This window comes from Astatotilapia calliptera, chromosome 18, assembly GCF_964374335.1.
Source record: "Astatotilapia calliptera chromosome 18, fAstCal68.1, whole genome shotgun sequence".
NCBI lineage: Eukaryota > Metazoa > Chordata > Actinopteri > Cichliformes > Cichlidae > Astatotilapia > Astatotilapia calliptera.
In genome coordinates, this window is record NC_137439.1 from 13,550,093 (window position 1) to 14,101,884 (window position 551,792).

The window sequence follows — 551,792 nt, forward strand, 5'->3', positions numbered from 1 at the left end:
GTTTGCATTTTATACACATGGGGGCGCTGTTTAACTTTTTTAAACCACATCACAATGATTTAAAAAAAGGACTAAAGAATAATGGGGCGTGCTGGGCCTTTTTGCATTTTGCTGTGTTATGAGAACTTGGATCTAGTTTGTACAGTTTTTACAGGTGTGAACTTTGCCCAACTGACTTAAAAAAAAAAAAAAAGTAAAAAAAAAAGTGGAGGTAGCTGTGTTTTATTTACCACATGAACAGATTTGAATGCAAGATTTGCATAACCATTCGCCTATGTGACGAGAACTTGTAAATGGCTACAAGTTGACCTTTGAAGTGTTTGAAGGTGGTTTGATTTGTAGTTGGGTGTGTGATTTCTTTGTTTTCTCTTTTCTTTTCTTCAGGCTGTAATTAGCCTTTTAAGTAGAGCTGATCACACTGATGGCCGGTCACTAAAAAGAATACCCTGATTTCGTTGATACACATCCTGTTATAGATGGAAAAAAGACAACTCTCCCCCCCCCTTGATGCTGTTCTGAAACATGAAACAGTGTCTGTGTATGACCATTGCATACTATGTTGCCAATACTACAGTGTGATGAGACTTTTGTTCTTGCATGAATTGAGACACTGTTCTCCTACCTCATGTTGTGATATATATATTAAAAAAAAGATGTTTTTTAAGCAGAAGACACTGCATCTCTGTTTATCATCATAGATATTTACTAGAAAGATTACATACCTGTAAATGCTTTTAGCTAATACCTCAGTTGTATCTAGTGTTTGTTTTTTTGGTTTTTTTCTGTTTTTGCCCTTTCCTGATTTCAGATCTTGTAAATAAAACCCTGTATAGACAATGAACTTGGATCAAATTCAAGTAAAGTTCTGTAGTGTCAAAATCCGTCATGTCTTTTTTCTAGACCGCCTTTAAGTATAGAGCTCACCAACATTTATGGTCCTGTACATCCTTACACATAACAGTCCGGTGCTGATAATCAGATCCACTTGATTAACTGATCAGCAGTAACTCTGAGCTCTTCTGTAAAAGCAGGTCAGTGTGTTAACTCAGTGCCAAGGAAAAAAGAGGGTTATAAGGCCAGACAAGTCCATCATTCATATGTGGACATCTCAGCAAATTCACCCCAAGGTCAGATTGTGCAAATCACCCAAGAGCTATATGTCAGGCTCTACAGGCCTCAGTTCACATGTTAAAGTTCATGACAGTATATTTAGAAAAGGACTGAACTGGGGAAAGCCTCTTCTCTGTAAAAAGAACATGGCAGCATGGCTTCATCTGAACAAATTTCATTTGGGCAGATGAGAGCAAAGTGGAGATGTTTGCCAAAAACTAAACACAGCACATCAGCACAAACACATCATACCAACTGTCAAGCACGGTGGTGGAGGGGTGATGAGTAGGCCTTGTCTTACAGCCACAGTCATTGAGTCGACCATAAACTCCTCTGTATTCTAAAGTCAAATGTGAGGTCATCTGTCTGGCAGCTAAAGCTTGGGTCAAACTGGGACAGGACAACGAAACTGCAACAAATCTACAGCAGAATTGCTGAAAAATGTAAGTGGTCCAGTCAAAGTCTAGACCTCAATCTGATTGAAATGTTGTGGAGAGATCTTAACAGAGCTGTGCATAAATGACTGCCTGTGATTCTTAATGAAGTGAAGCAACGTAAAGAGGAACGGGCCAGAATTCTTCCACTATGATGTGACAGACTGATAGAGTTATACAGAAAACAGTCATTTCCAGTTATCAATGCTAAAATAAACCTGTCGCCACTTTAGAACATCAGGAGTGACATACGTGTCCAGCAGCTATTTTTGGACCTCAACGAAAGAATGTTCTACCTTTTTATAATTGGTGGTGTTGTACCTGCATAATGTCACCAGTGGTTTTGAGTTCAAACTGGTGCTACATAAAAGTCAGGGAGTTACCAAAATCATCTAGGTCCTCTGGAGATCTGGGAAATGATAAACAATTCAGCTGAGCTATTGTGATCAAAGTTTTAAGCCAACAGATAATACCTCTCTGTAGTTTGTTACAGGGAAATCCACATTATTCCAATAAATAAAATTTTTGTTTTTTATTTCTTATAATGTAGGTTCTTTAGTAAAATGCTTTGTGCAGTCATGTTTTGTCCTCTGCAGCCAGGCTAAAATTAAATCTCCAACCACAGAAGCTGTCAGGAGGAACTGCAGCCAAGGCAAGGCTGGGCAGACGCTATCAGAAGGCTGTTGAGGAAACGCAGCCAGACCCCGTTCGGATCCAGGTATGAGGGTATTCCTGCGGGTAGAAGGAAGAGAACAGCCAGAAAAACCAGGGAGGGGGTCCAAGTGTTGAGAAATATACACAGAGCTTGGTTGACAAAATTCCTCCCGGACTGAGTGCAAATTTATTCTGTAGTTTGGGGTTTCAAAGGAGGATAATTCACAGATATCTGTATGTAGCAGCTAATCTCAAGAGGATGGCGAGCACGCAGTGCAGCACAGAGTCAGGACAAGCAGCATGGCAATATGCAGGACCTGAGAGGTGTGAAAAACTCAGCACCTGTGCATGTGGTGGTGGGAAACAGGCAGTGGGAAGATGGAAAGAACAGTCTACCAGCAGGTGGATGCCAGTAGGCTAACTAATAAAAACATGAATCATTTTGGCTTGAAGGTGGAAGCTTGCAACCTCTGAGTCATGATGTAAAAATGAGCCCAACCAGCCATGAGTGCAGTGGGCCATTGCAGTGCTCTGTATGCTACTCTGAGGATTTGAACCAACAAACAAACACCTCGTCATCATTGGGTGATGATGAGGTGTCTAGGCAGAAACTAGAGTGAAAGATAACACAGATGGAGCAGGGAGTGTACACAATGATAGGGCAAGAGAGGGAAAAGTGACTTAAAGGTTTTGTGGGGATGAAAGAACTGAATAAATTATATGGGAGGTTTGAAGGATCACACTTCAACGCATCTGAATTAGGGAACGGCTTAAGCTTGACAAGCAAGTGATTGCAGCACTCAACGTTTTAGAAAGATCAATATTAGAAAAGCAGCCAGACCTGATGGATTAACTGGTAGTGTGGAGGGAAGAAGTGTGTTCCCAGAACCTGTAAAACCATCATCAATAGCTCCTCCTTCAAAAACGTCACAACCACGGGGTTTCAAATGATTATTGTCCAGTAGCATTAACTTTTGAGAGAATGGTGTTCTCAACGACATGCAAAAAAAAAAACTGGACCCACAAGAAGGAAGAGTACATGGTGCATGTAATACACTGTCATCTGAACCAAAACAAAAACATATGTATGTGCTCTGTTTGTGGACTTTCCATCTGGATTTCATAATGAAAGACCACACAATGCAAAGGTGGTCACAGAAAAAGGTCGACAGCGCAGCCATCATAAGGGTTGAGTCCTTTTTCAATGATAGATCATTGAGTGATAAATAAGATAAGTATCACCCACCATTAGCACCGACACTGGAGCCCCACAGGGGAATGTTAAATCATTAGTCTTATCTACTCATACTAATGAATGCTGGCCTGGCTCATCTGATGTCTTTAATGTTGGCTTTGCTGATGATACAGAGATTGTTGGTTTGTTAGTTGGTGTAAACACCAGGAAAACTAAATAAGTTATTTTTGCGTGAGCAGGAAGACACATCAACAGATACCCAGGAAAAATTCCTATGAGAGCCAACAGAAGGTAGCTGTGGATGAAATGTGAGGCAAACTCACACTTATCTCACGTGGGATCACAGACTGGTTTCTTAAACCTGTGATGATCACTTTATTTAAATGTCTTCCATACTCTCCACCGGAGCACGTTAGGGATTTGGTGGAAGAGGAAATTCACATCATGGATGTGAAGCCATCAGATCTGCAGGAGCTGTGTGATGCTGTCATGTCAACATGGACCAAAATCTGTAATGAATATTTTGGGATTGCTCTGAACGAAAAAAGGGAATCCAACCCTGTACTATCAAAGTGTAGCTAATAAAGTGTCCGGTGAGTGTATTTTTAGTGTGCATTATGAGGGTGTAGTACCGTCTTTGACCAGCAGAGGCAGGCGTGGCGCTGTGGCTTTAAGCACGCTCAGAGAGCGGGGGTTGTAGCGCTGTCTGACAAACGGTGACGTCACCTCCCCGGTCACGCGCCGTTCTGTAACGTGCCAACTTGTACTCTTTGATAGCAGCGCTTCCGTTTTTAAAATACACGCTCGGTACCGTCTAAATATTCCCGAGCCGCGGTGAATTAGTAACGACATGTGCGCGTTCGCGTGTTTGTGACACAGTAAGGCTTCACTTTGTTAAGTTTCACTGCCGATCGGACCCGTTAGCCGGTTAGCCATTGCTAGGTAACGGTAGCTGTCAACAGATCAACGGCTCCAAAGCCGTTAGTCACGGCAGGTACTGAGGTGTTTGTGTGTCTATGTGTGTGTCTGTTAGTTTAATTTCTGCGAGCGCAATGTGTTATAAACGGACGGTTATGTCAGCCGAACTGGGCCCAAGGCCACTGCTGGAAAATGAGGGCTGAACAGAAAGTTGCACAGCTGTGTTTTCTTGACGTATATTTCACCGGTTAGGATGGAGAAGTCCATATGATTGAAATGATCAGTCATTATTTTTCTAATTAACCTGCAGTTGAACAGAGACGATTTATCAGTCAAGTAAAAATGTTTTATTTGTGATTTGTTAGGGTCATTTAGAGGTTTCAGGATTATCTGCTCACTAAATACATACATATACTGGTTTACTTTATCAGGCACATTTAAAAACAATTACGTTGTGGGACTCTTGAGCTTTTATAATTTGTCATCATCATTATTATTATTATTTGGCCTTTAAATGTCTGTCTGTCTGGTATAGGCGTTGCTGTATAGGGTAGAGGATGGCACTAACAATAAGACAGGAGGCAGAGCTGAAGGTGTGAGGATTTTCATTGGGACTGACCAGGATGGACAGGATTAAAAAAAGAGTACATCAGAGGGACGGCTTAGGTTAAGTGGTTTAGAGACAAAGAGATGAGGCTGAGATGGTTTGGACATATGCAGAAGAGTGATAGTGGATATACTGGCCAAATTATGTTGAATGTGGAGCTGAACAGCGGAAGACCTCAGAGAAGATTCTGAGGACAGAGAAGGAAGCCATAGAAAGGGCTGATGTGACAGAGGAGGATACTAGGGACAGGGTGAGATGGAGGCTGATTATCTGCTGTGGTGACCTCTAAAGGGAGCAGCTGAAAGAAGTCTGGTATAGGCAAAGCTTCCTGTGGTCTATTCAACATGTCACAATCCTAGGACATGAAATGTATAATTTTATAAAACAATAAAAAGCAGCAAATCCTCCTCTTTGAGAAGCTGGAACCAAGTAATAAATAACGTAACAAAGCATTGGGTGATTTTTATTTCAAATAGTCAGGCATTGTCATAGTTTCCTTTTTTGGGGGGGGCTCTTAAGTATTTCAGTAATGAGTACCTCAAATCAATGAGTGCCTCCCACTTGATTGCCTCAGTCAGATTTCTTTGTTTATAAACCTTAAGAATTACAATTGAAGTGCACAGGAATTTGATGGACATTGGGAATTACTATATTGGAAAAGTATTTAAACTTAGGAGATCATGACTAGAAGATGAGCATGTATTTAAATGTTGGTAAAAATTAGACATTCCTTATGATATAATATGAGGACTCAAAAATGCCTGAAAAATTAATGTAATTTAAAATGTACTCCAAGATCTTGTGACTTGGAAGATTTTCATAGCATGAGGGTAAAACTTTGAATGGCTTATTGTACCAAAACCAGTCACCTGATTCCTGTGTTGTCAGATGTGAACTTTACTCAAGTTTGACTGATTTTTATAAGAAATCATCCAAACCCAGTATTTATGTTCCTTGATTACAGGATGGAAAATTCAGAGACCAATCCTCCGTCGAGGCCCCTAGCAGTGCCGGACAGAGCCATGTTGCGACCCTCCGCCCCGCTCGGTCAGATGTCAGAGTCACCCAGGGCCTCTAAGCACAGGGAGCACTCGTCCAAGTCACCAAGGAAACGACGGGATGGGAAGAGGTCGCAGCGACGGGGGGGCGATCATGAACAGCTGCTGTGGGAGATTGAGCGCCGGAGGTTGCCAGGCCAACACGAGCACTTGGAGCCCTGCAGTTCAGCAAGCGACACAGCGGAAAGTTCTCCTAAGAGGTTTGCACTGCAGGTTGCCAGCTGGTCCTTCGTGCCACTGGCACAGCTCTGCTGCTTGGGACGTGAGGTGATGTTCTCTTGACTCCACTGTCTTTCCTTCTCACAGAAGAGCCCACTTTCTACATGGACCGTATCCAGCCACTCACTTCGGACCCAAAGCCTGCATTCTTCCCAACCCAACTTCAGTCATGTAAGCATGAGGGTGCTGAATGAGTCGGACTTTGTGTTTGTTAGGACATTGACACAGATGAGTTTGTGTAACTGAATGAGATAAGATAAATTTAGAATGCTGTGATTGGATATTACCTGAGATGGGAAGGCTTACAAAGTGGGCTACAGATAGTGATCGTCACCTGATCGTAAAGAGTTTCTTTGGCCTTGATTTATGAACACGCATACAGACAGATTTACCTGCACAATGCCTGTTATCCGCCACACAAAGAAGAAGGGAGATAAAAGGTAAAGGGATGAGGAAAAGAGCATTTTATATATTCTTGTGTTTGGAATTTGACCCCAGCCTGTACAGACATGACCTCAACGTGACCGAGTCATTCATCACGGTTAATGAATGACTAGGCTCCTTGAGAATACTGAATCATATTTATTTAATTGAGAAGACATGGTATCAGTCGGATTTACTTCATTTGATGTCTGTCAGGATCAAAAGCAGACTGACCTAAACTATCAGTACAATGTGGTAGGGTTACGTTAAACTCATTTAAATATATTATATGTGTTCATTTCTTCTTTTTTGTGTGTGTTTTATAACCTGCCGCGGAGAGACGGCGTTTGTAGTTTTAGGTGTTTGTTTATTCACTTGTTTCTCTACGTCTGTGTCCGTGTCCCAGGCACATCCAAGACCCAGCCAGCCAGAGGCTCACCTGGAACAAACCTCCAGTGAATGTGCTCGTCATCAGGAAAATCAGAGATGAGAGCCTGGCTGAACCTTTCAAAGAGCTCTGCAGGTTTCTAGTAGAGGTACAGGACCCAGCGTTTATAGTGTCATACAGTCGATAATGTACTGCACTCCCATTTTCCACAACAATAAAACTACTGACACTGATTATGTTATTACCGCGTCTGCTGTTAAGAGTATGTTAGTCAGGCAGCGATCAGACAGTTTTCAAAGTTCATGTGTCAGCGAGATAAAAGCTTCGATGCTAGGCTGCTGAGTTAGAGCATCCCCAAAATGGCAGGTGTTTTGGGATAGTTTGAGTTGAGGGTCTACAGGTAACCTGGGGCAAAAAGGACAAAGGCACCCGAAGCTTACTGATGTTTGTGGTCAGGGAAAGCTTGCCTGCATGGTCCAGCCCTACATAAGAGCTGCTAAAGAACAAATTAATACTGACGGATCACACAGGGCGGCACAGACTGCTCTGAGTGCCACGAAAGAAGGTGGCCTGGTCTGATTAAATTATCTTTTATATCCAGCGGACACTACCATGTGTCTGTGTTTTACCAGGACAACAGACTGTGTTTGTTTGTTTTTCTTTCAGAGAAGACAGACTTTTCTTTTTAACAACAAGTATCTCCAAAATTGGGCAACATACATAAATTAATAACAAAAAATAGGCCAGAACAAAAGTAGAGTTTGGGCTGAGCCGTCTCTTTAAAAAGTGATTTCACTTCAGTTTTGTCTGTTGGCGAGTTGTAAACTTCACCCATGTACCTACTGAGAAACATGGCAAAGAACCAAGTGTACACTGACACACTTGTAGACCTTAAGAGCAACAAATAATCATAAAGAAGAATGCAGGAAAGCGTCCAGACATGTAAGTTATAGTCTCGTTTCAAGCAGTTACAACACCTTGTGACCAGATGTTTGTTTTAAAAAAACAAAAAAAAAAGCTGTACTTTGTGAAACCAGACGGTCGGTGTTGGACAGTGAATCCACATATTTGCATTCCATACAGGTGCTATCACTAAGCTAGCTACATGTGTTTGGCACATGTTTAACGTTATTTTGAAAGGCTTACACTTAAGAGATGTCTGTGTGTGTTTTGGCTGTTGTTGTGCGTTTTTGTGTCAGGAGAAGCAGATGATGGTGTACGTGGAGCGCAGGGTCGCAGATGACGCCACGCTGTCGAAGGACGAGGCGTTCGGCTCAATCCGTAATCAGCTCTGCACCTTCAGAGAGGGTGAGACCCAAAGCAACACAAAACTTGACCATTAGAAGACCAGATATTTGTGTTTAGTAAAAGGTGCAATCTTTTGATGTTTATTCTTCAGTAAAAGTGTAAAAATGGCAAAGATGAAGTGTTGAATTATTGATTATGTTACCCTAAGCGCTATTCTATTTCTACTCTTAAGATGACCACATCAGCAATGCAAAGAACTTGCTGAACTTACAGTTTTCCTTTCAGAATGATTACATATTTAAAATTATTTACATTCATTTTTCATTATTTCCTGTGTTTCTGTTTAAAAAAATAAAAAGGGTACTGGAGATGTGTTAAAAAAAACATGTATAACAATGTGTTGTTTCTATTGCATTTCATCTTCTTTTTATAGTATAACTAAATGATCTTTATTTATAAAGTCATCCTTCAAACCAAGATAAAGAGCAGCTTTGCTAAATTTTCTTTCCTGATCTGTTTTTTGTTGGGTTTATTAAATTGTTTCCATTAACTACATTAGCTACAGCCGAAGTAGTGTTGTCAGTGTTGGGTTTTTCTGTTTATTTGTGCTTTGCATCTTTTTGTTCCTATAGCTCGTTAGTCTCATTGTCCCTACTTCATGTAGGTTTTTATCTGAAAGACCTGCCCAGGGTGTACCCCACCTCTTGCCCTGTGACAGCTATGATAGGCTCCAGCGCTCGGATCTTATATTGTAGTACTTTAAAGGATGTATCGTTGTTTGTTAAATAAGCGTGTTCAGTTTGAAGAGTTGCTATCAGAGAGAGGATGTTGCATGTTTGAACCACTGCTCTGTTTTCCTAGTTAATGTTGTGTTGGATCAGTACCTCACTACATATGGTGGCTGTTTCCTTGTCATTCATGTTATTGGATGCTCCCATGCAGCATTTTTTCCCAATGTGTTTTTCTATTAAAAACACTTAAACTGCCATTAATGAAATATTCTGACAATCTGTGTTGTGACTGTTATAAAGTAGTGCAAAAGGTGAAACTTTAATAAGGGATCCTGAGTATTGAGTAAATATGATGAAAGATGTTGGCAGTGTCTGATGAGGGGGAAATCTTTTAATGGCTCGTGCTTGAAGTAACATTGTTGTATTTTTTAAGCACTTACTTTGTGTGACGTCAGGTTATGATGATATATCCGACTGCATCGATCTCATCATTTGTCTGGGTGGCGACGGGACTTTGCTTTACGCCTCTTCGCTCTTCCAGGTATTGTGATTTTTTTTTTCTTTTTTTTTTTTCTAAATGTCAGAAAACCTTATTGACGTTAGCCAAGACCTTTGTAGCGGTGACATAAAAGAAAAAAAAAAGCGAGTTTTACATTTTCCACTGTTTCTATTTTAATGTAGCGTTTTTAACCCTGGTGAGTAATTTGTGACTGTTGCTCCTTCATGTTACAGACTCAGAATAGCAAAATGAATCACATCAAAGACACACTGTGTTTTAGAAGTTGCCGTGTGTGTAATATTATAACAGATGTTCATTTTGCATTGTAATTGCATTATAACCATAACAAATCTTTCAGATTCCTTCTCTTCTGAATTAATGTTTGTTTAAAATATAAAAAGAAATGCTTGGACTTGAATATTTAATTACAGTTTTCCTGTCGATGAGCTTTTCAAAGTATAGGTTGGATCATTTCTATTGTTCTGAGTTGGTTTTAATTTTTACATAATGACGTGCCTTCTCTTTTCCGCAGGGAAGTGTCCCTCCAGTCATGGCATTCCACCTTGGCTCTCTGGGCTTTCTGACACCGTTCAAGTTTGAGTCATACAAGACTGAAGTAGCCAAAGTGTTTGAAGGTAAACTGCAGCTCTTTCTGGATAATAATAGTTTCATTGGAAACTTTTTACCTGATCGGCAATTTTTGGGGGACTTTCAGGCAACGCAGCAATCACTCTGCGCAGTCGTCTGAAGGTGAAGGTGGTGAAGGACATGCTTCAGAGAACAGGAGAGCAGCCGTACAGTGGAGGGCCACAACAACAGCCGGAGCACAATGGACTCCTTCCTCATGGACACACCAACACTGATGCTGGCAGGGTCACCCTGCAGCTACAGGTTTGTTAAAATGGTCAGTGAGAATATCAGCTGCTGGACTGTTTACGCCCCAAAAATAAGCTTGTTGGCTTTTGTGTTCTTGTTTAGAAGCTGAGGTGGATTGTACGTCATTCTGATGATCAGATCATCAGATTAATGGTTGGACAATTCTCAAGATAAACATAAATGTAGATTACAGGCTGGAACTTTTTCATGATTTTGAAGAATAATTTTAGGAATTTAGTAGGTGGATAGAATGAGCTTTTCTGTTCTTATGAAGCACTCAGTTCCTACAGCACAGGTCACATTTACCCATTCACAGTCAACCCTTCTGGGGTTTCTGGTGTGAAGAAAGTGTGCAGCTGTCAGGCAACAGATGAAACTCTTGTGGCTAGCTTGAAGACACATGGCTGATGCAAACTTTTATTCACGCGGTTATCAGTGCCACTAAATGATAAATTAAAATATTATAATGAGGGCAAGGGTTACAAACCTTCATTGAACGACCTAACAGTTTGATGTCAAAGAGAGTGAAAAAACAGTGTCAGGGCAGGAGAGAAGCATCTGTTAATTAGCTGATTGCTTCGTTGCGTCCCTCAGCTGTTTGTGTACTTTGGAGACAGATGCGCTGAGTTTTCAGTTTACTTTTTCACAGTCATGGCTCCTTTGAATTTATCAGGGTGTCTGTGAGTCTCAAAATGTCTTAAATATACAATTACCAGTAAAAGCCCTTAAATGTATTTCCAGTATGCTGTTTACACACTTTTATCACTCAGTGTGACTGCATCTTTAATGCTGCGTCTGATAGTTTGACTAACCTTTTCAGGCAGGTTTTACCTGTGTAAAAGGCTGATAAAATACTTTATCTAACTGAACACACACTTAAAAGAAATCTTAAAACACAAACCACCTAAGGTTTTTGTGGGAAACCCTGAAGATGATGATGATGATAGGGTTACCAGCCAATCAGCCTGCAAAAAAACAACAGTATGTTGAAGGATTTCAAAATTAGGACTTCTGAAAATGTGAGACTATGTATGAAAATGAATTCTTAAACAGTACTTTTGTTAAACCTTTTAAGTTAAAACTGAAAGTCTACATTCCAGTCACAACCTGATTATTTGATTTAAAATCCAGTTAACTCTCTAAAAGCCTTAGGTTTAACTTTTGTACCTGAGATCATTGAGATGCCAAGGAAAGCACCACAACCATGTTGCTGTTTCCTTGCGGGTCTCTAAAATGCAGTCCTTTTTAAATCTATCATATGATTAATCTCTCTGAGGTCCTTTAGATTCAGCAGCTGGGACCTCTTAGTTCCCAGTTAAGTTCCTGTGGTTCCTTAGTTCCTGTAAATATTTGGGCTCATGGGACTGCAGTTTGGCCTCCTTGTTAATTCCCGATCACACTCCTGCACGCCATTAAGATGATGGAACCTGACTGTGTGTGTATGTGTGTGTAGTCTAGGGCTCAGTGAGGGATCATCAGCTTGGTTGCCATGGCAACAGTCATAATAAAGCTGCTCGGGAGAGAAATTCGGATGTTATGAATGTTTGTTGAGCCAGTTTCCAAGGATACTGTGGCGTCAACAGTGGAGTCAGTGCCGAATGGATATTTAATGATTCCTGACGTTCTCGGTTTGACACACTGTGTAACTAGCGAACACGACACACACACATAGCCTCTCTCTCTAAGCACAGCCCTCTCCTTAGTCCTCCCACCCCCCTGGAGTTTTTAGGCTCATCGATAAAAGACAGTGACGGATTGTTCTGATCCCTGAGCTTCAGTTTGACCTCACATTACATCATGTCTGCTTGCACCCAGCAGGATGTTTGCGTTGTGCTCAGCTGACGTCAGTATATCTGTCAGACATCACAACACGGCGCTGCAGCAGGCTGTGAGACTCACTGAAGTGTGGAACATGATTTGTTTGCAGTCAGTCTGCTTGTACTTTTTTCTTTCTGTAATGTACTAGTTTATTGTTTTATGGAGTACACTGAGCAGATTTAAGGCTGTCTTCAGGGAACACATGGATATGTTATTCTGTGTTTTACTGCTCAATGGGTGTGGAGTTTATTTACAATTTACATGACAACCAGTTTGTTTATTAGACCTTCATCTCCAACCAGAGGCTTCCTTTTATTAGATTTGCTTGTTTGAGTGTTTGGTGGAAAAATCAACCAGATATTTTGCTGAAATTTTAGTGCCAACTTAAAAGGACAAACTGATTTAATTTTGTTGTAAATAGCACCACCATGTGGATATTAACAGCATGACACTCTGGCAAGTTCATACAATCTTTTCTGCTGTCTCCATACAGTCTATATACAGTTTCCTTGATCTGTAAAATCACAACCATTGCTACAGTTTTATTTTTTAACTGTGTTTTAGTGAGCCCGAGCTAAAGACATTTATTTGCTTTTTCATTTTACTGCACTAAATTCACATTTATAGATAACTGCTCATATTAACTCATTCACTGCCAGCCATTGGCAGTGAATGAGTTAAACCCATTGACTCATTCACTGCCATTGACGGCTATAGACGTCAATGGCAGTGAATGAGTTAAGTATGTGTCATTTGGTCAAAAGATGGCACTGCAGTTGCATATTTTGGGTCTTCAGTATTCGGAGAGAGGATTTATATCCTTTCTAAGAACATGGCAGAGTTTCCTAGGCCTTCTGATCTTATCTAGTGTGTGTGTGTGTGTGTGTGTGTGTGTGTGTGTGTGTGTGTGTGTGTGTGTGTGTGTGTGTGTGTGTGTGTGTGTGTGTGTGTGTGTGTGTGTGTACATGTGCAGGTGTTGAATGAGGTGGTGGTGGATCGAGGACCCTCCTCCTACCTGTCCAACGTGGACTTGTACCTTGATGGACGACTCATCACCTCAGTGCAGGGAGACGGTGGGTCTGTGCTTCTTCCAGAGCACTGATTCGGTTTCTACTAGAGCTGAAACAAAGTGTTTGTGTACAAATAAACTCAAAGGCAAATGTTATAAACTGCCTCCATCTCACTCTGTTCTCCAGGTTTGATCGTGTCCACACCTACAGGCAGCACGGCGTACGCGGCTGCAGCAGGAGCTTCTATGATCCATCCCAATGTCCCCGCCATCATGGTCACTCCCATTTGCCCCCACTCGCTCTCTTTCAGGCCCATCGTGGTTCCTGCTGGGGTGGAGCTCATGGTAAGGAGGAGGTTGGAAACATCTTTATTGTGTTTTGTATATATTAAATGTTCTCTCAGTGCTGACGGAAGGAAAAAACTAAATCATATTTAAATGTTGCCAAACAACAATTATGAATCTAACATAATCTATAGAAGTCCATATTGCTAGAAATCCAGCATCTTTTTCCCCCCACACAACAGTGCGCTTTCACACCACACTAATAGCCCAAACTCACTCACTGTATTCACCTTGAGCCAAAATAACGCGAAAAGACCCATCAACACGATCTGCCAACACAGTATAAAGGATGCAGCTGCCATGAGATCAGCTACTGGTTAGTGAAGTCCCATTTTGAAGCCTATATTTTAGTGTTTTCACCATTGCTACCTTGGCTTAAAATAAACAAAACCAAAAGATGACTAGAGGAATGGTCGCATCTGACTGTGCAGCTGTTCGCACATACGCTAATGACATGTCAGTCACAAGTCACCAGCCAATGAGTGTACTACAGATAATCCTCCTCTCTGAAACATGGTATCACCAAGATTTACAAAATAGACCTTTGGACAAGATGATGAACCCCAAGTTGTTCTCTGATCCGACCAGAGAGTGAGTGTGTGAATCTTAGATAGGAAAAAAAGTGCTTCTATGAATGGGGGAATGAGGCATGGTTTATAAAACAAGTACAGTAGAAAAAAGCTATAAAAGAACCAGTCCATGTACTATTTAGTGGCCGCCCCCCAACCCAGCTCAGACTGTGTCTTATGGGCACAACAAATGTGCGTGTCTAACCTTACTGCACAAGAAGATCTGTTCCAAACGTGTACCACCATTCTACACAACTTAATTAGTTCTGATTGGATTTCGTCTCAACAGACTATCTTCAGCTCATTCATAAAAGTGTCGGTACATTTCATCATAGCTTTTGTCCTCGTGCATTAGTTTTTATTTAGCTATTGTTTTGTTTTTGTCAGAAGAAAAGGCCATTGATGAAATGTATTGGTCAGTGACATTAACACTGGTCTGGAGGCATCTACAAACAAACACCAGGTAACCTAACATGCAAGTCTTTGGACTGTTAGAGAAAACCCACAATCCTCCGGGTACCAGGTCAGGCGGTTCGAACGAGCAAGCTTCTTGCTGTGAGGCTGGTGGTCTGTCCATCACTTTATTACAGGCTTAAATATCTTAATTAAATTTTTACCCCACCGTTGTGGAATAACTCCAGTAACCCTCTTACTTATACCAGCTCTAACAAGGGTTTGAATGAGAAATATTGGATACATTTCATAAAATTGTTCCTGTCAGCCGCTCTGAATTATAGTCACTTTGTTTTATCTGGTAACAACAGCAGTTTTTGCATTGGTGCTTTGGTTCATGGCCAGATGCTCACAAAATGAGTGACGTGCCCTTTGTTCTCATCTGTAAGTTTGTCAGTGCTGGTTAGAAAATGCTTTAAAAGTAAAATGGAGCTGCTCGCCTGGCTGATGTTGTTTTAACTCTAACACTGACAGTCTGTCCTCGCCTTCCTTGAAACAGATCACGTTGTCCCCTGATGCCAGGAACACTGCCTGGGTGTCGTTTGATGGCAGGAAGAGGCAGGAGATCCAGCACGGAGACTGGTAAGCACAAGTGTCGACGTCTGTAACAGATTCACTACAAATACTTTTTTCCTCAGTTTTAAGATGATTCTTCCGTCTGTTCTTCTACCCACAGTATTAAGATCACGACCTCCTGTTATCCGGTGCCATCGATCTGTTGTCACGACCTGGTGTATGACTGGTTTGAAAGTCTGGCTCAGTGTTTGCACTGGAACGTACGCAAGAGGCAGGCCCGACTCGCAGACACCTCTGACTCGTCAGACACAGAAAACTGACTGGTATTGTTGGGGTTCAAAGACATTCACCTGAAGCTCTCTGCAGCAGCCCGGAGAGAACGAAGGGATCAGGTTTGTTCAGAGACGAACTGAGGAATCGTCTGCAACCAAATCAGCGTCAAATCAGCGGTGCACAGTGATCATTTGCACCCCAAGTCATCAACGCATTACAGTCCAGTGAATACACACTGTAGTTTATGTGTATCTTCCAGAAAGAAAGCATGTTTCATCTTACCCGGGAATGGAAAAAAAAAAAATCTTAACAATTGCATGATGATGACCACCCGAAGCTCCTCATGAGTACTAAACAATCATCAATGATAAGTGTAAGAGTGCTAGATGTTAGCGACATAAACGTAGAGATACACTGAAAGCTGAAATGAAGCAAACATACTCTTTGTACTCAACCTTTAAATGTACATTTGTAAATACAAGAATCTAGGATTAATTTATTTAACGTCATATTTATGTAATATCTGAATATTTTCAGGACAGGAGTTTGAAGCAAGTTTAAGAAAACAGTCGACTTAAAATGAAATTTCTATCACGGAGTAAACCAAAGACGACTGTATGTGATTGTTTTCTACTTTATGAACGTCTTGTGGAGTTCACGGCCTACTTTCTGTTCTCACCGTAAAACACTTCATGTTTCAGCTGCCTTACAAACTTCTCAGCCTGAGTTATAATGCAAGTCAGATTTCTGTGTCGCCGTCGTTATCAACAGATTGTGAAATGATTAAAAGATGTAGCAGGAGCCAAACTTAAAAATAAAGAAAAAACAAATTTTTTTTTCCTTTTTTCATCTTTATGTGAACCCAAACTCTCCCTTCATCAAATCAGTTTTTTTTTTAGCTCTTATGAGAAAACTAGTAGTTCTAGTTAGCCAGTAAAAATCATTCAATAAGGACATTTTCTACAATTACGTGTCATTCACTGCTGTTTCTCTGGACTGATGTTAGCACTGCTGCTGTTTTTAGATGTAAGTCTTGCCATGTTTGCTTCACGTTTTGGTGCGCTGCACACAGTGAGCCAGGTATTTAAAATTAATTGTCAGGAAGTGGGTTAAAGCGCAGGTAAGCAAATTAATGGAAGCATGTCTCACCCCAACCGGTTGCAGCAGATGGCCCCGCCCCTCCCTGAGCCTGGTTCTGCCGGAGGTTTCTTCCTTTTAAAAGGGAGTTTTTCCTTTTCCACTGTCACCAAAGTGCTTGCTCATAGGGGGTCATATGATTGTTGGGTTTTTCTCTGTATCTATGAAGCGCCTTGAGGTGACTTTTGTTGTGATTTGGCGCTATATAAATAAAATTGAATGTTTGTGGCACTGAAATAGAAATTTGTTTATCTTAAAATTTTGACTTGTTCAGTAGGTAAGATCAAATTTGGTATACCTCAAAATTTCAACTTTGTTCTGCCTGACTTTTTTTTTTTTTTTTTAATTCAAAGGCAGAAACAAGCTTTCATACAAATCTGATGATTGGGTGAAGATTTGGTGTGGTGTGGCCAAAAACACCTTGTATTTTTTTAATGTGCTAGAGCGTGCTGGCACGTACAATCAGATTAGGTCCTTTCAGGTCTCTCTTAGAAGATTCATGGCAGGACCGAAGAAGTTTGATCCTTGGGAATGCAGTCCCTCTTTGGGTTTGGAAATTCTGGAATCTGTGAAAAAAAAGCCATTCTGTCCCTGATTTGTAGTGCTTACTCGCTCCAATGATACTTGACACAAAGGTCAGGTAGTTTGAGGGATAAGTTGAGTTGGAGTCACACATTCAAACGAGTGGCCAGAGCAGGACATTGAAGAAATAATCCCACAAAAATCCCCCACTGCCCTATAATCTGTCCAGAAGTCAAAAGATCTTGAAGAGGAGAAGAGATGGGCTAAACTAAAACATTTTAAATTAATCAGTGCCTTTGCTACATGTATTGCAAATATTTGTGGGGGAAAAAATTAATTTGTTTTTGGTGGTCACAGATCTAATATTAGAAACAAAATCACAGTGCTCATTGTGCTTTCTATATTTTTATTGCAATGATAAGATACATATATACTTCCAGACATCCAATTTTATTAAATTATACTCCAATATTGCAGGAGACAGTCTTGAGAATGATATCAATCCAAATGTGGACAACTAGGTGATCAAAAGACACTTTTTTTTTTTGTTTTGACCACAGATAAAACATGGAGGTTTTACAGTTTTTTTTCCACTTTCATTATTTCTCCCGGAAATGCGTGATGAGAAGCAGCAGCAGCATAGAGTAATACTACAATATACAACAGACCGATACTGTGCAACAGTCAAGAACAACTGGGAGAATCTTTTTTCCCCTGCTCTCTCTTTTGTGAAATATTTATGCCAATATTCAGAGAACAGCCACTGACACACTGGCAACTCAGGAAGGGGAAAAAAAAAAAAGACACTACCTCTTCTGGGGAAGAAAAAACCCCCCACATAAACAAGACGACATCGTGGTCATTAGAGCGCTAAATGGAAGTACAGCAGACAAAGCAACAAACTACAAAGGCTAGAGGAGAAACTAAAAGAGTTGTAGAGAAAGCTGTGTGGATTATTTTAAAATATTACTTCATCAGAGTGTGTGGGGAACCGGCAGGTCACTGTTAGTGTTACGCAAACCTCAAGTTAATGACTGACCACTGTTTGTGAGACACATGGCACCACACAACTAACCCACCGTGTCACAAGTTCAACAGTTTTGTGGCAAATGTATTTAAAAAAAAAAGACAGATAAAAATGCTGATATCTAATAGACTCCCACTGTTGTTACCTTTAAATAATGAGTACACTTTATGATCATATTAAAAACAAAAATAGATACTCTGGGGATTAAAGTTACACCTCCTACAGAAAAGCAGGGGCAAACTTTGATTCTTAGACTGAGTAAATGCATATATCTGATATATCAATAGAATCCATTTATAAATGATACATTTCTATTTTATATTCTGAAATAAACTTCTCGCTATGACTAAAAACAGCATCTAAGACATTTCTAGCCAGAAGATAATGTGAAGGAACAGCTTGGACCACGGTTAGTGGCACCACAGCCGCCAGCTGGATTCACAAAGCGACGCCCGCCAACTGCTGTGTGGCGGCTTGTGCGAGACGAGACGGGGACCGACATGGTTGGAGTCTAGTGCAAATGCCTTTAAACGGTTTCATTGAGACCAACAAGTCTTTGTTTAGCTGCACACTAACGACAACCGTGCTGTGCTTTTTCTCTGTGAAAGTTGTGTTGAGTTTGACAGGACAGTAACAAAACTAATTGACCCGAACACGCCTTGCGCTCAGCTCTCCCTCTTAAAGCGTGCGTCGTCGTGAGCTGTGTTTGGCACTAGAGTTTGCGTAACATTATTATCTGGTTCTGTTTGCAAATGAATGAGCCGACTCTACCTCTCCTTGCTTTAGTTGTACAGCAAATGTTGCAATTTTTGTTTTTAGTGAAGTAGGCCCTGCATCCCAGTTGCTCACACTAACTGTTAAAGATGAGTCCCACATTATTAAACATGAACTAGAAGTACTTCACACAGTGTGTACAGGATTGCACTATGATCATAAGCCATTAAAAAAAAAAAAAACCAAACTGAAAATAGCAAGTACCTCAAAGAGCTGAACGCTCTGCTGTCCAGAAGCTCCATCCAGCCACATTATAGTTGATTTGCTTATTTTTTTCTTTTGAGTAAACTACAGGTTTTGGTCCATCTGGTGAGGTTCAGGTTTCAAAGCTGACCCGCTGGTCATTTTGCTGCCTGAGAAAGCTATCAGACTTGCCGCTCCTGGCACAGCTGGCTTGCTAAATTACCACAAAATGTGAGAGAACAGTGGCTTCCTGGCTTTCTCCAGAACTACCGTGGATTATACCGACAATACAGAGCTCCTATGACAAAAAGGTGGCCAAAAAACAGAACGTGTTTTATTTACTGGTCAGTTTAACACCATCATTCTTTAAACTCATACCTACTCTAGGTCTGACCTCACATACAAAACATCCAAATGAATCCATTGATGGGATATAAATAAGAGACATTGGTTTGAACTGACACAAAGAAAAAGAAAAAAGTGGAGGAGGTCTGGTCTGATGGATTCCTCAGGCAAATGTGTCCGGTGGCAGTTTCATTTATACATAAATAACATTTGGGTGGGAGGAAACGGATCCACCGTAAGGCTTCTTTTTAAACATTGTTTCCCCATTGTTGTGGGTGTTAACTTTTCAGTGTTGCGTCTATCTCGGTACTTTAGTGGAAGATCTCAACAACAAGAGATGGAACCTCTCTGCAGCCTCAGAGAGGCCGGACCAGCAGGTCCTGGGATCACAGCAGGGAGGGAGGGAAGGACAGAGAGAAGTAGAGAGTGATGGGATTGGAAGAAGTTTATGTTTGAGCAGTCTGAGGTTTAGTCTCACTCACAAACCGTTCTTTCCTTTCTTGTGTCTCTTCGTCTTCCTCTTCTTCCTCCTCCTCCTCCGTGTGCTGCTCCAGCTCCTCCCTGGTGATCATCTCAAAGTCGTTTCCGTTGCTGTGCTGTGAGCCTTCATCCTCTCGGCGGTCGCTGTCTGTGTCTGACTGGCGTTCCTCCGTTCCTTCCCCTTCCGCTTCCTTACCCTCCTCCCGCCCTACCTCTTTACTCTCCTCTTCATCCTCCTCCTCTTCCTCGTAGCCATCCTTCTTTTCACTGTCCGACTTCTCGTCGCTGTCTGACTTCTGAGCCTTGGTGGAAGTGCCGCCGTCCTTCTCGTCTGACTTGTCTGTGCCCTTCTTCTCGCTGCCTCGAGGTCCCTTGTATTCATGGGTGTAGAGCGGCCTGAACGAGTCGATGAAACCAACGTCTGCTGTCAGGTTGGGCAGGAACCAGAAGTGATGGCGCCCGCCAGTCACCAGCCAGATAATGAGGAAGAGAATGCAGCGAGCTGAGGAGACAGGAACCAAGCAGTGAGATAAACTTAACACACACCTGGCATCAAAAAGTGGAGGAGAAAGAGAGACCATATTTCTCCCACATTAGCTTCTCATCACTGGCTCCCTGTTAAAACCACAATTTAAAGTCCTTCTCCTCATACAGTCCTGAATGATCAGGCCTGATCTTATCTTAAAGACCTCACAGTATCATATTAACCTAATGAGACACTGTTCTCAGACTGCAGGCTTAAGCTGTGTCCACACTGAAAGCTGACAGCTGGTTGCTTGCAGACACACCAGGCTACGGTTGCCTAGGCAACCCTATATTCTATTTACTAACAGGCTATATGACCATTTACAGTATTCTGCGCTCTCATTGGTAGTTGCCTCAATCAGTCTCCTGGAAGCTAAGAAAAGTTTATTACATACTTTAATACATACCTCACATACAATCAGGCCCCATCTTATCTTAATGACCTTTTAGTACCATATCACCCTATTAGAGCACTTCGCTCTCGCTCTGCAGGCCTACTTGTTGTTCCTAGAGTATTTAAAAGTAGAATGGGAGGGAGAGCCTTCAGTTTTCAGGCCCCTCTTCTGTGGAACCAGCTTCCAGTTTGGATTCAGGAGACAGACACTATCTCTACTTTCAAGATTAGGCTTAAAACTTTCCTTTTTGCTAAAAAAGGGCTGGACCAGGTGACCCTGAATCCTCCCTTTGTTATGCTGCAATAGACGTAGGCTGCCGGGGGATTCCCATGATGCATTGAGTTTTTCCTTTCCAGTCACCTTTCTCACTCACTATGTGTTAATAGACCTCTCTGCATTGAATCATATCTGTTATTAACCTCTGTCTCTCTTCCACAGCATGTCTTTTATCCTGTCTTCCTTCTCTCACCCCAACCGGTCGCAGCAGATGGCCCCGCCCCTCCCTGAGCCTGATTCTGCCAGAGGTTTCTTCCTGTTAAAAGGGAGTTTTTCCTTCCCACTGTTGCCAAAGTGCTTGCTCATAGGGGGTCATATGATTGTTGGGTTTTTCGCTGTATCTATGAAGCGCCTTGAGGCGACTTATGTTGTGATTTGGCGCTATATAAATAAAATTGAATTGAATTGAATTATCAGGTTCCGTCCGCTTTTGGTCCCCATGGGTTATTTTGTGAATCCCTTTCAATCCTCTGCTGCAGTTTCTAAAATTAGAATGGGAGGCAGAGCCTTTAGCTTTCAGACCCCTCCGTCGGTGGAACCAGCTCCCAGTCTAGATTTGGGAGAACCTTCTACTTTTAAGATTAAACTTCAAACCTTCCTTTTTGATAAAACTTATAGTTGCTGGATCAGCTGACCCTGAACCATCCTCTACTTATCTCAGCAGAAATCCAACTTAAAATTGTTCATGTGCTGCCTTAATTTTTCATAGAATATCTTTTACATTGCAAAAGTGGAGAAAAAGGGTGGGAACTGCGGAGATTTCCCTCTGACATATGGCACAGTTTTCACTAAATAAATACAGAACACAGTCTTCAGCTGTGGAAATGCGTCTCATCTACAACATGTATTGGCACAAATTTCATCACATCCCTGCCCGGACCAATGATTTTATTACTGTTTGCACTTACCGACAGCTAGAAGCAGGATGCTGGCCACAAAGCAGCCAGCTGCAACACTTAGATAATACACGCCAACACGCATTTCAGCTGGCCACAACGGAAACAGTGTGGCCGCTATCACCGCAATAACTGAAAGACAAAAACCAGGAAAATTCGTGTCAGATAACTCTTTCATTCTGTTTTTGATAGTCGAGGAGAAGAACTCAGCTGACTTACCGAGAATCAGACCCATCGCAAACGTCTTGAAGTGGACGGGATCATAAATCCACACGTACACCTGCAGGAGAGAGGCACGCTTTGAGTACTTCACAAGCACTTCCTGTGTAGATTTAACAATCCTGCAAACGCACTCACCTCTGTCAGGGCGCCCCAGGGCAGCTGTGGCTACAATGTAGCTTGCCATTACCGGTGTGTGAATGTGTGTGTGAATGACTGAATGTAGTGTAAAGTGCTTTGGGGTCCTTACGGACTAAGTAAAGCTCTATACAAATACAGGCCATTTACCATTTACGTACTCACCTCATTTCCATCCAGGAACAGCTGATCTTCGTGAGGCTCCAATTTAAACTTCTTCTTCACCTCTTTCTTCTTTTTGGGGGTCCCAGGACTGTCATCCTGTCCGATCAAATCAAAAGTACATTTAAAAAATAGACTTTATTTGAACCGTTATAAGTTAATTTAAACTGTGGAGTTTAAATTGTCAGGGTATGTTGTTAACATTCAGCTTAGTCATGCTTTCTCTTTGCCAACATAGACCAGACACCATGTAAATATGACTTTGAACTGGGCGTCTTTCCAGGACATCTACAGATCTGTCTCTATGCGCACTTTAAACTCTCAGAGTCAACATATCTGCCCATTTACTGTCAGGTTAGGATGATCCCATCAGCTGGGTCAAGGTAACTCGAAACAAACATGCAACTTTGGTTCCACCTGGGAACAAGCAGCTGAAGGTAAACTGTTATTATCCCAGTGAATAAGGCACATTTCATTTTGTATTCAGAGGGTCACATACACTTTTCTCTTTCTTAGTTTCAACTGCCTCGGGTTCTTTCTTCTTCTCTTTCTCCTTCTTCCCCTTTTTCTCCTCTTCTTTGCTGCTGTCACTCTTGGGCTTTTCCTTCTCCTTTTCTTTCTTGGTGTCCTTCTCTGTTTTTTTCTTCATCACCTTGAGAGCTCGGTGGAAGAACTGTTTCTTTAGAAGCCTACAAATAGAGAAAGAGGACATCAGATAATGAAAGGCTGTAAATACCGATGTGTGTGATTCACCGACAAGTAAAACGACTGGTGAGTTTACAAGAGTTGATAGCTGTGCTAGAACATAGTTAAGTTAATAAAAAGGCTTTATATAAGCATATGGATAATCTTTTTTTATCAGTTATTCAGCATTTTTTTTATCATTAAAATAATTCTGTAAAAAGTTTATTCAGGTTCCAGCTTCTCAGATTTAAGTATTTGCAGGTGTTTTTAACTTTCTAACATATTAGACAAAATAAAGAAATCATCATCAATGATGAAACAAATACAGGAAATAAACACTACTTAAACTTGTTAGTCCTTTGCACTGGTATTTGTATTCACTGAGCTCTTCTTTACTGTATGGGGTTATTTCCATCTTGTTTATATGTATAGTAAGGGTTAGCTGCAACCCCACATGTTAGTAACTCTACTGCCAGTGCTAGAAGCAAAAATATACTGTTATGTGATAAAAACCTAGCTTGTGTGGTAGGATGTGTTCCACGGGGCAGCTACCTATTGCAGTAATCCACCGCTGACTCCCTGGTGGTGAACAGAGCCTCCTCTCCCTTCTTGGCTTTGGCCCACTTGGAGTCCAGCAGACAGTCCACAGCCTTGGAGGCTAAATGAGGAGATGCAACAGACACACAGCACTGAAGGTGTACTGAAATGACAAAACACTCTGTGGACTGTTCAACGTATTAATAAACACAATACGAGACAGAGCAGTAGGCACATCAACAACAACAACATGCATCAGTGATGTGGACGGCCTTTAACATGAAATAGTACATAGATTTTTATTTTTCACACTCTTAAGCCTTAAACAGTCTTAACTTCTGCTTCCAAGCTATTGATCAACACAATATGAGGCACAGCAGGAGGCACTCGAGAAGAAGTCCAACGTAATCATCACTAAAAACTTCTAATTGCTGACTTTTTTTGGTCACTTTGGAACAGTAACTTGAAAGAAGCTGCAGATTCAGATGATAAATCCCTTTTCTGTTTTTATGTTAAAAATAAGTGATGTAATTATATTGGCTCCTGTTCATCATTTTATCTATCTATATCTATTAGGGGTGCAACGATACACAAAATTCACGATTCGGTTTGATACTTTGGTGTCACGGTTTGATATTTTTTCGATACAAAAAAAATGTTCATGTCTTTTTAATTTGTCATTTATTAAAATTATAAATATATATTTTAACTCAAAAGTACAGTTTTTGAATTTAATGTTGCTGAAACAACAAAGTAATAAAAAAAATTAATTTATCTGATCGAGAAATCACTCATCTTTGGAAAAGAGAGTTTATTACAGAGAAATGGCTCTTTCCAAAATAAAAGCTATACTATCCGCTTCTTCTGGGCTATATTCTCAGCAGCATATTAAACATATCAGGTCCCCATAAGGAGAATCATGTGCTAACGGCTGTCTAAATGACTCGGGTAAAGTTTGTAGCATGCGTACTGTTGTTTTTGTCTGCTTCCACTTGTCTTTGCACTAGGATGATGTCGGAGTAAATGTGCAGTCATATTCCTTGTGTTCCCACTAGTGCTGTCAGCGTTAATCTCGTTAAAACAACATTAATGCCACAACACGGCAAATCTCCGTTAACACTTAGAGCCCCCGAGAGCAGCTACCGCGGATCGCCCCGTGCGTGGGGCTGGACGGCCAACACGTTAACGAGCTAACTGCGCTAACACACTAGTTCCCACCCATGTAATTGAGCATTGCGTGGCACATCCGACATACTGTTTTACTTTTGTCCATGACGCGCTTACCTTCAGGGTCATACGTCACATGAAAACCAAAATAGTTCCAAACGCCAGATCTGAATGAGGGTGGGGGAGGTTCAATTTGCCATGTTGCAAGGAGAGCTTAACTTCTGTCTCGCTAGCTTGCCCTGCGCTCAGTGAATCTGCGTTCGACTACTCCGCCTAGGCTGCACTGTCGAGCGCAGATCCACTGAGCGCTCAACACAGACAGCATCATCAGAAGGAAAGTTGATCAAATAAATTAAAAAGTTTGTATTGTTCGATACATATGCGTACCGAACCGAAAGCACTGTATCAAATGGTTCAATATCAATACGAATATCGTTGCACCCCTACTATCTATCTATCTATCTATCTATCTATCTATCTATCTATCTATCAATCAATCAATCAATCAAACAGCTTGAAAAAAAAAAACCATGAAGATGTTAAAAAGGGGATACAGAACCTGGCAAATGTTCAGTCTTACTATAGTTTTACCTGTTCACCTGATATCCATGCAGTCATGACTCCTAATGAGAACAGATGTGAGGTCATACATCTATACATTAATTTGCCCAAAACATCTTTGTTTTTGTCCTTCCTCTAACAACAGAAGTGAAAGCTGAGCTAATCTGGTTTGAGTCATGCCCACTTTCCCCCTTGTTTTGCAAAACGATTGTTGGGGTTTTCACTTTACCTTAAAATATGAAGCACTGTGAGGCGACTGTTGTTGTGATTTGGTGCTTTATAAATAAAATTGGACTGAAGTGAACAGAAATGCATAGAGAAATGTAAAAACACACAGAAATAAATAGGTAGAGTAATAAATAGAGGCAAACACAAAAAACAAGTGCAATATTAAACTGCACTGAATGTTGTGCACTGTTGCACCGAGAATTGCAACTCGTATATCATGCGACTCTGCAGATTTTGGCCTAGTAGAAAATTAGATGACATTTAGTAATGACAGTGGCTGCTGTTTATCTTGGAATCAACATGAGCTATAGGCCACACTGTTATTTCAAACATGTTCATTTGGGCCCTGGAGCTACTGTAGCCCACAGCAAAGGTAAGAACTGGTAAGGTCATGAGATAGGAAGAAAAGCTGACCTCAGCAGTCACAACCTGCACAACCTACAACTACTGAGTCAACAGTACTTCCCAAAACTGACAAAAAGGTTCACCTGTGCTACAAAAACAAATCAAACATAAACACTGTGTGGGACAGTCAGGTCTGTGAGTGAAACTGCAGCAGAAACATGTGGAAAATCTCACAGCTCTTTACCAACGTGACACACAAATACTGCAACATCCAACATGGCGCTGGTTTGTATTAATTGTGACGGAGACTCTGCTCCATCTGTGTGTTCTGCAGACAGAGGCCACAGACTTCAGGCCAGAACTAACCAATGAAGTAGTCGACTCGGTGGCCCATCATGTTTGTCGACTTGGTGGGGCAGTTAAACCGAAGGTACTTGGCCACCGCCTTCTCCTCCTTGGTGGGCTCGCTCACCTCCTGCAAGAGCAGAGGAAAAAAAACGTGTCACATGCAGTCTTCCCATCTGGTGAAATGAGGAATTGGCACAGAAATGCAGACAAGCGACCAAGAGGAAAACATCCTTATCCTAATTTATTGTAATTATGAATTTCACATATTTTGTGAAATTCAGCTGAGAATAGATACACTGGCATCAAATGAATCTGTTCAGTCTCCCAACTCACCGACTACGAGCCAGTAAAAGCAATGCACTCGTATATCACAAATCCTGTGATCTAGATTTCTAGCTAACAAGAAAATGTGACAATTTTATTAAAAGCAACATCCATAAATTTAATTTCCCATCTGTATTTCCCATCAAGTATGGTCAGCTCAGTTTTAGAGGTGGTGGAGGTCAGTGTCCCTCACTGTTATAGAAGTCATCATTTGAAGTTGGCTGTAGGATTCTACTTGAATAGAAATGTTCATTTTTCATACAGTAAGGTTAACTGGGCTACTGCCACCAATCTATAGACTCATCAGATGTGACAAAGTCGTATTTATCAGGACTTAAACCAACTCTGTCTGCCAGAATGACAAACCATTGATGAGAAGGTCAAACACAACCTCTGGTGCTAACATCTGTGGCTATGCTCTCTGTCCCAAGCTCATACACCAGCAGTGTGTCTGGGATCAAGCTGCACTAAAAGCTAGATTCCTTGTAATCATACATGACAGGTAACTAAAAGCAAGGCAGAAGCTCTCTCATCTTCTAGAGCTTCTGTCTGTTTTTAGTGCGATTTTCATAAACTGCAGAAATCTGTCAGAGCATCCAGACCCTCCTCCAACTCATCACAACATCTGCACTGTCTGCTCAGCACTGAAAAACACGCCAGTGGTACTCAGCTCTGCTTCACCCAGTCGAGTCTGCTCCGGTTCACAACATGAAGAGGAAAAGAAGCCATCAAACAAGCCTTTGTTTGGAGAAGCAGGTATCCATCACACACAGCTCAGTTACCTGAGACTGCTACACAGGAAGCCCCTGCGTCACCGTCTATATGATCTACCTGGCTTGATCACTGGAGTATCAGCCGTTCTCTGTTAACCATGTGAACTGAACCGCTCTCAGTATGTAAACACTAACTGCTAGTGTGCCACACCAAGAATAAAACACAGGCTCTTTGTGCTGTAAAGCTGTGAAACCATAAAGTCAAGAACAAAGCAGACCATCTGCTACCTGTTTTTTTTTTTTTTTTTTTAAAACACAGGTGAGTCACACACCTCAGCTTTTTGTGGCTGCTGGTTTTGCATTAAGGGCCACATTTGTCCAGACTTCTCTTTGACTAGAGATTTGTCTTCATTGCACTGTCATCTGATTTCGAGGAAAGCCAGCCAAATGTGTCCTTTACAGGCTCCACTATGTTCTTGGTCATCCACCCTGCCTGTTCCTTTGTGCTTCTGCAGAAAATCTGGAAGGGACTGCTGATACACTCTGAGAGACCTTAAAATTGCAGCATGGCTTACAGGAGCACGTATGCACTGGGGAGTTTAAATTATTTTTAGGACAAAAGCTACGACTCTTAAGTTTCCTAAAGTTCTTTATTAGCCCGCTGCTCCGGTTTGCTGTTTTTAAAAAGAATAATAAAAATAGTAAAAAGCTTTTAGCTGTTCAGCTTCTAACCCACACCTTTGTGTCCACTAAGATGAGTCTGTGCTCTCCCCGTCTCCCTCCTCTCTCCTGTGCTGTTCTGTCTGAGCTATCCCATAATTTGTGGTTAACACTGTAATGGGTGAATAGGACTACTTAAATTGAGTGCAAAATTATACTGAACATGTGAACGGAGCTCAGTTGTTTCCCGACAACAATCACCTGTTGCTCTGCTGTTTTAACAGACTCACTTGGATACTAACAAACGTCTAGAAATCTAAAATAAGATATTTACTTTTGATTTTTGCAGAAGAACTAAAATGCTATTTTTTTTACCTAAACATTTTGCACAGTAGTTAAAAGCACTTTACATTTTAAGCCGTATATTTATACATTTAACAACATTAAAACACAATGGGGATGCCATTTGAATAATTAAAAAAAGAAAAGCGATAACTACGGCATCATCTGGTTGTTGACCCACATGTGTGTGAATAATGTTTCACCAGGTAATGTATGTCATAAGTTACTCTGTAACTGGAAACTCATTTTAACCCAACACTGTAACCTTCTACGTAGCCTGATGTGCACCTCCCGAGAATTGCAACTACACGTGTGGCCGATGCATACCGCAACAACTCGAATGATGTGGAAGGTTGCGGTGTAGACATTTAAAGGGGTTTCTGGTTACTACGCAAGTTAGAAGTCTAAATCAAGTATAAGGGAGGAAACAGCACTCCAGTATACGGACATAATAGTCTTGGCTTCAGGACATTCTGACTGTTGAAAGCTGTAAAATAAAAAGCAGGCTGGCAGGCTCGTAAATGAGATAACAGGATGTGCTGTAATAGAGCTGTTGGCTGAAACACATGGAGTGTTATCAGGTAGGATGGACCTGTTCAAGACTAAACTGATTCCCGTGGTCACTGATGAAAATAATCTAAGTATTAGACACATCTCACTATAATCCAATGCAGTCCACTTTCTAATCCAGGCCAGGGGGACTCCAGTTTAAGCACAGGTAGCCACACCGCTTTCTCTGCAGACACCTCTTCCAGGGCAAGGCAGCCAAGAGACTCAAGCTCTACAGTGTCCTGGATCTTCCCCTGGGGTCTCGAATCTGGCTGGACATACCCTAAAAAGCTCACTCAGGAGGTGGCCGGAGGCATCCTGCTCGAACCACCTCAGGGGGCATCCTATTGATATGGAGAAGTAGTGTGACAACCTCTAGAAAAGACAAAGTCTTTGGAGGACACTCTTTTGTTGTTTGTATCTACAATGTCTTCTTTCAGTCATTACCCAGAACTCAAGCCATGGGTGGGGGTGTGAATGGAGAATGAACCAGCAAATCTACATCGTTGATTTCTCACGCAGCTCTTTCAGACCAATGCATCCACATTACTGCAGACGCTGCACCAATCCATCAGTCAGTCGCCTGCTCCTTACTTCTCTCCCTGGCAAATGAGTCCCAGAGGGATCTGACCCTCAAATATTTATATTACTGAGGGAAAACAGCTCACCTTAGTTCACTGCACTACTTTTTGCTGTGTCCAAGTTCTACACCGACAGTCAGTGGAGCAGCAGCTTCTCTAACAGACTGATTCAGCTCCACTGCCATAAGGACTGATAGAGGAAGTCTTTCAGAACTTATGTAAGAGCTCTTTACATTGCAACATATTCCAACAGATTATCATATGCACTCTCATTTTAACATGCTCTCTTCCACTTTTAACATATTTAACCATATATGCTAAGCCGCTTTAAATTCAGCAGCAGTGGAAATACTTGCAGGAGGCGATGTGGTTTACGCTGCAGGACAAAAATGCTACAGCCAGCCAAAGAAACAAACTGTTTTCCTCATTTATAGTTGTGAGCCTGCTCGCCAGTTCCTTTGTGAAGTAAACTGCAGGACAACAGAATTAAACTTTTCTTCTTCTTTTTTTACCTTAAAGAAATGGACCTTTTCTTTGTATGAACTTTATTTCAACTTGGACAAAGCTAGTTAACATTTTTCTTTTTTTAAAATTATTAATATGACCATACAATTGTACCAAATCAAAAACAACCCTAAATAGCGATTATGCACACCTGGATCTCATGTACCTCTATCCAGTTTAGATAAGAGCCCCATTGTGTTCTTTTCAGGTGATTTTGTCCCCACCCCCGTCTGCCCATTCTCCTGTTTCCTACTGAGTAACTGTTACTGATCCCGCTAACCTACCAAGAGCTTATTATCATCTTCTGTTTGTCAATGCAAATCTTCTCCCGACCCGCCGCCTGTCCACACTGCGCAGGACCTTTCTTCCGTTTCAAAGGATTGTTTTACCTCCCCACTGCCTCAAAGTGTGGCTCAAATGGGGTTGCTGTGTTAACTTTATTATATATATATCGCAGTGAAATGACTCGTTTTAATGTTTAGGAGTTTTATAAATAAATCTGAACTGAGAAGTTTTGGTTTAGGACACGCAAAATAGACCAACAATGACCTCAGGCGTATTTCAAGTGATGCAAACGTGACCTGTAACGTCTCTAAACTGTTGCTCCTGGAGCCGATCTAATTTGCAGTCTGCTGCACAGTCAGTTATGTGGAGATGCGCTGCATAGACTCATTAATTAAGTTCCCACACGTTATGTAAACACGCTTGGTTAAAGCTGACGCAGCTTAGCCAGCCAACGTTTGCAGCCAGCCAGTTCAATCCAAGATAAAATGAAAACCGACCCCAGGAACCACTAAGCAGACACTACAACGACCTAATCGTGAAGTCTAGACAAAGACATGATGGCTACTGGGGGCGCACACAAGAACCAGCTTGGAAAGGTCGCGTTAAAATACAAATCCTATCGTTTGTTTTCGCTAGCCTGCTAACGCTAGCTACCGTTTCCATCCTCTGGCTTCATCTGGCGCCTGCTCGCAGCATCCCGCGCTGACGCTGCCGTCAACAAAGATCCAGCAGTGGGTCATAAACCGGCGCCCACTTTCACCCATGCCCCCCGACCCACAGGAACCGGTTTTTTTTTTATGAATTAAATTGATGTTACCTGGATCCGCTTCTTGTGCCTCCTGCGCTCCGCCATGATCCTCCAACTCAGCTCATCCGTGCTCGAGGCTGCGCACGCGCATGGAGAACGTAGTATCGCGAGACTAGCCTAACGTTCGTTTCCCATTGATAAAATTCAAGATCTAATTTAATACATTTAATATTTGAATAATATATATTTGTAATACAGTATTAGATATAATACCGATAAGGATAATTCTATTACATAGAACTATTGTGTTTTTATTAAGAATTTGGATACAAACAATACATGGTATGACCTGCTATGATGTATGGTTTGGAGATGATGGCGCTGACAGAAAGAGACGAGTTTATTAGAATTTAGCATATCAGAGGGAAAGTCAGGTTGAACGGTTTGGACATTTGCAGAGGAGACAGTGGATAAACTGGATGGCGAATGTTGGAATTGCCAGGAAGCAAGAGAAGAGGAAGATGACAGAGTAAATTCATGGATGTAGTGAAGGAGGACATGCAGAGCAATGGTGTGACAGAGGAGTTTGCTAGGGCCAGGGTGAGATGGAGGTAGATGGGCTGGTGTGAGGGTCTCTAAAGAGAGCTGCCAAAAAAGGAGAAGATAACAGAATAATGTGAATGTAGTCCTGGCAAACTGGGAAAGGTATAGTGCCCCAGAGTGGAACACAAACACTGTTGCCAGCTAAAGCTTTTTCTCTAAAGCCTTCCCATTTCCATTCACAAAAAAACAACACATGACTTTTTTCAGCTTGAAAATGATTGAGCAGATAATTGCCTTGACTGTTGCAGCAACTATTTGCATCCACCAGACAATAGATGATGGAGTTATATGATTGTATAGTCATCCAGGTCATGACTCATGAAACACTAAAGAGGTTGAATTAAAGGCAACTGTCCTTCCTGTTTGATCCTAAAAACATTTAACCTCTCATTCCAGAAGCTTCGTCAGTTCTAAAAGCTGCCTCGACACGCGAGGACATGTTTGCGTGTGCTCCCCTGACTCAGTAGCTCTGGGGTGTTACAGGAGCCAGTTCTTGTTTTTAAACAAGTCATTAAAACTGAAAAAAAGAGATCAAAGAAAAAGCCCCAAAGTAACATATTAAATTAATACTCATGACGAATGTATGCAAACTTCACACAATATTCTCATTGAGCCCAACCTATTGATTCCATGTGATGACAAGAAGATGCAGATTCCTGTGTAGAAAAACCCCCACTTTATTTACAGTATAAGAAATGCAAAAAAATGTATCAAGCATCAAAATCCAGAATATTTAAATATGTCATTATTTTGTTTATAAAATATTTCCAAAATATGATTACTATGCTCTGCACGTCAGCCTACAGGAGCGTTTAGCAGCTTGCAAGAATAATTCAAGAAGCTATAATCAGACTAGCGAAGAAAAGTGATGTAGGACCTTATCAGCGTCTGATACTGTATCTTAAAATCCACATCACTTTCACTCCACTGCAGCTGCTGCTGTTAAATGTATAAAACGTTCAACAGGAACCTGAAATGTGGCTCTTCAGTCCAGTTCAGCACAGTGTAAACAAATCCACCACAGCGGCAGCAGCAGCTCACCAAAGCGTGCTGTTGTACCCTGCTTTGGTTTACATTATTCCACTGGTCAGGCAGTCTCACTGCTGGCAGATGGAGGCGAGTTGTTTTCTGCGTCGTGGAGGTGGTCAGCGGATTTTATGACATCGGGATCTCTTGGACTTGCCACCATCTCCTCACTGTTGCAGTTAATGGGAGAGCCGATCTCTGATGAGCGCTCCCCGGGCTTCTCAGGGGTGGCCTGCAGTGGGGCGGTGGAGAGTGGCAGATTCATCATGTACAACATGCTACCAAGACGTCTGGACACCTGTAGAAGAAGAAGAGCAAGAGGGAAGGAGCACGTAGATGTTAATTGAAATAATTTGTGCTATAACTGAGACATTGGCGTATAAGAATGAATGAAATACAATTAGTGAATAAACTTTTTCACAGTAGACATTTTAGCTCTCATAGTAAAGAAAAAACTGGGGTTTTTAATAGGGGCTGTACTCCACTAAGGACATGTTTGGTTAAACAAACTTTACTTTATCCCTTTAATAAAGTGAGGTAACTTCAGTTCAAATCTGTGGAAGCTTGTTTCTGCAACAACAACAACAACTACAACGAAATGTTAGCCAAAACTCAAAATTTCAGGTTATTATCTTAAAAATTTGACTTACTGACTCAAACTTCTGAGACAATTTGAAATTTCTAGTTATTGAGTCAGAATTTTAGGATAATAGCCCAAAGCAAAAATGGTCTTTTGTCACTTGTGGAAATAAGCTTCCACACAAAGCCCATAAAACACTCATCAAGGATATTTATAAAACCTCCTCACATGGAGTTGTATAAATAAGCGGTCATGTAAATAAACCTTTCTTCAAGATTTATCCTCGTACATCAGATAATCCCTTCAAATCCTGTCTTTGGTGGCTCGGGATTGCATTTCCAGTCAGAATCTGTGTTTTTGTACCTGTGAGCGGATCTTAAGAGCTGGCCCCAGCTTCAGTCCCAGTGTATCCAATAAATGCTCCTCTGATAGGAGGGGCAGCGTCTCTCCGTCAATCATATGGTCCTTGAAAGTCTATTAAAAATAACCCAACATTAGAAAGTCACAACAGAATGAATTTAGAGGCGGCAACTACAAAAATGTGAGGCTACTAACCTGGGCATACTCTGAACACGTGGGAATACTGTTAATAAAGTTGTACACATCATTCACTGTCCACTTCCTGATGTCTTCGGGTACCTCCTCACCATTTAGAAAGAGATTTGGTGGGCCTTTAAAGACAAAAAATGCAAGTATATTAAATAACTGGCAGCAGAACATTTCACAGTTTTAAGCACAAGTGTTATTATTTAATATTTCTTAACTCACCAGGAGGAAGGAAACCATTTCCAGGGACCGGGAACATGTAAGGGATCCCTGTTAGAGTTCCTCCAGTGGAAGGATACATGAATTTCTCCTGGAACGTCGAACATTGGCTAGATATGTCTTTATCATTTGTTCCACTGTTGGCTGCATCTGAACTCCCATCTTGGCTGTTCACGCAGGCTTTCCGGAGGCCTGGCTCCCCATCTTTGTAGTTTTTCCTGCTTCCGGTGGCCAGTTCAGGGTCTACTTTGGCCTGATGATGTGTCTTACTGGTGGCACACTCCTCTCCCATGTCCCCCTTTGGCTCAAGCTCCTTCTCCTCCCCCGATGCGGCCCCTGGGCTCTGCTCTACACTTTTATCTTCAGTCTGACCCTTCACGTTGGACACATGGCTCTCCATACTCTTGTGAACAGTTGGCCTCCGACCTGCTCTGCGCCCCCGCTCTCTGTGCAGCGTGCTTATTGCTGGATATGGGTTGGCTGACATAAGAATATTGTTGGAGTGCAGTTCATCCAGGGTGGGCCGGTGGACGAAGACATCGTGGCCGTCTGGCATGCGCTGACGACCTCTAAACATCATGGGGTTGGAAGGGTATGACATGGGATTTTCAATTCCCATCAAGCCTTTCTGGTGCGCGTTCTCCAGCTCCTTCTGATGCAGGATGGCATTCATTTCCATTCTGAAAAGAAGTGCATATAAATATTTTAGACATATTTGTGCAGCAGTGGTGATGGAGCCATGATATAAAACCCTTGCTGCAGCATGGGTGGGGGGATCAAGTCTCAGTCGCATTCAGTAAAAACAGTGACGCAAAGCGTGCGGTGGAATAATTTCTGTGAGATGATGATGGTGATGATGATTTTCGGCACGTAATACCTGGCTATATTTTGCTTGTGAATGAGCTCTTGTCGCCGGGCAACAGTTTCCATGGGCTCTGAGGGTAAGAAGCCATATCCAGCTGAGAAACAGGAAGAAACAGACAGGCTGTCAATGCCTATCACCGCGCATTAAAACGAGACAGGCTGTTTGGGAATTATCTCAGGCGATATTTCTGTGGTGCTCACCTGGTGCAGGGAAACCTCTTCCTGGCAGGACGTTGGCATGAGGAGGCAGAGGTGGACCGAGGTGAGGGCCCATGTGCATCTGCCTGGCTTCAGACGGGACCATCTCGGTAGGTGGAACTAACTCCCTGATAAGAGGAATAAACAAAGAAGAAAAATTATGAACTGGAAAACACTTTAAAAAGCATATATTTGTAGAATCAAAATGTGGAGGACCAAAGTGGCCAAAAACAAAGTGTGTATTACTCTATTTATGTTTCATTTTTAAAATTAATTTATTTGTATTTATGAATTACTGTTTTCATATTTATTTCCCCTTAATTATTTATTATTTTATTTTCTCTGACATTTCTTTATGCATTTCTGTTTCACATACATTTAGTTTTAACTGAGAGATTTTCAAAATGCCTCTTGAAGGAGGGGAAGAAATTAGGCACATAAATTAATGTATACATAATCATTTTGCCAATTTTGGAACTCCATATAAAAACAGCTGGTTTGCGAGGACTATTTTAGCCTTATAAACATTTTAATTGTCCAAAAGAACAGAAAAGAGCAGCAGATTTTTTACACGGACACCTCTTGCAGCATTTTCTTCTACTCGTTTTCTTGTGGTTGCCCTTTTTCAGACAACTATTGTTGTAAGTTTAAGACAGAATTCAGCTACTGACCTCTCCATGAACCGAGGTTCGAACTGTGCGGGGACCCCCTGTAACCTCTGCTGCCCCTGGGCAAGGATCTGCGGTGCCATAGCCATCTGGTTCCTCATTATCAGCTCCTGCCTCTGCCTCAGCTCTGCAAGAAGTGAAAAAGCACCACAGGTCACCGGGAGGCCGTTTTAGCTGCTTCACCTGGTGCATGCACTGACTGTTAAAGCTGGAGCCTGCAGGTGCTACTGAGCAATCCACCAACGTGCAAACACGGCGTGAGGGAAGGTGAGGGAAAACAGGCTTGATCACCAAATACAAATACAGAACCCAAATTGCCAAATACAGAATCAACTCTGTCTATAAATAAAACCTGAAAAGTTAAATAATATTTTCTTGGTTTTTGTTGTTACGCTGTTCATCCTCCTCACCTCCAGCTGACATCCCATTGACGAGTCGGTACCAGTGCTTCTCATCCAAAGACCCCTGCTCCCCTAGCGCTGTCATCTTCCTCAGCTGCTCCCGTGGGGTCATGACACACTCACGACCTTTGACCTCCACCTGAATGCTGTTAAGAAAGAGAGCCAATTGAAGGATTTCTATAAACTAGACAGTTTACTTGACACATTGATCCTATAACGCTTCGCGTGGCAGGTAAAATAAAATCACACAAGATTATTTCTCACAGTAGCTGAAACTGAGCCAACTACAAACCCCTCAGTGCTGGGTGCGTTTTTGTAATTCCCTCACATCACCATTAGAGAGCAGCAGTTCTCTATCTCACGTTGATTACTGAACATTGCAGGTAAATTCTGCCTAGTGTCTGTTATTACATACTTTATGGCTGCAAAGATGCAGCAGTGATTTCAGCAGCATGTAAATATTTGTAAACGGCTTGTAAGCGACCTTTTTAACTACAGCTAAGTATAACTCTTACCTCACCTTTTCCACAGACCTGGCCTTAAGTATTAATCTTAAACCTACCTTAACGCTAATACCTCGCCGTAATGCAAATCAATCCCGAACCGTTAAATCCAAATCCTAACCCCGTACGAAGGCCAGAACAAACAGCTGGACGATTTCTTCTCATCTTTTCTGTCCTTGCAAATGCTGCTGGTCCTCCTGTACAGGGATAGAGGCGCACTCACATGTGCGCTCACCCCAGATACCCGCATTGTTCTCGGCTGAACCAGCAGCTTGTGCAGATAAGTGCAATCGACTTAGAGACCTCCAATTAGCCTTCCACACTGCAGAAATCCCATTACAAAATATGATACTGTAAACGACAGTAATCCAGCGCTGCTAATCCAGGGCCGGTGTGCATCTGGAGACATGAATAATGGATGCTCACCCCACAGAACCACCTCTTCATATGAGGTTTGCTGATTGAACTGATGAGCCTGCCAGTGCAGGGACATGTGTAAGCTGTGCACATGCACTTGGACATATTATTTCTGCCGTACCACCCTCCCCCTAGTCAAATGCTGCCATTAGATTTGCACCCAGGACTTGTGCATTACCCACAGTCTCTCAAGTTCCCTGTGAAGCCCATCTAATCTGACGACTTTAATCCCTCTGTTAGTTCTGCAACAGTCTGCCACCTACATCTGCTGACCTGCCCACTGTCCTCCCTACTGCCCCATCCAACCCCCGTCCCCACCTTCACAGGCCCCTGCTACCCTCAGGATCCTATTAGCTAAGTCCTGGCTATACAGCACTTTAAAGGGATGTGTTGGAGGTAATCCGCACGTTTAGAGTTTTACCCTCAGCAAACCTTGCCTGTAAGCATCCTGGACAATACACCCTAAGTGCTAAGCCTATTAGTCTCCATTAGCTCCCAGGATGTCCCCAAAACACCTTGGGGATAAATCTGGGGATGCAATCGGTTTATGTGGAGCTATGTGGCGGGAACACATGCCCCCTTCACCTCCCTCTCTGCCAATGTCACTGCAGCCATCAGCAAATAAGAAGAAATGTATTTACACGGCATTAATGTCCGTGTAAATCCCGAGTGGGCACTGAGCTCCGAGCCTCGCCTGAAGTGTCATCGCCTTTACACACAGCCAATATTTACACTTTCATCAGAAAGGAAGTAAACTGCAGAATTTATTTAAAGACTAATTGTTTTTCAGAGTGTGGATAAACACCTAACATAGTTTAAATCAGTCAACATGTCAACGAAGGAACAGAAGTCTGATTCCAATGAGCCTGTACCTAAATACAGGTTCACTCTCAGCAGCAACACCTGTGTTTACCTGAGATCCAGTTTTTAAACAGCTGCACAGATAAATACGGTGAGACGAAGATCTAAAATTCCTTAAAACTAATAATAGTTTTTTTTATTGCAAATTTAAATATCTCCTGGTAAATGGGGAAATATTCATTATTATCTTAAACATCAGCATCATTATCACAGTAAGCACTTTTCCTCATTTAAGTCAATTTATTACTTCAACTCACATTTCTGCACACACAGCATGTGACACCCTGTCTCCTTCAGTTTAACAGATTAATTCACATCAAGCATCATAAACAGAAAATGTACTTTAGGTACCTAAATGTACCTGAAGTGTGTGAGGTTTGCTGTTGATATAACATTTTAAATGTGGGTTCAGCCTGTGCACCAACTATGCACAACTTCCTGTTGTGCATTTGCACTTTCTTTCTTTTCTTTCTTTCCTTTTGAGCTGACGTATAAATAAGTCTGCAGGATTCTAAGCAGAACAGCACAAAGTGTTTTTAAACAGTGAGTCTGATATTTACTGAAATTAATGCTTTGCTCTTTAAATGTGATGCATCAGAGGCAGAAACTGGAGTGTCTGTGAACTTGAGCCATTTAGAGGAATCCTTTATAAGGCCTGTTGGAAACAGCTAACACTCTGATCACGTTAAGTCTCTTAAGTGAATTCGTAGCCTGAGACTGAGTTTACTGCAGTAACAAATCTTCAAAACTGGCTTCTTTTGAAGTGAGACATGCAAATTTGAAGTGGTCGCAGTGTTTTTCTAAGTGAAACTTTAGTCAAAGGTGAGCTACGGAAACTCTTGTCATATTTCCTTGACAAGCAGAGGCCACACCGCAGCTGCCAAATCCGGGGATTGGACTCCTTGGATTTACTGTTGCCTGGTTAATCTCATTACAAGCATGAATTAAAGGGAAAAATTGCTGACAACTTAGATGGAGCCCTGAGGAGGTCATATCAGACAAGACAGAAGTATTGTCTAGCCTTTCCTAATCCCCTCACAAAACACACATGAGCTAAAGCCATGCAAATACTGTCAGTTGCATGAAGCAGATTAGATTTCGTGACAATAAGTGCCGAGTTGCAGATATCACTAGTTTAAGAAATGCTTGTGGTCATAAACTCACATGACAAAGTGTTGATTGAAAGGATGAGTATTAATTTATATGTGCAAACGCAAAAAATATGCAAGAAGCCAATCCGGAAATACTCAGTGAGCGCTATATGCAAAATCTGGGCTAGTTATCATGTTAATTATTTGGATTTCAAGGTTGTCCTTTAATCGTATTGGCCTCTAGATTATCCACATACGGGGAAAAAAGATGCATGGCAATATTTAGCATATTTAATATTTAGTTTTGTATTTTTTGTGGGTTTTGTGGGTAACAGTAGCTTTACTCATATATGACACTTTTACAAAATGCATTGGCAGAAAAGCAAAAGCAGAACGGCAAATTCCAATAGAAAGCTGGACATTAAAAACAGGATAAAACTAAACATAAGACAGGACGTCCTATAACATCACTGAGTTTGTGACAATTAAAGACATAAAACTGTTAGATGGGAACGTACAGAGAAAATCAATGAGTGTAAAATACTGAAAGAGGATGTTTTCATCCACCTACCTTTAGGTTCACACTGCTGAGCAGAGATTGAAGATGCCGGTGTCTCAATTCCAGAAAAATGAAAAAGCCAATAAACTAAAATCAAGTTAAAAATGTTTCCCAAAAAGTTTTTGGCGAGCTCACAGATCTTCGTCTTTCCCTCTTTCACGTCCAACTAAATGGCCTCCTTAGACTTCTGGCCAAGTGGTTTGAGTTCAGTCTGCTGCCAGCTAACTGCCTTAACTAAAAAAGACCTGTTAAATACTGATTCATTTCATCTCCATTAGCTGGCCTTATCTCCTGTTTTAAGCCCTCCCTGCCCTGACATCACTATGATCTCCCATCCAACTGCTTGCTGCACCTTGCAACTGATGTGTAATTACTGAAGCAGCACTGGCCCTAAGCATGGAGTGCTAAACCTCTTTCAACGTTCACCTCACTAATCCCTTGTTAGCACTTTAGGCCATAGTTAAGACACCTAAATGCTTAGCTTCCTTTTCCAGTAGTTAAGTGACCAACCCGTCCTTAGCTGCTCTGTGGCCACCTGCAGGGAAACTGCATGGCGCAGGTTGCAGACCTCCTACTGCTCTAGTTTTTGTTGTTTGTTCACATGTCTAGTTTGAATGTCAGAAGTATTGCTCTCCACAGGGTGCCAAAGGGCTGACCCAAACATGCTTGGTGGTAATTTGGCAGAAATCCGACTAAATGTTGGCCAGATCATCCTCTCAGACCTCTTAATCTGACAGTTTGTGCTCACCAGCCGCTTACAGCATAGAGCTGCACTTCTAGGAATGATGTTTTCCTTAATGCCTGGGGTTTGTGGGGGGTGGAGGGACACAGGTGGTGGGTTGGTAGGACATTTTAAATGGAGTGGGACAGTCTGGTGCTTCTGTATCTCTTTGCAAGGAAGCAATGAGCCTCCAGAGAGCTGAGCACTCTGACTGCTCATCATATACATGCCAAATACATCAGTTAAAGGCAAAAAGGGAAAAGTAGAGACTTTTAACTATTTATTTTTATATACAGTGGACCAAAAATGTTAGAATCCACCACCAATGAGATGTTACTAATGTGTTAGGTTTTTATTTTTTAATGTAAACTCACATTTAACAGTGCTAAATCAACCAAATTCCCATGCAATACTGCAGAGGTCACATCATCAGTGTAAGTGCTTCTCAGCAGTGATTGCACTGCACTATAAAGCCTGATTGTAACTGCATTACAAGTTTTTAAAAAATACAATTTAAGTGATTTAACATCAGTTTAACACGTGACAATTCTTCATTTTCCTTGTAAAGGAAGGTTTCTTCCAGAGAATTTCATCCTACCATAGGTGTGACCAACAATCTCAGCCGTGGGCAAAAGATGGCACCCAGTTTTATTTACATGGTGCATCAGTGGTTCTGTGTCACTCCACAACAGCAGTACTAATTAGTATAACACTCAAACTGCACATAACACTTCTTCTGTGGAGTTTGCATGTTCTCCCTGTGCCTGCATGGGCACCAGGAGAACCCTGTGGGTACTCTAGCTATCTCCTAGAGTCCAAAGATATGCATGTTACATCAGCTGATTAGTAGGTGTAAATGTGAGCATGCATAATTATCTGAGTATCATCTGAGCTCTGCGATAGACTCGTGAACCTGTCCTGGGTGTATCACACCTTTCTTTCAGGGTTAGCCAGAGTTCTCAGGGCTGTCTTTAAACTTTTTTATTTGCGTTAAATACTATAACATGGACTAGCCCAGGGTTGGGCAATCTCAGTCCACGAGGGCCGGTGTCCCTGCAGGTTTTAGATGTGTCCTCGAACCAACACAGCTGATTTAAATGGCAAAATTAGCTCCTCAACGGCTGTGTCCCAATTAAGAGACTGCACGCTTGAAGTACGCGCACTACGCGTACTACGTACGGTGCGTACTATAAGTACGAGAAGTGCGGAAGTGAGAGGCTTGTGAAATGGGACGGTATACGCTTCGTCGCGCTGTTCAGGTTGCCTAGCAACCATGATACGAACCGCAAGACACGTTACATACAGCTTTGTTTGACAGAAATGAAGGAGAAAAATGTTTTGTTGGTCATTCATTTTTGTCATGACATCACTTTAGTTGAGTATCTGAGGCTGAGACCACGGGACTGTAAAACATGCTTGTTGGGCTTCATTTCTGTGCTGAACAGTCATTTAAGATTAGTTAGTAAATAACAATTAGTTAATGTTGTTCATGAGACTAAAGTCAACTCACTGTGGCAATGTAAATATAATATGGCCAATATTATAGTATTGTCAGATTATTATGATATGCAACATATTGTGTTATACATCATTTTAGGTGATAAAATACACTAAACTAAGAGTATCAGATGAACCAGCTGAAGTAACATTATTTAGTATTCCTATGTTTTTTTTTAATTGGGTCAGCATATTTCTTGTGTGTTTAAGCAGTGATTTGGGAGACAACTAAGTTCTTTTTAAAAAAAAATAAAAACAACAGCATTAATAAAGTACTTAAGAATTAAGAGAACAAAGCATTAGGACATCTAAACCGCTAATTTAGGAATCTCCTGGGGTAAGCTTTTTATAAGGGATTTCTGTCCAAGTTGCTTGCACCCAGTATTATGAAGTCACAGTGAGGCAAAGGGATCAGAGCAGGTTTAACCTCAAGAAACGGGTCTGGCTATAAATTCACTGGGTCAGTACAGACACCATCCATCTTCTAATTACAGCAACAATCTGGTGTCCGGATCACCTGCCTTTCCTGTCTTCTTCTCCACACCAAATGACGACTGTACTGAAGCCGTAATCCCTCTAAGTTGGAAGCATTACGTCTTTTGTGGCTGGTGGAAATCTTGTTTAGGTCTTGATTACTGTGAGATATAGTAGGATTCTTCAGGATCAAGATTCCCTGAAATAACAGTTTGTGTTGGAGTTCCTGAACAAAAACTGTGAAGATGTGCTGATTTTATACATTTGAACTTAAACAATGAATCCAAAAAAGATATTGTTGTGTGTCCGACTGGAGGAAACATTGAAAAAGGTTTCAATTATTTTAGCATATCTGGAGGTTAGAGTTAGTTTTGTGTGTGACACATCAGGTATGTTGTGTCAAGGCTATCCGCAAAAATAGATCTCTTCACATGTACACTAGAAAACTGTGTTGTTCTGCAATGACAAATTAGATGAAGTTAAAAAAAATCGGCAAATTTAATAAAAAAAATGAAAACCGATTCATGGTATTGTGTTAATAGAACCTGACAAATAACAGATTTCTAAGACTAAAACCAACACCGATATTTAACAATTTAATATATTGGCCATTTTTATTTCTTTCAGAGATCCGAAACATAAAACGATTTCCATAAAATTTGTCATATGCAATTATCCCATGTTTTAGCAGTTAAGATGTATTTATTAATATTTTTGTTTTTATTGAATTGAAAAAAGGTTTTGTAGTATACAATAATGATGAATGATGACTTGTTATCATTAAGTTATGATTAATCAGTAAGAGCACCTGCTGTTTTCAGACAATCCTTTGCAGCCCTCTTATCTCCTCTGCACACCAGTTCCAGCCACTAGATGGGGCACACACAAGCAAAGGAAGCCATCTTATATTATACATAATCACCTTTGGTTCCCACTATATTTTTCTTTAACTGTTATTCAACAGTCAAGTTCTGCATACTTATCTAACTTTCACACGAAACTAATCTCTTTCTGTCTGAGGCCCCAATTCTGGAGTAGTTGAGAATGGGACCAGATGTTGAGCATCTCATACCTGCTTCCTCAAAATAACCTCACATGCTAATGGCAAGGCGGGGCTGATCACGGCAGGTGTATAAACATTGAATGAAAACACAGAGAGTCACTACTACCCAGTAAAACAGGCAAGTGAGTAACACCCGCATGTACCCCCTGTTGTTTATGCTTTATCTTTAAAAGCTGACAAACTTTTTTTCATTGTTCTTTACAGGTTGTGGAGAAAAATGAATGCCATCCAGGTGATTTCCCTCACTTGGCTGTCCATTGTGGCAGCCGGTGCTCAGTCTATAAAACCAGGAAGATGCCCCGTGCCTGCCGTTCAGGAGAAATTTGATGCTGCAAGGGTGAATACCAAACTCCTCACTCTGAGCTGTATTTTAATTTATCTTCATTAAGGTAAACTGGGATGTCCAGTGTGCACATCTGCCTCACAAACAAAACCAATTCAACTCCCTCTACAGTATCTTGGTAAATGGCATGAGATCCAGAGACTGTCGAACAGCTTCCAGAAGGGCCAGTGCAGCACTGCCACCTACAGCCTGCAAAGCCCAGGAGTCGTTGGTGTCCTCAACAAGGAGCTGCTGTGAGTACTTCAGTGCCTGAGAGCACTTTGGATAACATCCGTTATCCAAAAAATGTTTGTACAAGTCAGAGTCTTTGTCCTGCACCATTTCTCTGGAATACATGTAAAAGATAAAGATATGGATATATCCATGGTGCTGTGTGTGGTGCTGGAAGGGCAGGCAGATTTGTGTCCTCTCAGTCCTGCTCTTCAGTCTCTTCTTGGATTTAAAATATCATTCACAATAAATGGTTATTCCTCAAACCTCAGACTGCATCTGAAAAATATTTTAGGTGAGACACAGTTTAGGTTTTACCATAATGTGTAACCAGTAAATGAATAAGTCTATAGAGAAGATGGATTCATCCTAAAATGAATCCAATCCATAAAAGTTTACCATTCAAGCTCAGTTTAAATGACTCTGTGCAGTCAGTGGTGCTTAATCGAGCCTTCTGCTGACACTTTTTTTTTTCAGTTCTGTTTTAACACGATTCTCTCTTGATATTGTGTTTTAATTGTTGTGCAGTGCTTTGCGACTTTCATGTCTGTGAAAACAGCCTTGTCTGATTGTTAATGGCTGTGGTGTTCTCTGACTATCAGCCCACCCTTTAAGGAAATGACAAATCACCTGCTGACTTGAGACCTGAGAACTTGAATTTTACATGTACAAACAAATAATACTAAATAAAATGAAAAGTACTTTTGAAGAGTAAATATGTTGCTTTGACTCTGAACAGTCTGAATATAAAAAGTATTTTTCTAACTTTTAACTGTTTATCTGCTTAAGTCCTGACGGTACCATTGACAGCATCAACGGCACTGCCAAGGCCGCAAGTTCATCTGAGCCTGCCAAGCTGCTGGTCACCTTCTTTGAGAGTATGGACCCTTGTTTTTTGTTTTTACACACATATTAAACATTTTAAACTGGAGAGCTGAATTGTACAAAAATCCCTTTTACACACCTTCAGACACCCCTCCTTCCCCGTACTGGGTTCTGTCCACCGACTACGACAACTTTGCCCTGGTCTACAGCTGTACTGAAATCGAATCGTTACATGGGGAGTTCATCTGGATCCTGAGCAGAAATCCCAGCCTTCCTAAGGAGACCCTGGAGGAGCTGCAGAGCATCCTGTCATCTTTTGGAGCCAGTGTGGAGAAGCTGCTTGACACCAATCAGGACAGAGATCACTGCAGAGTCATGCACGAGTAAACATGTGCTGTGGTTATCACTGAATGTCTCCATGATAGGTCAATGCATAAAAAATAAAATAAAAAAATTGGGCCTACTGTCAGATATAATACAAGATTAATTAATATGCTAATATAATGTCTGCTTGAACTCTTTGGTCAATATTTATATTGTTGCACCAATAAAAGTGGACCATTCTCACTGCATTCCTTTTGTTTACTGTCTCAATATACAGCTGCTGACACTGACACACAACTGAACCAACACACATCTTTAAGGACAGCTGCATTAGAGTGAATTAACTTTATTTGGGGTAACTTTATTTCACCTAATAAATACATTCATTTAAGGCAATTTTCTATTTTTAAAATTGTGCTTTAGTGAAGCTGGGATCAAACTGGGGTACATTTGTGTCTGTGAGCCGGGGTGGAGTCAGTGGCACACATCAAGAATGACAAAAAGGGATAAAAAGGATTTTAAGCGGTGGTCAGGGTACACATTATTAATGAAGTATTTAAAATTGGGCTTTAAGTGACTTTTCTCTCCTTTTTTAGTTTCCTTCACCTTGTTCCCTAGAATAGGTTTTTGCTTTTTTATGTCTAAATCTTTTAACTGGAGCTGCTCATTTGTTAGGTTTCATCCTCATCCTCTTTGCCTTCACTGTTGCTTAATGGAGATGAAATTGGGCTTTTTAAAAAAAAAAAGTCTGTTTTCCTTCATGGAGCACTTTGTTTTTTAAGTGGCAATAAAAATAAAGTGTATCATTAAGTTTTATTAGGAAAAAAGACAAAAAAAACAAAAACGTCATGTGACTGACATCTAACTTTGCAACTCTGAAATTAACCAGTGAAAGGAAGAAGGCTAAAAACATGCTTTTAAGAAGGAGTCGAGCCCCATCAGCAGTAAGTAAAGTTGAAAAGAAAAGTGCTGAAGGTGAAAGAGAAATTGGGACTTTTGTCTTCTGGGCATTGTTGGAATTTAAATCCTAGTTTTAGATTTTAAAAGGTGCAGATTGTGTTTGCAATGTCAAAATGGACAACATGAAATTTCTTCACACAGCTTTATTGTTGCATTGTCTTTGCATGCAATCATTGTGCCTCACAGTCCTGTGGGCTGAAGTAGGAGCGTACGTTAACTGGTTCACTGGTTAACTGGGCTGCAGTAAGTCTCGTCCTGGTTGGTGGGGACCATGTTTTCCACGCTGACTCCGACAGAGTACAGGATGCCTTGGAGCTTCTCGAGGGTCTCCTTAGAGAGGGTGGGCTTCCTGCTCAGGATCCAGGACAGCTCCACACGGAACAAGCCGTAGTCGGTGCAGCCGTAGACCAGAGAGTGACCGTCGTAGTCGGTAGACAGAACCCAGTAGGGGCCGGGAGGAGAGTCTGCAGGAGAGGTGAAAACAGCAGGGATATGTGGCTCACTTGAATCTGTCATGACTGAAATTGAAAGTCATTTATGACAACTTACTGTTGAAGGAGACCTCAAGCTTGGAAGGCTCAGCGGGGTTCTTGACTTTGGCAGAGCCGACGATGGCGTTAACGGTTCCATTATCGCTAATAAAATGAAACATGAAATAGAAATTAATTCTACTCGTGTACTTTCCTTCAATTATATATTTTTTTCTACAAAATGCTCTCTTTGTATAACTCTGGAACAGTACAAAGGTTCAGCCAGTGACCCTGCGCGTTCATGAGGCATGAGTTTTGTTCCGGGACGTTGAAAACATCTGAAGCAAAAACGTCTAGAACGAGGATTTAAAAAACAGAAGCAAGCAGTTGTACGGTAATGCTGTTTTTAGTAGAATGAAGCGTTGGTGTGAAGAATAAAAAGCCCTCTGATTATTACAATTATGTCAAGGACCATGTGTCCTTCTGAGTTTATGCAGAAGTTTTCTTAAAAATTAAAACATTTTCAAAGTGTCAGATCTAAACGGAAATATTTTAGCTGCTCACAGAAGCTCAGTGTTCAGGACCTCGATGACTCCAGGACTCAACAGGGTGTAGTTAGCAGTGGCACACTGGCCTTTCTGGAAGCTTGTGGGTAACTTATGGATCTCATACCATTTTCCAATGTACTGTAGAGGAAGCACGAGATTCGGAGAGCCCGTAATTAATATTTTGTGTTTGTAGGAAAAGCAGGTGTATAGATATCATCTGTATGTCCCACAACATAAACAGTAGAAGAGGAAAAAATTTAGTGTTCACCCTGTTGGCGTCAAAGTTGGCCTGAACAGCAGGCTGGGGACATTTGCCCAACCTCAAGACCTGAGCGCCGATCGCAACAACAGACAGTAGAGTCAATGCAACCACCTGTGCAGGCTTCATCTTCTCACCTCAACCTGCAGAGAATAAAAAACAAACAGCAAGAGTTCACGCTGGAGTTCACTGAGCAAAACATGATGTGAGTGTCAGTTAGTGACAGAAAGAGCCTGAGATGTGAAAAGAATGAATAAATGTAGAGAAGAAACAAAGAATCACGGCCACTGACTGTTTATTTGCAGGTAATCAGCTGTGTGAAAGAACTCAGCCTCTGAGGTTCTTTTAAAGATTCAAATGCTTGCATCACTTCATTATCGATCATGGGTCCCACCTCTGTGTCATGATAGGGGGCCAGTGTGAGCGCTGGCACCTGTTCAAATAAATACTCTGTTCAAACAGTAACAGGTTGGTCATGTAATCACATCGTTGGGTTTGTTGGATCTCTTGGATCACTGCTCCCTCCTTCACATTTATTTTTTCCTGAAAGACAGACAACAAATAAGAAGATGAAAATCAAAATTACTGAATTTACACTCAAAAAATGATAAGTTAGCAGCTGCTTATATTTGCACCTATAAATATTTTAAAAAATTTATTCCCCAAAATGTGATCATAAAACCTAATTTCCTGCACATTTTACAGAAACAGAGACAACACAAACCTGGACTTTAAACTGAGCTGTTATTTTAAACTTGATTTTACTTAACATGGTTTCATTTGTTAGTTCCTCAAATATATATATTTTTCATATTTTTCTGCCTTCCTAATCTGTGAGGCACCTTAAAGACACTAACCTGCATGAAACTTCATGCATATTTAGTAATGGAGGAAAGGACCCCAAATGCTGACTCACAGGTAGGCGTCAAAAGAAAACAAGCTTTTATTCAAGTTGAAGGAATAAATGTGGGGGAGCTAGGAAGTAGGGAACAAAGGATCCCTGACACAGGGTGACACACGGGGCAAACGGGTGGCAGACACAACGGGAACAAATCAGGGATAATGAGACACAGGAAAGTAAAATTAAATAGAAAAAGCACGAGACCAAGGCTACAAAAATAAAACAGGAAGTGACTAAACAGGGGAACATCCTTGACTGAGTCTTGACAACACATGGGGAACACCAAGGAGGCAAGGTAAACTGAAAGAAGGAATATTATAAACAATAAACATAGCAGCAACGGGAACAAAAACTAAACACAGCAACTAAGAAACAAACTCAAGACAAAACAGTGATGAAGCCAAAAGTGTGTCAATGGCCCAGTGACTGTGACACAAAGAAAGTCTGACTTTTAGCTGTTTTAATTTTCACTTTAATTAAATCCAGACAAAAAGAGGCACAACCCTGTGTTTTGGTATGGAAAAGATCATGTCTGTGAAATTATTGTTTCTGACAGAAAACTGATGATAAACTTCTCCAGTTGCAGAGGAAACAGGCTGCCTGGCACTAAAAAAATAAAAATAAAAATGAAAAGAACTGATATCCAGGAAGTCATACTTGCTAACTGCAGCCCTGCACAACTGCAAATGTTTCACAGGAAAAGAGGAACGAGACACAGGAGACTGGGGGGCACAGTCACTGCTCAAAATACAGTATATGTATTATTATGAGGGTGGCAGACAAAGGCACAAAGGCATGGACCAGCAACAGCTTGAAAGGTCATAAATGAGGAGACCGAGTGTGGGAACATGCAACAAGGAGAGGAAACACAATGAAGATTTGTATGAAAAGAACCAGTGATTCAAATTTATTTACACCCTTAAAGCGGAGCTAAAGGTTTAGTGATAGAGTGGCTCTGTCCAGGCAGACATTTGTTTCATCTACTGAACTACATCTGACAGAGATTCTCTGGGATGTTGTAAAACACATATCATCATACTGAATCATGAAATGACCCAGACTCTAAAGAGGCTATTTTCAGGTAACCTGAGATGACGTGTAAGATGAAGCGTGTCTGTGTCCTCATCCGACATCAAACAGATTTTGCAGCCAGCGTCAGTCTTTCCACCTTCAGACAAAAGTGCAGCATGAGGTCGGTGCTTACTGCATCTCCTCTCGCCAAGCACACACAGGTGTGTGAAAAACACGACCCGAGCTCAGGTGTCCCCGCTTTTCTGGACGCTTTGCTCCCACTGCAGCTCTCTCTGCTTCTGGACTCACTTTTCATCTCTTTAACAAAGGGCTTTGAGTGCCTTGAAATGCACTCAGACAGGAAGTGGGTTGAGGCTGACGTAGTTTTTGTGGGTTTGTCATAAAAGGGATTTACATAAAAGAATCAGACAGGGAGCAGCAGGGCTTGAAAAACTAATTAAAAACATTTAAAATTTAGAGATCATTACATGGAGCAGAAGAATGATTGAAAACAGCAGTGTATCGTGATAAATTGCTGCGCTCATTTTGGAATATTAAATGATTAATTATTACTTTTATCTACAGTCTGCTTTGTGATTGGCCTTGTAGAAAATAAAACTGTTGTCTCGAGATATTCCAAGTCTCATTTCAGACAGAAAAATTGCATCACATCTCTGGAGAAAGTGTTTTGCAAACCGCCGTCCGAAGCATTTTACAGCAGAGCTGCCCTTTGATTCAGAGCTGTTCATTTAAATCGTCTGAGACTGAAAGATCAAACTGTGAGACTTTTATTCTTTGCAATCCAACCAGAGTCCAAAAGCTGGTGATGCTCGGCACAGTGGTTCTCTCAGCTAAGTGCTAATGCCAGCAGGCACGTTTAAGATGTTCTTGTCCTGGAGGAAATTTGACCTGATTATGAAGAATAAAGTCACCTGTGTTATTAACATCTACTGTCATGACAGTCGGACCTGAGAGGGAGGTGAATATTAGAGTATTTTACACAAGAGTTGAAAAAATATTCTCCAAAGTCAGAGCAAACTGGGGCTCAACTTTTTAGTTTTCTGGAAACGTTATAAAACAGGTGGATTTTTTACACACTTGCACCACAAAACATGATGATATTCTTCCATAAAGTAATAAAAGAAACACAGTTTAACTGATTTACCTTATCTTTACTCAAAAAAAAAAGGTTTTCATTTAGTTCAGTTAAGCTAGATCCTGTGATGTTTTTTTCTGTATAACCTGTGAACCTGTGTTAGTTTGTGTTTTGGCAGAGAGTGGAACTCATCATCATCATCATCATCATCATCATCATCTCAGCCATGTTTGATATGTTAAAGACACCACATACTGTATAAGCTTAACCAAACACTCCCCAGTCTCAAATAAGTTGTTTTCAAACTTGGCAACACTGCACATAAAGTATATCAGAAAAAAGGAAAAATTAACATTTGATGATTTAGGTTTTCCATATTTGAATAAAAGTGGGAAGCAGTACACAGTTAATTAATCCCACTTCATCTCCACAGGTCATCAGCTGTTATGTCTCCAGCTTCTTTATTGATGGGAATCTGAATAACAACAGGCTACATATTTCTAATTTGTTCCCTATTTGAAACACTAAACATTATCATATATAGGCTTTACAGCTCCACAATTTCACTTCCACATAACAAAGACAAATTCCTCCAATTCTGGAGTGTCGATTGCAGTGAACAACACATTTGTTTAATAACTGCATAAAGGCAAAATAACCATAAGTGCTGGTAAAATCCTGTTTTTCATTTGATTAAATACATAAAAATAAGGGTGCTTTGCTATTTTTCTTATATCACATATTAAGTTTTTTATCACTTGGCCCCGAGGTGTTTGTGTTTAATTTAATTTAGCCGTGAATGCTCCATTCGGTCATTTTTCATGAAAGGAATCTGCTTCATGAGACTTAAAAAAAAAGAGAAAAGTCTTTTTAAGGCCAATTAAATCCCTGAAATGACGAGCCTGTTTTAATTTTCATTAACATGAAGAAACATGCAGATTTCTTAATTAGCCGACGGCAACGGGAAGCAACCACTTTCATTTTTAAATTATTGTTCAGGAAGATTTGAGATCATGTTCTGTGACCGTATTCTAATTATTTCATGAAATTAATGATAGAGAAAAAGTGTCGGACACAATAATGATAACAGACAATTTATTGCAGCAGAACAGACGCCCAACAGCAAAGGAATATTTGGTGTGTCTGACAGATTTTGTTGTGGTTTGTTCTTCTGTTGCTCGAGGTTTTGGACTGAGCTGCCATTAAAACTTTGATTAATCCACAACCCACTCACACACAGTCGTATTCGGTCACACATATACAGAACTGAATTTGTGTTTCTTTGTGGTTGTTTTCTATCATTCAACTGATTTTCAGACTAGAAGAGTGAAGTCAAAGCATACAAAGGCTCTGAATGCAGGGCCCTGAGGCATGACATAGATCCCACACCAAACTCTCCTGGAGGCTGACTGTGTTTTAGTCTTCCCTGAATGTGAATGTCACACCATATAATTGTTCTCTATTAGACAAACTCAGTCAATTAAAGCAAAGAAAATGATTTCAGTTTTGTGTTCCCTCACTATATTGTCCCCTCTCAATAAATACTCTTTCTGTTAGACCAAAAGTCCCCAGTCATGTTGATGTGTTGCCAAACTTAAAAACAAAGTCTCTTTTGAATACAGCACTGGCTTCACAGCAGTGAAAGTTTGCACGTAAATTTGTGAGCTTTGTTGTTCTTCAGCAGAAGGACATTTTCTCAAGCTCTAACTATAGTGCATATGTACATTGCACTATAGTTAGAGCAGTGTGTTCTCTTCCACATGTTTAACCCACAGCATGCTTGTGTGCACAGCTGCGGGAGCCCCAGCGTGACATGAACTGCACATAACAGCGGCTGTCACGCAATGCTGACAGATCATATTAATGTTGCTTCTGGTAAAGCTTCGTCAGAAGCAACATGCGGTACAAATTATAATTTTTTATTAGCTTATAATTTCTGGGCTGAATATATTTATTTGTGAGCAGTTTGAAGATGACGCTTACGCATTTGAAGAAGCGCATTTCTCTGCAATGAACAAAAGTAACGCTGTCACTCATGACATTAGAAGAAAAAGAGGCAAAAAAGCAGTCATGTTGGATTTCTTTTCTTATTGTTTATATTGTCGGAAATTCACTTTTGTAACTGTAAGATCTGCACAAAAGGCATCACAACAAATGCCTTTCAAAATAAAAGACACAATTCTTATAAAACAAGTCTACTGCTCAGCTTTTTAACACATTAAAAGCACTGAACACTCATGAGCTTGAGCACATTTCTGATGCGTCCTCAGATGTAAGCCAGTATTTCATGTGACCATGGCCACACATTACATCACCATCCAGCTCTGCAGTCAGTGCTGTATATAAACCCAGCTGTTTGTTTACTATGGCTCCTCATGCTGCCCTCAAGTGGCCAAAATATCAATCAGAGCAGGTTCAGGAATAGTATTGGCCCTAAATCTACCATAATTATCATCAAAGCAGGTAGTGTACAAAAAATAAAAAAATAAAAAAAATAAAATAAGCAGGAATCTCTGCTCGGCTTCTGACATCAGTGTGAGTTCAACTGCAACTTTAGCAAAACTAGTGCCAATTATATTTCACAGTTAAAAACAGCAGTTTACCTTTTCAAATATTTCAATCTCATCTATTTTGGAAGAAGTCCAACTAAATTTGTCTTTCAGTTTTACAGGGAGCAAACAGTAAAAGCAAAGTGGCAGTCGAACAGAAAGCGAGCCTTTAATGCCGGTACTTCAGAATGAAGTCCAAAGGATAATCCAAAAGCCTGAACCAAGGAATAAAGTGAAAACGGGAACCACGGCAACACGCAGCTGAGACTGACAACATGACAAAGGACAAGAGGAAACTCCCACAACATGGTAAATGGACTGGTTCTGATACAGCGCTTTTCTAATCTACCTGGGCACTCACAGCACTTTATACAACATGGCTCATTCGCCCATTTATACAAGCACTTTCTTTCAATGCTTTTTCTATCTAAGTGCTTTCTAACATTCACTCTGCGATGAATGCATCCAAGAGCAACTTGGGGTTCAGTATAATGCCCAAGGATATAGGATAGGCATGCAGACGGGAGATTGTGTGGCTAAAGCTGTCAGCTACTAATCGGTAAGCTGGTGGTTCAGTATGTGGCTGCTCCAAGGTAATGAGCACAGGGGACAACAGGTCAAAGACACAGTGGGAACGAATTAGAGATGATGAGACAGTGTATGTTCAACTAGATCCACAGAGCAAGAGACAAATAACCGCCAAAGAAAGGCAGGGAGTAACTAAACAGAAGACAGAATCACACATGTGACCTAGACATGGAAAGACAGAAGGAAACATGAAGGGAAAGAAGAAGAAAGAAAAAAACTATCACCATTTAAAGTGCAGGACTAATGGTAAAATTAATAAAGAGATTGCAGCAGGGAATATGAAATCTTAAACAGATGATGATAAATCCTTCTCTCATGTCAAGGTTCTGGGTCAGTTATGACCCAGTATTTTGAGTTTTCATGTTTTGGTTTGATTTTGTATTTTTTGGGTATCTTCTTGATCTATTTGATGATGATGTTCTATGTTCCAGCTTATTCTGGTTTATTTTTAGTTCTGCCCGTGTTAAGTCTGTGTTTCCTAGTCTGCATCCTTGTGTATTGTTTCCTGTTTTATTTTGAAGGATTGTGTCTTATATCAGTGTGTCCAGCTTTGCTCCTCCTGTCTCGTTAGCCACAATTTCTCCCAGCTGTGTCTCCCTCCTGTTACCCATTCCCTGATTACCACCCTGTATTAGCCCTGTGTTTTCCTCAACCCAGTGTCGTGTTGTACCCTCAGATCCTGCCTGTGTGTTCCTGCTTGGTTTCTGTGTTTGTTTCATGCCAGCAATAAAAGCTGTGGTTTTCAGTTACATTTCATCTCGGGAGTCCTGCATTTGGATCCACATTTCCACCTGCCCGCACACAGAGCCCTGACATCTCAACCCCCAAAAGAAATCATAAACCCACAAAACCCAAAACTGAGTCCAAGATGCTTGTTTTAACTACATGTGTAAAATATCATAAAATGTATTTTATTGATTTAAAGTTTATTTTTTGAATTTGAGCTTTAGCAACAACATTTTTACCATGCAGTTTTACAGTGTCAGGAACATGCTTCAATTCCCGCTGAACTATAAAACCCGTGTGTGGGTATGTGGGATAATAGGTGCTGAAGTCGGTCGGTGAGGTCGGTGTTTCCACAGAGGTGGTGAGTTTGTCTCCACCTTTAAGTGGCTGGTTAAGGTGCATGTGTTAGGATGAGTAAACAGTGAAAAGTGAAAAGGGAGAGAAAAACTTCAAGACAATCCAGTTTACTCAAGACAGAAAATAGAAACTGGATTATCCTCCACAGATTATCAGAACAAAAACTTTAAATCACGTGCACCCAATCAAATCCAGAACGTCCTGTCCCTTTGCAGTGTTTACATTCTGCATCTTTAATGCACCCTTTTGAAGCGTTCCCTCTCTGTCTTGCTGCTAGTTTGCCAGTGAGGCTGATTCTTTGCCTTGATCTTCTGACCAGTCGAGCTTATTGCCTTGATCCTGGGAAAACAGGCTTTGATGCATCTGAGTGCAGCTAACAAGTCATTCCTCTCTGAAGTGTATTAGCTGGAAATTGAGCCTTTTGATCTTTTCCTTTTTTTAAATTTAACCTTGTTGGTTGCCAGAACGCCGTGTCTGGGAGCCTTCCGTCATCAGATGTAACTGTCAGCTTTTGGTTTAAGCTATTTTGAATTTTAAACAGAATATTGCAGCATTTTAAATATTTAGATGTCAGGGTATAACCAGAGATACTCATGATAAACTCTTTTTGCTTTCGTCGTGTTTTAAGCATAAAGAAAAAGCCCTACCAAGTCCGCATAGATGCTTGTGTATATTAAAATCAATTGACTGGATTGGCAGAGGCTTGGCGCTCACTGTCAAGATGCCAAATTATTTACTTTATCAGCACATGTGAGAAAATTAATCCTTTTCAGAAAGTCAGAACAATAACAGCAATACTGTGGGCGATCGTGGCTCAAAGAGTAACCGGAAGGTTGCCAGTTCGAGCCCCAGCTCGGACAGTCTCGCTCGTTGTGTCCTTGGGCAAGACACTTCACCTGCCGCCTACTGGTGATGGTTAGAGGGGCCGATGGCGCGATATGGCAGCCTCGCTTCTGTCAGTCTCCCCCAGGGCAGCTGTGGCTACAACTGTGGCTTGCCTCCACCAGTGTGTGAATGTGAGAGTGAATGAATAGTGGAATTGTAAAGCGCTTTGAGGGCCCCGAAAAGCGCTATATAAATGCAATCCATTATTATTATTAATACCAGTTTTTTGGGTGTATGTGTATGTTTGATCTTTTGTTACAAAGACAAACTCAGAAGGATTTAAGTTTTTAAGTTGTTTGTCAATGTTACCAAGAAAATGCAAAAAGTACACGAGTTAATTTAAGCTGTCAAAACGCGTTCTAACAGATTTTAGCTCGACGGTCCACTCCTCCTTAGACGCTGCAGGCTACATGCTACATGCTTGTAGCCTGAACGGAAACCGTAAGAAAGCAAAAAAGATGGGAGTCGATATTCACAGACTTTTTCTATTGTTTTTTTCCCCCTTTTTAATTAGGGGTCTCCCTAATGATGACATCATCATGAGGTCATGCTTGAGGTCTAGTAGTTCCAACTTTTCCGTTTGAGCAAATCAGAACCAAGATACAGCCAAGATATTTTATAGATAAAATATGAAAGGAATTAGAGAAATAACATAAATAACAGAGAAATAACATAAATAACACCAAACTGATAATTCGGTAATCCATTCAGTACACTGAGATATTTCAGTTTAATCCAGGGATGTCAAACATAGGGGGAAAGAACCAATCCACCAAAGCGTGAAATCTGGCCCACCTGGAGGCTGTGAACAGAGGTGGGCACTTAATCTTCCCAAGGAGCCACATTAGAAACGGGGACTATTGTGCACCAGCTGCACCAGTGAGCATATAAAGAGATAAAATTAATATTAAAGTCAATGAAATGAAAATGATTCCAGGTTTTTATAAAGTAGGTGCACAAATGCAACATAAAAGGGGTCATTTTACCCCACTGCTGGTGGTTGCTAGGCAACATGATGATACTATATGTAATTCAGCTTTGGTGGAGAAGTTACTGTCATGAAATATAAAATCATTCAGTGCTTTTTGGAAGGTGTTGCAGGTGCATAGGTGCCCAAAACAGGTCATTTTAGCCCATTGTTAAGTGTTTGCTGGTGGGATGAACCCGTGTGTCAAGTGTGTCTGCTGAGTTCCTGCATGTACAAGGAATGAAAGGCAAAGATTTGGTTGAACAGCCGTCTCAGTAACAACAACATAAAACACCTCAGAGAGTAAAACTTGTTTGAATCAACAGAAAATTTTGGTCTTTTAGCAAGAGAATAAAAGCTGGAAATAAGCAACTTTTCTGTAATATTTCTTTTTTGTGTACTTCCTAAGAGCCGTGCTGATGGCAGTAGCATTTCTTAGTGCAGAAGAAATGAAGATGAATTACACTTGGGGTATTCATCATCAGTTTTATAAATAAATGGTTCATAAAATGCGTACTTGAATTTTTTAACACTAAAAGAAAAGGAATTTGCAGGTGTCTTTTTTTAGGGAATAGGTTCAGTGATCAGGCTCACTTAAGACCAAATCAGGCTAAATGTAACCCACAAAATCATTACAGTGATTTCGACACCCTTGGTGTAAACCATGAATGCTATTATATGCTGTTGGTGCTATAGAGAAACAGAGAGTCATTAAAGAGCAGGAAATGTAAATATGTAAACCATCGACCATTTGCGAGGCCATGCAGCAAATCTGAAGGTTTCAGTTCTGCCAGACAAGATATTATTAAATCAGATCAAATCTAATCATTTTGTACATTTTTTTCATATAAACACACATGAGTATAGCATGCTTGCATTTTGTGGATCAACACTTCTGTCTTAAAGTACTTGTGTGTCTGTGTACAAAATCATGTAACCTTGGAACTTGTCATTTAAAGCAATCCTCTGATAAAAAACAAAACAAAATATATACTTTTGTGTCCATCTGGGGCAGGAGGGCATCCAGATTATTTTATTACATTCATTACGTTTCTCCTGGTATGTCCCCCATGACTCCAATTTGCTAATAGCTTACTTCATGTCTGAAATAAAGCTGGCTCTAAACAAAGACGCCCATTGACGACACAGAACTGCAAAACCTCGCAGAGGACTACGTCTCCAACTCAAACAGCAGAGTCGATAAAGACAGAGCACATATCTGAACCACTGGAACACAGAGGTAAGAGAAATCTGTGGAGATACATGCGAAGGATTAAACTATAAATTAGTTAATATTAGATTATTTCTGCCAAGAAAAATGTTACCTGAGTTGATGTAGCAGTAATCTTGTTTGCGTTGGCCATGTTTCTTTTTGGTTTGTGTTACCTTACCTGCTTTTCTTTCATACTCTCTTTAGGTAATAAAGCCACATCTTTACCATGAAGCTACCTTTGGCTCTGGTGTTTGCACTCACCCTCCCCATCATCAGGGCTCAGGTTCCCCACTGGGGCCCGTGTCCAGAGCCTGCTGTTCAACCCGCCTTCAGCCTTAAACAGGTACCAGTGACGGTGCAGACTGTGCAGAATACGCTGAACACATTAGGCGTGAATGTCATGAGATCCTTCTTCTCTCGCACAGTTTGAAAAGGAAAAAGCTGACACCACAAACATTATCAGAGATTTCTGTTTAAATATTTTCATATGGCAAAGATTTGCTGACTGTTTATGATACATTCTTATTAAGTAGCAAAACGTACATGTTTAGTAATTGCTGGCATTTGTGATATAGATCAGAATAGTGTGTGGTGGAAGCAGATAGGAGTGTTTGTCATCATATTTGTCTCTGTATCGTGTGGGCACCAAAAAGTCGAGGCTGGTAGACACATGCATATGGACATAATTAAATACAACTACTACTAATTATAATTACACCACAGGTAAACAAGAATTTATTAATATATATATTGTTTTCACATGAAAAAAGTATAATTTAATCTATTAAAAGTACTTTTTATTTATATAGTTTATAATATATATATATATATATATATATATATATATATATATATATATATATATATATATATATATATATATATTTTCAGCATTTCAGCATAATCTTTGTTGTAAGTCAACTCAGTACCCAAAGTATTGTGTAAGTAAAGCTTTTCAGTACCTTTAATAGCATAGAAATGTGCATACATTAGTACAATAACTGAATAAATGAAGACAGACTTTTTCCCAGAGGGGAAACTTGGCAAAACATTGTGTTTAATTACTTCCTCAGCTGGTGTAGAGTAGGTTTTTATAAAACACATACCATATATCAGAGTATGTAGATTTATTCATAGTCTGCACTCACATTGCTCTGAGTTGTCTTTGAACCTGTGCGTGTTTCTGCCCTCACAGTTCATGGGGAGATGGTTTGAAATTGCCAAACTGCCAGCCCAGTTTGAGAAAGGCCGCTGCATTGAAACCAATTTCACTTTGACGACGAGCAACTCCATTCGAGTGGTCAGCTCTGAAATACTGTGAGTCCCATTGAATTTATCTGTGCAAACGTGGAGCCAGGAGGTAATGTCTGCATGTCGTGCAGCCGTTTTAGTCTAACATAAAGTTTGTCTGTGTGGAATAAAACAGAAAAGGAGAGATGAAGAAAATCGAAGGGATCGGGGTCGTAGAGGATATAAAGAATCCAGCCAAGCTGGGAATAAGTTATTCCTACGGTGAGCAACATCTGGTGACAACACTGAGAATGACTGGCTGTGTTATGAGTTGTTAAGAATGAAGTGGAAATGTAATGAGTTAATCAGCCTCTATAAGCCACATATTAGATATACGACTTTCTCTCAGTATGTGTAGCTTCAGGATAAAATACTGTGATACTTTTGTCTCTTCACTCTTACAACTTTTGTCTTGATCACAGTCCTTCCCTACTCCCCTTATTGGATCCTGTCTACTGACTACGTGAATTCGGCCTTGGTGTATTCATGCACTGACATCCTCAGGCTCTTCCACGTCGACTTCGCCTGGATCCTGGGGCGAACACGCACCCTGCCAGAATCCACCATCGAGAAAGCCAAAGAGATCTTTGCAAACAACAACATCGACGTGAGCAGGATGATCCCCAGCAGGCAGATGGGCTGTGAAAAAACGCTGTGAGCAGCGACACGGCAACACAAATTCAACACAGCATAATGTTGCTGTCGACAGAAGGGGGTAAATTATCCGAGTGTTTGTTTGCCTCGATGAATCTACGATTAATAATTTACGGTGATTGTTTCCAGCAGGATAAACTCAACTAGTTTCTCTGTTTTCTCCAGTTTTTACTTTGCACAACACCGACTGTGACAGTACAAGTTGAGAGGAATACTTTCCGTGTTAAGAGAAATGTTGTATTCGCTGCGAGCAGATGATTCTGAGTAATCTGAACACAAACTCAAAACATGAAGGATCTAATTAGTGTCAAAAAAAGTTAGTAAATCTCATTTCATGTGATCTTTACTGTGTTTTTAATGAAATCGTCAGCGTGCTGCACTGAAGCCTTCTATACACACAGAAACTGATTTGAAAGTTGAAAGGTGTCTTACTTTATCTGTAAAACGACGACAACTAAAGGTTACATATTTAAAATAGTGTCGATGTTTGAAGTTTACCATCTGTTTATGCTTTCTAAGTGTTTTAACATGTTCTGTATAAGCGTGCTGAAAGGCATTTTCAACTAAAAGCAGCAATAAAACCGCTATTATTTAGTAAAACATGAAATTCATTTCAATTCAATAAACCTTCAAAATGTCCAAGTTTTAAAGATTCCTATTGGCAGACATTGGAGGGTTTTTTCAGGCTAAACATGAGAATAAAGGCCTGGGAATTCAAAGTATTTGCATCAAGATGTTCTTAAAAGTTTTAAACCCTGGTGATTCAGGTGACCTTGAAAGGAGTTAAAGTATCTTCACAAGCACCACACTGCCTTACTTGAATGTTTTGTTTGTGCGTTCCACTGAGGTGGATTTTGCACTCTGAAAGGAAAAAGGTATTAGCTCTAACTAAAAAAGTAACACACTTAAAAAAAAATTAAGAGTAATTTGACCTTGGGAAGGTCGCATGAACATGTTCACAAATGTAAAAATCCCCCACCACATCCAGGTGTCCATTAAAAAGACTGAAGACTGTTGATTTTTGTGTGTTTGTCCTCATTTATCTTGGGTTTTGTGTGTTTCACTGAGGTGAGTTTTGCCCTCTTAAAAGAGATTCTAGCGAACTGAAAGGTAGGTAGAGTTTTTTGAAGTCAATACAAAATATAAAACGATTAATGATGCAATAGAAGGTGACTGATGTCTCGATCTGTAGCTGGTGTTACATATAATTAACAGGAGCAGGACATCTATCAATATACCTTATGTATACACACAAACACACACAAACACACACACACACACACACACACACACACATATATATATATATATATATATATATATATATATATATATATATATATATATATATATATATACATATACATATATACATATGTATATATATATATGTGTATATATATATATATATATATATATATATATATATATATATATATGTGTGCACTAGCCAGCCGCTTGAGGAGGTACACCAGAGAGATAGAAGGCAGGAGAATAAACAAGCTGTTCTCCACAGAACCAGCAAAGGTGTACTCTCAGTGGCAAGGGAACAATAAGAGAACAGCACCACCAAGGCTGGAGACGGAGCAATACTGGAAGAGCATATGGGAGAAGGACGCAACCCATAACGGCAATGCTCAGTGGCTAGAGGATCTGAGGGCAGACCACAGCGACCTCCCTGAACAGGGTCCAGTAACCATCACAGTGGCAGATATCCAAGAAAGGGTCTCCAGTATGAAGAGTTGGACAGCACCAGGGCCCGACATGGTTCACGCCTACTGGCTGAAGAAGCTGACTGCACTCCACGAGCGTCTGGCAGCACAAATGAACCAGCTGCTAGTTAACGAGAGACACCCGGAATGGCCAACTGAAGGCCGGACGGTCCTGATCCCCAAGGACCCCAAGAAGGGACCGGTCCCCTCCAACTACCGACCAATAACCTGCCTCAGTACTACATGGAAGCTCCTGTCAGGCATCATATGGGCTAAGATGAAATTGGCAAGAATACCAGAGGCGCAAAACACCAGCTACTGGTAGACAGAACAATCAGCCGAGACTGCAAGACCAGACTGACCAACCTGTGCACTGCCTGGATTGATTACAAGAAGGCCTATGACTCAATGCCCCACAGCTGGATACTGGAATGCCTAGAATTGTACAAGATCAATGGGACCCTAAGAGCCTTCATCAGGAACTCAATGGGGATGTGGCGTACAACACTAAAGGCCAACTCCAAGCCCATAGCACAAGTCACCATCAAGTGCGGGATCTACCAAGGAGATGCTCTGTCCCCACTGCTGTTCTGCATAGGCCTGAACCCCCTCAGTGAGATCATTAACAAGACTGGCTACGGATACCGACTACGGAACGGAGCAGTTGTCAGCCACCTCCTGTACATGGATGACATCAAGCTGTATGCCAAGAGTGAACGAGACATCGATTCACTGATCCACACTACCAGGCTATACAGCAATGACATTGGAATGTCGTTCGGACTGGAGAAGTGTAGTCGGATGGTAACAAAGAGAGGGAAGGTAGTCAGAACTGAGGGGATTGAACTACCAGAAGGCAACATTGCAGACATAGAGGACAGTTACAAGTACCTGGGGATCCCGCAGGCAAATGGGAACCATGAAGAGGCCGCTAGAAAGGCTGCAACCACCAAGTACCTGCAGAGGGTCAGGCAAGTCCTGAGGAGTCAGCTGAATGGTAAGAACAAGATCCGGGCCATCAACACGTACGCCCTGCCCGTGATCAGGTACCCTGCTGGGGTAATAGGCTGACCAAAGGAGGAGATAGAAGCCACTGACATAAAGACATGAAAGCTCCTTACCATGCATGGAGGGTTTCACCCCAAGTCCAGCACCCTGAGGCTGTACGCTAAGCGGAAGGAAGGGGGCCGGGGACTGGTGAGTGTCAGCACCACAGTCCAGGATGAGACAAGGAACATCCAAGAATACATTGGGAAGATGGCCCCAACTGACCGAGTGCTCAGTGAATACCTCAGGCAGCAGAAACCCAAGAAAGAGGAGGGAGACGAGGAACCATCATGGAAGGACAGGCCCCTGCACGGTATGTACCACCGGCAGATAGAGGAGGTGGCTGATATCCAGAAATCGTACCAGTGGCTGGACAAAGCTGGACTGAAAGACAGCACAGAGGCACTAATCATGGCAGCACAAGAACAAGCTCTGAGCACAAGATCCATAGAGGCTGGGGTCTATCACACCAGGCAAGACCCCAGGTGCAGGCTGTGTAAAGATGCCCCAGAGAGCATCCAGCACATAACAGCAGGGTGCAAGATGCTAGCAGGCAAGGCATACATGGAACGCCATAACCAAGTGGCCGGCATAGTGTACAGGAACATCTGTGCCGAGTATAACCTGGAAGTCCCGAGGTCAAAATGGGAGATGCCCCCAAGGGTGGTGGAGAATGACCGAGCTAAGATCCTGTGGGACTTCCAGATACAGACAGACAAAATGGTGGTGGCTAACCAACCGGACATAGTGGTGGTAGACAAACAGAAGAAGACGGCCGTAGTGATTGATGTAGCGGTTCCGAATGACAGCAATATCAGAAAGAAGGAACACGAGAAGCTGGAGAAATACCAAGGGCTCAGAGAAGAGCTCGAGAGGATGTGGAGGGTGAAGGTAACGGTGGTCCCCGTGGTAATCGGAGCACTAGGTGCGGTGACTCCCAAGCTAGGCGAGTGGCTCCAGCAGATCCCGAGAACAACATCGGAGATCTCTGTCCAGAAGAGCGCAGTCCTGGGAACAGCTAAGATACTGCGCAGGACCCTCAAGCTCCAAGGCCTCTGGTAGAGGACCCGAGCTTGAAGGATGAACCGCCCGCAGGGGCGTGCTGGGTGTTTTATATACATATGTATATATATATATATATATATATATATATATATATATATATACATATATATATATATACATATATACATATGTATATATACATACAGTATATATATACATATATATACATATATACATATATATATACATATACACATATATATATATACATATACACACACATATATATATATATATATATATATATATATGTGTGTGTATATGTATATATATATATATATATATATATATACATATACACACACATATATATATATATATATATATATATATATATATATATATATATATATATATATATAGGGATGGGTACCGGTGATCATGGCACCGGTTCTGACATAAACGGTAGAAACCAGACCGAAAAGCAGCGCACATTTCGGTGCTTTATTTCTGTGCTTTTTTTTTCCTGAGCTGTGATACACTTCTAGCAGAGGTGGGACCAAGTCATTGTTTTGCAAGTCTCAAGTAAGTCTCAAGTCTTTATCCTCAAGTCTCAAGTCAAGTCTCAAGTAATGTCAGGCAAGTCAGAGTCGAGTCTCAAGTCACTGGTGTAAAAGTCCGAGTCAAGTCACAAGTCTGAAACTTTGAATTTCAAGTCCTTTCGAGTCTTTAAAAAAAACAAACGAAAAAATAATGTTGCAGTTATGCTAAATGTAAATATTAGACCATGTAATTTTTAAATCTGTGTTTTTCTCAACACATGACAAAATAGTGAACTTAGAAAATATACACAAATTGTGAAATTGCACCTCTTTAAAATGCAGCTCAATTAAACCTAGCTCCAAGAATAATTTTCACCGACAGTTCTGAGATAAGCTGCATGTTATTCTTGGATGCGGTTGTAGGACCAGCTTTAAAATCGCATGACAAAAATATCATACATATTAAAAAGAACTGTATCACCAACGTAGCCTGGACAACATTTGCTAGTTAGATGAAGTCAGCTATCTCATCGTAGCATATTTATATGCACATTTATAATCATACGGTTCTTGGAGTGAGTGCATACACTCATGAAGTTTAGTAACTTCAGGTCACTGCAACAAGCCCAGGTACAGTTTACTGACGGATGGGTGCAGGACCTTGAAATGCACCGTGTAGAAAGTAAAGACCATCGTACGTATCATAAGTTTACCAGTCTCACAAATTGTCGTCATAAATACACATTCCTTAACCGTTTATTAATAGGACCTTTGAGCTCAACGGTAATTAATTAGCAGTGGAAATAATTTCTGGTAGCATCACAGAAATGTAGCAGTGACAATAATACTGTATGCTGTAATCGTACTGGGCAATTAGTGATACAAAAAACCTGTTTTATCCTGTGAATAAAAGTATATGTTTTTGTCAATGTACCATAATAACAGAAGCGAAACGCAATATTGTGTCAGGACAATTCACTATTTATGCACAATAAACAAAGGAGCATAGCGCGACAATTTCTGTTCAGCGCCAGACTTGCTTGTAACCTATATCACTAATTATGTTATGAAAATGACGTATTAACTACTAAAAAACACTGACCTTCGTGTAAATGCTTGGAGCAGACTAACCTGTTCTGGGACGTTATATTTGATCTTTGAATGGCTGCAATCCAGTCGCGTCTTTGTTACTTCGGAAACATGGCTTGAACAATTTCTCTTCAACGACGTAATCCGATAACAACCGATCTCTTTACCCGTCGGCTTCCCGTGGCTGTCATGCGACCGGCTATTGCAGTTAATAATACAACAGCATCTTGCCATTTTTGTGTTTCTTTTTATCGCTGTGTGACTGATTTTAATTGAAAGCCTGCGCGCGCTAGTACCGCTTGCCACGAGTTCCCAGAATCCTTTGCGGTTCTACCCGTGAATGACGTCACATTTTCAATCTCTATATAATATGCATGTTAAATTTTATATTTTGGGGTAAAATATCAAGTCTTTTCAAGTAAACCGGTTCAAGTCCAATTCAAGTCCCAAGTCATTGGTGTAAAAGTCCAAGTCAAGTCACAAGTCTTAGAACATTTTTTCAAGTCAAGTCTAAAGTCATAAAATCGAGTCTGACTCGAGTCCAAGTCATGTGACTCGAGTCCACACCTCTGACTTCTAGCCAATCATTTTACGTTTCCGAGGATAGTAGGCGGGTCCAGGTACGTACGTTCTTTTAGAGCAGAGCTACAGATTAAAAATGCCCAAGGCGAAGCGGTCAAAAGTCTGGCTGTACTTCACAGCAAAAGAACTCAGCAGCCTGCAACAAGTGCTTTAAGCTGATACTGTGATACTGTCAAAGGAGGTAACACCTCAAATCCGATTAAACACCTGGCGACGCATAGCGTTTTTTTTAAAAGCCCAGAAATGCACCGTATTTGATAGCTTGCTGCGAGACCTCACACGAGCGCATCTACTGCGGTGGGTTGCCTGTTATCGGACCCGGAGTTAGCAACATCCCCCAAAAACACGAAGAGGAGAGTCCTGGCCCCTAGCCCTGCCAGTGTAGCAGAAATGATGAGGATGATGATGGCAGCAGCAGCCGTTCTTCTCTGCGTGAGTAGCTTAATGTTGTTCGTGTGTAATTTACGTTGAGTAGGCTAACCACGTTATTACATTAATGCATGTAAGGTGAACTAGCAAACCTCATCATAGCTACATGCGGCTGTCTTCTTGTTTGATGGCAGATATTCCCTTCACCCTGGCCAAAAAGGCTAAAATGATCAAAGAAAAAGTGGGAAACAGTTAAACATGAGAGGTTTTTGGACAAAGTTTATGTTTTTTCCATTGTTGAAGCACTGCTTCCAGCCAAGAGTGATACCATATATGCCCCATAGCTGCAGAAAAGGCTAACATTTTTATCTTTTTACAAAAAACTGCTGAACATGAGAGGTTTTTGGACCAATTTTGTGTTCTCCATTCTTTAAGCACCGTTTGAGCACCGTTTGAGCACCGGCACCGTTTCAAAAGTACCGATTTGGCACCGGTATCGGATAAAACCTAAACGATACCCATCCCTATATATATATATATATATATATATATATATATATAGAAAATCAAACAAACACTGTGGCATCACTGAGAGTTAAAAACTGTCTAAATTCTTTCATCTTTAATAAAATGATCAGGGTTGCTGCTTTACCAGGTGCAACATTTAAGTTTAACATCCAGGCATCCATGAAAACAGAATTGATTAAATTTAATGTATTTCAGAAGTTAGCAGAAAGTTGGCTCAGAGAGATTTCTTGTGCTTGTGCTGGAATTAAAACGGTCTGCATCAGACCAGCGTGGTTTACCCTGCTGTGTCTGTGAGTTCAAAGGGTCTTACTTTCTTAAGTGTAGTGAAGGACCGAAGGTTTTACATTGTAGTGCAAGTCCTTTAAATGAATACTGCTTTAGTTTTGTACAGAACTTTTTCATTTTGATATACAATATACAATATGTGCAAGATCCAACTAATCCACACACTCTTTCAGTTACCATAGGAACATGCCTATCATATGCTACAATAATTTAACTTCACTGGGCTTGGGGAGACATTCATGTACTCCACCGTGCAAAGGCTGGATTCAAATTTAGCTTTTTTTTTTAGGTCTAATCTACATTTGGGGAATAATTATTGCTCACTTAGAAAGAAATGAACAGTCTCTAAATTTTATGGTTTATTCATTTTTTATGGAGGCAACAAAAATCCAGAATAAAAACATTACATTAAAATCTAAATTGATTTTGGCATCATTGAGTGAAATAAGTACTGGATCCCCAACCATCCACCCATAGATTACAGGTGATTACAATCAAGCAATCAGTCAATCAGTTACAGATACTTGCTTTATGTATAAAGTACACTTAACATAATCAGTTTCTTTGACCTCTCCACCATCATGGGCTACATCAAAGAGCCATCAAAGGATGTCAGGATTAGAAGTCAGCAGGAAGTTAGCTCGCTAGTTTCCACCTAAACATGATATGGCACGTTCTGACTGAGAGATTTCTGAAAAAATAAAAACGTACAGCTCTGCCATCTCTTCCAACATAAATGAAGACAGAAAACTAAACAGCAGTGACATTTGTAGGGTTACTGACGTTGGACTAGCTGGTATATAATGATGTGCTATGTGATCGCTAGCGACACAGCTATGTTAGCATAACATAAACACAGTGAAGCTGGAGGATGAACGCTAACATTTTTCACTTGATAAAAGTTAACGTGATGGTTAGGGACAAATGCAATTGCATGTCGGGATGCTGGAAATGGACCAAAGTTAAGTCAGGAGAATAACTGAGATCATCCACCCACAATATGAGGTTAGTCATTAATATACTGCAACAACATGGGAATAGAGCAGCTGCGAGAGAATTCAACATTAAAGAATCAATGGTACGGAAGTGGAGGAAGCAAGAAGAATGAGTTGAGTAAAATTTGACGTATTTGACTGTTTTGTTTCCCTTAGTGCGCCTTATAATCTGGTGTGCATTATGTATGAAAACAGACCCGTTGATCGACAGTGTGCCTTATGGTCTGAAAAATATGGTAATAATTATTGTCAATAAGGGTGGGGCAGAGGTAAATTTTAAATAAGAAATATGGAATAAAAAACAAAAAACAGAATACAAGATAAAAGATAAAGAAAATACGAACTACAAAGTCCTTAATCATACCCCAAATCTCAAGACCCAGGATCCAAGTGAGGATGACTTTACTCCAAAAACATTCGTGAAAAGAATTATTCTTGCCTAAGACACTCACATGGATATGTAAACACTACGGATTAGTGCAGTTTTTTCAAGCCAGCTTCAAGACTTGAAAAAACTGCCTGAAGCATGTATGTGTACTTACTGCACTCTACTGGAACATTTCAGTTCAATTCAATTTTATTTATACAGCACCAAAGCAGTTGCCCCGAGGTGCTTTATTTTGTTAGGTAAAGACCCTACAGTAACACAAAGAAAACAGAGAAAACCCAAGCGACTCTCTTTGAGCAAGTGCTGTGGCGACAGTAGGAAGGAAAAACTCCCTTTTAACAGGAAGAAACCTTCAGCAGGATCAGGCTCAGGGAGGGGCGGCCATCTGCTTCAACCGGTTGGAGGTGCAGTGAGGAAGACGGGACAAAAGACTTGCTGTGGAAGAAAAATAGAGATTAATAATGAGTAATAAATAAATACATAATGGGTGGTAAGCAGTAATCCTGAAGAATGGGGTGATATGGTACTATAAGGTCATTAAGATAAGACAGGCTTGATTATTCAAGACCTCATATGCTCTTTTCTGTCTCTCTTTTTATTATTGTCATGTTTCTTTTCCATGCAGGCACAATTTACCCACTAAACCACTGAAAACTCCAAGAAACTTTTTTTAAACACGAGAACATTTTATTTTTTTGCTTGAACTATATCCATGATCTTAGCACCAAGACAGTGGAAATCCCATCCTGTAAAAGATTTCTTATTGCTTCTTTGCAATTAAAGACTAAAGCAACACTACCTGCCGAAAAGTGTGCTAGTCAGCTTCAACGTCAACTACAGTAATTCTACACATGCACAGATGCATGTGGACAATTATTGTAGGCTCTTTACCTCACAATGTAAAATTCTTTGCGGCAACTGTTGGATTGAATTGATGCTAAATAATAATAAAACCAAGTTGAATTGAAAAATGGAAACAAACAAATTAGACTGTGATTCATAATCTTAACAGACGTGTTGTCTAATCTTCATTATCAAGGTTTTGTGACGACAAGGCTTCGGGATGTAGTGTTAAGTAGCTTTTAAAGTGTTGGTAAGTTAAGCACATCGTGCAGCACTCAAGCCGAGGAAGGAGGAAAACCTACATGGTCTTCACAGGACAGTAATAAATATTAAACTACCCAACGGAAAATAAAATTATTGTTTCTGTTTTACGGTTGCCTTTCTGTAAAAGTCACTGATGACACATTTAAACATTTCTTACATTTGGAGCTGACCGCACATGTTGCGGCCTGCATTCAGAAATTATTGTTGAATCTTGTGTTATTTTCAGTAAACCATTTCTATTTATAGCAGTTGGATCCTTAACGACACTCTGGAGAACTTTTGTCTGCTCTCGGTTTGTTCCCGCAGTCTCTCTGTGTTCCTCTTTTCTGTTTCCCCCCCGCCCATCACCCCCAACCAATCGAGGCAGATGGCACTCCTCCCTGATCCTGGTTCTGCCAAAGGACTTTTCCTGTTATAGAGGACTGTGTGATGGTTGGGCTCCTCTAATACTGTACAATCATCTCAAGCACATTGAGATGATTGTACTGTGAACTGCCCAGTAGCTCTGAATTCTTGGCACAAGAGACGCCAGCCTGGAGAACTCAACGTGACCAGAGTCACCACATTTATTGTGCAACAGATGAAACCGTTAGTTATGTTCACTGTTTGTGGATCTATGTAGCTGCCAAGAGGCTGTTTGATAAACCTTTGATATAATTTTAAAATGAAACGCATCCACACTGAAATCATAAAAACACTGGACACAAACAAATCTGTGTGCAAACGGTGTGTAAGAGCTTTTTATTAGGACAGCTCTGTCAGCAACATTTTTCTTACCTGAAAAATAGTTCACACCCACAGTCTTGAGACACAAAGTCCTAGCAGTCTTAGAAACACACACAAAGAAAGTTAAAATGCTTAGAATTTGAACTAAACACTTTTGGGATGGTTTGCTGTTCCAGCTCCTTGTCACGCTAGGCTTGGTTGGGTTGAGCAGCCATGCTCCGTCTCTGGGTGTTGTCCTGTGCTCCTGCTCTTCAGCAAGCTCACCTGCTCCACATCTGCCTCATCAACATTGTCTGCATCATCAGAGTGGAAAACAGGCTCTCCTGATCCCTCAATATGCCTCACCTGTGGTCTTTAAGCTCCTGAGTGTAATGTCCTTGTCTCTCCACTTTACAACGTTCTCGCCGTGGCTGAGGAGCGGCTCAATCCTCAGATCCATTTCCCTGTCCTTGATGAGCTGGTCCAATACTTCTGGAATCCCTCTTTGAAAAACTCACAACTTCTGCTTGCCCACCCAGCAACCCATGACCTCAGCTGCAGTCACAAAGCAAACAACTGGCCCTCCCACAGCCTCCCCCCCGCGCATAGTGAGTAAGCTCTCTCTTATTCTCTGCAAGCTCACCTTTGTCTGCAGAATATCTGCGAACCAACTTACCTGGATTAATCTACCTCTCGCCCAGTGACTCATCTCTCTGCCGCCTGCTCTGTCTGTCTGAGCCCTCCTCGCAGACATCTGCTCCTGAGTTAATAAACGAGCTGTACTGTGAAGCGCTCTCTCCTGGGTCTTGCTTAAGAGACTGCCTTTTAATATTGCTACTTTCACATTTCACACGATCATTTATCACAAATAACTTCTACCATTCTGTTTTTTTCTTATAGTCTCTCAGTCTTTTGCTTGAGCCACACTGAGCATCTCAGGGAAAACAATATTCAGCTATTTCAGTTTCTTCAGTTGGATTTTCTCCTGCTTTTTGGGCTTAGGATTGGAGGCTACAAGTCAATGTGTTTTTCCTAGAGTACATATAGAAACAGGTGTGTGGTTTTATGAAGATTGCAGGCACCCGACACAACCTGTGGATTCAGAATCATTTTAAATCATTAGCATGCAAATTTATGATGTACAGCGTAGAATAGCGCTATAAAAGACAGGTAAGAACAAAACAGGCCAGTGTGCATGTTTAAGGAATTAAACTGTGATTTTTAGTGTTCATGCTGTGGAAGTCAGTTGCCTCTGTGTACTATTATTTCTTCCACTTTGATTAAAAATGAGAAAATCTATTTTGGTTTCAATGCTCAGTTTATTTTCCCACACCAGTTCAGTTATTTTTTTGAGCAGGGTAAGAACAGGCTGTGTTAGTATAAGCCCAACAAGGGCTGAAAACAATGACCATAAACTCTCTGTGAAGCATGCTCCATACTGGAACTATGTTAAACGGCAGTGTTCCTTTTTAAATAAATAGGAAATAGTTAATGAGGCCTAATGTGTTTGTGTCACATGGAAAATTTCAGTGTAAGTTATCCAAATGTTGCCTTAGAAAATCGTGAAAATAGCAAAAATAGCATAGGGATGAGCAATACGAGTTATTTATAGCAGGCATTTCTCTATATTGAATTCAATTCAATTTGATTCATTTCTGTAAATATCTACCTTTTTTATTTTAAGTAAAAAAGTGCTTGATGTGCTGACCTGACATGAGCTTAATATAACTGAAATGTTCCCCTGTGGGGAAGAATTAGAAGAATTATGCAGAGGGTCCATGAGAGCCTGAGCGCTGCAGAAAATGAAGATCATAACCAGATTTCTGTGGTAACCTTCTACCATTTGAATACATTTAATGCAACAGATTATAGCACCAAGGAGACAATAGAATTAAAACATAATCTGCAAAGCTTTTTGTAATTGTTACTAAACCATTTACCCCATTGTCAGATTTACAGATTTACAAACCCTGAAGCCCATTTTAGTTAAAAAAAAATCTGAGGAGAAAACTGCAGAAGGTCAAAACTGAGAGAGAAAGATGTGTTTATAAATTTCCCCGTGGTCTCATTCTCAGTGCTTGAAGTGCTTCCTCACAAAATATACATTTCCTCCTCTGTCATGCTTATGTGGTCAGACACTGCAGCGGCTTTCATTTGAATCGCTGCAGTAACATCATGCACACACACACTTAAAAGCTTGAGAAGAACATAGAAATATTTGACTTCAGAGTGAAAGAGAGAACAAAAATGCTGTTAAATGTGAAAAGTGTCGCACAGGCATGTCAGAGAATTTGTAAAGGGCACCCTTTTCAAAGGTGAAGAGCCTCCTTTGACAAGGTGTTGCTGCTTCTTCCTGAACCAGGGCCGAAGGAACCTTATGAGATTAGCAGTGATGTGCAAAAGAAGTACGAAAGTTTTCTACTGAACAGTAGCAGAGATTCTGTTTTTTATTTTAATCATTAAAAATTAGTAGAATTGAAGAAGTTGTTGGCTGTTTTCTTCGTCTTATAACTGAGGAAATAAAGACATTAAAATGAGTATTCCCTGTTGTTAAAGATCAGGGACTTATGTTGAAAGAGGGGGTTTCTTTCTCCTGCCTGTGCGAGGAGGACATCTACATTTTTGATACCATGAATCAAACTACGCAGTCACTGTCATTCTTTTTCCTGTGTTTGTGCTGTGTCTCGATAACTAATAGGTCCTGACAGAGGCCTCTGGCTCCCTCGGTCTTTTGCTCAATATACATTAAAGACTGAGTCGAAGTGGAAACTAAGAAAATAAAGATGACACAAGGTACAGGGAGGGACAGCAGTGTGTTGCATTAGTTTCAAGCTCTTTATTACAGTCATTCGGCTGTGAAGAGTGAAAGAACAACACTTGTGCAGCCCTTAAAGAACGAAGGACATGAGACGACCTCTGCCCACAGCACGAGATGAACCCTCTTCTCACCCTTGATCCATTCTGATTCAGTTCCAGCCTTCAACTTAAAAAGCTAAAAAGCTTTTTTAGCTTTTTAAGTTGCTCTGCCAAACAATATCAGAACCAGAAAGAACTTGGAAATTAATTTGGAAAACGTGGCAGCCAAAAAGTTTGGTTCTGTCACGCGAACTATAGAGCTGAAGCTTAGCAGACTGAAAACCGATATACAGGTGTTAATCAAACACCTGCATCTTTAATGGTATCTAAACAGATGTTAGCCAATAAATACATCAATAATCACTCCCTGTACTGAAGGGGAATTTAACTACAGATAATAAAAACTATTAAAAATGCTGTGAAGTTGGACTGTACCGCAGAAATCCGTTTTGGAGCAAGTCTCAAGTGGCCACTCCAGGAACTGCAGTACCTGCAATATTAGATGGATACAGATCTCGTTCAGACCACGATTGAGACCATTGCCTTCATTTTTAGTAATGCGCAAAAAGATGAACTAAATGGCTAAGGCAGAATTTGCAGGGATGCAATTTACACTCTCACTTCTTATTCAGTTTCACATTGGGGTCACACTTTGCCAAATTTAGTTGTAGGCCTGTTGCTTTACTTTGCTCATGCTAAAAGTTGACAAAAATTAATTTTTAGAAGCATCAAACTGTGTTTAGTCAAATGCTCTAGTGCGACCATTGTGCCAACATTGTCTGGGAGTTGGCTGCCTGTGCACTGTGGCATCAAAATGTAGCTGCTGGTCACTGTGGCTAATTATCAGCTAGCTGTGTGTGAACAGGCAGCTAGCTTGGCTAATGCTAACTACTAATCAAAGCTTTGTGATGACTGCTTAATGCTGATGATCGATGAACAATCCATCCCTGTGAGTCCTAATAAAGTTAGAAAAGCAACTGTTTTCATTGAAACTCTGTGCTGTACTCAGTGTGATAAAACTAAAGAAATCCAGCAACAACATTCAACAAAGCTTTGTTAGTTTGCTGATAATCACATATAAAAGAAACTAAAAGAAAGGACTGTGCTGGCAGATTTTTACCACGGTAGAATTATAAAGACAACATTAGCTAAACACTTTGTTAGCGTTAGCGGCTGCCCAGCTGGTGAGCTGCTGGCTGACTTTGTGCCTCTGAGCTGCATGTTTGCTGTCTGGCAGGCTGGGGGAACCACAGGACTGCTGATGGACCTGGCTGCCAATAAAGAGGCAGTTCATGCTTCTAGTGGGTTTTTGTGTACACACACACACACACACACACACACACACACACACACACACACACACACACACACACACACAAATCTTTGCTTATATTGGAATCAAAAGATAAAATGATGCACTCTGTTCCTGGTGGACTGCAGGGTATGAATCATCTCCTCCTGGCCAGTGAGGTGTGTGGTTGACAAACTGAATTCATACCACCAGATACTGAGGAGGCCTTTTGCCCTTCATGCTGTACTATGATATCAGTCAAAGAACTGGAAAGATGCATAGTTTAAGTTTGATTTATTTGTTATATCGAGCATCCACCCATTTATAGAATTCTAAAATATGGATATTTCACAACACTGTTCCAGTCGCACATGTTGTGGGTGGAAGGAACAGACTACAGTTTATCAATATTAAATGTTTTTTCATCTCCTGTCTCCCAACCAACTTGCTCATTTAAATGGTTCATATGTCAACAGTTAGCTGTGTCTTTGCGCATCACCCATACAACATTTACAAAATCAATATGCTGTTTTTATTCTTCTAGATAAAGTACTGTGCAACTCCCAGAGGATGAGGAAGAGGACAATAGAAAACAAAGAACTTATTTTCTGTATCAGACAGTGCAGCAAACAAATCTGCTTTTAATGTGCACTTCAATATTAAGTGGTAAAATAACACAATATGAAATAAATGAAATGCAGACTGGTTCTTCTCTGTACCAGAAACTACATTTTTGTTAGTGGCTAAGGGAAGATTCACAGAAAGGCACGTCAGGCTTCAGCGTCACACAGACCTTGATGCTTTACTTTTCCCAGCCATTCTGTTGTTGATTTGCTGGTCTGATCGGAATCATTGTCCTGTTGCATGACATAATTTCAGTCAAGCTTTGGCTGCCAGACAGATGGCCTCACATTTGACTCTGGAATCCTTTGGTTTACAGAGGAGTTTATGGTCCACTACATGACTGTAAGGTGCCGAGGCCCCGCGGCTGCAAAACAAGCCTGAATAATCACCCCTCCACCCCAGACAGTTGGTGGTTATCCTGATATACTGTGTTTGGCTTTTGCTAAATGTGGTGCTGTGCATTATGGCCAAACATCTCCATTCTGGCCTCATCTGCATAAAGGAACTTACTCAGATGCAGCTTTGCAAATCAAAGCTGTGCTGCTGTCTTCTTTCTCCTGACCACCTGTCCAAACAAATCATACTTGTTTAGTCTTTTTCTAATGGTACCATCCCGAACTTTAACCTGCTAAATGAGACCTATAGAATCTAAGATGTAGCTCTTGAATTTTGTGCAGTTTTTCTGATTAGTGCATAGTCTGATCTTACGGAGAATTTGTTAGGGTGAACCTCTGATTACAGTATTGATTATCCAAAACGGTTTAATTAGTCTGGAGTTCTGGAAAAATATATTAGATAACCTTCTAGTGTAACGATTCTCAGAAAACTGTTTGCATTTGCCAGTCATGTAATTTAAAGAGAACTGAGGAGGAGCACGTCAGTCAGGGCCGACTGAATCTGGCAGCGCATGATGTTCGTTCACCTCTGGGCATCAAGAGTGCTGCTTGTTCCACGGCAGGAAATCTCTTTACTGGCCTCAAAACATTCCTTGTCCCCCGCCTTCCCCTTTTACAAACTGTGGCTTATAATTTAACGTGAATTCTGTCCCGGGGCGCTGCTACATCAAACAGCCACGACTTCGTTCCATATGCGACACAGATTCCACGCAGGCTTCACAGCAGGAGCTCTGTGGATGTGCTTTGCATGAGGCTCATTTCGTGTGGCGGTCTTTATTCCCCTCTCATAGAGACGTGTTCCACTTAACTGTCTCCAGGCCCATTGAAGCAGCTCCCAATCCGCAGCCTACATTTATAAAGGGATTTTAAATGTTCATTAATTTGAACAATCAGTGTCACACTGGCTCCATTCTTTCACATTCATAGAAATAAAACTGCTTTGACAGTTTGTGCTAATTTGCCAGGAAATATCCAGTCTACAGGAGCTCCGTGGAAAAATAACTCAATTGCGCTGTAGTTGCTGTAAAGCTTTAAAGTTGTTTTTTTTTTTTTCAAGAAGCTTTTATTTATTTGAGTAATTTAAAAAACAGCAGTATCAAAGATTTCTTTGAGGAAAAGAAATCTAGTTTGACAGCAACGTTCTCGCATGTTTAATCCTGCATGATTAAATTGTGTTGGCAACTTTAAAATTGAATTAGACAGGTTGGAGAAATGAATAGAATTTTGTTGTTGCCGCTCGTGTTAATCCGTTAAGAAAAAGGTTGATACAGTCTGACAGTGTACAGCTGCTTTTGCCTGTGGCTGTTTTCATGGTTTTGGTGATTCCCTTTAGTTCCAGTTAAGGTGAAAAGTTTGCAGAGCTATTTTGCACAATATAGCGTATGAAGTTATTTTGAAAAAGGAAAAGACTCAAGGTATAGTAGTAAAATTTGTCTACATATCTTTGGGCAAGTAGTGCAACTGGTGCATTGGCCATGGGAAAACATTGTCATCTGTCTCTTGTTGTAGGCCATGTGTTTTGTCTATATTATGATGGCTGTGATTTAGCTTAAAACTGCTTTCCATCTTATTCTAAGATTTCAGTGTTTGTGTCTGTTTGGTGAGATGCTTGAAAACAGCAAATTGTTCAGGTCTGTGTTGACAAAACACAATGCCTCAAAAACTCAGGTAATCAAACTTTCTTTATCTTTAAGTCAGAAAAAAGGCCAAAAAAGGTAGTAAATCTGTGGTATTCTTATTTTTACATCAGAAAAATTCAATATTATGAATGGTAGGAACCAAATGTAAGACTCTCAAGGCAGAAATTAAAAAAGAAGAAACTCAGTCCAAAACTTTATAAAGTAAGTAAAGTTTATTTATAAATTACCTTTCACAAGCAGGGGCATTGGGTCACTTGGGTCAAAAGGAAAAAACAAAAACAATAAAACAGGTAAATGAGCAAGGTCACGAAGAAGGTCAGACTCAGATTATTCAAATGCCTGTCTGAATAGAAATGCCTTTAACAGTTTTTTTAAAAAGCTACCTCTGAAGCAATAAAATGCCGAAATGAGGGCAACTCAGAGTTTTGAAGCCACCGCTCAAAAGGCCCGATGTCCATGTGTTTTAAAGCGAGTATGAGGCGCCAGCAGAAATCTCTGCTCTGAAGACCTCAGGGACCAGTTAGAAGAGGTAGTAGGTCAATTAAAGTTCAGAAATACACTCGAGCCCATTGCCATTCAAAGCTTTAAACATTAAGACACGACAGGTAAATATGGAGCTGCAATATTCCAAGTGAGAAAAAAAGAATCAACGCTTGCATCAATTGACCTTAAAAATAACACTGAAGTCCTCCTTCTATATGAAAAACTGAGGAATGAGTCAGCTTAAAGAAGAGGAGAGTCAGTCTAAAGACAGAGCTGTCCAGGATGATGATGCAAGCTAGATTTAAGGAGCCTAGAGACCCAAAGCATTGTTTTCACTATCTGGAGCAATGATGATCTCTGTGTTGTCAGAATTTAACTGTAGGGAATTAGCATTTAACAAAGACTTGATGGCAGTCATGAGGTATTTGAATAAGAAAGCCTAGAAAGCTACCCTAAAAGAAGGGTAGTTTCAGTCAAGTGCAGTTCATGAAAACCTGACTGAAATGAGAAAAAATCATACAAGCTACTCAGCTACAGCCCTGGTCCTGGTCTAGTATAATTTCTGGGCAAGAAAAGGTTTGATTTTTCTTTCTTTCTTTCTTTCTTTCTTTCTTTCTTTCTTTCTTTCTTTCTTTCTTTCTTTCTTTCTTTCTTTCTTTTTTTGCAGGGATTGAACAATAGGATTTTTGAAGTAGGGCTAATTTATCAAAACAACCACACAAAGGCCCAGTGTATGAAAAACCTTGTCATGGTTTCATTTTGCCTATGAGTTTAGTGATACTTGCCGATGTTACAGGAAAAAAAAAATCTAGATTCACATAAGATTAATGTAAATTTCTTGTTTTTGAACTAAGAATCCAGAACAAAAACATGTCCAGTTTACTTTGAAGTATAAGCAGGTGACAAATTAAAGTAAAAAAACCCAAAAAACAAAACTGTGTCCTGTTGTCAAGTTTCCATCTCTATTGTACAGAATTAGCTCCTTTATTTAAAGGAGGCAAGTGGAGCCAGTCAGAAAAATGTCCTCACATTATAGCAGATGTACAAAGGGGAGGTAGAAATAAACTTAAAACTCAAGGACCCACATATGGATCAACCAGGAACAACTGCTGAGAGAATATAAAACTCAAAATACCTCAAACACAAGAGTTCTAAATACAAAACTCAAACCCAAGCACAAACCCCCAGGATTCATGACAGATTTAGCATTGCCTGCATTAACTGCTAACCACTAAACAGCACCTGGGTTCTAGTGAGTGTTGACTATAAGGATGGCTGGCCTGCAGAAATCAAGGATGTACAAATATTCCTGTTCTTGCTCATTCGGTTCTCCTGCCGACCTCTGCCCTCACAAACGATCAGATCCACCAGAAGGCAACTTTGTACACGACCTAACAGATCCTTCACTTTTATCACCCTGAAGTCCTTCAAACCAACATCAATCTGCAAGCTCGCTTCATGGAACCGGGCTGATAAAGAGACACGTTCTGTTCTGTAATTTCATGAGAGATTACAGATTCCAAAGAAGCAATAGATAATATTTTCACTGTTTTATCCCCGCAAACCAACCATTTACAGTCAAAAGACATATAATTTCCCTCCATATTTCTCTTAGTTTCAGGTTTCCTTATACCCCCCACCCCCCTACCTCCAGATGTTGTGAAATTCTTAACATTGCAGAGATATGGTATGTTAAAATTATGAGCTTCTATGTTGTTCATGCCTTTCACAGCTTCTGAGCTGGACTGCAGGTTTCATTGCGTTTGAGAACACCTGTTAGAGGTGTAATTACACAGCACCTATACAAGGAAATGGCACCAATCGCTGTTACCCATAAACATGTTGCAGATGGCATGTAATAAATGATGAGCTGTTCAAAATGCCTTAAATGATTTGAATGACAATGTGTCATTTATTTATTTATTTATTTATTAAATTTTTTGTTTCACACATGGTACAGCAGTAATTCATTTCCCATACACAACCTTCCTTTCAATTAAAGTAACACTGTTTCCATGCATGAAAAGGAGCAGGAAGAAGATGAAAATCATCATCATATTCTGTTCTTGTTTTAAATCTGTCTCCTATTGTCTGCAATTGCTTTGGTGTAACACAGTCAAAAACCTCTAAAGTAGAACTTTAGTCATACAAACCAGTATATACATCAGCGTATACGATTAACTTTGTAGCAGTACTGATTGTGCCTTTCTAGATGCTTAAAGTGCTTAAAAAATGAAAACATGCTTTCTTGCAGTATTATGTTTAAAGGTTATGTTTGAAGGTTTTCTCAGTTTAACAGCTTTTACAGCCCATGTGTGAATGGCTTGTAATGTAAGTTTAAAAAGAAAGCCTTAACTGTCTATGAAAATTCAAATGATGTGACGTTTGTGCTCACTCCAGAGCTCATTTTGTGTCTTCTGCTAACGTAATCACAATGCAGTACATCTCCTAAGCACTTATCACAACAAAGACTCACAACATGTACTCCACATTAGGGCAAAAAATAAAACTGGATTTGACTTTAGGTGGTAGTTTTGTATTGATAATGTAAACAGGTGTACCAGCTAGCTGACAGCCTGGGTTATGAACAACATGAACTGGTGAAGTAACGCTAGGTCCAGCATAAGTGAAAAACAAGAGTCAACATCAGCAGGGCATTTGATGCAAAGCTTTGTTTGATCAAAAACAACCCTGAGATTTCTTTCTTTGTACTGATGGCACACTTGGCATTTTTAACAGATGCACATTTAAAGTATTCAGTCACAAGTTGGATTGTTAGCACAATCCATGTAGTAGAATGCCGACTTTCAAGGATAGCTAATACAGGAATGTGCAGTCTTGCGCCCCTCATTTCTTCTATGAAAACAGGAAAAACAGTTGCAGCGGTTTACTGAAAGATGTGCAAACACTCATGGAAATACAGTTTATAAGGCAAAAACAGAGTTTGTACAGTTCTATGTCCAAGAATCATTATCTAGACCTCTTGAAAGATATCCCAAAGCATCTTTCTGGCCATTGGCACCCACTGTTAACCTTCTCCATACATACTGACATCATTTTACCCAGAGATGTTACTGTGTAAGTGCATCCCAGTACATGGCAAACAGTTTTGACAAACTAAAAAGCTTTGAGTGCACATTTTACCAGTAACATTTAAAAAGTACCTTCCTGAGCTGTACTTGGATTGCTCTGAGATCTGAGCAAACAATGTCTAATAGTATCCAGCGCTGTCTTGCTTTGTAGTGACATTTAGAAAAATCTGTTTTGATTGATGGCTTCAATACTTTCAGCCAGACACTACATCAGCTGCAGATAACAGTTATTTTTGGCTTCACAGGAAAAGGTGAGCTGTTGATATGAACGATCAAAATGAATGTTTGAGCATGTAGCAAGCTGTTTCATTCCAGCAGTGGCACTAATCTGCAAGCTAAGCAGTTTATCCATGTAAGACACCTCATTTTTTTCCACATTTGGTGAAGCTCTCACATCAGACATCCCCTCTCCTAATGACTGTCGGTCAAAGAAGCAAATATTAACAGGACTCAACAGGAACAGTCTGTGCCGTCAGATGTTAACATCAACTTACATTATGTGAGCTTGTAATTTTGAAATGAATCCAGCAACCAAAAGCATACTCTGGCAATGAATTACCTTCAACGTCATGCCTTTGAGCATGAAAGCTCTGGGACTCTTGCATCATCAAGTGTCTCTATTATTAATTAATAAAGACACCCAATTTACTAAATGGACTTCATTGAGGTTTTTCACTAATCTGAGGAGACTGGAGCTTGAGGCAAAGTTCACACCAATAAAGACACAGAGATATGATATCTTTTGGAGAAGCACTTACATGTATACTTATGTACACACACAGACTGCTGTGTGTGTACTTACAGTCTTTATAGAGAAGATGAGAGAGACTGGAGAAATGTCTGCAATGCAACAGAGAACAGAGCAGTTATTATTCTCAGTGTGGATGTCATGTGGATTTTATCATTTCCAAAATTAGCTGTATAAAGAGAGACTACCTCAATATAAGCATGGATGAGAATGCTGATCTGAAGGTCACCTACTGTATGCTTTCAGTGGTGGGCAGCAGCATGATGTGGTTTTATTACTATTCAGCACAAGTTGGAGACTGATAAGAAGCTTCTGAAGAACACAAAATGCAAACTGTAGGTTTTTAAAAGCTGGCTGTACAGATTCAGAAAAACAGAGAAGTGTGCTGTCAGCAGAGGGATGTCCAATAGTTATATACAAGACACTGGTAATTGTGCATTAAGCAGCAAAATACATCAAGCTTGAAGAAGTTTCCAATGAAATGAAATGAAACACAGGCTTAAGGGGCACAGTGACTAACAAAAGTCTCAGAATGAAATCATGAGCTTTATTAAAACACCTTTGCACATTTGTGATTATCCTGCCCACTCACTGCAAAATATACACATTTAGGAATTTCAGAGTGTGCAGGATGATGTAGACCAAAAGGTCATATTTTAATGTATATTACATTCAATAGCTGAGAGCTCACAGCTCCCTCTGAAGCCTTCTTTCCACATTTGTGCCTGGAGCCAAAGGTTAACCAAACCAAAAAATTAAGGGGCTCATCTATGTTTTTCCTCATCCAGTAAAGGAATGTTTGTGCAAGATTTCACGTTACTAAGATACTTTAAGCTGAAATTACATGTTCGCAGTAAATCATAGATTTGAAGCAAAAAGAAATGTTCTAACCGGACATAATGCCTGTTAAAGGTTTTAACCAAAAACTGCTTCAAGACTTTCATTTGATTTAAACGGCGACTCCTTTGAGCTATAACTTTAAAACAGCTGAAGCTGTTGGTATCATCTCATCCATTAATGTGCTTCTTTCTTGTGCTGCATTAACGTATGAACTCTGTTTGAAATGTGGTAATAACCATGGCAAAAATTTGCTGTTGTTCTTTAAGTGTGACGAGTAACTCAAAGCACAGCTAAAGTATTGTAAAAACCTCTGACAGGCATCATCATTAACATGGCTCTATGTTTTTTAATGAGCTTTTTCTTCACAAGAAGCACTTTCTTGGCTCCCCACCCCCCTACCCCCCAAATTTCTCTTAAGTTGCTGTATATTTTCCACACAGACACAGAGATTGACTTGTTGTGATGGCAGATCTGTTTTAAAATGAAGAGGACAGCAATTTGCCTCCCACTGTGACAAACCTGGTAATTCAGAAATGTGCAAATTGCATGGATCATAGCCAAGGCTGAGTCACTGTCAGTCATGCGAGATGGTCACATGTCCTTGAGAACAAACTGTGCGAATGCAGAAAATATTTAGAAAATAAATGGCAACCTAGTAATTTGATTTAGTCTCGGTCTGTCTCTCTGTCAACATATATTTATGTATGTATATATAATCACAGGCTACTTTATTAAGTATGCCTAATCAATTGCTTCAACACAAATATCAAGTAGCGAATATCTAATCACATGGTGGCAAATCATAGCACTTCAGCATGTATATATGATGTCAGAATGAGTAAGAAAAACGATTTAGGTGACTTTAATTGGAGTGTCAAATTCTGCTGTCACGTTTGGATGGTAGGGTCAGAACTGAATGTCAAAGGCATGAAAGCATGGATCGATCCCACCGTGCATCCATGGGCTTTTCTTGGTACACCAGTTAAACATCATTTAAACACCACAGCCTACCTGAGTATTGCTGCAGATCATGTCCATCCCTGTATGACCACAGTGCACCCATCCATCTTCTAATGGCCGCTTCTGTAGTATCAGGTAAATGTTAAGTGGTAGGAACGTTTCTGCTGGGTTGTTGTTGTAGGGGGGGATGGAAAATAATAAAGGACACTCATGGAGTAATGGCGCGTCTCGTGTGTCTGTGAGGTATGCCTCCAGTCAAACAACATCCATAACCTCAAATAACGGAACATGGTGTCAGAAGACAATTGGAAACGTTAGTTGGGCATAAGTGAAAGGTTTCGGCGTCGGTGCCAGGTTAAAGGTCGGCCATAGAGGAGCTGCGCGACAAGAGACGTGGCGTCATGAGTCAGTTTCAAGTCACCCCGCCGGAGAAGTTCACTTTTAGGTCCGACGACTGGACCAAATGGATAAAGCGTTTTGACAGATTTCGCATCGCGTCTGGATTGGAGACGCAAGCGGACGAAAATCAAGTGAACGCCCTTATCTACACTATGGGCGAGGAGGCAGAGGACATATTGGTATCCCTGCACCTGACTCCCGAAGAGGCGAGCGATTATGAGACCGTTAAAAGGAGGTTGGATGCTCACTTCGTAGCCCGAAGAAACATCATATTTGAGCGAGCGAAGTTTAACCAGCGCCAACAAGAGACGGGTGAGTCAGTTGACAACTTCCATACTGCACTGCATTGTCTGGCAGAACATTGTGGATACGGGACTTTGCATGACGAAATGGTGCGAGACAGATTTGTCGTGGGTCTGAAAGACAAACGATTGTCAGAACAGCTACAAATGGATCCAGAACTAACGCTAGAGAAAGCGCTTAACAGAGCCCGACAAAGTGAGCTTGTAAAGAAGCAACAAGAGATGCTAAGCACTAACTTTAAAATGGATATTACCAACTCACAACTGAACCGCGTCCATGCTAAACGGCAAGAAGGGGCACGTCCCAAGCAGCTGACACCGCTACATAAACAAACCGCCAAAACACAGAAAGAAAAAAAGACACAATGCAGAAGATGTGGAGACATAAAAGGTCACAATCTTCAACAATGCCCTGCGAGGGAAGCCGCATGTAATTACTGTAAGAAAAAAGGACATTTTGCCAGGATGTGCAGAAACAAAAAACTGTGTGAAGTCAATGCTGCAACAGTTTCAGAGAACAGCGATACAGATGATGAGGTCGCTTTCTTGGGTTCCCTCTCTGCGGACACCAAAGAGAGTCCATGGGTAACAGAGATACATGTGGACAAATGCAACACATTCTTTAAAATCGACACCGGAGCGGATGTCACAGCAGTCCCAGAGACTTTCTACACACAGCATCAGTTGGGGAGATTGGATAAGCCCAAAAGGGTTCTGCAGGGCCCAGGAGGAACACGTCTGAAGGTAAAAGGCATGTTCACAGCCACTCTCAGCAAGAACAACCACAAAACCAAAGAAGACATTTATGTCGTAAAGGGTTTATGCACACCGCTGCTGAGCGGGCATGCTGCAGTGGCACTACAGCTGGTTGCTAGAGTTAATCATATTAGCTTAGAATCTATTGACGCTGTCAAACAAGAATTCCCCAAGCTTTTCTACGGCTTAGGCAAAATGGAGGGGGAGTACAATATTGTTCTGAAACCAGAGGCACAGCCGTTTTCCCTCTCGACCCCTAGGCGAATCTCTCTTCCACTCTTACCAAAGGTTAAAGAAGAGCTGAACAGGATGGAGCAGCAGGGTGTCATTTCCAAGGTGGAGGAGCCCACTGATTGGTGCGCGCCTATGGTGGTGGTTCCTAAGCGCACAGGCAAAGTGAGAATATGCAGCGATCTCACTGAACTAAACAAATATGTCATGAGAGAGAAGCATCCACTCCCTTCAGTAGAACACACACTAGGACAGCTTGCAGGAGCAAAAGTGTTTTCAAAGCTGGATGCCAATGCAGGATTTTGGCAGATTCCCTTATCCCGGGACTCTTCTTTGCTCACGACCTTTATTACACCTTTTGGTCGGTATTGTTACAATCGTCTGTGCTTTGGAATCTCATCAGCCCCAGAACACTTCCAGAAACGGATGGCACGCATTCTTGAGGGTTTAGAAGGAGTCCTCTGCCAGATGGATGATGTGCTCATCTGGGGGACGTCACAAGCAGAGCATGATGAGAGACTTCGAAAAGCACTGGTTCGACTGCAGGAGGCTGGAGTAACATTGAACGACAAGTGTGAGTTCTCCAAGAACAGGATAAAGTTCCTGGGGCAGGTCATTGAGGCATCGGGGGTTAGCGCAGATCCTGACAAGACGCATGCCGTGAGTTCCATGGATGAGCCCAGCAACATAAGTGAGGTGAGACGCTTCCTGGGCATGGTGAATCACCTAGGAAAGTTTCTTCCTCACCTGGCGGAAAAAACGCGCCCCCTAAGAGATCTACTGAAGAAGTCCAACCTGTGGTCATGGGGGCCACAGCAGCAGCAGGCTTTCGACGGCATCAAAAAAGAACTGACAACACCCCCAGGGCTTGCTCTGTATGATCCAAATGCTGAAACGTGCGTATCAGCTGATTCATCTTCGTATGGCTTGGGAGCAGTGCTTCTCCAGCGGCACGCCGATCTAGGGTGGAAACCAGTAGCATACGCTTCAAAAGCTCTCAGCGCGACAGAGCAGCGATATGCTCAAATTGAGAAGGAGGCCCTCGCTTCAACATGGGCCTGTGAGAGGTTTGCAGAGTTCCTAATTGGGAAAACATTCCACATTGAAACAGACCACAAACCTCTGGTCTCGTTGCTTGGCTCCAAGGGCCTGGACGAGCTTCCACCTCGTATACAACGTCTACGCATGCGATTGATGAGGTTCTCTTATACCATATCTCATGTTCCTGGTAGAGACATTGCAACAGCAGATGTACTGTCCAGAGCTCCTGTATGTGACACAACTGAGGGTTTGCCGGAGGAAGAAATCAACTTGTATGTGGAGTCCGTCATAGCAAGCCTGCCAGCCACAGAGCCACGACTCAGAGAAATCCAGACACATCAGGACAATGACAGCATTCTAAGCCAGCTGAAGAAGTTCTGTGTGGAAGGATGGCCAGATAAGTACTCCATCGGAAGGGTTTTCCAGCCTTATCTGCCATTTTCAGGTGACCTCACAGTCCACAATGGTTTGCTTCTTTATGGGAGCAGAATAGTGATTCCCACATCGCTCAGAGCAGACATTCTGTCTAAACTACATGAGGGACACCTAGGAATAACGAAATGCAGAGAGAGAGCTAAACAATCTGTTTGGTGGCCAGGCCTGAGCAGTGAGCTGATAAAAGTGATTGGGACCTGTGACACTTGTTGCCGTGAGCGGACTAACCACAAAGAAACCATGCTACCTACCGAGTTCCCACAAAGACCGTGGGCCATGGTGGGAACTGATCTGTTCCAGATAGAGAATAAACAGTACCTGGTCATTGTGGATTACTTTTCCAGATTCTTCGAAGTTGCCAAACTGACATCTACAACATCAGAGGCAGTGATCGAGCACTGTAAATCAATCTTTGCACGTCATGGCATACCAGAGCGGGTTCGCTCTGATAATGGACCTCAGTTTTCGTCTGATTCCTTCAAAAGATTTGCACAAGAATGGGGTTTTAGCCATGAGACATCCAGTCCCCACTTCCCTCAGAGCAATGGGGAGGCCGAGAGGGCAGTCAGGACCATCAAAAGTCTTCTTAAAAAGTCTGGCGATCCCTATCTCGCCCTTATGGCATACCGGGCCACTCCATTGGCAAATGGCTACAGCCCAACGGAGCTTCTCATGGGTAGACGGATAAGGACAACTATTCCTGTCATCCCATCACAGCTACATCCAAGAGGTACGGACACAGACAAGCTCAAAGCTATAGAACAATCGTACAGACAAAAGCAAAGACAAAACTACAACCGCAGACACAGAGCACATGATATGCTACAGCTCAATCCTGGAGACAAAGTGTGGGTCTCAGACATGGATACTAGAGGGACAGTCGTGTCCATGGCAGGCTCACCGAGGTCCTACATCATCGAGACAGCAAAGGGCACGCTGAGAAGAAACCGTTACCATCTTACATGGACACCTGGGGCACCAGAGATTTCTGGCGATCCACCAGAGGCTTCACCTGAGAACTCTGTTCCAGCTGCACAGATTGTGTCGGTTCCAGACACTATCTCACAGGAGGCCAGCCAGCAGACTCCTGAAGCTGGGAGCCAAATCCAACCCAGGTCTAGGAGGCCTCCAGCATACCTAAAAGACTATGTTTGCTCATAGGGCTTGGAACTGAGTGAGCACTGGGGCAGAATAATCCCCACACTCAGGCTGAGGGCTGGGTAGTCTACCCCATCCCTCATAGAGACAATGAGAAATAAAGCAAATGGTTGCACTGTTTAAACATGTTGTTTGTAGCTGCACTGAATAGTTCAGAAATGTGCACTTATGCTTAGTGTTCAGAGTTGTATACTTTGAGAGTTTATTTTTGGACATTCTGAGTAGTCTGGTTTGAAACCAAGCGAGTTCAGTAAACAAGCTGTTACCAGATAAAGCACAAGGACATAGTAATAGTATACTTTAAAGCGTGCGGGTCTAATCTGTTTTCTTGGTTATATTCTAGCATCACATCCTATTTAGTAGGGGGGATGTAGTATCAGGTAAATGTTAAGTGGTAGGAACGTTTCTGCTGGGTTGTTGTTGTAGGGGGGGATGGAAAATAATAAAGGACACTCATGGAGTAATGGCGCGTCTCGTGTGTCTGTGAGGTATGCCTCCAGTCAAACAACATCCATAACCTCAAATAACGGAACAGCTTCCAGCAGGTTAACACAGCAGCAACCAGATTGCAAATCCAGTAGAGCACCTGAGTGATGTGTTGGAATGGAAGATGGTCACAGTTTTTAAGGGTTAGCTAAAACAGAAAAATGATTGAAGTAAAGGGCCTAAAGTCATGGATACACACAAATTATTTAAAAAGCTTTCTAAAAAGTACAATTAAGTACACTGAGTTCAATGAGTTGTGTTGTTTTTTAGCTTCCTATGTTGTTTGACTCTTTTAAGCTCAGTTTTCCCGTTTCCATAGCTCCCAAATCCAGTATATATATATTCCACTGACACAGGCTGCAGGCTGTGCCGGCTACGTGGCATGATCCAAGCATCAGGATCATGTAGCAGTGCTGCTGGCATGCTGGCCCTGATGGCTCTGTCTCCACAGCAGAAGCAGATTACTTTATTAGTAGCTCTCTGTATGAGACCTGCCTGTCCTAATGGCTTACATCTCCTCTGTGCTGTTTCAGAGCAGAAAATATGCCTGTGCAACAAAAGCAAGCATTTTTAATCATCTAAAAGATGTGTATTTAACATATGAAACCACCCTTTTTACCATCACTCTGGTTGGTAAGATTTAAAATCTCCATTCAGAGTTGGCTGAAGGAATTTGGTTCTGGGTTTTTTTTTCTCTCTCCAGCAGCAGATTTCACATCCAGTATAAAACAGCTGACTGGGTGCAGACTTTTGACACCACAGACTCACGGGAGGTTCACAAACATTATCAAATGAGCTGCAACTGTTGCTGTTTGGATGTTGCATTGCGTCACTGAGGTGAAATGAGTCATGTTCTGTCATCCTGCAAATATTGCTCACACATTAGTCAATACACTGACGCAACAGAGTAGAAATATTTTTTATTTGCAGTCAATTTTCTGCAGGAAAAGCTGTTCCTGGGGAGAGAAAGCTTGAAAAGAAAACACAGGAGACTCATTCCCTTAGTAGTGGAGGATGATTTTATCTACTAGTTCCAGAGTATATTTGGGAAGTACCAGGAAAACCAGGAGTGCCTCAAGCTCTAAAGTCTCTTAAGGTTTACCTCTGTGAGTGCCCCACTTACACTACCTTTCACATTCACACCTTCCCATTTATTTTATTTTAAAATAAAATAAATTCCAAAACTGTGAGGAAAGAAGCTCTAAATGGTACCTTGCAGTTATACTGTCATACTTCTCACCTTTCATAATTACAGGACCCCTATTGGTTGGATGGGTGGCAGCACAGGAGCCAATCCTGGAGCGGGCAAACTGTATCACATGCCTTTTTGTTTTTAATGATCGAGAGAGCGCCTTTAAAATGTTTTCGTGTGTGTCCGGCCCGTACAGAGAGCAAAGAGGTAGAAGGTTTAGACAGCTCAGATAACCAGTGTGCAGAGAGCCCCCTCCCCTTTCCCAAGACAGCTGCTGGACCAAGAGGCCACAACTTCAACACCTTTTGCAGGTAAGGGCCAATAATAACCCCTGGAGTTCATAATTCTGGAGTGGTCGCTTGTAGTCTCATCTGCCTTGTCTTTGTTAGAAAAGTGAGGTTGTCCAACTTTTAGAAGCCATCTGTCTTTTTGAGAACAACAGATGTAATTAAGCAGCTCTCCACGCATCGATCCAAGAGAACATCTCAAGCTTTTGGCTGTTTGAATTGTCGAGTTCATTTGCTTTATTTGATATTCTGATATTCAGAAGTGACATCTTATTTCTCTCGTTAATCTCTGAAAAGCTCTATTACAGCATGTCCTCAATCCTCTCCATTGTCTTGGCATCAGAAAGTTAAATAAAAGCGCTCTCTTTGTTCCAAGTGCATTGTCTTCTCAAGGATTTCCATATCTATCAGTTACATGAAAAATTGCCTTAAAAAAGACAAAAAAACCTCCCAAAAATAATAAAATTCTTATAAGACTCTTGTCGTATTGAAATAATAGACTATGTCTCCAGAAGTTCAGCCTGCAGACACTCTGAATATTGTTAACTGCCTTTTCCCCCAGGAAGCACAAAGAAACAACAGAAAATGGCACGTGTTGGGCGACCGTCGCTTTCCCTGATCCGCACAGGATTCCTGTTAGCAGCTGTTTTATTACCAGGTGAGAGTTTTCATAAATTGCATCTATGATATTAGAAAATATTTCACTGAGAATTTAATGAGTCGAGGAACCATTTACATCAGTTTTTGTTTTTTTGTTTTTTTGTTTTTTTAATTTTGAGATTTCAGATACAACATTTTTCAATTAGACCAGTGAAGGTGAACTAGATGCCCTTTAAACTCCTAAAGCTTGATGTCATCTACTTTATTACATACTGAACGTCTGACAAATATAGTTCCTTTGCTCACAGAGATCACACAACTAAAAGACCTCTTTTAACATCAGCATATCTTTAACTATTTATCACACCGACAGTCTATTGATGTATATAACGATACTTTTACTTTTGATACTGTAAGTATGTTTTGGTTTAAATAAATTACATTTTCCGATTTCCTCTGTGTCTTTACTTCATTTAAAGACCTGAGTACTGATTTTTTTTCTCCTTATTTTTGGTTTAAGCAAAAATACTTTAGAAGCATTTTGACCTGGTAGTATAGTCCAACCCCGGGCACGTTAATCTCTGCCACAGAGTCAGAAGAACACCATTACCCTTCTCTCTTTAGCAGTAAAATGGCTTGTCATGATGATGCCCTTTAGTACTACAAAACCTTTCTGCAGTCATAAAAAACACATCTATCACTGCCTCCCCTTTGGAAGATTTTCCACATTAATGAAAGTTTAAGGGATAATCAGCTGACTTGGCTGTTTTCTTGTAGTTGTAAACCTCAGCAGGAGCAGAAGAGACCCGGAGACGTCCTTCCCCTCCCACCAGACATTTTTACAGTGTATCTGTAATTAGTTTGTGTGAGGCCTGACTTTGTAGTTTTACAGGTAAACTTTAAGAAGGCCCCCAGTACCTGCATTAATTTCACTGGGCTGGTTCAAAGCTATACGATATACAAGTTAGGGGCTGGGTGGGGGCTTGGTGTTGAGGGGGGAATTTAATCTGCAGGATGTTGCCTGGCGCTCCAGCACCTGCCGTGTTTCACCCGGGGGCTTATTAGTGGGTCAGCATTTTCCCTGATGTTGTGGTAAAGCGGAACATCTGTTCCTAATCAGTGAACGTCTCTGCTGCTGCTAATGTGGCTGCTGCTTGTGTTTTACAGATTTTCTGGGGGCCGTTCCAGTGGAGCAGCACAAGCAGGAGGAAGGTGAGGACGTATGATGTGGCAACGTGGGGCAAAACAACCTCAACAACCTAAAAACCAACTGCAGAAACCTTAAACGCTGCTATTTATAGGGAGATAAATGCTCCACGTAGCTACCTTTTCTTTCCATTCTGCCAATTAGCACCAAATAACTTACATGTTGGTTCACAGTAAAACACAAAGTCTGAGGAGATCTAGTTTGGAGCTAAAACAATTAGTCAACAGAAACAGGATTGTGATAATGGATTAAAGTAAGAAGCTAAAGTGCTCTATGAGAACTACGTCAGTCATACACGATAATTAACAGTCCAAGAGATTAAGAGATTAATCTACTTATAATAGAAATAGTTGGGCCAATTAAAATTATGCCATTTTTTTGTTGATAAAAATTTCTCCTTTGAGATAAAGTTTGATGAACCTGATTTAACAACAATATGATGCAATTCACACATTGAAATTAAATATAAAAGAGCTTCTAGGCTATCTTATGGAGGTGCAGCCAGTCACAGCAGCAGCCTTCTATAGGGATGCATTTCTGGTGGCTGTAAAAGCCAGCCCATGCTTTCCCAGATTAAAGCTTCGGTGTGAAGTTCGAGCAGTAGAAAATGTTTGGTTTGCTTTAAACTTAACACAGCTTTTATATATATTACGATAAAAATGCTTCACCTGGTCTGTACCAGTTGAAAGGGACCTGCTCACTGTTAGTTGTGTGATGGCCTATATAGTAGTATATATAATTACGTTCTATAGGGACATAATTAAAGTTAGTGAAGGTCCTTCTACCGGTAATATATTGTGCCCTGTTGGGGCATTGGCATCTCTGTGGGTCTCCTGTGCTGTCTGGCACCGGGACACTGAGTGCATTCTTTGGACAGCACCTTAATCCAAAGACAGACGTTTATAACGATGGTTTCAGAAATAATAACTGTGTTTAGTGTATTTTAAACTTTTGGAGCTTTTAAACACAATCACTGTCACTGTGTTGTTCTTGAAATGACTATTTAAAAGAAAGTGTGAAAAAGCTCTGCCCACTCTCTGCACAATAGATTCACAGCTCAAGCTCTCCTTCACCTACAGCTGAGGGGAGCAGGGTGATCTCTCTTTGTCACCCATCTATGGACTCTGCCTCTTAACTATAACATACTGCATCCTTTGCTGCCAACAGGATTTACCGTTCCAATTATAGATGCAGTTTAATGAAGGTCAACAGTTAGTTCATCAGACTTTTGTGCACTGTGTCCTCTGCAAGTACAGATTTGGCATTTTTATTTTACATTAAACATTCCTGTTAATGAGTTCTACTGTCCTGTAATTGGTTTATAACATCTCCACTGGACCTAAAGTCTCTAATTCAGCCTACTTAACAAACAAAACTGTGGCTAATGTTTTGATCTTTTGCACCAACCTATGCATATGTATATATATATATGTGTGTATATATATATATATATATATATATATATATATATATATATATATATATATATATATATATATATATGTATATATATGTATATATGTATATATATGTATATATATGTATATGTATATATATGTATATATATGTATATGTATATATATGTATATATGTATATATATGTATATATATGTATATATATATATATATATATATATATATATATATATATATATATATATATATATATGTATATATATACACATATATATATATATATATATATATATGTATATATATACTATATATATATATATATATATATATATATATATATATATATATATATATATATATATATATATATATATATATATATATATACATATATATATATATATATATATATATATATATACATACATATATATATATATATAGCTTAGCTGTTCCCAGGACTGCGCTCTTCTGGACAGAGATCTCCGATGTTGTTCCTGGGATCTGCTGGAGCCACTCGCCTAGCTTGGGAGTCACCGCACCTAGTGCTCCGATTACCACGGGGACCACCGATACCTTCACCCTCCACATCCTCTCGAGCTCTTCTCTGAGCCCTTGGTATTTCTCCAGCTTCTCGTGTTCCTTCTTCCTGATATTGCTGTCATTCGGAACCGCTACATCAATCACTACGGCCGTCTTCTTCTGTTTGTCTACCACCACTATGTCCGGTTGGTTAGCCACCACCATTTTGTCCGTCTGTATCTGGAAGTCCCACAGGATCTTAGCTCGGTCATTCTCCACCACCCTTGGGGGCATCTCCCATTTTGACCTCGGGACTTCCAGGTTATACTCGGCACAGATGTTCCTGTACACTATGCCGGCCACTTGGTTATGGCGTTCCATGTATGCCTTGCCTGCTAGCATCTTGCACCCTGCTGTTATGTGCTGGATTGTCTCTGGGGCATCTTTACACAGCCTGCACCTGGGGTCTTGCCTGGTGTGATAGACCCCAGCCTCTATGGATCTTGTGCTCAGAGCTTGTTCTTGTGCTGCCATGATTAGTGCCTCTGTGCTGTCTTTCAGTCCAGCTTTGTCCAGCCACTGGTAGGATTTCTGGATATCAGCCACCTCCTCTATCTGCCGGTGGTACATACCGTGCAGGGGCCTGTCCTTCCATGATGGTTCCTCGTCTCCCTCCTCTTTCTTGGGTTTCTGCTGCCTGAGGTATTCACTGAGCACTCGGTCAGTTGGGGCCATCTTCCTAATGTATTCTTGGATGTTCGTTGTCTCATCCTGGACTGTGGTGCTGACACTCACCAGTCCCCGGCCCCCTTCCTTCCGCTTAGCGTACAGCCTCAGGGTGCTGGATTTGGGGTGAAACCCTCCATGCATGGTAAGGAGCTTTCTTGTCTTTATGTCAGTGGCTTCTATCTCCTCCTTTGGCCAGCCTATTACCCCAGCAGGGTACCTGATCACGGGCAGGGCGTACGTGTTGATGGCCCGGATCTTGTCCTTACCATTCAGCTGACTCCTCAGGACTTGCCTGACCCTCTGCAGGTACTTGGTGGTTGCAGCTTTTCTAGCGGCCTCTTCATGGTTCCCATTCGCCTGTGGGATCCCCAAGTACTTGTAACTGTCCTCTATGTCTGCAATGTTGCCTTCTGGTAGTTCAATCCCCTCAGTTCTGACTACCTTCCCTCTCTTATATATATATATATGTGTATATATATATATATGTGTATATATATATATATATATATATATATATATATATATATATATATATATATATATATATATATATATATGCCTATGTGTGTGTGTGTGTGTGTGTGTTAATAATTTCTAAAAAAATATATAAATCAAAAAAGATCATGGAACCTTTCTTCATAACAAGCAGTAAATGATATATATAGTTTAACTACAGTCCTGTATGTTTTCTCTTCTTCCTTCCCTTCAGTGGCCGCCGTGTCTGATGATGTGAAAGCCGAGGCAATGACCAGCCTAAAAAAGCTGGTTCGTGACAGAAGGAACGTCCCCGTCGTGGCTGTGCCCCAGTTCAAACGCGTGCCTGACTTCTGGGGATGGTACAAATACTTCATGGACAGCCACAACCAGGAGGGAGTGAGTGGAGCTTGTTTCACATTAATTATTCAGATTCTCCCAGTCACGATTATGAAACTGTGCTTGTTTTTCCTTTAAAAATTGAGGCAACAATTTGCATCACTACTCTGCACTTTGAGGAGAACTTTTCTCTCCTTTTTAAAATTAAATATGCCACGTTTAATGCAGGAAACAGAAAGGTTCAACCACCTTTTTAGTTTTAACAGATTCCTTATTTATGCAGTTCAGAGAACTAAATTTGCCCAGATATTTTTATAGAACAATTTTTAATAAGCTATTAACCTCTTAATGTGTTCAGTGTGTAGTATCTGTGAAAGCTCCGTGGTTTACACAAAAGTGAAAAAGTAACTGTTTTTCTCAACAGAGGATTTCTGCAAATTTATCTTTGGGGTTCCTCTTTGTTTTACTTTTACTCTCTATGGCCTCTGTATCATTTGATTTGATTTTTGGATTTGAGGAGGTTAACTTGTTTTTCCCCTTTCCAAACATCTTCAGGTTGAGGACCTTGATCGTCTGTATGTGGCCTACCTGCAGAACAAGCACAGGTCAGAGGAGGGACCGACTTTTAACCACTACCTCAACCACCTCAGCGAAATCTACAAGACCTGTGCCGAGTCTGAAGATCCGGAGTGCATCGCCGAGTTAACTAGCAAACCAAAGGCGGCCGTGGCGATGCCTGCCCCCATCAAGTCTGCTGATGTCAGGCTATGCAACCCCTATACTGACCCCTACTGCATGTTCCCTGTTACCAGCAAATCTGCAGCCCCTGAGCCACCTTCAGCTCCAGCCAAAGTGCCAGCGCCTATCTATACCCCGGTGCCAATGAAGAGCCAAACTGGTTTCTACTACTACGCTCCTGTCCTGGAGCCCTTCCTGGGTGCTGAGCAGAGGGCTGAATTGCTCAGAATCTGCCAACCTGAAGATGTAGAGTGTCTGCAGTACCACCTGAGAGCAGCCTATGGGTACCGTCCAGCCCAAGGTCCAGCTCCATCTTATGCTGCCCTCAAATGCAACCCAAAGGATCCCCACTGCATGGCTTCCCTGGTCCAGAAATATCCTACTGGCTTCTACCACTTGATGCAACCCAGCTGTGACCCAGCTGTTGATCCTCTGTGTGCAACCAACGCTCCCGCTCCTCTGGCTGCTAAAGAGCAACACTGCAACCCCCTGTTTGATGCAAGCTGCAACCCCCTGACTGCTACCAGGCTGGCCAGCCTGACCAAGCCTGTGGTGAAGTACGCCCCCATGAATCAGCCTGCACATCCTGCTGCTCCTCTGTCCTGCGACCCTCGCTACGACCCATACTGCATACTGGCAGCTGCTGCTGCTCTGCGCAAGCTGCCTCCACAGCTACCAGAGCACCAGGTCTGAATCTGAAGTCCTGTAAACAGGCTTGAATTTTTCTGTCATTTCATCTAATCTAGTGTAATCCTTCTGACTGAATAATTCTTTAATTCATCTTTTCTTTAACATTTGGTCTGTTTAATAATGTAGTAAAATGATATTGATGTTGAATAATGCTTTCACGGTCTGCTTTGCATCTGTTTTGATCCAAAAACATATGAATCAATCAATCAATCAATCAATCAATCAATCAATCAATCAATCAATCAATCAATCAATCAATCAATCAATCAACCAGGTACGCTACAAACTTGGTGTCCGTGGCAAGACCAAGGAGGGCTACGACTGCTATGTGCATTATGACAGAGACTGCATCCCAGTCGAGAGTAGTCGTGAGGCTAAGGCTGACGTCATGGCTCCAGCCAAGCTCTTCTGCCATCCATTTGACCCCAACTGTCACAAGTTTGCTCCACCCTCTGGTGCCAAGGCCATGAAATCAAGTGAGGATGGCATAATCCTGCCTGATCCAGACTGCGATCCTGAATACGACTACAACTGCCGCCTGCGTCGTGCTAAGCCCGCCGCCGCAGCCTCCGCTGCAGATGAGCCGGCCAAGGAGGCTGCCGGTCCACAGCTTGCTGTTCCACGCTTCGAAGATTTCCTCAGGGGCGTCATGAACCAGTACAAATAGATTTTAAAATAAATCAGTCTCAGAACCAACACCTGCTGGGCAATGCAGCTCACTCTGCAGTCTCTAATTTTCTTCGACCACAACCTCCGACAGAAGCCTTAAGGCTTTACCAAGCTTCAGATCAATCATAAAACAATGCAGCTTTTAAATAATCCATCTCACTCTCTCAAACAAGGTGAAGGCTTCCTAGTTTTAGTCTGGTCTTATAAAGCAGGAACAAGAAAAGAGTGCCATGCCACGTATAGCACCGTGTGTTATGTTTGTATGTTTGTCGAAAAGAGGCGTTTGTATAGATGTGTGGTAGAGTTAGGTTACTTTGAATTTCAATTAGTGGGCAGGATTTTCTCTCTGTTGTACATTCTCTTTTACTTGAGTGTATTTAAAGTTAGTTTCAGTGGTTTTCTGTAACTTTGATCCTCACAGAGCTTCATTTGTTTAGATTTTGTAAAGTTCTAAATAAAGAAAAAAAATCACTTGAATTTAATTTCTAGATAATTGTTGTTTACACTGCGGTCACAGACACATCTGCTTGGCAGCTAAACATAGAAAAAGAGAAGAATCAAAACACAGAGTCAATCTATTCCAAATACTGTGATGCTTACTCTGTGATTATACACATCATTTCCATGCATCAGTCCCCAGCTGTTGCAGTGAACATGCAGGGGTGTATTGTGCCAGCTGGCAAACAGTGTTAGGCTTTCACCGGTTTGTGCCCATTATAGAAACGGCTTATTGCTGCAACATGTGCAACAATAAGCTGTTTATTTCCAAATACAATTACCATAAATAGATATTATAAATATAAATATATATTTTGAAAGGTAGTAAGCAACCCTGCAAGACCCCTGATGAATGTTTTTGAGGTTAAAGGCAGTGATTTTCTGTTCATTTTGCTTCTATTGTCAGAGAAACACGAATGCAGACAGGAAATGATGAGGCTAATCATGGCAAACACTATGGGTGTCACAGGAAGTGACACCCATAGTATAGAAACTAGCTGCACCTGAGCTAGCCGTCATGGATGGAGTTAATGGATCTAACTGCCAACATTGTTTCTTAGTTTGGGCAAATAGAATATCTATAATATGTATGAGTTAATCACAAATGCCCTGTTTTTCTTACAGGAAAGGTAAGTCCTTTAAAATGCTAGCATTCTGCTAATGCATGAAGATGATGGGCCAGGTAACAATTTAGGCCTGGACATGCTCACTTGATTGAACCCAATTCCAAACAACAGCTAAAACAGACATTGTTAAGTATCATTAAATCAGAGGTGGGTGAAGGTGTTTGCTGCTAGAAATTCTTCAGTTCATTCAAGTCCAAATTGCACAAGCTCTGAATGAGCTCATGCGGCGGTGACATCCCATAAATTTACAGAAATATAATTAGCAATGATTAAAACCTAGTGACTACTTTAAGGTTAGGCTTACCCCACAAAATATATTTTTTTAGGTTACAGCTCCATGGTGACCAATTCATTCATCTGAAGCGCAACCTGCTGTGTAGCTGGAAGTCCAGAGTATGGAGCTAAAAGCTTAAAGGACCAGTTATGCCAATGCATTAGAGCATGGATGTCACATTCATTTTAGATTGCAGGTCACATACAGCCCACTTTTGTGTTCTGGACCAGTGAAACCCTCCTTTCTGCCACTTTCTGCCAGTGTAAAGAAGTTTAACTCTGCATTTCACTCGCTGGGCCCACGTCCTTAGTTGAGGTTTGACAGCGTTTTAGTAGATAGAGGTGAATGGCTTGGACACGAATTGAGCTGCGGTTTGGGGAAGGCCTCAAAGGGGACTGGTGGTGGCTCCCGGGCCTGGCAGATCCCCATGTACTAAATAGAAGTGAAGAAGTTAATGAATTGAAAAGGGGAGGAAGGGTGGGGCACGTAAACAAGAACGGACAGCTTGTAGAGCTGGGGGAACTTATATAGATGAGAAGCGAAAGGAGCTCATGGTCCGAACTCATGGTCCCGCTCCCGAAATTCAGATACTTTATCTCCAATTAATCTGTCAGAGATCTAAATATATGAAAAAAGTACAGTTTTAACAGCATATTTAAAGAAAAACTGATGTAGTAAATAACAAATCTGTCAGCACAACTCTTTGGGTTTAAATTATAAGAAATAAATGTGTCAAATATTGTGTGTCCTCTAATTATAAAAGTTTTTGTCAATTAACAGAAAATGTCCTATTTTTAATTGTTTATTTTAGTGGGGACAAACTGTACGAAGAATCAAAACACATTTCTATGTCTCTAACTGTTGCGTCATTTAATTATTTATCTTTTACTATATTGCTTTGGTGTAGTATGAATGACCTGATCAGCAGGAAAAACTTTAAAATCTATGAAAATACAATACTGGAGTCTTTGCCGTGCTGATTCTGGACCCCTAATCAGAGAAATCTTGATGGTACACATGATTTGAGATATTTTAAAGATTTCTAAACTGAATGTCATGTCATTTGTTCAGTTTATCACTAGACATGTAAAGAATCTCAGTGTGATCAAGTAATGAGAAACAGGAAATGAAACTGCTAGCGTAGTTGTTTTAGGATTGGTTATTCTGGCAATGTTAATCAATGCAGGCTTTCTAGCCTGTACGCAGCTGCAAACTGGCATTTTTGCTGTTACTGTACAAACCCCCACATTTATTGTAAATCAAGCATATCCTAACTCAGGAGATCTGGGAGACTCCTGCAACTTTTTGAGTTTCTGTTTTCAGGTTTTATAAAGTTTTCAATTTTTTGAGCACAATTTAATCCCCAGAAGAAGACAAATGTTAGCAGTTGCTTATCTTGTTCTATTTTAAATAGAGTTCGTGTGCCTGTGCTTGTCTGGTTGTAACAGGGCTGTTGAGTTTTAAAATCTGCTTTTTTTCCCCCTGCATTTTTATTAAATAATAGCTGTACATGTTAATATATTCAGCTTCCTGTAGACCATAAAAAGTAATATGTGTACTTCAGTACATAGATGGGGTCATTTTATATATTTCTTTATGGGTTCATACAGCTCTCTCCACACATAACAGAATCAGAGAGTCTACCAGCTGATCACAACAAAAATGAGACCCAACATTCACTTTGGATGATGAATGAAGGCATTTTTCTCAGTCTTTATTTAAGAAGTAGTTGGTGTTGCCCTTTGGTGCTGTTTTTCCCTCAAAACCAGAAACTCCACATTTCAGAAATGGGCTGCAGCTGTCGGATACAAGGATTGCTTTTCAATAACAAACGTTTCAGCAGCTGAAGCACACAACAGTCACCTGGAGCAGGCAAACGCTGTTGGCGATGACAGTTTTAAAGGCAGACAATACACAGCTGGGTCCTGTAATGACTACCTGCATGCAACATGTGTGCAAGTAAGCGCTGCGTGTTGCTAATTGTAGCTGTTGTCCTGTAAAGTTTGACTTGTGCTGAGCTCTTGTGCTTGTGATGGAATTAAAACGGTCTGCATCAGACCAGCGTGGTTTACCCTGCTGTGTCTGTGAGTTCAAAGGGTCTTACTTTCTTAAGTGTAGTGAAGGACCGAAGGTTTTACATTGTAGTGCAAGTCCTTTAAATGAATACTGCTTTATTTCTGTACAGAACTTTTTCATTTTGATATACAATATACAATATGTGCAAGATCCAACTAATCCACAGACTATTTCAGTTACCATAGGAACATGCCTATCACATGCTGTTACAACAATTTAACTTCACTGGGCTTGGGGAGGCACATGTACTCCACTGTGCAAAGGCTGGATTAAAATCTACATTTGGGGAATAATTATTGCTCACTTACAAAGAAATGAACAGTCTCTAAATTTTATGGTTTATTCATTTTATATGGTGGCAACAAAAATCCAGAATAAAAACATTACCTTAAAGTTAGAAATTGATTTTGGCATCATTGAGTGAAATAAGTACTGGATCCCCAACCATCCACCCATAGATGACAAGTGATTACAATCAAGCAATCAGTCAATCAGTTACAGACATGTGCTTTATGTATAAAGTACACTTAACATAATCAGTTTCTTTGACCTCTCCACCATCATGGGCTACATCAAAGAGCCACCAAAGGATGTCAGGGTTAGAAGTTAGCAGGAAGTTAGCTCGCTACTTTCCACCTAAATATGATATGGCATGTTCTGACTGAGAGATTTCTGAAAAAATAAAAACGTACAGCTCTGCCATCTCTTCCAACATAAATGAAGACAGAAAACTAAACAGCAGTGACATTTGTAGGATTACTGAAGTTGGACTAGCTGGTATATAATGATGTGCTATGTGATCGCTAGCGACACAGTTTTGTTAGCATAACATAAACACAGTGAAGCTGGAGGATGAACGCTAACTTTTTCCACTCGATAAAAGTTAACGTGAGGGTTCCTGATGGTTAGGGACAAATGCAGTTGCATGGCAGGATGCTGTAAACGGACCTAACTTCAGTCAGGAGAACCTCTGAGATAATCCATCCACAATACGAGGTTAGTCATTAATATACTGCAACAACATAGGAACAGAGCAGCTGCAAGAGGATTCAACATTAATGAATCAATGGTACAGAAATGTCGGAAGCAAGAAGAATGAGTTGAGTAAAATTTGACTTACCTGACTGTTTTATTTTGCTTACTGTGCCTTATAATCCGGTGCGTCTGCGTCTTATGGTCCGAAAAATACGGTATTTGGAAGCAGATAAAATATAAAATGACCATTAATCTTCCTCGATCTGGGGATTCACACAGAATCCTGCCTCATGGCGTGAGGATGATCCTGAGAAAGGTGGTGGATCAGCCCAAAACCACAAGGGAGGAGCTTGGAACCACAGTCACTAAAACACCATTGGGAATAGGTTGAAATCTTGCAGCCCCTGCAATGTCCCCCTGCTCAAAAAAACACGTGAACAGCTCTATCTAAAGTATGCCAGAAAATGTCTGACAGAGAAGGGTTGAGAAAAATCTTTATTTACTGTTACAACAAGTTGTAGATTACTCATTTATGATCTGCACGACTCAGGTCAGCTGGTTGTTGTTTGTGGCTTTCCAAACATGTGCTGCCAACAGGGAAGCTGCATAGTGCACTCTGGTTGAAGACTGTTTGTCCCATTACTACTGTACTTTTAAAATTTAGATTTACTACTCAATATAGTGAGGGCCGATATATTGGTTGGGCTCTACATAGAAGGCATAAGTACCTAAAGACAGACCGGGAAATGCTGGGGAACTAGAACTACCGCTACGACCAAAACACAGAAACTCATCAGAGAAACCACAAAGTAAAACAAGGATCCACGGATGCAATTGTATCACAATCAGATTATCAAGTTGGAATATCCTTTCCAATCATGGCCTGTTCACCCCATAGCTGGACTGGCCATCTGATGGTGATTTTTCGTTTTTATGTGCCGATGGCTTTTGGGTTTTTTTTCCATAACGGTATAAACACTGCACATGTGTCAAAGTCAAGACATCCGGTCCGGCGTACATTTATATCCGGCCCGCGAGATCATTTTATATAGATGTACTATTATTGATATATATATATATATATATATATATATATATATATATATATATATATATATATATATATATATATATATATATATATATATAATTATAATTCCGATACTGACGTGATAAAACTGTGGGGTTGTATACTGTCAATGTAGAGTGAAATGATCTTGTGGAAACAGCAACTTTGCTTTTAATGGGATTCTGAAGTCAGTGAAAGAGTGGGTCATACATGGACAATTTCAATGGACCATTACTTTGAAAGGCAAATTGACTTGATATCACCGTGATAGTGTGCACTGTTGATCTTGAGTGAAATTATGCCGTGGAAACAGCAATTTTCATTTTTAAAACATTCTGAAATAATTGAAAGAGTATATCACATATGGACAAATTCGACGGGCCATTAATTTGAAAGGCAAAATCAGACCAACATGAAATTTACATGGTTTTACTGTCGGGTTGGATACTGTTGATCTAACGTGGAATTACCCTGTGGAAACCGAAATCTTCCTTTTTAGAGCGTTTTGAAATCGTTAAAAGAGTAGGTCGTATATGGGCAATTTGAAAAAGCCTTTATTTTGGAAGGCAAAATCAGAATGACTTGAAATTGACATGGTAACATCGTGAGGTTGTATACTGTTGATCTAAATTGGAATTAGCCTGTGGAAACAGCAAAATTCTATTTAAGAGCATTTTGAAATCGTTCCAAGAGTAAGTCAGATATGGGCAATTTTAAAATACTTTTATTTTGGAAGGCAAAATCAGAATGACTTGATATTGATATGGTATCACTGTGGGGCTGTATACTGTTGATCTAAAGTGAAATTATCCTGTGGAAACAGGATTTTTTCTATTTAGAGCATTTCAAAATCGTTACAAAAGTAAGTCATATATGGGCAATTTCAATGGGCCATTACTTTGGAAAGTAAAATCAGACTGACTTGATATTGACATGGTATCACTGTGGGGCTTTATACTGTAAATACAGAGTGAAATTATCCTGTGGAAACAGGAATTTTCCATTTTAGAGCATTTTGAAATCACTGAAAGCTAGGTCAATTGTGGACAATTTGAAAAGGCTTTTACTTTGGAAGGCAAAATCAGAATGACTTGATATTGATATGGTATCACTGTGGGGCTGTATACTGTTGATCTAAAGTGGAATTACCCTCTGGAAACAGCAATTTTCCATTTTAGAGCATTTTGAAATCACTGAAAGTTAGGTCAATTGTGGACAATTTGAAAAGTCTTTTATTTTGGAAGGCATAATCAGAATGACTTGACATTGATATGGTATCACTGTGGGGCTGTATACTGTTGATCTAAAGTGGAATTACCCTGTGGAAACAGCAATTTTCCATTTTAGAGCATTTTGAATCGTTAGAAGATTAAGTCAAATATCAGCAATTTCAAAGGGCCATTACTATGAAAGGTAAAATCAGACTGACTTGATATTGATATGGTATTACTGTGAAGAAGACTGTGGTTGGAAAGTGTTGATATAAAGTTCAAATAGTATTTGGAAATACGACTTTTGCTTTTAAGAGCATTATGAAGTCATTGAAAGAGTAGTTCAAAAATGAAGATTCACAGGGCTTTTACTTTGAAATCCAAAATAAGATGGCCTTGATAGTGACAGGGCACAATTAGGGTACAAGGCTGTGTCATATAGATCTAACATTAGAGTTTGTAAAATAAAAAAAAAGAAGCCTAAATTATATGTTATTATGTTCTTAACATATCTGTTGATTCACTCGAAGTTGGCTTTTATTTTGAAATCCGGTTTCCACATCCATTCCCGTAATAATTTGAATACACAGGGAACGTAAAACAAACTGGAGGCTGGCTTGACTTCAAGTCTCGAATTGGAGGCTGGCTTGACACAAGTCTCACTTTCCCTGTTGACAAGTAATGTTGAACCAAGTCAGCGGACTTTGCTGAACTGCACCTGTGCAGATTCAGATGGAGCTGCAGTGTAATGATGCACTCAAGGGAAAGTACGACACTGAATGGCCCGCACAGTTTATTAGTTCCATTCCTGAAGCAACGCCCAGCTCCGTCTACATGCGGCTCCAACCCTGTGAATGCTTTCATTTATTTTTTCTGGGGGTTTTTGGCAGCATGTTCATATTTCTAACTTGCATAATTTTGACAGGATATATTTTTATGAAGAGCAAAATATTTAAAGTTAAAGGTTTTTTTTAAAGTTTATTTAATCTGGAATAATATTCCTGTGTTTTTATTCATATTTTGTGGAGTTTATATACTGCTGGGCGGGTGCTATGATGTTATTGATGTTGAACTTGTTTTATCTTATTTTATTTATAAGGTTAATTATTAGAGTTTCCAACCGTCCCGTAAAAAACGGAATCGTCTCCTATTCAGAGAAAATATTGCGCGTTTCGTATTGAGGTGAAAAGGAGCACAGTTTGTCCCGGACTTCAGCTACAATGAAAAAGACACAAAGCTGGAGTTATTCTGTCTTTGCTGCACAACTGCCTCTTCTTCTCTCCCCTCCCTCTCCTGTTTCCAGGGCTGGACTGGGACAAAAAAATCGGCCCGGGCATTTTGACTAGAGACCGGCCCACCAAAAATGTGACGTCATTCAGGGGTAAAACCGCAAAGGATTCTGGGAACTTGTGGCAAGAGGTACTAGCGCATGCAGGCTTTCAATTGAACTCAGTTACACAGCGATAAAAAGAAACATAAAAAATGGCAAGAAGCTGTTGTATTATTAATTGCAATAGCCGGTGTTGTGCCAAAAAGTGATTGTCTGCCAAAAACTGATTTCCGGTATTTGCCACAAACTGATTGCTCGTATTTAAATTGCTATAACTAACTTGTTGGCCTATAATATGTGAAACATATGTCAAATGCATCCCTCATGGATGACATAAAGTCATCTCTCCATAAAGTCATCTCTCCATCTCCATCTGCTGCTCTTCTGTCTCCTCTGTCACAGACTTCTCCACTTTTGATGATAAATCAGCCTGGTGCAACATGTAAGGATTGGCACAATTTGTTAAGATTTTGAGGAGTTTGAGAAACTAACCTTAAGCATAAAATAAAATTTACTATCAGTAACTTCATAGCACCCGCCCAGCAGTATATAAACTCCCTCATGCTAGCTAGTACGCAGTACCAGTTATTCTAAGCGACTGTAAAAAGTTAGCACAACGAAAACAAACTATACAACTAAACTTGGTTTATATCTGACACAGATAGACAGCAGGTCATAACTTCTTACCTGAAGTTCAGTTCCTCTGCCACTATGCCTCCTCTTGCCTCCCCTTTCCCTTATCCACCTGCTGGCCTCCACCACTTGCTGATGTTGCTAAATCTGTGGAAGCTATGCCATAGCTACCGCCAAACAATTCAGTTATTTTTACACATTTGGCAGCGTCTGCCTGAAGGGCTTGTTTCTTTTTGGCCCTAATTTTTTCTGCACCTCCTTTCCTTTTTTTGTTCTTCATTTTCTTTAGTTCGTCTATAACACAGGTGTCAAACTCTGGCCCGCGGGCCAAATTTGGCCCGCAGCCTAATTACATTTGGCCCGCGAAGCCATACCAAATTACTATTAGAGCTGGCCTACTGGTATTATACAGCTAATATATATATTGTTTAGTATTAAGCTTTGCTTGTTCCATATTCAGTTTTTCAGCAAAACTTGTTTGAGTCCATAAGAAAAGATTCATTCTTATATCTGGAGGAATAAATATATTTCAATAAATATTAACGTTAGCCCACGACTTTGTTCCAGTTTTGAATTTTGGCCCACTGTGTATTTGAGTTTGACACCCCTGGTATAAGATTGCTAAACAAGGGGGAGGGTGCATCCGACCTCCTCGGCTGTAATTGGTCCAGCCCAGAGTCGATCATGACCAATTGGCCAATCCAACACCTTTCATTATTTATACCCTTCCAAAAAAAAAAAAAAAATCGATCGGCCCATAAAAACAAAAAGTCGCCAGCGGCCCACCAGGCAAATGCCCGGTATGCCTGATGGCCAGTCCAGCTATGCCTGTTTCTACTTCAATCATGAAACTGATCAATGATCAGCTGATTTTGCCAGTATTTTCCCACATTTTCTAGATTCTGTACCAGTATTCTGTGTAAAATGCCATCAAAAAGTCAATTAAGTTTTATTCTTTCTCACCTGTCTTTCTGTCTCCTTTCACTTTTTGAAGGTTGCCATGTTAGAAAAAATATTTTGCCCTGCCATGCTGTTTATTGATGTGGCAAATGAATGGTTTATGAAAATATATCTAAATCTGTCATCAGTAATCAGTAATGATCATGTCTCACCTCTAGTCTCCTCTGTCTTAATTTCAGGTTTTCACCATGTGTTGTAGATAGTTTAGGAGGTTAACTCGACCAAGCAGTCTACTTTTGGGTACTGTTTAGAATACCAGAATAGGGAGCATGGTGTAGGCTTAAGTTTATTAGACTGATACATATATACCAACAAGACAGTGTACATCACTGTGACAACAGCGTTTGTTTTCATTCAAAGGCTTTATGGTTTTTCCTATAATACCTGGTGGGCTGGTCTCTAGTCAAAATGCCCGGGCCGATTTTTTGTCCCAGTCCAGCCCTGGTTCACCCTGATAACACATCATACATGATGCAAATTAAATGAATCTTAAAATGTGAATCTTGATATTTCTCTTTATTATTAGGTACAAAAATTACATTAAAATAAATTCTAGGGGTGTTCTGTCACACGGAAAGTGTTACTCTTTTACATGACATGGGTAACATCGGTCCTGGACTGTAGTTGTAACTTGTTTGTCATAAACACAAAACCATCTTGCTAAAATCTACTGTGTGAATTCTTTTACTGCTTTTGCTTTTATCAGATCTCATCGTGCCCTTCAGTCCTGACTGTGAAGCCGTTTCACTCAGATCATTTTAGCACAAATTCAATCATTAAAGGTGACCTACTAATTAAATTTTCAAAATTTAATTTGCTTCATTTAAGCCTCAATCCAATAAACCATTTCCTGTGTAAATGTGTTTAACTGAGATAAAGAAGACAAAGTACAACATTTCAGAGGCGCTTTCACCTCATTTTGGGGTGTTAGGCTTCATGTTTGCATGTCACCTCCAGCAGGGGGGGCTGACCTCTCAGAGCTCATTGCTTCAGCTGCTTCAGGTTATCCAGCTGTCTGACAGAATCACTCTCCGTCTCAGTGTGCGTGTCAGGCCTGCCTTAATAAAGCCTTCATTGTCAATAAAAGTCCTTTCTCTTAATTAATCAATTTATCCAGCATCGGTTATGTCAGCAGTCCAACTCCTCGCTGATACAAGTGAAAACATTTTAAAATCCGAGCAGTACGAAACAATTCATCACAGATGAAACTTTGATATCTTTCGGTGTGAGACGTGTGAGAGCGGCATAAAGTGTCAAAGCTCAAAATTGAATTTCATTAAAGGTCGTCTCGGGGGAGCAAAGATCAAACCGTGTGAGGAGGAGAAAAAGAAAATGTTTGGAATCAATTTCACGCCTCCGTAAAGAATAATTACTGTGGATTTTAAACATTATGATATTAAGATAAGCGCCTTTCAGCCTGTCACAGCGGAACGCATTTAGTCTACTGGTTTATCACGCCTGCCTGTTTTGTGTTAATTACTAAATTACTGATGAGTTTATCTGCCATGAAAACCCTTTTTTCCCCTCCTACTCCTGCCTGTGAGATAGATAGATAGATAGACAGACAGACAGACAGACAGACAGACAGACAGACAGACAGACAGACAGACAGACAGACAGACAGACAGACAGACAGACATGGCACTAAATGCACATAAATTCCCTTGAGATTTGTCTCTGAATTATTCACATCTAAAAATCTATATCCATGTGCAACACACGTACATTTATTATCCCTACAGGGTCCACAGCCAGCTTCAGTATTGGTGGTTAGATTTTTTATTTTTATTTTTTTAAAGGAGCTTTAACTTGCAGGTTTTCTTATGCTCACCATTTCCAAAGCAGCCATTTTTATCCAGAGTCCAACCTTTATTTAGAGGCAGGATGACAAAACTAATGGACACGATATTTATTAATAACTCAAAGGCACAAACATGCTGCATTTGGTCAAAACTAAAGTGAAAGGTGGATATCTGAGCTTCAGTGGCTCTTCGATTAGTCTGCGCTGTTTCTGGTTGAGGTTAGTGGGATTTTGAGTTGACTAAAACCTCCCCACCAATAAACTAACTGAGTCTAAAGTAGCAATTTGAAGACAGGATTTCATTTTCTTTGCTTTGTCCACGGGATTGCTTTTTTTATATGAGTGAAGCAATAAAGTGAAAAGGTAGACTATAGCTATAAATTGACAAGGCCTCGACTGTAGCGGCCCGTAGGGAGCCCTGTGCTTGTGCTACAGATGATAATTATGTTTTTTTTGGACGACTCTGTGCACTCTGCATTATCTTACTGTTTCAGAGGTGATGGGAAATGCTAATGGTTAGCAGTGTGGGAGAGTAAAAGTTGTGCGAGAAAGCAAGTGTGACAAGCAGAGTGGGTGAGTCATTTGAAAGGTCAGCACTGTATTAGCTCTCTGTGTGCTTTTGAATTAAGTAATCTGATGAACTTTCTGCATATCGATGTGTTTTTTTTTCTTTTTTGCTGTGACTAAAGTAAAGCAGATGCTACATGATTGGTTTTAGTGCGAGTGTGAAAATTCAGCTTTTTGTTTTTGTTTTATGTTATTTTATTTCCCATTTTATTTTGGTAGGGAAATGAAAAGAATAAGCCGATTGTGTTTTTAATTTCTAATTTTGTGTTTCCTGTTAAATGAAAACGTATCACCTTATTCTCCCTTAAACATTTTTGTGTTTCAAGCCAGCGGTAGATGACAGAAAAAAGCACAAACATAAAGAGAAACCCCGCAGAGATTCTCAGCTGTACTGCTTCTTTTCTTAAAATGTATTTTCCTACATAAACATTCTTCCTAATATATCTAGCCTCTTTTATTGTCACACAGAAAAGAGCCCGCAGCTGCAGGGGAGTAATTGCACCAAGATATTTCAGTGCTATTTCTTCCCTGCCAAGACTGTTTGAGCCTGTTTCATTTCTGAATTATAATACAGAGGTAATTTTTGTTTTCTCTGATGAATTAAAGTTGTATTACTCTTTATGCAGTTGTGCCTTTGGTCTACCATGTTTGCTAAGGGACCAGAGGGAGAGAACGGTAAGCTGTCGGCAGCTGCTGTACAACACGCTCAAAGACTTTTTCATAATTTCTGTCTGCATGTGAAGCTAAAACCTGTCAGTTACTCCTAAAGTTAGAATACTCAAGTTTTTCTACTATAAGCAATGAATGTTAACCTGCTCATTTTAGTGTACTTTTTCCCACTAGAGTTCATCTTAGGAAGTTCTTGTTGCTGGTGAATTTTTATTGCGTAAACACAGATTTGGGCTTTAGTTAAGTCTTGTAATTACTTCCAGGACTAGCTGGCTATCTGGAACAGGCTCTGACCAGTAACGTAACATGAAAACATTTTTAGCCAGGTGACCACCTGCAGATTTCAGACTCCCGACAGTTAACTGTAGTTTACAGACTGTAAAGCACTACATGCAAAACGTTGCCAGAAATTGACAGCTAGCTGGGCAACTGTTGCTGTATTTAGGAGGCCGATTTAGTGGAAAATGTAAATATTGCAGTCTACTTTAAAACAAGATTCATAATGCCTCTGACCGTACATTTATTTGGTTGTAAAAAGCAAACTTTGTGATGCTAATCTAATCTTGTTCAGCAATAATTAGATTAAAATGATTTGTTTTGAAACCAGATCTGAGGAGAGAGGACCAACAATCTGTGTGTAAAACAATATTAGTACATGAATCTTCAATGAAACTTCAATCTGTCATGTATGGCTCCTGCTGTAAAAGGGATTTTTTTTTTACTATTTCCAGTTGCCTACATGAGAGAGTGACTTTGCCTCCACACCTCCCAAACTCCCAGTAGCTCTTTGTGGATTTACACAACTGAATTCAACAAGATGCACAAAGTTTGACCAGCTATCACGGCTGATGTCCATCTCCTACACTGACACTACACTGTTTAAACTGTCTTTACATTAAACAGTATACAGTTGGTATAAAGGTGGAATTCAGTGAATGAATGCAAATTGCAAATTCGTCTCTGCTTCGCTTGATGTAACCGAAATCTGACCATGAGCACCACAGGTACTGTGTACCAGTCCAACACAGAGCTTTACACCACGTTAATGCAAGCTAAACTCTTCATCCTTAGTTTGTTTTGCAGGCTGTTTCACAATAATTTATCAAAGCACATCATATACAGATCAATACAGATCCAATATGTGATTAAAATGATGACATTATATGCAAGCTTAAAATTTGCAGTTTATCGAGCGTCACCGAGCAGTAAATCTATCTTCTTCCTTTCCTGTCCTGTTTGTCTTCCTACATTTTTCTCAGAGTGAAGTTAGCTCGCACTCTTTTCTCTCCCTGTGAAATACAGCAGCAACACGCTGTGCGACAAACTGCACACAAGCACAAGCAGTTTGTGTGTTTGTGTCTGACCTGACTTGTATTATCATACAATGCGGACTGTTCCATAAATAAACACAGTCTGAAGCAATGATGGATTATGTAAAAACTTCCCTGACAATTCAATCCAGTTATACTATCTGTCTTCTCGATAATGAACACAAAACAGCTTTCTTTAGTAGTGTTTATTAATGAGTTATTAACGTGATAGAGCGGCTTTTTGTGAATGCAAGATGAAGTACTTGAGCACTTTTCCCACCCATTAACAGGCCATTATAAAAAAACAACATTAATGTGTTGTGGCCAGAGGTGGGAAATAACGAAATAATATAAAGTACAAAGAGTTACTGTACGTGAGTATTTAGTTTTCTTACAACCTGTTACTTTTACTCCCTACATTTTTAAACAAATATCTGTACTTTCTACTTCTTACATTTTCAAAAGAGGCTCGTTACCTTAGGTTTAACAGTAATCATTTAGCATTCAGTTTCTGATGGCACAAAGTTCTGCCCATATACCTAAGCTGTGGTTGCGGTGGTTACCGTGGTTGCGTCTAGCTAGCACTACAGAAGAGGAGGAAGCATGAAGGGAGTCTGTTTTGTTTAAGTAGTTACAAATGCAATGTTTCTATCAGCTCAACAAACATCAGCCTTTGTTTTCATGCATTTAGCTTCAGAAGCTCGGTATAGAGCCACTGAAATCAGTTTATTTCAGTACAAGAGGACAATCCACTTGATGTGACTGAAGAGTCAGTATACTGAACCTTGTGTTGTCATTTTTTACTGTGCTTGTTTTTCTAAGGCCATGAATGAATCTGCAAGCTCAAAAAGTAACTGAATTTTCTCTCTTTCTTCAATCTGAAAGCGAAGCCATGAAACAAAATAAAAACTGAGCCTGTTCAGCATTGCCATAAAACAGACATCCTTTACGTCTCTCAACAACTGCTCTTTCCTTCCATAAACCCCATAAAAAGGGAGATATTGATGGTTGTCAGCTGATCTGATCAATGTTGGCTGGCCACTTCTTTAATTCATTAACCACATGGTGCATGGGCTTTCAGATGCAATCTATCCTTGAATAACAGTGAGCTGCCCTGACAGGCTTTGTCATCGATCTGCCGCAGCTCGGCGGCTCCGCCAGCAGAGATCAAACCCGCTGGTAAACCTGGGGACGCCGGCTGTTTGTTACCGTCGACTCACACCAACAGGAACAAGGACGGGAGCGGGAAGATGAGGGAGGCAGGAGGAGACGGAGTGGGAATAAGGGACAGCTGTGGTTTTTGCTGGATATTTGCACGAAGATACAGTAAACACAGAGAGTGGAAACTAGAGATGGAGACAGACAAACACACATGGACAGATGGAGACTTAGAGAAAAGCTGACAGGAGGAGCGAAAGAAAAAAAATGAGGGATGGAAGTTGACAGATGCACAGATAAACAAACTGTGGGAGTTGGGGGTAAAGGAGCTGGAGGCACCCTGGGGTGTTCAGTGATCAAAAACCAGTAAAGTACATTGTTGTTTTGCAGGTGGCGATTTTTAGCTAACTTGCTACAAAGCTTCTTGGCCTTGGAGGCTGCGAGGGAGACCCGGGCAGAGTGGGAGTTTCACTGGTGCTTGAATCAGCACGGCGGAGGTTTGTGCTGACAGTGCTTCAGCGAGGCCTCGGCACTCTCTCTTCCAAAGAGCAGGGGGGATATCATTACGTCCAATCAAACCTGCAGTCCATGAATGGCAATGAAGAGAATAAGAATAAGAAGGAGACAGTGCAGGTGAATAAGCTAACTGAAATTATCTCCCCTGTACATTTATTACACCCTCAGCACAGCAGTACCAAACAGTTGCACTGCCTGAGTCTGTGAGCCACACTTTAGATTCAGGACACGAAGAGCATCTGCAGTCTGTTCATCAAAAGTTTAAAATGAAAAGCTTAAGTGTGAGCGCTGCTGTTTCAAAGCAGTTTTCAAATATCCACCCTGTGTGTATGTAGCATGTAGCTTAGAGAATTGACGGCATTTTTTTTTTTACTGTTTAGATGAGGATCACTGCAGATAAAATCTGCAAATATTGCATAAAGACATTCACCAAACATTACAAACAGACTATTTGCAATGTATGCAGCGCTGCATTTGATGCACTGCTTGTCGAGAGAGCCAGTCAACAGCTCAGAGCTTGTTTGTTGGCAGAGCTTGAACAATAGATGTCACACGGCTTGTAAATTCACAAAGTTGCTCTCATTTCGTGCCACTAAATTCATGTTAGAGTATGACAAAGAGCTTAGAACTGTTTCTTGTCTCTGGAGGACTGTCAGTGTTTTTTTGGGGGAAATATTCCCTCAGCACACCAGCTGCTTAAGATTTAAACCAAAGTAAAGAGGACTATCATGGTTTGATGAGAATTTGGCATACGTCTTTCAAGTATGTTGAGCGCTTCTCTGCTTCAGGGTTTAAGTATAATTTAAGATTTTAATAAGATAAGATGTTTTTCATTATTATTATTTTTTCACCACAGCTAATTTACTTTAATGTTACTATTCTTTAAATACTTACAGAGGCTACTGATTTTTTTTAATTAAAAATGATATTTAAAGTGAATTTGCTAAAACAGATGTACAATCTCTTACTTTAAATTCAGAAGAGAAATTCAGACTCAAAGCGTCATAGAGTTCAATGATATTGACCATGTTATGAATGGAAAACCACACTCACTCACACACAGATACACACTCACACCCCACAAACATCCGCACAATTTAACACACACTGTTAAGCATTTGCTTTGAAGCATCTGCAATCCAGAATATTCCTCTCAGCATGAATTTCCCATGGTTGCTACATCTTAAACTCTTGTGCTCTGGCTGCGGGTTGGAACGACACTTCACAGGTCAGGCTCGAAATCTCTTTGACCCAAATACTCTCAGGTTCCTGTCACACATTGAAACAATCATCTGGGCTTTAAGGGTTTAAACCAAAGCAACATCCTTGTTTAATCTCAGGCATAGATGATGCTCTATATGAAGGAACATAAGCTTTTGGTTTTTTTGCCTTGGGTGTTTTTTTTATATAACAAAATTAAAATAAAATAAAAAAAGATAAATGAAAAGAAATCTGTTTTTATAGAAGAAAAGGAGTCCCAGCTTTGTCAGGTTCACATAATATTTACTGAAGGTCAGTTTGCTGCAGCTGAGCGGAAGAGAAAGGAGAGGAGAGACAAGATGACACATCTTTTGTCTGTGAAAGCAACACACCACCGTCTTTGTGAAACAAGGATAACTGGCAGAACCATCTTGTTTTGCCTTCTGCAGCAATCTTGGAAGAACAGACTCCCAGCAAGTGTTTTTATTCTGTTTTATTCTGCTGGATGGCTTACTCTATCCCCTCTCGGTACACACATATCACGTATCTTGCCTTTTGTTCTTTGCTGATGAAACACTCCTCTGTAACGCCAACATATTCACAAGAGTAAATGTGATCAAATGGAAGACTAGCCTTTTTTTTTTTGTCCACGTGCCTGATCAAATAAAACTTTTAGTTGATGATAAGTGTGGTTGTGTGTTTCAGGAATAGTTTTAGAAGCTGAGAAGACTGTCAGTGAAATATTAAATATGTATTATAGCCAAGAGCCAGTTAGCATAGCTCAGTATAGCACAAAAACCAAAGAGTAAAAATCTCAGTGTTTGGACAAGTAGCTGACAGACACGCTGCAACTCCTTGTTAAATAAATTTATTTTGGGGGTTGTTCTGTTGTTTTCTTATAGCCACTGTTGTATAAGGTACACCATACAAATGTTTCACATTAAACCCACTGGTACAAAATGAAGAACGCCTTCGTATTATATTGTCCTGGAAGGGTGCATCAGGGAAGTTAAAGCTGGTGCACTTCAGCTACAAAGTCTTTCACATTGTGTGATCATGAGTTGTTCTGTGTTTGTTCTGTACCATATTTTGTGTTACGTGTTAGATGAAGATGTGTCACCATGAGACTATCTGGTTGCTGTGCTGTGGTGATCCAGTGGTCCTGAGTCATCACAGGGAGGTTTGAATAGGCTGTTGCTTCTCATTAATGTAAAGAGCCGTGCAGAGGAAAACCAGCTGACTGGTGTTCTCTCTTGATTTCAGTAACTTCAGCAGAACATACAAGAAAAAGGTCAACATGAGGTAAAAAAAATATAGATCACAGGTGGGGAGTAACAAAGTACAAATACTTAAATTGAATTTTCAGGTATCTGCACTTGAGTAATCTGTTCAGTTCAGTTCAATTTATATAATAATAATGGATTGCATTTATATAGTGCTTTTCGAGACCCTCAAAGTGCTTTACAATTCCACTATTCATTCACTCTCACATTCACACACAGGTGGAGGCAAGCTACAGTTGTAGCCACAGCTGCCCTGGGGCAGACTGACAGAAGCGAGGCTGCCATATTGCACCATCGGCCCCTCTGGCCAACACCAGTAGGCAGTAGGTGAAGTGCCTTGCCAAAGGACACAACGACCGAGACTATCTGAACTCGAACCAGCAACCGTCCGATTATAAGACGAACTGCCAACTCTTGAGCCACAACCGCCCCAATTCACATCAGCAGTCACCTCACGGAGCATTATAATGCAAGGTAAAGAGCCAAAAAGACCCCAACAATCTGAGGACCTTCCATGAACAAGCACTTGGCAACAGTGGGAAGAAAAAACTCTGCAGAAGCAGGCTCAGGGAGCGGCCTGACCATTTGGGTGTGAGAAGGAGGAAAAGAGGGCAAAGAGAGACAAGGGTGAACTACAGGAGAGCGAGTCTGAGTTTAATAATGACAAATAACAATGATAAATATAATAATAAAATGTAATAAAGAATTTTATTTTTTAATTTTTTTAAAATTGTATTTGATAAAAATAAGTTATCACTAAATGTGAATAAAAAAACATGTTTAAAGCAAATTAACAACATTTCAGTGATGACTGTTTTCTTATTATACCTTATTTAAGTTAACATAAGGCACAGTGAGAAATTACATGTAAAATGTCATTATAATCACAGTATATTCTGCAAAAAAAAAGAGCCATAAGAATTGTACATAATATCAGAAACACTGAACACAGAAACTCTCTTTTCTTACAGTCAAAACTGTTAAAATTCTTTGACCTTGTAGAATTCAAAACAGCAAAAACAACGCATCAAGCGAGGAACAATCTGTTGCCAGTAGATATTCAAACATGTGATTGTGTGGGGGCTGCAATTTAAGGGGCACATCACATTTAAAGACGCACAGCATTCAGATAACTAGGAGATTTTGTGTATAATGTGGAGGAAAAATGTGGAGCAGACTAAGTGTGGATCTAAAGCAGTGTCCAAACATGAAAAAGTTTAAAAATCAAAATAATTATATGATTGTCATCAGGTACAGGGATATAGAAGCAAGGTTAGGTGTAATAATATAGATTGTTGTGTAATATATATATATATACACAAATATATATGTGTGTGCAGACTTGTGTTTTTTTCTTTACGTGTAAATGTGTGTATGCGATTACACATAAATCAATATTGAGCTGATAGTTATCAAACAGATTAATTAAGTTCACTCTTCATATCCTACTCCTTTTCAAACATGTAAAGTGATGTGGGAGACAACATTGTGTCCTTTTTCCTTAGTTTACCAGTCTACACATTTTTGTGGCTTATTTTGATTGTTATTGCTATTTTTCATATTATTTATTGTGTGAAATCAATCAATCAATTAACATCCACTCGCCATTCAGTGAAGGGATATACATTTTCCCATAGCAACCTTTGGCTTCCAGGGGCGTCACTAACTGATCTCTACACCTGCATGACTGTGGCTGTAGCATTAAATTCATAGACAGCCAGGAACCTCCAGCAACTGCTTGCCAACCAGTTGGGAAATACTAATTTAAACTTATTGACCAGCAGTTGCTGAGTGGTCTCTTGTTCTGTGTGACCGGGGCCTAAAGGACTCGATGCTCATGGAAAGCTTTAGAGACCCTGATGGCTAATTTTGTCACCAATGGACAGAGCAATGCTGTCTGCTTCCTCCAAGCTGTCATATTATATGTAACACACTGGTAGTAACAGATGCAGTATCGAGGTGTGACGGTTAGTATAGTTGCCTTATAGCAAGGTCATGGGTTTGAATCAATGTGCTGTTTGCAGCTGCTCTGCTTGTCTGTGTGGATTCCCTCCCACTGTGAGTGTAAATGGTTGTCTACCTCTCTTTGTTAGCCATGTCTCAGACTAAGAACCTGTCCAGGGTGTGTTTGGCAGCTTGGATAAGCTCCAACCCCCTGTGACCCTGAATTAGAAAAGTGGGAGAAAATGGATGGAAAGGATGGATTGTAGGATCAAACTTCTCATCTTATAGTGAGAGATAAATGTGAGGTTCTTTTGAGGAAAGTTTACCATCTCCCGGTTAGTTGTTGATGCTATATACATAAGACATGGTGGATGAAATTAAATATTTGGCTGATGGTAAAGAATGTTTGATTTATGATGCTAATTCACATATTAATTGCTTTTCCCTTTACTTGTAACATGGCAGTGATAGTTGATTGCTCTCTATTTATAGTAAGTCAGATTAGTTAGACATTTAACAGTAACTCTAATAAAAAGACAGAAAATAGACACCGACTTATGTAATAACAATAAAGTGTTATCTTCAATTAGTTTGAATAATAAAATACAACAGATCATTGCAGCGTCCATGTTGGCTCCACATTCGGTACCATGAGAGGATCAGATGGATGTGATATTACTTCCTGTAGTTTCTCCTGCCATTCCTTTTAAGACCGTTTTAAATCACGCGAACAGAGAATTACATGAAACCACTCTTACTCTCAATTGCTCGCCCTTACACAATGTTTCCTAATGTACTCCCTGAGCTGCTGCTGGTACACTTTCTTTCCTCTTGCACTCATTTTTATCTCTATTTGCTTATTATTTACTGAAATCAATGCACTGTGGAGGCTTGGGGTAGAGAGTGATGTGAAATACACTGGAAAATTGCAGAGCTGATCATTATCTGTAGCGGGGCTTTGTATCTGGCAGTTTATGTGCTTTTAATTTGGTCTGTCTCTGAAGCATGGAGCTGACCAGTCTGCAGCTCGTAGGCGGACGTAATGAAACAGATGCTTGGCAGATGTCAAGGTTAAAACAAGTGCGAAGGAATTCGTTTTTGGTCTAACAGGCTGTTGAAAGCGTGCCCTAGCAGTAGCCCCTGGAAGTGTTTGTTATTTGGTGTCTGTTTCTTTCCGTGCACACACACGAGAAACCTTTTGACTTTCTATGTATGCATTTGGAATCAAAGCTTTCAATTTTTCCTTGGGTATTAAGGTTGGATAAGAACTGAAAATCCTCGGTCTCCAAGGCACGGTGACAAAGTATGCAGAATCATGAACTGAGATGATTCTTGCTGCACTCTTGAGCTTAGATTGAAGGCAGCTGCCAGCCACAAAGAAGATCATTTTTAAGATGGTGCCTTTTTGAAACTTATAAAAGACCAGCACTCATCTTTCCGTGGGACACACGTGGGAGAGAAGCACCTACAGGGAATGAAGAAAAAGGTAGATTTCTCGACTGAAACTGACAGTGCTGTGCGTAAAGCATGTGGATTTATTCCAGAAAAGTTGTACTTTCCCCGCTGCATTATTTAAACTTTCCACACTTAACACATACTTCGAAGCAAAACTGATATTTGTCAATTTTTAAAAAAAGACTGGGACTCATTAAAAAGGGACTCAGTAATGTTGTTTAATCACACGGAAGCCATCTGATGTTTCTGGCATAAACTCTCTTCGGGAGGATTCTGTGAGCGACGTTTTGAGATTTATGGCAGTCGTGCAGACAGAGAGGAGGCCTCAGCTAGTTTTTCATCTTTGACAGTAACAACTTCTCAGCAGAACAGACCTCCCATTAGTGCAGGGACTACTATTACCTCTCAGCTATTCTCATATGCACAAACTGGTCTTCTGAGCTCATTTGGAGAGGGGAGTCAGCTCTGCAGCCTTATGTTTCTGTTTCCCCCTTAGGTCTTAATCTAGGTTGCGACTGTTGATTTGCTTCTTGACACTGATGAGAAAGCCCTCTAGAAATTAACATGGCGGTGTCTTTGTGAGTGTTAGTGCAAAATCCACCTTATATTTACTGAACATATGAAATTGTTTTACTTTTTAGTATTTGATATTCAGCTGCAGAATCAATAAGAGGGAGACGAGAAGCCATTAAAATCCATGCATGCAATAAATATGCCCACATTTGACTCTCATTTCTTATCCTCAGCTAACCCTGCTCTGCTACCAGTTGTAGCTGATGATTAATTAATAATATGTTCTCACTAATGCCCTCCAATCATGCCCTGTATCATCTGCCCTGCAGGGAGGAAGATTCAGTCTCACTCTGTCCAACCTCTCTTACTGTGCTGCAGCACCAGGTCACTGTCAGGTCATTCCAGCAGAACCTGTTCAATAATTCAAGCCTTGGACTGGAGAACTGGGACCCACATGTCACACACAATGAGGGAGCATATGACACTAACCTCCAGCCGAGCGCACAAATTATCATCGGTTGCTGACGGGTAATGAACCTAAATGACCTGACATGAGTAGGGAGAGAAAAATTACGTCTGGGACTGGAGAGCCTGCTCAGAAGGTTTACACTGGTACCTCTATGTAAGTTTGATGCTTTGCTTATTTGCTTTTATACTGTTAGAAAAGAAGGTTCACATACAAACATGGGCACTGCTTTTATGTTTTATGCATGTGAATCTGCCACAACAGCGATGTTCCTAACCATAATTCAGAAAGCAGTTTAGTTGTAAGGTTGGAGAGGCCGTTAGCTGGTGTTGTGTTTTTCCTATTGCAGATTCCAGCAAGGCAAGGCAAGGCAAGGCAAGTTTATTTGTATAGCACAATTCAACAACAAGGTGATTCAAAGTACTTTACAGAGACATTAGAAACAAAAACAAATAAAAAGCATGATTTAAAATTGATTAAAACAAGCAAACAAACAAACTAATTAACAAACGAAAAAAAACAGTATATAAAATCAAAACAGATAAAATCAGAACAATAGATAACATCAGTAGTTAAATGTAAGTTTTGAAATTTAAGCTTAAAAGTGTGGATTTGGTGTTTTATTCAAATGCAGCTGAGAATAGGTGAGTCTTCAACCTGGATTTAAATAAACGGAGTGTTTCAGCTGATCTGAGGCTTTCTGGGAGTTTGTTCCAGATATAAGGAGCATAAAAGCTGAATGCAGCTTCTCCGTGTCTGGTTCTGACTCTGGGAACTGATAAAAGACCGGATCCAGATGACCTGAGGGATCTGGAAGGTTCATACTGGGTCAGGAGGTCACTAATGTATTTTGGTCCTAAACCATTCAGAGCTTTATAGACCAGCATCAGAACTTTAAAGTCTATCCTCTGACGGACAGGCAGCCAGTGTAAAGACCTCAGAGCTGGACTGATGTGGTCCACTTTTTTGGTCTTAGTGAGGACTCGAGCAGCAGAGTTCTGAATGAGCTGTAGCTGTCTGACTGATTTTTTAGGTAGACCTGTAAAGATGCTGTTACAGTAATCAAGCCTACTAAAGATGAATGCATGGACTAGTTTTTCCAGGTCCTGTTGAGACATCAGATCTTTTATCCTTGAAATATTCTTGAGGTGATAGTAAGCTGACTTTGTTATTGTCTTAATGTGTTTTTCTAAGTTTAGGTCTGCATCCATCACTACACCCAAATTTCTCGCCTGGTTTGTGGTTTTTAGATGTATAGACTGAAGTTCTCTGGTGACCTGTAATCGTTTTTCTTTGGCGCCAAAGACTATTACCTCAGTTTTGTTTTTGTTTAGCTGGAGAAAATTGTGGCACAACCAGTCATTAATTTCCTCAATTCATTTACCAAGAGCCTGTACAGGGCCTCGGTCTCCTGGTGACATTGTGATATATATTTGTGTCATCTGCATAGCTGTGGTAGTTTATTTTGTTGTTCTTTATAATCTGTGCCAGTGGGAGCATGTAAATGTTAAACAGAGGGGGTCCCAAGATGGAACCTTGGGGAACTCCACATGTGATACTTGTCTGCTCAGATGTGAAGTTACCTATTGATACAAAGTATTTCCTGTTTTCTAAGTATGTTTTGAACCAGTTTAGTACAGTTCCTGAAAGACCTGTCCAGTTCTCCAGTCGTTTGAGTAATATGTTGTGGTCAACTGTATCAAATGCTGCACTGAGATCCAGTAAAACTAAGACTGACATTTTTCCACTGTCTGTATTCAGACATATGTCATTGAACACTTTGGTCAGAGCGGTTTCAGTGCTGTAATTCTGTCTAAAACCTGACTGGAAGGCATCATAGCAGTTATTCTGAGTTAAGAAGTAATTAAGCTGTTGAGAAACTGCTTTTTCAATGATCTTACTTAAAAATGGGAGATTTGAGATCGAGATTTGAGCAGGAAAAGAAGAATATAATGGATAAAAACAATATATTCATATATGTATTAGTCAGCTGCAGGGGTAAATATTCAGGCCAGGAAAATATGAAATGACAGAGCTTAAAATATGTAGTTTAAGAAAAAGAAAGTAGCGGCCTCTGAGCCTCAAGAACAAAGAACTGCAGTTCCTGGACTGGCCACTTGAGGCTGCGTACAAGTAAGATAAACCCCACTATATTCTCAATTTAAAGCAGAAATAAATGCAATTACATACGGCAACAAAAACGAGTCTCTAGCTTTATAATCCATTTAGCACAACTGCAAATAGGAGGTAAAGTTGTGCATAAAATTGTATATAATTTACCATTTTAAAATACATTCAGGCTTAAAGTTATGAATAAGGGGCATGAGCACATCCAGTGATAGGTGGGTGTTTTTGTCTTGTTAGGATTCAGCTGTACGGTGGTCCCTCGTTTATCGCGGGAGTTATGTTCTAAAAATAAGCATAGCATAGCAATAAGCATAAGCAATAACAGTAAGCTTTATTTTTTTTACAATTATTATAGATGTTTTAAGACTGTAGAACCCCTCACTGCACACTTTATACACTTTTCTCACACAGGCATGAACATTTTCACACTTTTCTCTCCTGTTTAAACACTCTCAAAGTTCAAACCTTCCTAGAAAAATAAGTTCAGTACCCACAGGTGCCTTTGATGGTGCAAAATGTTTCATCGACAGTTTTATGTTTGCTGGAGAGAAAACTTACAAACATACAGTGCAGCACTTCAGAGTCTCACCACTAGCGATCGAAGATTTATGTAAATTTGACAACCTGAACGCATTCTGTACTGTACAGGAGACATGGCATGAGATTGATTGACAGTGGTATACAGCCAATCAGGATGCAGAACAGAATGCGCTGTTAACAAAAAAAAACAACAACAAAAAAAAAAACATGCGAAATTGCACAAACAAATAATCTAGGTAGGTTCTAGGTTCTAGGTTCTTTATTATTTGTCACATGCATAGTTATACAAGTATAACACACAGTGAAATGTAGCCTGACACGCTCCTCGACATGTGCAAAAATTGGGGGGGGGGGGGGGGGGGGGGGTGTAGAGGAAGAACATTACATATATATATATATATATATATATATATATATATATATATATATAGAATAGATAGTATATACACTGGGTGAATGTGCAGTAGTAGCAGCAAGCAGGTGAATTCTGTACATTAATATGAATAGACATCTGACTATTTTACAGGATAGACAATATAAACATATTTAAAATTAAAGGAATTGAAATGTACATTGTGCCTTGGTTTAGTGTCTGGAAGAGTCCTGTCTCAGTCAATTATAGATGATGTGAGAGGGCGGGTGTGTGTGTTTAGGGCACGGATGGCTTGGGGATAGAAGCTCCTCTTGAGTCTCTCTGTCCTTGCCCGGAAGATGCGGATTTGCATACCAGATTGCAGAAGTTGGAACAGTTTGTTGCCAGGATGGGACGGGTCCTTCAGTATCTGCGCTGCTCTAGTCCGGCATCTCCTGGTGTAGGTGTCCTGAAGCGGGGGGAGAGCAATCCTGCAGCAGCGTTCTGCTGTACGGATCACTCTCTGGAGAGCTTTTTGGTCCTTCACACAGCTGTTCCCGAACCACGATGTCATGTTCTGTGTGAGGATGCTCTCCACAGCGCCTGTATAGAAAATCCTGAGGATCTTTGGAGAGACCCTGAACTTCCTCAGTTGTCGTAGGTGATACAGGCGCTGCCTAGCCTTTTTGGTCTGGACCTGAATGTGGGCAGCCCATGTCAGGTCTGAGGAGATGTGGACACCAAGATACTTGAAGGACTGCACCCTCTCCACTGGAGCTCCATTGATGATAATGGGCTTGTAGTCTCTGTGCTGACCCCTTCTGAAGTCCACCACCAGCTCCTTGGTCTTGCTGACGTTCAGCTGGAGGTGGTTGTCCTGGCACCACGATGCCAGATTCTTCACTTCATCCATCTAGGCCGCCTCATCGTTGTTGGAGATGGCACCCAACACCACTGTGTCGTCAGCAAACTTCACAATGGTGTTGGAGCCATGGGTGGCCACACAGTCTGAAGTGTAGAGGGAGTAGAGCAGTGGCGAGAGGACACATCCCTGAGGTGCTCCTGTGTTGATGGTGATGCTGTTGGAGAAGCACCTGCCCACCCTCACCACCTGAGTTCTGCCAGTGAGGAAGTCCAACACCCATGCACACAGACGGCTGTTAAGTCCCAGATCCCTCAGCTTTGTGAACAGTCTGCAGGGCACTATTGTGTTAAACGCTGAACTGTAATCAACAAACAGCATTCGCACATAGTTACCCTGTTTCTTGTCCACGTGGCTGAGAGTGGTGTGTAGGACGTGGGCGATGGCATCCTCTGTGGATCTGTTGGATCTGTAGGCGAACTGCAGCGGATCTGTGGTGTCTGGGATGGAGGAGGAGATGATGTTCTTCAGCAGCCTCTCAAACACCTTCATTACTACCGAGGTCAGTGCAACTGGCCGGTAATCGTTCAGGGATGAGGGTTTGCTGTTCTTGGGCACAGGGATGATGGTGGATCTTTTGAAGCATGTGGGGACCACAGACTTTGCCAGGGACTCGTTGAAGATGTAAGTGAACACACCTGCTAGCTGGTCAGCACAGCAGCGCAGCAGACGGCCGGTGATGCCGTCTGGCCCCGCCGCTTTCCTTGTGTTCACTCTCCTCGGTGCCGCTCGGACGTCATGCTCCGCGATGCTGGTCACCGGTCTCTCGCTGATGACGTCACCGTCCTCGGTAGTCAGGCGGTAGATAGCATTAGCCGCCTGGCTAACCTCGAAACGGGCGTAGAACCGATTCAGCTCATTGGTGAATGCAGAGTCGGCGTTGATCGGCGCAGTGTCCCTGGCTTTGTAGTCCGTAATGGTGCGTAGTCCGTGCCACATACTCCGTGTGTCGCCCTGGTGGAAGCGGGACTCCACACGTTCCCGGTACCTGCGTTTGGCATCTCTCACCACGCGCCGCACGCCGTATGAGGCCGCTTTGTAGGCGCTCATATCGCCAGTGGCGAGACCCGCGTTGTAGGAGGCGGTCCTGGCGTTTACTGCAGTGCGGATCGATCTGTCCATCCACGGTTTCTGGTTTGGGAATGTGGTGACTCTCGCAGTGGGGATAATCTCCTCCGCTAGCATATTGACGAAGCATACTGCTACTTCCGTAAACTCGTTGATGTCGACTGCGCATGCTCTGAACATGTCCCAGTCTACGTCGTTGAGTGCGTCCTGTAGCGTAGCTTCTGATTGGGCAGTCCACCGTTTTACTTCCTTCGTGGTCACGTCTTCCCTCCGTATGCTTTGTTTATACTGGGGAATGAGGAAGATGCCGTTGTGGTCAGACTTCCCAAAAGCCGGGTGTGAGACAGCTTTGTAGCCCTGCTTGTATGGCGTGTAGCAGTGATCCAAAATCCGATCCCCTCTCGTTGGACACGAGACATGCTGGTAAAAGTTTGGCATGACTTGTCTGAGGTTCGCTTTGTTAAAGTCTCCTGCTACAATGAGGGCTGCGCCCGGGTCCTTGTTTTGAAGCGAGCTCAGCACATCATGTAATTCGGACAAAGCCATACCAGTGTCCGCTTGGGGTGGGATGTAGACCGCCGTGGCGATGACTGAGGTGAACTCACGGGGCAGATAGAAAGGGCGGCACTTAATGCTCAGGAACTCCAGATGTGGCGAGCAGCCGCTGGAGAGAGTAGAAATGCTCCTGGCATCACACCACTTTCTGTTTACCATGAAACACACTCCTCCACCTTTGGTTTTGTTCGACTCTGCCACCTGTCCGCGCGGAGCACAAAGAATGAATCCGACGGAGTTACGGCCTGGTCCGGCACGGTGGGGGACAGCCATGTCTCCGTGAAGCACAGAATGTTGCAGTCCCTCATGTCACGTTGGAAGGTGACCCTTGCTCTTAGGTCATCGAGCTTGTTCTCCATGGATTGTACATTGGCCAGTAGGATACTGGGCAGTGGTGCGCGATGCGCCTGCTGTCTCAGTCTGTTCCTAATACCAGCGCGTTTTCCCCGGCGCTTCTTTGTTCTGCGCCTCGGATGAGCGGCCCGATCTGCGAGGCCGCGAAAGGTGAACCGCGTTAAAGCGAGGCACCACTGTACTAAAAGACATTGCAGTCTGCTAAAATTGACCTCCTGACTTGTAGATGACTGCTACTGCTATGGCTACTTCTAGTTTCAGATAGAAACAGTGATCGCCAAACTTAAAACAGTAGTCCACTGAGGCACGGAGAACTCCACAGAGCAACAACTATTTTCTATTTACAATAGATTTTTGCATGGTTGATTAAAAAAAGAAGTAGAACAAATCTTATTTTTTGTATTCTTTTATGGCATTACTTTTTGTGATTCTTCTTCAGTAGCCTTCATCATTTTGAAACCACATCACAACAAATGCTAAGAAAGATCGTTGTGACTCCTTCCCTTATAAATGTGCTGTAAAGGGAATTACTAATCATGTTCTGAAACTAATGAATCAATGCAGTTTGGGCTTCTCTCACTGAAAAGCAACGATCTCCAACAATATCCAGAAAAAAAAAAAGCTGTACATTTTTGTTTTATCCCAACAGAAGAACATTTACACAAGTTATATTACTCCCTATTGGAAAGTCTAGTAAGATATGTGCATGTTATTAAATCCCCCTCCCTGGCCACCTCCTCCCGCTTATCTGTGAGAACACCGAAGTGTTCCTAAGCCAGCCGACAGATGTAATATCTCCAGCATGTCCTGGTTCTGCCCTGGGGCCTCAACCAGGTAGGACATGCACAAAACACCTCATCTAGGAGGCGTCTAGGACACATCCTTCTTAGATTTCTTAATCACCTCAGCTGGTTCCTTTCAATTGGGAGGAGCAACTCTACACTGAGCACCTCACCCTGTCTTTAAGGCTGAGACCAGCCACCCTTCGGTGAAAGCTAATTTGTGCCGCTTGGGATCTCATTCTTTTGCACTCTACCCAGTTTAAAACTTTAGTAGAAAATTAAAGAAAAAAACTAACCTCACTTGCCTGGGGGAGAAATTTGATAAGTAAATTTATTTTTGCTGTTTTATTAATGAATATTAATATTGTTAGCACATTTGCATGCAAATCTTGTAAAAATGAAACTTGAAACTTCGTAGTTAAGAGTAAAGGCCTGGTAAACAGCAAATTGCTTTACTAAATAAGACTATAGCAGATGCTGTTCAGAGTGTTCTTGATGTCCAGGCAGACAGATTGTGTGAGGTGCTAAGCTAACTTCAATTTGTCCCCAGCTAACCTCTGTATGTTTTAGGCTAACCTCTGTAGCTGTGTCCCAATTCATAGGCCGCTTCCTTCGAAGGACCCAGCCTTAGCAGCCTACGTAGGCCAAATTGGGACAGCCTTCATGGCCTGGCTGTGATGTAATACGCCTTCAAATGCGGCCTCCGAAGGATGCAGCCTATGAATTGGGACACATTTTGCATGTCCTAGGCTAACTTCCATTTGTGCTAATTTCTATTTGGGCTAGACTTATCTCTGTTTGTCCTCGCCTAACCTCTCTTTGTACTAGGCTAACCTCTGTTTGTACTAGGCTAACTTCTGGCCGCAGTTTCATATCAAATATTAAAACAACTCATCTAGCTCTTTGTTTGAAAATTAAGCACATTCACCAAAATATAATACGTTCTTTTATTTACCTATTTTTTTTTATGTACATAGCAAGTACTTCAAGGGTACAAGCATTATTTCAAGCACATTACTGCTGAGGAAATTCAGCAGAGTCAGACCCTCTGCTGGCAATGGTTACTGTAATTGGTCATGAGTATGCACTGAAAGGTTTTGACAACTTGTGAACATTTCAAATCCCCACAGGAAGCTTAATAATCACCCCTTGAGGTTTAACTAACAAAGGAGGGAAATGAGAAAGAGCATCAAATTTCTCCATCAGCTGAATTAATCAGGAGCCTGAGAGCACTCTTCAGAGCACAGGCTAGCATCACATCTAATGACTGCAAGTCAGAGCACAGTGTGTCCCTAATTGGACTTTAAACAGACAAGGAGAGAGGGGACAAAAATATCATTGCGCTTCCATTAAACTCCATGTAGCAGAGTGGAAGTTTAGACTGAAGTCAAGGTGGAATACAAAGTGATGACCTTACACTGGGGTTTCAGTGGGACATACAGATTTCCATTGGAATGATAAATCTTAAGCACATAAAGCTGCACTCAGGAGTTTACATAAACTCATCATTTTGGGTTTTTTATGATTTAAGTGAACTGTTCTTTGTCCATGGTGGAATGATTGTACAGACTTCAAAAAACAAGAATTCAGTGAACAGGCTTCAAAATTATATGGTCAAATATGCTCCCCCGTTAATCTTTGGTTAAATATTAGCGCATTGCACCTCGACCAGACACTTCCCATCAACAAGCTTTTGCCAAAATTTTTGTTGGATATTGTTGGACTGCTTTTCTTGGCAGATCATTTAAAGTAGTCGGTTTCTTTGCACAGACCAAACTTTTAGGCATACTTCACGAATTTCCCTTGGGTTGAGGTTGGGGTTTTGGGAAGGCTGCAGTGAAATTACAATAAAATTCATGTTCATAATAGAGCTGGGCGATATATCGAGTTTTTAAAACATATCGATATATTTTTATACGAGATATAAGATGTGACAATATCCTTTATATCGATATAGTCTATGTTACGTTATAATTATAGTTGTGGAGCCGCAAGTTTGCCTCTCTTTCGTCCACTTTTGTCTCTACGCAACGTTACTCCGCCTCGCCTTCACTGAAGACAACTCCCCCTCCTCCCCCATCGCTTCACGTGCAGGCAGCGACAAGACGGACACGGCAAATCTCCGTTAACGAGTTACTGCGCATCGCCCCATGCGTGGGGCTGGACGGCGTCAACGTGCTAACGAGCTAACCGCGCTAACGAGCTAACCGCGCTAACGAGCTAACAGCGCTAACCCTAAAATCCTTTCATTCTCTCAAAAGTTGATAGCGCGCCTTATGTATGAATTCTGGTTGTGCTTGATGGCCGCGAACCGATTTTATGTGGTACACGGCGCTCAGCAATCTGTCAAAATGTTTGAGTACGACTTTGGTCAGCTACGGAGCTGTACCGCTTGATAGGTTGTCGGCGCATTACGGCTACCGAGGAGCTTCGCGGAGTGATACGTACTGTGCATCAACGTAATATTACCGTATTGTGTGTGTATAAGGACCATAAATGGCACCTGTAAGAGACGTGGTTATGAAGCGGATTTCAAACTCCAGGCTGTCAGTCACACAGCAAAACTTGGGAACAGAGCAGCTGTGAAATCTGTCTTTGTTATTACGCTCAGCGTCTTTTAGTTTATATTTTGACTGCACAATTGTGAGCTCTTTGTTTAGCACAAAAACAACCTTGTTTTCTTTTATTTATGGAGCATGATTATTTAATGAATGCTCATAATTTAATTTTGAGTAATTTTTCATGTACATCTGTGCTGTATGTTAATAAAAGTGCCTGTGTGACATCTGGGACACAGCTTTGACTAAGAACTCTCTTTTTGTTCTTACTTTATGGCTTAAAAAAAAAAAATATCGAGATATATATCTTATATCGCCATCCAGCTAAAAAATATCGAGATATGAATTTTGGGTCATATCGCCCAGCCCTAGTTCATAATGAGTATATGTTCTGACCACCGCTGTATGGAAGCTTGTTTCTACAGGTTTAAGTCAAAATAAAGTCAAAAGTTACTTTATCAGAAGCTGGAGTCAGTAAGTCAAAATCTTAACATGCCTCACGTGAAATTTTGAGATAATAACCTGATAATCTGAAATTTTAAGTTATAGATGGGATTTTCCTTTAAGTGGCAGAAACAAAACGTTTTTTTTCCAATGGTGGAAACAAACTTCCATAAGGATCATGTTTCAAATCCAGTATGTCTCTTCTTTTTTTTTTAAACAAAGCATATATTTTCAGGGATTAGCCAACTGTGCAGTAAGACCTTGATTTGTTCAATAGTAACATTCCCAAGTGTGCTTTAATACAACACACAGTTTGCATAGCAGGCAAGTCTGTAGTTTCTGATTTGCAATTCATAGCAGCTTCCCTCACACGTTTGCTCTGGTGTAATAGACTCGTGTCATTGATGAGTCCCTGGGGTGTGTAGAGTGAATCCTTTCTCAGGTCTGTATCGATTGGTCTGAGAGTCCTACCTGATTTACATTGACAAGAGCAGCGGGGCCCAAATGAAAGTAAGCATGTTTCTCAAATTGGAAACACAAGGGGCACGGTGCTCCGCAAACAGACAGCTGGGAAGGTAGACGCTGACATTTAGATTGAACACCGGTGAGGAAGGCTGACTCGGCTGCTTTTGGGGTTTCTTTAGACACTTCTAATTAATCATATACTCAAGGATTAACAGATTATTTCAGGTTTATTTTATCTTTTAAATGTGACACAGGGCTACTGTTGTTAATTAGTTACTGATTTTTCAGTTAAAATAAATTATTTAATTACATATTTTGAACTTCATTAACTATGATCATATATTTTTAAAATAAAATTATTATTGTGAGTTTAATAAAAGTTACTTCTTCATTCCCCAAGGGGACACCACAACACATGGATCTGAATATTTGATTTGACACTACCTTGGGACCAGCACTTAGAAATGCTAGCATATGACCTTCCTAGGGTGGGTTTGTGTGCCCTCCCAGTTCCAAACTAGGGATGTGGGAGGTGAACAAGTCTGGTTAACCGCTGGTTAAGGACTACACCATGGAGCCACTTAAAATATATTTATAGAACATTTATATTCATATAAAATAATTAAATAGTTAATAAATTAAACTTAAAGTAACAAAGTTAAGTACAAAATGAAAATAAACTTTACGACAGATATGCTGTGTATATATACACACACAAAGCCTCTGTAACCTTAGAAATCTTTAAGAGGTCACGTGTGTAAAAGATGTCCATGATACAGTCCTGGACTGCGCTCAGATCGTGGGTGGAACATGTTTTTAAAGCAAAAACATTCATTTGTATTTGACAGAGGGCAGATGATGGAGTGAAGCTGATGTAATTATGATGTTGAAGCCTGGTATGAGAGTCGACGGAGCCAGCAGCTCAAGGAAATGTGAGCCTAAAGAATGTCAAGGGTTTTAGTTTCTCTGAGGAACACGACAGATCTTGGGAAATGTCAATGTGTAAACACATTAAAAGGTTACGCTTCATCAGTCACATGCACCCGACAGGTGCACAGACGAATCTGCACATGAACAGACGCTCACTCTTAGACGTTCGAGGAAAAAAGACAACAAAAACCCCCACATAAATAAATGCAGGCAGATTCACAAAAAGCACACATACAGACTGACTGCATCAGTAAATGACCTTTTTGTCTAATCCTTATTTTTGAGTAAGCAGCACAAATGGCTTTTTCATGAATCTCAGAGACAACCAAATTACTTTTCTTTGCGTAGTAATTTCTGTGAGAAATGGCAGGGTGTGCAAAGCAATGCCTGAAAAATGGGGTATGAGCAAAAACAGAGCAACAGTGAAGGGAAAAAAATTACAGGACAAGCACTCAAAATTTCCTCAGAGCTGTAATTTAGACACCACTAAAATGCAGTATTTTTTCCTCCCAAAGAACCTTGAATAATAACAGCAGCATTGCACCAGGACAAAAAATGATTTGGTTTTCATAGATACACCACTCAGCCACCAGCTTTCTGTTCCCTTTCTGCATATCCTAAATTGTATTTAATAGCTTCAATCAGTGTGGGGTAGTGAAGCCTGCTGCTAATGCACTAGTCGTGTTTGAAGAGGGGGCATTGTGGGCGAAGCATCAGCCCGTCTGCCATTAATGTTGCATTACATGTCCCGTTCCCTGCTATAATTACAGCTCTTTCTCTGCCTCAGTTCAGACTCGTGTCTTGACCTGAGGCTGGGAATAAATCCAGTTTATCAGGGGCTGAGGATGAGACCGGCCCTGCAGCACACACAGCTCGGCTGCAAACACCTCTTCCCAATGCAAGCGTGTGGCTCGGACCTGGGAGTGTCAGCCAAAGTATCAGCTGCATAAGGCGAGCTGCATGCCAGATATTGTTGGTCTATCCACACAGAGCTCGGGATCCCAGCCAGAGAATTACCATGCGCACCGGGGTGGAGGAACGTGGCTTGAGATGAATAGATACAGAAATCCTTAGTCACACTGTGCTGGAATGGCATCTGCTCTGAGATTTGTGTGACACTGAGCAGAAAGGAGTGGTGTGCATTTTCCCTTTGTTGCTTTTTAGGTTTTTGCAGAAGTGAAGACTCAGACCTTTCAGATGCGTTGCTCTAGGAACAGTAGGCCACAGATTTCTATAAAAAGCTGAAATTACCCTCAGCATACTTTTTTCTGGCTTCTGTTTGAGACTTTGGCATTGGATCTAACATTGTGTGAAACATGGTCAGTAAAAATAAATTTATGCTTCTTATAACAATGGCTCTCACCTACAGTGTGGTGCAAAATCCTTGAGTCTCTCGTCATTTTTAAAGCGGTCTTGAGCAACCATTCTTCAGGCTTTTACTTTGGCTGCTTTCCACTCACTTTCAGTCCAGTTCTTGCACCTGACTTTCAGAGGAATGCTTTTAATTTGTTTGGTAAGCCGCTTAACACTGACCTATGAGTCATTCAAGCACAAAACTAACCCAATTCAAAGGATATGTCTACACATAACAAACAACGTAGAAATAAATCCATTTTAAATGGTATCTTTAGGCAGTTTTTGGCAAAAATGCATCATTTGGTACCATTTCTTCAGTTGAATGAGCATGCCAATGACAGGACAATTTGACAGGAATAAAACACAATTAACGCACCAACGAAGTGATTCTCAAAAAGCTATTAGCTGTAAACTTGGCCAATCTTAGCACGATGTGCTATGTGTCCTTAAAAAAAAGGAAGAAACTGGACAAATGAGGATAAAAGAAGAAGTGTCACTGTTAAAAAACAGTCTGCAGCAGATGAACTGTATCTACAAGTCATGCCCTTAAGAAATAGATATAGCTCTTACAAAACATAGCTTTGAATATCCTGGAGAACTATTCCTGAAGACTACTTGAAGAAATTACAACAAGCTTGGCTAAGAGAGTTCAGGCTGTGCTGAAGAATAAAGGCGGTTATTCTGCCCTCCCTGTACGTTGATGCCCAGTTTGGCAGATAGATAAACAGTTCTTCAAAAGGAGAGGCAAAGGCTTCCAGTTCTCATTGCAGGGTTTATTTGTCTCCCTAATGAAGGCACTGTAAAACTACAAACATAAGAAAAGCATATTAAAACATACATCTGGACCATAATATATTTCTCACATTACAAAGTACAGACTGAAGACTTAGCAACTTGAACTATAGCTGGTATAACCAAGAAAAATAAATGAAAACATGTTAACTCCAAATCCCGCTAGCTTGATGCTAACACACAATGGAATTTCCTATTGACATGCTAACACAATTAGCATCGGCAATGCAGCTAACATGCCGGCTTCAAATATGAGAGTCAACAACCTTTTTAAAACATCCTATGCTTAACATGAACACAGAATATAATCGTACTTACAAGCATATATTTCTCATGCTCCAGTACAGCCAACTTCAGAGCTAATATTTTGTGTGCTGGTATCAACTTGGCCAGACTCCATGAACTTTTCCTATATTTACTAGAGAAACTTGAGTACACAAACCCGCTTCCTCCCCCTAGTGGGGTGGTGGAGCTACTGCACCCAGCAGTGGCAGCACACTCCCCGCCTGGTATAATGAATTATACCACTACCCATTCCCTGGATGTAGTAGTAAAACAACCTCCGACACTGGCCGCAAATACACTTTAGGAGTGCCATTCTTGACTACCTTCACTTCCACCTTACGTACTCTATGATCTTGGCTAGGAAAGGCTTTAATCACAAGTCCAACAGGCCACTCAGTCCTTTTTACTTGCGAATCCTTCATCAGTACATCTCCCACTTGAAGGTTTGGCTTCTCTGTTGTCCACTTTCTCTGTGTTTGAAGCGTGGTCAGATACTCCGTTTTCCACCTCTTCCAAAATGCATCAGCAAGTGCTTGGACCCTTTTCCAGTGTTTGTTGGACAGATCATTAACATCAAAATCCCCAGAGGGAGCAGTCAACGTATCTCGTTTCTGTGTCAACAACATTGATGGGGTGAGAACTGCCGGTGCTTCTGGGTCAGAAGACACTGAGACCAATGGTCTTGAATTTATAATGGCGGTAACCTCTGCCATCAGGGTGACAAGTGTCTCATGTGTGAGGTACGATGGATTCAGCCTCAGAAGAAGAGCATCTAAGATTCGCCGAGCGATACCAATCATCCTCTCCCACACCCCACCCATGTGGAAAGAGTGGGGAGGATTGAATATCCAAGTACACTTGTTGCTTTTAAGGTAATTCCTCACCTCAGAATCTGATGTGTCAAGTCTGAGTTCTTTACAGGCTCCAGTGAAATTTGTTCCCCGGTCTGATCTGATTGTTTTGATCGGCCCTCTTATGGCAATGAAACGTCTGAGCCCATTGATGAAGCTTGAGGTTATAGAGACTATGACCACTACAATGTGCACAGCTCTGGTAGTCAAACAAGTGAACATTACTGCCCATCGTTTACTTTCCGCATGCCCTCCTCTTGTTCTTCGGGCAGTCACCATCCAAGGTCCAAAAACATCCAACCCTACATGAGTAAATGATGGATCTGGTGAAAGTCTTTCAGATGGTAAGTCTGACATCTTCTGGTCCTCCATTTTACCTCTCAGCCTTTTGCAAGTTACACATTTGTGTATCACACTAGATACAAGCCTTTTCCCCCCAATCAGCCAAAGTCCTGCCAACCTAATAGCTCCCTCCGTGAAATGGCGTCCTTGGTGCGCAGCCTGTTCGTGATATCTTCTGACCAATAATGTAGCAATGTGCGTCTTGGGAATGACCAGAGGATGTTTATCATCAAAAGACATAACGGCTGAGGACATACGGCCGCCAACTCTTAATAGCCCATCTTTGTCCAGAAATGGTGTCAGCTTTCGCAGTGGACTTTGTTTTGGGATTCGGTCCCCTTTGGCTAGACACTGCAACACCCTTGCAAAGGCATCTTGTTGTGCAGTTTTAATGATCACTTTTACTGCTTGTTCTTCTTCATCCCCAGTGTTGCCACCATGTGTATCTGCAACACTCCTTGCCTTTTTGATTAGTGTGGCGACTGCACGAGTCAAAGCTCTCCAAGTGGAAAATGTAAGAAACCTTTGAGCTCCAAGCGAGCTTTCTTTAACCACTGAGCTGAAGGTCGTTACTTCAGAGCGAACTTCTGGATCCACCTCCGGATGTATCAGCTCAAAGTCATCACTCTGGGGAAGGAGTCGTTTTGAAGGGCCCAATAGAAATGATGGTCCAGTGAACCAATTGGTGCCTTTGAGAGCTGCAGCAGTTGTTGGCCGAGTTCCATGGTCTGCTGGGTTTTCTTCAGTGGTGATGTAATGCCACTGATCTGGACGAGACGACTTTCTGATCTGTGCTATCCTGTTTGACACATAGACATAAAACCTGCGTGAGGTGTTATATATGTAGCCCAGTACTATCTTGCTGTCAGTATAGTACTTCACAGAATGAATGTCAATATCCATTTCATCTTGGATGAAGACTGCCATTTCAGTTGCCAAAACCACAGCACAAAGCTCAAGACGGGGCACGGTGTGCGCTGGGTGTGGGGCCAGCTTTGCCTTTGCCATAACAAATCCCACGTGGATATCTCCTGTTGCAGAAATTGTTTTCAAGTAAGCCACAGCAGCTATAGCCATGACTGATGCATCTGAAAACACGCACAACTCTCTGTGCTGAGTCTGTGTAGACAAAGACACTGGAACATATAGTCTTGGGATCTGGAGCTGATCTAAGTCTTTCATAGAGTCTTTCCAGAGTTTCCAGTGTTCTTGTTTTGAAGCTGGCAATGGTGTGTCCCAGTCATACTGTTCAATGGAGAGGTTTCTCACTAAATGTCTTCCTCCCACTGTGACTGGCACTACAAATCCCAAAGGGTCAAATAAACTGTTCACTGCAGACAAAATCCCTCTTTTTGTCAAGGGTTTCTCCTCCTTCGACACACAGAAGGTGAAGTTGTCTGTTTCCAGATTCCAAATTAGACCTAGACTCCTCTGAAGAGGTAGTGACTCCACTCCTAAGTCTAGATCTTTCAAATCCTTGGCCAAGTCTTCTGGTGGGAATGCTTGCATAACACTGCTGCTGTTCGATGCAATCTTGTGTAGCTTAATGTTTGATTTAGCTAGCATCGCTTGGGCAGTGCGCAGGACACCAGTGGCTTCTGCTTCATTAGGAAAAGATGCAAGTCCATCATCCACATAAAAATTGCGTGTGATGAACTCCCTTGCACTGGTAGTGGAGTCATCTGCTTGCTTAGCAGCTCGTCTGAGGCAGTAAATGGCAACTGCTGGTGATGGACTGTTGCCAAATACATGTACTGTCATTCGAAACTCTTTCACTGCTTTCTGGAGATCATTGTTTTCATACCATAAGAACCTCAGAAAGTTGCGATGTTCCTCGCACACCTTGAAGCAGTAGAACATCTGCTGCACATCCGCTGTAACTGCTATAGGTTCTCTGCGGAAGCGGATCAGAACCCCAAGGAGAGTGTTGTTCAAGTCGGGTCCACTCAGGAGCACATCATTGAGGGAAACCCCTTCATGTTTGGCACTTGAATCGAACACTACCCTTATCTGGTCAGGTTTTTGTGGGTGGTAAACCCCAAATATTGGTAGATACCACCTTTCCTCACCTTCTTTTAATGGAGGGGCCGGCTCTGCTTGCTTTTCAACAAACATTCTTTGCATGAAATCGATGAAGTGTTTCCTCATTTGTGGTTTTTTCTCCAGAGTTCTCCGAAGAGATGCAAGACGCTTTAAAGCTTGAGGTCTGTTATTGGGAAGGTGGTTTCGTGGTGACCGAAAGGGTAATGGGGAAACCCAAGTATTGTAACTGTCTTTATAGACTTGTTCATCTAATGTCTTCAAGAAACTCTCGTCATCGATTGACATTGCCGGGACGTCATCATGTTGTGTCCTTTGAAACACCTGACTGGCAAACTCACTTTCCTTACTTTTCAAGTGTTGTGCAGAGCTTTGAAGACTTAGGTTCGAGGTGTGACAACCAAGCTTTTCTTTGACTAGCATATTGTTTGGACATGCACTCAAGAGTGAAGCTCGTCCATTTGGTAGAATGTTGGTCTTGTATACACAGATGTTGGATGTCTTATGCACTTCTCCCAGACACACTTCCCCTACGATCACCCAACCAAGGTCGAGTCGTTGAGCATATGGTTCATTATGGAGACCATTATGTTGTTCTCTGACTTTGTGCACACGCAGAATGTCTCTGCCAAGGAGAAGGAGGATGTCAGCTTCTGGATCAATTTCTGGGATTTTTCCCTTGATTGCCTTCAGATGTGGGTAGAAATGAGTGACTTCTGGGGATGGGATTTCCGTCCTATCATCAGGTATCATATCACACTCAATAAGAGTAGGCAGGGGAAGCTGTGTGGTGCCATCAAGGGACTCCAAAATGAAGTCACGGGCTCGTCTCCCTGCTATCTCCACAACACCTGAGCATGTTTTCAGTGTATACGGCTCAAGCTGTCCTTCAATGTTGAAGATGTCAAAAAAGTATGTTTTAGCCAAGGAGCGATTGCTTTGTTCGTCTAGAACAGCATACATCTTGACAGCTTTCTCTGGTTGTCCAGCAGGATACACTCTGACCAAACATATCTTAGAGCATGACCTTGAACCAACTGAGTCTCCGCATACTTCTGTGCTTTTTGATGTCACGTCAGCCACACTTGCTTCTCCTTCTCTTTCTTCCCCGCCATACCCTTCACTAGCCACCAGGCTCTCTGCATTTTGAGGACGAGGATTGGGGTGTAGTGCGGTGATATGTCTTTCACTACCACAATCTGTGCACTGCACTGATTTAGGACAATCTTTGGCCATGTGCTGCACAGAAGAACAACACTTGAAACAAATGTTCTTGTCCTTTAAGTATGCCTTTCTTTCTTCCAGGGTCTTACTTTTGAAAAGACGGCATTTTCTGAGAGGGTGAGGCTTGCAGTGTAATGGACACTGTTTATCGGGGTCCAAGTTGTTCTTGCCTGTAGGAACGTTTGGGCTGGCTGCCAGATTACTTGCTATCTCCGTCCTCTTAGCAGAGACATGTGAACGATACTTCTGTTGTGTCATTGTCTCGATTCTAGGATTGTTGGCGTTGGCACCGGTTACACACGAAAAACTCGGGTCATTACGAATTTTAGCTTCTTCGTTCACAAGTTTCACAAAAAAGGAAAATGGAGGATAAGACACTGCATTCTCTCTCTTGAACCTCGAGGCAGCTGCAACCCACTTCTCCTGAAGGTTGTATGGGAGTTTTTCCAGAATCGGATTCACCCCGTGGGCTGTATCGAGGTGTGAAAGGCCTGGGAGATGACCGCTTGTCTTTGCAGCATGAAGTTCTAGCAGAAGATCCCCCAACTCTCTCAAACGCTGGTTGTCTCTGTTCGTCAGCTTCGGTAAATCCTGGATTTTCTTTAAAAGTGCATGTTCAATGACTTCTGGTGCGCCAAAACACTCTTCGAGTCTCTGCCACACCATCTGAAGACCTGCAGTGGGATTGTTTATGTACGCAGCCCTGACTCGCTTGGCTTGTGCTGCTGATTGTGGCCCGAGCCATTTGGATAGCAGGTCTAGCTCTTCTTGAGGTGTTACACCCAGATCTTGAATTGAACTTAGAAAGGAAGCCTTCCAAGCCCAGTAATTTTCTGGTCGATCATCAAACCTCAGCAGGCCTGAGCTGATCATCTCTTTCCGTATCAGGTATCTCGTTAGATCAGACGTGTCAGCATGACTACTCCTTACAGGTGTGGGTGTCCATACCTTAGACTGAGGATGGTGATATCGATCATAGTTTGCTGGCTCGCCTCCATAGCTCCAGTTGCAAGATTCTCTCTTTGGGCTCAAAGCACGGAAGACTGGCAAAGGTGTGAATTCTTGGTTGTTGCTCCTACTGGGCTGATGGATACTTGGTTCCTTGTGAGCTTTTGGTGTTGCATCGATGACCGTGGCTGGCTGTGGCACCAGAGAAGATAGGAGTTCTGGATGATTAACTTGTGGAGTCTGCAGATCGTCGCCGAGTTCTGACTGTTGCTGCACATACTCTTGGACTCGTTCTAATGGGCTGATTTGCTGCATGCCGTCCAGCTGGGGCTGTTGTGGGTGCTCACTCTCTTGCGCAGATGCTTCCCAAGCTTGAGCCTCAGCTAGGGCTGCTGCAACTGCCTTCTGCGATTTGAGTACGTGTAGCTCTGCATCCAGATCTGCTTTCTTTTTAAGCTGCTCGGCCTGTTGTTTTAGGATGCTGGCTTCCTGCTTAGCAAAGGAGAGCTGAGCACGGGCAGCTTCTGCTTTTGCTTGTGCTCTGGCGGCAGCAGTAGATGATGATGTAAGCTGGCTGGAACGTAAAGAACTGGACACTTTTGACCTTGTTTCCAGCGTCTCATCCATCCTTTCTTTTAGAGAACTATCTGGCTGATGAGAATGATGCTTTTTTACTATTCTGCCCTCCCTGTACGTTGATGCCCAGTTTGGCAGATAGATAAACAGTTCTTCAAAAGGAGAGGCAAAGGCTTCCAGTTCTCATTGCAGGGTTTATTTGTCTCCCTAATGAAGGCACTGTAAAACTACAAACATAAGAAAAGCATATTAAAACATACATCTGGAACATAATATATTTCTCACATTACAAAGTACAGACTGAAGACTTAGCAACTTGAACTATAGCTGGTATAACCAAGAAAAATAAATGAAAACATGTTAACTCCAAATCCCGCTAGCTTGATGCTAACACACAATGGAATTTCCTATTGACATGCTAACACAATTAGCATCGGCAATGCAGCTAACATGCCGGCTTCAAATATGAGAGTCAACAACCCATTTTACATCACATGCTTAACATGAACACAGAATATAATCGTACTTACAAGCATATATTTCTCATGCTCCAGTACAGCCAACTTCAGAGCTAATATTTTGTGTGCTGGTATCAACTTGGCCAGACTCCATGAACTTTTCCTATATTTACTAGAGAAACTTGAGTACACAAACCCGCTTCCTCCCCCTAGTGGGGTGGTGGAGCTACTGCACCCAGCAGTGGCAGCACAGCGGTCATACCAAATATTGACTTTCAGGCTTGTTAGAATTGTACAGACTCTGGCTTTGCCTGATACGCTGTAATTACTGCAACCATTTCCCAATTTCCTGGCAAAATATAAAGAAAGACGCGCCTAGTGACTTTTGCACAGTGTTCTAAATTGGTATTATAACATTATCACACTGCCTAACAACCGGTTAACAGACAACAACATTAAGACTGTACAGCTAGACCAAAGCGTTACAGGAAGCAAGCAAAAATTAGATAAGATTAGATTTTTCCAACTTATAATGTATAATTTTATTTAGTATGCTTTGGTTAGATTATTTTTTGAGGGTCAACTGCACAAACACACCAAACACACATGAGTGTGTCACAGTGTTGCTGTAATACAGAAATCTCTGTCTGTCTGTATGTGTGCAAACTCCTACACGATCAGAAGCTGAGAAACCAAAATTGCCACACAGGTACATGTTAGGCCTATATCCCACATTATGTCATTGTGTTTCCTAGCAACCACCTACTAACAGTCAAAGGAGCTTGCAAAGAAAAGCGTCTGGACTTCTTTAAGTTGCTTGAAGACGTTTCACCTCTCATCCGAGAAGCTTCTTCAGGACACCAAATGTCTGCCATCTATAATCCAGTTTTGAGTTCCCTCCCCAGACGTCTTAACTTTGACTAGTAAAAGCGCTATATAAATACAGGCCATTTACCATTTACCATTTAACGCCCACTTACATCCTGGGCCATCTGACCTCAGGAATTCGCATGATAAGGTGGGGCCAGGTTTCACAACGAGCTCACCCGAAACCCTGGCTGATTGGGACCCACACCCAGTTTCACACCTTTGCTCATGCGATTAGAGGATCATCAGGGGGTCCTTTTGTCCCTCTGTGGGGGGATACTCCCACTAGGTTTAAATCTGGGACTCCCCACCATTTGACCTTAGAACTGAAGAAGCTTCTCGGATGAGAGGTGAAACGTCTTCAAGCAACTAAAAGAAGTCCAGACTCTTTTCTTTGCAAGCTCCTTTGACTACGATGACCTGGATGACTGAGAACCTTCACAGACACCTACTAACAGGCTAAAATGACACATTATGAACCTGTAAAGCCTCATGAAAGCATCTGATCAGTTCAACTTCATGACGGTAACATATAATTTATATCCACAAAACCTGACTTATGTATGGTATATTATACACCGACTGTAACAAAGAAGTACAATTGCTGGCCACACAATACTCTAGTATATGCTGTTGCTAGTTTCAATTCTACTCTTCTATTCTATTGTAAAAACTCACTGAATAGATGCATTCCAATTAAAAGTTTAAAATACATTTCTTTGGCTTTGGGATTTATGGGGAACTTCAGATATTTATTAGAAAGAAGTAAAGGACAGATGTTCTCTAAGACACCTTAGGAACTCATATTTCTAATTTTCTACATTTCAACTATACTAAAGTCAGAGCCTTGAGAAAAGAGTTGTAGCAGACAGGTGATCAGGTTGAAGTTTGTCTTAATTAATTAATAAGCATAAAACTGAATTAGATATAGAGTGGAAAGTATTCAGAATGAGTCATATTGTACGGCAGCTTTTAATATCAACCACGTGCAACATAAATACCTCTCTCCATCCAGTGCTTGTTACACGGTGATAGTCTCTTGACAGTGATATACCTATTATCCCACACAAAGGTGTGTTATTATGGATCACATTATGATTATGCAGGAGTTTCCAATATATCATGATCTGCTGGCAAAAAATGGATAATTTAATTGGGAGATTTATTATAATGAATTTGCATCTATTAAAAAATATACTTTACCAACCAAGTTTTTGAAAATTAATCTTTAAGCCATTTATAATTTTCAGTTTAAACCATCAAAGTCAATGACTTGTAGACCCCCATCCATGTCATCTTTAATTAAATCTGCTCTTTTAATGTAATTGGGTTCTTTATACAGAGATAAGCAAAAGTAATGTCGTTTTTTTTTTTGTAATAACTATTTTAAATAGCAAGTAGTACTGAGCAATGTTCCCTCTAATTTTTCATGTGTCTGAGGAAAACACACAATCTCCCTGAGCGATCCCTTGGACCACTGTGAGCAACAGCAGACGTGTGCACTGTGGTCACGGCAGCATCGAATCCATCCAAGTTACATGGTTTATTAAAATAATCAAATTACAGCACTTACATTTATTTTAGACTACTTTTAATTAAGTGCTTCAGCCCACTTACAATCAAAATTTAAAAATAAATCTTGTTCATGACCTGTGTAGTATGTTAACACTATTGGAAGTAAAAATAACTTTAACTCCAATTTTGAAAACACAGCTTTCTTTTTTTTTTTTTTTTTTTAAATAAAGCTCTGACTTGTATTATGAATCCGTGGTCTGGGAGAGAGTCCTGTAACTCTCTGTCTGCAAACTACAGTATATAACGACCAATGTTGGGCAATTAATTATATAGTTACTTCTTCAAAAAAAGTTACTGATTTTTGCAAACAAAGGTTTTTTGCAGCTGTTTACCTAAAAATGCAGCCAAGGCGGGTTTTTTTAAACAAACATTTCAAACTATTTACAGAACAATCAGGTGTTCTGCATCAAATTTGATGCCACACAAATTATTTGTGCCACTCCAAAAGATAATTTCTGTCCACTATGAGATAAAGGAGAACAACAGCCTGATACCTGCAGGCCTGACAACAGGAGATGTATCACTCCTGTAACACCTGTAACATTCAGTAGTCGCCTCATTGTTCTGACACACACAACAAAACTATTGACTACACTACACACTAACTACACAAGATTTGCGCTAAACGTCGAAAATCTCTCACATCTCAAAACACCGCCGTCACTCCTAAAACTTCCCCCCTTCCTAAACAACTAAATGCCATGTTGCCATATCATTTTTTGATTGGTCGACATGGTACTTTTTTCGACCAATAGGAAAGGGTGGGGGTTTTTTTGGTTTTGTTTTTGCTCACAGGCTTTCGAGCGTTTTCCTTATAAAACGCAGTTTTTACCGTTTCTTCCCGCAGTAAAGATAGTATTCAGGAAGAAAACCAAACATTGCATATATTTTTGTCATAACTCTGGTTTTACGTGGCCTATCAACACAATAGAAAAACTGGTATAAAGTCCACACTGTTTCCGTCAATTCTTCCGTCTGTTCTGCTCACATCTCCAATGGTTGTGCACGTTGTCATTAACATGGCTTCACTCCACATCAGCATGTGTTGGCACATAAGGACGCTGCCATAGCCTGCCTGACGTTGATTAGCTGCGTATATACGAATGTGAATCACATTATTGGCTGGACTATGGGATAAGGTGGCATCGTTCTAATCCCATACGGGAGCAGCCAGTCACTTACTGACTAACTGTCACGGTCCTGGGTCGTTTTGACCCAGAGTTTTGTGTTTTCTTGAAGTTCATTTTTGTGCCTTGTGTTTGTTCTGATTTGTATTGGTTTAGGGTTGAACCTGAAGTTAGTGTATATTCAGCCCTACCTGTGTCTGTCCTTGGTGCTCTGTTCTTGTCCCCATGTTGTGTTGTAAATCAGTCCGTGTGTTCCCTGCTTTACTTTGTAGGCTCGTGTCCTAGAGTTCCTGTCTTATTCTGAAAGTCTGTGTCTCCTCCGGTCCTCATGTGTATTAGGTTCAGCTGTTCTTCCCTCCTGTGAGTGATTACCTGATTACCTTGTGTGTGTATATTTAGTGGGTGTCGGTCTGTGTTCTTTGTCGGCTCGTCTGCGTTATCTGCATTCATCTGCCTGCATTACTCTGCCCCTCTCTGCCCCTCTCTGCCCCGCACCCCTTTGTATGGTCTCAGGTTTGCTCTTTAGTTTCTCCCAGTTTAGGTTTCCGTTTGTAATTGCTCATGCTGCGTTGCCTGTTTTTGCCACCTCCACCTTGTAAATAAACATCACTCGTATCATCAGTTTGCTGCATTTTGGGCCCTCCTTTTCCTCCACAACACACGGCTCACTCCGCCAGCCGTGACACTAACACTGCAAAACAGAATTGTTAAAGTATTAATTTTAATTTCAATTCAGGTTAGATTTTTTTTTTGTGCGCAACACAGATTTTCCGTGCGCAGAGACCGTGCCAGCAGTGCGCAATTCCACACGCGCGCAGCTTAGAGGAAACATTGGTACTGAGTATGCTGGATGAATCCAAAGCGAAATGCTCTCCAAACAAGCTTGAATGAAAGACAGGAACTAAAAGCACAGAAGACTCATAAAGAAATATATCAAAATAAAACAGGAGGAGAAAACCATGAGGGCAAAGGCCTTCATACAGAGACAAGACAGAGGGAGGAACAAAAAGACACTGCTGGAAACAAAAATACATTCCCAAAACCTGAAACTGGGACAATCACAGTTATTTTGAGTAGCTGGTCTTTGACTCTTATCATTCATTATTGTAAATGATGAGTTGTAGCCAATATGCAATCTGTCACATCTGATGTGCATGATCAGCCACAACATTAAAACCTGCTTCCTAACATTGTGTAGGTCCTTGTCTAAGCATGAATCTCTGCGTGTCTCCCGCTCTAGGACACTTGCAGCGGACCCTTTAGTCCTTTGTACTGTACAGTAGGACCTCCTTGTGGGTTTGTTTTGGCAGCTCAGATTGGGATCTGGGGAGGTTTTAATCTCAGCCGTGCTGTTAAGGGCAGTTTTTGGGACAAAGCTGTGGCCATTACTCTGCTGAGAGAGGCTGCTGCCTTATCACAGGGATAGGTGTTTAGGGGCATGTCACAAGTTAAAGTAACATCCACATCAATAGCAGGACCTGAGGTCTTCCTTCAGAACGCTGCATTTTAATGAGAAGATCGGTTTTACTTACTTCACCAGTCGGCGGTTTTCATCTTGTGGCTGATCTGTGTGTACCTGTGTAAAAGATTCCTGCCCCGAAGGTTTCACAGTGACCTTCACAAGTTGTGTAGCGTTAATACGTGAGCATTTCTGGCCCTCGTCTACAACGGGGATCGTGTCTCATGCAATATAATTATTTTCACACAACATCCCATGCTGCACTAAAAACACCACTGACTTACTGGTTGCTATGGGAATAAAAAGGAGGAAAAAAACCTCATGTTGCGGCCATTTCAGGGTTGTGTTCAGAGGAGCCAAGAGCATGGCACACAGGAGGCAGCTGGTAAAAGCAAAAGAAGAAAAAGAAAAAATAGCAAGCGTTGCTTACAAAAAGAAGGTTAACTGTTCCAAAACAACGAAGCATGAAAACACAACACGGGAGCAGGCCGAGGCTGAATCCAAAGCACAGGCAGAGTTCAGAGAAACAAGCAAGAACTAAGAGCTGAAATCTGAATCCGTAAATACACGGTGATGCTCTGGTTTCTGCTGAGGCAACAAGAGGTAGGAGGGTGGGAATGTGCTGCATAAACTGAAGAGGGCTGATGAGCGGTGTGAAAACAGGTGAGAAGAGGGTCAGGAAACATCAGGTAATGCAGCAGGGCAGGTGGGACTGAAGAGGCAAGTGAGTGACTGAGTCAATGACTGCACAAATTAGGCCTCCAGCTACACAATATATTTGTTCCCGACATCTAAAGCAACCCACCTAAGCACCACTGAAAAGCTGCACAGTGCAGGAGTGGCTCCACTTCAAGAGAGTGAAAAAAAATCAGAGGGCAGGTAGGGTGCAGGAACCACAAATGTTACAGCTGACTTTTGACCACAAAATTTAAACTGCTTGGCAATTTAACATTGCACGCTGTGCAATGTTAAATACATTTTGTCGGTTGTCAAAGTGTTTAAGATTAAAAACAACTATAAAACTACAAATAACCTATAGCAACTGTCTGGGGGAGGACAGTCTCAAATATCAGTGATAAAACCTGCTATGAACGAAACCTTACTCAGAACCCCATTTAAAAGCAAAATCTATGGAGGAAGCGATACCAGCATATGCAAATAAACTACGACATATATTTTAACACATGAACTGACGGTTGTTTAAAAAGAATCCGTCTCTTGGATAAACTGTGAAAAAATGTGTCAGCATCATAATAGAAACTGAATGAAATCACAAAAGTAGCATCAGTTATGTTTTTGTATACAAATATTAAGTCTCTGTAAAAACATTATCTCCTGATGCATAGTTACATTCACTGGCCACTTTGTTAGGTACATCTGATCAAACTTCAGTGGAAATAGCTAATTAGCCAATCACAGCAGCAGCCTGCTGAATATCGAGCTGAGCATCAGATTGGTGTGGTTGTCAGTGTCAGGGGCTCAGGAAGTTGCAGAAACTGCTGATCAGCTGGGATTTTCCTGCACAACTATCTCCAGGCTTTACAGAGAACTGTTTGAAAAAAGAGAAAATATCTCTGTGTGAAAATGCCTTAGAGGTTAGAGGTCAGAGGAGAATGGCCAGTGCCAAAAGAGCATCTCTGAATGCGCATCCGGTACAGCAGCAAGAAGACCACACCAGGTGTCACTCCTGTCAGCTACAAACAGGAAACTGAGACTACAGTTAACACAGGGTCACTAAAACTAGACAACAAAAAAACAAAAAAACAAAAAACAGTCTCACTGGCTTAGTGAGTTCTTATTTCTGCTTCAGCTTTCACATTGCCAGAATTTGATGTAGACAGCACGAGAGCATGGATCCATCTTGCACTGTGGTTCAGGCTGCTGTTGGTGATGCAGTGTTGTAGGCCCCTTGAGAATTGTTTAAACAGCACACCTGACTATTGTTGCTGACCATGCTGAACATGAAAATGAGTTCACTATGAGTGTATGGCCTTCACAATCACCAGAACTCAGTCCAACAGAGCACCTCTGGTGATGTGGTGAAACAGGGAGATTCACATCATGGATGTGCAGCTGTCAAATCATCTGCACCCGCGTGATGTTGTCATGTCAATATGTGCCAAAATTTCTGCGTAATGTTTCCAGAAACTTGTTGAATCTATTCTACGAATCATTAAGGCTGTTCTGAAGACAAAAAACTGGTTCCAATCCAGGGCTATTAAGGTGTACCTAACAAAGTGGCTTCTGGCGTTATAGGCATTTGTTTATTTTGTGTTGCAAAAATGAATTTCTTCTTATTGGCACTAACGTTTTTTTAAGCTTTACAAATATCAAGTGAAGCTCAAAGAGATTAAAGTTTGTTATCTGTATCAGTCACAAAACACACTTTACACAAGTTTTCCTAAATCACACTGTATCAAATCAAAGAAGCACAAAGAACATGTCTGATAAATGCCGGTCCCGAGGTATTTGTCAAAGTCTATTAGGTTATTTGTCTTTGTAAAAAGAAAACAAAGGTGCATGGAAGCAGGCTGCCCCTGCGTCTATCTGCCTGTGTCTATCAGGGCCTTGAGAAGTCATTGATCCATGCAGACCCTTTGCTCATATGCCCGGCAGATGCTGCAGTAACAACAAAGACTTCTGTTCCTCCCTGACAGCACGACCACTCGTGTTTCCGTCAAGAATGGGTAGAAACCCTGGAGCCGTCAACCTTGCACAGCAGGATCAAATAAAACACGATGATAAGCTGGGGTGAAGTTTTCCAGACCTAAGAAATGCTGCACCTTTCATGTCCTCGAGTCGTATTAACATCCTGCAGAAAGCTCAGTAAATACTGCTTCTTACCTGTGGCCAACTGGCAAAGTGGACATTAACTGAGCTTTAAACTCTGTTATTGAGCCGCTGCCATTGACATCTTCATTGATCACCAGTATTCTCATAAGGCCCAGTAGAAACTCAGCTGATTAATCATTTAAGCGGATTTTAATGAGAGCACAAAGAGGCTTGAATTGGAAATTGATGATATATGAAAATCTTAGAGGGTGATACTGCCCTCAGCAATGATGGTTAATTGGCAAAAGGACTGAATTTATGTAAATAACATAATGAGCTACAAGGAGCGGTGTAATGAAAAATGTTGATGGATGTCAGTGACACAAGTAATTCTCTCTTATGTTGAACATTTGACAGCGGCATAAAGGAGCTTCAATTTATCATACATGCGACAAGATTGCTATTTTTCCCCAGTTTTGAACATCATGTATGTCACTTGTGAAACTGCTGAGATCACCACTGTGAGACCGTGATGGCTAAAACGAGGAAGACAGTTCATCAGGTGATCGAACAGGATTTAAGCTCAACAGATATTGTTTAAGGACTGTTTTTGCATTACTTCAAGATAAACGTAGCCTCAGAAAATAATGTCCTGTCAAAGTCTTTGGTGGGTTACATTATACAGTGTACTTTGGTGGGGCTGCAGAGCTCATGCAATGGCAATATAAACAGGGGTCACTTCCAGCTCATCACTTTTCTACATGCATTTTTAATGTTTTGTAGATCATTTTAACCTGAACCATGCTTTTCCTTAAGGTACAAAAGCAGTTTTTAGTGAGTAAACCTAATCAACAAGTGACAATGAAAGCAAAAAGTGAGTGCAAACTATGGTCTCCTGGCCATTCCCACCCCCACCAGCCTTCTTGTCTGGATACTGTAGGTCTGTTAAACCTGATCATTATTTCTCGGATATTGTTACCTTGTGCAGGGTGGCATTATACAGTGCAACAACCTGGGATGAGAATATGTTATGGAACATTTACATAACCTCACAATACTTTTGAGTTATTTCTCCTGCTACATATTCACTAGAGACTGAACCGCAGCAGCAGGAGAAGTCCGAACAATAACCACTTATCCAGGCGCAGTTCAACAATCACAGCAGGAAGAACAGCTGCAACTGTGCTCACAACCTGCAGCTGGATGCTGTTGGACATCTACAGTTTAATATGAGTAATGAGCATTAAATGCATCATGTAAAATGTCACATCATTTCTCCTCTTCAAGTTATCTGCAGCCTTTCTTTTACTGGACTGGATCACAACGACTATTCATGTGGATTAAAATTCATGTAAACCATATTACGACTAAATTATTGTGACATAAAGGCAAAAGCATTGCAAAAAAATCTACATTTTATGGTGAGTTAAGAAAAAAATGTCCTCTGTGGTCTTTAGGGAGCGCCATAGAAAAGGGTTCAGCTTATTTTGGAGATTTGGGGTGTGGTCGTTTTAACTCAGAGTGAAGGTTCTTGCCCCATCTCTCCTAATTTTAGTGATGCAGTCCTAATTTTTGTCTGGGTACTGTTATATAATGGATATAAATGATGACCTACAAGCTGGAGTTATACTAGCAGTATGCTTAGGAGAAACTTTTTTAGACAAACATCTCAGTAATTCCCAGAAGTTAAAAGTTTAAAGACCCCAAAGACGCTCAGATGTCTTATAGGTAAGTTCATGCGGCAGATGTGCTTTCCTATAGCAGCTCCTGCAGGGCTTTAACATTTCTGTAGAGAAGCCTGTTTTTGTTTTTTTTACTGTCCATCCACCCAAAACTGTGTAACTAGAAATTTTGAGATAACTCAAAACTTTGACTTAGCACTGCTTGACATTTTTATTTATTTATTTCACTGGCAGCAACAAGCTTCCATACATCTCTGCTTTTCTGGGTCAACTCGGATTTAATAAAAAGTTCTCAGACCAATCAGAGGATGAGCTATCGGGCCTTTTAAGTCAGTGTTCCTCCAGCAAATCAAATCAATCTCCACATTATACAGCAGAGAGGTTACAAGATGTTTGCAGACTGTGAATTCAAACTGAGCTTGAAAACTGTCTCTAAACTGTATTATTAAAATAATCACATTGCATGTGTTTGTTTTTTTTTCATGTAATGAACATAATAAATAATTGGGAAATAGATGTTATGTTACCACATGGACCCTCCTGGGACTCCCGCAGTGACCCTCAAAGAGGTGCCGGTCTCTATTTTGAGAAACTGGAAAAGCTCTACGTGGAAAAATCAGTGACATTATCAGAGAGAAAGAGAAAGAGAAAAGCAGAAAAAGACAGCAGCGAATACAAGAAGAAAGCTCGGACTGATTCAAAAACTCTGACCAATCCGAAGTCACATGACTCAACCACCAGCAGCGAACGGAGAGCGCAAAAGAGACGCAGAGCCTCGGTGTACACAAGCCTGCACACCGCCAATCCGACACGGCTATACGCCCAATTTCTTTTTAATTGAAACCTTTTACTCCCGCTCGGTGAGTACATTTCCCACTGCCATTTTCTTAAGCATATTTTTGTCCTCTTTTTCTTCCTTCCTGTTCTTGGTGTTTCGACACGGGGAAAATGTTTTCTCGTTTTCTGCATGCAATGATTTAAATCTTGGATGCAGAGTGTTTGTGCTCCGGTGACATCCACTGAGAAATAGCCCTACGTGCTTGCGGACGCTCTTGATATTTTTCCCCCCTCTTCTCTGTCTTCCTCTCCTCTTCCCGAAGCAGCTTTTTCACGAGCTCACTTGTTCCGATCTCGACCTTTTGCTTATTTTCTGGCTTTTTCCTCCTTTATCATGGCTTATTTTGGTGTGGTTTTGGTGCTTTTCTCGGGTCTTACAGTGTTTCTCTGGTGTTCGAGGCTGTACGTCTCCTCGGGCGCAAAAATAACAGTTTTGATTTTCATCTTTGAGGATTTTGCTTTTCCAATAGGTGAGAAATTTAACTTCGCTGGAGTTTGTTTTGGTGCTGTCTTTGTACTTCTTTCTGCAGCCTAGATGAGAGAATTCTGAACTTCCCTTTCCTCTTTTTTTGTCTTTTTAAGTAAATGTCTCGAACAAACCTGGATTTGTTTTAAATAATGAACTAATTTGAGCTCTTTTAATGAAGAAAAAAGAGAAGAAACATAAATCAGTCACCATGCTACAGTTAGAAAGATCTCCACTGTAAATGTGTAATTTGTTTCTATAGAGAGCGACTGGAAAAGGTGAAGGCATTCAGCTCTTTTGCTCTTCACATTTGCCTTCCAGTGACAGCATTGTGCAAAATTCAAACAACTTTATGAATGCAAATCGCTGATATGCAAAAGGAAACAGATTCCTGCCAGCTGAACCAGACACAGCTGTGCTTCTCTGCCCTGTTTGTCTTGCTACACACATAAGCCTTGATGCATGTGGGATTGATAACTGGTTGACACAGTCAGGCTTTACGCAGAGAAGCTGGGAAACTTAAACTCACTAAATGAGTCAATGAAGAGGGGAAAGGAGTTGGCTGGAAATTCTGTGACAGCTCATTATGCAAATCAGGCTTGATAGATTTGATTAATAGTTTGACCTTGCTGTATCAGCCAGATCTCACCCACAAACCTGCAGGCAACAAATCCAAAAAGAACACTAAATCCCAGACAATCCATATTACGTTCCCCTTTTAAATGGCTGCTGGAATCCTTGACCAAAGTTTTGTTTTTGTGCTCCACTGAGGGAAACTTTCAGAGCTCTAGACAAAAACCTTTCAATCAGCCTCAAAAGATGTGTGTGGAGACGTTTGACAGCGTTTCCAGCCTTCAGACTTCGCAGGTCAGGGAACAGGTGGGGGAAGCCGAGCATGAAATGTGCTGCTACGCAAACAATACTTATCTCTCACAAGGAATGAGGGTGGGAGGCTGACTCTGGAATAGCCAGCCGATACACGCATGCACTGAATCGCTATGAGCTCAGAGAGGGGATGGAAGGAATAAAGTTTAGCCAGGCATTTCTGGACCGGTCAGCAACCTGCCCGTATCCAGCGGAGGCCCGGCTTTACGTTTGTGCCCCCGTGGGCTGAGATGATCATTGACCCTTAGCAGGTGTACGATGCGGGCTGCCTTGAAGCCACGCACCACAGAGCCCATCTTCAGCGAGCTACGGATGAAAAACATTTTAGAGCGGCTGCAGCTTTCAAACTATAGGTCAAAGAACAGATTAGGAGAGCTGTCTCTCTCTGTCTCTTTTTATATCCCCTGCATGTGAGAGATAACCAAAGAGAAAAGCATACGGGCAAAGGCAGAAACAGAAAGAAAGATGATGGGATGCTCATGTGGAGGAGTGGGCTTTATGAGTACATACGTGTGATATCTACTTCAGTTCTGTGTTACATTATGCATGTGGTAATACCCACTGCTCCTTATTAAGGCTGCTGCTCTCGGATGCTATTTCTACGCCTGCATTTGTCATATTCAACACATTTCTCTGGGCAGAGTGTGTGTTTGGATAGCAGCAGCTTGACTGAACGACAGCCAGTGTGTACGTATGCATGCACCTGATGCTCACTTTTGTTGTGAGACGTGCCATTCGCCTTGCAGCGTCAGTATCTCGGCATCACGGCCAGTTCCTTCTATTCCCTGTGCACAGAGATAGTAGTTGATTTCAGCACCATGGACAGCTCCCAACACTTTATTCCTTTGGCAGCTGGAGCGAGATGATTCTTGCCTGGAAGTCTGGAGCGTCTCTACTCACTAACCCCTGCCCTCTCCACCGCAGACGTCTTATTCTCAGCTATTTCAAGCTCTGCACCTCACATTCAAAAGCCGAAGAAAGGATAATTATCATTTTGTGTTTTATCAACAGAACAGGGAAAGTAGTTTAAATTAAACATTTGAGCATTTCTTGAACCGTTTCAATATAGGAATCTAAAGTATAAGTTTAATTTAATACTTTATATGAAACAGAATTAATTAGTTTCTGGATTCACATGTTGGGGAATTAAATCTTGTTTTATGACCCACGCCATCTTTGTTTTCTGTTCCCAGAAGTGACTATATTTAGAGGAAAGAATTGAGTGCAAAGTTAACACCTGGAATCCTCACCCATAAACTGCACAGGTGCATCACGCAGACACAGAAACATGCTAATTAGTAACAGATTGATAAAATAATTTCTCCCAAACCAGAGAGCAAAACTGTTAGACAGCACATATTTCACAGTCAGCCTTATTATTTATCACATAACTCCAGTGATGTGCTCCTGAAGGAACTGACACCACAAATTGAGGCCTTAGCAGATCGCCTGCAGCTGCCTGTGTCGGTGCTCCTCTCAATCAAATCAACTGCGCCCCTAAATTTAATTGTTAACAAATTCAAGGGTGATCATTGTTCTGTTGTTATAAAAGAGAATATCAGCTTTCGACACTAAAACCATTTCCAGCACCAGGGTGTAAACATGCTTTTTAGTGCTTAGAGTTGGACATTTTGACTGACTGTACACAGGATAAACAGACAGATGTCAACAGCTGGTTTTCAAATATGCATTTTGGAGCTTTGACGTTAGCCCTTGCTGGCATGTTTGCCAGATTGGATGAAAGGGTGGAGTGCTAAGCTATCAGCTAATGTCAGATTGTTTTGTTAGGTGTTAGCAAGCTGTATTCATAAATTACATCCCTGCATTGCGCAGACACTCACATCTAATCATTAGTGCAAAGTAACATTAAAATACTAAGATTACATTTACCAAAACTGAAGCACAAACTTTTTGAATCGATTGAAGCTGTAATGTTTGTCATCTGTCCATGAAAATGCTCCTAAAGGCACCAACAGCACAGCCAGAGTGCAGTGGTCCAGTTAAGTGACTAAAAGAGCCTTTTATTCTAGTGTTCAGATGGATAAGTCATAAAAAATTAAATCCCTTTCAGGCATTTTTGTGAAGGGTAAGACTATCCATAGAGATACTGGGCTGTAAATGTGCGTTTTAATGATGGAAATTTGGACATTTTAACATGAGTCTATATGGGTCGACTCACTTTTACAGCCAGGAATTGTCCACTAGAGAAAATGCACATTTTGGCTCATCCTTGTGGGCTTGATTCTTTTAATTCCCCCTCATACTGCATGTGATCTGTGGAAGTTTGTTTATGCCACTGATACAAAAATGTTTTGGTCAAAATTTCATGTTTGTATCGCAAAATTTTGACTTGCTCAGAAGTAACACAAAATTTAGAGATATTAAGCCAGAACCTTGACATTTAAGATTACATTATTTTCTTTTTTGTGTGTGTGTGTTTTCAAGGGACCACAGTGAGCTGTTTGTGTTGACAAAATATAAACAGCACTATAAAAGCACACACTGTGCCCTTTAAGTTACTCTAGAGCTTAACTGAGACTTCTTCAGCAAACATTAAACATCAGCTTCATTAAAGAAGCTCAAGTGTAGCCGGCCCAATTTTAAAAACCTAACGAGATAACTTATTTTAATGATTTCTGCTGTGTTTTATTCTTTAGTGTTTAGAATTTAATCTCTAATCTTATGCACTAAGAATAAACAGAAGTATAGCAGAGTAGATATTTCTGTTTTACCAGTATCAGGAACATTTATACTTTTTCCCAGAGCGTTTTCTGACCCAACCCCAACAGAAGTAACCCTATGACATTCACCACCATTTTTTACCAAAGAAGAAGAAGCAGAAAGCATTTTGTGAGTTGGACTTTGTTGGCGGAAATAAACTTCAGTACACTGAGATTTAACAGGTTTGCAGCCACACAGACAATAAAACAGAAAAAGAAGCTGCTATTTTGCTACGTGTGCAAGTATAAAACTATTTGCTGCCGTGGTATTGGTATCCTAAAATGACCACACGCTTTGAGCCATGCGGCTTTGTGCTTTCAAACAATGTATAATCGAGTCCAGTGCCATTCAAAATACAATGGTTTTCAGTTTTTACTCTGCATTTTGAAGATTGGTTCTTGGTAAGGAGTAAATATTATTGTTGCTCCAAAATGTTATTTGATGAAGATTAAAGAAGCTCTTTCACCTTAAAAACATTGAAATGTTTTCGTAGAATACACATTATACTATAGTAAATCTTTAAAACTGGAATATCCTTTAGTTTTTAAGGATAGAAATGCAGATACATTTTTTTTTGCTACTTTACACACAAAAATTACTCAAGAATTAACAGTCAAACTCTGGTAAAAAAAAAAAATGCATCAGATCGTGTTCTGAACACACCTCTGAGGAATCCACTTAGATAGGAACCTTAATCACAAATCCCATTAAAACCAACCACCGACTGATCCCACAACATGTATTGTCTGCATGCAAAGCCTAAAGATTATACCGCCGTGCCGAGTATTCCCAATCAGGGATACATCATCCAAGGGGCTATGCAGACTGTCGGTGTGAAAGCTGCACAGGACTCCATTTGTTGCTATTAATTTACAGCTGAAATGGGTATTTGACCAAAAGCAGATCAGCAGCATACCAGGCTCAAAGTTTGGGAAATTCCAAGCTTAGTAAATCTAAAAATACTAAAAGAAATTCAGCTGTTTTAAAATTGATTGTGTTTGATAGCAGCCACTTTAAAACCTTTAAAAAGACACACACTTTGAACATGACTCATAAATGACTCAAGCTGTTGCACAGTCTCCATCATTACTGTAAACCTAAAAAAATGTGGTTTATTTCAGGCACACTCACTGTCAGAAACTGATCTAAAGCACCCAGGTAATTTAGTAAATTAGTTATGAGTTCTACACTTTTGCCTAAAAAGCAAAGGATTCCAGGAGGAGACACAGAACCCTTGGAAGTTGCATCAGGAAGGCCACGCAACATAAAAATCTGCCAAATCAAATATGCAGAGCTTCCCGCTGGCGACCCCTTGTGAATGAGGAGCTGAAAGAAGCTGTTATGTAGTTGTATAAGTGAGACTGGTCTTTTCTGTAGTTAGATTTCAAAGCCACGGGTAAAAAACAAAACAAAACAAAGCTGGAATATGCTCTACCTGACACTCACTGGCCACTTTATCAAATACACCTGTTCAGGTGTTTGTTAATGATGGCTCTAATCAGGTCAGATGGGACCAGGCATTAAAAAAAAAGTATCAATATTTTGTGTAAAAACATGAAACATCGTGTAGCAACAGTTCAGGCTGCTTGTGGTGTCGTAACAGTGCAGAGGATAATTTCTTGGTACACTTTGGGCTCGTTAGTAGCAACTGAGCATAATTTAAACAGCACAGTCTACCTGAGTATTGTCAGTGACCATGTCCATCCCTATATGACCAAAGTGTACCCATCTTCTAATGGTTGCTTCCTGTAAAAGAATACATAATGTGACAGGGCTCGCATCCTGTCAAACTGGTTTCTCAAACATGATGTTGAGTTCACCGTACTCACACGACCTCCAGAGTCACCAGATCTCAATCCAATAGAGCGTCTTTGTGCAGGGATGGGAGATTTGCATCATGGATGTGCAGCTGACACATCTGCAGCAGCTGTGTGACGCTATCATGTCCATATGTACCAAAATCTCAGAACAGTCTTTCCAGGTCTACGTAAAAAAATTGGCTGGTGGATGTTAATTAACATTCTTCCCCTTATTTTCATCTCCAACACAAAATAAGAACTGTAATATTTACAAATGTAGCATTTCCCACACGACTCTTGTTTGGGATTGGGATTTTTTTTTTTTTTGTCAACAAATATAGAAACCAGAAAGCGAAGGATCACGAAGAGAGAAAAACTGGCTCCTGCCCGAATGTTTTTGTTCTTTTTTAATTGAATCTTTCCTGCTTGCATCACAGTGGATGTGTATTTGCATTAAAATGAGCACTATTTAGTGTTTGTGACACAGCATGCATTCACCATGCCGTCACTCTGCTTACAAAATCTGTTGTGCACAATAAACTGAAAACATTGTCGGCACGTAACGTTTAGCAGCAGAAGAGAGCCTTTTTTTCATTTAAATTGCAAATTCTTCCTAAAATGAAATGATAATCAGCTCTTTGTCGTGCTGTTTTTCACATTCATGGAAAAGAACCTCCACATCATCCGCATCCCCCTCAGCCTCATGCATATTTCGACTCATTTGCTCCATTTCTGACTTTCACGTTTGACCTTTCACCCTGGGTGTCAACTCCTGCCCCAAATTATTACCTCAATATGCCTTTTAACCCCCAGTCTTCACCCTTCTGGTGTCATAAAGCGGAAACATATTTTGTTATCTGCTAATTACCCACAGCTCTAGTGACCCAGTTACTTTAGCCTGCTGGAGAGGAAGCTAAATTTGGCACTCACACAAGAGGAGAATTAAGGAAATGGAGAAATATGTCCGTGCCAAGAGATATGGGAAAGCATGGCATATGTTCGTATGCCCTCGAGCAGAGCTGTGTGTGGACTCCCCCTGCTGCAACAGCAGGTGGAGTCTTTCCCCCCCGTCATTCATTCACATACACATATTAGTAATGCAGGAGAAATCCTCTGTTTTCATGAGAACAGGGTAGACTCCCAACAAGACGGAAAGTAAAATTTTAAGAATACTTTGAATGTAATGAATTGGTGCACAGCGATGCAGTAAAGCAAAAATGCCTGAAAACAATGTCCCTGTGGAATCAGTGAGACTATATGTAAGCAGCTTTTACCATCAAAATCACCCCAAAACAGAGTAGTGTGAAAGACACACACTGACCTCACAGATCACGTTTCTGGTATGTTATTAAATTGCACCGATTTCAGAGATAATCAGAACTTCTATTATTGTAAGATGCGAGATAAAATGTCTTCCAGAGATATGACTTCATCCCATCTCACTGTACAGGTCACATTGTGCTTTATCTCCCGGCTGTCGTCGCTATAGGTTGCTCAAATCAGATTATGGCACTGCTCATTTTAGGCACGTGACCGTGTGCCCTCAGTCTTCATGCTTCACAGAGACTCCATAAAGAGGCTGGTAAAGCTGATGGAAAATAGAGTGTATTCTCCTTTGAGAAACTCTGCATATTCGCATACTTGTGGACTCTCGCACAGTAAAGCATAGCCTTGCAGTTCAAAAGTCAATTCATCAAATATATGAAAAATATGTAAACGATAAAAGGCTGATGGGATAGTAATATAAAAGGATAGAGTCGCAGTAATAATTTATAAGCTAGCACTACCTACCAACCGCATGATGTATGCCTGCATTTTCCATCTTTGATATTCCAGTCCAAGGCCCAGTTCTAAGCTCCTTGAAAATGATTGGCATTGCAAATGTCTTTTTCCCTTCTTCCTTTTTTGAAGTTCGCTCATTCTCTCCTTCCATCTCACCTCCTTTTAAACCCCCCCTCTCTCTTTCTCTCTCCTTTTGTTGCCATTTCCCCTCTCCTTCTTCAATTCAAACTCAAGACAGGTATTATGCAGAAGGTAATGGGGTGTGAACTGAAGGGAAAAAATATAAGAATAGTGCCTGACAGTCATCCTTCCTTGTTAAGATCCACAGCAGAACTGAAATTCCTGCTACATAGTAAACAGGGCTCGAAACTGGAGGGCAGGTTTCTGGTTATATGTGTGCAGTAATGGGCTATTCTCTATTTCCTTTGCACTGTTAGCCAGTATTTACTGTACAAGTCCTGCAGGAGAAATTAGATTCCACCAGGCTCCTCTGGGCAGGGAGGAAAACGGCCCAGCAAGGACCTCTATTCATTAAGTCCTTAATTGCTAATTGGGGTCTTTGAATGATTCAGCAATAGCTGCTGCTGTTGGGGCATTAGCCGAGTAATTTATGGCTGAGAGGGAGCATGGAATAATGAACGAGGGTGAGACAGGGTTATTAAAAAAGGGCACTGGTGCCCACATAGTGTTGTTATTACACAGTCACCTTATGTTAATGCTCAGAAGTCTGTGGTATGCTCTTTTTTTCTGTCTGATTTTCACCATTTGTCTGAGTTAAATTCATTATGTTCTGCAATTAAATTTAATTTAGCACTAATGCAATTTTTTTTTTGATTAAGCATATTATTGTGCCTTTGTGGAATTTGTGCATTTAAAGTGATGACATCTCTTTCTTTGACTGTGACAGACAATGAAAAATTGCGGCGGTCCTATCAGCTGCAGTCATTATTCCTGCTCCAAAGTCTCCCAGTAACAATAAAAGCTGGTGGGTCACTGAGAGATTCTTAACAGCATTTTCCCCAGCATTTTGATAAATCTTCACACCTCATGCTGTGTATATTCTCACATAAGAGAGGACGGGGAAAAAACTCATACATGGAAGCAGCATAGTTTATAAATGTTTTTCTGTCCACATTTAGTTTCTCATTTGGCTGTGATTCAAAAGAATGGAGAAAACGGGCGTATCATAAAAACTGATTCCTTTGTAATGCGCATGTCTTTGAACAAAGGAGACATAAATTAGATTAATAAGCTTCAGGTATATTATTCTCACTCCCTACAGCCTCAGAGATATAGGTCTAGTAATCAGCTGTTGACCCCCTGGCAACCTCTGCTTGCTATGGAAAATGTATTCCCCAGCCTTACCACATTTCAAATGGTGCAACTTTGAAGGTGACATTCTCCATTTCTGGTTTTTCAGTTTCATTGCTGCTTGACGAGTAGAGTGTTTGCACACAAGTCGGTGGTTACCAATAGTTTTCAAGCCTCCATGAATGTGGGACTACCAATAAAGTTTATAGCAACCGATTGGGGAATACAAATTTTTCCGTTGGAACAACACATCGCTTACTGTGCTGTCAAGTTGTTTTCAGATAGTTTCATTTGCTGAGATTGAAAGTGGTTACTTCCTTTCATGTGCGGCGATTACATTGAAATTACAAACCAGATGTGATTAGTTTATTGCATTCAAACTAATCATTAATGCCCGTTTCCAGCATAACATTTAATAAATCATAATACTAGGTTTAGTCCTAATAAATAACATTCACTAATCTACATCACTCTACATGATGAGTAGTTAAAATAGTTTTTAATCATCATCCAATTGTTACTTTGATCTGTTGTGTTTTTCTATTATAAGTTACAGAGCGGCTCATTGCACCTTTATACTGAACTCACAAATACAACAGTGTTATCAGTTTATATTCAACAAAATATTTTTCTGTTTTTCTGAGTTGAATTCATTACAAGATTGTATTCAATGCACTCCTCATGCAATTTTAACAAGGTTTTTCAATTTTGAAAATTAAACCTGTTTTTGTCTGGAGATGTTTTGCTGCTGTAATTAAGCTTTTTTACTGGCCCATGACTGAGAGTGACAGCCACAGACCAAGTAACTGAGTGATTTCAGCAAAATTATTGAAACATTTTGTTAAATCCTCACATCTTCACAACAGAAACATGGAAAGTGCTACGCGTCTGCATGAAAAAAAAACAAAGAAAGAATTAAAATACACGAATGCTTCATTCTTCATGTCTGTTAAATTCGGAACAACAGTCAAGAGAAAAACTCAGTTAACCTGGTATCACCATAGTGTTTATTGTTCTTATTACACATTAAACATTCAGGGTATATAGTGTTAATATAAGGCAGGGATGTCAAACATAAGGCCTGGGGGCCAGAACCTGCCTGGAAAAGATTTCTGTTTTTTCACGATTGACAATCATTTTTTTATTTATTTTACAGCAGTAAATTCAAAGTTTTTCACACTGAGAGGAGAGTTCAGTGGCCCATGATGTTAAATACCCCTGTTTGACACCTCCGGTCCCCTGATAAAAGGTTTAGAGGTGGTTGAAGAACTTCTATTCTCCAGACATGCTACTCTTGCTGTTTAGCCTCTTGGCTAAGCTAACCTCCAGCTTCATCTTTATCAAACATACGCTCAGGTGGAATCTATCTTAAACACCTTAAACCTACCTGTTGTTTATGGCTGATTAACATTTGTTTGATCTATTTTAATCTACATGATGATCCTCATGGTTTGCGTTACACATGTTAAACAGTAGAAAGAGAAGAAATAATCCATAGCTGCATTGGTGCCCAGTTTGTAAATTTAGATTGTATGAAAGCGTAATTAGGTTTCAGTACACAGTATTTCCCTTGTAATGTGTTTGGCTGTCCATCAAAGAAATGAGGCAAAAAGGTGAAAAGGTGTCTTATTATAAACCAATATTTTGTTCACTTGAGCAGCCACGTTTTTCCAGAAAGGCACTACAAGCAAGAGACATGAGACACAGCTGAAAAACACCTGCCTCCTGATAAAGCAGAACCGACGTGTGTCGATGGCTCTGTTCAGACAGACTATGAAGACGTCTGCAAATTAAACTTTCCTCTGTTGACGAGAGTCGAGGTTAGTCGCTTTTGGTTGTGCGCTGTCAACTTGCTAAAGATAAAATGTTGCAGTGCAGCATTCAAACAGTGGGGAGTGAGTGTGGCCTGAATGCATCTTTCACATCCCATATGTATTTGTCATATCGGATGAGAAGTTTTCATCTTTCTTCCTCAGACAGGAGCGTGAGTCAGTGAGGAGAGATCAGGGAGAGAGGAAGTGCTAAAATGATTACTTTCACCAGTTCCTCGCTTCTTTATCTCAGGAGAATTCAGGCTCTGAAGCCCCTGACAGTCAGTGTGAAAGGACCAAAGAGGATCCATGAAATACTTACACTTGGAACCTCTGCAACACGGGAGGATGCTGTAGAAGCCCTGAACAAAAAAAGGAAAGGAAAACATCACTGTCAGACACTCACTTCTGTGTTATAAGAAAGACTTTTAAGAGACAAAACAAAGTCTGTGTGTGGAAAAACACGCCAGTGATGAGTTTGGATGTATTCACAGCTCCGGTGATGCACGAAGATGTAATTTTGCATTAATTTCAGGAGCGTTAAGCATGCCAAGATGAATCCAGCACCATCTCTCTCCTCCTGTCTTGCCTATCAGACTGCTTTGAATTCAATGTGAGCGTGTTTCCTGGCCTGGGACGTTTCCACCAAGCATTTGCCAGCAGTTATGCCACATGCTTCTTCTTAAAAGGCTTTGAGGATCTTAGAGCCTCATGAATATTGTAAATGGCCTTTGAAGTCTCTTTCTTTCCATTTTGAAAACCAGAGGAATAATGTTACTCCTTTTTCCTGTGATCACTTTCATTAAAAACATGTAATTGAGGATAACTGAGTGATGCTCTACGTGAAAAATGTGGCGACTGAAAGCTTCTGCTTAGACTGACTGTGGTTGTATTTTTGTACCAGATGCAGCCTGCGGTTATTTAAAGCGTCGCTTGAGCGGTTGCTCAGTGACCATCTGATGCTGTCAGCTGCTAATAGAAGTTTGACAAGTTTGCAGACATTGTAAGAAACTTCAAGCCATTAGTCGAGGTAATGTCTTGTGTCTACAAGCAACTTTGCACCAGGCTTTAAATTCAGAAACAGACATACAAACACTTAAGAAGCAATTTGCTGTTTTCAACCGTTTCTGGTCCATATAGCTGTTTTTGCTCGATGCCGTTCCCTCAGGCTTTGAAGAACCTACTGATGCTGGGCAGGCATTTGTCTTCGTGCTCATTACCTTACTTAGATGCTAACGTTTGAGCAGCTGTGGCTCAAGCTATAGAGGGAATGTCCCCTAGTCACAGAGATGGCAGTTTGAGAACAACATATATTCAACCCAAAGTTACTCTCGATGTCCGGTGAGCTTCTAATATTCAGGTAGGAAAGCTTAGCCACTTGCTATGCAATTATCTAATGAAAGTTTGGACATCTATGGTTTGGATGGTGCGGTGGTTAGGTGGTTACAGTTGCCAAAAGGTTCCTGGTTTGAACCTGCCTACAGGCTTTTATGTGTGAAGTTGGTGTTTTGTTCTTTCTGGGTACTCCAGCTCCCTCTTACAGTCCAAAGACATCCATGTTAGCTTAACTGGTCATTCTAAATTGGCCATAGCTCTACCCTGGGTACCCCACCTTCTACCCAGTGGAGGTTTCAGGTTCCCTACGATTCTGAATTGGATAAGTGGCTAAGAAAATGGATGGATGGCATAAAGTGTGGATCATTTGGGTTCTAATGTATATTTTAACAGTTCAGTGTATATTGGAACAGTTGGATTTTAGCAATAATGAACACATATACTGACTCCTCAAACTGCATGAAAATAAAATAATAAAATAATAAGGTACCCTCTAAAATATGTCATTAACTCTGAAACAATACAACCATGCATGCTGTAAAGTCTGTTAATTATAATTTCAAGGCTGTACTTCCAGTAGTTTACTGGAATATTTTCTGGACCAAAGCCACATTCCCACCTCCAAAGCTAAAATTCTTTTTAAAGAATAAATCCTCACTGCAGTTTTTTTTTTTTTTAAGAATGAGCGATGGTGCAGATGTAAGACTCTTTTGTCTCATATTAATACATGTGATTAATCTTGTGATCACTGAAAACTCATTCTCTGTTTTAAGACAGAATATGTATAATTGTTCAGTTTTTGCCTTAACTGACCGATGTCATTACGAGTAGGCTATTCATGCCTTTGCGTACCGTCTGCCTCCTGGAATCCTTATATTGAAGCTATGATTATTTTTCTCCCACTGATAAGTGAAAAAACTGTGGGAAAGAAGTATCTGGAAACCCAGGAGGGATTGACAGTACTGAACAGGCCAAACACAATAGTTGTAGGCTGCATCGACATGATATGTAGCTCGATTTTCCAGGGAGCTGCTTGTCAATTATGGCATCTGTTATGGCGTAGGTTACATCGTAGGGTTAATGCTGAGTGTCCATTAATTAAATGTAAGAAACAGCAGATTCCATTTAGCATGTCCCACTCCACTGTATGTAATGAATAAATATATAATACCTAAAAAAATTATTTACAAACTACTGTAGTCTTTCCAGCACTGTGCATTTAAACCGCTTAACTAGTATTTAATAAGCAAATGCCACCTCTTTCATTCAGTGCTCAGCATTTGTCTGAATCACATTTTCTCTTATTAAATCTATTTAAAATATTCTCCTGCTTAATCAACTATCTTCCATCTAATGGCCTCACCTCTGTACATTTGCCTCAAAGAGACCATTCAGTGCACTCCACATCCATCAGTCACTCCGCAGGTTGGGTAAGGTGTTGGGGGTGCGATACCATTCAAAAGGTAGAGACGGGGTGAATGGGATTTGAGGTTTGATTGGATAGAGTGTCAGCTTCCTGCTCTCTCACTACCGATAATTAAGTCAATTAACTCCAAACTCACAGCACTACCGTAATATGGGACATGCACCAGTTTTAATTCATCTACTCTTCTCTGTTGTGCAAAAGGAGATTTTTTGAAGAGCAGCAGAGGAGATTTAGAGTGGATTATATGTGGGTGGGGGCAAAGGATGGAAGTAAAGAAGCGGTTGGGGAGGATGGGGGAGGATGGGGGAAGCTGTGACGCAAGGGGAACCTGAGAGAGGATTGACTGCACTCAGTGCGTCTGTGTTGGTGTAGATGTGTGCAGATGTTTAGAGTAACTGTCACTCGACATGCTTGCACTCCACCTCCAGCAGGGAAAATATTTCTGAGAAAATACCTATGGATATAACTGCACCTCTTTTTGTATATGTTTTATATTCAGGTCATTTGATTTCAGCTGTGCAGCAAAATCAAGCAATTAAATATATTCGTAAGAGGCACATCAGCTAGCAAGTACTATATAGAAAACAGTAAATATTTTAGATTCTATAAAATGAGTTTTTTAGATTTCTTAGCTTTAATGTTTAATTAGAAGAAGACGCTCATCCAGCAGGTGATTAGCTTAGCCTAGCACAAAGACAGCTAACTTGATTCAGTACAGGAAATAAAATCTACTAATGAGACTTTTTAAAGCTCCATAACACAAGAACAACCCAGAGCACCCTCTCAATTAAGAAGCTTAAACCACAGAGATTGTAAATTAATTGATTATGACTATATATAAACAAATATATCTAAATCTAGTTAAATAATTCTTAGTATTAATAATTAATCTCTCTACTCTCTGTGAGTAGCTGTAACAGCGCTAACCACTGGGACTCACTTCTGTCCTTATAGCCTCATGAGAGCTTATCCTGCATGGCAATGTGTCTATACTTTGTGAAATCTGGGTTAAGAAAGCCTCATTACACACTCTCACTCACAAACAAAGACCACCACCAACTGGGAATTCCAAGAAGAAACAACTTGAAAGTTTCTTCCTTCCTCTTGAAGTGGATGTGTCCGATTATTGTGGTGCACATCTTTATGCTCGTCTCCCAGGACTGTGGCATGATAGGAGCAAACAGTGCAGGCTCCACAGAGGTAAAAAGATCATGATGTGCTGCTGATGTTTACAGAAGGATTGCCCTAAGATTAATTCTAGATGACCTATTGGCTTTATGCTTAAATGCAAATTAATGTTAGGAGTCCAGTTAAATTATCTTTATTTCTGTTGACCTGGTTTCTGTTTGAAAGTAATTCTTCTTCTGGTGGTTAAAATATTCACATGCTTTCACATACCATGCTGCACTCAAATAAATCTTTCATTCAAAGAGTACTTAACCTAAGCATAAGTAGTGGTTATGCAGTTAAATGTCATTTGTGATATTATGATGCAAATATAATGACATACTACAAGATTAATGCTGATAACCTGGGAGGTTGGTACCTTTACACAAAGCAAGTTTGTACATATACAGTCATGTAAAAAAGAAAGTACACCTCTCAAGTCTAAGGTTTTATCAGGTGTTTATCAGGATATAATAAAAAAATCTGTGTTTTTGCTTGTTAAAAAAAATCTAAATACAACAACGTGTTACACCATGTCATTTATTTGTTTGAGTTTGTAGAATGACCTTTAGCTGCTTTAGCATGTAGTAATTGTTTTCTGTATGAATTTATCAGTCTGTCACATGGCTGTGGAGGAATTTTGGCACACTCATATTTACACCATTGCTTCAAACTTGTTTTGGCCGGTTGTGCACCAATTACCTACACCTTGAATGTTGGTTGCTAGAGATACAGCCAGTTTGTCGTGTCGATTTTTTAAACCACCAGTTTAATGATATATTAGTACAAGCCCAGAATTCACAGTGTATACAGAGAGAGTTATTGCAAAAGTTTGAAAAGATTAGATTTCTCCTCTTATACCAGTGCTGATGTCTGGGGCCTCACACCTATCATTCAAGTGAATGCAACATCAATAGCAATGTGCAAAGCAACCAAAGCGGCATGTATAATGTGATCCTAAGCTGTGTTGCCATGCTGTTTTTAGAAAAAAAGACACTTTCTCATGGCATCCTTTACAAACAAGGTAAATGTACTGTCATGAACATTAACATACTTCTGCATTTGCACTTAGTTTTTGGTAAATAAATAAATAATGGATGTAAATAAATAATGTTGGTATATTTACCTAATTTTAAGACTTGCTAAGGACTTTTTTAATGTGCTGATAAGTAGGGTGTGCTTTATTTATCACATGAACATGTATATAGAAACAATGTGTCAACCATAGCGGTAACAATATATAATACTACATTTTCTCCTTTTTGAAACGCTGTGAAAAAGATGAACATAGTGATTATAATGTGAAATACTCAGTTGGAGTATAAAGGCCACCTCTGGCACTGCATATAGAAGAGACTCAAAAGGAAAAAAAAAAAAGAAAAGGGTAAAACAGTGAGTGGGGATTCTTGTGACTTCAGTGTGATGCGCTATTTTCAAATGTGGGAACACAGTTCACATATATAGTGAGATCTATCAGATTCACACGCCTGAATCACAGCCGCCTCCGTGTCAGAGTTCCTCTCCCCTCCTGCAGACAGCAATCTGTCTCAGTCTCCATGCTCACTGAGGTAGGCACAAGTACAAGTGAACACTTAGACAAGGATAATAACAGCATAAGCAGCATAACGACTCATGAGCTGTAACCATGTGATTCATTGAATACTCGAGATAAATAATGTAGAATTTTAAAATAGCAGTTTAGGCAAAAATAACCAAAATCAGTCTGTTCAGACATTTTAAATGTATTTCATTTTCATTGGGTTTTTGATTTTTGCTTCCACAATCAAGCAATTAGTTTAAAAATATATAAGCAGTGGAGTAAATCCAAAGTTACTGTCAGTCATTTTTTAAATTATAGATTTTCTTGTTTTTTTCTTTGTTTTATGTCAGCAAACTGAATATTGTTGGGTTTTATCAACTAAAAAAATAGACACCAGGAAAGAGTTCCCTCTTACCTTATTTTATTTTTTGATGTTTTAAATGATTAATTAAGAAAACAGTTGAAAGATGATTGAAAAAAAAATGTCAGCAATCAAGGTTTGGCTTTGTAAAATTATGTTCAATGGTGCCTGGAGTTTGATTTAAACTTTGCTTGATATTTATTGTAATTATTATCTATCAATGTCTTCCTCTTTGTCAGTCCTTTTGCTCATTTGTTTAATCATAAAAATTTCTCAGGAGGGAAAGATGACACCAAATACATGCTGTATTATAATTTTTACAAGTGGCAGTTTTAAAAATAAATAAATAAATAAATACGTGAATATGACTAATCTAAAATCATTAAAGATTTGTCTACAAAAAGCCTTTAGGATAACATGCAAGCCTTTTTACCCCAGTTTTACTAGGGAGGGATTTGTTTCTCAGCCTGTACAAAGAAAATCTGAGGAATTATTTACAACATATGCTCTCAGATCTGACCAGTGTTTACATCCCACTGCTGCTCGCTGTTTGACTCTCTATGTATAACCTCTGCAATCTAACCTTCCTGGCTTCTTGAGCAGTGTTCAACTGTGTCTCCCTGCAGGCATTGCTGCAGGAATAGGATGACTGGGAAGACCCAGACCAGCAACGTGACCAACAAGAATGATCCTCGCTCCCTCAACTCTCGCGTTTTCATCGGCAACCTCAACACAGCCGTAGTAACAAAGGCTGACATTGAGGCCATCTTTGCCAAATACGGCAAGATTGTGGGCTGTTCTGTCCACAAAGGCTACGCCTTTGTTCAGTACGCCAGCGAGAGGAATGCCCGGGCAGCCGTGGCTGGAGAGAACGCCAGGATCGTTGCTGGACAATCACTTGGTAAGCAACAATTTTGATCCATGAACAGGTGAAACTTTCCATTATACTCCACATATACTACAGTGAACATATGATCAACTGAAGCAGTATATTCAGTACTTGCAGTATAAATAGAGAGAACTTTGTTTACAGCTTAAATACTTTCAATACTTCGGAGTTGGTTCTAGTTTCACTGTGTGTCAGGACATACAATTGTGGTCAGAAATTTTTATACACTGATCAACAATAGTTTGGGGCTTTTAATTGTTATTTTTTTTAAACCTTTTCCACAGTGGAATGATTGTACAACATACATCTTTAATGTCCTCTTAGCAGAAGTGAGGAATGCCGAAGGTTTTAGAGCAGGGGCTTCCTTCTTGATTGACACCCGCTACATGTAAATCTCGCTGCACTGTGGACAGGGATGCTGGTGTACCAGCAGTTTCTAGTTTTCAGTTTACATGGCCACTTTTATTCGTCAGATTGATCTGAAAATTCAGAGCAGGAAATTAACGTGATTATTTACTCCAACACTGTACTGTACAATTTTCAGGTACTTGTATAAGTGTTTGGATTTGCAGTCAATCTACTACATTCTCTCAATACACTTTAATACATTTACTTCTGAGCTTAAGCTGCTATTGTTGACAGATCTGATTATGACAGAATAAACTTCTGGGCACTTTCATCCAGAAAGCCCGCATCCGTGCTATACAACAGCAAAACCAGACTGAAAGCCTGCTGGTGGTTTATCTTTGTCTCTGTGCTTCTTTTTTTACCGCGTTGCTTTGACTGCAAACATTTTGTGTTTCTTTAAAGCTGTTGGCATTTTCATCTGTATTGTGACTTTTTTGTTCTGTGCCTCTTAGTAGTGTGGCTGTTTAAGAGGTTTTTGTGTCTCTTTGTTGTTTGATTGACTGCCCAACAAGAGATGTTAACAGTCATGTCTTACCAGGGCTCTGGCCAAATGAAATCTCTAAGGCCATGTGATCTGGCTCTGTGCCTGGCAGTCCTATTCAGTAATCCATCCTGATACTACTCTTATAATGTTATATGCACACAATATAGTTATTGAAAAATGCTCCAACTTGACCTGCTGCAGGGCTCATTTACTGCTCAATAATGTATCAATAACAATAAAATGCTAAAGAGGTCACTTGCACACGACATATACGGTACAGCAATTTGAGTCTTTCCATTATATCTTTGAAAGACTTTTTCTTGTTATGAACGATTTCATAGTAGTATATTTATACTTTTACTAAAGGAAATGATCTTAATGATGTCAATTTGGATAACCTTGGTGGAAAAGCATGGGAAACAATAATAGAAGTTCATGCAAACGAGGTAAGCAACAGCAGGTCATTGCTGAAAAGGATGGCTGTTCACAGAGTGCTGTATTAAAATTAACTGGAAGGAAAAAGTATGATGGGAAAAGGTGGACAAGCAACAGTGGATTGTCAAGAGAACTTCACAAGGACTGAGGCTGGTATCAGTGCAAGAGCCACCACACACAGGGGTATTCAGAAAAGGGGCTATTATGATATTAAGCTATTCCTGAACCAGAGACAGTGTCAGAAGTATCTTGTCTGGGCTAAGGAGAAAAAGAACTGAAATATTGCTCAATAGTCCAAAGTCCTCTTTTCTGGTGAAGGTACATTCTTTCATTTCATTTGGAAATCAAGGTCCCAGAGTCTGGAGGAGTAGTGGAGAGCACAGAATCCAGACCAGTGTAAAGTTTCCTAAATCTGGGTTGATTTGGGGTGCCATGTAATCTGCTGGAATGGCTTGTCCACTGTGTTTTATCAAGTCCAGAGTCAACATAGTCGTCTACCGGAAGATGTGTATTGCCTTTTCCACCAGGACTTAGTACCTGCCCACAATGCCACAGCTATTACCAAATTGTTTGCTAGACATGTCATTACTGTATTCAGCTCCCTAGGCCTGTTACTATCAAAACCACCTGGGCTTCAGTGTCAACTCAGCAGTGTCACAAGCTGATTGTCTCCATGCCATCCTGCATCGACTCCCAACCAAGTACTCAATATAAAAATGAACATATTTTACAGAATACTAGGAAATGTTCTTATGATATTTTCACAATTTGAGAAGCCTGAGTTCTGATTTTCATGATCTATAAGCCAAATACAGGAAAGACCTGATATTTCACTTTACATTGAATAAATTCAAAATATATGAAAGTTTCCATCCATAAATTCATCTGTTCCTGCTTACCCATCCAGATATTTACATTTTCTGAGATGAACTAGTAGACTTGATCATTTTTTCCCTTTTTAAATAAAATAACTAGCAATAATAAATGTTTATTTAGAAACCTAAACAAAATCAGTTTTAATTTAAGATTTAAAATATGATTGATTTGGTCCGTGTAAGGGCTTCTAGAATTATGTTTCAACCTCATGGAGCCTGAACAGCTTACAAATGATCAACTCTTATTTTTAATCAATAATGCCGGAAGACCTTGAGCTGTCATTTGGTTTTTACCATTCATGGTCAAAAGTTCTGCACTGTATCTGGTTGCCAGTCTTATATTTGATCTGTAAAAAGTATGAAATAATTTAATAAACTGAAGTATGGCCTCGGCAAAGTTTCTGAGATACAGAATACGTTTTTACTTAATCAGCTGAGTTAAAAAGGGAGATGCTGCGGGAAGGACACAAGGCGAGCTCGTACTGTACATACATTCAGGCCTCAGTCCTCATAGGCATTCTGTGGATCCCTCTAAGTCTTCCTTATATTACTTATTGATTGGCTCACAGCCTCCTCCATAGAGAATAAAAGTCCTCCCCAAGCCCTGTTCTCTCATTAAATATGAATAAGAGTGCTGCAGGGTCACATCTGTAATTCCACCTTATATTTTCCCAGTTTCATGCATTTCCGGATATGAAATTACATGCGGCAGTGGTAAAATTGCAAGGTTAACAGTTATTACACATAATTACGTGACTTGAGAACTGTTCTGGTATTATTGTAACTATATGACTGATCTCTTTAGTGAAACTGTCACTCAAGTTATCAGCCTGAGCCAGTAATGAAAATGTATTCTTTAAAAAAAAAAATTAAAAAAAAACACCACACACGAGTGTTTTTGATGATTATTCATATAATATGATTATTGTACTCACCAAGATATCAGTACAAGTCTAATGGTGAGGAACCCTCCGGATCTCAGACCTCTCTGGAAATGATTAACTGGAACTACCCAATCTATCAGTTCATTATAATTTAAAGACTAAGTTTCTGGTTTTGTCCTTTAGTTTGTACCAAACTTTGCATTTATACATCAACAAGACTCTAGTTTACAGTCCTGTGAAAAAGAGTTTTCACAGACCTCTATTCAGTCCCCATGATTGAATAGCTGGTAGAAGCACCTTTAGCAGCAATAACTTGAAATAACCATTTTCTGTATGGCTTTATCAGTCTCTTACATCATTGTGGAGGAATTTTGGCCCACTCTTCTTTACAGCATTGCTTCAGTTCATTGGCGTTTGTGGCCATTCGTTTATTCACAGCTTAAGGTCCCACCGCTGCATTTCAATCAGGTTGAGGTCTAGACTTTTCTTTTTCAGCTATTCTGTTCTACATTTGCTGCTGTGCTTGGGATCATTTTCCTGTTACATGACCTCGTTCTGGCAAAGGTTTAGCTGGTAGATGGGTTCGCCTCACATTTGACTCTATAATACTTTGGTATACAGGTCGACTCAATGTCTGTAAGGCACCCAGGTCCTGTAACTACAAAACAAGCCAAGATCATCACCCCTCCACCACCGTGCGTGACAGTTGGTACGAGGTGCTTATTCTGATGTGTTTGTTTTTTGCCAAATCTGGCTCTGAGCATTATGGCCAAACATCTCCACTTTTGGTCTCATTTGTACAAGTCTTGTGTCTTTATCAGATGCGACTCTGGAAGCCTAAGCCTTGCTGCCTTGTTCCTTTTAGAGAGAAGAGACTTTCTCCTAGTAACACTTCCAAATGAGCCACACTTGTCCAGTTATTTTCTAATTGTGCTGTCAGGAACTTTAACATGCTAACTGAGGACTGTAGAGTCAAAGCAGTCCACCAACTAACTAAAAGAATACCTGAGCTCACCACAGTTAGGTAAAAATATAAAAACTTAAATTTGGTAACCGACAGCTCCTCAGATAACGTAACCCTTTCTAACATTTGCTATAAGGCTTTACTTTTCAAAGTGAATAGCTGTCTCAGGCAGAGACAATATTAGAGACATTTCAGGGATACTTAATTTAGTAAAACTGGAAAAAACAGTAAGCACTGTGATTTTTTTTAACATCATAGTTAAAATAGAAATGCCACAAAAGCCAAAGTTGTTTGCATATGATTAATTCAAGTTGCTGTTCAGACTCAAAAATTGTCAAGAGTATAGTGAAATGTGATAGGTGGGCACCAGAGATTAGCATCAATTCACTATCAGACAACATATGAAAAAGTATCACAATGTCTCCTATGTGTTTGCAGGACATTTGTCAGCTGAACCCTTAAGCTCAGTAATGAAAACCCAATGTCAAATCCCTGCTTATATGTCTTGCTAGCTGTCAGCTTATCAGGCAAACCAGCTGTGTCTTTAGGAAACAAATATAAAATAAAGACAGACCAGCCAGGGTTTGCTCCTTTTGATTTTCTCTCTATTTTTGTTTGAAAAAACTAAAAACAAAACTACATAAAGACCATAGGTCTATTTTAGAAATAGCAGTATTCTAGCTTTGAACAGTCTCTTTATGGCTAAGTTAGACTATCTGTCAGCTAGCTTCAGCTCAGCGCCCAATCAACTGTTTTAAACAGTTTTCCAGCAAAGATTGTGTTTAAAAAATAGATGTGGTCTTTATGTTAGCTTCCTTTTAGCTAGAAGTTGTCATGTAGTTGTACAAGGCAGTAAAGTTATTAGTTAATGCTAATGAGCTTAGCTAGCAAGATATCTATAGATATCTATAGACATGCATAACCGCTATTTAGTACTAACCGACTAATGAAACACTAGAATCTCACTCACCTAAACTGAAGCACAAGGATGCACCAAAGAGCAAGCCAATATTAAGTGTCAGATTATTTCCTAAATTCGCTCCAAAAGACACCAACAGTGCAGACAAAGTAGAAAGTTTTAGTTTAGTGACTCTAATTAGCAGAGACGAGGCTGCTAATTAGATGATCCACCACAGCTGCCAGGTGTTGAGGCATCTGCCTGTCAAACCAGCCAAGCTCCTACCTTCAGTGTCCAGGTGGATAAGTTATAAAAAAAATAAATTACCCTCCTGAGAGTTGTTATGATGTGTTAAACAATCCATAAAGGACCAAACTGTTTGTACCACGCTGTAAATGTGCTTTTAATGCTGCAAAGTTGGGCATTTTAACATGGGAGTTTTTGGCACTGACTTCATTTTAATTCTCTTTCCAAATTAAGTGGCTGCTGGCTTTAGCTTAACTAGCTATCCCTCCTGTGTCCCTATCTTCCTGTCTCTGCTGGCTCTAGCTTTGTGTTAAATGTACCATGAAAAAAATGGTATCAATCACTTCGTCTAAGTAGCAATCAAAGTTTTTACTCCGGTGTAAATCAACATTTTAGCTCTAAATGTAGGCCAGAAATTGGGGGTATAATAAGATCTCTAATAAATGCTGCTCATCACTGCATTCATAAGACCCAGTTAGTGCCAAGAAAAACAGTCATAGTCATAAACACCACTCTGTTTCACTTTGCCACAACACAGACATATTCACAGTGATGTCAGCACAAAACCACATGTCCCCTTTGCTCTGCTAAAAGAAGCTCGCCTCATTGTTATGCATGCTGACACAGTTGTATTCTCTGAGAAACACACAGAAAGAGTGTCTAGAGAAGATCTCGGGTCAACACGTCATCTGAGCTTCATACAGCAGCCAAAGTGAAATACTACTTTGCTTAGTGTGCCATACTGAGGCTCCACTGGCTGCTCTTGATTGTCTGACCATCTGTGCGCGCATGCACACACACACACACACACACACACACACACACACACACACACACACACACACACACACACACACACACACATTAAATCCAGCATATTAACAATGCACAGTAGTAAGTTGCCTAAAGTAATGTCTCTTCCTACTTTGGAAGTAATCTCTTCTGCCTTTATTCTTCCAAGAAATTTAACCCTAAACACCTTATCTTTTAAATATGAACAGGCATCTGCAGCCTGCCTAAGATATTAATGCTTGATATTTTCCTTAACATTTTTTTTTTAATTAAATTATATTCACTGAAGCATGACAGAAAATGCAGCTGTGTGAAGGTATGATATGTGACAGGAATGTTACAAGGTCAGAATCAAACCTGTATATCCTGCAGTGAGCAGCTCAGCCTGCTGAGGTACCACAGCACCCCTTGCATGAGTAGATTTGATAGCAATGAGATACTGACGTGCTTGCTTTACCTGCTTTAATTTCTTCAGACATAACTGGATTGCAGATACAATGACTTAAAGTGTTAAATGTGACTAAAAGTGACATTCAATCACCCTGATGCGGTCTTCGTCTCGCAACCGCTTCTTGGGCCCCTGATGAAGATGTCTGCTGGTCATTGGGGAGGGTTTCATTTCTTTTTTTACTCACTCAGCTTCCCTTCTTGTAATGTCTCTGTGGATAAAATCTGGACACAGATGTACTGATATTTCCCACATTCATTTTTCATAATCAGTGTTTGTGTGATCACATCTTGCTTAGGTTTATAGTGTTTGAGAGCGTTCATGGGTGACAGCAGTCTTGTAGTGTTTGAGTGCCTCCCTGTGGTTGAAATAGATACTACAGTAAAACCTGTGAAATCCTGGCGTTTAGTTGAGAAGAGCGGATGGTCCTATAATAAATTCTGCACTTGTGAGTTTGAGTCAGGAAAGGTGTTACATTGTAGTAGTTAACTAGTAATAGTTTAATTGTAGGCTTGTTTACTGAAACTCCATCTTAAATAAAAATAACCCCACAAGGAGAAACATTTCTTTGAGATTGCTTTAGTTTAAAATCAATTTATATAGTACGTTTTGAAGGGCTTCACAGGAACGAAAAAGATAACAAAGGAGAACAAACGTCGTTATACGCACAAGAATAATGGCATAAAATCAATACAGAGGATTGATTAGATGCCTGTTTGTTTTTCTTTTGCTAATTTGATATTTATATTGATTCATGTTCTTCTGCTTATCCAGTTCAGGGTTGCACGAGTGGGGTATCCTATTGCAGCTGTCATAGGGGTGCACAGTGGACAGGTTGGCAGGCTTTTGCAGGGCTAACACAGAGAGACAGACAATCATTCACGCTCGCATTCACTTAGAGTCACCAATTGGTACAAGATGGACTGTAGGAAGATCCTGGAATACCCAGACATAACCCACGCAGACACAGGAAGAACCTGCTGGGGTCTTTCACACTGAAAGACCCCAGCTGGACTCAGGACCTTCTTGCTGTGAGGCCACATTGACATTCATATATTAATGCTTAAACTTTTGTCTAAAGGTTCCTCTGTTTTCTTTCCAATAGCAGCAGTTTGTTGGCCTCTGCTGATGCATTTATTAATTTCTCATCTGCATGAACACTAGATGGTGCTGAGAGAATAGCATTGAGACCAAAACTGGGACATCTCATGCTGTCCCTCAGCATGTATCATTCATTTGTAGTCAGCGAGGGAAAGACTGCATGCATCCTGCACAGAATATCCAATCGCATTTTTCCATTTATGAATCATTAAATTCCACAAAAAGATTTTTCTCTGTTTGTTAGAAAGTTCTTCGCCTGCCACTCAATGTGGTTTATTTCTAAATTAGCCTCAGGCCACTTTTTTGAAAATATGCCAGAACACAATTATATATATATATTATATGTTGTTGTCACGCAGTATTTTCACCACTTAAGTCACACAGCGGTATTTTTACTCTTTCTTAAGAGATGTCAAATTGAGACAATAGCTGATGACACTGGAGTTTGATTTCGGCGACTTGAAGCCACAAATCGTCTCACTCAGCCTGTTTTCTTCACGAGCTTTTAGTTTCTTGTCTTTTTTTTGTGAGAACAAAGAAACAATTAAGACTTCAGGCTTTGCACGAGGCAGCTGCAAACCCCATGTCAGTGTAATTAGATATCACATTTACAAGGCTTCATCTTCATCCAAGCCTAAGAGCTGCAACAGCTGGGGAGTCGGCTCCTTTAGACACACTGCTGATTTTTTTTTTTTTTAAATCTGTCTCTTAAGTCCACAGGCTATCCACTTTAAAATGAATTAAAAACCCTGATTGATGAATGAGAGACAGTGACAATGGGAGGCTGATTTACTTTTATGACAGGATGCCATTTGAATAGTGAGGTCACACAGAAAATTTCTGTGGCTTTAGAGGACAGAAAAATCAGGACATTTTTTAAAGATGTAGCTCAAATATCAAATGAATCGTTCATTTGTGACCCCCGTGATTAGATTTTGTTTTGTTTATTCTGCTAAAAAGATTGGTTAAAATTCTGTGATTAATAGAAAGAATGACCTTTTTTTATGCTTGCATGTAGTCATTATACCTATAAAGCATCATGGAACTAAGGATAAGATCTTAACAGTTCTTACAGTTGAAATTATATAATAATAAAATGAATACAACAGTCTGTGTGTATGTAATTAAACATGTTAAACATATTATCTATGACTGGGCAAGTGTTCACACAATGCAGAAGTCTATATTTAGAGTGTGCAGTGCACACACGTGTGCATCTTTGTTGTTGTACCAATCACTATTTTTATATCATTGTTGGGTTAAGTGAGTTAGAGAGGGCCGCTCACAAGTGCAGACTCACACATGTGAGCGCACAATTCAGCATCTTTCAGCTTTTAGTCTTGCTTTTACTGCCTACAGCTTTATGTTTGATACAACCCCATTTCTCTTTTGGGGACCCAGTCTGGGCTAATGTGGGCAAAGGTCAGTTTTTCTGTGCTGTTTCTCTCTGCTGGGCACTGTTTAGAAAAGAAAAATAAGTGGAAACATAATTTGACGAAAGTTCAAGGCTATCTGGACAAATGCCATGAGCTGTTCACCTGCATGCAAGCTAAGCCTGCTCAAATCTCCTAGGTCACAGGCCAGGTCGGCTAAAATCAAGAACCCAGAAAGTTATCAAAACGTTTCCCCTTGCCAGCAATTTTTACATAACAATATCACACATGTATGTTTATTTACATCTGGTCATGATTATGCAAACTGGAACAGTGCTGCTCAGTGCTCCTGTTTTCGCTTTATATTAGGCCTACACTGTAGATTGGATGCAAGTATTTTATGTTCATTTTTATTTTTTTAAATGAAGATTTTTAAGGCTAAGCCTATTTGATACACCCGGCATCAATCATATTGGTCACCTGTGAGTCTCATGGACACCCATTAGTCTATGTAACCCCACCCTTTTTGCCTAGTGGGTCTATTCACCGCCGACCTGGCGCAGCAGATGGCGGCCCCTCCCTCAGCCTGACTCTTCCCACTGTTGCCAAGTGCTTGTTCATAGGGGGGCGTCGGATTGTCTGGGTTTTCTCTATGTTAGTGTGGGGTCTTTACCTCACATTATAAAGCACCTTGAGGTAACTGTTGTTGCAAATTAAATGGAATTTCATCTCCTCACCATCAAACTGAGAACAACGAGAACCCTGTAAGTCAGGAAGAATCTGTGTAACCTTTAAATTATTTGATTACCATTCACTGTAGAGAAATATTTCACCTTTAAAGACGATGGAAATAATGAGATGGTGAATGCAATGGGGATGTAAACTGATGTTATCCTAATTTATTAATTTATTTTGATGTGTAGAAAAACAAATCATCCATCCATCCATCCATTCAATCATTAACTGTCAGATTACCAAAGAAGATATTTTAAGGACATATCTGTGGAGTCTTTGAAAAGAGTCTTTTAAACATGCCATGTTTGTGACATGACAGTTACATTTTTCTGCATCTATCATGGCTATTTTAGATTCAGTAGTCTTAGATTAAAGTGGATTCTACTGAAGCAGCTTTGCATGATCAGCATAGTTCAAAATAAATGATTTTCAACATACAGTGGGGGTTGGGGCAGACACTCGGTCAACCCTCTCTCTCTTTCCGGCACCCTCACTTTAAGCCAACCCTTTTCTTATTGGCTGCCCCATGAAAAGAGAAGGTTTGAACTGCAAGTGAGTGTAGCTATGTAGAAAGTAGAAAAAAGTAGAGCCTCAGCTCTTTTTTTTTGTCTCATGGGGATAACACATCTACACTGACCTAATTTTTGAAAACTTTGACCATGTTTAATAAGAACATCCAACACTGGAACTGTTTATATGTAACAGAAAATTAGAATATAAGACAAAAATTTTCTAATAATAACAAAAGCATATTTTGGCCAGTAAGTAAGTGAAATATGATGTGTGGCATCTTTTGAAAATATTCAAACATTACAGGAGAAATGAAAAATGACAAAAACCCGGTTAATTTGGTAAACACTTTGTGAAGGAATGGAGAAACTTTGAATGTAGCCATGGGCAAAATGTATAAAACATTGGAAGACTTATCTACTGGAGTCATACAGCTTCTTCAAGATTTTTTATTTATTTATTTTTTTTGGCTTCAGGGGCTCCACAAAAAATACCAGATATTACAACAACTTCTATTAGGCAAAACTTTAAGGGGAGAGTAGCCAGTATTTTTTTCTGCCATCCTTAGATAATCATTATAATTAACGCATTTTAATTCTCAGCAAATAAACCGCGCAAAGACGTGAAAGCAGGATTTTTACTTCCCCTTCTGTGCTTTTGCTATTGGAGCATAGCGGAGCGTTTGCGTCTATGGCTCCCCCTGGAATAGGTGGATTAATGGTACGGTCCAGAGCGGCTCCGCTCAGCTCTGCTCGGAGTCTGGAGGTGCTCCGGCAGTCTGTCTGGTTTTTAGGAGAAAGAGGAGGCAAAGTCGGCTCAGCCACAGCATCACCCGTTTTGTTTCTACGCTCGTCATGACCATGTACAAAGGCAGGCGTCGCAATCAGAGATGTGAGTATGAGGAGGTCATTACTGGCACTTTAAACATCTGGTGCAGAACGTATAGGAAGATTGTGGTTTTTGTTTTAGTCGTGTAAATGATTAAAAAGTTGTTCAACTGGAAGTGAGAAACTAAGTAACTGGAAATGTGTTTATTTGAGGCACTTTTCGGATTAAAGTTTGTAACCACTGCTTTTCCATCCTCAGTATTTTAATGAGTGGATGCACCTTTTCGAACAACTCGCTTGATCTCACAGCGTGGGCTGTCGCACTGTAACTAAATCGCGCAGAATCAACACCTCCGAGTCATTTAAGCACTTCATACAGCAAAAGATCCTCTTCCTGTTTCTTTGCTTTTCAGAGGGCTTGGAGATTTCTGAGGATGCGGGATCTGATTTAATTTTACTGTCGCTGGAGACAAATTAAGAGTGCGGTTGTACGAGTAAGACGTCTTCTCTGGAGCTGCTCAGTGGCTCGCAGCTCCAGGTGTGCGCGCACCTGTGCGCGTACGAGGCTGAGTGCTGCGGGTCCATCTTTGCAAATTTGTGGGTGCATGAATAATTTTTAATAAACCTCATGTACCAAGCTCTATATGTACTAACTGATAATCGTCATCAATTATTTATAAAAGGCTGCAGTTTGCGTTTCTAACTCTCCTATTAATATTTTATTGAAATTAATTAAACGTGGCCCGCAACTGAGCGTTATTTTTGTCAGCAGCAGGGATTTCTCAGCAGACATGCTCATTCACACACGCACAGCCCCGAGTTTGTAACGTCACGTAAGGCTCTGGTGCATCAGGACTCTGAAATTGAAGCGGCTAAATGGCACCGCATCATTAACTTTAGTATTATTATTGTGATATTTCCTATTTTAAAGAAATCTAAGTCACTACTATTACATAAAATCAACCCATGCAGTAAATTTGAATGTGAATTTTTGTATTTCTATTTTGGCTTAAATGTGATTAAGCCAGTGGTTTTCAACCTTTTATTAGCTTGCGAAGGAGGAAAATGTCACAAAAATTGTTCTCCTTTCAAATACAAATAACCTCCACATCGCTTGTCTGATTAAACTTTGTCCTTTTATTGGAGGATGAGTACCAACATGTTGGGACCTACTGGTTTGAACAATGAATTATCAAAGTAGCTCATCACAGAGTTGGTGACAATTCATGTATGCTAAAGATGTCTCACGGGAGGTTTGTGTGCTTGTATTAGTTTAGGCAGGTGGTTTTGTCTACAGTCCACCTTTGAATGAAGTACACAAGTTTTGGAGCAGATGTTCAAGTAGTTTCAAGCACGTTGCAGCTGTCACTTTGTTTTCCAGCTGCTTGCACAGATTAACAAGCGTGTGCTTATGTGGAAGTGTTGGACCGGCTCCAGGGGTTAAAGTGCTTCAAAGTGTTGCACTTGAGAGCCACGTAGTTACATCATAGGAAAAAAAAATGCCAAACTGGAAAAGGAGGAAAGTGCATTAGTGCAGGAGTGCAGCTCAGGAGAGATGAAAGACTCTTAAATTATCTTTACCTCAGGCTACAGCTGTATGCTCATTATGTTTTAATGCAAAAAAAATTAACACATACCAATGTTGGGAGATACAACAGTGGCATCAGAATGTTGCCTTTTGTGCTTACGAACATCCGCCTACTAATAGGTATATCGCCAATGTGATATTTAGAGTCCAGTGACTCCAGTCAACTTGGAAGTTCAGTGGCCTAACATCACATTCTTCTAAATGACTCATAGATCAGCAGGTCAAATAATTTCATTAGATGCTCAGGAGCTTGAAGACAGGCTGCCAAATTTATGCACTGCCAGGAAACCATTTTCCTGAAAAGGGCAAAAGAGTAAAGTACACGGATTTCATTAAGGAAGGACAAGCTGTTGAGCGATTAATCCCCGTATCCCCACAACAAAAACTGTCTAAGCCCCGAGGTCTTCATCCATATTGGAATAACTACATGGTTAGACGGAGCCATGCAGTTCAAAGAGAGCTGACAGATTAATTACAGTACACTTCTTGGGTGGGAGTCCTGCAAGCAGGTTAAGACTAAAGTATTTGATATTGACAGGATGATTCATATATGTCAGTAGCTCATTAAAGCAGTCCAATCTTAAATTCACTCTAACTGCGTTTGACTTCACATTGAAACATATATAACAAGCTATTTCAAATTCCTATTAGTAAGAATGAGCTAAATCAAAGCGACTTACAGGGAATTTTGAGATAAAAGATATCTTCCAGTAATTACCTGGTCACAGATCTAACAAAAAAGCGGAGCTACAGCTTCATTCATAGTACTGCATTGAATCCCTGTCACAGTGCGTGACGTTGTGAGCTGGTCCGTCTGCATTGCTCCGTCCTTACAAGTGAAACTCGGCTGATCATTTTCAACTCGGAGCTGGTAAATATTGAACAACTGTTACTTTTAATCAAGTGCAGGGAGAAGAGAACACTTTATACACATTTGATTCTATACACATAATGTCACACAGAGCTGTGACAACAAGAAAAACAGCCTGTGTCCACACTGGCAGAATACTAGCTGTTGCAGTAGAATAATGGGCACACTAAATACAATTACAGCCTATTACATTTTGTTTCACAGAGTCACGAGCCTTGTGCTAATCAATGTGTGCATATTACCACCAGTCAGACCTGTCACAGCTGCTGCATCGCTGCGACGTGTAGTAACATATTTTGGGGAGGCGCAGGTCAAGCTACAGCATAGGGTGTAGGCCTACGCTGTAGATTGGATGTGGGTACTATAAATCAAGCGTAACTATGTTAGTTAAGCTGCTATTGAGCTTGGAGTGAGGGGGGAGCTATTTTGGGCACTGCTGGTCCAGGAAGGATAATTTATGGATGTTTTTCTCATAGAATATAGAATAAGGACTCGGTGCTACACCTGGACGGCATGAAGCTCTAAATTATTAACAGCTAAATACAAACTATCAGGTTCTTTTAAATGATTTTTCAATGAAAAGTACAATAATAATAATAATGGATTGGTTTTATATAGCGCTTTTCAAGGCACCCAAAGCGCTTTACAATGCCACTATTCTTTCACTCTCACATTCACACACTGGTGGAGGCAAGTTAAAGTTGTAGCCACAGCTGCCCTGGGGCAGACTGACAGACGCGAGGCTGCCATATTGCGCCATCGGCCCCTCTGGCCAACACCAGTAGGCGGTAGGGTAAAGTGTCTTGCCCAAGGACACAATGACCAGGACAGAGAGCCCGGGGATCGATAAGGCGACCTTCGGTTACAGATGAGCTTCCTCACCTGATGCTTTGGCATGCTATTGAGAGTGCATGGCATTGTTTTTTTTGTGTGTGTTTATAGGAATGGCGATATTTTTCAGAACAAAAGTAGAAAGGTATACATGTCATCATCATCAACAACTTGTACCTCAAGATATTAACCGAGACGTCCTAGGTGTATTGATGAAAGGATTCACTGCTTTAGTGTTATGTCTGCATACATACTAAGAATATGTTAATGCAGTAGATGATTCAGTTTATATCTCTGATCAGTTTACCTTCAGATTCTTTGCCGGCTTTGATGGTTTTATCAACGCTGCTGGACTTTTACATATAAATGAACATCAGTCACACCTGAGCCCTTCAAAAATGAGTTCACACAGCACCGATTTCTGTGTTTTGCAGTACACACGTTTTCAGTATCTTGCCTGTCACAACACATCCACGCTGTCAAATCATGGAGATGTGCTTTTTTTTAAACTAGCATTAATTGAATTGCCAGAACTCAGGAAATGGTAGACACAAAAGGCAAATACTCCTGAAACCTGGTGTTCAGGTAAACGTTTACAGGCTGAAACAAAGTATTAACAGCAGAGCACACATTTGGGTGTCATAAATATACAAAAGATAGGATGTAGCCTCCTGGTCTGAAAAGAGAGGCCAGTATTGACCAGCAGGGGGCGACTTCTGTGGTTGCAAAAAAGAGTCCAACTGTACAAAAGAAAGTTCCTACTTCTTGTTTGTGGGTGATTTCTCGTTACACACTGCCTGATGAGATTAGGCTTTCCAGGCAAAGGTTTAAGGTCATCTACTGTAATTTATGGTGTGGTAAATAAATGATAAAGCAGGGTACACTTTAAAGTATTGATACTTTGTTATTGACAAGTTACTACTGTAATATATGAGTGTGCAGGATTGTTGGTATCTTAGTATAATCCATGGGAGAATTTATGTGATGCCTGGGTAGAGTTTGTCTTTAAATGGCACTCTCACCACATCCATTTATTCTTTTTATCTCCAACTTTTCAAACTTAGCATCGTTAGTCCACCAAACAGAGATTCAGACAAACGCACACTCGCAGTCCTTGGACTGCAGAGTGGAAGGGGAATCACACAGACACAGTGAGAGGACAGCATCTGAAATCCACCCGGAAAGATCAGGTTGATATCCTTAACATGGCTGACCATTCAGCAGAAGCTTTGAGCCTTTCCAAATTAAAATGCCGCAACTTGTTAAGTCTGCTTCGCTTCGTACGGCTTAACATCATGAAATTTTTCTCGGTTAAAACACTCAAGAAGCTCCCACCAGAGATGATTCATTTATGAACATCTGACTATCCCTGTGATCCACAACTCAGGTCAGAGACTTTTCTTGTGAAATCAGCTCTAAATTGAATAAATGTGTGTTAAATCGAGAGAAGTAGTGTTTTATTGCATCGTGTGATGTAGTCTACAATATAGGTAGCCTAACATGAACATAGATGGTTTGTAATAACATTCAGTTCAGATCTAATCCCATTGTCATTCCTTGCGACTGTAAATCACGCTCCATTTTCATTGTGAGCAGTAGCAGTCTCGTTCTATTACAGTAATCAGGTCATCAACTTCCAGACTGAATATCCTTAAGAATTAATAGGTCTTTGTTTTTATATTAATATTATTGGATAACTGGCTTAAAACGGTCTGAAACTTACATTAACATCATTTCTTGGTATTATTTCTAGGACAATATATAATCCTCTAAATATAATTATGTGAACCAGAGATGATGATGTCCGCATGTGTGAGCAGTCAAACGCCCAGCAGCACATTTGCCGTGTCTTCTCTTTCAACCTTTCAGTCACCCTGCTCCATTTGAGAAAATGCATTTTCAGGTGTCGCAAAAAGAAAAAGAGCTGCCTGTGCCGATGAGCTGTGATCGGAGATTATTCAAGTCTGCTCTGTCAGATTTACAGGGCGCGAGAACACAGCCTAGATTGAATCTGCGGCCGCTGTCTTGCAGGATGTCTCTTAGTGGTACATTTGTATTCATGCAGGTGCCTGGATGATCTCTTAATCAAATATCACTCACCTGCTCTCAGGATGCGTGTAGACTCCGCAGAGATGGGAGTTTGTTCTGTGCCAGAATTGATCGTTTGCCTGCCAAAAGATTATGTTTTGGCATTAGCTGAGGAAGGAAATGTTTTCTCCCATTTCTTTTCTCAGGTGATATTGTAGTACTACTCACCTCCTCTGTCATAATTGTTTTGTTTTTGCAGCGAGAACACTGAAGGACGGCAGTGTTAAATGTTCAGTTGCTTTGTACAGTCTCTTCAAATGTATTATCACATATCAAAGTAACCTCACTCAAGAGGAAAATTGCAAGTGCTCTGTGATTCAGCTTACGCTTGGCTAAATAGAGGCAGCGGAGGGGTTATGCATCCATTTCCTTTTTTTTTAAAACTTTTAAAAGCAGGCTCGTCTGATTCAGATTTAGCCTGTGCTATGACTCCCTTTGTCTGTGCCCAGTCCAGTTATCATGTCTCCGGAGGGGAAAGTTACGAAGGGCACTGTGAGCTGAGGGATCAGTATCTAACTAAAACAGACACGCATGCAAGCAGTAACACGGCGAAGCACTCATAGGTAATTCAGCACAGCCTCATTAATATGAATAAATCCAAAGTGAGTCAGAGGGCCCCTGAGGTGCAGATGATTGTATTCTTGAAGGAGCCACTGTGGATAGATAGAACTGTTACTGAGCTCAGTCGCAGCTTTTCTGTAGGAGACGCTGAGCTGAAATGAGGTCTTGTAAAGTCGGCTATTGGCCCTTTCATCTTCTACACAGACGAGGAAGAGGAAGACAGTGTGAAAACACCACTTCAGCTTTTGAGACTGTGACTTACAAACTGACTGTGTAAGACAGAAAAACATGGCTGGAATATTTCACATTGCACAGTAAATAATAGGACGTACCATTGTAGGTAGAAATGTTAATATGGAGTTGTAGAAGAGGGAGGTTAGTTGAGAAGTTTATGAGAGAAAATGCACCAAATTACACAAAAAAAGTAAATATGTTAGTACTGAAATTCCCAGATTTTTAAAGTCTTAAAAAGTGTAAACAGGGAATATCAGTTACACATTAGTGAGAAGCTGCTGTTGTGCAGTGCTCAGGTTTAGGAAATACTTGTGTAGCATCCACAGAGGTAGTTTTATTTGTAGTCGTATTACTTCCTGAAAGGATGCAGATGCTCTGTGGAGGTAATACTTTCAGTACCATTTGACTATCTGTTTGTGCGATTCTGCTAAAATACACAAAGACTATAAAGCTGATATTTTGTGAGACTTGTTGTACAGGCAGTGGAAAGGAAGAGGAAGAAGTCTGATGAATTTTTTGTGTGGATCTGAATGACTTTTTAACACATAGTGAGATAGTGTCATTGGCCCTGGCAGATGTCCTTGTCCTTCTGTTATTAACACTTGAACCAGTGTCTAAATGTGAGGTGAACATAAGAATTATCAGCCTGCTGATAATTATCACCCTCCCTATGAAGTGTATAAAAGTCTTTGGTTGTTTCAGCAGACAGCTGAAGTTACTAGCTGGTGAGCATACTGGAGCACTTAACGACAAAATATCCGTTGAGTGCTTTAGTTAGCTAAAAACAGCCAATGAAAACATTTATTTAACCAGATTAAAATTTTAAAAAACACTCTGTAACCAAACACAATGTAACTAAACTAGCTAACATAAAGAAAAGCTATAAAAAATGTTATTTAAAAAATATAAAATAAATATAGATTTTTATACATTTTTGTCTGTGTGACTGTTTCAAGTGTTTGTAAATGTGACTTTGTTATTTCCTGGTTCTTGTTTTATTACATTAGTTCCTTCTTGTGTATCTCCTGCTGTCTATATATTGTATGCATCTCCTCCTGTTCTTTGTTGCGTTCTCCCCTCTAGCTGTGTTTGCAGATTGTTCCAAGTCTCTTCCCAAGTGCCTAGTTATTTCCTAGTTTCTGCCTGATTTGAGATTTTTTTGTTTGTTTTTTGTTTGTTTCTGCTGAAGTAGAGCAATAAAGCTGCAAGTTTAAGTCAGTCTCGTCTCCTGCACTGGGGTCCTTTTCCTGTCTGCCACACAGTGAACCATGACATGAACACTGAAACTAAATATTTCTGAACAATAAAACTGTAACCTTTTGCCTTCAAAGCTTTAATTCTTCATGACAGATGCAACAGGGTGCTGGAAACATTCCTCGGAATTTAAAAGGTGCTCTATTGGATTGAGATGTTGTGACTATAGCAGCCATTTGAGTACAATGGACGCATTGTTATGTTCAAGAAACCAGGTTGAGATAATCTGAGCTTTGTGAAAAGGCACATTGTCCTGTTTGAAGCAGCCGTCAGAAGACTGGTACACTCTTCATAAAGAAATAAGCATGGTTAGCAACAATGTTCAGGCAGGTTGTGGTTTTAAAACAATACTCAACGGATACTGAGAGGCCCAAAGTGTGCCAACAAAACATCCCTAACACCATTACTGGACTGTTGATACAAGGCAGAATGCTTTCACGTTGTTTACACCCAATTCTGAGCCTTTGTGAATTGTTGACACTGATGGCACTGTGTGGTCTTTTGCTGCTGTAGACCATCTGTTTGAAGGTTTTCTGGATACCTTTTGGTATTTTAGTTATTGTCGCCTTCCTGTGAGCTCAAAGCATCAACCATTTCAGCTCTGACACTTACCAACTTACTGAAATCACTGTCCATACTCATTCTAATGCTTGTGTTGGGCTTGAGTAGGTTGTTTTGACCATGTCTGCGTGCCTGAATGCCTTAAGTGTTTGCTACGTGACTAGCTGATTAGATATTTGCTTTAAAAAGCATTGAACAGGCATACTTGATAAAGTGAGTAGATGTGCGTTGTTCATCATATTCTGACAGCAGTGCATTCTGCATTGTAGCAGCGCCAATAGGAGTATGCTCTCAGGAGTTAAGAGGGCGGCCAGTGTTTTTACAGTGTCTGTGACAGACTTTCTTCTACTTTGAGTTCACCTCTGTGATCGGTTTTTGTGGCCAACCTGGACATAATGGCTTCAGCAAAGTACATTTTTATATTCCCCTTCAATGCGATGCCGCATGCAGTTTATAGTATCAATCAAGTCCTAAGTGGCTATTGCTTAGCAACACAGGCTCTATCTCCTCTATCTCCTGCTTCAACTTTTTATGAATACACGCACAAACAAGTCTCGGCTGCAAGCACACATATACTTATTCATGCGACTTTTGTATATGATTAGTATAATGACTGTAATTAATCAGAGACTCTATGTGTGTCTGTTGCGATGTGGAGGGAAGGGGTGTTGTGAGGTGACAGTGTTCATTTTAGAGTGCTTTTTAGTGCTCCACTCTCTCTTTAATGACCCTAGCAGGGGCCCAAAGAAGAGCAGGCTTTACAGTGCGAACCATTCCTCACGTCTTCCTGTGTCCTAATGATAATGATACAGCTGTCCCTGTGCACCTGAGAGCTAGCGATACATCCCCCCACTCCATTAGTCCATTAGGGAGAACAAGGAAGGAAAGGAGGAAATCAAGAGAATGAGAAAGAGCGAGACAGTCTGGGCTCCAACCATTGCACCCATGGTGATTCTGTAGACAATGTGATGGAAGATCCAGACATATCTGCAGCTGCAGGACTCTGTGTGAAAATGTGAATCTGAGAGAAGTGCTTGGATTTATCTGAGATATTTTCCATTCTTTAATTCATAAGATTGGTGCATTAATATTGCAGCAGAGAGTTCATGCTTACCCCACCCCTGGAAGAAAAAGCCCAAAAAACTGCGACTGCAACCCTTTAGGCACAACAACTTGACTCCAGCTCCAGTCATGACACTTGCTGCTGCATGATCCCCAAAGCTGATGTTTTATCTCTGCAACTCAAGGGTGACTCATCCATCAGAAAGGGATCTCTGTTGCTGCTTTGTCGGTTCACCCCTGTGTTTGTTTGTGTGTATGCGTGGGAAGGTGGCGTTTTGATTTTTGTTAGCGTTTTTTGTGTATGACCTTGAGCAGCACTCGAGGCTGATTGAGCAGAAGCAACGTCGGAAAGCCGACAGACTAAACGCGGTATGATACCAGCCGGGTTTAATGCGCCGGTGTTCTTGGCAGGTAGAAGGGGCTGTCAATCATGGCAGTAGTCATGAGGTGCGTGCAGATGAGTCACAGCTGTCTGCTAATGCATTTGAAGGGGATTTCTTTCTTGAAGTCCCTTTTTTGCACAGTCAGTCTCGGTTGTTTCGAGGCTCTTACAAAATCTTGCAAACTATGCACCGTCTGTTTGAGCGTTACAATGAAGTGAAGTGAAATCATTAAATGAATCAATGTTTTGTACCCCAGTTCACCTGGTTAGTTTCATCACACAGAGCCCTATAGGCACCCAGACAGCTCAAACTAAGAAAAGCTCTTCACTACTTCCTCATCTCTGATGAGATTGCTGCTATTTCACACCTATTAAAACAGAAAATAGAGGAAGGCTTTTTCAAATGGGTTTTCACATGTTATACACTAGACAATCTATAGATAAGTCTTAAAAGATGAATTTTCATTGTTCAACTATTAACTAATTAAACTATAAGAACATTTGGGATAAGATTTGTGGCTCTTTTCCAAATATAGACTGTATATAAAGGGTGGACGTAGCTATTATGACATCATCAGCTGTTTTTGGAAAGCTTAAATTGAGGAATTTGAATCTGACCTAGAAATTAAGAATGCCAAATGCTCATATGGCAGCAGCTCTCTAGTTATAATGCAGGCCTGGCATTGTTTATCGTCTATTTTACTTAAATGGGGCCATAATTTACATAATTTACAAAAATATACGTTCTGCTTTATTACAGAAGTCTTAAAGTTAAAGGTAGACACTAAACATTAATCAGGAAAACATTTAAGGAGATCATAAATAACATGACTTAGATGGTTGTTTTCTGATAGACTCTGATACAACTCGATTTGTTTTTCATTTCCCCTGGATCGCCACCTCCTGGCCACTAGAAAGAATGCAGGTTTACACTTTTATATCCTTCTTCATATAAAATCGAATAACTGCGTTAATAAGGAAACAGGAACAGTAAAGTAGCAATGAATACTCCATAACATCCTGACTGTTATAAATGTTTTTAATGACAAACACAAACTGACCATCGCTCTCTCGCTCTCGCTCTCTCTCTTTTCTTTATTTGATCCCATTGATATGGTCATGCACTCAGAAATGCTACGAGACGTAATTAGCTTTAGCTAGCAACCACCCTCTTACTTTTACTGCTGCTCTTTAATTTAAAACGATGTTGGCCCACTTTTCACAGCATCTTTCATCTTCAAAACCCACTTTGACCATTCAGCTAAGAAATTTTAAATAAACTTCCTTTTAATGCATGAGATCTGAGGGTGAGGATCATACAATTTTTTAAAATTCACAGTTTCTGCTGAACGTCTAGTTCAGTGAGGATGAATGTACACTGCTACAGTACATGAGCCCTGGCCCATAATATGGCAATTCTGAATGAAAACACTGTCACACTGATAATCTCATAAAAATGCAGTTTGTAATTTGTTCAAACCTTTAAACAAAAATTCTTAGGAGCTTGAAAATGCCCAGGGAGCCTCTTTATAAAGACTGTGCTACATCGTATGATGTGGTATTCTGCAGGACAGGCTAAAAAATAGCTCCTGGAGTCAGGCAGGTATAGTGCTTTTATAAGAATATAACTATAAAATTATTACAGTATACATATGAAGATATGTTTACCCTTTATTTTCCATTATCCTATTGTCTCCTTGGCAACATAATTTTATTTGTGCCACTCTTTAAAAAGCTTTGGGTGTAGGTGCTTTGAAGTCTTTTGGTTTCATAAAAATAAAAGTTTATGGTCATCCAGGGGGGAAAAAAAGCTGGACTCATGAATGACCATCATAAATAAGCACTTAAAACATTGAAGATTTACTTCCATCTGTCATAAGATGTATATGAATATAGAAGATTAAAATGTGTTTATACAAATATTCAAATAAAAAATAATATTGTGATCTAAGCATCGGTGTCCTTCATTACAATATAAATATTTATTTTTTTCACACTGTAGAATATTTCCAGTCTAAGCAGAAAACTATTTTTTGTGTAACATTTAGGTAAAATTACAGTGCTTGGAGAATCAAGTTATGTTTTATCAGAGAAAATAGCTACAATATTTGCATTGATATTAACCAAACGATAACTTAAATGACAGAAAAAAATCATGTTGGTTGTTTTTAATTAAAACCCACTTGAACATTTTTTTTAAATTGCAGCTGTCTTCATACAGTCTCTCACTTCAGAGGCTTAAAAAACTGTTGGACAAGATAAAATAATTTTAGATATAAGTATTATATTTTTATACTTTCATAAAAAACACCAGCTGCTGTGTTTTCTCCCTTCAGATGCTCTGTTTGGCTTTTACTGCAGCCACCTTCAGTAGCTGCTCATTTGTGGGTCTCTGCCTTCAGTTTTGTCTTCAGTAGCTGAAAAGCATGCTCTGTTGGACTGGGATCAGCTGACTGACTTGGTCATTGAAGAATATCCCATTTCTGTCTCTTGAGAAACTCTCGGGTTTCTTGGGTGCAGCTTCTTTGGGTCATTATCCAGTTGCACTATGAAGCACTGTCTGAGCAGTTTGGCTGCATTTGGCTGAATGTGAGCAGAGAGTACAGCCCCGTGCACATTTTGCTTCTTCTACCAGCAGTCACATCAACCAGCACTTTCGTTTGGTTTCCCTGGCAGCCATACATGCCCACACCATAACATTGCCTCCATGTCTGACAGATAATATGCTTTCGATCATGAGCTGCTTCTCTCTGTCATACTTGTGTCGCCCCATCACTCAAGTTTAGAAATTATATTTTTCCAGAACTAAAGGCTTTTTCAGATGTTTTCTGGCAAATTCTAATCCGGCCTTTTTGCTGAGTTTAACCAGTAGTCTGCACCTTGTTCTGCATTAATCTCCTATTCATGAAGGCTTCTATTGATTGTAGACCTTGACAGTGATACTCCTACCTCCTCGGGAGTGTTCTTGATTTAAGTGTTCACCTGGACCTTTAAGTGTTACCTTTGAGCCTTTGAACATTTGCCTCTTGAACTATTAATGCAGTTCTTTTGTTAAAGCCCTTGAACTGAAGTTGAAAATGTATTGTCTCCGATGGTGTACAAAGGCAAAACGACACAAATTGGTGCAATTGTCCAAATATACGTGGATCCAACTGTATGTTGTGGATGATCTTTATATTATAAACTGCTTCTCTATCACACCACGACTTCAACTCTCATTTTTTCCCCCAGATATCAACATGGCTGGAGAGCCCAAACCGTACAGGCCTAAGATGGGCTCCAAGAGGCCTCTCTCATCCCTCTACAGGTGAAACATGTTTTTCTTATTTTAGAGTGTCAGGTGGATGTTCCTTTCCTGACCTACTTTTTCTGTTGTACCCTCTCCCTCTGCTGTCTGTAAAATATGTGTTTATGATCCTCTCTGGCAGGCTGTGCTCTTAAGGACAAACAGCCAATTCCCTACTTGTGCTATTAGTGCCATTTTTTTTGTCTGTTGCTGTTACACACTTTGCTCTTTTGTCATCTCGTTGAAAGAAACAACAACAAAACAAACAAAAAAAAAGTCCACACAAAGTTGCTTAGCAGTATAATAAAAATACAAAATAACACCTTATTCAGGCTTTTAAAGGAATAGTTTTGGGAAATGTCTCTTCCTGCGGGGGCTTTGAATATGATTTACATAGTTTAAGACACAGACTGGAAACATGACCAAATTCTGTCTATATTATATTCTGTCCCAAAGTAACAGGATCAACCCAGCAGACCCTCTGTTTTACAGCTTACACAGTCGTGTGAAACAGACAGGTTTGGCAGGACTCTTTGGAAAAATGTAGTGCACACTTAGTGCTTCAATCAGAATTAAAAGGGTAAGTAGCAGCCAGGTGCTGTTAATCAAATGCACTTGATTAACTGATAATCAGCACGTGTGAGCGCCCCCATAAGAGCAGAGGTTTTGACAGTTTGCTGGTCTGGAGCTTTCAAGATTGTCAAAAAAATCCACAAGATACATCTCCGACTCAGTTAGCTTATTGAAATGTTAAAGTTCACCACAATACAAAATGGAACAAGTCAGAATCAGAATCAGAATCAGAAACTTTATTGTCATTGTCATGAGAACAACGAAATTAAGAATGGTCCCCGATCATTGCATCATCCCTAGCAATATCAAAATATAAATAAAACAATAAAATTCAATAAATAAAATAGATAGAATACTTAAAATACTAATAAGATATAACAGTAAAACATTCACATACATTCCCACACACATGCTTTGTGTGGTTTGTTTGGGAGGTTTGCACAACAAAGTGTCTTCTCTCTAAAAAGAAAACAGCAGCACAGCTTTGGTTTGCATGGTTCTGGAAATCTTGTGAACAAACCACTTCTAGGACAATGTCATTTAGACAGATGACACCAAACTGACAATGTTTGACTATAATGCAGTGTCATGTTTGGTAAAAACCAAACCCATCAGCACAAACACCTCATACCAACTGTCAAGCACCGTAGTGAAGGGGTGGTTAATTGGACTTGGTTTGAAAATGCAGTCCCTGAGTTTACCATAAACTCCTCTGTATACCAAAGTGTTTTAGTCAAATGTAAGGCCATCTGTCCTACGGCTAAAGCTTGGTTGAATCTGGGTAATGCACATATCAAGCCTAGCAGCAAATCTACAACAGTCTCTTATTATACAAGCTATAATAACTTGAAGCAAATGAATCATTGGGTGTTCCTTGGTTTTCTCACACTGCTTCAACATGTCGGCTTAGTTGTTGTTAAATAAGTGAGATGGTGTGTTTAAATAATTTTAGAACCTGGTATTGAGTCATGAGGCTATGAAAGGTTTATTAGTATTATTTTTTGCATGATTATGTGTTATTTAAAAGATAATAAGATAAGAACAAGAGTTTGGGAACTCCTTTACTAGAGGATTTGAAAATGAGAAGGAACACAACATACACATAACAAATTCTACCTATTTAAACTATCTCACTAAAATTTTATAAAATCTGACAAAACATGTGTTTTATGTTTGTATGTTAAGTAAAATGGTCATGTTGTGGTTTTGTAGCAGTTTTATGTGTCAGACTGCTTTTGAAGAGATTACATCAAACATGTTGCCTGGGTAAAACGTGCTGAAACATGTCAAAGATCCAATCTTCATAGTAGATCGTATCTGTAAAGGGAGCTACTTATTCATCATAGTTGACGATTCTAGTGCGCTGTCTTGCTTTTACTGCTAATTGGTTGCTAGCCCAATAGCTGTAAAAGTGTACTTCGAGCTTAACAACTATCCTGCAACACAAATCTGTTACATTAGGAAGGAAGCTGTCATGAACCACAGTATTTTCATCTGTATTCTTGCCATTGGCCAGTGGGGATGCTTATTAAAAGGCAGGAGGGGAGGTTTAGGAAGACGACAGCTAGCAGCTGGACAAATTTCCTTTGTTTCAGCCTTTTGTGAATTGATTAGAACCGTGCGCCTTTAGGTAGTCAGGCGCTCTAATCACACAACTTTAATGTGAAGGCTGTACCGAGGTGCTGGGGTAACAATAGATGAAATACTCTTCACATCACAGTGAGCAATGCAATGGGAACAGAGTGGCCTGCATCATTATAGAGCTCAGATTTTCTTCTTCTTTTTAAATTTGCAAAAGAATTCAAACATTTGTGCCTGATTTTTGCCTCCAAATCCAGAAAAGAGATCGCTCTCTTGGACCTGTGTGTCAGGGGCGGGAAGATGGCAGCACTATGCAACACACACACACACACACACACACACACACACACACACACACACACACACACACACACACACACACACACACACACACACTGTGTGTATTTATATCCTTGTGGGGACATCTCATTGACATAATGCTTTCCCTAGCCGCTTACCCTAACCATCAAAAATGAATGCCTAACCCTGACTCTTACCCTAAAACTAATCAGAACCTAATTGTAACCCTGACACAAAAACCACATTTAGAGTCTCAAAAATGCCTTCAAACAGCCCACGAGGGCTGTTTGTCCCCACAAGTATAGTAAACTACCAATTTTTGGTCCACATGAAGATGTTAATACCCGTACACACACACACACACACACACACGCACACACAGTTATTGAAAATACTCATGAAAATGAATTCGTTAGGCACAATATTGTAAATGACAGTGCTTTAATTTCTCTACATTTATCAAGTTTGTTCGAGTTTTACTGTCGCTGCTTCCTTTCTTTTTCCAAAATGGAAGAGTAAGCTGTGTAGCTGTGAGCAGTGTTGAGCTGCCCACCGTCTCTCAAGCTCTTTTGATTCCTGCTTTCTTTTATCCTGAATTTTTGAAAAGTAATCAAAATGCAACCATCAGGAACTCGTGCATATCGTGGCAGAAGTCTTAAGGCCACTCCTGTTGTGCCAGATTTATCACAGTGTAATTTGTAGCCGGGAACGGAAGCTTCCTGTTGTCAGCAGTTGTTTGTAGAAATAGCCTGCATTACCTTGCTTTCTAGTTTGATGGGAATCTGGTAAGTTTACCGCTATAGCAACCAAGAAAGAAATGCAACATAATGAGGCAAACTTGTTGTTGGTGCATTTCATTTTTTAAATGGATTAAAGGAAATTCGATTCCAGTGCTCAGCTCAGTTAAGAAACCACACATCAAATCTTAACAAGAAGGAATTTTCCAGTAATAGTCTTTTAGGACACTGAATAAAGAATTCAGTCTAAATGTATTTGCACCGTCATTTTCTTCCTTTATTGTTTTATGTTTTTGTGCACAAAAATCAAAGTAAAATAGAAATGTTCTCTTTTATTTCCACAGTGGCTATGAATTTGACTACGACTACTACAGAGATGACTTCTACAGTAGGTATGTTTAAAAAAAACGTTGGCTCACTGGTAAATAACACGTCTTTGTCATTTGCAACTTTTCTTTTTTCAACCAGTCCCTTTCCTCCCGATATTTTGCCCTTAGTATACACATCCTTTCTCCCCATTTCCCATCTTGAATAAAGATGATTTTTGAGCAGAATGGCCCCATTTCCTTCTGAGGCAAAGTAACTACATTATCACAGGCATAATGAATGTCATATTGAGGAGGTTTTTATTCCTCTCCGTTGGGCTTACTAATGATGCTTTTATCCGCATAGCCGGGTACTGAATGTCAGATAGTCCCCCGGCTGGTCATTTGCGCTGGCAAGGCACAGAATGTATCTTCATTCTGACATTTTCATTGGTTTGTTTACTTCCTCTTCTTTGCAATATCCCCAAGAGCAGAATCCTTCAGCTTTGAGTCATTATTGCTATTTTGGCAATTTGATATGTCAAAGGCAACTGGGAACAGGCTTTGATTGAATTGCTGTGGCATTGTTCAATGTGTACCTCTATCATTCAGACATCTTTTGCAGCATGTCTATTAGGTGCTTTGTAAGTGTTCCTTGCTGCTTGAATAAAAACATCTGACCAAAAACAAGGGAAAAAAACTCCACAAAAACTCCCATAGTGATTACAGAGTTATATCCCCACTTTTTTTGTTTTGTTATTTCTCTGCATTGTAATACTCTTGGAATATTTCTGTTGCTACAACTTTATTCTTCATGTGTCTTCAGACTGTTTGAGTACCACGGCCGCGTTGTGCCTCCGACCCGAGCTGTGATCCCCATCAAACGCTCACGACTAGTTGTCCCAACCACACGCAGAGCCAAATCCTCTTTTCCAGTCAGGGCTTGCTCTTCCTCTTCCTCCTCCTCTTCCTCCTCCCGAGCACTCAATGTCGGCTCTTCCATCACTGGCCCTAAACGTATGTTTGGTGGTTTTTCTTTGTCCCTTTTTGTTCCTATAGTATCCTGCCATCTCTAAAGTGATTTCCAAATGTTTTCTAAATGTGATTTTTATGTGATTGTTTGTTTTGAACTTACCTCCATGTCCATTTTTGGGGTTTGAGTCAAGTTAATGGCAAAGAAAATAAATTCAGCCGCTACAAAGAACATTTCCTATTATCATAACTTTGAACACATGTTGGCGGGTATCATTTCTGCCCATTATGATGGAAATGTACTCAGCAAGTGTAAATGCTAAGCTCTCGAAACAAAAAAAAAAGGTTAATAATCGAAAAAGGTCAGGCCTGCAATTCCTGATTATTTTCATTAGTAGTCTTGATAGTCCCTCTTGAACTGATTAGAGTATACGCTCATTGGACACTTCATTAGGTACACCCGTTCAACTGCTCTTTAACTCAAATATTTAGCCAGCCAATCACATGGCAGCGACTCAAAGATTTTAGACATGACATGGTCAAAATTAATCTGTTATATTATGTCATAATAATAATAATAATAATATTAATGGATTGCATTTATATAGCGCTTTTCTAGGCACCCAAAGCGCTTTACAATTCCACTATTCATTCACTCTCACATTCACACACTGGTGGAGGCAGCTACAGTTGTAGCCACAGCTGCCCTGGGGCAGACTGACAGAAGCGAGGCTGCCATATTGCACCATCGACCCCTCTGGCCAACACCAGTAGGCGGTAGGGTAAAGTGGCTTGCCCAAGGACACAACGACCAGGACAGAGAGAGCAGGGGGATCGAAAAGGCAACCTTCCGGTTACAGATGAGCTTCCCAATCCCCTGAACCATGGTCGCCCCCAAGGCGTGGAGGAAACTTTCTTTGCTCAATTTGGGCCTCTTAATATCAACTGGGCATTGTTTAAATGCCACAGACTACTTGAGTATCGTTATTGACCATGCCCAGTGCCTTTTTGACCACAGTGTACCCATCGTCTAATGGCTGGTTGTAGCAGGATATAAAACCATGTCACAAACCTCAAATCTTCTCAAATGGGTGTCCTAAACAAGACAGTGAGTTCACTGTACTCAAATGTCCTGCACAGTCTCCAGATCGCAGTCAAATAGAGCACCTTTGGGATGTGATGCAGGGGGAGATTTGCATCATGAATGTGCACCCAACAAATCTGCAGTGTGCACTGTGTGATGCTATCATGTCAGCGTTGAACCAAAGGTTTTGAGGAATGTTTCCAGCATCTTAATGAGTCTTTGTTGAATAACATGAAAAATGAAGGCAGTTCTGAAGACACAAGGAGGTCCAACCTGGTCCTAGTAAGGTGTACCTAATTAAGTGTCTAGTGAGTGCATTTAAAAAAAAAATATTGTAATTTTTAAGATGCCAAAACTGACATTTACAGTACTTTGTTTGTTTTTTCACCAAACTGTCCAAAACCCCAAAATAATAAGAGATTTTCATACAAAACAAAGGAAAGTGGCTTATCCTCACGTTGGAGATAAAAAACTGTAGTGATTTCCAAATGCTGAATCATTTTCATGTCAAAACTGTCGTTGAATGCGATTTACTCTTGAATAAATGAGTAATTTTAAAAACACCACCTTTGATTTTAATAAGAGGTTAATGTACAAGCTATTTTGATTGTTGAGGCAAAAACTGTCAAATAATGCAATAAAATGGGGAGGAAAAAAATGACCATAATGACTTCCTAAGCTAACCGAACAGATTCACAAGAAATTGTCACATTTGAAAGCTGGTTTTAAATATTTTCTTCTTGAAAAATTACTTTATTATGGCATTTATTATCATTTGATTTTAACAATCATTGCTGATTAATCTTCAGTCAGGTGACAAAGCCAGCCATTGTCAAACTTAAGGATGTCTTGGCCAAATTTTAAACCTGCGCCGACTGAACCTTTAATCAAAACTCTGATTGAAACACAAGACTTGATGTGTTTTCTCTGATTCCTTTTGATCTTCTGGTGATTTTCTTGTTGAGGCTGAATCTTCATTAAACACTTTCCTTTCCCTTGCCATCTGAAAAGAAAAACAAATCATTTGAATCTCACATCTTTTCTTTAGTTCTGATGACCTTTTTGATGTAAATATTTAAGCTGTTCCATTGTAGCTTCAAGCTAATTACATGTTTGTACATGAGAAACTTTGACCTCCTGCAGACCACCGCCACACTCTTTAGGAATGACTGGGATAAACAGTAAATTTTTTTTCTTTTCTTGAGATGCATTGAAACACATTTAAACCAGAGTTTTTATTCGTGTTAAAACAAAAGTAAGCACACCAGAAATGTTGGGAATAAACCAAAATTATACAGAATAAATCTTAGATCAGAGTCTCAGCTAGTTGTTTGGTTATTTTTTTATTTTCTGCTCTGTGTAGCATTTCTGCATCATATTGCTCATCACTTTCTATTGTTTTACAGCAAGCAGGCAGCTGTTTTCTCATCATCTAAGCTAGTAACAAGGTGGTAAATCTAATAGTAAGAGCCAGATCTTTCCTCTACAAAAATTGAGGTAAAACATGGCTAAGAAAGAAACATTTTCGCTGGTAGCAACAACAGTGAGATTATGGCTTTAGCAGCTGCTGTACTGTTCAAACTCTCGCATGCTTATTATTATTCTCCCCTCAATGCAACACAGTGAGATTTCCTGCTTTTCATCAGTTGTGCCACATTTTCAGTGAAGAACTTGACTGTTGAGAAGAGTCTGCTGCTGTCACAGTGTCTCTTGTAGAACATCCCATTAATTATGCTTTTTAACTTTATTAATGTATGCTTGCAGTGAAGACAGATCAGCTTCTAACAATCAAAAAGGAACTGTCGCAAATCAAAACCAAGATCGACTCACTGCTGGGAAGGCTTGAGAAGATAGAGAGGCAACATCGCTCTGACGCCGGTAAGATTTGACAGCCAGGAGGGGAGGACCTGTCTGATGAGCATGCATAGAAAAACGGGGAAGATGCTGAGAGAGGCCGCCATGTACTGAAATAAAAGCCACACAAACGTCCTTTGAGGAGAGTTGACGGAATGATACTGAACATATTAAATGCTTGTTCGGAGGCTTGTCTGAAATACAGGTTCTTCTATTATCAAAACAAGATAGAAAGTCAATAAATCTACTATGCTCTGATGTTAACTGCCAGTCTTTGTCTCTTGATGTCTTTTGCCAGAGATGCAGAGGAAGCAGGAGGAGGTGTGCGAGTGTCTCCATGGTGATGCAGCAGACCACTCTGGGGGGGAGGAAGTGGAGGGGACGGCTGAGGTTGAGGCAGGGGAGATGACAGACGGTGGTGAAGACGACTTTGAAGATGAAGGCACAAGCGACATGGTGAGCAGGCCAAGTACCCATGTCCAGTATTAATAAGAAGTTATTTGGTTCCAATTTAGCTGCAGTGTGTGTGTGTGTGTGTGTGTGTGTGTGTGTCTGCAAAAGTCACAAGAAGTCCTAATTACCTACAGATTTTCTTGTAATTTTTTAAAGTGGACTTGATTCATATTTGTGCAGGCTTTCTGAAGGTCCTTCAAAGTTTCTCCCCCGCCCCCGCGTAGAGGCATAGTATTGGCAGTACTTCCCTAGCTTCCAAATTACACAAGAACAGGACAGAAAATCGTTGGCAACAAGGCCTGTAGACTGATGAATCCAAATCGTTGTCATCATTAGTGTAAGTCATTGCCAGTATGCACAGAGGTCAGGAGAGAGGTATAGTGGTGAGCATCTACATGGAACTATGAATGCAGAACAGAACCATCAAATTTCAATCCACCAATACCATCTGCAACACAGCTGATGTCATTTTCTTTTAACACGACAGTGATCCAAATACACTGTCAATGCCGTAAAAGCCGATAGTAGCTGACGAGAAACACAGTCATGAATCACACCCCTCCCAGAACCTGGACCTCAACATTTTGGAAGCAGTGTGGGATCATTTTGAGAGAGAACAGAATAAAAGGCACCCAACATTCAAAGAATACTTTGATTGTCCTTAAAGAAGCCTGGAGAACTATTCCTGAAGAATACTTCAGGAATAGCTTACATGAAAGCTGTCTGTGAGACTTCAGGCTGTGTTGAAGAATAAAGGTGCTCACACCAAATATCAACTTTCAAGCACAGCAGAATTATAAAAACTCTTTTTCTGTATATCCATGTATATTTCGACGTTTCCCATCCCATCTCCCAAGCAAGATATAAAGAAATGAGGGGTGTTTCAAGACTCTTGCATAGTAGTTTATCTATTTTATGATGCGGAAAATGTTTTCCACTGACATAATATGCCAATAATAACAGTAAGTATAATGTACATTCAACTCTGTTGTATAAATAACTTTGCCTTAGATGGAACCATTTGAGTCATACAGGATTCTTATAAAACTAAAAGGTGAAATGGTCATGAAAAAGTAGTCAGGTTGTTCGTGGTGATGGATACAAAGTTTTGCTGTCTTTTGTGACAATCAGCATGATTTGAAAAGTCTAAACTATATGAGTAAAAACACTCAGAAAATGATTCTTCACCCACAATAAACACAATACAATACTCTGAAATATATATAAAATTACATTTGAATTTATTTAATTAATTAATAATTAAAGATAATGTGCCTGGTACAAACTAAATGTGTATCAATCAATTAAGTTTAGTTTGACCAGATCCCATTAAATGTAACATTTTACATTGTACTTATGCAACAAAATTACATGGATAAATTACATATAATTAAATTAGTTGAAGTCAGAAGGGCAATTTTTTTTATTTTATGTTATTTTTGAGTGAGGTGTATTTTGTCTCTGTCTGAACAACATACATGCTGCAAAGTGGGGACACGTTGTTGTGGCAACCAAGAAAAGTAGTAGCTGTTGTTTTAAAGCTTAATCTTAATGTGTTTTGAATTAATATTGTATTACAAAGTAATAACTATCATCAATGACAAAATAATTCGAGGTCGTCTCTATCACAAACCGCCATGAAACTGAACAAATCACATGAAAACACCAAAGTCAGCAGCACGTAACGGTGTCTGTGAATACTTTGGCTTTCCTTCCCTGTCTCAGACAAACCTGAATGGGAGGAGTTTGTCTTCGGAAATGTATTTTACATTTTTAAACTCTTAGTTTGGTCAGGTTCAGGCAACAGAACTTAGGTTTGGGAGAGACCCTTATAATTTTCCCTCAGATTGAATAAAATGTGTGGTACTGAGCCCATCTGCCAGAAGAACTCTAAGGCAAACTTCTTCTCTGTGTTATACGCAAAGCCTCAGGCATAGAAGTTTTATAAATCTTTGAAAGCATTGTTTATTTTAATAAAAGAGTAAATAATTTAATTATACAGTTAAGTGCCAGACTTTTTTAAGTCACTATCTATCGCTGAGTGAGGTAACGCACGATCACTGATGAAGAGAGTGTTTATACTTAGTTTCCACGGCAACATACTTGGAAAAACTGCTGTATTGAAACCTGCCATGGCAAACCAAACATTTTCTTCTGATGCCACCAAGCATTAAAAATAATTTAACTGACAAAACAAGACTTGACTTTCACAAGATATTTACAAGAAATGGGACACATCTGTCAGCTACCTCAGTAATTACTGCTGTCATTCATCTATGAAACAAGACAGCTGGAGTAACGGAACAAGACGGAGCAACAACACTAAGCTGTTAGATGAAGAGCTGCAGGTGACAAGCTATGCACCTCCAGCTCCTCGGTGAAGTTAGGCTGCTGTTTGCAGACGCTTCGCCGTGTGCAGAATGAAATCGGAGCAAAGTTTCTCACAGAGTGTTTGAAACTGATCTGCTACTAACTACATCACTCTCTGGATACACTTGTGAAACTTTTTGGGTGGTGTTAATTTACTGTAATGCAGTAAAAGAGTGTAATGCATGCAGCATATCACCAATTTTTACTTTAAAAATCATAAATCATCTAACTGAACATTTGCTTTCCAGTTTTATTACTGTGACAGTTTTATTTCTCAAAACTATTGCCTTACTTTGACACTAAAGAAAGGTTATATAATCATACCTGCTTCCTGTTTTATGAGATCTGGACTCACTGTTGGGTGGTTTATTGGCTTCATTCTGCAAGCAGACTAAACTATTGATTACTGGTAATCATTAAAGCTTATATGTGTTAATCCAATAGATACTGTGGCCAAAAGGCTTAGAATAAACAAAAACCCCAAATCCCTATATTGATTTAGTGAAAACACACTGTATAAAATGTGTCTCAGAGGACATGGATGAGATGTGAATTGATGCACATTTTCAAGGTTTGGGCAAACAAAAAGAAAAAAAAAGATTTGCGAAACAAAAAAAAAAGTACAGCCATTTCTAAGGTTTTAAAAATCAGGACATGAAAGATCCTCAGGTATTGACCAGGTTCTGATGACTGTGGAGTCCATTTGAGTACAGTGAACTCACTGCCATGTTCAAGAAATCAGCTTAAGACATTTTGAGCTATGTGACATGGTGCGTCATCCTCCTGGGAACACTGTGGTCATGAAGCGATGCACATGGTCCGCAGCAATACTCTGAGTGTTATTTGTCATTGAAACAATGCTCAGGTGTTACTAAATGTGTCAAGAAGATATTCCCCACACCATTACACCACCAGCAGCTTGAACTGTTAATAAAATGCAGCATGGATCCATTTTTTCACGTTTATGGGTTTTGTTAAATGAATAACAGAACTTGTGCGAACCAGTTAATTTTTTAAATATGTACTGATGTGTATTTCAGACTTAGAACTGGAAGTGTTTCATTTTTTTAATGACTGTGGATTGAGCTAGAAAAGGGAAGGCTATGTTGCTGCCTAGTTATAAAAATTAATTCTTGACTGATTTAAAGCAATCTTATTTCTTTTACTGCAGATAGAGAACCACATATCGGACATTGACAACTGAGTAAGGTCAGTATTTAATCTTGGTTTAACAACACACATTTTGCACAAAGCTGAATTTATTTTTGGGAATAACGTATGAAAAGCAGAATCATAGAAACATTTTAGCATCCAGCAGTTGAAAGCAATTCGAAGGATCTTTCGCTTCCTGCTTTAAAAAGAGTAACAGAGTAAGAAACATTGCTCATCCTTGGAGTTTAATCCTCCAAAATGTTCTTCTAAAGGTGGGGTCATTCTCTGCATCTGGGGGCAAAAGGAAAAGCAGCTTCTCTGCAGTGATCGCTGATGACTGAACAGCCGCAGAGATGAGACTCTTTCTCATGTGCATTTCCTGTCAAACGACATTTAAATCTCCCCTGATTTTCTTTGTAAGAACAAATAGCTATGAGATTTAATTTGCCTCTTGGCTGACATTTCCTCCCTGCTGTCCTTAAGTGCCTGCGAGTGGAAGTTTTTCCTTTTTTTTTTTTTTTTTTTTTTCTTTTCCTTCCTCAGGCGGTCTGAACATGATAGATTGTTAAGATGATGGTTTAATGAACTGCTTGTCCTCTGGTGGATATCTGAGTGGTTGCAGGTAATAACAGCAGCGTTAGAAAATTTTAATGTTGGTCCTCTTGAGTTTCCAAGCTTCACAGGAAAATTTAAACCTGCAGCTACCTTTTTTCACATGAGGTCGCTGTGAGAGATGAAAAAATAATAACTTTCTTTTTTCTTTCAAGTTGGGGAATAATGAAGCTTGCATTACAGAAGATGGGAGGACAGATACCAGCAAAATCTTCTTGATCAAGGAGGTGCATTTGACATTAAAGGAAAGGAAGTGACAGACAGCAGTGGAAGAGTGTGTCAGACTTGTATTTTGCTTGTTTGCCTCATTAGAACATGCCACTGCTGATGCATACGTCATCAAAATCCTGGGTATAAATATTCTCCAGACGACTGCAAGATCTTCGCAACCAGCAGTCAGTCATTTCCCCTCGGACTGATTGCTGTTCTGAAAAATACAGACAATACAGTATATTGTGTGCTTATTATATTGTGGTCTGTATTGTGTATAAAAATACAGTTATGTGATCTACCAGAAGAAAATTTGTCTTTTGTTGTACCTCAGATGTTTGTTTCTGTTTCTGTGCATTGAAAACTGTGAAAAGCTGCATTGCTGGCAGAGAGCTAAATATGAATGTAACAGTAACATATTTTCTTTGACACTCATTAATTCTGCATTTTGTTTTCATTCATTTTGAGCAAATGTACAGTATGTAATTTATTCACAATCTCTCCACATGATATTGAATGCATTTCATGTTTTTAATTTGTTCTACATGACAACGTGTATTTGAAATTCTTTACTTTCTGTTTACAATTTTAAAAAATGAAAGACAACAATTTTTGCTGTCAGCATGTTAAAAATGTGGCTATCAAGGATCATTTCTTTGCCTCTGTTGTACAGCCATGGATAATAAACATTTTTGACATAAACTTGTGTCCTTCCTCCCCAAAACTGAGTGGTGTAGCTCGCATTTTTTGTAAATGTATTGTTTCTTTTTCTATTTAAATGGACCTAAAGCTAAGGAAAGATGAGATATACTTCTTGCATCTAGTTTGACTGCCGATTGCATTTAATTTTTTTCGCATTTGCTAACTGATGAAAAGTAGTGCTCATCCCCACCCAGAGACCGTGTTGCATGGACAGTCTCTGGGTGGGGATGAGCATTCAATGTGTCTGACAAGGCGATTGCACAGGTCACCTAGTGGGAGATGAAGTGTTTCCAAATGCTGTCAGACAGACTTCTGAATTACAAATATTTCCCATTAAATGTAGAAATGCAGGCAGATTGTTGACATGTTGCAATCAGTCTGAGTCGGTGTACGCCGATTATTGCAACTCATCTGTATCATGTTTCTTTGCAAAAAGAGGTTCATCTAAGTTAGTTTCCAAGTGTCTTTTTTCTGGTTATATTCCTATCAAAACAAGGTTGCTGTGCACTTATGTCATTATAAAGTTAAACTACTGTTCTGCAGCAACTACGCAACTATTTGTTTCAAAACTGAGTTCTGATTAGACTCTGAATGTAAGCAATTCATTTGAATTTCTGTGTGTTTTAAAGACAACAGATTTGCAATTTTCACAGGTTTATCTCAGTGAATCATCTTATCATCCCAAATTGAGGTCAAACTGACAATTAAATACAATATCATCCTTAAAGACGGAATCATCTTCTTGGCATATTATTAAATTCTTGATACACCAACGTTTTTCAAGACAGAAACATGACTCCATTCTTCTCAGCAACCATTTCCAATAAGATCGCAAGTTCATTGCGCACGGTTGTGCCGTGGTCACCAGTCACTGTTTTCCCTTGTGTGACTGCAGCATAATGCAAACATTTGAAACTTTACCAGTGCGCTAACACGATCAAGATACTGTTAAATAAAACAGTTACTAAGTTTTCTTTAGGACGGATTTAAATATTGATAATTGAACCCTCAAAAATGCTGATTTTTTTTAAATAAATCTAAATTTTTAATCGGCACCTTACAAACAAATTAAATAACGAATTCAAAGTCTGGATAATAACAGCTGGAAGACAAAAAAATCAGAGGGAACAACAGGCAAAAAGCAAGAAACAGGAAAGCTAACAAGCTAACAGCAAGGGACATAACAGTATGAGACAACAACAGCATAGGCCTGATGCTCATACCTGCATTAGTTTACTCATAATGTTGAAATGAAATTGTGGGTTTAGTTTATTTTTCCCTTAAAACAACTATGCACATGATGATTTCTTTATTCATCATTTAACAGTTTTTAGCGCTTACAGTTATGCAGAGTCAGGCATGAAAAGGCTGCTGTTTGTGACAGGTGGGTACTGACAGACGTGTGCAGCTGCCAGCTGTCCTCTAGGCTTCACTTCTGCTAAACCTGTGTCTCTGAACTGGACCTCGTCGATGTTTGTGGCCTCATAAGCTCTCCTGTGATATTTAGTTTGTATACTTGGATTATTCCAATGAATGGTTAATATATGCAAAATCTGCACAGATTTTTCCATCTTGGATTTGAATGCAATTAAAGTCTCCCTCTACAGCCTGTTGATTCTTAGTTTCAGCAATGAAACTGAATTTAAAACAAACTATAGCTGACATTCTGTCCCCTAGGCAACCACCAATGTCCTACTGCCTACACATATTCAGTAACACTCAGAAAAATATGCTGGTAATTAGATAGTGTTAATAAATATCTTTCAGTAAGTATGAAAGTTTTCTACATGTCCTAGTTTACATTATGAAATAAGTTTTTGTGAGCGAGAATATCTTGAATGTTTAACACTTTTCGACTAAACAGTTGTCTTCTACTTTGGTTAGTTTTTTTTAAACAATCATTTATTAAAACCTTTCCTTTAAAACTTGTATTTTATTTAATGTTTTTGTGAAATTCAGGTAGAGTAGCTTTTATACTGTTAATTCAGCATATACTAAAAAAAAAAAAAAAGCCTGTTCTTACAATATATTTGTGAGCTTTTTTATTTTGCAAAGAAATTCACAATCAGACAGACAGACTCACCAGGCTGCATGTCCTCACCTCATGTGCTTGATAACCACTTTCTCTCTCTCTCTTTGTTTCTCTTCTGTTGTTGTGAGTGTGTGTCTATGTAAGTGTTTGTGTATTTAAAACAGCTGCCTGTCTTCACCTCTGCAGTGCTGCCGTCTCTTGAAACCTTGCATGTTTAGAAAGTATTTTTTCTCCATTTTTATGTTGTTCTTGTAGTTTTTGTCCTCAGATGAGGTTTGAAGTGTCTGTATCCAGACTGCAACCACCTGTAAAAGGTAGAGGCTCACCAGGACATACACACCTCAGAAGTTCCTGTTCTTGGCACAGCCCCCCGTCCCCTGGCGCCCCCTGCGATGCCCCCCTTCTTAGGGAAACCCTCTGCAGAGGAGCCGTGAGAGCCAGGAACTTATGACTTGTGTGTGCACTCAGGCATCACTCATACCTGCTCTGTAGACAGTTCCTGTCAGAAGGAGGGGGCACAGCAGTGATGCCGGGGGGCAGAAGGTGGTGCCTCAATGCCTCTCTCATTCTGAGAGTGTAAAACAAAAAAAACAATTGTCAGTGAACATTTGATCCCCACTTGGTCACAACATATGGCAACCCCTTCCTAAGCCTGGTTCTGTCGGAGGTTTCGCCCCATTGAAAAGGAGTTTTTCCTCCCCACTGTCGCCAAGTGCTTACTCATAGGGGATTTGGGGGCTTTTTAAAAACTAACCACTGAAAAGTTCAGCGGCATCAAATTTAGGACTCACCAAATATGTAACTGGATGATTCGTGATTAAATGAGAAATCATCCATTTAAAACATATTTGCAAGTCATATTTAGTTGTATATAAATTTGATTCCAGGGACATTAAGGCCGATCACAGACTAATTTGGACAACTGGTAAAAATAAATAAATAAATAAAAGAAATTGGAAAAAATCAATGTGTCATTTTTTAATATAGATTTCAAATAACATACCATTTGATGTCAACATATTTTTGTTACATTTGCGGTGCTCGTCATGTTATATTCTTATGATTCTGTTCATTTTATGAGTTCATGCTTCTGCCTTGCTTAACTGGTACTTAGCTAGCTTTAGTCATGCTAGCATCAGCACAGGTAGAAACACATACACATCAGAGAATCGCACTATCTACAAATGGAAAACTACAAAAATAAAATTTAGAAAGCTTTCAGATTAGTAAACCTATCAAAAATCAAAGTTCCTATAGTGCAAACACATCATTTCATATTGTGTTCAAGTCAGTTGTTATCCAATTTTAAAACTATAAAATGTGATAAAGTGTATTTTTAGTTTACTTTGTTAATAAAGAAATTTTTTTTAGAAACACTAACGTTATATATAGCAAAATATGAAGCAATCTTCTACCTCCCGTTGACATGCAGACCTGTGGCCAACTCTACAAACCATTTAGAATTTTTTCCAGCTGAGGTGTTCAAAATAGATAACCAAACTGGTGATAGTTACAGTGTAATGTGGGCAACTGACTGCCTAATATAATGTAACATCATCACAATATTTTACGAAAAAGGAACAAATGTACCTTTGTTTCCTCAGCTAAGACAGCTGGGCTGCAGTAGCTTGTGTTTATGTCAAGAGTGCCATTTGATTTAAAAGCAAGGAGCAAAAGACTCTGAGCAGCATATCAGTCAGAAACAATGCCATATATTTAAGGAACAAAGGTCAAATTCTTCATGTGTGTACATGTACTGTTGTGCACATAAACTCACAGATGTATATGACAACTCAAGTTTGTGACCAAAAATTTGTATTCTAATTTTAAAAATGGAATACCATCCATCCATCCATCCATCCATCCAATGTTCCCTCTAATTTTTCATGTGTCATGTTTTTTTTTTTGTGCGCAACGCAGATTTTCTGTGCACAGAGACTGTGCCAGGAGTGCGCAATTGCGCACGCACGCGGCTTAGAGGGAAAATTGCATCCATCTTCTTCTGCTTTATCCGGTGCCGGGTCGCGGGGGCAACAGCCTAAGCAGAGAAGCCCAGCCTCGCTCTCCCTCCCTATTCATTGTAATACATACAACAAATATGCATTACCAACTCTTAAGAAAAACAAACAAACACTGAAGTCTTAAATTGAATACCTTTTTCATGCTTTTCAACATCGTGAGAAGATGGAGATGATTTTCTTTCTACTTTCAGTTTATACAGACAGCTGCATGTTTAGCTGAGAAACATTGCAGCTGAGAAACATGCAGCTGTCTGCATGTTTCTCAACATGGAATAAAATGTTATTCCATGTTGGAATAACATTTTATTCCATGTTATTCCAACATGGAATAAAATGCTGCAAATATTTTTATAATAGCAAACTTTGGAGGCAGAGACATAAAGACTCGCACGTCACATGTTTTGAAGGTATCGTTGTTCAAAATGAAGAATAAAAAAGAAAAATACTAGAACTGATGAGTGTTGACAAAAAGGGTGCATTGTGTCTATCTTATTTTCTTATGTGGCACAAGCAACTATCCAATGTAGTTATTATGATCTATTCATTTTTTTGATGCCGCATAAATTTTAAGACCACTTATTTGTCTTGCTGTTAGATAAACCACTGACTAAACTGACCCCTAAGCCTCGAGCTCATTTTGCCCCACAGCCAATATTAAATAAATAAATAAAATATTTAGTCTAGAAACTAATGATAAACTTTTTAATAATGCAGATACATGTTATGAAAATATAGAACTTTATAACCTGAGATTTAAAAAAAGCATTTGACAAACCTGATATAACTCGTAACTCTACAAAAACCTTGGACACAATAACCTGTGAAAAACAAATGCTTCATTCATAAGGTTCTTCCTTTCAAAGAAAGATGAAAAGGAAGGTGCTAATTAAAGTTTAGGGTCAGTTAACAAAAGGTGTGTAGGGTTGCATAGGTACAGGTGTTAGATCAGCTAACCTTGCCCTACTCTCCCATCCAGAAACTTTCACTTAACTTCTTATGACACCAGTAGCGGATTTAGAAAGTTTCTATAAGACTCATCTAAAACTTCGTCCTCCACTCTCAAGCCATTTTCAAATCTGTCGGTCCAGATTTAATACCTCGACAGATATGTATGGTCCAATCCTAATAACGTTGGTAAGCCTGCTGACTTTTAATCTAGGATCCCCATGAGGTTGATATTCTGTAGTTTTACCTTTGGTAGAGACAGTCACCGAATTAGAGAACTTTAAAGCACATATTTTTGTATCTATATGCTTCATGAATTTATTACACACTTATCTCAGTACATTTCAGGAATCGCTCATGGACAGATTGATCCGTCTCAAGACCTTGTGCACTCTTATTCCAATGTTTAGCTGAGTGGTGCATGTCCAAGTAACAACCATATGATGCCATGACTCAAGGTTTCCCTAAAGAAGGTGTCATTGTGCTATACGTGTTTATGAATCCCTTCACCTGTCAGTGGTTTTAGTTATGTGGCTAATTAGTGTATTTACAACTGAAAAGATTTTTCCAGTAATTAACATTGTATAACTGGTATAATCTTTTCATTCTTCCAGTTTCTTAAACATGAGAATTGAGAGGTCTTTCCATATAATTATTTAATTGCTTCAATTATCAATGTGTAGTCAGGATTTTGTTAACTGAGAAGGATATTTTCCAATAATTTCTGAAGATTGAAGCAAAACAAAAAAAACCAGCACCTGTTGTGAGAACAATATTTAGCTCTAGCCATGTGATTAAAAATATATCCTAATGTCCTGCTAAACTCACTTTGTGCATGGAAATAAAATGACAGTGTTCAGCTCAAAGCATCAGGGAGGCACTCTTATTAACCTTTTCCAAGCTTGTACCAAAGCCTGAAGCTTTACTTCTCTGTAACCTTTCACGCCAGCCTCAAACAATTTTCAAAACAAATGGGATTAATAAGATGAAAACAAAGGTGCAGAATGATGCTAAAATTCTCCAGTTGGCTTTAATTACAGCACCCTTGTGCATTAGTACTGATTCCTAATTGGCTTTGAGATTATTCCTCCCCTCTGTCTTTTGAAATTTTTTATTACAGTGACCTTGAAAACTGCAGCCAATGAGAGATAAGGTGCCGAAGCATCAACAGATGGGATTTCTAATTCACTCACTTCATTTGCACCAGATCATCATTTTCACAGGTTAAGGAGGGCCATTGGCTGGGTTGCAGGTATAATTGGTTCTATCGTTGCTGGCGAGCAGCCAGTGAGTACAGTGATCAGTCATGCAGCGTCTCTAATATGGACAATGCTCACTGTGAGATGAACTGAATCAATCACCGGCCTGCAGAGCTGCTGGATAAATTATGACTATAATAGGGGTCAGGATCTTTATAATACATCTGTGATTAGCCATAGTTGAGCGAAGATACTCAACTTAGAGAAAGCATTGTTTCACAGGGCTATAAGTCAAGGACGGTGCTAATGTAGGAAGTTTTATTAATTATAACTTTGGGGATGCAAGCATGAAAGGAGAAATCTGTATTTAAATTATTGCTCCATGAATAATTCCAGAACTGCAAAAACTGTCAACTGTCATCAGCTTTATGTTCTTCTATTTGTTTTACATGGTCAGAGTTGGTGTATTTCACTCTGGCTGTCATTTATCACTTTCACATAATTAAGCGTATGAAATTTCTCACACGTGTATTAATTTTATTCATTTACACTTTTAACTGAGTGTATTACAAATATCACAGTGATATTATGAACCATTCCTGATTAATTCCCTGACATGCCAAACACCAGTGCTTCAGATTTAGTTTAGTTTAGCTTTGCTTTCCTTCTTTGATAAAACTTCAGAAATATTTAAAGATGTGACTCTAATGCATACTGGGTGATGAAATCAGGAAGTGCAGTAAAGCATTCAAAGGCAAAGGTAGAATAAGTCAGCAAAGGAAAAGTGGGATTGTCAAGTAGGTAAAGAACGAGGAGGTGAAGGCAAAGGAAAAGGCATATAGCGAGTTGTATTTGAGACAGGACACTAAGGAATGACAAAAGGACTTGTATTGATTGGGTAGGAAGAGGGATCAAGCTGAAAGGATGTGCAGCAGGTTAAGATGATTAAAAATTGAAATTGAAATGTACTTATGAGTGAAGAGAACATGTTACGTTTCTAGAGGTGGGCGGAGCAAAGAATCTGTCCCGGATGTGCCCGTTAGCGACGTCTAGTAAACAGGAAGTATGATACGAGAAGCGGTTAGTTCAACTGAACTCCAACGAACAATAAATTTACAACACTTTGTTAGAAAATGAAGTACGAAAGGCTTTTGGGCTCTCCCAGAAGTTGCAGTTGTTCTCTGTTGATGGCCTATAATAAGTTTGGCTCCTTTGAGGCCGCTCGGTAGTCGCTAAACTTTGGCTAGCCTGCTGGGTAACTTAGCAGGATTGTTCAGAGGATGTGTTCGCCGACTTTTTTTTAGCGAGTTTTCTACGTGTTTAGCCTGATGTCGGTAGCGGTTCCTTGGTTTATTTTGTTAGTTAGCAGACTTTACGCGTAGCGGTGGGACAGCTACATGTCGTCGTTATGGCAGGCAAGGAGCTGAGTCTTATTGACAAGAACATAACAAGGTAAAGTTACCTATTCACAACTAACGTATCAAAATTTACATTACATCAGCTAATAAGGGACTACTATGTACCACTGACGAACCGATTAAGTCTGGCATGAATATTTACTTACTTCATGACGAGCTTTACGTTACAATTTTAATCTGATGATAAACGTGATATTTATAAGGAACAATAAGACCCCATACAATGTGAACTATAACTCATTGCTGTATGAGAATGACACGTGTGAATAACATATGAATAACATTTTGTTGACATCAGTACCATTCTTCAATTGTATAGATCTGATTCTAGATAAGATAAAATAAGATGATACATTCCTGCGAGTGCAGACAAAGAATGCTGTAAATAATGTTGAATTGCGAAATGAAGTAACACAAATATTTTATTTCTTTAAAGTAAAGCCTAGATAAGTTAAGCACTGTGGGGAAAAGGCCTATATAGGTTATTAGCGTCATCTACTTCATTATCTAGTGAATACAGATTTTAAAAAGACTGTATGTTAGGTGGACAAAAGCTTTACTACCAAGAATTCAATATTACTGTCTTGCAATATGCAGACAAACAAGTGCAAATAAAAAAGGGCTATGTGGTTGTCAGTTTTAAATTAGTTCTAAATTCCCATGTTCTGTATATAATTTGAACTTTCTAGTCACTGTAATAGGCACACCTTTTCATTGCAGGGTAAGATGCATTTTCTCCTAATTCATTGTGGCAATTCATTGTTAATATTTTGGTCCATATTGAAATGTTGCAGATGTACAGATCCACATCATTTCTCCAATATTCTGTTGTTCAGGTCTGGTGACCCTGTATGAACTCTATCCTCAATTTCCTCGAGCCCTGCTGGAATGTGATTGGCTGAGTAAATATTTGTGTTTAATAGCAGTAGGACAGGTGTAACTAATACAGTGACTGATGGGTGTATGACAGACTGAAAATCCAAACCCAAAAATATTTTAATAACAGAAACCTATTCTCTTAGCTGAAAAGCTGTAACCAGAGGGCTTGACTTTTCTTAATTTATTCGCCGTCAGGACTTGCCAGTTATTCTGTTTGATTTCATGTTTGATTGCTTTTTCAGTTCTCACAGTTTGTGTAAAGACTATAACTCGCGAATATGGAGAGAATAGAAGTACAAGTAGAATCATCAGTCAACTGAGAGACACTTAGGCAACAGAAACTGTATTTGCATAAATGCCATGTTTTTAGTAGTCCACAAGAGGTTGCTTATCTGGAATATTTTCTTTGTAGTAAAATATGAGAATTGTCTTTAATGTCATTGAAAACTGAATACCCTCTAAGTTTTAAACACTTGGATTGAGTTTTTAGAATTTTCAGAGGAGATTTTACATCATTTAAAGTAAACTGTTAAGCAATTGATTAAATAAATTAACAAATTTATTGTTATTGTTATAATAGTCATTAGTTGGTACACATTTACCTTCAGAACATGTACTTATTTGCACAAAGTTTTACCTTCCGCTGTGAATCTGACCTTGTTGCCCTCTTTCTAGCTTGCTAGATATTCCCCTGATACCCACTGTAGCGTCACTTAATCTGCACTGCAATCACATCCCGAGGATCGAGGGCCTGACCTCAGCTTGGCACCTGCGACACTTAGACCTTTCCTCCAATTGCATTTCTAAGATTGAGGGTCTGAGTTCCCTCACTTCCCTGAGGACTTTAAATTTATCCTGCAACTTAATCACCAAGGTTGAAGGTGAGTCTTTAGTCACCATTTAACAGAGATAATAAATGCCTCTGCTCTCTGTGAGTTCTCCAAGTAATAATTCTTTATTAGTGGATCTTGTGTTTACCCTGACATTGCTGTCACTGCTCTATGAGCTGTAAAATCACTCAGTTGTTAATGTCCTCTCCCTTCACTCCAGCACTGAATGGGCTTGTGAATTTAACGAGATTAAACTTGTCCTACAATCAGATAAATGATCTCAGCGGTGAGTTGAATTTTGCCTGAACAGTGTTTTCTTTTTCTGCACCCAAATGAGAATGCTAACAAGTGAATGATGCTTCAATGCTGTCAATTCTTCATGCCTTCATTAGGCTTGTTGTATCTCCATGGCACGGAGTACAAGCTGAAACACCTCAGTCTCCATAGCAACTACCTGGACAGCATTGATCACCTCCTGCAGTGCCTTCTGGGAATACAAGGGTTAAGAGAGGTGATTTTAAGTCAGGATGGCAGAGACAACCCTGTCTGTAGGTCACCAGGTAGGAAACCTTAACACTCATAGACAGGAGCCCTGTTCACATCTATAACAAAAAACTGGTACTTAACGATATTCAGAGGGTGAACAGTGATTGTAGAAATACAGATTTAAAATGCAGAGAGAACGGAAGCAACAAACAAGCCAGAAGCTTTGTGATATGTATTCAATATCTTATCTGAACCACAAGGCCAGCAGACACTTCAGCTGATAGAGCCTGTGACCACTTCTGTATTGGAGTGCAGTTGTATCAAGCAGCTGATTGATGTGATAGCTGTACATGTTGACCTATCAGATGTGTAAATGCACTGGCCTGATGTAGGAGAACCAAACAAGAAGGCTTATGTTTGTTGGGATGGAATTTTCATTAAAACACAATGCATTGAAAACATGGTTTATCTAAAAGGGCATTAGCTCAGCATTGAAAGTCATTGTACTTGTATATTTGAGCTGTTTCCCTCTGAATTCATTTGTTTCTGTTCCTTTCATTTTTAGTACGAACCTGTAGCTATACTGAATGTGTAATAACATACGCCCAGCAAGTGCAGCAATACGTTTTCACTGACATCAATGTAAATGGCTATATTAGAGCAGCGCCCTAATGGTGCGTGTGAGACTTGCTCCTCAAGCGGAAAAATATACCAGTCTTCCATATATTTATTTTTTACGCAATTTGTTCAGTCTTTTTTGCATTTAAAAAAAAATGTTTGCGTGTGTGTATGTGTTTTTTAATGGAACCAGCAGTATACAGGAAATGACTTATTTTGCCAATAGGAGCTCACTGTTGCAAAGTAAATTTGTCCCTTAAGTAGTGATAAAACTGTAGTCTGTAATTCAGACTAAATTAGCTTACTCATATTGCATACATTCAGTGTCAAATTTAAAGTTTTAAATATCTACAAATGCTGTGTTGTCATTGTTGTCCAAGTGTATGTTAGTTAGCTAGATGAAACATATCTTGTGGAAGCTTTTTTAGGTGCTTTTTCAGGTGTTACAACAGTGGGGTGAGCTAGTTGAGGTTGGTCTGATCCCAGCTTGTGTCCCAGAAGGAATTGTCCATAAATCCACCCTCGTAATTGAAAGCCACATAGTTGCTCTCTCTGTGGTTTTGGCAGCTGATTTAATGGTCCTCCTTTTGTCAGCGGGATCACCTGCCTTTTCTTCAGCACGCATTCACTTGACATGCTTTCAATTTCCTCATCCATATGATGTTCCCAGAGTACTATTATTTCCAGCATAATCACTTCCTTGGTGAATGTGGACACAGTGGTCACGTCTGGCTGCAGTTTTGATATTATAATCTGAACTGAGAACTTCGGCTGCTTAACCAAGGCGGTAGTTTCAGCTTAGGGGCGAGATTTCTCTCCAATTCTTATAAAGGTGATAGTCATTGCCAGATGGTTGCATCTGGTGTTTCTAACAGCATTTACCTTGAAGACCTGGTCATGGCACCAGCAATAGTGCTTGCCTCTAAAGGCTTTTGGACAGCTATTGAAAAGATGCTCGTTGGAACACCTTCCAGAGCAAAGAGGGCAGGGAGGTGTCTCTCTGTGACGAGGTTTTCTAGAGTGGATAGGACATCAAATACACCTTGGACAAAGAAGTCCAGTCTCTCCTAACGCCTTAGGTCATTGTTTTGAGTAAGAAAAGCATCTGGCAAGCTGCTTGGTAGCTGTTCATTCTTTGTTTAAGAACATCCCAAATTCACCTTTTGTCAGGCATTTTGCATGTATCACATAATGATGTAGATGAAAGACTGGACTGTCAACAAGGTGTTTGCTAAGTAGCAAAGAATGGATATAAATTCAGAAGAATAGGGGAAGAAAAACTCCCTTTGACACTTTGCAGACATTTAACATGTACCAACAAAGTCCTATAACACACTGAAGGAATGGAAAAATCCCAGGAAACATAATGGAGGGCACTTAAATGGAATGTCAACCATCTAATCTCAGAAGTCAGTGAGAAATCATCACATCAGCTACTATGAAAGATTATTATTGTTATTATTATTATTGTAAGATGTTCATTTTGTAATAATACTCTGTTAGTTGTGCTTTATGGTTGTGTCTCTGTTGTGTGCTCCTGGGCAGAGTTAGGCTAACTTCAGAATTGTGCGTAGTTTTGTAAGAAGGAAGACTAGAGTGCAGATGGGACTCCAGGGGGTATGATATTTTGGCTTTATTGATGGAGATAAGCACTAATGAGGTTTCCTGTTGTGGTGAACCAAAGACTATGATGTGATGTTTACTGCAGACTGGCTGTGGTAACAAGGCCAGGGTCTCTGATGGCAGGGGTGAGAGGAGATGAAAAGATGAAAAGTTGGAATTGTAACTTTGTTCCAGGTCTTCCAGGATCGCTTCTTTGGATTACACTTTATTTTGAGCATTTCCGCATCAAATGCGAGTATGTCAGTTCGCTGAATTTGCAAAAAGCAAAAGTTTGTTGTACGTTATCCAATTACAGAAAAAAATAGGTCGATACATAAATTATATATATATGAAAAAGATAAACAATTTAATTCATATTTTCCAACTGCAGTTGGATCAAACTTTAATAATAGCACCCAGCATATCAGCTATGAACAGCAGTTTTAGAGGATATTTTTTCCAATTTTGCAGAATAACTGATTTAAAACTCCCCCTGTAATGAAAGTCCAGTGAATATCAGTCAAACTGACAGCCGCTATTAGTAATGACTGTGATCTTTTAATCTCTTTGTTTATCTTATATTTGGCTTCTTCATTAATTGGATTGGCTGCAGTTAAATTAATGTAAAAAGCTTTTCAGTGATCCTTTGCACCCATTATCCATATCTTCCAGTTAATGATTAATTCACAGCACTAGTTGTTGAAGGCGTCTCTTTTCATGTTGTTAAATACGAGAAGGCACTCTTGCAACTCTTGCTGTCTGTATGTGTAGATATACTTGCATAAGTTGTGCTCACTACCTATTAAATAGGGTACATCAGTAGTGCATATGAAGGTGACACACAAAGGTTATTCATTCAGAATGAATTATTTGATCTTTCATGAAGGTCATATGCACCACTGATGTGACATTACTGAATAAGAGACTCATGGCAATCAGGCCTCGACAGGTTTCTCTGATATACCTGCGTTCCTATCTTACTGCAGGTTACAGGGAGATTGTTTTGCGGTCACTGCCGCAGGTCTCTGTTCTGGATGGCCTAAACCGACTGGGAAACCGATCACCTCAAAGTCTCAGTAGTCTCTGTGATATCCCCGGTCTAGAAGATTACGTGGACCTTCTACTCTCATCTGACACAAGTCACAATGAACCGGTAATTTTTTATGCTAAGCTACTATCAATTCCAGTGTAGTTCTTTTATTTGTTTAGATATACTCACCATGCTTTAGGGACTTTTGTTATTAAATCCTGTTTTATTTGACCGGAAAGTCTCTCGCCATGTGTTTGCTTTTTTGCAACTGACACAAACATAAAGTTATTTCCCAACAATTAATTTACAGCTTTCATAACGCAACAGAATGTGAGACGCATGAGAACAAGAAAGTTGTAGAACAGTTTCCACTTATTGTATGAGTGATGCTCAACTGCCTGATAGGCAGCATATCAAAATCCTGCGCTCCTGATACAAAAGAAAGAAGAACCGAGAATTTTATTGTCATACACACCACAAATAACTGTGGGTATGTTGAGCAATGAGGTTCTTACTTTTCGGGTTCACTACACACAAATAAATAAATAAAATATAATAATAGATTAATAAGCACAGAAAAAATTTAATAAATAAAGCACGTACTATTTACAGAAGAGTAGAGGGTGGTTAGTTATGCAAAAACACAAATTCCATCTATCCCATCAGCTGTCGTAGGGCAGGATGCAGTGTACAGGTCACCAGTCCATCAGAGAACAGACAGACAACCATTCACATCTTTACCTTTGTCCAATTTAAAGTCAACAATTAATGCACCTCTTTGTACCGTCGGAGGAAATCGGTTCACCCGGAGAAACCTCACACAAACACTTTGTATTAACCTAAGACAAAATATCATAATTACACAGCTTTGCTTATAGAAGACCTAATTATGTAGGTCTGCTTCGCTGCAACGAGGAATATCATCGAGCCAAATAGATTTCCCGGTTGTCACTGAATTATTGGAACATAATGAATTTATGTATACTGGGATGATGAAAGTTTGGTTGCTTTACAATATACTACTTTGCATATTCATTGCACCAGATGGCAGTTTCTGTCTGTTTTTCTACAGGAAAACAAACTGCAGTAGAAGCCATTTTTCTTGCCGTTATTAACTCTTTTCTGTCTCTGCAATGAAGTCCTGTAAATACATTATAATTCGAAACCACACTTTTGCATTTGGAAACTCTGAAATAAAAGTGAAAGTTTCCGTTGCAGGTCAGAGGCGATGCTCCTCTCACCACACCCCGCATTGACCAGCTGCTGACCCAGTTTCGTCAGAGAGGTGCTACCTCAGAAGTAATCACAGACCCAGTCACACAACCAGAACCTCCGCGCACACAGCCGGTTCACTCCACTGTGACTGATAAAGGAGACCCCGTTAATGAAGAGCGCATCAGGAAACTGGAGCACCAGATGTCCCAGCTCATCCAGCAGGTGTACACCTTTTTGAAGATCAATTTTTTGCGCATATGTGCCTTGTTGTTTTTTTTTCTTTTGTTTTTTGGCTTTTTTTAAAATAATGATAGTAGGAAAAGGTGGGAAATGTTAATGTAATTGATGTTCTCTTAATCTACTGCACTTTGAAGTTATTTGTTCAATATAAATTATTCATGGCGATATTTTGAAGTCATCTTTACATAAATTAATTTTTGCACATTTGGCTCTTAAATGGTGATTTATCCCCAAATAAAGTAGTGTGCAAAACTCCTAAATCACCCCTCTGCTCTTTATATTTTGCTTATAATGAGCCAGGCTTTCTTGTCATTTTTACCCCTCCCAGCTGTAAGTAGCCTATCTGTTGAACACAGTGGAGGCTCTATCATGGTTTCGGGCAGGATTTCAGCCACTGATGTTCATATTTGACCCACCATCTGAAAAGAGTCTGATCACAGCTTCAAACTGTAAAAACTCTGTTTTTGCCTTATGTGCCATTTGTGTTAACTGATGTTGGTGTACCTATTTCCCACTTTTTTATATTTCCTAGAAAAATATAAGGAACCGGGGGGTGACAAAAAAACCCTTTAAGTATTTCTTTGTTATTTACCCAGAACCCTGTAGATAATAAATCCAGAAGATCTGCCCATTCTGTGGTGATGGTACGGAAAGCCAAGCGGGACACAGACCGCACTTCAGAAAGTGAATGTGACAGCGGGAAGGAAAACAGGAGGCAAACGAGAATTCCCAAATACCATGACAGCGTAACATCGTCGACAACCACCAAAGAGACCAAGAGATCAGAGAGGTGATTCTGCACCAAAAGAGATTTCTGGTGTCATGTTAGCTGCTTTGAAATGCCATCATGTTTATATTTGGACTCCCTGATTTTGTTATAGCAGCTGAGATCCAACTTAGCAAAGCCTAAAACTTGATGAACCTAAACTATGTGAAGACATTTTCAGCACTGGTGGGCACTACATCAAAATCAGAGAGTGTACCTCTAAGCAATGATAATCACATTCATACATTCACCAAACAATATGCAGCAATGGGTTTTTCCATATTGTTCATCATGCATCAACTTAATATTATCAGGTATCTTGATTAGGGAAATTCCTTTTACCTCCCACTTGAGAGGGGGTGATAAATTTTCCTCAGAGAGATGATATGTTATAGACGTTTCTCCTCTCTGTTAGAAATTACCGCCGGCAGCTCACTCGCATGATTAATGGCCACGCTTCTCTGGTCAACCCCCTCATCTTACTTCATCATCCACTAATGACATGTGCTTAAGATTCAGAAATTTAACTTAAGTAATCTCACAATAGCCCTCATCAAAAAAAGGTTACTTTGAAATATTACTTCAAAATTCAAAGTTGTTCAGACTTTGCTTCCCTATAAAACTCAGTAAATCTTCTGCTTTGACCTTTGTTTAGCCAGACATTAGCTGGAGGGTTGTTTAGAATCTATTTTACAGCCAGTTTAATACTTGTGATTTGTTTTATGTGCAGCGATCAGGAGAATCATAAACGGAGGGCTTCAAAGTCTGCCGTTGGATCCAGGACGAAGGCTGGTAGCACAGGGAGTGCAGAGGCAGTGAGGCCAACAAGGAAAGGACCTTTAAGAGCAGCTAAGGCCTCAGGCGATATGAAAACCAGATCCACTGAAGAGGAGGAAACCTACAGGGTACACGATGGACGGGTCACCTAGCTGCTTCTGTTTTTATTGAGTGACTGTAAAATAGAAACGGTTCTGTCCCCATTCAAAAAGAGAGTAAATTGGTGTGTTTGCAGAAACATTTGTGTAAACAAAAAAAAAAATGCAGGAATAGAATAAATGGATAATGCTTTTAGAAGGTGACAGCAGAAATAGGACCACAGTAAACAGAAGGTTTTTCATGTTTTGCTCTTTGTTTCTGAGAGCTTTGTTTCAGTAACATTGACTTTATCTTTGTGATGTCAATAACTTCTTTGTGGTAACTTTGTTAAATTATGCGCAAAATAGAGTTCAAGCCAGTAGTCCATCATCTGTTTGGTTATTTAATTTCAGTACATTTAATGAAACTCTTGGCTTTTTGTTGTGATAAGAAAACATTCGATTCCTTTCCACAAACAAAGTTTCTATTTTTTCAATCATTTATTCAACAAAAATATCAACAGATCCAACATTCTTCTGTCAAAGTAACAGAACAAACTTCTTGTAGGCATTTCATGTAGTTCTCTACAAGTCTCTTTCATTAGTTTGCTGATATTATTTGACAACCTCCATGTAAAATTCATTCTATTGCAAGAGATTAATGATTTTTCATACTTATACTGTGTGCTTCAAATGCCCCCAACATCTGAAATGATTTAAATCTGTGCTTCTTGTTCTTTGTCTGCCATTCTTTATCCTGCTGACGGGTCCACTTTTACTTCAACGTTTGGACAAACGCTCGTCTGTTATCTTCAAGCAGAATTCACAGTTCAATCAATTCCTGCAAACTCCCCAATCCTGAGGCAACAAAGCAACACCAGTCATAATATTTCTACAGTCATAATTCACAGACTCTTTCAGGGTCTCTTCCTGAAAAACTGTGATTCATATGCATCGATAATATCTGCTGCCACTGTGGCCAAACAACTCTTTTATTTGATCTGCCGTTCAGAGCATATTATTTAAAAAAAAAAGCAAAAAAAAAAAAAAAGCAGTGTCATGTCCTCCATGTTTATTGGCAGATGGTAGTTGTTCTTTAATGTTTTTTTGGACAGCACAGGCTTTTGTTTCTGGCACGTATCCCATGCAGTAATTTCTAATATTGGATTTATCCTCAAAGCAGATGTAACACGAGAGAAAAATGGTGGAAATATCTTTTATTCCTAACAATATTTTTTGAGGGGTACTCACTTGTTTATACAGGGGGGTAAAAATCCTCAATGTTGCTTTCATTGTTCCTACAAAAACAACGAGATGCTTTAAATAAAACTGTAAAAAACACTTGAGCTGTAAGAATAAATTGGTATTTCAACTTAAAGAAAAAATGACTTTTTTTTTTTTTTAAGCGTTCAGCGTGTGTTTACTCTGGGAATTCATACTTTGTGTATGTGTTCTGCTCAGACGATTGTGGAGGAGCGTGACCAGGAACGGGAAAGACGCTGGAAAGCAGAACAAGCTGTGAGAAAGCTAACAGAGGAGCTCAAGTGCCTGCAGACCAAGGTCAGCGAGGAAAAGGACCTTCAGAGCATGGCCCTGCACACTACAGACAGGTAAGAGGGAGGCACATTTACCGTGGACGCCTCTCATCACAAACCTCCACTTGAATCTGTTAGGCAGCTCTAAAGCAGATATCATGCTGGAAAAAAAAGCGATAATTGAACTCTTCTCTGTGGATTTTAGTTGTCAGCTTCATAATGGATCCTCATCTGTTTCTACTCTCTTCATCTTTTGTATTGGCTCTCTTGAGACCAAGGCCTGCTGCGTGTCTCATTGTTCAACAATGAGTATCTATCCCACCATTAAAATGTCTCACTATCACAGTGCCATAGTCTCTTTAGAAATCATGCTCACATTTTGGCTCCATTACACCAAAAACCTTTCAAGTATGCCTGCAGTTGTCTGCGATAATAAAGCTATTTAGTATAAAGATCATTAAGCGACGCAGCCATCCTGATTATATACCTAACGTTTAAATTTCCAGAGGCTTTGATTAAATATTCCTATCTCTGCTGCCACAAGGCCATTTTACTTCTTCTCTGTACGGTCTTCGCTGGCACCACATCCTGCTTAGATAAATCTGCATTATGGTTGTAATTAGAGGCCCGATGACGCGCATATGTCAGCAGTATTACACAAATCAATCTTAACTGTCACTTTCTAATGACACTGAACACGGCTGTTACTGTTGCCGTCCATGCTCAGCGAGAGACAGATTACAGTGACTCATCAAAGCACATTTTAATAGTGGACTACTGTGCGTGAGCTGCTTCTACTGTTTTATAGTTTCTTAGTTGTCCCCTGTGTGCCTCATTTCCATTTCTACTTCCATTGTCTCTCCCATGAGATAAGATTTTGACTATACTATAGCGTTAGAGTTCTTCAGTTTCAAAAGCTATCACATATTTGACACTATGGAAGGACAGCCAAGGGCATCACAGAATTGGGGAGTGCTTTCTGGTACCAATTTCTATATAAAGTGAAAAGAGAAATTCAGAGTAGTACCGCGGCTTCCCTTGGACACCCTTATCGTATTTTTCTCCCCATCCAGACTGAAAGAATTGCTGCTGAAAGAGCGATCGGGGCACTCTGAGCTGCAGGCTCGTGTTGAGGAGCTGGAGGGGAGGTGTCGATCCCTAACCCAGCAGCTGGAGCAGGCCCGCAGCTGTGAGGAGCAGCACAAAACTGCACTGCATAGACTGGAGGAAAGCGTTTCCCACGGAGAGGCGCTTAGGGCTCACCAGCAGGCTGAAGAGGTACAGATGTTCGCTTATTTCCCCTAGAACAAATCATGTTGATAAAGATAAGGTATATTCAGTCAGGCGGTGCTAATCGATGCTCGACATACAGTTTTTCTCCCATCAAAGCAAGTTTATCACACTGCATCTGCTACATTCGATTACCTGCCGCTGAGCTCCCCTTATCACTCTAATTTTTGATTGTAACGACGCATTAGTTCACTGATCCAGCCTGGAGTGAATACATTCAGATAGATAAAAGGATTCAGTACAGAGAGGTCATTCAGCTCTGACAGGCTGGTATAAAACATGTGCTGACCTTCCTCAGATAAAAAGGCAACAGGAACTGCAGAACAAGGCAGCAGCTCTGAAGAGAGAGTTGGACATCCAGAGAGCGTCAGTACGACAGCACAAAGACAAACTGCAGCAGCTGCATGAACTGCTGGCAGCCAGGGAACAAGAGCACAGGTACATCTAAGAAGAAGAACCCCTGCTAAATATAAAGTTCATCTTTAGATGCCATGGAAACCATTTCTGTGAAAGAGTTGCTTCTCATGAGCAGTGTGATCCTAGATAAATGCAACATTTTCTCATAAATTTTGAAATATTATAAAATGCTTAGAAATCTGGAAAAGTTTTATTATTGCTTATTTGTCATGAATCCCCCAAGGTACCCGATTGAATGCCAAGTTTCAAGGGGTTCTAATATCTAATGTTGTTTAATTTAGAAATTTGCATCTAAATTAAATATTGGATGCAAATGCAAAAAAAGATACAAATGCAAAAACAGATTACAATAAGCAGTTACATGCCTTTAGAGTTTCTGTTGACGACACAGTCTCCATTTAAAGAGGCGTTTATCCTCGTTTGCGTCATTCTTCCTACAGAAAACAACTAGAGTTGCGGTTACAACCCGGTGGGGCAGATTTTCATGATGCTGTGGCGAAGGAAGTGGCATCAGTGGAAGAAAGGCACAGCCACAGGGAGGCGGAGCTGCAGGAGAAGCTGGCAGAGGGCAGGAAACAGTACACTGCTCTGGAGGACGAGTTCCGCATGGCGCTAACCATTGAGGCTGCTCGCTTCTCTGAGGTCTGCTAAAAGATGGACCCCTGCCATCCAGATGGCCTATAATCACTGTAATGTTGCCCTGAATTTTACACTACAATCTCTGAGCAGTCCAGCTGATAAATGATTACTTTGAACACTAAAAAGTGAAATGATTGAACTTGATTTCACCCAGTTGGGAGAGACTTGGCTGATGGGTTTTTTTTTCAGCACGATGGGGAAAACTGGTATTGAATTAGGATCTTTTGCCTCTGGACAAGTAGTCTTTGATTGTCACATGGACAGAAGCTTACAAAAGGATTGGGCTCGAATCAATTCAGAATGTTCAAAAATGTAATCTCATTTTTGATTGCTACTGCTTGCACAAATTTCTGCTCTTAGTCACCCAAACTTGTGACCTTTGAGAAAAGTGTGAAAAAGCTATTGTGGGGCACGTGTTTCTGTAAAGCCATGGCTCTGAAACTGTTCTGACCGATTAAAGTGTCAGGTAATGCTCGGACCTACGCTTTGGTTAACTCCCAAGATTTCTTATTAACATTCAGTTCCACACTCTCACTTTTTTCTGTAGGTAAAGGAGGCGTGTGATCAGATGACTGCAGAGCTGATGGAACTCAAGGCAACCCTGGCCCAGTCCCAAGAGAGGGAGAGGAAATCAGGCTCTCTAGTGCAGGAGCTCACTGCTATGGTCAAAGAACAGAAGAGCCGCATCTCTGAGCTCATCAAAGCCAAGAGAGATGCTGTCACTGATCTAAAGGTGTGCAGCATTGCAGTAAGAGAGGGAGATGTGGGTGATTTTTATTCCAGCATTTCAACTGGATTTGAGCCCAGATTGCAGGATTTAAAATATTGAAATATGACTTCATGTGAGATAGCATGGGCACAGATTCATCAGTCACTGCCTTTTCAAAAACATGTTAACCCTGGTCCTGTAGGAGACTGACTACTTTGAGACATCATGAATACTGAATGGTCCAGCTGCCTTCCCATCTGCCATCCATGACAGATGGCCATTGATCATTAATACTGTCTGTCTCTCTCTGCCAGAGCCGTCTGCATTCCTTGGAAGCAGAGGTAGGACAGGACCGGCATCTTGGCCTGCAGCTAGAGTTGCTTAAGAAAGATAAGGCTAGAGTGTTGTCTCAGCTCATGGCTCAGGAGTCGGTGATAGACGGCCTCAAGGTAGAGAGGAAGATTTGGGGCCAGGAGCTCGCTCAGCAAGGTGGGAAAAATTCAGGAGAGTACTTGTTTTGCACCTTGAGTCTGCCCTGCAGTGCACAGAAAAAGCTGATAATGCAGTTTTAGCTGTTTATTGGCAATCAGTGGTGCGGGTCCTCCCTGGAGCCAATCTAATGCACTGACTTGTGCTTAACTCGTAAAATTTTGGAGATTTCCACCTTAGAGGTAATTTAAAAAGAGGCTCAATACAGTACGTGCTGATTTACATTTTTATCAGGTAAAAGTCTGCCATCTAGTGGTTATAGCCCAGATGCACAATTAGAAAACACCGGGCCAGCTTTCTTTTTTATATCCCTCTTAACGTTTGTCTTCCACATGTGTTTACATAGAGAGTTAAAGCGACATTTTGATGGGTTATTCTTTTCCAGGAGCGTCTTTGGCTCAGGACCGTGGTCGTTTAGAGGCCAGGATAGAGGTGCTGAGTGCTGAGTTGGAGGCTCAAAGGAAACAGAATGAGAAGGACAATGATACTCTTAGAATCAAAGCCAAAATCATGGACGACCAGACAGAAACCATTCGCAGACTCAAAGAGGTAGGTTGAGAACTTGTTTTACTCAAGCCAGAGGGCTCAAACTCCAAGCTAAACAACAACAAAACAAAACTTTTGTGTTTTAACCGTCATTGTTGTGCTTTGTAATCATTTATGCATTTATTCATATTATCATGCAGTTTCTCATTATCAGTCACTGCTTTGTAGTCCTTGCAGGAGCGTGATGATCAGATCCGAAGGCTGAAGGAGGAGGCAGCAAAGGCTCAGAAGAGGCTTCAAGAGCAGCTGGAGGAGGAAACAACCCAGCAGGCTGAACTGAAAGAGCGAGTGGAACATCTGAGCCTGCGCAAGGAGGAACTGAAGCAGCAGCTGGAAGACAAGGAGGCAGAGCTCGAGCAGGTCAAAAGAGTTTACAGGCAAGTACCCCAGCATAACCACAAAAAGGAAAAGGGCCTGCTTTAGGCAGAGTACTTTCTGACATTTTAGGGTAACAATTGTGTTTAAATCAAACAAGTTCCAATGTTAGTGGTGCTACTGACCCGAAGATGATCAGACATTAAAGCTTTAAGCTGTTTCTAAACCAGTATGTTTTATGCTTTGTGTCTTTCATCTTTTTAGTGAATCCACTAAGAAGTGGCAGGAGAAGGCAGACTTGCTCACTCGGCTGGAGAGCCAGGTGAAGCGTATGAAGGAGAACTTTGATTCCAGGGAGTGCTTGCTGCTGGAAGAAAGAGAAAAGGCAACAGAAGCACACAGGTATGTTAAATATCAAGTTATTCTCTCCCGGTTGTTCAGAGACTGCCCTTATCAGGGACTTTCAGTGATACTTTTGCACTGCTGCTGGTTCACTCTCTTGGGTCAGGCATGTTGAAATGCATTTTATTTGCCTTTCTTTGTGTCTAGAGTGCTGTTGTTTGGTTTCTATCATTGATTGTTGTGTGTTTGATGTTTGCCTGCCTGCTGGGAAGAACTCAGAAGAAAGATGATATATAGCTTTGTAGATTTTGCACCAGTAAGAAGTAGTTTTTAACAAAGCCCTTATGAAACTGTAATGTTATGGTACTTAAAAAGTCTCAGATGTCATATCAGGATTAGGAAAGTGTTTGAGTCTTTTCCCCATAAAGCAAGGCAAGGTGAATGCTTTTGTTGTAAATAAATGATCACATAAGGCTGCACTTCCTGTGTTAGTACTTTATACCTGTGGCCTTTCACCATCAAAAACGCAGACATGTATTTTTCCCAAGGCAGCATTTGGAGAGCATCCAAAGTACCACTCCTTACGCAACCTGTCACGTTTGTGTTGGTCTGTTCCGCAGAGCTGCACTAGAGAAATTACACTGCGTGGACGATGCTTTCCGTCGACAGCTGGAGTCCGTCCAGGCTGCCCATCAAGCTGAGCTTCTGGGACTTGCTAATGAAAAACACCAAAAGATAGAAGAGGCCAATCAGAAGGTAAAATGTGGGCAGCTTTCCCACAAATGTTTTTTTCTCCAAAGTGGAAGAAAGAAACTGGTATGTCTTGGTATGAGAAAGGGGAACGCAAGCGTTGGTTTGCCTCCTCTGTGACAGTTCAAAAATAAGGTGTAAGAGAGGCTGCAACGGAAGCATTTCGTAACAGACTTTAGTCGCTTGCTTCACTGTTGGATTCATAATTCATTATAAATTATGGGGAAGATTCAGTCACTGAAAAACTGAAATTCTTCTCATACTGTAACGGTTTGTTGTTATGCAACAGTTGATGACATTCATCACTTTTTCTGGTCAAAATAAAAGTCACTGTGACAACGTTAGATTAAAAAATAATGATGAGGAAAATGTTTTAAAGTAAAGCATGTTTTCTTTTGTCATACCTCCAGTCAAGGGGTGGGTTTTCTTCAGAGGGCTATGTTGTGTAACATAAAGTAAGTAAAGTGCTGCACTTTGATGTAAACGTGGTACACACAGCATTGAATGATAGTCCACAGATTTTTGTACACATTACAAATAAGAATGGGACCTCAGTCCAAAAACCAAGAAGTGAGCTTGTGCAACATAGTTTTGTTCTGCATTACATCTTTGAAGTAGTGCTGAATGACAATAAAGTAAATCTTGACACCCCCCCAGAAAAATATGAGTAAAAAGTGCTGTAGTGCACAGAAAAGCTTTGTTTGTGTGGCACACATTCATTTGGAGTCTTACTGAATGGTATTATTGGGGGCAATTGTGGCTCAAGAGTTGGCAGTTCATCTTGTAATCGGAAGGTTGCCGTTTCGAGCCCCGGACAGTCTCGGTCGTTGTGTCCTTGGGATGTGGCTGCAATGTAGCTTGCCATCACCAGTGTGTGAATGTGTGTGTGAATGGGTCGATCACTGAATATAGTGTAAAGCACTTTGGGGTCCATAGGGACTAAGTAAAGCACTATACAAATACAGGCCATTTACCATTTACAGATGTATTAGACTTAATCATCTCAACATAAAATATACATAATAGATAAAATTGATACATAAAATATGCCATTTCCTTTTTTTGTTGGATTGTTTATTTGTCCTTTTAAGACACCCAGGGCTGGGTTGAGATGGTTCAGCGACCGGTTCTGGCCCTCTGGTCATATGTTGCCAATGTGTGCTCTGGTCATTGCCTGGTTTTAATTGCATTTTACCCATCAAGACATGGTTAATAAAATGCTAGTTAACATACAAATGTTTTGAAAAGCAGTTTGTGTTTCTGCTGCTGATGTTGTCTGTCTGTGCTTCTTCCTCAGGTATTTGAAGTGGAGGAGGAGATGCGGCAGCTCCTGGAGGAGACAGAAACTAACAAGAGAATCATGGAAGAGAAAATGAAACGTCTCAGCAGTGTACTAAAAGACTTTTAACAAATAACGGGGTTGTTTTTGTATTTTTGTTTTAGAATAAGTTCTATTTTAGTACTGTATTATTTATTCAATAAATTCTTCTTTGATCTTATTTTTGTTTTCTGTTTCTAACCAGAGACCACAAAAGGCTAATGAGACAAAATGATTTAACAGTTTGTGGTTAGTTCAGATAGAAAGAAGCTAAATTGTGTTCTTAAATACAGAGTTACATTAAGAACAATCATAACTACTCCAGTTCCGAGTAAACACAGGAAAGCACAAAACTGACTGCTTTAATGTTATGTCACTACGTTATGCAAACCTGCAGTTTTATTTAAGGCTGAAATGGTTATTAAATTACAGCTTTGTGGTCTAACTGCTCCAAGATAGGCAGGTAAACAGAAATTAATTCAGAAGGTTTTCCTTTCATTTAAAATGAAGAAATACAACCTTAATTCCAAAAAGTTTGGGTGCTGTGATGAATGTAAACAAAAACAGAATGCAATTTTTTGCACATCTCATAAAGCCATATTGTAGTCATAATAGAAAAAATAAAATACATTAATTGTTTTAAGTGAATAGATATAATATTTTAAGAAATAAAAAAATAGGATAATTTTCAATTTGATGATTGTCACACATCTCAAAAAAGATGGGCTAGGGCCATGTTTACCACTGTGTGGCATCCGTTCTACTTTAAGCAACAGTCTGTAAATATCTGGGAACTGAGGAGATCAGTTCTTGGACTTTTGGGAGAATGGTGTTCCATTCTTGTCTGATTCTAACTGCAATGAAAGGTCTGGACTGTTGGAGGCCGGTTTGGCACATGGACACCTCTACTGTGAAGTCCTGCTGTTGTAATAGCTACAGTATTTGGTTTAGCATTGTCTTGCTGAAACATGCAAGGCCTTCCCAGAAAAAGATGTTGATGGGAGCATATACCGTAGTTTTCGGGTCATAAGCCGCTACTTTTTTCCCACACTGTGAACACTGCGACTTATACTGACGTGCGGCTAATGCATTTCTTTTTTCATGCGGCCAAAAACATTTTGCCTGGTAACAGTAGACCAATCAAAATGACAAGTATTGTATATATACACGGTATATATTTTTATCAGTTGTTAAGAGACGTTGTAATGTTGTTTGTGCACTGTTCCGTAAAAAAACCATAAGCAACGTAATTTGTGTGTTACGATACGTACGTAGACTTAAAGGTAGCCGTGTTACAGGCGCTGTTCGAGGAAAAAAAGCATTTGCAGTATGTATTTTTGTATGTTACCATAACGTTTATGTTACCATGTTTATGTTACCTTATATTAAACGTTAAAAATCCTCACGTGTAATATTTCTGTGTAAATATCTCATATTACAGGTGAAATGCATACGGCTTAAAATCCGGTGCGGCCTGTACAAGTACAAAATTGATTTTCTTTCTACAATTAGAGCATGCGGCTTTTAATCAGGTGCGCTCTGTAGTTCGGGAATTACGGTATATTGCCCTACAACCTGTAGACCCTGCAACATAGTGCATTTCCAGAGGTGCAGGCTGCCAATTTGCCATTGATGCTAATGGACCCCTATATCATCAGAGATGACAGGCATATAATATTTAATTTTGGCCTTGTCCCAGAATCTTTTGATGCTATCACATACTGTAGATGATGAGATATTCAAAGTATTCACAATTTCACGCTGATGAACAGTTTTCTGAAATTGTCATTTATAATGCAATTTGTAGTGCAGGTCTTTTTTTTCATATTTGTGAACCTGTTCTTCCTCTGCTTATCTTTACTTCTGAGAAAATCTGCCTCTATGATACACCTCTCTTTTTATAACCAGTCACATTACTGACCTGTTGCTAGTTAATTAGTAAAATAGTCCTTTGGCCTCTCTCTCTCTCTCTCTCTCTCTCTCTCTCTCTCTCTCTCTCTCTCTTTCTCTCTCTTTTAAATCATTTTTTTTCAGGCTTTCATTGTCCCAGTGCTGTCCTTTTTGGGATATGTTGCTGCCATCCATCAAACTCAAAATAAGCTAGAACTTGTCATTATAAAACAAAATGTCTCAGTTGTGAATAACAAAACACCCCATGGGATCATGAGATTTAAAAGTCACTTCACTGTGATTTTACAGATGTCCAAACATTTTTGTAATTTGTGTTAAATAGGTGCTATATATAATCCTGTATATAGGATTAGTTGTTAGGATTAGTTGATTTTTCCCCATTTTAAAAAATAAAAATGACAAGAATGTTAAGTTACTATGACTTATCAAGTAAAGATAAAAAAAAAAGTTAATTTGAATATAGTGTTTGGGAATTTTACCAAAATATGATAAGATATACTTAGATGGTATGAAATCCTTGTTAGGAAAGCTAAATTTAAACACGACCTATAACAAAATAATTTAAATAAGTAGAATAGCTCAATAAAATGTTATATGTTTTTTTTAATTAGTTAAAAAAATGCTAACCTATATTTTTGGCTGCTATGGGCTTCCATACTAATACTAATCGTACCGATTGGTCAGTGATGTTTGATGTGCGGGGAGGCGGGACTTAGTTGGCACGAGCTCGGCGGTGGGGGTCGACCGTGGCACGAGCCGCAAATGGGTTGCCATAGCAACAGGACCCTAACGTAACGTCCGTTCATTTAAAAACCCTTCAGGTGCTGCTATCGTCCCGTTAAGGGATCCGGCGTTATTTGCTATTTAAAGAAATTATCGTTATTCTCATTAAAACGTAGGTGGCTGAGTAAAAACAAGTAAGGGTTTCTTTTATAAAAAGAAGATGGAGTTTGAGACGACTGAGACGGCACCCTCGACATCGAGTCGCCATGAGAAAAGTTTGGGGCTCCTCACTATTAAGTTTGTCAGCCTGCTCCAAGAAGCCAAGGACGGCGTCCTTGATTTGAAAGTGGTCAGTAAAACGGAGACGACGGGTTTTGTGGGTTGTTTTGGGGGGAGCATTAAGTGGTGTTTTCCACTGACAACATTAATACAACAGATGCGAACAAAGGGCTGTCGGTCATTACGGGTCCAGTCAGGTATACTGATTTTTTTAACAGGTGGACTAGCAAGCCGCCATTACCCGGACTCCTCCTTTATACTTCCACTGATACTCAAAAGGTTTTTTTTTCTTCATTAAAGAAAATTTTTTTAGAGTGTTTGTTGACAGAAAATTAGCTAATCATTGTATTTCATATGCTTTATCAATTTATCGTGTGTTTAATGCTAAATCAGGCCTAATTGAATTGCACTAAAATACACTTAGCAGTCTCCCTTGAAACCTACTTTTAATGAGCGACCGGGGAGATGCCAGAGTGGCACCCTGATCCCCAGTCTTTTTGCATTATGATTAAACATGGCATTATCCTGTGACCCAGTGTCACCAGGTTCATATGTCCATGGGCTATAAGATGAAATAGGAATCATCTCCTTTTAAAAGAGAAGGCTAAGACTTAACTCCTGAAATTAAGGTTTCTGCCTACCTGTCTTTATGCTCCTGAGACCTAGCAGATATCAATTGACTCCCTGTGGGATCCTGCAGTAACATATAACAATGCGGTACCCAAATCAAATTTTTTCCAGTCAGTTTTATATATGTAATTGATTTCATCTATTCAATTTCCCCACTAGCAATGTCCTTAAGTATTGGGCATCTAGTAAAATTTGTAAATGACTTTTACACTCCAGTGCTCTCCTTGGAGACTTCTGTTTCATGTTAACTGCCTGTGTCAATCTCTGATCTACTTGAAGCTTTAATTACTGCAACTGTTTATTTATTTATTTATTTTTTATCATTGGTAGCATTTTCCCTCTCTTCTTGCCCGCCAAACTTGGGCAATGTTTACACAGCAGGTTACTCAGCCCTTTCCCTCCTCCCTTTGCCTCTGGTATTGTATAACTGGCTTCTTCTGCCAAGGAGTTTGATTTGTTATTTTGTGCGGCTTAATTTGCCAAATTCCCTATTTCTTGGATTCACCGATGAAGCATTTCCTGCAGAAACTTCCTGGTATCTATGATGGACCTGCAAGTGTATATCTCAAGATGCTATAAACGAACAGCTGATATGGAAATATGGATGTGATGTTGATATGTCTGTCTGAATTAACAGGCTGCAGACAGCTTGGCAGTGAAGCAGAAGAGGAGGATATATGATATCACCAATGTACTGGAAGGGGTGGGGCTAATTGAGAAGAAAAACAAGAATGTAATCCAGTGGAGGTGTGAGACAAAATGTTTACTATTTCAAAAAGTTGTTATTATTTTAATGTTCCTGTAGATTTAAAAATGCATGCAGAGTTGGTGCTTACATTAATTTAAAGATAAACACACTTTAATTGAAGATGAAGCAGATGGAGCAAATGCTGAGAAAACATCCTTATCCTGTACGTTATGTTAAGGGGTGAGAACATAGCCAGCCAAACTGAGGAGGCTTTGGAGCAGGTAAATGTCTTAAAGGCCCAAATTGCTGAGCTGGAAGCCCAAGAGAAAGAGCTGGACAACCAGAAGGCCTGGCTGGAGGAGAACATCAAACACTTGAACCACGATCCCATTGTCAACACATATCCTTTTTATGACTACATTTTTTAAATAAATGTTTTTATTTAGTTCACTTGGAGACACTGCTTTTGTGCATCTCATGTCATCGCTCTGCCTTTTCTATCATATGTTGGCAGAAGAGAAGTTCTGATTTTCTTTTTCATCTTAAGACTTTGTAAAATAACCAAATCTTAACTCATTTTTTTCATATTAAATGAGTAAAATATCTGTTAGTAGGGCTTGCTTTGTTTTGCAGTGAAATATCACCAGGTGTTTTTTTGTACTGTTGTCTGCATGGTTTGTAATTCTAGTTCCCTCGAGGCCCCATTTACTCAGTTCAGAGACAACAAATCCTTCTCTGATCCTTTTAACATTGTTTGCCTATTGATCAAAGAAAACACTATAAAGCAGGGATTATAAATATAATTGCCATTGTCAAGTAGTGAAATGACATCCAGGCTAATCCCGATTTGCACAATGCTCACAGTTCTTGTTTTTCAAGTTTATTGTCTCCATTTCCTTCAAACAGTAATCCGGCTTCTTTAACACTTCTACACATATAAATTTGTGACGCATGAAGACATCTGCAGCGCTTTTAGTGAAGAAACACTTCTAGCTGTTGTGGCTCCTGCTGGGACTCAGCTGGAGGTGCCACTGCCAGAAATGGTAGTATTGCTTTGGTTGTATAGAAATGTACTGTTTTATTTGACTCTGCTTTAATGAGAACAGACGCCAGACACAGCACAGGCTTTATCTAGCAGATTTTATTACAGGTGGATAAAAGCTTGTGAGTGAGCTGCAAGATTCTCGTTACATTTGGCTTTTTATTTTGTACATAAGTGTACATATGTGTGCTCTAACATCAATCAGCTAGCCTGTAACTTTATGAGCGTCTAGATATTGCTGTGATGGTAAACAGTAAAACTGTAAAGTTGCACAGAAACTAAACAGTGCAAACCTAAAAACACTGCACATTTATCTGACAGTTTTCTGTGTTTATCACTGCAAGCATCTTATTTCATGCCCTTGTGATCATGTGATCAGTTTTAAATATTCTTAAAAAAAAGATCAACTATATAACTGCTTTATTAAATGACATACTTAATGACATGCTGCTGTTTTTAAGGGTCAGAGTGGTCAAAAGAAGTACCAGGTGAACCTGCGCAGCCACTCTGCTCCCATTCAGGTCATGCTTATCAACAGAGATTCAGATTCCAGAGTGCCTGTGGTCTTCTCTGTACCCCCCACTGATGACATCTGTCAGATGCCAACTCCACCCAGCACCCCCGCGAGCCTGCAGAGATTCCCTCTTTCAGTTTCCACTTCCAACACCAACACCACCTCTTGCTGCAGCCAGGAGTCTTTCTGCTCAGACCACCAGATGGTGCTGCCAGAACATGATGATGTGCTGACTCCGTCGGCCACCCCTCCTGACGTGCAGATGGGTAAGGATGGGCTTTAGGGCATGTGAATTTTAATGCTGTTGAAGTTCTTCAACAAAACCACCACAGAGTTTTACTGCCTGCTAAAGAGGCTGCGGTGAACACATGTGTAATAAAAATTTTGCATTTGTAGTCAAGAAAAACTTCTACAACCTGAGTCATTTGTGAAATTTAAAGTGGCCTCAGAAGAAACTTCTGACATAGTGACCAATTCAGAAGAACTAGGTTTACTTTCTGATGTTCAGTTTTCGTTGGAATAGTTTTTACTAATTATATAGTCAACCAATTTGTGGTGCTACATAAGGTTTCAGGTTTTCGGTGTCAGAGTCACACACAGGAGCAAATGTGAAAACCACTGCACTAGGGTAATAAATATTACTTTATATTGTTGTAACTTTATTGCAGTTTATTGTTTGATAACAGCATTTTGGTTATTTTGTAAATGATTTAATTGCTAGCCATATGTTTAGTGAGAGCTGTTAATTATAGATTAAATTTTCTGCTAAAAAAGAGCATTTAATACATATTTTCATTAGAAGACTTCCTATCCTTTGTTGTAGACTTGGGAGTTACTCATGTTTAGCTAGGAAAAGAAAGTTTTCAGGAAGCCATTATATGTTGTTCTGATGTCGGTCAGTTTATGTTTTGTACACCCCTTTTTTGAGGTCCTATATAAAGACTGTCGTTTCTATAAAAAAATAAAAATAAATAAATGTATCAAACATCATATATTCTTAAAAGAATGAATGTGTCCTAACACACATGATAGTGTGTTTTCTTTTAAGAAAGACACACTGTCGATGTTAAACAATGAGTGATCTACTATGAGTGATGGGTGCTTTTGCTGTTACATTTGATTTGTAAGCACTGCCCTTCATTTAACTGCTTTTAACAATGGAGTTTGCATTCCTCTTCTTTCTGTAGTGCCAGATTGTTATGGATGTTAACTATAAATCTATAGTTATAAATCCCATGCATGTTGGCTTAAAGAAAGAAACTGATAAAATATTTTAGATATAATGTGAAGGTGGTATAAACTGGCCTCAAGTAACAGTTGCGCATGTTGTTTCTGAACTTCAGTGCCTATTTTAACAGAATAAACTGCATGTGTGGTCCTGATTTTTAACACTTTAATGTATTTAAGCCTCAGGGGGCCCCAGGCCTGTGTACTGGGAGTGCCAGTCACAAGTCTGGATAAATGGGAGGAGGATTGTGTTAGTAAGGGCATCCGGCGTGAAATCTGTGTCAGAATAAAACGTGCAGATGTGTCCTCTGTGGTGACCCCTCAGGAGCAGTCAAAAGTGCTTCCTTCTTCATTTAAGGATTTCACTTCTGGTATTTTTGATGTTCACATAGTCATGTCTGGTCATGGCCGGATGCATTGCAACACTTCTTGGCATATTACTGCAACCGGTACTGTGCAGCCTTTGCTGGCATTTATTCAAAAATAGTTCCTTAACAATACCAGAAATTACCAAATCCACACCATAACTTTCAAGGTGAAGAAAAACTTGCATTATCATTATTTTTAATGGTAAATAGAGGTAAATGTAATTCTTGTAATTCACCGTGTAAAATTCTCAATTTGCTATTTACTTTTTAGTATCTGGTTATAAAGGTGTTTGTCAGCAGCACTGGAATGCAAAATGATTGGCCTGTCAGTCTTATAAAAATATCAGAGGATCTCCTGGTTGTTTAACTGTATTGCAGGATGGCTTCAGGGAAATGTTTTGCCTACAGACACAGTCCAGACAGACTCAGCTTCCAGTAAACCACGTACGCAACATCAACATGGAAGTCATAGATGTTTTATTGTGAGGTAACGTGGAAACAAGCCTCACTTGACAGGAAGCTGCTTGTCAGTCAGTTGTCTAGTGAGTTCTGAGTCACTGAATGTAGAGCTTGTGTATTAAAATAGCTGCAATTCCAAAACGGTTGCTGCAGTACTTTTCTTAAAACCCTTTAAAGAAACCGGAAAGTCTGCACTTTAATCAGACACTGTCCACGGACAACACTGAAATTGATTATGTAAATGTGATTGATTTATTGTTTTAAAAGTATTGCTGTTTATCAGCTGACTTGGAAGTATTAGCTGTTGTAGAGTCTTGACATGCAAGAACAGCAGAACTTATTAGTTGCTACTTTCTTCTGTAATACTATACAGTGCTAATATCTTGAAACAAAAAATAAAACTGCTGTCTGTCACTATGTTCCCTCTCTTAGCAAGCTGACTTTCAGAGTTACATGAACCAGATCTAGGCCGTAAGAAAAGAATCTAAAGTCTTAGGAAAACTGTAGCGTCAGTATGCACAGTTTGACCCATTTCTTTGCAGATTTACTTCAATCTCTTGTAGCTTGTGAAAAAATGATAAACAAGGAGAGTATGAACAAAATTTTGCACAGAAAACTTGATCTTCAATAACCTCAAAGTGCTGTTACTATGGGACAGTTTCATTTTTATTTATCAGATTCTCTGGAATAACATTCTCCACCTAAATGAGTCACAAGATATCAAATTTCTCCCAATCGCAGCTACTTGACAACTTGTTTACACTGCTTAAAGGTTGCCTCACCACCTGCCTAATACTGTGGAAAAATACACTTGTGCAAAACAGCTCTGGCCCCTCTGAGTATGGTCACAGGACCGCTGAAGTTATCCTGTGGTGTCCGTCACCAGGATGCCTGCAGTGGGTCTTGTTGGCGCTCCCTTAATTTGACTTGTTTTTGTACATTTCTGTAATGCTGAGACTGGATTCCATGCAACCTGTGGGCAGCCTGTTAAGGGTTATAACAGTATTTAGGTGGGTGGTGCTTGTAACATCCACGTTGATGCCAGTTTCCCTCCATCAGAATATTGCATTGCGGTGCCATATACTTCACTGGTTTTAATGTGGCTAATCATTGCATATGTTCATGTGGCTTTATTAAAAAAAGACTTCCAGTATATCTGACAGCTCGACAGCTGACAGCTCTAAGTTTTATAGAGGATGAGTCAGAGTTGCACTAAAAGTAGAAGAGTGTCAAAGCGAAACCCAGTCTGACCATCCTTCCAGAAAATAAAAAAATGAGGAATTGCCCCAACAAAATCACAAGACCTTTCACTGAATGATTTTTACTTACTCAACATTTGGAAACACTTGGATTCTGTAAAATGAAAGCTTATGGTATGTTTTGCACAGTGGTGTGTAGATGAGAAGCCAGTGCATAGGGTTGGGTGTGTTTATTTTTTTTGTACATTAAGAATGAGTTAGGTAAAAATAATTCAGATTTAAAGTGGGCCATGTATAGGATTCTTTTCAGGCATGACCTCGTGGACATTAATAAATTAACAGCCTTTTGGCATTAACTTCTTATTTACTGGACAAATGAGATTGGTGGTAATCATGTTTTTCGAACTCTTACATTAACCCTGGAGAACCCATGGGGTCAGAGCCGACCCCATTGGTTTTTGAAGGAAACCATGGGGTCAAATTTGACCCCATGGGTTCTCCAGGGTTATAGTAAACAAGTGCACATTCCAACATTTGTTGTTTTCTGCCTCCAGATAACTTAATCCTTCATTATGAGGTTAAGTGACCTTGTTTCGACTCCTCATTCTGTCTGCAGTCTATCACGGTCGACCAGTGATGGGGTTGGAGCAGCAGGAGATGGACTTGGTGGACCAGGAGTTCCAGTCTGTTCTGGATGTGAGCAGCCTACTGAAGCTCAGTGCCACTGGAGACCACATGAAGGATAACCGAGAGGGTGAGGCCCAGGGATATGAATAGAATCATAAGTCTTTTTCCTTTTTTTAATGTTTACTTCACATTTGTTTCAGTTCTGATTCAGTTGACGTTCTTAGGTCTAAGCATGCTTTTATTTAATGTTTTTTCTTTCAGTGGGAGGAAAGGAATGAATTGTTTACAGATATGCTACAAATGGTCCAGAACAGTGAACGTTTAACACCACAGTGGAATAGAAACATGTTTTTAATTTTCTTTGTAGGAGCTGTTGACCTGATTGAGGAACTCATGTCCACTGATGGTAAGCATCACAGCACCTGTTTTAACTACATTCAGTATCTACGCTTAAATATATATTGCTGCTCACCCCTCCACAGCAGTGCATTGCTTGGCTTCCATTCATCGCCCCAATTTTCTGTAATGCTGTCTAATTGGGGGCACACTTACCCCTAACTACTGGAGGTAGTCTACCTACATATAGACCTCCATAAAGTCCTATTTCAGATAAACTGAGACCCCTAACTCTGTTATAAAGCTCTCTGGTTTTACCTTTCAGACCTTAGGCATCACTATAATGTGTCCATTTTAACGACTGGAGGTCAAAGAGAAGACATTCAAATGATTAACAGATGCTCCTGAGTTAATGCTAACATCCTGATGCTTAGCAGGTTTATTATTTGACATATTTAACATCTTAATTTGGCATATTAACATTTCCCAAAAAGTTGCTTCTGTTCACCTGGGAGTAGTGTTTTCAGTAGAGATGGACCGATCCGATATTACGTATCGGTATCGGTCCGATACTGACCTAAATTACTGGATCGGATATCGGAGAAAAATAAAAATTGTAATCCGATCCATTAAATATCACGAAAGCACCTCACAAAACTTGCAACACGCCGTAACTCGCCTCAGAACGTCGGAGCAGTATGCATCACGTGATAGAGCAGCTGTGGCATGCGGGACCTGTCGGTGGTCTGGATAGCATTTGGAGCTTCGCTAGCAACCTGGCATTTCATCTCCGACAAAGTTATCCCCGAGAGAAGTAAAGCAAGTGTGTAAGTCCATCTCTGAATGTTTGTAAAGCATTCCCACGTTAAGCTTAACAAGCGACTGCCTCTCTCTCTCTCTTGCTGCTACTTCAATCGTGAAACTGCTAATGATCAGCTGATCGGCTTTTCTGTTGTGAGTCTCTCTTGTTTGTTTTTGGTCCACTTTGCGCCAGAAAGAGCAAACCAGCGGCTGAACAACAGCAGCACGTTTAAGCTTGATAAGCTGTTGTTAGAATTTATTTAATATTACTTTCTACACCAGGATCTTTTTCTACGTAGCTGACGGCTGGTAACTGTGCAGAGGCGGATCTAGCAGAGTTTAGCCAGGGGGGCCGATAGGGCATTAACAGGGAAAAGGGGCACAAAGACATACTTTTCTTTCTTATTCTCATTTAAAATGTCGAGCTTTTAATAAATAATTATCTGACACACAAAGTTTTAATTTGATGTAAAATGAATAGAAGTCAGTTACTGTATATAGTGACTATTAAGTCTAATATATATATATATATACCCTAGTAAGCTATAGTACATTTTCCTCTGGGAAGGTACCATCTGTGCAGTCTGCAATTTTGTTGAAGAAAGATGTTGAATCTATTTAATATTTCTTGAAAAATAATTGATTTCTGTGCATTTTTTTTCCACACTGCATCAAATTAAGGTTGATTACGTCGATTAAGCATCATGAGGTGGAGCGTGAGGGGTGGTTCCCTATTTTTTATTTATTTATTTTTGTTGTTGCTGGGAGTTGGAACCCTATTAGTTAGGTTGCTTAATATTTACACTAAGTACTCTTTAAAATACCAGAATAGGGAGGATGGTGTAGGTCTAAGTTTATTAGATTGATCAGTATTGCTGAACTATGAAATATTTTTTTTGTATACAGGTATAACAGAATAGCTTTAGTGTAGTTGTTGTTTTAAACTTGAGTATGAACTTGCAGACTTGCAAAATGCAGCAAGATATTTTAAAAAACAGTTTTGTTGATTAAAAAACACTATATCGGATTCATATCGGTATCGGCAGATATCCAAATTTATGATATCGGTATCGGTATCGGACATAAAAAAGTGGTATCGTGCCATCTCTAGTTTTCAGTGGGAGAAACATTTCATCAGTCACCCAAGTCATCCACTTCTACAGTCTAAAGAAGAAATGCTGCTCTGACAGCACAACTCTTTGGGCTTAAACTCAAAAATAAAAGTGTAAAATTACCGAAAAAGTTCTGGTAGCTCATTGTTCAAAACATTTTTGTTACCGTATTTTCACAACCATAAGGCGCACTTAAAAGTCTTAGATTTTCTTCAAAAAGTACGGCGCGCCCTATAGCGCAGTGCGCCCTGTGTGTTGTAAGGAGGACGTAGTAGAGAACACCATGAGAACGCTAAAGGGTGAAGTGTGTGCGTTGACTTTATCGCACATACCTGTATAAAAGAACAGGTATGTGCGTTATGCAGGACATCGTTGTTTTAACAACCCTGAAAGTGGCAAAGAGACACGCTTACGAAGCACAGTTTAAACTGAAGGCCATCAGCTACGCGGAGGAACATGGAAATCGAGCAGCGGCGAGAGAATTTAAGATTAACGAATCGATGGTTCGCAAATGGAGGAAACTAGAAAACAAGCTCCGGCAGGTCAAGAAAACGCAGTTGAGTTTCCGCGGACATAAGGCGAGGTGGCCCGAGTTGGAGGAAAGACTCGAGCGGTGGATCATCGAGCAAAGAACGAGCGGGAGAAGCGTTTCGACGGTCACCATTCGGCTAAAAGCAGTTTCACTTTCACTTTTTATGAAACGGTGCCATTTTTCCATCCGGACCAGGACTACGGTAGCGCAGCAACTTCCAGCGGATTATAAGGAAAAGCTGGCCATCTTCCGCTCCTACTGCAGCAAACACATCGGCGACAAACACATCCAGCGATGGATGACGGATGGAGACCACAGTTTCACCAAGAGTGGAAGGCAGCGCCCGGCGAGTTACACCACAATTTGCCAATGGATTGTAGATGCTTGGGCTAACATGTCTGCTGGCACTGTTGTTCGAGCTTTCGCAAAAGCCGGCATCATTTCCGAGGAGCCGCACGGCACGGAAAGTGACTCTGACAGTGAAGAAAGTGAACCTGGCATGTTTGATGGAGATTTAGCGCAGCTGTTCAATTCAGACCCAGAGGATGAGGACTTCGATGGGTTTGATTGATGATAAAAATGTGAGTACCAAACTTTGTTTTGCTCCTGCTTTATTTTTAAATACGCACACTTGTATGCTTGTGTGTTGTTGATGATGACGATTACTGGTAATAAAAATGTGAGTAAGGTACCGAACTCAGGTTTGCTCCCGCTTTATTTTTAAATACGCATACGGTACTTGTATGCGCCCTATGATCCAGTGCGCCTTATGTGTGTGTTAAATACAGTAATGGCACACATAACTGAGACTGCGCCTTTTAGCACAGTGCGTCTTATGGTCGTGAAAATACGGTAATTAAGAAAAGGGAAATTTCTATAGTAGACTACGAAAAAAACAGGAATGTTAAACATGAATATAAAATGTTATTTAATTGTTTATCTATTAAAGGAGCTGTAAAACTTATGAAAATACAGATGAAAGTGTAAATGTTTGCCCTCCTTCACATTTTCCAAAGCAGTGCAGCGGGCTGGATTAATGTCTTTGTCGGGCCAATTCTGAACTCTGGGCCTTGCCTTTCACATTCTGATCTAGGTCCTAAATCATCAACAGCTGGAATGTGTGTTCAGTGTGGGTGCCATCTTTTCATTTTTGCACTGATTCCTTTCTCCAAATTCAGGTATAGACTACAGCTTCAACCTGGATGACAACGAGGGAGTGTGTGACCTGTTTGATGTGCAGATCCTGAATTACTGATGTCTGACAGTGACTCTGATGCACACTCTTACAATCTTGAGAAGCACTTTCTGCCTCTTAAAAACTGTAAAGATTTGTTCTATTTGTTAAAATTTCAGAGATGATACTTTGATATACCACTGTCATCTTACAAAAACAAAAAACAAAGACTTCACTGATGTGCACCTCACAGCTAAACATATCCAGACTCTGTCCAGCAAAAAGTGCCTGATTTAATGAACCATAAGGTATTTATAAAGCCATGAGCCACGAGGTCTCAAGTAAACAGAGAAATCCTTCACATTCCTGCTGCACTTTTGTGTCTCTGTATTTTTCCACATCCAGCGGAAAGCTTGAGTTGTTGATAACTGTTTTCCTTTGCACAGCTTATCCACTTTTGGGACTGTAACAGTGTTGTAGATAAGTTGAACTTTGCAATAACATTTCAGTATTTGCTTCTTTGATGATCCAGTTCAGGAGATGTAAGCTTTGTCTTCATGCAGTACGTCTTCATCTGTTCAGTTTCCCAGTTAAATTTCAACCACCGTTTTGTATTTATTGAATTAATGGTTTGGCTACATTTTGTTTACCTTGTTTTTGTGAAAATGTCAGAAAGTTTTCTTTTCTAAATTATTGTGATACTGCCATTTTAGGCCTCAGTTTATCCTATCATTAGTTAAATAATTGAATATTTTTACTTATTTAATTAAAAAAAAAAAGTAGTTCAGGTTTGAAACTGAAGTTAGTTGACTGCCTTAATCATAATTTAATTTAATTTGTTGCACTTTTGTTCTAAATATAGTACAAATGCAGAGTTGGGTTTTTTTTTTTGTATACTTCATTTTTTATTGTAAGATATATTGTTTATGTTCTCAATAAATCAGTTTAATGAGCACAGTTGTATTTGCAAAGGAAATTCATGTAAGGAAAATGAACAAAAATCACTCGAATGCAAATTTTGAGTCTGAAACAAGTAATTGTTTTCAAAATTGTCTTGAATCACACAGAAGGTATGCAACAATTCAAATTGGATCAACCCCCTCCCCCCCCCCCCCTTTTTTTTTTCTTTTTTGGCTCAATAAAGTGTTTTGCTCTTTTAACAGATGGATAACATTTCTCAGATGCTTTCCACATTGTGTGACCTGCAGTATACACCAATACTTGAGTTCCACCAGCTGGGATGCAGGGGAAAAAAAAATACCAAAGAATAATAAATAAACCTCACATCTAATGAATAGAAAATGAATGACACAAGTAAACATTCGATTGTATACATTTTGTCAAATTGGAGCATTTAAAAAAAAAAAAAGGAAAAAAGAAAAACAAGTTGCAACAGACATCAAAAACATTTGAACTATGCAGTATCCTGTTTACATCTGTCAGGGTTAATGATGCCGATGCTGGACGGTAAGGGTAACAATATCTGAATGTGTCCAGCCCTCCCTCTGTCTGCAGCTACACATTTTCTAAGGAATTTCAGCTCAGTGGTAAACCCATATGTAGTGATAAAGTACGATTACAAACTTGTCGTCATTGACTCATAAAAAAGTGTTTTTTACCCCGCTGTGCAGCCTCGGCTCTCAGTGCAGAGGAGCGAATCTGTGTGTGGAAAAATGTGTGTTTCAGATGTTCCTAGGAATTCAGGAAACAACAAATGCGGCGTTCCCACATCAAACCAAAGTCCCAGTGGATGTAGATATATCACACGATTCTGAAACACCAGCAGCGCACTACAGCAATTCTGTTGATGGTTAATGTTTGTTGGTTTTTTTTGTTTTTGTTTTTTTAAGAGTTTTCAGGATACATCCTGAGCTGAGAAAAACAGATATTTGGCAAACATACAGAGGTTTAAAGTCTTTGCTCACCCTTTCATAGGTGCACGATATAATATCTGGTTTACAGGCTGTGCAGATTATTACATGAAATGGGTCTGGAGTTTTTATTCATGGTTGATTGTAATTAAACAAAGCACTTTTTCAACAAAGCTGAAGTTCCAGCAGGTCTGGTTTTTCTTTCCTTTGTGGGTGTTTTTAGTGTGTAATGCAGAGAGAGTTTAGTAATAAATCTTAACTGTGTGGGCAGAGTGCAAGTTTCTGGTGAAATTTCAGAGAAGCACAAGTCTACTGAACTCCTTATATTACGTCCTGCAAGATATTAAAAAAGGGTGAGGTAGGACATTAGGTTGAAAAAACAAACAAACAAACAAACCTGTCAAAGAGAGCATAAATCTCTAACTCTGCAATCTAGTATGTTCTTTAAAAGAAGGCCAGCTCAAAAACAAGACCTGAAAGACCACAGAAAGCAACTAAAGTGGAATATTGCAGAATTCTTTCCTTGGTTTAAAAAAACAACCAAGAACACTGGGGAGGAGGTAGACATATTATTGGAAAAATCTACTCTCCAGATACACCCTCATGATAAATGATCAGCACAGTGTGTTTCACAAGGTGCAAACCGCTGGTTACATTCAGCAACATGAAAGACAGATTAGACTTTCCCTTTTTTTTTTTTTACAAATGAAACCAAGATGAACTTTTATCAGACTGATACGACAAGAAACATATGGAGGAAGAGAGAAATGACTCGTGATATGAATCAAACCACATCATCTGTCAAACATAGTGGAGGCAGTGTTATGGCATTGGCATGGCTGCCAGTGCAACCGGGTCACTAGTGTTTGATGTGCCTGCTTATAGAAGTAGCTGGATGAATTATGAAGTGTACAGGCCTGTAGTCTCTGCTCAGATAGCATTTTACAGTGCACACGGAAAAAACCCAAAACATCCTGGAAAATCAACCCAAGAGTTTCTCGGGGCAGAGAGCTGGGATATTCTTAACTTGCCACTTGGTCACCTGACTTCAACTTAGAAAAGCATGCTTTTTGAATCCAAAAAAACAAGCAGCAACTGAAGTAGCTGTAGTATGAGCCAAGTGGAGTATCTCAAGAAATGAAATGCAGCAGTTGGTGATGTCCGTGGACTTGGATTTTCATCCAGCTATTAAAAAGAATCCTTATATCTAAAATTTATTTTAAATATAAAATCAAAAAATTTCCAGATTTTGAAAACGGAGCACTGTGTATAAGAATGTCCGTAATTCTTGAAAAGTTAATGCAATACTTGAATTAGTTCTCAGTGAACCCACTGTGGTGGATGTCATTGTCACTAATGGATACTACTGTAAATAAATACATCTACTCCTGCAAAGAGTAACTACAAACTGTCTCAGCAGGTCTTTTCATAAAATATATGTGGCTGAAATGATTTTTTTTTCTCTTCAACAGAGGGCAAAAGTAATATATATTGGAGCTCTTTGAAACCAGCACATAAACTGTTCGCTTTGGCAGAAAAAGACTGTTTTTAGGAACAGACTGTTAAAACTAGTGGAATTTTTGAACAGTTTAATGATTTGCAAGCATTTTTCTACTGCTGCTACACCCTACATCAACAAAAGCTTTATATGCTCTCCTGCTGGACCTTGTGTGCATATATAGACACATAGACCTCGCTGACATTTTAGTCATGTCTCATATTGAGAATGAGTTTGTCTCTTGGGATGCAGTGTGGGAGTTGAATGACATTTCCATCCCCTCCTCCACATTAGTTTCTGTTGTTTTGCTTCCCCTCTTCCTTCGCTTCGCTTCAAACTTCTTGGCCACTCTCATCATGTGCATCTTAAAGGAAGACCCCACAAAGGCATAGAGGATCGGGTTCAGACAGCAGTGAGTGAGAGCCAGGCTTTCTGTCACCTGAGCCGCCTGATCAAGCACCTTACTCGCCCCGCAGTGGGTCACTAAACTGTAGACTGTATCCATTGCCCGATACACCTTAACCACGTTGTAAGGCAGCTGAGTCATCACAAACACCCCTACGACAATGAGAAGGACACGCAGAGCTTTCCACTTCTTCCCTCTGCTCTCATCAGGGAGGCCCCGGAGTGCACAGCCCACCCGCCAGTAGCAGGTCACCATGACCAGCAGAGGAAGTAGGAATCCCAACAACACCTCGACCACCTCTAGGACAGCTTTACCTCCTCGAGCCATAGATGAAGGATAGATGGTTAGACAGATATTTCTATCAGATGCCTGCCTCACTTCTGAGCGTATTAAATCAGGAAGGCCAAGGAGGAAAGCTGTCACCCAAACAGCTAAACACACCTTCCAACAGCATTTCCTGGTGAACGCCCTCTGTAGCCATCGTCTTTGGTCTCTATCCTGTGCTCTGACCAGCGATAAATAACGATCCAAGCTGATGCACGCCAGCAGCAACATGCAGCAGGTGAAATTCACTGTGTAGCAGGCGGACACGATTTTACAAACAACCTCCCCTAGCTCCCAGCCCCTTGCAGCATCAGCAGCCCAGAAAGGGAGCGTGAGGAGCAGGAGCAAGTCGGCCACAGCCAAGTGGGTCAAGAAGGCATCTGTCATGGTCTTCAGGCGTTTGTGGTAGGCGTAGACAGCCACGACTAAAACGTTTCCAGCCAGTCCCACCACCAGACACACGGTGTACATGATGGGCAGGAAGAGGGCTGCGAAAGATCGGATGTCCCCTTTCTCGCATACGGCAGGATAGTCATCATAGGTGAAGTTGTAGGTGGTGTTTTCATAGTCGTAGTCTTCCTCTGAGAATTCCATGTTGATGATATAAAACTGTCAAGGGAAATACAGATGTAAACATTCACAAAAATATACATCCCCAGAGTGATACAAACAACAAACACTTGCAGGATTTATATACGAGGCAGATTTAAATCCAGTTCTTGAGATATGACTTAACTGCAGTAATTCAGGGCAGTCATTTAGAATTTCCTTGATTATCCTCTTAGAAAAAACCCAAAAACCCTGAAACCTTAGAGATTAACCAAATGAAACTTTATTTATGTTGTAAGAGCACTGTACGTTTCATTCTCTTTCAAGCTTTTCTTTTTTCCTGTCCTCCAGTCTCTCTTGATCATTCGTAGTAAAAGCTATGACTGCATGCGTAATGGTGCATTCTCAACAAAACCAAAGAGGGCATAGTACATTTGTGCAAGTTTAAATATTGCAACATTGCTGAAAAACAGCCTAAGCATGAACCAGCTGGGGTTCTCCTGACACCACTGACAAATCAGAAATGGAGGATGCAGAGATAACGATTGGAGTGGTCTGGTTAAACTTTGCTTTTAGATAAAACACAGAGAAAATGAACTCAGTTTGGAGAAAGGTAGGCTACACTGTAACGGCTGAAAGTATGTTGCTGTAACGTGATTGGTTGCCGTGCTCCTCCTCTTTTTAAATGTTGGGGACCAATATCTGAGGGGAAAAGTTGGTTTGCTTTTTGTATGAACACACCATATTATTGTAATAATATGGTTAAGTATAGGCTGACCCACTCTCATCGAAACAATAGATATGAGTACAGTGAAATTAATCTGCAAAATGAATAATGCTTGATTATGATCAAAAAAGAAGAAAATGTCACAGGAACCCCAAATTCCAAAACCCAAGTTACAGCATGGCTAGTATGTCATATGATGTGTTTCAAATTTTTAAGGTAAGGATGTCAGTAACGCTAGCACAAATTCCCAAAAGCCATACAGCTTTGGGGTTCATGATCACCTCGAATATGCATACAAGAAAACAATGAAAAAGTTTTCCTCATGAAAATTTAATCAACAACTTTAAAGGCAAGTGGCTGTTAGTGTTATAGAGAAGGGTGCAACCAGAGGACGCATTCTGCCATGGCTGTAGTTTTAAAACCGAGTGCTGTAGTTCTCATTTCTATTTTCTCTGTTTTCTTCTCAGCTTCAGTTTTTTTGTATTTTCAAGAGTTTCACTATTGCGAGAAATGCTGAATGAGAGATTGTTCTGAGGGAGTGAAGTCAGTGCAACAGAGGTCAGGATGTATACCACAGGTGATTCATATAACCACTCCTCAAACATAAGAATACTGAACAAATTATATACCTTATTGGTTAAAAGAAGAGAGGGATTTTGTTGTAAAAATACTGAAAAGCATTTCACCGTGTCTTTAAACATTCTGCTTGAGCAACAGTGTGCACATTACTTGGCAGGGGGACTATCTTAAATCAAGAAGGAACACAAATTAGAAACTGACAAAAATAAATCAAAATTTAGCGCCACGATTCCTGTAAAGCTGCAGGCAACTATAGATCTGATGTCTGGATTTTATGTTCCCATTACAATAAAACAGTAAAATACAACACTGCTAAGCTGTAAGCAGAACTGGAGCCACATTAGGAAACATTTAGAAACTTCACGTTCCCTGGGTTTAAGAAAATACATGTAAAGAAGAAATACTGCAATCTGGAAACAGTTGTGTGATTGTGTGTTAATTATTCTGTCGTGATGCTATCAGTGGTAACATCTGGACACCATACCCTGACTTGAACTCTTCCTCCCTTTTTGTACCTTCACTTTGATAAATAAAACAAGTTCATTTAGCCTCTGTGCAGACTGATAAGTCCAAAGTGCACTAGTTTCTACCAGTGCATGTTATCAAATTTCCCTGGAGATCCTCTTGCAAAGATTACAGCACATTAATCTCCTCTCCATTGACTTTCACAGGGGAATATTATTGTTGCCACTACATTCATTTGACAATTACATTTATAATTATCTTCAAAGTGTTCCCCTTTTTTAGACTTTGATTTCGAGGTTTTTAGAGTCAAGTTCAGAGCACGAGATGCCCACATTTTTTCACTTCTACACACAAATAAATGATCAACAAATAAAGTGCAATGGCACGGGAAATATTTAGAGAACCATGTCAAACATTTGCACAGACTGACCCAATCAAGGTTGTTTGTAATATGATTTTTCCCCTTGTAAAATAAACTGTAGACACAACACTACTGGCAGTATCTTCATTACTTTTGCCTGGTTATATGGGTTTATCATGTGGAATGTTTTTCAGTTAACTGTTGGGCATTATTAAAAGGCCATTGGTTGTTTTCTGCAGAGCAACCATATTCAGAAAAGCATCCTTTCTGTATGTAGTGTCATAGTCATGGACTCTTACATTAAACGTGGCCAAAGTTCTTCATCCTAGACTATTGTCCCAACACCCAACACAGCATTCAGACCATGACTCTCACGGGTGAGAATGATCATTAGAAAGGTGGTGGATCAGCCCAAAACTACACAGGAAGAGTTGTTAATGATCTGAAGCAAGGCTGGACTGGGACAAAAAATCGGCCCGGGCATTTTGACTGGAGACCGGCCCACCAGGATAAAGATTGAAAATGTGACGTCATTCAGGGGTAAAACCGCAAAGGGTTCTGGGAACTTGTGGCAAGAGGTACTAGCGCACGCAGGCTTTCAATTGAACTCAGTTACACAGCGATAAAAAGAAACCCAAAAAATGGCAAGAAGCTGTTGTATTATTAACTGCAATAGCCGGTCGCATGACAGCCACGGGAAGCCGACGGGTAAAGAGATCGTTTTGTTTTATCGGATTATGTCGTTGAAGAGAAATTTTTTAAGCCATGTTTCCGAAGTAAGAGCCACGGATGGTCTGGATATACCAAATATAACGTCCCAGAACACTCCAGCTCACATGTTAGTCTGCTCCAAGCATTCCCACAAAGGTCAGAGTTTTGTAGTAGTTAATACGTCATTTTTCTTAACATAATTAGTGATATAGGTTACAAGCAAGTCTGGCGCTGAACAGAAATTGTCGCGCTATGCTCCTTTGTTTATTGTGCATAAATAGTGAATTGTCCTGACACAATATTGCGCTTCGCTTCTGTTATTACCATGGTACATTGACAAAAACATATACTTTTATTCACAGGATAAAACAGTTGTTTTGTATCACTAATTGTCCAGTGCGATTACAGCATACAATATTATTGTCACTGCTACATTTCTGTAATGAACCAGAAATTATTTCCACTACTAATTAATTACCGTTGAGCTCAAAGGTCCTATTAATAAACGGTTAACGAATGTGTATTTATGACGACGATTTGTGAGACTGGTAAACTTACCTTTGTTCGTATGATGGTCTTTCGTTCTACACGGTGCATTTCAAGATCCTGTACCCATCCGTCGGTAAACTGTACCTGGGCTTGTTGCAGTGACCTGAAGTTACTAAACTTCATGAGTGTATGCACTCACTCCAAGAACCGTATAATTATAAATCTGAGCGTGGTGAAAGTTGGGCAACACGCTAACCTCTTTTGTCCACTCTGTGTGCTCGTAAGGGTCTGACCCTTTCACTCCTTTGATTTTTTCCTCGTATCTTTTCTTTGTCTTTTCGTCGAGTCTGTCTTTGTACGGACCGGCATTGTTCTCCTTTTGTTTTGTACATTCCTTTTTTGTGCGTCAAAGAAAAAACAAGAAGGCATTGGAACCGGAGAATGAACGTTTTGCGGTGCTGCAAATGCTTGCATTTGATGCGGTACTTGGATTGTTTTGCCACGAGTTCCCGGCATGCAATGCGCAAAAATCACGTGATTGCTAAACAAGGGGGAGGGTCCATCCGGCCTCCTCGGCTGTAATTGGTCCAGCCCAGAGTCGATCATGACCAATTGGCCAATCCAACACCTTTCATTATATATACCCTTCCTAAAAAAAAAAAAAAAATCCATCGGCCCATAACAACAAAAAATCGCCAGCGGCCCACCGGGCAAATGCCCGGTATGCCCGATGGCCAGTCCAGCTATGATCTGAAGGCATTTGTGACCACAGTCACTAAAATGCCATCCGTAACAATCTATACATTAATAGATAGAAATCTTGCAGTTCCTGCAACGTCCCCCTGCTCAAGAACAGACATGTACAGGCCAGTGAACATTTAAATGATACAAGGCTTGGGAGAAAGTGCTGTGATCAGATGAAACCAAAATCAAGCATGGAGCATGGAGGTGGAAAAATATCCTGGGACTGTTTTTATGCCAAGGGTACAGGACAAATTCTTGGACAAGTACCTACTTCCCTCAGGAAAACACTGAAGATGGGTCGTGGATGGTTCTTCCAGCATGACAATGACCCAAAACATACCGCCAAGGAAACAAAGGAGCACAATATGGTCATGGACCATAAATCCCACTTAATGGTCACTATAGCTTACCCTATATATCTTACCCTATCTCTACCATCCTGTCACACCAATCTCCTGCATGTCCACCTTCACTACATCCATGAATCTTCTCTGTGGTCTTTCGCCTCGTCTTATGCTCCAAAGGTATTTGCTCATCTGCCTTCACACCCACATGAACTTGGGTGAGATCCCATTTTTAATCTATAGGGTTTAATGTGATATCAGCCCACCCAATCTATAACAGCTTTAACTCTCCAGGGAAGGCTTTAGACAAGGTTTAGGAGTGCGTGTATGGGAATTTTCAACCATTCTTCCAGAAATACATTTCTCTAATTCATCCCAAAGGTGTTCTGTCAGGTTGAGGTCAGGACTCTGTGCAGGCCATTTAAGTTCTTCCACACCAAATCTGCCCAACCATGTCTTTATAGACCTTGCTTTATGCACAGGGACCATCCCCCAACTTTTCCCACAAAGTCAGAAGAATGAAACTGTCCTTTCACTGGAATCACAGGCCTCAGATAAAGTCCTGAAAAAACAACCCCCACCCCCTCCACTAAACTTTACACTTGCACAATGCAGTCAGGCAAGTAACGTTCAAACCATTTCAGTGTTGCCTCTATAACTTCATCTCAAAACTATTCAACATAAGCTGTCCCTCTGATATTTTCATTTGTAAAAAATAAATAAACAAAATGAAATAAAGCATTATCGAGAAAGACAGATACGATTTGGAGAACTACTCTGTCCAAGAGACACATCAGACATGACATCAGAGCAGTGGAAATTTTTACTCTGGCCCGATTAGTCTTAGTTTAGATCTAACTGTTTCAAGACACAAAGTTGGTTGGATGTTTGTGGATCCTGCTGTGTAGCACTGAGAAGGAACTGTGATGGTTTGAGAGGATCTTTGTGTGACAAGGTTGATTTATTGTAATTTATTCAGAATTCAAAGGAACACCTAAGTCAACAGCTTGGAACGACAAACAATCATCATCTGTTTGGAGTTTATAGTGAACATTATCTCTCCACCACAGCTGGTTATTGCTGTGGTCCACCCTCCTTGAATGTGGTTCTGCCCCAGGTTTCCTCCTCTAGAAATTGTTCTTTTTCAATGCCACCGTTGCTAACTTGAAATGAAGTTGAATCACTTGTCCTTTAACAGGACAGTGAGCAAACCACCATAACAGATGACCCGGCCTCCTTACTCCCCCAGCGTAGACCCAACAGAGATGGCTTGAGATGAGCTGGATTGTAAAGTGAAGGAAAAGCAACACGTGTTCAGCATATGTGAGAATGGCTTCAGAATAAACATCTTGAGGCAAAATTAACAAAACTAATTAAAGTAAAACTCTTATCAAAGCGTAATGTTAAGGAATGATTTATTATTTGGTGATTATATATTATATTCTGCTATTCCCTATATCTTAACATTCTACTGTTAAATAGTCTGGTCTGTTTTTGTTGATGTTACGGTACTGGAGCAACTGTAACCCACATAATTTCCCCAGGAATTAATGAAGTATGCTGATTCTGATTCTGATTAAAGACATATGTTGGTTTACAATGAATCCATATGTGTTATTTACACAACCCCAGTTGGTCCAAGCTCACGACCATCCATAATGAGAGCCTGATTCTTGATTGAAGGTTTCTTCAAGATGTCTTGCTATGGAAAGGGACTTTTTTACACCCAGCCAACAAAGTGCTGCTCAAGGAGGAAATTGATGATCTTCTTTTTGTGCAATAATGTTCCTGTTTAATGTTTACTGAGTGCTCATTAGTTTTACTCTGCACTGTAGAAAACAGTAATAAAGGAATAATAATAACTGAGTCGATAAGTTCAAAAATTTCAGTCGTACTATGTTAAAATATAGTCATTTACATGTGAAAGTCCTACACTTAAATAAATGAGAAAAAGGCCATACTCTCACTAATACATGTTTATCTTCGTACAAGCTTGTAAAAGACCTTATCATTTCTTTTTAGTGGATCTGGTGTATTTAAAGTATAAATGATAAAGTGAAAGTACCTCATATTACATGCTGTGCTTGAATAAATATCTGCATGTCACTCCACATTGATTCAGCAAAACAATCTAAGAACCAGTTACGATAAATCACATTTCTAATATTACTTTAAATTGTACTTGCTGCTGATTATTTTACATTCATTTGCATGTAAAGCTATTTAAATCTTTATTTTACTAAAAACTTTACTGGAATGCATGACTCAAGTAAATATCTAACTTCTTATTCAATAACTGCTTCGTTATAATGTTTCTGACTTCTTAATACCTACATTACGAAAAACTGACAAACAAACAGACTTAAATCACTCAGTAATATAAAATATTACAAAAATAAATGAATGGTGACTGCATAGCACAGGTGGAGAAAACGAACTCACAACAAACCTGTCTCTCGTGTTCACCGTAAATCTAAGCAGCCAATCAGCTTTTAAAACGAAGCTTGCATGAATACAATAGAAACATGAATATGTCTCATAGATACATAAAGGTGTTTGATATTTACTCACTGTGTCTTATTAACGATCGGTCCCGTGTGCACAGCGAGCTCGCTCCAAGCTGCTGACCGGCTTCAGACTGCTCTGAGGAGGTACGTTTGATTTGACACCAGCGCAGCGCGTGTGGGCGGGAAGTAAAAACAACAACAAAAAAACAAATCAGTATGTGAGTTTGATCGATTCAGATTTTTTATTTTAAAGTTTTTGTTTATCTGAAAGGGTAAGCATGTAACACCACTGCATTTATTTTATTTACCTAAACTATTTTTTTGCAATGCATGTGCAGGAGTGGATTATTGTAAGGGACAGAAACTGCCATTGTGAAGTTTCCATTTGTTTCTCCACTGCAAATTGAATAAAACTCTGTATTCATAAATACTAAAATAAAGACTCAAGCTTTGGATTTAACAGAAAGCACATGTGGAGATTTTCGGGCTGCTCAGCGGGCATACCTCGCTCCAGTATTTAAAACAGATGTATGTAGGCCAGTAAAAACAAGAAAGAAGCAAAGGATTTACTCAGGGAATCTGGTTGTGCCATCTGGTGCTTTGTTTTCGGGTTTCTCTTCACGTAAATGAAAAACTCCAGCAGAAGCCGGTGGAGAAAATGCACAAAATTCTGCACAAATCAAGGAACTGAACCCTTCATGCTCAAATGCTCCCACTGATGTCCCACCAGTGCTTGGAAGAAACCTATGCACATGCCTGGAGATGACACATGCGGACACACTTGTTACTCTGCATTTGAATACTAAGCCACATCCATAACTCCAAACCCTACACTAAACTTACCCGAACACAGTTTTAACACCTTAAAAACCAACTTGCTTTGCAGCAGTTCTCATAAAGCACAAATTGTTCTAAGCATTTGGTTTAAAGCTGAAACTCATTTTCCAGCCGGATGAGTTTAACAGTAGGTTTCCTCCATATTTTGTCAGATTTAATTCAAATTTAATGTTTGTTAGCTTGCATCAAATATACTCTGCCACCCGGATACTTTGATTATATTTGGGCTGTCTCTGTGTGAAGGGAGCACCCGCTGGTTTCAAATGCATTCACATTTGCAGAAAAAATAAAGGGGACAGGATTTCAAAACAAGTTTTATGTTGCTGCAAAGTTTAACAATGTGATGAAAAACCCTTTTATGTAATGCATGTGATATAAAACAAAGAAAAAGTATTTCTGTTTCCATTTCTATCGTTTTCTGACGTTCCAACAATAATATATCACTGACGGAGTTGTTAAAGGATTTGTCTGTCATCGAGTCAGGAACTGTTCTTACCACTGGGAGGAAATCTGTCCAGTTTCAAGTCCAGCTGAATCTTGTATCCGTGCAGTTCAATTGCACTTCTGAGAAGGATGACTCAGACCGAGAGAAGTCAAGTGACAGGAGACAGAAACCAAGTCACACTAAACCATTTGTTTGTGGTGTTTATTGAGGAATTGTTTCTGTGTCTGAACATGACAGAACATGTTTAGACTGAGTCAGAGTAGACACTCTAAGAACATTTGGACAGGGAGAGTTCAAAGAAGGAGGAAGTAGACCAGTGCCACTGAGAGATGTACTGTATTTCACTGTACGCCCACGCCCACGGCGATAACAGCCTGCAGAGTGAAGATTTGTTTTTCATCTATCCACATTTGGCAGAAGAACAGAGTTTTTTCTCTTCTGTTCAGCGTTCCCACTGAGGCCAGTTGGAGCTGTTCGATCAACAGGAAACCAACAGACACTCAGTTCGCTCTGATTTTATGAATGAAATTGTTTTGCATTTGTTATTTCTCTGAGTGAGCTGCTCTGTCAGTGATTATCGCAGAAAAATGACATTGTCTTTTTAATTATTACAAAGCGGCCTGCATGGGGCAAAAATTACATCATTACATCCCGCCACACCACAAAGTTGCCCTGCTAAGTTGCAAAACAGAAGATGTCCAAATTCTCAATAAACATGTCCATTAAGGCCACATCAGGCAAGTTGTTGTAACACATTTGATTGGTGTAACAAATACTAAAACTAAGGAGATTTCCTCATGTGTTTTTATTTGGTTTTAGGTTGTTTTAAGCTAGTTTTTATTTGTTCAATATTTTATTAATTTTTCTTTTTTTGCATCTTTAGTTAAATGAACTTTTTTCACATATAGTTTTAGTATTTCATTATTTAACCTTGGTTATTCAATAATCTTGGTGCTGGAGTTTCTAATAACAGTGAATTGGCAGCATATCCTTCAGGCCCTGCGACCTGGCTCTATCACATGCTCTAGAAACTCGGTGGTGATGTAGGATCTCTCTCTCTCTATGTGTGTGTGTGTGTGTAGTACATTCGACAAATAACTAGTTTTTTGTGCTTTAACTCTGGATGACTTTATTTGAAACTGAAATTCATGAAACAATAACAGTTACAGACAGAAGTCTGAAAACTTACTCTTTATTTCATCAAAACCAGTAAAATGAACAAGGCCACATTCAAAACTTGTGAACATAAACATCAAATTATAATTGTATCAGATACATTCATTTATGTAGTGCCTTAATAACCTTTTTATATTACACACATATTTCTTATATACCACTGGTCTGAGAAATATTGTGATTTTTATAGTTATAGTGTCGGTCTTCATTTCTGTTTTTCTTTTTATTTCATCATCTTCAGAAGAAACAAAGCAGGAGACTCACTGAGAAGAAGTGGAGGAATAAATACATCAGTTTGAACAATGTTAATCCATCAACCAGATAAAATAGCAACTGGAGTCATTTAATGTGTTAGTAATCGTTCCCATTGTCTTCACTTTTCATGTACTTACGCGCTAGACGTGATCACTCCTTCACTTCATTCCTTTACTGTATCAGAATTGGAGCCAGACTCCCTCTACGAGTTTTGGGTCTGTTAGGAACAAAACAAAAAATTAAAAATTAAAAATGAACCAGTCCTGCTGTGTTGATCTTCATACCAAAAATGCCACACATTTCTTCATTGTTGCTGCTGCTCAGCAGAAACTTGGACCTGATTCTTGATTTTTTTTTATTGCACTGTGTGGTTACCTGTAGGGTTGTGGCTTTATGTCTGATCCCTGCTGTGGTTTCTGTAATAAAAAGAGAAAAGGGTTTTAGGGGGAGCTGCTAGTTTCACACACCATGCAGAAGTAAAATGAATGAGATGCAGTCAAACTGCTGAGTTTTCTTTTAAACAACAGAAAGAGTAAACTGCTGATATGCTGCAAATTGTTTTGAGATGTAAATACTGAAATTATTATGATTATTCCTTAATTTATTTTACTTGTTAAACAGAAATTTGCCTTACTGTGTGGTGTCGTCGACATCCTGCTTGTGTCACGCGGCATTTTTTCAGATGTTTAACATTTGGGCTTTTCACCTTCGTGTTGTGTACAGAAGTTATCTCCTCTGTCTGGGAAAAAAGTATTCAATATTTAGACACCACATCTTCTTATTTCATTTCATTTTGATAGTTTCTGTAATAATTAATGAAAATCTAGACACAGGTTTTGTAAAGTTGTCCTCCTTACCGGTGTCGGCTGTTCAGCTGTCATCTCAGATGAGGCCATGATGAGCAGGATCGCCTGCAGACACAAAAGGACCAGCAATGTGTTTTTGTTCATGACGAGTGGCTGAAGAGTTTGATAAAGATGTGAAACACACACACACATAGGCCTTTATATACTCTTCGCCAACAAATAACTTCCATCTGAAGAGGGAAAAAAATAGGGTGTGTGTGTAGATAAAATGTAGCTTGTCCAAAAACGTGCAGCATATATGAAAGCTGTTTGAAGGGGGTTGTTTAACTTATCTTGATTTAATTTGATCACGTCATTTACTCTGTGTTTATTTACCTGATCTCTTGGTTTCCTTCCTGCAGTCCCTCCTTGGGTATTTCACAACAGTTAAAAAAAAATGTGTCACTGAACTCAGCAAAGACCAGAAATGAAACACTTAATCTTCATTATAAAAAAAGAATGAATAAACACAGGACTGTCAGAGTTTCACTTTCTATTGAAGACCTTTTTCCACAAGCAACATTCGAGAAGGAAGATTTTAAATTTCAGTCTCGTGAGGTGTTTTCTTAAGGATAACCTGGATATTTGCTTCTATATGTTCTAAACTATATGTTTTAAACAGTAGAGTTAATAATTTGGTAGCTGTTAACCACTGTGGCCTTAGTCGCATAACAAAGTGTTGCTAACATGCATAAAACCACAACATGCCCTTCACTGTAAGGGAAGTGGTGTGAGTTTAAAGCGGATTTTATCTCTGTTTTACGGTAACAAGTGATATGTTGAGATGGGGAATCTTCAGGGAAATAGTATAACGTAAAACCCAGTAGAAAATGAACATTCTTAGATGTTGTTTCGTTTATGAGTGGGTGGATGTGGGTTCATTATTGTGAAATGTGCACTTACTAAATGTTTTCGTTCCAACAGCCGACACACACTGTTGTGTCTGTTTGCCACATTACAGCTACAAGAGAAGTGCGTGTTTGTCCTGTAATTCCCCGTAAAGAAAAGGAAAACCTGCTGTTATGTAATACATGTGGACTTTTCTTTTACAACAGGGGTGTCAAACTTATTGCGGGGAGGCCAGAATCGGCCAAGCAAAGACTCCGATTACAAATCAGTTACTCCAATTTCCATTGCAACTGAGCATTACCTCAATGTGCTTGCGGTAGTCATGGTAATGCGTCCAAAAGTCTGTGACATCATTTGTATGCCACACACACTCAACACAAAAAAACAGAGGATGTCGAGGTGAAGGTATACCTGCTGCTCGGCCTGTTGCCCTCGTCACTGAGTGGCCGATTGGTGGCGTGCAGTCTGTGGATGTCACATTTTAAGATTGACTCAACTCTTAGAACCCAGGCCAGAAAAAAAAATCTTGTACCGTGTATTTCCATCTAATGGAAAACCCTAAAAAGTCGAGTCCAGTCGCCTTCTTTCCAAGCTCGTTAGACTTGGAATAAAATCATTATTTCAAGTGATATATTTACTGAATAGAATAATGAATGCTCTTCACGCTTTCCAGCTGTCAGTGTGATTATAACTCAGACTTGTAGCGGTTGATGTGAGTTTGACCTTTTTATGTTAAAACATATGTGTTAAACTTCATAACTAGCAGGTACTTGCAAATTATTGATCCTTGATGAAGATAGTGGGCGCTACAGTATACAAATCAATATAAATTATTTACATTGATATAAAGTTGCAGTGATGAATATTTCTTGCGATAGTCTTTAGTTCTCTGGTCTTGTTTCATCTGGTTTTCTTCTGAAAACACACACACACACACACACACACACACACACACACACACACACACACACACACACACACACACACACACACACACACACACACGCAAACAGAAAAGAGGAAAACTCATTGCAGAGGAATTAACATTGGACTGATGTTAATAAAACAGCAGCACTTTTCTTGCATGCACAGATGTTTTCTTTTTCCTCACCTGCACAACAGATGTGATCAAAATTTGATCAAAATGTGTTTCACTGTTTTTTCAGAGCTTCCTGTTGAGGGTTATGTTGTTGCCATAAACTGTAAAAAGAGATCTTTCCACAGCCTGCACTGTTTCCTGTGTGCAGGTGTTCAACATGAAGGCAGCATCATCCAGCTCGGATCTTCTTTTAGCAGACACCAGAACTTCTTTATGCAGTACACACGACCTGATATTGCACACCTGATTTGACTTGTTTCTGTTTCTTACTTACTGCATAAAGTGGTTATAAATTTAAGTCAAGTTCTTTATGACTCGGAGGGTGTAATAACTGCACATGTGACACATGACAATTCATTTCAGTGCAAGATAATATTTTGATTTCTGAGTTTACATTCATACATAATTACCTTCACAAAAAGACAGTCCTGCACAGTATCTTAGCTCTTCTGGACAGAGATCTCAGGTGTTGTTCCTGAGATCTGCTGGAGTCACTCGCCTAGCTTCAGAGTCACTGAACCAAGTGCTCTGATTCCTGCTGGAACCACTGTTACCTTCACCCTCCACATCTTCTTCAGCTCTTCTCTGAGTCCTTGGTACTTCTCCAGCTTCTCATGTTCCTTTTTCCAGATGCAGCTATCATTCTGTATCGCTATGTCAGTCGCTACGGTTGTCTTCCTCTGGTTGTCCACCACTACTATGTCCAGTTGGTTAGCTATCACCAGTTTGTCCGTCTGTATCTAGAAAACCCAGAGGGTCTTAGCTGGGTCATTTTCAACCATCCTTAGGGGCGCCTCCGATTTTGACCTCGGCCCTTCCTGGAAACATCTGTCCTCGGGACAGATGTTTCTGTATACTGTGCCGCCACTCGGTTATGGCATTCTATGTATGCCCTGCCTGCTTGCATCTTGCATCCTGCTGTTATGTGCTGGATTGACTCAGGGGCATCTTTTCACAGCCTGCACCTGGGGTCTTGCCTGGTGTGGTAGGCTCCAGCCTCTATGGATCTTGTACTTAGGGCTTGTTGCTGTGCTGCCATGATTAGTGCCTCTGTGTTGTCTTTGAGTCCACCTTTTTCCAGCTACTGGTAGGATTTCTGGATGCCAGCAACTTTTTTTTATTTAGCTACCGGTGGTACATAGCATGCAGGGGCCTGCACGGGGCCTCAACACGAGCAGCAGCACAGTTCTGTCCATGATGAACTGAGGAGTGTGATACAGCTGTGAAACTCTTGAATATTTGTATTCTCCCTGCTAGCTATAATTTCAATGTGGACAGGGAGGAGGAAGTTGAGAGGCAGCATCAAAATGAAATAATAACACTGTAGTTAAACATTATACAGACCTCAAGTGCCTCCACTGCTTTGCTTTTAAAACTACGCAGAACTGTACAGGATTTACTGACCCAGCCGAGCGCTTACACGATGACAGCTTTTTTAAAGTTTAATGCTTCATGGCTTTCTATTACCGTTAAAGATGATGCACAAAGATGACAATTTCTACTTCAGTCAGCTTTATTTTGCAGCACAGAATACACAAAGTGAACTGTTATGAAATCAACAGCACTTGGAGAAAGCTTATTATTTCAATGAAGAACATGAGTAAGGCCATAAAACCTTTCTGCAAGTTTGAATGCTTCATGCTTTCCTTCAGTCAGGTGTGATAAGTGCAAATGTATACTGGGGATTATTGATTCTTTTAAATGCAGATACATATCAGTGAAGAATATAGGGATTTCTTACATCATGCAAAGCATCACTGGTTATTGCCTTCATAATAGTACATGGAAACAACGAAAAACATTTCTTGTAACGAAGGAAGATGTAGTCGGTAAAGGTCTCAGTTTTCAGCTCTCCGGTGGGTCATCTGGTTTTCTTCTGATCACTGAGACACACAGAAAAAAACGTATTTAACATTTGACTGGTTGTAATAGATCAGTTACTATAGCAGTTTTCCTGAGTGCATAGATGAGTTCTTTTTTGCTCACTTTTTTTTGTTTTGTGTATCGAAAAAAACATTTCAGGTTTTCTTCAGAACGGCCCGGGGAGGCATTGATGTTGTTTTACCATTCTGTAAAACCAGAGAGAGAAACAGAGTGTGATTACAACACAGCCTGCTTCCACAGGCTGCACGTGTTAGACATGAAAGCAGCGCTGCCTGAGTGAGATGTTCTTTTGGCAACATCTAAACTTCTAAATCAGTTTTTTTTTTTTTTTAAATCTGTAGCATGCACACAAATATACAATGCACAGTGCCTCCCATTAGACACCTCATTTCACTTGTTTATGCTACTTGCAGACATCTGTGGTAAGTTTACCTTATTACCAGGAATATTAGGGTTGGCCTGTGGCAAAACAACAACAAATAATTAATTTGTGTCATTTATATGCAAGACAATCTCTTTAATGATGAGTTTATTATTAGATCCATTAATTTTACCGTGAATGAAAAAATAAAGAAATCTGGTCTTACTTGGCCAAGGAGGGAACATCCACCAGGCCTCGAGGAACAGGACTGTCGTTTGACTCTTTCTCTTCCCTTTCGTCTGTCATCCCTGGTTATTCCCTTCACCAACAAGAGAATGCTTTATTCACTATTGGTCTTAGAAAATTTAGGAAAAAATAATAAATAAATAAAGCATCTAATGCAACAACATGAAACATGCATTAATATGTATCCAGCAGTTCCCAAAGTTTATGACTTCTTACCACATCCAGAGATTGTTTCTGATCGTCTGGCAGTGTGGCTGCATCTGTGGAAGTGAAGGCTGTGATGAGCAGGAAAACCTGCAGACTCAAGAGGAGCAGCAGCACTTTTCTGTCCATGGTGAACTGAGGAGTGTAATGCAGTTGTGAAACACTCCAGTATTTATATAATCCCTGCTAAATAATCATTTCTACGTGGACAGAGAGGAGGGAGTTTACAATAAAGATTCTGAAATCCGATATCTGATAGAGGCAGAATCGAGGCATTTAATTCGTCCATACACATGCACATATTTTCATAATGCTGACTCTCTTCTGACTTTTCAGCACATGCAGTTATCCACAGAAGAACGTTTTCCTAGAACTCAACTGACTAACTTGTAGAGTCCCCTTTAGAAACAATAATTTGAAGTAGATGTTTGTGGGAGAATTTGCCGCACTTATCTGCGTCACAAAGTACCTCTGGACATGATACTGAACCCTGAGTTGTTCACAATGCATCCATCTGATGCATTAGGTGAGTGTCTGTGGTGCAAACACTAGTCTACTATTACTTAGAAGTTAGAGTTAAAAAGTGCGTAGGCATAGAAATGCAAGTGTCAGTGCTTGGATGAGGCTTCCAGTAGAAAGCTGGTTGAGGGCTTAACTGAGCAGAACAGTGCTATTTGTGAACATTTGCTTTTGCACAGCTCTCTAAAGTCCTGACAAATTATTTCAATTCGGTTGAGGTCTGGACTTTGTCTGGGCCTTTTGCAATTTTGGCCAAGCTTTAGCTGTCCCGCAGTTAGCCTCACATTTGACTCTACACTTTCTCATATATTTGAGTTCTAATCAACTCAGTAACTGATAGGTGCCCAGCTCCTGCGGCTACAAAACAAGCCCAAACCATCACCCCACCATCAACATGCTTAAACGTTGGTATGAGATCCTTGTGTTGATATTCTGTGTGTGATTTTGCCAAACACAGGGCTGTGCATGATGTCCGAATGTCTCCACTTTGGTCTTGTCTCACTAGAGGACATTGTCCCTGTGCTGCCATGTTCCTTTTAGAAAGACGCGGCTCTCTCCTGGCAGCTGTCACGATCCTGTGTTTTGCATTTAGTCTTACTCCCCTTTGTTGTTCTCTAGATCCTGTTCGCCTGTGCCCTGTTTCCCCCAGTTGTGTTTACTTCCTCTGATTACCTTGTGTGTATGTATAGTGGCGTCATTCATTATATCTTCGTCAGATAAGCTGGGTTTGTTCCTCTGTGGGTCTCATGAGGATGTTCACAGTCCCTTTTTCACTCTGGATTTTGTTTTATTTTGTTTCTATACCTGACCTAATTAAAGCTTAGTTTTGTTTCCTTGTTGTCCGTGGCTTCTGCATCTGGGCCCTTTTTGACGTAACTGTGACAGAAACCACTCCAAACAAACCAAACTGTACTTATTAGCATACATTTAAAATGTTAACTTTTGTCTCTAGAGTCTGAGGCTCTTTTTTTCTTTATCTGTAGTTTGTCTGCATGATTGGCCTTGCAGTGAACTTATTCAGACAGCCACGTCTGGAAAAATGATGGACTTATTATTTAGAAATGGTGTTTAATCCTTCCCAGATTGATAGGAAGCAACCGCAGCATCTCTAGGATTATTGCTGATGTTTTTCCTCCTTGGCATTGTGTAAGACACACCTGGAAGCAGTAAGAGTGTATTTAGGTTTTTACAAGAAAAATTGTAAATGGTAAACATGTAATTTTCCAGTAGCTTTTGCATAAGAAATATTGGATAATATGTTTCATATCACATCCTGGATATGACTATAAACAAGATGGAAAGTTACAGTAAGTTTAGTAAGACTAAAGTTAGAGTATTTACCACATTTTTCCTTTGATTATATTCATTACCTGATAATAAATTAATTAATAAACAAGGCTTCTTCTTTGTTTTGATGTTTATTAAAGACAGTTTTTAGGTAAATTGTTATCTGTGTCAACGTCTCCAAATAAATACTTAATTTTGCATGCAACAAACTATACTGAATGAAAATAAAGGTGGACTGACTCCATCTTTTGGTCATAGTACATAGATACACTAAGACAGACCACTACAACATCTTAGGCCAGGGGTAGGCAACTCCAGGCCTTGAATGCCGCTGTCCTGCAGGTTTTATATGTCCTTGATCCAGCACTGCTCATTCAAATTTCTAAATGACCTCCTCAACATGTCATGAAGTTCACCAGAGGCCTGGTAATGAACTAAGCATTTGATTCAGGTGTGTTGACCCAGGGTGAGATTTAAAACCTGAATGGCACCAGCACCAGAGGCCTGGAGTTGCCTACCCCTGACTTAGGCTAATGCAAGACACGTAAATATCAACAAATTTAACAACTCCGAGGAATGTATATGTGTATATGTGAAAGGATGTTACCTCAAAATGCTTCACTTTGTATACAATAGTTAAAAATAAAGACAGACCAACTAAAAATAAGTCAGACTGACTCTGCTTTTGTGCTCACTTGCAGACTGTTTTCTGAATCTTGATGAAAATTACACGACGCCCACGTCACGATGTCCATTTTTTAAAAATCATGTTAATCGAAAAATGTTTGTTTTCCAATTCTTCTGCCATATTTTCTTCCTTAATTTTGAAATCAAAAGTGTAGTTTTGGAGCTGGTTGTCTATTAATTTATGCATTATTACAGTGTGAAACTCAAATTTTATGTACATTGCATTACATTTTGAGTGCAGTTTTTAATCTTTACATATGACATGTAGGGGTGGCACATATGACATGAGCACAGCCTCATCAATTATGTAAGCCAGTTTGGTCTGTGCTGAATATTTCTGTCATACCCTTGTTGGTCATTTATGACTGTTTCCTTGCAACACCGATTTCACCCACCAGAGGTCCTCAGTTGTTCACTCCACACTCCACCATCATTCACATGCTGATTAGTTCCCCTGCAGTCCCCCTCACTTTATCAGTCTTGTAGTGTACATGTACCAGTTTTGTCCATCCTGTTCTTATTGATGACTTTGATCTTTGCTTGACAAAGACCCCCCCAGTCTTACTGAACACTAGTAACATATTGTGGATATGCTCTGACTGTTGGTGTTACAAAGCAAACAGATTTTCTTGTAGATAGGTTTAACATGTTACATATCAAAGCTTGCAAGAATAGATTCAGGTCTTTACTGAAATATGATAAAACTGTCAAAACCAAACATGTTTACCAGCCACATGCTCTCAATCTAGACTATAGAACTGTCTCTTCTTTTCTAATCAGTCTTACACTAGCTTTTCTAAACTTCCCTCTTCGTCACAAATATATAATTGCACATAGCAGATATAATTTTTTTAATATTATTAGCGCATTATCAGCTATATATTTTAAATACGACTGACTGTCATTTCATGTTTGAATGCTGTTGTGAAACTACCCACTGTGACCAGAGCAGCTGCAGAAGCAGAAGAAGTAAAGGCAATGATGAGCAGGAAAGCCTGCAGGCCTGACAGGATCAGCATCAAAGTTCTGTCCATGACCGACCCACTAAAAATAACACAAAGCCAACCTTTATGTGCTCCTAGAGCTAGTATGGAATACATTGAATGATAACAAAAATGAGGATGAGAGATAATTCACTTTAGTACTAGCAAATTAAATTTTGCCTGTGCGAGAGTTAATTTGCATGTGTGAAGGTTACTACCTGTAATATAAAAACACTTTTTTATGTTGTAGCCTGTGCAGCAGTCTGCCGATCAGTGACAGGTAAGTCCTGTCCTGTCCAGGCAGCTGAGTCAGAGAGGTAAGATGTTGTGCCATCATCGCACAGGTCTCATCATTTCACCACGGCTGTCCTTCAATCACTTAACAGTCCTTCAGTGCTGTTACAACAAGGTAGCCAGTGTTAGCATTGGCTAAGGCAACTGACACTGCTCAACTTAAAAAAAAAAACCCCAAAAAATAAACAAAACAAAGCAGGAATGCAATGGGAAAAATACATTTTGGACTATTTTTTGGTTACTATATACTTACTATTAAGATTGTAGTGTATTATGTATACGTGTGTATGGATCCTACCTCCCCCTTAACCAGTGAGCCAGTCTCAATGAAATGCAACACATAAGGTGACTAATGACGTCTGTACGTTTAAAAAAAAGATTTTTTATTAATCCCAACTGTTTTGATTTTCACATTTATCAACCACTGGTGATCTTATGCTCTGCTTTTGCATTTGTTTCACGTTGGACATTCATCGTGACATAGTATGCGTGTCATGAGATACATCATCACACATGAACTCCCCCGTCAAACTTGGCTGGACTTCCCCCAATTTATACTTTATACTTGGCTAATAACAGCTCAGGATAAAGAAATCGTTAAAAAACATTTTCAAGAATGTTAAAAATTTTATTAAAATGAAATTAATAGCACTGTTAAGGCATTTCAATTGAATTTAAATAATGGAAGTTTAATTATATCTTCATCTCTTTCATGTTTAAAAAATAGTGCAACTTACTTTACCTCAATGGACCAGCCATTACTACAGCACAGCTAGCCTTGACTAGAAATATAACCCATCCACCAGAACCATTAAGAGTTTCTAATTACGCCAATGTGTGTGTGACTTTACCAACAATTTCATTATCCGATTGTTCAGTCTGACGTCACTGACGTGGACCTAAACTCCGCTGCAGGTCCATATATCAAACGATCACTATGGCATTACTGAGAGTTGAAAAACTGTATAAAGTCTTTCATCTTTAATAAAATGATCAGCGTTCTGCTCTACCAGGTGTAACAATTGAGTTTAACATCCAGGCATCCATGAAAACGGAATTTATGACATTTAACGGAGTTAGCAGTTAGCAGGGAGTTAGCTCGCTAGCTTCTATCTAAATACAATATAGCATGTCCTGACTGCGGGGTTTTGGAAACAAATTAAAACGTACAGCTCTGTTATCACTTTCACTTTCATAAATGAAGACAGAAAACTAAACAGCAGTGACGTTTGTAGGGTTACTGAAGTTGGGCTAGCTGGTATATAATGATGTGCTACGTGACCGCTAGCGACACAGCTATGTTATCATAATATAAACAAGCTAACTTTTTTTTCCCACTCGATAAAAGTTAACGTGAGTGTTCTCGGTGGTCAGGAACAAATGTAATCGCATGGCAGGATGCTGTAAAAGGACCAAACTTCAGCCAGGAGAACAACTGAGATAATCCATCCACAATACGAGGTTAGTCATTCATATACTGCTGCATGGGACGGGCTGTAGCTACATCCTAAGGTTTTAAAAACTGAGCTTAAATAAATGATTAGCGGTAATAAAAGCCGAGGGAGGTCAACAGTGATCACTGACTGTTTTTGGAGCTTTTTGAGATCAAATAGAAGAAAATACATAACATTAAACATGTTAACAACACAAAAGCCATATTAAACGCAGACTACTTTAGGCCCGGAAGTAGGATTCGTTGCGTCATCACTGAACAACCAGATATAACCTTTCGCATTTAAGCTTGAGATTTCGTCCTGTTTCCAGTCATAATGCTATATTATGGTAAGTGCTGGTACTGATGTTTGTTAATGACTTATATCAGACAGAATCTCATTATAATTTTAAAAAAGTTAACATATTTATTTTGTATGTAACATTTCCTTCCTTCTTAATCGCTTAATTCTTGGAAAGTGTCAGTTGTTTTAACAGGAAACATGTTGTGGATAAATGAAAGTTTATGCGCAATTGGCCACTTCTATAAAACAATAATGAGAAAGTCATCATTACAATACTAGTGGTAACTAAGTACAAACTACAGTTGAGTTCATAAGCTTACAAACAGTCATCATTTTTTAAGGATTTTTTGAACAGTTCTTTTTCAGGGTGAATGATTCGACATTTAATGTCTTTAAAAAATATTAAGTTATTTTGGGTTTTGATCCACACAGGGTCAACAGTACAAGTTCAAACATTTACATGCTCTCACTCAAATCTCCTAATAAGTGGTGCTGAAGGACGTACAAAGTCTTTTAGCTTGATAAGACACAAAGCATTTATTTGATTGCACAGAAGTTTTTTTTTTAACTATTAGACATGACCACAACATGCAAGCTGTTATCAGCATGCAAGTGATAATAATAGTTATTTGGGCAACTGAGGTGACAGCATCTTCCACATACTTTCAGGTATAGACATTATTCAAACTTACCTACAAAGTCATTGAACTATTAAACTTGTTTTGATTTTTTGATGTCATTTACAATTTTTGTTCAGTTACAGTTTAAGTTTTGTTCGTGTTTGAATCTTTGGAGGCAAAGTGGAGGCATCAGGTGATCCCTTTAAAATGGTGCTGAGCTGTAAATTTTCCCTCCGCACAGGCTAATTTTATAGTAGGATAAAGTTGTACTTAAATTTGTCTTATTTCAAACACTGTGCACCTCAAACAGGCTTACACTCTTTGAGCTGGAGCCAACCTACTAATGAGTCAGAACACTTAGTGCCTCTGATCACTCCTCACTCCTCATGCATTGGTCTCCTGAATACATTTGTGCTGGCAGTTCTAATATATTTGTGTTACTGATGGTATTAAAGTGTAGAGGTTTAAGTTTTTTGTATAAAGGATGATTTAAACAAAGGAATTTCACATTCAGTGGTTTTTACCTCCAGTAAATGAACTACATTGAAGTACACTGGCAGTGTGACAATTGCTGTTTTTGATACTGAAACTACTAAACTAAGACTCAAGTGCTTTTAAGTGTTTATGTTCTGGGCAACAGAAGTCTTATTTTGTAGTGTTTGCTTGTGGCCACCAGTTATATACTGTGTAATGTGACTGACTCTGCTCAAAAGTTTGACAGTTTCAGTAAGTGTTACAAAGAAAATAGGGATTTTTTTGCATATAGAAAAGCTTCTTCTGTGTGATGTTGCATCCTCAGCGCAAGAACAGATTGTCTGATCAAACTTTTTTTTTTTTTAGTAAACTCTTCTTTCACTGTCTTAAAACCAAACACAGGTAAGTCAGTAAGTTACTGAATAAAATGTGCAGAAAACATGTGGAAGTTTTACAGTTGTTCAAAGTCAGTGAGTCAGGGGCTTGAAGGAGAAGCAAATATACATCTGATACATCTGATTTTCTGGCGCTGTGTTTAACACCATGTTATCATGTCTTTATTTGTCATCATTGGACAATCTTACAATTAACTACACAACTTCTTTTCAGAATATCAGTCTAATTCACGCAAATGTGCAGTGCTTTAAATATTTTATTAGTCCAGTTTATACTCAGCACATGCAGTACTTAACAAAATTATTATTACTATCCAGTACAAGGTTCCACACAAGGTACTCACAGCTGCCCTAAATACACAATACTGGTAATTACCAAAAACACTTTTTATGTTCCTGTGGTTAATCCTCCAACATGCAATTATTTATTTAATATCAAAATAATTATTGTTGTTATCTATGATTTTTCAAATTCATAGTTTTACAAAAAAATATATCTTAAAACAGTTAAGTGCTTTAGGATTTATTTATTTTTAAATTAAGATGCAAAGGTTATTTATACGACGTAGTATTAGGGTCGCATTAAAAAAACAATATCATTCATCATTTTGAGAATAATATTATAATTCTATTTTGTTTCAAGACAATCAGCCATGGTTGCTGTACCCTCTGAGTGAAATCGTACTTCAGAATCGACTTAAGTAACAAGGAAGGAAATGATTTCTTTTTTAGCACACAAACATATTATGGTGATATGTAAAAGGATGTTGAAAAGATGGTGCAGATGGTTGCATTCGTGTAATGTGAAATGGCTAACTCATCTACACAAAGGTATAAGAAACGTGGCAGTTTGTCTTGAAACAACAAAAGTAATCTCCACATTTTGATGCTTTTCTCAAAATAGATTTTCGATTTTAATCGTGAAATTTTGACTTTATTCTCAAATTGATCAGAATATTTTATTTTCTTAATGTGGCCCTAATACTCCGCCTTATATTTACTTCCAAAATTAGTTTTAGTGGTTGAATGTTGTTTGTGTTTAATTTCTGACTTCTCAGAGAAGTCCAGTGAGCTGGTTCAAATTTTGCATCTGTCTGATGTATGCGAGGTGACTTCTGCACCAACTGCAATGTTGCAACATGTTTGCAGAGAATCTGTTGTTGTGATAGTTTATATGCGTAGATTATTGAAGCACCCAGGTCAATGGAAAAATGCAGGAAGGAGTTTCTGGCCGCAGCGATGTGTGATGGGTAAACTACTGGCCCTGCAGAGAGAGAAATAAATAAAACAGTCTTTGCTCTGCTTTAGCTTTAAATATCTATGTGCTTGAAATTAAAAAAAAAAAATAAATTCAATAGTGATCATAATAACAGGACCAGCTTTTTCTTTATAAAGAAAAACATGGGCTTCGCAATCCATTATTGTTTTCTGTAATAAGAAAGCTTTGGAAACAGAAGGATAATTCACAAGATGATTCAGTGTTTATCAAGTTGCTGTTCTGTAACAGCAGGAAATAAAGAAAATGTAAATAACAAAACAATTTACCATTGGGCCGCACCCTCCACGTCTAATGGAACACCTTCTCTTCTGTTGTTCTTGGTTTGGTGGGTTGACCGTCCTGTTTGCCACCTATAATGAAATGACATGAACATTGCGTTTTTATGTAATGATGATAAATTAAAATCAACATAAAGTATAGACATGTTGTTACTGTATAAAGAAATCATGGTCATGACATTTATAGATTAATATACAAAGTCCACAAGGAGTTTGAAAAATTGTGATCCTGTGTAAACAGTAAATAAATACAGAAGGCAATAAATTGCAAATCTCACAATCCCACATTTGATCTAATGAAACAACAGATCAAATGTTTAAACTGAGAAAATGTACAAGTACAAGTAACGAGTTCTTAGTTACTTGTTCATTTAGAAGTTTTGATGAATCTTTCCAAACACAAGGAATGAACTTAAGGGAGCACAAAACTGCACAAACACCTATTATGATGCTACGTTCCAATTTTGTAATGGAAAAGTAGAAATACACTCAAAATCAAACACATTTGCCAGCCACGTGATCCAGGTCTGTTGATACAACCTAAAACAGCGAGCTTTCACTTCTGCGGCATTAAGTTCCTCTCTCCACAAAATATAATATGGAATTTGTAGTAAATTCAGACAGATAATTAAAGGTATGTATCCCTACCTTTTTGATTGCTGTTGCGGATCTTCTTACCTGATCTGGACCTTTCACTACGACTTGACCAGCTGCGTCTAAAGGAAAGGCAGTGATGAGCAGAACAACCTGCAGGCACAACAGGAGCAGCACAGTTTTGTCCATGGCTGACAAAAGAAACGAACAGAAAGCTGATGCTCACTAGAACTGCTGTGGACAAAGATGTGGCAATAACAGACTGCCAGCTGTGTTTTCTTACTAACAGGAAACTGCAAGTCATTATCAACACGAAACTTACTTACATTAATAAGAGTGCATAAGAGGTGCGACCCAAATACATTGACAGCTGTGGTTTTACTACAGTGAAAACCACTCCTTTAATCTTGGTTTACAAAAAAATTGAGTTGAGTTTAATTTCATTATGCTTCGTTATATTCTTCCTAGATGATAGATGGAATACTATATTTTTAAAAAAAAAACAGCTTACAAACTTAATTATGTAGCATAAAGCCTGAAGACAGGATGTAACAGCTATCCATGCTATCTCAACAATCACAAGATCTGTTTACAAGCCTTTAAATTAGTATCATAACACGTAAAAAGCCTATGAATATGCAGCCACAATCCGTTCACATCTACTTTCACAAACTTACAAGTAAACAAACTGAAGAGATCAAAGTATGCAACTGTTTCTGTACTATGAAGATGAAGGTATTGCCGCCTACTAACCAATCAGTAATCTTAAAAGCAACATCACTATTCCTGGAAGATCCATCAGACCTTTCCTTGATGACTTGCAGTAATAAATGTATATTTGCAGAGCTTTGATCTGATCTGACTGATGCTGGTGATTTGCCTGCAGTAATGACTTTCAGTACTTACTGACTGTTTAACCTGTTCATGTATTTGCCAAAGTACAGTTTGCTGTTACAACATCAACAGTTCTCTGTGGCTGTGCACAGAATTAAAGATGTACTCTGTGCAATCATTCTAACCGGTAGAAAGAACACTTCAAACAAATCATTAAAATCCCTTAAATTATTCCTGTGATGTGAATGTAAGCTTTCAACCATAGTTGATGAATAAAACTGGTGTCACAATAAGCCACGTCTACAGAACAATAATGAGGAAATAGCAGTTCACGCAACAGCAATAGACAAAGCAAACAGCCATCTCTTGGCTCATATACGCTCACACAAACCCACAGTCAAAGCCACAGTTTCCATCACTTGTCACGTACTAACTATTGTAAACCTTTGGCCATCTTTACTGCCGCTCTTTGGTAATATGCATGAATTTATGTAACTTGTTTATAATACTGCACAATCCACAGACTTTACGTTTCTTTTAGCTGGATTACATCAGTTTAGAGGAGGAAATCTGATTATTTATCATCATTATTTTGTCAGTGCCGCTTTTAAATTCTGATTTATTCTGTGAATTCTGTTTATTCTGAAATTTTGTCAGATGTGTTGAGTGTTACATGACTTCTTCTGACAACCCAAGCTCTTTGTAACTGTGTCACTTGGTTCAGTAAGTACATCTACACAATCTTAGTGTTTAATGTCTGTGACAGTTCATTGACTGAGACAATGTAGAAGATAAATAGGCATGTAAAACTGGGTCTGTTATACTTATTTCAGACTACTAGATTTGCTTTGCATTCAAAGTAATTCAAAATGATATTTATTTATTTATGCATTTATTTATTTATTTATTATTCTACTGGGCCTTAGTGCATTCAATATGACCCAAAATGTGAGCACACAAACTCACTAGGAAAATGTTTAGAAATCAGTCAGAAAGCCATTTTACTAGTCACTTATATAGGACTAGAACTACAAATATCACCCCCTGGTAGCCATAGAAATGCAACTTTAAGACGCTTCAGCTTTGGCTTAACTTTTCAGAAGTTTATGTTTTATGTTGTCTGTTGTTCTTCCACATTACTCTCTGATTATTTTGTTGAACTGATGAGCTGTACTGATACCTTTCTCCAAGGTTAAGTCTGACTGCCTGCAGCTTCTGGGACACTTCAGTCTCTGCTATACTGATGACAGTGTGATCATGTATTTGTTTGTCTTTGTTGGTACCAAAGTCACAAATCCGAAGGTGGTTTTTGCCAGTGGTTGTAAAACACCAGTTTCTTCTTAGCAACAGGGGGTTGTCAAGAGTCTCCTACTAGTCTGTAGACATGCATCACTGGGGCCTTAGCCATTATTTACCTAGCAACTGCCATCAGCCTACCTACAGGAACCCCTGATGATCAGTCAGGAAATATTCATTTTTCTCTCATGATTGGTCAATGCCAGATGGTTGGCAGAGCAGTCTATAGGATGATTTTGCAAAACTACAATATCCTTAAAGAATATGTGAAAAGTACAAGACTAAATTATGTTTAGATAAAAATATAAATAATCACATTTTCATGAAGTGTATTTGCAAATTCAAATGTAATGATTTCATATATTACATAGTCAGAGATCACAGTAAATTTAAGCTCGATGTATGAAGACAAATAAATATTATATGTATATATATATATATATATATATACACACATATATATATATATACACACACATATATATATATATATATATATATATATATATATATATATATATATACACACATGTATATATATGTTTTGTAATTGCACAGATCACTTTTAACCTCAGAAATATCAATTTTAGCGTTCTCTGATAATGTAGTAGACTTGCAGTTAGTTTAAAGTCTTGATTTCAACATAAATTTGAAACACTTTAATGATAATGCCTGATGCTGATAAAGAACATTACATCATCTCTTGTTATTACATCATTACTTAATTTCCATTTATTGGTTGACACATATATAAACAATTCCATATAAGTCAATTGATTAATACTTTTGTTTGATTATATGTTATTGAACAATCAAATTAATTAAGTAGTCTTGCACACAGAAGAGATACATCAGATTACAAACCATTTTTTTTAAAAAGCTAGAAAATTAAATACAAAAAGAAAGCAATGGTCTTAATAAAATGTAAAAATATATCAAATGTTTAAACTGAGACATAGTTCAGAATTTTATTAAAAATATTAGCTCATTTTGAATTTAATAGTAGCAACGTGTCTCAAAAAGGTTGGGAAAGAACAACAAGAGGGTGGTACTAAACTTAAAACAACTGGAGCAACATTTTGGAACTAATTATATGAATTGACAACAGGTCACTAACATGACCGGGTATTAAAAAAAAAGAAAATCTCAGAAGTTAAGATGGGTAGAGGTTCACCAATCTGCAAGAAACTGCCTTTAAATTATGGAACTATTTCAGAACAATATAACTATGTCCAAAATTAGAAAGATATGCCAACATCATTAAAAAATTCAGAGTCTGGAAAAAAAATTGTACAGTGATCAAAGCAAAAAATCACAATTGGATATCTTTCCCCCATTAGGCAGCAATAATGGAATTGGCAGCATTCACAAGGCTGAAATGTAGATATATGAACTTATAATATCTGCAAATCATTGTATTTGGTTTCTATTTCCATTTTACACAGAATCCCAAATACTTGGAATTGGTTTTGTAAATAAGCAAAACAATATAATCAATGTAATAATCAAATTGCATCGAAAATAAATGACTTTTTTGTTGAAAAAAGATTACATATTAGATAGAGTTACACTATAGGGCAGTAACTGGGAATATACTTGGAAACTGACAACAGAAGGACATGTAGACAGGCTAACCTTTCTTTTTTCCTGACTGATTAATAATGCAGTCGACTAAAATATGCTATCCTTTGCTATTGTGTCTGGAAATACCTTAGAATTGAATATTTGACCTTTATACTTTACTGATTTCTGATCATGTCAAAATTTGTTTGAAGTCTGAAAATAATCTTTTAGAAAGAAATCAAACGGCCCTACCTTACCTAATCCTAAACAGCATTTAGGACTAAGGATTTCTAACAGTATGTATGATTCTTATGCCGTCTTACCTGTATTAAATATGTATGTTTTACTACAGAATCAAAAGATCTAAATTAAAACTAAATTGAAAAATTGCCTCAATGTCCAAATTGAGGTAAATGTGTGTGGTTTTTTGTATTTTTGTCTTCAATAAAGTAAAAAAAAAAAACTGAATTAAAAGTATCATATCATAATAGAGAGGTCTCTTGATGATGATCAGACAGGCGGAAGAATTGTTTGATTGTTCACCAGTCTTGTTCTCAGTTGTTGTTACTGGAAAGAAAAGAAAGAAAAAAAAACACATCCATCTTGTCAAATCTTGCCACAAATCAAAGTATTGTGTGTAACAGCGTCATGCACCAATCACATTCATTAAATGTTATAATCCTGCTTTACAAATGTACAATAAATCCATAACTCTAGACCAGGGAGCAAAACATAACAATTAAAAATAAAGCACAGATTTTTTATTTTAGCTGTAATTTAGTATCATATCAAATGTGATTGTACCTGTTCAGTAGAGGACGCTGAGGATTGTGTTCCTTGTTTTTCTTTGTATATTTTTGCCATTCTTGGTATAACTCTACTTTTCCAAACTCTTCCTGGTGTAACCTTTTGCTTTCTTCTATGGCCTTTTTGGGTGCAGCTACTTCTGCCACGTACCAGTCCCCTCCCCTGATTGATTCAGTCAACTCTTTGTGCTTGAGGAAAGGCTCCCATTGGCCTGGGTTACTGAGGAGAGCATCAGCCTCCACAGATCGAAGGCAGTCTGCTTTCAAAGCGATCTCGGCAGAGCTGCCTTCTGGTTTCATACCCCGTGCCAAAGCATGAAACAAACAGCTCTTGCCCTCACTCTCTATAATCACTGTCTGGTTATTGATGTGCACATCATAATGGCCATCAGGGTATTGGTCACTCTTTTGTCTGTAGATCAATGTCACAGTTGTATTGGCAGGTCGAGTGTCTGGGCTCAGCTCCTGCATTTTGGTAAGTCTTCCATTGCTGTCCTCTGTTAGGATGACAACTTTAGTGCCAGTGGCTTCTGACAGAACTTTGATATCGAGGATGGTGCCTGCAGTCGTGGAGTTCTTGATCTTTTCAGCATGTGATTGTGAGCACTGACCTGCCTCTCCTTTAAGTTTGTGTTTAGAATTCAGCTTTCTTGGGGTGTATATGTTGTTCTGCCCAGCTCTGAGTTTTTCCTCTGTCCTGTCACTCTTTAAGCTGTTTATGATTATATGATGGTCAATATTGCTTTTTATTTGACCGTGAACATGAGAAACAATGTAAGTAGAGAACTTGTGGTCGAAGACTTCTACCAAAGCATTAGCCAATAAAGTATTGATGGTGGATGCTAAGTCTTGCTTGAAGTCTTTCAAAAGTTTAATGTCCTCTCCAGATAGATCACTTACTTTCACATTCTCGTTGCTTTTCTTTTCTTTAAATATTTTCAGCTGTTCATGAAGATTTGAGAAAAACTTATATGAGAGGCTGAGCACTGTACTGATGGTATTGTCTGCCAGTCGGCCCATGTAACGAGTTTGGATTGTGGTAAGAATTGCAGATGCATTGTCTTTGGTGTGTGATTTGGCTTTTTCAGTTATTTTAGAGAGAGATGAATTCAGTTTATTTTGCCAACTGAGGTCTGCATAGAATGGCTGCACTGCAGTTTTGCTTAACTCTTTGAAAATGGCCAAGAGATTATTCTTTGTGCTCTTATCGTTCAGAAGATCTTGAAGTTGCTTTTTATCCTCAGCTTGTGAGAGAATGATGAAGTCTACTAATGTAGCTAAGGGGTCTTTTTCCATGTTTGATTCCACACTGGGGACAATCCTTTCTTTTAAATCAGATTTGATGCTGTTTACTATATCTGCCAGTATTTTCTCTTCTTTATTCCCAAAACCATTAGTAATGATTGTCATTTCTGCATTCTTCATATTTGTCACAGGACTAACATTTTCTTCAGCCTGTCTGGAGAGAAACTTTGGCATCGGCTTCATCTTTTTGCCCATTCCTTTGAGTAATATTTCAGAAGATTTGAAGCTCTTTGCGACCAACTTTCCAACTCCAAACCCAACGAGAGATACACCAAGAGAAATGGCTTTTTCTGTTGCCCATGACTTCCAGCTGATTTCTCCTGTCATCGTAGACTCACTCGTGCTGTCTGTTTTTTCTTCAGTAATGAGTCCCATGCCAACTTGAGCCAATCTATGAAACATACATGCAGTGAGCAATGATCCTCCAATATTCTGTAAAACTGCAAAAAAGGTCACTAGAAGACCTTCCCATGAGAAACGAGGCTCATCTTCCACAGAAAATATATATCTCAGACCTCTATTATAGAGGGTATAGACTTCAACTTGGAGATCTTTATCAGCCCCTGATACCAAGCAGAAAATAGGGGATATTTTTACCACTGGATTCTGCTGTTTTATTTTATCCAACTTTTTGATGGCCTCAGTAATGTTTTTGTCAAAGTAACTTAGAACGTTGCACTTGGTTGATAACTGTTTTTCCAGACTGGTTGGGTTGCTGTTGGCTGAGTATGCAGAGGACATTGTTACAAACTGAAGGCAGACTAGTGATTCTTCACTGAGAAACTTCAGAGATTCCTGTGCCTTCATTAGATCATCTATTGCCTTGGTGAGGTAATCTCCTTCCGCCTGTTGTATAGTGCAGTATGCACGAGTGTAAAAAGCTACAGCTGCCCAGCTTTTATCCTCTGTCGTGGCTTTTTCAAACATTATGGCTGCGGTGTCCCACTTTTTTTCATCCAGTGCAACATTTCCAAACTTGATGTAGTGATAAATGCTGGAACTTGGTGAAGTCTGACTTTCAGACTGACTTTTTGCCTTTGACAAATCAGCTTTCAGACTCTCTTGCAGTTCATTTCTCTTCAACTGATCAATTTCTTCTGATTTAGTTTGCAGCCAAATCCCCCAGAACTCATTCATGATGGCAACAACAGCTCTTTCCTCGTCTCCATCAGTGGTGTCATAAATATCTTGAAGTGTTTCACAGTATTCTGAAAACAGGTCCTCCCGCAGTTTCATCTCAGCAACATCGTTCATCATGTAACTTATCTTTTCTGCTGCAAGTCTGTCTCTTGTGCTCTTGGCTTCCTCCAGAGAGGACATTGTGTGAAAAGATGGCTGCAGGTGTTCAGTGGAAATGATTATCTGAGCAGATCCAGGTTTACCTTTGCGTGCAGTTCGTCCAAAAGCCTGGAGTTCCACTCTTGTGTTCTCAGAAAGGAAGGAGAGGATCACAAATAACCCTCCATTATTGTTCACCTTTGGGGACACTTTTATGTCTGTGCCACGGCCGGCAAGGTTTGTGGCAACAATGACATCACCAGGATGAAGCTCCTTGTCTATTTTACTCAAACTGTCTCTGTCACTGCGGCAGTAGAGAATCAATTTTTTATTTGGGATGCTGCTCTTCAGCTCTTCGTAGATCTCTTTGGCTTTGTTGATAGTTTCACAGATCACCAACGCTGCTCTTCCTTCTCTGTATGAATTTGGGGAAATCTGAGCCATGACCACATCTTTTATTTCAGATTTCCATTCTTCAGCTGTTTTTTTCAGAGTACCTTTGACCTCAAATAACTTCTTCCTGCTGAATGTTGGTATTTTGCACACAGAGAGATTTGGATACAGGTCCTGCAAAAACTGAATGTCTGCTTTGCTCCCCAGTGTTCCTGTTGTTCCGTATATTTTCCCCTGGTATTTCTCAAAAAAGGAGATGTTGGAAATGTAGTTTGTCACTGTTGAAATTGTGCTCAGTTTGACTTGGTGTTTAACCTCCACAAACTGCTGCAGACCATCCCCCCATTTCTTATTCAGTTCAACAATACCAGTGGATCTGAAGTCCACTGGACAGACGTTGTCATTTTCTACGACATATTCTCGTCCTTCTTTCAGTAACATTGCCAGAAAGGCATTCTGAACCCACACTGAGACTTTCTTCTCCACCAGAGTCTTCAAGAATCCAGGAATGCTGATTTTGTCTTTATTGTTTTCACATGGGGTGTACTGAATCCTCTCAGAGATCAATTCTGCAATGGGCTTGATGAGAACTTCTTCTGACTCATAGAGAGGACAACACAATCCTTCCTCCAGCACAAGAAATGAAAGCTCTGGGATGTCCCGGTCATTATATGGACTGCACTTTTGAAGACAGAGCAGTCCCTTGCCATCTAGCGTGTAAACAGTAAAGCCATAGGGGACATAGTCCTCAATTTCTTTGAAAAAGTCAACCATAGCATCCTGACTCACTGTTTTCAGTTTACTGAGAATTTCATGGTTTTCACTCTTGTAGATATCTTCTGAAAATCCTTTTGGCACAATGTTGGATTCTTCAGCAATAGTTAAAATGTCCATTGGATCACTAATTTCAGTGTCTTCTGTGTTCATTGAGTCATAGATGGCCTTGAAGAATGAAGCAGGAGGACCTCGTACAAATGTCTGATGTCCTGTAGATAGGAAGCCATACTGACTGACGTGGCTCCAGATCATGGTGAGAATAATGTTCAGGTGCTGCATGGAGACCATGGGGCTGGACAGGTATGTCAGCTGCACTCCCTGATCCAGCAGCAGTGAGTCCACTTCATCGATAATGATGCACTGAAAGTTACGATCAGCCCTCACATCCTTCATCTCAAATATTTGGCGAAGGTGATCAGCAGCAAAGGCTTCAATGGTTCCATACACCACGTCCTTCTGATAGCATTCTTTCCGATCTTTATCCTCATTTTTATTTGTGTTTGTGTCGACTGTAATGCCAAAGTATTTGTAAAATTTGGCCCATTCTTTAGCATCTCTTTGGCATAACACAGAGGAGTTGGACACCACATCCACCTTTTCACCTCTAAGCACACGCAGCACTGCAAACATCGCTATGACACAAGACTTCCCTTCTCCAGTTCCCATCTCCAGGAGCTTCCCAGTGTCAGACAAGGCCAACAGGCACCAGCTTATCATCTGAGTTGCCCTGGGAAACCACTTCCTTTCAGCTTTGTGGAGGTGTACAGCATTGCATAAGACTGCAAGGACTTCCTGAAGGTCCTCAGTTTCTTTGCTTTGACACAGAGACCTAACATGTTCCACATCACATGTGTGCTTTTTAATTTCACCAGTTTTGATTAGGTTTGTTACATGAGTTACTATGTTGTCTGATGTACTCAGTGTTTGTTTATCAATGACTTTCATCTGCTGTATTTCACAGAAAAGGTTTTCAATGTTTCTTTTTTTCTCACCTCTAAGGCTCTTTTCTAGATGCTGGATCAGATTCTTAGTTGTGCATGAATCTATGAGCTCAGTGAGAGATTTGTTGTTTTCATCTTTCCACTTAGAGGAAACCTGATATGTTTCCATCAAATGTAAAATCTTCATGATGGAAATACAGCCGTCATCATGGTGGTTATCAGTTAATGCTCCAAGAAGGTTTAAGACCTCTACTGGTGACCAAAGTCTTTGTTCCCCAAGATTTGAAACCATCTTGAAGACTTCTTTGGTTTCTTTGTCTAAGTCTTGGAATTGTTCCACACAGGCAAATAAATTCTCCAAACACCATTTGCCTGCAGGATCTGTCATGTTTTTAACAGCTTCTGTTTCTCTAGCAAACACTTGCAAGAGATTTTCCAGAAAGGTCAAAATAAAGATCTCATTAGAAAGCAATTCCTTCCCTGTGATTTTCTTTGAGACGGTGATGATTTTTGTGTCAGTGATTGTGTCTTCATTTAGGTTACAATGGAGGACCTGAAAAAGGGCCTTAATAAAGATATGTCTCAGTTCCACATCTTCACTGTGAAATTTACTCATGAGGTTCTGCAGGACCTCCGCAGCAAACACCAGGGAGTCATCGTCTTTGAGTCTTGAAAGTTCCAGAGCATGCAGAACACTGAGACTTTGTTTTTCAATAATAAATCCACGACTAAACGGTGTATGCCCCGTTTCCATTGCCTCTATGCCACGTTGAACATAATCTGACACAAAATCATCCATTGTACCATAAACAATGTCTGCTTCATAGACATCCTGGAATGATGGGTCAGTCTTCTTCACGTTTGTGTTAAGTGAAATGTTAAGGTGCTTGTAGAAGTCAGACCACTCCTTTGTTTGCTCCTCTGAGTGAACATCGGAGCTCAGCACAATGTCCAATTTGTTTCCCATGCAGACTTGCATGGCTGCAAACATGGCTGTAACACATGGGTCTTCTTCCACACCAACCAGTTGTACCACTCCACTTTTCAGAGTCAGCACCAGTCCACACCACCGCACCATCTGCCTCACTGTGGGCCACCAGCCTTTTATATTAAACACTGCTTTGCAGAGCTGACACAGACATTTCTGTATGTTGTCTGCATTCAAAGATTCACATTTAAATGAATCTTTCATAAAAGTTTCTTCTTTTGGTACATTTTCTGTATATTTCAGGACACCAGTGTTAATGTTTTTTATCATATCAATGACAGAGTCATCCAAATTCCACAACATCTTTACTTCTGCTAGAACTGCAGTTACACTGTTCTCATCATTTCCTCTTAGAGTCTTTTGGAAATCCTGACAAAATCGCTCAGGAGCAGCAGATTCAAGGAGCTGGATTAGAGAGTGCCCACAGTCATCTATCCAGTCTGGTGGTATGTCATACACTCGTACCAAGGTAAGGATTTGAGTTATGGAATCATCATCCGCATATTTCTGTGACAGTGCTTTAAGCAGAGTGACTGCTTCCATTGGAGTCCATTGGTTTCTTTGCACAAGTTTGAGGAGCATTTCAGTGGATTTTGAGTGGGCTTCTTTTCCATTTAGATCTGTGAGTGTGAATAAGAGAAGCTTTAAACACTGGATTTCCATCTTTAAAGTGAACACAGAGGCTCTTCCAACTGCACTCTGCAGTGATGATGTAAGGGTGCTCAGGAATTCAATTACAAAGAGGTTTTCAGTGGAAATCTCATATTCTGCCCATTGTTTGGCTATGAGGACAGCATCATTATCAGATCTGTCACGGTCATTGAAAACATGCATCAGGTTCAGATACAGGGCTTGAGTCAAGAGGAAACTCTCAAAAACACCACTTGCTGATTGGCTGATGGATCCCAAATGGGACTGCATATGATTGGAGATGGTTTGTAGGGAAACTTCTTCAGATATTTCCAGAGACAGAGCACAGAGCTCTGTGATGAACACCTGAGTGTGCTGCAGAGTGCTGATGGATGGAGGAGCACTGATCCACTCATCAAACAGAAGTTTGTCCAGGACTGAAAGGATCTCACTGAGCTGATCACCTGTGAGCTGAGTCAGACTGAGATTTATAACTGGGAGACTGCATTTCACCGAGAGGAGTTCAAGAAGCTCGTCACTGTCACTGATTGATTCATAGTTGGCTTCAGACTTATGCAGATGCTTTATTAGAACATCTCGCTTGGACTCACATTCCTGTGAAATGTGCCCTCTCACCTGTTTCTCAAACTGCTCTTTAGCTCGTTGGTAGGAACTTTCCAGAGTTTCATTGAATTTTTTTCTTCTTTTGTCCTCTTCTCTCCTTTGCCTCTCCTGTTCTCTTCTCTGTTCTTCCTCTCTCCTTTGCCTCTCCTGTTCTCTTCTCTGTTCTTCCTCTCTCCTCTGTCTCTCCTGCCTCTCCGCTTCGCTTCTCCCCCATTGGTCAAAGCAACTTCTACACTCGTACGCATTATCCTGACCAACTGGTCTGTAATATTGACCTCCGTTGAACACATATACATATCGTCCATAAATAGTATTTTGAGAAAGGTTGTTGAAGCTCATGCACGGAGGCAGGCCATTATAACATTTACAGCATCTCAGGTTGCTGCCCATGTTACTTTCTGATGGTGCATTCCCCATTTTTGATGATTTAGTCAGCAATTAGTCAGTGGCTGTCAAACGTGCCCAGCATTCTTCTGAAAAGCCAATAAATAAATAAAAATTCAATGACTTAATTATATAACAACTTATCCATAATCCATAAAGTTGTGCTGACTATTATTATAGCTCACAAAATAAATAAATAAAGTAGATAATTATAAATATTAAAGTACATAATAATTAATTTTAAAAATTCAGATTTCTTTACCACTAATGTACAACAAGCCATGATGGCACTGAAGAAACAGTTAAACATATAATAAATTAAAAATACAAAAATGTATTCATTTATAATACATAGAACGTAAGTAAACATACATATACATTCCACTTACATGCCTGTTAAGCAAAAAATGCCCAGCAGTTTATATACATATATGTATATGAGGTGCGATGAAGAAGGTGCCTAATAAGTACAGCAAGCTGTCCATACCGGAGGACTTGAAAACTGCCTTGGAAACTCACAGCCTTGTCCAGGTGCTTGAAGAGGTACACCAAAGAGATAAAGGGCAGGAGAATAAACCATCTGTTCTTCACAGAAACATCCAAGATGTACTCTCAGTGGCAGGGGAACAATATGAGAACAACACCACCAAGGCTGGAGGAGGAGCATATAGGAGAAGGACGCAACCCATAACAGCAGTTGGTGGAGCTAAGAGAAGACCACAGCAACCTCCCTGAACAGGACCCAGTAACAATCACAGTGGGAGATATCAAAGAAAGGTTCATATGGTTCACGCCTACTGGCTGAAGAAGCTGACTGCACTCCACAAGTGTCTGGCAGCACTGATGAACCAGCTGCTGGTCAATGAGAGACACCTGGAATGGCTAACCGAAGGCCGGACAGTCCTGATCCTTGAGGACTGCCAGAAGGGACCGGTCCCTTCCAACTACAAGCCAATAACCTGCCTCAGTACCACATGGAAGCTCCTATCAGGCATCGTAGCCATTACAAGAAGGCCTATGACCCGATGTCCCACACCTGGATCCTGGAATGCCTATAACTATACAAGAGGATACAGGAACTCAATGGGGATGTGGCGTACAACACTGGAGGCTAACTTCAAGCCAATAGCACAAGTCACCATCAAGTGAGGGACCAAGGAGAGGCTCTGTTCCCACTGCCGTTCTGCATAGACCTGAACCAGTGAGATCATAGACATAGATCATAGTCTCGATAAATGCACGGCGTTTCGGCGGGTACACTGGCTTCCGCGAGTGTGATGCTTATTTGGAGCAATGAAAAAATAATAAAATATAATTTTATTTTTATATTTCAATATCACAATAAACTTCCAATTTAGAAGTACAAGTTTTTTTTTCTTTTTTTCTTTTTTTTTAAAGAACTAACATAAATAAAATACACTTCAGCTAAATACTTCTAATTTATTTTCCCAAACCACGAGGAGCCGCACTATAACGACTAAAGAGCCGCATGCGGCTCCGGAGCCGCAGGTTGCCGACCCCTGGTCTATACCTTACCCTAACACTATACTGTTTATACCGTCTTTATACGCAGGGGTGTCAAACTCCAGGCCTCGAGGGCCGGTGTCCTGCAGGTTTTAGATCTCACCCAGGGTCAACACACCTGAATCAAATGATTAGTTCATTACCAGGCTTCTGGAGAACTTCAAGACATGTTGAGGAGGTCATTTAGCCATTTAAATCAGCTGTCTTGGATCAAGGACACATCTAAAACCTGCAGGACACCAGCCCTCGAGGCCTGGAGTTCGACACCTGTGCCATACAGTATAAGGTGTCTATAAAGTTGGAATGTCAGAAGATTAATCTCTGCTATACTAACACAAAAATTAATTCTCAAACTCCTAACTACATTCACAAAACACACAGTAGTTTCAGATCATGCACACAACCAGTCACAATAACATATCATACTATAAGGACTGTAGTGTATTTTTGTTTCTATCACTGAGGGAACATTGACTGCACACTAAAAAGCACAGTAGCTCAACTATTTTCAGCATCATGTGTCTCTTAAATTCCTCAAAAATATGATAGGAAAAAAGAAATGGACCTCATTCTGTTTGTACTTAAACATTCGTATAATACACATTGTCCTTCTTCTGTTATTGACATAATAAAATAAAATAAAATGTTAATGTTTATGATTGAAAAATGATTATTTACACTGTTAGTGTAATATATTAGTGTCTTAGCAATTCAGAAAAATGTATACAAAATGTAAAACTTTTACATTACCTTGATCTTCAGAGAGGAAGAAACAATCAGCCCCACAACATCTAGAGAAGTGAAACTGACCTTAAGGCTCACAGCTGAAGCTGCCAGTGATATAAGAGTGAAGGACAGGGGCGTGTCTAAAGGGTTGTCTCTGAGTTTACTTGTAATAGAGTATTTTTACACGGTAATATTGCAACGACTGCTTAAGTAAACGGTCCAAATGTTTTACAAGAGTTGATCAATACGAATACAAAACACATGAAAACCATGGCCTCTTTTTTTACTTAGCTAGTTTTTAATGCTCCATTTATTTCTGAATGAATTTTCAGAAATTTTGAAATTTCTGAATTTTCTTGGTATCTCAGTCCTTCTCTCCTGACTGGTTGCTAGTCTTTCAATGCCATCATATTTGAAAAATTCTATAGTTGCCGCTGCATATTCGCATGTCACGAGCATAAATAATGACATTCAAAGGTATTAGAAGTAGGAAGTTTTGCTTCTGAGGCTATATTGCACAAATAATTCATTATAAGAATCAGCACTGCAATGAGCACATTGTCTTCTTGTGGTGTAAAGGTTTCATCCAATATTTCACGATTAGTACCCTGATGTACATGTGGCATAAAAAAACTGAGATAATAACATTTTCCCTAAAGACGGTCTTTCTGCAGTCCAGGGGTCGGCAACCTTTCTGATGATGAGTGCCAAGTCAAGGTGCCATTTGATTGCATTAGCAATAAATTTAATAGCACTCTATATTAGCAGTTACACGCTATATAGAACAACTTTATAGAATTATATTTGTTCACAGATGCTGGCAGCTATCAGCGAATAGTTATCAGCTATTTTTTTTTTTTAAAAAGAGGCACTTTTTTATCCATAACAAGAACTCTATAACAGCAAACAACAGAAAATCCAAATGGTCTCCAAATGGTCTCCTCACAACAATGATAAGAAAAAATAAACTGAACCAATACAGCATGTTTGTTAATACAGAGATACACATGTTAATGTGATCTCTGGTCTCCCACTCAGAGACACACGTCTCCCAGCATTCAGACGGCTACCTGAGGACACTCTCCGTATGAGAAAAAAATCTGTAGAGCCAAATACTGTAAATAATATCCCTGCAATATTCTGAAGACAGTTAACCTTGTCAGGTAATGATGTCCAGCAGGTGAAAATGCAAGCTGCATGAACACGTACAGCTGTGGATTCCAGCTGCGTTCGTAGTTCTGCAAACTTCGACTGCCAGCTAACAATGTCCGTCTCACCGGTAGGTTAAGTGATTTTTAGCCAATTACAAGATGAATCTGGTAGTTGGGGTTGTTAGCTAAGATACTGTCATTAAGAAGCCAATATGGGACAAATAATGTGTCAACTAATGTGTCTATGGGAGGAAATTTGCGATTTGCACCGCTGGCCCGGCCATCTATTTTTTTAAGATAAGATAAGATAACCTTTATTAGTCCCACAAGTGGGAAATTTGTTTTGTATTGCACCTTCTCAGATTAATTCACTGTGTGTTGTGCCCGGAGCTGGACTGGGACAAAAAATCGGCCCAGGCATTTTGACTAGAGACCGGCCTACCAGGTATTATAGGAAAAGCCATAAAGCCTTTGAATGAAAACAAACGCTGTTGTGACAGTGATGTACACTGTCTTGTTGGTATATGTATGATTTCTATACATTTCACATCAAATAAAAACTTTGGTTATAAGATTCAGATAATTATTTATTAAAAATGAGACATTTTAAATGAGAATAAGAAAGAAAAGTATTTCTTTGTGCCCCCCTTTCCCTGTTAATGCCCTACCTGGCCCCCCTGGCAAAACTTTGCTAGACCTGCAGCATCTGTAGAGAAAAGAGTAGGAAACAAGTATAAAATCTAACAATAAATTGGCTCATATTACTCTTTCAGAGTTTTAGACATTATTTAGACAGAGATATAGACATTACCTATTACCTATGTTATAGCCTTAACACAGAACGAAAAAAACTTCCATCAATTTTTAAGTTACAAACCTTTCTTTGCCTAATTAGCTATGAGTGTGTGATGTCTCCAGTTCCAGTTACACTCCATCTTGTCTTTTTTTTTTGGTGCATGTTTGTGCAATCTAAATTCATACGATATAGCCAGGTATTTCACGACATAGAAAGTTGTATGCATCCTTCAATTCATTTATTGAATTGACCAGATATACCAGATAAAGTTAGAAATCTACTATGGAGGTTTATTTGGCTTCTTCAAACTTGTAGCCCGAGACTTCCAGTAAGAAACAAAATGATCAAATGGCTTATTCACAACTAGACAGTTTCTAGTGGGTTGATAAAAGAAATTATAAGTGAAGGCAAACATCTAAAGAGAAATAACTCAAATTGCTGAAAAATTAAATCAAGTCACCCATACATACATACATATTCTAATTTTAATTCTGACATGCAGGCATATAGAAACAGAGAAAACAGGGGAAACAACTGTGACGATAGGCCTGAGTATAAGGTTGTCCACAAGGACTAAAACCTGAAGAATTCTTGTAAAAGCCGAGTAGAAGGTGGACAAGGCACCTCAGAAATTATCTCAGTTGATCTTTACAGTGAAGCTGAAGGGAAAACATAGATAGGCTAAGGCCTGAGAGCAAGACCAGCTGGAAACCAGTTAGATCCAAGTGAAGCTGGCAGACATAAGGTCCTTGGTCTGCGAGTCTATGGCAATGACTGTCTAGATTGATGGAGGTTGACTGTAGATGTCAAACAACTCTAGGGGATAGACTTCATTGGCTGACTCAGGATCAGGATGCACATGGCAGAACAGACTCAGTACAGAATGCCTTCAACTCAGACTTGGTATCAGGAAAGACATCTGATAAAATAATGACAGTCTGTTGCTGCTTCAAAGAAACGCCAGATTACCCAGATTCACTAACAGTTTCAGGATACATGGGGGAACAGAAAGATTGTATGATCATTCAGAAAGAGGAAATTGGTTAGCTGATCCATAGATATTTTCAGGAACTGAAAGGTCATCCACATATTTTGACTCAGAAACAGGAAATCAGTTACCTGACCAAGGGATGGTCTCAGGAACAGAAAGATATTCAGACATAGAAACAGGAAACCAGCTAGCTGACTCAGGAACAAACTCAGGAACAGGAGGTATGACAAACTCAAGGTCAGGGGAACTTGCAACCTATTCAGGTGCATTCCTTCAAGAAGGGAGAAGAGTCAACTGACCAAAGACAGTATTTATGCTGACCATCCATAAAAGGAGCTCTATGGGTTTAATGTGCAGAGTCAGGCAATCGTTTTGGTGATCATTATTAGTAAAGCTGTTATGAAATGTACACTGTTTGTGTTTTTTTATTTATTGATTTATTTTACAAATGTTATATTTTAAACCTTATGCACTGAAATCATGTTTAAATAATGTCAATGCCACTGAGGTTATCTTGCCATCAGTAAAATAAAGCAGACACATCAGTAGTAAATGTCAGGCGTAACAACTATTTGAAATTTGCAGCTTTTTCTTAACTTTTTCTTTGACTGAAAATGTCAGTTTAGTCAAATTTATTTGACTTTACCATCATCTTTCCACAATACGTAAAAAATACTACATATTGATCTACTGCTGTATTTAGTATAACATGTGCCGATGCTCTGAGACTGACTTCAAATTCAGTGTGAACTAAATATTGATGTTTGGATACAGCTTTTGTAACACAGAAATACCAGAAATTTACAGTCATGTGAAAAATAATGTTTTTTTACATGACTTTGTGCAGTACTGCGAAAAACTAAGTACACCATTGGTGTCTTCATAGGAATTAAGAGGGTAAATAGCTAGGTGCTGCTGATTAATTAACCATCACCAAGTGTGAGCACTTCCATAATCGCAGAAGGTTTTGAGGTTTGTTAAATCACGCCTGAATGCATCACACAAACAAATACTTTCAACACCAAACTGCTGCTTCAGGTTCAGCTGTGTGATCAGTGGTTTTTAAATAAAGTTGCCTTAGCTTGGCTTAATATTATCTTACAGTCTTCCCAAGATTAGATGTCCCAGCAAATTCACAGCCCCATGTTTGACGAAAACAGAACACAGGGTTTCAGAACATGTCAAGCAAAGTGGTAGAGGATTGATGATTTTGGTTTCTGTTTGAAGCCACAGAACTTAGGCATCTTGCAGTCACCGAGTCAACCATCAACTCCTCTGTATATCAAAGTATCTTAAAGTCAAATGTCAGGCCATCTATCCAACAGCTAAAGGCTGGCCAAAATAAAATCATGCAAGAGGATGAAGAGCCCAAGCACAACAGTAAAAGAACAAAATGGCTGAATGTGGCAGGGTGTGGTTTGTGGCTCAGCTGTAGGGGAGGGGTGGAGCAGTGGGTTCAGGGTGTGGTTTCAGGCGAGGCAGTTGTTCTCCATCACCTGATCACATCTGCCCTATTTCAGGAGGATACGGGACCTGACGACAGAGCTGAGTGCTGCACAGGAACAAGGCAGCTGGAAAGCTGCACAAGCAAAAGAAAACAACTTTATAAAGTAAATAAAAACATTGACATGATGTAACACTTTGTGCTTCATTTGTACTATGCTGGGAAAAAAAAGAATCAGTGGGTTTTAATGACCCAGTCAAAGTCCAGACTTTAACCTGACTGAAATGCCATGGTGGGACCTGTAGAGAGCTGTGCATAAGTGATAGACTATAAACCTCGATGAACTGAAGCAACATTTGTAAAGGAGAAACGGAAAAGTTTCCTCCACAACAACGTGGGAGACTGTAACATTTGAAACATATGAAAACAAAAACCTTTTAAGGAAAAAAGGAAAAAAAAACCAACAACTTTATTTTTCACAATTCAGCAGATTCACAAAGAGAGAAAGGGCACAATTACAAAGCACAGCCGAACAGAAGCCCCAAGTTACAAAAACTTCAATTAGTAGGTGTGTATTTTATGTATCACTTGATTTTTCTTCCCTGTCATCTTCTTCTTCTTTTTAAGAAATACTGAAGAATAAGTTTGCTTCCCTTTCAGTTTGTACACACAGCAGTGAACGTGTTTTTCTGTTTTTGTGTACCTGCAGTTTGTGTGCTGATTTGACCACATGTTTGACTCCTGTTGCTGCATCAGCAACTTTTATAGAAAAATAAGGAAGAAGCAACTTCAAAATGAACCATCACTTTGAGATAACAACGGATTACTGCACACTACTCTCTTATGTTTAATTGCCTCACAGTGGCTTTAAACAATTTCTGAGAAATTAAACCTTTGTAAAAAAAAAAAAAACAACAAAGTGTGCAAGTGATTTTCTCCAATGAGTACAGTAAATAGTACATCTTAGTTTAAAATGCAATAATTAAGCATGCCATTTTGAGCCGGTGCCCCATACACCATAAGGTTAGTAAAGATGGCTCTGGCTGTTTATTATCTTCCCTTGGTTATTCTTCATGGTCCATAACATTAAAGGCTAAAAAGCCCCCAAAATGATAGTACAAAGAAATGAGTGGTTCACTTGGACCGCTCTAATAGATTCTCCTACTGAATTAATAATCAGAAATGACCCTGAGGTAACATGGAAAAATGATCATATTTATGCCTCTATTATACAAACTTTAGTTAGGAATGTCAGGCATTTCTAAACAGGAATCTGTGTTCATTTGACTGGTGCGTTGGGTCTCTTAATGATATTAAAAATTGTATAGGCCTGAATTAAGTTTATTTATCTAATATCATTTTCTTTAACAAATTCTGAGTTATTTAAGTATCTCTGCTGTATTGGCACATCCACAAATATAATATGTATGTATGTTTGACTTCTTTTATCATGTAGCCTGATGATTTTGGTAATAAAAATATCGCCTGTGAGCTCTTCCATTCATTCAGAAATGCAGTGTTATGAAGTGTTTGGAGAAAATGTGAGAGAAAAAGTTCTTGTCCTATCTTGCAAAACTGTACAGAGGACTGGAGCAAAGTAAAACAAAGAGCCGTGGGTCATTGTACAATTCAAACCATCATTGTTTTGTCAGACCACTGCTGATTCCACGGACAGCTGTTCCTACTTACATCTAGAACCTAAAAGGAGAGCCGCTGTTAAAAATACTCAAACATGTGCGACAAATGTGTGTCTCATAATTCAGAAGGTCTGCCGTGGTTCATGGATGGATGTTTGACATCCTCACAACGGCGACTATAATCTGCAGTTCTCCCGCTGTCCACTAGATGCCCTCAGTTCCCTGCTCTTTATCCATCCATTCCCTTTCCCTCCCAACCCACCAGTTTTAGTTTCTACCTTTAGCTGTTTGTGACTTTATCTTTACAACATGTATCCTAAACTTCTGACTGTTTCTGACCCTCATCACCTGCTTTTTACATTTTTTGTTTGCTGATTCTGCCGCAAGTCCCGTGGAATTTAGACTCATTAAACACTGTTAACAGCACGTGTTACTGAAGCGATTTAAGAATAATATCGTGACAGAGTGTTTGCAAAGCATCAAGATATGACTCCAAGACTATTGTTCATTTACGATTGAACACAGTCAGAACCTAAGGGTTTTATTATAATCCATGTCCTCTTAATAAGTGATATAAACAAGCTTTCATCACTTCCACGTCACCTTGGCAAGTGGAGAAACGCTCGGATAGACCCTAATCAGGATTTATCCTGCTTTTCTCTCAGAAACCAGGCCTTGCTGCGCAGATCAGGCTGGAAACACTTTCCCCCCCTCAATCTTTCATACGAAAAAAACAAAACAAAAAAACGATGAAACAAAAAGACTCACTGGATTATAATAAGCGTTTGGCTTCGTCTTACTGATAATTCTTTCTAGAAGTAAACGGAGTTCAGCTTTAAAGGTGTTTCTCTATTTCAGCCACAGATTCTGGTAAGTTGTTGTTATCAAACTATGACTTTATCACCTTCAGCCTGAATGAAAACTATTAACTTGCATGTTCGCATTTTTGTTTGTGTTCGTATTTTCCGTTAAAATCGGTACTATTTGCTTCACATTCCAGTAAAATACTTGTGATTGTGAGAGTTACGGTTATTTATTAGTTTCACGTCAGCATTCAAGAACAAAAACAAAAGTAAGCTGCAGCTTCAGGTCTGATGGAAAGAAAAGAGATTTCTTCTACAGGAAGTGTCAGTAGCTCTGATTTTTCTTGTTAATGCTGCAAGTTACGTCAGAGTACTAGATTACAAGTTTACACAAAACCCAGTGAAGTATAATTAATTATAAAAATGTATCAAAGGTGAGTAAAAGTACTTTTATTGTAATAAATTAGTCCCTAGGAGTGATATGTGGCATGCTGAGAATTAAAAAGAAGCCTGAATGGAAAACATGTTAGCTGGATCTGATTCACTCTCTCCAAAGAGTCTCAGCATGTATTTTAGGAATCATGTCTTAATTAAAGACCCAAGAGAAAAAAATAATGACTCCTTGAACATCAGGCTCAAACATGTTTGATTAACAGTAGTTTAATGTTTGTGTTTTATAATCATACCATGTTTTTAAGAGTAAAATCACATACTTAGAACTCGTAACTATAGCTGTAAAGTACTATAAAGTAGTGAAGTACTCCTTCTTTAGTGAATATATTTATTTTTCCTCCCCCAGTTTGCACTAAACCATCCAGCTGTAAACTCAGGTATTCTGGGAACTTTGTCACTGTCAGGTGTTTTTGTTTGTATTTTGTGTATTTTATTTGGCCTGACTATTTTTCTCTTTTCCAGATGAAAACAACAAGCTGATTATTCAGTCGGTGAGTTTGAGACAGCTGGTGGGGTGTCAGCCATGGGTCGAAAGCTTGATCTGACAGGACTGACGGACAATGAGGCGGAGCACGTGCTGCAGGTGGTGCAGAGGGACATGAAGCTGCGCAAGACAGAGGAGGAGAGACTCAGGTGAGTTCTGACCTGTAAATGCAGTGGAGCTCCAGGTGTTTTATGTTTAGGAAGTGAACTGTACTGACTTTCCCCCCCATCCTGCTGTTTTTCTATTGCAGCTTGGTTACTCTCACTGCTCATATGAGTGTTTGAAAGTTTTGAACTTCCTTACCTCTGATGAAATCTTATTTCTTTGAGTCTGCTAGTAAATGTGAAACTGCTGAATAATCAGCTTATCACAGCGGTTTATAAAAGTACACTTTTTCTCTTCTTAGTGTTGCAAGAAACATAAACCTAGGATTTATTATTGGAGATATTCTTTTATTTTTGGTTTCAATTTGAGTAGATCTTGGGGTAGACAGAAAGAGGGATTGTGGAAATTAAAATTGTGCAGAGACCATGGAGACGCACTTGTGTGCAGTCCTCCAAAAATTACAAGAATTACAGTCATTTTAATACTTTGCCATTTTCAAAGTCCCAACATTAACTAGACAAACCAACCAAATTTAAACATGAAGTTTATTTTAAATCCTTTGAAATGAATGACTGCTTGATGCCTAGAACTCATGAACATCACAAAATGTTGTTTCCTTCCTTGAGATGCTCTGCTGGGCCTTTACTGCGGCTACCTTTAGATGCTGTTTGTTTGTGGGTTTCTCTGCATCCAGTTTTGTATTTTATTTATTAGTTGAAAAGCCTCCTCTGTTCGATTGAGATCAGGTGACTCACTTGGCCACTGGGAATGGAAACTATATCTCATTTCTTTGCTTTTGCAGTTGCAGCATTTGGCTGAATCTGTGTAGAGAGATCAGCCCTGTACACTTCAGAATTCATATTGCTTCTTCTATCCACAGTCACATCCTCAATAAACACTAATGACCCAGTTCCAACAGTTCCAATGTCATACCATTGCCTCCACTGTGTTTGACAGATATGTTATGTTTCAGATTATAAACTATTTCTACCATGGTGATGAAAATATAAAGTATGGCTATGGAAACAAAATGAAGAACATATAAGTAAGTAAGGCACTGCATAACCAGTATACCTTTAAGGTCTTTCACACCAATTTTCTCAGGCTGCTTTTCTTCAGCACAATTTAATTCGAGGAATTTTTAGACCTTGGTGGAGATTTCCTTTCCCGCCTCTTTGCTCTGAAGTGTGTCCTAAACACAGTAGCCAGGAAGTGAAGCCTTTTTCCGCTGCACTCAGACCAGCTTCCTCCTTCACCCCAACCTCAACACATATAGATACAAAGGCACAATAACGTGGTAAATAGGTGGATTTCATTGCCTGTAGCCTCAGCCTGAGAGTTACACAATAGTGGAAAATGATTTGCCTGTTTAACAAAAAGAGTCCTTGCTGGTCCTGGTGCTTTATTTAGAAAAACACTTACCTCTTACAGCATTACTCCACTGTTTACCAAAATGCTTTCAGTGGACTGAAAACCCATGAGAAGGACCTCACATACAAGATTAACCTAATTGTCAGGATTTCCCTTAGATTTTTATCAGCAAAAGCCCTTTTATTTGGACATCTGGCTTGATTAATTAAGTGTTTATGTGTAGTGTTTGATAATGTAACTTCACAGCTACATTTTTTTAAAGTATATATTCTTAGGACTATGTCTAGTGTGTGCTTATCAGCCCAGTGTGGTCTATTATAACTTCCCATAAGAACTGTTTATTGTTGTTGCTGTTACCCTCCAGTCTCACTCTGTCCACACACTGAGGACACGAGGTTTCTGCCTGTAGGTCAGACTACGCATATGTTTTGAAAGTATTTCATATTTAATATGAAATGTTTTACTTTATAAGCCACCTACCAGATCAGTTAGCTACATTAGCTACATTCACATAAAAAAAAAAAGCAGATGGATTTATTTTTCAGTACCACATACTGAAGATGAAACAGGGTCCACAGAATTATCTATGAAACACCATAAAATATCTCTGCATCTCTTCAGACGCAGTCTTTGAGGACCAGCAAACAGATTTTCAACCCGTGGTCTTTTCTTTAAACTTTTAATCTATGTTGTTTCAGATTATTTTCTGGTTACATTTTGGAGGTTGAGGAAACAGAGACACCAAAATATTACTGTAAGAAAAATATGCTTTAAAGAAGTGTACTTTAGTATATTAGACGGGCAGGTGGTTGTTACGTACCATACTTTAACTGAGTTATAGAAATAGTGAAAAACTAAACTATACGACTAAAATTTATGACCCTCAGCTTAGGGCTGCTCAATTAATCGAATTTTAATCACGATTACGATCTGGGCTTTCAACGATCATTAAAAATGACTGAGCCGATTATTAGCCCCTCCCTCATGCTTTACTCTCGCGCTGCTCCATGTGGCAAATCAAGCGCACTGCTCTGCATTTCGAACACGCGTCACAACAATTAAGAGGACCCGAGGGAAGCTCGGAAAGCTAAGCAGAAGTTATTTGGAGAGGAGTGGACTGCCGTTGGTTGAAAAGAGAGGTAAAAAAAAAAAACTTAAGTGGTGTGGAAACATTATGGCTTCGCGGAGTCAGACGTGGATCAAGTAGACACAGTGTGTAAACTTTGCTATGGTGTCGTAGCTGCACCACAGAGCAACACTGCAAAGTTCACATTTTTCATTTATTTCTTATATTGCAAACATTTGCACTGTTATCAGTATTTGCACACTATTTTATATTATTTTTTAAAGTCATTATTCAATACATTGTTATTGTTAAACCTTTAAAGCCGGTCAGAGCAGCATGCTCGTTTTGTGTAACTATTTTTAAATCCCTGTAGAACCTGAACGCTAAGCTAGCACAATAAATTTTTTTCCATATGAAACCAGAGGAGTTGTACTTACATCTTATGCCATCATTTGTCCTCGGTCACGGTTTCCTTCCACATATAGCTTTGCAAAAATTGCATAAAAAGAGCTTGCAGGAACAAAAACATAATATTCCAGAAACACGCTTTGCCGATCCGATCAGCTGTTCTTAACACTTCCCACATTGAAAAAGACGTCAACGTGAACTATCGCAAGTGACGTCATTTTTGCGGAAAATGTAGTTTTTTACTTGTAGGCCTTAGAACTCGAATTGCACTGCTGGAAATAGTTTATTTTGATGCACATGCACATTCTTTGCAAATTTGCATCATAGGATTGTTTTTTTGTTTTTCCTGCAGTATATAAAAATTGCTGTATCTCCAAAAATAAAACTATGAAGACACTCAAAAAAAATTTCCTGTTGTTGTAAACTATTTTTTGCAACTTTTTTGTATTTAAAGTTTTGAGGGATAAACCTCTTAAATTTCTCCAAGTAGAAATATATGTAAAAACAAAAACGATTTTCAATTTTTTTGTAGTTTATTGCACTTTTTTGCAATTAATGTAGTTACTATGGACTTAATGCATACACATTTTTAAAATATGGGCTATAACAGTTGTATTGATGTATAGCAACTTGAAATGCTCCCACAAATGGCACTACAGCATGTAAAAAAAAAATATATAAGCTCTGGCGGACGAAATAAATATCGTCAAATAATCGTGATCTCAATTTCAGTGAAAATAATCGTGATTATCATTTTTGCCATAATCGAGCAGCCCTACCTCAGCTGCATATATATTTTCAGTACATTCACCTTAACTTACTTTCCCACCTCCCAAACTCTAACTCTATCTAAGTCTCTGTGACAGTCTAGTCAGAACATAGAACATACGTCTGTGGCCTGAAAACACTGTAGAACTACAGTATCAATCCAATTTTGTGTCCATATTCAAAAATCTGTGTATTTGCTTCACTGTACCGCCATTAATGTTTAAAAAGGCCCATCATCACTATCTGAGGCCACTGAAATGACAACAGTTTCTCTGCTTGAATCATATGTGTAACTGAAAGGGGTTTTTCTGTTAAATCCCCACATGACATGACGAAAAAAGTGATTAGTTGGTGAGCTTTTTACATTCCTTAACTTCAACAAGTGTTGCTAAGCAAAGCGCTTACCACCAGCTAATCTTGTAATTGTTTAGCCGGCATGATTACACATTGTTGACATTGTCTGAGTTCTTTAAAGACAGACATGCTTTTGCCCAAAAGTTAAGTTATTTCTTAGGTCAAAACAATAATAAAGTCAATCTATACTGCAGTTTTTAACAGCTGATAAATGTGGCCAAAGATCTTCACGGCTAATCCCCTCTTTAGCAGAAGTACTTGATACAAAAGGTCACGTACTGCTTTCAGTCATCACACGTATGAGTTTAATCTGTCATGTCATTTCGATTGTTCACTTTTCTGCTTCCTCACTCCCAAACTTGTTACGTGAGCTCTCACTTCATGCATCTTGCTTTTCAATTTCTGCACCGACATCCCTGAGATGAAACCCAGGAGTGTTCATGCATCTGAAACAGCAATCAGAGGGCAGAGATGAAGTTAGGAAAGGAATAGAGATGAGCGAAGAACAGGAGAACACATCTGGATGCTGTTGACTTTCTTTGTGACCTCTGCTGCATGTTTTTCTTATGAAAGGAGAAACTTCTGTGTTAAGATGTTCAGGACTGATTTGGATAACTGAAGTGTCACACATGTATTTTATAACTGATCTGAGATGATGCTATGTGTGATAATAATACTCTTCTGTTTTTCTCAAGAATAACTACTTCATTAGATAATAATAGAAAAGCAAGAAAGACACAAAAAACACAAATAAATACTCCAGATGAGATTTGTTTTTAAAACAGTGTGCTGGGGATTTCTGAAGCTAAATACAGCATCTACTGATTTCACACTTACTTGGGGCTAATACTTAGTTAGACTCCTTTGTGCCCTCAGAACTGCCTCAATTCTTCATGGCATAGAGAGGCAGAAACATTCCTCAGACATTTTGGTCCATATTGACATGACAGCGTCACAGTTGCTGCAGATTTGTAGGTTGCACATCCATAATGCAAATCTCCCATTCTCAATCCAGCAGAGCATCCCAAAGGTGCTCTACTGGATTGACATCTGGTGACTGTGGAGGCACACTCACTGTTCAAGAAACTAGTTTGACATGATTTGAGTTTTGTGACATCGTGTGCGGTCATAAAGGGATCGAAAAGGGACGAAAATACGAGCACAGAAAAAAATATTAGAAGCATTCCTGGTTGTAATTAGTGGTTATTTGAGTTACTATTACTATTACTATCAGCTGAAAGCATACTGGACATTCTCCTCTGACCTCTGGCATCAATGAGGGATTTTCACCCACAGAATTGCTGCTCACTGTTTTTCAAACCTTTCTCTGTAAACCCTCGAGAATTTCTGAAATACTCCGACCAGCCAACAACCAGGCCACATTCAAGGACACTTAAATCACCTGTCTTCCTCATTCTGATAATCAGTTTGAACTTCAGTAAGTCATTTGTACATGTCAACATCCTAAATGAACTGAATTGTATCCCAGCTATGATCAGAGACAAGTTAAATGCACATTGCAAAAAAGGTGATTTTGCAAAGCTTTTCTGAGACATGGTTCTCATAACTGAAATGACTGATCAGTAGATGAGAAAATCAGCTATAAATGAGTTTTAATGTTGCCGCATAGATGCTAACATGTAAATAAGCTGCTATTTGTCAGATGTTTTCATGCATCAGCCTAGAAGTTGATGATATATGAGAGATTAGCTGTCCTGGAATTGTGAATAGTGAAAACCTCCGTTCACCAGATACAAAAATCCTAAAACTTAAAACACAGCTGTCCCCTGCTGTTCAGAAGCAGCACAGCAGGCACATTCATTTGGTAAGATACACTGTTTACAGAGAACAACTCATCTTTTTATCTTCTTATGACAAAAGATAACTGATCCCCATTCAAATCTTCAAACACAAGAAAAATAAACTAAGCTCCATTCAGACAAATGCCAGCAGACATTAGTTAGCTTATCACCAAGAAGCAGACTTTATGTGAGGATAACTGCAGCTGACACAGTCTGAGCCTCTTCTTGTTTGTTCTCTTTGAATGACCGAAGCTCAAAAGCTTCTTTCGCTGAGGGTGTGTGAGGATAAAGCTGCAGAGTGCTGCGAAACATTACTGTACATGTCTTATTAGGTCAAAAAAAAGGTCCACAGCTTTTTTTTATGTTGAGTATCATGGGATGCTTTATGTTTCAGGTATGTTTGTGCATGTTTCTTCACTTTCTTGATGTTATTACCTCACAGTCTCTGTCTGAGTCGGGCTGATGCTGTTCTGTCTGGGAGGTATTTATATCATCCACTGAGCTTTAGTAATGGATGTGGTGCTGTAGTGAGGGGCATCCGAGGGAGACTGTAAAGTGTTTATGGTTTTAAAGTTACAAGTTTCATTTAAATATTTGTGGTTAAAATTTTAAAGGACTTCTAACTCTACAGAGCTGAAGTGATTAGCCAACAGAACCAAAGCTTGCTATCATAATTGTTCTTTTAAAAAAAATAAAATTCATCTTTTTCGTCATCGCTGATGTGACCTTTTACTTGTTACTATTGATTAACAGAGAAATTGACACATTTTTCTACACTAAAAATATTCATTTGTTGTCTGAGTTTTTGCTTTGAGCTTTTGTCACATATAACATCATCATCTTTTCTTTTAAAGAAACCCCTAAGTTTCCATAAATCACATTCTGTAAACGTACTTTAATAAACATTGTCACGTGCAGAATGAGGAATTTATTTTGATGCTTTGCATTTTGAATTTCATGTCATCAGAAACTGAAATGAAACCAACCTGCATACCTGCAGAAGCAGTTCCTGCCTCTCTCCTCATCTTGTCAGACTCCATCAGTTTCGAGCTGTAATAATTTATAAATGATTCAGTTATGGCTGATGCTCCTGCTGTCATGATGTGAAAATAATGGATTTCTTTCTAGTGCCACCTACACAGTCACACTTTCTATTTGCCTCTCCTGCTTTGCCTTCATTTGTTTGACTAATTTTATATTCCATCATGTTGGAACTCCTGTCAAATCATCTGCTTCTGTCTGTATTTCTTTGCTGGAAAGCTAATGATAAAAGAAATGAATGCTAAATTGTTACACAATTACCCGTGTTTGTTTGCTGTCACATTTACTGAATGTAACAGAAAACAAATAGCTGGCAGTTATTCAGGTCCCTGGCAGAAAGCAACCAGTCTAAAACAAATTTATAACAATGTAAATTCAGATAAATGTGATCTAGTAACACCACAAATGAAGAGAGATGTGCATACCAAGTCCAATTAATTTAGATGAGTAAATAAATAAATAAGTAATTAGATTAATGTGTTTCATTTTAATAAAACAAATAATGAATTTGCGTACAGTTTTAATTCTATTACTTTGACCAGTTTGACCAGAACAGATTTGTTCCTCACAAACGCACAGAAACAGAAACACTGTGCCAATGATGTCAAACAGCAACATTAATTTAACTCAACAACAAAAGAAGCAGACTGCTGTCTTTGTATGGCACTGAAACAGATGGTAAAATGGTAAATGGACTGGTCCTTATATATTGATGCACTCAAAGCACTTAATGTAAGTGCTGTTTGCAGGTTGTAAATGCAGGCTGCTGTAAGTCTGTTAGTGCTTTGTGTTTGCGAAAGGATTATAAATGCAATCAAACGTGTAAAGTCGAGACGGCATGTTAAAAAAAGTCATATTGAGGCACACAATTACAAAATTACATTACATTAATTAGCATAAATTATTATTGCATTAATCTCCATGGTTTGAGCTCTTCTCACTTCTTTTGCACTTTCATCCAGATTAACCTAAAAAAAGACATCAGGGGTCTCAAATGAACCCCTTTCAGTCCAATGTTACCTGATTTTACATCTCTCTCTTCAAGCCTCAACAAGTTCTCATATATTCATGCCATCATTAACACCATAACTAGTGAAGATACTTGTTCAGTTATTAACATTAGTTAATTATCAGGACAAGCGACTGAATTCATTTGTCTTAGTGAAGATGCACTGAAGACACTGGGCTCTTTGTGTGTGTTTTAACCATGTATTTGTGGTTTAGTCACCACGGCTGTTATTTATTTAATACAGGCTTTCTGGTTAACAATCAGCTCGATAAACATATGAAGCAGCTCCATAATTCTCACCGTATCTATTTATTTTCTGTTTACAAAATGATGAAACAACCTGACCGAATTTTTGAAACCACTTTAATTTCTGCTCCATTTTCATTAAAGGGACGCAGAGGATCAGTGTGCGTTCATCTGTGCACTCTGTGTCCTCATTCACATAATCATCCTATTTGACACAGTAAACCCTGGTCTGGTGCTTTATCCATGTGCAGGAACTTCATATGATCCCTGTGGAATACTATACTTCTTATCTTACTCACTGACACATAAGCATCTTTTTCAAACAGATTTTATACATCTCTCTCTCTCTCTCTCTCCCTCTCTCTCTCTCGCTCTCTCTCTCTCTCACACACACACACACACACACACACACACACACACACACACACACACACACACACACACACACACACACACACACATTCCTAGTTTCACTATCTCTCTCCCCCCTCCTCCCCACAGCGAGCTGAAGCAGGAGCTGGACGAGGAGGGCAGTCGCTGCCTCCTGCTGTCACGGCAGAGTTGCTTCAACCAGCGCTGCTGCATCCGCTGCTGCTCGCCTTTCACCTTCCTGCTCAACCCCAAACGCCAGTGTCACGACTGCCACTACAATGTCTGCAAGGCCTGCCGGGTGTACAACAAACGGGACAAGACCTGGCTCTGCTCCGCCTGCCAGAAGAGCAGGTAAGGTCAGCGGTGGTGCCTGGAAGTGCTGTGGTGTTTATCTGTGTGTGTGTGTGTGTGTGTGTGTGTGTGTGTGTGTGTGTGTGTGTGTGTGTGTGTGTGTGTGTGCGATATACAAGGAGACTAAGTGAGGATGAGAGGCCGAGAGTGACGTCAAAGGTTATTAAGGTCTTACTCCACTGTTGGAGAGATGGATTTAGCACTTATTACACATAACATAGACACTAAGATACAGTGCAGGATAAAGTCTCCTTTGGCCCCAACATTTGCACTAATGCAAGATGACAGAGGTAGGGAGATGTGCAGCAACATAAAATGGATTTTCAAAGACATTTTCCCAAATTTTCCCTTTAGAGGTCTTTTCTCGAACTCAACTTGTTTGTTTAATGTTACAGAAATCCTGAAACGCTCCATTAAGCATGTGAACTTTAAATCCACACGCTCTACTTCACTTTATTTTTGTGTAATTTTATATTTTTTACAGTTTGCTCAGATTGTAAAGCCTAATGGCTAAAATCGAAAGTGTGTCATAATTAAAATTCCCTTTGTTCATGAAACGCTGACATTTCAGGAGTTGACATTTTCTTTTAAAAGGACGAGGCTGAGCTTGTTATATGTTTTTCTCATTGCTGAGGGGTACAAAGCAAAAAACTAGTTTCTATGACAAATTGAATGCTGTCTTGTAAGGCCTGCTGAAAATGCAGCAATCATGAAAAAGGTCGAGACGTGATAATCGTTCAAATGTGTGGAGAACACATTTCTAGACAGGCTCCTAATCAGAAGTGATTGCATGTAGAAGAAAAAAAATGGAGCCACTATTCTCACCTCTAAACATGCAGGTCTGACCCTCAGACTGTTGGTGTTTGAAAGTTACAGACTGTCAGATTTATGGGGTTTTAGTGGGAATGTATTTCTGCAGCCTCTAGTCAAACTCTGAAGTGACCATGTCCGGTCACGTCTGCTGCACGGAGTCCAAATTAAAAGCCTGTGATTTCTGCTAAATGATTACATTATATACTTCACAATGGCACCTTTTTAAAAGCCTTAATATATTCCAGAAACTTCAAAGACACTGTAGATGTAAATTTTAAATGTGTAAAGCAGTTGCTGGTTTAAATGCCACTCTGTATGCAGTGGATCAGGGTTGTGCTGCTGTCTGACCCAGACATTCAAAATCAATTAAGTAGATAATATGAGAATAGAGAGCCATGACATGCGCTGGTGTCAGGAATCACTGTGATAAGCTTACCTACCTGCCACCTGCCTCCAGATCATTCAATATAGCATCAGCCGTGGGGTCAACGGGGACTGCAGATATCCAGTCATGCATTAAACGATGTATTTAGGTGCTACGTTAACTTTAGTATTTGTCAGAGAACCTAAAGGTAGAACATCCAAATAGATTTAAAATAAAGAAAAAACTGCAGTGTAATAAAAATGTAATAGTGCTTTGTAGATGTACTTCTTTCTTTCCAGTGAGGCATCGTGGCCAGTAGCTGGTAGTTAAAACCTGGCTGCTTAGTCTGCACCAGGAGGCACCTTACAAAGCCTGTAGAAGTGCAGTAATGATGTGTGACATTTTATGTTTTGCATCTGCTTCCTGTCAAAGCACTCGCTGTGTACACACACTTACAACCACTCAGAAATCGGAGGGTACCTCATTAAACATAAACGTGTCATTATACAGTTAATTTAAAAGCAGCAGTGATAGGAATTTCAATCTTAAATGTACTTGAAGATAATGCAGCACGTAACTGAGCTAGACTAACAATATCATGCACACATTGGATCATATACTGGGTCTGTTTACAGCCATGTTTCATATGTTACATACAACAATTTTAGTTATAGTATGCAAGGCTATAAACAGACACTTTTCATAGAGTCAGTCACTATTTGTAAATGTTGTAGTTGAGATACATTTTCTGCACACTTACTCAGATTCTGCAGAGTAACATGTTACTTTCACATTAGTCTAATTCATGTGACCTCACTAACTGATAGGTCTACAGAAATCTTCAAATTCTTCACATTGACTTATTTAAGTAAAACACTGCTGAAATACTGTTCACAGCAGCAGTGTTCTGGGTTTGGGTACATAAACGCCCTTCTGTCTGGGGTTTGCATGACCTTACATGATTGTGTGGGTTTTCTCCAGTTAATATGATACAGTAGGTAAAACAAAGAAAACAGCACAGTGTATCTACGAGATGTGTAACATTAACAGGTTTTGTTTTGGACTGTGGGAGGAAGTCGGAGTAAACCCACGCAGACATGGGCAGAACATTCAAACTCCACACAGAAAGATCCCGGCTAGATTTGAACCCAGGACCTTTTTGCTGTGACGGTGCTAATTACTGCACCACCGGACTGCTCCCAACCGTCTTCACATTTAGATATATTGGTGGTTCAGACTTTTCACAGTTAACCAAACAGTGATTTCATATCTACAGATTGTTTCTTAACTTTACGTCAGCAAGACTCTGCTAAGTTTGTGTGAAGTGTTTCTGTAATGCTGCCTTCTTGCTGCAGATCAGATAGTGTCACTGTGATTTGTTGGCTGTGACTTCTTACCCGTCACAAATGATAACAGCTGCTGTGTTTTTCCAACTCACTTCCAGCTTTAAAAACACTTATTTTTTAGGTAGAGTGTAAGATGAAATGAGTGCGACAATCCTGCTATTTAATCAGCGTTGTCACTGTATTACCCCCCATGACGACCCAACTTCAGTGTAAACCGGCCCGTGTGATTTCATGCTGTCTTGCAAACATCAAAGTGAGACGCTTATGTGTCTCCTGTCTACCTTTTACTAATGATTAAACATCTCCTGCTGAGTCTCTCTCAGCCTCCTGATTTATGAAGTAACTCCAGAGAAGTTTTGGCTATTGATGTGAGAGACATAGTGGAAATGAATCCGCACAGCTGCCAGCAGCTGGTTGTGTTCATCTGTGAGTCAGATGTAGATTGGCACCAGGACTGACTGATGGTTTTGCTTTTTTGTGTTTGACCTGGTTACTGAAATTCTGGTTGAATGTTGCTTGACCAAAACGTGGATAATAACAAATGTGAAGAAAACTACATTTCCTTCACATTTGGTAGGGTGATTAGCATAATCTATATTAATCTGTTGTATGTTTGTGTGTTTCTTTCTCAGGTTGTTGAAGACACAGTCACTGGAGTGGTTTTACACTAATGTGAAGAAACGCTTCAAGAGGTTTGGCAGCGCCAAAGTGCTGAAGACTCTTTACAGGAAGCACCTGGCAGAACACAGTGCGCTTTCAGAGCTAACAGGTAAACTACTTCTGCTGCGTTAGATGCTTAAGATTCTCAGTTAGGAAACCGTTCCCAGCTCTTACTTCACTAAAACCTCACATATGATTGGCTCGTTTCATAACAGCTTGCTGTAGGGAGAATCTACTCTGATGAGAAATTAGTGTGCTCGCTCAAAGTTGTCTTGATTTTTGCTGTTTCATATCTCAAAGCAGTGGAGAACATGAACTTGGGAAGAGGGTGAAAGAGGATTAAGCTCTTGGCTTTCATCCCACATTACTCTGGCAAATCACTCAGGCTGTTGCTACACTTCAAGTCTATTAATGTTTGTTTGCTTCTTTCATATCTTCACTCAGCAGGGACTCAGTGCTGCTGTATGTGTGCAGGTTTTATGATCCACTGTTCAAAAGTGTTTACAGACGTAGATGTGAACATGACGGTGCAGTTACAAGCACAGTTTAAGTTAACTCGAATCAGTGGATCACTTTTTAATTTGTTTTCCTCTGTTTTTGGCCTCAGAATTTGTGTAATTTAAAGCTGCAGTGATCAACGTTTTTATATTTATAATCTCTGGTCTTTAATTATTGTTATTAATAAGTGTAATGTGTATTGTTCTTTAATTGATGTTAGCGCAGGGCCAGTTATGGTTCTTGTCAGTTTTTTCTTTGTAATGTGTGATCCTGAAGCTTGTGTGAGATTTGTGCAGCAATGAAACATTTCCTCTAAAAACCTTTCAGCACATCTCACTGATTCGACAGCTTTGTGGTGGGCTTGAATTTCTGAGGGATGAAAGTCATGCTAGACAGAATCTTTGCACTGCATCAGCAAATCATCTGTGAACAGTGCACCTCGCGCTCCCTGATGACTAATATCAGTGTTGGGTCCAGCTGTTTTGAGACGGCAGCTCTTTAGCCCTTTACTTTTTTAGGGATGGACCTGGTTCTAGATTAGAGGAGTTTGTTCTCAGAGGAATTTGATTCGAAAGATTTTCTTTGAAAAGTTCATTATGAACTTCAAACATTGCAATATCTTTTCCTAAAAGTTTTGTTTTTACACGAGATCTTTCAGTTTTAACCTGTTTCTACTTCAGTGACAGTAAGAAAAAAAGGCTTTGAGCTTTTCTTTAATGAAAGCAAAGTCAGTGTAGAAGAAGCTTTTTGTGTCTTCACAGCTAAATGAGAAGCTGTCACACTGAAAATGTTTTGGTTCAGACACAGAGAGCTTTGAATAAATGTGTTCCTAGTGACATATGCTCAGGCATCTAGGTCTAGTCAGTGACAAAGCACCAGAGCATCTGTGAACCACTGGTTCAGAGTATGATCTGATTGAACCGACAAGGGATTTCAGAGAATTATGTGTGTTGTGTGGAGGAGAGGTCACCTGCTGCAGATAATGCAGAGCTCTGACCCTGGTGGGAGGAGGACTGATGTGGGCTGGCGTTAGGCCGTCGCTCCTCTGATGTATAGCTTTTTTTTATTCTCTGCACACGCACTCTTTAGCACTCTGTTTCTTCCGTTTTTGTACTTTAATGACAGACCGGCACTGAAAACTAAACTCTCCATCCAGTTGCAAAATGCGATCGACTCAGCGTGACTCATGATGTTACTTTGCATATGAATAATGCGTATGACATGAATAGCATCAGAACTAGCGGAGCTGACATTTGAGAACTAAATGCTGTGTGATCCTGAACCTTGTGTGAGATTTGTGCAGCAATGAAACATTTCCCCTCAAGACCTTTCAACACAGTCCACTGATTCAACAAAGCCTGGAGACATTCTCCTCTGAACAGAGACGCAAAGGAACAAAGTGGCCCTGAGGAGCAGAGGAAGTGAGGCGAACTCATATATATGATTTACTCAAGGCTTTGTATAGTACAGACATACAGGCGTTTTATTATCATCTAAACTAGTGATTACTGTTGTGATTCATCATTTGAGAATTCTGAAACTAGTTTTTTCCACGAACAGTCAAATCCTGATGATAACTATGATTATAAAATAAATTCATCTACAAATCTTTACAACTGTTGTTGTAATTTTGGTGTGACATCACTTTTTTTTTTTAATTGTTCAGTTTTTTAGTTTGCTGCTGTAAACATGGAGAACAAATGGCATCCTCAGTGTTAAAGATTACTTATATAAGCATACTAACAAGTCAAAAAACATTGTGGGCATAATGATGATTATTAGGATTCTGCTAGCTTTAGCATTTAGCTCTAAGTCCTGTTAGCACGTTAAAGATATCTAAGACTGTAAAATAATAGGTTAGCTTTAGTACTGATTTAATTTTCATTTTAATTCAATTTCAATTAACTTTTATTTACATAGCTCCAAATCAGCCCCAGCAAACAGATGACTACCTATGGCCAAGCACTTAGCAACAGTGGGAAGGAAAAACTCCCTTTAAACAGGAAGAAACCTGGCAGAACTGGGCTAAATCTTCCGCTAGCGGTTGAAAGTGATTAGACGAACACAGGACAAAACACACCATGGAAGAGAAATTAACAATAACTCTTTGATCAGTTAGCTGTTTAACAAATACTCTTTCAAGAAAATGATAAAAGGATGGTTTGAGATTGGCCTATAATTAGGCCAGTTGACAGCCGGGTCGAGTGATGGCTTTTTAAATGATGGTTTAATATATAATGTGTAGATTAATCATACGATTGAAAAATTAATAATGGTAGGACTTCTCTGAGCAGTTTTGCAGGAATAGGGTCTAAAAGACACGTTGATGGTTTGGAGGAAGTGTATATTGAAGTTAAGTAAATATTAGTAGTACTGAAAGTAGCTGTATATAATAATGAGTCTGTAAGGTGGTTAGAAATGTTTTCTCTCTAATGGTTTCAGTTTTACTTTTGAAGGAATTCATAAATTCATTGGAAGTTGTGGTTAAAGGAATTTATTGGATTTCTGTAAGATCTAAAGGTAGAATAGATGTAGGTTAATGTTATTCAAATCAATGGAATATACTCTGCCATTCATGATACACGGGAGAAGTACTTTCTGCTGCAGAGTTCATATTCTCATGCATGCCTCTGTCAGCTCGCCTTCCCGAGAGATTCATGGCGCCTTCAGGGTTACAGTGACCTCCAGCTGCTGTTCTGGTCATACTTCTAATTGCATGCATCTGTTATGACACAGATGTCTGCAGACATACACGAGGCGTCACTAGAACAAAATCCCTTTTCCTGCAAATAAAACACAAAAAAAATCCTCAGGTTGTCTCTATTTCAGGATATTTCACATCAAGCTTGTCTCTGGAGTTTTAACCAGTGGAGTAAAGTGCTTGCTTCATTTAAAAAATCTGAACAGTTCATATTACTTAAGTGCTCTTTGGCCTTTTAAATGAATTGAAGTGACCCCGTGTACTCAGCTGTACCCTTGAACCGGGCCCTGCTGTGCACAGATCGGCTGGTAATGCCATGCATGAGGAAACTAATGCACTTATATAACCACAAATGGATGCATTGTTGCATGAATATTTAAATGATGTGAAAAGAGCTCAGAGCTTAAGAGCTGCAAGGGGAAACTATGTAGAGAGTGACTGAGTGCTCTCTACTGAGCAGTTACTGACATTAAAATCAGATTATGTATTTCAAATATCGGTCAGAGATACTGTTGATAAGTTTGTGTAGTTATATCTGTTTACACCATAGATGTATTACCAGCAAATGTAGTGAGGAAACAAGTAATCAAACCAAGCGAAAAACATGGTAGAGTGTCATTTTTATCAAAACTTACACTTAATAAATCAAAAATTAAGCTCTCATACAGGAAAGAACATCTCACTGGAGACAGCACAGCTGAGGTTTAGGTATTTGCAATGAAAACTGTTCTTGTCATAATAAAATATCAAAATTAATTCTCATAATTGCACAAATGTAGTTTCCATAACGCAATTTAAAAAATGACAGTGACCAAAAAGATGCTCCTTCATCTCTTTAATGCTTCATCTTATTTAAAGGTTATTCCCGTGATCAGGTTCCAGGATAAAAAGGTTAATCCCACGTGGAAGTCTTTTCACGTTCATGTAAACATGTGTGTGTCTGCAGAGGGCAGCGCCTATGAGGAGAGCATCTGCAATGAGGACAGCGTCTGCGGGAGCGACTCAACGTTTTACAGACAAACTGAAGGTGCAGACACATTTAATTATGACTTCACTGATGCTTGATTGTACTGTACACCTGCTGTTGTAATTACACATGCATACACTTGGACTTTCACATATCAAAAGTATGACACTTTGTGGTGGCATAAATGCTTTATTTAATGTACAAAAGTTACAGATTTTCCCCAGTTCAGCTTTCTCCCAGTAACTAGCTAAGATAAACGTTAAACTAATTAGTTTCAGTTTTTGTTTGTTAGCAATGAAGTAAAAAAAAAAAAGACCTGCCATTCAAGTTTTGCTTACAGTTCTAAATGTAATTGGTTTTAGTTGTATTTCTGGTATTTGTAAAATACTGAAGTGCCAAAGTAACTTTAAGTACAGGGGTCAGTTAACTCATCAGTGAGCCCTTTGGAGCTGTGCGCCTTTAAGTCCCAGCGTAGCTCTGTTTTCCTCAATTTTTGAGGTTGGGCAAGTGCAAATTTAACAATCTGCACCACAATATTATAACATCAACTTTTATATTGAAGATAATAAAGCTGAATTTGGGTTTGCAGGGAAATATTTGCTTTCTTGCGAAGAGTATTAAGATGCACAAAGGTGGATTTTGTTAACTTAACACAGTTCAGATGATTATCTTGTGTTACTCTGCAAGAAACCAATATGTATTGTATTGCAATGTTGGCTTATTTTTTTAGCCCTTCCTGGAGCATCAGTTTTAGGCCTATTAATTTTATGTTTCTTGATTTAATCTCTTATGGAGTGAATTTAATAGCTTAAACAGAGGTGTTATGGTGCTACATGTTTTATTCATTTAGCTCCATGATAATAATGAAGTTCCAGCCAGGCCAGAAATCCAGAAATTTAATGGAAAAACGGCGCTTGCCAACTTTGTGTTTATATACTATAAGAATACAACTCGTTGGCAAACAGATTGAGTCCTGTATTGCAAAGACACCCATTGCAACTGGGTTGGTCTCATTGGTGCAGACAGACCCAGACAGCAAATATTTGCAAACCTTCACCAATATGAGAGTATTTGCAGTCGAATGTGAGAGCTTTTCCATCTTTTACCCAAATCAGTCAGTGAAATGCTCACCATTTATTTGCCATACATCAGATTTGGCTACTCGAACATTTGGCCTTTTTCTCCTGATTGGTCATCCATTTCCTGTTAAAGTGAATTTCAACAAGAAAAAGATATTTCCCAATATCCAGGTCAAACATAATCCTCTCATGATTCCACATGAATCCATATTTGTTCCCATGCTGACTTTCATGTAATGCTTTATAGCAGAAGAATTGAGTAGTTTTATGATCTTAGCTGTAATCTTTTGGCGCAGGTTCCTATTGCATCTCAAACAACCATGTCAGTCTGTTCTCTTCTGTGTCCTGCCTTGCTCTCATTTGTCATCACGCGCATAGTTCACTGCGCTAACAGGATGAGTGACGGCAAACATGAATGAAAAGCTGCTTTGGGCTGGTGGTCATGTCTCAGTCTGCAGAAACTGGGACTGAATGCAGACAGATGCATGTCTTTAAAAGTGAACTGAACTGAAAACTGCTCCTTCTTTATAAAATTTTGCAGAGTAAACAATGTAAACAATTGTTTGATCCAAAAGTCCTTCAAATAACAACAAAACACGTGATTGTTATTTTCGCATTTAGAGCACAGCATGGCGGAGACGCTCACTGTGGCCAGGCGGGTGGCAGAGGAGGCCATAGACGAGGCCATTTCCAAGGCTGAATTTGACACTTCCAATCAGGTTATTCATGTTTTTCCTCTCATACAAATAGTTGCTTATTGTTCGAACCTTTATCGACCCATACAGTCTTCTACTGGAAATGCTACATTATGTTGGAGATTATCCTCAATCTGCACCTCTAGAGACCTTACATGAAGTTTCTTTTTAATCTGACTATTCTGTTTTTTTATTTTCTTTCAGTCAGATTAAGTTAAACCATCAGGATTATGCTTCAGTCCAAAACTCAGATGGTTTAATACTACAGTATAAGACAATGGCAGGGCGATTGCTATCTTTGTGTAACACTTCCAGCTCTTCAAAAATCACAGACGCTCAGAAAGATTGGCTTTTCACGATTTATTCCTGCAGAAGACATAAAACACACTCAACAGGTGTCTTCTGATGGTACCAGCAATTGTAGCTCCCTCACAGTGCAAACGCGCGCTGTCTTAACAGACTTACAATTAACCTTTTAATAAAGAAAAGGTGGAAAATAATAACTTCTCTCATTTTACACTCTGTAATACTGAGCTTGTATACAAATGACTAATAAAATACATTTCACAATCGTATAAAACAGAATAACAGGATAACATAAGTATCACCAACTAAACATTTCCCTCTAGTGGTCAAATTAACAATAGCGCATTACATCTTCACTTGCTTGTGCTTTACAGACAAAATGGCTGTTAACAAGCTCACGTACCTGCAGAAGACATAAAACACACTCAACAGGTGTCTTCTGATGGTACCAGCAATTGTAGCTCCTGCAATGTAAAACAACATCACAAAAAGCACAGAAAAACGGTAAATCCAAACACATTTCCTGCTATGCGCAGCAACCACTAGGGGGCTGACAAAGACTAACTGCCAAAGAGCATAAATACGGCAGAAACACTATTTAACAGCAACCCGCCTTTGTTTCAGTTACACAGAAACTTTCTAACATCAATATGAACCTATATACATCGACATGTACAACTTATGTAACAACATTCACACCAGAAACCATAAAAATGCCAGAGCCTTTCATTACAGGACTTACCCTCACAGTGCAAACGCGCGCTGTGAGGAGCGGAAGCCTTAGCAGCTTCTAAACGTTAGAGTGAGATCCGGTTTCTGGGTTTTCAAAATAAAATACAATAAAAAAAATGATAAAATTCACACTTAAAATGATAATTAAGAACAGGTAAGTGCATGTTTTTCATATGTATTTAGAGGAGGCCATAGACGAGGCCATAGACGAGAAAAGCGCTATATAAATACAGGCCATTTACCATTTCCAAGGCTGAATTTGACACTTCCAATCAGGTTATTCATGTTTTTCCTCTCATACAAATAGTTGCTTATTGTTCGAACCTCTATCGACCCATACAGTCTTCTACTGGAAATGCTACATTATGTTGGAGATTATCCTCAATCTGCACTTTGATAAATAGCCTCTAGAGACCTTACATGAAGTTTATTTTTAATCTGACTATTCTGTTTTTTTATTTTCTTTCAGTCAGATTAAGTTAAACCATCAGGATTATGCTTCAGTCCAAAACTCAGATGGTTTAATACTACAGTATAAGACAATGGCAGGGCGATTGCTATCTTTGCTCATAGCTGTATGTAAAATGTGGCCACTCCATGAAATAACCCGAGGAGGTCATGATGTGAATCCTCGATCTGAATGCTTTTGCTGATGTGTTTTGGCTGAGTGACCCTTGTATGGTTATAACTTGTCAATCACAAGGAGGGACTGCCATGAAACCGCATTCTTTTCTTTTCTAACTTGAATCATAATTTAAAAAATTGTATTCAGTAAGCCTTGAACCCAGTATGTACGACCATAAAGCCATGAGGTTGGGTCGTTAAAGAGGTCATAGCTGAAAGGACATTTTTCCTAAATTTCTTTGTTTCAACCATAGTCAGCACCCCCTGTTGGTCTTTTGAAAGAATGCAGGTTGAAAGTATTTTCTTAAACAAAGTTCATCTAATATCTGCATACCTTTTTAACTCAACTGAAAACGATTTGCTCATTCACATGAAACCCCAGTAACATGCTAGCCTTTAAAATGTTATACTTTTTCATATAGGGGGAATTATTTTGGTTTAATTCATCACTTGACCTTTCTAACTTAGATTTCTGATGCTGCATCTTTAAAAACACAGTTATGTTAGAAAAGATTTACTTCTTACTAATCTCTCAAAGTATGCTAAAGCTTTTGGATGTAGCACAGCAAACATGTATATGTAGTGTATATTCAGAGGAGTAATCAGCTTAGAGTGTTTGTTTGCGGCGATGAATAGCTTTTTTATTTGTGTTTACAACAGGAGAAGCAGAATGAAGCACGCTATCTGCGGGAGCACAGAGGAGAGCTCATTGAGGAACTGGCCAAAACCATTGTGCAAAAAGTAAAAAACATAAGAACAATAATTTAGCATGTGAAGGCCTCTTCAAACCTTCCAGTATTAGAAAGGAGTTAATTATTTAATTTTATTTATTTTTTCATCTGCAGAGTACTGAGCTGTTTGCAGCACTAATCCTAGTCTCTGTTTATGTAAGATCATTAGTAGGAGAAAGACTTTGGCTGAGATGAGAGCAGAATATGATCAAGACTTGGCCCTTGAACGCAACACTGACCTTCATCATCAACATCAGTCCCCCTCTGATCAAGCGTCCAGCTCACAGAAACATCAACCAAGCCTCTGGGTAAAAATAAATAAATCAGAAACACGTTTTGTGATCCAATAACTTTACCTTTGTGAATAATTGGTGGGAAATAACTCAAGTAATGTATTTGTATTTATTCTTAATGAGTAAACCAGTTTGCTTAGAAGACGTTAAAGCTCCAGGAGCACATGTAGTATGAAGAACAAGTTACATTTAAAAATCTCTTTTGTTGGTACCACCCAGGCTGTGTTTTTAAAAAAAAGAATATTTGGTACTTAGAGTCTGTTCTGTGATGATCCTGATGAAGGCCATGGGCCAAAATGAGTTAGTCAAGTAAAAAGGTTGTTCTTCATATGATAAATGTTGCTGGACCTTTAGGTTCTTCTTCACACGCACATCAGAAGCAGCTGAACAGTAAGTCATCAGTTCTTCTTTCACTGAAACAAAGGATGACATGATCATTTCTGTTTCCACATGCTGACCTCTGCTGGTTGAACTATTCAACAAGGAACCTTTATATTATCATCAGTTTATAGAAATAAAAGATCAATTCAAATATCACCAAATTATTTTTTTCTAATTTTGCAATGACTTTTATCTTTTTCCCCAGAGGTCACAATCTGCTTTCTCACTGTTGGACAATGACCTTCCGGGCCTTATAGAAGACTCCCCGCAGACATTACAGAAGGAAGGAGCTGGGTCGGCTTGGAAGAGTGTAGACCGGCTGGATAACGCTGGTAAGATCCTCAAAAACTCAACAAGTATGTTAAACTCACAGTTGTAAATTGGATTATTTTATGTATATTTTTCTCCTCACACTGTTTATGATTGAATGTATTACCATAAAAAGTTGGAACAGGTTCATTACATATGATATACACAACATGCATGCTCCTGTAACTGGAACAACATGATTTAAGTGACAGGTAAACAATGCTACAGTCTCCCAATTTTAAGGAAAACGGTCCACATTTGCATCAGCATTTAATGCTTTTTTTCATACTTTATCTCTTTTCAAAGTTTTCATACAAACTGGCTTCATATCCAAATTTTCTCTGCCTTGTTGGGGAACTACTAGCTGTAATGTCACGCTCTCAGTTCTAGTTAAAGGTGTGGTAGGTAATACTTGTGTGGGTGTTTTTGTTGCATCATTATATGCCTCGTTTGGCACACTGCTCCCTGCTTCTCTGCGTGATATCTGCGTCCTTGTGTGTGTATGTGCATGTCTGTGTAAATGCGTCTATGCGTCGGTGTGTCCGCAGTGCTGAAGAGCCCTGATGGGAACTGGATTGCCCTGCAGAGCGCCCAGCTGTCTCGTCCCAGCCTACTCACTAAAAGGAAGAGCCTGGTCTACAGCGCTTTGGAGAGGGAGTCCGGAGTGGTGTCAGCCTACGAAGGTCTGGGCTCAGACAACGAAAGCAGACCAGAGCCTGACAGCTCCTGGGGTGCCGTCCTCAAGGAGATCCACAGGAAGATGACGGACTCTAACTTTCACCTGCCTGACGCCGGCGACAGCATCCCATCGCCACTAACGGGCGAGCGAGGCAGCCAAGATGGTCTGTTTTCAGACTCTGAGGGGAACTGGAAGCCTAAAAAACCTCTCATGGCTCTCTTAAAGCGGAAGGTGCCGGCAGAGATCATCAGACCTTCGTCATCCCACAGGACAAACATCATCGATGTGAACTTTAACCTGGAGGGAGCAGGAGGGAATCAGGGAGAGACGAAGGTGACAAAAATGAGGAAGTCACGGAAGAGGAGAAAGAGTAAAAAAGAAAAGGTGGCTTCTTCTCCTGTGTCGGTAAGAAAGAAATACAGATGAAAGGACACTGGACTATCCAGCTGAGTCATTCAAGGACCTTTAAACATGCAAAGCTGCCAGCTTTTGCTCTGAAACTTGTCTAATTTCTGCAGTTGTTTGCATGGAGCTATGACGATAAAGAAATGAGATGATTACTCAGTTAACTGATAAATCAATCAGTCAAGTCTCTGTTTTTCAAGACAACAAACCCACTTCACAAATAATAGCAATGGTAAATATAATAAATTTATATTTTCTAAGTCAAACACTCTTTCTGTTTGCAGGATTTAAATCAAAATGACAACGTCCCACCACATCCTTCTGATGATGTGACCTCTGACACTCTGACGTCTGAAGCCACCACCCCTGAACCGTTTGACTCTGAGGGTAACATCACTGTAAATAAATCCAATCCAGTGGACGAGGAGCTTCAGTTAAGTCTGCAGCAGCAAGCGGCACGAGTTTCTGACTCGACCACAAGAAATGAAAAGCTTGATGAAGACGGAGATGATGGACAGACGAAGAAAAGGACTCAAGAAAGTACGGATGTAGAGGAGGAAGATGAGAGGCTGTGGAAAATGGAGATCGATTTGGATGAAAGGAGAATGGAGGATGAGGAAGAGAAAGAAATGGATGAAGAGATGAAATACAGATTTTACAGGCTTGTTGCACAGTCCAGACTCTCATACTTTTCGTCTACTGAAGATAACCTCGACAGAAGTGAAGGAGAGTGGGAAAGAGAGAACGATGAAGATATGGAGGAGGAAGATAAAGAGCAAGATGAGAAAAAGCCAAAAGGACTGACTTACAAAATATGTCAGTTGGAAAAACAAGTCAGAGCTTCACAGTTCTCATCCACAGAGGACGAGCTGGACAAAGTTGGCATAGAAGAAAAGGAAAAGGGAGAGGAAGAGGACGAGGACGAGGAGGAGCTGGTGGTGAAAGTGTGTAGATTAGTTAATCAAGTCAGTGCCTCCGAGTTTTCATCTACAGAGGACGAGTTGGACAGAGTGAGCAGAGAAGGAGACGAGACGATGGACGAAGAGTCTCTGTGGAAACTGCCAGCAGAGGAAGCAGCACAGCTACGTGATTTGGTCAGTTTAGTGAGGGCTTCTCAGTTTTCTTCCACTGAGGATGAGCTGGATAGAATTGGAGAGAATGAGGGAGAAATGGAGGAGGAGATGAAACAAGGAGAAACTGAGAACAGCATTGAGATGGAAGAGCTTTGGGAGAGAGCAGATAGGGAGAGGACAGAGTCCATTGGAGACCTGGACGTGAACATGTTTGAGTTAATGGCTGATACTGAGAAAACAATGAGAGAGGGCAGGGATGGAAAAGTAATACATGAGGATGCTTTTTACAATCAGATACAAGTCGAGGCTGTCCAGCATGAGGAAAATGAGAGAGCGGAAAATAAAGATTGCACGGTGGAGAGGGTAACAGTGGATGAAACAATAGCCAAGGGGCACTTAGGCGCTGAAAAAGTAGAAGTTTTCAAAGGAAATGAGAGTGAAAACGACTCAGAGAAAAGACAAGAGATTAACTTAAAAACAGGGGTGGAAGCACAGGGAAGCGACTTACAGCAAAAGAATTGGCTTGAGGCAAAGTGGCCCGACCAAGACAGAGAAGACAAGTTTCAGAAAGAAAGCAAAGAAAGCGAGAAAAAGAGGCAATCTTTAGAGGACAGCGATGAAGAATTCGACAGAATAATCAGCAGCATGTTGTTAATGACTTTGGGCGACATGGACGTAGAACCAATAATGGATAATGTCGGAGGAAGAAACAAAGAGCTCAAGGATGAAGATGAAAGCAGTGATCAAGGAGGAGAGAAAGGAGAAAAGGTTGGACAAAGCACAGACGCTTCAGAGGAGACGGGACATCTTTCAAAGGAGTCTCAAAGTCAAAGAGGCCACCAGAGGTCTGAGTCAGAGGTGAGAAAACATCCCGAGGAAAGTAGAAGTGAGGAAACTGAAGGAGATATTTCTGCAAAACGGGAGAACACAGACAAGGCAGGCAGAGATGTAAATGAGCAGAAAGAAAGTGAAAAAAGTTTGGTTAAAGAAAAACCTGCAGCTTTGACATTTACCAAGACATTTGAGACAAGTGAAGCTACCATGATGTGTGAAAGAACAGAAGAGGACACGGAGGAAAAAGAGGATGGAAGAGAAAGTCTGGCAGCAGAGCGGCAAGCACTGGAGACATGGGGAGATACTGCAGACATGGAGAAGACAGACATGAAGGAAGTCAAAGACAAAAGTGCAGACATCATGGAAGAAAGCAGCACTTTGTCTCTGCCCGAGGGTTTACTGTCAGCAGAGGAGATTCAGAATGTAAGCACTCAAGCTGTGAGACCATTTCAGAAGCTTTTTTCTGACACTTATTTCCTACTAACGCTCTGCTGGGTAAAGTGAGCCTATGCACCTTAGAACAAAACAAACACACACGTGCACATTTCACCAGTTACAAATGAAAAGGTCAGTTCATAAGAAATAAAACACAGGATTCATTATTTCTATCAGTGCTACAAGATTACACATAATCCTGCATCAGACATAGTCTGTCCCAATAACCAGATTTATTAAAGACCCTCCAAAGAATGTATAATCGTGCTAATGAGTCTGCATGGTGTGTTTTATTTGCCAGAGGGTCCCTGATTAATTCCTGGCTGGCCAAACCTTTATTCTATTTTCTGTCTGCCGTAAAGAAAACAAATGTTTGTGTAAACCTGCTTTACATAACTTCCTGCTTCATCGCTGTTTTCCTCTCACTTCCTAAAAGTTTTCCGTTCATTTGAGCTCAAGTGTTTATATTCAGTCCAACAGGCCTGTGCTAAAATTTCATTTACAAACTTTGCCCCCTTTAAGAGTTTGATTACAGAAGAAGTCTTGATTTGTGTTATTACAGCTTATAGTGCTTCCTGCTGTATTGGACTAGATTATAATAACATAATAAAACAATACTGACGATGCGAAATGCAGAGTTTATGATAGAGCTGTAAGAGCCGACACCCCAGTAGAGCTCTCTACGAGTTTAGGTTCTCCTGTGTCTCCTTTACTTGCAATATATCACTTTAAAGTCCAGTGCAAACTCCCTAAAAATCATTTGTTTTGAATGCAACTAACTTCTGTCTGATGCTTCTTTCTCCTCTGTGTGCTTCGTTTCCTCCTGCGCTGTGTGAGCTGTAGGGTAGAGACATGGAGCTTTACAAAACAATAGAGTTTATGTCGACTCTGTTGGAGCAGGTGAGAATGAACTTTGTTTTGGTTGAAGACGGGTACTCAGATTAGTTTTTGTTTTTTAATATTTTTCCATGTTTGTCATGCATAACTTATTTTTCAACATGTCATCAATGTTACCCCCCCCCAAAAAAGAAAATCCATAATATTAATGATTTACTAGCTTTTATAGCTGATTACCATCCACTGTGACTGAAGTCCCTCCTCCTGAAATGCATTTGAATTCATTCATGCATCTGGATGTTTTTATTTTGAACTTTATTTAGAGCAGTAAGTGGAGTGGCACTGCATTTCATTAATCTGAGTCCAGGCTAACGTAAGAGCGTTAATATCCCAGTATGACCTAAAAAAAACATCAGGATGTGGAGGAAATTCAAACTGCAAGCTTTAAAATCCTTCACACTGAATTCCTATATTTTGGTCACCTGGGTATGAACAGTTGTTCTATTGCACTCTTACTTGTTTTTCTAATTTAAATGAAAATAAAGGTATCCTTAATCACACTGCCAGGAGATGTCAGTATTTAGAGTAACACCCGTCTCTGTTTGTGTGCTGTAGAGATACTCAGCCGTGTCCCTGCGCAGCATCACTACTGAGATGCTGAAGGTGCTGAACGCCACTGAAGACCTGCTGCAGGGTGTGGAGGGAGGAGAAAACACCCCACCCCCATCCACCTCCCTGCCCCCCAACACTGACCCCAAAAAACTGGACCAGCAGTTCTCCAGACTGGAGGAAAACGTGAGTTCAGTTTAAAGATATTCTACATCACATGTAGCACGGTTAGCTCTTGTTTTGAAGATGCAGCATTTTAATTTAGGCTTTAAAAGGATCCGCTAAGTATAATTAAATATTACCATAAATCTTTCAACAAACATTAAAAAGAAACAAAGCCAACTGAGTAATAAGTTACTTTGGCTGCTTCCTTTTTCCCTTACATTTACCCTGCTTCAATTTCTCTCTCAATAACTCAGTGACGTGACAGCTTGTTTTAATAGTTTCACTTTATTCACTAGATTTTCAATTGCTGTTGAGATAATTTATTAAAATCATTATTTTTAATAATTTTCAGTTGAGTCCATCAAGTAATTAACACATAAAAATTGTGGTTAATGTAGCTGTTATTCCATCATGCATTGTTTTTGTTTTTTGTTTTATTTTGTTTCACACATGGTACAGCAGTAATTCATTTCCTATACACAACCTTTCTTTCAATTAAAGTAACATGAAAAGGAGCAGGAAGAAGAATAAATTCTGATTGACACTTGCCCCTATCTGTGATAATACAAGTAGGCACTTACAGCCAAAAATACACTCTGACACTATTCTGCACACAACACAACACAACAAAACAAACAGAACAATATGCTCAACAATGAGCAATACCACTAAATATCAAACTAAAAGGATCATTCTTTCTACAATTTCTGTTATTTTCAGCTTCTTCATATCGGTTTATCATTTTATTCTTATAGCAGATTTTAAATTGAGAAACATTTGTACAACCCTTAAAATGATCATGGAGAGAATTCCAGTTTCTTATGCCTATGACTGTTGGACACATTTGGCTTTGTGTGGTTCAAGCAAAGCGGTGCTTAAAATAAAACTTCCTTCTGCTGTCCCCATTTTCTGAACACAATACAAATAAACTTTGTAACTTAAGAGGTAGTGTTTTATTTTTTGCCCTAAACATAATAATTAATGTCTGTAATTTCACTATATCGTCTAGTTTTAATAATTTAGATTTTATAAACAAATTATTAGTGTGTTCTCTATATTTAACATTATGCATAATTCAAAGTGCTCTCTTCTGTAATAAGTATAATGGTTTCATATTAGTCACATATGTATTCCCCCATACTTCAACACAATAACTCAGATAGGGTAGAAATAATGAAAAATATAATATTCGCATTGCCTTGTAATCTAATAAATACTTTTAGCCAACTTTTTATTTTTAACATGTTGTTTAATTTTTTTTAACATCCTGTTAAAGTTTATAACCAAAAACCTTTATGATTATCTAACTGTTCAATAATATAATAATGTGGAACTAGTGAAACTTGTTTTTCATTATTACAGTTATAATTATAGTTATAAATGAGCACATAAATGAGCAAATATGGCCTAATGACATTATTGTGAAGATGAGTATTAAACAAAATCGTCTGCAAAAATGTGTTAAAATGCAGCAAAATCTCCAAAATAAGTGCTTATTTCACTTATCCTTGTTCCATCACTGCAAGCTGCTATTTCCTGTTTTGTGCAATTTTAGTAGTTTTAGAGAAATAAAGTTCAAACGAACGCAGGTTTCAAAAACACTTAAACTTGATTTTTTTTAAATGTGCTGCAGGTGTACGTGGCAGCAGGATCAGTGTACAGTCTGGAGGCTGAGCTGAGTGACCTGGAGGAGTGTGCCCGGGGAATCTGCAGCTCCACGTCTGACATGGAGTTGTCCTTCCTGGAGGAGCAGGTGGCAGCAGCAGCTGCCAAGGTACAACAATCTGAACTGCAGGTAGGTCGTGGTTGGATTTCTAGTAAAATATGTAAATAGAAGGAGAGATTTTGATTGACAGATATTTGGACGGTATTTCCTTTAAAAAAAGACATAAAAACATAAAAATTACACCAACAGATTAAAATGAAAAACAATTCAAATATTGAACAGTGCTGTTTTGTTTGTTAAAAACACAAAATCATTTTAATCCTTTCTCTGCGTCTGCTGTAGATCTGTGACATCTCAGCAAGGATCGCTGCTCTGAAGAATGCCGGTCTCAATGTGGACACACAGTCGCGCTTGATCAAGAGCAGGACTATTCCAGTTATGGTACAGTATCTGTTTACACTAACACACTGCAGTGAGTCCATCAGAACAGGAAGTCAAACTTTGCACGTGCACACAAAACTATTTCTCACATGCATCTCCCTGCAGCCCGTCACCCTCGACTCCTCGAGACAGATGAGAAGGCGATTACCTGCACCCCCCGTGAAAGGTGGAGAAACACTGTCCTTCTTCAAACAGTAGAGTTTGAAATACTTTATTTCACTTCATATGGTTTATGTAAAAACAAACAAAGACATGAAGTGTTTTAGTTATTCATAATGAACTTATATTTATGATGTAATATGTGACTTGTTAGTTTTTATTGACCCAATATCAGCTAAATGCAAAATTACAGCATTTACGTAGAGTATTTTCTAGGAGTACTGCAGTGATATCCCTTTATTTTGTAACTTTTCATCTTCCCTGTTTTCCAAATCATATTCTTTTTATTTCACTGCATCATGCAGCTGCTTTTAGACAATATTCAAATTTATGTCCAGTACAGGACATATTTTTTCTTCATGAATTTGATATTTCACCCTCCCCCAGGAGCATAGCTGTGCAGATGGTTTCTTGCTTGGATACTGCAAAATGTTAGTGGTTGTAGCAGGATTTCCACTTGTTTTGGGGCATCATGGACTTTACATTCATTGCATACTAAATAATATGTATTAATTATACATTATATAAGTTTTGCAATTCATTACGTGTCGTGCCAGGAAAAGCATAGGTGAAGCAATAATTGCTACTCAGTTTGTGTCAGTGACACTGAATCAAATGGGGAGGGGGGTTAGGGATTAGGGGTCCGGGTTAGGTACACCTGAAGGTCTTTTTATGTGTATTTTTCTATTCAAAATATTTTTGTAAAACAGGCCAATTTATGTATGCAGTTGCTCTTTTATAGCAGTACCTGGGTTACAAATTAATGTGTCTTTCTCCTCATTTTCTTTGATTCTGCTTTAGAGTACAAAGACAAATAAGTCACCGGACAAGAACGTCTGTAGTACCTCCAACACATCAGTGCCTTGACCTTGCTACACTGCAGCCTACAGGCCAGTCTTAAACAATCCATCTAGACACCATTTGCCTTAATTTAATTTTAAACTACTCACGCCTCAAATCATATACCATAAGACTTTAGTACTGTATGTGTAATATGAGATGTACAAATAATGCAGGAAATAGTTGATTTGCATCATTCTATCAGATGCATCCAGCAGATTTCTATCAGCACTGATCACTGTTAAAAAAATCAATCATTCACTTTTTAATTCCCCAAACAATGAAACAGCAATCTGAAATGATTAAACATCAGGTGTAAAAAAGTCTTAATGTTTTATTTAGAAAATGTTTCAGTCTTCATTTCACTGCTGTTACTGGATAAAACCTGCGATTTACACTGTACATTATATAGAAAATACAGTGATTACATTTACACAGGAGCAGTTATAGCATGTTAGAGAAATGTTGTGATACTGCTTTATGTCTACAGTTAATATAAATTTAAACAACTTACAATGTATACCTGTATTTTATTTAAGTGTGTATGTTGAAGTGTACATATCTGCAAAGCAATCAGTAAATGTTGTTTTCTGCCTTTTAAATATAGAAAATAAAGAGAAATAAGCCAAAGTTGCTGCAGTGTGCAAATGTTACACAGGGCTGAAAACACTGTGCATCCTGTTTTCCACCTCAGGTGGATGTGGGTGTAACGGTGAGGAATTTAGTCTGTAATTTTGAGATGAGGAAATGACACTCAAATATGACATTCCTCTTTGTGAAGGTGTGGGAAGGACAGCTGTGGAAAATAAAGGCCGTCTTTGAGAGGTGGTTTAAACCATTCAGCAGCATCATCTCGCGCTCTCTGTGGAGCTGTGGTAAAAATGAGCGGATGACCTGAGCAGCGTAAACTCATTATTTTGTCCTTTATGCTTCATAAAAGTGCTGTGGCTGGCCAAATGGATACAAACAGGAGGTAAAACTGGTGCATAAACATAATCGTAACACTTTCCTCATAGAGGTTTGGTGTTTTTGTGTTTCTGTGTACTCAGCTGTTGTCCTTAAAGTGCAACAGCTAAATACAAATAAACTGTAGCATCTGAAAAAGGAAGAAGACGTCCATCGAGAACCAGATCTTTCCCAAAGGATGGTGGGATTTGTAGTTTTGGTCAGGAGCTCTCTGAACTTAGGAAGCGCTCCCTCTGATCAGGAATGACGAATCCTTCTTTCTGTTCGCTCTCTCGTCTGTCGGAAATCACAAAACACTTTTTGGGATCGATGACCACGATGCTGTCTCGGTCCTGACCAGGAGCTTCCACCTCGGCGTAGGAAGGACGACCCGAGCCTCGCCTGAACTTTAGGATTGGCCAGTGGGTTGGGCGTCGCTGTGGGGTTGGTGGAGGGGGGGCACAATTAGCAGACAGTTCAAGGAAAAAAAACTATTAAAAATAGTGCCCATTCTATTATCCCCCCATTTCCTGCAGTCATTACAGTCCAACAACAAGCACTCATGAAGATCACATAAACATTCATCACATTTCACCTAAAGCAAACATAATGCTCCACTTTAGAAGTGTTCATTTCTGCCCATTTTTATCAGACTGACTTCTATTTAGATGTATTTAATGTATGTAAAGTCCATGTGTAGTCCATATTTCACTGAATATTATAACAACTGATGGAAGAATTTTTGGCTGAGCTCTCACAACAAATGTCGAGTAAAATAAGAGCCAAACAATAAAAAGTTAAAGTTCACTTCAAGTATTTTTCTCAATGGGAAATATTTCCACGTTGCTAAAACAGTTCATTTCAATTCAGTTCAATTTTGTTTATATAGCACCAAATAAAAGATATGTATTATTTAATTTTATATAATTACACTGTTTGGAATATGATTGCATGTTTTTGTACATGAGTGTAAAACATACTCAGTAATGTACTTGTAGGTTCAATAGGAAGTAAAAACAAGGTGACTCATTGGTGCTGATTCACTTCTCCAAACACACTGAAATAACTGATGAGTAACGTCTGCAAATGTCGAGCAATGTCTGGACATTAATTTAAAATCATGTTTTAAAGGGAAGTTTGAGTAACTAGTTTCATAGTAAATGTGAGTAGTTTCCTCCAAATTAAATCTAACCAAATGTTTACTGTGTTAGGTTTGCTTCTGATAATTTATTAAAATTCACTGTATTTCCAGTTTAATTTTAAAGAGGGGGGAATTAAAAGGATCTAGGAACTCGTGATTTTGCATAAATATAATGTTGGCAAGTGTAGGTTCAAATAAATTAAGCCGTACTACTAGTGCCCTTGGCTGATTTTAGGTTGACGCACCTCCATGAAGAAGAGGCTGGCGCTGGACGTGGGGTGGTTATACACGTAGATGTATGTAAAGATGGCTGCTGCCAGCAGGACCATCACTACGAGGACTCCCACCAGCAGACGCATCGGCGATGCCTCATAGGTGTCTGTGTTCTCCCCCTCTCCTGCTGTACACAGAGAGTGGTCAGATTCAGCTCATAGACTTAAATGTAAATGCTTCTGCAGTCACGTTAACTTTTCATTTTTCTCGACATAAAAAATTTACCAACTTTGAACAATATCAGGTTCATTAAGGTGCGACATTGTGTGAATTGGTGCTTTTTCACACGAAACCCAACAGGAGGCCTGCCTCAGACACAGTCTCACTATGGGGAAACACTGTGTTTGACTAAGGCGGAGGTACTGCTTGGGTAGAGCGCAGAGGAAGCAAGACTCAACACACACTCGCTGGATGTGAATTTGTTAAGGAAATTACATGCACTATTCTCACACGGGTGCAGTTTAACATCACACACTTTGGACTAAGGAGCTGGAAAGCAGATACCGTTTCAGGTCCAATAGAACTGCACGAGGCACTTTCATTCGACTGTGAGTGACTTACGTGCATCACTGATGTGAAAAGCAGTCTCTGCACCATCTAGAAAAGAAAAAACAAAGACTTTTAAATGCACACAGTACATGACATGCTGTGACATGACTTTAAAAAATATTTTGGTTAAATTTCACAAGTGGCGGTTTCTGAGCAATCTGTAAACTTCATTTTCTCTTCCTAAGCTTTCACTTCAGTGGACTTGACTTAAAACGTAGTCTGCAGAAGAAAGAAAAAAGTGATAATCAACAAATTTTTTTGGGTTGAGTCGGATATTGAGTCTTTCTCACTCTGCTAGAGTGATGAACGTATATCACGCCATCCTTCAGCACACTGAGGACATCATGCAGTATTTAACATGGCGCTGTATATGCTCAGCTATGAGCTAACAGGGGGCTGGGAAATAGCTGGCCACTTGACCCCCACCCTGTCAGATGTTCCACAACACACCAAGCATGGATACTGTGCAACAACAACAAACATTCATTCATGGGGTCGTAATGATGGCTGCGCTGCAGAAGTGCACAAAGAGCGACAGAGTGATCTCAGATGATTCAGCATTCAAGATGATTTATTTTAATGTTAACAATCAAAAGGATTCCATTAAAGGCATCCACGCTCCTCTATGTTAGTAGAAACTGACATTTGTTTATAAGGCAAACAAAATAAAAGTGTAATCAAGGCAAAGAAATTATTTCAATTAGATTTCAAAACCGTTTTTTTTATTCTTATTGATTCTCTGATTAGAGTCAAGTGAAAACATGTGCATGAGGAGTGTGATCAGACAAGCAGTCACAACAAACTATGAGTACTATTAAAGCAGATAAAAAAGCTTTGTGAGTTTACCACCTGCAGATTTGTTGGTGGGACGCTGCGGATGTGATTTTGTTTCTCTGCTGATGCTGCTGTGTGTTGAGGGAATGGTGAAAGTGGGAGTCTCGGGGGTGGAGGTCATGCCAGATGTCCTCTGCTGCCCTGCAGACACAGTAACTGGAGGGGTTCGGTGTCTCCCGTGATGTGATGTGGCATTTGTGACTTCATTCATCCGGGGACATCGCAGATTCTGCCTCTGGGAAACAAAAGTGTGTTCAGACTGACGCTAATGGTGCTAAGCTCTAATGTGGTCAATCTTTATGGAGAAAAGCAGAAGAACCTCCTCTGGACAGCCGAGGTCAACCCAGTCCTGCCGTTTACGATCAAAACCACTGGAACATCTGAGAAAGAATGAAATGACTGCTGTTACATTTTCACTCTGTGAGAGCACAACCCGCTTTATTCATGGAGATGAATGTTTCCAAAACCAGATTTAAGTTATCCACCTTAATGCTGGCAGCTGATGATTTATTTTTAAATTAAAATTAAAATGATTTATTGGAGATGTGGATAATAATCACAAAATATTTAAACCACCATGAGTGATGCTTAAAAACCTTTTTCATTGTCACAAATCACTAAATGTATTACAATTATTTATTTAAAAGATAAGTTTATTAGACTCTTCAGTGCTTGACAGGAGATTCGGCTGCATATTCCTGCTAACTGCAGTGAACTTTGTATATTCATCTCTTAAGGTCGCTAGGCCAGATTCGGGTAGTTGGGGTTGCTGACTATCCCGCAGGCTTCCTGTTGACTGTACTGTATGTGAATGACATGCGAATGACTCTGCGAGCCTGCTCTGTTTACTCACAGTGACAGGATATGAGACAGTCTCAGGAAGCACCGCCTATGAATCAAATTTACTGAGTGTGAGTGAGTGAGCGTATCCCTGCACGCGCAACCGCAACTGACTGAGAGCTGAACTGAACAAACTTTGGGCAACAACAAAAAACTCTCATGGATAAACTGTGAGGTTGAATAGGCTGCATGTACAAAATACTTCAAATTCATTATTATTAAAATGAGAGATAATGCAGTTATTATATTTTCATATTTATCCAAAGTGAGAAATGCCTCAGTTTCACACTGGAAAAAAAAACTTACTGTAACTGCCTTCAACTAAAAATATTCTCTAATTTTAATGGATCCACATTAGACCATGAAACATTTTCTATTCCTAAAATAGTGGCAAAGTCACTGGTCTCTTTGATCTCTTTGACTGCTTTTCCACGTTACCTTCGTAGCTTACTGCACCAGCTGCAGTTAAAGCCAATCTGAGAAGTGACACATGGGCCACAGCTGGAGAACTGCAGACACGCTGAGAAGACAAAGAGAGTGAGGAGGAAGAAACTGCTTTGCCTTCTGCAGATAAAACAGCATAATAGTAGAATATCCTGTAGCACAAAGATTATACATTCTTTGAATACTGACTGGTTCAAATGGTATTAAAAATAGGAATAACCTACTAGGGAGAGGAAGCATCTCCACCGCTATTAAACGGGAGATTTTGGACACTGGAATGTCGACTTTGTGATACTCATAGATGGTTCTCCGACGAACATCTGACGCATGTCGGATAGAAAATAAAGATGTCACATATAAGCTGCTAATAATTAAAGAAAGTATTTTGATGAAATTTTAACAGGACAAATTTTCAACTTACTGGGAATCTGCTCTAGCTCACGAAGCACCATAAACGCATCGGACAAGCCCACTTTGACAGGATGATTCTCAGAGCTGATGTCGCTGATGCTAATAGGAATCTATGAGGTAAAAACTGCATGAATAAATTTACTTTGTTTTAAAAGATGGACACAAAAGAGAGAAGAAAAGCCACCTCTTTGTAGGCAAAGACAATCCGCCCGTCACTGTGCAGAACGGCCTGGAAGGTGAAAGCTCCCACGCTGATGTTGTCCTGGAGGTGAAGGTGGTTCCACTGAACCACCAATGCTGTGCCTAATGGATGGACATGGGCACACACAATACTGTAATGTTTTGTACGCATGTTTGCACGTTCCCTGCCAACCTTATGCAGCACATGTTAGGGCGTCTATTCAGTAAAAATATTTAGTCTAGTAAATAAATAAGATCAACAGTTCCCACCGTTATCGAAGTAAAACACAGATGAGTTTTTCGACAGGCTCGGGTCGAAATTCGCCATCAGAGGAGCGACGTACTGAGTGGCTGTGAGCATCCGATGGATTATGTCTCCAGTGTAAATAAAACCTGGTAGGAAAATATGTGCAGCTGTTAGCATCAGTAACTTATTATACATTATAATCAGTTGACGCTGACAGCTGTCATGTAAATTGCTTGTAGACACAGTCATTAATTTAACTTACGGTATGTACTTTGTTCCTGTCAATGCAACGGTCAGATCTTTGACTCACTAAAGCTCAGGCATTGATACTGCCCCAATAAAACTTCAAAATATGCAAGTAACAATTATTTATTACCATTTAATAAACTAATATATTTATTAAGTAGGTGGAATTCCAACTAACAAAAGTGTGTTTATTCTTAGATTTGAAGAAGGTGATGGGATTTCCTGACACGTGCAGCTTTGGGCTCACAACCTCCACAGAAACAACACTGAGTGTAGTTAAAGACTCACCTCCAGTTGCAACTGTGATTTCTTTGAGTAAATGGCCGTAAAAAGGAAAGTCAAAGGAAAGATTCACTCTCTGGAAGCACAGAAACATAAAGCAGGAAATTAGGTAAAAGAAAGTTGTTGTTTTTTTGTCTTTATTTAGGAAGAAGATGAAACTATAAAACTAATATGAAAGGTGTACAAGACAGTCTGGACATCATACCTGGAAAATAAACCACTTCACCCCCCACAAATTTGAAATGTTCCTATTTTAGTTATTTCTTCACAGACTGATCTCTTACCTCAGCTTGTCGGTGAGTTCTGGGCAGGAAGCCACGGACCTTTTGCTGATCCGCCTCCATTTTACTGATGTTGACCCACAGCTCTTTACCAGCTGCATCTCCAGGAGCATAGATTTTAGATGTGTAGTAGACATTATTCATATCCTACAACAGCAGATATTTATTATATATGTTATTATATGTTCTTATCACATCTTTGCATGTACCCTTTTTTAAACACTAAATCAGTAGTACAGTAATATTTATATTACATTAACTCTATCTGCTGTTGAATGTCTTTGCAGCAGAATAACCTTACTACGATCTGTGTAGAATTACTGGGCTCATCCTCCATCATTACATTTGGATCTGACTCCTCTGACTGGTGTTGGTTTCTGTAGTGGCCTCGTTTATCTGCAGTCCTGTCAGGGGCCTCGGACCTGGGCCTAGATGCCCACCTCCGTTCTCTGGGCTGGTGGTTCACAGAGATTATATGTAACCTCTGCTCTGGAGGAGACGGCTCCTGCATGTTGGCAGGGTAGACTCCTAAGAAGTAACAGAGGAGAGCAAAGAAAATAGGTTGGTTAGATTAGAATTTTTAATGAGACAACAACAATGTAGCCAAATAAAAAAATTATGCATTTGTTGTATGAAGCATTTTATAGGGCTTTATATGTATCTTATCATAAATCAATTTATTATAAACCAGTGCTTTTAGTTCTGTCTTTTTGTTGTTTTTGTTTTGCTTTGTTTGGGTTTTTTTTGCAATTTTCTCTTTTATTCTGATATAAAAAAAACTTTTAAAAATCTATACTTATAAAAGACAAAGGGGTTATAATCAAACATCATAACAAATCTAATTAAACATCTATTGACTGAAGAGTCCAGTGAACAGATTTAGTGGATTTAGCAGATGTAGTAGATAAAGCAAAATCTGACAATATAATATTCAGCAGATCACTAACTTACTGTAACTTGAGCGCTTACAAAAATACCAAACTGACAAAGTTTTAAATAAAATCGAAAATATTAAATGTACCTCTCAAATATGATCTCTTGAGGCTTTTCATTTACTTCTCTCCATTTTAAGGTACTGATTTGTTTTCCAAATCAGTAAACAAACAAACACATAATTTAAAATGAAAAATTTTGTTTTCTAATTACAATTTCGCTTTTCTAATTAACTCTGTAAAGTCTGATCTGATTGAACCTTCAAACAAATTTAAAAAAAGAAATGAAATGAGTATTAATTTGTATAACTTCTCTACATCCGTCATTTTTTCCAAATGTATTCCTAAAAAATGTGTTTGTGCAACGTATTAATTGTTTTCAATAACAACAAAAATTGACTGACAATGCTGAAAAACTCACAAAAACCTGTGTATCACAGTAGCCATTAAATAATTAAGAACATCAATTGTATTTTAACACGACGTGCTGTCATAAACTTTACATCCACAAAGTTTATAATATCAGTTTCTTATATGAACCCTTTCAGAAAGTTCTGGCTTTTCTTACGTCACTTCAGAGGGTGTGGTTTGTGTGCTAAATTGCATTATGTCGTATTGAGCACATTTCCAAGAACAAAATATGACTATTTTATTTAAGCATTTTTAACAGTAGCACAAACCAAATCCTGTAAAACAACACCTTGCCAAAAACAGTCTGTATGCTGTGAGGCTGCTGTATTAGAGTGCATCAGCTTTACTGAAACACCGCAAACTAAAAAGCTTAAACAGATTAAAAGATTATTTTAACAGCATTAAAATAATCTTTGATTATTAGATATTAAAGAGATTAGATATGGACAATACGATGTCTAAAACGTAAAGCAAACTCGCTCTTTTACATGTCCGGCTGGATGTAAACAGTTCCTCAGTGGGTGCCATGTGGCAAACATGTGGTCACTCTTCCCTTCCAGTGACAACAGTGTCCTAACTTTTCCTTTCACAGCGGACAGTGAAGGCATGCTTCACATTCTTCACACCAGGAGCTCCAGGACCTGGCGTGTGAGGCCAGACATCAGTGGGTGATGTGTCCATGAATCTGTCACACGGTAACTGTCGGGGCTCAAAACACGCCACAGCAAATGCCAATAGGTGCTTCCACGCAAGATGTGTTAGATTTTCTTACAGACGTGAACTCTATTACACAAAGCAGCAGCAACAAAACAGCGTGGTTAAACATTTCATTAGTTTGCCGTCTTAAAATAATAAATAAATAAATCACTGCTTTCAAAGCAGGAGGTTAAATTTGTGATTTGGCACTAAAATAACTGAAAGGCCATCGGGCTGTCAGTACTATGGTAAGAAATATGGACACTGTAAGCATATTCAGAAAAGGTTACACTTCATGACAGCCAACCCATTATTAGCCTAATGACAACAAATAAATGTTAAAAAGGAAAAAGTGATTTAAAAATTGTCTAAATAAAATTAATAATATAATTAACACTTAATTCACGATGTGGGTCTGTGCTTTTTGTAGCTGGTGTCAATTACATTTTTATGACTCACCGTAGGCAGATTTTAGCCTCATGAAGCTGATTTCAAGCTGGAGAACAAAGACCAGACATCTGACGAGATAAACCGTCTTTGTCGTCGCCATCCTTCCTGTAGCTCCAGTTTCTGAGCGCAGAGAAACTCATTAATTATCCCGAACAGATTCTTCACTCTTTCACTGATGGCAGTTATCTATTTAAAAAGACAAATGCAGTCCAGTGTTTTGAAGAGAAAAGAAAGGAGAAAAAAAAAGCAGACGAAGCAAAGTTAGATATTTATGTATCCTCATGTGATGTTGATGTCCAACTCCATCGGTGTTCATCATCAGCAAGCCTTCTCTGCATCAGTTCAGTCTGCAACAAAGTCAAACGCTGCAGGAAACGTTGCATTCAGGCACTGTCGTATTGATCAGCATCTTCAACGTCATTTCATTGATTTAATTTAATTTCTTTTTTATTTGTCTGAATTTTATTTGAATAAATCAAAATGTTTTTGAAAAAGAATCTGTGCATCTCAACCAGTATACTGCATTGGCCTAAGGTACTGACAGAAAACTTGGGCTTAGGCTACTAACTATATCATTCCTGTGACTGTTTTAACCTGTGATGTGCACAGTGCACAATTCTGCAATTACAATGTTTGACAAATACATAAAAATCCATGCATGCATGAGTATTATAAGGTAACCAAAAGCACCAAAATTAAGACTAAAGTGTCCCACATCATAATCGTCTTGCAGATATAAAGAGCAAAAGAAATCACACACACTGCCAGGATGTATCTTAACTCAATCATACACTCAAATTTCTAACTGTTAGAAGACGTTATGAGAGTTTGCTCTTTTTTCACCTGCACCTACATTCACATTAATAACAACCTGAGTATCCTCTGTCTATCTCACTCTTCTATCCAAAGAATGTTGAATGCAAAAACCTGCACCTACAAATGGAGAGATGCCAAACTGTGTTTCTGGTAACAGTGACATTACAGATCTATCTTATCTTAATCTGCATTGAAGTTTCACGATTACGGGGAACAAGTGAATGCACCAGGTCATCCACGCAGCTCCAACCTTTCCCGTTGGATGGCGCACGATTGTGCAACTGAGAAAAGGACAAAGCAACCCACTCGTGGGACTAGTATGAGTTATGCATTTATTTGAGTATGCTGATTCATTACCGCTTATTTCACTAATAATATGCCACATATTAGAACAAACAAAATGCCTAAATTTCTGTGATATTACAGGTTGAATATTTAGATAAAATCAGAATGTAATGACATACAAATCTCATAAGTCCATATCTTTTCAGAAACCTAAAGAAGATATAAAATATATTGAATGTTTGATTTTCCACATCCGTGGAAGTGATTTGAACTTGTGGAAATGTGGAATTGATTTGAATACCTGAAAACAATGATTTTGATGTGTGAGACAATACTTTTTTCAATATTTTGCAACGGTCTATGAACACAGTTCATCGCACCATCCATAAATGCAGGTTATCATGTTTTAGTTTTAGAGTAACATGCTCACAATGACTATGTTAAAATGTGTATTGCATCTATTACAGCACACAATGAGTCCTACTGAACTGGCCTGCATGCTTGCAGTCCAAACTTGGGACTGTCCAAAGTGGAAACATTGAATGAAATGAAAAATACAACACAGAAGACCCAGGACTGTTGAACAAGTAGCAGGAGGAGGAGTCAGCGGCCTGGTCAGGGTCTGGGATGCTGGGCCTCCCTGCTGCTGTAGGACCAGGGGCGGTCTGCTTGTCTTCACCACAGGGCCAAGGGCAACATCTCCTGGGTCTGGGGGTGGATTGCCCCTCTGGGGGTGATGGTACCTGGACCTGGGGGTATAGAGTATGTTTGGGGAGTGTGAGTGTGTCTACAGTGTTCATTTCTGTTTGTCTCCACATTGGGCGAATGCTGACTATTTGTATATGTGTGCATGAGGGTGGGAATGCATGTTTGTGTCTGCGTGCACATAGGTGTATACACGGTGCTCACAGACTTACGTGCTGCTCAGTAACATTCAATATTGATTATTTACTGTTACTTATACTTATCTAGGTTGTTGCTGTGGTCTCCCTACTCTGTTGTTCTGTTTTTGCTTGTTTTCCTTCCCCCTGTTCCAGTAGATGATCCAGCAGATTTTTAGTGTCTTTTCTCACCGTCCCTCTCACCTCTGTTTTTCTTTCCTTCTTGTTTTCTTGAACTTCTCTTGTCTATGTCTTTCCCTTTCCTATCCCCCAGTCATGTCTGTTCCATTTGTAGTAACTCTAAAGTTTAAATAAATAAATAAATAACAATAATAAAGATAAATCAAGTGGACCAGTATGACAAAGCCATAACAATCCACTTGGAAAAATAAATCCATTGGGCTTTTTTGTTGGTCTTCAGAAAATAATTCTGATTGCTACAGTGCCGAACAGGACAGGCAACAAGAAAGCCTACAGTTGATTTTTGGCCTGTCTTGACTATCTTCCTATAATCAGCTAAGTCTTATCTTGTTCCCTCCCTGGATCTATAGTGGTTGTGAGGGTAGTCAACTAAAAAAATTGCACTCTTTACATTCTCCAGTTTTCAACCTTCATTTCTCAACACATGGTAGTTAGGAGTTATTTTAGTTCAACATTAAATTAATTTTGAAAGGAACATTAAGCTTAACAGTTCATTATTTTCTTCATTTCTTTTATATATTCATAAATGTCATGGGAAAAACACTTAAATATGCAACAAAAAAAAAAGAGAGAGAAAATTCTTACTAAACTGCATAGCAACTGAAAAGAAAACTTCTTTATTTAGAACAGACAAAAAGAACTGACTTTCATAGAACACAGCGTAACATTTCAAAAGCACACAGATTAAATTTAGAGTGTAATAGTCTCACCCGATGACATTGTAAAACATGGAAATGCATGTCTGACGGTGTTCCAGTAGAGGCAGCATTACTGTGGTATTTAAATTCATCACCGAGAAATGTGCTGGCTTCCTCAAAATGCATTGCTTACCTCACGCCACATAGCCACTAATTCAACATACAGTAAAGCTACAATGTTTGTTGTTTGTGTTCGTAATGGTTTCATTTTAGGAAAAACAGGCCATTGCTATTATTTTTTGTCATCAAGGTTGGTTCTGTTTAAATAAAGAAAATGACCCTGCATGATAAGTTCAGAGACAGGGTATCAGATGAAACAGTCCTGGTAGGCATAATGTCTAGGGAGAATTTAGCTTCACTTCATATCGACATTGTGGCACTGAATGTTTTCTCTGTCTAAACTTCTAGAGGTTGGTAATGTAGGAATATTGTAATATTTTACTTATTTACATGGTTTTCTTTGCTAAACTGTGCTAGACCAGAAATGGAAAAAAATCTGCTACTCTTTTTTTAAATGAGGAAAAACAACACCGCAACAACTCAGCTCAGCACTGAACTTTGAGTAAAGGGTATGAACACCCCCCTAAAATGTGGTAACCTGTGCTGGATACATAACCTAGTTGGGAATAGTTTATTTTATAAGTTTCTAAGTATTGATTTAAAAATGGCTGTAGGTGCCACGTGATTACAGATTTTTTTGTTGTTGTTGTATATAGCTTCTCTAACTTAGGAATAAAGCATACCTATACTCTCTGAATGAAGCCCAGCTGTAACATTAAATATTATATACTGATACTGATTTAATGAAGCAGAAAATGTGTAAATGTTCTTATGTTTCTAATCTGCTGCTATATAATATTAATGTATTGCCCACAAACGAAAGTGATTTTGATGTTTCCTTTATAGATTTAAACTTTAATGCTTAAATGTATTCAGAGTTTCAGAGCACAGATTGTCTGACAAATAGAAAGCAGCACAGATAGCACAAATAGTGTTGAAAGTATTAGCTTGAATTGTTTATTTTAGTCTTATTTGCAGCCAAGTTGCATTATGCTGTCATATTTTTTTTTAATGATGATGATGATGTCTCCAGTTTGGAATAGGTAGCGCTCATGAGGATAATTTTGTGCAGAAGAAGAGTCACATGATCCACAAAGTGCCCCTTTTTGTGAGTGAGTGTAACCGGTGTGTTTCTGGGTTGTGTGTGATCCTGACGATAAAAGGTAAAAGAAAGAAAGACCTCCAAATAAATAGCTTGCCCACTCCAGCTCCTCTCCCACAGGGGAATTGTAGAAAAGGGCTGGCATTTATTTTTTACATTAAACATAAAGTATGAATTTACACGAAACATATTTGACATAAGATTAAAAAAACAACAACACGAAATCCGACATACCTGACAATAAAAGGTAAAAGAAAGAAAGACCTCCAAATAAATAGCTTGCCCACTCCAGCTCCTATAACCAAATACAAACAGCGGGGAAGAGGGTTAGCTCAACCCACCACAACTTCCAAGCTAGCAAGAATTATCTATTCATGCTAGCATTCACGTTTCCTAGAACACATATGTGGCACACACATACTACACATTTATAGCATCTAACAAAAAACAGGCATAATGATGACAATAATTGAACTAAAATTGCAATCAGAAACATCTGGGTGGCTAAATTATAGCCACCCAGATGGCTAAATTATATGTGTGTTTTACAGTTTTGGAAAGAAATGACACCCACCTCTCCCACAGGGGAATTATAGAAAAGGGGAGAGGCAAAAGGGGTACATTTAGGGTTGCCAACCGTCCCTTAAAATACGGAATCGTCCCGTATTTAGAAACAAAAGTACACGTCCCGTATTGAGCTAATAAGGGACGCACTTTGTCCCATAATACAGTGAGAATCAAAAGTAGTCTATAAATGTTAATGGAATTAACACTTTGTTTGAAAACATAATTCCCAGCCCCTCTCCTGCTTTGTGACCAATGAGCTGACAGCACACTTATGACAATTCGAGTATGACAATTCAGATTACTGCTCATCTCATTGGTCGAGGAAAGGTCGCTTACAGAGAAAATACCGGAAGACAACAGATGACCACAACAAGAAGCATGGCCAACAGGGAAACAAACGCCGACACTGCGGTGCAAGTCTCGGATGACAGTACACCTAAAGCTGGGCAAACACTGTGCGATTTTTTCAGTCGCGATATTCAGCTCCTGCTCAAACTGCACGATTGACTCGCAGGGGTTAGAAGTTGGTAGGTCACGTGCAGGGTCTCACACTATTCCGCCCGATGCTCTGATGCCTGACCTGAGTGCTCACACTGTGTCTCCATAAAATGAAGGTTATAACAGAAAATCTGTCGCTCGCTCTCTCTGTCTTTCACTCACACAGACACACCACCACATCAACTTTGCTAAATTGCTAATGAAAAACACTGATCAGGCAGCTGTGATTGAGCAGCAGTGTAAATCCAACTATTTTCACGGTTGTTGTGGTCATGATAATTTTTGTGATGCCACATCGAAAAGGCTCGGATGAGCTTTCCAAAGTTCTACAAGTTGTGCCTCCATCACTTGTGTCCAGATCACACGCTGCACAGCCGTGCTGCTCCGTCTTTTTCACCGACGTTTACGTGTTTGCGCGCGAGCAGTGTGAGCGCCTGTGGCGACACCCTCACGAGCGATTGATAATCGGGAGCTGGTCGTGAGGTGTTAATCGCTTCTCGTCACCCCACGTATACTACACGACGCACGATGAAGGCCAAAATCGGTCCGATCACTCAAAAATCGGCTCAAAATGGGCCTAAAACCGCACAGTGTGAGCCCAGCGTTAGAGCAGCAATGTGTGTTCCCCTCAGAGAAAGGGAAGAATGGGAAAAGGAAAACACCTGGCTGGAAAAAGTTAATATGGGCATGTGCAGTGAATATCAGCGCTATGTGGCCAGAAGTGTGATAATATAACTTATTTTGTGTAATAAACAACTGCAAGGATAGATAGTCATCTATTTGTTGTAATCAATACATAAAAGTAATACATAGATGAATAATGATGATGAGTTATGATGCGTAATCATGGGAACAAGCAGGTTTACAAACAGAAGCAGCTGATTAGCATTAGAAAAGCTGAAATAATACCTCAACTGAAGCCAATTGTACTAAATGCACTAAATGTGCACTGTTACAAGAATATTTTTCTTTCTATTGTTTTCTATTATTTTAAGTTAAGCAGGACAGAGTTCTTTTAAAGAAAGATTTACTTATATTCTCAAAAGTTAAGCATGACAGGCTTCTGTTTAAGAAAGAGACCTGTTTTATTGTGTTAATGTTGTCATTTTGAGCTAAAAATAAATGGCTAAATGATCATTTGTTTCACATGTGTTCATATCACAAAGAATAGAATATGCATCTACTTAAATCAACTTCAAGTCAAATGGTTAAAAAAATAATTTCACACACAAAAAAAGAGCTAGAAAATTCACCACACTGGGAAGGGTGAAGACAACTGGGTCGCTCGGCCCTGGCCACGAGGTGTCCCTTATTTATTTTTCAGGGAGTTGGCAACCCTAGGTACACTGTATTTATAGGGTTGCACCAAAGAAGAAGAACAATGAGGAGGGGCCCTAACTGATAATGAACATAACTACAGGCTTGGAGGTCCTAACAGTCAGGTATTAATAACACGTTTTGTGTAATTATAACAAGATGTGATTTATGACCCTGTTACATTTGCACAGAATCACAAGTAGAAAGTCTAACAGAAAAGGCTGATATGCATCCATACCTGTTATCTCTGACGGGTATCTGTTCATCTCTCTTTTAGGTTTTGTTAAGGCAGCTAACTAAAAGAAAGGCTGGCTTTGTTGAACTTTCTTCGTGTTGCCCCTCAAGTGTTTTTTTGACTTTGTTATTCTTAAGCGCCATTAAGCTACAATAAAGGTCAACATTTGCTTATCTCAAGTTTGACTGTGCAGACTTCCTTTGGATTCAAATGCATTTGTTTTTGCTGACTCAATAACCCCCAATGACTTGCTTTATGTGTTATTCGTAGGTCTAATAGATTAACATCAGAACAAGGTGTCATACAATTGTGCTTAAACACATTTCATTTGAAATGGTCCATTTTGAGAGTCAGGTCAACACTGTCTGACTTTCATTCCTTTTACTTAAATTTACATTATATTTTTCTTGACTAATGTTGAAGGCATAACACATAAATAAGATATCCTGATATCCTGGAGAAATATTTAAAGATCTTAAAATATGAAATGTTTGTGCACTGAAGTTTAATACTGGCTACGCATGGTTTGCCTTACAAATAGTACAACACAACAACATTTAAAAAAATGAAACAAAAAGCAAAATACAAACTGGAGCTTTCAAAATGATAACCTTTAAAGTTTCAACACAGCTCTTGTCAGATTTTATAGGTTATATTATTTTCTGATGTCTGGTACGACTGATGCAGGATGCTTGTAGACAGTTATTTGTCAGTAAAAAGTATGACAAACAATGTTAAAAAAAAAAAGTGTGCTTTCCTTTAAGGCAGTGCTCTGACTAACTTAAAAAGAGGAACTATAAGTTTACTTAAGAACATCAAAACCTTTCCAGCACAGGAAATTGATGGCTGATGCTTGGGGTAAGTTGATCAGTATTTGCTGTGCCTCTTCTCCTAATTTGGTGCTTTATTACTCTCTGTGTTTTACAGATCATACAAAAACTAAAATATAAAAAAAGAAATTCCCATAAAGAAAATTGCTTAGTTAATGTGTTTAATTACATTTTAAAAATCTAGTTTTGTGTTTGTGTTTTATAGAAACTTGACAATGGAAAGCAACTACACAACTGAAGAAGAACATTATCTATGTGAGGTTAACTTTCCAACCTTTACTGGCACTTTGTTCATATTGATCTTCATCATCAGTGTCATAGGCAACGGTCTCCTCTTATGTGTCCTTTTCATCTACGAGAACCTGAAAAGTATCACAAATATTTTCATCCTGAACCTGGTCTGCTCTGATTTGATCTTCACCATCACACTTCCATTCTGGGCTGTTGATTATCTACACCACTGGGTCTTTGGAGACCTTTCCTGCAAATTCATAACTGCTGCATTCTTTGTTGGTCTGTACAGCAGTGTCATTCTGCTGACTGCGATGACAGTGGATCGTTTCATTACTGTGGTGCTGCACAACCAGCTGAACAAACTAGATAGAAAGAAGTACGCAATTGGTGCTTGTGTAGCTGCCTGGGTCATCAGCATCTCTGCATCCCTGAGGGAAGCTGTGATCACAAAGGTGGGAAACTGGGAGAATTATACCTATTGTGAGACATCTGAAGACAACCTCGGGCAACACCTCCAAGTGTCGCTGCTATTCTTCCTCCCATTTGCCATTGTTATTTTCTGCTATTCTGCCATCCTCAAGAAGGTTTTACAAGCTTTAAACAGAAAGAAGCACAGGACTGTAGCTGTGCTGTTGTGTATTGTTGCAGCATTTTTCATTTGCTGGGGGCCATACCATATTATGTTTTTAATCAATTCTCTCTATACACCCAAAGGTTGTAAAACACAGGAACGGTTGGCTATCACGTCTCGTATTTGTGAAATGCTTGCCTATTCTCATTGCTGCATGAACCCTCTGCTGTATATGATCTCACAGAAGTTGCGAAAGCATCTGTTGAATCTTTTGCACTGTGAAAATGTGTGCAGGAAGAACAGGGAGAGAGACACTGGCCGGAACACAACTATTAGCCAGAAAGTTGTTTTCACAGAACAAAGTACTGCTGTCAACGAGGACCTGCATGACTATCCATTAAACAATCTGTCTTAAATTTACATATTGATTTAATTTGTAAATGCTTTTACATAATATCTATTTTTCAGTTTTTCATTGAGCCAGTTAAGAAAACAACAACAACATATGTGCATTTCACTGCATTCCTTTGCATTCACACTGTTTTGTGTAAAAAAAATAAACTGTTGCTGAAGTTCAGTGAAGCCGTTTTCACTTCTCTCTTCTAACAAAATTCTGTATAATGCCATGGCAGGCCGAACTGACAAAAAATGCACTGACAGCACTACTTTATGGTGTCACTACTGTGAAGTGTAAGGGCCAGATTTGGCCAGTGGTAAATTTTGAAATGATGCACTCCCAGCAATGTGCCAATGTGAGAAGAGTGTTATACTAACAATGGACATTTTTTAAACACATATTTCTGTCACGGTCCGGGGCAGCGGCCGTGTGAAGAGTGGAAAGGAGGACTCAAATGCAGCACTTACTCAGATGTGAAGGCGATTTATTGACAATATCAAACATAAAGTGGAGATGGCAAAACAGAACTAAGGATGAACTAAACTGGGTGAAACTACACAAAGGAGTGGCAAACCTGAACATGAAGGGAGAACAGCAGGGAGAGCACGCAGGGGATTTCACAGGGTATGAACACAGACGACGCGACGAGGAGCAGAGGAAATCACACACTATAAATACACAAAGAGACACTGGGAAATCACACACAGGTGGGGGAAACAGCTGGACCTGATTAACCTGACGAGACAGGGGAACACTAACACCAGGGACCAACAGAGGGAGCACAAACCCAGAACCCAGTGTCTAAAATCCCAAACACAAACCATCCCAAAACAGCCATGAATAATAATGAAAGTAATAACAATAAAGAACATAAACATAAAGTCACTGAGTCATGGTCGCAGGACCATGACAATTTCTTTCAATAATGATCAATGATAGTCTGAGTGACTAATAAAACAGTGTGTGCAGGTTTTACACGTGTTTCTCTTCAAAAATGCCATTACAATTTAGGAAAATCAACATGTTTTTGATATCAGGAAAACTGATCCTATTAATAACTGCTGTGGGTTGTGTGTGCATAAATCCACGTGGTCTGGATAAATCTGACGGTGAAAGAAGAGCACATGACTCATCCAGAGAAGGTCTGCATTATTACAACCTATTCCATCATCCTGAAACCTCTGCCGTCCTCCGATCAAACCACCACCAGTTTCACGTCTTAACAGCTGTTTTATACGTAAGCTGTGGGGCGTGACCAGGCTAGCCAAAGAAGTATCCATGACCAAGGCAGAGGGGGCCATTTCCCTGTACATGTAACGGAGTGGAAAGATCATAGAGACACCGAGTTTCTCTTATATAAAACAGGTGCCTCTCCAGTGCCCCTGTTGCTACTTTCATTTACACCAAAGCAGATGAAAGGGATTCACAATGGTTTATGCTAGCTGACCGGACAGACTGATATCAGTGCACTTTAATGACTTTGTGCTATACTGTTTTGTTTACTGACTTATTTTTCAATTCATTTTTAAGCTGTGAAGTAAAGATTTCCAGTAATAAAATATAAATACATTTATTTTGAGAAAACAGCATTTTAGTTATTTCTAAGCATCCTTTCAGGCTACAAAGTAACAACTAAAATAAAAACTGTTTTTGATGAAAATCTGAAATGTAATTTTTAAACATTTTTAGTTAAACAACAGCCATAAAAACATTTCCTCCTCTCCTACCATTTCCTTAAATGAGATAATAGAAATTCAAATTATACTGTTGTAAAACTTACAGGTTACCAAAACTGTTTTATCAGGCTATTAATTTAGTGAATACTTCTTATGCCAGAAATGAGTAAATGCGAAGTTTATTATTATAAATTCGATTCCAAGTCTCATACTTACAGGAAACACAGTGAATACAGCAGTGGTTTTGACCTGAATGCAATCCCGACCTTCTCCATTAGATGGCGGAGAAATTTTAGAAATGAAAAAGTAAATCACTTACAGAACTACGCTGAGCGCTGGGCTCAACAAAAATACGGCAGGTAATTGCTGCCTCTGGTTTAGCTGCACCAAATGCTTACCTTAAACATAATCCATATTTACTGGCCAAAAGACATAATTTCTCATCTGAAAGGGCTCCTCATCAATACATAAATTATTTTGATTAGGTTAAGAAAACATTTCAGTGATAGAGAAATAAATATGATTTTGACCACATCTCAAATCCATGAAATTACTTTAATTTGCTGTATTATTAGCAGGTGTTTCCCCAAGAATATGTCAATTATTAGGGGGGGAAAAGACGCTAAACTGCACCCTTGGAAGCGATGGTCAGGGGTGGTTTAAACTTCTTCTGTGCCTAGAGCCTCATTCTCAGCTTGTGCCAGGGTGACCAGTCCTCTAATGTGGTCGGCTGCTCGTTGTGTCTTCTTCTCTGGGACTCTAGCTCTTTGGCCATGGGCGCCCCTCCGTCCTTCTCCTGCTGCGATGGATGCACAGATATCGCTGAGATGTGTACTCTTGTACTCTTGGGGGCTGTGGATGGCCTGGATCTCCTGGATCTAGTTCTGTCTGCCTCTGGGGGCGTTGTTGTGGCTTTCCACCCTTATTATGAAGTACTTTCAGCTTTAGACATTGTCATACTATAATATATAATATTATATTTAATGTAACAACTGAAATAACATAAATAGAAATGCATAAATAAAAGAGATAAAAGAAACACATCAACAAGAGGAGGAAAAGCAGAATATGTTGGGCACAACAGTGCATTCAGATCATAATTCTGATTGCAAAAGTCATCAGACATGGCAGGAATAAAAAGAAAAAAAGGCTAAATGTCTCTTATGTTACATGATATAATGTAATAATCCTAAATCTTAATAAGAGGTTTTTAGTCTCATTCTGCCACTAAAATTAAATTATCTGGAGATGTATGAATTTGAAATAAAAATCCCACCTTTTGAGCAAGAACAGAATAACTGGTTATATTTAGAGCTGAGGAGTCCTCACAGAGCTGGCAGTGTTTGGAAACAGTTCATGCTTCCAACTTTCTCTACTTCAGACTCCTTAAACAAGACCAGTCTTTTAAGGTTAGATCTGAAAGAAGAATATGCATATGCAAAATGAAACATGTAGACAAAACAAAAAGCCACAGCTTTGTGTTTGACACTCAGTTCAAACATTCCTGGCAGGTAACAGATTTAATCTCTGAGTTACAATGTAGTTTCACTTCATATGGATGCTGTAGTGCAGACTGCTTTCTCCATCTAAAACTCCACATGAAGGTAATGCAACAAGTTTGACATTTTTTATTTAATAAAAAAAATATTTAATTACCTTAATTAGACTAGACTAGAAACTGGGAAAAAAAAAGTTTGACTCTATTTTCATTACAAATTTAATTAATCAACTCTTAATTCTCACTAAACTTAAAGATAAAGGGGCCCCCAGTACAATATTTGCCTTGTTGTGTGTGTTTATTTTGCTGAGCAAACAGCTGTTTGGGGAACAGCTGTTGGTATTATATTTACACAATATCGCGAAAACACAAAGGAGCATTCAGAGGACTTTGAGGAGCTGAGGTGTTTCACTTTTTTCACAAAAATATAAAAAGAACTAGTGTCTTTTTATGTCAGTGTATAAACTGTAAATGTTCGTATACTTTTTTTAGTCTGTGAAGAATCATTAAATTCATGTTTAACTTCTGATTAATTAAAAGTAATTTAGAAAGCTACCTTTACCTAATCATGAGTATCACACAGTCACGGCAGCTTAAAAACGTTTCGGTTTTCATTGAACTTAGAACTTAAAAATGTTGAAAGAAGATTATTCTTCATAATAATAAGATTATTATTAGAAACAAGGATGCATCTTCCGTCCACTTTCTTCAGGACTACAGTTAACTTAATTGCCACTTGGGGATAAATGATGTCTTTCTGATTCTGATATTACTCAAAGGTGATTTTATGGATTTTTCTGTTTAACAAATATGTGCAGATCAGTAGCTGTGTAACAATGGACATAGATCATATGTAATTTTTTTTGCAATCTGATGCAAATTATTGTATGATTTGAATTATAAATGAAAGTATATTTTAATATTGATTGGTAAATTGTAATCAGTAAAGAAGAATGGACTCTACTTGAAAAGTGAATTTTATGTATATTACCAGCTCTTTGATTTCTGTGAGATGAAGAAAATGAAGGAAAATGTATGCAAATCTGTGAATTTTGACCTAACAATGCATGAAGCCACTCGTTGAATTTCAGTTTGAGTTTTAATCCACACAACTTAATAATCTTAGACTATCTGCCCTTTATTTGAGTGCTTCTACATTAACTTTACATTCTGAGTAATGAAAAAACATCAAGATAAATCAAGATACAAGTAAAGAGTAAGAATTGCAAGTGTACACTATTATGAAGTAAACATACTTTAAAATTCAAAAGATAACCAACCAAAATAAAAAAGACTGACTGGGCAGGTAAACTTTGTTGTCCATATTAAATCATTTTCATTTATTTAATGGTACCAGATTTTTAACACTGAGTGATTTTGTCACTACTATTGTATCATAAAAAGCAACAGGAAAAGGTCATGTTTCATCTCAGTGAAAACAGGCCATTCCTATTATTTTGTGCAGTCAAGGTTAGGTCTTCAAGAATTTGACCAATGAAAATAACCCGGATAACACTGTGTTCTACTGTATTGTCTAATACAACATGTGACAATCAGTGCAATCAGTCTGTGCAAACAGTAGCATCCTAACAAAACAATCTACATCCTGAGATCTAGTAAAACAGGTAAAACATTCCTGGTATGGAGATATAATCTCTTGGCTAAGTTTAGTTTCACTTCATATGGACATTGTTGCACAGACAGTTTTTGCCAATTAAACTTCCAGAGGAAGGTAATCCAATCCAATCCATCTTTATTTATAAAGCATTTTAAAATACAAGGCACAGGCCAAACGTGCTGTAGCTTAAATAAGTTAAGAACAATAGAATAAAACAAAACAGTAAAAAATAAAACACATAATACATCAGAATTAAAACAGCCCTATATTTTTAAAAAAAAAGATAAAATAGCATAAATTAAACTAAAACATCTGAAATAAAACTAGAACAAAAAACCAACATCTCACAAGGAGTCAAAGGCCAGGGTGAAGATATGGGTTTTCAGGAGTGATTTAAGAACAGAAACCTGTCTCATCTCTAAAGGCAGATCGCTCCACATAATGTAATGTAATAAGAATGAATTGCTCTTCCTGTTTCACCTAAGCAGAGAAGCTCAGACCTCCCTCTCCACAGCTATCTCCTGGCTTGTAACAGGCCAGACACCCTATACTCCTAAAGAACTTCCCAGAGAGAACTTCGAGGGACACGGTCAAATGCTATCTCCCAGTCAAGAAAAAAAATGGGTAAACTCCTATGCTCCCTCAAATGTCCTCGAGAAGATAAAGAGCTGGTCCGGGACAAAAACCGCATTGTTCCTCCTACATCCAAGGTTCGAATAACGGATGGACTCTCCACAGACTTTCCAGGGGAGCATTTTTGAATAAAGAAAATAACACAGACACCCTGTCTTACTTTATTCAACATACAAGGAGTACAGTCATTCTGTGTTAAATTGCATCCATCTAAATCTCCAGATGAAGGAAACATGTAAACATGTAACTGTTTTACTTACTAACACAAAGTTTTGTGCTATACTAGACAATTTATATTGATTACTTAAGTTTAGGTCTTCAGGAAACATAATTGAGATAATGCCATATTTTTGGGAATGTTTAGACCACTTGGTATGTAGTGAGAATTGTTTAAACTCGCAGGCTATCTGGGTTAAGGTTAGGGTTCGCTAGTTCGATACTGCTTCTTGTAACTGTTTAACTTCTAAGTATGTCAAGGATCACTACTGCTGTGGTGTACATCAACTGGTTACTGCATTCACACCTTCACATACTCTTGGTATACAAAAAATTCCCCTGGTCACCAGTTAAGCTTAGTGGGTGAGCAGGCGACCATATGCCGTATGGCTCGAGAGCAGTAGGCCCAGGTCGAGTCTGATCTGTGGAATTGTTGCATGTCTTCCCACTTCACTCTTTCCCCGTTTTCCTGTCAATCTACACTGTATCTATCCAATAAAGGCTTTTTAGCTTTTATTGGATAGATACAGTGATGTCAGATGTTGTTCCTGGGATCTGCTGGACACACTCGTCTAGCTTGGAGGTCACTGCACCGAATGCTTCGATTACCACTGGGACCACTGCTGCCTTTACCCTCCATATCTTCTCGAGCTCTTCTCTGAGCCCTTGGTACTTCTCCAGCTTCTTGTGTTCCTTCTTCCATGTTGCTGTTTTTCTATGCGAACATAGAAAAAATATGTTTGATTTCGCACACATTTTGCCAAATTCAAAATTGCACCACCTTTGTCATTTCAACAGATCCTCACGAAAGTCCAGTAGTATGCTCTAGTTTGAAGAAATGGAATATAACAAGGCCAAGGCAATTTTCACATTCCAGTACACTGAAGTTGGTGCTTCTTGGCATTAAAAGTTTTGGAACCAGGTGAGTCACTTTGGCAAACGTTTAATCAGTTTATACCATGTCAATAAAAATGCCTTGAAATTGAGAAAACAAAATTATTGATGGTTACAGCGCTCAGAAACCAGTAGGAAGTGTAGAGGCCTTTTTCTTGGAATGGCTTTAGCATATCAGCACCAATGGGATATTACTAATGGCTCCCATTAATGGTTGGACTACTTCTTCTCTGTTCACATAATATGTTCCTTTGAATCTATCTGTTCATTAGTACATGTGAAACTACCCTTTAGGGTTTTCTGTTGATGTTAGGCTTGGTCACTGCTTAGAGGACTTATAACTCCAAACCATTTGAACTGAGAAATCAATGCCTGTCAAGAAAGTTCAGCAGTGAACTGGCAAGCAGTTTGAGATTTTCATCCCAAAAGACTTTTACATGGTTATCATTTTGTGTAGAGATTTAAAATGATTAGCCTAACTGCATATTATAAGACTTTAATTTCTGATCTATGTGCGAACTTCAGGCCTGAATGCACTGACCTTTGAAGATTCCTGTTTGGTCTCTGAATTCTAGCTGGGGATCTAGATTTCATCATCAGGATTATCCTTGACAGTCAGGCAGTGCACACAGATGATGTTCATCCTCTGTGCAAGATTGAGGTTCATGATGAAATTGTAGAGCAAGAAGGCATGTTGGCTAAACAGACCTTCTAGGAAGAGATCAAAAGTACTGGCTGTGATGCTGTTGCACCAAAGTAAGTGAGACAGTGATATAAAGAGGAGAACCTTCAAAATTAAATTACGTTTGTTTTCTGATTTTTTTTTCTTTTTTCTAATGAATGAAGTCTCATAAAGTGCTTATGAGTTGGCTGTTATATCAAAAAGTATTTCTAATTTGGTTATTTATTTATTTTATCTTTCAGAAAGTACCACGTCACTGTTCAGATCAAAACAGGGAACAAAGTTTCAAATGAAAGTCACATGGGTGACAAACTGAGATGCTGTGAATAAAGTCCTGTCTCCATGAATATCATTTTCATAAATTATACCAAAGTACTATTCATGAACGATACATACATGTGTTCAGTGGAAGGGAATACAACAAACCAGTTGTTAACGATGAGTTGAGCAGAAGAAAGAGGAAAGACAGAAAGAAAAACTGAATCAAAGACTACAAGAATTTCACCAACAAGCTAAAGAGCAGCTTGAAAAAACTGAGTGCCCAGATCTCAGATTAATTTGAGTCACAGTGAGATGGCTTAATAGGGCATCTGGATAAATGTGAAGCCAACTACGAATCAGGCAGTGACAGTGCTGAGTTTCTTGAAATCCTCTCGGTGAAATGCAGTCTCCCAGTTTCAAATCTCAGTCTGAGTCAGCTCACAGCTAATCAGCTTAGTGAGATCCTTTCAGTCCTGGAAAAGCGTCTGTTTAATGACATCCATCAGCACTCTGCAGCACACTCAGGTGTTCATCACAGAGCTCTGTGCTCTGTCTCTGGATATATATGAAGGAGTTTCCCTACAATGCATCTCCAATCATATGCAGTCCATTTTGGGATCCATCAGCCAATCATAATGTGGAGTTTTGAGAGTTTCCTCCTGACTCAAGCCCTGTATCTAAACCTGGTGGTTGGTGGTCCACAGTGAGGCAGATGGTGCAGTGGTATAAAGATGAAGAAACAAAAGGCACGGACATTCTTTTTTATGAAATACGCCAGATGAAAAATATTGAACAAAAACTGAGTGAATCAACCTAATAACTTATGTAACAAAGCTGATCAAAACCGATTACATAAAAAACCACACAGATATACAGCTCGCTAGGACTCCAGGCAGCATCCCAGTTGAAATTATTCTCTACTGCCGCAGTGACAGAGACAGTTTGAGCAAAATACACAAGGAGCTGTTTCCCGGTGATGTCATTGTTGCAACAAACCTTGCTGGACGTGGCACAGACATAAAGGTTTCCACAGAGGTGAACAATAATGGAGGATTATTTGTTATCCTCTCCTTACTCTCTGAGAACACAAGAGTGGAACTCCAGGTTTTGGTCAAACTGCATGCAAAGGTAAACCTGGATCTGGTCAGGTAATCATCTCCACTGAACAACTACAGCCATCTTTCAGCACAGCGTCCTCTCTGGAGAAACTTGCAGCAGAAAAGATAAATCACATGATGAATGATGTTGCTGAGATGAACCTGTTTTCAGAATACTGTGAAAATCTTCAAGATATTTATAATACCACTCTCATTGAGGAACTAACAGGCTGTCTTCAATTTGTAAAAATGTCCTCTGCAGACTCAACAAACAGTAACCCAAACGGCCTGGAAAAACAGTTAACAACCAAGTGCATAATGTATAGTTACTTTGACAAAAACATTACTGAGGCTATCCAAAATTTGGATGAAATAAAAGAGAAAGCGAGAGATGCAATGTCCAAAACAATCCAGATTTTTAAACTGGTGTCAGACGAGGATAAAGATCTCCAAGTTGAAGCCATGAACGCCTACCATCGAGGTCTGAAATATGTACTTTCTGTGGTAGAGAAGAATCGTTTCTCATGGGAAGGTCTGCTGGTGTTCTTTCTTGGAGTTTTACAGATTGTTGGAGAAGCACTGCTCACTGTATTTACATTTGGAACATTTGCTCAAGTTGGATTGGGACTCATTACAGAGGGAATATCAGACTGCATCACTGGCATTGAGGCCATGGTGACAGGAGAATTCAGCTGGAATTCATGGGCTATAGAAAAAGCCATTTTCATTGGTGTCTCTCTTATTGCGTCAGGAATTGGAAAGCTGATATCAAATGGATTCAAATGTTTTAAAACCTCATTTAAATTTGGTAAACAGCATAAATCAATGTCAATGTTCCTTTCAAGACAGGCTAAAGATGGCTTCAGTGTAGTCTTAAAGACTAATTTGAAGAATGTAGTAAAACACACAAGTAAAGAAATGTTAAAAGAAAAAATCAGCTATGCACCAGGAAAGACTGAAGGGAAAATACTGACTCAAACACTAAATGACACTGAAGATAAAGTGAAATTAAAAATAGAAAAAGAGCCTTTATCTACATTAGGAGATCTCATTATTCTCTCACAACTTGATGATAAAAAGCAACGTCACGATCTCCTGAAGGACGAGAGCAGGAAGAATAAACTGTTGGCCATTTTCAAAGAGGTCAGTACAGCAATACAGCCATTCTATGAAGACCTCAGCTGGAAGAACATGCTGAATCCATTCCTCTCCACAGTGACTGGTAAAGCTAAATTACATAGCCACAGAAAGACAACAGCACTTCTGGGAGGTATCCAAAGTGTCTACATGGTCTCCAGTCACATAGTTTCTATTGTTAAAGGCCAGGCAAATGGTGCAATTGGTCGTTACATAAGAAAGGGCTTAAAGAGTCGCAAAACAGAGGAAAACCTCAAAGCTGGACAGAACACCAGACACATTGCATGCATGCCAAGAAAGCTAAATTCTAATCACAAACTTGTAGGACATGCAGGTCAACACTCACAATCATATGCTGAAAAGATCAAGAACTCCACGACTGCAGGCACCATCCTTGATATCAGAGTTCTGTCAGAAGCCACTGGCACTAAAGTTGTCATCCTAACAGAGGACAGCAATGGAAGACTTACGAAAATGCAAGAGCTGAGCCCACACACTAGACCTGCTAAGAAAACTGTGACATTAGTCTACAGACCAAAGAGTGTCCAGTATCCTGATGGTCATTATGATGTGCACATGAATAACCAGACAATGAGCATAGAAAGTAAGGGAAAGAGCTGCTTGTTTCATGCTTTGGCACGGGGAATGAAACCAAAAGCCAGTGAAGAAGAGATCACTGTGGAAGCAAATCACCTCCAATCTGTGGAGGCTGATGCTCTCCTCGGTTACCCAGGCCAATGGGAGCCTTTCATCAACCGGAAACAATTAACTAAAGCAATGAGAGGAGAGGAAGAGGAAAGTGAACCAAGAAAGATAATAAATGAATGCAAAAAGATACTTCAGAGGCTACGTTCACACTGCAGGTCTTAATGCTCAATTCCGATTTTTTGATCAAATCCGATTTTTTTGTCTCCTCGTTCACACTACAAATAAAATGCGACAGCAAACGCGCTCTAGTGTGAACGCTCAAAGCGGCCCGCATGCGCAAAAGAAGATGTCACACACAACGCGCTCTGTTTAGACCAAGAACAAACAGTATTGTTTGACTGATGGCCGTTAATATAAAGACTTCGGACTTTACGTTTCTCAATTTTTGCTTTAAGTTATTTTGTTATTTACATAACAATGTAAATAACCTACTAATTATCCTTATTGCTGTTTAAGAGAGGAGCGGTGCTTCAAAGGATAGTTGTAGATTTCTGTCAGAATCTGCAGATTATACAGTACAAATAAAATGTTTACGTTGTCTTCCCAACAGTTTCACTGACATCTACACTGGATGGCCAGGAAGCGTTCGCGATGTCTTCTCGGGCGCTTCTCTGGCGCTGATAATTGGCTTCAGTCTTGTGTCGGTGACGTAAAAGGCGGATTTAATGCGACTTGACCGTTCAAACAGCAGTCGCTTTCTAAAACATCGGATATGTATCGGATTCAGTACCACATACGAAAGTGACCCAGATCGGATTTGAAAATATCGGATTTGCGCCGTTCACACTGTCATAGCATGATCGGATATGGGTCGCATAGGGTCAAAAAAATCGGATTTGATGCGCTTTCGCCTGCAGTGTGAACGTAGCCAGAGAGAGGTTGGAAAAGTAGAGTTATACAAAAACTGGCATAAATATGCAATTCAAAATCCAGGACTTGGAAAGTTCATCAATGCAGATCACCAGCCACCAGTCAGTAGTATATTGAAGGCCCATAAACAGAACCAGAATAGCAGATTAGCAGAGGCCATGCTTGAAGTGGCAACAAACTCATCTCCTCTGGATCGAAGTCTCATTTCTAAAGTGGACAGTTCTCATGGTCGGGAACTTCCAACTGTTTATGTACCTACTTCTGTAGGTACATCGTGAATTTCCCAGTACAAAATCACCAGCCTTCAGAGACCTCTTGGCTGCAGCCATAAGTAATAATGATATAAAGAGCACCTTCAAGCTGACAATCCTTGGTTCAATGCCAAGATTCTGGTTGGATCATAATAAGGGCTTCAAAGACTTTCAGAACACCTCAATGAGTAACACCAGGCTTGAAATTTTTGAAAACAGCTTTCAGAACCACAGCACAGAGATGGTAAAGACATGGTTTTCTCTGCTTCAAATCAAAGGTGTTATAACAGATGATGATGTAAAGATCATTACAGATTGGATTGGCAAATCAGGCTACAATGATCAAAATGAGCCATACAGGAACAAAGTCACCAACCTTCTCAGATCAAAAGGTATAATCACATTTAAAATGACATTTAAATAAATCACGTACACAAAACTTATATGTGATTCCTAATAAAAGGGAATGGAGGTGCTTAGAGTGGCATTCATTTGAGTGGATTTGTGTTTTCAGTTTGTGAGGTTTGAGAATGTGACTTACAAGCAGATCACACAGGACACTATGGAGATCTTCCACCTGGCGATCATCATCAATAGGGCTCTCTGTGTCGTGACTAATAACGACTATATAATAACGAGCATAAAAAGCAATGTGTTTCTTAGAGAATGTTAACAATCAGTCTCATAGGCATCTAAATTCATGAACTTTACAGAGTACCCGAGTGACCTCTAGTGTTCAGAAAGGCAAAACACACATCTCTTGCATTTAGATCTAAGCAATGCTTATTTATCATTCTTTTCTGGTGGCAGCTGGTGTTATTCTGCAAGAGCTAGACAGAGGGAGCTAATAAAATGCTAACTTTGAATCATAAAAGCCAGAAAGATGTACAGTGAAAGAATTAGTAACTTAATTATAGCATGTAGCTTTAAATGAAGCTGGGACATTATGTAAATATAGATATTGATATAATGCAGGTAAATAATGTAATGATTAATTCTGTAATGCAGGGGAAAATATGTGTATTACAGGTTAAATGTTGAGACGTCCCTGTGCAGTGGATGATTTGTTGGAGGGCTGCTGATTAGCTGGAGAGATTGATGTGGGGTTTATGAGACAGGCCTCATGAAACACCACACAGTTTGGATGAGCATTTCAGCAAAGATAACTTTACTTGGTGAATTTTTCAACCATAAAGTATTCTTGCTCTCTTCAGATTCACCAGGTTGCACCCACTTGATGTGTATGTATTACTGGCTGGTTTACATGAATGAACTGTAACTCTCTGTGGGTGATGCAAACCATTGCTATGGGTTACTTGTTGCAGGTCAAGCTGCCTCATTTCCTGTTGGGGGTTTTCATCAGAGAGAAGACAAATATGCTCAAAGTGTAAAAAAAAAAACAAAGTGTATTTTCTTAAATTTATTAATCAGTTCAAGATTCAAGTTAAAAACGGTAGCCGTGTCTCTTAGCTCACTCAGGAGACCCAAACAAACAATGAGCACCACACCCAGGCAGCAAACACTTTTATTAGGCCACAGAAACAGAATATCGGCTCACGTTTCTTTTTCTGGACCTCTCTGGACATCTCTGTATATAGAGATGGCCCTTTTACAGGTAACACTTGCATTACCGTGGCAACCACCTCTTGCCTTTTGCTTAGGGCTGTAGAGTTAAAGAAGAGGGAAGGACTGGAAGACCATTTCCTAACACCAGAATTTATGGCCGTCTTTTGGTGTAGGAGAGTCAGCCTTAAAGATTTGTACCTTCTGGTGCCATCACCAATCCAGGCAGACCATTCCCCCTCACACAATCCTCAAAAAAGAAGGCTTCTCTGTGTCTATGCCTGTTAGTATCTGAGTGTAGCAGTCTAAATCCAAAATTATACTAAAATGCAAATTGGTATGCAATAAAGGACAAAACACAAATCTGTGCCACAAATCACGAAGCAACATAAAATAATGGGATACATGAACCTTAAAGATAAAAAATAAATTCCGACATTCCACAGAATTGGAAACACCGCTCTTTGCAAGGAGAAAGCAGTGAGGGAGGAAATAAGTTCCATAATAATAGCCACTTCTATACTAATTCTGCAGCAGTTTTCATTGCCATCACACAACCATTGCAAATTCTTCTGACATCTTTATTATTTAGGTTTTTACTGATATTTTAGAGTTCATTAATAAGGAAAACTATTTGTAACTTATTACACATTCTTAGAAAATTTAAAAAAATAACACATATTCTGTTGTTTTAAATTAGCCTAAATGTTGTTCATTCAAAATGCAAGATGGACCCAGTTTTACCAGCTGCAAGATTTATGTGAGCTAGGGTCATTAAAAGTACATCAGTACAACTAATTTATTATTGTAAATAGATACTGTCCAAAAATCTTGAATCCAACTCTCTTTCTTTATATTTTGCTTCAAATTTTCTTGTAATTTCATAAACTGGCCTTGGACAATAGGTCCTTTAAAGTTTTTGTTTGGACACCATTTCATTCTAATCCTTGTACCTGTGCATACCTACAGGGAGTGCAGAATTATTAGGCAAGTTGTATTTTTGAGGAATAATTTTATTATTGAACAACAACCATGTTCTCAATGAACCCAAAAAACTCATTAATATCAAAGCTGAATGTTTTTGGAAGTAGTTTTTAGTTTGTTTTTAGTTTTTTAGTTTTAGCTATTTTAGGGGGATATCTGTGTGTGCAGGTGACTATTACTGTGCATAATTATTAGGCAACTTAACAAAAAACAAATATATACCCATTTCAATTATTTATTTTTACCAGTGACAGCAACATAACATCTCCACATTCACAAATATACGTTTCTGACATTCAAAAACAAAACAAAAACAAATCAGCAACCAATATAGCCACCTTTCTTTGCAAGGACACTCAAAAGCCTGCCATCCATGGATTCTGTCAGTGTTTTGATCTGTTCACCATCAACATTGCGTGCAGCAGCAACCACAGCCTCCCAGACACTGTTCAGAGAGGTGTACTGTTTTCCCTCCTTGTAAATCTCACATTTGATGATGGACCACAGGTTCTCAATGGGGTTCAGATCAGGTGAACAAGGAGGCCATGTCATTAGTTTTTCTTCTTTTATACCCTTTCTTGCCAGCCACGCTGTGGAGTACTTGGACGCGTGTGATGGAGCATTGTCCTGCATGAAAATCATGTTTTTCTTGAAGGATGCAGACTTCTTCCTGTACCACTGCTTGAAGAAGGTGTCTTCCAGAAACTGGCAGTAGGACTGGGAGTTGAGCTTGACTCCATCCTCAACCCGAAAAGGCCCCACAAGCTCATCTTTGATGATACCAGCCCAAACCAGTACTCCACCTCCACCTTGCTGGCGTCTGAGTCGGACTGGAGCTCTCTGCCCTTTACCAATCCAGCCACGGGCCCATCCATCTGGCCCATCAAGTCTCACAATGATCTTGTCACACTGAAGTGGACGCGCAACGAGATATCATAGCGTGGCTCAAGCACATTCATCACAGTTTAAACCCCTTGTTTTGCACAACGGAATACGGCCTGCAGCTAAACACCCCAATAGCTTTTGTAATCGCTTTAGCCCGGTCGGATTGGGCAGCAAAAGGCTGCTTAAATGCCGCAAACTCCTCTGCTCCACCACTTGGACCGCTAGCGCTGACCATAACTATCGCTTGACAGACTGACCACGTGCACCATACACATACTTTTTTTTTCTTTTTCGAATCTTTGGATCGAACCGTGGAGTGGGATCGGTTCGGATTTCGGACCAACCGTGATCCGTTGCACCACTAATACCTACCGCATGCATCAAAATAAAAACTTTGTATCTCAATAATGACTTTTGAATTCATTTAAGAATTTATGTTTTAATTATGTTATTTATTTAAACATTACTAAATAAATGTGTTGTACAATAATTTAATTAAAACTATAAACAACAAACAAATAAGTATTTCAAAATGAAATATCTGTACCTATTATTGCTAAATAGTAAATTAACTACCCTGAATAAAAACCTAATTTCATACAACAACATTTTCAAATTACCAATTAAATAACAGATTTTCTAAAATCTTTTTTTTTTGAATTGGCAAATGAACTGGCTTTTAGATTAACTACCGGATTAGCTCCTACACTTGCTAACAGATTAGCTATCCCATCTCTCTGATTGGCAGTGGTGTGCGGATTAATACTGAAATATCACTTCCTCCTATACCAGATATTTATGTTCTAGAATTGTCATATTAAAATGTTGATGTTTTAAAAAGTTGGGAGTGTCTAAAAAGTTGGTAGGAACTACTACTTCTTCTGTCTGTCAATGGTATGTGAAATACTGCTGTATAAATGCATAACGGCTCACGTGTGCTCACTCGGCGACAGCGACGTGTGGCACTGTTGCTGAATTTTGGAAAAAGACTCAGGTCAAGGCTTAGGTTTTTGTGCTGATGTTTAAACAATGGGAATTCATATCAATAGGAACTCATATTCAATTGGCAGTCCTGAGTTGAGGTAATAGTTATATTAGTTATGTAGTAATAGGTATTAAAGGTGAAGGAAAATCTTAACCTTGTTCAGGAAATCTAAAATAAATTGAAATGCGCACAAACAAGTTGTCTTTGTGAGGTTTTATTTTCCTTTGCAAAGGGGTCAATCAATACAGAGTAATACAGAGTCAGAAAGGCTTTTGACCAAGAAGAAGTACAAACAGAAATACCCACTATCGTCACAGAGTACAATCAGAACATTTCGTACAAAAGATAACTTGTACAGTTGAGGATATTCTGTATTAAAAGAGTATATAGAGATTGTTGTAAATAAACATTGTGCTAGAGTCTTAAATCACACTTATTTCTTCATATTTTGCTCTGTGAAGCTCTTTCATTGCCTTGGAAATGAATGCATGGCCTTATATTGGCATTTTCCTGCACTTTCAATCCAGTTATTGTACCTGACCGCTTTCAGAATTATGTTTTTCGTTTGTTTGTTTGTTAAGCCACTTAACACTAACCTATGAATCAACTTAGCAAATCTGTATCTTTAGGCACTTTACTACAATGGCAGCATGTTGCAAAAGTACACAATTTGTTCCCATTTCTGAATCTATATTACAAAAACTAACAATACAACTGGACTGACATAAAATATTTTTTGCACCTAAAATGTTATTCTCAAGGAGCTATTAGCTGAAAACCAATAAGAGCACAATACACACCATGCACGTTGCATGAAAAATCAAGGTCCTGGTCCCGGTTCCGACGCCATTACCGCAAGCACTTTTGCAGTGTTGTGTTACATATTTTTACTTAAAGGTCAACAAGAGCCCATGTGAATTTAATGAAGAACTAGATGCATCTGATGCAGGGACAGGAGTGCGGTTTTCACAGTTTTTTTGTAAAATTCCATATTCTTGTGCCTTTTTTCAATCACTGTCTAAACTAATCAGAGTGTAACTAGTAAATGGGATTCCCAAGTGCAGCATCATCTTCAACACTACCATAGACCAGTAGTGTTGATACTTGAATAGCTCTACTCAGGACTGCAGACCAAAGCAAACATCACCTTACGATCATGGCCTGTACCTATGACTCTGGTAATACAGTTTGGTTGTCCTCAAAAGATATTCCCTTAAAAATGGAATACACTGTGCACAACATGGGATCTGTCAATGTCTGGGATACACGTTACTGTTTCAGTTTAAGTATCATGCCACAGCTGATGTTAACGTAAAAAGATAGCTAGTAAGTGAGGATGAGCAGATTTAGGATTAAAGAAAGGTGAGATAGAGTCAACATTACATTGTTATTGTTTTTTTCTGTAACAGTTCCTCTCATTGAATTCACAGAGTTGGTTTCAATAATTTCCTGTTTATACCACTGTTATGGCACAAATAATCAGAATCAACAGGGACAACTTCAGCTCTACAAAAAATACTTGTAATAGGCACTTTTAGTTACTTTGTTGTGACTGCTGACAAATGAAAGAAGGAACTCTACCAGTTCTCTTTTCAAGGAATGACAATAAAATCCACACCAAGACCTAATGCGTGCGAGCATCGGCAGAGAGCACTGCATTGTTCCTGACAACAGATAAAGGTACAACCCTGGTTTCAAATTCAGTGTTTTGCAGGCTCAGACAGGCACATACTTTTCTGCCACTCCTTACTTCCTCATTCATTAGTTCCTCAGTTAGCACATGTTTTCTCTAGATCCACAACAGCACAGTGCAACAGCGCAACAGTCCTGAGTTTCAGGAGTTGCACAAATTGGACATACAAATTGGACTCTCTATAGAAAGCAGAGTCCAATTTGCATGTTTCCCTGAGAGTCTCCCCATTGACAAACAGTCTGAACACACACAAGCATATTTTATGTATGATCTACAACAGCTCTGAAACTCCAGAACAGCTTCAAACATCTGTTATACGCAGAGTACCCTAACTAACCCTAAAATACATCTTTTTTTCTAAGAAAACAAAACCAAAGTCAAAAAATAACAAAAACAACCAAGAGATGCTATAACAATAAATAAATGACAAAAAATGAACTGAACTGGAGATTTTAGTCTTAGAGCTGAAAGCTGAAGCTATAGCATGTTCCAACTACACTTTTCACATGCAGTATATTCTAAATAAACGAAACTAAGACCAAAGGAAACATAGTAAAAAAAAAAAGTAAAATAATTTTGAAAGAATAAATAACAATAAACATACAGAAATAAACACACAAAAATATTCTTTTTTTTATAAACAATGAAAGTTTTGATTCACTTTCATATTTTTTAGCACCATGTTTTTAAAACTTACATAGTGGTACACACTCTTAATAATTTATAACAGCTACTTTTGACTAGTTACTAATTATTATACATTTTATTTTGCTGTCATTTAGTGATGATGTATCTGTCGCAACATTTTTTTTTCCACTGCATTCAGGCACTGTTCTAAACTTTTCCCAGAGAAAAGTAAATGACTATAACTGATGATACATTACAGCAAATAAAGTTGTAGTAATTTAGATACGATTCATGCATGTCCAGTATAAACTGTTTGGGGTCCAGCACTGAACCCTGTTGAACCCCACAGGTAACCTTCAGTAAATTGAAATCAAAGTTAAAATAGTTAAATACTACAGTATCAATTAGTACAGACATCTGTCATCAAAGTAACTGTTTACCTTTGTAAATGTTAGATAGCTAACATTTTTAGAATTTTTCTATTTTATTCCCAAATAAATGAAATAAATCTTAAATTTTATTTAAAAATGTACTAAAAAACACTTTACTGCTCTCACCTCTCTATGCAGAACTTTAGTTTAAAGTGTGCACAGACGATCTGAATATTAGTTCAGGTTGTGCTCAGTGCATGTGTCAAGTGTTCAAACTGACTGAAACAGACATTTGAGAGCTCACAAACACACAGTAGTTTTACATATTTGTCAATGTGACTTTTCATTTGGTAATGACCTTATTACTGTGAGTTTCATTTGGAAAAGCTTCATCAAGAGATGAATCACATTGACTGAACAGTGAACAGATTCACCTTTGCCTTTTCATTCAGATGACATAATTCTGTCTGTTCTGTCTGGCACACGGGAAGAAGCTTCTGATGGTTTTCAGCCAGCCCTCTGTAAAGAAGAAACACAGCATCAGGTCAGATCAGAGTCCTGACCAAGACCAAGATCACGTGACTGTGTGTAGTTAGTATGAAGGACAGAGGATAATAAACACTCACATTCAGAGCTGTTTTTCCTGTTTCCTGAAAACGTCTTTGCTGAAAACAATTACTTTGTACTAAATATAGTTATTACTTAGGACTGTAGTTTTATTCTCTATGATTTCATCTACAAAAAAAAAAAACTCTTCCCACTTCATGACTGTTACTGGAGATTAATGCTTCAGTGGGAAATCTGCACAATTGCAACTGCAAACCATTCTGAAATGCTATGAGGTAACCCATTCTGTAACCTGATGTGCTCTTCCCTACAAATGTAACTGCCTGTTGCATCAACACAGCTCACAACTGCTGTCACTTTGCACTTTTGTAGTTTACTACACAGGTTCTAAGATTCGTGATAGCCTGCATTCTTCTGTCTCTCACACTGCTTTTCATTTACTGTATAACTCATCAGTTCTTCAGTTTTTTTTATGTGAAGACAGACCTTCACAGACCTTCACAGACAACTTAGTAATATGCTTAAATGTGACTGTAGATGTTTCTTTGAAACAAAGCAAGTTAACACACTAAGACATCATCAGGATCTTTCAAGCTCACATCCTCTAATACTGACCTTTGACCCAGAGTGCCACTACTTTCTGTTTCAGGGCCTTTCCATGCGTGTCATACATGGTGCATATGTAAACACCTCCATCTTCAGAGCGAGGACCTAACAAAGTTAGGCTGGCGTTTCCTGTGTTCCATGGATCTTTCCTCATCTCTGTGCGGTCTGTGTAAGGTACGTCTTGACTTTTCCGATCCTTCTCATACACGACCTTCATTTCGTCTTCTTGGATATGTTTCCACTCCACTTTGGCGGTCTCCGTATTCCTCAGTTTTTTGGATATGAAGGGTAGCAGGACAGAGTCTGCTCCCTCTGTCACATCAACAACTTTGAGCTGGCAGACTGAGGGAACAGAGCAGAACATGAGCTGCGCCAAACAGAAACTGTAAATCACATTAAAAACAAACATTTGAAGTATAGTTGAGACGAAAATCAGTGTTCAAAATGTTTTTAAAAATCGGATTGAGAAATGTCTTGATGCATTTTCAATCATCCAGGAAAGTAAATCTCCAAAAGTTGATTCTGTTCATCTGGACGTAGCGTTTTGTGGGAGAAACGTTTCGTCACTCATCCAAGTGACTTCTTCAGTCTCAGCTGACTGCAGGTTTCCCCAATCTTATAAACAGTACATTTGCATAATGACCATTGATCAACAACCACTGACCAAAAGCCACTGATCAATGGCCATGAGTACCATTCACAGAGAGTTGGGGAATGGCTGCAAGTCATGAGAATTTGCATGGTTATGATTAAAGAACTGACCTCCCAGCCCATTGTTCCTTCAGTGGGCTGGTTTCAGTCATTATGCAAATGTACTGTTTATAAGATTGGGGAAACATGCAGTCAGCTGAGACTGAAGAAGTCACTTGGATGAGTGACAAAACGTTTCCCCCACAATATGCTACGTCCAGATGAACAGAATCAACCTTTGGAGACTGATTGAGGAATAATTGTCATTAAGTCAAGTTATTTTGTGTTCCACTATTCAGACAAAAGATAATTGAGAGGTTTCACAGAGGTATATAAAGAGGAAACTGCACAAGACATCAACACTAATTTAAAAACATTAGAAATGAGACGAAGCTACTTCTGGATATTCTCTCACTCACAAGGGGTTGCCTTTAATTTTTCATTTGGCAGGTTTGAGATGCCAGGAATATCCACACAGAGAACTCAGATAGCACAACAAGAATATACAAACTCCACTCAGGAGTTTCCACTCTACCCTATTTAGTCCTCATTGTATCTGTATGTATACATAGCTCCAGCATACCTTTGTCTTTTGTCAGAGTTTCTGTATTGTCCTCCTCGGGTTTCTAATCCTTGTTTTGTTCATTGTTTTTTTTACCCTCGTGTTCTTTTGGACTTCTTTTGGCTTTTTGGATTTCAATGCTCTTTGAATTTGACTTTAATAAAGGTTACAATACCTTTCTTTTTGTTCTTTTGACATGAGGTTTAAATCCTGCATTGGGGTCTTCATTGAGAGAAATGTGATTTAATGGCACTGAGAGGTCAGTAGCTTTTTTCTGGTTGATTGCACACACATGTTTTGCGTCTTTGCGGGGAGCCTGATGGAGGAGAAGTGTTTGAGGCAACCTGGCTCTTTCACTTCTCTGTTACCATCTCGGCAACACTGTTTAATAAAACTGGTAAGTTGAACAGATGCAGGCTCCAGCTTTCGAAAAAACATCTATTAGGAATCACTTATTTCCACGATGTACAGAGTTTAAGCCATAGTACATTTACTTTTGATAATTGACGTCCTTTTTATACAATTTTATGTGTATTGGGGTGTTTTCATGGTGTTTTATTGTTAGAAATGGTTTTAAATAAATCAAAATTAAATAAATAATTACATGACAACTATAAAGTTAATAGCATTTTATAATTCTGCAGCCAAGAAGAAGTGCAGAAAGCATCATTTCTGGCAGTCTTCCTATAAGTGTCACCACACACCGCTGCTCAGGCTGATTCAGCTCTGCTGCCAGAAGGACAGATACAGATTCATACCACACATTTTTATAACACACCTGTCCAACAGAGACAGGTGTGTTATAGGTTTACTCTGTCAAGTTATCAATAATAATTCTCCAAAAGTATTTCTGGGGAAAATAGAAAAAATTTCATCTTATTTTTTATATCCAGTCAGAACATGTAGTAGCTGGAGCTTCTGTAGAAACTTTGCTCAGTGACATCAAATGTAAAACTGAAACTGTAAGTACCGCTCCTTTAGGAGCAGGCCAGGTATTCAGCATTTGTTACTATGGTGATCTATAAAGGGCCACCCACCCACTCACACACTACTACACCCACCTGCTGTTTTCTTCATCCTTTGATATACAAGACACATGAAAATACTAATGCCAATAGCCAGGACAAGCACCGGAACCAGGACCGCTGGGAGAACTTTGGGCCAGATTGGAGGAGGAGGAGGACGCTCTGTAATGAACACAAACACAACCTGAACATGATGCTGAATGTTTTGAAGAATTCATTAATAATTAATATGAATTCACTGATAATAACCATGCTAATTGAAATGAATTCTAGTATGACCTCTGCTTCAAATGGATTTAAGATTTTTAAATCTTATTTTGATTGTTTTTATAATGATTTCTGCTGATGAAATCACAGTTATATGTTGGTTTATCCTTTTTAAACAGAAGTCTGACCTTGGCTACGTTCACACTGCAGGCGAAAGCGCATCAAATTCGACTTTTTTGACCCTATGCGACCCATATCCGATCATGGTATGACAGTTTGAACGGCACAAATCCGATATTTTCAAATCTGATCTGGGTCACTTTCGTATGTGGTACTGAATCCGATACATATCTGATGTTTTCGAAAGCGACTGCTGTTTGAACGGTCATGTCGCATTAAATCCGCCTTTTACATCACTGACACAAGACAGACGCCAATTATCAGCGCCTGGCTATTTAATCTGCAGATTCTAACAGAAATCTGCAACTATCCTTTGAAGCACCGCTCCTCTCTAAAACAGCAATAAGGATCATTATTAGGCCAAATGTAAATAACAAAATAACTTTATTACTTAAAGCAAAATTGGGAAACCTAAAGTCCGAAACAAGTCTTTATATTAAGTGTCATCAGTCAAACAATACTGTTTGGTCTGGGTCTAAACAGAGCGCGTTGTGTGTGACATCTTCTTTTGCGCTTTGAGGACCGTGAATGGTTCACACTAGAGCGCGTTTGCTGTCACATTTTATTTGTAGTGTAAACAACCAGACAAAAAAATCGGATTTGATCAAAAAATTGGAATTGAGCATTAAGACCTGCAGTGTGAACGTAGCCTTAGATCTTCTCTGGTTATGTTGACTGTTCCTGAAAGCCTTTCATCTTTGTAATGTTGAATGGTCACTTTTCTCTCTGGTCACTCTCTAAGGGGAATCTACAGCACTGACCTTTGACCTTTAGTTGCACTTCAGTCTGGTTCTGTTTTTCTCCAACCTTGCGTACGGTGCAGGTGTAGAGTCCACTGTCAGAGAATGTAGGTTTTCTCAGAGTGAGGCTGAGGTCTCCGGTCTTCAGGGCGTCCTTTTGAATGGATGTTCTGTTGACGTATTGTTTATTTTGCTCTGTAAGATAATCACCTTCCTCTGTGCGAACATGGATGATTGAAGGATTCAGGTCATCGCGTCCCCACACAACTACACCCTCTTCAGCTGGAACGGGAAGCTGGCAGAGCAGAAGGACAGACTCCTCCCCCTCATACACCTCGACTCCTGAGGCATACTGGGAAACTGAGGACGCAGAAAGAGGTTAAATCAATCTGAGTTCCATATTAAACAAACAATGTGAGCCGGTGTAGAATTATCTGTAGCTCAATTGTGCAAACACATGAAAAGAAAGTCCAGCTTTCCTGTTTCTATTCTGAAATTTAAGAAACTACAAAATGAAAACGGTAGTGGGTGAACTTCTGTCCTGAGTTCCTGAGGCTAAAAAACAGTTTCTGAAAGCAGATCTGAGTTTTGTCATAGTTAGGGGTGGATCAGGTGACACTGATTCATTCCTTAGTTATGAGGTCAGGCTGCTGGAGGCTTCCCATGATGCATTTTTCCTCCTTTCCCATTATTTTCATTCCCCGTGCATTTATACACTACTACAGGATGTCATTACCCTTGTCTTTTCTCTCCCTTTTTTGTTGTTGTTTTTCTTCCTTCACACAGTCACCAAGTGCTGGTCATAGGGGATCATCTGACTGTTGAGGTTTTGATTCTAATACTGTAGGTTCTTTACAATATTAAGCTCCTTGACATGACTGTTGTTCTGAACTAGTGGTATATAAACAGAATTTAAATGAATTATTTTAATGTTTAAAAAACAAGTGGAAAAGTAGACACAGCTGAACTGAGCCAGAATTGCAAAACTAGATTACAAAACTAAGACAGAACCTATAGAAATAAGCTAGAAAATATCTACTAAAAACAAAACTGAAAAAACATAACAATATACTAACTATGAATCAAGCAGGAATTACTCAACAACAAAGAGAACTCTTAAGTCCATAACTCAGAGATGGAGGACCATGACAATGTCACTTATTCAATATAACTATAGTATAAATCCTCAGAGGTATACACACAGTATGAAAACTCTGTCAGCACATGTAAAAACATGCAGGAGGAGCACAGGTGTGTAAATCGAGTAAAATAAGGAAATTTCCTGCCTCAGAGCCGCAGCGTGACATAACAGTAAGTACTATTAGTCAATATACAGCGATTCTCTGATGTTCATGCATTTTCTTTTGTGACCTTTAGATGAACAGAAATGTTAGTTATTGATTATAAATACAATTAATTTAATAAACATTAATAAACTAATGCTATGCTTTATACTGACATATAGCTCAGGTGGCAGAGCAGGTCAGCCACTAATCAGAAGGTCGGTGGTTCGATCCCAGGCTGCATCCTGGCTGCATGTCAAATATCCTTGGGCAAGATACTAACCCCATGTTTGCCTACTGGTGGTGGTCAGAGGGCCTGGTGGCGCCTGTGTCCGGCAGCCTCGCCTCTGTCAGTGCGCCCCAGGGCAGCTGTGGCTACAATGTAGCTTGCCATTGCCTGTGTGTGAATGGGTGAATGACTGAATGTAGTGTAAAGCGCTTTGGGGTCCTATGGACTAGAAAAGCGCTATACAAATGCAGGCCATTTACCATATAGAGAACACAGTCTGTTCAGGACCAAGTCTTCTGCCTAATATCATAATGTTCCACATGCATTGTAATTTAATGAAATATATTTTCAAGTAGCCTAATAAATGTGTCACTGCATGTACATCATCATCATCTGTCAAGTAAGAGAAGCAAAGTACAATTCAGTAGGCCAGGTTTCAACAGCATTGATGCTTATTGATGACCTGGGGTCGCCAGTTTCACAGCGGCAGGGGAAACCCAGTACAAAATGCATGCACGCAGTCAAGCAGTGGACTGGCAGGATTTTAATAGGCTACCGACTTTAATAAATACCCAGTATGACACTGCACAATACCGGTACATTGGCATGTGCGTATTTACCCAAATGACACAGTTACTGTGTAATGCGGATGTGTCCGACGCAGATCATGTTTTGTTCTTCTGCACTCTGCGCAAGTAATCAACCCATATTTGAACGCAGAGCAGTCCTGCTTCCACCTGAGCTATCAGTTATATCTGTGTTGATATCTCTGTGAAAAGCGGTGGAATTTAAATATTTACCCAACTGTAAGTGAGGGAGAGGGATGACAGAGAGACAGAGAGGTAATGAGGAAAGAATGAAAAACGTAAGAAAACACGCACACGGGAGGGAGCCGAAAGCAGCGATTAAGAACTGATACAGATGCTCACACAGACGACTTCATGTTCTTAACTTCATACTGGCATTTTAACAAGTTATATCTGAGTAATCTTAAGTTGTTACTGTGGTGAAATAACGTGAACTGGACGTGAAGAATCGCCACACTCGGTGCGTGTGTGCGCCAAGTGAGTATTTCAACTGTTGACTGATCAAACTGACAGAAACAGAAAGAGGAATAAAGGTGATGTTACCGAGCAGGAGGGAGACAAGCAGCACGGTTATCCTCATCCTCCTGGAAGACTCCAGTTTAATCTGACTGACCGAAGAACCAGATTAAAGTGACCGAGAGGAAGAAAACAGATGAACAGACCTCCTTCACCTTGCACTAGTTTATCGCCCTTCCCACAATGAATCCACCTTTACTTTCGGATTGAACCGGAAGTCTGGTGCTTTCACAATACAATACAGTTTTTAAATTAAGTAATTTCACTAAAGAATGTTCTGGGCTTTTATAAAGTCAGTGAATTCACCGCATCATTATATTTGACCGATTCTTAGTATTGTTATTCTAACTGTTTGATCTTTAGTAAAGACGCTGGATTCGTGATTCTTTGTAAGCATTTGCTGTAACTGAAGAGACATTACATGCAAACAGCTTGACTCATGGCTGGGGACCCGGCACAGTCCCGTCTTAGACATTTTTACTGGTGCATGCGCAGTGCACTATTTGCTTCGAACAGATATGGGAAACCCCCGTTTTACAATAACACTGGTGAGATGTTCTTTCTTTAGCTTAGGACTGTATGACTAACGACATCTTCAGCATAATGCATTAACAATAGATTCTAGTTTATAGCATTATAGCTTGAAAATAATCATTCACTTCAAACCTGAAACTCTTTCACTGGTAAGAACATAATCAGCATTTCACTTTGTCATCATCAAGTTACATGTAGTTTCCACGAATAGCAATAGCTTTTTTAAACAGTCCATCTTCTACGCCTTAGTGTTCATACGTGGAGTTTTGGCTTGCAAACTCTCCCAGATCATCTAATGTAAGAACTGCCAGCCAGCTGAGAGGACTGTTCAGCCATCTACAAGCCTTTTTTTTAAAACCATCTGGAAGTTGTACCTTTGCAGTCTCCGCATCATACGCTGCAGTCTGGCTGGAGCTGACTGTATGGGCTTGTTTAGGATTGTGACTGATGATCAGTTTAGATTTGGAGCTGTGACGTTTTCTAATGTGTGGGCATCTCATTAATTGCTTTGGTCTTCACTGGATCAGGCTTTAAGCCTTTGCCTGTGAAAACACGTCCAACATAACAGGCTTCTTTGAGTAGGATTTGCACTTTAGGGGGTTAAGTCCCAGTTTGACTTCCCTCGCACGGTTGAGTACCATTCTGAGAATCTGTTAATGCTCTTTCATATCTCTTCCACCAGTGATTATGTCGTCGACGATGACAGCACAGGGGTATCCAGCAAAGATCTGCTCTACTGCACTCTGGAACACCTCACTGGCTGAGTTGATTCCATATGGCATTCTGAGAAAGCAGAAAATGGAGAGTTGAAAGTTGTGAGCATGGATGACTTGAAGTCAAGCGTTATCTGCCAAGAGGAGCATTTCACATCCAGGACAGAAAAGACTGTGAAGTTAGGCATTTGTGCGCCCACTGCCTCTATGGTACGCATAGGGTGATGCAGGCGTTTCAGAGCTTTATTTAAATCTCTTTGATCAATGCAGTGTAATGTCATCTGAATTTTAGAGTAGAGGTTGTACATCTTGATCCACTACAAAGAATTGCAGAGGGTATTCCTTGTCTCCAGAGTGACACGAGCGTTTAACTGTGCCAGCTGTGCCAGCTGTTTGATTTCCTCACCTCCATATGCCTCCAGTTTGGTTTTCTGTGATGGCAGGAGTTTTCCACCTTGTTTCAGTTGTACAAAAAGAACGGCTGGAATGTCATTACATTTAGCGCCGCTCTATTGGTTTTCTATTAATATGCACAGCGGTGAATATGTCATTCCTATACAGAAAACAGGGATTCACAGAGTCTACATTGACCCCATTCACAAAGAACATTTCCTCATCACTGCTGGGCGCTTGCATCTCAACACTGTTTACAGATCTCTTTTTAAATCCCCTTGTTTGTGATGACTTGCAGCATTTCTGGAAGTGATTCCATTTTTTGCATTTATGACATTACTGCCATATGCTGGGCATTTATCTCTTTTTGCCATGTGGCTTCCTCCACAGTTGTTACAGTTAGTTATTGCATGTGCAGCACTCTGTTCTGATTGTGTTGAATGCTATTCCTTTCCTTACACAGTTTCCGGGTCTTCACTAACCATACATTTACTTACATACAGAAATACATCTTTATCGTATGTATTTCTCCTCTTTGTTATTTATTCCTGCACAGCTGGCTTGGATCACCCATAATTTCATTGTACATGTACAATGACAATAAAGGTCTATTCTATTCTATTCTATTCTATTCTATTCTACATTTAACATTTAAATATGAATAAACGTATACTGATATGGAGTCAGTTCATTAAAAGTCACTTATTTTCTCCTTCATAGTTTCAGTCGAGTGTTTAACGGTGGGTTAAAAGTTGCCTCTTTCAGTTCCGTGATCACACAGAAAACAGGGTCACAATGACACAGACGTGTTATTAGGAGTCATTCTTTATTCCCACTACACTTCATAAACACTTTTTCTTTCCAGTTTTATACTGAATACTGAAATGTCTGCATTTGTTGAAACCATGACTCATTCAACCAGTAGAGGCTTGTTTTTAACGTTTACTGAGCAGCAACCTTCAAAATATATGCTGGGTGTTCACAGTAGAATTAAAGTTATTAGGTGGCACTGGATTCAGCTGCAGGTTGTGCTGTGCAAACACTGACCTTCTAGTTTACAGTTGGGTTTCTGTGAATGTTTTTATAGTCAAAATTTTTTATATCTACTATTTATTGTGTTATTGTGTTCTCCTCATTCTCCTAAATAATTGATTAGTACTGAAAAAACCGTGAGAGTGACACAACAGTTTCTTGTTTGAAGCTGATGGTCAGTTGAGTTCTTCCGCTGTGGAGTTTCCCATCTTCTTCTTCCTGGTCCTGTGTGTGTGGGGGTTCCCTCAAGATACTCAGTCTTTCTCCCCCAGTCCAAAGACATGTATATAAGGATAACTGCATGAATGGCTGTGGGCCTCTCTGAGAAAGAAGAGAAGAAGAAAAAAGAAAAGAAGAAGAAGAAAATGGCAGCTGACAAACCGTATCCATGCAAACGCTACACAAATGCAGGTGTAAACACAGCAGGTTACAGAAACAACAGAAGTAAGATCCAAAGTGTGAGTAACACTGTTTGTGTGGACTGAATAACTTCACCACACCCTGAATATGAAACTGAGCCGAGCAACAACTTCTGCACCTCATTTCTGCTTTTCAGATCTTCACATCTGTTTTAGGAACCCATCATCACACTGAGCCACTTCAGTGCACATCATCACTGAACACATTGTGATGTTTTTTAAACCCACCTGAACCAAAGGACTTGGTTTGTTATGTTCAGAAAAAGAGATCCTGTCAATTAAGACAGAGACAGACAGTGAAAGTAACAGACAGACATTGGATCAACTACAGCAAAATGAAAGCAAACACTGAAAAAAGGAGCAATAAGGAGAATTAGAAGTGGCGAGGACGTTGATTTTAGTGGCTTTAAAAACAAATGGTGTTAGCAGTCGTTACCAGGGATTTTGTGGTTCTGTGGTTCCACCTCTGCTGCTTCCATGAATAGCAGAGCGGGTTTGTGGCTTTCTCCTGTGTTGATGTTGTTCTGTAAGTGGGCCATGACTATCAGGTTCAGAGCTAACGGGTGATGGTCATTCATGCTTTTTACTGCTGCAATCATCGTACATGTCTTAAGGCACACTGGCACCAAAGCCTGGGAGAGTGAGATGTTATCTGAGTTTATGAGCACACTCTCTTGTATTATTCTGGCCTGCTGCTTCATGGGGGCTGCTGCACTGCAGTGGCCTCGTCTTCACGCCCTCCAAAGCTATTAGCCTGCTATTTGTTGTATTTAGTGTGAAAATAAGATCCTTATAATTTAATTCATTCGAACAAACAGATTTCACACTTTTGTGTTATGAGTTTCACCAAGTCCTCCAAATTTGGTGTTTCAAGTAAATGTGTACCACTGTGGACAGTAGAGGGCAGCAGAGTGCCTACCATGGGACTGCAATAATGATATGACTGTATAAGCTTGCCTTTCTGACCAAACTGATCAGCTGATTGGCAGCACGTTTCATCTACTCATTCTTTCTCCTTTTTTAAGGGACGTTAATCTTTTTTCATATCCACTGTTATAATTGCACTGAACTGTTTCCAATATGCTGGATGATAGTCTCTATTAGGTATGTCCTTATGAAGTTATATTTGTTATTCATTTTATCTATTTATTTTCATTTTTTGACTTATTGTCATGACAGGTTATTGTCATGCACGTGAGTAGATGGGCAAAGTTTGCTGACCTCAGCTGGCCAGTGGCTTCAAACCCAGGACTTTCTTGCTGTGAGGCAATGGTGCTAACCACACACCACACACCATTGTTAAGGCCTGTGAGCTGGTTGTAACAGTGCAAAGAGAAAATATTCAGTCAATGATCATGAGTAGAACAAAATGCAGATTTAGGGCAGAGACATGGACACAAGCTTCAGTTTTGGAGGAAATCACAACATTTACTTGTATTTCTGTAATACCTTTAATCCCAGTGCTGCAGAAAACCTAAAATGAGAGGGTTCTGCACCCTTGTGGAGAGGTGACTGGGAGGTCCCAAACTCTCTGCTCAAAGCTGTTCGCTCCCAAAGACTATGATACTGGCGTAAGAATACTTGACATTTCTTTAAATTACTGCTAAACTCTAACACAACTCATTGAAACATGTTATATTTTATCTGCACAACAATGTCATTTTGTGACTTTTCTGTTGTTTTGTGTTCCTGGTTTTGGAAGAATACAAAAGTTTCTAAAACAGATGGACGACTTCTGTAAAATATTTTTTCATTTGTGATCGACTAAGTAACTTTTTTTTTCTTTTTGTTCTTTTTATTTTCAATTAATTATTTAATAAGAACCTTAATTCTGAAACTTGGTGGGAAACGTTTAGGAGACCTAAAAGAAAATGGATTTCTTCCAAAACCATAAAATTACAGGTTATCGTTGCTAACATCCTTTATTTTTACAGCAACTACAATACATGTCCCCACCACTATTTACTCTCCTTATTTTGACAGTTAAAGACATCAAAAAGTCTCACCATCTGCAGTGTTGTTAGTCTGTTCAGTGATGTTCTTTGCAATCTTTATGGAAAACTGAATTAACCTGATGACCTGAACCAAAGCATTTGTTTTTTCCTTTTTTAAATTGATATTTCTGTAAATATTTGCTTTTATTTGCTGTGGATGACCCAGTGTCAGTCTGTTAGTCTCACTGTCCACCTGTGTTTTTATACTCTGTATGCGCAGGGTCACCTGATGCTGTCTGACCGTTACCCAGCTTTTTAATGTTAAAGAGGGATCACAGAGTGAGTATATGATATCCTGATGTGGTTTAAAAACGCTGCAGTGTGTTTTTGAAGGTTCAGTGTTGATGGTGTTGAAATGACTATGAGTGAGTGCGGTAAAAACAGATGACGGTCTGAAAAGCAGAAGTGAGGATGAGGAGCCCGTCCTCAGGTCAGCTGCTTTTTTGGCTTTTCCAGTAGAAACGTGAGATTGAGGAGCTCAGAGACTGAGCTGTGGGAAAGTTGGGGAGCACTGAGGTAAAACTAGTCAATCTGAATGAGGATTTTCATTTTCTTTCTTTTCTTTTTTTAATCATCTTTCTATTTTTTTTCTTGTTCTTTCTTCCCATTTGCCCTTTTCTCACTCAAGTAAAGGCAATATGTATCAATTATAGATGGTTTATCACCTGTTTGTCTGGCATAAGACATTGTTGTGATTGGATATTATTCCTATTGGTCATGTGACCTATCACAGTTGATTTAAGATGGTACTGCCCTATGCTTCATGACAGCTGCAGCCCCTGGATTTTGACAAACCTTATTACTGATGAAGAGTAGGTGTGCTCGAAATGTCTGAGAAGATGCAATAAATAAGGAAACTGGAGTTCTGCAGTGAGCGAACTGTTATTTCTTTTCTATCCTTATGAATATTAAAGGGTTTGAATTTATGAATTAATGAGATATATTTTCATGTATTGAAACTTTACATTCATATAATGTCTTTATGATCACCTGTGTCAGTATGTACATACTGACACAGGTGATCATAAATACAATAACCATACAGTATGAACTTCAGTTTCTTGTAAAGCATTTAAAGTCTTGTAAAGTTAAAAGTTGTGATGGACTCAAAGCATTTAAAGGTCTGTTGTCTTCTCCTCACAGATGTTCACGGATGGCAGCAGAAAATCTTTTTGTGTTTCAGTGTAAAAAAGTGTTTATGTGCTAAAGAAATAAATATTAAAAATAACACATAATGCAGTTTGTTTTTCTCAGAGGTTATTAAAGCAGTGATGAGTGAGCCTGTTGTTTTACCCACACTGAGGTCACACAGGAAGCTGTGTTAGAGTGGTGCTGATTTCTGATGCTGCAGATATTTGAAGCTTTAAACTGCACTCAGAGGTGATGTGAACGGGTTTCCTGACAGTTTCTGAGCTCTGACAGTGAAACAGAAGCATGGAGCTCAACCTAAGGACCTTCATCTTCTTCATTGGTAACTATTTTGTGAACATGACTGATGTTATCGGCTGAGGTTAAAGGTGTAGCTTCAGTGTGGGTGTGGTTTTAGAGCCTCAGCGAATAAACGTGAGCAGAGCTCTTACTGAGGGAATCGTGTTGGTGCTTCATCGAGGACAGACACAGAAATGGTCTTAAAAAGTTTTATGTGATGGGTTCTCGATGATATTAAGTTATATGCTTGTGATTAGTTCCAGGTAAAAAGATAATTGATTAGATATGAGGTAGTGCGGTTCAGCCTTCAGCTAAACTTACTCGTGTTTATTGCTGAAGTGAAACAATATGGTGGACGGGTTGAGTTTCATACCTGTACCCTCACACAACCTGCTCACATTCACACACGTAGCAGAGGAGCGGCTTCTTCATGAACACATGGAGGGCTGACGCTAAATAATGTTCTGTGTTCTGCTGTGTGTCCCACACAGACGTCAGGGTTATACAGAACATTAGTTTATGATTATCATCATTATAAGATATATGGTTTTATCTACATTACATAGATGCAAGAAGAAAATTCTCATATCTGTTAATGTGCATGTTAGCGGAAGCTGAAGCACTCGAGGCCAAAATAATTAAAATCTTTAAAAGAGAAACATGGTGCAAAGTGAGCACAAACCTTCAAAATGAATTAAATAGCTTTATGTGAGAGCATCCAGATAAATTATAATGAAAAACTTTGCACATTGACTAAAAGTGAACGAAAGCTTCAACAATACCAATACTTTGTGTTTGTGGCTGACCTGCACCCAAACGAGCTGCTCACTCTTCGACATCTTTTCAATCCTCTCCTGTTTATCCTCCTGTTGGACTTTCTTTCTCTTACTGAGAGAGCCTCTCTTTATTTCCACCAAAGACATTTAGGAACAACAATCTATACGCAAGGCTGGTATGTTTGCATTAAGTGACTGCTTGACAAATAATGCTCAGATATGTATTGAGGGGATACATGTCTTCTCTCTGCATTTTGGAAATGAATGTGTGATTTGTGATTATTTCTCTAAGGGGTTTTGTGCAAAAGATAAGTTAGTGTTTATCTGGTCTGCTCATTGATATTCTGAAATAAAGCTTCAAAGAGAAAGATTTTATTCCAAATTAAAAAAAAACAATCAGTGGATTTAAATGCTTCCTTGAAAAGTATCTCTTCTACAGTTGTTTCACAGTTTTGGTGGGCATTGGTGTTGACCTCAGCTCTGTCTGAAATGAGCCATGTTACTTCCTCTTCTTTTAAGATTACGTGTTCATTTTCTGGTTAGTTGCTTCTTGTAAGCAGAAGCTTTGTGTGCCTGAGACGACCACAGTGGATATCCACTCTCTGAAATTTTGAGTTGTTGTATTATTGACTAATTTTTAATACAAGGGAAACTGCTGAAGCTTAACAATTAATTTGCTTATGTTTTAAGGAATAAAACATTTTCTGGTTAAAGTATAATAATGCATTTGATGCTGACTTCTTTCTTTTACTTTTTCTTTTATTTGTTCTTTTTTGCCTGTCCTCTCCAGCAGTGTAGCGATCAGAATTGTTGTCTGAAGGTTAAACAAAATGTCCAAGTGGAGTATTATTGCTTTTGCTATACTAGTCCACTTGATATGCGTACTTTATTAGACTTTTACAAACATTTTTTTATTTTGAATTATTACAGCCCGAATAGACAAAATCAGGCAATTTAGGCAAAATCACAAAGGAAAGAAGAGAGAAAGAGAAGTTGGGGAGAAAATTAAGAAGAGGGAGAGAAAAATAGAGAAGAAGAGGGATAGAGAGAGAGAGAGAGAGAGAGAGAGAGAGAGAGAGAGAGAGAGAGAGAGAGAAACACCGGAAAAAAAACAAGCAAAAAAAACCCAAAACAGCAGGGAAACCACAGAGACAACCAACATATGCATACGTAGCAGTAAATAATAAATATTAAATGTTACTGAGCAGCACACAGTATAAATGACACATGACATGTTTACAGGCAGCAGCCGACCAAGATACTGTGCATTTGTAAGTACCTGTTTTGACAGCTGTGTGAATACTTATGTGCAAACCAGTGTGTGCTAATAAGGTTTCTCCAAGTATTTAATGGTAGGTGTGGGAAGCCCCAGCCCTGCTCCCCAGGACATAAAGCAGGCACGGAGGAGACCCAGACCACAGACTTCCATAGGTCGCCCAGAGCACAAGAGCCCCAGGAGGACCTGGAAGGGGGTCACCAATAGTGCAGAAACTACAGGGGGCCCGCAACAACCCCGCAGGCTCTGCAGGAAGCCGGCTATGCCCTAGCAGACTAAACCCCGGGCTGGCTCCTAAAGTCTGCATGCCAAATATCCTAACAAGATTCTAACCCCAAGTTGCTCTCTGATGCATCCGTCGGAGTATGAATGTGTGTGAATGTTAGCTAGAAAGCATTTAAAGCATAGAAAAAATGCTTGTGTGAATGTGGCAGGTTGCATAAAGCACTTTGAGTGCTCAGAGCAGACTCTATGTAAGAATCAGTCCATCTACCAAATCAGTCCGAGGTGGGTGGGGGCACAGGCCACAGGCAGGTAGTGTGGTGGGGGTAAATAGGCCTGACAACAACTACTATAACAAGAGAGAGATTGATCTAATGTGGCAGCAGAGGCTGTATCAAGACTAATATGGTCCAACAAAAGATTTTAATTTTGATGGTTGATAGTGGGAGATTTCTCCAGTGTTTCACATCATCTTCTATTGTTCTCTGGACTGGAAGGAGAATAAATCTGACAGCCTGGGGGAAATGATAACACAGATGAATGCGATGCTTCCCACTTCTAAAGGATAGCGCTGTCCTCCTGAGACATTTAAGGAACTGAGAGAACCTTTAACATGGAGCACTGATACTGAGGTCACAGAGAGGAGGAAATAAAAGTCCCAGTAAATCCCTAGATGTGCTAACAGGGAAGTGGGGAAGCTGAAGTTGTTTATCTGCTCAGTGTGGAGTTAAATCTTCATTAAGACACCATGAAAACTTCATCTGTCTCTCTGCTACTCGGTGAGTCAAACACAGAGCTTCTATCTTAGTCATTTATTAATTAATTCAGTATAGATCCAGCACATATGAATAATGGAAAACACATAATTTCAGAGACAGATTAAAGTCTCCTTGAGATTAGTTGAACTTCTCTCTCATACTATCTGTTTGAGTTTGAGGGTCACTCTGTCTCTAAAAGACAGAAATATGTTTGTTTTTAGTTAATACTGCTTTGAAAAACATCTAACATTCACTATAACTTTCACAGGCACATTTTATCTTCTATTTTCTACATTTCTGTTACTGTTATACTGTTGCCTCACAGCAAGAAGGTCATGCATTTGAATCAGCCATCTGACGGGGTCTTTCTGTGTGGAGTTTGTGTGTTCTCCATGTTTTGTGGGTTCTCTCCGAGTACTTCAGATTGTCACGCCATCCAAGGGCATGCATGGGGTTAACTGGTGATTCTAAATTGCCTGTATAGGCTGGTATAGGCTCCAGCACTCCCACAACCCTGAAATGGATAAGTCGATTAGAATGAATAGATGGATAAAATTTTCGAGCACCTAGTGACATGGTGATGTCATCAATTAGGCTGCTGTGTTAAGTCATACTTTACCTGACTCACATGTTATGGGAAGGTGAAAGAAACGACTTTGTTGTTGGGATATATGAAGTTGTGTTTGTGTTTGTTTTAGTTGTATTTGTATGAGCAAAATTATGTAAGAATTCAGTTAAGTATTAAACCGAAGTTAGAAGAAAGACAGTTTTTGTTAAGACAAATATTGTAACTTTGGTCATTACAGTCACAAGGAAAGATGTAAGGTCTGAAAAAAATGAAGTGAAAGTTTGGCCTTAAGGAAAAAAACAGAAAACATGTGATTCGGATTTGACTTATCTAAGACAAGGGTCAGGACTTTCTGAAGACTTTTAACATCAAGCTTTTTACAGTTAATTAAACCTAGATATGAAACATTTTAGATAACTGAAAGAAATAATAAAGAAAGATGTTAGCAAACAACAGAAGCTAATGGAAACCACAGTGCACACTCAAAAACATCGGCATAACTTTGTGCTGAACATAAATCTGGGTAAATTCCTAGATGATTAAACATGCAACTATTTTGCTGGTAATACCTGAAACGAGTAAAGAAAATCAACAGCCTATTTATGCAAGATAATTCATAATTTTATTGGGGGTGTTATATTGGTTGGGTCTGATTATTGGGGGGTCATAACCCCCCTAACCCCCATGGAAATTACGCCCCTGCTAAAAAAGGAAAAAAGTCAGTAAAAATGAATCTATTTTTGAGATTATGAAAGTGACCAGAGGTGGCAAAAGTAGAGACATTCTGTACTTAAGTAGAAGTACAGATACTGGTATTAAAAAAATATTCTAGTAAAAGCTGAAGTACTGATTCAACTTCTTTACTCAAGTAAAAGTGAAAAAGTACACTTTCTTTTTAGAGCTATTTTTCTGCAAAGCTAACCAAACCTTGCTATGTTAAGGTAATAATAAAATAATATTAGTAGATGGGAATACAAACTTTATTTTAGTCTAAATTTTAATTCTAATAAATATTCTCAGCTTGAGTCAGTTAAGGTGAACATGAAAATAAAAATTTGCTCTGTTTTCTGTTCCTACTTTGTAGAGGGTGACTTTGCCTCTAAACAGAAATTGTGTACGGTCAGGGGTTAAAGTGAGATACAGCAGGTGGGAAAACCCCAAAATTGGTTGAAATGTCTTAGTGTGCAGAAAAGAATCATAACTTACAATAATTTCTATTGCGAATTCGGTAGATTTTATAAATGTACAGGCTGTGATCAGCTGACCTGCTGCTGCTCTGAGGTTTACTGCTCTTTGTGGATTTACACAACTAAATTTATCAAGATGAAAGCAGATGTTTCCATCCTCTACACTGGAAGTATACTGTTCATACGTACTAACTTTATACTAGACCATGAGCATCACAGCCAATGTGCCCCATCACACAGTACAGCAAACAACCTGTTTATCCTGCACTAACCTGCAGAGTATTTTTTATCTGATTTAAAAAACATTTAACTTTAACATTTAACATTTAACATTTAATTGATCACTCCCACATCTAATGCAAAAACTTGACCCTAATTTCTGTTTCCTTACAAGTTTTAACTGAATTATTAAACTGTTATTCTACTGTTAAACTGCTGTGCTTCTCTGATCATGTCCAGTTCAAACTAGTAAAGTGTGTACAACATAAACAGTCAGGTTATCAGGGCTTAACTGTGCCAGCAAAGTGTATTCTTGTGAAATTATAACTAAATGTCAATACAGTTCAATAAAATCTAATGTATACAGCTCCAAAACACAAGAATCAAGGTGCTTTACATTGTAAGATGAAGGTTCTTCAATTATACTGAGAAAACATCAGATGACCGTCTATGAGCAAGTGTGGGGAAGGAGACGGGACCAAAAACATGCTGTGGAGGAGCCAGAGAGTAATAATAACTAATGAATAAATAAGCGAGGGGATAAAAGATGACTGGAGAAGAAAACCTCACCATGATCGTTGGGGTTTTCTCTGTCAGTAGGTGACTGTTTTGGTATTATATAAATAAAATGTAACTGAATTGAATAGTCATCCCACAGCTGTATTATTACCCACAGCAATTTGAATAACTACTAAAATTTACTTAGACTCCTCTCTCTCTGACCTTTGACCTTTATTGACTGTCTTCATGTTGCAGGTGTGTGTGTGCTGCTGCTGTCTGCACCGACTGTTTCTGCCGGTGAGTTTATGGAAGTGAAATTATTCACTCGACCAACAATACAAATACATTTAGTCCGTCTGTGTTTCTGTCTGTCCTCCAGTCTCTCTGTATGTCAGCCCAAACCATCAGCAGTTCTTCAAAGGAGACCGTTATGTCTCCCTGAGTTGTGTCGATGATGGTCAGACAGCTGATGGATGGAGAGTAAAGAGGACCAGAGGAGTATCCACTGAGGGCTGTAGTACAGCTGCAGACTTTAGAAGGTTTAATAATTCCTTCTGTGTTCTGGATCTCTCCGTCTCATCTGGTGGAAGTTTCTGGTGTGAAAACTCATCTGGACAGAAGAGCGATGAAGTCTTCATCGCTGTTTCAGGTACAGAAAGCGATCTGTTCCCATCTGTCTTGCTGTCCCTGTATGACTCTGCTTTGTGGACCTCTGTCTCTAAATGACTCTGTTTGTCTCTGCTGGTCAGAAAAACAGTTGATCCTGGAGATCCCAGCGCTTCCAGTGAACACAGGAAGTAATGTCACTCTGCTCTGCAAACCCAGAAATGGTTCAGCAAAAAAATCTTATTTCTTCAGAGGTAAAGTCAAACTTGGACATGGACCTGAAGGAAAATGGATTCTCCATAATGTGCAGCAGTCTGATGAAGGGCTCTACTCGTGTTCTACTCTTATTCATCAGTCTCCTCAAAGCAGGCTGAAGGTCAAAGGTCAGAGCAGCGACATCACTCCTGCTTTAAAGATATGAGTCGGGGGCAAAAAAAATCTAAAACTAATCCCTCTCTCTCTTTACTCCAGGAAGTGAGAAACTTAAAATAAGAAAAGCATTCATTCACAAGCATAAACTAAACTGCTGACCTGATAATAAACTGAACCATCTTCATCATGTCTCTTGCAGAGCCTCCTCCTCCCCCTCACACAACCATAATGTACACTCCTTCACCCTCACCCTCACACTCACCCTCACATTCACCCTCACCCTCGCCCTCGCCCTCTGGTAATACTGAGCCTTCGGCCTCTTCCTCTCTTCGTCCTCGTTCACCCTCTGTGTCTGTACTAAGACTCTTCTGCCACCTGCTGGTTTTCTGTCCATACTTCATCTCTACCATCCTGCTGCTGTTGATCTGCTGCAGCAGGAAATGAGGTACACTCTCTTATCTAGATTTCAACACATACACCAATCATCCACTTCAGTTCTCCATCCTGATTTCTTAACTCTGCCCACAGGTAACAAACATGATGTATCCATGGAGATGACCGAGGAAGAGGATTGAAGCTGCAACATTTTCAGTGTTTCAGTGATTTCTTTTTTTAATCTGTTGCATTGATGCATGTGGGGTTTTTTAAGGTTCATGATTACACTAAAAAATCAAACATTTGTGAAATATGAAAAAACTGGGCTAATATAGGTGTATTTATGTTTGTTAAATGATTTATAATTATTGGTTGTATTTGTATTAAAGGAAATTCAGATCAGCACATTATCTTTTTTAAACACCTGCCATATGAAACACTTGTAGTTTGTAGAATCATGATCTGATTGCTTTGTTGTGCAAAACACATTCGCTTTTCCAAGAGAAGCACTATGGACTCTCTGTAGGCTCCTTTTATTAATATTTTTATTGTATTTATTCATTATTTTTATATTATCTGTGTGGATATTATGCTGGAGCAGACAGGAGGAGAAGGCCAGGTTGGCAATAGATAGAAGGAAAAAGAGGAACAGACAAAAAAAAGGGAGAGAAAGAAAGAGAAAAGAAGTGGGGTGGGGGATGAAACAAGCAGACATGCTGGTCTCCAATTGCTGCATCTGTAGCAAAGCACACTTATAAGCAGTGCCTGAAAGAGAAAACAGGGAGAGCCAGAGGCAGAGAAGAAAGAACCAGGAGACTCCGGCCATCTGGGGTCCCCCATGAGTGCTGAAAACCCAAGGCCACACATCGCTATCACAACTGTGCCTCCACCCCAGCAGGGGGAAGATGGAGGAACCAGACAGAGCTCCCACAGCCAAGAGCAGGAGAGGCAGGGCAGTGATGACCAACGAGGAGCAACAGAACACAGATAAACTGTTAATTTGGTTATAAATTCAGCTTTTATAGTTCAGAAACAGTGCTCATACATTATATGACTACTGTTTTGAACTATGAATGTTAAATACACTATTTTTGTATCTCATAAACCCATATTTTATATATATTTTAAGAAAAAAATTTCAATGACAACAAGAGCTCTGAAAAACATTGCGATTAGCGCAACAGAAGGCTGAAGAAATAAGTAGCAACAAACAGAAACAGCTGGAGGAACATTTAGCATCTCATCAGGTTACATAGCAACAGGTAAATATTGCATTGTTTTTATTTATATTTTGAACATCTTGTATGGAATTGTGGTTGTAGTTGTTTGTGACTCTTATGTTTATATTTGAGCTTCTCTTGTTGTAAAATGAATACGGGACCAATGAGGTGCTTTCTCGAGAAGAATAAAAAGGACCTAAAATTAATGGTGAAGTCTTGATGTAGTTCACCATAAATATCTCTGAACACTTGGACTCCACAGTATAATACATGTAGTTAGCGTGAGGCATGTGCAGGAAATCATGTATATTGTGTCAGGGCTTCAAAACAAACAGAACAGCAAAAAACAAACAAACAAAAAAAAACAAAAAACAGATGGACTGACACCTCCACGTCCTCTAAAGTCATCATAAAGGCTGATTTTTAAATGCACAGTGAGCAAAGCAAGAAAGAAGTTTGGGATTAGACGAAGTCATTACAAGTTTTCTTTAATCTGAACTGTAAATTTGAAGGAGTCTGAAAACTAATACCTTACTTATGTTAGTACTTTACAGTTCAATTCTTCAATTCTTCTTGTAAAACAAGGACACAGTATCGTGTGTAGTAGAGAGGAGAGTAAGGCCGGGTCGCGGGGGCAGCAGCCTAAGCAAAGAGGCCCAGACTTCCCTCTCCCCAGCCACCTCCTCCAGCTTATCCGGGGGAATACCAAGGCATTCCCAGGCCAGCCGAGAGATATAATCTCTCCAGCGTGTCCTGGGTCTGCCCCGGGGCCGGTGACAACTGTTGTTTCAGAGATAACTGAATTCATAAAAACACTAAAAGATCTCCCAGATAGATATGACATGAGCCATTTTAAAACATCACCAGTAATCCCAAACATGTCCTTAAGCCTGTTTATCATTAGCTTAATTATAAAACAGTGCAAAAACTTATTGCACTCAGACTTTCAAAACACTGATACGTGAGGAATATTGTGAGAGAAAAAATTGTTAATTGTATCAAACAAGACTTTAAGAGTTTTCTTTTCTGAAGCAATAAGATGTGAAAAATAGTCTATTCTGGCATTTTTTGATGAAACTGATTCTTTAACACGTAACTCATGAAGCTGGAGCTTGGACGCCTTCCACAAATGTTCCAACTTGTACAAATACCTCCTAAAATAATAAATATGTTCATTTTTCCAAGTACAAAAACTTGAATATTGGACAATTCTTTCTTTTAGTGGGTCAAAAGTAGACCTACATTCATTGTTAAAGGACAAAATAAATGTGTGAACTTCACTATGAGTCATGTTGGCATCAAAAAAGGCAGGGACCCTCTCAGCAGGATTGTGATTTATAATCCACCTTTGAATCATCAATTTATGAAGTGAAGGATCCAGAACAAATGACAAACTAAAAAATATACAGCTGTGGTCTGTCACATGTACATTTTTCACACATACATCGTTTGTTTTTAAACCCAGGGAGAAAGCAAGATCCAGCGTGTGGCCTTTTATATGTGTGGAGCCAGAAACATGGTGCTTAAAGTTCAAAGACTCAGCAGCTGAGTTACAGGATCCATCGATATGAAGGTTAAAATATCTCAGTATTACAACCTTCCCCAATGTAATGATAAATGATGAAAGGTCGCCGAATTCAGCTGAAAATGCTCTGGCAACACCAGGAGGTCGGTAGACTGAAATACAATAAAAGGTTTTCAAAGAACCGACCCTAATCATCTGTAACTTAAATGAAGAAATAGAGTCTGACTTCATCAGCCTGCATGTGAGTCTGTGCTGGTACACAGCAGAAAGTCCTCTGCCACATCCCCAAAGACACCCAGTTACAATGACGGAAATGCCAGCTGTGCAGATCTCCTCAAAATAAACATGATCCATGTCCTGCTGCGATGTCTCAGTCAGCAGCATGAAGTCTGGAGACTCCTTGATGAGGAGATTGTTTAGAATAAGTGGTTTGTGGAGCGAGCATCGAGCAGAGAAATTGGTGATGGCTGGTCAGCACCCTCAACAGATGACTGCAGCATCACTTTGATTAAACAGCTGTGCACATCTGTGTAAGTGCCACGTTGGACAGTGAGTCCCGAACCAGGTGAAGCCATCATCGATGTCAGGACATCAATCCTGCTAGCAAAATGGAGGAGAGATGGCGAACATGAGGTCCGCTTTCTCAGGCATCATCAGCAGTCCCCGAGCAATTATTTTCTGCTCTTATCTGGTTTCCTGAAAAAACAGAGTTATTAACATGTTAGTGACTGTAGGTGCTGTGCAGAGGGAGCAGATTTGACACTGGTTAGATGGCACTTACGTGCTTTCACAAATCCTGTTGTCACAAGGCAAATTACTATTATTAGGAAAAGCACAACAGATAAAATAAAAAAATTACGATGTCTTGATGCGCTTCCACAGACAACGTCACTGGTTGAGCTTCCTTCTTCAACTTTAATCTGGCTCTCAGAGCAACTGTGGCAAAAAAGAAATAAAATATAAATAAATCATTATTATCAGTGTTTATTTGTGTTTGCACTGTAAAGATCTTTGTAACAATGTGACCATCAATATTAACTGTTTAACTGTCCTGTCGTCTGTCTGTGGCTCAGATATGCAGGACAAACATGTCCTGGAATGTAGCTGGTTCCACTTTAATATCTAGTTACCTGTAACTACCCAGTACTCTATCTGTGATTACCCAGTTCTCATCATTTTACTAACATTTTATTGGCATGTCATAATTCAATTTTCACACCAATCACGTAAATAATCATTATTGCAATATCTATAGAAACACAGTCAACAGTCAAAGTTTTTTAAACCTTTATTTTGTCTTTGTGGCAAAATAATTAAACTAAATGTAGCAAGACTGTGTAAAACAAATAATTAGACATTTATTTGTCACTATGTGACTTTCACACTATAGATATTATATTATTAAAATCATGATTATCATCAGTACATAGCTACTGAGACACCACATTATTATTGGTAATTAATAATTGATAATATACGACTGTATATACAAACAAGAGAACATGGCCACATGGTGTTGCTATAGCAATGATATTCTGGTATGACACTAAATCACATGGAGATTTATGTTGGTATTACTGCAGGCAATGTGATGTGACACAGCCCAGGATATTGGAGATTCCATTAAGACATTGATGATCAATAGCTGAGTATATAATACACCTTTAGAGGGATTTGAATATAAATTATGACCTACGTTTTCCAACCTGTGCAGCTCACACCGTCCTTGGAAAAGAAGCCTGGCTGACAGTCTTCACACACTGTGTCACTTCTGCTGGTTCCTGAAAGAAACACATTCGTTGTTACACACAATCCAGAAAAAAAACAAAAAACTTAAAATCACAGTTTATCAGCTCATCTAAAAAATAGACTTAGACTTTAAACTTTCTTACCAGGTTCTTTTATCCTCTGACCAGCTTCACACTGTGAATGTTTCTCTGCCAAACTACATCCGTTACTGTCTGTCAAACCTTTGCAGTAATATCCATTTAAAACGTCACACACTGTGTCAGTTGTTGCTGTACAGTTCTGCTTGACAAAGAGACCATGACCTAAAAAAAACAAAACAAAAAACATTAATGTAAAATGATGTTTCTGTAATTTACTTTTAAATGAAAGCTTTATTTTTTTTTTTTTCAATCTAAATTTGACAAAGGATTTCTCATCTGACTGTACCTGTGTCACAGGCAGTGCAGGGGAAACAGTTATACAGGCCGTTGGGTTGGTTCATAAAGGTCCCCATCTCACAAGGACGGCACTGAGTTCCTGCATATGCTGTGCAGTCTCTCTGAACAACTGTACCTGTTCAACAGAACACAACATTTATGTCAGACTTTTAGCATTTAACACAGAGTGAATCTACAGTTGTAGTGTTGGGTGTTATATACAGTAAGTCAGGCAGCTACAACATTACAGATCTACAAATTCAATGTGGCCTAGTATCCTGATCCAGTATCACGGCAAAACGTGTAACAGACTCATCGGTCCACTGTGTCCCTTTCATGCTTTACCTCTCCAAAGTGTGAAATGGACACTTATGCAGAAGCTGCAGTAACAGCAGAGGGAGATATTTTATTTCAAGTAACATGAAAATAATCATGTTTAAACAAACATTATTAACACATTTACATGTAAATCCTTCTTAACTGTTTTAAGAACCATGGAATGTACTTCATAGGTTTCTTGGTCACTACCGACTTCTTGCCTTTACATCTATTGTCTCCCATTGCTGGTGATGCAACTTGTGCTTCATTTTACTGCTTGTGATAAATAATAATAAAAATAATAAAACACATATTTCTTATTTTAAATTTAACTGAGATGCAGGAAGTCAATATTAATTACCTGAATGCAACATAAAATATCTAATAATAGACGGGGCTGCTCGACACTGGGGAGAGAGGGGGCAACGCCCCCTTAAACAAAGGTCCTGCCCCATTAAATCAAACTTTCAGAAACTGAGAAAGAAAAAAAATAGATTACCCACAAACTGAATATGGACAAGATTTACTACAGCATCTGAAAAATGCACTGGACAAGGCACAAATGTCATGGTTTCACCTCTTGTTCACTCTTTCCCTTCGTGCTCCCTTTTTGCACAGGCTCACACAAAACTCAGCAGAAAACCCCCCTCCCCCCAGCTAAACATCCAATCACTGTTAGTATATAAATGATAGGTTTCTCAGTATTTACGACTGTGCGTGAATCCCCCCTGATATTGGTATGATCCGAGCTCAGGCACTAAGCGACTGAGCGAGAGGGCGGGGCAGCTGCTGCCTGTGAGTACGCTGTTGGAGAAACGGAGCCAGCCATACTAAGGAGAGCTTAAGTTTGACCAGGTACCAAAGCAAATCATTCGTACCGTACAAATAATGAAAATATGACGGTGCATCACGAAAGATTGATATCAAACTGATCACTTGACCCATATTACGTTACTTGCTGTTCAAGTGAATCAACAAGTGGCGAAATGAAAAGCCGAACAACAACAATGCTGTTTCTTTAGAGAGTCTTAGCTTACATGTGTGTTTATTTCATATTTTCAGTTGTTACCCTCCACGGCTAAATAAATCGTTTTCAGTAATGCACTGATATACAAGAATGGACATAAGGAGCTTCTTTCAAAGAAAAAACTCTGGTAGTATTTTATATATTATGCTTTGTATGTTGTTCAGTATATTTCTATGCAAAACAAGAGGGATTTCAGTACACAGCAGTATATTCACAGTTGAAACCAGATATTTACATACACTTTATGGAAAACACAAGAACATTTTTTTACTGTACAACATCAATTTAGAGTAAACTTGTTTTGGTTAAATAAATATTGAAATATCTTTTGAATTAGTTAAATGTCAGAATAAAGAGAGACAGAGCTGTCTATTTTTTATCACTTTCATCAAATTTAGGAGTACATGTACACTAAGTTTATTGTTAATTAATAAGAAAACTCCAGACGATTCCATTCTGAGCTGAAGAAGCTTCTGATAGGTTAGTAGAGTCCATGTGAGTAAATTGGTGGCACACCTGTGGATGCATATAAGGCAAAACACAGAGCCTGTTTCTTTGAAATGGGAAAATTAAGAGATGTCAACCAAAACACCAGGAAAAGAACTGTGGAGCTCCATAAGTGTGGCTCAAGTTTGAATACAATTTGGTGCCATTTACAATTAAGAAATACAGATAGTTTTTTTCTTTACTCTTAAAGTTAACAAATATGTTATTGATAAATAATATATTTATCAATCTAAAAAAATAAACATTTAGTCTGATTTGATGTTACAATTAAAAAAGTGTTTGTGTTTTGATCTGAAGAGTGTGTAAATATCTGGTTTCAACTGTATATTTGATGATTGTCAGCACAAAGAGGGAGAGAGGAACAGAGAGGGAGAGAGGAACAGAGAGGGAGAGAGAGAGAATGAGGACAGAACAGAGATGGAACAAGAGCAGGTGAGACACACATGTTAGTCAAATGGTTGTTTACCAAAAGTATCACCGTATCATAAGTACTCATGTATCTTGTACCTAGTGTTTCTTTTTAGGTTTGCTATTTTTCAAATTCTACATTTATTAAGTTTTGCAGGCTTGTTTGCACAACAAGGCTAAATAATTATTTAAACTTTTCTCAATCTAAATAGTGGACTTTGGCAGAATTAAAAAAATAAGTGTAGTGCAGGTCTATGATGATTTTTAGTGCTACTATCATCTAGTTCTGATTGTGGTTCTGTCTTGGTTAAGTCCTCAGTAGTCCTGATTTTGAACTGTTGTAGTCCTGTTTTAATTCCGGATCAGTTCTGGGTCTGGTTGAATTGGGGTTTAGTCCCTGTGTCTTGATACAGCCCCGACTTTGTTCTGCCTACCTGCTTAATTAAAAAACTAGTTTAAGGTGTCCTGCATATGTGATATATACTTTTCCCTATATGAAGTCATTGATTTTTGAACAAAACTCAAAACAGAGCCAATTAATCTTTCAGTCATTTCTAAACCCCCCCCCCCCCCCCCCCCCCAAAAAAAAAAAAAAAAAAATCCCACATGCATACTACCCTTTAGGGCTAAGCCCCGGGTGTTTCAAATGTCTGGCTCCGCCTCTGGTCAAGCTCAGCGATTTTAGTAAAACTCATTTACTTTTCAGGGAGGGGGGGTTTCCTTCTTCTATAAAGTACCTGCTTTGGAGGTTTGTGCACATTTGCAGTCATCGCTTTTCTTCCTACCTTTGTTGCACGTCGGGCAGCACTGTCCACCATTTGTTTTATATTCCTTTGGTTGACACGATAACACGGGCACCATGAAGACGGCGGCATATCCTACAGGAAAACACAAGAATATTAATATCCTGGGACAGACAAATAGCTCAGTTAGCTCACAACCTAAGCTAAAGGTTAGCTTAAGCTAAAGGCTGTGTCGTATACACGAAAATGTTGCAGTACTTACCGAAGATAAGTAACGCAGACAGCATGATATCACATCCTAACACGCTGCTCTGTAATACATTTATAGGCTTTATTTCACTAATGTACTATACAAATCTAACAGAAACAGCTAAAATTCGTTACGCTTTCGGTTGTGATGTGGGCGTAACAAGAAGAAAACTTGGGGAAGAAAGAGCCAAAGTCCATCCCACACTGACGATTCTCGTGACTTTTGTCGACAAACTGAAGATATTTTACTTATCTTTTACAAGGCTCATCTTCGTTTAGACAGAGACAATAAAACAGAGAGAGTTTGAAGGAAGATGAAGGGAATCGTAGGATTTAATGTTTAATTTGTACACATTCCAGCGATTGTTTTACTCCTGAACCCGATGAATATTTACGAGTAACACGAGACAGACTGAGGATCGCGGAAGTATTCGTAGCCGAAGATTTTACTAATGAATAATGAAGCTGAGATTTTTATTTGAACCTGTACCTGGATTCGTATTTGCCACTGTGAAATAAAAAGTAAATAATTTATAGCCACGTAGATGGTTACCATTAATTAATAATATTTAGGTTTTAAGAGTAATTATTTAAGAGGGATTAGTTTGGTGAAACGTAATCGCCAGATGATGAGACGTCGTGGTGTATTCACTGCAAAGAGTTGAAAATCCAGTGATGGATTGGATAAAAGAGCACAAGAAGTATAAAACAGTTCAGTACTGTCATTACTTCAAGTATAAATAGATAAGACAAGTAAAAACAAACAAACAAAAAACAAGTGAGAGTCTTTATATAGAATTGACAGTCACCTCTTCACTGGTATTATTAAGCAGCATCAGTACAAAGCAGTGATTGGAGAAAACCAGCAGTTTCAACAGCTACGTTATCTTTCAGCACATCCTGATGTCTCCCTGTCTCCATCCTCACAGTCTCCTCTTCCATTTGATTAATCTTCTTTGTATGTAGACTCAAATAATTTGTGACCTCATAATGATCAACACGGCAGTGCTTCACTTACACTGAATCTTGGAAATGTGAGGATGCAAGAAATGAAATAAAACCAGCTGTCTGTGATACCAACTAACGTGTTAACTTTTTAAAATGATGTAAACTTTTTAGAAAACGTGTCCGTGAATCTGATGAAGAACTACTGTACGTCTGCTGTACACAAGTTTGTTGAAGGTTTTCTTTATTGTCTCTGTGCAGTCAACCTGTTTATGAAATATTCCCCATAAATACATTACAAGGATAAATATGAACTTGTATCTACACAAACATCTACAACGAATTCCACAGAAAATGTGTATAGCAAAGATAAAAACATTACAAACTGCTCCCATTTGTTCCATAATGCTGCAGTAAAGGTCTGATCATCTCATAAATATCGCAAAGTGCTTCACTACAGGATGCTGTCATGGTTCTCAACATCTGGAGAGGTTGTGGTGTGTGTCTTTTCTCCCACCAGGGCAGAGCTGGACCTTGCTTCCCCACCTCTGAGCCCGCCTTCAACACATACCTGTGGCTTGTTTACACTGATGCTGCTCTGGCTTCTCATCACACGTATTATTACTGGCAAACTACTTAAAACGGCAGGAGAGGCTGCTTCCTCACTGTATTGTCACACTACCTAGCATCAGTGTAGCCTAGCCCTTTAAGCATTCTTTGTGATTTCCTAGAGCTTCCTCCTAACATTGTTTCCCTCTGTGTACAGGCCTTCTGGATTCCCTGCTGTCTGGATTCCTGTGGATGTGTGTGAGTGAGCATGAGCATTCTGGATCGGACTATCTGAGTGAGTTGTGGATTCAGTAGAAGAGGAGCGTGTGTGCGCCTTCCTTGGACCTTCCCTCCCCTTCAGACCCCCCTCCACCCCCCCACCCCCGTAGTCCCGTGTTATTTGTCTCACTGTATATATGAATATATCCTCACTTGGTGCCTCATTGTAAATAAATCCTTCACCTTCTCTCTAAACTTAAAAGTCTTGCGAGTGAGTCCTCTGCCTAATAATCTGTGACAGATACTAAGATATTAAAACATAAATTTACCCAAAAGCAAGTTTAAAAAGTTGAGTTTTTAGCTGCTTTTTTTTTTATAATCCACAACAAACACCTCACTGTTGTCTTACCTGCTCCTTTGACCCATTCAGTAGCTCTGTTTCTTTTCCTTCCTTCACAGAAATAAAAAAAAGACATAAAAGATGTCATTTCCTGTGTTGTTTTGAGTTCCATTTTTGTCTGAGAAAAAGTTATTGACAGAAAATATAAATCATGATGTCAGTGTTCTTTGTCATCCTCACATTACTTTTAGATTCCAAATTTAATCACCCCGAGTGCAGCTTCAGGTTAAAATCACACCACAGAAGGCGAATCAGCTTCTACAGGGAGTGCAGAATTATTAGGCAAGTTGTATTTTTGAGGAATAATTTTATTATTGAACAACAACCATGTTCTCAATGAACCCAAAAAACTCATTAATATCAAAGCTGAATGTTTTTGGAAGTAGTTTTTAGTTTGTTTTTAGTTTTAGCTATTTTAGGGGGATATCTGTGTGTGCAGGTGAGTATTACTGTGCATAATTATTAGGCAACTTAACAAAAAACAAATATATACCCATTTCAATTATTTATTTTTACCAGTGAAACCAATATAACATCTCCACATTCACAAATATACATTTCTGACATTCAAAAACAAAACAAAAACAAATCAGCGACCAATATAGCCACCTTTCTTTGCAAGGACACTCAAAAGCCTGCCATCCATGGATTCTGTCAGTGTTTTGATCTGTTCACCATCAACATTGCGTGCAGCAGCAACCACAGCCTCCCAGACACTGTTCAGAGAGGTGTACTGTTTTCCCTCCTTGTAAATCTCACATTTGATGATGGACCACAGGTTCTCAATGGGGTTCAGATCAGGTGAACAAGGAGGCCATGTCATTAGTTTTTCTTCTTTTATACCCTTTCTTGCCAGCCACGCTGTGGAGTACTTGGACGCGTGTGATGGAGCATTGTCCTGCATGGAAATCATGTTTTTCTTGAAGGATGCAGACTTCTTCCTGTACCACTGCTTGAAGAAGGTGTCTTCCAGAAACTGGCAGTAGGACTGGGAGTTGAGCTTGACTCCATCCTCAACCCGAAAAGGCCCCACAAGCTCATCTTTGATGATACCAGCCCAAACCAGTACTCCACCTCCACCTTGCTGGCGTCTGAGTCGGACTGGAGCTCTCTGCCCTTTACCAATCCAGCCACGGGCCCATCCATCTGGCCCATCAAGACTCACTCTCATTTCATCAGTCCATAAAACCTTAGAAAAATCAGTCTTGAGATATTTCTTGGCCCAGTCTTGACGTTTCAGCTTGTGTGTCTTGTTCAGTGGTGGTCGTCTTTCAGCCTTTCTTACCTTGGCCCTGTCTCTGAGTATTGCACACCTTGTGCTTTTGGGCACTCCAGTGATGTTGCAGCTCTGAAATATGGCCAAACTGGTGGCAAGTGGCATCTTGGCAGCTGCACGCTTGACTTTTCTCAGTTCATGGGCAGTTATTTGGCACCTTGGTTTTTCCACACCCTTCTTGCGACCCTGTTGACTATTTTGAATGAAACGCTTGATTGTTCGATGATCACGCTTCAGAAGCTTTGCAATTTTGAGACTGCTGCATCCCTCTGCAAGATATTTCACTATTTTTGACTTTTCTGAGCCTGTCAAGTCCTTCTTTTGACCCATTTTGCCAAAGGAAAGGACGTTGCATAATAATTATGCACACCTGATATAGGGTGTTGATGTCATTAGACCACACCCCTTCTCATTACAGAGATGCACATCACCTGATATGCTTAATTGGTAGTAGGCTTTCGAGCCTATACAGCTTGGAGTAAGACAACATGCATGAAGAGGATGATGTGGACAAAATACTCATTTGCCTAATAATTCTGCACTCCCTGTATTGGACAGAACACTGAACTTAACCAACAGATTATTTCATCCAGCTTATTTTCACTGTAACTTTTACTCTTATTGCAGTTCTTTTTTCTAAGTGCTTCTCCCACAGTCTTTGCTTCTTTTCATCAGGTTTGCTTTGAGCTGTTTGCCTGTAAGCTGTGACTTAAAGGGCCGTGAATGAAAAGTGAACCAGCAGGTCACTAGTTAGTTACCATTTTACTTCAAATTAACACCATATTCAGAGTTTATGAAACATTAATTAAGGTATGTTCCACAGTTTCAGCATCAACCAAATACATCATAACAGCCATCAAATCTGTTAGTTTGAGACTTTATCTGATGTTGCTGTACATGAACTCTTTTCCTTCAGACCAAAGCCCATCAGCACACACAGTACAGAGGATAAACTACATTTCTGCACTGTTTAATGTGATACTCTACATCTCAGTCCTTTGTGACTAAATGCAGCCTCTGACTTTGGACACATCTGTTTTCTATGGATAGTTGTGATGCCAAAAAAGTGATTTTCAGTATTTTCCAAAAAAGTGATTGCCCCCATTTAAACTGTCATAAATGACCCGTTGGCCTATAATGTGTAAAAAAATATGTCAAATATTTCCATCATGAATGATATCGAGTCATTTTGAACCACAAACAACATTTTTTCCACAAGGTAGAAGCTGCAATCAGTTTCTGACAAAGTGACTTTTATATGTGCTTCATGGATCCAGTTAAAAAACCTCATAGACATTAAAAATGTCTTTTTAAAGAGATGTTGGGTCAAGAGGCTAATAGAAATTGCAGCAAATATAACATAATAGTTTTTTAGACATTTTAAGTGACCAACAACCAGACTGATTAGAATTTGGGTACAATAATGCAGTCATAAAGATATTTGCAAAACAGGTAATTTCTTTATTTTATATACAACTCCTTCATAAATCATTTTGACTGCAGTCTACCTTCCAATATAAACATAGACATTACACATACATACAGAAACATCAGAAATCGCCTTTCGGAACAACACCATGACCCAACTGCACCTATTTAGTGCTGGGTCTTCTGGCCTTCCCAGCTAAAAGTCTATTAATGATATAAATAAACTGCTCATGGTTAGTGAGTTCAATTTTCTTTTTAAAAAGTCATTCTTTTTCCTTCCTTCTTCTTCTTTGCTTTATTGGTACACAAAGAAAATTAGTGTTACAGCAGGAAAAAAACCCTAAGCAATAACAAAAAGGCAACACTGTGTTGTTAAGGCTTTGTTAGATTATAATATTATTTTATGCCATGTTATACCCCTAATTAAAGATTGTGAATTATTATGTAGTTTTAGTTTGCATTATTCTCCTGAATTAGAAGAAGCTGATAACTATTACATTAGTTAAACTGATTTGCATTACATTAAACTGCTGACTTGTTGTGAATGAATGATATTGTTTTATAATGCATTATACTGCTGAGTTATAAGAAATCTAATTTGTCTGAGTAGAAGAGAACAGAGTGTGCTGGAGTTTTCTGCCCCATTTCAGCAGGAGCAGATAAACAGGGAGCCAAGGTCGTAGCTTAGGCGCTGTGTGAGAGAAAGCATGTGAATGTTTAGGCTTTGTATGATAAGGTGGAGGCACCAGAGGCTATAAATGTTTGAGCAATGCTCCACCATTTTGAGATTTTGAGGCTGTCTGCATCAGTGTCCATCCCCCACGCGTGTGTTCATTAAAATCATCGTTTGACTCAACCCGGCCGGACCAGTGTTGTTATTGTGGTTTTTTCTCTTGTCTCCATCCCCAATATTTTGAACCTTAACAGCTTTAAACTGAAAAATCAACACAATGCAGACGATGCACTAACCTGTCACAAGGCTAGCAAATGCTACTGAGCAAAGCAAAAAAGGTAAAAACACAAAGTAATGTTGACTTGATGTTCTCCCACAGACAACGTCACTGGTCGAGCTTCCTTTGACCTTTATCTGTGTGTTTGAGCAACTGTTGTAAAAGAAGAGGTGAAAGAGAAAGAAAATCCAAATTAATCCACGTGAAGGAGCAGGACCACAGAGAATTATCAAGATAATAATTTTATGTAAATTGTTATAATATTTTGATATCTTGTCAAATGTTGATGAAAAACTGAATTATGCAGGTCTAAATATCACATCAGTACTGCCAACTTTTAAGTTCTAAGTTAATTATTATTTTATTTTATGAGCCTGACATCAAATGTAACAGTGTACTGAAATCTGTAAAGTGCATTGTACAAGTACATGGACTACAGTTAGTGTTCCTGCTGACAAACATCTTGTGTTTTCATTCTAAACACAAGGAGTTTATGATAAAACAGAGCTCCTGTTTACATCTGTAGATGTGTTTGAATGTGGCCATCAGGATTAACTGATGCCACATCTGTGCTGTCATCTGTCACAGGTCAAATGTGACATGCTGTTTTACATTTTTATATGGTGCTTTCTATGTGTTGATAATATGCAACATGTATGTAAGAATTTTACACTCTAAGTCACTGTTTCACAATCTTTTGGGGCCACAGCACATATTTCACATAAAAAAAACAATCACACGGCACACCACCAAAGAAAAATGTCACAAAAAGCATATTGATAATTTTTACCCGTGCACATGGCATAGCGGAAAGGGTTCGGTTTGTCCCCAGTACACTTTTTTTGCTTTCTTCTGATCACTACTCATCTGGGTCGGAATTTTCTCCAGGACCCAAGTCAGATTGACTACTTTTTCTTTTTAAATATTTATTTATTGCTATTACGCCCTGCGTGGTCTCGCTCACAGCATGACTATTATGTAATTTCTTCTTGGTCTTCTTCTGTTTTACTGGCAGTTGGCAACTCATTTAATTAGAGCAGATAGTTGTACTGCCCTCTAGTGGAAGAGAATGTAATTGTTCTGCCCGTGACTCATGCCGGACGCTTCGAGTACTAATCAGGTGGAACCAGATAATCTTCCACGGCACACCTGATCATTTCTCATGGCACACTTATGTGCTGCGGTACAGTGGTTGGGAAACACTGCTCTAAGTCATGAGGATTTTTGTCAGTTCTACACTCCAACAAGGTTTTATCAGAAGTCACTCAAAACCTTTCAAGCTATCATGTTTACAGAACGGCACACATGCACACACACTCTATTAAAAACATGACCTCCTTTCCAGAGGTAATCATGTTTATCTTCTATACACAGTAACTGAGACACCACGCTGTTACTATTAATGAATCTCTGATAATATATGACTGTATTTTAAATTATTCAAACTTTATTTTCAACAAATTCAAAGTATTTATTCTACAATTACAACATTAAAATCAAAAGTTGGCTAAGTTTCTGTTTAATCAGCTGAATCACTGGTTCTCAGGTTACTAAAGGGGGGCAAATCCCAAAGTCCCGTGTGGAGGTGAGTAATATATCACTGAGATATGAAAATATAGAAAAAAAGCATTGAGTTTTAAAATGGTTGCAGGTAGCAGCATTTATAACTGTAGTGCTACCGTCATCAGTGTCAGACTACTTAAACTGAAGTGTGAATCTAACAAAAGAAAACGTAAGTTCAAAAGTAGCCCAGGTAGTATTTTCCCTGGAATTTTCAAATAAAGTATAAAAAACTTTTAACACTGTTATTAACAAATCAAAAAATATTTATCATGTCAGGATTTTAACCAACTTAAAGTCCTGCCTCCATCATGTTACTGCATCACTAATTTCCACACATTGTTTGCTCCTCCTGTTATAAAGAGTCTAACTAGCGAGTGCAGCTAGTAACTGCTCCTGTCTCCTCATGTGTCTTCATAGCCTCGTTTTACTCAACGGAGTGTTTTCCACTTTTTACAAACAGATTTCCTGCATGTTTTCTCCTGTGTTTGCTGGAGGCTGCTGAAGTAGCTCCATTTTTAGTTACTAAATCATCATTGAAACACTGCTCTTACATTTAGACATGCACGGTTTTGACTCCTTGTCATAAACACTAGGAAACAAACACATAATGTTGCTATAGCAACACAGTATATAGTATAATACCGGTATTATTGCAGATGATATGATGTGGCACAGCCCTAGTCCCAAGTATATGAGAGATTCCATTAAGACATTGATGATCAATAACTGAATATATTAAACACTTTTAGAGTGATTTTATTATAAATTATGACCTACACTTTCCAAGCCGTGCAGCTCACACCGTCCTTGGAAAAGAAGCCTGGCTGACAGTCTTCACACACTGTGTCACTTCTGCTGGTCCCTGAAAGAAACACATTCATTGTTACACAAAAAAAATGATAATTTATCAGCTCATCTAAATGGTCTTAGACTTTAATTTTTCTTACCAGGTTCTTTTATCCTCTGACCAGCTGCACACTGTGAATGTTTCTCTGTCAAACTACATCCGTTACTGTCTGTCAAATCTTTACAGTAATATCCATTTAAAACATCACACACTGTGTCAGTTGTTGCTGTACAGTTCTGCTTGACAAAAAGACCATGGCCTAAAAAAAACAAAACAAAAACATTAGTGTAAAAATATTCTGTAATTTACTTTTAAATGAAAGATTTATTTTTTTAATTTAAAATTTACAAAGGATTTCCCATCTAACTGTACCTGTGTCACAGGCAGTGCAGGGGAAACAGTTATACAGGCCGTTGGGTTGGTTCATAAAGGTCCCCATCTCACAAGAACGGCACCGAGTTCCTGAATATACTGTGCAGTCTTTCTGAACAACTCTACCTGTTCAACACAGCACAACATTTATGTCAGACTTTCACCATTTATCCCAGAGTGAACCTAAAGTAGTGTTGTAGTGTTGGGGTGTACTTTACGGTAGGTCAAGCAGCTTGGAAATCACAAGTGAACTGAGCGATACAACATTACTGATCTGCAAATTCAATGTGCCCCTTTTTCCTGACCCCGTACAGTAAAACATGTAATAAACACATTGGTCCACTGTGTCCATTTCATGCTTGGCCTCTCCAAAGTGTGAAATGGACACATGCAGTTCGAGCAACCTGAAGTAGCAGAGGGATATTTCACTTCAAGCCAACAAGGAAACAATCACAGGAAAGTGTGTAAACAGACATTGTTAACACATTTACATGTAAACACATACTATCCATCTTGCTTAATTGTTTTAAGAACCCTGGAATGTACTTCATACGTTGCCTGCTCACTACCGATTTCTTGCCTTTACATATTTTGTCTCCCGTTAATGCAACTTGTGCTTCATTTTACTGCTTCTGGAAAACATTTTCTAAGTTCTAAGTATCAATTAATTTATCTGACTGTTGGAAGGAAAAAAAATGAAGACAACAGATTTTCTGGGTCAATAACACATAAAACACACATATTTCTCCTTTTATGTTTGACTGAGATGCAAGAAGTAATTATTAATTACTTAAATGCAACATAAAATATCTAAGGATAGATTGTGTTTTCATTTAACACAAATGTTTAAAACTTTTACAAAAAAACCAAGGTTGTCATCTGTATAAGCAAACCCTTCATTTCATGTTAGAAACACTTCTGTCTATCGTGTCATTTCAAAAACGAAATCAAGCAAAGATCAAATATTAAAGTCATGTCCTCTTTATTTATCTGTGGTTTGTTTAGGTTTTTTTTCTTTCTTCTATAAAGCTATTATGTTTCAGAATGATCTGCTTTCAGGTTTGTATACATTTTCGTAAAAACAATAGTTTAAATACTACAAAGTTTCATTGCAGTCATCGCTTTTCTTCGTACCTTCGTTGCACATCGGGCAGCACTGTCCGTCATTTGTTTTATACTCATTTGGTCGACAGGATAACACGGGCACTATGAAGACAGCGGCATATCCTACAGGAAAACACATGAGTTTTAATATCGTGGGATAGATATATAACTCAGTTAGCTCACAAGCTAAGCTAAGGTTAGCTTAAACTAAAAGCTGTGTCGCGAAACTGCTGCTGTACTTACCGAAGACAAACAACGCAGAAACCATGATATCGCTAGTGATGTGCGGATCGATCCTGAAATGTCGATTCCTCCGATACCAATCATTTATGTTCTAGAATCGATTCTCACATTAAAATATCGATATTTTAGTAATTTAGAGTAAATTTATAGTTTATCATTAACAGGAACACAGTGGAAAGAAACTATAACATTCAGATTGTCTACATTCAAAGGAACTACTTCCTCTTCCGCCTTTCATAGTCATGTGCGAAATACGGCTGTATAAATGTCTCGCAGCGCCTTGGCATGCGCACTCACAACAATGGCTGAGCGTAATTGTGCAGACGTATTTTACCTCCACAAACATCTGAGACGTGGTTTGCGATACATGTGGCAAAAAAGTGCTCCAAGAGTGAGTGAGGTGTTGTGGCCGTAGCCTACTAGGGAGACATTCAAAAGGTCTGTTGGGGGGGGCTGATAAATACATTTTGCAGGGTTTATTTATCGGATAAAATACGTTAAATCACCGTTATTATTGGCCGGCCCGGAAACAGCGGGGGTGTCCAAATTCAGAGGCTGCTTCCACCTGAGGACCCGGCCTTCGCGGTCTAAAGAAAGCCGGGTTGCACGTCACGAGCTCCATCGGTGGAGGGTGAATACAACCGGGCGCTGACGTAAACTCTCGACCGTCTCACACTTCTGTTTAATCATTTTCTGTTTGACGTTTATTCAGCTGTGTGAAAACCCCGGAGGAACCCTCCTGAGGGATTAATAAAGTTTAATTTAATCTAATCTAATAACTTTAATCTCAGCCAAACCGATTTACTCACGAACAAATAAAACACTGAAAAAGCCAAACAATAACATTTTTAAGTTATCAAAGTGACTTGTATATCATGTTTAACCCGAGTAGCGAAAGACCGCGGGGGTTTGAAAATGATGTGTCAGTTGGCTCAGATATTTGAAGTTTACACAGCTACATTCTCACCTGAAAATATGTTAACAGTTTTTTGCGACCCAGAAAGAGAAATAAGAGTGATATTAAAACTAAGTAGCTGCCGCCATTGTTGGAAACTGGAATTGGCTGGGCCGCGCTATGAATTCTGCGATATGGTTTTTCAATTTTGTTGTCCGGGTGGAAAATCGGGAGAAATTCAGGAGAATGGTGGCTCTGGGAGATTTTCGGGAAGGGCACTGAAATTTGGTATTCTCCCGGAAAAATCGGGAGGGTTGGCATGTATGGTAACATATGGCAACATCACTAACCTTGTCAAACACCTCAGAGTAAATCATATCACAGAATATGAGGAGTGTATGTTGAGGCGAACTGAAGAGAAGGACAGGGACAGGTGCTGCCAGGGCGAGACAGACGTCTCTCACGGAGTCCTTTAGTGCTGCAGGCAGGCAAGGTGTTCAAATAGGCACAACTTCAGTTTTTTTTATTTCTATATGATGAACCCTGCATTATTAAGTGATAAGAACAAGTAATCTGATGCCCTGTAATCATTATGACGCTATAATTTGAGATACAATAAATAAAATACGTTTTTGTACAAAGTATCGGTATCGGATCAGTATCGTCGATACCACCCTGAATATTACTTGGTATCGGATCGGAAAGGAAATCAGTGGTATCGCACATCACTAGATATCACATCCTAACACGCTGCCTTATAACACATTTGTAGGCTCTATTTCACCAAACTTCCATATAAATCTAATAGCAATGATCGCTTTTGGGTTTTGATGTGGGTGTAAACAGGAAATCTATTCATTGTTGGAAAGAATGAGCATCAACGGTTTTCGTGGCTTAAAACAGAAACTGAAAACAAGCCATTTTATGACATTTGAGGGCACATGGGGATCAACTTCGTTTAGACAAAGACAAAAAAGGGGAGAGGGCTTGAAGGAAATCGTAGGACCTAATAGCTGTGTCCCAAACCCTCAACCGCATCCTTGCAGGATCTGGTGTCGTGCCAAAGTAGGTATCCCCGACAGACACCACCCTTCGCGGTCTACATGGGCCGGGTCATTCGAAGACCGAGAAGGCCGGAAGTGACAAGTGTTAATGTTCCACTGCTGCAGTCAGAGCATCCACTGTCTGTGGAGGCTGTTCCTGCAAAGCCACAAATATACACCGTTTTATACTTACAGGTCATCTTATGAAGGAGTGTCTGTTATGACCTCATCTGAGTCATTATTTCATTCTGATATAATTTAAAAAAGTCTGAAACATCTAAAAGCATTTCTTTGTTTTTCTTGAGCTGGGAAAGAATGAGTGAGTGCAGCTTCAGGTTAAAATCACACCACAGAAGGCGAATCAGCTTCTATTGGACAGAACACTGAACTTGGCCAACAGATTATTTCATCCAGCTTATTTTCACTGTAACTTTTACTCTTATTGCAGTTATTCTTTTCCAACTGCTTCTCCCACAGTCTTTGCTTCTTTTCATCAGGTTTGCTTTGAGCTGTTTGCCTGTAAGCTGTGACTTAAAGGGCTGTGAATGAAAAGTGAACCAGCAGGTCACTAGTTAGTTACCATTTTACTTCAAATTAACACCATATTCAGAGTTTATGAAACATTAATTAAGGTATGTTCCACAGTTTCAGCATCAACCAAATACATCATAACAGCCATCAAATCTGTTAGTTTGATTTTAAAAACTTTATACAAGACTTAACAGAATTGTATATTATTTATATTTATATTACATATTACGCTCATTTTAGTACTTTATGTCTTGTAGCAAGAAAATCAACCATGCTGGCTGATGTGTCCTGGTTTACAGCTCCCGTGTTTCTGTGTCTTCATGCAGTGGACACCTTCAGATTCAGTAAAGTCCCTCCACAGACTTTATCTGATGTTGCTGTACATGAACTCTTTTCCTTCAGACCAAAGCCCATCAGCACACACAGTACAGAGGATAGATTACATTTCTGCAATGTTTAATGTCCTTTGTGACTAAATTACACTTTTAGTGAATATCTGACTTTGGACACATGTTTTCTATAATTAGCTGTGGTGCCAGAAAAGTGATTTCGGGTATTTTCCAAAAAGTGATTGCCCCCATTTAAACCGTCATTAATGACCTGTTGGCCTAAAATGTGTAAAAAGTATGTCAGACGTTTCTGTTATGAATGATATCGAGTTATTCTGAACTACAAACAACATTTTTTCCCACAAGGTAGAAGCTGCAATCAGTTTCTGACAAAGTGACTTTTATATGTGCTTCATGGATCCAGTTAAAAAGCCTCATAGACATTAAAAAAAGTCTTTTTAAAGAGATGTTGGGCCAAGAGGCAGAAATTGCAACTACTTACCAATATAAGCAAAGACATTACGCATTAAAAACAAAACAAAAAACATACAGAAACACCAGAAATCACCTTTTGGAACAACACCGTGATCCAAACGCACCTGTTCAGTTGTCAGTGCTGGGTCTTCTGGCCTTCCCAGCTAAAAGTCTATTAATGATATAAATAAACTGCTCATGGTTAGTGAGTTCAATTTTCTTTTTAAAAAGTCATTCTTTTTCCTTCCTTCTTCTTCTTTGCTTTATTGGTACACAAAGAAAATTTGTGTTACAGCAGGAAAAAAAACCCTAAGCAATAATAAAAAGGCAACACTGTGTTGTTAAGGCTTTAAACTGAAAAGTCAACACAATGCAGACGATGCACTAACCTGTCACAAGGCTAGCAAATGCTACTGAGCAAAGCAAAAAAGGTAAAAACACAAAGTAATGTTGACTTGATGTTCTCCCACAGACAACGTCACTGGTTGAGCTTCCTCTGACCTTTATCTGTGTGTTTGAGCAACTGTTGTAAAAGAAGAGGTGAAAGAGAAAGAAAATCCAAATTAATCCACGTGAAGGAGCAGGACCACAGAGAATTATCAAGATAATAATTTTATGTAAATTGTTATAATATTTTGATATCCTGTCAAATGTTGATGAAAAACTGAAGTAATTTTGCAAGTCTGAATATTACATCAGTAGTTCTAACTTTTAAGTTCTAAGTTAATTATTATTTTATTTTATGAGCCTGACATAAAAATGTAACAGTGTATTAATATTTGTAAAGTGCATTCTATATGGGCTCCAGTTAGTATTCCTGCTGACAAGCATCTTGTGTCTTGTCTAAAAACAAGATGTTTGTGATAAAGCAGAGCTCATGTTTATGTGTCCTAATGTGGCCATCAGGATTAACTGATGCCTCAACTGTGCTGTCATCTGTCTCGATCTATTGAAGGAGAGGTCAGAGGTCAAATGTGACATGCTGTTTTACATTTTTATATGGTGCTTTCTATGTGTTGATAGTACACACAATGTTTGTAAGAATTATACACTCTTAAGTCATGAGGATTTTTGTCAGTTCTACACTCCAACAAGGTTTTATCAGAATTCATTCAAAACCTTTCAAGCTATCATGTTTACAGAACGGGACACATGCAGAGGTTTCCAGAGGTACTCGTGTTTATCTTCAATACACAGTAACTGAGACACCACCATGTTATTATTAATGAACCTCTAATAATCTATGACTGTAGTTTAAACTATTCAAAACTTTATTAAAAAAAAAAAAAATCAAAGTTTTTCTTGTACCATTACAACATTTTTAAAATAAAAGTTGGCTAATTTTCTGTTCAATCAGCTGAATCACTGGTCCTCAGGTTACTAAAGTAGGGGAATTCCCAAAGTCCTGTGTGGAGGTGGATAATATATGACAACTGAGATATGAAGATATAGAAAAAAATACTGTATGTTTTTTTAAATGCTCACAGCAGCATTAATAACTGTATGTCAGTGGTTCTTAACCTTGTTGGAGGTACCGAACCCCACCATTTTCATATGCACATTCACTGAACCCCTCTTTAGTGAAAAATAAAATGTGATTTTTTTACTGGTGCACAAAATGAGCCATGCATGTCATGGCGGAGGCTCTGCCGAACCCCTGAGACCGACTCACCGAACCCCTAGGGTTTGATCGAACCCAGGTTAAGAACCACTGCTGTAAGTAGGTGAAGCATCCTTCTTTTCCAGAGAGCTAGTCTCACCAATGTCAGACTACTTAAACTGAAATGTGAATCTAATGAAAGAAAATGTAAGCACAAAAGTAGCCTAGGTAGTATTTTCCCTGGAATTTTCAAGTGAAAGTATAAAATAAATTTTAAAACTTGACTTTGACAATAACTAAATGACCTTACTCTTGTAAAATGTTAGGAGCTGCACAATATTGTCATATATTAATATTAAAAAATATAAACATAAAAAATATTTTCTGCCTTGGTCAGTCTATGCTTAAAGTGTATGCTTAAAGTCCTGCTTTTCCATCATGTAACTGCATCACTAATTTCCATCCACTGTTTGCTCCTCCTGTTACATAGAGCCTAACTAGCGAGTGCAGCGAGTGACTGCTCATGTCCCAGGTGTCTCGTTCTACTCAACGGTGTGTTTTTACCCTCTTCTACCAGTTTGTTGTTTTCCCTTTTTTCCAAACAGATTTCCTGCATGTTTTCGTCCTGTGTTCACTGGAAGCTGCTGAAGTAGCTCCATTTTTAGTTGCACACTGCTCTTACATTCAGACATGCATGGTTTTGACTCCTTGTCATAAACACTAGGATACAAACACATATTCTTGCTATAGCGACACACAGTGTATAGTGTAATACCGATATTATTGCAGATGATATGATGTGGCACAGCCCTAGTCCCAAGTATATGAGAGATTCCATTAAGACATTGATGATCAATAACTGAAAATAAAATAAACTTAGAGTGATTTTGTTATAAATTATGACCTACGTTTTCCAAGCAGTGCACTTCACACCATCTTTGGAAAAGAAGCCTGGCTGACAGTCTTCACACACTGTGTCACTTCTGCTGGTTCCTGAAAGAAACACATTCGTTGTTACACAAAAACATCACAATTTATCAGCTCATCTAAAAAAACTTTTCTTACCAGATTCTTTTATCCTCTGACCAGCTTCACACTGTGAATGTTTCTCTGCCAAACTACATCCATTACTGTCAATCAAACCTTTGCAGTAATATCCATTTAAAACGTCACACACTGTGTCAGTTTTTGCTGTACAGTTCCGCTTGACAAAGAGACCATGACCTAAAAAAAAAAATATCGGTGCAATTTGAAAACCTTTTTATTTTTTTAATTAAAATTTGACTAAGAAGTTTCCATCTGTACCTGTATCACAGGTAGTGCAGGGGAAACAGTTAGATAGACCATTGAGTTGGTTCATGAAAGTCCCCAGGTCACAGGAACGGCACCGAGTTCCTGAATATGCTGTGCAGTCTCTCTGAACAACTGTACCTGTTCAACACAGCACAACATTTATGTGAACATTAAAGCCACATTAAAGGTCAAGAACACAAACGCACAGTGAATGCACAGTGTATTAAATCTGGGGTGAATCTTTTTAGACACACATTTTAGAAAACTTTAAACACCACAATAGACTGTGTAAAGTTACTAAGCAACCACCAGCTGGTACTGGCAAAATAACTGCCAGAATATAATAGTTTCCTCTGTACTCCTACTATATATTACTAAATTTTTTATATTTCAAGAACAATTGGTGTGCGCAATTATTGCAAAATACAAGCCTGTGTGGATGAGTGCTGTGGAGCAGATAATAGTATGCACCACTTACAACTTTTTCTGATAGTGGAGGAGCCTCTGCCCTTGAACCATCTGCATATTTCACATAATTATTACAACAACAAGATAACACAGACTAGTAGCTTACCTAGTCATCTTTTGGGCATTATGAAGAACTAATTGTTGATAGATAGAGAAATGTTATATCACTGATTCAAATGTACGTGCAGATGAAAAGAATCAACTTTTTTCAGGTACTAATAGATGGGTTTAAGAAATTGCCTTGTTTAGAACTGTACAATCCTTGTGTGCATCATTATTTTTCACACAGTAGCAGTTTCAAGATGTGACAATACCAAAAGAGGTCATTGGGTGTCTCTTGTATGTATTACTGTAGGGTCTACCTTACAGTATAAACTGCCTTGAGGCGACTGTAGTTGTGATTTGGCGCTATATAAATAACATGTGAATTGAACTGTGAATATGGGGATCAAGTTGTTTTTAAACCTCTACAGCTCTGGTACATTTGAAATGGTTATAGTGTGCCACAAAGCCTTGCATTACTTCACCCTGTGCCAGCAGTGCTGTAGAGGCACATGCTCAACACATCTGATCATATGAAATGACGTTTCAGTATGTGTAAGATGAACTGAGTCGAGGTGGACGGAAGGTATGAAAAAAAGGTTTATCTCATCTGAATATGCAACTTAATAACTTGTTTGTGTGCTGCCCCCTCAGACAAACAGTTACAATTTATTTACAATACTTGTGATGTTTCCTGAAAGCTATTATCTGAACTGTGTCAATTCTAACTATTAATGAAGGTTAGTTGACAGTTTCAGGGGAAAAAATGATTAAAAAAAAAAAGAGTCAGCAGATTTTCTGGTTTATTAACTTAAAGAATTGTGAGATAAAAGAAGCAGCTGTAACATGAAATAAGATAGACGGCTCTTTATTTACTCTTTGTTCTCACAGTGGGAACTCACATAATGTGGGCGGGTTTACTTCTAGAAATGTTTTCTTATCGTACCTTCTTGGCACATCGGGCAGCACTGCCCATCCCTTGTTGCATACTCCTTTGTGTGACAAGACACCGCAGAAACCACGGAGGCAGCGCGACATGCTGCAGGCAAGCACAGGATTAGGACGCAGTGATAAGCATCCTCCACACAGGCTACAAGCTAAGCTAAGGTTAGCTTTACATAAAAGACGTGCTGCAAACATGGAGCTGCTGTTTGACTTACCAAATACGAGGAACACAGAAACCATGATATCACAGGCTAACATGCTGCCTTATATAGCGGCTGAAGCAATTATTTTTTAAATAACAGTAACCCTTTAAAATTCTGTAGTGAAAGTTAGCTTAAACGTTGCTCTTCGTTTAGTGTGGGCGTTCATGCTGAAAAGCTATCAGTGTTCTGAATGGTTAACTCTGGGATTGTGAAGCTGCTCCGACGTTTGCGAGGTGCAAATCTCTATTGAGGGACCATTTCAAATTAAAATTCCGAGAGGAAAAAAACTGGAATCCGACTTTAAACTTAATCTGGAGCACGACGACGTGAATTCATGGTGCGTTTTTTGATTAAATCAGAATTATTGAACTAGGGCGTATTCCGATTTCCGGGATGTAGTGGGACAGGGCCAGAAAGACGGAGAAACCGATGATGGGATGGAAGTGTGGTGGGGGCAGTGTTGCCAACTCCTCAGTAAGGAAAATCGCTATTGGTTGTCCTAAAAGTCGCTAGAAGTCGCTAACTGACGTCATCGCCTAATTTGCATAATTGGTCATGCTAATCTAATTGTAACCTATGTTGTTGGAGAGCGAAATAACATCGTGGAAGAGACTTAAAGTGAGTAAAAAACGTCCTAAATGCATTTAGAGTTTATTTAGAACTACAAATTAAATTTCTTTTAGCAATTATTGTTTTTTTTAATGTCACAATTCCAACCCTGCTCCTTTACCCGGGCTTGGACCGGCAAAAGTGACCCGAAATAGGCACTCTGGTGGAGTTACTTTGTTTGTGTGTGTTTATAAGTAGTTTTAAACATTGTGATCCACAAAACAGCATAAGAGTAAAAGAAGAACTGACTGTGTTACAGCACCCGCTGCTTGTTGAGAGTAAAAGCAATACGCGCTTTCACGTTTTTTCACGTCACTAAGGGGTCTGAAAACTCGCTAAATATAGCGACAAAGTCGCTAAGTTGGAAACACTGGGTGGGGGCACAGTGCCCCAGTTTAGAAGAAAACAGTTCAGACAGAGGTAGTATAGTCCGGAAATACGGAGCCCCGCAACAGACATTGGAGAAAAAAATAATAAAGATGAACTTTTGAAATTACTCACAAGGGAATATGTATGGTTCCCATATTTTAAGAAATGTATTTATTTATGCAAAAAGTGAATTAAAACTAGTAATAGGTGGTTAGTTTGTGATATTTCTCTGACTTAAACCTGCTGCTCTTGTGTTTAAGTTTGTGTCCCAGTGGTAGGTGACTTTGCATACACCTGGGTAGTAATTTATAGTCAATACCCTGTGCTGTGTATGTTTTTTGAATTAAAAAATTCAAGGAAATACATCACTGTCTTGAATTTTGATTAGTGTAAATGTACGATTGCATTTACTTTGGTAAAAGTAACAAAATATAACAAATATGACAAAATATCATAATTGAAATCTGGACCAGAAACAAAAGTGCCAAAGTAGTACATTTCTATTCATCCTAAGACCAGTCTGGTACTTTGGTCCACCTCTCTCTGTACTACTACTACAGTATCAAAGGAAGATGTCAGTGAGAGGAAGAGGCTGCGATATACCGAGCTGAAGGCAGAACAGGAAATCTGGAGAGCAGCAGTTTGCCCAGTGGATGTCGACTGCTGGGTTTCATCACTACAACCACAGACACACTTCCTAAACACCCTCAGGGAAATTTGAGGGACTGCTGAGCACTGCAGTCTATGGCTAGATGAGGAGAAAAAAAACCCCATCTGGGCCCTGAGATGTTACGGTAAACACCCAGATCTGAACAGCCTGAGGTAGGCGTCTCTCAGCAGAGGGTGTATTGTGAGTAAAATACACTCTCTACTGAGGGTGTACTTATCTTGAGGGACACAACTGCGGAGGGGAACAACTGACCTGTGAAATTGTCTGAGCATTCAGTTGCCATTAGCAAAAAAAAAAAAAAGAACTCACTAGTAAACCAACATGAATAATGGAAATTTGGCTAACAGCTTGATAGCATATTTAAGATGCTGCATAAATTAATAAAGAAATACCCAAAATGCTTAACAGTTTTACAGAAACAAATGCTCTTTTATCTTTTTTAAAAATGTCCTCACATTGCAAAGCCATGACATCCCATCAATCCTGGACCAACGTTATTATAATAATGGCAGAACAAAACCAACACAGGGATCTCAGATCAGTAACCACCATCCTGTAATAACTGAGATCGAACTGAGTGTAGAGGAGTATGATACAGGGGGTGCGCAGAAGTGGTGTTTCATTTCTGCAGATGGGGGACACTCGGGCTTTTTAGTGGCCAGGAAATGCAACATAGTTGATATGAATGTTTATAATGGTGTTCTACAAGCAGCAAGCTGACTATAAAGAAGGAAGTCAATTGAATTGAATTGAAGTGAGAGCAAAAAGAAGATTATCACATTCCTTTGTCCACCTGGGTACAAAGTAATTAAAAGCAATTAAAAGCTGAAATAATTTTTTTTTTTTAATAAATCTTACTCAAAATAAAAGGTCACAAGAATTATTACAAATGCAAAGGGAGACAGAAATTCTTGAAGTCTGATCAGTGGTTAAAAGGATGAATTCCATTAAAAGAGAGTATGGTATCCAGTATTAAATGTCAGGGTAGCTACAAAGCTATAAATGGACTGGTTCTGCTTTTCTACTCTGAGCACTTAAAGTGCTTTACACAACTTTCCTCACTTTTTGTCCTATCTAACATTCACACACATCGGAGAGCAGCTTGGGATTAGTATCGTGGATATCTTGGGATACTTGGCATACAGACTGGAGTAGCCAGGGATCAAACCACCAATCTTCTGATTAGGAGATGCCCTAAGAGAATGATGAGAATGATGAAGCTATGGCAGCTATACAGGCAAAAGCAAACGCTTTGCCTGTATATTTGTCATAGTTCAGATAAGATTAGTAAATAAGTGGAAAAATGGAAGAGGGGTATGTTTGTATATAAATAAGAAATGGTGTAAAAACGTTACAGTTCGTAAACAAGTGTGTCTGTCTGACATTGAGCTCCTCTCTGTGTCTTTGAGGCCGTTTTATCTGCCGAGGGAATTCCCACAGATCAACGTCACTGTCGTTTACATCCACCCTAAAGCGAATCCTAAGAATACGACTGACACCATCTCCAACGTCATCCACTCACTACAATCTCTCTCTCCTGAGGCCCCTAATATTGTTTTTGGGGACTTTAATCGCTGCGACGTGAAGAAAACACTGAGCAGTTTTTATCAGTATGTGAACTGTCCCACACGCTTCAATAAGACTCTGGATCTATGTTACGGTTCCATAAAAGGTGCGTACACATCTGTGGCTGGCCCCGCCCTTGGATCCTCGGATCACAACACAGTGCATCTCCTGCCAGTTTATAAGACTGTGCTGAGAAGGTGAGGAAACACCACATAAAGGTTTGGAGTAGCGACGCCTCTTTAACCCTACAGGGCTGCTTTGACTGTACAGACTGGTCGGTGTTTACAGAATCATGTAGAGACATTAATGAACTCACTGATGTTGTCTGCAGCTATATCTCCTTTTGCAGAGACATGATTATCCCTTCAAAGGTTGTGCATTTTTTCCCTAATAACAAACCATGGTCTTCAAAAGCTCTTATGAGGCTGATTCATGAAAGGAAAAAAGCTTTTATTGAAGGGAATATCTTGAAAGTTAGAGAAATTAGGAAGGAGATCAGATCAGAAATGAAAAAAGACAAAATAAAATACAAGGATAAGGTAGAGGCAGAGATGGGTAGCAATAACATAAGGGTTGCCTGGGCAGGCATGAAACACATGACTGGTCACTGTTACAGTGACTGTAATAAGATAAGTCTCCCTAGTTTTAGTTCAGACTCTCAGTTAGCCAATGAGCTGAATAGATTTTATTTGAGATTTAATGATAATTATAATTTTAGGAATACACTTGATTTCTTAATAGAGAGCACCAGAGCCCCCCAGCTTTGTTCTTTGATGAAAGAAGGGTGGAAAATCTTTTTAAAATGAGTAAGACTAATAAAAGTCCAGGTCCTGATAATATATGTGCCCAGGTGCTTAGAACATGCTATACATTTTATCACTTCAGCAACAGAAGGTTCCAGAGGTATGGAAAAAAGCAATTATTTCTCCAGTTGCTAAGACCACAAAACCTACATCATTAAATGATTTTAGGCCTGTCGCTTTAACATCTTTAGTGATGAAGTGCTTTAAAAAACTTGTCAGGAAGATCCTGCAGCAAGTAGAAAAGCTTATCGACCCACTACAATTTGCATACAGGTCTCGTAGAGGTGTTGATGATGCAGTGGTTACTCTGTTGAATTTCCTTTATCGCCATCTTGTTGGTGCCAAAACTCATGCTTGGCTCTTATTTATTGATTTTTCTTCAGCTTTTAATACTATCCAGCCTCATCTTTTAGTTGATAAAGTTCTTAACCAGTTTAAACTTGATTTTAAACTTGCCTGCAGTGAAGACAAAGAGACATAGATTGTCTTTTGTACCTATTGCTATTATCATGGTTAATAACACTAAACCATAAGTGTTGTTGCCATTGCACGTTGCACTTTTTTGATGATAAAAAAAAAAATACACACATACACACAAATAAATATTATTTTTTTGTGTGTATGTGATGTGTTTGTTTGTTTGTTTGTTTTTTATATTTCTGTATGGACATACTGCAAATCAATTTCCCATTAAGGACAATAAAGTTACCATTGACCATTGACCACTGACTTGAACTTAGCTTAAGTACCCCTGTTGGTTTTAGCGTCCACCGCGCAGTTGGTGCATTCGAGCGGTAATTTCGAGTTTTCCTGGGCAGCGGTTTGCTTTGCGTTTTGGAATGGACTCCAAACCGAAGCGAGCAAAGCAGAAATCTTCTGTTCACCCCTGTCCTCAGGGATGCGGTTTCTCTTTGCACAACAGCCAGCATGATGCCTGCTCTGTCTGGGGATCGTCCGCGCTAGGAGAGTGTAAACGGAGCCTGAAGCCTGGTCGATGTCCCCGCAGTTTGCTGGGCTTACCACATGGAATGCGTTGAGGGGTTAGTCAAAGACAAGCAAGAACCATGCAGGAGCATGGTTCCCAGCACGCTTTCCAGGAAGACGATGACGTGCTGGACATCAGCCTGGACATCTATGATTTGTCACCATGCTCCAGACGTACCAGGCGATGTGCCTGGTGGAGCTCGGGTCGCTGGTTCCTGATGACAGCCCGCTGGCACCTGTTCTTAATGTGGTCAGTCCCGCTGTGCAGCGCTCTCCCTGGGCAGAAGGATGGCTTTGACAGTAGTGGCATAGGGGCACCTATGGCTGACCCTCTCTGATGTCCCGGAGAGGGACAGGGCTGTATATATGGACGAACCAGTGTCTACAGCTGGGTTATTCAGACATTCACTTGAAGCCATTCAGGCTAGGTTTGATCTGAGGAAGAAGCAGACAGAAGCTCTGTGCAACATCATCCCCAGACGTCAGGCGAAGCCCAAGCCCACAGCTAGCTCTCACAGGCCCGCCACTCCTCTGCCAACTGGCAAGAGACTGGAGCACATCCTCCAGTCTGATCTACACGCCAGTCAGCCTGGAGCAAAGGGCACCGGCGGGACCCGACGCCAAGGAGGAAGAAGCCTCAGCCCTCCCAGCTCTGGTTCTAAGTGAAGAAAGAGTCCAGCGGCAGGGAGACGCTGCTTTTACCCCTCTGTCGCCGTCCAAGTTCTGTTCAGGTTGTCAGCCCCAGAAGGTGCTGCGCTTTCCTAACACTGTCTCCCAAGCACAAACCCCATGCCCACAAAATGCCTCAGGCTGTAACTCTGGAAAGTTGCCTCCATTAAAATATATGAATGTGCACATTCCCATGTTACAATCAATAAAGAGTGTTTACTGTCAAATAATCACAAATACTCAGCATGCAGGCAGAATGAGCCAGGTCAGGCAGGTGATGCATTCCCCTGCAGACACACTCGGGGACGACATGCCCCACCGAGGTGCTGCAGGCCAGCTGGCTGGCTGCTCACTTCCCTCAGTGACACACTTGCGCCCTCTCCGTGGGTGCTGCAAACTGTTGCTATGGGTTACCAGTTGCAGTTCCGCGCCAAGCTGCCTCCTTTCTGCAGAGTTGTAAACACTACCATTGGCATTGAAGCAGCAATGATACTGAGGGAAGAAATAAAGGCGCTATTGCAGAAAAGAGCAATACGAGTGGTCCCTGCGTCAGAGACATAAAACGGTTAGTACAGCTGTTATTTTGTTGTTCCAAAAAAAGTTGGAGGACTTTGTCCCATTCTGCGAGCTGCGAGTCTTGAACAGGTATCTATGAACATACAAGTTCAAAATACTAATACTCAGACAGCTCTTGAATGCAGTCACCCGCGAGATTGGTTTGTAACAATCGATCTAACAGATGCTTATTTTCATGTGGCTATACACCAAAATCACAAGCAGTTTCTGAGGTTTGCATTCGAGGGCATAGCCTACGAATACCTGGTGCTGCTGTTTGAGTCGTTGCTCACTCCTCGCACCTTTGCGAAATGTTCCGAGGCAGCGCTAGCGCCCCTCAGAGAGAGAGGCATCCGCACTTTAGCCTACCTAGACAACTGGGCTCTTGTAGCTTGCTCAAGAGAGCAGGCGGAGACACAGCTGTCGCTGGTTCTGTCACACATTCAGACACTGGGGTTCTCTGTGAACTTTCAAAAGAGCTCGCTAATCCCGAGTCAGCAGATTTCTTTCCTCGGTTTAGAAATATGCTGCTTTCCAGCCTTGCACGTTTGTCGGAGCACAGAATGGCTGCGTTTCATCGCTGCCTTGCTCAGTTTCAGCTGGGACGCAGAGTGTGTTTCCAGACAATATTACGTTTGTTGGGCATGATGGCATGTATTACATCTTACTTTGGCTTCGGCAAAGCAAGTGGGTGACCTTCATGTGCTGTCTTTGTGTCCCTCCTGCACACAGTTGTCTCCTGATGGCCACAAGGTTGTATTGCGTTCAAATGCTACCTATTTTCCCAAGATGCCTACATTTTATAGCTCAATGGAGTTTGAGTTGCTGAGCTTTTGCTCCCCTCCTTTTGCATCTGAGGAGCAGAGGAGGATGCGTTCTCTTTGTCCAGTGTGTGTGCTGTGAACCTACATTGACACACGAGGGCGTGACATTCCATACTTGTACGTGTTACACATCGTCCCTCTCCTTCATGGAACAGAAGTTATAGACATAACTGTTCGTTAAACAATGTCCAATATCAGGTTCTAAGACTCAGCACTGGTGCATCGTTGTTTTGTTAATATGTTACCTTCTTTGTCAGCGAAACCATTCACCTTCAGTGACAGCCTTCCCTGGAAACTCTGAGCTGGTCTGCATTCCCTGAGGAAGGAGTGCTTTACATCTGCTCTGGCTCTAACTTACCACTCTGTCCTCATCCATCTGAACTGTGTCCCTAAAATGCCGGTGACTGATGAGTGATCTTGTAAATAAACTTGTTGGGAAACAAGGAAGAGTCTGTTGTTGGGTTGTGCTTTTGAATTCAAAAACAGTCAAGCCGATTCCAGCTCATGACATAAATGAGACCCCTGAAATAAAATTGGCTTTAGTTCAATTAAAGTCTGTAAATCTCACACGATCTCAACAGCTGAGGGATATAAAAACAACAAAATGGGCCAGCAACATTTATGTGAGCTAGGGTGATGAATACTACATTGCTAAATTAAATTTATGAAGGTAATTTCAACACTTGGTTCTTATACTGTGGAATTGCTACTTTGACTGAAAGAAAAAGATGATGGATTTAAAGTAAAGTTTGGGATTTAGACTGGGAAGACAGCAGAGGTTTTCTTTGTGTGTCTTTGGCGAGACTTTCATGGGTCTTTGAAATGTTTGCCACTAGAATGTGGGACAAACAAAGGTAGCCCAAAGTAAACCACTTGATCACTGTTGAGTGAAAGCTAGATGGAACATTATAATACTATAATGCCGAATAGTACTGCTTTTACATATGTTAGGGATTTCCAGTTGCCTCAAACTGAGTTGAAAGTTTTTAACAAAACTGGAACAAAGTTTAAGGAAGTGATTGACTTTCAGAATAACGAGTAACAATAAATCTTTTTTGGTACTGTGATTTCTCAGCCCTGAAACTGAGGTCAAACTCAGGTCAGTGGTTGACTTTCATTTACCACTAAATTGTTCCTCTTAACGCTCAACTTGTTTTATTTAATATCCAACTGATTTCCCATCATCACTGCTCAGAAAAGTGTCAATTAGAGTAAATATCCAAAATATGAAGTTTAAAGTTACATCACTGTGAAATCAGACTAGTCTATACTGAAACGATGTTGAAATCATGACTGAAGGTCAATGGGACTTCAATGGTATGAAAACCGACTGTCAGGTTTAATTTAACTGAATATTTAATTTAACCAGTGTTGGGCAAGCTACTTTGAAAAAGTAATTAATTATAGCTACTAGTTACTTCTTTCAAAAGTAACTGAGTTAGTAACTGAGTTACAAGATTCTAAAAGTAATTAATTACTAGGGAAAGTAACTATCGCGTTACTTTAAAAAATGTTTAACCCTCTGGGGTCCAGAGTATAATTGGCCGTTTTTGACTACTTTTATTTTTATCTCTACATTTCACCTTTAAAAACTAGTTACTTTGCTTTGTTTGGTATCATTCTTTTCAACACGAACCTCACATCTGAATTTACAGTTATGTTTTCATTTTGACATACTGTATTAACACACAGGATCTAAAATCAGACAAAAAACATAAAATCAGAGTAGAAAAAGTTCTATTTTCTACTGTAACAACCACAAACATGTTTAATGAATTATATTACATAACTTTAAATGCAAATATAAATTGTAAATTTTAAAATCCTATGCACAAGTTTTGCAAACAAAGTTATTTGCAGCCATTTCAAACTATTTACATAACAATCAGGTATTCTGCATTAAATAAGATGCCACACAAATTATTTGTGCCACTCCCAAAAATAATTTTTGTCCACTATAAAGGAGAACATCACAGCCTGATACCTGCAGGTCTGACAGAACAGGTGTATCACTCCTCCTGTTTTCTACCTGGAGACATCGTTTACACTGTAATCTACCTTTGGTGGCTTTTTAGCAGCACCTGTGTCATTCAGCAGTTGTCTCATTGTTCTGACACACAACACAAAACTATCCACTACGCTACACACTAACTACACAAGACAACACATTAACTACACACTTGGGGTGTCTTTTGTTTTGTTTTATTTTTTTATTTTTGGGTCATAAGCAGAGAGTGCTTGCTACACTCAGAAAAATAAAGGTGCCATCTGGAACCAAAAGTGGTTCTTTAGACTGATGCCATAGAGCAGTGGTTCTTAACCTTGCTGGAGGTACCGAACCCCACCAGTTTCATATCTGCATTCACTGAACCCCTGTTTAGTGAAAAATAAAATATGATTTTTCTCAAATTCAAGACATAGATATGTTATTTTGTTTTAGATTTTAATGTCTGTTTTCTGCCTCTGTAAAGCACTTTGTGATTTTCTCTTGAAAGGTGCTATATAAATAAAATTTTATTATTTATTATTATTATTATTATTGTTTTTTACTGGTGCACAAAATGAGCCATGCATGTCATGTCGGAGGCTCTGCCGAACCCCTGAGACCGTCTCACCGAACCCCTAGGGTTCGATCGAACCCAGGTTAAGAACCACTGCCATAGAGGAACATTTTTTGGTGCCACAAAGAACCTTTCAAACAATGGTTCTTTGAAGAACCATTTCTTTCAGTGGTTCATTGAAGAACCTTTAAAGGTGCCCCAAAGAACCATCAAGAAATGGTTCTTTGGGGCACCTTTAATGGTTTTTCAAAGAACCTTTTTAAAAATGGTTCTTTAAAGAACCATTTTTAAAAAGATCCTTCAAATGGTTCTTTAAAAAAAAAAAACATTTTAAAGAACCTTTTGAGTGGTTCTTTAAAAAACCATTTTAAATCTTTCAAAATAAAATGTATCATAAATTGAATTTGAGTAGGGTAAAATAAATACGAGCACAGCATAGACATATATTAATGGTTTATTGTCATTTTGTAGTTACCAAAAGACAAAAAGGCATTTTAACCCTCAGCACAACATCACTACTAATACATGTCACATATTAGTGTTTTAAACAGTAATAATTAAACATTTTTACTATACTATAAATAAATATATATAAATACTATATCTATAGATAACACAATTAATATATGTATTGTTTAATTAATAAAACATCAGAAAGTGATAAAACACATTAGAAATAGCAATCCGATTGTTCAGTCTGACGTCACTAGCCGTGTCTGGGTCTAAACTCCGCTGCAGGTCCATATATCAAACGATCACTATGGCATTACTGAGAGTTGAAAAACTGTCTAAAGTCTTTCATCTTTAATAAAATGATCAGCGTTCTGCTCTACCAGGTGTAACAATTGAGTTTAACATCCAGGCATCCATGAAAACGGAATTTATGACTTTTAACGGAGGTAGAAGTTAGCAGGGAGTTAGCTCGCTAGCTTCTATCTAAATACAATATATAGCATGTCCTGACTGCGAGGTTTTGGAAACAAATTAAAACGTACAGCTCTGCTATCACTTCCAGCATAAATGAAGACAGAAAACTAAACAGCAGTGACGTTTGTAGGGTTACTGAAGTTGGGCTAGCTGGTATATAATGATGTGCTACGTGACCGCTAGCGACACAGCTATGTTAGCATAATATAAACAAGCTAACTTTTTTCCCACTCGATAAAAGTTACCGTGAGTGTTCTCGGTGGTCAGGAACAAATGTAATCGCATGGCAGGATGCTGTAAACGGACCAAACTTCAGCCAGGAGAACAACTGAGATAATCCATTCACAATACGAGGTTAGTCATTCATATACTGCTGCATGGGCTGGGCTGTAGTTACATCCTAGGGTTTTAAAAACTGAGCTTAAATAAATGATTAGTGGTAATAAAAGCCGAGGGAGGTCAACAGGGATCACTGACTGTTTTAGGAGCTTTTTGAGATCAAATAGAAGAAAATACATAACATTAAACATGTTAACAACACAAAAGCCATATTAAACGCAGACCCGGAAGTAGGATTCGTCGCGTCATCACTGAACAACCGGATAGCTTCATAACAGACCAATAAATCAACACATTTTCATCAGCAGATGCTTGCATGTTCAATAAAAATATTTCAACAACAAGTTTATGATTAAAATGATCAATGAACTTCAGCCTTACGCTATGTAATGTACGTTTCATGTTGTACTCATGGTCCTTTGTTAGTCCAGTTTAGGATAATGTCTCTGACGTATGTTTCATATCAAATATATATCATATCAAAACAAGCCCACACCTGCAGTTGTTTCAGTTTTTCACTGGTGTTTCCTGTCAGCTGGTCAACCTCACTCAGGCGGACATCCATATCAGCCAACCAAATGACAAGTTCCTCCCTTTGTGCTTCAAATCCCTCCCACTCTGAGACAAGGAGCTGAAAGAGAGAGAGAAAAGAGTCAATTATAAAGAAGAGAGAAAAGTGAAACCCTCCTCAGAAGGTCTGACTCGCATACCTGCAGTTGACCTGTGATGGACCAGTTTGATGTTCACGTCATCCCTCGCCGATGCCAACAGCCAAGTCTGCAGGGTGCCCTGGAAGAGCTTAGTTAATGTTTCACTCCTCCTGGTCAGGCTCTCCAGCTGGATGATCCGAGGTCTCCCCTCTCGCCGCTGCCTCTGAACACACAAACACAAATTGCATCTGAAGCAGGAGGTGCAGATTTTTTGTGCTATTCTTTTCTAAATCCAGGCTAGATCACGTGGAAGTATTTGTAAAACTTTTTTGGCCAGTGGACGACTGTTGTCTTGCAGAAAGTCAAATCAAACATATGCGATACACAATCAATTCACAAGAACACATTATAAAAAACAAGTCCAGTTCTTGCCTGATTTCAAACGAATTCTGCATCAAAACAGGGTAAAACGAGTGTTTGCAGCAAATGTGAGCACAAAGCCTCACTTTGTAGAAGCCTGCTATTAAAGTTCTCCTCTATGCAGACGACTTTCCTGTTTTCAAGGCACAACTTGGATCTGCTGTATGAATCTTATGGATACACACTAAATGAAACAATAGTGTGCATGACTCCAGATTCTGATCCCTCATCCTAATATGGTCCCAACATAGCAACAGCAATAAAGCAAATGTTGAGGCTTCAAAATACAAAGTCCATAAACCAATGGCTGACATGGGTTTTATCATAAGGGTGATAAATATACAGATTTCAGTCTGTTATAGAGATTTGATGTTCATTTACCTGCAGATGCACTATACGCACCTGCTCCATGGTTTTTCACAGCATTTTGCACATCACTATTTAATACAGGAAGTAGGTGAACTAAAACAAGTCATCTTTCTTTGTGAGAGGACCATATTAATGAAACAAACCTCAATGACATCATAGGGATCCCTAAAGATGCTCCTGCTGCTTCTCTTCCTCCTCATCCTAAGCTTCCTTCTCCTTGTCCTCGCCTTCCATCCAATTGTATTTCAACCTAATTGTGTTTCTCCCCCTCCTCTTCCTCATTTTGGTGGAGCTGTGAACACAATGTGAATCTGGATTAATTTGTGCAAACAAGAAAAATCTACAGCTTTTTGGTCAGAGGTGCTCTTGTGATTTAAGCCGGGTAGAGTAGATTTATGTGTTGATGCTGCCTGCTTCAGCTCTGGCTGCTGAGTGATATTTACACCCTGGCTGGATTACAAACTTTAACCATGTGCTGAACTTTGGCCCAGCGTTGATACCTCTTGTTAGTATAACGACCTCTTCTTAGCTTGTATGTATGATGGTGGATAATGAAATATACAAAGAAAATGTAACTATATTACAAAAGAACAGCTATCTTGGAAACATCAAATGACCGGAGCATAACTTGTCAACTAGTCCAAAAATAAGTTATACAGGAACAGTCAAAGACACACCTTCTCATGGCACATTTCTATTCATTTCTATATTATACAATAAAGAGTTATCTAATCTAATTATTCATTCAAAACACTTATGCATAGCTGTATTTTATACAGCTCATACAGAATTCAAAGTACAGGTTCATGTGAGTATTTAATGTACGGCTCAGATCTACAGAATTTCAGAGTTTCTAGAGCAGACACAGAGTTCACATCACAACAGGCTTCAGGCGCCATTTTAGTGACGTTAACAACATCCATCCATCCATCCATCCATTCGCTTCCGCTTATCCTTTTCAGGGTCGCGGGGGGCGCTGGAGCCTATCCCAGCTGTCATAGGGCGAGAGGCAGGGTACACCCTGGACAGGTCGCCAGTCTGTCGCAGGGCCAACACACAGGGACAGACAACCATTCGCACTCACATTCATTCGAACATTCACACCTAGTGACAATTTGGATTATCCAATTAACCTATCCCCACAAGCTGCATGTCTTTGGATGGTGGGAGGAAGCCGGAGTAACCGGAGGGAACCCACGCAAACACGGGGAGAACATGCAAACTCCACACAGAAAGACCCCGGCCTGGTGTTGGAATTGAACTCAGGACCTTCTTGCTGTGCGGCAACAGTGCTAACCACCGTGCCACCCACGTTAACAACATATTAAATTTTAATTTCGGTCTAGCTGACATTAGGTTATGTACGCAGCACGCAATTGAACCACATATTTTAGAAGCCAAGGGTCAAATTAGCTGGGAGCACCTTCACTTAATTATAACAGTGGTTTTGTTAGGAAAACAGTTTCTGTATACCGGATACTAAATTGTGCTGACGTCAACGGCTAACGTATCTAGCTAATCGCTACTGTTAGCACAACATTAACAGCAAGCTACAATGACGAGTAACAAAAACAAAACAGTAATAAGGTTTTAATGAAAATGTTTTACCTTTTCTAACAGTCCCAGAATCCACAGCTTCAAAGTCCAGCAGGTACTGAAGACTGTTATCCGTTTCGCTGTCACCGTCCGTGAGTTTTTTTTCCCGAAGGTCAAGGCCCGCCGCTCGCACACTCTGTCTGCGCATGCGCATCGCAACGACTGACCCCCTCCATCCACTCCCGGGAGGTTATAGTATGACGTGTTCTGACGTCACTCTCTCTCCCTGTCATTTATTTGGCTCGAAACACATATTAACAAATTGCTCAGTGATGAACAACTACTCAGATCATTTACCTAAGCAGTGCGCTTTGTCAAAACGAAGTGTGTGTTCATTACACTGACATTCTGTTCTGCAATTGTTATTTACTTGTATTTTATAATTTGACTTTACATACTGCTGGGTGGTTTGTAAAGTTTACAATAACTAGTATTATCATTATACTATATTTTCAAAAATATATAATAATCTCAAAAGTAATGCCTTGGAGTAGAAAATAGTAATGCTTTATTAAAATTTAAAACTAAAGTACAGTATTTGAATGTGTGTATTGTGTCTACTGTTTGTTAACTCACCATATTCATAATGGGTTTGTGGGGTTAGGGGTGTGTGTGTGTGTGTGTGGGGGGGGGGTTAGGGTCTTTAGGTCCCCCCACCCCTGCCACCAGTATATTTTTAAGCAAATATTTCTAACTTTTATTTGAATATTCAGTTTCCTACCATCTTCTCTTAAAGGGTAATTGCCAGGTAATCCGCCCTCCCCCTTCGCACACACATGCACTGTCACGGGGTCCCCTTCCAGACCTCTCCCGGACAAACACAGGCGTAGTCGGTAAGGTATTAGTGTGGATACTTTATTTGAAACGGCCTCCCCAGTGCATAAAAAGATGGTTGCAAAGACATAAAACTGAGATCCGCGCTACACAGCCTGTATGTTACAACACACCCCCCTTCATATCCGGCTCGCCGTCTCTTATATCCCGTAACCCCTCCCCCTTGGCGTCACCACCAATTCTTTATTCTAACTTTAATCCCCGTCTCCCTCCCCCAGAATTTCTTTTTCATTATACACTCACAAAACATATACATTGATACAGGCTCTCAACTATTTCCCGGAAGTCTACCCGACTTCATATACACATTAACGGCCCGTAATGAGGCCATTCTCATGACGGTCCAGACACACGTGAACTCATTATTTAAACCCCACACCCCCATACCATCGGCTTGCGTCACCCTGCACGATTGGCGATCCCCCGCACGTCTCCCCGACCGACGCCCTTAACAAGTAAGTGGGAACCAAAATCTAGCCACCCCCGATGCGGCTCACAACTTGCTCCTCACCCCTTTTATTCCTCTACTCGGTCGTCAGAAAGATACGCCGCCCCGGGTGCCAAATCGAACTAATGGTAAATGGTAAATGGCCTGTATTTATATAGCGCTTTACTAGTCCCTAAGGACCCCAAAGCGCTTTACATATCCAGTCATCCACCCATTCACACACACATTCACACACTGGTGATGGTAAGCTACATTGTAGCCACAGCCACCCTGGGGCGCACTGACAGAGGCGAGGCTGCCGGACACTGGCGCCACCGGGCCCTCTGACCACCACCAGTAGGCAACGGGTGAAGTGTCTTGCCCAAGGACACAACGACCGAGACTGTCCAAGCCGGGGCTCGAACCGGCAACCTTCCGATTACAAGGCGAACTCCCAACTCTTGAGCCACGATCTAATGGTGGCGGTGCCATACTCAGCGGACTCTGCCTTGAGACGGGTCACTCCGTCACATGCACACAAAGAAAACACACAGTATAATTCACAGCCTCGTTATAGTGCATAAATATTTATGCCATTTACACCATCAAACTTAGATTGCTAAGGATGAAGAACCTTTTGTTCTTTAAAGAACCATTTGTAATAGCTGAAGAACCATCCACAAAATAAAAAGGTTCTTTGACGTATGATGGTTCTTTAAAGAACCATGAAGACATCTGAAGAACCATTTAAGAACCATAATTTTTCTGAGTGTAGCGCTGTCCTTAAAAAGTAAACGTTATGAAAGTATTTAGGAAAAAATGCCGCGTATATACTGTTTATCATGACTCTGGTTTTACGTGGCCTATCAACACAATTTAAAAACTGGTATATAACACCTTGTTGCTTTGTCATCTTGAAGTGATCAAGTTTCTTGTTAGTAACGGTAATGGCATTGTAATGATAGTAATTAGTTAGATTACTTGTTACTGAAAAAAGTAACACCATTAGTAACACCGTTACTTATAAAGCTGTTATTCCCATCACTGAATTTAACTGAATATATATGTTGAAGTCTGACATTGATCCTTGATCATATTTGTACCCTAACACAATACTGAAACAGCAGCGAGGTCACTGCTAAAGTGCAGTAAGACTTCAATGGTATTTCTGCTGATACACAGCAAATTACTAATAACACTTTAAACTATTGTGCTTCTTTATGTATGGGCAGGATGAATGTTGTGATGATGCTGTTTTAAATATTTTTAACCTTTTTAACCTTACCATTAAACATTAGGATTTGTGACCAGGAGATATTTTATTTTGTATTCTTATGATCACAGTTATAATTAGAAGTATCAATCATTAATCATTTACCATTGTGGAATCTGATGACAGTATAATCTTTGTTTTATATCTATGGTAATCTGAGTAAAGATTAATGTATGCAGGTTATCATCATTGTACTCAAGTCTCAAATGGTATCCACAGCATTGTATTCACCGTCCATAACTGGAGGGTCTAGCAGGACCTTGTTCTAATTCATTTGCAGGCCTACATCAGAACATGCACATAGAGAGTTATGTAAACACGCACGTTCACCCTTATTTACACAGGGAGGTCATGTCAGGACATTCTCTAGTTGGACACACAGGCTCACCGAACTGCACAACATGACATGTCACACACTTGGTTTTCTCTAAAGTATCATCTGATGTTTGTATAAGGAGAACTTTGGACTATGGGGAGACTGTTATCATTTCCAGTAAGGTCTAACTGTGTGATGTCATCATGGGTTTATATAAGGATGGGGAACGGTCCACTCTAGAGAGATCTGTGGCTGTACGCTTGTCTTCCCATGCTTCTGTCTTAGAAGCATGTAATAAAATCACTATGTTTGTCACCTACACGGACTCGGCTGTTTTTCCTTCTTACCCAAACTGAACCAGACGTAACAACTTGGTGCCGAAACTCCGGTTGGGGGAGAAGGGAGCTTGCAGCTATCGTGTGGGTGACAAACAGGGGCGAAGGCCAGCAGCCTATCTGAGTGACGCCAGGCGACATAAAAAAGGTGAGTGCCGCCTGTTGATTTTTATCCAAAGGCGCTATATTGGAAGTTAAAACTAAATTTAATGAAATAATATTCACTCAGTATGGGCTTCTGGCGTTGGTCCATAGTGATCTTGAGTAATTAGTTTTAAAATAGAGCATAGTAGTCTGACTAAATTCATTTCTGTTTATTTTGGGGGTGAATTTTGAGTTAAGAAGTTATGTGTTTAAGTTAATACGGTTTAAGGTGTGTGGAAACAAATAAATACGGTTTAAGAGGTTTAAATGTGGGTTGACTGGGAATGCCAGCCAGTCAATCGGTAGTGTAGGGCATTTGGTTTTAATTGGGTAGCAAAAACGCGGTTTTGGGCTTCAGATAATTAAACGGGGGGGCTGAGAGCTCACCGTGAGGCTTTTAAAACAAGTAAATTTATTTAGCACTGGAGACGCGGTCTCCTAGGAATGCAGTTCGTCCAGCAGGTGGCACTGACCCCTAATCGCGGACGCGTGGTTAGGTTTTAGCCCGGAGTTGGCCTTCCGCGGGGATTCGGACTCCCGTCAAAAAAAGGCTAGACAATCAATGGGTGATTGTCTTTTACTGCATTTTTTGATCGACAGGGTCGCGGACCCGGCCGGGACCTTTTAACGTGGCTGCCTTGTGAGTTTTAAGTATAGCTGAAGGCGTGGGTTTGATACTAGCGCCAGAGGTGGAGCTCCTTTCCAGCTGCGGGAAACGGTTATAAATTAAGTAGAATTTAGTAATGTGACCGTTTTCAAGGCGGCGTACTTGAAACGTTAATTGACCAGCAAGGGCGCGGCCCTGGGCTATAGATGCTTATAAATCAGTCTAAAGTATAGGAGCACCGCTAGAGAAACAAACGAGATAAGTGGTTCTGGCATGCGGTGTGTTTATACGGGCCCGTGTGTATATTGTATATAAATTACCCGTGTGTGTGTGTGCATTTAAAAGTGTAAATTGTATAAACTGTCTTGTGTTGTTGAGTGTGAAAAAACGATTTGATTTGAGAACTTTGTGTGATTGCTGGGAGATTTTTTAGTTGGGTCGTATTTCTTCTCTACCTGGAAAAGGCAGAGATCTGTGCTTCATTTGATGTTGTGTAAATAAAGCTTTTAAAAGTTGGTTGAGTCTCTCGTATAAGGAGGGAAAACGGTGCATGGTAGATTGTCTGGATTATTTTTCTATGTGAAAACTTTGTAGTTGTTAGGGAAGTGAATGTGAGAGTGGATTTTCGCTGGCTTTGCGTGCTTAAAACTGTTGCAGTAGACGTTTGTGAAGTTTTGTTGTGAAAGGACGATTAGAGTGTGTGTGTGTGTAGGTGTGTCTGTGAGAGAAAGACAAGGTGGGGGCCGAGTGCTGTGTGTGTGTGACTTTCTGCATGACAGAAGAGGAAGGAGAAGTAGGTCAGTTGATTTTCTGTGAAATAATAATAGTTAAGAAAAAGGGAAAACAATAAAGTGTGGAAGTGTGAGTGAGATATTGTCTCTGACTGGGGAAGCAGTGAGAGTAGAGGTCACCTTATTCCCCTGCTGGACACAAGAGAGAACAGGATTTGGAGTGTTGTGGAGGAAAATGATTAGTAATAACATCAAGCAGTTTTTGTGTTTGCAGTCAAGAACATATGAAATTTTTACTTGTGGGGTTTAAAGTTAGTAAAGAGTTAAATCAACCCTCCTCAAGACTTCAATAATTTAGGCAGTTATGTTTATACAGATACTAAATGTATGTTTAGTGTCTTCATACAGGTGTTTTTTTCTTAACCTGGAAACCTGAGTACGGCAGCAGAAGACAGGCCAAGCTTTGGCTAAAATTCACGGCTGGACACCAGAGTTGTCCCCACCCCTCCAGGGAAAAAAAAAAAAAAAAAAAAAAGAAAAAAGAAAAAAAGAGAGAATGTAGTTTTAGGCAGGTTTTTCTCGCTGAACTGCTCTGGGTGCTGTGTCCCTGAATCTCACCAGTGTTAACCTCTGGCGGAAGACATGGAAAAAAGGAAAAGATGTTCCTGGTAAATGACCGAAACAAATAAAACCACACACAACCAGAGAAAGGTATGAGAAGTGTGAGGAACAGACACATGTGCATGTTAGAGGAATGCCCCATTTGAGAAAAAGTTAAATTAACCCATACACTGCATTTCGTTGCCCTGTACCTGTGCATGTGCAATGACAATAAAGTGGAATTCTATTCTATTCCATTCTATATACAGACGCACCCATACATGCAATGAAGAAACAGCTTACATACATGTGCACGTACATGCAAGATTAAAGTAGCGACACTTAACATACACCTGTTTTTAAATGATATAGTTTATACATTACTGACAAATAAACTCTCTGGGTTGCAAGACAACAACTTAACGTCAAAAGACAAAGGGAATTGGTCTGATGATTAAGTGAGGACATGACAAATTTAGTGGTTAAAAGGGTCGAATTGGGACATGTTTTGTTGATTGTTTGAGACAAAGGACTACTGAATGGTAGAAAATTCCTTTTTAGGTTTCTAAACAGGATCTTAAGAATTTTAACACGTACCTGTGTTGTCCTGTCAACTTGGGGGGTTATGAGTTGATTATATGGTGAGAAATAACAAAAAAAAAAAAGGGGGGGAAGGGAGATCTCGTTGTTTCTCCCCTCTCGGGATAACACAGCCAACACAGCACAGCCAACACAACATCATTTTCCTGTTCGCCTGTTTTGTTTTGTTTTTGTTTTTTCTGAAAGCCGAAGCTGACCTGGACTCCTACCCTCCCCTCTACCATCGTTGCCCTCTCCGCGACCATCTTTGACCCTTTGACCCCTGAAGGCCACACCAGCTGGGCTCATAACAACAACTTGAGGATGTCAACAGTGCTGCAGAAAACAATCTCATGCAGCGGAGATGGAGAACGCTAAAGCTTCAGCTGACAAAGCTATGACGAGACGCGCATTAAGCCCGGAGGAAAAGGGAGGGTGAGCAAAAGAATGCTGACCTCTGAGAAGAGCCGAACAGCAGAGCTGCAGAAGGCCGTGGAGCAAAGTAAGGACAACATAAACAGACTCCAATCTGACGTGGAAGGAAAAGACTCTGAGGTTTTTGCCTTCAGTAAGAGCTCAAGGCATTGGAGCAGAAACTGAGCATGGCTCCGGAGGAGCGGGCTGCTAATTGAACCCATCACTCAGACTTGGAGTCCCACATACAGGACTTGAAATCAGGCGGAAGCTTGCTGGAGCAGGAGGTCGCCAGACCTGATGCAAAGCTCCAACAGCAGGAGCAAGCCCGGAAGGAGCTACAGAAGCAAAAGGGTCAAGTTACAAGGAGAAGATGCAGGCAGCTGCAACAACGGATGAAAACAGACCCAAAGAGGAGGGGAGGACCCCAGGGCATGCGTCAGGCCGCTGGTTTACCCAAACAACAGAGCAGGAAGGTGATGAATACAAACACACAAACACACACTTCTGCATCCGCCGACTTAGAATGAAGAGAAACACACACATGAACACTTATGCACTCGTTGAGGGAGTGAAAACTGATACACACCCATGCACCAAAATCAAAATGTTGATTCAATTCACTAAGAAGTGACACACAATGCTCCAGCTGCTGCAATGAAGAATGCTTTACTGACAAAGGCTCAATGCTGCACACAACAAAGTCAAATATAGAATTTGCTATAAGAATAAGCCCAGAGGGCATTTGTGTGGTTTGGGGAGCAGAGTCCAGAGCGGTTTGGTTATGAAAACGATGCCCGTGCGAGATATCTGGGGCTTAAGGCCTCGACTCAATTGTTTACTGTACACTAAAAAGAAAAGAAAACAGCCTGAGCAGTGGTGCAGAGTGAAAACGATGAATTAACAGTGTGAGTCTTATTTCAGAGCGCCACATCATTGTGATGGAGACTTAATAAAAGGAGGAACACACGGACAAAGAAGAAGAGAAGGGGGGGCAGCCCTTGAACACGATTGCCTGAGGTATTAAAGTTCTGCACTAAATTCTGGTTTCCAGTGTGAGAAAAGTCACGCAGTGCCAGTAGTAGAGCTAGGTTGAGTGATGATTCTAAATTACTGTAAGGAAATCATCGTACACCCGTTCAAGTTTCATGATAACGGGGATCTAGACTTTTTTGAACTCTAGGCAATTTGAACAGCTAAGATTTGAGTGACCAAGTAGCAGTTGAATAAAAGTCATTGAATAAGTGTTGAAATAAACTGGCAGAATTAAGAGAATTAAAACATTTCAAGAGCTCAAATTACTTAATATGGAAACGGCTCTATTTTGTTTCACGAACGCAAAACATATAGGTTTAGGAATAGGAAAAGGTTGAGGTGGTGTTGATTTGACTCTGTGTAGGTTTAGGTGGGTATTTTTATTGATGGGAGGAATATTCAGTGACAAGTCCTAAGACCCGGGCGTTGGTATTTTTGTTTTTGTTATCTTTCATTTTATTTTGTTTTATATTTTGAACAGTGCACTGATTTTTGTTAGTGAATCTTTTCTTTAAGCAGATCTGCACATCGGAAATTACAAGGGTTACACGTCGGCGAGGAAATTGTTGTAAGTGAGTTTCTCCGCATTGAAATTGGCTCTGGAGGAAACCACTGATGGGGACAATTAGAAAATGAGAGTCCCTGCCCAAAAAAGGATTCAGCGAGGTAATCCGATCTCAAGTTCTTCTTTTTCTTTTTGAAATGACGTCATTTTGCTGAGTGCGGAAATCTAAATGCGACGATGGTTTCCACTATCAGCAAAGAAAGAAAGAATGGATGAAAGACTGGAAATAAAACAAACGGACTGACTGGTAAAAGCTGACAAGACTTGACTACGACTTAAGGTTAACCTCCACCGAGATAGAACAAGAGGGTGGATGAATTTATGTGTGATTCTTTTACAGGAAATGTTTTTAGAGCATCTATGGGATGTGGATGGCTGACTACGGTCAATATGCTGCTAATGTTTGCTTTGCTTTGGTGAGAAGGGTGCAGTAGAAAACAGACAAGTGACATGAAAACAAGTAATGATAACAAATAACTAATTTGGGGACAGTTTAACCTAGAGCCCACTAACTGGCCATTAGGGGCTCTCTCTCTCTCTCTCTCTCTCTCTCTCTCTCTCTCTCTTGGAGTAATATTGCCCAAGTGTGAATAAAACAAATTGTGGCAATAAAAGTGATATAATGATTGGAGAAATCCTGAACATGATACTTGTCTGTTGTGCTGAATCTTTTATTACTCTTATGATTTGCAGGTGGTTGTAAATAAGCTGTTTGCTTTAACAGGTTTGCTTGTTAGCTGAATTGCAAAATACAACTAGAACAATTAATTGAGACTAATTGAAACTAACCTGAAACTGAGGAGGTTCTATATAAGGAAGAATTAAAACAGGTATAAAGTGCATTTGATCTTTAATTGCAGGTGTGACCATGAAGATTTTTGGTACAGATTGCAGGTTGTTGCTCATTATTGAAGTGTGCTCATAAAGGCAAAAGCTATATAGGGGGTCTATGATTTGGTCTGTGTTTTAATAATTTAGGTATGGCAAAATTAAAGGTGTTTAGACAATTTAGGGGACCAGTGAGAAGCATAATTAGATGATCAGAAACTGAGTACTACACTCAAGTTAGAATTAAGAATGCCCAATTTGTTTGAGGTCTGTTGTTCATTTTTATACACACATTGCAAATGTGCTTATAAGGAGCTGGCACTTAGTCTGTGAAGGTCAAAAGCTTCATCCGACAACGGATCGGATTGATATATTGGAGCTATTGACTTCACGTGCAGAGGGTTAAGTGCATGCACGCTTACACACATAAGCATGGCATAGGATTGGAATAAACAAAGTCAACAACATTAGGTTAGGAGAGCCAGCGCAGGAGAGGTGTTGGCTTTCTGTCTCTTGCAGAGAAGGGAACAGACACCAGACGGGGACACGGAGATATGGGGACCCTGCACAGCAACTGGGGTCAAGTGTCATGGCCTTGGGGCTCCTTGAGAAGATGGATCCCATAACCACAGCGATAACCAGGAAGGGGTTGGCGAAAACTAGGAACACCAGAGACCAACGAGGTTCGAGAGGCTTTTGGCAAAAAGGGGGACACGGCGGTGACAACGGACAACAAACACACAGATCTTTGTTTGAAAGTGGGCCAGAATAATCCCCAGATCTGTGTAACGACTGAAGTCGAAGAAAGAAGATTCCGAGGGCGTTTCTTCACTCCAAGAGGAGGTGGTAAAGGGGCCTGAAGCGTGACAGGCTGAAACTCGAGTCTGAAGCTAAAAGAACAGCTGGGTTGTGGGAAAATTGGAAAACAACGGAGGTGTTGGGGTTGATAAGTGTCATAACGTGTTTGTTTGGTTTGGAGACAAATCCTGGTGTGAGTTGGGCTGGCAAGCCAGCCCAAAGAGGAGGAATGTGACCAGGAGATATTTTATTTTGTATTCTTATGATCACAGTTATAATTAGAAGTATCAATCATTAATCATTTACCATTGTGGAATCTGATGACAGTATAATCTTTGTTTTATATCTATGGTAATCTGAGTAAAGATTAATGTATGCAGGTTATCATCATTGTACTCAAGTCTCAAATGGTATCCACAGCATTGTATTCACCGTCCATAACTGGAGGGTCTAGCAGGACCTTGTTCTAATTCATTTGCAGGCCTACATCAGAACATGCACATAGAGAGTTATGTAAACACGCACGTTCACCCTTATTTACACAGGGAGGTCATGTCAGGACATTCTCTAGTTGGACACACAGGCTCACCGAACTGCACAACATGACATGTCACACACTTGGTTTTCTCTAAAGTATCATCTGATGTTTGTATAAGGAGAACTTTGGACTATGGGGAGACTGTTATCATTTCCAGTAAGGTCTAACTGTGTGATGTCATCATGGGTTTATATAAGGATGGGGAACGGTCCACTCTAGAGAGATCTGTGGCTGTACGCTTGTCTTCCCATGCTTCTGTCTTAGAAGCATGTAATAAAATCACTATGTTTGTCACCTACACGGACTCGGCTGTTTTTCCTTCTTACCCAAACTGAACCAGACGTAACAGATTCTAACATGTAAATAACAAGAGGCAGCTTTGCATTAAAATCACAGGTTTATTCATTTCATTAAATCAATATTAAAAATTTAGAATTTTTTTTGTTTTTGTTTGTTTTGTTGGTGTTGTTGTTGTTGTTTTAATTGTATGATATTCTGCCTCCAACTGGTCTGGATCATATCTGTAAAGGAGAGTCCCACCCAGCCCATTTGCTCAGTCACTCCATCTACAAAAGAAAAAACCAAAAGCAATAACTGAGTAAATCTAATGAGAAAAAAAACCATAACAAACTTTTATACTCACTTATTTATTGATTCAAGGTTTTCTACTTAATATGCATCGTTGTCGTTTTATGGTCAACCATAAATTAAGGACATTTCAACAAAATTTCTCAGAAAACACGTGACTTTTCTATATTGGGAAGATGGGATGTACCACTGTGAGAGGAGCCTGGTGGAATAGTCCAAGTGAAAATATCTTTAATCTGAAAAGTCAACATTTGTTTTCAGTGTCACGTTTCTAAGCCCTTACATGCCTTGACCTTTGCAAACAGCTCAAATGACTAACTCTGAAAGCAAAAGTAAATAGCTGGTGAAACAACCCCAAAACAGAAAGTTTAAAAAACGTACAAAGCATAACATGTCCCGTTACGACGACTCAAAACGAAACTCACGGGCAGAATAAAAGCTCCGATGGGGACACAAACTGTGGTTTTCTGGATGACACAGCTGTAAACCCAGATGGTGTTGGACATCCTCTGAAGCAAAGACGTGTACCTTTGTCTTTACGTCGAGGCAGCAGGAAATCACACCAAGAGACAGGTGAAAAGCATAAATGTGTTATTTTATATGTGGCAGACTTCAGAACACTTCATGCACATCCAGAGTGAGCTAAGGAGTTTCTTTCATATCTGTTTATATGTGATCAATAATCAAATTTGATTTGATTAAATGACTGATTTTAATGCATATTTCTTTAGTCAAAATGTAATTTATGCGCAGACTTTTAGCTTAACTTCAAGAGGTTATCATAAAGTAGGGCTATTAACTACTAGGAGTTATGGCCATTATTACACATAAAGCATAAAAAAAACTTAATGATGAGAAGTTGTTTTCGTATTGCTTTTATTTTGACATAGCAAGAAAGTAAGTGCTGTATTTTGTGTGTTGTGTGTGTGTGTGTTCATTTCTAGATTTGGCTATTAAATAATCTGTTTGACAGATGGCAATAAGGTTACTGTGCACACACTAAGTTAACCTAATTTGGAGCTATGAAGACACACAGAGCTGCATGGTGTTGTTTAGATGGACTTGTTTTGCATGTTTATATTTCCCAAAGATACAGTTAGAAAATACTGATGGAGAGATGCACTGAGGAGAAAAGACTTTCAGCCAAATTCCTCTGCATATGAGCAACATGGGCTGTCAAAGATATTACTCGTAAAATAAGACACCGGTTAACATTTTGCACTTCTGCTTTTCCCTTGTTGTTTCTCAGTCCCCCGTTCTCTCTTCACAGTCTCTACATCCTCATAGACAAGCAAAGGAGTGCGGAGTCTGGAAATAGGAATTCAACAAAACTGAACCAGAGTCGTCATTTCAAAGCCAAGTATGTAAGACATAACTGCATGGCGTGTCCATTGTTTAGTTATAGCCTGGGCCTACTGCTGTGTTAATGACATCTTATTTATTCATTTAAGACTTGGGGACAGCGTCCACAATACAGTCCACAATATAACATATTGCTGGAGAGACAGCTAGTTAAAATCTTGTCATTTGCTTTTATGTTTATTTTGGGGTGTCCTGTGTTATGGTGCTTTGAGTTTTTGGAGTTTTCTATTACAAATATTCATGGTTAGTTTCTTTGTTTTCATCCTTGGGCTATTCTTATTTACAGTTTTGCTATCTAGCTTAGTTCTTGGTTATAGTTTGCTTTTAGTCACTGTTTCAGTATATACCACCCATCTCTGTGTAAGGTGTTCTCATGCTTTAGTTATTTCCTGGTTTATTTTGGAAACTCTTGTCTCATGTATGTTATATTTAGTTTTGCTTCACTTTGCAATCTGCCTCCTCCTCTGTCTGCTTTTGGGTCCACACTTGAACCAACTCCAAACATGACAGTATCACCATTCACCTTTTTACTTAGAGAAACATACTTAGATGGTACTAAGATGCTGCCGTGATGCCACAAGTTGACAGGGAAGCTTTTGTTTTGGGGGTGCTTAAAATGTAAAATCATTTCCCGAGGGGGATGTAAGCTGGCAACATAAACAGGGATATGTGGTCCAACTGGCCCAGGCGGGTGATGGTGAGGCTTTGTAGTAGCTCTGTTTAATGTTGGAGCAGACTTTATCCTTTTCACAGATGTAGCACAGTTTACATGCAAGTGAAATTTGGGGAACACTACTTTTAAGTCCACATGATTAAAGACGTCAGCTTTAATGTGTGCTGCTTCTTATTCATCTTTCTTATTCAGGTGGGTGTGAATGGCATTATGTAGAAGGCTAAGGGCTGAGTTAGATTTAGCATTGGAAGCTATATCTAGTGCCGTGGTCAGAATAGCTTGAATCTCACGAGGAAGAAAAATCTCACAAACTCTAAGTCTGGAGAGCAGTGATTGTCCACAGTCTTAGTATTATTTGCTCATTTTTCAATAATATAAAGGGAAAGACCCCCACCTTGCTGTTGTTTCTTTGAGTTCTGGTTTCTGTATTGACAAGTGCATTGGGTTTTGCTGGGTAAATCCTCTGCAGCAGTCCCCAGTGAGTCTATTATCTTCCAGCTGTAGCCTCAGCTCATCCCCTTTGTTAATAATCGTGGTTTGTGAGGAAAAGGCTGGGCAGCGTAGGTTTGTGCAGTGTTTTCTTTACCCTTTCTCACTCACCAGCTTGGCAGGCTCATTTTTGTTTCCTGTATCACTGCCTCTGCCTTCTATCCCAATTGATCCCAGGATCCTGTCTTGGGAGATGACCTAAAACAGCGCTTGAGTGATACTTTTTGCCTAAATGCTCTGGCACTGCCTTGGGGTAGTCTGTGATCATTAAGTTGTTCTTTCTTTTTTTTCTTCTTCTAGAAACCTTTCTTCTAGACACCAAAACATCAAAAATGGGTAATGAATTACCAAAGGAGAGTAACATGGGAAGCTCCCTGAGATGCTGCAAATGTTTTAAAGTCTTGCCTCCATGCAAATCATTTGATGACTTCTACAAAAGTACTATTCATGGGCGATACGTATATGTGTTCAATGGAGGTGAATACTACAGACCAGTTGGTTACGATGATGCATATGAGTGTGATTATTGCTTTAATAAGCCAATCAGAGATCAAGAGGAAATGAGAAGAGAAGAGGAGAGGAAGAGAAGAGAGGAGGAGAGGAGAAGAGAGGAGGAAAGGAAGAGAAGAGAGGAGGAGAGGAGAAGAGAGGAGGAAAGGAAGAGAAGAGAGGAGGAGCAACAGAAAGAAAAACTGAATCAAAGACTAAAAGAATCTCACCAACAAGCTAAAGAGCAGTTTGAGAAAAAATTGAGCAGCCACATCTTAGATGAATGTGAGTCCAAACGAGATGTTCTAATAGGGCATCTGGATGAGTTTCAAGCCAGCTATGAATCAGGCAGTGACAGTGATGAGTTTCTTGAAATCCTCTCAGTGAAATGCAGTCTTCCACTTTCAAATCTCAGTCTGAGTCAGCTCACAGCTGATCAGCTCAGTGAGATCCTTTCAGTCCTGGACAAACTTCTGTTTGATGAGTGGATTCGTGCTCCTCCATCCATCAGCACTCTGCAGCACACTCAGGTGTTCATCACAGAGCTCTGTGCTCTGTCTCTGGAAATATCTGAAGGAGTTTCCCTACAAACCATCTCCAATCATATGCAGTCCCTTTTGGTATCCATCAGCCAATCAGCATGTGGTGTTTTTGAGAGTTTCCTCTTGTCTCAAGCCCTGTATCTGAACCTGATGCACTTTTTCAGTGATGGTAGCAGATCTGATAATGATGCTGTCCTCATAGCCAAACAATGGGCAGAATATGAGATTTCCACTGAGAACCTCTTTATAATTGAATTCCTGAGCACCCTTACATCATCACTGCAGAGTGCAGTTGGAAGAGCCTCTGTGTTCACTTTAAAGATGGAAATCCAGTGTTTAAAGCTTCTCTTATTCACACTCACAGATCTAAATGGAAAAGAAGCCCACTCAAAATCCACTGAAATGCTCCTCAAACTTGTACAAAGAAACCAATGGACTCCAATGGAAGCAGTCACTCTGCTTAAAGCACTGTCACAGAAATATGCAGATGATGATTCCATAACTCAAATCCTTACCTTGGTACGAGTGTATGACATACCACCAGACTGGATAGATGACTGTGGGCACTCTCTAATCCAGCTCCTTGAATCTGCTGCTGCTGAGAGATTTTGTCAGGATTTACAAAAGACTCTAAGAGGAAACGATGAGAACAGTGTAACTGCAGTTCTAGCAGAAGTAAAGATGTTGTGGAATTTGGATGACTCTGTCATTGATATGATAAAAAACATTAACACTGGTGTCCTGAAATATACAGAAAATGTACCAAAAGAAGAACCTTTTATGAAAGAGTTATTTAAATGTGAATCTTTGAATGCAGACAACATACAGAAATGTCTGTGTCAGCTCTCCAAAGCAGTGTTTAATATAAAAGGCTGGTGGCCCACGGTGAGGCAGATGGTGCGGTGGTGTGGACTGGTGCTGACTCATAAAAGTAGAGTGGTACAACTGGTTGGTGTGGAAGAAGACCCATGTGTTACAGCCATGTTTGCAGCCATGCAAGTCTGCATGGGAAACAAACTGGACATTGTGCTGAGCTCCGATGTTCACTCAGAGGAGCAAACAAAGGAGTGGTCTGACTTCTACAAGCACCTTAACATTTCACTTAACACAAACATGAAGAAGACTGACCCATCATTCCAGGATGTCTATGAAGCAGACATTGTTTATGGTACAATGGATGATTTTGTGTCAGATTATGTTCAACGTGGCATAGAGGCAATGGAAACGGGGCATACACCGTTTAGTCGTGGATTTATTATTGAAAAACAAAGTCTCAGTGTTCTGCATGCTCTGGAGCTTTCAAGACTCAAAGACGATGACTCCCTGGTGTTTGCTGCGGAGGTCCTGCAGAACCTCATGAGTAAATTTCACAGTGAAGATGTGGGACTGAAACACATGTTCATTAAGGCCCTTTTTCAGGTGCTCCACAGCAATCTAAACCAAGATACAACCACTGACACAAAAATCATCACCGTCTCAAAGAAAATCACCGGGAAGAAAATGCTTTCTAATGAGATCTTTATTTTGACTTTTCTTGAAAATCTCTTGCAAGTGTTTGCTAGAGAAACAGAAGCTGTTAAAAACATGACAGATCCTGCAGGCAAATGTTGTTTGGAGAATTTATTTGCCTGCGTGGAACAATTCCAAGACTTAGACAAAGAAACCAAAGAAGTCTTCAAGATGGTTTCAAATCTTGGGGAACAAAGACTTTGGTCACCAGTAGAGGTCTTAAACCTTCTTGGAACATTAACTGACCACCACTATGATCAAAACTGTATTTTCATCATGAAGATTTTACATTTGATGGAAACATATCAGGTTTCCTCTAAGTGGAAAGATGAAAACAATAAATCTCTCCTTGAGCTCATAGATTCATGCACAACTAAGAATCTGATCCAGCATCTAGAAAAGAGCCTTAAAGATGAGAAAACTAAAAGCATTGACAACCTTTTTTATGAAATACAGCAGATGAAAGAAATTGATGAACAAACACTGAGTAAATCATACAACATAGTAACTCATGTAACAAACTTAATCAAAACTGGTGAAATTAAAAAACACAGAGACATACAGCGAGCTAGGACTCTGAGTCACAGCATGGAGGTTGGGGATTTACAGCAGGTCCTTGCAGTCTTATGCAATGCTGTACACCTCCACAAAGCTGAAAGGAAGTGGTTTCCCAGGACAACTCAGATGATAAGCTGGTGCCTGTTGGCCTTGTCTGACACTGGGAAGCTCCTGGAGATGGGAACTGGAGAAGGAAAGTCTTGTGTCATAGCGATGTTTGCAGTGCTGCGTGTGCTTAGAGGTGAAAAGGTGGATGTGGTGTCCAGCTCTTCTGTGTTATGCCAAAGAGATGCTGAAGAATGGGCAGAATTTTACAAATACTTTGGCATTACAGTCGACACAAACACAAATAAAAATGAGGATAAAGATCGGAAAGAATGCTATCAGAAGGACGTGGTCTATGGAACCATTGAAGCCTTTGCTGCTGATCACCTTCGCCAAATATTTGAGATGAAGGATGTGAGGGCTGATCGTAACTTTCAGTGCATCATTATCGATGAAGTGGACTCACTGCTGCTGGATCAGGGAGTGCAGCTGACATACCTGTCCAGCCCCATGGTCTCCATGCAGCACCTGAACATTATTCTCACCATGATCTGGAGCCACGTCAGTCAGTATGGCTTCCTATCTACAGGACATCAGACATTTGTACGAGGTCCTCCTGCTTCATTCTTCAAGGCCATCTATGACTCAATGAACACAGAAGGCAGTGAAATTAAACATCCAATGGACATTTTAACTATTGCTGAAGAATCCAACATTGTGCCAAAAGGATTTTCAGAAGATATCTACAAGAGTGAAAACCATGAAATTCTCAGTAAACTGAAAACAGTGAGTCAGGATGCTATGGTAGACTTTTTCAAAGAAATTGAGGACTATGTGCCTTATGGCTTTACTGTTTACACGCTAGATGACAAGAGACTACTCTGTCTTCAAAAGTGCAGTCCATACAATGACCGGGACATCCCAGAGCTTTCATTTCTTGTGCTGGAGGAAGGATTGTGTTGTCCTCTCTATGAGTCAGAAGAAGTTCTCGTCAAGCCCATTGCAGAATTGATCTCTGAGAGGATTCAGTACACCCCATGTGAAAACAATAAAGACAAAATCAGCATTCCTGGATTCTTGAAGACTCTGGTGGAGAAGAAAGTCTCAGTGTGGGTTCAGAATGCCTTTCTGGCAATGTTACTGAAAGAAGGACGAGAATATGTCGTAGAAAATGACAACGTCTGTCCAGTGGACTTCAGATCCACTGGTATTGTTGAACTGAATAAGAAATGGGGGGATGGTCTGCAGCAGTTTGTGGAGATTAAACACCAAGTCAAACTGAGCACAATTTCAACAGTGACAAATTATATTTCCAACGTTTCGTTTTTTGAGAAATACCAGGGAAAAATATACGGAACAACAGGAACACTGGGGAGCAAAGCAGACATTCAGTTTTTGCAGGACCTGTATCCAAATCTCTCTGTGTGCAAAATGTCAACATTCAACAGGAAAAAGTTATTTGAGGTCAAAGGTACTCTGAAAAAAACAGCTGAAGAATGGAAATCTGAAATAAAACATGTGGTCACAGCTCAGATTTCCCCAAATTCATACAGAGAAGGAAGAGCAGCGTTGGTGATCTGTGAAACTATAAACAAAGCCAAAGAGATCTACGAAGAGCTGAAGAGCAGCATCCCAAATAAAAAATTGATTCTTTACTGCCACAGTGACAGAGACAGTTTGAGTAAAATAGACAAGGAGCTGCTTCCTGGTGATGTCATTGTTGCCACAAACCTTGCCGGCCGTGGCACAGACATAAAAGTGTCCCCAAAGGTGAACAATAATGGAGGGTTATTTGTGATCCTCTCCTTCCTTTCTGAAAATACGAGGGTGGAACTCCAGGCTTTTGGACGAACTGCACGCAAAGGTAAACCTGGATCTGCTCAGATAATCATTTCCACCGAACACCTGCAGCCATCTTTCAGCACAGTGTCCTCTCTGGAGGAAGCCAAGAGCACAAGAGACAGACTTGCAGCAGAAAAGATAAAACACATGATGAACGATGTTGCTGAGATGAAACTGCGGGAGGACCTTTTTTCAGAATACTGTGAAACACTACAAGATATTTATGACACCACTGATGGAGACGAGGAAAGAGCTGTTGTTGCCATCATGAATGAGTTCTGGGGGATTTGGCTGCAAACTAAATCAGAAGAAATTGATCAGTTGAAAAGAAATGAACTGCAAGAGAGTCTGAAAGCTGATTTGTCAAAGGCAAAAAGTCAGTCTGAAAGTCAGACTTCACCAAGTTCCAGCATTTATCACTATATCAAGTTTGGAAATATTGCACTGGATGAAAAAAAGTGGGATATTGCAGCCAGACTGTTTGAAAAAGCCACAGCAGAGGATGAAAGCTGGGCAGCTGTAGCTTTTTACAATCATGCATACTGTACTATACAACAAAAGAAATCAGATTACCTCACTAAGGCCATAGATGATCTAACAAAGGCACAGGAATCTTTGAAGTTTCTTAATGAGGAACTAATAGTCTGTCTTCAGTTTGTAAAAATGTCCTCTGCAGACTCAGCCAACAGCAACACAACCAGCCTGGAAAAACAGTTATCAACCAGGTCCACAATGTATAGTTACTTTGAAAAAAACATTACTGAGGCCATCCAAAAGTTACGAGAAATAAGAGAGAAAGGGAGGGATGCAATGGCCCCAAAATCCCCAATGTTCTCACTATTTTCAGATGCTGATAAAGATCTCCAAGATGAAGCTTACAATCTCTACAGACGAGGTCTAAAATATGTATTTTCTGTGGAAGAAAAGCCTCGTTTCTCATGGGAAGGTCTGCTGGTGTTCTTTCTTGGAGTTTTACAGATTGTTGGAGGAGCACTGCTCACTGTATTTACATTTGGAACATTTGCTCAAGTTGGAATGGGACTGATTATTGAGGGAATATCAGACTGCATCACTGGCATTGAGGCCATGGTGACAGGAGAATTCAGCTGGAAGTCATGGGCTATAGACAAAGCCATTTCTATTGGTGTCTCTCTCATTGGGTTTGGAGTTGGAAAGCTGATTTCAAAGGGCTTCAAATGTTTTAAATCCTTAGTTAAATTTGGCAAACAGCTTAAGTCAATGCCAAAATTTCTCTCTAGACAAGCTAAAGATGGCTTCAGTACTGTTTTAAAGACAAATATGAGGAATGCAGTAAAACACACAGCTAAAAAAATTGCAGAAGAACTCATCACCTTTGGACTGGGAAAGGCAGAAGATGAAATAATTAAAAAAATATTAGAAGAAACCGAAAGCAAGGTGAAAGAGAGAACTGATCATGATGTGAAATTAAAAATAGAAAAAGAGCCGTCATCTTCATTAGTAGACCTCATTATTCTTTCACAACTTGAGGACAAAAAACAACTTCATGATCTCCTGAATGACGAGAGAAGAAAGGAAGAGCTGCTGGCCGTTTTCACAGACTTAAGCAAAACTGCAATACAGCCATTCTATGCAGACCTCAGCTGGCAGAACAAACTGAATTCATCCCTCTACAAAGTGATTGAAAAAGCTAAATCACACACTGGAGGAACAGCAAAAGCAATTCTGACAGTTATACAAGGTGTCCACATGGTCACACTGGCAGGGGAAGCCATCAGTGCAGTGCTCAGCCTGTCAGACAAATTCTTTTCAAATTTTCATGAACAGCTGAAAATATTTAAAGAAAAGCAACGAAAATCAGAGACTGTGAATGTAAGTGATCTGTCTGCAGAAGACATTAAACTGCTGAAAGATTTCAAGCAGGATTTAGCCAGCACCATCAGTACGTTATTGGCTGATGCTTTGGTGGAAGTTTTCCACCAGAAGTTCTCCAGTCACATGTTTTCTATTGTTAAAGACAAGGCAAATGGTGTTATTGGTAAATATGTGAGAAAGGGTTTAAAGAGTGAAAGAACAGAGGAAAAGCTCAGAGCTGGACAGGACAACAGATACATTGCATACATGCCAAAACACCCAAATTCTAACCTAAAAGTTGAAGGAGAGGCAGGTCAGCGCTCACGATCACATGCTGAAAAGATCAAGAACTCCACGACTGCAGGCACCATCCTTGATATCAGAGTCCTGTCAGAAGCCACTGGCACTAAAGTTGTCATCCTAACAGAGGACAGCAATGGAAGACTTACCAAAATGCAGGAGCTGAGCCCAGACACTCGACATGCCAGTCAAACTGTGACTCTGATCTACAGACCAAAGAGTGACCAATACCCCGATGGCCATTATGATGTGCACATCAATAACCAGACAGTGAGCATAGACAACAAAGGCAAGAGCTGTTTGTTTCATGCTTTGGCACGTGGAATGAAACCACAAGCCAGTGAAGAAGAGATCACTGTGGAAGCAAATCGTCTTCGATCTGTGGAGGCTGATGCTCTCCTCAGTTACCCAGGCCAATGGGAGCCTTTCATCAAGCGGAAAGAATTAACTGAAACAATCAGGGGAGGGGACTGGTACATGTTAGAGGGAACTGCACCCAAACAAGCCATAAAAGAAAGCAAAGAGTTACGTCAGAAATTAGTTGGCCAAGTAGAAAAATACAAAGATTGGCAAACACATGCAAAAAAAAATAAAGGAACTGGAAAGTTCATCAATGCAGATCACCAGCCACCAGTCAGTAGCATATTGAATGCCAGAAAATTGAACCAGAATAGCAGATTAGCAGAAGCCATGCTTGAAGTGGCAACAAACTCATCTACTAGGAACATTTCTGATGTACACAAATATCATGGCCGTGAACTTCCAACAGTTTATGTGCCTGCAGAAGTACATCGTGAATTTCCCAGTACAAAATCACAAGCCTTCAGAGACCTTTTGACTAGAGCCATAAGTAGTAATGATGTTGTGGGTACTTTCAAGCTGACAATCCTTGGTTCAATGCCAAGATTCTGGTTGGATAGTAGCAGGAACTTCAAAAACTTCCAGAATACAAATATAAGCAAAAGCAGACTTAAAGATTTTGAAAAAAGTTTTCCACACCACAGTGAAAAGATGGTAAAGGAATGGTCTGACCAGCTTAAAAACAAAGGTGTTATGACAGATGACCATCTAACTACTATTAATAATTGGATCGCTAACCAGGGCTACAAAGATCAAAACGATCCACACAGGAAAGATGTTGCCAACCTCCTCTGATGAAAAGGTAACATCAAATTTTACATCATATTATTTGTGATTCATAATGAAAGGGATGGGAGGTACCTGGAGTAGCATGCATTGTGGTAAGCATCTGACCAGAGTGGATTTCTGTTTTCTTTTCAGTTTGCGAGAGAAGAGAATGTGACTCTTACAAGCAAATGAAGTACAGTGAAAACCTGGAGATCTTCCACCTGCCTAATCATCATTATCAGATATCTCTGTACCTTTGGTTTAATTTTAACTTAATTTTTGTGCTTATCACAGAAAAAAAAAAAGAAAGTCCTAACTGCTTGTTTAGCCATTATAGCTTAATGTAGATTGCTTATGACAGGTTTTGTTTTTTGTTGCGCACAAAGAGCACACTAAAATGATGCAACAAAGTATTTCTTGTAGTAAATTACTAATCACTCTGAAAGGCTTCTAAATCATCCACAGAGTACTTGAGTGCCCCCTAGTGTTTTTAAGAGACAAACTACACATGTGTCATATTACAGTTTTTCTCAAATGCTAAAACACATGTCACAAACGTTACCACCAGGTCCCCCAATGTCCAAACAGAACACCCTTCTCTAAAGCTACATAAACACAACCACACCTTCCCACTGCAAAACTCAAACTCCCACACCAAGAGAGCAGCTCGAAGCTGTCAAAACTGTAAACACTATACACAGCATTACACACTACAGCAAAACAATTGAAAACACAATGCTCAATTTGTGAGAAGGTTCTTTGGTTCATAACTGCCAATGCATATTTTTATAAACTGTACAGTAACGGATCGTCATAGAACCCTGCAGAGGATTAGGCATTTAGATTTGTGAGTTTCACATGAAGACTATAAATCTATAAAAACATCCTGCATGTACGTACACTACTGTAATACAACTCAATGCAAAAACAGAATCTATCGCACACAACAGTACTCTCGGAAACATGATCAGGGTGTGAAGTCTTTTTTACTGTCTACACGGTCTTTTTACAGTATTACACACAGTCACTGTGCGGCATCATGTCGCCGAGCTGCATTGGGCCACATCACCTCATCCACATCACAGGCTATATTGTCCCTTGCTAGGCACCGCGGGAAAAACGCCCTGGAATGGCGAATCCATCCCTGTAAGGCCTCCACTGGGATGTCAGCACAGGCCAGCTCCATTGCCCGTACGAGGTTCTCTCTTGTGTATGGCTGTCTGTCATAAACCTTCCATCTCCATGATGAGAAGAACTCCTCTATAGTGTTCAAGAAAGGGGAGTAGGGTGGCAGACAGACGTTTAAAAAGTAGTCACTGTTGGTGGTGAACCACTCTCTGATTTGGTGTGTTTTGTGGAAGCGGACGTTGTCCCAAATGATCACATACATGTGATGTGCTAGCCTAGGATGGTGTTGTTGACGGTCCAGGAGGATGTCTTTTAGCTCCTCTAGGAAGGTGAGGAGACGTTGGGTGTTGTAAGACCCAAGGACAGCATGCCAGTGGACAAGCCCCTCCGTACCCATAGCTGCACAAAGAGTAATATTACCCCCCCCCCCCCCCGTTGGCCAGGAACCTCAGTGATGGCTCTTTGGCCAATGATGTTACGGCCTCTTCGCCTTCGTTTCTGGAGGTTGAAGCCAGCCTCATCCAGGAAGAGGTACTCATGGGGTCTGGCCATCGCGTCCAACTGCATTATCCTCTGTGAACATGGAAAAGCGTACAGGTGTTCAGAACGGTCAATCAGGTAGCACAGTATTGTCCAGAAGTAATGTAGGCCACTAAGCAACACAGTATGTCCACTAACTGTACTGTGGACATGGATGTATGCGTACTTGCACATACTCGTAACGTTGTTCTATGTGTCGCGCAGAGTTGCGCTCAAAGGGAACCCTGTAGACCCGTTTCATCCTCATCTGTTGGCGCCGGAGAACTCGGTCCATTGTGGACACGCTGACAGCATCAATGTTCTCAAAGTTTACATTATCTGCAATGACTTTGTCTCTGATCTCTCGGAGTCTAATGCAGTTGTTCTCACGGACCATATCTGCAATGAGGGTTTCTTGTGCCGCTGTGAATATGGCAACCCTCCCACCTCTATGTGGCATTCTTTCAGCTCTAAAGAAAGAAACATGTGTTGTCAATTGACTGATTTATATGTAAAACTACATGTAAAGTAACAGACCACTTTCACAGGCCTGTAAAACTGTAGTGTGACAAAGAAAGCAATAGCGTACTATACCTGTTGTGTTGTCTAAATGCCTTGATAATGGTGGCCACGGTGAACCTACTCAGGTTTGGATGTACTCTTCGTCCCGCTTCAGCCATTGTCATGCCATGGACAATGACATGATCAATTACTGTTGCTCGCATATCATCTGTTATGATGGTGCGAGGTTGTCTTCTTCTCTTGTTGGCCTCCTTCTCTTCCTCCTCTACTCCAAACTCCTCTTGTTGGCCTCCACCTCTTCCTCCTCTACTCCAAACTCCTCTTCTTAGGCCTTCACCTCTTCCTCCTCTACTCCAAACTCCTCTTCTTAGGCCTTCACCTCTTCCTCCTCTACTCCAAACTCCTCTTCTTAGGCCTTCACCTCTTCCTCCTCTACTCCAAACTCCTCTTCTTAGGCCTGCAGCTCTTTGGCCTGCAGCTCTTTGGCCTGCAGCTAGTGATGGTCCGCTTGAAGCTGAAGCTCCGGTGCGTGTGTCAAAAAAATCAACACACTGCTTCAGAAGCACTGTGTCGAAGCTTGATTCGTTTGGCCAGAGCCACGTGATCAGTGACGTCCGAAGCTTCATTTAGAACCTAACTGCTTCAGTATCTGATTCAATGGTTTATAAGGAAGCGAATCATTCGCGGGATTTGTGGAGTGTTTTGATGGTGACAGATAGCGAACCACTGATCATTCCACTGAGAGATTTGGAGCCAGCGAGGAATAGAGGAGGTTCTGTTGTGTGGGAGAATTTTGAGTTGATTTTTGTCAATCGGGTGGGTTTTCCAGCTTTGTGTTCTGGCCGTTTGCTTTTGTTTTGTGCGTGTTTATTATATCTGAAAACGGGAAAAAGGTCAAATGTCAAAAATCTGCTTCCATAATATAAATATCATTAAATAACTTTAGAAAAACTTCCACTTGATTCTTTACATGTAATGTTGTAAAAATATATATTTTATTGTTTAATTAATCTGAAAATGTTAGTCTGCCAAATGTGCAGCAATTGAATTTATTTATTCTCTTTATCTGATCGTTTGTGGGGCCCAGGTAGACTGTATAACTGCATCTCTACCAGTTTCTCTGCACTCCAGCCTCTTCTGTTCCATGTGAAGGGATGTTCCTTAAGGCAGGAGAAATTATCTCCACGAAAAGGAACAGGTTCGGCCATCGCACACTAGAACAAATTCTCTTTTTAAATAAAAATGAAAAAGGGTTACCTTAAATGCATCATGTTTTTAATTTGCAAGTTCATAAGCATTTTCCTTTTCCATTTCACAATCAATTCTACCCCCAGGTCAAAAATATGTCTGGGGAAATTTCCCTAATATAATAGCTATTATTTATAAATACACCCCTCCGGCGATTAATTGCATACCTGCATGGAGGAAAGACCTCACAGCAGAAGCATACTCCATAATGTGTTTTACATTATTATATGTATATATATGTAACGTGGTATTTTTCAATTATTGTATTTACCAACATCAAGAAGTCCCAAGCAAAGAAAGACCACACCATGGTGCATAACAAGGAGAGTTTACTGGTCAAAACTATTTATTAAACAAATAAAACACATTTTCTTAACCACCAAAAACTACACGTTCCAAGCAACACAGCGGCGGCGCAATATCAGACAGAATTCCACTCAGTAGAGTGGGCAATCATAATGAAGCGGTTGGTTTTATTTTGTGGATTCAAGCTGCTCTTCATATTTTTGGCCACCAGATGTCACCAGAGAGGACTGTGTTGAAAAGCTTCGAGTAATGAACCGTTTTTCAACACAAGCTTCAGTGCTTCAGAAAGCTTCATTTGGCCATCACTACCTGCAGCTCTTTGGCCTGCAGCTCTTTGGCCTGCAGCTCTTTGGCCTGCAGCTCTTTGGCCTGCAGCTCTTTGGCCTGCAGCTCTTTGGCCTGCAGCTCTTTGGCCTGCAGCTCTTTGGCCTGCAGCTCTTTGGCCTGCAGCTCTTTGGCCTGCAGCTCTTTGGCCTGCAGCTCTTTGGCCTGCAGCTCTTCTCCTTCCGCACGCTCAAATGCCTTCATCCATTGTGATTGTTTGGCATCTTCACCAAACTATGCTTTTATAGGTGGGGTCACATCATTAGCAACAGGTGTCTTCAATTTTGAGTCGTTGTGTGTAGTGACTGACGCCAGGTGTGTTCCCTGTGTTCAAAGATTGGTGACTGTGGCAAGCATTTTGCATCACATGGGCTTTCATTTGAGAATATGAGCAGAGTTGTTTTGCAACATGTGTTTTAGCAAGGAAAAACGTGTTTAGATTTATGAGTACAGAGGGTTGTGTTTTGTGAATTGTGTCTTCATGTGACATGTGTTTATGGTACTGGAATAGGTGGCTACATTTAGTAAATGTGTTTAGACTACTGGTCATTTGGGTTACAGGATTGGCTTTTGTGTTTTAACATTTGAGAAAAACTGTAAGGTTTAGCAGCTTGATTTTCTTTTTTGTTGGTTGGAGCACAAGGTGACAGCTGGAGTAATTCTGCAGAGCCTGACTGTGAAAGGAGCTCTGGAGATAAAGAAACTGCTTTTGATGAATCACAGAAGCTACAGGAAAAAAAAACCTGCATGTAGTTCACTGTCAGCAGCATCCTATTCGTTATCATGCAAACGGTGTATAATTTTTGTTTAATTCAGTGTAACTATGAAGGTGGTAGTGGGGGGGGGGGTGTTAACAGTGAAATTATAAAATATATTATCTCTATGGAAATGTTTTTACACAATAGTGGACAATAAAACTGCAGGTAAATGTACCAATACGATATTACATACTTTAAAAGTTTATCTAAATATATTTAAAACATATTGGTGAAAACGGCCTATAAACATAATTGGCCACTGTTATGAACATTCTGAAATAAATAGAATTACACACAAGCTGGTTGTCTTTGTGAGTTTTTAATTTGTCTTTGCAAAGTGGTCAGAGCAACAATACAAATTTAATCAAGATTCAATCAACCAGGTTCATTCAAAGTCATCACTCTGTGTCATATGGAAACCATGTTGCTGTTTTTAGATGGAATAGGCACCGTTAGTGTGAAGCAACTAAGAAACAAATGTCAGGTTTACGGAAAATTGGACCCAAACACAGGGCTTCCTGATTACTCAGTTAAATTTTCAGTCTATTTCATTTCATTATTTATTTGTGTTCTATCCATATCCTGGCTGTGGGTGGGATTCAGGGGCCTCTTCCTGTAATTGAATCTAATGGCATGCTAGGTTCGAGTCTCTCTCTGATCTCTGCCTTCACCCGGGGCGGGGGGTGGTGTTGTGTCAAAGCCCCCCAATGGTTGTTTCCCATTCGTCAGGTTAAAGCTGGCCTCCCCCACTCTCTCACTGGCCGATGTTAGGGCCTTCCTCTCTTTTAATTACTATATTGGCCATAAGTCTGTTAGGGTGCCTGGCTCATTGACCCAGTGTTTTGTGTTTTTGGTTCTTTGATTTTGTTTATTTCATTATATTCTAGCTTTGTCTTATGGGTTATAGGATTATTCTTAGTTTAGATTCTCTGTGTGGGTTTTCTTAGACTTTTAGTGTTTTGGTTTTCTTTCTGTGATCCATAGTTGCTGCCTCCTCTGTCTGCTGTATCCCCGTGTCAAGTGCGAGTTTCTGTGTTATGTTTTCTGTTTTACTTTGAAAGAGCTGCTGGCCGTTTTCACAGAGTTAAGCAAAACTGCAATACAGCCATTCCATGAAGACCTCAGCTGGCAGAACAAACTGAATTCATCCCTCTACACAGTGATTGAAAAAACTAAATCACACACTGGAGGAACAGCAAAAGCAATTCTGGAAAAGTCATAAAAGAAAGCAAAAAGTTACATCAGGAAGAAGTTGGAAAAGTGAAATTATGCAAAGAATGGAAAACATATGCAATAAAAAAATAAAGGAATTGGGCATTTCATCAATGCAGATCACCAGCCACCAGTCAATAGCATATTGATGGCCAGAAAATTGAACCAGAATAGCAGATTAGCAGAAGCCATGCTTGAAATGGCAACAAACTCAATTACTGGGAACATTTCTGATGTACACAAATATCATGGCGGTGAACGCCCAATCATTTACGTGCCTAAAGAAATACATTGTGAATTTCCCAGTACAACATCACAAACACACTTGGCCAACACAATAAGTAAAGATGATATTGTGGGAACCTTCAAGCTGACGATCCTTGGTGCAATGCCAACATTCTGGTTGGATAGTGAAAAGGACTTGAAAAACTTTCAGAACAACCCAATGAGTAAAACCAGGCTTGACACCTTCGAAAACAGTTTTCAGAAACACAGCACAGAGATGGTAAAGACATGGTTTTCTCTGCTTCAAAACAAAGGTGTCATGAGAAATGACCATCTAACTACCATTACTGAGTGGATCAATAACCAGGGCTACAACAATCTAAATGATCCACACAGGAATAAAGTCACCAACCTCCTGTGAAGAAAAGGTAAAATTACATTTAATATGATAATTTAAAAAAACTAACATATTTTCATCATTTACATATGATTCCTAATGAAAAGGAGGAGTAGAATGGCATACATTTGAGTGTATTTGTGTTTTCTTAACATTTCAGTTTCTAAGGCCTGAGATTGTGACTCTTACAAGCAAATCAAGAGTGGAAATTATGGAGATCTTTCACCTACCAGATCACAAAGCTCTCTGTGTTGTGAAGAAAATTATTTTCTTGATGTTTTGATCTTATACTATACTATAATACTAATACTATAATACTATATTTTCCCATCTACTGGTCATTGTAGAAAAAAAGGGATAAGTAATAACTGCCAGCAACCAGCTAACATTTGTCACCTTTGAACTCATGTTCAATGAAATTAGCAGCTGATCATGTAAGTTCTGATTCCCCAGCCAGAGAACAAAGAGCACACTAAGAATGCTGCAACAATCAGTTTCTTGGAGTACAATAATGATTATTATATAGCCTTCTGAATTCATGAACTCCAGAGTACCAGAGTGCCCTCTAGTGTTCAGAAAGGCAAACTACACGCCTTGTACTGAAGATCTGTTTATTTTTCTTTTCTGCTACGATGCTTCTGCAATAAAGAAAGTGATTGCTAGATGACACAAACGCTAAAAAGTGAAAACCTGTATGTAGCTCCGGAGAAAGTGGAAAATAATGAATACTATAGAGTTCGATCTAATATAGGAAAATCATGTTATATTAAATGAGCTAATACAGGTAAATTAGTAAGTGGAAGTGTAACGGGCTAAAACTTATCATCTGGATCATTAGCTGGAGAGCTCGTGACTGACTGCAGAGGTGGGCTTTGTTAAATAGGTCTCATAAAAGCCCAAACACATATCGAATGACCGGGATCCTTTTAACAAAGATCGTTCCACTTGATGGATCCTTCTTACATAAAGTAATCTTGAGACATTCAGATCCACCAGGCTGTGCCCAAATATTTCTGTTTATTGCTGAACTCTGCTTTGTTTCTCCAGCATCGTGTGCATTACAGTAAAAGTGTAGCTATGCTATATAACTATATTAATGGCTGTATATCTGTATATGTTTGTTGCTAAATTCTACTTTACAGCTCAACAAATCAAGATCAGAATATACAATGAAAAAAAGCACAGTGGCACATGAGATGATGTGCTCTAACACCTGTACTTGAGTAAATTCACTTTGATTTTGCAATATATTCTTTATGGTATTTTATGCAATGCTGTTTCATTATGACCTGAAAAACGTGTTGATGCTTGAAATTTTTCTGTCATCATAAAAGTTTTCTCAAAACTACAGTGACTTCCTGTTTTCATCCGTTAGGTGGTGCAGGTTACTAGGGGCATAAACTGCAGTAAATATCAATACTATTTGGGGTTTATTTTGTTTGTGTTTTTACACAACAGACTATAAAACAGCCATTGTCAAATAATTTGAAATCTTATGACATATATATGATGGTAGCTTACTGAGTCTAAGTGAATGCAACTCAATTATTCCCCACTAGATGGCGGTGCATCATGGACACAAACATGTAGACGAGATCAAGGAAACTGCGGCACCTGTGTGACTTTATGCTAGGCTCTCAACACAAGCAGGAGCACCCTGGGTGTTGCTTTGCTGTATTATAAAATAGCTATTACAGATATATTAGCATAATTACATTAAATTATTGATAAACTTACTAAAAATAAACCCATGAACTCAGTGTATATATATATATGACATCAAATAAATGGATATATCTCAAATACTATTGTCTTTAACTGAAGAAGCTGTATAATATTAACATGTTCAATTAGGCATTAATATGATAAAACTTAAACAACTGCTTTTAATTACAGTAATGCAATGCCTATTAGCCTAACAATACTCTTTGTTTATAGGCACTTTATAAAAACTCATCTCTTTCCTATATAAAAAAAAAAAAGCACACTTAAAGTATTGCTAAGTAAAAAAATGCAATTCACACTCCTGGTCAGGATTTATCATTAAACTGCTACAGATCAGTTTAACTCCAACCAGTAAACCCACAGAGCAGAAATCTTTCCTATTAAGGATTTCAATTTTGACACACGTCTAAGCAAGCAGAACAAAAACACATTTTTAGTCATTTAGAAATCTGCACCAATTCTTGGAAATACAGCAGTCTTCTAAACTAGAATTCCCAAAGAGACTTGGTGTAGCAATGAATGAGACATTTATAGTTTACGCTTTTAATTCAAGAATGCAGTTCCCAAAGATAAGACAAATTCCAATGGATGATACAGTGAAGAAACACCCCCCCACTACCAGTAATGTGACTGTATTATGACAAAAGACACTTTGTAACTTCAAAGATACAGGAGGAAAGTTAAAGGAGAACAGGTTTCGTAAAATGTAACCAACAATATAAATGGCATGATTAGGTTTGAAACTGAACAGGTCACCGTGCATTACTATTTCCAAACATAGAAAGGGTTTCCTTTTTTCTTGGTTGTTTAAGCTGTGAAATCAATACTTTTATTGAAGGGATAAATCTACTCAGAAAAAAAAAATTACTAAAAGGTGTTATATGTGTTTTGACAGGGATTACCACATTACTTTAAAAACGCTTGAACAATATGAAAATTTCCTAAAAAGGACTGATATCCAACACGCTTTGAAATGTTACTTTGTTTTTTGGCGTGCTATCGTGTGCCCTTTGTGTTGAGTAATAGGTAAGATGCAGATAAACAGGTAACTTAAAAATTTAACAGGCAAGTGGCAGAAAATAAGGCTAAATAAATCCTCAAATTTCACTTAGCATCCAAGACTGCATTAAATTGTCATTTTCAGGTTACCAATATAAACTGGCCAGATTCAGCAATCATATCCTTTAATACTGATTTTTTTTCGTCCAATGCCAGTTTAAATTCATCTGAAACCTATTAAACAGGCTTTTTTTGGCAAAGACTTTCTACATAAAGTGAGATGAGATCAATATTGCTCATATGCGTTTGGTAAATATGAGCCTACTGTTTAAAAGGTCAGTAAAGTCATTTACCAACACCTCTAGATCACTAATTAGTTAGATTTTCAGTGCTGTTACACAGAGTTTTAAATAACAAAAACAAAAAAAACAAAACCCAGAATCTATTGGTCACTTCAGTGGAGAGATTGAGCATGGTCAAAGAAAGAAACAACTGAAATAATTTTATTTAAAATTCACAAGATAAAGCACTGGCCTTGGTGGATTTTGATTTCTTTGAACAGAGACATTGCTGAATTCTGGTCTTAAGCTGGGTTTTTCATATTTATTGAACAGAGAAAAGTATTACCGATGTCATCCAACTTCCAGCAAGAAAGCTACCAGCATTTCCCCAAATTATTTTACTACTACTTCAAATTTTAGAGACTTCACAATCATCTCACTACCTTAAGACGCTTATTTGCCTGTTCTCATTTGTCTCAAATACATCTACACAAGATGTATTTGAGACAAATTCTTTCTACAATAATCAGGGTTTGAGAATGATAATGACAGCACCTTTGATCAAACTATTAAATGTGGATGGAAAGGATGAGGAAGAAAAAAAATGAATAGTAACACTCAATTTAAACCCTCAGAATTTCAGAAGCTCCACTTCGAAGATAAGAGTGGAATTTGCAGGGATCAGGGGTGGATATCCTCTGCTGCCATACGCGTAGTCCGGAGAGCAGGTCAGCTTGGCCACCTGGCCCAGGCTCATCTGTGGAGGAGATGAAGACCAAGTTAGATAGGTGAGTGAAATGAACAAAGTTTACTTTGTTTTAAAAGCCATCCCAGTGATTGATACAGCTTTGAAGATGTGTTAAAAAGAAAAGAAAAAAAAATTACACAAGTGAATATAGTTCATTAGACGTTTCACGCTGGCTTAAATGAGTGAAGCCATATGAGACAGCAACAAACAACAACAAATACTAGGCCTGAAGGCCCCAGATGAAAGTTGCCTGTATTTTCTGTTACTGTAACATGCAGCATGAACAGTTTCACTGTGTGTGCAGCAGCTGCAGTTTGCATGACTGATTGCTCTGCACTGCCTGTTTGCACCTTTTAGTGCTTTACTACTGTGCAGCAAGTAGTGGGCGAGTGATTGCGGAAAAGGCAGTGTCTTCCTTGCAAATTTCAGGCAACAGCAGCAAGCTGCTGGCAACCAAACCGATCGCAAAGTGGGTTTTTTTTCTGTGTAGAAGATTGTGTTTGTATTTTGAAATATTTAAACTTATACACCTCATAACCACAGTAGTATTTTGGCCTTTGTGCATTTCATGACTAAGTTAATAAGAAACATGAAATAAAAAGCAAAAAACAACCAATCCTAATTACGATCTTTGACATACCTTTATGATACAATTTTACCTCATAATCTAGCCAAGCAATGAAATCTCTGGTATTTTTGGCAGACCATTACTTTATTAAAAATAAAATCCTTTTGAAATGAAAATGTAAACTAAAATAAGTATGCAAATATTAAATAAAATCTATATGATAAAACATAAGCTCTAAAAAGCAGTACTGAAATAACAGAATTAAAATGGCTTGCTAGCAAACATCAGATAAAATGGCTCAGAGTGTAAAATGTAGATAATGGATGGCCTGGTTTCTGCTCATATTTGCAGCCTCTGATAATAAAAGGCAGAAACATCTTAACAGATTCATTTGTGACTTACAATAATCTTACACATAAACACTAAAGTAAGCCACAGTGATATTTTTTTGTTATTTTTGAGGGGGAAATGACTCGGAGCTATTGCCAAAACGAAGGCACCGAACGTATCTTCATGTGTTTAACATAACATTGATCAGTGTGCCCCTTCAAAGCTCCACTTACCTTAGCTACACCTACATCCCAACCACGGATGACTTCACCTGCGCCCAGTTTGAACTGGAAGGGTGATCCTCGGTCCCTGGAGGAGTCGAACTTCTTGCCGTTTGTCAGGGTGCCTGTCGGAAAGCACCCCCAAATTAATAAAGTCAAAGCCTGATAGCCTCTGCGAAGCCAAACGATACAAATTAAAAGATTCGAGTGACTGTCATGTTGTATTCACACACAGGGTGACTGGGTAAAAATGTACTGCTGAGGGTACACGGTGCAGCTTAGTTTGAGCAGGAATTGTTCGACATCTTAGGACGCCGGAAGCTGCCGTCAGGATGCGGCTAGAATATCTCACATTAGCACAAATCCTTAGAATAAAGACACACGTTACCCTAGCGATAGTTTGCAGTTTCTCGCATTTTATTTATTGTAGGTATTACGAGGCAATCTTAAAGGTGGGAAGGAATTACAGAGAGGGTGTCTTTAGAGTCCGGCTATCCGCCCCCTCATTTCCAGGCGCTAAACTATGCTACGCTAAATTAAGCTAAGCTAAGCAGTGCTAGCTACAGAATTAGCTTGCTGCCACCAATCAAATTCTCATTTAATTGTCCGCAGGTCCACGAAATGAGAAATTATGCTTATTACAAACCCAGTTTATACTAATACATATTTATTTTTTCACCTCGAAGTAAATGAATAAATGGTCAAAAAGAGGCGAGGCTTACCGACATAGTGAACTGAAACTGTCGATCCTTCCTTCGGAAAATTCTTTCCTGAAGAAAGAAAACGAAGGTTGATATACACCCAAAGGCAAATATAGTTTTAAACGGACGGAATAATTGGAACCAAAGAGGGGAGGACAAAAAAAGCTTTACCGTCTCCTGGTCTGAGGGTTTCGACGTCTACTCCCATTGTTCTTTCAGCACAGTTCTCCCTCTGTCTGTCTTCCTGGTACTCTCTGATTGTGAGCTCGTTCAATGAAGCCGTCGAGTATAACGTCCCAAGTGGTTTGGTGGGCTAAAAGCCGTAAAAAAAAACGCGGCTGTCTTCAACTGCTGCTCGATGTATGCCACGGTGGGAATAAATAAGGAGCCTTAAAGCCAATCTTTGGCTTTAAAAATGCAGTTTACTGATTTTTTCCCGACCTAGTGGGTTCGTTGAGCGGACACAGGGGCGTAGTAGTGACATTCTCAAACCCAAGCAGGGGCCCCATGAAGATCCAGTTTTCTTTTTTTTTTTTGAGTAATCAAATAAATGAATCACAATGGGAAAAAAAAGGGCCTTCGATGTTCTAGAAGACATTTTTTTTCTCTTGCACACACAGATTATTACGTTATGCAGACAGGTAATCTTGAAAGCAGGTGTTTCCAGGATTTTTAAAAACTGAGTAGTAAAGGATGTGCCTGCAGAAGACCAGAGTACTTCAGTCATCATCCTAAAAATTAAATATTTTTCTTTTTCTTTCTTTTTTTGTGGTAAAAGTATTTTACTTGACTTGGATGGGTTTCTCATTTTGGATAGGCAAAAATAAATTAGGATGCGCCTTGAAATAACAGAACTGAATGTTTTTAAGTTTAATTCTGTTGAACAACCTCTGGAACATGAAGTGCAGCTACTGATCAGTGTGAAATGGATTGTTGTAATTAGTCAGAATTAGCCTATGTTAACTTAATAAATTATACCTTCTATATTTGTTTTTAGAAAAGAAAACAAATGAATTCTTTTTTTATTTTGATAATTGAATATTTCCCATGGACAATCAGGACGGACACAGTTGTTAAAGTGGGTGAACTCAGGACCAAACATCATTCTTGAAAATATGCATCCTCCATAAGGAAAGCCTTTTACATGTAGCACTTCAAACACTTCAAGTGTATTTTGATGCTAATATAACCATAGAAAACATGTGGAATGGAGACCGCTGCACCACTGTATATTAGCTTGACACTGTAGTAAACCTCAGTAATGTGGTCAGAAACTGAGCCACTACCCTGAATCTCTTGTGGGCCAAAAAACAAATGTTATAAACTGTGGTCCCCTTTTCTGGACTTTTTTTGAAAGGCCCACGACTATTGTTCCTGATTTTTGTTTGTTTGTTTTATGTTTGGTTGTGTGTTTTTCTTTGTTGTTTAATGGTCGAGGAGAGAACTAGAATGTAGAAATTCTGAAAGTGCTTTGTATTATACATTGCACTTTGTCTAATAAAAAGACTTGAAAGAAGCTGCTGCTTTTGGACATCATAAGATCCTTTATAGAAAAAGTGCCCTTACACAATGACAGGAAAATGTATAGTTTCCTAAAATAAGAATACTATAAGTTTTTGCAAAGGTTTTACCTCAGCACAGGCAGAAGCTAGAGTATTTTTTCTTCAATGTATTTTTCACTGATTCACTTTGATTTAGTCTCGACTTGCTGGCAGCAGCTTTACTTCTTGCACCTGATAGCCATTTCCCCTGTTTTAGTTTTTCCTGTTACAAGTGAATGCTAAAGATGGGAAAATGGTTCAGAAAACCAAGAGTAATGCTTCATTTTTAAATACAATGGTTGTCTTCTTTTAGTGTTGTTTTGTTTTTTTATGTGAATAATTTAAAAGGCAAAAGATTGTTATGCCAACCTGCAGTATCTTCAGGGCCCACCAGGGGGATGCATCCTACACTTAAGGAATTACTGATTATGTTCTCTCCTGAGAAAAGTCCCACATGCACATTCCAACGTAATTTACTTGATTTCATGAAATTAACATCTATTCAATAAAGAGAAAATCCTTTCGATTTTACTTATTTTATTTACTTTGACAGAAAAACATCTGTCCTAAGCGTCAGTCGATGAAGTGGTGGCCTCCCTTGCTTGCGGCGATGGATCATAAATCTTGTTAAAGAAGGAGAAGTCAGATTCAGTGCCATGTTGCGTGCCCTGAAAAGAAACATATTTAAATAATCTGATAAAAAAAAAAAAAAAAAAAAAAAACAGGATTCCTGTTACCACATCATGTTTACTTACATCTATTCTGCAGTCATACAGGTCAAACATTGAGTTCTGGTTAATCGCATCGTCATCGTTCACAAATAGCTGCTGATTCCTGACCACAAAGTACAAATGTTATTGAACATCAAAAACGAGCAATCATTAATGTGCACCTGATGTTGAATCCCTAATCACTGTTGTTAAATTTACATTTTATTGTGATTTTGGTTCAGCATAACAAGGACGATGAAGATGATGATCCCAGCAAGAACAATTAGCCCAACTGCAAGGCCGACAATCATACCTGCACACAAAGAGAACCATGATGAATGCACATTCAAACAGATGACTGTTTTTCCAATATTTAATTTTCTGAAAGACGAAGCTGACAGTATTCAAAGATGTTCTTCTTATCAGTGAAGGCAGATAAAAGCACATAAATGAGCAGCACTGTCTGGTCATTGTTTAGTCAAATACACACTGTCCGGTGGAGGTAAACATATGGGCTCAAAATGGGGTCATAAATATTTTGTACTTGTAAATCGGTTTTGTACTTGTAAAAAAGATTTGTATGTGTAAAAAAGATTTGTGCGTGTGTAAAAAAGATTTGTGTGTGGACTTAGCCCAAAAAGACCCCTGCAAGTTACAAGTACGAATTTTGACCCTATTTTTCTTCCTTTAAGCTGATTGGTCAATGTCATGTCAATCACAAATTAAACAATCCAATCAGAGAACAGATGGGTTTGACTGTCGGAGGGGCATTTTTTTTGAACTGCAGGTCCTTGAAGGGTAATCTCTATATAAATATCCGATAGCAGTTAGGTCCCCTTACTTTCAGCAGCTGTTGAAAGGATTAAGTTGTGGTATATCAGTGGTTAGAAATACCATTATTACTTTAGGATTAGTTTAACACAACGTCAGGGCTGACCCGGGACCATTGCTGTGAGTCACAGCGCGCAGCATAAAAGTCCTTTCACATCAGACGCATCGGATGTGCTGCTAATGCTAATTGCTAACTAAAAGCAAAGGATCCAGAATTTGTTGCTGGCTGCTGGGCTCTGTGGGTTTTTGCAGCAGCTCTACCTGCACTAGATGCACCTGCTCCTTGTCGTTTTTATCTCTGACTTTATGTGAACTACAAGAGTTTGTGGAGGTTTTTTGCTGGTTCTTCAAAAGTTCAATAAAAACATGTATGCTAATCCATAACGAAGAAAGCTTTGTAATGAAGACTGTCATTTCCAAAACACTGGCCCGCCCCCCCCCCCCCGCATCCGCAGCGCTGTCCGCAGCACTGTTGAAAAGGCTGTGGAAGTCCCTGAAATTAAACACGTAGTCCTGTGACACAAAAATCACCAAACTCGGACGACCACAGACTGTTTTCCTTCGTGGTGATGAAGGTAAACGCTGGGTTGGCATGTAAAAGGGCATTTATTCCCTTCAAAGACCTGCAGTTCAAAAAAAGCGCCCCTCTGAGAGCCAAACCCATCTGTTCTCTGATTGGATTGTTACATTTGTGATTGACATGACATTCACCAATCAGATGAAAGGAAGAAAAATAGGGTCAAAATTTGTACTTGTAACTTGTAGGGTTTTTTTGGCTAAGTCCACACACAAATCTTTTTCACGCGCACACACAAATCTTTTTCACGCGCACACACAAATCTTTTTCACGCGCACACACAAATCTTTTTCACAAGTACAAAACCGATTTACAAGTACAAAACCGATTTACAAGTACAAAACCGATTTACAAGTACAAAACCGATTTACAAGTACAAACTATTTATGACCACATTTTGAGCCCATATAGATCGCGACACAGACACTAAGAAACACAGGGCTTAAATACTCAGAGGGAGCAATCAGGAAATGAGTAACAGGAGGGAAACACAGCTGGGGCAAATCAGAACTGACGAGACCAAAGAAGCGTAAACTGAACACACTGAGAAAAGACAGAGACCTTCAAAGTAAAACAGGAAACACATAACACAGACTGAACAAAGACACAGACTCACATGCAGGCACTACAAAGGGAACAGAGACGTGGGACCAGGGCAGACACAAACACTGACTGAACACGGGGATATAGGAACTTAGGATACACATAGACGCGAACTAGACAAGGGGATGCAGGTGATAGGGGAGACAGAGCAACTAAAGAAGACAGAGACATAAACCATAAGACAGAACTCAAAGAAACCAAAGACTAGAAAGTATACATAATATAATAAACTCAAAAACCCTGGGTCAACGACCCAGGCATCCTAACACTAACTTCAAGCTGCCAAAATCAAATGATAAATATTCGTGACCCATTTAAAGTATCTTGATTTGAACAATTGGGAGTAAACCTTGCTTGGCAGTCTGTGCTATAAAGTGCAAAAGAAGAAAAAAAAAGAGACAGTGTCTGCCCCAAATATTAATGCAAGTAGGTGTTTTGCTATGGTCATTTGGGATCATATGTAAACCCACAAATAATTTGTCATTTTTTACATAAGAAAAGCATTTTTCCACAGTACAAGAAATTATTTTCTTCTAGTTTTCTATGAAAAAAATAGTAAGACGTATTCATGAAGTTACAGTTACCCTTATTGTCAGAGTGATCAATGGAAGGCTCTGTGTAGCAGCTGCCTGGGATGATGGTGATATCATCAAGAGCAACATCCCCACCTGCCATCCTGCCTCGCTGATACACAAACACAAACTGTGGCAAGGAAAGAGAGAGAAGTTTAAAGGTTACATAAATATCTAAAAAAAACCATGAAGCAGACTGTAGCGAGGCAATGTAGCTGTCAAATATATACTGCTGCCCACCTCTCAGCTCACACAACTGTGTACAAATCACATAAGAAGAATATTACTTCCATGCAAAAACAAAATTATGATCCAGACTGCTTAAATTAAAGGGATTGGTATATCACTGTATGGGTGTATATGAGTGCTCAATTCCATGAATGAAGTCGGTGAGTCGCAGGTTTAACAAAAGAACTGACAAACAATCTGTAATTTAAATGTAAATAAAGTCTTAAAGCCCATAAATACAAGTGCATTTACAGCATGTATGCCATCGCCTATAAATTCAAACGTTTGCTCCTGACATCTGTCAAAATTCCCAGACAATGAAGGCTTTGAGAGAAAGTGAAATACTCAGCCACAAATTATATAAATCCTCAGTAAACCCATTCAAATACATAATCTCTTAAGTGCTGCTTTTAGTTTAATATTTCAGTGTTTTGTTAATGCTGAGGTTCATGAAGGGTTTGCATAAAAATCCTTGTCAGACCTTCTCTGCATAACTGAAATTAACATTTTGTCCATCCATAAGTAAAATTATCATTAAATATTATAAAGAACCAACTGAGAAGAACTGTTACGCATCAAAGAGCAAAGTTAAAACACGAGGAGCAATCAGGTCATCAAATGTTCATCGACTGATAACGACAAAAGCAGTGCAATACACACGTCCACGTCGTGACGCTGAATAAGATGAAACTGAATAAGTCATAATTTTAAATATATACCATAAGAATATAATATTACAACTGTAAGTGTTAAAACAAATAAATCAAACGTAGTGATAATGCAGCATTAATTTATATAGCAATTACTCTCACCTAGCACTCAAAGCCTTTTTTTTTAACAGAAACATTTTCATGTGATGTGGGGCCCTGGGATCCACATCTGAAAAGCACATAGTTTAAATCCTGAGTCACCAGGACCTGGGTTTGTTTACGTCCATAGGTACAAAGTGGGTAACCACTGTACAACCCATACCCCTATTATTATTATATGTATATATTTTTTTAAAATGGAGTAATTTTAGACTTCTAAAGTCAACTCCTGCCTTTGTTGACAGTCATCATAAAAATTGGCTAATGGGCTTTATCAAAAAGCAGTCATAAGAGTTTTTGTTCCAAATGTGTTACTTGTGTCCATCTGTGAATCATTTCTCTGTAATGGTAAGTAATCTGTAATGTAATCTGCTGCAATATAAAATCAACATTTCATTTTTCACTTTTATATTTTGTGTATTTCTCCACATGAAACTTATCACAAGCTCAGTAATACCCAAAATGCTTCATCATGCGTGACAGACACATTTGCCATCTGCCACTTTTCTCCCTTGTTTCCTGTTTCAGTCCACTTCAATAGGCCCACTTCATCACCACCAGCCTGCATTTTCCTGCAAGACAGGATGACACCCATTTATTTTATGTAATGCAGAAAATTTCATTCGTATAATAATATTGTTTAATATTAATGATCTTCAGACAGAAGTATTTACCTGTTATTTATATAGACACGGAGAGTCCCAACATGGTTTCCAAACATGTGGTACCAGAATGTGAGACAGTGCCCTCGTGTGGAGGGCTGTAAAACATCACTGACCAGGAAGGATGAGACTCCCCACTCACCCACAAAACTGTCCACGTAAACATAGTGACCTGATGGAAACACAGCAAGCACATTCAGATTAACAATAGCAGCCAGTGTCATAAAGAACTGTGATTTCAAACAAGCATGCATATCAAAATAATGAACGACAAAAGAATTTCCCTCAGGATAAATAAAGTTCCTCTTATCTTATCTTATCTTATCTTATCTTATCTTATCTTATCTTATCTTATCTTATCTTATCAGATGGTATACTTCCTTTAGGCCAAACACAGTCTACCGATGACAAATTATTCTATATAATCAATTCTGTCTCTATGCGGAACCTTATTGGCGAATAAAACTGCTACAATTAATATTTATATTCTATTTAGAATTAATCTAATTCATCTTTTTATATATCTGGAGTCTATCATAGACTCAGGCAAGTAAGAACTCCTCCAGGTTCCTCCAGGACCAAAGGAGACCCAAAAGAGACGTAAAAAAAAAAGTGAATGTTAGATTCAAGAACATCAGGTTAATGCAAACATTGAATAAACTTAGCTCTATATTTTCTGCTTGTGTAAAAAGTGACCTCCTGCTAACAGTTTTGTCGTCTGGTTTACAGCTTGCTTCTGCATTAGGCACCGAGCCAAGTGTTTCATGCATGAAATTTCAAACAGTCAGCGCTCATTTGCTATTTCTCACGAGCCAATAATTGTAAAGTGCTTTATTCGCACAATGATTCTTTATGAATGCTGCTTGAGTTACTCATGCTGTACAGGGAGTCCAGAATTATTAGGCAAATGAGTATTTTGTCCACATCATCCTCTTCATGCATGTTGTCTTACTCCAAGCTGTATAGGCTCAAAAGCCTACTACCAATTAAGCATATTAGGTGATGTGCATCTCTGTAATGAGAAGGGGTGTGGTCTAATGACATCAACACCCTATATCAGGTGTGCATAATTATTAGGCAACTTCCTTTCCTTTGGCAAAATGGGTCAAAAGAAGGACTTGACAGGCTCAGAAAAGTCAAAAATAGTGAGATATCTTGCAGAGGGATGCAGCAGTCTCAAAATTGCAAAGCTTCTGAAGCGTGATCATCGAACAATCAAGCGTTTCATTCAAAATAGTCAACAGGGTCGCAAGAAGTGTGTGGAAAAACCAAGGCACAAAATAACTGCCCATGAACTGAGAAAAGTCAAGCGTGCAGCTGCCAAGATGCCACTTGCCACCAGTTTGGCCATATTTCAGAGCTGCAACATCACTGGAGTGCCCAAAAGCACAAGGTGTGCAATACTCAGAGACATGGCCAAGGTAAGAAAGGCTGAAAGACGACTACCACTAAACAAGACACACAAGCTGAAACGTCAAGACTGGGCCAAGAAATATCTCAAGACTGATTTTTCTAAGGTTTTATGGACTGATGAAATGAGAGTGAGTCTTGATGGGCCAGATGGATGGGCCCGTGGCTGGATTGGTAAAGGGCAGAGAGCTCCAGTCCAACTCAGACGCCAGCAAGGTAGAGGTGGAGTACTGGTTTGGGCTGGTATCATCAAAGATGAGCTTGTGGGGCCTTTTCGGGTTGAGGATGGAGTCAAGCTCAACTCCCAGTCCTACTGCCAGTTTCTGGAAGACACCTTCTTCAAGCAGTGGTACAGGAAGAAGTCTGCATCCTTCAAGAAAAACATGATTTTCATGCAGGACAATGCTCCATCACACGCGTCCAAGTACTCCACAGCGTGGCTGGCAAGAAAGGGTATAAAAGAAGAAAAACTAATGACATGGCCACCTTGTTCACCTGATCTGAACCCCATTGAGAACCTGTGGTCCATCATCAAATGTGAGATTTACAAGGAGAGAAAACAGTACACCTCTCTGAACAGTGTCTGGGAGGCTGTGGTTGCTGCTGCACGCAATGTTGATGGTGAACAGATCAAAACACTGACAGAATCCATGGATGGCAGGCTTTTGAGTGTCCTTGCAAAGAAAGGTGGCTATATTGGTCGCTGATTTGTTTTTGTTTTGTTTTTGAATGTCAGAAATGTATATTTGTGAATGTGGAGATGTTATATTGGTTTCACTGGTAAAAATAAATAATTGAAATGGGTATATATTTGTTTTTTGTTAAGTTGCCTAATAATTATGCACAGTAATAGTCACCTGCACACACAGATATCCCCCTAAAATAGCTAAAACTAAAAACAAACTAAAAACTACTTCCAAAAACATTCAGCTTTGATATTAATGAGTTTTTTGGGTTCATTGAGAACATGGTTGTTGTTCAATAATAAAATTATTCCTCAAAAATACAACTTGCCTAATAATTCTGCACTCCCTGTATAACTGAACTCATGGCCAGAGATGGGCAGTAACGCGTTACTTGTAATTCGATTACTTTTTTCAGGTAACGAGTAAAGTAAGGGATTACTATCGCAAAAACGGTAATTAGATTACCGTTACTTTCCCGTAAGCACGCTGTGTTACTGCGTTACTAAAACCGTGATTTTTTTTGCGAGAATGTTTCATGACAGTAACGTAAGCGAGTGCGACGTTCGTGACAACAGCTGTGTGCAGATCAACAAAGGATAATATATCGATTGTGGGAGAGAGTATGAGTGTGCAGCGTTTAAAGCGTGGAAGTACTGACCTTACTTTGAGTTTGATTCCGTAAAAAGTGACAAAAACATTAGTGTCCGTTGTGCGTGGGAAGAAAACTTCTTTTTACAGCGAGAAAAAAAACCCCTAAACTTCCAAGCAAGCACCGAGTGCGCAACCACGTAATGGGAAATTCACAGAGAAACTCGCGGATTCTTCCACTGACCGCTGTGGCACACCTGCACCAGGGTAAACCTCCGCCTACCGCAGTCCTGCTTTACAGGTGAAAATAGAGCAACAGGACTGCTAGTCTTTGATTTTATTTATTTTCTACTGTGTTTCACTTGCATCTATTTGAAAGACTGAGCGTAAACACAAAAAAATATTTTATTTTATGTTCTGGAATGTGCAGAAAATAGGTTTAAATGTTAAACAAATTTCTTCCAGTCAGAGAATTTTACATATAATTAAATTTTTGCTTGATGCATAAAGTTAAAAGATTAAAACTAATAAAACAAGTTTTAAAAAGGGACTTTTCCATTTGATTACATTTTGTATGATGGATTATGCAAAAAAAAAGTAGAATTGGGCTGAAAGAGCTATTGCTTTATCACCTATTCAGGTTGTAAATCGTGTTTTTAAAAAGTAACGAAGTAACTAAGTAATTAATTACTTTTGAAAATAAGTAATCAGTAAAGTAACGGGATTTTTTGGGGAAGTAATCAGTAATTAGTTACTGATTACATTTTTCAAGTAACTTGACCAACACTGCTCATGGCAATTGTGTTTTTTGTGCATCTGTAAAGTCTACTTTTTGTCTCTATCCGGTATAGTTACTACCTTGTGTGGAATTAGTAGTGTGATCCACACTGGGTCCTGTATGTGGGTTCGGGGAACCACCACTGCCATGGAGCCAGTCTCCCTGGTCGACTCCTTCACCCAGGTTGCTCCAGCTACACATTGTGTCCTCAAAGTCACAAAATCCACGAGGAGGACACTGATTATCAGTCAGCTGTACATCATCAATAGCCATGTCCCCCTCCTGTGTAGGGCCGGCCTTCACACCTTCCACCACAATCTGAGACACAAAGCATGTACACCAGATTTTAAAAAATCTTAGTGGAAGAGTTATTTTAGTGTTTTTTTAAATATTTTTGTATCATTTCCATGACACTGCACTGTTGTACACTCAAAGTAGTGTTACCAATTAATGTGCCATAATTTTTGTCTGCCCAAGAAAATAAACTCTCACAGTAATATGTGTTTATGCAGTTTTATGTGATCAGGTTTTGAAATATTGGTCTTCTGTTTTTTGTAGATTACTCTAATTCACCACATTATTACCAGGAAACACTTTAGTGTTTTCGGAGAACAATTAGTGCATGCGTTTCAACTCCATTTTACAAAAACAACTCTTTTTTCTACACAACACAAAGATTAAATGAAAATATGACACCTCTTACATTATTTTGAATATTTACAGATGTTGTTTAAACACAGTCAAATTAAGCAGCATATGAAAACAACATAAAGGAAATGGCTTACAAATATATACAGTTGTAGTAATGAAAAAAAAACACTCCCAGAGTTTACTTGTGTAACAATACCACAATGTAGTGGAAGTGAAAGTACAGTGTCATCAAAAAAAAAGAACAACCTCAGTGGTGAGTAATAATACTGATTATGGGGACATAATGACCCACAGCAGGGTTAAACCTGTATTAAAATGTACTAATATTTTATAATTACTGAATTAACAGAAAAGCATTAACTATGTTTTATATTAGAATAAGTGTGTGTGTGAAAAATTAAAAATGTATTTAGACACTGTACTGCTTTTTTGTTGTTGTCTGTGCATCTATTTGTTCACACGTGTTTATTTATGTAACTGTTTTTGTGCCTCTGATCAAGGCACTGGTTTACAGCTGGAGCGCTGCCCTCTGCTTCTGTATGTACTGAATACACAAAACTAATTTTCTCACTGGACTAAATAACTTATTTATGACTTAAATTGCTCTGTTCACTAGTTTGGATGGATCTTTGTGACTCACTCTGTAAGGATGAAGCCGAGGCAGAAGAGAAGCCCGAGCGAACCTCCACAGAAGGCCCTGGTCTCCTGTCTGAGAGAAAATCAGAGCTTCCTTCCCATCTTCACTTTGCTGGTAAACATTTAGTGTCCCCATTCCTTTGCCATACATGTGGTACCACAGCTGCACGCAAGATCCTTTGTCTGAAGGACAAAAAAAATCACATCTGAATCCCCTGAACTGTTTTGGCCCTGTTTGAACGCGGGCCCCTGTCTGCATTATATAAAAATACTGCTGAGTCTCTCACCCGCTGGGTACAGAGGTGAAAACATTGCAGCTTTCTGGCCAGCTCGGTCAGTAGACGATGAAGGCAGGTAGAAGTAGTGACCCGTAGGTGTGCTGGTGGTGTGATCGCTCTCCGGTCCTGTGTAAGGGTTGTGAGTATATCCCTGATGTCTGATCCACTCAGAATCACTGGCTGCTTGCTGCTCCCAGTTACAGCTTCCATCCTCAAAGTCACACAAATCTGTACAACATTATTACATTTTAACTTAATCTGAGGACATTAGACATGACAGTTTTTGATTAACACTGTAATATCTGTTGCAGTTAATTAGCTCCCTGTGCCTTGGATAAGACTAGTTCTGCTGCAGTTTCAGTGAGCTGCTAAACTATTTTGTATTTTGGTCAGAGAGCTCCTGTTTGAACTCTAATAGAGCAAATGAATGAAATTGGAGTCTAAACTTAAGTAAACATCTCTTTGGAGCCAAGGGGTGGATGTTGGGATGATGGAAGTTTGAAACATCAGAGAGAGATGCAGCTGACAGAGGATGAAATAGAAATTTGGCAGCTTCCTCACAAATTTTGGAGGGCTTGTTTTGGTATCTGGGGAGAGGAGAGTGTGAGGCAGGGCAACTTGAAATGCCCATGTGAAGTACCTGGTATGTTTTTATACACTTATTGCATCATTTTTTAAATGAATACTTGCAAAATGACTATTACGCCCCCATTTAGCATTTTATTTGATCTATACAGTTAGTAAACTGAAAAGGAACAATATAATTACTTAACATGTGTGGCAAAAAATAGCAAATAACAGACATTAATGTGGTTGCTTGGAATTTTTATCATTTTCAGCTCCATTACCAGAAACAGGACATGCTCCAGGACTCAAGGAGATGTCATCAATGGCTATGTCTCCAGCCTCTCCCCCCACTGCTGCCTCCAGAACAACCTGGTGGACTTTCTGCAGGTTCACATGGCTCTGAACCTGCAGCCACTCATCTCCTTGGTTTCCTGATTTTTGCCACACCTACAGGAAAGACAGAATGTTGATTCACTCATCCCAATAAGGATGTGAGGAGGATTTTTGCAACACAGTGTTATGCACTGTCTGTTAAGGTTCTCAGTGTTATGCACTGAAAGTGTGCATCTTGCATTCATTATGCCATGCATTAATGTGATTTTGCAATCAGCATTTCACAAGAATGTGAAAAGTATAATAACACAGAGAAAAACACAGTGGAAACAGCCGCAAATATTTCTCAATCGGCCACACAGACGTTTTTTTCCCTTTTTTTTCCTGCAGTAAAGGGAAGTAACGTGTCCAGACTAAAACAGCATGACTAACAAAAAGAAAAAAAAAAACCTAAGTGGCCTTCTTAAGGCCTCTGCCATATTTTTTGGCGTTCACTGGATAAAATAAATTGAGAAAATGACTAATTTCATGCATATTTTTACCAGAGTTTTCTCTAAGGGATCAGATGTTTGCAGGAACATCTTGAGGGAACCCACAGTGGCTCCAAACATGTGGTACCAAAATGAAAAACAGTATCCTTTTTCACCAGCAGGTGGAAGCAGTGAAGACTTCAGCTGGGCTGAATCACCCTTTATGCTCGGTGAGGAACTCTCGATGTAAAGGTATTTCCCTGTGAAACAAAAACAAGACAACTTCAAGGTCTCAACCTTTTAATAAAAATAAATTTGCAACTTATGTCCTAAGCTTGCATATGTGGCATGTGAGGAGTGATGCTCCACTTTCACATTGTGTCACACTGAGCCATAAAAAGTTTAAAGAGAGAATTTTAGAAACCAAAATTTGATAAATGCTAAAGGTAAAAAGAAATAGACATTTTGTAAGACTATAATTTTATGTATCATGCCACTGCTTCAAGCAATACAATACAATTTCTTTTTGGTTATATAGTCCCAAAAACTAAGCTAATGTTTATAACAATTTATGAAAACTCCCCAGTTAATCAATTTTAAGCTTTAACTGTGGAATTAAGATGCACCATCTTGCAGTTAGTCTTGCAGGATTTGTCTTTTATGTGCATTCTGCCATTTTGTGATGGACATTACTCAGTCTGTCCTGTTCACTCAGTTCTACTTGTTATAATGTCAACAGTCAATTTACATTAATGGTCTCTTGTGGTTACAGTGGCTGATGCTCAGCAAAGGTTACAAAGGCCAGCCTTGATGGACACAAGGCATCTGGCACTTGCATAAATATACAGACTAGCATAATGAAAATTTAGCATGAGGTAAAAGGACCTTTGCTGCTGGTGTGGTCTCCTGCAGGCCCGGTGTTAGAGGTTTGAGTGGGACCTGCCCCGCTAAGCCAGTCCAGCTGATCCTCAGCCCCCTGAACCCAAGCACACAGACCATCTTCAAAAGAACAGCCAAAGGACGCCAGAGCTGAGAAGGGAAGGAAAACAAAAATAATCCTGGAAGTCTGAACATGGCACAAAAATGGATATAAAATGATACATGCACCACACTCATTCCCCTACCTCTCATGTCATATATTCACTAACAGTCACTTTGAATTAACTTTATTTACCTGGAGGTTGGTAGGATTTTTCACAGTTTAGGAAAGAGATATCATCCACAGCAACAACATGAGAAGCAGCTGCATTATTCATGCCACTGAACAAAACCTGGTGACAAAAATGGTCAGGCACTTTTTAATGATTAGTATTTATTATTTATTATTATATGAAACTCATTTGTTCTCATTGCTTCCTGTGTACATTTTTCATTGTTGAGAGGAGGCAAAATCAAACACCTTATAAGGCTGCTGGTGCAGGCCGAGAGGCAGATGCTCCGGGCTCCAATGAGAGACGGTGCTGTGACTACGTGACCACAAGATTGCTTCACTCCCTCCAGCTTGCTGCATAAGCACTCTGAGTGACCCAGCGCTCTCTGCACTGATGTGGAAGTGAAACCTGTGTGTAGGAAAGAAGGAAGGAAGACGCAGAGAGAGCGTTGGATTGGGAAGACACTTGCATGGTAGAAAGAGGGGAGGGGAGCTTTGAAGCATTGAGCAATTCATACACGGACATATCCATCAAATATATCCATCAAAATAACCAGGTTTGACGCGATCATTTGTCTGCGCATCACTGCTTACCGAATCTGGCAGTAGGGGGACGAAGGAGACAGCGGGGGACTCTGGAGTTGAGCTTCACTCTGTGTAGACCCCTTACTGAAATTAACTCTCATGTAGTAGCCTGAGAAAAACAGACACGTGGTGATTAAACACGCTGTGAAGTGAAGCTATGACAATAACATCAATGAACTACTCAATAACAGCCACCTGTGTCTGCAGTGTGATCAGTGGGTGGCTCAGTGTTGTTACTGGCTCGCTGCCTCTGCCACTTGCTCTGTCCATCGCTAACATCAGTCCATCGGCACTGATCATTCTCAAATGTGCACGGACCTGAAGGGTTCAAATCAAGAGATGTAACACTGCTGTGGAAATCACTCACTCGAGAGAAGTAAACTGCTTTTAAAAGATTTTGTGTTGTATGCAGGTGCGTCAGTCAAAGGAATTTCTGCTGATAAAACAGTCACAATATTCATGGTCATCACGGCCAAAGAAAAAACAGGTGCTGGGCCCAAACACAAGCCTCAAAAGAAAGAAGAGCATAACTGATCCAGTTTTCTCCTGTTAAAGGCATACAATTGGTTTTGGTGGCAATTACAGTGCTGTGAAAACGTTTTGCCCCCTTCCTGAGTTCAAAAGGCAGTTTTGATGATTTCATTTATTAAGGGAATAAAAGCTATGCAAACCTACTAGTCTCCCATATATGAAAAGTACTCACCCCTTAAACCTAATAATTGTAAGTCACCACCCTCGGCAGCGAAGTGTTTGCGATAACTGGCAATGAATCGTTCACATTGCTGTGGAGGAATTTTGACCCACTCTTCTTTGCAGAATTGTTATAATTCAACCACATTGGAGGGTTTTCTAGCACAAACAGCCTATTTAGGGTTATGTCAAAGCACTGAAATTGTCATCAAGGCTTACAAATCACAACACTGCATAAGTGTGCGAGGACTTAAATTTCTTCTTTCATTGGCGCTGAAATTGCACATGACCTGTTTGGGGATAAGTGTGCAACTCATTTCTATGCAGAGTCCATCTGTATCTGATTTCTTGCGCTTATGAAAACTTTCCCAACTATTCCAGTGCTTCTTTTTTATACAGCACGGCTTAAAAAAAATGAATATTTGTGTGACGGAGTGACCCGTCTCAAGGCAGAGTCCGCTGAGTATGGCACCGCCACCATTAGATCACCACCATTAGTTCGATTTGGCACCCGGGGCGGCGTATCTTTCTGACGACCGAGTAGAGGAATAAAAGGGGTGAGGAGCAAGTTGTCAGCCGCATCGGGGGTGGCTAGATTTTGGTTCCCACTTACTTGTTAAGGGCGTCGGTCGGGGAGACGTGCGGGGGGATCGCCAATCGTGCAGGGTGACGCAAGCCGATGGTATGGGGGTGTGGGGTTTAAATAATGAGTTCACGTGTGTCTGGACCGTCATGAGAATGGCCTCATTACGTGGGCCGTTAATGTGTATATGAAGTCGGGTAGACTTCTGGGAAATAGTTGAGAGCCTGTATCAAGGTATATGTTTTGTGAGTGTATAATGAAAAAGAAATTCTGGGGGAGGGAGACGGGGATTAAAGTTAGAATAAAGAATTGGTGGTGACGCCAAGGGGGAGGGGTTACGGGATATAAGAGACGACGCCGGATATGAAGGGGGGAGTGTGTTGTAACATACAGGCTGTGTAGCGTGGCTCTCAGTTTTATGTCTTTGCAACCATCTTTTTATGCACTGGGGAGGCCGCTTCAAATAAAGTATCCACACTAATACCTTACCGACTACGCCTGTGTTTGTCCGGGAGAGGTCTGGAAGGGGACCCCGTGACATATGGTGTCAGGAGTGGGATGGCTAGTCGGAAGAGGAAAACGCGCCTCCCAGCGAAGCGCACAGGGCTGCGGTCCCAGCAGCATGAGCTTCCGGGGGAGAAGACAGCAGAGGAGCTGGCGTGGGACACAGTGCCGGCGTCATCTTCTTCAGCAGAGGAGGAGGAGATTTCCGGCAGGATTGGTCCGGAGTTGCCTACAACCTCGACCGCAGCACGTGATGGAGAACTGATTGCGATGATGAGGGACTTCCTGGCGGGACAGCAAAGGAGAGAGACGGTGTTATTGGCAGAACTCAGGGGGCTGAGGACCGTTCCCTCTCCTAATGCGCTGTTGCCGGCGGATTCAGCTAGTCAGCAGAGCTCAGGGCAAGTGTTAGCGGGAGCTAGCACTACGGCCGCTACGGCTACACCGAGCACGGTAACAGCGAGTAGCCCCAGGATGGTGCTGCCTACCCCGGCCCGGCAGCGAGAATACCGGCCGTCGTTGCTGGAGGAACCGGCTCGCCAGTCCCTGGCAACGACAAGCAGCTTCGACCAGACGGGCGGAGAGTGGAGGCGATCGGAGGGGCCAAAGATTCCACCGTACCAGATGGGGGAAGATATTGAGAACTATTTGTTGCGCTTTGAGCGAGTGGCCAGAACCTGGAGATGGCCGGAGAATGAATGGGCCTGTCGGCTAGTTCCGTTGCTAGCGGGGAAGGCGTTGGAGGCCTATACCGCAATGGATGAAGAAAGAGCCCACTGTTATGAGGATTTAAAAGCTGCCTTGTTAGTTAAATTTGACATTTCCCCGGAGACATATCGGCAGCGGTTTCGCTCTAATATTATTCCACCTGGGGAGAGCCCCACCGAGACGTACTACCGGCTGAAAGGACTGTACCGGCGCTGGCTTCGACCAGAGCAGCATACGAAGGACGAGATGGGAGAAGCGATTATTTTGGAGCAGCTAATTCGAGTTCTTCCAGGGGAGGTGAGGACCTGGGTGAGGGAGCATGAGCCCGCGGACGGACTGGCCGCAGCCAAGTTGGTGACGCAGTATTTCAATGCGCGGAGAGGAGCGGCCCCGGTCCGCTCAGCTGGGACGCCACAGCGATCGTCCCCGCAATCCGCGGGTCTGCCGAAGCGGGAGAGTAACCCCGAGCCATCCGGGGCCCCCAAGGTATCCACTCTACGAGGAGCGGGTAAGGACTTTCTTTGTTATTACTGCCAGCAGCCCGGCCATAAAGCCTCGGTGTGCCCCATCCGGAAGGCCAAAGTCACTGGGGCCTGCTATGCACCTCGGCTGGAGGCGGAACCAACAAAGGTCCAGCCAGCTGAGGGGCAACGCTATAAAACTGTAAGGGTAAATGGGCAGCAGGTTACTGCTTTGCTGGACACTGGTAGTTTTATGTCATTAATTAAGCAAAGCTTGGTACCAGTGAACTGTGTGGACTATAGTCGACAAGAAGAAGTGTTATGTGTGCATGGTGACAAACATCCCTACCCAAAGGTGGAAATAACAGTGACTATTAATGACCAGCCATATTTATTGTCTGTTGGGGTGGTACAGAATTTGCCGGTAGAGGTTATTCTGGGGATGGATGTGCCTGTGCTTATGGATTTGTTGCAAGAAAAAGAAGAGCGGGACACAGAGACAAAAGGGAGGGAAACGGGGAATGTTCAAATGAAGGTGTTAGGCCCAGTGGTCACTAGGGCCCAGGCGAAGGCGGGATGCCAACCCCTGCCAGACTTGGACAGTAGTCTGTGCGAGGGTGGCACGAAAGGGCCGAGAAAATCTCGTCGCCAACGCCGCTTTGAGAAGCAGCTATGGTCCCAGGGACCGGGCAATAAGAACATGAAATGGGATGTACCTGAAAATATTTCTGTGTTGCAAAGGGAGGATGAGACGTTGGAAGTGTTGTTTGCTAATGTGCCTGAAGGGGGAACAGGGAAATGGGGAGGAAAAGAGAAGTTTGTGGTTGAGAAAAATGTGTTGTATGCAGTTGATGGGGACCACCAGCGGCTTGTGATCCCTGCTAGTTGTAGACCTCTCATTCTGCATTTAGCTCATACCCTCCCCTGGGCAGGCCATTTGGGTCGCCAAAAAACCTATTTACGGGTTAGTACGCGTTTCTTTTGGCCGTCAATGTATACGGATGTACAGAAGTACTGTCGTGCATGCCCTGTGTGTCAGAAAACTTGCCCAGCGCGCAAATCGGATCGGGCTCTGCTACAACCCTTGCCGGTCATCTCTATCCCCTTCCGTAGGGTAGCTATGGACATTGTGGGTCCGTTAGTAAAAAGTGGTCGGGGTTATCAGTACATATTGGTGGTGTGTGATTACGCGACCCGTTTCCCAGAGGCGTTTCCGTTGCGAGCGATCACAGCCCCTAATGTTCTGCGCGCACTGATACAGTTGTTTTCTCGGGTGGGGATACCTGATGAGATTTTGACCGACCAAGGGACTAACTTTACGTCGAAGTTAATGCAGCTCTTCCACACTCAGTTAGGCGTTTCGGCCATCAAGACGTCACCGTACCATCCACAGACAGATGGGTTGGTGGAGAGGTTTAATCAGACTCTCAAACGGATGTTACAGAAGTTTGTGTCAGACACGGGAAAAGATTGGGACCAGTGGTTACCCTTTCTTTTGTTCGCGTATAGAGAGGTTCCACAGGCGTCCACGGGGTTCTCCCCCTTTGAGTTACTCTATGGGTGGGAGGTACAGGGGCCGCTTGATCTCGTTCGAAAGGGGTGGGAGTCTTCGACCGTGGCTCCAAATGAGAAAGGGGTGGTGCAGTTTGTGCTGGAGATGAGAGAGCGGTTGGAGCGGTACCAGGCCGAGGCCGAAGCCAATCTGCGGGATGCTCAACGAAGCCAGAAGATCTGGTATGACCAACAGGCCCGGCAACGTGAGTTTCAGCCCGGACAAAAGGTGCTGTTACTTCTCCCTTCTTCCAACAGTAAACTGCTGGCGAAATGGCAAGGGCCCTATATCGTGCTTCGCCGAATGGGACCAGTGACGTATGAGATCCATCATCCGGGAAAAAAGAAACCGAAACAAACCTACCATGTGAACCTCCTGAAGGAATGGGTGGAGCAGCCCCGTCCGGCTCCGAGGGAGGCACTGATGGCCAGGGTGGTGCAAGGAGGAGGACAGAGTGAACTTGAGCAGGCTACGAATCCAAGGTCTCCGGTATTGACTCATCTGACCTCACCGCAGGCTGCGGAGCTACTGAAAATTCTGCAGGAGACGCCTTCGCTGTGTTCCGTTAACCCAGGTCGGACTACCTTGGTTGAACACGTGATCCGGCTAAAAGAGGGACAGCCCATCCGGCAACGGCCCTATCGGGTTCCGCAACACTTGGTGGAGAAGCTGCGACAGGAGGTGGAGAAGATGCTGGAGCTTGGAGTGATCGAGCCGTCCTGCTCCGAATGGTGCAGCCCGGTGGTCATTATCTTCAAAAAGGATGGCTCTTTACGCATCTGCATCGACTTTCGAAAGCTAAATGCCATCTCCGAGTTTGATGCGTACCCCATGCCGCGAATTGAGGATTTACTGGAGAAGATTGGGGCTGCCCAGTATATCACCACTTTGGACTTGTGCAAAGGCTACTGGCAGGTGCCACTGGAGGAGACGTCGAGGCCGTACACTGCTTTCAGGACCCCTGCCGGGCTCTTCCAGTTTACCGTGATGCCCTTTGGCCTACATGGGGCACCGGCTACCTTCCAAAGGCTGATGGACAAGTTGTTACAGGGCTGTGACGGTTATAGCGCCGCCTACCTGGATGATGTCGTCATCTTCAGCCACACGTGGGAGGAGCATATGCAGCATCTGTCGGAGGTCTTGGGAAGAATTCATAAGGCCGGGCTGACTCTGAACCCCTCGAAGTGTGAATGGGCGCGGCAGGAGACTCGCTACTTGGGCTACCAGGTGGGACGAGGAGAGGTGCGACCGCAGCTGGATAAGGTGGAAGCTATCCAGAATTGTCCTCGGCCTCGCACCAAGAAGGAGGTGCGGGCTTTCCTGGGACTGGTTGGTTGGTACCGAAGGTTTGTGCCCCAGTTTGCAACAATGGCGGCGCCGCTGACGACATTACTGGGGAAGAACCAACGAAATCCGGTCATATGGACCGCAGCATGTGAACAGGCGTTCCAGGGACTGAAAACTTGCCTGTGTTCGACCCCCGTGCTCTGGAGTCCGGACTTTAAGAAGCAGTTTTTGGTCCAGGTGGATGCCTCCAAGAGCGGCCTGGGAGCCGTGTTGGTTCAAGGGGACCCGGGCGAGGAGCACCCGATCCTATATCTGAGCCGCAAGCTGCTGCCGCGGGAGACCAATTACTCGACGGTGGAGAAGGAGGCTCTGGCGATTAAGTGGGCGCTGGAGAAACTCCGGTATTACTTACTGGGAAGAGAGTTTGTGTTGGAGACTGATCATCGGGCGCTTACCTGGATCCAGTCCATGAAGGATCATAATAGCCGACTTACACGCTGGTACCTCTCACTGCAACCTTTCAGGTTCACCATCCGGCACAGACCAGGTACGCTCAATGTGGTGGCGGATTACCTCTCTAGGTTGCCGCACATCGCCAACCTCCGGGGGGAAGGGGATGATGTGACGGAGTGACCCGTCTCAAGGCAGAGTCCGCTGAGTATGGCACCGCCACCATTAGATCACCACCATTAGTTCGATTTGGCACCCGGGGCGGCGTATCTTTCTGACGACCGAGTAGAGGAATAAAAGGGGTGAGGAGCAAGTTGTCAGCCGCATCGGGGGTGGCTAGATTTTGGTTCCCACTTACTTGTTAAGGGCGTCGGTCGGGGAGACGTGCGGGGGGATCGCCAATCGTGCAGGGTGACGCAAGCCGATGGTATGGGGGTGTGGGGTTTAAATAATGAGTTCACGTGTGTCTGGACCGTCATGAGAATGGCCTCATTACGTGGGCCGTTAATGTGTATATGAAGTCGGGTAGACTTCTGGGAAATAGTTGAGAGCCTGTATCAAGGTATATGTTTTGTGAGTGTATAATGAAAAAGAAATTCTGGGGGAGGGAGACGGGGATTAAAGTTAGAATAAAGAATTGGTGGTGACGCCAAGGGGGAGGGGTTACGGGATATAAGAGACGACGCCGGATATGAAGGGGGGAGTGTGTTGTAACATACAGGCTGTGTAGCGTGGCTCTCAGTTTTATGTCTTTGCAACCATCTTTTTATGCACTGGGGAGGCCGCTTCAAATAAAGTATCCACACTAATACCTTACCGACTACGCCTGTGTTTGTCCGGGAGAGGTCTGGAAGGGGACCCCGTGACAATTTGGCATAAAAAAAAGCCTGAGAATAAAACTATCTTTATACAGTGGATAAACACTGTAAGTAAGAGTGAAATTTCATAATACTGTTTGGTAATATTTACTCTACCATATTTACTGTCAAAATGTAAAAACACTAATAATGAAATTCAGCAGCACCACAACATGCAGGCTTTAAAATGGGATGAATAAACCATTTTAACCATTGCAAAGGAGGAATTATTTTAAGGACTGTCGCAGTAGGCAACATTAGCATTTAGAGGACTACAGAAGTGTATTTTATGGCAGCGTTACTGTTTTAAATGACCTCTCCAACTAGCCACATTCAGGAAAAACAGTGATTAAATGGATTTTTGCCACAACTTTGATAATAACACTTTTTTCAAGACAAACTTGAATACAATATGCAGCTCTCACCACAGCCGGCTTCGTCTTCCCCCTGCGGGCAGTCTAGATGATAGTCACATTGTAAGGTAGCCAGAATACACACTTTTCCCTGTGACTGCCAGCAAAAAAACTCATTATCCTGCATCAGGAAAAAAAAGAGACAAATACCCACTGTGTATTTAGACTTGTTTATAATTTATGTTTCCTAAGTTTGCTATCACAGAAATAAAGTCAGATTCTGCAGCTTACCTGACAGGGGTTTATTGGTGCAGTAGAGGTCAAGTGTGGAGAAGTGGGTGTGTTAGAGGTTGATGGTGGGGCAGAGGTTGACGACAGGTCAGGTAGCTCGCTGTTGTTAGGGTCAAATACACAATCCCTGGAGAAAGATACATCGTCCAGTGCAACCAGACCTCTGAGACCGTCGCCGAGCTCATACCTAAAGACAATCTGAGGATAAAACAGAGATTAGACTGTGGCCTTTTAGCTATTATTCTGCCAGGGAACTGCTCTGATACAACACATAATTATATTGTACATATAAGAAGTATTCATTCGTCTACAGATACTTTTATGCAAAGGCCTCAACAGTCTTCTTGGTCTTATAATTTCAATAATGTCTGTAAGCTTCAGGGATTTAAGGCTATTATTTAAGTTGATGTCTAACAGCATTTATACACACGAGGCAGTGGCTGCCATTCAATTAACTGCTTGTGTCCTCACTAACCTTGCTGCTGGTTGCGGAGGACAACGTAACCTCGGCTCTCTGCCAGCTGTAGCTTTGTGATGCTTCCCTGGTCCATAAAACTCTGTCGTCACTACCGGACCGTAGAGTCCTGGACTGTGCAGTCAGTCGGCCTGAAGCATCATTCAGGCTGAAGTAGAAGAATCTCACCTGAAAGTATTACAACAGTACCGTGAGCATAAAAAGAACGGGCTGACGACAGGATGGTGTTTGCTAAAGAATTCTTGTAGACTCAGCAACCTGCAGGAGTAGTTAATACTTTACTGCAATTACTCAAGATAAGAATCAGAAAGGTAATAAAAATATGTGTAGATAAGCATTGTTATTACTGTAGTATAATTACAGAAGTGTTCAGCAGTTTTATTTGTACTGTGCCCCATAAGTGCTTCATATAGATGCTATTAAATACATCAAAGGTTATTATTATTATCTCCTGCAGTTTGTCAATCTGTCAAGATTTTGCCCCCATCAGCTATTACTATTATCTGTATTAATGAAACCACTGCAGCTTATTAAAAGCTTATTAACTGCCTGCTTTTTCTCCCCATTTGACATTTTGGTGATTTTTTTTATTTTTTAGCTTTTATGGAACTTTATGACATGACTTGTCAGTACCCTAAAAAACACAAGGTGGTGTTTTTCTGTAAACAACACTTTAATTTACATACAGTAAACTCACTTTGCAATTAAAGCTGGGCAATAAAGTTTTGGACAGAATCTCTGATGTCTCGCCACTTGCACTCAGGTGAGTTCCAGGTATAATGTAGTGACCTGTTTGGATAAGACGGAATTAAAAACTAAAATAAATCATAGCATTACTGATTCAAAGCAAAGTTAATTCAGACTTTAACTCTTAGACCTGCATCAGAATTTTGTGTGTGGTCCCTGTGAGGTCCGTGGTGGGGCCAGGCGTCCTCTCCTTTGTGATATGTCCACTCAGCTCCGGGTGTGTCCACATCGCTTGCTGCCCAGGAACACAGGCCGTGTTCGAAGCTGCAGCGCTCCAACACACCTTGTAGCTCTACGTGATTAGCAGATAAAGAAAGAAGTGAATAATTAAAAAAATAAATGTAATTAATACAAAAATTCAGTTTCCAAGTACAAAATCTACCACAGAGCATTTTTTCTTTTCTCACCACAGTTGTTTTCATCAGACCAGTCCCCACAATCATCGCTGAAGTCACAGACATGGTTGGTGTCCACACACACGCTGTTGTTGCATGTGAACACACCCTCAGGACACTGAGGGTGTGGCTCTAATAATAATTTTTAAAAAGATAAAAAATAAATGTCCAGAAGGGACAAAATAGTAAAGAGGACATCAGAGCGCACAGGGTGAGCAGGTAGCCTACCAGGCAAGCTGCAGTTGGTGAAGTCCACATCATCAATAGCGATGTATCCGGGTATATCGAAGGTCCTGGAGGCCTCAAACAGGATGGTGAAGTCCTGAGGTATTCTGCCAATCGTTACTTCACCGTGTTGCCATGAATCTCCGTGGTTACCAGATAACCACCACAGCCTGGTGGTCCTGGATCCCTCCTTCAGTAGCACGTTCAGCTCTTCTGCATCTGTTGATTGATTGTTGCAAAGGTTGGAATAAATTTTTTGAATTGTATTATTTATTTATTTATTTATTTGCTGAAGACATAGATCCTATAAACATACCCTCCCCATACATGTTGTAGAAGAAGTGCAGTATGCAGGTGGTGCTGGCCTGTTTCATAAGGGGACTCTGGAGGGTAGCAGGGCTCATTTGATCACCCTGGTTAGGTTCCACTGCCATATACCAACCTGGAAACATCAGATCAGAACCTACTTAAAACTGCTGATTGTCTACACTTATCTCAGTGTGAAACTGCATAAACACAAGTGTTGCTAAGACTTTCCAAATTGTACAAAAAGACAAAAGCCGGCTGAGATTGTAAGAAGAGTCCAGGTTTAGGAAAAGTAATCTGAGACAGTTTGATTTGACGCTTGGTGTAAATGTATTATTATATCTTTAGTGTGTGTATTTGGCCTTGCCTAGATTAGTGCCCAGAGTGTGGTCCACGGGTGGTCCTGTATTCCCAGTAACGTTCCTTCCTCTCATCCACCGACACTGGCCAACACTGATGTCCTCCCAGTTACATGTGCCATTCTCAAACGAGCAACCCGCAAACCCCAAATCTGTTTCATTAACTGTGTCAAAAAGAAAACAAAATATTTTGTGTAACTTGATTTACTAAGAAAAAAGGGAATGCAACAAAAAAAAGAATAGCTGTACCTTGACAGAGGCCTGGTGTGAGAAAAATGTCATCAATGGCAATGAATCCTCTGCTAGTCTCTGCCTCGATCAGCAGCTGTTTTTGAGAGAGCATGTAAATATGTATATAATATTCCTGGGTTCTAATGTAACAGCTAAATCTGTTTGCAATACCTGGAAAGGTTTGGATGTCTCTACAGACTGAGAGAACTTGCCCCAGCGGCTCTCACTGCTGTTACTGTGGAACATCAGATCCTCGTCTGACGGCCCTGAACGTATGAACACCTGCAAAGTCCCGGAGTCGCTGATGGACAACAGGAAAATTGTTTTAGTTGAGAGAAAAAAAAGAGAGATTCTTGTTAAAAACAAGAAATATACACTTTTCATTTCCAAAACTAATAATGGCATCTTTCTGCTACAGGGTTAAAAGGCTGCTGGTTTCACTGTTGGTAGTGCAACTCTTTTTGGAACAAACTGAACTCTGCCACAGAATATTCTCAGTCTTGCACAAAGTAAAGCAGGTGATTCACGAATACATGACATTTGTGCACACTTCTTGAGGAAGTCAGTGAGGAAACTACACAAGATAAACAGGATAAAGTGCAACCTGATTTTTTTTTGCTGACCTGTTGTCCATGTGGTACCATAAAGTGAGACAGGATGTGGTGTCTTTAAGTTGGATCCATTCAGACACTACCTGTGCAACACTGCTGTGACTTTGGTTTGGTGACGAGCTCAACAGGAACCGACCTCCATGCAAAAAGAAAACAAAATTCACACAATAAATAAATACAGTTAATATTTAATGCTGCTCCTTTTGCTGTTTTAACAATTCAAACTTGGGGTACACCAGCATAAACGTTAAAAGATTAAACATATTATTTTCTAATGATATTAATGCAGTTGTTAAGGTTTAGATATTTATAAATAGAGAGCATCTAGAATTTAGAAACATTACATCTAGTCAGGCAGGAGGTTAGGTCAGCAACAGGACATAAGTCAGGGATAAAAAAAAGAGAAGTATGTTTCAAGTAACTATGTTATGTCAGTTAAAAATTAACTTCAGTTCACATAGATCAGGTTGCAACATCAACAGGTTGCAACATCAGCAGTTTTTGATTATAATTAACTAAGTTTCGGATGATTCACACCATCTGTCACATTTTGAAACTTCAAACAAAGACAAAATGTTCACTGGGAACTGAAATCCACACCATTGGTTGACTTTCTGAGTGTTTAGCTTTAGCTATTTGTAAGGCAGATAAGAGCAGTAAGGGTGAGCTTAAACTGTAACGCTAGTGTCAGCTAGAAGACATTTAAGTAGTGCAGAGCTGATGGGAATCCCAAGAGTCACCACTTTAATATTATACATAAAATATGTAAGCAAATAAAAAATGTTGGTCAGTGCAGTTTTAAGGATTTAAATGTATTTTAAATAAGTCTGAATACTGTCTATGCCAATGCGGATATCAATGAAAAACTGAGCTGTCAGCCACTAGAGTTTGAACCAAAATAAATTCTTTCTAAACCAAGAGTGGTTTCTTGATTGTTTTATTCAATATGCACAAATATGCAAAATGTGCATGCAAATCTCCCTAAAAGGCTCAAAAAGCTGATATCATCAGACTAAAATGCAATGGAGGTCATATAAATCCTTGTAAGTCCTGTACCAAGTCTTGCAAGACGATGGAAAACCAACCCAACATGTAAGAATCTTTATCCAAATGTATCAAAGAGAACTGTTGGCTTATCTAGTTTTTTTTTCCCTGTATATCACATTTTTGTGGCTAAAACCTTGACTCAGTAATCCTTGTTTAAGGCCATACCCTCCGGGGTTTGAGTGGTGTGGTCTGTTGGTGGACCGTGGAAGCCTCCTCTGGCCAGCACCCAGTCATGTCCGTCTTCTTGGAGGATGTTGACCCAGGTGCATTGTCCAGACTCAAAGTCACAGCTACCCAGAGGACTACAGGCTCCGTCCCTCACAGAAAAGTCATCAATTTTCACTGTGGTATTCGTGCCATGCACATGAACAGCCTTAAACACCACCTGATCAAGCAACACAGCTGTTTTAGGTAGAATTCCCACAGAAGATAAAGAAAAATACAAAATGAAACATACTGGAAGAATAAGACTGTCTGATTGTCAGAAAAGAAAACAAATGCTTTTACATTGAATTTTGTAGGTGATGACACCGTGACCTCTGCCACCTCCCAGCCTGCAGAGAGCCCTCCAGTCTGCTGCCAGAGGACATCACCAACTTCTGCGCTTTGTCTTATATGGATAGCGAGGTTGCTAGAGGAGTCTGTGGGTAACCAGTACCTAAAAATAGTACATTTACATTAAGTGTACAGTAATATGTGCACCAGTCTTCAACCTCCAATTGTAAATCTGTGATGGATCTTTGAACTCACCAGAAGCGCACACACATTTCTTTAGCTGAAGGTAAATCTGGTGTGAACAGCTCAGCGATCTCATCCTGTGTAGAATTTGATGTTACCATCATGTAGAAACCTATAAAAACAAAATTTGTTTTGTGACAAAAATGCAAAGACGACTGTTGACTGGGACATTTCTGAGAAACGATGACTAAAATCTGAGGCAGAGAACAATGCTGCTACTTTCAGACAATTTGTTGAACTTATGACTGATTGTGAAAATCAGCTTATGGCAATTTATAACATTCCTGCTTCAGTGGTAAAATATTGTATTGTATTATATTGTCTGTAACAGCCGTCTAAGCTTTAGCTGCCATCTAAAAGGTGTCAAACACTGCAGAGGATTAGCTAAAAGAAGAGCCTACACCTCGATAATCCTGCAGGCCTGTTAAGTAACAGAATCCTTTTTTTAAACAGAGTTGTATGAAATATTAGATATAACACATCAAATACAGATGATTGGATTGAGTAATAAAGCTATGCAGTATTTTCGCATTAAAACAATGTGTTACATTATGCAACATACTCCTTCTTGATAATTATTTTACAAGATGATGAGTCGCATTTTTATTGTGACTTATTATTGTAGAGCTCTGATCCACAAGTTGATATCAAGGGACAAAGTTAGGACTTACAATATATTACCATTATAGTTACAGCATAAATATTGTCCTGTAGGAGTGAGACCATGACTGCTCAGCTCTGTTAATCCCACATTGTGCAGTGGCACTGTGGCACAGTTCAGCACTCACCATTCTCAGTTCCATATGTGTGATCCACATGATGCTTTGTTCCTTTTCTGCGAATCCAGCGACCCAAATGACTCACATCATTCTCAAAGCCACACAAGTCCGAGTCAAACCCACACACATCTAAATGGTGTTTAAAACAAAAAGGTTGCAAAGTTTTATTTTATTTATTTATTTGATATTGATTTGATGTTATTTGACGATAACTGGGAGTACTGAGTTAATGTTTACATACCGTGATTACTGCAGGCCCCCTCTTTAACTTTAACATCATCAATAGCAATGAATCCTTGACTGCTGGTGTCTCTTTGACCACTAAACACAATCTGTGAATTAAGGATGATGCAAAGTTTAATGCTGCCAAAGTGCTACATTAAATGTTTCTGAATTAGAGACATTTCTATTCAGAGTCAGAAGCTAAAAAATTACTTGAAAATTGACTGACATTTTTATGGCAAGGTGAGGTTTACCTGTACTATGTCATTCATGCTGAGGGTTACTTTCGCATTCATCCACTCTGGATTCTGCGTTCCCCGACGAGTCCAAACTAAGAGTTCAGATGATTGCTAGAAAAAATTATGTAAAGGAATGTGAAGAAATCTGAAGATGATATAAAGCACAGCCTGAAACTGAAGGTTCAGTTGTGTTAAAAAGGTTACATACTGTTTGAACCAGCAGATCCAGGTTTGACACTGAAGGCCCGAGCATGTGATACCAGAAATCAACACAGATTGGTGACGCACGAGTAATGACAGGAACAGAGATGACTGCTTTTTCACCATTCTTAGATCCAAATCCATTAATAAGTAGAAAGAAACCTTGATAGAGAGGGGAAAATGGATGAAGATGAGAATAAAAGGCCGGGCTGTTGTGAAAACAGGAGAATACTGTATAGGCAGGGTGGAGTGGATGGAGATGGGTGTCAGAGGTGACAGAAACATACCAACAAGAGAGAAAGGAAATCTTTACAAGTTGGTTGTGAGATGTATGATGTAATCATGTATGGTTTGAGATGGTGACCCTGACAAGAAGACAGGAGGCTGAGTTGAAGGTACCAAGATTTTCACTGGGAGTGATACACGAGATTAGAAATATGTACATCAGATGGACGGCTCAGGTTGATCAGCTTGGAGAAAAACCTAGAGAGGCAAGGCTGACATGATTTGGACATTTGCAGAACAGGGATAGTGGATATAGTGACTGAATGGTGTTGAATATGGAGCTTCTAAACAGGAGAATAACAGAAAGAGAAGTAGTAATGTAGTAAAGGATGACATGCAGAAGGTTGATGTGACAGGTGAGGATGGTAAGGATAGGGTGAGTTGAAGGCAGATGAGACACTGTTGTGACCTCTACAAGGAACAGCCAAAAAAAGAAGAAGAAGAAAGAAAGAAAGACTTTCTCTAGAAAAACAAGACAAAGGATAACTGGGTATCAAAGTTGTTCATTATTTTTCAGCTAAGGTGTATCACTAGACTTCTGTTATAAATGCACTGCCTCTGTGCTTATATTACTGTCAATAATGAATACCTTCATTATTCCCAACAGTATGATCATACTGAGGTCCATCCCATGGTTGCTCAACTGGAAGTCCAATACTGAGAGTCCAGTTCAAATCATGATTGGCCTCCTGGACCCAGTTACACAGACCTGTTTTTACAAGAGAGTATTCAAACACGATATAAGTACATGAGCAGGAAAGAAAAAATTGACATACTCAAATTGAGAAAAATGCATGTAGGAGTGATTACACATTCATATCTATAATATTTTAAAATGTTATAGATAGATCATATATAGTTATAGTTATATAACTATATATGTTATAGATCATATATAGTGATGGATATAGCCAATGCATACTTAGCGAAGTCGTGTTATGAAGCCCGGTGTTTTGAACTGGGCATGAAGGAGATGGGATACCAATAATACCAACAAATATTGTAAATTCATTTATATTTCTTTATTGTTCATTGAGCTAAGTTGTGTCCATATATTTCAAAGTCACTGATGATTAAAAGAAAAACACAATGGCAATGATTATGAGCTTTTAGTTGTGGAAAAAGCTCTTAAAGGTAATTTTATGTCTAACATTTTCATTATCATGACCATGATTTGTAAGCTCTAATGCCAGTAATCATAAGAACTTGAATGGCATTTCATTTTGTAGCATACTATTAACAAATGAAGCTATTTCTGCTAAATTTCTGGTAAATTTTGCACTTTTACCTTCTTCAAAGGTGCAGTCCATGGCAGAGGCAGGAGCGCTGGTCATGGTGGTGGTTGGGTATGGTGTAGTGGTTGGAATGAGGTCATCACAAGACATGTTCCTGATTATGTGAACGTCATCCAGGGAAAAGCTGTCATCTGTTGAGGCGGGACACCTGGCTTGCAAAATAATCTGCGATAAAGAACAATGGAAGTTTAAAACTCTGCGCTGATTTATCATTGGTCAATATTTTCATGAGAAAATCAACATCAAAATGATGCAATTCTTACCTGGTGAGGGCCTGATGCGCTATAATCCACCCTGTCTCTGATCCAATTGTTATTAGAAAATCCACTTGTATTCCACACAGCACGCAGTCCAGCAGGCTCATTGACAAACACCGTCAGTGTAATGGCTGAAGGCTCTGGGTCATCAAGAGAATAATTAAGTGTTATTTCTTTGTTTATACTATGTTTGTTATTAGAGGTTCTCTGTTTGGTTCTTAGTTATGTTTACTATTTATGTATAAGTTATTTAAAGTTTTATTATTATTTTAGTATTTGGAGCCTTTATTTGTTTCTTAATTGTGGAGTTTATTAGTTCCCTTACTAGTTTCCCTTTGTTTCATTCTCCTGTGCTATCCCTTCTGTTGAGGAGATGCTTAACAGAGGAGTTATTTCTTTGTCTCTGCATTCATTACTGGTTATACTTTATTAATTAGTTAACTGGTTATACTTTATTAATTAGTTAACTCTTGTGCCTGGTTTTGGGTTTTGCTCCCTCCCCTGCTGTCTTGACTATTTGCAGCTGTGACTTGTTACTTTGGTATTTCCACCCCTTATGTGTATAAACAGTCTTTCCTCTCAGTTTTTTTTCTAGAGTTGGTTGAACAACTTCAGTGTGCTGTTTTTGACTTTAACTTCAGCTTCAATAAATGGTCTGCCTCACTTGTCTGTATCGGATCCAAGCCTCAATAATCAACATGTGACAATTTATTTAGGGGTTTAAATAACGACAGCAATTTAATTTTCTAACACAAAGCACCACTAATGATAAGACTTTTGTTTGGGTCTTTTAATGAATGTAAGTGAAGGTTCAACTGCATGCTAATTTTCACACAAATGCTTTTGCTACTTCAATTTATAGCTGCTAGTAGTTACATTGATGCTATTATTTTGTATCCACATGTTACTACAGTAGATTCACTGATCTCTTGACAGGTTGAAATAAATTTTCCACTTACAATGTCAATTTTGATAACTGTACTAAGATCTGGATTGAGTTTTTTCATGACTGGCATTGGACTTAGCATGAAATTACTGTTACACTGTGTAATTAACACTAACATGGCATGACTGACATTAATGTTGGTAGTTTCTGTCTTTAAGTTATTGTAAAGTTGATAACTATTCATGTTTGACTGCAGAAAAGCAGACCTTATCTTGTTTACACCACATATTTGCAGATTGTTAATAAAACAAGATTAATATAAAGTAAAAAAAAAACAAACTGTACTCACTACTTGATAGCCATGTTCCAACATAGTGCCACATCTCCAGACAAGCTTGGTCAACAGCTGCCATTGATTCACTCTCCAGTTGGGCAATTTCTTCTTTATCAGAATCGGATGCCATGAAAAATGCAAAGTGGCCTGAAAAACATATTTATTTTTTAAAAAGTGGCATCTTCTGACATTGCCTAAGAATTTGAAGGATATCTTCACTTATAGAGCAAATGCTATAACAGTAATATTGAAGTGAGCCTGCCATTATAGTTAAAGTACATGTGTGACATGTAAATTACCTAAAGCAGATCCTGTGGTGTGGTCTCTGGGTGGAATCATTGAGCCATCACTTTTGCTAGAGAGCCAATCCCACTCAACTCCAAACTCTGAGGGAGGATTGTTGACCCAACCACAGAAGTCCCTCTCAAAGTCACAAAAACCTTCAAAGAAATACACAGACACATTATACAGCTGGATACACACAGTGTAATCAAATCAAATCAATCGAACAAATAAACACTACGATTAATTTGTTATCTAAAATCTACAGTGGCTACTTACCCGTCGGAGGGCATGCATCATTCAGGACTATGAGGTCGTCAATGGCTATATCTCTGCTTGGTTCATCCCCAACTATCGCCTCAAAAATCACCTCGAATTCAAAAGCACAAATGTCGTGTAATAGCTCTGTCTTTTACATGACATCCTTTAAAGTATAATTGCTAAAATGATGAAAGTAAGTGTTTTTTTAAGTGTTTCATTATCCTTGAAATATATAAAATGTTTGAACACAAGGCACAAGTAAAAAGCCATACAGGAGAAAACATAACTAAAAAAATCAGTTAATCGACAGTGGCAATCTTTATAGATATATATAGTATTAGATGAAGCGTAACAATATTGTGCCAGAGGAAAAAACCTCAAAACAGTATATATTTTATATTATATTATTAGACAAACTACAGAAAATATATAAAATGACATAAAAAACAAAAAACATTGTGTCTATGTGTACATACCTGATATGTGCTATGAGGACTGAGAAGTGTCACTCTTCCATGCCTCCAGTGCTTCCCCTGATCACCTGCTCTGGTCCAGAGCTGGACGGGATCTTCATGGCTGTCGGGGGTTTGAAGATACACATTTAGCTCTCCCACGCCACTTCCCTCCATGTAGTACCAGAACATTAGGCATTCCCCCTTTGAAGGGGTAGGCTCGAGCACCGCGCTCGTCATTGCACCTCTGGACCCCACAGGATGGCTCCACAATTGGGCGCTCAGGTAATAACCTACAAAATTTGTGGCGTTATCATACATTCTGCTTTATTTTGAGGAAATGCATAGTTATCTTTGTGCACAGGTTGCTTAGCTTGGAAAGGCACCGTGTTTATGAAATCACTAACTATATCATGTGTGACAATGCGTCATCCTCAAAAAAACATTGCAGGTACTTTCAAATAAGATCAAATATTTCTACTGAAAACGTATCATGTGCCAATAAACACAACACATGCACTGCATCTCTATTCCTGCCTTAAACTTCAAGATTGGAAAGGAAACAACAAATACTGACAATAAAGTGGACTTTGGCCTTGATAAAATGTAATTCATTCATACTCCCCAGAGGATGAATCATATCACTTCAACTGATCTACTGAGCTTTATTCCAACAACACAAAACATTTAATATATGTGTGGTTTTGAAAATCAACCGTATATCGTTATTCTAAACATTTGCATACCTTGATCTGTCCCCAGTGTGTGATCCACTCTGGGGCCTGAAGAGAGGGATGGTTGGGACTCTCCGGTGATCCGATCCCAGCTGAAGTTTGCAGATTGGTGAGGCAGCAGACCACAAAGGGAGCCCTGGAAGGTGCACTCTCTCTCTGGTGGACAAGAACCATTTTTGCCACTGAACACCACTACGTCATCAATGGCTATGCTCCCTTGTTCACCTCCGGTAACAGCTTCTATAATAAACTGGAAAACAGGTATACATCAGATTTTGTTGCACAAAATATTTTTCCAGTAGTATTTCTTGAAAAAGATTTTGCCAACAGACAAACAAACAAGCTATAGCAATTACAAAAGCATCAGTTATACCTGTATTGGTTTGTTGCTGTTGAAGGTAAGATCAGCATAATGCCATTTGTTTCCTTGGGTGCCGCTTCTCATCCACATAACTGTCTCTGGCTCACCAGAATGCTTTGCAATAAACTTGAGTGAGCCTGATGATGAGAGAACAGCAATACATTAAATGTATCTCAATTCATTAAAATACATATTGTTATCTCTCTGTGCATTTAGATAAAATTTGCCTCCAAGTGCAGTTAGGGACAGCGGTTCACGTACCAATGCTGTTGCCAAATATGTGGTACCAGAAACTCACACAAAGCACTTGACCCGCAGGCTGAGGAAAGCTAATGAGTCTGGCTGCTGATGAGATGTTTAGGTTTCGTTTAGCTTCTATGAGCATGTAGTAGCCTGCAGAAGAAAAACAAAACACAACAGGAGATACACTCAGAGCAATCTCATAAACTTTGAAGTGATGAGTGAGATGCAAAAGTCAAGTTATACACTCACTTGAATTTACTGCAATTTGTAATAGATGATACATAAATCTTACACGTGAGCAGATATTTAAGATAATGACTGCGTTATTAATACTACAGAAGATCACATGACCTAAAAGACACATCAGAGGCCATGCATAGTACTCTGGATGGTTTTATAGTTTACTTAAACTGTGTTGCTACAGTGGGGCAAAAAAGTATTTAGTCAGCCACCAATTGTGCAAGTTCCCCCACCTAAAATGATGACAGAGGTCAGTAATTTGCACCAGAGGTACACTTCAACTGTGAAAGACAAAATGTGAAAAAAACATCCATGAATCCACATGGTAGGATTTGTAAAGAATTTATTCGTAAATCAGGGTGGAAAATAAGTATTTGGTCAATAACAAAAATACAACTCAATACTTTGTAACATAACCTTTGTTGGCAATAACAGAGGTCAAACGTTTACTATAGGTCTTTACCAGGTTTGCACACACAGTAGCTGGTATTTTGGCAACTCAGTATTCTTCTTCCTCCAAACACGACGAGTTGAGTTTATACCAAAAAGTTCTACTTTGGTTTCATCTGACCACATGACATTCTCCCAATCCTCTGCTGTATCATCCATGTGCTCTCTGGCAAACTTCAGACGGGCCTGGACATGCACTGGCTTCAGCAGCGGAACACGTCTGGCACTGCGGGATTTGATTCCCTGCCGTTGTAGTGTGTTACTGATGGTGACCTTTGTTACTTTGGTCCCAGCTCTCTGCAGGTCATTCACCAGGTCCCCCCGTGTGGTTCTGGGATCTTTGCTCACCGTTCTCATGATCATTTTGACCCCACGGGATGAGATCTTGCGTGGAGCCCCAGATCGAGGGAGATTATCAGTGGTCTTGTATGTCTTCCATTTTCTGATGATTGCTCCCACAGTTGATTTTTTCACACCAAGCTGCTTGCCTATTGTAGATTCACTCTTCCCAGTCTGGTGCAGGTCTACAATACTTTTCCTGGTGTCCTTCGAAAGCTCTTTGGTCTTGGCCATGGCGGAGTTTGGAGTCTGACTGTTTGAGGCTGTGGACAGGTGTCTTTTATACAGATGATGAGTTCAAACAGGTGCCATTCATACAGGTAACAAGTGGGGGACAGAAAAGCTTCTTACAGAAGACGTTACAGGTCTGTGAGAGCCAGAGATTTTCCTTGTTTGAGGTGACCAAATACTTATTTTCCACCCTAATTTACGAATAAATTCTTTACAAATCCTACCATGTGAATTCATGGATTTTTTTTTCACATTCTGTCTCTCACAGTTGAAGTGTACCTCTGGTGCAAATTACTGACCTCTGTCATCATTTTAGGTGGGGGAACTTGCACAATCGGTGGCTGACTAAATACTTTTTTGCCCCACTGTATATAGTTTCATGATGGCTTTAATATTATTTATTAATCACAATATTTCAATCCATGTCACCCAGGAAGATCCAAAATATTAAACCTATATGTTAATGCTCAGTAGGCTACTCACCATTCCCAGTTGGGAGATCATATCCACCTTTACTCTTTTCCCACAAGAGACTGGCTCTGTAGTCATGGTACCATGCACAGGTATCCTTTTCAAAGTCACATGAAAGGTTGTCTATACCTCCAGCTGGGACTTCCCCTTCTTTACAGTATTCAAAGTTGATATCATCCAACATAACATCCAGTTTTTCCAAAAATGAAAGACTGAATAAAAACAGTAGCTGCAAAAAGAAAAAGACCTTTACTCTTCATTTGTTCTGAAAAGTCAGTATTAAATTCATAATCAAAAGTTAGAAAGTATTTTTTCACCCTTATAAGAGAAGATTACTGCATTTCTTTGAAGACACCCCCCCACAATCTCTTAGTTATGATTGCAGAGGGTCAGAAATGAAGAAATGGTTCCTTAAACTCTCTGTACTGTTTGTACACTGCTGCTTTTAAGTACAGTAGGAAATTACTGAAAACATGACACTTTCATCTTGCCATGAAAACACGGTTGAAACCCTGATGTGATCTACTGGGTTCCAGTATAGCTGAAAAAACCGACGGATGTTGACATTTTTTACAAGTAGAAAAGACGTCTATTGGGTCCATACATGACAAAATGAGAAGAATAGATTAGATTACTAAATTAAAAGAATTAAAGGCATATTTTTTAACAATGACAACTACTTTGGTCGATACGTCAGAACAAACAGCCATAAAATTAGTATTACTGTAATCTCTTTTTTTAATAACACTTTAGGTCACTGACATTCATGTACATCTAAATTTTGATACATTTGTTGCTTTGATTAATGGAAAGCATCCGGATTTTACCTGGTTGGCCTGTTTGCTTAAGTTCACCTGAAATTATGATGTGTATTTTAATTTACAAAAGCATCTTCATCATTCTGAGTGCTATGGTGTTGCATTTTTAGTGAAAAAAATGCTTTATTGTTGCCCCAGATGCAGAGGTGTTCCAGAAGAACATGAAACAGTTAAAGATCAGATAAAGATCAATATAATATGAGGGAGGAACTAAAAAGATATTAACCTTAATTAAATGTTTGCTGTTACTTTCTGTGTATTGGTTAAAGTCTACAGGATGCTTTGCTAACCTTGTATCCTCCTGGCTGATTCCCAATTAGCGCTGTGGCATTCTCCCAACCATCTGTTTCACCAGAAATCGTCAGTAAATCTGTTTCAGTGTGGTCTCTGATCACTTTTACTGTAAGAGCTGATCTTGATGGGAGCGATGATGATTCTTGATCATAAATATGGTACCAAAACCTGAAACATATTAACAGACAGATTACATAAAAACAGATAACTGCTGGCATGGGGCATACTGATATGCACTATCAATCAGGAACTCAGCTGTGGGACTCATATATTAATGATTAATTTTTAGTACCTAATCTGGCATCCCAGAGCAGCTCCCTGGTCAACAGAATATTCCAAATTAGCATCTGAAAAAACCCCACCTCCTTCCTTACCATCTATATGCATTACATGACCTGTGGCAATCAGAAAAAAAAATCCAGTGTTAACAGGCTAAATCTCATAATCAAATGAAAAATGGATCTCAGTAGTTTTTGCATCCACTTTAAAATGTGCCATCAACAATATGACAGGAAGTTATACTAATCACCCCATGCACTTCCTGTGGTATGGTCCTGTCCAGGTATTAAGGTAATGTTTGCCATCTGCCTTCTCCAGGAATAAGAGGTCTGACTAACATCTTTCCAACCACAGGAGTGATCCTCAAAGTCGCATGAGCCTTTTAGATGATATATCAAATTATGGATTTATCATTGAAAGCTACAAACTAAAAGTGCAAAGAAAAAGTTCTGATATCAAGCTTTTACATAGCATCTCACGACCAGTGTTTGTAAATTAATGAACAAATTTACTCATGTAAAAAGAAAAATAGTCACTTCAAAGTAGAACAGTAAGTAGAACACATGATCGCTTATATTTGTTTATTTGTGCTTTAATTGTGTTTACATTTCTCACAGACTGCAACAGGTACAAAATAATGATCATGATGTAGTCAAAGAGTTAAAAATCTTAACAGATGCACGAGTTACTCAACACATGTTAAACTGGCCGTGTGCATGAGACAAGGACATCACAATTTCTCCAGGTAAATTTTAAATAGCTGACACTAAAATATAAATTTAAGCTTCAGCTTAACTTGTGTAGAACGACCACATACCACAAAATTCTTCATCAGAGCCGTCGCCACAATTCTTTGAAATCACAGTTGAGGCCAGCAGGAACACATTCACCAGAATTACTGTTAAATTCCTCATCAGGACGAGACGAGACGATGACTAACAGTACTGTGAAGACAGTTTCATTACAAGAAGATATCAAGGAGACATGTTTATTGGTGCATATTTATTTATATTACTCTTATTCATACATTTTAAAGCGTCTACAGCAAACATTGCACAATTTGTCAGAGGTTACACAAGTCATGAGTGCTCTCCCTCACTGTTATACCCCTTATTTCCTCAGGATGTACAAAAAATATATTGCAAGCAATTTCAGATTAGAGAAACATACCTGAAAGCAGAGCAAATATTTGTTTCACATCTAAACAAAGATGACAAGAGAAACGTGAGGAGTCCAAATAAAGAGAAACATCTCAACATCATAACCAGGTTACAGTGTAAGTCCAGTATTTCAGTTTGTACCTGAAATACTGGACATCAGCTTTTATTACCACAGCTGAGCTGAGACTGTGAAACCTTATCAAACACCAAAGTCCAGGGTGTGCTCAATGAGCGACACTGCATTTCTATCATTTGCTTGTAAATCATAACTCGTAATGCATGGCTAACTTATATTTTGTAGATTATAAAAGCATTTAATGGCTTGAGAACATGGTTTATGGTCAAGCATTTAAGTGTTTTTTTTCTTTTGGTCTTACTAATGTGTCTCGTTGTTATTAAAATTGATATAAATATACAAAAGTGGAGACCTCTCACTTTTTTTGTGAAGTAAACTTCCTGTTTAAAAGATGGTCAAGCCTGTTGGGTCTGATCTGACCTTCTAACTGGGTCGGCTCCAGGAAAATCTGGACAAACTAATATAAGGATATAAGGATTGTTTTTTATACTTGGATAGCAATTGAAATAACACACCTTTTACCCTTGTACATCACATGTAATTATTCCCTAATAATGCTCTGCCAGGCCTTTAAAGCAGCCACCATTAGTTGCTGCTTGCTTGTGAGAAGCATGCTCTGTTGGGTTTAGATCAGCTGACTGACTTGGTTATTTAAGAACATCTTAAATAACCAACAGCTTTACTTTATCCATTTGTGAAGCTCTGTCCGATCAGTTTTCCAGGATTTGGCTAAATCTGAGCAGAGAGTTCATCCGGATGCTTCTATCATCAATAGCATTAATATCATCAATAAACACCAGTGACCCAGTCCCACTGGTAGCCAAACATGCTGATACCATAACACTGCCTTCACCATGTTTGTCGGATAATTTTTCGGATCGTTAATGTTTTTCTCTTTCTTTGCATTTTTCTTTTCCCATCATCCAAATTTATCTTACTTTCATTTCTCCAAAGATTTTTTTTTCAGAACTGTGCACTCTATTTTAGATATTTTTGTGTCTAATCTGGGCTTTTTGTGTAAACAATAGTTTGCACCTTGTTGCAAAGCATTTGTGTTTATATTCTTGAAGGTATTTCTTTTGATTTACCCTACAATAATAGTTTTGTTTCTAAATATGTTGAAAAAAGTATAATTTTATTTTTTGCTTAACAAAAGCTCGAGCTTTATTAGTGTAGCAGCTTCATCCAGGCATCATAAAAACATCATCGTGGTAACAAAGGTTCATACTTCAGCACAATGTGCCACCACAAAAAGGAGAATAACCAAAGGGGAAGTGAAAATACAAAATGCAGTGATAGATATTAAGGAAGAACTGGAAACAAAACACAACAAACCAAACAAAAAGAAAAACATCTGAATGCCTACTCCGTAAAGCAGGACATTATGTTACTACACTCAGGATGCACACAGCCCCCCCCCCCCCCCCCGGATCTGTCATAACATCATGAATTATAGCATTGGTAGCATCAGTCACCTCAGCTTCATTGGGTGAGACACAGGGTAACCATTCACTTGCACACATTTGCACCTACAGCCAATTTAGAATCACAAGATAAGCTAACATGCCATTGGGTACGTTACTTGTTGGCTTAAAAGCCAGAAAACCTGGAGAGACTCCACGCAGCCTTGCAGTGAACATGCAAACTCTACACAGAAAATTCATTATGAATTTAATATATGTGTACAAATAAATAGAAGCACATTTCCTGCCTTTGCCTCTTCAGAGCAATATTCTTAATTCGTAACAAATATATCACTGAGTGTGATAGTAGACAATCTTGGGCTGTGTAGAATATTGCTGAATGCCTTTATCCTGATAACATTGTTACAGTATTATGGTACTGTAGTACTGTGAGGAACTTTGTGATTCTGACCCTTACTTAATCATAAGGAAGATGTCAAAGGCAACACTATAAATCCATATGTACTGCATCAAAGCTTGTGAATTACTGTTTCTCTGGATCACTAATGCTGATTCATGAAACATGTTTAGCAAATTGTCTTACACATTTCGTTCTTCCTATGGAGGGGAAGTGAATGGGACAGCTTTTTGCCGTGTCTGGAGTCTAACAGAAAGAGTGTGTGTTTGTGTGCTTTTGTGTATGTTGCCCTTCCTTCCTTCCTGTCCACCCACGTACCAGTAGCAAAATGTTGAAATGTGCCAATGTGAAACATGAGACTTTCTCAATGAAGGGGGGGAAACAAAGTCATGTCAGAGATATTAAGGTTGCCTCCTTTTCATGTTCAGGCACATAAGTCCTCTGCTTGCAATGCATGGACATTGTCTGCTGCTCTGAGACTGATTGGAGGAATGATGCTCCCAAGAATATCTCTAGCAGTCTTTGGCCTCTTCATCACAACATGCCAATGCTCAACAACAAATGGTACAGTATAAGCTCAAACATTTGATTTAACGATTTGTCATGACCAAGCCTTGAGAAACCCCACAATTGTTTGGGAAATATATTTATATATTAGGATGTTTATTGATTCAAACACGGCTTTCATTAAAGGCTTGTTTGAATCCATACTGGAATAAACTTTGTGCAACAGGCTGATCTTTTTTTTTAACTTTCCCCTTTGCAGATTCCCCGTTTTCACTCATGAACAAAGCCACTGGTTTTTGTTTGCTGAAAAGGGTTAGCCGCTGCCTTGACCTACGCTGGACGACTGATGACCGGCTTTATGTTACCACAACTAAAAAATGCCTGGGAGCTCAGGGCAAAAGTATAGGAAGTGAAGTGAGCCTGTATGACTGTGATGACAAGAGCGACCTGCAAAAGTGGGAATGCAGGAATGGAACTCTGCTTGCCCTCAAAAATAATAATTTATTCATTGAGATGAAAGCTGATGAAACAATTGCTCTCTCAAAAACAACAGGACCAAATAACCAGTTCACAATTACAGGGACCTCAAGCGGTGCTTGTACAAGAACATACAGAGGTATAGTATAAAACATATGCTTTTATGTGTAAGTGTGCATTTGTCTATAGCCACTTGACCCAACCTGAAGCCTTTTCTTTTCACCTCCAGAGTTATTTACCATTGAGGGAAATGCATTAGGAAAGATCTGCATGTTTCCCTTCCTTTACAAAGACCGGTGGTATGGAGACTGCACTACATTTGACTCCTCAACAAAGCGACCATGGTGTGCAGTTGAAACAAAATTTGAACGTGAACAGTGGGGATACTGCCCAACCACTTGTGAGTTTGTCAAATTTCAACATCACTGGAGTGAAAATGTAAGAATTATTTGAATTAATTTTTTTTTCTGTCAAAATACAGCCACAGATCACTGGAGAAAAAATCTCATAACAGGAGCATATTACCAGCTGAACATACAGTCATCTCTGACTTGGGGACAAGCTGATACCAGCTGTAAACAGCAGGCTGCCTCCTTGGTCAGTATTGTGGAGCCCAGTGAGCAAGCTTTGATCTCAGGTGAGGTGCCACCTGGTGGATATTTGCCAGAGCTCAAACAGATGCAGCATTTTGAATTTTAAATGAAATAATCAAGATTTTGGATTACAAATACTTTTGATGTTGCATGAACCTGCACTATATTTTAGTATTTATCTGTGTTATTCCTACCAACTGACTTTTGTAAAGCTGATATTTTAATTCAGGAAAGAAAAATAAGTGCTTTTCTTTTTTCGTCCCGCTGTCTCGTAAACACTTGAACACACAGCATTATTGGGAGCAGGGAGAAAAAAACTTTGGATTGGGTTAGTTTTGGACCCAGAACATGGTTGGCAGTGGACTGATGGCAAACCTTTCCGTTATCTGCGATGGGATTCTGGTAAGTCCTCCCTGCAAGGACGAAGTTCCTTTCAGCAATAATCCTCAAAACATCTGAGCGATCTGGAAATTAACTGAAAAGTTTCAGAAAATTACAGTGTTAAGCAAATATAATCTGTTAGCCTAACTCCTGTGACAACTAGACTCTTAGGGTAAAAGGTTTTTCAAGAATTCATGTACGTAAGAAGTACAACAGTCTAAACCTAAAAAAACCAACAACTAAATATTCATTCATGTCTCCAAGTTTCGGCTAATTATTACACATTTTTATCTTTTTAACAACTAATACAGTATTTTCATTTTCTATCCGTCTTTTGTTAGTTTTTCTAAATGCTAAATACTACCAATATTGTTACAAATTACTCAAAGATTTAAAGTACTCCTAAAATTCTTATTGTGCATGATTGGGTAATGTGTGAGTGTTAACCATCATCATTATTATCTTGATTTAGGGAATCCACTTCCTAATCCAGGACACAACTGTGCAATTCTTGACACTGCTGGAGAGCACTCTTGGCAAAGTTCATCCTGTACCAAGAAAATGGGCTACATCTGCTACAAAGATGGGGTCCCACCAGCACCTCCACAAAGTATATAAAAAAATTCGATTCTGTTTTACCGCGATTTGAATATTTCTCTAGATTGCAGTAGTTTCTTGGGGGACATCAGAAGTGAAGTTCTTATATATTTGTTCTTTTCATCATCAGTTGAACAAGGATTTTGCTCAGCACCTTGGATTCCCTACAATGGCCACTGTTTTCATCTTCAGCGTAATGCTCAAACATGGTCTGGCGCTCAGAAAGCTTGTCGTGCAGAAGGCGGCGACTTAGCGACCGTCCGAAATGTGGAGGATCAAAGCTTTGTGATCTCTCAGCTTGGATACGGTATGTGGCAATCATATCTCCAAGAAATAATGTTAATATAAAACAGATTCCCAACAGCAAATATATTTCATACATTTGACAAGGTGCACATGTGCTGAGATTGAACACATCAGTTTCCAGTTTGTAATTCACTAATAGCATCATTAAACTCTTTATTGTTGTGGCAGGATATGGTAAACTTTAGGGATATTTTGTGGTTTAAAAAAAGTACACAGGCTAGGTCACAACATCTTTATTTGCATTTAATTTAAATCGTGTTTTTTTAAACTCTAACTAAACTGTCTATCTCACCTAAACCTAATCAAAATGTGTATTCCACCTAATCCAGTTTCTATTTACACCTACTGAGTTTATTCAAGTTTGTCTTTAATTAAAACCAAAATGTTTACTAATACATAAACAGCCAGTGATATATGAATAACAATATATGAATAACAGTTTCACTTCGTAATATCACTGAGAGAGTGCTGTATTCATCCCTATATCATAATTGTTTTTACTCTGGCAAATAATAAAAAAATACTGAATTTTGTATAAAAGACTAATTATTAAGAAAGCCTTAACAGATGAGAATGACATGCACACTTTACACATAATAACTGGCAGCATGACTGTACATTTAGGAGTGACAATAGAGATCATGTCATTCATTCAGCTCTAGCTTGCTGCGAGTCTATGTCAAATATTTCCACGCATGTGTGAGCTGTTGATTTTTTCATATGTTAAAGTACGATTTAGACAATGCCTGTCGCTCTTTACCAGTCTATGAACTGTACAAGTAATTTTCAGTGCAATGGGGAAATTTGAGCTTCTGGCTGATATTTGGTCCATTATTTTTCTGTAGCATCCACTGATGAGCTTTGGATTGGACTGAATGACATTAGGACAGAGGGACTGTTTGATTGGAGTGACCAGTCTCATGTGTCCTTCACCAGCTGGGAATATGGAAAACCAGGACTCTCCACTGATGGAGATGACTGTGTTCTCATCAGGGGAGAGGTAAGACCTTGTGCATATTTATTCATCTATATGTGTTTAGCTAGACAAATCATGCATGGAGGAAGCATAATCCACTACCCTTGATGTATTGATCTTCAAGAAAAAGTTTTGCAAGAAATATTAAACTGTATTTTTTGTGCTGTTTCTAGAGTACATGTTTTACAATACTGATATTTTACATATTTTTCTACCGTTTTAACTTAGTTGTGAGCTGCAGAATATTTTCTTCCGACATTTTTCTTCATAGTTTCCACACTGGTTTACAAAGTTGAATGTTATGAAATCAGTATCTTAGGTGTGGTAGACTGGTAAAGTAGATTCACTGTGAGAGAAAACACGACAAGACTCCTTTAGAATTAGAAGGCAATGCATTTACTTCTATAGCCATGTGTCATTCTTACGAAATATCTAAACTTTAAAACCTTTCATGATTTAAAGGTTTTGGGCAAGTTACAGGCTTTTTGGATGTGATAGTGTTTTACTGCAAATATAAGCACTTTGAGTGCTTAGCATTCTGAGAAATATACCAAAGAACCTTGGAGTAACTGTAATTACAGTGCTTTAAATATTTGAATTTTATTGATTCAGCAATCCAGCCCACAAATCTGCAAGTGTTTACAATGCTTTTGTTCTTGCAGAACGGGAACTGGGCAGATCGGTCATGTGATGAGCAACATGGCTTTATCTGTATGAAGCAAAGTTCCACTGAAAGCACTGGAAATGAACCAGATATAGACATCGGATGTAAAGCCGTGAGTAATAACAAAGCATGATTAAGGTTCAAATTTCACTTTGTGAAATCAGTAGTACATTCTAAAAAAACAGATTAAAAATAGATAAATGAAATTTTAATGTACTCCTCAGTTGTGATGTATTTACTCTCCTATAGGGATGGAAAAAACATGGCTCCTACTGCTACTTTGTAGGCACTGAGACAAAGACTTTCAGTCAAGCTAGTGAAGACTGCAAGAGTTCAAACTCATACTTAGCTGATGTTTCAAATGGGTAAGAAAACAACCAGTTCATCTTTGTTATAAATCACATAACGACTTCTTTGGGAAATCCACAAACATGCATGCAGATGCATGTGCTGCACGGTATATTAAAAATGACAAGAAATCCATGAATTGTATACATTTTTGCAGGGTGGATAATGCCTTCCTTGTCAGCTTGGTGGGGTTGAGACCAGAGAAACACTTCTGGATAGGGCTCTCAAATCAAAAGAATATTGATGTTTTTGAGTGGACCAACTCACCCACAGTAAGGTTCACTCACTGGAATAGCCAAATGCCAGGTATGGATGCATCTGAATTTCTGTACTTAAATATCAGGAATAAACTGCAGCCCAATAAGTTGCACATGACTATTGCTTTCCTCAATGCCCCAAGGTTACCAGCAGGGTTGTGTTGCCATGACAACTGGGGTTTTGGCTGGACTTTGGGACCTGCTTCCCTGCACCAACAAAGAAAAATATATCTGCAAGTACATGGCAGAGGGGATGGTTCCAACTGCTCCACCACCAACTGTAGCTCCTCCTAAATGTCCAGAGGGTTGGACTCGAGTGGGAACGAAAGCTATGTGCGCTAAGGTACAACCTTCGGTCAGCCTTGAGTGAACTCAAAGAAACTTTGTCTATTGTGGAGTATTTAGCACTGGCACTTTACAGCAATGCGATGTCAGCCAAAATATGCTATAAGTGTGAATGTGAGTGTAACTGGGTCTCTGTGTGTTAGTCCTATGATACACTAGCAACCTGTCAGTTTTAAGAATCTCTTCATTCATCACGATAGGGACTTGTTCTTCGTGTTTGGCATTCTATTTCTCCTTATTCCTCAGGACTCCATTCAGTGTTGTGCTCACAAAATTAAATTAAATTCAATTACCTTCAATTGCATGAACTATCTGCGGTTGAGAAATTTACAGAGTTGTTGTCTTGCGTTTGAAGTTTTTTACAGGTCCTCGCTCAGAAGAAAAGACTTGGTTTGAGGCCAGGGATTACTGCAGGGCCATTGGAGGAGATCTGCTTAGCATCCACAGTTCTGCTGAGCTACGACTGTTCAGGTACAGCATGACTTAGTCTACAATAACAACTACTGTTTATAATATCTTCTGTCAATTATTTTCCAGTCTAAATCATACAACCATTAGTTTATCCTAACATAAGATCAAACTCTAGACAATGATCATCTATGTGAAATAATCCTGTTTAAAAATATTCAGCATGCTGGCAAATATGTTTCACATTCACACAACACACCATGTTGGTGTTTTAACCTACTGAAAAAAAGCATTCATATAGTAGTACATTCCCCCAACCATTTTTGCACTACGGACCGGTTTATGCCCGACAATATTTTCACGGACCGGCAAATACAACAAAATACAACTAGTACCGGTACCGAAAAAAAGAAGATTTATTCATAACACACGTGAAAAGACCCAGGAAAACTGAGTTAACGATAAAAACGATAACAAAATAACGCTGAAAACCATACATTTCACACCTGAGCCTCAACTCTCACGGACCGGTACCGGTCCGAGGCCCGGGGGTTGGGGACTGCTGTTCTATGCAGTAGCAAATTCAGATGCACCATATTTTCGACTTTCATCACCTGAAGTACCACATCTTGCCTGTAGGGTGAAAACATATGGACATGTTTTAGCTTCTCTGATGAGACTGACACCATCAGCTAACTGCAAATGTAGCTAAAATGTTTGTTTTAGTACTTTAGAAGACAGTGAGAGTGTCGTTTCCTTTTTTGTACAGCAGAGGTGGAAAAGCCTGGATTGGACTTCACATTCCTGAAACAACCACTGGTTATGCCTGGACTGATGGAAGCCCAGTAAGTTAATGGCATTCTGTTCTTGTTGTTCTTTTGTTTTTGGTCATTAAATCATTAAATGTTATTTTAATAAAATATTTACAATAACTCAACATAATATTGTTGTTTCTTATTGTTAACAGCTAGATTTCCAGCACTGGCAGGAAGGAGAACCAAACAATTTCAACAATGCAGAATCTTGTGCTGAGTTTGTGATACATAACTGGGATGAAGAAGGTTCCTGGAATGATTTGAACTGTGACAGTTACAATGACTGGTTGTGTCAGATCCGTGCAGGTACAGTTGACTGAATGCTGACCAGTCTCACTGCTGGAACATTTTTTAACTAACTTTCATATGCATGTTCTTTTCTGTCTTCAGGGGTGAAGAGATTATTGTTAATATTCACAATATTATGTAATCTCTTCTTGCCATGATTTCAGTGTATATGATTGGAGAAATTGTCACTATTGTTGAAACACATTTCGGACTAAAAATAATGACTGCATTACAGTATACCGCAGTGTAGACTACAGAGTGCCACCACATGTTTACTGTTGCTTTCCTTTCCTTTGAATAAAATGGACTTCTGTCTGTGTTCTTGCAGGAGTGACTCCAAAACTACCTTCGAATAATACTGTGGTGGGTAAGTTCACATGAATTAACCTTGAACATAACCTGGGTGAATAACACATATGCACTACAAAACCTGGATTGCGGATTTGCCCGAGTACAGCTTCATCCTTTTTGGTGGTTTTGCATTGTAGCTCAAACTTGCAATTTCCCAAAGCAGTCTGATAAATCATTTTCATTGTTACCTTTCAAATAAACAAACTTATACTATAAATTATAAACAGTATTTTTTATAGAGCATGAGACCAATATAGAAAAAAACTAAGGAGGAAAAAGAGAGGTTATATTTAAAGATAAGGACTGCTTAGTGACACCTCATAAACTGATTGCATGTAATCATCAGCATTTTTACATATTGGATTTGTATATGATGTGTTTTGATAATTTCTATCCATTTTCATATTGTGGTGCTCATGATCAGTGTTATGTAAATGTAGTATATTAATTTGCATTTAAGCATGTGATGCTTAGATTAAGCATCCACCTTTTTACCATCTTTAAAGGTCTAGTATAAGGACAATATACAGTATACTGTTAGTATAGCTGTGAAACATCTGCATACATCATGTTGAATTCAGTTTTGTAAATCCACAAAGTGATGAAGTGATCAAACCCTGCACATTAAGAAAATCTACTGGAGAACACATTAAAAATTATTTGGTGGCGGTGTGGAGGCAAAGTCACGCTCTACGATGTGGACAACTGAAAATGGTTATTTTAAAAAATGTTTTTTAACTACTTGTGTCCTACATAAAAGATTTAAGCAAAGTTCATTCATTAGGTTTAGATTTAGATTGGAATAACATTTGTGTTCTCATGTAATAATAATATTATTTTAGAATGACATTAATACAGGACAATTTTCAGTTACCTTTGCATAAAAAATAGGTGGTAGAATTGAGTGAGTGTGTAATGAACTTGAATTAGTATTGAATTAGTACTTTTTTTAATTAAACAAATATATCTGTACTTCTACTTGGGTAAAGAATGCTTGTACTTTACTTGCTCCACCTCTGATAATGACATCACTGAAGAAATTAATGAATAAAAATAAATTTTAGTTGAAAAATATTTGGGATGATCTGAATATCAATGGGATAGATTTTACATTTTATACCTTTTTATTCATTGTGTACCTTCAGCCCTCTTCAAAAGTCTGATGTGGCCACCAGGTGTTTTAGTTGCTCTTTTTTAAGGTTGGGTCTCCTTGGACAAACGGATCTGACCAAAAGATACGGTAGAACACTGACAAGTCTATCAATGTATTTCTAAACTTTTACAGAATTCAATACCACTTCGGATGGTTGGCTGGAGCGGAGAGGGAATCAGTATTATATTAACAGAATGTCAATGCCCATGGAAGATGCTCGTCACTTCTGTCAGCAGAGGCACAGTGACCTAGTATCTATAACCAGTAAAGAGGAAAATGTTTTCTTATGGAAACAGGTAAATATCTATGTATTTAATTTGTACTTTTTTGTTTTGTTTTATTAATACATTAGAGCAGGCTGAAAACATTAGAATGTGACACACACTAGAGATAATTGTGCATATTTATGTGTGTGTCTACAGATATCCAGAAGCTATGGGCGTTATTATATAGGTTTGTCTGTGGATCTTGATGGGTCAGCTTGGTGAGTAATCATTAATGCCATAAGGGGAAAAGGGAGCTTTTAGGCCAACTCATGATCATTGATAAGAAGTGCATTTCCTATTAGATTTGTAATGAGGTACATTTCCTTTTTTTTACTGGTTAAGTTTCAGATATCAGTTCAAAAGACCTGTCATTTGATCTAAAGAAGATTTTTCTTTTTTAGCCATCAGTGAATTAAATCCATGTGGTCACATGTTTGTTTATTTATTATGGAATAGAAATAGTGACACCATAATACAAAAAAGTCTAACATCAAATGATGAATATTTTCATATGATACAATTAAAAATTTAACCATAATTCTCTACATTAAGGTGGATGGATGGTACTCCAGTGTCATTTCGAAGATGGGATGAAGATCAACCCAGCACTAGTGGCTTTGATCAAAACTGTGTTTTTATGTCTTATCACATGGGTGAGTAAAAATGCGCTGAACGCTTGAATTGAAAAATGATCAAATCTAGACACGATGTCTGGATTAAAATAATTGATTAATGGATTAGGATAATGTTCCTAATGAATTCTTTGTTGATCTTATAGGCTTCTGGAGGACTTCTAATTGTGGAAGAGAGCTTTCATTTATTTGCAAGCGAGGAAGGATGTTGCCAACCAACACCACTGCAGCCCCAACAGTTGCTCCAACAGGTGGCTGCCCAAAAAGATGGATGAAATTTGGCACAAAGGTCAGACTTTTAAACCTTTATTTCAGAGAAGTTTTTAAAATGACAACATTACAGCAGAGGCCCACCATCAAATTTTACATTGAGCCTTTATTTGGCTTCAAATGTCAAGTTGATTCTTTAAAATGTAATAAATAACTAAATAAAACACGAATGAAGGAGAATGAAGGAAGCAGAAAGAAGTTTGTCGAATGTGGAGTGGCATTAAAAAAAGTCAGCAAATTTTGACCCCTCCATCTGTGTACTTCATTCAGTACTAATTATAAATGAGATCATCTAAAATACACAGGTTTCAGTGGTGAAATGTTTCACCTAAGTCTTATCATAATAATAATTACATTTCTTTTCTGCAGTGTTACAACATCTTTAACGAAAGGCAGATCACCTGGGAATATGCACGGTCAAAATGCACTGAGGTGGGAGGCAATTTAGTCTCTATACCTACAAGAAGTGTGCAAGGTTAGTTCTAATTGTGTTTTATTCAGATTTGGATTTAAACTTTAACTCTTTCCCCCTTAAATACCTACTAGGTGTATCCCTCGTTTCTCTTTTCTGGACTCAATGGTTTCTGTTATATTTTAGGTCTGCTTCCAGAACAAAATTACTGGGTGTGCTTCTGAAGTTAGTGTGGTTGATCTCTGTCTGTACTTAGCGCTACATATTTCTAGGGCTAAGTTTGGAAAAACCTAAAGCCCATTCAAATGGTTGTCAAACCACATTTTTATTGGTGTATATTAAGGTTTCAAAACTCCTCATTAAGGGCACAGGGGAGGTCATTATGGAGGAAAGAGTTAAACATATCATACAGCTTATGAAGATGTGAATACTTTACCAAAAATGGAAAAGAAACCAGAAACCTACATTTAATATCTTGTGTCTGTATCTTCAATTTTCAGCATTTTTGATCACCAGAATGGTTCATACAGCATCTACAGACCTGTGGATTGGTTTGAATGCTATAAGCCAAGAGGGATTTTTCTGGACCGATGGGAAAAAAAGGCAATACACCAACTGGGGCTATTCTGTGAGTTCATTCAATCTCATACAGGTGTAATGTGAAGCTAATCCTTTGTACAACTATCAGTAGCTGTATTGTCATTTTACAGCTTGCTTTTGTATCATGATTTCACATTTTCAATTAAATTAAATTAAATTTCATTTATATAGCACCAAATCACAGCAGCAGTCGCCAATGCGCATTTCTTGTCGAGTTACAGATATATATTCAGTGATGCTATGATTTAATTGAACTACACAGAATTTAGTGTCAAGCTTTGACCAGCTTTTGAGTTTTCACTGACATTTTAAAGAAATATTTACACTAGCAAATTTTGATTTTAGAGACGTGAACAACCTTTTGGGATGGTGTATCCGAGATGGAATGAGGTAAACATAGTTTGAGCTATGCGTTGTGATTTGACAGGTAGGTGTGGTTAGAGATGTGTCCAGTGATGCTGGGCTTGGTCAGAGGTCAATGTCAAACTCCAACCAAAAGTTTTTCTTCTCCCAGGAATAGAAATGTTAATGAAATATTAATAATGATCATTTTGATTGCAGAGACTTCATCGTCATCCTGGCAGCTTTTATAAAAGATGGAATGAGGTAATGATTTTCCATATTAATTTAAGCATGTCACCACTGTTTGTATGCAACAAGTAATCTTAATTAATTGCGCATTTTAAAAAAATAGATTTTAAAATCATGTTCACTTACCATTCTTACCCAGGATGAATGTGTTGTAATGAATGGAAATCCTGTTTTTGGGATTGGTAAATGGACAACAAGGTCTTGCAATGACACCAATGGATATATATGTCAACAGAATCTTGGTGAGTTCATCTCTTTGGAGTAGACATTTTCAGAGGCTAAACATAGTTCATAAAATATTTTGTTCTCCTGCAGTCTCACCATTTAGGGGTAGTGTTAAGTAGCATTTGATCCAAATTCAAAAAGAGCTTCATTTCAAACATAAGCCTTAATTCTATTATTATATTTACATTTGAGCAAACAGGTGAAAATGTTATAGAGAGGTTGATGTAAACCCAGCTCTAACCCATAATGAGGTCGTTGGAGATCTGGTGGATGTTAAGAAGTTAAATTGTTGTTGTACAACTGCATTCCAGTGGTAGTTCACTCATATCAATGTGTTTGGCCTGCTATGGGGAACAAATTTGCAAATAATGCACAACAAAATAAATAAAAAGTCCTGTTGACAGTTATAATGTTTGCAGTGGTGCAAAAAATGTGAATTAATCTCATGTCTAATTTTATTTTTGCTCTTAACAGATCCAAACATTAAAGCACCACCTGAAACCATAGATTATAATATCTATGAGACTCTGGGAAATGACAGCATCAAGATTAATACTCAAAATCTGACCTGGGATGATGCCCAGAAACGTTGTAACGCTGAGAAAGCCAACTTGGCCAGCCTGCGAAATGACTGGACACAGGCATATGTTGAGCTACTGGCTATAAAACTCAATAGTCCTCTTTGGATTGGACTTAACAAACAGCAGGTACAAGGCTGCAACTATCCAAAATTACTATAAAAACTATAAAAAGTACTATAAAATGATTAAACATACAGGACACCTGAAAATAAGAGTTATACAGGGTTCTTGGTTATGTATGAAATAAGATGTGATAAAGTTATTAAATGACTTATTTTGGAAAATCATGACAAATGGCATATGACCCAAGATTGCTGACTTCTTAATAAAATCAAAATTTGTAATCTATATAACACATATTGGCAGAAGCAGTTTTAACAAGGTATGACAGACAGAAAACATCCCCCACAAAACTATTGATTTGACAACATCTGATCCATGTTTATTTTCAGACTGGAGGTTATTTTAAATATATTGATGGTTGGCATCTGAACAATGCCGGCTGGGCTGAATTTGAACCAAGCAGGGACAAACCTTGTGTGTATGTAGATGTGGATGGAAAATGGAGGACCGCTTTCTGCAATGTGACCATAAAAAGTGCCTGTATGCAGTCTACAGGTATGTTTTAACAAGTTAATGATTTTTCCTACATCTTTCGCATCTTGATTATACGTCTTAACGTCTATATTAGATATCACTAAATTGGCAACTGCTAGGTAACTGGCCAATGTCAAGCAATCTGTGCTTATTAATGTCTTTAGAAGGATGTAGTTAAAAGTAAGAGGCAGGATTTTCAGTGCTCTGTGTTCTGATCATGTGAGAGTAACGAGAACAGAACTTTGATGGCCTGTGAGTGTTTGAGACCCATTACTGTCTATTAAATAAGAGCTATTTCAGAGGGCTTTTTTTCCTTAGCTGGCTGTTGGTCAGCTCAAGTGTTCTTCTTTTATTATTTACATTAATTTACAGTAACAGACATCGCAGAACATTTTGATCCCAGGAGATAACCGTTTCACCAAGTCACAGTAAAACATTTTGTGATTCATTGAGCATTATTGCTTCTATTCTTCACAGAAGTGGCACCAACTGAGTCTACAATATTTCCTGGAAATTGTCCTGAAGATACAGATCTAGAGTACCAACAGAGCTACACATGGCTGCCGTATAGGGGTTATTGTTATTTGTTTATCCAAGATGAAATTGAATGGGCAGATGCAGCTAGCAGCTGTGTAAGGCATGGTAAGATACATGCTGAATAATTTTAGAATCACTATACAGTAAATATGTGGTGTTAAGATTAAGCCTAATATGTGTTTTCAACATTGTCACAACCAGTCGATTTTTGTTTTTAAGGTGGAGTGTTGGCTAGCATTGAAGATCCCTCCGAGCAAGAATTCATCAAAGGCTTTGTGACAAATTTCAAAGACAGACACAACTCTTTCTGGATTGGTCTGTTTAAAACTCATAAAGGTATGGCCACAATAAGTGTAATCTTTTAGTGTTTATAGAAAAACTATTTAATGAAACCATATTAACAATTTATTGACTTAATTGAAGAAACAAACTATAACCTCAAATCACCACTAAATCAGTACTATTTATCATGTCTTTCTTGTCAGCAACTGTGTAGCCACATTCAGTGGGGTATTGGTAAGTTAGCAAAGTGAAAAAAGGAATACATTTCTGTTTGTCTCTAGGGACATGGCTTTGGTTGGATAGAACTATTTTGGACTTCACTAACTGGGCTCCAGATGAGCCGGATTCTGATTTTGGAGCAATCCAAACCTCAGATGGGACTTGGAACTCGGGTCGCAGATGGCACGACAGACCATATATCTGTAAAACAGCCAAAGGTAAAATAATTGTGTCAATGTGAAGTAATTATATCCAATTATTTATTGAAGGAAAATGTTAACAAATGCACAACTATAATAATTTATAATTAATGATACTCATTACATGTGTTACTAAGCAGCTTGTTAGTACACCACACAGATGCCATCTACCATTGGATATCTTACATCTTACTTTACATTAATGCTAAAGTTTTATGGTTTACAGGAAAGAGAGAGCTAATAAACCTATATGTTTGCATTTTTACCATTTCTTTCTTTCTTTTCCTTTGTTTTTTTGCCACTAGTGATGCCTCAAACTTCAGGATCAAAAGATGGTAAGTTCTGTCTTTATATGGCTCTGTGTTGTTTAATTATATAACAATACTACTACTAATAATGTGAAAAATTTAGTGAAAATTTGTGAAAATTTAAATCATGTTTTAAAATCTGAACTTACTTGCTTAAACCTGCAGGATCTAATGGAGATCAAGCTCATCAAACTCGTGTCCACACTACTGTGGTAGTTGTACTGGTGATTACGATCACTTCCACACTGGTAGTCATTGCATTTTTCCTCTACAAGAAGTCTCCTGGTCCCTTCCCCACATTTGAAAATCCACTGTACTTCAATGGTGAACGATCGCAACCTGATGTGCTTGACACCAATAAACTAATAGAGAATGCAGAAAACCCTGAACCAGTTTTAACTTTGTGATTTTAGGTAGGGTCTATTAGGATATAAACTTTACTGTGTTCCAAACTGATGCATTACACTTTGATGATTTATTATTTGGTTGTTTACTATATGCAGTAAATACATGCAATTATTTAACAGTAAGTCACTAAATGTGAGTTTCAGTGGAGGTGGCAACCTCATTACAGACCAATTTAAGCTCTAGGATGTCTGTATGAATAGGATTATTATTTGATTTGTGTCAAGGATATCAACAATTATCAAACACTCAGGTGAAGAAACAACACTTAGACACTTGGAGAGATTTTTAACGTGCACGGGTGAGAGCTCAACAGAGAGACTCACACCGAGTCGCAGGCGTTTCCTTTATTTAACAAGCATAGCAGTTCCTGTTTTTCATGTTCGTGTGTGGGTGTTGTTTGTGAGTCAAATTCTGCAAAACTCAGCTTTGTGTGTTAATCTCATGTGGTCTTATCATATGGCTTATATGGCTTACAGTTTACTGTTTAGAAGCTGGGCTGCACAGTGTAAAATATGAACACTATTATTATGAAGCGAAGCATAAAAACATTTCCCCATAACAATTTGTTTTTCTTTATCCCTGTGATTGAATGTATATAATTATTACATGTGGTGCTTAGATCCACTAGTAGCTGTTCATTGCTTGTAGTCTTGAAATACATAAATGTACTGCCTGTTGGTATTGAATAAACATTAAACTTGGCAATAAACAATTAATGTGTATTTAGTATGTTTAGTTGCTATCTTTCTAGTTTTCAAAAGCAAAATTTGTGTTAGCGTTACCGTGTAATTTGTTTTTTCTCAGGCACACTTTGGACTAACAGATTTGATCTACATATGAAACAGCATGGTGTTGGTGATTAGTACTTAGTACCTCTTGCCTCTTGCAAGTAGTTCATGGGTGTAAAGTCAGGGCTTTCTGTGTGGTGTTCGCATGTGTCTGAGAGGTTTCCTCCCACAACCCAAAGGCATGCATGAAGTTAGGTTAACTGGTGATTCTAAACTGACAGTAGGTGTGAATGTTAGCATTGGATGACAGTGGGGTACAGATTGGACAGGTTATTGGAAAAACAGACAAACACACACACAATAAACTAATGCTTTTGTGCCTGACATTGAATAAGACCAAATGCAGACTAAATCCCAAATTTTGTGCCTAACCTGTCAAGTAAATTCTGATTTAAAATTACAGTCGAAAAACCTGCAAAAATAACTGTCTGTGCCTTTCAGTCATTGTAGAACATCTGACTAATATTGTTCGTTAATGCCGCTTTCATATACCTGTTCCGAGTAGTACGCTGCGCACGCATGCAGCGATACAGCGCGAAGGTGAGACCCCCCCCAGTGTTACCAACTTAGCGACTTTTTTTCTAAAAAGCGACTAGCGAAAAATCTGGTGACTTTTTCTGGTGTTATTGGAGACTTATTTATGACGACGCAGGGTTGGAATTGTGACATTAAAAAAAACAATAATTGCTAATAGAAATTTAATTTGTAGTTCTAAATAAACTCTAAATGCATTTAGGATGTCTTTTACTCACTTTATGTCTCTTCCACGATGTTATTTCTCTCTCCAACAACGTAGGTTACAATTACATTAGCATAACCAAGTATGCAAATTAGGCGATGACATCATTTAGCGACTTCTAGCGACTTTTAGGACAACCAATAGTGATTTTCCTACCCCCCCCCCGGGTGTGGAGTTGCTTACATGTAATGTCTGCTCAGTTACGTAGTAAAACAAAGCTTGCTAGTAATCACGAATCCAGAGTCATTGCTGAACATCAAACATGGTGTCAGAAGTTGTGGTTTGGTCATGTGCTACAGCCCTGCTGACAGAGTGGTAAGGCCAAAGTTTTCTCAGCACTTTGCAGACGAAGCAAGCAAGTAACCAGCTAGCGTTGCTCGGCTATCGCAGGAAAGGCTATTAAGCATCAATGACCATGTCAGACGGATTCCGTAGACCAGAACCATTGGTGTTCAGTGGAAACTTCGCCGAGAAGTGGCGTGTTTTCGAGCAGGAATACGACATATTCATAGCATAAGGATGCTCGAACTAGAGCGTTCATCCTGCTAAACCTGGCCAGCTCTGAAGCCATCGAGCGGGAGCGCGCCTTCGTTTATGCACCCGCTGTGCACGCGGGGGAAGGAGAACACAGACAATTGGTGAGAGAAGCAGAATCGAGAGAAGACCCGGAATGTCTCAAGCGCAAATTTCGGAAACTGTGTAATTCCCAAACAAACATAACAATGGAAAGGCACAAGTTTAACGCTAGAAACCAACGACCAGATGAAACAATTGAGTCTTACATGAGCGACTTGAAAAAGAAGGCAGGCAGTTGCAGATTTGGCCAGCTTAAAGACGAGCTCATCAGAGACAGACTCGTTTGTGGCATAAATAGTGACAGCATGAGAAAGCAACTGCTGCGCAACAGTGACCTAACTTTGAGCAAAGCAATTGAAATGTGCCAGATATTCGAGCAGACAGATCAACATACAAAAAAGCTCTAGCAGCTCCAGAACAAATGGCAGCAAAGGTGGACACCTTGCATCACATAATAAAGAAAAAACATCTACACAAAGTCAAGACGAGGACAGGCAATGAGCGGCGTGCAACACAACAAGAACAGAGGCCCGCTCACGCAATAACAAACTGCAACAACTGCGGGGGCAGCCACGGGGCAAAAAGAGACAAATGCCCAGCATAATAATTTCAACATGTTGTCGCCTCTTGGCCAGGACTCCCTTGAAAAAGAGGTTCTTAATCTCAATGGGACTTTTCCTGGTTAAATAAAGGTTAATAATAATAAATATGGCCAGCAATGCCATAAGTGCCAAAAATGGAATCACTTCCAGAAATACTGCAAGTCATCACACACACGGCAATTCAAAAAGAGACCCATTAACCACACTGAGATGCAAGCGCCTAGCAGCGATGAGGAAATGTTCTATGTGATTGGAATTAATATAGACACTATAAATCCCTGCTTTCCATACAAGAATGAAATTTTCACCACAGTGTATATTAATGGAAAACCCATAGAGCTCAAGGTGGACACTGGCGCCAAATGTAATGTCATGCCAGCTGACCTTTTTGAACATCTGAGACAAGATGAAAAACTCCTGCCATCACAGAAAACTAAACTGGTGGCATATGGAGGTGAGGAAATCAAACCGCTGGCACAGCAACACTCTCATGCCACTCTGCAGGCAAGGAATACCCTCTGCAGTTCTTCGTAGTGAAATGGGACGTACAACCCCTACTTGGCTTACCAGGCTCACTCCGCTTACAATTAATCACATTGAACAAAGAAGTCCACCATGTAGCCATGGATGTGGAAAGCACCTTTTCAGAAAAGATCTTCTTAGAGTATTCAGATCTCTTCGAAGATAAACTTAGTAAGCTTCTGGTTACCTATTCCATGAAAATAGACCAAGAAGTCACACCAGTAGTAAAGCCTGCACGTAAAATACCAGTTCCAATGCAAGACAAGGTTAAAGCAGAATTAACCCGCATGGTCAAGTTGGGTGTGATCACCCCTGTCACCGAGCCAACAGAATGGGTGTTGTCTATGGTGGCAACCCACCAAAAAAAATTCAGATGACATCAGACTCTGCATCGATCCAAGAGATCTAAACAAAGCGCTGAAATGCCCGCATCACCCTATGCATACTATAGAGGAGGTAGCCGCCCAAATGGCTAACTCCAAAGTCTTTTCTGTCCCGGATGCAAAATGCTCCTTTTGGCAGGTAATGCTTGAACACAAATCATCCATGCTCATGACTTTAAGCTCTCCATTTGGCAGATTCCGCTTTCTCAGAATGCCGTATGGAATAAACTCAGCCAGCGAAGTGTTCCAGCGTGCAATGGAGCAGATCTTTGCTGGATACCCCTGTGCTGTCATCGTCGACGACATAATCATCGGCGGAAGAGATATGAAAGAGCATGAACAGAATCTCAGAAAGGTACTTGACTGTGCAAGGGAAGTCAAGCTGAGACTCAACCCCCTAAAGTGCAAATTCCTTCTCAAAGAAGTCTGTTATGTTGGTCATGTCTTCACAAGCAAGGGCTTAAAGCCTGACCCAGCAAAGACTAAAGCAATTAAGGAGATGCTCACACCTGAAAATGTCACAGGTCTCCAACGCTTCTTAGGGATGATTAATTACCTAGGAATGTTCATTCCTAATTTCAGTGAGCTCTCAGCCCCACTTCGGGAGCTAACGTGAAAAGACATTCAGTGGTGCTGGCTGAAGCAGCATCAGGATGCATTCGATGCTTTAAAACAGAGCCTAACCAGTCCACCCACTCTCAGCTACTACAACGTCCAGAAACCCGTCACGCTAACGTGTGATGCCTCGGAGTATGGACTCGGGGCTGCATGCCTCCAGGAAGGCGCCCCAATCGCCTACTCCTCTCGTACTCTGACACAGACCGAAATGCGCTATGCGCAGATCGAGAAGGAACTTCTTGCAGTTGTATTTGCATGTTCCAAGTTCAATGATTACATCTATGGAAAGCAAATCCAAATCGAAACCGATCACCAGCCGTTAGTCACTATCCTGAACAAGCCCATACACTCAGCTCCAGCCAAACTGCAGCGCATGATGCTCAGACTGCTCAGACTGATGCTCAGACTTTCATACTGCATGTATGAAAGTACAACTTTCAGATGGTGTACAAAAAAGGCTCACAGATGTACCTCGCCGACACTTTGTCCCGTGCTCCCACAACCTTGACAGGTCAACACAGTGATGAAACAGCAGACTACGAGATCATGTCGATCCAACAAATCTCTTCTTCTAGGCTGACCCAGCTGAAGGAACACACTGCCTCTGATCCAGAGCTACAGAAACTGAGAAATGTCACAATGAGTGGCCTTGCAGACAAACTCAGCTGCCCACAGAAATTCGTCAATACCACCCATATCGAGATGAACTCACCCTAGAAGATGGCATTGTCATGAAAGGCCCGAAGACAGTGATCCCAAAGTCTTTGCAAAAGGGCCCGTGGTATCGTGTTTTGGCCCACAATGACTGAAGATATAGAGCAAGAAACAACTGTGTGTCCAGTGTGCAACAGCACCAGGCCACATCAACAGAAGGAGCCACTCAAGCTACATCCAGTGCCGGAGTTACCCTGGTCAACCGTTGCCACTGACATCTTTGAGTGGAATGGTCAACATCACCTGGTTGTAGTTGACTCTTACTCAGGTTGGTTCGAGGTAGGGCTGGGCCATATTATACCGTTCACGGTAATACCGCTACAATGTTAGGCAACGATAAGAAAATGAAATATCGCAATAGAATATGGGTAAAACGCGCATGTGCAGTGCCTTTGTTTTCATACGCACATGGCCAAACAAGCATGGCGGCAACGGAGAATGAGAAGGGAGAAAGCAGATCGTTGAGTGAAGCGGATGAACCAGCATTAGTTTGTAAAAATGGTGCCACTTCAGTGATGTGGAACTGGTTTGGTGTTTCCCCGTCAGATACACTACAAAGCAAATTTTTTGTAGAACATGCAAGCGGGCCGTCATTATTGCCGTATTTGTTGGACTAAGGCGCTCATAAATCTGGGAGTAATCTGGGTCCTAAACTCAGTCCACTTAAAGTCAAACCAACACTGCAGCATCACTGATTAGGTGGAAACTAACAAGCTAACTTCCTGCTAACTTCGAACTCCATTAAATTTAATAAATTCTGTTTTCATGGATGCCTGGATGTTAAACTTAATTGTTACACCTGGTGAAGCAGCAACGGTGATCCTTTTATTAAAGATGAAAGAATTTAGGCAGATTTTAAGTCTAAGTGATGCCGCAGTGTTTGTTTGACTTTGGGACCTTAAGCAGAGTTTGAACTCTGTTTACTCCGCAAAGCTTCTGACAACGGTAGCCATAATGCTCCGACAATCCATCAAGCGGTGCAGCTTCGTAGCTCACCAAAGTTGTACTAAAACATTTTTTGAGAGATTTTTGAGCACCGTGTACCACACAAAATCAGTTCGAGGTCAGTAAGCACAACCAGAATTGATACATACGGTGTGTAACCGATGTGTTCCTGCGTTGTGTCTGACAAAGAAAGGTAAAAGAAAGAAAGACCTCCAAGTAAATAACTTGCCTGCTCCAGCTCCTATGACCAAATACAACAGTGGGGGAGAGGGTTAGCTCAACCCATCACAACTTCCAAGCTAGCCAGAATTATATATTAATGCTAGTGTTAACGGCGCCTAAAACACATTTATGACACACACATACTACACATTTATAGCATCTAACAAAAACAGGCACAATGATGACAATAATTGAACTAAAATCACAATCAGAAGCATCAGGGTGGATAAATATACATTATATGATCGCTTTACAGTGTTGGGAAAGAAATTACACCAACCTCTCCCACGGGGGAATTGTAGAAAACGGGAGAGGCCAAAGGGGTACACTGGGGGTGTCTAAATTCATGGAATGCATCCTCCTGAGGCCGCATTTGTAGGCCGATTACATCACAGTGACGCGACAAAGGCTGTCCAAATTCGTAGACTCCTCTAAATGCAGCCAACAAATGTATCTGTCACGGTTTGCCGCTGCAAGCCGTGTGGAGTTGGAGAAAGGACCCAAAAGGCGGCAGCTCTGGTGCAGGTGAGTATTTATTTACAGGAGTGGGTACAAACAGCAATGGTGGGTGAACATGAAACCGGAAACCTAAACTGGGTAAAACTAGCAAAACAAGCCAGAAACAAAGATGCAGGGAGGTCCGAGGAAATACATACGGAGAGACGCAGGGAGACGAGGGGAAACAACACAGACAAACCAGCAACTACTATGACAGAAGACACAACTTAAATACACTCAGAGAACACAGGGAGATTACACACGGAGATTACACACAGGTGGGGAACACAGCTGGGAGTGATTAACGTGACGAGACTAGGGAGGCAAACTGAAAACACTCACATAGGACGCAGACCTTCACAATAAAACAGGAAACACATACACGCAATGACATAACACACCAACTTAACACAGACTGGGGGACACAGAACATAGGAACATGAACCATGAAACAGAAGAGTACAAACACCCAAGGTAACCAAAACCACAGAATACTAATAAACTAAACATAAACACGGAGTCACAGACTCCGGACCATGACAGTATCCTCCTTTTCCTTTTCCATCATTTGAAGGATGGGTCGTGTATATCCTTCATGGCTCACCATGTCCCAGAATTCATAGCAAGGCCCAGCCAATTCCAGTTTTCAACAATGGCGGCCGCTACTAAGCTTTTAATATTACTCTTATTACTCTTTCCAGGTCACAAAACAAACTTTTAGCATATTTTCAGGCGAGAATGTAGCTGTGTAAACTTCAAATATCTGCTTGGTTTATCAAGCTCTCACATATTTGCAAAAGTGCTCCGACGTATTCGGAGACGTCCGTTATCCACCAGCTTAATAGCTAGCCAGGAGCTCGAGGGTTACTAGAGCCGCTGAGAATGGCACAACTCCAGGCACGTCATTTTCAGATCACTGCAGTCTTTCGCTACTCAGGTTAAACGTAATATATGTCACTTAGATAAACTAAAATTGTCATTGTTTGGCTTTTTTCAGTGTTTTATTTCATTTGTGAGTAAATCAGTTTGGCTGAGATTAAAGTTATTAGATTAGATTAGATAAAATAAAACTTTATTAATCCCCCAGGTGGGTTCCTCCTTGGTTTTCACTCAGCTGAGTAAACGTCAAACAGAAAACTGATTAAACAGAAGTGTGAGATGGTCGAGAATTTACACCAGTGTCCTGTTATATTTTAGATAGCAAGGAGCAGACGGCTGAGTTTATTAAACTCCCTCGAGACAGTGGTGACGCTAATCAGAAGGCTAGACTGTCCAATTTCACAGCCATTTACTTCCGGCCTACCCGACCTTCTGAGGACCCGGCTCACGTAGACCGCGCAGGCCGGGTCTTCAGGAGGATGCAGCCCAAGAATTTGAACACGACAACTGTATTTATACGGTTGCACCAAAGAAGAAGAAGAAAAAATGAGGAGATGCTCTAACTGATAATGAATATAACTACAAGGCTTGGAGAAGAACACATTTTGTGTAATTATAACAATATGTAATCTATGACCGGGTTACGCTAAGGTGCACTGTCGATTTTTGAGAATACTAAAGTGTGCCTTATAGTCCAGAAAATACGGTAGTTTCTAAATGCCGAAACCCTGTTTGTGCTGTTAAAACCATTGCTTAATCTGGGTATTTGAGAAAGGGAATAGATGCCAGAAAAGAGATACATGAAAAGATGTTTTTATGAACTCTGATATATTTGAGATTTGAAAAACTGCAGTGATTGTTCCAATTATATATATATATCAGGGGTTTTCTTACTGTGGTAGCAAAGCTTCATATATTATCACAATGTTGTGCTAGAAAGATTGATAGCAAAACAGGAACTGAAAATGCTATGACAGACGTTTGGGAAGAATTTAAGAGCAAACATCTGACTGTTTCCATCCCTAAACAGGATATTGTGTTGCTTCATTCAAGATGGACACAGTGTTCTAACTTGCCACAGCATTCTTTTCTCTCAATCTCACAAGAGATCTTTGCCTACTTCTGTTCATGACAGTGTTACTAGTTTAATGTATTTGTTTCTTTTATTTATTTTTAATATGTCTTTGCCATGCCATGTCATGTCACAGATGGCTTAGTTTTTGATTAATTCTATTTATAATATAATATAATATAATATAATATAATATAATATAATATAATATAATATAGAGGCAGCACGGTGGCACGGTGGTTAGCACTGTTGCCGCACAGCAAGAAGGTCCTGAGTTCAATTCCACCATCAGGCCGGGGTCTTTCTGTGTGGAGTTTGCATGTTCTCCCCGTGTTTGCGTGGGTTCTCTCCGGGTACTCCGGCTTCCTCCCACCATCCAAAGACATGCAGCTTGTGGGGATAGGTTAATTGGATAATCCAAATTGCCACTAGGTGTGAATGTGCGAGTGAATGTGAGTGTGAATGGTTGTCTGTCCCTGTGTGTTGGCCCTGCGACAGACTGGCGACCTATCCAGGGTGTACCCCGCCTTTCGCCCTATGACAGCTGGGATAGGCTCCAGCGCCCCCCGCGACCCTGAAAAGGATAAGCGGAAGCGAATGGATGGATAATATAATATAATATAATTGGCCTAATCATTTGATTCAGGTGTGTTGACCCAGGGTGAGATCTAAAGGCCCTCAAGGCCGGAGTTGCCCACCCCTGCTCTAGGCTCTCATGCTTCTGCCAACCTGGTTTCCACTTCTCATTTATCGTTGGATTTTGTTAGTCTTTGTCTGTCAGTATACCTTAAAGGAAATAGTTACAGTCACTGTACAAAACTGAACAAAACATTTCACCACCAGGTGACAGTGTTTCATGAGAAAGCATTAGTGTAGCTGCCCTTTAGTTAAAAAAAAAAAAAAAAAAAGCAAGAATACATGCTCCTCATGAATTCTCCCTCTTTTTTTCACGTATGCGCTTTGTGTATTCTTTACAGAGCGAACAAAGGCTCAGGTTCTATTGTGTAAGCCTTCCTACCCGCCATGGGTACAGGTCCTACTATTTGTCATTGTTTTGAAGAGGCTGGGACTCATTCTTCACGTGTATGTGAATGTCAGCTTCAACTTGAACATCTATCTTATCTTTGTAAAAAAAATTTAAAAACAAATTCATCCAAGCACAAATTTTTCCTTAATTTTTGAATTTTATCTGTGAAGTAATGATTGACAACAAGTCAATGATATGTACAATGTAAATTAAATGATGAACGCTATTTTGGTTCAAAATCAGTCATTATGCTCCATGCTGCTGTTATTTAGAGTTGTGATTTCTCCTTTTTTCTCCTTACACAACTTGCATGTTGAGCTCGCAAGAGACAGCTGAAGTGAGATATTAAATGTAATTAATGAAAAATGTTTCATTAAATGTTCATTAACCAGATGCTAATGAATGAGACACACCCAGAACAGCTAACTGAAGGCCAAATGGGCCTGATCCCCAAGGATTCCACAGAAGGGACCTATCCCATCCAACTATCAACCAATAACCTCCCTCAGTACCACATGGATGATGCTGTCACGCCTGTACATGGATCAATACATGAGTGGGGTAGATAAGGAAAAGGCAAAAACACCAGAGGGGCAAAATACCAGCTACAGGTAAAAAGATCACTCGCTTGAGACTGTAAGACCCGTGCACCACCTGAATTGACTACAAGAAATTGAATTGAAGTGAATTGCCTCACGCATGGATCCTGGAATGCCTAAAACTATATAAGATCAACAGGGATATGTGCTTATAGCACAAGTCATCATGCAGGATTTACCAAGGAGATGCTTTGTCCACCACTCTGGGACTGTATGCCAAGCCGGAGGAAGGAGCATACATTCATTGTTATTGCATGCATTGTGTTTTAATCCTGCAGCTTATCACACATTTGATTTCCATGTATGAAAACTGCAAGTGTCCAGATTCAGGACAGACTCAGAAACACAGTGCTGCAGATCATCTGTGATCATCTCTGACGGAGAGCTGATGGGACGGAGGCTGTCCACCCCTGATAATACACCAGGACAAACTCAGCAGTGTGTAAGGAAGAGGAGGTCATGGTCCGTGGGAGCAATCATGCGGGGAGTGTTTCGGGATCGCTCTTTGGCTACGCCCTGGGCCAGGGCCACCAGCGTCACACCTGAATTCCATCGACAGGCAATCACAGGAGGAATACTTCAGGCAGCATGGTCTGCTGCTCAACGCCAGTCTGTTCAGTCACTCTTAGTGGTAACTAACTGCTCTGTACCCATTTTGGTTTTTTGCTCGGGTTTAATTCTACTCCCTTGTGCTCAGGTCTCCGTCCTGCTCGCTGGAAATACTACCTGCCTGTTCACCTGCCTGTCCTCCTGCCTGCCCTGCATGCTGGATAACACTCTCTGTCAGTTCATCCCTCTAGATTCTCCCACAGTTAAGTAATTGTTTCCTCTTCTGTTGCAGTTTTCCCACAGTCCCAATCATGGCTTCTCTCGGCACTGACCTCCATATTTGCTCCGTTTCCTCTGGCCTGAATTTAAATTTCACTTTCATAGTTTGCTATTGTTTTCTCATACAAGAAACACCAGGTCTCTGTGGCTTTTAAACCCCAAAACATGCTGCGCCAAAAATTGGTCCACCCCAAGGATCGGGTCCCCGACACAAACAGAGTAACATAGTGTGCGCTGTTAAGTGCCAGGAGGATTGCCAGGATTTATACATCGGGGAAACCAAACAACCTCTGGCGAAGCGGATGGCACAACACAGAAGAGCTACCTCGTCAGGCCAGGACTCTGCAGTCTATTTACACCTACAGGCCAGTGGACACTCTTTCAATGATGAGGATGTACACATCCTGGACAGGGAGGAACGCTGGTTTGAGCATGCAGTCAAGGAGGCCATTTACGTGGAAAGGGAAAGACCATCTCTGAATCGAGGAGGGGGCCTAAGGGTACATCTTTCGCCATCTTACAATGCTGTGATTGCAGCCATTCCCCAACTCTCTGTGAATGGTACTCATGGTCTTTGATCAGTGGGTTTTGGTCAGTGGTTGTTGATCAATGGTCATGAGAATTTGCATAATTATAATTAAGGAACTGACCTCCCAGTCCATTGTTCCTTCAGTGGTGCTAGTTTCAGTCATTATGCAAATGTACTGTTTATAAGATTGGGGAAACCTGCAGTCAGCTGAGACTGAAGAAGTCACTTGGATGATGACGAAACGTTTCTCCCACAAAACGCTACGTCCAGATGAACAGAATCAACTTTTGGAGACATACATGAACTAAACTTTGTATATAGTTTGCTGCTTAATTTGTTTTGAGTCTGTTTCTGGGTCCAGTAATTGTGAGAACATCGGCTCATGACACAGTATCAGTCAGAAATAAGAGCTTCCTCTTTTTGAAGAACAATTAATCAGTGCAGCAAGTCATTCTATTTACAGTCAACTCTGACATGATCAAATGCATAGTACGTCACTTCTGATCATGAGAGTAGGGATGCTAAACAGGAAAAAAAAGGTAAAAGAACTGTGCACTGTAAAAGAAAATCCTAATATAAAAGTATTTTACTGTGTATTTTACAGTTTTGTACTGTTCTTCTAGAATATCATTAAATTTACATCAATAGACTGTGATTTCACATTTCAAATGTAAATTAACGTAAAATCACTGTAATGTAATAAAACATAATTTTCTTGTTTTTTAAATGTATTTGTCTGTACATATGCATATTTAGATTGTTAAAATACATTCACAAATGTATCATAATTTCACAAATATTTTTCCGTTATTTGAAAGGTTGAACTGTTAAATTCAAATGTAAAAAATGTGGAAAAATATAAAAAATGAGTCTTATAAACTTTTTTTACATCAAATAATAATAATAATTATTGCTATTTAGGGCGATCGTGGCTCAAGAGTTGGCAGTTTGCCTTGTAATCAGCAGGTTGCCGGTTCGAGCCCCGGCTCGGACAGTCTCGGTCGTTGTGTCCTTGGGCAAGGCACTTCACCTACCACCTACAGGTGATGGCCAGAGGGGAATTATAAAGTGGAATTGTAAAGCACTTTGAGGGTCTCAAAAAGTGCAATATGAATGCAATCCATTATTATTTAAACCAACTGTTAACTGTACATTTAAGTATTATTATTCATATTGCCGCATTCATTGACCTTGTTTATAGGTAATTTCATTGTTTAATCACATTAAATTGTTCCTAATTTAATGTTTAAAAGCACTTGAAAAAGGCAAAATCCCATGTAAAATTAGGGCAACAAATTGTATTTTCATTACTGGAAATAACCATATTTTTATGAGTTATTTTCTGTTATTTTACGGTATTATTTTGGCGCCCCAGCTGCTGGAATATTACTGTTTTTTTAAGATGTTTTTTCCAACAGTGTGAGCAGAGGATTTTCTAACAATTTCACAGTGTTTTTACATACAGTAGTTCACCCATTTAAACTTATCGTCATACGGGTGCCTTATAAGGCATAGGAGAAAAAGACCTAATTGAAAGTCTAAATCCAGGCAGTTTCACATCCTTACATGACAAACTATTTGCAGCTGAAGAGATTCATATATCATATATCTTTTTTTACGTCTGTTTTATTATCATGCTCATTCAAGCCATTTTGATTTTTTTTTTATTGCATTACGCGTCATGCATCATTATGCATCATTAGTCTTGACATTACATACAGTTGTGGTTATTACAACAGAAAACCAGAGCTGTTTTGAAACTTCCTATGTGTGTCATCCTTTGTTGGCCTCTATACTTCTTATGCATGTAGATTCAGGGAAACGTAGGACTATATAAAAAATTATAGCTAGCTCAAAGGGTTTTCTATTATCAGACATTTTAAATGTTGAAACAGTTTTATTAAGCAGGTATTTTGATAACTGCATTAAACATATAAGCCTTAACATCACCGATGCAGAACTTGGTGATCAGAGCTTGTGGCGAATTCAGTGAAAAAACTAAGTACGAACACAAATTCTAGATTAAACAAACAAACAAACAAACAAACAAACAAACAAACAAACAAACATAATTTAGAGTGATATTTAAAAAAAAAAACTTCATAATTTTCCACTTTAACAAATTCTGACCGTCAGAATAATGAAAGCTTAATTTTTGCAATTATTACCCTATGCTTGGAGTTGCCAATCATAGCAGCTGTGGATCATGTTTTGCTGTGCTTAAATCACAATTTGAATCCCTGTATCCTTCTAACACAATTGGTAAATCACAATGTTGAATTAAATCAAAGCGCTAAATCAAGGTCCTGAAGAGTCAGCTGAATGGGGAAAAACAAGATCTGAGGATAAGCACAACTGGATCATAAGATGCACTTATGAGTGGAAATCCCAATCTTCTTGATTCCTTACTCTAGCATGGCAAAAATTAGCAGAGAAAAAAACAAAAAATACAAAACCAAAGGTTCACAGTCTGAGCAGTGGCTCATTCCGCTGGCACTAAATATGATCCCTTTTAATCCAGCTATACAGCTATATATGAATACTTTATTTTACTCCCGTACCCCACCCCCCCTTTAAAACTCTGTTTGCTAACAACAATTAACTTAATTCAACTTCTTTTTACTAAATCATACATTTTTTTGAGTTAAATCTCCCTCCGTCCTACTTCTCTTGACTACAGGGAAAATGTCTACATTTTTGTTTCTTTGGATAAGCTAGAAAATCAGTATACAAGTCAGTGAGGCAAAATTCACAGTAACCCTCCCCTCCTTTTTCTTGTAAAACATCACTCATCATGATGACCCAAGACAGGATGATATAAAGAGTCATGGTTGACAATCATTCACACCCTGTGTTTTGCTTCTGTGCAACTAGCTTATATGAAAATATAAGACACAGGAATGGGAATACTAACAATGAGGATAACTTCTACAGTCTTTGTGCTTCTCATCCAAACATTTCTTTGTTTGGCTTCAGATGGTAATCAACTATTTCTAGTATTTTTTGCTAAGGCTTTTAACAGACTATTGTGCGTCCTGCCTGTCTGCACTAAATGTAAGATTGTTGTGTCCTCCATCGTTTCCTGTATTTATGTTTGTTTGTTTTTTACAATTCTACAATGAGTTATTCGTGATTTTATCATAAAAACTGTTCTTTAAGTAAACTTTCCGCAATTATAAATATAAAAATCAGTTGAAGCAAGTATGATAAATGGATGAAGATTTTCTTTGTTTTTTTACATCTCCAACAGTACTGTTTTTCAATATTTTTTTCTCTACAGATTCCCAATTTCAACTAATTAACAGGGCCACTGGTTTTTGTTTGGTAAAATTAAATAACCACTGCAATGACATTCGCTGGACATCTGGGGATCGACTTTTGGTTCAGAATAAGAACAAGTGCCTGGGTGTTCAGGGAAAAACTGTGGGCAGTGAAGTAAACCTGTATGATTGTGATGAAACCAGTGAGCTCCAAAAGTGGGAATGCATGAATGAAACTGTGATCGCTCTCAAAGGCCAAGAACTTTACATTGACCTCACTGCCGATAACACAGCTGTGCTCTCAAATAAAGTTGTGCCCAATAGCCACCTTACAATTTCTGGGACTTCCAGTGGTGCTTGCACAAGAACATATACAGGTAAGTGAAAACAAAAAAACAAATACATTGTAAAGTAATTCATAATAACTTTTATGGAAATAATATTAGTGGCATAATAAATTTGTAGATTTTCATATTTAGTTCCAAAACAGTTGTAATGCAAAGATAGTGTGTCAAATGATTACAAGATGTTGATAAATGATAAAAGTATCATTTTGCTTAAACTATTCAAGCTATTCTTTGTTCTTTTCTTATATGTTTTCCTTATTTTGGTCCTTCAGAACTTTACACCATTGAAGGAAATGCAGCTGGGAGGCCGTGCATGTTTCCTTTCTTTTACAAAAGCAATTGGTATTCGGAGTGCACTGCATTTGACTCTCCAGGGAACCGTAAATGGTGTGCGGTTGAAACAAAATATGATCATGAACTCTGGGGTTACTGCCCAACTAACTGTAAGTACACAACAAATTCTAATACAGGTTTTCAGAGTAATAAGCAGAACCTGGACATCCAAATTTAAATGTTGAGGAACGCCATCTTGAGGTACAAGTTCAGTGTAACACTATAATACCTTAACTGTGTTTGTGTCACAGCCAAAGAAACCTGGAACAAAGACCCTACAACAGGAGCATCTTATCAGCTGAACACACAGTCAGCGCTGACCTGGGATCAGGCTGATGCCAGCTGCAAACAGCAGAGTGCCTCCCTGCTCAGTATCAGCAATCCTCATGAGCAGGCTTATATTTCAGGTAAGGAGAAAAGTCTCCACACTACACTGAATATATTGAAAACAAAACAATTCATTTAAGCTGAGGTTTGACAAATAGCTAAAACTTGAAACATTAAAGTTGTTGTGGTCTGTAGACTGTAGACACTGCTCCAGCTGATGATTATGTTTTGAGTATTATACTTGTAAACTTTTGTTTTCTCTGTCTCTTTTGTCTGTTAAACTCTACTGACAGCACTATTAGGGACAAATTGGGGACAGGAGTACAAGCTCTGGGTTGGACTGATCTTCCAGCATTTAGATTATGTGTGGAAGTGGTCTAATGGGAATCCTTATGCATATCTGAATTGGGACTCAGGTAAGTTTTCTTTCAAGTTTCAGGAGCTTGTGTTACCATTCTGATGATAATTTACATTACTGTTGTTAAAATATTTCAGCAAGTCATCTTGATCATGTTTGTCATCTTTTTTTATTGATATAAGAAATGTTATCTGTCAGCAAGTCAATATTTTTTTCCCTATTTTTTATAAAATGTCTTCCACGCAGGCGTGCCAGTCACACTGCAGATATAGCAATAATCAGAGAACCTCTTATTGTTCAGCAATTTCAACAACCGCTAAATTATTGTGGTGGCGTTGTGTGTCACATAACCTTGTCACTCTTGGGTAGAAATCATAGGCTTCTATTTTATTTCCATGAAAACTAAAATGCTCATACACAATACACACCATGCTTCTAAATATCTTGAGAATCCTGTGAATTGAAAGTTGCCGAGTCTCATCTCATAAGTGACAAGTTTCATTTACCATCACTGCTCCGTAGGACATCCAGTTTCTAATCCAGGATATAAGTGTGGAATTATTGATGGCGCTGTTCAGCTTTCTTGGCAAAGTTCAAAATGCAACAAGAAACTGGGATACATCTGCTACAGTGAAGGACCTTTGGATGCACCTACTGAAGGTATAGAAAAAAATCCCTTCTCTACCCTTCTCTTAAAAAACTTGATTGACTCTATTTCTTTGATCTTCTTTTGTTCTTTTGGTTCATAGCTCCCGAGAGTGGATTTTGTACAGCACCCTGGATCCCCTACAATGGCCACTGCTTTTACCTTTATCGTAATGAAACAAAAAAATGGTCTGATGCTCAGAAAGCTTGCCGTAAAGAAGGAGGAGACCTAGTAACTATTCGTAATGTAGAGGACCAAAGCTTCATCATCTCTCAACTTGGATATGGTATGGCAATAAAAACTTCTGAGCACCATTTGCATTCCTTTAACATAACCTTCACCCTACACTTTTCATATTTATGCAATTTTTATGCAATTGCTGGTGAGTAACTGAAATATTTTTGAGGCACGATCTAATATGATTGTGTTGGTATGTTCCTGGATCAACAAAAGTAATGTTTGTCCAGTTTCAACATTGCAAGTTATCAATCACATTGCAGTGATGTCATAATGTTGTGATGTGGAAACACCATCACACCACACACCAAACCCTAACCCTACACCCCAAACCTTAACAATGATCACATACCAATGCCGAACGCAAGTTTTTTCCAAGTTGCAAAGTTATGAAATCATAACAATGTTATTTGTCATATACAGTGTGAATCCTAGACAAACAAACATGTTGATCTAAGAAAAAGACCAACAATTTAGTTTTATGTAATTTATATACCGCAAATCACAGCAACAGTTACCTCTCTGAACCATAGTCGAGGGGGCTTGGAAGCTGAATGAAGTTTAACTTTACTGTAGGAGCCACAAGTAAGCCAGCAGGCTGAGAGCGAAGTGCTCTAATAGGGTGATAAGGTCAGTAAGACAAGATGGTGCCAGATTATTCAAGACCTGGTACATAATGAGAAGGATTTTAAATTCAATTCTATTTTCGATTTAACATGATTATATCAGATAGTCCATTTCTGAGAACACATTTAACCTCATAAAACTAAAGTCACAAGAAGTCAGGTGATTGAATATTGAACAAATTTATGCTCCTTTATACTTCAGCCCTAAATTCACTTCAGTCCATTTAACTGAAAGATGCAAATCCCACATAAATATCAAGTTAACTGTTAAAGTTACAGGAAGTGTTCAGCTTGTAATTAAGTAATTAGAAGTTGTCTCTCCTTAATTGTTAAAATGTCTAATTTGAACATCACACGGAAAAGTTAAAAACACACTCAAACACAGATATTAATGAATATCTTATTTTATAGCTACACACATAATACAATTGTGAGCAATCTATTCTTGGAAATGTATAGCCGTCCACCACCTTCAGAAAATCCAGGGCTCTCACCACAGCTAACAGTCACTTCAGACCTACCATGCAGACTACCTCTTTAGAATAATGACCGTTCATTAGTCGGTCACTTTGGGAATCCTGCTATTTTGGACACAAAACTAGGTTTTTGATTTTGTCACTTCATAAGCATTCAGTCACTTTCTGTTGACTGATCCCTGTATCACTGCACATCTCACATATGATGAAGTTTGTTTACAAGTCCAGCAATTCTGGCAGACGATTAGCAGCAGTCTAAAACTTAAGTGCAAAAGTAACATCTAAAGAGTAGCAAATGAGCAGAATTTATCAAGAAGATTATACAACAATTAATGTTATTTTCTGTCTGCAGCATCCACTGATGAACTCTGGATTGGACTAAACGATAGGAACAGAGAGAGGCTGTTTGTTTGGAGTGATCATTCTCCTGTGAGTTACACTAGCTGGGACTCTCGGGAACCAACTGTCACCTCTGAACAAGAAGACTGTGTTCTGATCAGAGGGGAGGTAAGGTGCACAGTGTGGGAGAGATTATTGATGATTGTGACACGCCAGCTTTTTTCTGTAAAACTATGCAGTTCTGTTAAAGAACACTGGATGCCAGGAAGGTCCATTAATATCCAGGAAAATTAGGTCTTTGTTTTATGATATGCACCGTAGCCTGTCTATCTCTTGTTAATTTCAGTTTCCACATATATTTTGCTCTTTTCATTCTTGCAGAATGGAAACTGGGCTGACCGTGTGTGTGATGAGAAACATGGCTTTATCTGCATGAAGACAAGTGACTCTGAACCCTCTGGAGATGAAGTGGAGCTGAACGCAGGCTGCAAAACTGTATGTGAACCTTTCATATATTTTCCAAAGAATGTCTGCATCTGGTTGGTCGAATGCACACATTCTGTTATCTGTTTCTATTTTGTAAAGGCTGTTGTATATTTCAAATGGCACAATGTCTAAATTTAATTTTGTGTCTGTGGTCCATGAAATATCTAGGAAAGCAGCATACACATAAGGTATGATGCCTAATGAAACATTGTATTTGGGTGCTGTTTATAGTAAAAAGATTAAGAGAACATCTTATTTAGTCATTGCATTTTTAGGAAAAAAAAAACATTCCTGTAGAGTAAACAAGTAGTCACACTGATGCAGTGTGATTCTGCATTCTGGTGTTTTACTCCTTGCTATCACAAAAAGACAGAAAGACAACATTTAACGACAGGCTTGAATAGTTCTCCAACTTGTTTCTCTGCAATGCAGGGTTGGAAAAGACATGGATCCTACTGCTACTTTCTAGGGACTGAGACAAAGACGTTTCATGAAGCCAACGATGACTGCAAGAGCTCAAACTCTTACTTAGCTGACGTTTCAACTGGGTAAAATAGTTTTCATTAAAAAAAAAGTATATGTAATTTTGCATCAGGCAGCCTCTAATGTGACTTGTGTAAATATTTCCAGGGTGGATAATGCTTTCCTTGTAAGCTTGGTGGGGCTGAGGCCAGAGAAACACTTCTGGATAGGTCTCTCAAACCTGAAAAACAGAGAATATTTTATGTGGACCAACAATGCCTATGCAAGATATACTCACTGGAACACTCATATGCCAGGTAATGCAAAATGTGAATCGCTATGTAAACTATAGTTGGGAGATGACTTCACAAATGACAGCTAACAATTTCTTTTATAACACAAGGTAACGTGCAGGGTTGTGTTGCTATGGCAACTGGGCATTCTGCTGGCCTTTGGGATGTGTTGCCCTGTACCAATAAGGAAAAATACATCTGTAAACACCTGGCAGAGGGGGCAGCGTTAACCCCTGCTCCACCAACCACTGCCACGCCTAACTGCACAGATGGATGGATTAAGATGCAATCCAGAGGCATCTGTTATAAGGTACTGTGGCTGCCACAGTGGTACATGACTTAAGTATTCTGCAGTCTCTATTTTTCACAAGCCCTTTACAAACAGTAGAGTTACCAAGAGCAGCAGTATAGTAGCACTATAAACAAGTAAGTTACCCTGAGCTCCTCCTGATTCAAGGCAGTAGCAGAGGACCAATATTAACTGGTTTTGTTAAAAGAATAAACGGGTAAAGACATGTCCGATGTTATTTTACTCCGAAAAATTATTGAAACCAGAATGCATTGTGCTGCTATAAGCCCCCAAAAACCAAACAAATAAAGAAAAGCCTCACAACCTTGTGATCAGTTTTATGTAGGAAAGATTTCATTCCAACCAAACTACACTTGTCATTTGCATCATTTATGCAAAAGAAAGTATGCATTGACACATGACAAGAGGCTTCTACTTGTGATAACATCCCAGAATGTAAATATAGATGGTATTCCTCTTAGCTTAGCTGCAACATCACCGTTTGGATTGCAGAGCTAACTTCAAAACTGGCCAAAAAAAAAAAAAAACAACAACCAAAAAACTCTTGCTGAATAAGCAGAGGAAAAACATGTTAATTTTGTTTTGAGTGTGTGTCCCATCAATTTCATAATATCTGTGACAGTTGTGACTTTTTGCCAACAACTTGACTTTTCTTTTTGTTAGTGATTTCTGATCATTTCTGCACATGGGTTTCTGTCACTTCCATACTCATAATCCTTTCTGTTGTAGAAGGATATGATTATTCTGTTGATCTTATTCATAACAAGGATGACATAAAAACAGAGATGACGGCCCATGTTTAGCATGTAGTTCTGAATGTACAAATATTATTAAGCTTCAGATCACAACTCAGTTTCTTATATTTTGTTTATAGATCTTTCCAGAGGCTTCAGAAAAGAGAAAGACCTGGTACGAGGCTAGAGATTACTGCAGAGCCATTGGAGGAGACCTAGTCAGCATTCACAGCGGTGCTGATTTACTACCAAGGCAATTTTCATGGTATGGTGTTATCTGGTCTACAATCAGAGCTACATAAGATAAAAATCTTTCGTAAAGTACACCTCCAGCCTAAGTCACACATTAGTGGCAGTCATAGATTCTTATCATTTTCAAGCAATGAGTTGCGTATTAGCATAATCACTGATAGAAAAAAGGAAACATGTTTTTACAAAATATTTACACAAAATAAGTAAATAAAAGGTCTTTGAGCAAGAAAAAGAAATTACACAAGTATAAACATTTGGAACATACATTTGTCCATTATAGGCCTAATCAATTCTGGATTGGACTTAGTGCTCCTGACCCAGACACAGGTTATGTATGGAGCGATGGATCCCCGGTGAGTTTACAGTTTTTAACTCTCTACAATGGTTTATGTAGCCAAAATGATGATAACGATCAAGATGATGATTATTAATATTACTGATGTTACAGCTGCTATTACTACTGCTACAAATACTACTACTACTATTCATAATTATCTTATTTTTGTATAAAGGTAAACTTTCAAGAGTGGAGTGATGGAGAGCCAAACAATGAAAATAACGCCGAATCATGTGCTGAAATAAAACCCAATTATTGGGAGAAAACTTTGTTTTGGAGTGATGTGCACTGTGAGAAGTACAATAACTGGATTTGTCAGATCCACGCAGGTACAGCATGGTCACAGTTATACAATTCTTTTGTAGCATTTTTTTTTGGACCAGAAGATTATTGTATGTATTCTCACAATGTCAAGCTGGTCACTAGTAACTCAACACTATTCTGTTTTTATTCCTTCACAGGAGTCACCCCAAAGCCGGCTCCAGACCCTGTCACCCCTGGTAAGTGCACCAGTGCGTTGAGGAATTTGACCATACTGCCATACAGCATCTTTACATGACTGTTGACTTTCTATTGGGATTACCAGGCTGAGACCATTATTCATGTGTCCTAGCTGTGTCTGCTAGGACACATGTACAATGAATATATGAATGTATGAATGTTTATGAACTCATATGAAATGCGTTTTTTATATAAAGTGCTATACAAATACAGGCCGTTTACCATTCATAATCCAACAACAAATCCAAAATATGTTACAGAACCTAGACTTGCTCTTCTGAAATCTCAAAAGATAATGGAATAATGATTTCAAAAAACAAAACAAGATAAAAACCTGTGAGAATAGTAATAGTAAATAGAAAGTCAGTTCTATGAGTGTGTGAAGCCCATTGAAAGGATTTAATGGCTGACCATCCTTTATTTTTCTCTGTATCTGACGGTGCAAGGATCAGTTGAATTAGACTGAACTGTTTTTTCATAGTTGAACTGTTTATTTGTTTATCAATTCAATTTTATTTATACAGCACCAAATCACAACAATAGTTGCCTCACGGTGCTTTATATTGTAAGGTTGACCCTACAATAATACATACAGAGAAAAACCCAGCAATCATATGAGGCCCTATGAGCAAGCACTTTGGCGACAGTGGGAAGGAAAAACTCCCTTTTAACAGGAAGAAACCTCCGGCAGCACCAGGCTCAGGGAGGCGGGGCCATCTGCCACAACCAGATCTCATTGATACTGTATGAGCATAAACCTCACAGTGAAGAAAGGAAGATTGGATTGTGTAGTTTGAGGAAAAGATGGAAAACATGCAGTTGTTGTTCATAATTTTAAAGCCTCACTGTGAACAGCTGGAAAAACATGAGCTTGTCATGAAAAAAGTTATTTTTTTAAGACTTGCTTATCTAACACATTTACAGCAGTTTCCAAACATGTTTTTATAACGTTTTCTTTGAAATTTTTGAAAAAGAGGGTCATACTATTTGCACATTTACTGAAATAGATTGCGCATTTCTTATCTATTCTCAGAATATAACACGACATCTGATGGGTGGCTAGAATGGAATGGGGCTCAGTATTACATTAACAAAAAGGCGATGGCCATGGAGGACGCTCGTATGTTCTGCAGACAGAGGCATGGTGACCTGGTATCTATCAACAGTGAAGCAGAAAGGATATTTTTATGGAAACAGGTGAGCAATGGCATTTGTAAAACATTTACCAAGGCAATGGGTATTTAAGTTATAATTGCAAAAACTTAAACATCCAGACACCGACAGTTTTTTCCTATGTATCCATGTTTTTGTGCAGATTTCAACAGGTTATCAGAATTCTTGGATTGGCCTATCTGTAGATCTTGATGGAACATTTCAGTGAGTATGAATTTAGTGACAAAAACGTAAATGCAATTTACAATTAACTTAAATTTATGTAACAGCAAGTTAAAAAGTACTTAGTGCAAGGCAGCATGTCAGATAAGTATACCAGTTTTAATTTCAGTCAGTCATATCTTGAGTGTTTGATTTAAAATCTACTGTTCTGATACACAAAGGGGAAATTAAATGTGTCTTATTGTCCAAATACTTTAAGCTCTAACTGCAAATGCAGATCTATTTGCATTTCTATTTGCGAAGCTTTGTCTGTATTTGTAAAATTTTGGAGTTTCCTGTTTGTAATCTTTCCCACCAATTTTACTCAGTTATTACAGCTAAAAACAACAAAAGTGTGACCAAAAAGAAGAAGGATAAGAGTATCTTTAATGAACCCAGTATGCCACTGTCTTGGTATTATTGTCACAAATCTTTTACAGATATATTTAAACAAATTTATTTTTTGTGTTACATTAAGGTGGATGGATGGTTCTCAGTTGTTGTTTCAAAGTTGGCAGGAAAATCAACCGGACTTCAAGAACTTTGATGAGAACTGTGCTTTCATGACATATCACAATGGTGAGTGTACCGAAATACGATTCAGTTTCACTGAAATACATACAAGTGGTATCACCCAGTGATAGCACTCAGGCCATCCTGTCACAACTATCCCTTCAGTTTTACTGGCACCCTAGTTTTATCACAGTAATACGTATCCTTTACAGCCCATACACACATATCAAAGAACAGCAAAAGTACAGACATCCTAGAAATACTACTATTAGAAAATATAAGTTGAGTTGAAGTAAACATTCAACTTCGTACTCAAGTAAAAGTAAAAAAAAAGTGAAATGTAGTCACAGTCACACACTGTTTTACTTTAAATTCATCACAGCAGCTGGACCTTTAGCTTGCAACACACTGTGTAAAAAACTGCACACAAACAGTTTGTGTGTTTGCTGATGTTTGCTGAGCTGATAGAAACATTTGAAATTTGAAATTACCTGCCACTTAAAAAAAGTCACTCCCATTATGCTCATTCCTCTATTGTAGCACTAGCTATGATGCTAAAGTACCTAAACCGCAACGAACGGACACCTGCAGTTGTTGTGGTGTTATGACAAAAAAAAAAGAAAAACACCATCCCGCCTTTAACCCCTGACTTTGGCACACGTCATCTCTTTTTACGAGTCATCCTCTGGTGATAAACACATGAACAGGATTGACTTCTGCTTCAAATCGGTTTGATGTTTTGAGGCTCGCAGGGACAAAATAATAACTTGACCCTAAAGCATTAAAGCAATAGTAATGAGTCTGTTTTGAAAATGTAAGAAGTAGAATACAGATATTTGTTTAAGAATGTAGGGAGTAAAAGTAAAAAGTATGTAGAAAAAGAAACTACTCAAGACGACATGCTACAAAAGATAAAATGAGTGTGTGATATCAAAATTGATTGAAGTTGATTTTTTTAATTATTCATTCAAGTCAATAATGTTATTCATTTAATATGCTGACCTGGCCTGCAGGATTCTGGCATGACTCCAGCTGTGGGCTTGAGTATGCGTCCATTTGTAAGCGCAGCAGCTCAACACCTGCAAACACCACCGCCGCAGTGCCTACAGTGTCCCCAAAAGGTGGATGTCCACACCCCTGGAAAAAATGTAACTCTAAGGTCAGATGTCTTTTCATGTCTTTTAATCTTTCTATTATTTACTGTTGAAGCAATATGTTCTTAGTGCTTGGAACACTATATTGATCTTTTTCATCTTTCAATTTTAGTGTTACAGCATCATTGACAATCAGAATTTAACATGGCATGATGCAAGGGAAAAATGCAAACAAAAGGGTGGAAACTTGGTGTCTATTACTTCAAGACAGGTGGAAGGTTTGTTTCATTTTCTTTTCACTCAAATAAGTATTTCGATTTTGTTACCTTCTCGTCTTTTGCGGTCCATTTATGATACTACCACTGAATTTCTTTTGTTGTGCAGTTTTGGCATACCCACAAGTTAGAGCTGATACCACGGTGCACTTTTATTTGCAAGAAAATATCTTAACCATAAATCTTTGTCTACATTTTCAGTGTTTCTACTGTCTCAAATGGCTGATGCGCCTACTACAGACTTGTGGATTGGTTTATTTCAGTCACAGTGGAGAACTTACTGGACTGATGGACAACCAAAGTCATACATCAATTTGGGTAATGATGTAAGTGGGAAAATAATAATCTGTTCTCAGTGAGTAAAAAAAATCATGCTGAAAATCTGTAGCTATATAGACTGGGTAATGTGTCAGGAACGAACAGATGCCACCTGGCTTGACAAAAATGAAAATGGTCAACCTAGAGAGTGGCCAAATTCAAATGGGGTGATACAGTACCATAGGTCATTAACCTAAGATGGGGGCTCATTATTTAAGACCTTGTATGTGATGAGAAAGATTTTAAATTCAATTCTGGGTTTAGAAGGGAGCCAGTGAAGAGAACCAAATATAAAAGAAATGTGCTTTCTCTTTGTAGTCCCTGTCAGTATTCATGCTTCAGCATTTTGGACCAACTGAATGTTTTTCAGGGAGTTTTTAGGACATCCTGACAATAAAAAAACTACAGTAGTCAAGCCTAGGAGTAATAAATGCATGAACTAGTTTTTCAGTGGAGAGTCCCAGAAAGCAGTCTTACATATCTGTTTAATATCCTGGTCAAAACAACTCTTAAGATTCATCACAGTGTCTCTGGAGGCCAAGGTAATGCTATCCAGAGTAAGCATGTGGTTAGATACCATATTTCTAATATTTTTACCAGTATCACACTAAGATCTAGGAGGAAAAGAACAGAGATGACTCAGTAGCTTGTATGGCCCCCGCATGTTTGTATACATGCTTGATGATATTGGGGCATGTTTCTAATGACACGACTGATAGTGTTTCAGGTGTCTCCCACCAGATTTGAGACATCAGAACATTAAGTGAGTAAAAAACACCCTAAATGCATTTAGAATATATTTAGAACTACACATTCAATTCTTTTAGTAATTATAGTTTTTTTTTGGTCACAATTCCAGCCCACCTGCTTTATCTGGGCTTGGAACTGGCAAAAGTGACCTGAAATACGCACTCTGGTGGAGTTATTTTGTGTGTGTGTGTGTGTGTGTGTGTGTTTTTAAGTAGTTTTAAACCTTGTGATCCACAAAAAGTAAAAGTAAAAGAAGAACTGACTGTGTTACAGTCAGGGCTGGAGCAGTGGCTTCGCTCATGCGCGATTCATTGCAGTTTGGACGCGTAGGGGTTAACATCTGCTCTGACACCAGCTGGGGGACACTGCTGTGTGAGGATGATCTGCTGCCTGTGAGCGCTTTGGCACGGGCGAGGTGCCCATGGCAGCACCCGCTGCTTGTTGAGAGTAAGAGCGATACGTGCTTTCACGTCACAAAGTGGTCATAAGTCTTCCTAAAAACACCAGCAAAAGTCGCCAGATTTGTCACTAGTCGCTTTTTGGAAAAGAGGGTCTGAAAACTCGCTAAATATATCGCCAAAGTCGCCAAGTTGGCAACACTGGTGCCATTGCCAAACCTATAAAAGTCTTTGCATCCTGCCATGGATATGCCTCTCCAGACTGTCACAGAGCCACAACCAAACTAGTCATGCTGAACGATTTAACATTATGGTATTCTATGGCAAATACCAATCAAATTCAATGAAGTTGGACAGTGAGCACAGGCCACCCTACATGATGTAGTGATCTCAGGCTACTCTTACGAATTCTGCTTCTGATTGTTTGGTCAGAGACATTTACACCAGTGCCCTGCTGGAGATGACTTGCTGGGCTCTGACAGTGCTCATCCTGTTCCTCCTTGAACAAAGGAGCAGATACTGGTCCTGCTGATGAGTTCAGGACCTTCTACAGGCCTGTCCAGCTCTTCCAGAGTAACTTCCGGTCTCCTGGAATCTCTTCTATGCTCTTGAGACTGTGCTGGGAAACACAGCAAACCTTCTGGCAATGGTACATATTGATGTGCCATCCTGGAGGAGCTGGATTACCTGTGCAACATCTGTAGGATCCAGGTATGGCCTCATGCTACCAGCAGTGACACTAACTCTAGCCAAAGGCCAAACTAGTGAAGAAACACTCGGAAAAGAGGAGCAGGGGGAAAATGTCAGTGTCCTCCACCTGTAAAACCATTCCTGTTTTGGAGGTTGTCTCACTTTTGCCCCTCTAGTGCACCTGTTGATAATTTCATTAACCCCAAAGTTGCTGACACTGATTAACAACCTGCTCTGCTATCCCAGAACTTTAGCTGACTCGATGCTATACTTTGGTTAAAAAGTGTTCCATTAATTTTTTGAGCAGTGAACTTGCACCATGTAGATACAGTCTATATTACCTATTGTGGAGGGTCAGACACATTGAAATAATCCATAACTTTATATTTTTGTATTTACAAATAATTAAAATCTTTGTGTTTACGTTGCAGCATTGGTATTGGTATTATAAACAAAAGGTAAGTCGATTTTAAAGATCCAAGAATGCCCCGTGTTCCCTGACACAGTTCCCTGTATCATCACGTATCATTATTCTCTGTTGACCCAACTCTGTTTCCACAGAAAAACTGTTTTGTGATCAATACCAAGCCTTTAATTGGTATTGGGAAATGGATTCAAAAATCATGCAATGACACCAATGGATTTATCTGTCATCGAAATCTTGGTGAGTCCATTTCTAACCCCAGGCCTGTTGCCACCCAACTTCAGCTGCAGCTCCATCACACTCTCTCTAGCTTTTCTAAAACAACTAAAAATTTGCTTTGACATTTCATTCCTGTAATTAATATCTATATATAATATATAATAACAATAATATCTATGATCAAGGGTATGATTCATCACTGGAAATAGCTATAATAACTTTTTAAGAATGATTCAGAGGGTTTTATTATGTAAAAAAAATAAAATAGTTTCTATTCTCATCCTAAACAGACACATCTCAACCAGATTCTCCAGAACCAACAATTTCTACTAACTACATCAAAATACTCAATGACTTCATTAAGGTTGTTCCTCAACAAATGAATTGGGATAAAGCTGCAGAGTACTGTAAAAATGACGATGCCCTCCTAGCTAGCCTGAGGAATGAGTGGACGCAAGCTTATGTTGAGCTCCTGGCGCTGAATCTCAAGGCTCCTCTTTGGTTTGGATTACACAAAGCGCAGGTAAACTTTTGAAGACATATAAAAAGTTCATAACTCAATAATAGGGCCAACCACTTCGAAACTTCTGACTGCAAATTCAATCAAAAATCTACTTATGTGCACAAAAAATTATTTCAACAAAGATTTTATCTAACGAAATAATCTGTAATTATGAAAATGAAATCTTCGTTGATGGATAAATATACTGGCCTAGTTATTTATCCAATCATTCGGTTATTTGTGAACTGAGATTAATCATCCATCCATTTCAGTTAAATCTAGCTATTGCTTTTCATAATACGTCTGCCAGCACCACGTAAACACATTTGAAGTTGCTGTGTAGCACTTGCTAACTTGATTACAAAGATGCCAATAAAGGTCATATAAAGAAGCAGTTGCACATTATGCTGCATTAAAAAATAAACACTTTTAAATGCAGCAGTCATTAAATAAGCATTGTGGAAAGTTTCACTGTTTTACTAAAGTGCCTACCTTACCCAGGGCATGATCAGTGCAGCCTCCCTAATCCAGCAGGGAGATGCTCTGTGTGAGGAAGGCATGTTGAGCAGCAGCACTTCTTATGTAAACTCTTAAACTGTTACTTTAAACTCCATCATTTTACCCAGCTCCGGCTGTCTTAGCTAAAGGAGCAGATACTGATCCTGCTGATGAGTTAAGGACCTTCTAAAGACCTGTCCACCTCTTCCAGAGTAACTGTCTCCTGGAATCTCTTCAATGCTCTTGAGACTCTGCTGGGAGACACAGCAAACCTTCTGGCAATGGTACATTTTGATTTGCCATCCTGGAGGAGCTGGACTACCTGTTTTTTGAGCAGTATAGATTATCATGTTAATTTGAGTCAACTCCGTTCAACTGTTATATCCTCTGTGCAGCTATGCTTACTAAGGGAAATATTCCTAAAAGCCGAATAAAATAGATAAAAACAGGTGTGGGTCACAATCAGCCAAGGTTTCCGGTGAACCCACTGTTAGATCTTACGCCACCCTATCATTTGAGTTACTCAGATCAAATGACCCAAGATGTGAGAGGGCGTTAAGGCGTGTGGGAAGGGATCTCAAAACTGGATTACAGATGAGAGGGTTCCTATGGTTCTGCTAGTTTTCTTGATTGGTAACTGCTGTCTCATTAATCTTTTCTTTCAGATCAATGGCTCTTTCCGCTATGTTGATGGATGGCATTTAATATTCAGTCGATGGGGTAAAAATGAACCAAGCAAGGACAGAAGTTGTGTATACATGGATGTGGATGGAAAATGGAAAACCACTCACTGTAATGAGACACTAATGAGTGTTTGCATGAAGTCTACAGGTACGACCAAACACTGGCTAATAGATACCCTATAACCCTGTAATGACTGGCATGTCTGTTTCATTTAAACTTGAATCACTGTTGAGAAGCTTAAATTACAGATCACAGGTACTGATGTCCGTAAAATTTCTCTCTCTCTCTCTCTCTCTCTCTCTCTCTCTCTCTCTCTCTCTCTCACACACACACACACACACACACACACACACACACACACACACACACACGTTTGTTGTCAAAACAATACATTTAAGAGTTTTAAAAGATGTAATTCATTGATCTCATTGACATCATTGTCTCATTCACAGATGTGCTGCCAACAGAGTCAACTCTTTTTCCAGGAGTTTGTCCTCTAGACCCAGAGGCAACAATAGAAAACAAGAACTATATCTGGGTACCATTCAGGGGTTATTGTTATATTTTTATTACAGAGCAAAAGCGCTGGCAAGAAGCATCTACCAGCTGTGTAGCACATGGTAGGCGACTTATCTGAAAGATACTTTTATGCAATAAATTGCTGTAGTTTTCATTAACAACTGATTTGTTTTGTTAAGGTGGAATGCTTGCCAGCATTGAAGATTCCTCTGAGCAAAAATTTCTAGAAATTAACCTGAGAACTTTTCAAGATGGCTACACATCTTTCTGGATTGGCCTGTTTAAAAAACAACACAAAGGTGAGTCATTATTTATTTTTATGGTAAATAATAATAATAATAACAATAGTAACATATTTTTTGATCATTTGTTTTTAAACCAAATTTTCAGTTCAAAATAAATATTTTTTTTAAATGATGTACACTGTTGTTTTTGTCTATTTGCCTGCAGAGGAATGGCTCTGGTTGGATAAAACAGTCATTAGTTACACTAACTGGGCTGAAGGTCAACCTGTTAATGGCAGCAGATTACCCCGCAGAGGAGAGATTAGTACATCAGATGGGACATGGACAGATATTGGCATGTGGGTTCAAAGACCTTACATCTGCAAGATACAAAAAGGTAAAATAATCTTTATTTATAAAAGTGTTTTCTCTTTTTCTTTTCTGTAATGATATGAATCTCTAGTAAGATGTTCACAACAGACATGACACAGTCATATGAATCCAAAAGGAATAACTCTTGTTACCGTGTTACAAATGCAAATACCTGTTTACGCCATAGCAATTTACTTTTATTTTTAAATGAAGTAGAGTTACTTTGTGATAAAGTGTCTTATTTGATTGTTCTTTTTTTCCCTTTTGTAGTATTGCTACCAAAGCCATCACCATCATCGAGTAAGAAACACCTCTTTTAACTATTTATTTTACATATCTTGTTTCAAATTATTACAAATGTTTTTTAGCTGATTACCATCTACTTTTTCACTCTGTACAGAAACTGGATTACCTCATCATCAGCGTGTCTATATAACCACTGCAGTTGTGTTAGTCATTACTGGAATTGCAGTGGTGGCAGTCACTGCTGTCTTCTTCTTCAAGAAATTTGGTCATCAGTTACCCGCCCCTAACACTTTCGATAACCCGCTCTTCTTCAGTAGTAGGGTGTCACAGCCTGAGCAAGCTGACACCAGTATACTGGTAGAGAATGCAGCAGAAGAGAACACTGGAGATTTAATCAGTATGTAATTTAAATATTTTGGGCTCATTTGCATGGCCCATGTGATTCCTAGTATGTTATGAAAATTTGAGCTGAGGTGGCAGTAAATGGCTAAAAGCATATTTGAAACAACACAGGAGAATGTTTAACCAAATATGTATGTTATGACTGTGAAAATTGATTAAATTTGCTTTTGTTACGAAATCAGTTTTACCCCGGTTCTTTTTATTCCTCGAGCATCCAGAGACGGCACCGGACTCAGTAGTCATTTCACAAAACCTTTATTCATCTTTACTCATCTTTTACTCATCTTTACTCATCTTCTTTACTCATCTTTTACTCATCTTTTACTCATCTTCATTTAAGCATGGATCTTCTAGAAGGGAAGACGAGGCCGGTGTGTCCCTCTCCAAATCTTCACTCCTTTGTCTGTGAAACACAGTTTTGTAGGGGCGACCCTATCATAAAACCCCCCACGGTGTGCTGCAAACTCTGTCTGTGTCTATGTGCACGAGCACATGAATGCCTACATGTGCGCGTTCCCGCGTGTCTATGTGAGTGCTCGTGTGTGACTGTGTACGCATACCTGTGTGTATGTGTGTGCACATGAGTGAGTGTGCGTGTGGATGTGTGTGTGCACATGAGTGAGTGTGCGTGACAGTTAAAACACTGTGGGTGTAGGTGACTCCCTAGGTCATAAAACCCATCTCCCTTCCAGACCACAGTTATCCAGTTACAAATGTTGAGACTCCCACCCAAACATCCTCTGGGGAATTTCCACTCAGCATTAACTCCTCTCTGTTTTACTTTCACAGTTCAAGTGGGGGAGGGGTCTCCTACAATCTACTCCTAAGTTCACAACACAATGAGGCCTTTATTATATTAAGGTCAGTGTCTCTACAATAGTTCTACATTCTATGTTAACACATTTCTAAACTCTAAATCAGCTAAACATTCCTACACTTTATTTTCTGAATGTAAATATTTAAAACATTGTATATGGACGGTGGCACAGTTTCCTCACAGTATGAAGGTCCTGAGTTCCATCCTTTCTCCCATAGTCCAAAGACAAGCAGTTAGTGGGGTTAGGTTAATTGGTAAATCTAAATTGCCCATTGGTGTGAACGTGAGTTTGAATGGTTGTCTCTGTGTCTATAGAACCTGTTCTAATCCGGTCTTTAAGTCTGACGTCATTAGCCATGTCTGCAGTATTGCCAACTTAGCGACTTTGTCGCTATATTTAGCGAGTTTTCAGACCCCTTAGTGACTTTTCTTCTAAAAAAAAGTCGCTAAAAAAAGACGTGAAAGTGCGTATCGCTTTTACTCTCAACAAGCAGCGGGTGCTGTAACGCAGTCAGTTCTTCTTTTACTCTTTTACTCTTATGCTGTTTTGTGGACCACAAGGTTTAAAACTACTTATAAAGACACACACACACACACAAAGTAACTCCACCAGAGTGCCTATTTCGGGTCACTTTTGCCGGTCCAAGCCCGGGTAAAGGAGCAGGGTTGGAATTGTGACATTAAAAAAAACAGCAATTGCTAAAAGAAATTTAATTTGTAGTTCTAAATAAACTCTAAATGCATTTAGGACATTTTTTACTCACTTTATGTCTCTTCCACGATGTTATTTCGCTCTCCAACAACATAGGTTACAATTAGATTAGCATGACCAATTATGCAAATTAGGCGATGACGTCATTTAGCGACTTCTAGCGACTTTTAGGACAACCAATAGCGATTTTCCTTACTGAGGAGTTGGCAACACTGCGTGTCTGGGCCCAAACTCCGCTGCAGGTCCATAAGTCAAGCAATCACTGAGGAAAACTGTCTAAATCATGCCTATTCAACTACGAAGTTAGTTGGGCCAGATTTTCAAACCGAGGACTTTATCTGGGCCAGATATTTTTTTTGCAGCCAGTAAGCAGCAGATCATGATCAATTTCAAACCCACACAACTGTACTGAAAAACAAGTATTTTTTTTATTCCTTTTCCCCTGTAAATCTGGTGGTGACCTCTCACAAATGCACACCAAAAGGTCCATTTAAAAAAAAGGGAGCTATAACTAAACTATTTTTTGCACATTTGAAATAATAATAATAATAATAACAACAAAAAACATTTTGATAATTTCCTTTCAAATTAAAATAAATATTTCGCTGACCACTCACTTTTCCTGCCATGGATGGAGCCCCATCGGTCACAAGTATACAGACACGCTTCATATCCAGACCATTTTCCTCAAAAAGAGCTTAAATCTTCTCAAACATCATTTCGCCAGCTGTGTGTCCCTCTAACGGTAGTAAACCGAGCAATTTCCCATCCAAAAAACGGACATATACGCACAACTGTGCATTATCAGTTCTGTCTGTGATCTCCTGCTATAGACATTACATCAGTTTTCTTCAGGTCATCTAACAGCATTTCAAACTCGTCTGACGCCAGAACTTCAATTCTACGAATATTTGAACTGTCCTACAGGGGTACGTTTTTAATAGCAGATGTCACACTCACTTTTCACCGCATCCACCACGGCCAGCATGCAGTCTTTCATTGTTTCAGAATCTGTGAAAGGCCTTTTCTTCTTCGCCAAGAAGCAAACACGAAGGGAAGATGCTGCAGCTCTATCTTGGGCTGTACAGGACCCTCACCATGGTAGTACAACTCTGGTTGTAAGATTATTAAACTCGGTAAAATGAATAAGTATTTGTCAGTCCAGGCAGGGTTAAACCGACAGTTTTCATTGTCAATTTTGCGCTTCTGGAGTGAGAAAGACATGCTGTTGTCGCATCATATATTACGATGATTGTTTAATATGTTTACATCACGGTGCATTGTGGGTTAAATATTGCTAGGCTACTAGGAGTGTTGCATTCACGGTCTACACTACGCTGTAGGAATTTTTAATTTTTTAAAATTAATTAATGAATTAATTTTTTGCGTTTTCTCTGTGTTTCTGCCAGGACCACAGGCAGGGCCACTCGCAGGTTGCTTCTGGGCCGCATTTGGCCCGCGGGCCGCCATTTGAATAGGCTTGGTCTAAATCCTTTCATCTGTTATAAAATGATCAGTGTGGCTGTTCTACCAGGTGTAACAATTAAGTTTAACATCCAGGCATCCATGAAAACGGAATTTTCATGACATTTTGACATTTAATGGAGTTAGAAGTTAGCAGGGAGTTAGCACGGTAGCTTCCATCTAAATACAATATAGCATGTCCTGACTGAGGGATTTCAGAAACTTTTAAAATGTACAGCTATCACTTCCGACATTCAGTGGGGCAAAAAAGTATTTAGTCAGCCACCGATTGTGCAAGTTCCCCCACTTAAAATGATGACAGAGGTCAGTAATTTCCACCAGAGGTACACTTCAACTGTGAGAGACAGAATGTGAAAAAAAATCCATGAATTCACATGGTAGGATTTGTAAAGAATTTATTCGTAAATTAGGGTGGAAAATAAGTATTTGGTCACCTCAAACAAGGAAAATCTCTGGCTCTCACAGACCTGTAACGTCTTCTGTAAGAAGCTTTTCTGTCCCCCACTCATTACCTGTATGAATGGCACCTGTTTGAACTCATCATCTGTATAAAAGACACCTGTCCACAGCCTCAAACAGTCAGACTCCAAACTCCGCCATGGCCAAGACCAAAGAGCTTTCGAAGGACACCAGGAAAAGTATTGTAGACCTGCACCAGACTGGGACGAGTGAATCTACAATAGGCAAGCAGCTTGGTGTGAAAAAATCAACTGTGGGAGCAATCATCAGAAAATGGAAGACATACAAGACCACTGATAATCTCCCTCGATCTAGGGCTCCACGCAAGATCTCATCCCGTGGGGTCAAAATGATCATGAGAACGGTGAGCAAAGATCCCAGAACCACACGGGGGGACCTGGTGAATGACCTGCAGAGAGCTGGGACCAAAGTAACAAAGGTCACCATCAGTAACACACTACAACGGCAGGGAATCAAATCCCGCAGTGCCAGACGTGGTCCGCTGCTGAAGCCAGTGCATGTCCAGGCCCGTCTGAAGTTTGCCAGAGAGCACATGGATGATACAGCAGAGGATTGGGAGAATGTCATGTGGTCAGATGAAACCAAAGTAGAACTTTTTGGTATAAACTCAACTCGTCGCGTTTGGAGGAAGAAGAATACTGAGTTGCATCCCAAAAACACCATATCTACTGTGAAGCATGGGGGTGGAAACATCATGCTATGGGGCTGTTTTTCTGCCAAGGGGACAGGACGACTGATCCGTGTTAAGGACAGAATGAATGGGGCCATGTATCGTGAGATTTTGAGCCAAAACCTCCTTCCATCAGTGAGAACTTTGAAGATGAAACGAGGCTGGGTCTTCCAACATGACAATGATCCAAAACACACCGCCCGGGCAACAAAGGAGTGGCTCCGTAAGAAGCATTTGAAAGTCCTGGAGTGGCCTAGCCAGTCTCCAGACCTCAACCCCATAGAAAATCTGTGGCGGGAGTTGAAAGTCCATGTTGCTCGGCGACAGCCCCAAAACATCACTGCTCTCGAGAAGATCTGCATGCAGGAATGGGCCAAAATACCAGCTACTGTGTGTGCAAACCTAGTAAAGACCTATAGTAAACATTTGACCTCTGTTATTGCCAACAAAGGTTATGTTACAAAGTATTGAGTTGTATTTTTGTTATTGACCGAATACTTATTTTCCACCCTAATTTACGAATAAATTCTTTACAAATCCTACCATGTGGATTCATGGATTTTTTTTTCACATTCTGTCTCTCACAGTTGAAGTGTACCTCTGGTGCAAATTACTGACCTCTGTCATCATTTTAGGTGGGGGAACTTGCACAATTGGTGGCTGACTAAATACTTTTTTGCCCCACTGTAAATGAAGACAGAAAACTAAACAACAGTGACGTTTGTAGGGTTACTGAAGTTTGGCTAGCTGGTATATAACGATGTTCTTTGTGATCACTAGCGACACAGCTATGTTAGCATATTATAAACAGTGAAGCTGGAGGATGAACGCTAACTTTTTCCCACTCAATAAAAGTTAACGTGTGGATTCTCGGTGGTCAGGGACCAGAGTTGGGACTAACGCCTTATTAAGTAACGCGTTACAGTAACTACGTTATTATTGTGGTAACGAGCACGGTAACTAGTTATTATGCCAAAATCAGGAACGCGTTACTCGTTACTGGGATTTAGATAGGCTCGTTATTCGTTACTCCTTGCGGTGGCTATCGCGGAGCTTCCACAGATTCAATAACATTAGCAAGTGGTGGAGGCCAGCAGGTGGATGAAAGAAAGGGGAGGCAAGAGGAGAGACCCGAAGCGGGCGCTGGTCCGAGAGTATCAGGTGAACTGAACTTCAGGTAAGAAGTTATGACCTGCAGTCCATCTGGGTCAGATATAAACCAAGTTTAGTTGGAGTTTATTTTCGTTGTGCTGACTTTTTCGTACTGCATGCTAGCTAGCATGACAGAGTTTCTATACAGCTGGGTGGGTGCTATAATGTTACTGATGTTGAACTTTATTTTGTTCATAAGGTTAATTATTAGAGTTGCCAACCATCCCGTAAAAAACAGAATCGTCTCGTATTCAGAGAAAATATTACGTGTTTCGTATTGAGGTGAAAAGGAACAGTTTGTCCCGGACTTCAGCTACAATGAAAAAGACACAAAGCTGGATTTATTCTGTGTTTACGCTGCACAGCTGCCTCTTATTCTCTCATTCTCTCCTCTCCTGTTTCTACTTCAATCATAAAACTGATCAGTGATCAGCGTATCGGCTTTTCTCTCTTGTCTGTTTATCGCCCACTTTGCGCCAGAAAGAGGAAACCGCGCTAAACAACAGCAGCACATTTAAGCTTGATCAGCTGATGTTAGAATTTATTTAATATTAATTTCTAGTACAGCTGATGTTTGCTGGAGCCACAGCTGTAAAGCTGCTGGTCATGATATGGTTTGGTTATCTGGTGAGACGGAAACATGAAGATGAAACCAGGAGATGTCCTTACTGAATCATCAGAGCTGAACAGGTGATGGAGAAACAGGTTTACCTTTTAGGTGACATGAATGAGTTGAAGGGAAGTTATGAACTGTTTCTGAGAGACAAATAACACCAGGATCCTTTTCTATGTAGCTGACATCTGGTAACGGTGCAGGGGCGGATCTAGCAAAGTGTTGCCAGGGGTCCATGTAGGGCATTAACAGGGAAAGGGGGGCACAAGGAAATACTTTTCTTTCTTATTCTCATTTAAAATGTCTAGCTTTTAAAAAAAATAATTATCTGAGTCTTACATCAAACGATTGATAGATTGCTACATATATACATATATACCATCAGAATAGTGAACATCACTGTCACAACAGCATTTGTTTTCATTCAAAGGCTTTATGATTTTTCCTATAATGGTGGGCCGGTCTCTAGTCATATTCCCCGGGACGATTTTTTTTTGTTCCAGTCCAGCCCTATAAGCAGCTCATCTGCAGTCTGGTGTTACCTACATCTTCCTATTCAGAAGGCAGAATTTCCGAGTTCTGAGTACAATCGAAAGCACCTCGACTGCAGTTTTTGTGTTGGATGTAAAAAACAGGCTAGAATCATGCGGCGGTCAAAGACGGTCCAGGCGTGGGATTTCTCTTGTGGAAATGTGCACATTATTTTTTTCCTTTCTATTGGTAGGTGGCACAATGCACTTGTGGCAAGTAAGCAAGCTAGAAGACTGGCAAACTTGCTGGGTATCCAGTTACGGAACCAACACATTAACAAGAGAATTCTGAGTAAAACCAAAGTTACTTTCCCTAGTAAGTAGTTACTCTGAAAGCAACGAGTAACTTGAAGTAACTGAGTTACTTTTGATAGAAGTAACTAGTAATGTAACTAAGTTACTAATTTAAAGTAACTTACCCAACACTGCTTATCATCTTTGTCCTTTATCTTTGGTTCCTACATTGGCCTCTACATAACTGCATGCATTGGTGAAATGGAAATCTGGAGAATGTGCAAACAAAATGGGGAAGTTATAAAAGGAAAAAGTGAAGTGTAAGGACAGGAAATTCAAAGCAATATGGGTTGAAAATAGGAAAAAAACATGAAACATGCTTGACATTGTAGTTTCAGATTGGATATTACTTTTTATTACTAGGTTATGATTTCATTTTGATCTTTTAGTTATTGAGTTTTTCCTGTCTTCCTATTTTCCGAATGCCTAGTCTCGCAATAGTCCAACTGTCACGGTTCTGGGTCCGGTGGACCCAGTATTTTGAGTTTATTATGTTTTGGTTTATTTCTGCTTCATTGTTTTCTTCTCGTAGTGATGATGATGATGATTATTTCTTGTTTCTGTTTATCCGTGCTTAAGGATTTGTTCTCAGTTATATCTCACGTTTAGTTTAGTTCAGATTCCATGTGTCATTCTGTCTGTCTCTCAGTGTAAAGTCTGCATGCTTGTTTTGTAATTCATGTTTCCTGTTTTATTGTGAAAGTCTTTGTCTTATGTTAGTGTGTGCAGCTTAGCTCCCCCGTCTCGTTAGCCCTGATCTCTCCCAGCTGTGTCTCCCTCCTGTTGCCGATTCCCCCGTTACTACCCTGTGTATATAAGCCCTGTGTTTTCCCATGCTCAGTGTCGCGTCGTACCCTCAGAATTATGCCTGTGTGTCCTTGGTCTCAGTGTTCCATCCTCACTCCATGTTTGTTTTTCTGCCAGCAATAAAGCTGAGGTTTTTTGAGTTTCAATTCTGTGTTTGAGTCCTGCATTTGGGTCCTCATCTCTGCCTGCCCGCACACAGAGCCCTGACACCATCTGAGAGATGATAAATTAATGGTTAACAGTTTTTAAGACCTTTAATGATATAATTTGCTTTAATTTAGCAAAGGTTCTTTTTTGGTAAAAACTGACCTTTACAATATTTTGCCATTAAATAAAGTTTTGATGTATGTTCCTAAACAATTAAGTTCTTTGGAGAGGATATTTGTGGAGCTTGGATTCCAAATAATGTGACTTCCATTATGCTATTTGGATAGTACAGATTATTAGTTTGACAGTAGTGTCTTGAAAGTTTTTTTTCCACAGTATCATTTAAAAATAGGAACTTCCCCTTTTTGAATAAGTATTAATCACTGGGCCAAGTCATTCTATTTGATGGTAACTCTGACATGTCTGAGGGCACAAGTACATCACTTGTGATCAGAAGAGGGTAGAGTTGCTACAGAGGGGGGGGGGGAGGTAAAATAGCCATTATCTTGCACTCCATAACATTTGAAACAATCCGGAAGTGTTTTTACAAGCAGTAGTTCACCAATTTAAACTTATAATGACACAAGTCACAGAAGACAAAGATCTAATTGAAAGTCTAAATCCAGACAGCTTTCACTTACTTACACATCAAACACTATTTGTAGATGAAGAGTTTCATATGTCAAGGATCTATTTGTAACATGTTTTATTTTAGTACTCATTAGAACTGTTTTTATCTTTTTTGAGTGCATTATCAGCAATCTTAATAGTCTTGACATGTATACACAATAGTGTTTATTACAACAGAAAACCAGAGATGTTGTTTTGAAACTTGGGAGTAAAAATTACCGCTATTGGAGCTCAATGGGACATGTTAGCTTCAGCCTCGCCACCTCTGATGCAGAGATTCGAGGAAACATGCAATGGGTCTATAGAACATACAACTAGCTCAAAGTCTTCTCTTTATCAGACTGTTAAATGTTCAAAACCGTTTTATTGAGCAAGTATTTGCTAACTTCATTAAACTTACAAGCATCACTGATACAGAGATTGTTGAGTACAAATCACAGCTTGTGGTTATCTGCACTGTTGTTTGAAATCTGAAACTACAAATTCTAAACCCAATAAGGAAGTAGCAGATATAAATTGAGAAAGTTTGATACTGTTTACTGAGAATTTTACGTCCTTCCCTATTCCTGACAATGTTCTGACTCACAACAGGAAGCTTTTATGCTGGGCTGTGAGACCGCTGTAGAGGACACTGGCACTTATATCATTTAGAGTTCTAACTTTTTAAATAATTGCACAATTTTGCAATACAACAAAATCTGATGGTCATGTAGGTAGGATCCTCGAAGGCTGGGTATGCAGCTAGAAGCAAAAGGAGCTAGAAAGACTTTATCATCATCGCCGGCATGTTTTGTACCTTAGGCTCATCAGAGACAATCAAACAATTTTCTTTAATTGACACGCATTTAGGAATTACTTAGCTAATTTCATGAATAATTTCAGCGAATGAATTATTGCCGGGGTGTTGTGCCAAAAAGTGTTTGCCTGCCAAAAACTGATTTCCAATGTTTCTGTGTGTATTTTTATGTGTGATATCTTTATCTATGTTGGTAAATAGACTTCAGTGAACAGGGTTTACAAAGGGGTTATATATATAATTTAAAAATGACCTGTTTTTAATTGCAGACTGTGATTTCTAATCAATTTAAAGGTTTTTAAGCATACCTGAGACCAGAAGTTTTGGTCTAGGCTGACTGATAAATCTGCTTCCCACTTTGCAATAAGAAGGGATATTGATTCATCTATTTTAGAAAGTGTTCTGTATATTTTAGACAATAATTTGGGGGATTTAAGAGTAAGAAAATGTACCGCACTTGGTGGTGTTTGTAATTCAACTTGACCGAGGTTAAATTTCTTTTTTACTATGGATTTAATTTGTTGATATTCTAAAAATCTTTTCTTGTTGATCCAAAATTGTATAACTAGTCTGTCAAACGGAATAAAGTCTTTTCCTTCTAATATTTAATTCCTTTATAACTCCAATCTGGAAAATTAATCATATTATTGTTTTGTAATATGTCAGGGTTATTCCAGATAGGTGTACGTTGGCATGGGATTAATGAAGACTCCGTTATTTTTTAGAAACTCCCACCATGCTGTCAGAGAAGAGCTGATGTTGATGCTTTTAAAGCATTCATGTCTTTTGATGTTTGAGCTGATAAATGGTAGGTCTGAAATCTCTAGATTATTGCATAGTGCCTGTTCAACATCTAGTCAGGGCTCATCTAAGAAGGTATGTTTTAACCATCCTGAGATGAACTGAAGCCTGTTGGCTAAGAAGTATTGTTGAACGTTAGGCAGATCTAGTCCTCCTTTATCCTTGGTTCTTTGTAGTGGTTTTAAGCTGATACGTGGGGGGTTTATCTTTCCAAAGGAATTTAGAAATATACAAATCAAGAGATCTGAACCAATCTTGTGATGGTTTGTTTGGGATCATTGAAAATAAATAATTTATTTTTGGCAAGATCATCATTTTTATAGTGGCGACCCTTCCCATGAGTGATATGGGTAGAGATTTCCATCTAGTCAGATCGCCTTGTACTTTCTTTAGAAGTGGGATGTGGTTTAATTTAGTTAAGTCTGAAAGCTTAGGAGAGAAATGAATACCTAAATATTTAATATTTCCAGATTGTAGTGGGGCAGAAGAAGAATTATGGAAGGAGCAGTTAATGGGAAGAACTCTAGATTTTGACCAATGAATTGAATAATCTGAAACTCTTGAAAACCTGTTTATTAGTGTAATTACCTCAGAAAGGTTGGTTTGTGAGTTTTGGAGAAAAAGCAATACATCATCCGCATAGAGACTGATTTTATGTTCTACGTTCTTACATTTTATGCCCTTAATTGTTGTAGCCTGTCTAAATGCTGCTGCTAGTGGTTTGATAAAAATTGCAAACAGTGAAGGGGAGAGTGGGCATCCCTGTCTGGTGCCCCTCAGGAGACAGAAGCTGGAGGATGTCTGGTCATTTTTTCTGACACAAGCTGTTGGGGAATTATAAAATATTCTTATCCAGTTTATGAAAGAGTTTCCAAAACCAAATTTGTGTAAAGTTGCAATTAAAAATTTCCAGTTAACTCTGTCAAATGCTTTTTCTGCATCTACAGATAATATTGTGGTTTTAGTGTTTTTACTGCATGAGTAGTCTATTAAATTAAGTAATCTACATGTATTTGTTGATGAGTGCCTGCCTTTTATGAAACCAGTTTGGTCAGGATGAATTAAAAGGGGGGTTATCTTCTCTAATCTTTTTGAGAGAGCTTTGCAGATTATTTTGAGGTCTACATTTATAAGGGATATTGGACGATAGCTTGAGGGAAATAAAGTGTCATGATCCTGGGTCCTTTTGACCCAGCATTTTGTGTTTTCTCTTCGATTTTGGTTCTGTTCTTCCTTTGTTTAGTGTTTACTCTGTTCTGCCCGTGTGTTCCTGTTTTATTGTGAAGGTCTGCGTCTTATGTGAGTGTTTTCAGTTTGCCTCCCTAGTCTCGTTATGTTAATCACTCCCAGCTGTGTTTCCCACCTGTGTGTAATCTCCCTGTCTTCTCTGAGTGTATTTAAGTTGTATTTTCTGTCTTAGTAATTGCTGGTTCGTCTGTGTTGTTTCCCCTTGGTCTCCCTGCGTCTTCCCATATGTATTTCTCCGGACCTCCCTGCATCCTCGTTCTGGTTTGTCTTATTAGTTTACCCAGTTTAGGTTTCCAGTTTCATGTTTTGTCGCCACCGCTGTTTGTACTTACCCACCCCTGTTAATAAACACTCACCTGCACCAGAGCTGCTGCCTTTTGGGTCCTTCCTACATTCCACACGGCTTGCCCCGGTAATCCGTGACATAAAGGGTCTTTGTCTGGTTTTAGCAGGAGACTAATGTTGGCAGAATACATATTTGGTGGTAGTCTGCCATTTTTCTTGATTTCCTGCAACATTCTGTGGAATACTGGTGCCAAAATTGTCCAGAATTCTTTGTAGAATTCTGCAGGATAGCCATCTGGACCTGGAGCCTTATTATTGGGCATACTTAGCGCTTCCTGGAGTTCACCTGGTGTCAGTGGCGAATCCAGTGCCATTGCTTGACTGTCTAGTAATTTTGGAAGAGTAGACAAAGAGTAGACAGTAGCGAAATAAAAACAACAAAACAACTCTTTGTAATTGCACATTTATTAAAGTGTGTTCTTAAGAATTATCTTCTTGATAACACAAGTTATCCCATGTCTTCTGGCCTGCAAGGCGGTGACTTTCCCCTGCAGGCCCATCTTCTCCAGAATTGTCCTGATCACACACAACAAATAGGAGAAGAGAGGAAACCATGGCAACTATGTTAATCCCTAAATCCAAAAGTTTGCACAGGATAACATAAGACAAATACCGTCTGGACATCACAGGTTCTGTACAGCAAATAAAGTTGTACCCAGTAGCCACCTTACAATTTCTGGGCCGATACCAAGTCGTTTGGTATCGGGCCGTGAGAGTTGAGGCTCGGTTGTGAAATTGATGGTTTTCAGGGTTTTTATTGTTAATTCGGTTTCCCTGGGTCTTTTCCCGTGTTGTAGTTGTGTCTCTTATTTCGAAAGAAATATTTACACGTTACCATAGCGACCAGAGAGCGTTAAAGGGCAGAGAGGAAGATGTTACTCTCAATGTTGTTCGTGCATTTTCAGGAGGATGCTGCTAATAAAGTTGCGCAATTACACAGTGAATTCACATTTATTGTTATATTTACAAAATACCACAGTTTTTGTCTTGGTCCTATCATTTTATTTTGTTGTTTTTTTCCACAACACCTTAAAGGCCGCTCCGTGTCTGACATTAAACCGGTCCATGGCACAAAAATGGTTGGGGACCGCTGCTATATAGCATGAGGGTTAATAAAACTGTACTCATATGAATATGATGTGTAAATTGATTTATTCTTGTACCTCCATGCCACAGTGGCTGAATTCTTCACCCCAGTGAAGAGGTGATCATTTTCTCCTTGTTTTAATAAAATGAGCCCTTTGGTCTTTGTTCCCTACAACATATCACAAAAAGGTTAATTTGCAAAAATCAAAATTGGCTGTATGGAAGCAGTAATATAGGATAAACTGTGGGACCCACCTTACAAGCTAGTTTACGATTATTTTAATTAAAAAAAAAACACGTCTATGCAGATGCCCACTGCTTAACAATACAACCACTATAACAATTTAACTTTTGTACCACCAGATGCTTCATTTTAAATCATGCTTTTTATTGGTTTTTGTTTTTTATTGTCTCTGTAAAGCACTTTGAATCACCTTGTTGTTGAATTGTGCTATTTAAATAAACTTGCCTTGCCTTGAATTTGGACACA

At 39.6% G+C, this 551,792-nt stretch overlaps 29 protein-coding genes and 5 long non-coding RNA genes across 59 annotated transcripts; 16 read left to right on the top strand and 18 right to left on the bottom strand.

The window, feature by feature from the left end:
- Positions 1–4,114: 4,114 nt before the first annotated feature.
- Positions 4,115–16,173, top strand: nadkb (NAD kinase b). 3 transcript variants are annotated; one of them, XM_026150009.2, is made up of 12 exons: positions 4,115–4,387; positions 5,883–6,176; positions 6,283–6,366; positions 7,025–7,154; positions 8,206–8,314; positions 9,441–9,526; positions 10,017–10,119; positions 10,200–10,375; positions 13,152–13,251; positions 13,375–13,532; positions 15,054–15,136; positions 15,231–16,173. In XM_026150009.2, exons 2-12 carry the CDS (start codon positions 5,884–5,886, stop codon positions 15,388–15,390), a joined length of 1,482 nt encoding a protein of 493 aa, XP_026005794.1. In that variant the 5' UTR covers positions 4,115–4,387; position 5,883; the 3' UTR covers positions 15,391–16,173. The 3 variants fall into 3 exon arrangements, with proteins under 3 accessions (XP_026005794.1, XP_026005795.1, XP_026005793.2); XM_026150010.2 differs by having other exon boundaries at positions 4,126–4,271; XM_026150008.2 differs by lacking the exon at positions 4,115–4,387 and having other exon boundaries at positions 5,367–6,176.
- A 3,125-nt stretch (positions 16,174–19,298) lies between these two features.
- On the bottom strand, positions 19,299–31,203 carry sec62 (SEC62 homolog, preprotein translocation factor). Its single transcript, XM_026149867.2, has 8 exons — positions 31,068–31,203; positions 26,311–26,419; positions 23,659–23,764; positions 22,922–23,111; positions 22,426–22,521; positions 22,123–22,183; positions 21,916–22,035; positions 19,299–20,313 (listed from the first exon to the last, which is right to left on the bottom strand). Exons 1-8 carry the CDS (start codon positions 31,101–31,103, stop codon positions 19,778–19,780), a joined length of 1,254 nt encoding a protein of 417 aa, XP_026005652.1. The 5' UTR covers positions 31,104–31,203; the 3' UTR covers positions 19,299–19,777.
- Positions 31,204–32,254: 1,051 nt separating this feature from the next.
- Positions 32,255–39,687, bottom strand: samd7 (sterile alpha motif domain containing 7). 3 transcript variants are annotated; one of them, XM_026150467.2, is made up of 9 exons: positions 39,547–39,687; positions 36,113–36,249; positions 35,706–35,829; positions 35,038–35,162; positions 34,850–34,931; positions 33,976–34,652; positions 33,763–33,878; positions 33,571–33,681; positions 32,255–32,925 (listed from the first exon to the last, which is right to left on the bottom strand). In XM_026150467.2, the coding sequence occupies exons 2-9, from the start codon at positions 36,213–36,215 to the stop codon at positions 32,689–32,691; spliced, it is 1,575 nt and encodes a 524-aa protein (XP_026006252.2). In that variant the 5' UTR covers positions 36,216–36,249; positions 39,547–39,687; the 3' UTR covers positions 32,255–32,688. The 3 variants fall into 3 exon arrangements, with proteins under 3 accessions (XP_026006252.2, XP_026006254.2, XP_026006253.2); XM_026150469.2 differs by lacking the exon at positions 39,547–39,687 and adding an exon at positions 36,666–37,074; XM_026150468.2 differs by lacking the exon at positions 39,547–39,687 and adding an exon at positions 37,033–37,052.
- LOC113011088 (apolipoprotein D-like) lies at positions 38,366–45,239 on the top strand. 3 transcript variants are annotated; one of them, XM_026150474.2, is made up of 5 exons: positions 38,366–38,427; positions 43,494–43,626; positions 43,744–43,865; positions 44,632–44,720; positions 44,813–45,239. In XM_026150474.2, the coding sequence occupies exons 2-5, from the start codon at positions 43,507–43,509 to the stop codon at positions 45,052–45,054; spliced, it is 573 nt and encodes a 190-aa protein (XP_026006259.1). In that variant the 5' UTR covers positions 38,366–38,427; positions 43,494–43,506; the 3' UTR covers positions 45,055–45,239. The 3 variants fall into 3 exon arrangements, with proteins under 3 accessions (XP_026006259.1, XP_026006257.1, XP_026006255.1); XM_026150472.2 differs by lacking the exon at positions 38,366–38,427 and adding an exon at positions 43,271–43,407; XM_026150470.2 differs by lacking the exon at positions 38,366–38,427 and adding an exon at positions 43,284–43,411.
- An 840-nt stretch (positions 45,240–46,079) lies between these two features.
- On the bottom strand, positions 46,080–47,645 carry LOC113011089 (apolipoprotein D-like). Its single transcript, XM_026150476.2, has 5 exons — positions 47,521–47,645; positions 47,238–47,371; positions 46,986–47,107; positions 46,501–46,586; positions 46,080–46,415 (listed from the first exon to the last, which is right to left on the bottom strand). Exons 2-5 carry the CDS (start codon positions 47,355–47,357, stop codon positions 46,174–46,176), a joined length of 570 nt encoding a protein of 189 aa, XP_026006261.1. The 5' UTR covers positions 47,358–47,371; positions 47,521–47,645; the 3' UTR covers positions 46,080–46,173.
- A 9,776-nt stretch (positions 47,646–57,421) lies between these two features.
- On the top strand, positions 57,422–60,481 carry apoda.1 (apolipoprotein Da, duplicate 1). Its single transcript, XM_026150958.2, has 5 exons — positions 57,422–57,548; positions 57,726–57,864; positions 58,717–58,838; positions 58,948–59,033; positions 59,234–60,481. Exons 2-5 carry the CDS (start codon positions 57,748–57,750, stop codon positions 59,467–59,469), a joined length of 561 nt encoding a protein of 186 aa, XP_026006743.1. The 5' UTR covers positions 57,422–57,548; positions 57,726–57,747; the 3' UTR covers positions 59,470–60,481.
- A 28,436-nt stretch (positions 60,482–88,917) lies between these two features.
- and2 (actinodin2) lies at positions 88,918–96,896 on the top strand. Its single transcript, XM_026150071.2, has 6 exons — positions 88,918–89,059; positions 89,598–89,693; positions 90,803–90,847; positions 94,219–94,382; positions 94,878–95,747; positions 96,025–96,896. Exons 2-6 carry the CDS (start codon positions 89,621–89,623, stop codon positions 96,415–96,417), a joined length of 1,545 nt encoding a protein of 514 aa, XP_026005856.2. The 5' UTR covers positions 88,918–89,059; positions 89,598–89,620; the 3' UTR covers positions 96,418–96,896.
- Positions 96,897–132,002: 35,106 nt separating this feature from the next.
- Positions 132,003–139,165, bottom strand: LOC145421966 (uncharacterized). Of its 2 annotated transcripts, none has more exons than XR_013903334.1 (2): positions 132,517–139,165; positions 132,003–132,211 (listed from the first exon to the last, which is right to left on the bottom strand). XR_013903334.1 is itself a non-coding variant. In XM_080293010.1 (2 exons), the coding sequence occupies exon 2, from the start codon at positions 138,513–138,515 to the stop codon at positions 132,726–132,728; it is 5,790 nt and encodes a 1,929-aa protein (XP_080149136.1). In that variant the 5' UTR covers positions 138,516–138,691; positions 138,995–139,165; the 3' UTR covers positions 132,003–132,725. The 2 variants fall into 2 exon arrangements, 1 of the variants encoding a protein (XP_080149136.1); XM_080293010.1 differs by having other exon boundaries at positions 132,003–138,691; positions 138,995–139,165.
- Positions 139,166–149,123: 9,958 nt separating this feature from the next.
- LOC113009957 (RNA-binding Raly-like protein) lies at positions 149,124–203,337 on the top strand. Of its 2 annotated transcripts, XM_080292289.1 has the most exons (9): positions 149,124–149,264; positions 166,472–166,746; positions 190,378–190,453; positions 193,968–194,015; positions 194,755–194,945; positions 197,749–197,862; positions 198,137–198,294; positions 201,833–201,870; positions 202,581–203,337. In XM_080292289.1, exons 2-8 carry the CDS (start codon positions 166,491–166,493, stop codon positions 201,863–201,865), a joined length of 876 nt encoding a protein of 291 aa, XP_080148415.1. In that variant the 5' UTR covers positions 149,124–149,264; positions 166,472–166,490; the 3' UTR covers positions 201,866–201,870; positions 202,581–203,337. The 2 variants fall into 2 exon arrangements, with proteins under 2 accessions (XP_080148415.1, XP_026004446.1); XM_026148661.2 differs by lacking the exons at positions 149,124–149,264; positions 166,472–166,746 and adding an exon at positions 177,567–177,778.
- A 7,285-nt stretch (positions 203,338–210,622) lies between these two features.
- Positions 210,623–228,003, top strand: lrrcc1 (leucine rich repeat and coiled-coil centrosomal protein 1). Of its 2 annotated transcripts, XM_026150214.2 has the most exons (19): positions 210,623–210,986; positions 212,507–212,712; positions 212,882–212,947; positions 213,054–213,221; positions 216,354–216,520; positions 217,616–217,834; positions 218,449–218,642; positions 219,349–219,523; positions 220,934–221,082; positions 222,081–222,285; positions 222,596–222,735; positions 223,155–223,356; positions 223,901–224,086; positions 224,377–224,551; positions 224,937–225,100; positions 225,266–225,474; positions 225,677–225,814; positions 226,375–226,510; positions 227,802–228,003. In XM_026150214.2, exons 1-19 carry the CDS (start codon positions 210,943–210,945, stop codon positions 227,910–227,912), a joined length of 3,054 nt encoding a protein of 1,017 aa, XP_026005999.2. In that variant the 5' UTR covers positions 210,623–210,942; the 3' UTR covers positions 227,913–228,003. The 2 variants fall into 2 exon arrangements, with proteins under 2 accessions (XP_026005999.2, XP_080148559.1); XM_080292433.1 differs by lacking the exons at positions 210,623–210,986; positions 212,507–212,712; positions 212,882–212,947; positions 216,354–216,520 and having other exon boundaries at positions 213,058–213,221.
- A 2,438-nt stretch (positions 228,004–230,441) lies between these two features.
- e2f5 (E2F transcription factor 5) lies at positions 230,442–242,713 on the top strand. 2 transcript variants are annotated; one of them, XM_080293319.1, is made up of 8 exons: positions 230,442–230,805; positions 232,003–232,112; positions 232,292–232,449; positions 232,984–233,096; positions 233,563–233,875; positions 237,479–237,616; positions 237,857–237,895; positions 241,449–242,713. In XM_080293319.1, exons 1-8 carry the CDS (start codon positions 230,677–230,679, stop codon positions 241,523–241,525), a joined length of 1,077 nt encoding a protein of 358 aa, XP_080149445.1. In that variant the 5' UTR covers positions 230,442–230,676; the 3' UTR covers positions 241,526–242,713. The 2 variants fall into 2 exon arrangements, with proteins under 2 accessions (XP_080149445.1, XP_080149444.1); XM_080293318.1 differs by having other exon boundaries at positions 230,444–230,805; positions 233,557–233,875.
- A 2,174-nt stretch (positions 242,714–244,887) lies between these two features.
- Positions 244,888–254,497, bottom strand: ackr4a (atypical chemokine receptor 4a). Of its 5 annotated transcripts, XM_080293316.1 has the most exons (4): positions 254,353–254,497; positions 253,590–253,775; positions 253,084–253,155; positions 244,888–246,152 (listed from the first exon to the last, which is right to left on the bottom strand). In XM_080293316.1, the coding sequence occupies exon 4, from the start codon at positions 246,135–246,137 to the stop codon at positions 245,031–245,033; it is 1,107 nt and encodes a 368-aa protein (XP_080149442.1). In that variant the 5' UTR covers positions 246,138–246,152; positions 253,084–253,155; positions 253,590–253,775; positions 254,353–254,497; the 3' UTR covers positions 244,888–245,030. The 5 variants fall into 5 exon arrangements, with proteins under 5 accessions (XP_080149442.1, XP_026005831.1, XP_080149443.1 ...); XM_026150046.2 differs by lacking the exon at positions 253,590–253,775 and having other exon boundaries at positions 254,353–254,479; XM_080293317.1 differs by lacking the exons at positions 253,590–253,775; positions 254,353–254,497 and having other exon boundaries at positions 253,084–253,232.
- A 980-nt stretch (positions 254,498–255,477) lies between these two features.
- LOC145422059 (uncharacterized) lies at positions 255,478–256,878 on the bottom strand. The gene is made up of 5 exons (XM_080293320.1): positions 256,590–256,878; positions 256,367–256,471; positions 256,108–256,148; positions 255,870–255,949; positions 255,478–255,740 (listed from the first exon to the last, which is right to left on the bottom strand). The coding sequence occupies exons 1-4, from the start codon at positions 256,728–256,730 to the stop codon at positions 255,904–255,906; spliced, it is 333 nt and encodes a 110-aa protein (XP_080149446.1). The 5' UTR covers positions 256,731–256,878; the 3' UTR covers positions 255,478–255,740; positions 255,870–255,903.
- Positions 256,879–260,020: 3,142 nt separating this feature from the next.
- LOC145421995 (uncharacterized) lies at positions 260,021–261,391 on the bottom strand. Its single transcript, XR_013903360.1, has 5 exons — positions 261,233–261,391; positions 260,997–261,089; positions 260,842–260,868; positions 260,512–260,594; positions 260,021–260,408 (listed from the first exon to the last, which is right to left on the bottom strand). It is a non-coding gene; the product is annotated as an uncharacterized LOC145421995 (long non-coding RNA).
- Positions 261,392–268,454: 7,063 nt separating this feature from the next.
- On the bottom strand, positions 268,455–270,608 carry LOC113009929 (uncharacterized). Its single transcript, XR_003270265.2, has 3 exons — positions 270,421–270,608; positions 269,761–269,844; positions 268,455–269,479 (listed from the first exon to the last, which is right to left on the bottom strand). It is a non-coding gene; the product is annotated as an uncharacterized LOC113009929 (long non-coding RNA).
- Positions 270,609–273,205: 2,597 nt separating this feature from the next.
- LOC145421976 (uncharacterized) lies at positions 273,206–282,218 on the bottom strand. Its single transcript, XM_080293031.1, has 2 exons — positions 274,864–282,218; positions 273,206–274,626 (listed from the first exon to the last, which is right to left on the bottom strand). Exons 1-2 carry the CDS (start codon positions 282,216–282,218, stop codon positions 274,614–274,616), a joined length of 7,368 nt encoding a protein of 2,455 aa, XP_080149157.1. The 3' UTR covers positions 273,206–274,613.
- An 8,777-nt stretch (positions 282,219–290,995) lies between these two features.
- Positions 290,996–322,359, top strand: myripa (myosin VIIA and Rab interacting protein a). Of its 2 annotated transcripts, XM_080293321.1 has the most exons (17): positions 290,996–291,324; positions 292,173–292,343; positions 300,866–301,087; positions 304,243–304,379; positions 308,416–308,496; positions 310,137–310,234; positions 312,533–312,613; positions 312,765–312,911; positions 313,483–313,609; positions 314,135–314,670; positions 314,955–317,000; positions 317,856–317,912; positions 318,465–318,644; positions 320,257–320,418; positions 320,632–320,730; positions 320,836–320,896; positions 321,691–322,359. In XM_080293321.1, the coding sequence occupies exons 2-17, from the start codon at positions 292,234–292,236 to the stop codon at positions 321,705–321,707; spliced, it is 4,161 nt and encodes a 1,386-aa protein (XP_080149447.1). In that variant the 5' UTR covers positions 290,996–291,324; positions 292,173–292,233; the 3' UTR covers positions 321,708–322,359. The 2 variants fall into 2 exon arrangements, with proteins under 2 accessions (XP_080149447.1, XP_080149448.1); XM_080293322.1 differs by lacking the exon at positions 317,856–317,912.
- LOC145422060 (uncharacterized) lies at positions 307,247–311,519 on the bottom strand. Of its 2 annotated transcripts, none has more exons than XR_013903438.1 (2): positions 310,920–311,519; positions 307,247–307,551 (listed from the first exon to the last, which is right to left on the bottom strand). It is a non-coding gene; the product is annotated as an uncharacterized LOC145422060 (long non-coding RNA). The 2 variants fall into 2 exon arrangements; XR_013903439.1 differs by lacking the exon at positions 310,920–311,519 and adding an exon at positions 309,568–310,239.
- LOC113010782 (plexin domain-containing protein 2-like) lies at positions 322,044–331,332 on the bottom strand. 3 transcript variants are annotated; one of them, XM_080293324.1, is made up of 14 exons: positions 330,901–331,332; positions 328,746–328,930; positions 328,406–328,549; positions 328,128–328,197; positions 327,617–327,739; positions 327,351–327,469; positions 327,177–327,276; positions 326,980–327,075; positions 326,750–326,831; positions 325,791–325,851; positions 325,487–325,706; positions 324,650–324,685; positions 324,061–324,215; positions 322,044–323,111 (listed from the first exon to the last, which is right to left on the bottom strand). In XM_080293324.1, exons 1-14 carry the CDS (start codon positions 330,989–330,991, stop codon positions 322,896–322,898), a joined length of 1,698 nt encoding a protein of 565 aa, XP_080149450.1. In that variant the 5' UTR covers positions 330,992–331,332; the 3' UTR covers positions 322,044–322,895. The 3 variants fall into 3 exon arrangements, with proteins under 3 accessions (XP_080149450.1, XP_080149449.1, XP_026005777.2); XM_080293323.1 differs by having other exon boundaries at positions 328,704–328,930; positions 330,901–331,331; XM_026149992.2 differs by having other exon boundaries at positions 324,061–324,212; positions 328,704–328,930; positions 330,901–331,330.
- A 7,264-nt stretch (positions 331,333–338,596) lies between these two features.
- LOC113010783 (chemokine XC receptor 1-like) lies at positions 338,597–339,713 on the top strand. The gene has a single exon (XM_080293081.1). It carries the CDS (start codon positions 338,597–338,599, stop codon positions 339,599–339,601), a length of 1,005 nt encoding a protein of 334 aa, XP_080149207.1. The 3' UTR covers positions 339,602–339,713.
- A 3,010-nt stretch (positions 339,714–342,723) lies between these two features.
- LOC145421977 (uncharacterized) lies at positions 342,724–350,165 on the top strand. The gene is made up of 3 exons (XM_080293032.1): positions 342,724–342,863; positions 346,023–346,146; positions 347,043–350,165. Exon 3 carries the CDS (start codon positions 348,294–348,296, stop codon positions 350,163–350,165), a length of 1,872 nt encoding a protein of 623 aa, XP_080149158.1. The 5' UTR covers positions 342,724–342,863; positions 346,023–346,146; positions 347,043–348,293.
- Positions 350,166–355,739: 5,574 nt separating this feature from the next.
- LOC113010850 (uncharacterized) lies at positions 355,740–365,612 on the bottom strand. Its single transcript, XM_026150076.2, has 5 exons — positions 365,452–365,612; positions 362,831–363,169; positions 361,719–361,844; positions 359,415–359,747; positions 355,740–358,751 (listed from the first exon to the last, which is right to left on the bottom strand). The coding sequence occupies exons 1-5, from the start codon at positions 365,486–365,488 to the stop codon at positions 358,681–358,683; spliced, it is 906 nt and encodes a 301-aa protein (XP_026005861.2). The 5' UTR covers positions 365,489–365,612; the 3' UTR covers positions 355,740–358,680.
- A 9,236-nt stretch (positions 365,613–374,848) lies between these two features.
- Positions 374,849–380,223, top strand: LOC113010848 (uncharacterized). Its single transcript, XM_026150074.2, has 6 exons — positions 374,849–374,990; positions 377,700–377,741; positions 377,824–378,093; positions 378,194–378,433; positions 378,622–378,867; positions 378,951–380,223. Exons 1-5 carry the CDS (start codon positions 374,960–374,962, stop codon positions 378,864–378,866), a joined length of 828 nt encoding a protein of 275 aa, XP_026005859.1. The 5' UTR covers positions 374,849–374,959; the 3' UTR covers position 378,867; positions 378,951–380,223.
- A 266-nt stretch (positions 380,224–380,489) lies between these two features.
- Positions 380,490–389,154, bottom strand: LOC113010098 (tumor necrosis factor receptor superfamily member 14-like). 2 transcript variants are annotated; one of them, XM_080292303.1, is made up of 7 exons: positions 386,973–389,154; positions 386,753–386,845; positions 383,718–383,843; positions 383,435–383,593; positions 383,239–383,323; positions 382,402–382,478; positions 380,490–382,238 (listed from the first exon to the last, which is right to left on the bottom strand). In XM_080292303.1, exons 1-7 carry the CDS (start codon positions 386,995–386,997, stop codon positions 382,186–382,188), a joined length of 618 nt encoding a protein of 205 aa, XP_080148429.1. In that variant the 5' UTR covers positions 386,998–389,154; the 3' UTR covers positions 380,490–382,185. The 2 variants fall into 2 exon arrangements, with proteins under 2 accessions (XP_080148429.1, XP_080148428.1); XM_080292302.1 differs by having other exon boundaries at positions 382,324–382,478.
- Positions 389,155–389,564: 410 nt separating this feature from the next.
- On the bottom strand, positions 389,565–397,114 carry LOC113010099 (tumor necrosis factor receptor superfamily member 14-like). The gene is made up of 6 exons (XM_080292305.1): positions 396,856–397,114; positions 396,643–396,735; positions 395,509–395,634; positions 395,237–395,395; positions 395,067–395,151; positions 389,565–392,879 (listed from the first exon to the last, which is right to left on the bottom strand). Exons 1-6 carry the CDS (start codon positions 396,878–396,880, stop codon positions 392,741–392,743), a joined length of 627 nt encoding a protein of 208 aa, XP_080148431.1. The 5' UTR covers positions 396,881–397,114; the 3' UTR covers positions 389,565–392,740.
- Positions 389,565–405,399, bottom strand: LOC113010774 (tumor necrosis factor receptor superfamily member 5-like). 2 transcript variants are annotated; one of them, XR_013903063.1, is made up of 7 exons: positions 404,691–405,399; positions 404,477–404,569; positions 403,033–403,158; positions 402,793–402,951; positions 402,636–402,720; positions 400,455–400,650; positions 389,565–392,134 (listed from the first exon to the last, which is right to left on the bottom strand). XR_013903063.1 is itself a non-coding variant. In XM_080292304.1 (7 exons), the coding sequence occupies exons 1-7, from the start codon at positions 404,731–404,733 to the stop codon at positions 400,351–400,353; spliced, it is 678 nt and encodes a 225-aa protein (XP_080148430.1). In that variant the 5' UTR covers positions 404,734–405,399; the 3' UTR covers positions 399,359–400,350. The 2 variants fall into 2 exon arrangements, 1 of the variants encoding a protein (XP_080148430.1); XM_080292304.1 differs by lacking the exon at positions 389,565–392,134 and adding an exon at positions 399,359–400,388 and having other exon boundaries at positions 400,517–400,650.
- A 9,327-nt stretch (positions 405,400–414,726) lies between these two features.
- LOC145421706 (uncharacterized) lies at positions 414,727–419,194 on the bottom strand. Its single transcript, XR_013903064.1, has 4 exons — positions 418,602–419,194; positions 417,137–417,285; positions 416,265–416,427; positions 414,727–416,185 (listed from the first exon to the last, which is right to left on the bottom strand). It is a non-coding gene; the product is annotated as an uncharacterized LOC145421706 (long non-coding RNA).
- Positions 419,195–428,967: 9,773 nt separating this feature from the next.
- Positions 428,968–433,645, top strand: LOC145421978 (uncharacterized). The gene is made up of 4 exons (XM_080293033.1): positions 428,968–429,774; positions 430,472–430,561; positions 432,026–433,515; positions 433,628–433,645. The coding sequence occupies exons 3-4, from the start codon at positions 432,058–432,060 to the stop codon at positions 433,643–433,645; spliced, it is 1,476 nt and encodes a 491-aa protein (XP_080149159.1). The 5' UTR covers positions 428,968–429,774; positions 430,472–430,561; positions 432,026–432,057.
- LOC145421707 (uncharacterized) lies at positions 433,590–445,877 on the top strand. The gene is made up of 2 exons (XM_080292306.1): positions 433,590–440,005; positions 440,125–445,877. Exon 1 carries the CDS (start codon positions 433,651–433,653, stop codon positions 439,996–439,998), a length of 6,348 nt encoding a protein of 2,115 aa, XP_080148432.1. The 5' UTR covers positions 433,590–433,650; the 3' UTR covers positions 439,999–440,005; positions 440,125–445,877.
- Positions 445,878–448,862: 2,985 nt separating this feature from the next.
- LOC113011199 (uncharacterized) lies at positions 448,863–452,691 on the bottom strand. The gene is made up of 4 exons (XM_026150632.2): positions 452,355–452,691; positions 452,205–452,252; positions 451,495–451,607; positions 448,863–450,372 (listed from the first exon to the last, which is right to left on the bottom strand). The coding sequence occupies exons 1-4, from the start codon at positions 452,389–452,391 to the stop codon at positions 450,247–450,249; spliced, it is 324 nt and encodes a 107-aa protein (XP_026006417.1). The 5' UTR covers positions 452,392–452,691; the 3' UTR covers positions 448,863–450,246.
- A 1,553-nt stretch (positions 452,692–454,244) lies between these two features.
- LOC113010779 (MAM and LDL-receptor class A domain-containing protein 1) lies at positions 454,245–474,799 on the bottom strand. Of its 3 annotated transcripts, XM_026149983.2 has the most exons (17): positions 474,366–474,798; positions 467,044–467,166; positions 466,858–466,957; positions 466,513–466,672; positions 466,288–466,384; positions 465,999–466,142; positions 465,186–465,373; positions 464,592–464,757; positions 463,753–463,971; positions 463,470–463,648; positions 462,259–462,496; positions 458,729–458,888; positions 458,512–458,626; positions 457,030–457,147; positions 454,654–454,747; positions 454,480–454,558; positions 454,245–454,392 (listed from the first exon to the last, which is right to left on the bottom strand). In XM_026149983.2, exons 1-17 carry the CDS (start codon positions 474,478–474,480, stop codon positions 454,291–454,293), a joined length of 2,397 nt encoding a protein of 798 aa, XP_026005768.1. In that variant the 5' UTR covers positions 474,481–474,798; the 3' UTR covers positions 454,245–454,290. The 3 variants fall into 3 exon arrangements, 2 of the variants coding, with proteins under 2 accessions (XP_026005768.1, XP_080148434.1); XR_013903065.1 differs by lacking the exon at positions 454,654–454,747 and having other exon boundaries at positions 474,366–474,799; XM_080292308.1 differs by having other exon boundaries at positions 454,245–454,558; positions 474,366–474,797.
- LOC145421708 (uncharacterized) lies at positions 463,445–465,167 on the top strand. Its single transcript, XR_013903066.1, has 2 exons — positions 463,445–463,580; positions 464,583–465,167. It is a non-coding gene; the product is annotated as an uncharacterized LOC145421708 (long non-coding RNA).
- An 18,308-nt stretch (positions 474,800–493,107) lies between the features above and the next one.
- Positions 493,108–508,034, top strand: LOC113010906 (macrophage mannose receptor 1-like). Of its 4 annotated transcripts, none has more exons than XM_026150179.2 (32): positions 493,108–493,292; positions 493,495–493,851; positions 493,942–494,112; positions 494,194–494,349; positions 494,597–494,707; positions 495,159–495,296; positions 495,414–495,590; positions 496,435–496,589; positions 497,228–497,341; positions 497,479–497,594; positions 497,735–497,883; positions 497,978–498,177; positions 498,535–498,650; positions 499,357–499,432; positions 499,555–499,708; positions 500,019–500,057; positions 501,327–501,490; positions 501,617–501,678; positions 502,013–502,113; positions 502,239–502,381; positions 502,732–502,837; positions 503,275–503,402; positions 503,720–503,764; positions 503,936–503,980; positions 504,105–504,207; positions 504,665–504,897; positions 505,224–505,389; positions 505,846–506,010; positions 506,125–506,241; positions 506,469–506,624; positions 506,912–506,941; positions 507,080–508,034. In XM_026150179.2, the coding sequence occupies exons 1-32, from the start codon at positions 493,118–493,120 to the stop codon at positions 507,319–507,321; spliced, it is 4,410 nt and encodes a 1,469-aa protein (XP_026005964.2). In that variant the 5' UTR covers positions 493,108–493,117; the 3' UTR covers positions 507,322–508,034. The 4 variants fall into 4 exon arrangements, with proteins under 4 accessions (XP_026005964.2, XP_026005966.2, XP_026005965.2 ...); XM_026150180.2 differs by having other exon boundaries at positions 493,110–493,292; positions 499,360–499,432; XM_026150181.2 differs by lacking the exon at positions 503,720–503,764.
- Positions 508,035–521,778: 13,744 nt separating this feature from the next.
- LOC113010693 (macrophage mannose receptor 1-like) lies at positions 521,779–538,867 on the top strand. Its single transcript, XM_080293034.1, has 31 exons — positions 521,779–521,842; positions 522,144–522,500; positions 522,743–522,913; positions 523,055–523,210; positions 523,424–523,546; positions 524,011–524,148; positions 524,238–524,420; positions 525,826–525,980; positions 526,194–526,307; positions 526,731–526,846; positions 526,929–527,077; positions 527,164–527,363; positions 528,238–528,377; positions 528,630–528,702; positions 528,862–529,015; positions 529,148–529,186; positions 530,221–530,384; positions 530,503–530,564; positions 531,040–531,140; positions 532,088–532,233; positions 532,341–532,446; positions 532,645–532,769; positions 534,854–535,057; positions 535,161–535,263; positions 535,533–535,765; positions 536,908–537,073; positions 537,379–537,546; positions 537,625–537,744; positions 537,896–538,066; positions 538,312–538,341; positions 538,442–538,867. Exons 1-31 carry the CDS (start codon positions 521,779–521,781, stop codon positions 538,690–538,692), a joined length of 4,482 nt encoding a protein of 1,493 aa, XP_080149160.1. The 3' UTR covers positions 538,693–538,867.
- Positions 538,868–551,792: the final 12,925 nt, after the last annotated feature.

Excerpts from the sequence above, each read along its gene's own strand:
- nadkb (XM_026150008.2), top strand. The coding sequence starts at position 5,866 with ATGTTCCTTGATTACAGGATGGAAAATTCAGAGACCAATCCTCCGTCG. Across the intron at positions 6,177-6,282 it reads GCGGAAAGTTCTCCTAAGAG|AAGAGCCCACTTTCTACATG; the intron begins GTTTGCACTGCA and ends TCCTTCTCACAG. Across the intron at positions 9,527-10,016 it reads ACGCCTCTTCGCTCTTCCAG|GGAAGTGTCCCTCCAGTCAT; the intron begins GTATTGTGATTT and ends TCTTTTCCGCAG.
- sec62 (XM_026149867.2), bottom strand. The coding sequence starts at position 31,103 with ATGGCGGAGCGCAGGAGGCACAAGAAGCGGATCCAG. Across the intron at positions 23,112-23,658 it reads GCGGTGGATTACTGCAATAG|GCTTCTAAAGAAACAGTTCT; the intron begins GTAGCTGCCCCG and ends CTCTATTTGTAG. Across the intron at positions 22,522-22,921 it reads AAACTAAGAAAGAGAAAAGT|GATGACAGTCCTGGGACCCC; the intron begins GTATGTGACCCT and ends TTGATCGGACAG.
- samd7 (XM_026150467.2), bottom strand. The coding sequence starts at position 36,215 with ATGACCCCACGGGAGCAGCTGAGGAAGATGACAGCGCTAGGGGAGCAG. Across the intron at positions 35,163-35,705 it reads GAACCTCGGTTCATGGAGAG|GGAGTTAGTTCCACCTACCG; the intron begins GTCAGTAGCTGA and ends TCCTCTTATCAG. Across the intron at positions 34,932-35,037 it reads AAGAGGTTTCCCTGCACCAG|CTGGATATGGCTTCTTACCC; the intron begins GTGAGCACCACA and ends CCTGTTTCTCAG.
- LOC113011088 (XM_026150474.2), top strand. The coding sequence starts at position 43,507 with ATGAATGCCATCCAGGTGATTTCCCTCACTTGGCTGTCCATTGTGGCA. Across the intron at positions 43,866-44,631 it reads GTCCTCAACAAGGAGCTGCT|TCCTGACGGTACCATTGACA; the intron begins GTGAGTACTTCA and ends TATCTGCTTAAG. Across the intron at positions 44,721-44,812 it reads GCTGGTCACCTTCTTTGAGA|ACACCCCTCCTTCCCCGTAC; the intron begins GTATGGACCCTT and ends ACACACCTTCAG.
- LOC113011089 (XM_026150476.2), bottom strand. The coding sequence starts at position 47,357 with ATGAAGCCTGCACAGGTGGTTGCATTGACTCTACTGTCTGTTGTTGCG. Across the intron at positions 47,108-47,237 it reads CCAACTTTGACGCCAACAGG|TACATTGGAAAATGGTATGA; the intron begins GTGAACACTAAA and ends CTTCCTCTACAG. Across the intron at positions 46,587-46,985 it reads GTCCTGAACACTGAGCTTCT|CGATAATGGAACCGTTAACG; the intron begins GTGAGCAGCTAA and ends TCATTTTATTAG.
- apoda.1 (XM_026150958.2), top strand. The coding sequence starts at position 57,748 with ATGAAGCTACCTTTGGCTCTGGTGTTTGCACTCACCCTCCCCATCATC. Across the intron at positions 57,865-58,716 it reads CCGCCTTCAGCCTTAAACAG|TTCATGGGGAGATGGTTTGA; the intron begins GTACCAGTGACG and ends CTGCCCTCACAG. Across the intron at positions 59,034-59,233 it reads GGGAATAAGTTATTCCTACG|TCCTTCCCTACTCCCCTTAT; the intron begins GTGAGCAACATC and ends TCTTGATCACAG.
- and2 (XM_026150071.2), top strand. The coding sequence starts at position 89,621 with ATGGCACGTGTTGGGCGACCGTCGCTTTCCCTGATCCGCACAGGATTC. Across the intron at positions 90,848-94,218 it reads GCAGCACAAGCAGGAGGAAG|TGGCCGCCGTGTCTGATGAT; the intron begins GTGAGGACGTAT and ends CCTTCCCTTCAG. Across the intron at positions 95,748-96,024 it reads CACAGCTACCAGAGCACCAG|GTACGCTACAAACTTGGTGT; the intron begins GTCTGAATCTGA and ends TCAATCAACCAG.
- LOC145421966 (XM_080293010.1), bottom strand. The coding sequence starts at position 138,515 with ATGGATGAGACGCTGGAAACAAGGTCAAAAGTGTCCAGTTCTTTACGT.
- LOC113009957 (XM_080292289.1), top strand. The coding sequence starts at position 166,491 with ATGACTGGGAAGACCCAGACCAGCAACGTGACCAACAAGAATGATCCT. Across the intron at positions 194,016-194,754 it reads AGAGATGACTTCTACAGTAG|ACTGTTTGAGTACCACGGCC; the intron begins GTATGTTTAAAA and ends ATGTGTCTTCAG. Across the intron at positions 194,946-197,748 it reads TTCCATCACTGGCCCTAAAC|TGAAGACAGATCAGCTTCTA; the intron begins GTATGTTTGGTG and ends GTATGCTTGCAG.
- lrrcc1 (XM_026150214.2), top strand. The coding sequence starts at position 210,943 with ATGGCAGGCAAGGAGCTGAGTCTTATTGACAAGAACATAACAAG. Across the intron at positions 216,521-217,615 it reads ACACAAGTCACAATGAACCG|GTCAGAGGCGATGCTCCTCT; the intron begins GTAATTTTTTAT and ends TTTCCGTTGCAG. Across the intron at positions 222,736-223,154 it reads GCCAGGGAACAAGAGCACAG|AAAACAACTAGAGTTGCGGT; the intron begins GTACATCTAAGA and ends TTCTTCCTACAG.
- e2f5 (XM_080293318.1), top strand. The coding sequence starts at position 230,677 with ATGGAGTTTGAGACGACTGAGACGGCACCCTCGACATCGAGTCGCCAT. Across the intron at positions 230,806-232,002 it reads GCGTCCTTGATTTGAAAGTG|GCTGCAGACAGCTTGGCAGT; the intron begins GTCAGTAAAACG and ends CTGAATTAACAG. Across the intron at positions 233,876-237,478 it reads CCCTCCTGACGTGCAGATGG|TCTATCACGGTCGACCAGTG; the intron begins GTAAGGATGGGC and ends TTCTGTCTGCAG.
- ackr4a (XM_080293316.1), bottom strand. The coding sequence starts at position 246,137 with ATGGAATTCTCAGAGGAAGACTACGACTATGAAAACACCACCTACAAC.
- LOC145422059 (XM_080293320.1), bottom strand. The coding sequence starts at position 256,730 with ATGTGTGTGTGTGTTTCACATCTTTATCAAACTCTTCAGCCACTCGTC. Across the intron at positions 256,149-256,366 it reads GATGTCGACGACACCACACA|AAACCACAGCAGGGATCAGA; the intron begins GTAAGGCAAATT and ends TTTTTATTACAG. Across the intron at positions 255,950-256,107 it reads ATAAAGCCACAACCCTACAG|ACCCAAAACTCGTAGAGGGA; the intron begins GTAACCACACAG and ends TGTTCCTAACAG.
- LOC145421976 (XM_080293031.1), bottom strand. The coding sequence starts at position 282,218 with ATGGGGAATGCACCATCAGAAAGTAACATGGGCAGCAACCTGAGATGC.
- myripa (XM_080293321.1), top strand. The coding sequence starts at position 292,234 with ATGGGTCGAAAGCTTGATCTGACAGGACTGACGGACAATGAGGCGGAG. Across the intron at positions 301,088-304,242 it reads TCCGCCTGCCAGAAGAGCAG|GTTGTTGAAGACACAGTCAC; the intron begins GTAAGGTCAGCG and ends TTTCTTTCTCAG. Across the intron at positions 312,614-312,764 it reads CCAAAACCATTGTGCAAAAA|ATCATTAGTAGGAGAAAGAC; the intron begins GTAAAAAACATA and ends TGTTTATGTAAG.
- LOC113010782 (XM_080293323.1), bottom strand. The coding sequence starts at position 330,991 with ATGGCGACGACAAAGACGGTTTATCTCGTCAGATGTCTGGTCTTTGTT. Across the intron at positions 328,550-328,703 it reads GTAATTCTACACAGATCGTA|GATATGAATAATGTCTACTA; the intron begins GTAAGGTTATTC and ends CTGCTGTTGTAG. Across the intron at positions 327,076-327,176 it reads TGAGCTAGAGCAGATTCCCA|ATGTTCGTCGGAGAACCATC; the intron begins GTAAGTTGAAAA and ends GACATGCGTCAG.
- LOC113010783 (XM_080293081.1), top strand. The coding sequence starts at position 338,597 with ATGGAAAGCAACTACACAACTGAAGAAGAACATTATCTATGTGAGGTT.
- LOC145421977 (XM_080293032.1), top strand. The coding sequence starts at position 348,294 with ATGATGAATGATGTTGCTGAGATGAACCTGTTTTCAGAATACTGTGAA.
- LOC113010850 (XM_026150076.2), bottom strand. The coding sequence starts at position 365,488 with ATGAGGATAACCGTGCTGCTTGTCTCCCTCCTGCTCG. Across the intron at positions 361,845-362,830 it reads AGTGCAACTAAAGGTCAAAG|AGCGTCCTCCTCCTCCTCCA; the intron begins GTCAGTGCTGTA and ends TGTTCATTACAG. Across the intron at positions 358,752-359,414 it reads AGTGGCACTCTGGGTCAAAG|AGGGCTGGCTGAAAACCATC; the intron begins GTCAGTATTAGA and ends TCTTCTTTACAG.
- LOC113010848 (XM_026150074.2), top strand. The coding sequence starts at position 374,960 with ATGAAAACTTCATCTGTCTCTCTGCTACTCG. Across the intron at positions 374,991-377,699 it reads ATCTGTCTCTCTGCTACTCG|GTGTGTGTGTGCTGCTGCTG; the intron begins GTGAGTCAAACA and ends TTCATGTTGCAG. Across the intron at positions 378,434-378,621 it reads AAGCAGGCTGAAGGTCAAAG|AGCCTCCTCCTCCCCCTCAC; the intron begins GTCAGAGCAGCG and ends TGTCTCTTGCAG.
- LOC113010098 (XM_080292302.1), bottom strand. The coding sequence starts at position 386,997 with ATGCTGTCTGCGTTACTTATCTTCG. Across the intron at positions 383,324-383,434 it reads TCAGAGGATAAAAGAACCTG|GAACCAGCAGAAGTGACACA; the intron begins GTAAGAAAGTTT and ends TGTTTCTTTCAG. Across the intron at positions 382,239-382,323 it reads AACAGGATTTGTGAAAGCAC|GAAACCAGATAAGAGCAGAA; the intron begins GTAAGTGCCATC and ends CTGTTTTTTCAG.
- LOC113010099 (XM_080292305.1), bottom strand. The coding sequence starts at position 396,880 with ATGGTTTCTGCGTTGTTTGTCTTCG. Across the intron at positions 395,635-396,642 it reads CTGCCCGATGTGCAACGAAG|GTAGAGTTGTTCAGAAAGAC; the intron begins GTACGAAGAAAA and ends TGTGTTGAACAG. Across the intron at positions 392,880-395,066 it reads AGCTGCACGGCTTGGAAAGT|TTGCTCAAACACACAGATAA; the intron begins GTAGGTCATAAT and ends CTTTTACAACAG.
- LOC113010774 (XM_080292304.1), bottom strand. The coding sequence starts at position 404,733 with ATGTTAGCCTGTGATATCATGGTTTCTGTGTTCCTCGTATTTG. Across the intron at positions 404,570-404,690 it reads TTCTGTGTTCCTCGTATTTG|CATGTCGCGCTGCCTCCGTG; the intron begins GTAAGTCAAACA and ends GCTTGCCTGCAG. Across the intron at positions 400,389-400,516 it reads ATTTGCTAGCCTTGTGACAG|CAAAGAAGAAGAAGGAAGGA; the intron begins GTTAGTGCATCG and ends GTACCAATAAAG.
- LOC145421978 (XM_080293033.1), top strand. The coding sequence starts at position 432,058 with ATGGGTAATGAATTACCAAAGGAGAGTAACATGGGAAGCTCCCTGAGA.
- LOC145421707 (XM_080292306.1), top strand. The coding sequence starts at position 433,651 with ATGGTGCGGTGGTGTGGACTGGTGCTGACTCATAAAAGTAGAGTGGTA.
- LOC113011199 (XM_026150632.2), bottom strand. The coding sequence starts at position 452,391 with ATGGGAGTAGACGTCGAAACCCTCAGACCAGGAGACG. Across the intron at positions 452,253-452,354 it reads AACCCTCAGACCAGGAGACG|GAAAGAATTTTCCGAAGGAA; the intron begins GTAAAGCTTTTT and ends TTCTTTCTTCAG. Across the intron at positions 450,373-451,494 it reads GGGATGTAGGTGTAGCTAAG|ATGAGCCTGGGCCAGGTGGC; the intron begins GTAAGTGGAGCT and ends TCTCCTCCACAG.
- LOC113010779 (XM_080292308.1), bottom strand. The coding sequence starts at position 474,480 with ATGCAGGATAATGAGTTTTTTTGCTGGCAGTCACAGGGAAAAGTGTGT. Across the intron at positions 466,673-466,857 it reads TCCCCCTACTGCCAGATTCG|GTTTCACTTCCACATCAGTG; the intron begins GTAAGCAGTGAT and ends TCCTACACACAG. Across the intron at positions 466,143-466,287 it reads AAAATCCTACCAACCTCCAG|CTCTGGCGTCCTTTGGCTGT; the intron begins GTAAATAAAGTT and ends TTCCCTTCTCAG.
- LOC113010906 (XM_026150179.2), top strand. The coding sequence starts at position 493,118 with ATGTCAGAGATATTAAGGTTGCCTCCTTTTCATGTTCAGGCACATAAG. Across the intron at positions 494,350-494,596 it reads TGAGCAAGCTTTGATCTCAG|CATTATTGGGAGCAGGGAGA; the intron begins GTGAGGTGCCAC and ends TTGAACACACAG. Across the intron at positions 506,942-507,079 it reads AACTTCAGGATCAAAAGATG|GATCTAATGGAGATCAAGCT; the intron begins GTAAGTTCTGTC and ends TTAAACCTGCAG.
- LOC113010693 (XM_080293034.1), top strand. The coding sequence starts at position 521,779 with ATGAGGATAACTTCTACAGTCTTTGTGCTTCTCATCCAAACATTTCTT. Across the intron at positions 529,187-530,220 it reads TCCAGACCCTGTCACCCCTG|AATATAACACGACATCTGAT; the intron begins GTAAGTGCACCA and ends ATCTATTCTCAG. Across the intron at positions 531,141-532,087 it reads TTTCATGACATATCACAATG|GATTCTGGCATGACTCCAGC; the intron begins GTGAGTGTACCG and ends CCTGGCCTGCAG.